The sequence below is a fragment of the Chiloscyllium punctatum genome, chromosome 4 (genome assembly GCF_047496795.1).
Source record: "Chiloscyllium punctatum isolate Juve2018m chromosome 4, sChiPun1.3, whole genome shotgun sequence".
In the NCBI taxonomy this organism is placed as follows: domain Eukaryota; kingdom Metazoa; phylum Chordata; class Chondrichthyes; order Orectolobiformes; family Hemiscylliidae; genus Chiloscyllium; species Chiloscyllium punctatum.
This window is the reverse complement of record NC_092742.1, coordinates 18,157,483-18,672,706: the sequence shown is the minus strand read 5'-3', so window position 1 is coordinate 18,672,706 and position 515,224 is coordinate 18,157,483. Positions and strand designations below refer to the sequence as shown.

At 41.5% G+C, this 515,224-nt stretch overlaps 6 protein-coding genes across 19 annotated transcripts; 4 read left to right on the top strand and 2 right to left on the bottom strand.

Annotated features, from left to right (window-relative positions):
* The first annotated feature begins 4,578 nt into the window (after window positions 1-4,578).
* On the top strand, window positions 4,579-87,621 carry LOC140476101 (exportin-1-like). Of its 3 annotated transcripts, XM_072568177.1 has the most exons (27): window positions 24,697-24,763; window positions 25,928-26,070; window positions 31,795-31,876; window positions 35,195-35,320; window positions 35,462-35,563; window positions 38,810-38,882; window positions 38,986-39,041; window positions 39,384-39,428; window positions 42,205-42,386; window positions 43,764-43,812; window positions 44,014-44,133; window positions 49,272-49,400; window positions 49,803-49,961; window positions 50,557-50,751; window positions 51,823-51,961; window positions 56,459-56,640; window positions 57,148-57,304; window positions 57,782-57,945; window positions 59,734-59,868; window positions 62,169-62,352; window positions 63,972-64,078; window positions 66,001-66,195; window positions 69,971-70,139; window positions 73,399-73,533; window positions 74,984-75,146; window positions 77,094-77,190; window positions 83,979-87,621. In XM_072568177.1, exons 1-27 carry the CDS (start codon window positions 24,713-24,715, stop codon window positions 84,123-84,125), a joined length of 3,486 nt encoding a protein of 1,161 aa, XP_072424278.1. In that variant the 5' UTR covers window positions 24,697-24,712; the 3' UTR covers window positions 84,126-87,621. The 3 variants fall into 3 exon arrangements, with proteins under 3 accessions (XP_072424280.1, XP_072424279.1, XP_072424278.1); XM_072568179.1 differs by lacking the exons at window positions 24,697-24,763; window positions 25,928-26,070; window positions 31,795-31,876 and adding an exon at window positions 4,579-4,655; XM_072568178.1 differs by lacking the exons at window positions 24,697-24,763; window positions 25,928-26,070; window positions 31,795-31,876 and adding an exon at window positions 5,167-5,907.
* A 10,781-nt stretch (window positions 87,622-98,402) lies between these two features.
* LOC140476100 (activator of 90 kDa heat shock protein ATPase homolog 1-like) lies at window positions 98,403-137,191 on the bottom strand. 3 transcript variants are annotated; one of them, XM_072568172.1, is made up of 10 exons: window positions 137,037-137,191; window positions 136,732-136,829; window positions 124,424-124,614; window positions 122,930-123,012; window positions 120,559-120,676; window positions 118,277-118,365; window positions 114,893-115,021; window positions 109,525-109,626; window positions 108,828-108,879; window positions 98,403-101,038 (listed from the first exon to the last, which is right to left on the bottom strand). In XM_072568172.1, exons 1-10 carry the CDS (start codon window positions 137,178-137,180, stop codon window positions 100,866-100,868), a joined length of 1,179 nt encoding a protein of 392 aa, XP_072424273.1. In that variant the 5' UTR covers window positions 137,181-137,191; the 3' UTR covers window positions 98,403-100,865. The 3 variants fall into 3 exon arrangements, with proteins under 3 accessions (XP_072424273.1, XP_072424274.1, XP_072424277.1); XM_072568173.1 differs by having other exon boundaries at window positions 136,732-136,938; window positions 137,037-137,144; XM_072568176.1 differs by adding an exon at window positions 133,232-133,311 and having other exon boundaries at window positions 136,732-137,140.
* A 17,602-nt stretch (window positions 137,192-154,793) lies between these two features.
* vipas39 (VPS33B interacting protein, apical-basolateral polarity regulator, spe-39 homolog) lies at window positions 154,794-215,664 on the top strand. Of its 4 annotated transcripts, none has more exons than XM_072568168.1 (21): window positions 154,794-154,936; window positions 156,828-156,917; window positions 158,801-158,900; window positions 161,382-161,528; window positions 164,049-164,072; window positions 164,612-164,680; window positions 166,420-166,484; window positions 177,035-177,091; window positions 178,260-178,352; window positions 180,615-180,648; window positions 186,119-186,221; window positions 186,817-186,844; window positions 191,524-191,597; window positions 193,748-193,823; window positions 196,260-196,394; window positions 198,281-198,322; window positions 201,264-201,353; window positions 210,091-210,177; window positions 211,502-211,591; window positions 212,756-212,860; window positions 214,990-215,664. In XM_072568168.1, the coding sequence occupies exons 2-21, from the start codon at window positions 156,828-156,830 to the stop codon at window positions 215,008-215,010; spliced, it is 1,530 nt and encodes a 509-aa protein (XP_072424269.1). In that variant the 5' UTR covers window positions 154,794-154,936; the 3' UTR covers window positions 215,011-215,664. The 4 variants fall into 4 exon arrangements, with proteins under 4 accessions (XP_072424269.1, XP_072424270.1, XP_072424272.1 ...); XM_072568169.1 differs by having other exon boundaries at window positions 154,795-154,920; XM_072568170.1 differs by having other exon boundaries at window positions 154,852-154,924.
* Window positions 215,665-216,608: 944 nt separating this feature from the next.
* ak7b (adenylate kinase 7b) lies at window positions 216,609-303,543 on the top strand. Of its 2 annotated transcripts, XM_072567849.1 has the most exons (18): window positions 216,609-216,711; window positions 222,385-222,561; window positions 224,764-224,872; window positions 235,987-236,081; window positions 238,486-238,587; window positions 247,978-248,061; window positions 257,027-257,115; window positions 270,464-270,554; window positions 271,753-271,827; window positions 272,840-272,989; window positions 280,567-280,695; window positions 282,351-282,468; window positions 285,646-285,774; window positions 293,512-293,580; window positions 294,232-294,429; window positions 299,184-299,404; window positions 301,933-302,091; window positions 303,344-303,543. In XM_072567849.1, the coding sequence occupies exons 1-18, from the start codon at window positions 216,613-216,615 to the stop codon at window positions 303,380-303,382; spliced, it is 2,133 nt and encodes a 710-aa protein (XP_072423950.1). In that variant the 5' UTR covers window positions 216,609-216,612; the 3' UTR covers window positions 303,383-303,543. The 2 variants fall into 2 exon arrangements, with proteins under 2 accessions (XP_072423950.1, XP_072423951.1); XM_072567850.1 differs by lacking the exon at window positions 247,978-248,061.
* Window positions 303,544-309,571: 6,028 nt separating this feature from the next.
* LOC140476097 (poly(A) polymerase type 3-like) lies at window positions 309,572-413,836 on the top strand. Of its 6 annotated transcripts, XM_072568162.1 has the most exons (23): window positions 309,576-309,945; window positions 338,962-339,132; window positions 343,475-343,541; window positions 346,621-346,702; window positions 354,875-354,984; window positions 355,073-355,126; window positions 356,130-356,241; window positions 357,402-357,491; window positions 369,906-370,044; window positions 372,163-372,235; window positions 373,006-373,126; window positions 373,346-373,430; window positions 385,717-385,770; window positions 386,765-386,884; window positions 387,077-387,186; window positions 391,482-391,603; window positions 392,650-392,771; window positions 397,507-397,616; window positions 398,611-398,816; window positions 399,821-399,922; window positions 403,761-403,835; window positions 404,065-404,121; window positions 409,170-413,836. In XM_072568162.1, the coding sequence occupies exons 1-23, from the start codon at window positions 309,938-309,940 to the stop codon at window positions 409,263-409,265; spliced, it is 2,286 nt and encodes a 761-aa protein (XP_072424263.1). In that variant the 5' UTR covers window positions 309,576-309,937; the 3' UTR covers window positions 409,266-413,836. The 6 variants fall into 6 exon arrangements, with proteins under 6 accessions (XP_072424268.1, XP_072424264.1, XP_072424263.1 ...); XM_072568163.1 differs by lacking the exon at window positions 357,402-357,491 and having other exon boundaries at window positions 309,575-309,945; XM_072568166.1 differs by lacking the exons at window positions 338,962-339,132; window positions 343,475-343,541; window positions 346,621-346,702 and having other exon boundaries at window positions 309,779-309,945.
* A 22,092-nt stretch (window positions 413,837-435,928) lies between these two features.
* LOC140476096 (isthmin-2-like) lies at window positions 435,929-515,010 on the bottom strand. The gene is made up of 6 exons (XM_072568161.1): window positions 514,140-515,010; window positions 502,397-502,639; window positions 482,393-482,708; window positions 441,854-441,994; window positions 440,323-440,385; window positions 435,929-436,962 (listed from the first exon to the last, which is right to left on the bottom strand). Exons 1-6 carry the CDS (start codon window positions 514,278-514,280, stop codon window positions 436,445-436,447), a joined length of 1,422 nt encoding a protein of 473 aa, XP_072424262.1. The 5' UTR covers window positions 514,281-515,010; the 3' UTR covers window positions 435,929-436,444.
* Window positions 515,011-515,224: the final 214 nt, after the last annotated feature.

The following is a 515,224-nucleotide window of genomic DNA, read 5'->3' as shown; positions in this document are numbered from 1 at the left end:
TTCAGTCCAACCACATTCCAAAACTATACTAGTCCCACCTGCCAAAACTTGGCCCATTCATGAACTTATCCAAATGTCTTTTAAACATTGCAACTGTACCTTTTCTGACAGTTCATTCCACACATGAACCACTCTCTGTGTAAAAACGTTGCCCCTCATGTCCTTTTTAAATCTTTCTCCTCTCTCCTTAAAAATATGAACCTAGTTTTAAATTTCCCCCATCCTAGGGGAACAACCCTTGTCAATTACCTTATCTATACCTGTCATGATTTGATAGATTTCTACCCGTCAACCTCCTCCGCTCCAGTGAAAAAGGTCCCAGTCTTTCCAGTCCATTCCTGGCAACATCCTTGTAAATATCATTCTTATGGTAGAGCAGCCAGAACTGAACACAGTACTCCAGAAGAGACCTCACCAACGTCCTATACAACCTCAACATGACATCCCAACCCCTATACTCAAGGTCTGAATTAAGGAGATATATGCAATCAGTTCATGAGCTAAGTCAACAGGATAAAAACAAATGCTTGCATTTAACATAGCACCATTCTTAACTTGAGGAGAGCCCAAAGCATGTATATCCAATGGAGTGTAGTAACTTCAGTAAAGTATGAACCACGACAGCTAGTTTTCACACAGCAAAGCCTCACATTTATTGGTGGAATAATTACTTGATCACCTGTTGTGAGCAAAAGCAAAACACTGCAGATGTTGTGGTTCTGTTCGCCGAGCTGGGAATTTGTCTTGCAAACGTTTCGTCCCCTGTCTAGGTGACATCCTCAGTGCTTGGGAGCCTCCTGTGAAGCGCTTCTGTGCTGTTTCCTCCAGCATTTATAGTGGCCTGTCTCTGCCGCTTCCGGTTGTCAGTTCCAGCTGTCCGCTGTAGTGGCTGGTATATTGGGGGTCCAGGTCGATGTGTTTGTTGATAGAGTCTGTGGATGAGTGCCATGCCTCTAGGAATTCCCTGGCTGTTCTCTGTTTGGCTTGCCCTATAATGGGAGTGTTGTTCTTATAGCGGACAGCTGGAACTGACAACCGGAAGCGGCAGAGACAGGCCACTTATAAATGCCGGAGGAAACAGCACAGAAGCGCTTCACAGGAGGCTCCCAAGCACTGAGGATGTCACCTAGACAGGGAACGAAACGTTTGCAAGACAAATTCCCAGCTCGGCGAACAGAACCACAACAACGAGCACCCGAGCTACAAATCTTCTCCCAAACTTTGAACACTGCAGATGTTGGTGATCTGACAGAAAAACAGAAAGTGATGAAGAAAATCGATTTACAAGAATGTTGCCGGGGTTGGAGGTTTTGGGCTATAGGAAGAGGCTGAAAAAGCTGGGTCTATTTTCCCTGAAGCATCGCAGGTTGAGGGGTGACCATGTAGAGGTTTATGAAATCATTAGGGGAATGGATAGGGTGAATAGTGAAGGTATTTTCCACAGGGTGGAGGAGTCCAAAACTAGACAGCATAGGTTTAAGGTTAGAGGGGAAAGACTTCAAAGGTACCTCAGGGGCAACTTTCTCACTCAGAGGGTGGTGCGTGTGTGGAATCAGCTGCCAGGGGAAATGGTGGTGGCTGGTACAATGACAGCATTTAAAAGGCATCTGGATGGGTATATGAATAGGAAGAGTTTACAGGTTTGTGTGCCAAATGCTGGCAAATGGGACTAGATTAATTTAGGATATCTGGTTGGTATGGATGAGTTGGATCAAAGGGTTTGTTTCCATGCTGTATAATTCTATCACTCTATAAACTCAGCATATTTGCAGCTTCTGAGAAGAAAGAAAGAGTTAACACTTCAATTACAATATTGCTCCTCTTGTAAACTGAAGAGAGAATTGGACCAGTGATGGGTTTTATACTGTAGAAAAAGATGGAGCCCACCCCGTGGCCGAACATTTGAACTTCCCCTCCCACTCTGCAGAGGACATGCAGATCCTGGGCCTTCTCCACTGCCACTTCCTTACTACCTGATGCCTGGAGGAAGAATGCCTCATCTTCCACCTCGAGACCCTTCAACCCCAGGGCGTCAATGTGGACTTCACCAGTTTCCTCATTTCCCCTCCCCCCACCTTACCCCAGTCCCAACCTTCCAGCTCAGCACTGTCCTCATGACCTGTCCCATCTGTCAATCTTCCTTCCCAACTATCCGCTCCATCCTCCTCTCCAACCTAGCACCTTCACCTCCACCTCCATCCACCTATTGCACTCTCAGCTACCTTCCCCCCAGCCCCACCCCACCTCCCATTTATCTCTCCACCCCCAACGTTCCCAGCTTCATTCCTGATGAAGGGCTTTTGCCCAAAATGTTGATTTTCCTGCTCCTTGGATGCTGCCTGACCTGCTGTGCTTTTTCAGCAACACTCTAATCTTGACTCTAATCTCCAGCATCTGCAGTACCCAGTTTTGCCAAGTGGAACAGAAGGCAAGGTCAAGGGAAGGTTATAGAGGGGAAGGAAGTCATGAGATTATGTGTCATAGGAAAAAAAAGGCAAAAAAAGGGGGTGGTAATGGGGTTATAGAGGAGTTCAGTACCTACAGAATACGTGTTAACAACCGAATCTAGGTCAAAGCAAAAGAAAGAACACTAGATAAAAAAAAACAGAAACTGTTGGAAAAGCTTAGCAGACCTGTGAAGAAAATCAGAGTTAATATTTTGGGTCACTGTGTGTGGGGGGGGGGCAGAAAAATAAATTGGAGGACAGAGCTCATGGTCTGAAGTTATAGAGTCATAGAGATGTACAGCATGGAAACAGATCCTTTGTCCAACCCGTCCATGCTGACCAGATATCCCAACCCAATCTAGTCCCACCTGCCAGCAACCGGCCCATATCCCTCCAAACCCTTCCTGTTCATATACCCATCCAGATGCCTCTTAAATGTTGCAATTGTACCCGTCTCCACCACATCCTCTAGCAGCTCATTCCATACATTACCACCCTCTGCGTGAAAAAGTTGCCTCTTAGGTCTCTTTTATATCTCTCCCCTCTCACCCTAAACCTATGCCCTCTAGTTCTGGACTCCCCAACCCCAGGGACTTTGCCTATGTATCCTATCCATGCCCCTCATAATTTTATAAACCTCTATAAGGTCACCCCTCAGCCTCCGACACTGCAGGGAAAACAGCCCCAGCCTGTTCAGTCTCTCCCTATAGCTCAAATCCTCCAACCTTGGCAACATCCTTATAAATCGTTTCTGAACCCTTTCAAGTTTCACAACATCTTTCCGATAGGAAGAAGACCAGAATTGCATGCAATATTCCAACAGTGGCCTAACCAATGTCCTGTACAGCCGCAACATGACCTCCCAACTCCTGTACTCAATATTCTGACCAATAAAGGAAAGCATACCAAATGTGTTCTTCACTATCCTGAACTTAATGTTGAATCTAGAAAGCTATGAAAGTCCCTAAATGGTAAATGAAGACTGGTCCTCCAATAATTGCATTGGTTATCCCTGACGTTGTAGTTCTCTCTTGAAAATATCACCTTGTTCCCACATTCACATTTTAGCCCTAGATCTGCTGCTGTCTTTGTATGTAGCCTTCTTTCTCCAGCACTTTCTGTTTTCATTTAATCTGTTTTTAGGTTTGGTTGGCAAATAATGTTGCTCAGGAAACTGGGGAGATCCTTCCTGAACTTTCCAGGAAAAACTGCTACTGTGCTTTCATGTTTACCAGGGAGTGCAAATAAGACATTGGTTTAAGCTGTCAAGCAACTCAAACTGTGCAGCATTCTCTCAATTCTGGTACTGGAATGTCAGCCAAGAATTTAGACTCAGGTCCCTGAAATGGAACTTGAACCCACAAGTTTGTGACTCTGAGGCATGAGTGCTACCCACTGAGCTAAAATTGGCACAAGTTCAAGGAGCAGAGGGCAAGCTTTTTTTAAAAAAAATGGCACCAAAATGTATTTCTTTCCCACAGGTGACAGACCTTCAACATTCTAATTGGGAAGAAAATCTCATTGGCTAGCTAATTTTGATTATAATTGAAAACACAAAAATCAATATCAGAATATTAAGTATAAAATATATTCTATGTAAAATTGAATTTGCAGTTAGATCTGATTTAATTTCCACTGAGGGGTAGCTTTGCTGTGTACATAAAGAAAACATTGTTCTTAACTACGTGCATTTAAAAACAATCAGTGGTACAGTAACAAATTGTTTTCAAAGAAACTGAATACCGAAAATGGCAAAAACTGGAGTTAGTTTTAAAGCAATATTTTCACCCAAGGTCTACAACATACATGCAAGAGGGCGTCTGCAGTGCGTGCTTCTTGCTGACCTCAACAACCCCACCCAGTCATCTCTGATATTTTTGTAACGAATGAACAAAACAATTCTAAGGAAAATGGGAAAACACACACATTTTGGTTCTCGACCTATATGTTTGTTCGCAACAGTCAGCGGGAGATCAATCCCTAATTCCTAGACACCCCAGAACAATCCCGGACGGTTGGTATCTTCGGGGAGGGGAGTGGGACGTGCCTGGCGTGTTGTTCGGGCAATATCCAGTCACATCCACACAAAATAGCCACGCCGAACCCTCCTTTTTCACTGCAGTAGGCGAGAAGGAAGCAAGAGAACCGCGTTCATGTCGCGCTCTGCACAAACTTCCGACTAATCGTAAATACACGCTTGGGAAGAGGGTAATGAGCAAATAAGAAAAAAAGGGAGAAAGGCTTGCATTGGGTTGGAAGGTCAAATCCCTCACCCAGTCCCTTACAAAAAAAAAGCGTTACATTATAAAATAATTTTATGATTCGTGACGTGAGTTCCCATTCATGAGTAAGATTTGAAGAGAGTTGGGGGGGGGGGTGCGTGGTTGGTGGTTACCTTATATAGATTCTGCGGGTGGAACAAGCGATATGGAACTGGAACAATCCAGATATACATATATGTACCGTATATTAAATATAGCCAAGCAATTGCCCCAAAGCAAGAATGACCTGGAAAAACGCAGCCTGTACCTATAGCATTGATAATTCCGCGGCGTTGGTTACAATGTATCCGCCAGCAGCGCGGTAAAAATGTAACTAAAGCCTGTGACTGAATAATAACAAATTAACTCCCGTCACCTCAGAATCAGTCGTGTCCAAGTGCAAATAGATGAAGATTGCAGTCCCTTTATTTAGTTTTTTTAAAAAAAACATTCGTATTACAAGAGGAGCAATTCATGTATTTTCACATGGCAAGAGATGTAGAAAAAAACCCTCCAAATATAACTGAGATCACATTCGGGGGTGGGAGAAAGAGATAAAGAAAATCAATGAATCGTCCAAACGTTGGTTTAAAAAAGTAGGTAGAATTTTATTCCTTAAAATGAACAGGCTGAAAGGGGGAAGGTTTCGGTGGCTGTTCGTGTGTTTCCGTCTTTTCCCGGATGTCTACATGAAGATGGAATCTCCCAGTAAGAACTGGTTGCAACCGGTTGTTAGATTTTTTTTGTGTGAGGGAAAAGACGAGCAGCAGCGTAAAGGTTCCCACATTTACTCGAGCTGATAGCTTACCTTTTTTTAAATTAGAAAAAAAATAATAAATCATTCTGCTGCATTTTTCAAAGCTTTCTGATTCAGTGGGAGATTAAACGAGAGAAACCAACCATCCTCTTTTTAAGTTTGTGCACATGAAGATTAATTTATTTTCACCTCCAGCTTTGTAAGCGAGGAGGGGAGCGAGAGGAGAGATAAAAAGCACGCGGGACACGACAGAAGAAATCATACATATAATATAGTGTTTATTGTATCATTATTGGGACAACTGTTGCTAAGTGAGCACTTCTTAGTGAAGACCAAAGAAAGAGCTTTTCTACACTTGAGCTCTTTTTATTTATCTTCCTCATCTTGGATAAATTTACAGTTCAGCTCAGGAGAATCTCGAGGAGGGATTTATAATCATTTGGTAAGTGGAACACAGCTTTTCTAACGGACGTGGGGTTTTGAAGGAGGAATTGGGGCCTGTATTTTGGCATTCGACACGTTTAGGGGAGTGTCTTTCGCCTTCACTCGTTTGTTTTTGGAAGGAGGTAAATGCACTCAAAAACACGAGTCTTGTTCACGTACTTGGACTTACTAATTGCAGTGTTGATTCACTTTAATTGCAACATATTTATTCTATTGTAATAATTTATCCTCCCTTTGATTGAAAAAAAAGGCTTGTTTGAGACCCGCCTGTGTACAATCAATTCTAATATTTTAAATGCATTTATCATATGCAAGCGAATTAATATATTTTAATTCTATTAATGATCATGCTTCACAGCTCACCGTTTTATATTTTGAAAATCCTAACATGGAGTTGAAACTATTGCTATGCGTTAAGCCTAATATTTGGGTGCTTGTATAAGCTGTTTTGACGAAATATATTTTTTGGTGTTTTCTTAACAAGAGATTAGTTAATGTAACTTTGTATTCTTAGATTGCATTAAAGTGTGCACTTTTGCTGTTTTTTTTTGATGTGCTGTTGCAATGGTGTACAGTTAAATGGTTACATAAACTTGCATTTAATTAGTATTTGTGCAATACATATTCTTTATGGGGTATAATGTAATTCAGCAGTCATTGTGCTGTTTTTCCAAAAATATAAGAAATGGACTCTATCGGTTAAAATATGCTCGAATATAAATATGTCCTAATTTGCTTTTAAAAAATCGTGAGTAATTCGGGAGAAGTGGGTGGGGATGATCTAGAACTTTATTATTTAGCCTTGTTTATGTTTTTGAGTTAATCTTTGTTTTCGAGCTGTTTTGATTCTCACGTCCTTTTCTTCATATCGGGTGGGACTTGGATTGCGCGGTTTGGGTGATGTTCCCTGGAGGTACTCCGAAACTGTTTGAAACCACGTTTTGAACGTTACAGAAAAGAAAAACCAAATTCGGGAGCAGTTGAGTTCCCGCCTTCCGGGCCCTTGTCTATTGGATGTTTTGTTCACAGCACTTGACTGTAGTGGGTCATGGCTGGCTCAACAGCTGTCGGTCTCTTTCGTAGCATGGTTCAGAGCAGGCACCCCGCCTCCACGATGTTGAATAACTTTGTTGGCGTTCAGCTACCCACTTTTGTTTTGACACCCTGGTCCTCATTGCGTTAATAAAATTCATAAAACTATCAAAGTACAAAATGAAAACTTTGAAGATTATAACCAGGTTCAGTACTGCCTGTTTATGACTACTTTATCTGCATCCTATAAATCAGACATCTCTAATATCTCTTCTTGTCCTGCCCTCCCCATATCTCCACATGCCGTCAAAGACTTCGGTTACTCCATGTTAGTTTATAAGTTCATAGTGCCTCAGTTAAAGGGGCATATTTGGATTCTGTCTGTGTTAGCAGTTAGCGGAGTATACTTCCAGACTTTGAAAGGGTTCAGAAAAGATTTACAAGGATGTTGCCAGGGTTGGAGGGTTTGAGCTGTAGGCGGGGGCTGTTTTCCCTGGAGCATCGGAGGCTGAGGGGTGACCTTTATAGAGGTTTACAAAATTTATGAGGGGCATGGATAGGGTAAATAGGCAAAGTCTTTTCCCTGTGTCGGGGGAGTCCAGAACTAGAGGGCATAGGCTTAGGGTGAGATGGGAAAGATATGAGACCTAAAGGGCAACTTTTTCACACAGAGGGTGGTACTTGTATGGAATGAGCTGGTGGAGGAAGTGGTGGCGGCTGGTACAATTGCAACATTTAAGAGGCATCTGGATGGGTATACCAATAGGAAGGGTTTGGAGGGATATGGGCTGGCTGCTAGCAAGTGGGACTAGATTGGGTTGGGATATCTGATCCGCATGGACGAGTTAGACCGAAGGGTCTGTTTCCCTGCTGTATGTCTCTATGACTCCAAAGTTTGTGCGGTCTGACTGGTTTAGCAAAAATGTGCCAGGCTCGAGAGTCATATCGCATGGAAACAAACCCTTCAGTCCAACTTGTCCATGCTAAACTAGTCCCATTTGCCTAGGTTTGGCCCAGTTCTCTGGAAAACTTTCTCATCCATGTATCTGTCCAAGTTTTTTAGATTAGATTACTTACAGTGTGGAAACAGGCCCTCCGGCCCAACAAGTCCACACCGGCCCGCCGAAGCGTAACCCACCCATACCCCTACATCTACATCTACCCCTTACCTAACACTACGGGCAATTTAGCATGGCCAATTCACCTGACCTGCACATCTTTGGACTGTGGGAGGAAACCGGAGCACCCGGAGGAAACCCATGCAGACACGGGGAGAACGTGCAAACTCCACACAGTCAGTCGCCTGAGGCGGGAATTGAACCCAGGTCTCCGGCGCTGCGAGGCAGCAGTGCTAACCACTGTGCCACCGTGCCGCCCACATTTTTAAAAATGTACTAACTGTACTTGTATCTGCCACTTTCTCTGTCAGTTCGTTCCACATGTGAACCACCCTCTGGGAAAAGTTGCACCTCGGGTCCCTTTAAAATCTTTCTCTCCTCACCTTAAAATTGCACCTTTTTAATTTTGAACTTCTCTACCCTAGGAAAAAAGACTATGGCTATTCACCTTAACTGTACCCCTCACGATTTTATATACCACGACAAGGTCACCCCTCAAATTCCTATGCTCCAGTGAAAAAAAAAATTCTAGCCTACCAACCTTTCGTTGTAACTCAAACCCTCCAGTCCCAGTAACATCCTTATAAATCTTTTCTGCACTCTATTTTGTTCAAGAAACTGTGAGTGCTTTGAAATCTTTCTTACAGCCTAAGTAAAAAGGTTTAAGTTACATAATTATGTAACAATTATGTAGTAACAAAAACAGACCAACAAATTCAACAGATGATTGACAGTGGTTGGCCTGGTATTAAAGGATAGGCATGTTCAATTTAAAATCTCTCTCTCAACTATAAACCATTATACCATTCCCAACATGACAGGGACTGAAATACATACACATGTACTTAGCCGAGCACCTGAACCTTAATAAATTGTCACTATTTGGTCCTTTTATGTCCTGTGTCTTATTGTGCTGCTTTTAGTAGATCTTTGGTATTGTCTTGATTGCTGTGGTGGAGATAACCAATTCTGAAGTTGAGTAGATTGCTAAAGGGATGAATAAATTAATTGAGTCATACAAAAAAATCTTGCATCCAGCAACGCTCCGGAGTTTAGTTGCGGTTCAAAGTAATGCTGATCTTGTTCACGTTGATCTCGTCTAGCGCACACCCTGTGCAATGTATGCCTCTCAGCATTTTTAACAATTTCTGATCTGTACATCCTTGCTTACTATGATCTGCCTGTTCTGCTCGTAAGCAAAGCTTTACACTGTACTTTGCTACATGTGACAATAAATCAATCAATCAGTAGGGCAGCTGTGATGCTGGTTCTGTTGAGAGAGATTTGAGACTTGCCTCTTCACCCCAATCTCTGAGATTAGAAGGCAATGCAACACTGTGGACAGAAAATGTCTCTAGTCAGAGAATTAGCCATAATGAATGAAGGATATGCCTTCAGACAGAGTATCCATAGAATATAGACAAAGGTGGCAACCATTGTTATACAATAAAATGAAGTAAATGGGCAGTTCTTCTGCATCACCTTGAAAGAGATGCTGACTAGACTGTTCAGCTTCTTTCATTTCACACATGGATTTATTCACACCAGGTAGGAGGGATCTTGCCTAAATCATTGCACTCCAGCAATCTCAACTGGCATTGTGTGTTCCTGTCATAAAATATGAATTTCAAGTGTTGCAGAGTTGCAACAGTTTCATTCATTGGTACAAGCCCCCTGCTGTCTCGAGATGTGAACAATCCACTACTGTGCTGTCTGACCCTCTTTTCACCCTCCATAAATGCCAGTTCAACCAAAGTCCTGCTACTTTTATGGTTAGCTCACTCACCCAGCTCTTGCTGACCTATATTGCCTCCTGATCCAGTCAATACATCATTTTTGCAACATTTATTCCTAGTGTTTAAATACTTCTATAATCTGTCCCTCAGGTGGTGCAGTGCTTAGCACTGCTGCCTTGCGGTGCCAGGGATCCAGGTTTGATTCCAGCCTTGGGTGACTGTGAAATTTGTATCTTCTCCATTCATAGAATCCCTACAGTGTGGAGATAAGCCATTTGGCCCAACAAGTCCACACTGGCCCTCTGAAGAGTAACCACCCAGACCCATTCCTCTATCCAATTACTCTACATTTGTTCTGATTAATGCACCTAACCTTCACATCCCTGAAAGCCATGGGCAATTTAGAATGGCCAATTCACCTAATCTGCACACAAACAGAGTATGTTCTTAATTGTAAATTATACTCATTTGGAAATTGTACTTGTCCTCCATTTGGTCTGTGGATTGTTTTTTTTAAAAAAGAATCATTTTGTAAGAGCTTTGGATTGAAATACAACACTCAATACTAATGATAATGAAAACCATAACTCCCAGAGTTTTACAATTATCTGCATGGGTTTCCTGTACGTGATCTGGTTTCCTCCCACGGTCCAAAAATGTACAGGTAAAGTGTACTGGCCATGCTAAATTGACCTATGGTATTCAGGGCCTGTGCAGGTTGGTTGGATTAGCCATGGCGAAAACACAATGCGGCATTCACTGGTTTAGGGTGGGCAACTCTTTTTGGAAGATCAGTGCAGACTTGGTGGGTCAAATGACGTATTTCTGCACTGTGATTCTATAATAATGAGCAGTAAGGAAAAGTGCTTGAGTTAATATGTTTTAATACTTAAAACCTCGAGTTGCTCCAAAAGCTACTTGCATAAGCATAGCTTGTAAAGAACTATTACTTCACCCTATTTGTATCACAGTTCAAAATTGTTTTCTCCAGATATAACCCAAATTTCAAAGGACACAATCTGTAAGTACATTGCTAAGTGTTTTTCATAATTCAAATCGATGAAAATTTCACAAATACATTATTATATCTGACTGAAATCTGGTGAAAATGTTTTTGTTGGAAGTTTGAAAAAGTGTTCAGTATGTTAGGACTGAGGAAAGCTACCAGTGGTGAACATATTGTTGCTTAGATTGACAGCCTGAACTACACTGTAGCAAAGAAAATTGAAAAATGAGTACTTCGTGAATAACCAAGATTGTAAATTATGCATGGTATTCCTAATTGTTCAAATAATAGAATTGGCTTTGCAGAATTGTAACACAAATTGAATCAGTTAAAATGAGTTGGGCCCTTTGATCCTGTGCAGCCATGTAAGTGAAAGTTGACACTGATGTAAGAAGCATCTTTGGGCTGTATTTTGAAGCTGGAGGAAAATGGAAGCAGATAAGGCATAGGTGTAGAAGTCGGCTGTTGAGTCTGTACTGCTATTTGATTTAGATTATGGTTGTTTTGATTCTTGATTCCACTTTCTAGCCGTTTCCAAAATGTCTGACTCTCTGAGCCTTGAATTTACTTCAACACCCTGTCTTGACAGCCCTCTGTGATAAAGAATTCCACAGGTTCATTACCATCTGACAAGAAATTCCTCCTCGTCTCTTTTTTTTCTGTTTTTATTTTTTACTATGCAACACTTACTCTGAGGGCCAGAGCTCTGCAGTGTTCTCTACTCTTGTGTGATCAATACAGGTGGATGTTGTAATAAATTTATTATACTGAATAAAGGTAAGCTGCTCTTTTGGAGCCACTGGCTTATTTTTAAATTGTGTCCCCTGGTTCTAGACTGCCTAACCAGGTGGAAGTTTTCCCTGCATCTATCCTGTATATCCCTTCAAGGACTTTGTAGGTTTCAATGAGATCACCTCTCATTCTTTAAAACTCCAGAGAATACAGGCACATTTTGCCCAATCTCTCGTCGTTGGACAGTCTTCCCATCCCAGAACAAGTCTGGTGACCTTTGCTGTACTCCGTCTATTACGATAATATCTTTCCTGAGATAAGAAGAAAGAACAGTACAGCGCAGGAGCATGCCCACTAAGATTGTGTCTTTCTGAACTGAAAACCTTTTGCCTTTGCATTGTCCGCATCCCGCTATTCCCTGTCTATTCATATATCCGTCAAAACTCCTCTTAAATGTCGTTGTGTCCATCCCCTTTCTCTTCTCTGTCAGTGTATTCCAGGCACTTGCCACCCTCTGTGAAAAACAAAACCTTGCCTCTTGCATCATCTTTAAACTTGCCTCCCTTTTTATGTTAAACCTATGTCCCAAGTGATTTCCATTTCTCCCCATGGAAAAAGACTCCCTATTCTATCCATGTCTCTCATAATTTTGTAAACTTCTATCAGTTTGCCCCTCATCCTGTGACGAAGTGAAAATGAGCCAAGTTTGATCAGTCTCTGCTCATAGCTAATATCCTCCAAACCAGGCAACATCCTGGTAAACTGTTTCTGTACCCTCTTCAAAGCCTGTACATTCTTCTGGTAGTATGGTGACAACTGTGCACAATATTTCAAATATAGCTCAATAAATGTTCTGTGTAACATGACTTGTCAATTTTTATATTCTGTGCCCCAACCAATGAAGGCAAGCATGGTCTATGCCATCTCGACCCCCTTGTCCATTTGTTTTGCCGCTTTCAGGGCACTGTGGACCTGTGTGCATGGATCCCTCTGAAGTTGATGCTCCTCAGGGTTCTGCCATTTACTGTCCTGCATTTATTTTCCAGAATGCATCACCTCACATTTGTCTGGATTAAACTCCATCTGCCATTCTTTGCCCGATTCTCTAGCCCTACATCATGCTGTATCTTCTGGCAATCCTCCTCATTATCCATGGCTCCCCCAATCAGACCACCTACATTATCCTCAAAATCATAAATATGACAAACAGTAGGGGTTCCAACACTATTCCTTGAGGAACACCACTGGTCACAAGCCTCCAGTCTGAAAAATACCTTTCCACCATTACTGTTATGGCTAAGCTAGTTCAGTATCCCTCTTACCAGTTCGCTCAGATCCTACATGACATCACCTTTTAATCAGCCAGCCATGAGGGACCTTGTCAAAGACCTTGTTAAAATCCATTTGGACATCTACCCCCCCTGCCCTCATCAATCATCCTTGTCACTTCCTCAAAAAAACTCAGGTTTGTGAGATGAGATCTTCCCTGCACAACGCCATGCTGCCTTTTGCTACTAGCCTTCTCCAATGATTGCCCTGCCACTGACGAAGTCTCACCAACCTATAATTCCCCAGATTATTCCTGTTGCCCTTCCTAAACAAAGGAACAATGGTGGCTAATCCCCAGTCCTCTGGGACCTCTCCTGTGATGAAAGATTGATATTATTGCACACTTCTGGTGGCAGGTGGGACTTGATATTGGGTCTCCTGGTCCAGGGGTATGACCACTATAATTGCAGCCCAATCCACACCCACCCCACATAAGGAGACCAATTCTACACACAGTACTCCAGTGTAACTAGGCTCCTATGTAATTGAAGCAAGACCTCCCAACTCCAAAACTGAAATCTTCTTGCAATAAAGGCTAACATTCCATTAGCTTTCCTCGTAGCTTACTGAACTTGCTGGAAGAGTTGGGGTTCCTTTTGTACATCATTTCCCAAACCCTCACCATTTAAATAGTCTGCACATCTGTCCCTTGACACTATTTACCCATATTATGTTTCATCTGCCATGTTCTTGCCCACATATCATGCCTGTCAAATCGTTCTGAAACCACGTTATATCTTCCTGCCAACATATATTCCTGCTTTGCTTTGTATCCTCTGTTAATTTGGAAATATTATATTTGGTGCCTATATCAAACTCATTGAAATTGTGAGCAGCACCCTACTAATCAATCTGCCAATATGAGAATGACAGAGCAAACTATTGCAGATGCTGTAATCTGTACTGAAATTTACAAATGCTGGAGATAACGGAGGGTCAGTCAACATCCAACTCTGACGAAGAGTCATCTGAACTCAAAACGTTAGCTTGCTCTTTCTCTATGGATGCTGTGATCTCCAGCATTTGTTGTTTTCAGAAATAAGAATGACTCATTTCTTCCAACTCTGTTTTCTGTCTGCTTGCCATCCTTAATTCATGTCAGTACATTGCCTGCTATCCCATGTGCTTCAATTTTACTAACCAAACTTCTGAGGGGGTTCTTATCAAAAGCCTTCTGAAAATTCAAGTACCCTACTTCTATTTCTGTCAACTTCCCTTTTTATCAGTTGTTAGTAATATCCTCAACTCCAGTATTTGTCATAAATACTGTCTTCCATTCACAAAATCTTGCTAAGCTTGATCAAATCATTTTTATCCAAGGGTTCACTTATTACATTTTCTATAATAGATTTCTAGCATTTTCCCTTTTACTGAGGCAAAGATGACAAGACTGGAGCAGTGTTCCCTCTAACTTTCAGAACAGCTGTGTCGGCTTCCAAAACCTGTGACACCTGGAACCTATAGTCAGTGCTGCAATGGATTCTCTAAGCTGATTGACTGCACAGCTTAAAGGTAACATTGATCTGTAGCTCCCTGTTTTCTCTCTTGCTCCATTCTTAAATAGGGGTATGATATTTCCAACCTTGCAACCATTCCAGAATCGATGGAAGTTTTGAAGATGGCCACCAATATGTTGATTATCTCTAGCCACTTCAACACTGTTTGAGATGGACGCTATCAAGTTCTGTGACTTTTCAATTTTCAGTCCTATTAATTTCTCCAGTACAGCATTCTTGCTGAATTTCCTTCAGCTCCTCATTCTCCTTAGTCACTTGAATACCTAGCACTGGGAGATTTCTTATATCTTCAGTGAAAACGGACACAAATTAAATCATTTAGTTTTTCTGCCATTCTTCTATTCCCTGTTACAAATTCTCCTGATTGTAATAATATATCCATGTTCACCTTAGCCAAATGTTTCATTTTGCACTCCTTTAGAAAGGTTTTGTAGTTAATACAAGCGCAATATAGAAAAACTAAATTTTTTCTTATTATTAGTTTTTTGGTCCTCCTTTGCTGTTTTCTTTAAAATTCCCAATTCTCAGATTTATCACTACTTCTGGCAACTTTACAAGCCTTTGTTTTTAATTTTCCACAATTCTTAATTTCTTTTGTCAGCCATAGTTGACGGACATTTGGGTTTCTATACCTTGGAAAAAATGTGTAGTTCATGTAAGCCACCAATAGCTATTTATATACTGTCCATTGCCTTAGTACAGTTATGTATTTTAGTGTATTTTCCCAATCGAGCTCAGCCTCCTGCTTTCCTCATCTCCCTTATTCAAATTTAAGAATCTTGTTTCCAGATTAAACTTTCTCAGTTTCAAACATAATGTACAAGTGTTTCAATACATAAATAGTATTCAAACACAATACCAATTCTGTGGTATTGTGGTCATTTATCCCTAAAAGTTCTTTTCGAAACAGATTATTAATTAGCCCCTTCCTGTTACATAATACTATATCTAAAATTCTATCTTGTAGTTGGTTCCTCAAAATTATCTTCAGATTCTCTGAACACTTGTTTTTCAGAGCATCTGTATTCAATTGGATTACCCAGTCTATATACAGATTGTTGCCCATGTTGCATATTTCTCTCATACCCTGATTTATACAATGCCCCATACTACCACTACTATTTGGCCTATAAGTATCCCCAGCCACTGCCTGCTATTACTTGCTGTTTTGAGCTCCATTCACATTCTACATGTTGTTATTCTCACAATCTGTGATCCTTCCACACTAATGTAATGATCCCATCAAGCATTATCAGCACAATTCCACCTCCATCCCTTATCTGCTGTTCCTAAACATCAAACATCTTGTATATTCAGTTCCCAGTCATGGTGCATGTTTCTGTAATGGCAATTATCATAACTGTTTATCTCTATTTGTGCCTTTTTTTTAAATCCCCTACTCCTGTTGCAAGTAGTGCAGGCAAAGTGCCATGAACCAAAGTTCCATCTGTAGACTCAAACGGAAATAAAAGATTGCACTATTCAAAGAAGAGTGACCGAGTGTCTTCTTCAATACTTATGTCAACAACCACTCCCCCATTGACTGAATATGCAGAAAAGGCCTCCTTAAACTTGAGTAAGTCAAAGCCCCTGTCTCCTGGCCCTTGGCAGGTCCATTGGTTTCATTACTCTATCAAAGTGAACTAAACTTGGTTACATGTTTCATCCCCTGCCAACCACAATCCCACCATCACAAAGGCTACATATTTCTACCTCCTGTAACACAGCTGATTCAATTCCTGCCTTGGACCATCCATCCATGGCCTTACCCTTTCCAATCTATCTCTGTTATTTCCTCTTTTCAGTAAGATATTTGAACTCCTCTAATTCCAGCACTTTGTGCTCCACTTTTAATCACTGCCATCAGCTACCGAGGTGTTAAGCTCTAGAACATCCTTCTTAAACTGTTCAACCTCAATACCCCTTTTCCTTCCTTGTAAACACTATTGTTTGATTTTGGTCACCTGCCTTAATGTCTCCTTATCAGTAAAATTTGCATATAATTACAATGTCATAAATATCAAGACTAGGCTAGTTAACCCCTTGAATCTAATATTGAACATGATTCTATACAATCATGACTTCTGTTGTGGTCTTCAGTCAACTTTCCTGTCTGCTGCACCTCTCAGCACCATCACCATGATCCATCATGTTCAAAACCTCTGCGGGGTCTAATCAAATTCTAATCAGCCCTCTCAGTTCTCTGGGAAAGAAAACTCAAAATATTAATAACCCTCTGAGAAGAAATTCTTCCTCATCTGTCTTAGAAAATGCTGTCTTATTTGTGAACCTAGTGGTGCAGTGGTAATGTCACTGGCCTGGAGTTCTGGATTGCTAGTCCAATGTTCTGAGGGCAAGAGTTCAAATCGCATCATAGCAGATGATGAAATTTGAGTTCAATAAAATATAGACCAGAGAGTTGGTCTGATGGGGATTATATAATGATTGTTGATTTGCAGCAGAAAACTTTCTGGTTGGCTAATGCCCCTTTTCTAAGGAAGGAAATTTGTCATCCTTACTTGGTCTGGCCTGCATGTAACTTCTGGCCTGCATGTAACTTCAGACCTGCAGCAATGTGATTGACTCTTAATGTGCTCTTGGCAATTGTGGATGGGCAATAAATGCTGGCCTAGTCAGCAATGCCCACATCCTGTGAATGGATGTTTAATAACAACTGTGCCCCCGGTTCTCCTCTCCCAGGAGGAAGAAGATCATGTGATCACTGGAGTTCCCACTAATATCTTTCTGGCCACAGTTTGGTGAGCAGTAGTGACTTCTGGAATCTGAAGTCCATGCCATGGTCACCATTCGTGGAACTTCTGAGCAGCTGCACGTACCCTTAGCTGTAAGGAACATTGGTGATCACCTATCCTGTCAAACCTCCCACAGAATCCTATACTTCAGTAAGCTCACTCCCCCACCCATCTGAACTCCAGTGCATGCAGGCTCAACTGATAAATCTTTGCTTTTGAAACAGTCCCTTCATCCCAAGAATCGGTCTCCTAAGCCTTCCCTGAACTGCTTCTGGCATAAGTATATCTGTCCAGTAGGGATGTCAAAACTGTACCCTGTATTCGAGCATTGATTTCACCCTATAAGGTTGTAGCAGGACATATTTGCTCTCTTGTCTCCCACCACCACTTTTTTCTCTTTTGCAGTAAAGGCAATTTGCCTTTCTAATTACTCGGCATAGCTGCTTGTTAACTTTTTGTGATTGTTAAATGGGTACACCCCAGATTCCTTGACTGCAGCATTCTGCAGTCTTTCCATTTGAATAATATTTCAGCATTCCTATCCTTCCTGCAGAAATGGACAGCTTCACATTTTGCCGCCTCATAATCTATCTGCTAGATTTTTGCCCACATTGAGTATGCATAATTTTTCATAGGGCTCCTGAGAAATGTTGTGGTATTTCTTTTTGCATTAAAGGTGCTGCATAATAAATTGTTCAGGTATTACCATTAAACCAGATTGTCTGATTTATTATCACATAACTATTGGAGACCTTGCATGCAAATTCCTTGGGTGTTTCAGACATTGCAGTGGAGTCTATAAAAAGTGCTTCGTTGACCATAAAAACTTTGGAGCGTCCTTGGACCTTGAAAAACACCATGGTATATAAATGTTGGCTCTTGTATATTCTCATATGGTATTATCTTAGGGTTGGGATTAAAATTGATCAGTAGTGGCGGAGTGAATGGTTGGACAGACACAAGGACATCAACGGCAAAGATGAGACATCAGTCTAAGTCTCTGGAAGCATGGCTGCCATGAAATCTGGAAATGGGAGTGGAGGAGAGGGCACATTAAGTCTGAAGGTGAATCTGAGAGACTTTTGGGGTTAGATGGTAAAGGTGACGAGATTTGGAGCAGAAAAGGCATTCCGCAGAAATTAAAGAAATGAGTCAGTTAGCCAGTGATTGAAGGCTTCAGGAGGTGGAAAGTGTAGGCACTGAACCTGTCCTTCCCTCCCAAACAAGCATTGGGTGGGGCAAGAGAATGATATGCAAATTTGCAGAGTGCAGTTAAGTGAGGGTGACAAGTTGGAAAACAGGTAACCGAGAGCATTTTTGAGTGTAGGTTCAAATCACCTGAGCATGAGAGATCATCCATCTTTGCTGAAACCAGCATAAACTTCAGTGGATGACATGCATAGGGGTTTCAGTTGAGCGGAAGAGGTTAGATTGGGTGTGGCAAAAGCTTAAGGTAGGAGTCCATTCTAACACCACATCAGTGGTTTGGGTAGGGAAGGTAATTGAATCTGTAAGGGAGTAAGTTAGCTTTAGTGAGTGGGTTCTTACCTAATGAGGCAGATTTCTGGGTTCTGCTGCAATGGTATCTTCATCCTTCAGGCGTGGATGGTTATGCTTTACATCAGGAATTGAAATACTGGAAAGTTTAATTGAACTGTCTGGAAAACTGGGCAGAAATGGGGAGTGGAGTTTGAAAGGAAAAAAGATGACTGAGAGCAGAAATGAAGAACATTGAGGTTGCTGCTGTAGTTGGGTGTGGCTTTAAGTACCAAGTGATTTCTGTATTCCTCATTCAAGAAATATTTGTCAACTTATTGTCAGCAACATGTTCATGGCACATGTCCAGCAATTTCTTTTAGTTTCCTTTTCCTTGTTTTCAGATTCTTTTATGGTCCCCTTCCTCTGACTCCAATTGTTTAACCCGCTGAGACGTCTGCACTCTGATTCTCCACATTGCACTTTTGACTGTTTCATCATTGACAGCAGTACAGTCAGCTAATCCTCATTCCATGGCAGTACCACACCATGTCATCTTATCTAGCAGCTTCCAAAGTAGCAATTGTCAAAGGCCTTTGCTCACCATGAAAATCAATTAATCTAATATCTAGTTACTTTTTGTGATATTAATGTGAAAGCAATATATTATAAACATGTTACAGTTGGGCAATTAATCAAATTTATGGTACAAATTGGCTGAAATTAAAGTACAACTTAACAATCACTTGACAGCGGAGTAGAAAGTTGCTGTTATGGATGACGAGAGTTTAAATTGTTTTAGAAAAACTGTTCAACAGGAACACAGTTTCCAAATGGATTTAAATTATTTATTTCTGGAATTCCGTGATTTCATTTAGATTTTCGTTTAGTTTGTATTAAGCCTTCAATTAATAGGCATGTTCAAACTAGGCTTGCACATTAAAGTGAGCAAGTTGAAATCCCCCATACCCAATAAATGCACATTGGACATTTGGATTTTGTCACATAAGATTCAGGAGATTCTTAATTGACCTTGCCCATGCATCATAGTTAAAATTTATTATTAGTACTTGATAAGTGCAAATCATATGCATAAGGGCTTAAATTGGTGAATATTACAGTTATGCATTGGATATTAATTAATACTACATTATTTATGAATTAACCTCTATAGTTTGAAATACTCCACATTGATTGTGATTTACATAAAACTTGTTGGATTTGCTGTATACCATTTTAAGACGTTTCGTCACCATACTAGGTAATACCTTCAGTGAGACTCCGGACAAAGCACTGCTGATGGTTCCCGCTTTCTGTTTATATGTTTGGGTTTCTTTGGGTTGGTGATGTAATTTCCTGATCTTTTTCTCAGGGGTGGTAAATTGGGTCCAAGTCAGTACGTTTGTTGATAAAGTTCCGGTTAGAATGCCGTGCTTCTAGGAATTCTCGTGTGTCTCTCTGTATATATACATACAGAAGAGGAAGGGCACCACTTTGACTGGGACAATACATCCATCCTAGGCCAAGCCAAACAGAGAGAGACCCACGAATTTCTAGAAGCATGGCATTCCAACCGGAGCTTTATCAATAAACGCATCGACTTGATTTACCACCCCCTGAGAAAAAGATCAGGAAATGACATCACCAACCCAAAGAAACCCAAACATATAAATAGAAAGCAGGAATCATCAACAGTGCTTTTTCTGGAGGCTCATTGAAGAAGTTGCCTAGTATGGTGACGAAATGTCTGAAAATGAACCTTCCAGCTCAGCGAACAAACCGACACCCAGAACCTCAACCTGAGCTACAAATCCTCTCAATTTGCTACCATTTTAAAAGATGGCTGAAATTGATACTGACTCAGTAGTACTTAAGTATTGTAGAATTTGGCAAGTAAAACTTATTCATGATAGTTAGATTCATTACTGAAGCTTGCATTGCAGATTTACTAAGATTAAGTTCACAACATCCATTTGATGTCATATTGGAACCCAGGCCAACCTTCAGCTACTAACCATATGGTATACAATCTCATCCTTTTTATATTACTGTTATGACATGGAGCATTTGTACCTTGTTCCAGAATGCTCTGAATCTGTCAATGAGTCAAATTCTTTGGTCCTTGTCTACATTTAGTTTGCTCATCCTAACTTGTGTCTCAAATTATTAGTTCTCCGTTATGATCTTTAGCTTTTAATGAAAATCTCATAAACAGTGTAGAGAAACAATAGCTCTAATGTATGGTTGTGTATTTTCTAATTTTACTGCTGTTTTCATAAACTGTAAAGCTTGTAGGATTTTGCATTCCTAGGAGATTTAAATTTTGTTTTGAGTTTTTTTTCTACAGCTTTCTGAAATCATGTCAAACTGCTATCTCAGATTTTTGGAATAATAAGTATTTTCTGTTTTTGTTAACTTCTGCATTTTATTTCTTTTTAAAAAAATAATGCACGCAAGCCATTGTATATACACTCACTTTCCAACGGGAACTGTTGAATGACCAATTGGTCATTGGCACTTGCCCTAAGAAAGCAGTTGCCACCCCAAAGCACAAGTGTATTATCAAAGATGATGTCTTGCAATCTGTGCTGCTCAGTACATCATGAGAGGCATTCAGCATTAAAATTTGCCATGATAATCCATCTACGTTGACTGAATTAGTTCAATTTCACAGTGAAAGCATGAACTGAAAACAAGAATGCTGAGATGTATAAATGACTGAAATCAGAATAAAAGAGTTTGTTGGACCTGAGTCATGTGGCACAGAACATTTCAGGAAAAGATGTAAATAATGTTAGATTAGATTCCCTACAGTGTGGAAATGGGCCATTTGGCCCAACAAGTCCACACCAACCCGCTGAAGAGTAACCCACCTAGACCTAATTCCCTTTGACTAATGCACCTAATGCTATAGGCAATTTAGCATGGCCAATTCACCTGACCTACACATCTTTGGATTAGAGCCATAGATGTACAGCATGGAAACTGACCCTTTGGTCCAACCCGTCCATGCTGACCAGATATCCCAACTCTATCTAGTTCCACCTGCCAGCGCCCGGTCCCTATTCATCCAAACCCTTCCTATTCATATACCCATCCAAATGCCTCTTAAATGTTGTAATTGTACCAGCCTCCACCACATCCTCTGGCAGCTCATTCCATACACGTACCACCCTCTGTGTGAAAACCTTGCCCCATAGGTCTCTTTTATATCTTTCCCCCCCTCACCATAAACCTATGCCCTCTAGTTCTGGACTCCCCCACCCCAGGGAAAAGACTTTGCCTATTCTGAGCACCTGGAGGAAACCCATGCAGACACCGAGAGAATGTGCAAACTTCACACAGACAGTCCCCGAGGCTGCAGTCAAACCAGCGTCTCTGGCATGGAGGCTGCAGTGCTAGCCACTGAGCCGTGGTGCTTCCCTAAGCAAAGTATAAAGCTAAGATCTTCATGTAACTTAATATTGTCTTTGGTACCACACTACATCCTTAACTACGGTCTAAGTTACTGCTGGGAGTTCAAATAATCTTGTAGGTAGACGTCTAGGCTGTGATGCAGGGGTGATTGGTTAGCATTGGTTATGTTTTGTGATGGTTTATTCTGAAATAAAGCAATCCAGATCTATGACTGTAGATGGTGGGAGTTAGTTTGTGGCTTTTGTAATGTGGCCTTGGGTTGGTCTTGGCATTGAGAGAGAGGATATGGGAGAATCTCATCTGACTGCTGACAGGAATTTTCTACATTAGCTTGACACTCCGTCCAGTGGAATTAAACATCTTGACAGTGGGTTAGCCTGTTACTAATAACTAACAACACTTCTGTTCTATTGTTTGTGCCCAATTGCAACAAAAATCATCTGGTTTTCAAATCATTGAATCTAACTGACGTGAGTTCCCTGTTGTTTTGATATTAAATGCATGTTTGGTCTGAAATGTTGCCCGGACCACCTATATGGTATATCACAAGAGAATGTGTAATGTCCTTGGCACCTTTGGTGTATATTTTGCCATCTATTATATGAGGCAATAATCCTAGACTATCTGCTCAACCACCTGAAATAGGCCTCAAGTCTGGTACAACTCTCCAATAATATCCTCCATTTCTGAATGTATTTTTCCATGTCAGATAGGGATTTAAATGAAGAGTTTTAATTTTTTTTGTGTGCAATAGATTTATTTGGTGAGAGAAAAACTGAAGTGGGATTCATAATGCAATAAGATATCATGAACACTTTTTGTGGAAGTAGTTGAGCTGAAGATTTCTTAAATGGTTCAGTGTGGACGTTGTCGGTAAAGCCATCATTTATCTCCCATTCCTAGTTGTCGTTAAGGAAAATGCCAGAAAGTTACATTCTCAATTTAAAACCATTAATATGATAAACTGGTCAGGATTGTGAAAGTCTGTAAACGAGCACAAGTGAACAGAATGGGCTGATGAGTGGTAGGGCTGAAAATGTGTTGCTGGAAAAGCGCAGCAGGTCAGGCAGCATCCAAGGAGCAGGAGAATCGACGTTTCGGGCATGAGCCCTTCTTCAGGCTTATGCCCGAAACGTCGATTCTCCTGCTCCTTGGATGCTGCCTGACCTGCTGCGCTTTTCCAGCAACACATTTTCAGCTCTGATCTCCAGCATATGCAGTCCTCACTTTCTCCTGATGAGTGGCAGGTACAACTGAATTTGTAGGAATCTGAAGTTAGATTAAAGACACAAAACTTAGATGAACAAAGGTATTGTGGTTTATGAATGGGTGCATCAAAAAGGCAGGATGTGTTGTCAAGAGTGTAAAAACCATTCTTATTCTAAAGGCTGCCATACTGTAGCTTCAGTTTAGTTAGTCTGGTAAACTGATAATAGGATAAAGATTTAAGGAACTCTGAAGAATTAATTGTACTGATCAGTGAAATTGTCATAGGGTAAGTACAGAACTGTACTCAATCACTAAAAGGAATTGAATGAGAAGTTGATTGTTCAGAAACTATTGGAATTCTTTGCTACAGGTTAATCTTGAAACAATCCATAATTGTTTGGTCAAAAGGGAGTTACTCAAAAACCGGTGTAGTAAAGGGTACTGGGATGAGCAAGACTGTGGTATTAGACAAGCTGGTTTTACAAGGAGAATAAGCTCGGGATATGTTGCTGTGAATTTATACTGTCATTGTATGAGATTTGGAAATGTTCTGAAATGTAATCATAGAATCCCTACTGTGTGGAAACAGGCTTTTCGGCCTAACAAGTCCACACCGACCCTCCGAAGAGTAACCCACCCAGATCTATTCCTCCTACGCTATTGCTCTACGTTTACGCCTGACTAATGTACTTAACTTAGATATCCTGGAACACTATATGGGCAATTAAGCTTGACCAGTTCACCTAACTCGCACGTTTCTGGACCGTGGGAGTAAACCGGAGCACTTAGAGTGCACCCATGCAGATGTTGAGCATGTGCAAATGCCACACAATCGCCTGAGGCTGAAATCGAACCTGGTGCCTGGCACTGAGGGGCAATAGTGCTAACCACTGAGCCACTATACTGCCCTAAAATGCTTAGGCATGAGATGGAAAAATGTAATCTGGGATATAGTGGTCAGCAGAGATGTGAAAGTGTACTTTCGGAGCATATTGCCTTATTGATATGCTGGAAGCAATTGGGACTCTGATCGTTTTTGCTGTAGCATTTTATTCCAGTAAATAGTGATGAAACTGAAACCATTGCCCGTGGCTAAATTACATGTTACTTAGTTGTAAATGGATTTTTAGATTTTGTGAAACATCAAGCTCTCATTGAAAGTTAACCCCTTCATTAAAAACCAATGTTTGGAGAAGATTATGAGAATTTATGATCTTGACAATAGATTACTGTTAGCATTACAACTAGAAAAAAATTAATGGGGATATCTAATTTTGTGCTATGACCTATCCAGAAGGGATGCTGATTCTTTGATCATAAAGTGTACCAGTGAATGACAGTATACCAATTAAGCATTTCTTTTTCGTTCCAGTAAGGTTCAGCTTGGGAAGGTTTCTGGTTGGTCAAGTTGTATCTTGACTTTATTTAACTTCACTTTTAACTGTCCTGTCAACAATGGCACTGACTCTGTTCACTGCATGCCGTCAGAACATTGTAATGCTGGGCTGAAGACTAGAGGCGGAATTAAGGTAGGCAGAGTTTTAATGGTAATCCCTCACATTTTACACTAGGTGATTCTTTTAAAACTTAATGCCGATTCACAGATAAACAGCACAAAATTATGTTTCCTCAAGAAGAGAGTCTTATCAGACTCAACATTAACTCTAACTCTATTTCTCTCTCCATTAATGCTACTGGACCTGCTGAGTTTCTCCAGCACTTCATTTTTATTTCGGGTTTCCTGCATCAGAGGTATTTTGTATTTATTACAGTCCCTGTTGGTGGGATTTGACCCCTTGTTAACTCTGCACTATAATCACCAGGCTGTCTTAGGTGGAACTTCCAGAGGAGACCGCTGCAGTATATGTAATTTCTGCCGCTTTTCTCCTCAGCATTTGCTTAATTTGTGCCGACCTCAAAAGGCGTCCCACCTTGAGATGACCGTCCCCTGTGTACCTTTTGCAAATCGAAACCAGAATCTTACAGATTTGTGTGCTGCTGCGCTATAAAAACCATCGCAGTTTGTAATTTCTTTTTACTTCTGAGTTTTTTTTTTCCCTTCTTACAGAATAATGAGCGTTGACTCCAAGATAAATTTTGTATGACGTTTTTGTCAAACAACTTAGATCAGCTGCAGATTGGATGCAGCTTCTCCACTCTCCCCACAAAGAAAATGGTATACGCTGGTACCCTGTCTATCCAAGGGATATTCTTCCAAGTGTTCCCTTTTTTAATAGAGTAGAGAAAGCTAAGTTGGTTGATTGATTGAGTTTGAACTCATGAAGAATTTCGAATAGGAAACTTTTGAAGATTTGATAACAAGAGGGAACAATTTTTTAATTCAATGACGGGCAAGGGAATTAAAGCGTGGATGAGAAAAACAAAAGTATCCAATGTGTAGTTAGGATTTGACGTGAAGATGGCATAATCTTACTGGTCCATAGAGCTGGTCTCTCATTATAAAGAGATGATTGGTGGTTTAATTTGAGGGGGACCACATTGCATTTTTCTTTTGATATGATATTGATTTTGAGGGACAAATATTGCTCGGGATACTGACCATAACTGTCCTGCCCTTCTTGGGAATAATAATAAATGTTTGACATCCATTTCAATGGATGGGGCCTTGGTTAATTGTCTCATAGTGCATCTCTGCTTCAGTACTAGAATAGAGTTCTGTTCTTCCTTACTAGCCATGCTCACATCCCAAGAGCAAGCAGGAGGAAAGAAATCTGACCGCATTTATGGAGAGAGAATTTATGTCAGTGATCTCTAATCATTGCACGTTCATCTGCTTCTTGAAGGGAAAGAAATTCGAAATTAACCCAGCAACAAGGTGAGCAGGTTTGTTGGGGAGTAGGGGGGAGGGGTCTCATTGAACAGACCCTTGGGACTGTCATGAACTGAATTTAATTTATTGTCATGTGTACTGAGGCACAGTGAAAAGCTTTGTGTTGCGAGCAATACAGGCAGATCACATAGTTAAATAGCATAGATAAGTAAATAATAGATAATGGGCTAACTTGGGAGTTTGAGAAGGAAAATCCTTTTTAAGAGGAATTCTGCATTTAAATAGCTTGTGACAGACTGTTGTATGAGCAACTTTCAGTTGTGAAATTGTATTGTGGAAATATTCTAAACTTTTCATTATATATGTTGAGGCCTGAGACTACTACCTTGTTGTCTCAAACATTCAAAACACTGGTTGGGGTTAGATTTCACAGCGTGCTGTGCAACTAATTAAGTCCATGGGATTTTTTTTTTTATTTCCCCAGTTGTTTTTCAGCAAACTCTTTGTGTAAAACCAGTTTGGTTTTATTAAATATTATGTTTGACTATGCCTGCTCAGCCTCAGGCTAGGGAGGACTCATCATTTTCAGATGACCGTGCTGAATGTTTGTCTTTTTACATGTGTGGAATGATGGATGAAAACGAGAGAAAACGCTGAAAACACCGAGCTAACTAGGTATAATCTGTGTAGAGGGACATTAATATTCTGTACGCTAATTAAAGATCATTGATTTATTTCATAAGCTTTTGAGAGAAAAACAAAAAAGCATTTGGATAGATGCCATTTGCCTGGAGCACTTGTGTACCTCGACAAAACATTTTCATAGAGAGATTTATTCCACGTTTTATAAAGAAAATTTATTTATTTTTTGGAGGAAAATTTGTCCTGAGTTTATTGTTGACTTCATTTTTTTAGGTGCATGTTCTATATTTTCTGACTTGTCATTACATAGGTTTTTAAAAACTTTTGGCTTTAGATGTGGGGGAGACACATGCATGGGCAATATTTGGACTGCGTTATCCCTTCAGCCCAATGCTTTTGTGGAAAACATGTTGCTGTTGGCAATCCTGCATTTGTACTACTGGTTTTGGTTTGGAGTTGCTCCTGAAATGTTCCTCAGCATTCCCATTACTATCCTAAACTCAGGGATGGTTCCTATTTGGCTGAACTCTGAGATGGTTTGTGACAGACTCCAATACTTCTCACCACTGTTGCACAGAGAATGGTATCAAAATCTTGGGATTTAACTCAATCAGGAAAGGTTGGACAAGTAGGACTGAATAGTGTAGATACACTTTAAGGGAAGCTAGATAAACACATGTTATCAGTTTGGGGGCCAGGTTGCTGTTGTCCCATTAGAAGTCCTATTTACCTCTCCTATGGGAGGTGTAGTTTGCTGAGGAAATTTGAGATGAGGTCTTCTGGAATAGAATGATGAAACATACAGCATTGTAAAACTTAGGGGACTGTATGTTCTTGGGGGGAGCAAATATACAAATCTTAGAGAGGGAGCCAGCTGATTGGTTTAAAAGATAGTGTGTGACAAGTTTTTTAAAAATCTGGTCAAGAGTATAAAAACATGCATTTGAGTAGTGGCTTTGACATCGTAAAATATCATGAGGTGAGCCACAGGAGCTTATCAAACCGACATTGTTACCAAACCATAAAAGAGATACTGTGAGGGGTAATATTTAAGAAGCATCTTTAAAATAAGACATAGGATGGAAGTAAGGCCATTGGGCCCATTGAGTCCACTCTGCAAATTGAGAGAGATTGGTTTAGATGGGACTTTGAGGCAACGGTAGGCATGACAGCCAGTGGTGGAGTGATGAAAGTCAGGAATATGGAAGAATCCAGAATTGGAAGAATGTAGAGGTGTTAGAGTGGGGACTAGAACGGTTGTAATACTGCTGTAGGAGGGTGTCGATGTGGATGGATATTAAAATCAGGCTGTTAACTTCAAAGTGGAAATACTGCCAAACTGGGAAATAGTATAGGTCAATGATGCAGGAGTTGATGCATGCAGAGCCACAAGAGCATGTACAAACTTCAATTAGTTCACAGTCAGATATGTTGAGTCCCATTTTGGACATGTTAATGGGTGCAGAAGAGATTGTATGGAACAAGTTCAGCAATGTGTGGCTTATGTTAAGAGTTATTCAATAAATGTTTGAAGAGGATACACAAAAATGTTATAAAGTTTCTTCAGAATGGAGCTTGAAATTGGATTTGGGATTCAGGTGAACTGTTAAAGTAAATAGAACAATACAGCGCAGAACAGGCCCTTTGGCCCTCGCTGTTGCGCCAACCTGTGAACGAATGTAAGCTAATCCCCCTACACAATCCCATCATCATCCATGTGCTTATCCAATGATTGTTTAAATGCCCCTAATGTGGTTGAGTTAACTATATTAGCAGGTAGGACATTCCACACCCTTGCCACTCTGAGTGAAGAACCTGCCTCTGACACCTATCTTAAATCCATCAATTTGTAGTTCTGTCCCCTCGTACACACTATCATCATCATCCTAGGAAAAAGACTTTCACTGTCTACTCTATCTAATCCTGTGATCATCTTTGTATGTCTCTATCAAATTCCTTCTTTCCAATAAGAACAGATCCAAGTCTCTCAGCCTTTCCTCATAAGACCTTCCCTCCAGACCAGGCAACATCGTGATAAATCTCCCCTGCACCTTTTCCAATGCTTCCACATCCTTCCTGTAAATATAAAATCTTTGAAAGGAATGGAGTAGTTCAACTTGTTGATGTAAAGGTTTGTTGGGGCATGCAATCTGGCAGGGACTGTAGCAATGGAGAATTCAGTTTTTAAAAAGGAAAACTTACAAATATTTCAAATAGGATTTAAAAAGGTATGGGGTGGGGTTACGGTGGCGCAGGAGGCTGAACCATTTCATTTCTTCTGTATGAGCTGGACAGAGGATCAAATGGCAGGCTTTCCCATTAAATTGTACAGTTCCTTTGGTATCTCTGACCCTGTGATATGAGGAATGTACTTTTTACCAGTAGCTGCCTAAGTCCGAGCTGTATGGGACAGAGTCCTTCTGTGTATTTAAGGTTGAGAGCGATTCTTGCACAGAAGGAGGAATCAAGGGTTATAGGGAAAGGGCAGGAAAGTGGCGAGAGGAATGTTGGATCAGCCTATTGAATGGTGAAGCAGACTTGAGGGGTCAAACTGCCTGCTCATGTTCCTATTTATTGTGGCTTTAGAATGATGGAAATCTGGAGAAATCTTCACATTTTGGGTGGTTTTTTTTAAAAAACCTCTTTCAATAGTTGATAGATCAGTCGGCCTTAATTGCCTTGTGTAGAAGATGGTGGTGAGCCACCTACTTGAACCAAGGCAGTCTATTATTGTTTTATTCTTGGGGAGGGGGTTCCAAGATTTTAACCCAGTGACAGTGAAGGAATAACAGTATATTTCCAAGTCAGGAGGGTCCATGGCTTGGATGGGAGCTTGCAAATAGTGGGGCTCCCGTGTATTAGTTGCCTTTGTTCTTCTAGGTGGTAATGGTGGCAGGTTTGGAAGTCTGAGGAGCCATCCACCATCTGTACAGAGGCAATCAAATGGGCACCTTTTGTCTGGGGTGGTGAAAGTGAGGACTGCAGATGCTGGAGATTAGAGTTGAGTGTGGAGTGGGAAAAGCACAGCAGGTCAGGCAGCATCCGGAGAGTAGGAGAATCGACGTTTTGGGTAAACCAAAATGTTGATTTTCCGGCTCCTCTGCTGCCTTGTCTGGGTTGGTGTTGAGCTGCTTGTGTTGTTGGAGCTGCATGCATCTAGGTAGAGTATTTAAACAGACTGGTGAATTGTACCTGGCAGGTAGCAGAAAGCTCTGGGGAACCAGGAGGTGGGTTAATAGTCACAGAATTTTGAGCTTCTGACCAGTTCTTCATTTATCTGTCTGAAAACACCTGTTTTTGTTAAAAATACAAGTACATGATCAGTCTTCCCACTACAATGGAAAAAGATGTTGGCAACTTCTAAATTATATGTTGATTTTGTTCTTTAATCAGAGCAACAAGCATTGGGTTGTTGTCCCCACAAATTAGATTTACACTCTGCTTGCTGAGTGACTAAGAGTCAGCTGTTGCTCAGTGAAATTGCCTGCGCGTAAGCTGGAGTGACTCTAATCTTGGAGCAGTTTGAGATGCTCAAACATTCTGACTTTGGTCTTGAGTGCCTTGAATTTGTTGTAGTCTATTTTTTGATACAATGAAGATGCAACAATTAAAATGAACTTGACCACAGAAGGTGAAGAAAGGAGGTTGGAAAAAAGGGGTATGATGTCTAAGAGCCATTTAAAGTTGCTGCCTTGTTGCATGTTTGGTGACTTTGTAAGTTGTGCCTTTTTTTAGGTGCTTTCGTGACTGCCTCAATTGAATTTGCTTCCACTGCACTTAGTGTGCTCATTGTATGGAAAGGGTTTTGTTTTCTATGATCACCCTTGCACATGACTTTAAGTATATGCCCTCGTTCTTATTCTTTTTACAAGCAGAAACATTTTCTTCACCCTGTCTACTCTGTCCAGCCTGTTCATGATTTTGAAAATCTCTTTCCAATCTCTGCTGCCTTTCCACGGAGAGCAGTACCAACATCTTTAATCAATCCTCATAACTGAAGTTTCTTATACCTGGGAACGTTGTTGCAAACTGCTTCTGCATACTCCAGTAAGTTTGCAACTTTCCGAGAACGTTGGCACCCACACCTATACCTAACAATCAAGCTGAGGCATTACAATTTTCTTGAATTTTAACATCAACTCGTTGCTCTTGTACTCTGTGCCCCTGTAAATAAAGCCAAGAAAAGTATGCTTTATTTACTGTTCTCTCCACCTCGACATTGGGGACTCAGGATGCCAACTTGCGGAACGCCCCAGAGAACATCTCTGGGGACGCACACCGAACAGCCCCACTGCCCTGTGGCCAAACACTTCAACTCCCCCTCCCACTGCACCAAGGACATGCAAGTCCTGGGCCACTGCCTCCACCAAATCCTAGCCACCCGACACCTGGAAGAACAGCACCACATCTTCCACCTTGAGACCCTACAACCACATGGCATCAACATCGATTTTCACCAGTTTCCTCATCTCCCCTCCACTTTCCCCACTACATCCCAGATCCAACCCTCCAACTCGACATCGCCCTCTTGACTGTCCTACCTGTCCATCTTCTTTCTCAACTATCCGCTCCATCCTCCGCTCTGACATATCACCCCCCCCCCCCACCTGTATCTATCTATTGCCTTCCCAGCTACCTTCACCCCACTCCCCCAAGCCCCAACCCCCCCCCCCCCTCCTATTTATCTCTCCAAAACCCCAACCCTCAACCCCATTCCTGATGAAGGGCTTATGCCCGAAACATCGACTCTCCTGCTGCTCAGGTGCTGCCTGACCTACTGTGCTTTTCCAGCGCCACACTTTTTGACACTACTCTGTCTTGCTATCTTCAACAATCTGTGCACTAACACTCCCAGGTCCCTCTGCTCCTGAGCCTCCTTTTTGTAGAATTGTGTTTCCCAAATTAAATGATATTGTCAGTGTTCCTCATACTGAAGTGCATTACCTCACCCTTCTCTGCATTGAACATGATATGCTACCTACTTACCCACTTCAACTTGTCAGTGACCCTTTTTGGAGTTTTACACTGTTCTGTTCGCAGTTTACAATCTTCTGAAGTTTTATTATCTGCAAACTTTTGAAATTGTACCTTGCACGTCATGATCTAGATCATTAATGTATTTAACAGAAAGAGCAGGGGTCCCAATACCAGTCCTTGGGAGCCTTCCTCCAGTAGAAAAATATCCACGGATCATTGCTCTCTAGCTGAGGTGAGAGAAATCACTTTTTCTTAATCCTTCTAGTTTAAGAAATGCAAAGGAAATGTGTTAATTTTCTTTTTTCTCAGCTTTGTCCCACCTTGTTGTCTTTCTCTGGCCTGAGATGAATTAAATCACTCGTAATCCTGGGATCCATCTATGCTGCAAGCTGATTGGTATGTCAGACAGTGCATCCTGGTTGTTGATTGTTGTTGTAGATGGAAAGTTTGATCTATTCCATGCAGATCTTGTGAGGACGTTCAGTCCCCACAACATCTGTGGCTGATGGTTCATTAGTTAGGATACTAGGGTGAAGGGCATTTTTTGATTCAGTACTTGAAGTGCGGCCTAGTGTGAAACTGTCTGGTCTCTGAAGCTAACCACATTCAGCCATGGGAGACCTTCTGGATTAAGCAGGTGCGGCCAGCTAATCCAAGTGGACTTGTGGCACTGTTGTAGTGTCCTAACCTCTGGGTCAGAAGCCCAGGTTCAGGTCCCACCTTAGATGTGATGTCATGACGCGTTCAAAGAGAGAGAGAAACATTGCTTTTTGAAAAGAAATCAAAGATGCTTCTTGGTCATAGCTCTGTAACCAGGATGTACTCAACCCTGTCCTATTCTGGGTATGTGCACACCGATTTCTCGCAGGTAGTGAGGACTGCAGCTGTTGGAAAGTCTGAGTCGATAAAAGCACAGCTGGAAAAAGCACAGCAGGTCAAGCAGCATCAGAGACGCAGGAGAGTCGATGGTTCAGGCAGGACCCTTCATCCCAGCCGAGGGAAGGGGGCTCAGAAATAAATGGGGGTTGGAGCTGGGGCAGAGATAGGTGGGATGGTGATAGGTGAATGCTGGTTGGAGGTGATTGGTCAGTGGGAAGGGTGGAGTGGATAGGTAGGAAGAGGTATGGTCAGGTCACGGGGGTAGGGTGGAGAGGAAGGACTAGCCCATTTCTAACATCTTGTGAAATTTTAAGAAAAAACAAAAATAACTTGAAATCAAAAAACTAATGAATGTTTATTGGTAACAAATCTGCGTAGTTTAAAAACAAAGACTCTGCATCGTGCTGGAATTCTCCCTCCTTAGCAGTCTTTTACTTACTTTACCCCAGAATTGTGGGTCCTGAGGTGACTAAATAGTTAAAATACTGGAATTAAACCCACTGTTATAGGTGGGGTAGGTAGTGCTTTGAGACAGGTGAGTGTCAGGGTTCTCCTGCTTGGCTTCCATCTGGCCTTGTTGGAGTTAGTGAAAATGGTTGGTTCCTTTGCTGATGCTGCTTCTGTATATTGGATGGTCCTGGAGTTAAGGAAGGCTGTGTCATCATTCCGAGGCTGTTCTTCTACTTCTTCCTTGATGCAGTACTCTTCCCCCGTTTCCATAAACATCCTGCTCGCATGGAAACTGTTAAACCTGCATCATCTCCAGTGCAGAACCAAGACTGCTTCTCTAGTATGCAGATGTTGCTCACTTGTGTGAATGCCCACTCATAGGCTATTATTTGACACATTTGAAGAGGCAACAGAATGTATATAAGACTTATCACTCAAGCTAAAAGCAGTCTTAACCAGCCTGCTGTCGCTATAAAGCATTGCCTTCTCCAACAATCAAGATCTATGGCTAACCACTGGACTAGGTACATCAATTCCTACACCATGGGTGCCTCCTCTCAGTGAGGACAAATAAAGATAATGTTAATTATTTCCTCCAAAGTGCCAACACAGCATTTGGCTGTCCCCAGAACAGTGTGTTCAAAGACTCAGACCTCCAAACGTGACACCAAAGATGGCAGACAGAGCATTGTGCATGTCAATGATGGTGTACATCCAATGCTGTCTCGTCCATTAAGAAATAATGTCATCAACAGTGCCTCAGTCACATGCTGCAGATTCACAGGCAGTATAGACACTCTAATGTTCATCATTTCTGATGAAGGGCTTTTACCCAAGATGTCGATTCTCCTGCTCCTCGAATGCTGCCTGACCTGCTGTGCTTTTCCAGTACCACGCTCTTGGCTCTAATATTTAGATCTCCCCTCTCCGGTCAACATGATCAGTGTTCAGGCATGGGATACAATTAATCTGCTGCATTGGACAGGACATGTTATCTGCATGCTTGACACACAACTTCCAAAACAGCAATCTACAATCAGCTTCTTCATGGTGAGCAGTGACCAGGAGGGCAGTGAAAACACTTCCTGAACACAATAGGGTTCATCTGTAGGAAAGAGACTTATATGATGCTATGTTCTGTGAATAAATCAACCCGTCAAAAGCATAAGTATTTTGTTTTATGCTTCAACTGACTTGGAACTGGAGTTAACATTCACGTATTCTGCCCTAACCCTACCACTTTATAACACTATACTGTAGATCAGGGAAAGAAGAAAACGTATTTATAGTAACACCTTTGACCATGTGTGACCCCAATAGTAATATATTTTTAAGTACGGCACCTGTTGTGTATAAAAGGGACATTTTTTCTTTTTTTGGGGGGGGGGGTGTGTGCGGCGGAGTGTAAATTGTAAAGTGCAAGTTGGACAGTGTGTGACTTGAGAAAGTTCACTGGGTATTCTGTATTCTGCAAAATTCAGATCAAGTGGGATTGTGTGGTATAAACTCGTCTGTGCAAAACTAACTTTTCAAGAAGTGAGACATAATGGCACTAGGAGTCTGTGTCTTGTGATAGCCTTCAGGTTAGTCCAGCTGCAGTTGGCAAGTGCAGTGCAGCCATAGACATCCAACAGGAGCTTCCCTAGAGAAAAGACAAACTTTCAAACATTTGGGGAAAAAGAAGAGGTAGGTTCCTGAACAACTAGTCAATCTTCAATTCAGTATCAATCTATGGATAACATTGTGTCACTATTGCTAAAATCAAAAGAACTGTGGTAAATAACACTCTCCATCCCTATGCTTTGGACTTGTGTTCTATAGGAGTTGTTTCCCCTTGTCTGTGTCTGTGTTTTTCAGCCAATATTTTATTATGTTTTTTTCTGAATATGTCTTTGGTGGGGAGAGGGTTAAAGGAATATGGTGAACTTGCGTAGTTGTAAATTAGTAATTTCTTTGCCATTTGTTAAAGAATGTTTGTTTACAAATAGTTATTTTCCTGTTGATGACAAAACTTGCTTCTGTCCTGACTAGCAGTCAGTCAAATTGGTGAACTTGGTGTTTATGCATTTGTGATGATTTGTGAAATCGTGGGGAATTTAATATCAATGCATTCAGCCCATTTGATTTGTATCATGCAAAGACGACCAGTTTTGACAACATGCATTTTACACTGTTCCTTATCTGCTTGTCTGACCCTTTTTTTTGTTTTATTCTTCTGCAGGACCCCATGCCAACAATTATGACCACCGACCACCCTGCACGTCAGCTTCTGGACTTCAATCAGAAGCTAGATATTAATCTACTGGACAATGTTGTAAATTGCTTGTATCATGGTGAGGGCCCACAGGTAAGAATAAACACCTTTTTTGGATGGCTCAGACTGATGCTCTTTGTCTCAATACTTTTTACCATGAACAGTAAACTTGTGCGTTCTTCTTTTTAAAGAATAAATATGTCCTGCTAAATTTGGTACTTTTCTGTTTCCCAGCAACGAATGGCACAAGAGATATTAACCCATTTAAAAGAACATCCCGATGCTTGGACCAGGGTGGATACCATTCTAGAGTTTTCTCAGAATATGAATACAAAGGTAATGTTGTCCAAAGTTGCAATCCATTGCAACTAATACAAAGGGGAAGCGAAAGGATAGTACACTACATTCTTAGAACTAAAAATGTGCTAGTTCGACACCTCAAAGATTTTTGGAAATGACACCTTCAGGAGGATGCAAAAATGAATACTGAGATGAGCTGTTAAAAGGCAGTCAAAGATTGAGCTACCTAAAGAGCCAGCCGACTTCTAGCAGATCGCTTAAATAAATCCTTGCATTGTTAACTATTTAAATTATGTGCTGGATCTCAATTAACAATCCACTTAGTTTTTAGCTTTAATTTTTGAGTCATAGTTTAATGTCAGAATATAGAAGGGAAAATGCATCCTATCTAGGAGCACCAAGAAGCCTTTCAACCTCCTTGAGCCTGTTCCTTCACTTTAGTTAAACTGTGGCTGATCTCTGTCTTGACGTCCAATCTCTCTGAATGGAATTTAGTCTGTTTCAGTTTTGACTCATTCAGTTTATGCCCTGAAAAGCTGAGATAGTGGCCGATGGACACTCTCTATTTCAGCTTAACAGAGAGGAAGGGCAGCATGGTGGCAAGGCGATTAGCAGTGCTGCCTCAGAGTGTCTGGGTTCGATTCCATCCTCTGGTGACTGTTCAAACTCCGCACAGACATTCTCCTTGTGTCTGCGTGGGTATCCTCCAGATGCTCCGGTTCTCTTTCCTCCTCCTCCTCCTCCTTCTTCACCACCACCACCACCACCGCTAAGCTGCGCTGTAGTGCCCAGGGATGTGCAGGCTAGGTAATGTAGCCATGGGAAACGGTAGGGTTACAGGGATAAGATTGGGTCTGCGTGGGATGCTTTTCAGAGGATTGGTGTGCTCTTGATAGGCCAAAGGACTTGCTTCCACACTAGGGATTCTGTGGTTCATGAGATTACTTTGCCTTTGTGTCTTGAGTACTTTGTTACTTGTGATGTGCAGGGTTACCCTTCATTCACGTCAGCATTGGTGGCCCAGCTGATGTTACCCAACCCTTCTCATCATTTAAAGGCGAGTTTAACTGAGTAGGAAAGTACTTCTTGGCAGCACCCCATAATTATGTAGGAGGAGGCTTTAAGGTTAGGCCCCTTGGTTCCTGGCTCTATCTACAAAAGCAGAATATTGCAAATACTGAAAATCTGAAATAAACACCAAATACATGCTGAAAATACTTCTCTGATCAGGCACTGAGGAGAGAAGCAGTGTTAACATTTCAGGTTAATAACTTGCCATCAGAATTGACGAAAGATGGAAATATAAATATTTATAAGCCTGTGGAAGGGCGAAGAACTGGCACAAAACAAAAGGGAAACCAGTTTTAGGGCAGAGAGCAGGAGGAATACCATATCAAAAGATTTTATGATGCAGGCCAGCCAGCGATGCCCCCATCCCACAAGTGAATAAGAAAATGCTGGCGAGAGTGACAATGGCTTTGGTTTAGAAACCAAGGTGGTGTCCACAGGAGACGTAAATTATTTCACAGCAATCATCTGAATGCAGCATGATGGAATTGGAACAGAAAAGAGAGCGAGCACAGAAATAAATCTAAAAAGATACAACAAAATGGTGTGCGATATTATAATCTCAAATTGATGAAATCCAGAAGGCTCTGGAATATTGTTCTTTGGTCCAGTCAGACTGTTTAATTGTTTTACATGTTACAGTTCAGTCAGCATTGTTTATGCACTCTGCAAGAGTTCTAACCCAATACAGAGGAACTTTGATTATTCGGCATTCAATTATCTAAATATCACATTATCTTGCAAGATCATAAGGTCCTGATGTTTGGATGAACTATATTATCCGGAATTTAATTAACCGAATGAAATACACCCATGTCCTTTTGGATAATAGAGGTTCCTCTGTAAATACCACCTTCCTGTCCTGGACTTTGTTGAGAAAGTAACATTTGAGGTCAACTATTATGATCTGTTGTGAATGGCAGAGTGGGCTGAATGGCCTACTCCAATTGCTATGTTGATACAATGAAAGAGTGACCTGAACAATGATTTGATCCCCTTCCCTTCCTCTTCACATGTACTTCTTTTGCTAATCAAAAGTGTTACTTTCAAGAATTATTGGTCACCCCCATGTTCTTTCACTAGTCAGAATCTTGGAGGAGTTCTCTCCCTAATGACATTGAATGTCAACCCACAGAAGTGGACTGCAGCAGTTCAAGAAGGCAGCTCACCACCACCACCACCTCAAGGACAGAATATGATTAGATTAGATTAGATTACTTACAGTGTGGAAACAGGCCCTTCGGCCCAACAAGTCCACACCGCCCCGCCGAAGCGTAACCCACCCATACCCCTACATCTACATTTACCCCTTACCTAACACTATGGGCAATTTAGCATGGCCAATTCACCTGGCCTGCACATCTTTGTGACGGTGGGAGGAAACCGGAGCACCCGGAGGAAACCCACGCAGACACGGGGAGAACGTGCAAACTCCACACAGTCAGTCGCCTGAGGCAGGAATTGAACCCGGGTCTCAGGCGCTGTGAGGCAGCAGTGCTAACCACTGTGCCACCGTGCTGCCCACAAATATGCTGGCTGGCCAGCCAGCAATGCCCACATCCTACAAGTGAATTTTTAAAATAAAAAGCACTGCTGAATAAGAAATGGTCCGCTTTGAAACAGGGGAAGAAAATTACATTAAATCTGTTTGCAATTTCCTGTATATTTAACAACTTAAAATGCCTGTCTGTATGGATGTCTAATGCTGGGATTTCTCTTTGAAAGTTGTAACATTTGAAAGAGAAGAAATGCCATTCCTTTGGTTATTGATAACTATAGACTTTTGGCTTGCATGTTTAAAAGTGTTGGTAACTGAGGAATTCTTCTCCTCTCACTCTGCATAGTGTGGTTTTGATCAACTTCTGAGCTATCCTAGATTTACTTTCTTACCCCTCTCACGGGACTGACTCTGATGGATAAGCAGAAATTGCTGGAGAAACTCAGCAGGTCCAGCAGCAACTGGTAAAGAGAGATAAATCGTTAAGCTTTTGAGTTTAATGTGACCTCTTCAGAGTCCTGCCAGACCTGCTGAGTTGTCCTGGGCTAATTTCAGGTTTCCATCAATGTCTTGTAAATTGTCTATGCCAGAAATGGTGACTTAGGAAGATATTTTCTTTTGTGAGGTGGGTTGAACATCAAAAAGTGATACTGTTGGTTTTGCATTCCTTTTATTGTTTGAAACAGCACTGAGGGTTTTTAATCTCTTTTTCTCAGTATTATGCCTTACAGATACTGGAAAATGTGATCAAAACCCGTTGGAAAATACTTCCAAGAAATCAATGCGAAGGTGAGTCTGCCACTTTCCTACTATCTCTCGCCTGTGGTTTTTTTTTCCATTCCAGACACCTCGTTCAATATTTCCCCTTTTCTCTTCTCTTCTCCCATTGCAGGAATAAAAAAGTATGTTGTTGGCTTAATCATTAAAACATCTTCAGAGACCTTGGAGGTAATGTATTGTGTACTTCATATATTATTTCCATGTTGTATTTGGCATATTCATTCCAATCTTGGAATTTTCTGTCCCTTGGTTTAAGGTTTGACACTTTCATTGTTTTCTATAAAATATGATCACTACAGCAAGCTCTAACTAAGGGTGTATCAGAGTAAAGTTGGATCCCGTGTTTGTATCCATGTATAGCAATCTGAGGTTGGAATTCTGGCTTGGGGTGGAGACACTTTCATCCATGTACTTGTTACTTGTGTCTTGTTTTTAAATTTAGACTGAGCATTTAGGTTAAGTAAGTTTTTGTGGGTACTAATTAACATGCTTCTGTTTTTTCTTTTGTAGAAAGATAAAGTTTATCTTGGAAAACTGAATATGATTCTTGTCCAGGTTGGTAAAAGTGTGAGAATGCAAATTTGGCAAAATAATCCATTTTTGTTCTTTCCCTGAACCATGTGTGAATGAATAGAATCTCAGTTGACCCTTGGAATGGGATGAGGTGTTTAAAGCAGTAGATTCAACCTTCTGATCAGGGCTGGCTGATTTTTCTCCCCTTGTCCCTCCTGGCTGAGGTCCATGGGCCTCAGCAGTGTCTCACCTGGTTGCCTCTGAACATGACAGGTGCCTTGTATGGGTACATCCTGACCAACATTCATTTTGCCTCGTGCCTAGTTGGGATGGGAGAGGAAGACTGTGACTTTTGATAACGCATGGTCTCCTGGCTACTATCTTCCCATGAACTGTTCACTAACCTCTTTTGCCTCCCTATCCTGACTCCCATTATGAACCACCACATTGAGTTCAGAGTATAAAAATCTGCGAATGTGCTCAGTAATTTGTCATTTGTCGAAGAGTGTGGTACTGGAAAAGCATAACCAGTCAGGCAGTATCCGAGGAGCAGGAGAGACGATGTTTTTGGCATAAGCCCTTCATCAGGAATTAATTTGTCATTGTCCTGTCTAACATGACAAGGAACCATAGCGATCAAATCCCAGATTTGATATTGATTTTATGCTAGCTTTGATCACGATAAAAGTATAATTTACCTTGCGATATTTTAATCAACCTGTTCAGAGATGTTATGATGCACCTTTAGAGCAGGTGGGACTTGAACCTGAGCCTTCTGGCTCAGAGTAGGGATACCACCACTGCATCACAAGAGCTCTAACAACTTCCCTGGACTGACTAGGGGTAAGTCGCCAGCAGCTGTATAATACTCCCTTACTGCTACAAATGCCCACCTGGTCTCAGCTAAAACATCCTGTAGCAACATGGGATGGTTACATGGGCACCATACTGTAGGGGGCATCCCTGTCTGGTGACTATGCCCCAATATGGTCTTTGCAAGTTCCAGGAATACATAATGAAAGGGGCAGAAAAGAGTAAATTTACAAGGAAGGATTTTAAACCCTTAAAGAAATGAGTTGCAATGTGTGCAAGTGTACCCAAGTTTTTATTTGTGTTGTTCCATGTAAATTGGTTTAGGAACAGATTTAGAGTCATAAAGCTGTCCAGCATGGAAACAGACCCCATGGTCCAATCCACCCGTGCTGACCAGATATCCTAACCTAATGTAGTCCCATTTGCCAGCATTTGGCCCATATCTGTCCAAACCCTTCCTATTCATATACCCATCCAGATGCCTTTTTAGATGTTCGAACTGTACCAGCCTCCACCACTTCCTCTGGCAGCTCATTCCATGCATGCACTATCTTCTGTGTGATAAAGTTGCCCCTTAGGTCCCTTTTAAATCATTCCCCTCTCACCCTAAACCTATTCCCTCTCGTTCTGAACTCCCCCACCCCAGGAAAAAGACCTTGTCTGTTTATCCTATCCATGCCCCTCATGATTTTATAAACCTCTGTAAGGTCACCCCTCAACCTCTGATGTCCAGGTAAAAAGACCCACCCCTTTTTTTTAAGCCTCTCCCTACAGCTCAAACTCTCCAACCCTGACAACATCCTTGTAAATTTTTCTGAACCTTTTTAAGTTTCACAACATCCATCCTGTAGAAGGGAGACCAGAATTGCACGCAGTATTCCAATAGTGGCGTAAGCAATCTCCTGAACAGCCACACCATGACCTGTTTCTTGACTTCTGTTTCTGGTTGCTGTGTATTACCACCTGCTTCCCATGTGCAGATCTGAATGTAGCAGGTTCAGACTGGGCTGCGATATCACAGTGGTTTGTGCTTGCTTGCACACATTGAAGAGCCACTGGGATGAGATGCTGAGGCCAGTGGCTACTGCTTGTGGGATGACATAATAGCGAGGCCTTGGCACCTAGGTAGATCAGGTAGATTAGTGGAAGCAAACATAGACTTGGTTTGTCATTTTAGACCACCATGCACATCAAGTGATACATAACCTTGCTCACAATGGGATCAGTCTTTGATTCACTTCTTCTGTATAGAACTTTCACAAGAATTATATCTTGACAATATGACATTGTCTGCTTTTGCTTTTGCATAAGTTTCAGAAACTGCAGCTATAATGGCATAAATTCCTTGTTTACAACACTAGGAGGTGAGGCCTAGTTGGAGAGAATAAGAAGGTTGTTTCTTCTACTGATCCTAGTTCAACTCCCTCCTATGGATTCTGCAATTTTAGTCAACTTCCTGAAGTGAATATCCATAAAAAATCATCTTCAGGTTCTCGCCACCCAAAGAAAATTACTGAATGTCAAATCATATATATCTTTAACTGTTCACACATGACTGAAGATTTTCTTCCACCAGTTTAATTCTCACCAGCCAACGTCTGTTGATATCTGTTGTTCTTTGGAGAGAAAAAAAATACTTTTGATCTAAGCTAGTTAGTCATGACTGGTTACAATGATGAATGGCTACATGTAACATAAAGGTAGTTTTTCTATGACATGTGTTCTTGTGCAGCTCTGCATTATAGAAAAAATGGTGCTTTAGAAATAGTGCTTAAAGTGTTGGTGATGTAATCGCGCTACGGCCAACACATGTTTTAAACTTTAGAAAGTGTCCCCGATTCATCAGTTGCATTACAGCGAATTTGTTAATGAAACACTCATTCGAGCAGAATCACCAGTACTCCCTGATGTTCTCTGGGAGTCAGTGGAAGTTGTATTGGTAGGTGAGGAATGGGGAACTTGGTCTGGGATTTTTGTTCTAACCTAATACTTTTTTGAATTGCAGATCCTTAAACATGAATGGCCCAAAAACTGGCCCACATTCATTAATGATATAGTCGGAGCCAGCAAAACCAGTGAATCTCTATGTCAGAACAACATGGTTATTTTAAAACTGCTCAGTGAAGAAGTGTTTGATTTCTCTAGTGGGCAGATGACGCAGGTGAAAGCCAAGCATTTAAAAGACAGGTGGGTGAATGGAGCTAAATGTTCTCAAAATCTGTCCCTCCCTTATCTTGGACTGGATAGTCTGGAGAATCATAGTCCTGCCACTGCCCTGTCTCCTTTCCTCAAGCAGTCAGCCTTGATCTGTTGCAAGCTTGCAGAGTCACCTCCTGTAAGAATCCGTTTAACTGTGGCTGGAAGTACAATTTGGGCTAGAGATCTGGCTTAGGCAGCACTAAAAAATATACAACAGGATTTGTATCAATGATGGGAATGTTCTGCCTGAAAGAATGGTGAGAGGAGATGTAGTGATAGTTTTGTAAGAAAGTTAATTATATACATAAAGGAAAAATTTGCAAAACTATGGGAAGAGGCAGGGGTGATGGTGACGTATTGGTACTGGTAGGCTGGGATACTGTTTTGGGGGATGGGTTCAAATCTCACGGTAGCTGGTGGGATTTAAATTTGAAGTTGTTGATTTCTGGAATAGAGAAAGTGAGGACTGCAGATGCTGGAGGTCAGAGCTGAACAATGTGTTGCTGGAAAAGCGCAGCAGGTCAGGCAGCATCCAAGGGGCAGGAAAATCAACGTTTCGGGCATAAGCCTTTCTGAAGAAGGGCTTATGCCCAAAACGTCGATTCTCCTGCTCCTTGAATGCTGCCTGACCTGCTGCGCTTTTCCAGCAACACATTTTTCAGCAATTTCTGGAATGGTAAAACTAGTCTCTGTGATGAGCCTGATAACTACCATTGTTATAAAAACTCATCTGGTCTAATGCCCTTTGTCTTGTCTGGCTTACATGTGACTCCAGATCCACTGTAATGTGGTTGATTTGTTAACTGTTCAGTTGAAGGTTAATTTGGGATGGGCGACACATGCTGACCTTACCAGTGATGTCCACATCTCATATGAAACAGAGTGGAAGAAAATCAGAATGGATTGAATGGCCTCTACCTCCTGTGCCATATATATTACAAATGGCTATTTTTGATCTAACAGAAATTGGAGGTGTGGGAGTAGGCTTATTCATATGCTGATATTTGCACAATAGATCAACTAATGAAAAGTCACTAAGTCTAATAAGGGATGAGGTTGAATCTGTACAAGTGTGGATAGTTGCTTTTGGAGATCATTAGACCAATAGTTGGGCTGACTGGGAGGAATGGTGTTTCCATTCCCAAATTTCAGAGCATATAGATGTGCGCTGACATCTGTCTGCGTTTGGCCTAATAATGGAGCAAAGTCCGTCTGTCCTGTACTGTCCGAATTAGTAAGCAAAACTCTTCCCCGGACTTGAGCAGTGCAACGCGCACTTCTTTTCTTTTGGAGAACTGTTGTTTTTGCCCCCTTTTCCTGTGTTATTTTTAAATCTGAAATTGCACTTTTGTTTTCTCCCCACAGTATGTGCAATGAATTCTCGCAGATATTTCAACTCTGTCAGTTTGTGATGGTGAGTAGTTACTGGATTGAGTCGAGCGAGAAGTAACTGTTCATTAGATCTTCATGCATTTGGAAGCATTAAAGCATCTGAAACCAAAGGATAACTTGTAAAACAAAAAAAAAATAATTTTCGTTTCTAGTATCTTGTATAGAGACTTTGTTTATTGCAATCCCATCATATTGTGCCTGATCATGGTTTGTATATTTTCAGGAGAACTCCCAGAATGCCCCTTTAGTGCATGCGACCCTGGAGACATTGCTGCGGTTTCTGAACTGGATTCCTTTAGGTTACATCTTTGAAACGAAGCTCATCTCTAGCTTGGTGTACAAGGTCAGATTTGCCAATTTTTTGCTTTGACTATCCAGTATCCATGATGTAATCAAATGTCCTTTTGCTGCAACCAATCTCTTTTACTGGTCCTTTTTGACTCTGATGTCTTTGTGAAATGGGGTGCAATGAAATCGAGGCCACTGGAGAGCCATATGAGGTTTACTTTTCCTTTTTTTTTCTCAGTCACAGCTGTACTATTCTGCTGTAAATTGGTGTTGTGTTTGAGTTGACAGCTGCCCTCACTTCGAAGACTACGTTTGTTTCGAGTTGAGGGTTTCTGTCATACGTTTTCACACAATTTGCACGTCAATTCTCAAATCCTAGATCATTGGGCAGATGGCATAGGATCCACTGTGTAGGATTTATTCCCCTCACTTTTCCACTATAGCTCTGCTTCTATATCAAAGATAATTGGAGTCAGAGTGTTAACAGCCTGATGGGCAAATTTGTACCATTTTCATCAATTGGTAGAAAGCTCCTCTTAGCTCATTAAAGCTGGTCAGAGCTGCCACACTTCAAGCATAGCATCAGAGTGTCTTCTGGCATTTTCCTTCTCCTCCCCTAGAATGCTGGCCAGGGCTACTGTTACTTTTTAACACCCATTGCCTCTCACATCTAACACTTGTGGGGAGGCTGTGGTGTTGTGGTAATGTCACTGTTTGATTTGTCGTCACATAAACCAAGATACAGTGAAAAGTGTTGTTTGGTGTGCTGTACAGGCAGATTGTACACTGTACAAAGTACACTGGGCTAGAAATTCTGGGGAAACCAGCTTGAATACCATCATGGCAGATGGTGGGATTTGAATTCAATCAAAAATCTGGAAAAAAAAGGCAGCCAATTGTTGTAAAAGCCCATCTGGTTCATTAATGTCTTCAGGGAAGAAAATCTGTCATCCTTATCCAGTCTGACTCCAGACCCACGGCAATGTGGTTGACTCTTAACTTGACTCTTAATGGACAAGTAGAGATGGGAATAAATGTTGGCCTAGCCAATAGCACGCCATGACCTTTTGAATGTACAAAATAAATTGTTGGTTTAGACTAAGTATTGCTGTAGAGAAGAGAGATTTCTTGTAATGTCCGAGGATATTTTGACTCCTGGTATCAACGGTTCTCTCATTACCAAGTTTTCCGTGGTGTTTTTTTTAAATCAACTATTAACCACCATCAGTAAAGCACCTATATTTTCCAATTTAATTAATTTACATGCAGAGCCTGTTGAGGGCAATGTAGATCATCAAAGCTGAGGGTGAATTAGGGAGAGAGGATTAAATCAAAATGGAGTTGGAAGGGGCAGGGTGTTGGGGTTAATTCACCAAAAAATTATTAGTACTAAGAACAGGAGAGGCAGACAAATCAGTGGAAGTTTATTTAAATCTTATTTGTAACCCTGAACATGACATGGTGTTCACTTATGTCACACAACAAGGTCCTATTGTTTTTGAGAATGAATTGAGGAAGCACTGAAACAATCATAAACTTTTATCCATGCTGCACTCTCCAGTTTAAAGGGCAAGTGTATTAAAGGTAATAATCTGTTTTCTTTTGACATATTATTAGGAATTGATTAGTGGGCAGAAAGTTGCATTTACATAAAATGGCACTTTGTCCCTTCAGCAAGTTTGCTGTAGAATGAGAGACAGGATCAAATAGATTAATGTTTTTTGTTTTGAAAATTTCTTTTCACCAAAAGGTCATGGATGGTAGATCAATGGGAATTTAGATTTGAGAATGTAATTGCTAAGAACTAGAATAGGCTGCCTTGCCTGCTACTTGACACGATTGTGACTCCTCTTCTCCCTCGGCTCCACCTCCCACACTATCCCCTTAGTAACTAAAAATGTACTGACCATTGTCTTCAACATACTCCATGACAAAGAATTGACTTTTATAACTGATAACGAATTCCAAATTTTCATATTTCTTTGAGCAAAGAAATTTCTCTTCACTAGTGTTTCTGAACGGCTGTTGCCTTCTTATTTGGAAACTCTGACCCCATTATCCCTCTTTCTCCAGACAGTTCCTTAAGAACTTAATGTTCTCCAATTAAATCAGCTCTTGCTCTTGTGAACTGGAGGGAGTATAAGCCTAGTTTATTCACAATCAATTCAAATGACAGTTCCCTCATCCAATGTGGCAAAGCTTTGTCGCTTTCCCTCTAGGGCAATTATTTTCTCCCTTGGATAAGGAGAACACAACTCTACCCAATACTCTACAAGTGTGTAATTACCAGTACCTTGTATAATTATAGTAAGCTACTTTTACTCTTTACTCTCGATCTGTTTGTAACAAACGAAAGCACAATTTGACTTCCTAATTGTTTACTTTACTTGCATGTTGTTTTGTACTTCGTGTACAGTTGTCTCTTTTTGCAAATGCTTTCCATCTCCAGAGTTGAAAAATATTGTTTGTTTTAATTGTTTTCTGTCAAAATGCACAACTTCACACTTCACATTTGTATTGTATCTGATTGTTCACCTGCAGCCTTTTGTGTGCCTATCACCCTTTTTAGTTTCCCACCTACCTTTTGTATCGTTAAAAAATTTAAGAGACATTGCTTTTAACAAAAAAAAGCATAAATGAATGTGACCCAGAGGTGGATAGACAACATGGTGATCATTGATCATCATTATAAACCATGACCTGCTAAATATCTGAAGCTTGAAGGTCAATGGCCTCCATGTTCTTTTGAATAGTGTATTTGGATTCTCTCAATGTGGTATGTTGTGTTTTGCTAGGCATGAGCCTTGACTATGAAACAACAAATGTTAACAGCTTGCATTTGTGTGTACATGTGTATAAATCATTTGAAAGCCAAGGTGAGAGGTTCTCTAATGAAGTTCATGGCATCCTGGGCTTCTCATTAAGGAAATTAAGCACAAAAGCAAGCAAGTTATTCTAAGCATGTGCAAACACCAGTTCAGCATCAACTGGAATATTGTGTCCTTGTATTTTTGGAAGAAGTGGGAATGCACAAGAGAAGGTGGAGAGAAGATTGAGGAGAACGGTTTCAGGGATGAGGAACTTTGATTATGTGGATAGATTGGAAAATCCTGCATTGCTTTCCTTTAAAGAAGAGTTGGTTGGAGAAGAAATTTGATAAAGAGGATGCAGATTGTGGGTGAATGGAGTAGACTGGGAGAAGTAGTGGAAGGATGCTGAGCCAAATGGGCATCAATCTTTAAAGTAATTTGGTAAAAAAAGCAATGGCGACATGAGGGAAAATATTTCTCAGAGCAAGTGGTTTAGATCCAGGATGTGATGAGGGATTGTGGAGGAAGGGTCAATTGAAGTTTTGAAAAAGGAGGTAGATTGTTACTGAGAACATTTGAAGGGCTTTGAGGAAAAGATGGGAGACTGGCACTCAGTAAAACGTCCCTTCAGAAGGACAGCCCTGACATGATGGGCTGGTTAATTGACTCTTGTCTTCTATACGAGCAGAAGATGCAACACTTCTTTTTTTAAAAAAAGATTGAATTATATTTCTGCTTCTTCAATTATCTCCAAAACCTATTTTAAGGATTACTGATGAAGGGCTCCTGCCCGCAACGTCAATTTTCCTGCTCCTCTGATGCTGCCTGACCTGTTGTGCTTTTCCAGTACCACTTTAATCTTGACTCTAATCTCTGGCATCTGCAGTCTGCACTTTCGTCCTGTCTTCTATGGCCATTCTGTAATTCTGTACAGGCCGCCTTATGGAAGAAAACCTTCCCATGCCATTTTGCAGCTAAAGGCAGTAAATTTGATTGTCTGTTATTTAGCTGGAGGAAGTTGTGGCTGGAATGCTTAGCTGCTAGGTAATCTGACTGTATGGAGGATGAGCTGAGTGAGGTGATGAAGAGGAGCTGGGTTTTATTAGCAGGTGTGGACTTTATCCCATTCTTCAACCCACCACCCCCCCGCCCGCCTGCCCAAGTATGAATGTTCCCAATTGAACAAGCCTGATATGTTGACCTCATTTATGTCATCTGTGGGAAGTCTGGTAAATTTTGTAATATGATACAATTTGCACATAATCTTTAAAAACAATGTGATGACAATTCAGCGCAAGTGCATTCTTCAGTTAAAATAGCTTTTGGAGATAATTGAAGAAGCAGAAATATAATTCAACCTTTTTGTTTTGAAAAGTGTTGCATTTTCTGCCCGTATTTTCGTTTCTGTGATTACGACAGCACGGTGGCTCAATGTTTAGCACTGCTGCCTCACAAGTGCCAGGGGTGCGGGTTTGATTCCAGTCTCAGGTGACTGTCTGTTTGTCTGTCTGTCGCACATTCTCCCCATGTCTGTGTGGGCCTCCTCCGGGTGCTCTGGTTTCATCCCACAGTCCAGAGATGTGCAGGCTAAGTGTTTCTGCAATTCTAAATTACCCGTAGCATTCAGGGATGTGTAGGTTAGGCACAGTAGTTATGGGTAAATATAGAGTAATAGGGTAGGGGGGAATGTGTCTGGGTGGATTACTCTTCGGAGGGTCTGTGTGGACTTGTTGGACTGAAGGGCCTGTTTACACACTGTAGGGCTTCCATGAATTTGTGATTGTTTCATGAGAAATGCAAGTATAGATTCTTCAAGCTATAGTTATCACTTAGTGATTATAGTTATCGGTGGTCTCCATCAGTGGAAAGTTGTAATTACTGATTCAAATTTGTGCACGGTATTTAGAACATCTTTGTGTTAATTTGAACTTTAATAAGTTTTGATGTGCACACAATAGCAAGCTGCAAACTGCATTTTCCTGCACCATTGATAAGGTATTTTTTTTAAATAATACTGCTGTTAATGTTTGTGCATTCACTCAGGAGTAACCAGAGAATGTTTCAACCAACTTTGGAAAATTCTTCACTTGATACTGAGGGACTTATAAATGTTCATGTAACGTTAACAACATTAAAACCTCAGGAATGATGCTTTCATGTCTTGTTTAGTTTGCTTCTCTAATGTTTACCAGACAAAATTTATTATTACTATACAAAGCTCTTGTGTAAATTTTAGAAGATTTGCACAGAGAAATTAGACACACAAAAATGAATGGAAAATTTTGACCAGAAGTGCTTTCATTGTCACGCTTGCATGTAGGTATAAATCTTCACTATAAGTTATCTATTTTAACTTAATCTTTTGCATTTTCTTTTTGCTTAGTTTCTGAATGTGCCCATGTTTCGAAATGTGACATTGAAATGTTTGACAGAGATTGCTGGCGTTGGTGTCAGTCAATATGATGAACAGTTCATCTCGTTGTTTACATTAACACTTATTCAGCTCAAACAGGTAGGTTGAAATTGTTGCAGAATTTGTCAGTATTTGTGACTTGTATTCATCACTGGATTGAATAACCATCAGAATCGCATGGCATTCAGTATTTAATTTGCTGAACGTACTATGCGCAGGCCAAGCCTCAGCATAGCTGGTGAGACTTTGGTTCCAGAGGACCTGGACTTGAATGACACTGTCAGTTCACTGCTTGTTTGCAATTACTCAGTAATTGCATTTGGCACTATCAGTAGAGAGCTTCATCAATTTTCCTTATTATTCAGTCATCTAGTTCTTCGCCATTTCTCCTTTAGTGCTCATTTACTTTGGAAACTGAATTGTGTCGTGCAGATTTTATTGTGGATTTGGTTGTATTGTGCTCATATATGGAGTCAATCTTTCACCTCTTCCCTTTTTCAGATGCTACCTGTGAATACTAACATTCGCCTTGCATATGCAAATGGGAAGGATGATGAACAGAATTTCATCCAGAATCTGAGTCTTTTCTTATGTACTTTCTTGAAGGAGCATGGCACCTTAGTAGAAAGGACAATGGAACTCAGAGAGGCACTCTTGGATGTAAGTATGAACTCTAAATACTTCAAAGGTGGAATACTGTGATAATTTCTCCATCCCGTCCTCCAGTAACTTCACTGCCTTTTCCCTTCCTTCCCGTAACTCTCAGTGGCATTGCAGATTTACAGGTGTTGTTGAGCTCCTGGGACCTAAGGCGGTTGGTTCGGTGACCTTAATGAGAAAGCTGGGATGATTCAATAAAGGAAGATATCGCTGCACGAGCATTTGTAACATAGTAAATGGTTTGGTGTGATGGAGGCTTCCATGAGTATTAACTGGTGCATGGTAATGTGCCAACCACATAGCAATAACACTGGTATAGTGAGCATGGTGGCAGTGAAAATGCTGGAATCTAAAATGAGACCAGTGGCTATTACAAAACCATTTCAAGAAATTTCAAAGTAGCTCTCAGACAAACACTTGAATTGTATTCATTGCTGGTTGATCATCAACGCAGCAATGATCTCATTGGGGGAACAGACTTAGTGGGTTAAATGGCTTATTTCCACTCCTATCTCTTGCGCTGAAATCTTCATAACTATTGAACCCAAGCAGATGAGTGTTACTAACTTTGTTTTGTCTGTTTTGATTATCCTAGGGCCTACACTATATGATTCTTGTATCAGAAGTGGAAGAGATAGAAATTTTTAAGATCTGTTTGGAATACTGGAATCATCTGGCAGGAGAGCTTTACCGTGAAAATCCCTTTTCTATTAGTGCGTCTCCTGCTCTGGGCAATCCTCACAGTGACGTCCCACCTCGGAGACAGATCTACCTACCAGTGCTGTCAAAGGTGTGTATTAACCAGTCTAGACTAGGCTAATTGCTTGTGTCGGATCCTCCCAGCTTGTACACTTCTGTGAAATATAATGTTGTGTTCTTGGGTGCTTCTTGACATGGATGTTCTTGGTGTTTCCTAATTATTGGTTAATGCATGCTAGTAGTGCGTTAATCTGTCGTTTTCATGTTTAAAAATCCTATAGAATCTTTGCTCTTGATCCTCTGCCCACTTTAGTGGGCTTTGCATTTGTTAATATCACATACAACACTTTCAATTTAAATGTTATCACTTCATCTTACCTTTACATTTAGAATAATGGCATTTCTCGGTGTGAATGTGGAAGGTACTATGGAAGTTTTTTTTCCCTCTTTTCGGACCTCCATTCTCCATACACTGCATGGATGACCTGTTCCTCGGCTCCTAACCATCACCAAGAAGGTGTACACATGATTGGCTGACCACACATCTGATTTATTAGTTGTTTGTTGCTTTTGATTCACTTCTTACTAATTTGCATATCCTTCACTCAGTCAGTGATTGCGTTATACAGGGTTGTTCAGATGAAATCAGCCTGCATTACTGACTGCATTCACTAATGACTACTGCATCTGCTGGATGTTTTATTAATCATCTTTATTCAGCAAGTCCTTACCATGAGGAAACTTTTTTAAATGGTAAAGAATCGTTTTTTTACAACCAAGGTGAAATCCAGACTTAGTAATCCTTTCCTCATCTTTCAGAAGAACCCTCACATCACTGATGCTTTCCCCCATCAATCTACCTGAGCTGTATGACGCCAGGAAAGCAGTCAGTTGACCTGATACCAGCACCATGTTCTAACCAGTCATTCAAAGCTAAAACCCTGATACCAATATCACATTTTTGATGATGCAAATTTTAAGTCGTATTAACTTTAAGCCCGTTTTATAACACTCTCTGGGAAATAGCTTGTGGTTTTCCAAATTTATCTAAGGCATGTACCATAGCAACCACACGTACAAACTTGTTTTGAAATGTCCTCAGAATTAATTGTCTCTCGGCTTCTACTTAATAAACAAATGAATTTTTGTTTTCCTTGTTCAGGTGAGGCTTATCATGATTAGTCGAATGGCAAAACCAGAAGAGGTGCTTGTTGTGGAGAATGAGCAGGGAGAAGTTGTTCGGGAATTCATGAAGGACACTGACTCCATCAATCTATACAAAACAATGAGAGAGACACTTGGTAAGCATGAGGTTTTTGTACATTATCTTTAGAGTGGCTGGGTATTAGATGAAATTGTATGTGGGGAAATGTGAATTGATTATATTTTGGAAGGAAGAACATGGAGAAACCAGATAAGATAAAGGTACAACTCTAAAGGGGGTGTAGGATCAGACAGACTTGGGTGCAAAAGTCAGTAAAGGTGGAAGGACAGGTCGAGAGAGTGATTAATAAAGCATACAATAACCTTGGCTTTATTATAGCAGCATGGAGTATCAGAATAAAGAGGTCACATTGAGCTTGAATGAAATACTGGTTCAGCCACAGCTGGACTATTGCATCCAGATCCGGGTGCCATGTGCTAAAGGATTTGAAATGAATGCAGAATAGATACTTAAGAATAGTTCCAGAGTTGAGAAGCTTCAGTTATAAAGATGGATTGGTGAAGTTTTGGACTGTTTTCCATTGTGGAAAGGAGGTTGAGATTTCACAGGTGTTCAGTTTTCTGCATGTGTAAACAGAGAAACTGTTCTCGGTCACAAAGGGAACTCAAACAAGAGGACATGGTTTTGAAGTCATTATTAAAACAAGCAGAAGTGCCACAAAAAGAAATGTTTTCACAGAGTGAGTGTTATAGTTGTAGGCACACAGGCTGGTAGATGTTCAGAACTCCCTTCCACAAACAGCAGTAGATGCTGGATCAGTTGCCAATTTTAAATCTTGAGAGAGATAAGTTATTGTTAAGCTTAAGGGATCTGGGCCAAAGGCCCAGGTCAGATGTAATCTCATTGAAGGATGGAGTAAGCTTGAGTGGCTGAATGGCCTCCTGCTGTTCCTTAGAGGGGCAGGAATGCACTGCTTGAGAGTGTGGTGGAGGCAAATTGAAGTACTTAAATGGGAATTAAACTGTCACCTGAAAAGGAATAGTGTGCAAGATTACAGGGATAAGCAGAGAATGAAACTACATTAAATGCCTATTCAGAAAATTGTACTATCATAATGGGCTGAATTGGTTCCTCCTGCACCATAAAGGTCAGCCATTATCTCTTTGAATGGGAGACTAGGCTTGAAGGTCCAAATGGCCTATTCTTGTTCCTATGTATGAATTCTGATTGAGTTGATCTTGGCTGTGGGCATATTGCATTTGACTTCTTTGTTTCTTTTTGGAAAGTTAGGAGGGAGGAGTACATGTAACCAGAGTTCCTATGGCTGATTACTATCCAGTGATCTGAACTGATTTGTGTCTGAAGGGGATTTGGGTCCAGTCTAGTAGTTTTTCACTTTTGCAGGCTCTCCTAGAAACCGTGTGAGGACGTGAGGATATTCACAGGGTTAAGGTATCATCTTTCGGAGGTAATAGTTTGAGAAGTATAATTTTGTTACTTATAGTCCTGAACTTGCCAAAGATATTGGCATCTCTTGAATGAATTATTTTTTAAAAAAAGTACTTACCATTATATAGCTTCTCAAAACAAAATGGGTACAAGGAAGAAGTGATATTGGTGTTTCCACAGTGTTTACCACTGCTTTACCTGTTCCTCAAATACTGCTGAGGGCAAAAAGATTAAGCTCCAGTACGGGGTACTATGCCCTGTTAATGGCATTGATGTCGAAAGATATTGTTTCATTTTTCAATCTATAATCTAATGAATAGGCAAAAAAATGCTATTTACTCTTACATAGTTTCTTGAGACTTTGCAGAGCATTTATCAATGTCTTTAAGACACCCACATGACTTAAGAGCAATGTAATTGGGGTTCTGAACCAAGGACAGAGGAACCTCCGTTATCCGAGTGAGATGGGTGGGCACTGTTTCATTCGGATAATTGATTATTTGGTTAATTTATTTCCTCTGGGGCTCGGAGTTTTCTGATAAGTCTGCCCCCTGTTCAGCAGACTACTCAAAAGCAAGGCCCTGCCCCCAACACAGTCCCCTACCCTACCCGCCCCAACCCTGCACCACCGTCCATCCCCACCCACCGTCTGACCCCAAATAGTGTGCATGCGCGCACACACACACAACTTTTTGACAGGTTCCACCTCTGCTCTGTATAGGGCAATGTTGGAGAGATTATTTGGGAAAGGGGTTTATGGTTCACCCTGTGTAGAACTCCAGGGAAAGTATATGGGGAGAGAGAGGGGCGGGAGGTCAGTCATTTAGAGACAGTTCCTGGACTGTCCAGGACTGTTCTCGACAGCATTTCAGTGAGCCGAGTTTGTTTTTAAATCACTGTAAACAAAAGACGGGATCAGGGTTGAAACGGCTCTTTGATGTAATGTTTCTATCTGGATCTTGAGATCTCCTTCGGATAATCTGATATTTGGATAATTGATATTTGGATAATTGATATCCAGATAATCAAGGTTCCTCTGTAGAGGTTCCAGTGCTATAATCACATGAAATTTGGGTAAAAATCCCTTCACTCATCTTGCACATAGCTTGAGCCCTACCTGAAGATAAGTGACCCCGACCTGTGTTATAAGCATGTCATCTGCCAAGCTCATTGCTGTCTTGGGCCCTGCTCTATTCTGGATTAGAGTGGTGCTGGAAAAGCACAGCAGTTCAGGCAGCATCCGAGGAGCAGGAAAATCGACTTTTCGGGCAAAAGCCCTTCATCAGGAATGCAGGCAGAGAGTCTGAAGGATCTTGGACTGCACATGCCTGGATGAGTGCAGCTCTGTAACCCTCAAGAACTTGACCCCATCCAGGACAAAGGATTGATTAGCACCCTATCCACCGCCATCAACATTTTACTCACTTTGTGATTAATGCATAGTTAGAGCTGTGTGCACCATCCACTCACCAACCCTGTCTTGACAGTGTCTTCCAAACCATCTAAAAAAACATGTATCCATGAGAATACCACCACCTACAGGTTCCTTTCTCATGTTGCATGTCACCCTGACTTAGAACTACATTGCTGCTCCTTCACTGTCTCTCAAAATCCTGGAAATCTCCCCTGAACATCACTGCAACAGTACCTACACTAGTGGTTCAAGAAGTTGACTACTACCCAGACCTTGAGTTAAGAATGGACAATAAATGCTGGCCTAGCCACCAAACCCATAACTCATGAGTAATATATCTTTATAAACACACTGCTGACGTTTTCTTTCGGGATGTATGTATGTTTTGGGCTGAATGGCCACTCTCATTGCAATTTGGATGGTGGTGCTTTTTTCTCTAAAGATTAGAGAAGGCCTGGGAATGAATTTACAGACTTTTCTTTCAATTGTAGCATAAACTAACTAAAGGAGAGATGATTGAGTTTTTAAAAAAATGTTTTGAACAATGATCGTTTCCATGAAAGAAAATTTATCTTATGTTGATTCTGATCAGCTCTGCAAAAGGATTTTAATGTTTGTTTCCATTTCCAACAAACCCAGACCAAATGTTTTCTCTTGTCAGATGCTTACAGGCATAATGAATTTATAGTTTTCATTTTGTTTTTTTTTTAAACATCTTTTATTTGAGAAACTGAACTGGACCAGCCATATTATTTCTGTGGTTACAAGAGCAGGTCAGAGACTAGGAATCTTGTCGTGAGTACCTCACCTCCTGACTCCCTACAGCTTGTCTGCTATCTACAAGGCACAAATCAGGAGTGTGATGGAATACTCCCCAGTTGCCTGGATGAGCGTAGCTCCAACAGCACCCGAAGACTGACACTAACCCGGCAAAAGCAGCTTGCTTAATTGACCCTACATCTCCGAATGTCCACTTCCTCTTCCCACCTGTAAGGCAGTGTGCACGATTTACAATATGCACTGCAGAAATTCATCAAGGCTTCTTGTGAAAGCGCATTGAAAACCATGACCTTTTCTGTCTAGAATGACAAGTGGTGGCAAATAGATGGAAATACCACAGCCTGCAAACAACTTGCCATACTGACTTGGAAGAGTGTTGCCATCTCTCCTTTTGTTGTTGGACGTGTTGTTTTGGAAGAACTTGCCATGTCTGAAACCCTTAAATAAGGCCAGTATGGTGGTGTAGTGGTGAGCACAGGTGCCTCACAGCACCAAGGACATAGATTTGATTCCAATCTGGCCATGTGGAGTTTGCACATGCTGCCCATGACTGCATGGCTTTCCTTACAAAGTCCAAAGATGTGCAAGTTAGGTGGGTAGGCCATGCTAATATGCGAAAGTGAGTACTGCAGGTGCTGGAGAGTCAGTGTTGAAAAGTGTGGTGCTGGAAAAGCACAGCAGGTCAGGCGGCATCCGAGGAGCAGGAGAGCCGACATTTCGGGCATCAGCCCTTCATCAGGAATGCACTGCCCAAAACATTGACTCTCTTGCCCCTCGGGTGCTGTCTGACGTGCTGTGCTATTCCAGTGCCATCCTTTTCGACTGTCCATGGTAAATACAGGGTTAATGGGATAGGGTGGGGGAGGTGGTGGTTCCAGGTGGGATGCTCTTCAGAAGGTCCATACAGAGTTGATGGGCCCAATTGCCTTTATCTGCGCTAAGTGGATTCTGTGATTTTTTTTTTAAGGCTGCTTTATTTTCCTGTTTCAGTCTATCTCACACATTTAGACTATGCTGACACAGAATGCATTATGACTGAGAAGCTGCACAATCAAGTGAATGGCACAGAATGGTCATGGAAAAACCTGAATACACTTTGTTGGGCTATTGGTTCCATCAGTGGTGCAATGCATGAAGAGGATGAGAAACGATTCCTTGTCACAGTCATCAAGGTCAGTTGCTGGTGGAGAATTCCCATAATCTTTTACACTCAACCCTCCGGTATATCTACACTCTGACTTCTTTTGTGTTCCCAATAATAATTGCTGCAGTGATGCTGCTGTGCCTTCAGTTGCCGAAGCAGATACCCACTCCTCCTCTTCTCCACCACCCAGCTTCTGCAACTTTCTTTAAAATATGCCTTTAAAATCCACCCCTTTGACCCAGCACCTCCTTCATTGCTTGGTGGTGTATGTTATTTTGTAGTGTTCCTTTTGAAGCATGCTGGAATGTTTCATAGAATCATGTTAGAGGTGCTGTCTTAAGTTGTTGAGTGTTTGTTTGATAATTCTTCTTGATACCTTTCTTACTGGGAGAAGGTTTTGCTCCTGAATCCATTTTTAAAGGAGGGCTTTAGACATTTGGGGCTGAGTGAGAACTTGAACACAAAGAAAATAAGGTGTGATAGCTTGATTCACTTTGCTCGTTTTACTTATCATTGGACCTTTTTGGCTTTGAAGGATTTGCTGGGCCTTTGTGAACAAAAACGTGGGAAGGATAACAAGGCTATTATCGCCTCTAACATTATGTACGTGGTGGGACAGTATCCCCGGTTCCTGCGAGCTCACTGGAAGTTCCTAAAGACGGTGGTGAACAAACTCTTTGAGTTTATGCATGGTAAGGAGACTTGTCATGAAGCCCAGCGTGCACTGTAGTCATTGCGGTGCTATTTATTGCTGTGCAGTTTGCTTAGTCATTAGAATTTATACAGGCTGAGAATGTCCTTTGGGTACAGTGTATGCTGAATCAAGAAAGTTTTGTCGTCAAATTCTACTTAAATGCGTTTTAAATTTAAACAGTTGTAGAGTTTTTTTTTTATTTGGAGATGTTTCTGATATAGTAGTGTAAAAATACTGTTTCACTGTTGGGGGGGGGGGTAGAATTTGGATTAATATTGTTTGTTTTTTTATAGAGCACTACGTTTCTCCAAAAAGGGTATGTAAAACTCTGGAATGAATATCCTATGGAGAACGGTGAAATTAAATTTGGATTTTTTTAAAAATGCAACTCAACCTATGAAAGGTTTTTGGATGTAAATTTTAAGATTTTTTTTAAGCAAAAGTGAGCTTTACACCCCTTTATTGCTTTTTACAGAGACTCATGATGGTGTCCAGGACATGGCTTGTGACACATTTATTAAGATAGCCCAAAAGTGCAGGCGCCACTTTGTACAAGTGCAAGTAGGAGAGGTGATGCCTTTCATTGATGAGATCTTGACCAATATTAACACTATCATTTGTGATCTGCAGCCTCATCAGGTGAGTGCAGTTGCAGTTCATGTTTTTGTGTGCGTATTTAAGATGTTTATTTTTCAAAACATGTTTAAAGAGGTGTTGCCAACCACCTAGCCCTTGGTGTGAAATGCACCTATCTTTTGGTGGGGAGCAGGGATTTCAGAAGAAATAGACTGCTGTACCTCATGCCATTGGATTAATGGAGTTGGTTTCATGACAGTAAATGTTTTGGAAATTTGGTCACTGTTTTCACCTGTTGGATTGCTCTCTGTTAGGGGTTTGATAATTTTGTAAATTACTTAGACAGGAGGTGAGTTACTTCCTCCCATTTCCCCAAAGTCTGCCCATCATCTACAAGTTATAAGTCAGCAGTGTGATGGAATACTCCCCACTTGCCTGGATGGGTACAGCTCCAATAATTTGAGCCATCAATCATCAACATGTCAAAGGTTTGGCAGACAGTTTGTGTAACAAATTTTAAGAGGATTTCTTGAGTAGTAGATGCTTATGTACTCTGTCCATGCCACACTCCATTTATTATTATCCGTAGCTCCACTTTGCTCAATTACTACTTCCAGTGCCACGTGAATTCTTGCCCTCGTGAATATTCTCTCCCTAGTTACACTTTTGCCCTTCTTATACTTGTCGAATCTCTTTGAATTATCTTTTATCTTATCTACCAAAGCCATCACGTATTTCCCTTTTTAGCCCTTCTGATTTCTCTCAAGTGTACTCCAACGCACACTGTACACAAGGAATCACTTCCATGCTCCTCCACCAAAAATAATGTACTATTCTACTTAAAACCCTCTCTTGTGCCCTAGTTATGTGACTTTCCAGAATACTGGTCCTGGGACAAGTAGGAGCATCCCAAAAGTACAGCTCCCTCACTTCCCCAGCACTAGTGTTAATGCTCCATGATTTGAAATTCATTTCTCTCACACGTAGTGCACACATCTCTCTAACCTTATTTACCCGATGGTAATTTGCTTGAGAATTGAGTAGTGGAAATTATCATCATTTTGTAGTTCTGCTTTTATCAATTAGCCTCTAGTTGATTTTAATCTCTAAACAGAACCTTTTTTTTATCATTTTTATCCATGATTAGATTCCCTACAGTGTGGAAATAGGCCCTTTGGCCCAACACGTCCACACCCACCCAGACCCACTCCCACTGATTAATGCACCTAAAACTATGGGCAATTTAGCATAGCCAATTCACCTGACCTACATATCTTTGGACTGTTGGAGGAAACTGGAGCTCCTGGAGGAAACTCTCGCAGACATGGGGAGAATGTGCAAACTCCAACAGGCAGTCACCCGAGGCTGGAATTGAGCATGAGTCCCTGGTGCTGTGAGGCAGCAGTGCTAACTGAGCCACCATGCCTGCCATGTCATTGGTATCCACACGGACTATTACATTTGGATCATCTACCTCCTATTGAAGTTCCTCTCCACTTAGAGCAATGTCCTCGACCTTTGCACCGAGCAGAACAACCTACTGGACTCTGTCTTGGCTCTGAGGAAATGTTTCTACTCTTATCCATACCAAATGCATGAGTCTTGATCCTGTGGGACATTTGCAATGGCTGAGGCTACTACTTCCTTATCACCATACCAGCTTCACTCTCACGTCTCTGACCACATTCCAGGATCTTCCAGTTTAGTCTAAGGCATGTAACTGCCGCCTGGAATAAAGTGTTCAGTTAACACTCGCGTTCTCACTCTCTCTGACTCATTCCAGTGCTGAAAGCTCACCCTCTACCTCATGAACTCTGAGGAAAAGTTTAAAACTTCATTCTTGTATTTCAGGTGCACACATTTTATGAAGCTGTTGGTTACATGATTGGAGCTCAAACTGATCAAACTGTCCAGGAGCATTTAATTGAGAAATACATGCTGTTGCCTAACCAGGTGTGGGACAGCATTATTCAGCAAGCAACAAAGGTGAGTTAGACAACTGAGGGATAGGTCACTTCGTTCAGTACTGGACAGTCTATTTGGCTGTCTTCCCTTACGTTGGGTTATTGAATTCATTCAATAATTGCAAATGAATGCTTTCTGTTAGTAATTTTTAATGAAAGGTTTGAGAACATAGAAGTCTGATATTGGAAATAAGTGAAGGATCTAGCAACTACTTTGGTTATAGCAGAATAAGACATTTTTTCTTTTCATAGTTAACTAGAACTGTTCTAAGTCCTGCAGGACATTTAACAAGCATTATAACAATGAGGCAATAAATGCCACAATTTGTTTCTTTTATCTCCACAGTGATGAACTGAGTGATTTATTAGTTGTGGCTTCTTTATATACAGGACTAATCATATTTCCTTAAATTCCACATTTCAATTTCATCTCGAAACCAGTGTCCTGGACAGCTTTGTCACCAAAATTGAGACCATCTGTCCAGCAAAAGGCTCTGAAAACTCCAGGTCCTCTCGTGGCTTGAATACTAAAGGAAAGGCTGCCTCAAACGTTAAACTTTTCTCGCTCTTTTGTCATGAACAGGAGTAGGCCTTTCAGCCCCTCAAACCCACTCTGTCACTCAGCAAGAGCACGCCCAGTCTTCAACTTCAACAGCACTTTCCTGAATTAATGCCATATCCCTAGATTAGAATAGAATTAGATTAGATTGCTTACAGTGTGGAAACAGGTCCTTCGGCCCAACAAGTCCACACCGACCCGCCGAAGCGCAACCCATCCAGATCCATTCCCCTACATTTACCCCTTCACTAACACCACGGGCAATTTATCATGGTCAGTTCACCTAACCTGCACATTTTTGGACTGTGGGAGGAAACCCAAGCAGACACGGGGAGGATGTGCAAACTGCACACAGTCAGTCGCCACTGTGCCACCGTGCTGCCCGTGTCAAAATCTATTGACCTCAGTTTTGAAAATGCTCCACCACTGAGCCTCCCCAGCAATCTGGGGTAGAGAATTCCAAAGGTCCACCACCCCATATAGAAATGGCTCATTTTGGACCAAAATGGCCTGCCCTTTTATCCTGAGATGGTGTCTCTTCTGTCTCTGGATCTGCCCCAGCAGGGGGACATCCTTCCTACATCGGCTTTATCAATCCTTATAATCATTTTCTATGTTTGATAGACATGACCTCTCCTTGTGCTAAACTCCAGGCAATGTAAGCTAGCCCTGTTGAATCTTTCCACATAAATCAATCCCTTCAACCCCAATCCCTTCTTTCTGCTCCTTCTACAGAGAGTAAATCTTTCTAGATGCAACACGACAATCTCCAGGTGTGGTCTCACTAAGATTCGTCCTGAGGCAGAAGATGAGTGCCTTATCTTCTACCGCAGGACCCTCCAACCACATGGCATCAATGTGGATTTCACTAGTTTCCTCATTTTTCCCGCCCCCCCACCTTATCCCAGTTCTAGCCTTCCATTTTGGCACCACCCTCATGACCTGTCCTACCTGTCCTCCTTCCTTCCCACCTATCACCACTAACCCCCACCTCCATCTACCTATCATACTCTCAGCTAACCATCCCCCCCCCCCCCCCCCACCCCCTCACCTCAGTCTCATTCCTGATGAAGGGTTTTTGCTTCTCCTGCTCCTCAGATGCTGTCTGACTGTGCTTTTCCAGCACCACTCGACTCACTAAGACTCTGTATAATGACAGCAAGCTGTGTTTAGTTCTGTACACACATTCTTTGCAATAAAGGCTGATGTACCATTTGCCTCTTTCACTGCTGAAGAATACTCGAGTCATTTTTTGAACTTGCAAGACTTCCCAGCCTTCCAGCATTTAAGAAATAGCCACTATTCCTATTTCCTCACCAAAGTGAGCAACCTCACATTTCTCTCTTTTATTCCATCTGCCAAATGTTTTGCCTGCTCTCCAAATCCCCTTGAGGCATCTTTGCAACTTCCTCACAGTATCTACCACCAGCTAGTTTTGATGTTCAGGTGAGTGTCATCAGTAGATTACATGCCATTTCTTCCAGTAATAAGTGGAGAAATAATAATTTTCATATTGAGCTTTGTCCACACCAATCAGTTTTCCAGCATGACTGTTATGAGGAGAGTCGCACATAATGCATCCCCACCACCATGACTGTCAATCCCCTTTCTTCTCAACTTTGACAGGCAACGGGGCTGGGGAGCTGCTGGTGGTCTGGGCAGCAAGAAATGCTGAGGGTTAAAGGTGCATGGGGAAAATATTTTAGAGCGTTTCTTTTGTCCGAGTGGATACTAATTCCATTTACTCAAATCATTTTACAAAGAACGTGGACATTTTGAAGGATGCAGAGACGGTGAAGCAGCTTGGTAGCATCCTGAAGACCAACGTGAGAGCCTGCAAGGCAGTTGGACATCCATTTGTCATTCAGCTAGGACGGATATATCTGGACATGCTCAACGTGTATAAGTGTTTGAGTGAGAATATCTCTGCAGCTATCCAGGCCAATGGTAAGTAGCCACTTCTTTGGAGGGGAAGGTGGGATCGGATGTTTTAAGCTGGTTGTTCCAAAAATTCTCCTCCTCTCAGAATGAAAAGCTTCTCCCAAAAGGCTGTTTGTGGATGGGGATCAATTCAGTATCTAAAACTGAGATTGATAGACTACTGTTAGGCACACGCATTAAAGTTTGTGGAACTAGGTTAGATAAAATTGACGTTCGGATAATTTGTGAGCTAATTAAATGATGGAACAGGTTTAAGAAGCAGAATAGACCATTCCTGAATCCACCTGTATTTTCTTTATCTTCTATAAAGAGCCAATCTATGATTTGGACAGAAATAAGAGGTTTGTCTAATTGGTAAAGGAGAGCTTCAATATCCATTCGGCTTAAGATGTATAAGGAATAGAAGCATAAAGATCTACAGCCTTGAAAAGAGCCCTTTGACTCATCGAGTTAGTGCTGGTTAAAAACAGTGGCTTAAATGTTCTAATCCTGTTTTCCAGTGCATGATCCATACCCTTGTATGCCTCTGCATCATAAGTGTACATCTAAATACTATGGAGACAGATGACTGGAGGTGGTTTAACCTGAGGGCCCCCATGCCTCAGGAGAGGAGTGACATTGAGAAGGTGGAACCTTCTCTGTGACCTCCAGCTGATGTGGGAAAACCAACCCACTATTGGTGTCACTCTACATTGCAAGTTAGCCGTCCAGCCAACTAAGCTAACCTACCCCCATTTGGTGGACTGGATCGGAAAGTCGAAGAAAGAGTTTCCTTCTAAGCAGCCATTTCTTTACGTTTAATTGGTACAGAGCTGAGTGTGATAGTTTGTGTGTTTTGACATGTTGCTGATATGAGGTGCACTCTGTCTTTCTTTTTCTCCTAAATCGGACTTTACATATCTCTGTTGCTTGGCAGTCTGTTTTAAGATAGTTAGAAATTAAGCCATTATATGATGACTTTGTAAATTCCTACAGTTGAACATTTTTGCCTGCCATCAGCAGGTACCTAAGACCAAACTGTGGTGTGCCTGTCACCTTTTGATTGGAGCCTGTTGTGTTGGGTTACAATGCTAGATTGCTGCAAGGAGTTAGAATCATAGAACCCCTACAGTGTGGAAAGAGGCTATTCGTGTCTGCACTTGACCCTCTGAAGAGCATCCCGTCCAGACTCAATCCCCTTCCCTATTCCCATAACCCTGTATTTACCATGACCAACCCAGCTAACCTGCACATCTTTTGACTATGGGAGGAAAGCAGAGTACCCAGTGGAAATGCACACGGACACTGGGAGAATGTTCAACTGCACAGAGACAGTCACCCGAGGCTGGAATCCAACCCAGGTCTGTGATGCTGTGAGGCAACAGTGGTAATCCCTGAGCCACCATGCTACCCCAGCATACAAACCCTTTAAGTGAGAATCATTCCCCTCGCCCATTGGTGAGTTCATGTCTGTCCCACCCCAAACCCATTTTACTTGGTTCCCCCTCTCCTGCTGCAGGGTAGCACCGAGACAGTGCTGCGGAAACAAAATCGCAAGGTCTCTGACTAGCCTATTACAAGAAAGCCTCAATGATTCTGAGGACTGTTTAATATGTATGTTGTATATTTCTTTTTCCCCCATTTAGGTGAAGTTGTTACCAAACAACCTTTAATCAAAAGTATGAGGACAGTAAAGAGGGAGACTTTAAAGCTGATATCTGGGTGGGTGAGCCGGTCTTCCGATCCACAGCTGGTGAGTATAATTGCCCCAGTATGGGTTATTTGTCCAGAACAGCTCTACATTCTTCTTCCATTTGAAATGTTACTGTTTAAAAAGATTTGTTTTCATTCTCTAATTGCCCCATTGATCATTTTAAAAATTGATCATTTTTAAAAAAAATTGTTTGAAGAACTTGGTTAGGCCACTGTTGAAATATTGCATGCAATGCTGGTCTCCTTCCTATCGGAAGGATGTGGTGAAACTTGAAAGGGTTCAGAAAAGATTTACAAGGATGTTGCCAGGGTTGGAGGATTTGAGCTATAGGGAGAGGCTGAACAGGCTGGGCTGTTTTCCCTGGAGTGTCAGAGGCTGAGGGGTGACTTTGTAGAGGTTTATAAAATCATGAGGGGCATGGATAGGCCAAATAGACGAGGGCTTTTCCCTGGGCTAGGGGCATCCAGAACTAGAGGGCATTGGTTTAGAGTGAGAGGGGCAAGATTTAAAAGGGACCTAAGGGGCAGAGGGTGGTACGTGTAAGGAATGAGCTGCCAGAGAAAGTGGTGAAGGCTGGTACAATTGCAATTTTTAAAAAGCATCTAAAATGGGTATATGAATAGGAAGGATTTGGAGGGGTGTGGGCCAAGTGCTGGGAAATGGGACTAGATTAGGTTGGGATATCTGGTCGGCATGGACGAGTTGGACCAAAGGGTCTGTTTCCATGTTGTACATCTGTGACTCTATGAGGTTGTAATTGTTAATGTGTATCTGTTGGCCTTCACTTTTGGATTTGTGCCCCTTTGTCCTATTTGGATTGCTATTTTATACTGTCTTCGTCTTTTAATCGGAGACAAAAGCAACTTCTATGTGAATAAAGAGGGAGTTTATTTTTATTCTCTGAATTCTCTTCCACAGAGTACAGTGGAGGCTAGGTCATTGAGTCTACTCATGGCTGACTTGAACAAATATCTGATTGACCTGGGGATTGAGGGTCATGTGGGACAGACAGGACTTGAGGCCACAGTGAGATCACCCTCAATTTTTGGTATTGATAGGAAAATTAGTAGCTCCTGTTCCTATTTCTTATGTCCTACACTAAAAAGTGCCTGCAAAGCATAGCTTCCCAAAATGTGGTTCATGACGCCCCCTCCCCACGGGGTTGCAGGCTCCAAGGTATAATTGCTGACACAGAGTTCCAATAGCAGGAAGCCTTTTTTTTAGAGGAATGGGGTGGTCACATGGGATAGAGGACTTGAGGAGATTTCATTGCTGTGGTAGGTCAAGGCGGTATAGAGTTTAGATGTATATTTTATGCTTTAAGGGAGCCAGTGAAGGTCAGTGAGCTTTGGAGTGTTTAGCAAGCAGTCTGTGGTAGAGTTTTGGATGTGTTTGAGTTTAAAGTGGATGGCAGAATAGACCTGGAGTCCTGGAATTTCAAAGTGACAAAGGCATATATGTTGTTTTTCAGTATTAGAGAGATTTGAACCAAGAATGGTGTAAAAGTAAGTGGTCTTTGTGATGTGTAGTCTAAAATTTAAGCTCTTAATTGGCAACTGCACCAAGGTTCCAAATTGCATGCCTAAAGTGGGGACATTGAGCATAGTAGGGTTTGAAAAGGAATCTTTATCACCAGGCTAGACTAAATGGTTACTAAGAACAATGGCTTCATTTTTATGTTGAGCTATTTTGACTTCTCGAAGTCTGATGTGCCTATCAAATAAGGAGACGTGGGCAGTGCACTCAATCAGCATTCAGCACTTAACAAATAAATACCAGACTTGACTCTCGCCCTCTGATGCCAAGAATGTGCTCGAGTTTTTTAGACTAATTTCCCACTCTGGTCTCCCTGAGGCTGAGTTCTATTATCATTTGTCAACAAGTAAACAAAGGTGGTATGCCAAGATACTAAGCTGCGCTCTCTCTCACCCTGTTCTCTCTCTGTCTCTTGACTTTGTCAGGTTGCAGAAAACTTTGTCCCCCCACTGCTTGACGCAGTTCTGATCGACTACCAGAGGAATGTCCCTGCAGCCCGGGAGCCTGAGGTTTTGAGTACAATGGCCACTATAGTGAATAAGTTGGAGAACCACATTACTGCAGAAGTACCCCAGATCTTCGATGCCTTGTTTGAGTGTACTCTGGACATGATCAACAAGGTAATTTTTCATTCTGAGCGTAAGAAATTCTTGTGTGTCATGCGATCCTGTTTGCTTAAGCCACAGCATTCCCAGAGCTGAAGGAAGATAATCATGTCCTTGACATCATGATAGTGCAGGGACTGGAACCAGTTTCTATCCTTGCTCTGTTTCCAACGCAGCCTCTGTTAATGCTTTAAAAGAGCATGTTTAGTGGTTGGTTTCTGTGCTGGTTGAAGTCTCTCTGTACCCCTTTCTAGGTCTAAGTATATTAATAGTTATTGATGTGAGCACTGATTTAAAGCAAGGCCAACTTAGATTGAGCAGCAATTTGCCCACACTTCACTAACAAAACATAATGTAATATTTCCCATAATTTCTGTCAGGAAGAAGAGAATTTTAATTTGCATGAGCATATGGATTTCCTTTTGATTAAAATCTCCATCCCATCTGTTCCAGCCAGAATGTTTGTTTGCGATACTGATTGAATGATCCCCTTACATTGGATACGCTGCTTTGACATTGGGTGGGAAAAGGTGGACTCAACTGGACCTCTCAGTCTCTCAGCCCACTTGTCTAGCCTGGAGACAGTGAGGTCTGCAGATGCTGGAGATCAGAGTTGAGGGTGTGTTGCAGGAAAGGCATAGCAGGTCAGGCCTCCTCCTCCTCCTCGTCCTAATGAAGAATGTTCCCCATCCCTCAGTTTCTCAGCATCCAGCGCATCACTTTGTTGCCTCCGCCACCACCCCTTCAACAACTGCTGTCTGCTGAGTCATAGTCCTAGTGGAAACGTGGGTGGCATTGTACCTGTGCTGTGCATCAGTCAGGAGTTGCACAATTGTGTCATTACCTGTGGTTGCAATGGGATAGCCCTGAGTCTCTCAGTACCCAGCCTTAAAGGACCCCAGACCCTCGAATACACCAGGTAAAGGAGGGTGCTCCAGGATATAGGAAACATGGCAACTCTTAGTAATAGGCACGCATCTCCAGGTTGTGTTAACAGCAAGCATTGATCATCATTAACGGAATGGAGCCGCTTCCTAGTTGATGAATTCTGCAATGTTGTGTTCCAGCTCTCTCCCACTTGTATTGTTGATGGATCACTGCACCTATGGTTACACGGCAAATATCCCAAAATTCTGCTGCCTGGGCTTTATGACCTCGTCATCAGGAAACCATTTGAATCAGTGTGATCTTGCAGAGAGTCATCGGCCCCTCTGTGTCTGTGGCTATGGCTGTGTGACGTGAGGTCCATCACGGGTCACCTGTTGTTCCCTGGAAGGAGCCAGTCACACAGGACATCAAAGTAGCTGAAGCCTTTGCAGCCCTCAAGAAGAGGACAGGTGGGCCTCCACCAGCCAGTTTGCTCCAGCATCTGTCACAATTTCATCAGTGTCTCCACATATATGGAGTCTACATCAACTCTGCACCCTGCACGTTCTCGAGGAGTGGAGTTGGGGCTGACCCACTGCAGACCCCCACATGTATTGCAAGTGCCCTCTGCCTGAGCTGGGTAGCCCTCTCCCCTTCGCTTGCTGCCCTGCGGTCCTGTCTCTTTTTTTCCAAATGACAACCTTACTTCACCACTGGGAATGCACTAACAATGGAGCAAAATGTACCTGGCATAGAAGTAAACTTGCTGGACTTTTACATCTGACTCTGTCATAAATCTCACAGTAGTCCATATCACTTAAACCCCCTATAAAACTCTGTCCCCTAACTCTATCCTAGCTCAAAGCATAATAGGCAAAGGAGTGGGGGGCACTCTCCCTTGAAGTACTGTCTCCCTTAAATTCTCTCCCTTGAAGTACTGTTGACAATGAATAAAATGTTTTATGATTTATAGGATATTTACACATTTCCATGAAATGAAAATTTTGAGTTCTCTAAGTCCGATAGACTGGTTTCATAGACTCTGAGAACTCCTACGGCACAGAAAGATGCCATTCAGCCCATTATGTCCACACCAACCCTGCGAAGAGCACCCCATCCAGACTCAGGCCCACACTTATCATGGTTAATCCACCTCGCTTGCAAATCCCTGGCCTCTACAGGGCAACTTGGCATGGCCGATCCGTCTGACCACCTGGGGAGAATATGAGGCAGCAATGCTAAGTACTGAGCCACCATGTTGCCCTTTCCCGTTTACTTCCCGTTTAAAGGTTTATTGGATAAATTCTATATTCTATTACTGCAAATATGAAGTCGGGTCCAGTCATTATTTTTTAATTAACCCTGTGAATGTATTGAGTTGCGATTCTCATGTTATGTTTTCATAGTACTTTTATATCCCCACTGCTTCTTTGTCAACTCCTCCACCCAGCCACAGCTTCCTCCTGTTCATCTGTTAAAAGTAACTTAGTTCTTAATTTTCCTGTGTTGAAATGGCTGGGGTAAATAGAATGTATAAATAGTGGATAGTGCAATGGTACCATTTGGATTGTCGGCACATGACGTTTGTTTGTTTGTTTCTTTCTGTCTGGAATCGATGTCCGATTGTAGACTGATGTAGTGAGCATCTGCACCTATTCCATATGTGAAACCAGTTTGTATAACTTGGGTGTTTTCGCAACTGCAGATTGAATACACAAAACAGTGTCACTTTAGTTATAACAGCCCAAAGGTGCAGAAAGTGTAGAAAACCTTTGATTTGTGTGGTGCTGCATCCACATTCATGAATTTGGATTCTAGACTATTCGAGATGTCTTCTTCTGGCTCATTTCTTTTAATAGCCCTGTTTATTACATATACAGACTATAATACATGGTATTTGGTAATATATCCAGATCTAATCTTATTGTTATGTTATTTAAAGTTTTTGACTAAATGTGTGGTGCTTGCTTTGCTGCGTGTGTTTCTCTCGTTCACAGAGCTAGACTTCAGGCTTCCACCTCGTGCTCTCTCTTTCACTCTGTCAGAGTGTACTGTTTATACCCAATGAGGAGCAGTTCCATGACACCATTTCCCCCAGGGTCCTAAAGCCCATGCACAATAGGAAATATATAACTCTATACTCATCCTTACATCTCGAGTAATCCTGGTTTTTGTTCTGTTATTGAGAATTGTGCTACATCAAAGGTGATCTATTGAGTAATTTCATTTAAAATGCTTCCCCCTTCCTTGCCACTCGAAGATTTTTTTTTTGTTCTCCTTGGGTACCATCATTTTAGTTACCCAACTTGCTGTGCAGCCATTGTTTGTCCTATGTCTCAACATGTGACGTCTGTGGAATTTTGGGAAGTAAGGAGCTGAAAGAGCTTGTGATTGTTTAATCACAAAGCTGGGGGAAAAAAAAATCATGCACTTGCATACCTTGATCATTTTCTGTGTCTGGTATTCTTCCTTTTCACTCTTGAATTTGCCGACACTACCTGTATTCACTGCCTCATCAGTCGGTCACAAACGTTCATTCCTAAGCAGTTTTCCATCCACAGTAGGTAATGAACCAGAATCTCAACAACGTCTTTGTTTCAGATTCTGAAACTGTATAAAATAAACGGTGTGTTTTTTTTAAGATCAAAATCTCATTCTCCATAGCAGGACTTGGCTGGTAGCTCCCCCAGTCTATCAGCTGCTTCGATTAGCCCACTTTGTTTTTGCAATAATAAATTCAAGTTGCATTCAAGTTCAAATGAATTTGAACTTGAACGAACAGGAGAGGTCTGTCAATTTAATTAGAGGTCTGATTTAAGTCTTCAACAAAATTATGTTGTTGGTTGCCACCTACAGTCTGTATAAAGATCTAAATGACGACACAAAATTTCGAGAATTTAATTTTCTTTGTCTTCCTCTCCAGGATTTTGAAGAGTATCCAGAGCACAGGACTAACTTCTTTCTGCTTCTTCAAGCAGTCAATAGTCATTGTTTCCCTGCATTCCTGAACATACCTCCAGCCCAGTTCAAATTGGTCCTTGACTCCATTATCTGGGCTTTCAAACACACCATGAGGAACGTGGCTGATACAGGTATGTTTTGTTGTGCCAAGCGGCCTTTCCTTCCATCCTTCCTTCCTTCCTTCCTTTTCTCTAGTGCAATGGATAAAGAGCCCCAGCAGGTCAATGCTGATGTTTATGCTTCACATGTGCCTCTTCCCACATTACTCTTGCCCTATCTGTATGTTCTACTATTTCCTTTTCCTTTCTCATGCTTATCTGGCTCCTCCTTTCATAGAACATAGAACAGTGCAGCACTGTACAGGCCCTTCAGTCCTTGATGTTGTACCAACCTTTTATCCTACTCGCAGATCAGACTAACCTACATACGCTTCATTTTATTAACTTCCATGTGCCTATCCAAGAGTCCCTAATGTATCTGACTGTACTACCACTGCTGGCAGTGCATTCCACACAACCACTACTGTGTCTCTCAAGAAACTACCTCTGACATCTCCCCAAAACCTTCCTCCATTCACCTTAAAGTTAGTGATAGTCATTTCGGCCCTGGGGAAAGGTCTCTGGCTATTCACTCTTTCTATGTCTCCCATCATCTTGTAGACCTCTATCAAGTCGCCTCTCAACCTTCTTCGTCCTAATGAGAAAAGCCCTAGTTCTCTCAACCTTTCTTCATAAGACATACCCTCCAGTCCAGGCAGCATCCTGGTAAATCTCCTCTGCACCCCCATCCTGCCTATAATGAGGCAACCAGAACTGAACACAGTATTCCAAGTGTGATGGCTTTACAGAGCTGCAGCATAACCTCGCAGCTCTTAAACTTAATCCCTCTGCTAATGAAAGCAAACACACACCACACGTCTTAACAACCTTATCCACTTGGGTGGGTATTTGGAGGGATCTATGGATGTGGACCCCCGATCACCACACTGTTCTCCACACTGCCAAGAATCCTGCCTTTTACCCTGTTTTCTGCATTCAAATTCGACCTTCTGAAATGAATCACTTTGCACTTTTCCAGGTTGAACTCCATCTGCCACTTATCAGCCCAGTTCTGCATCCTGTCAATGTCCCGTTGCAAACTATAACAGCCCTTGACACGATCCACAACTCCACCAACCATCGTGTCATGGATAAACTTACTAACTCACCCTTCCACTTCCTCATCCAAGTCGTTTATAAAAATCGCAAAGAGCAGAGGTCCCAGAACTGTTCCCTATGGAACACCACTGATCACTGAGCTCTAGGCTGCATACTTTCCATCTATTACCACTCTCTGCCATCAATGGGTCAGCCAGATATGTATCCAGACAGCCAAATTTCCCTGTATCCCTTGCCTCCTTTACTTTCTGAATGAGCCTATCATGTATCTTACCAAATGCCTTGCTAAAATCCATGTACATCACATCCGCTGCTCTACCTTCAATATGTTTCGTCACATCCTCAAATAATTTAATAAGGCTTGTGAGGCATGACCTGCCCCCCTCAAAACCATGCTGGCATATTTCTAATCAAACTATGCTTTTCCCAATAATCATAAATCCGTTTCTCAGAATCCTCTCCAATAATTTGCCCACCACTGATGTAAGACTGACAGGTCTGTAATTCCCAGAGTTATCCTTATTACCTTTCTTGAGTTAAAAATCCCACAACACCAGGTTATAGTCCAACAGGTTTAATTGGAAGCACTAGCTTTCAGAGTGCTGCTCCTTCATCAGGTGGTAGCGATGCTCCGAAAGCTAGCGTGCTTCCAATTAAACCTGTTGGACTAGAACCTGGTGTTGTGTGATTTTTAACTTTGTACACCTCAGTCCAACACCGGCATCTCCAAATCATACCTTTCTTGAATGAGGGAATAACATTTGCCACCCTTCATTCATCTCATACTATTCCAGTGGGTAGTGGGGACACAAAGATCGTTGCCAAAGACATAGCAATCTCTTCCCTCGCTTCCTGTAGTAACCTTGGGTATATCTGTTCTGGCCCAGGAGACTTCTCTATTGTGTTTTTGAAATTTCCAGCACATCTTCCTCAACATTCAGCTGTTCAAGCATATCTGCCTGTTTCACACTGTCCTCACAAGTTACAAGGTCCCTCTCACTAGTGAGTATTGAAGCAAAGTATTCATTAAGGACTTCCCCCAACTCTTCTGACTCAAGGCACGAGTTCCCTCCACTATCCCGAATTGGCCCTACCCTCACTCTGGCCATACTCTTGTTCCTCAAGTGTAGAATGCCTTGGGGTTTTCCTTAATCTGACATGTCAAGGATTCATCATGCCCCCATCTACCTCTCCTTGGTCCATTCCCCAGTTCCTTCCTGGCTACCTTGTTACCCTCTGGAGGCCTGTCTGATCCTTGCTTCCTCATTTTTAAGTGAACTTCTTTCTTCCTCTTGACTCGATATTCCACATCTCTTGTCATCCAAGGTTCTTTCACCCTACCATCCCCTCCTTGCCTCAGTGGGACAAACCTATCCAGCACTTGTAGCAAGTGCTCCCTAAACAACCTCCACATTTCGGTCACGCATTTGCCTGAGAACATCTGCTCCCAGTTTTTGCTCCACAGTTCATAGTCATAGGGATGTACAGCATGGAAACGGACCCTTCGGTCCAACCCGTCCATGCCGACCTGATAACCCAACCCAATCTAGTCCCACTTGCCAGCACCCAGCCCATATCCCTCCAAACCCTTCCTATTCATATACCCATCCAAATGCCTCTTAAATGTTGCAATTGTATCCGCCTTCACCACTTCCTCTGGCAGCTCATTCCATACATGTACCATCTTCTGCGTGAAAAAGTTGCCCCTTAGGTCTCTTTTATATCTTTCCCTTCTCACCTTAAACCTATGCCCTCCAGTTCTGGACTCCCTGACCCCAGGGAAAAGACTTTGCCTATTTTCCCTATCCATGCCCCTCATAATTTTGTAAACTCCTATGAGGTCTCCCCTCAGCCTCCGACACTCCAGGGAAAACAGCCCCAGCCTGTTCAGCCTCTCCCTGTAGCTCAAATCCTCCAACCCTGGCAACATCCTTGCAAATCTTTTCTGAACCCTTTCACGTTTCGCAACATCTTTCTGATAAGAAGGAGACCAGAATTGCACGCAGTATTCCAACAGTGGCCTAACCAATGTCCTGTACATGCCTGATCACATTGTAATTTTGCCTCATGGTTTTGCATTCTGAATGCTCCCTGGGTGATGAAGTTTCTGTCAAATTACTAATTAGATGTATTAGCAGTTTCGTCTTGTATTTATGGCTCGCTAGTTTTTGTCTCCCCACAAATTTTGGACTGCGACAGTGGTCTGAACTGAATTCTGCATTTGTTTTTGCAGGGTTGTCTATACTTTATACTCTCCTGCAGAATGTCGCACAGGAAGAGACAGCTGCCCAGAGCTTTTATCAAACCTATTTCTGTGACATTCTTCAGCACATCTTCTCAGTGGTGACAGATACTTCGCACACCGCTGGTAAATCAGACATTTCACTTTTTGATCTTTATTTCTTCTCCTCCCCCCCCCACCTTCCCTTTTAAGATGGCTGTACTGACTGGGTAGGTGGGCTGGTGGGATGTTCAAGAAGGCAGGGAAATTATGATTGTTAACTGTTTCAACAATCCAAAAGAAGTTGGCCTTCTGATCTGGATAGTATTCAAGATCCTGGAAAGGGCGATGAGGGAATTAATGCATTTTTTTAAAAATCCCTCCCACCACCTGTTACTGGCCCAGTGAACTGAGATGAGCTCAGTGCAGTGGTGGAGAGAGGTTTTGTTTTAAGTTTGTTCTTGGGATGTGAGCTTCACTGGCAAGGCCAGAATTTGTTGCCCTAATTGAATGAGTGTCTTGTGAGAGGGTTGTTTCAGAGGCTGTGAAGAGTCTGCCACATGGACCGATTTCCTTTCCTGAAAGCACATTAGTGGATCAAATGGTTTCTGGTTTTAATAATTTGGTTGTCATGATTGCTGAGACCAGCCTTGTATTCCAGATGTATTCATTTTAAATTTGAGCTGTCAAAGTGAGGATTTGAACTCCTGTCCCCAGTGTTTTGGATTAATCTCTCGGTTACTCCTCTCGTGACAGCTGCTATGCTGTTATATATAGAGTTATGTATAGTTTGAGTGGGGGTGAGAATTTGGGGCTATTTCTTTACCATTGGTTGAGTTTTGTACTCGGAAGCTCAGGTGAGCATACAGTTTGGTCCAAACGCAAATCCTTCTGTTTGAAGTTCAGTTGATTTGGGGGAGGGTCTTGGCAAAAGCAGAGAGAAGTAGAATCATAGAGTCATAGAAATGTACAGCTTGGAAACAAACCCTTCGGTCCAATCTGTCCATGCCGACCAGATATCCCAACCCAATATAGTCCCACCTGCCAGCACTTGGATTTGAATAGCATCTTTTCACCGTCATGGCATGTCTCAAAGTGCATTGTAACCCAGTAAAGTGCTTCTGCAGTATCATCATAGTGTAGGAAATGTACTTCCTGTACTGCACTGGAATGTCCAACTAGGTTTTCCTAGAATTTTGTGGTACAGAAGGAGGCCATTCGACTGTACTGACTCCCAAAAGAGTTACCTAGCTAATCCCATTCTCTGACCCGATATCCATAGCCCTCTAAATTGATCACTTTCAAATATCAAGCTCTTATTTTTTGGAATCCTGTACTACCATTCAAAATGCAGCACATTCCAAATCCTATTGGTTTTGTTCAGTGTAGAGCCTTCTGGCTCCAAAGTGCTACTTTATAGAGTTGCTATGTGGCTGAAATTGATAAGAGGCTGCCCATGTTTTTAGAAGTGTAGCCCTGGAGAGGGGAGGTGTGGGAGGAATATAGTTAGTTATTGGTTATATAGATTGGATCTGACTGCATATGATTGTATGAATGTGTTTGAACTTGTAAAAACATTTTAATTTCTCCTTTCCAGGATTAACTATGCACGCCACCATCTTGGCGTACATGTTCAGCCTAGTGGAGGACGGCAAGATCACATTGTCTTTGAGCCCAGCGACCCCCAATATCAACAATCAGATCTTTGTGCAAGAGTTTGTGGCCAACTTGTTGAAAACTGCCTTTCCTCATCTCCAAGAGTGAGTGCTGCCCAGAGAGAGTTGTGATTGTCTTTGGCTGAATGGCTAAAACTATCTGGTCCTTGGTCTTTGTTTTATGCTGAGTTAGCTGATCATGTGGCACAAGTTGTGTGGATTATGCAAGGAGAATATATAGACCGTGTTTGTGCTCCTTGTTGTATTCAGTGTTCCACTGCTTGAAGTGCTTTGATTATGAAAGTGATTATGTCCTGCATTCCTACCACCACATTCCAGAGGTGAAGTTGAGGAACTATCCCGTAATAAGCTATTGAGACTAATAATAATGAGATAAAACCAGTTCATTTTTTTGAGCTGAGGAAGGGTCACTGGGCCCGAAACGTTAACTCTGATTTCTGTCCACAAATGTTGCCAGACCTGCTGAGCTTTTCTAGCAATATCTGAATTTGTTTGATTTCCAGCATCACCAGTTCTTTCAGTTTTTCTATTGTTTTTGTTTTGTTTCTGTCTTTTTCTCTCTCCTTTTTTGTTTTACATGCTCCTCTTTATTTTGTTTCTTTCCTTCAGGCCCAATCCCACTACACTGGTAACACTAAAGGGTTAAGTTAATGGAAGAATTTTTCTCTCCATTTGGGATTACACCTACAGTGTAGACCAGAGCGAATTCTGGTGGTGTGAAATTTAGTTGAGTTACAGGATCAATGTTGGAGACATCTACCAGTTGAAGAAATTGCAATTATTTTTGTTTCATTTTTTTTAAAAAAAAACCTTGCAGCTGTACAGGACATGGATTAGGCCACTGTTGGAATATTGCATGCAATTTTGGTCTCATTCCTATCGGAAAGATATTGTGAAACTTGAAAGCGTTCAGAAAAGATTTACAAGCATGTTGCCAGGGTTGGAGGATTTGAGCTATAGGGAGAGGCTGAACAGGCTGGGGCTGTTTTCCCTGGAGCGTCTGAGGCTGAGGGGTTACCTTATAGAGGTTTATAAAATTATGAGGGGCATGGATAGGGTAAATTGGCAAAGTCTTTTCGCTGGGGTGGGGGAGTCCAGAACTGGAGGGCATAGGTTTAGGGTGAGAGGGGAAAGATATAAAAGAGACCTAAAGGGCAATTTTTTCACGCAGAGGGTGGTACATGTATGGAATGAGCTGCCAGAGGATGTGGTGGAGGCTGGTACAATTGCAACATTTAAGAGGCATTTGGATGGGTATATGAATAGGAAGGGATTAGAGGGCTATGGGCCAAGTGCTGGCAGGTGGGACTAGACTGGGTTGGGATATCTGGTCGGCATGGACGGGTTGGACCGAAGGATCTGTTTCCATGCTGTACATCTCTATGACTCTTGCTTTGTCTTGTGTTCCCACCTAACTACTCTGTCATTTTTCCTCTCTTTAGTGCCCATTGTGTTTCTCACTTCTCATTTTGTTTCCTTTGTCAGAAAAAGTGCAGTTGACGTTCGTGGATTTTATGTTGTGATTTGCAGATTTTAAAAAAAAAACATCCACATTGGTTCATTTCTGAGAACAGTGTCCTTGTTGTTTTTTGTACTACTTATTTCTTCATTGCATATGGACTTTGCTATTTTCCCATCCCTTGTTTACCCTTGAGAAGGTGGCAATGAGCTACTTCCTTGAGGTGCTACTGTCCATGTGGTGGAGGTGCATCCACAATGCAGTTAGGAAGGGAATTTCAGGATTTTGCAACAGTAATAGTGAAGGAACAGCAATATAGTTCCAAGGCAGGATTCTGTGCAGCTTGGAGGGGTAAATATCTCCCTACTTCATGAGGTGCTGTGTTTGGAGAGCCTCTGCTACCTTGACATCAGTCCTTGCTGCCTGAATTTCCTCCTCCAAGGACCTATTTGTAGCTTGGAGAGAAATGTTAATATTCGCTTGTGTTTTAGGCTTTCACTGTTCAGAATTGCATGACAAAAGGAGGTGTAAAATTGTTTCAATTCTGTTTCTGTTATCTTTTCATGCCTCAGTGCGCAGATCAAAGTTTTTGTGACTGGTCTGTTCAGCCTCAACCAAGACATTCCATCCTTCAAAGAACATCTGAGAGATTTCCTTGTACAGATAAAGGTAAGAACTGAATGCAGCGAGAACTGAATCCAGTAAGTCCTGCTTTGGTTGGGGAATTTGTAGCAAAAACACCTTGAGTAATTGTGCCTTGTAGCTAAGCAACGTTAAGGATTTACAAACGCGTGCATTGTGATGCTGCCTTCAGCAGCCTCTAGATTTAGGATTAATTGTTTGCTTTTGTACTCTCAGGAAAAGCAGCAAGCTTTGGGGTTAAAATCTCTCCCCTTTGTTCCCAAAACCATTTTGTTTGTAACCAAAATGCATCCATTCATTGTTTGAACTACTCGGATGCTCTGTGTGGTCAGATATTTAATCCACGTTTGAAACAGTGAAAATCAAAGCAGGAGGAGGCCATTCAGCCCCTCAAGCAGCTTCCTCTATTCAATACAATCGTGGCTGATCATCTGTCTATCTCTGCCATATTCCCAGTTCCTCCCCATACCCCTTGGCACTTTTTAATGTCTAAAAATCTATCTGTATCGCCTTTTTAAGAAAGAGAGAGAGAGAGTGAGTCAAACCGATATATGGCATAGAAACAAACCCTCCGGTACAACTCATCCATGCTGACCGGATATCCTAAATTAACCTAGTCCCATTTGCCAGCACTTAACCCTCTAAACTGTTACTATTCATATACCCGTCCAAATGCCTATTAAATGTTGTAATTGTACCAGCCTTCTCCACTTCCTGTGGCAGCTTATTCCATACACGCACCACCCTCTGCTTGAAAAAGTTGCCCCTCTGTATCCATTTAAATCTTTCTCCCCTCTCCTTAATCCTATGCCCACTATGTTCGTATCCAAATCATTTATATAAATGATGTAAAGCAGTGGACCCAGCACCGATTATTGTGGCACACCAATGGTCACAGGCCTCCAGTTTGAAAAGCAACTCTCCACCACCACCCTCTGTCTTCTACCTTTTGAGCTGGATCTGTATCCAGATGACTAGTTCTACCTGTATTCCATGAGATCTAATCTTGCTAACCAGTCTACCATGAGGAACCTTGTCAATACATCTTGCTGAAATCCACAATGATCATATTCACTGCTCTGCCCTTATCGTTACTTCTTCAAAAAACTCCAATCGCGTTAATGAAACACTGATTCCCCTGCACAAAGTCATGTTGACTATCCCTAATCAGTCCTTGCTTTTCCTAATACATGTAAATCCTGTCCCTCAGGATTCACTGCAACAACTTGCCCACCACTGATGTCACATTCACTGCTCTATAGTTCCCTGGCTTTTTCTTACCATCTTTCCTAAATAGTGGTACCATGTTAGCCAACCTCCTAGTCTTTCAGCACCTCACCTGTGGCTATCGATGGTAAAAGTATCTCAGCAAGGGGCCCAGCAATCACTTCCCTATCTTCCCTCAGAGTTCCAGGGTACACCTGATCAGGTCCTGAGCATTTATCCACCTTTATAAGCCATCCAGAGCCACTGCCTCTGTAGTATAGACATTTTTCAAGTTGTTGTTATTTATTTCCCCATGTTCTATACCTTCCACATCCTTCTCCATAGTAAACACTAATGCAAAATCAGTACCTGGTGCTATGATGTTGTGGCCATAACACAGATGTGGGTTTCTCAGGGGCAGGAATGGTTGCTGGATGTTCCAGGGTTTAGAACACTTAAAAAGAATAAGGAGGGGGGGAAAGAGGAGGGAGTGTAGCACTGCTAATCAGAGAGGGTATCACAGCTACAGAAGTTACCATTGTCAAGGAGGGTCTGCCTACTGAGTCAGTATGGGTGGAAATTAGGAACAGTAAGGCAGCAGTCACCTCATTAGGGGTTTACTACAGGCCCCCCAATAGCAGCAGGGAGATTGAAGAAAGCATAGGTTGGCAGATTTTGGAAAAGTGTGAATGTAGTAGGGTTGTTGTAATGGGTGACTTTAACTTTCCCAATATTGATTGAATCTCCTTTGAACAGATGGTTTAGAAGGAGCTGTTTTTGTACGGTGTGTTCAGGAGGGTTTCCTAATTCAGTATGTTGACCGGCCGACGAAGGGAGAGACCATTTTGGATTTGGTACTCGGCAATGAGCCGGGGCAGGTGTCAGATCTTGCAGCGGGAGAGCATTTTGGTGATAGTGACCACAACTGTCTCACATTCTACATAACTATAGAGAAGGAGAGAAGCAGGCACAATGGGAGGATATTTAATTGGGGAAAAGGAAATTATGATACTATCAGACGTGTGTTGGGAAGCATGTACTGGGAGCAATTGTTCCATGGAAAGGGCACTATTGACATGTTTAAGGAACAGTTGTTGCAAGTGATGCACAAATTTGTTCCTCTGAGACACTCAAGAAGGGGTAAAGTAAAAGAACCTTGGATGACGAGAGCGGAGGAGCTTCTCGTCAAAAGAAAGAAGACAGCTTACGTAAGGTGGAGGAAGCAAGGGTCTTGCTCAGCTCTAGAGGATTCCAGGCAGGTGAGGAAGGAGCTCAAAAATGGTCTGAGGAGAGCCAGGAGGCGGCACGAAAAAGGCTTGGCAGGAAGGATTAGAGAGAATCCAAAGGCATTTTACATGTATGTGAGGAATAAGAGAATGATCAAAGAAAGAGTAGGGCCGATCAGGGATAGCGTAGGGAACTTGTGTATAGAGTCTGAGGAGGTAGGAGAAGCCCTAAATGAGTTTTTTGCTTCTGTCTTTACTAAAGAAAAGGACCTTGTAGTGAATGAAACCATTGAAGAGCAGGTGTGCATGCTAGAACAGATAGAGATTGAGGAAACTGATGTGTTGAAAATTTTGACAAACATTAAGATTGACAAGTCGCTAGGGCCAGACCAGACTTGTCCTCAGCTGCATTGGGAAGCGAGAAATGTGATTGCTTCACCGCTTGTGAAGATCTTTGCATCCTCGTTCTCCACCAGAGTCGTACCTGAGGATTGGAGGGAGGCAAATGTAATTCCTCTCTTCAAGAAAGGAAATAGGGAAATCCCCAACAATTATGGACCAGTAAGTCTCACGTCTGTCGTCTGCAAGGTGTTAGAAAGGACTCTGAGGGATAGAATTTATGACCATCTGGAAGAGCATGACTTGATTAAAGGCAGTCAGCACGGCTTTGTGAGGGGCAGGTCATGCCTCACAAACTTTATTGAGTCCTTTGAGGATGTTACTAGACAGGTTGATGAGGGTCGAGCGGTGGATGTTGTGTATATAGACTTCAGTAAGGCATTTGATAAGGTTCCCCATGGTAGGCTCGTTCAGAAGGTCAGGAGGAATGGGATACAGGGAAATTTAGCTGTCTGGATACAGAATTGGCTGGTCGACAGAAGACAGTGAATGGTAGTGGGAGGAAAATATTCTGCCTGGAAGTCTGTGGTGAGTGGTGTTCCACAGGGCTCTGTTCTTGGGCCTCTACTGTTTGTAATTTTTATTCATGACTTGGATGAGGAGATTGAAGGATGGGTTAGAAAGTTTGCAGGTGACACAAAGGTTGTAGGTGTCATTGACAGTATAGAGGGCTGTTGTAGGCTGCAGCGTGACATTGACAGGATGCAGAGATGAGTTGAGAGGTGGCAGATGGAGTTCAACCTGGATAAATGTGAGGTGATGCATTTTGGAAGGTCGAATTTGAAAGCTGAGTATAGGATTAAAGACAGGACCCTTGGCAGTGTGGAGGAACAGAGGGATCTTGGGGTGCAGGTACATAGATCCCTTAAAGTTTCCACCCAGGTGGACAGGGTTGTTAAGAAAGCATATGGTGTTTTGGCTTTCATTAACATAGGGATTGAGTTTAAGAACCGTGAGATCTTGTTGCAGCTGTATAAAACTTTGGTTAGACTGCACTTGGAATACGTGTCCAGTTCTGGTTGCCCTATTATAGGAAAGATGTGGATGCTTTGGAGAGGGTTCAGTGGAGGTTTACCAGGATGCTGCCTGGAATGGAGGGTTTATCTTACGAAGAGAGGTTGACTGAGCTCGGACATTTTTCATTGGAAAAAAGAAGGAAGAGAGGGGACCTAATTGAGGTGTACAAGATAATGAGAGGCATAGATAGAGTTGATAGCCAGAAACTTTTTCCCAGGGCAGAAATTGTTAACACGAGGGGTCATAGTTTTAAGCTGTTTGGCGGAAAGTATAGAGGGGTTGCCAGAGGCGGGTTCTTTATGCAGAGAGTTGTGAGAGCATGGAATGCGTTGCCAGCAGCAGTTGTGGAAACGTGGTCATTGGGGATATTTAAGAGACTACTGGACATGCATATGGTCACAGAAATTTGAGAGTTCGTACATTTAGGTTTACCTTACATGAGGATCAATGGTCGGCACAGCATCATGGGCTGAGGGGCCTGTTCTGTGCTGTACTGTCCTACGTTCAAAAAACTTGTTTAGTATCTCCCCCCATCTGCAATTCCATGCATATCTTTAAGGGGCCTGGTTTTTCCCAATACCCGTTTGTCCTTAATGTATTTGGAATCCTTTTGGGTTGTCCTTAACCCTATTTACCAAAGCTAACTCATGTCCCCTTCTTGTTCTCCTGATCTCCCTCATAAGTATACTCCTATACTCTTGTAGGGATTCACTCAATCTCTGTTGTCTGTACCTGATCTGCTTCCTCCTTTTTCTTGACCAAAACCTCAATTTCTCAAGTCATCCAGCATTCCCTACACGTACCAGCCTTGCCTTTCACCCTAAAAGCAACATACTTTCTGGACTCTTGTTATCTTACTATTCCCATTTTCCATGATTGAGGACATGTATTGAAACCTAGTTGGACTTGGGTGTTTAATGTTGCAGATTCTTTTCTGCATATTTTGAATAGATTTGCGTAATGAGTGTGGGCAGACTCCTGTGGGTACCCCGCACTGATGATTTAGCAACTCGGCAGGCATTAAGATCTTGAGGTCAGGAGAGGGGAAGATAACTGGCGATGAAAAAGTCTTTACCTTTGGATTCGTACTCCTTTTTTTAAATTCATCTGTGAAATTAGTGTGTCACTGGCCAGACCGGCATTTATTGCGTATCTCTCATTGCCCAAAGGGTGGTTAAATGTCAGCCACATTGCTGTGGGTATGGAGTCATGTATAGGCCAGTCCAGGTAAGGTTGGCCATTTCCTTTCTTAAAGGACAGTTAGATTAGATTATTAGATTAGATTCGCTACAGTGTGGAAACAGGCCCTTCGGCCCAACAAATCCACACTGACCCTCTGAAGAGCAACCCAGACCCATTCCCCTACATTTACCCCTTCACCTAACACTACGGGCAATTTAGCAAGGCCAATTCTCCTAATCTATTAGACTCCTGATTTCAGATTTTTAAAATTGAATTCAAACTCCTCCATCGACAAGACAGGATTTGAACAGGTCCCAAGAACGTTGCCATGGTCTCTGGATTCATAATCTAGCAAATTTAACACTCGCCATTCCTTTTTATTAATTTACTCATGTCCCCCAACCATCCCCACCTGATTTCATTTTTTTCTGATGTTTCATGAAAATTGCATGCTGTCAGAATCTAGACCAGTATTTGTTCTTACCTTTATTGTACCATGGCCTGCAGATCCTGTCCTGAATATTATCTCCCTAAATTTCCTTTTTATTATAACAATTCAATTTACTTGTGAAGTGAGGATCACTGGCCAGTCTAGCATTTTTTTCTCATCACTAATTGCTAGCTAAGATTCACCCACATTGCTGTGCCTTTGGAGTCACATGCAGACCAGATCAAGTAAAAGGATGGCAGATTTCCTTCCCTAAAAATGTTTGTGAGCCACCTGAGTTACATGGTTGCCATCACGCTGGCTTTTTATTCCACAATTTTAATGATTTCAAATTTCATCATCTGCCATGGTGGGTCTTGAGCACGTGTTGAACAGGGGCTGTGCGTTACTAGTCATGACGTTGCCACTACATCATCAGCTCAACTCTTCACCCATCTTCACATGCCCTCGTTTACAGTTTTGGTCTGCGTCCCCATCCCAGCCCTTTTCAGTGTCCAACCAGTGTTGTGGAAGAATCTAAAATGAGTTAATGCTGAGGAGTGTTTGATATTACACGGGATTGACAGGGGAATACCTTTGGACATGACATTTGAAGTCTTTCTCATGGCCACTAGACCAAGTCAGCCCTCTAGAACCCAACCCAGCAAAGAAATTGGTGGCATCAAATCCAATAGGTGTATCCATCACCACGTTCAGCTGTGGTTAGGATTCCTCCTAGAACTACATGCAGTTTCCTAAAATGCAAGTATCTTGTTTAGGCTAGGTGTGATGTTGAATTCTTGTGCTTGTTTTCAAATCGCTGTAAGATCTTGACCCTGCCTATTGCTGTCATCTCTATCAGCACCACCACCCTCCAAAGCATATTCCCTCGTGGATTCCTGATTTCGTAATTGTTCCATCATTGGTGGTTGTGCCTTGTGTTGCCCAGGCTCAAAGTGCTGGAATACTTTCCCAAAAGGTCACCACATTCTCTGCCTTTGTTTTTCTCCTTTAAGGCATTCCTTAAATGCTACTTATTTGGCAAAGCTGTTGGTGACCTTGAATTAGCGTTTGTCATATAATGCTCATGTGAAGTGCTTTAAGACACTTCTTCAAGTTAAGGTGCTATGTACATTTTGAAATTATTCTTGAAGTATCACTGTTTAAGGGTTATATTGGTTTCAAACAATGCTTCGATATCTCCCTCTCTATCAGACAGCAGATGCTCATCAGAAACCTTTTAAGAAAAAATTCTGATGGGAGGGAGGGCTACCACATGTGCTTATTGTGCTTTCACATGAGTTATGAATGGAACAGTAACTGTGATGATTATTTGATTTTATTTTTCTTGTTATTAGGAATTTGGTGGTGAAGACACTTCAGACCTGTTCCTGGAGGAGAGGGAAACAGCTCTGCGTCAGGCCCAGGAGGAGAAGAGAAAGCTTCAAATGACCGTTCCAGGGATCTTAAACCCACATGAAATAGCAGAGGAAATGTGTGATTGAATGAACCCAAAGTGTTACCAGAAAGAATGGATGGGGAAAGGGAGGGTGGGGTTTGGGGGTGGGGTTGAGAAACGAATGAGGCAAGGACAGCGAGTGAATGTGTGCGATTGGGATAGCAAATGGAACAAATCCTTCATCGGTTTAATGTGATGGGACTTCTTAAAAATTGAAATTCCAGCCTGTATGTTTTGTTTCCTTGCAATTACCTCAGGAGAGAGTTTTGTTTTGTTAGAGAACGCTTCACTGTTTCTCATGTTTCCTCCCCGGATTAAAGTTGTACTTCTGAATCAAGAACCTGTTGACAACTAAACTGCAGCCAGTGTTCCACTTTGGGTCGTATGGTGTTGTACAGCTTGAGCTAACTCAATGGTTTAAACCATGATGTAGAACTTCTCGAAATATTCTCTAGTTCAGTTTTATATTAAACCCAGCCTGGTGAGCTTCATAAACTTGGTCTCTGCAGAATGCTTTAAAAGTCACAATGTTTTGTGCAGACTGAGGCAAAATGCAATATTTGACTGTGCTCAGATTGGTTGTTTGGGCGATGCTTTTGTTGACCTGAATGAATGTGTCGTACTTGGGTGAAAGAGAGGCTGAGGCGTACAGTTTGTTCTTTTATAACCTGCTCATGTTAACTAATTATGCTATAAAATTCTCTGTGTGGTTCCTAGCTCGTCGTCTTATCTTGGCAGGGTTCACTGCAGCTTAGTATTCTGTGGAAGCTTTGAAAGGTGATGGATTGGGTTGGGTTGGGATTGGAGCATTAATTTGTTGGTATGAAAACAACCATTCTGTTTGGATGACACGGAGATTTGGAAATTTTTTAAATGAATGTTAACACACCCAGTTTTTAAGTAACATGTTTTTGATGCCAAAAGTGCAAAAAACATTTATGTGCCTGTGTAGAATATTGTCCACATGGCTGTTGGGGAACAAACTGGAGTTTATGAAAGGGTCAACTTGAGTTAGCCTTGTGGTCTTGCCTTCAGTACTTAGCAATCCTCTTGAAAGTGCAGTGTTGGCTCTTTTTACTGCATTTCACCCAAGAAACTTTGCTCAAGTTGCCCTATGACAAGAGTTTCACACCTTTTTTTAAGCAAATTGACTGATTTGTGTGAAATCCCATTGCCCACACATACCGAATTAAAGGCTTTTATCCAATAAAATATTTAGGTGACAATCATAAGATCCATGAGCAGAAATAGGATATTATGCCCCAAAGCATGCTCCGCCAAGTAATAGATCACAAATATTCTACCCACCCCTACAACTCCCTCAATCTGACCTGTATGCAATCCCTGCCTAATCATGAATTTGAATTCACTTTTTTTATTTCAAAAATCTATCTAGTTAGAGATTTATGGAGTTAGTGGATGCTATTTACCACTTTTTTTCTGGACAAGAGATGAAGATATTATTGTGTCTGATGTAAACTCTTTTTTTTTGTGTTTGCTAGTTTCTAAGCAGCAGAGGTCTGGATAGGGGGAGTTCACTACTGGGTCCAAAAGAGGGAACTCTGGCACTTCAGTGCATGAGGAGTTTTCCATCACCTCCACCTCCATATACCAAACCTCAGAAGATGATGTTTACTTTCCTGGTCATTCAACCAGTTTCAGCTGCATTCTGACCATCTGACTGAAAACGTTCAATAATCCACAGTGTTTTGATGCTGTCAAATGTGCTTCAGTCCATCACTTTGAATTGCTGAGCAAAGATGCTAAACACAGGGTGGGGCCAAGTTGTGGGAATGCACAATCGAGGAAGAAGGGGCCAGGGAAGATATATTCTGAGAAACCAAATCTGCATACACCCTTCTGCCACTCAACCATCACTCCTCCAACACTGAATCATTAAGAGAAAATAAACTGATCCTAATCATTCCACTCTTGTTTAGTCTTAGTTTCCCTTCTCATTCCTTCTGCTCCAACCCTCAAAAAAAAAGTAAGGGAAGCCTAGTTTGCATTTCCCTTTGTTAAAACCACAAAATCTCGAAATGGTGTCTGGTCTACTTTTAAGTTAAACTTTACTCAAACGGTAAGGTGAGAGCTGCTGGTTGAAGGGAGAGCAATTCATGCTCACTGTGATCCTAATGTAGCCCACATGAATCAAACAGTTGGAATTAATTTCTCTTAGCGTGAAATTAGTGTAAATACATTTAATGGTGGAGGATGTTACTTGATGGATTCTTCATTCTGCTCCCTCCCTACTTTACATAAAAATCACCGTTTCACCAGCTGTCTCTGCTTGCTATTAAAGATATTTCAACTGGGCTGTTGGTTGTTCAAATGGTTGGGAGGTGTTCCCACACTCTGGGTCACTTAGGTATGGAATAAATGCAATGCATTTTGTGTAGTGGGCTGTAGAACTAGATTTATTTTATAAAGCTGGTATCCCTGTCTGCATTCATTAGATCCAGAAATGACTCTTTTATTCAGGTGCAAATGCTGTACTCCCAATACAAAGAAGTTTATGCTAAATGCATACATCACTTGTACGCAAAATTTTGATCACTCCAAAAATTCCTTTTAAATTAGCCCTAAAATTTCTGCAGCTGCATTCTATACCAGTGTGTATGCTACTTTTGACTTTTACTAATTTTTTTTGTGACTGAACTTTTTAATCTAAATTAATTGGATTTGAGGTATTTGTTCAGAATGAGCCTGCCTGAGAGAAAGATGGCTAATTTCATTTTAAAGTGTAACTCCATTCCCTATGTCCCATGTCACATTCAAGCTGTTCCAGTTGAGAGGATTAATTTTTGTTTCATGGCTGTCACAGGAACATAAGCTTTCTTGTTTTTTGCCTGCAGTGTATCGTATATACATGCATACAGAGAGATAATGTTGTCCACCTAGTATGCGTGCATGTAAATTTTGGTTCTCTTGTGTGTGTCTAGATACATTTAATGCTTTAAGGAGGTGATTATGGACTGCTGTGTCTTTTCATTACTTGTACAGAAAGTCTTGTTTAAGAATCTGTGTAACTTTATAGATTTACACTATACTAGAAATGTTTTATTTGATTTGAATTTGTAGCAGGAAATTGGAAGCAACCTGCGTCCTCCTGCAGAAGTCAAGTACCTCCCTAACTTTGTTGAAAAAAATCTGTACAGCCTGTAATTAAGATGCCTAGAACAGAAATGTTATTTTTTTAATAAGATTTTTGTTAAATTAGATGGTAGTTATTGGTAAGTGTGTCATGCAGTGTATCTTCTTTCATTTTTTGTATTTTTATTTTTAAACTGAATTGTACTCTAACCTGCGATTTGTTTAACATATAATTCTGCTACTTTTTTTGTTTTAAACTATTCAGTTTTCCTCCATGAGGAGTCACCCGAATACAGAAGGACCTCAATGTTTTTTAAACTTTTTTTTAAAATAAAGTGTGTGCCACTGTGGTTGTGATTTTGAGAAGGGTGTGTGTGATTGCATGTGTGTTTTTATGTGCACCTCTTATGTTTTGGTGCGTTTTTCAATAAAAAAAAAGTGACTAGCAACGCAAGTGATTTCTCTGATAGATACTGCTGTTTGCAATCAAGATTTCAACTTATACAGGTTTGCTTTAATTTTTGCAACATTTCTTGCTTTGCAGTATTGGGTGTGTATGGACTGGTTGTTTTATAGTTAGAGACCCATTCTCTTGACTTTTTTTGATTTTAGTTATTTCAGTTGGAACTTTTGTGAGGGAGGGGAAAGGGTAGAAAGTAATTTGCTTTACTTTCTATAATAAGGGGTTACAGACACCAAGAGGTAAGGGAAGCAGAGTAGAATCTCATCTCTTTCTAACTAGGATGTGTTACTAATTAGTCTGGAGTAGAGATGTGCACTTTCTCGCCATCTCCTACTGTTTTAAAGACAGACCTTACTCCATGTTTTCTTTTGAGTTTTTTTGTAGGAGCATGGTATGCAGATTTGAGATATGGAGTGTGCAAATTGTATTTTATATATTTTAAATAGAAGATGATTTTAGAAATTGCTACTCACTGTTGATAAGAGCCATCAGTGGCATGCTTTCAGTGAACTCTGGAGTTGATGGGCTTCATTCATCGATGTGTTATTCAGTAGGCTTTAACGTATGATTGTAATTAAATAGATATAATTTAAGAAGTGAATATAAAGCTGCACAGTTCCAGTTATCAACATATTAGTGCAAATGCGGTCTCATCAAGGCCATGTGCGGTTGCAGCAATCTCTGTTCTTGTACTCGAATCCTTTCACTATGAAGGTCAGCAGTTAATTTGCCACATTCACTACTGGCTGCAAACTTGGATGTTTATTTTAACGATTGGTGTACAATGACACCCAGGTCTTACTGCACCTCCACCTTTCCCAATCCATTGCCATTCATAATTAATTACGGTAATTGCTTTAACACAAGCTCCAGTGAACAGAGAGCCAGTAGCTCATCAGATTTGAAGCTATGCTAGGATTATGTGAGCTAAAAGTGGGCAGATAAACTTATACATTGGAACTTACTAGTATGTTAAATGGTGATATTTACATAGGAGGAAAACCATTTCACCCAGCCAGGAGACCATAAATTCTTTTTTTTTTTTGTCACCTTCACTTTCCAAATGCAGAATTAGTTTGTACTCAAAATGGTTCCAGAGTTCTCTGCCCCTACTGTTCCATCTGAGAATCCATGTATTAGTCACTTTATCTCAAGATTATCATTAGGATTGTGGACATTTCAATTTATGGGTAACCATTTGGCCCATCTGGATTTGGTCAGCAATGCCAATTTAATCCTTTTAATTTCCTTCTCCATGTGACCAGTTTTGCAGTACTTCTCCATAAACTGGTGCTGTAAGATGTACTCATTGTGGTTACAATGTCACTGAAAACAGAATCTCGTGAAGCTTTTTCATCTTGCATTCATCAGCATAACTGCAAGAATGCAAAATCGTAAATGATCACAACAATTTGTATTACAGGAGGAAAAAGGTACTGATTGGTTGTTTGGCAGTTTCACTCTGGCTGAGATTGGTCATGGAATATTTCCTACTGCTTTATAATTGGGGGAGAGGCAGAGTCCTTGCCAATTAGGATCTCTTTTCTTCCTGTGGTATAAATTGTGACAATTTGAAGTTTGAATGAGTGCAAGACAAAAAAGATTCAACTTCTGTTTATGTTCTGGAGTACTGAAGGATTAATTTAATGTCTCCCTCAGTCTGAGATGTTTTACTGTCTTACACTGTACTGGCTAGAGTACATTGCATCATTATCAATTGGGAAGATAATTATTGTTTGGCTCTTATTTGTATGGATCAGAATTTTTTTTAAGACAGAAACTGACCTTGACTTCTGATACTTTATTCAAATCAATAAACGTGAGCATTTTGTTATTTCAGTTTTCATATCTAAAGGCTTGAACAGGAGAGGACTGTATTTAAAATGTTTGTTCAAAATTTGAACATTTTTTGATTAAATATAGTCTGTCTAGTTTCTAATTGTATTCTGTTTTGTTTTAAAGGTTAAGTGTTCATAGTGGGAGTATTGTTGAGAACAGGGATATTGTCATTTTTATCATATCCAGTAATATAATGAGTAGATGTGTGAAAAGACAGTGTGATTATTCATTACTGCTTTACATTTTCATTTTGAAGTGAATGCGCTTTTTCACAGTAGCTGCACAAATCTTTGAGCCTTTTCCAGCTTGTGTGAATTAGTGCATGCAGACATGTCAGCAGCCTGGCAAGTTGTGGTACACCCTCCCTTCAGTTTCTAAATCATTGGGGTATGGGAAGATGAGCAGGTCATTTTTGCTGAGATCTGCTTCTATGTCTGTGTATGCATTACACAAATGCATAAGAGGTGAGGCTTCCTGATGCATTTATGTGCCCGTTTTAGTTCTGATGAAAAGACAAAGACGAAACTTCTTCTACCAAACAAAAATCCAGTCGTTTACTTCTCGAAATTCTCTCCCCACTTCCTGCGCTCCCTTACAAAGCAACAAGAATGAGAGCATTGTTTTGATTTTGAGTTGCCCCAGGTAGTCATTTTAATGTGGAACAAAGTAATAGTATGAAATTGAGCTGGGGTTTGTTTGCAGCTGTCAGAGTAATGGGTATTTTGTTTTACAAGTGCATGACGATTAGACAAAGAGGCTGATCTATGAATCCTATGAACTAATTTATTAGTTGCAGGTCTACACATTATTTATGTCCTTAATTGTAAAGAACAAGAAACGCATTCTGATTCCAAAGCTTGTGGATAATTGGAAAGCTTATGTTAGCACTCTACTGAGACCAGAAGATCAGTTTTCCTCTCTCCATTATTCTGGATAAATACAACATGGTCCTTTTGTGGGCGATTTAAACCCTTCTGTGATTGCTTTAATTACACTATTTTCAATATTATTTTTATACCATCCTTATACTTTTGAGGAATGAGTTTTATGTGAAGTATCCATGCATTTTAAGTTTTATTATTATTGAAACTGATCTTGATGTTTTCCTGTTTTGAGGCTAGTCCAACCACGGCTGGATAACTGTGCAAGATTGGGTGGTATGTGATTGGCCAGTTTTCGGCCTATTAGAGACAGATTTTCAAAGTCCACTGGGGAGGGCTTCTCTTTCCTGTATGAAAGGAAGTGACTGTTACAGGAAGTTTGATATCTACACAGAGAGCATATGCTTTTTGGACTGTTTGCTTTTATTAAAATGTTTAGTGGTGTGGTGGTTCTGGATTCTGACTTGGGAGTTACTGACACTGTGAGGAAGCTGGCCTCGCTAAATGAAGAGCAACGACAATTCATCATTTTGAATTCTCTCCACTCCACAGCCAACATGAGATTTTGTTCTGTGATTTTTTTTTCTTTTTTCTCAGCAACTTATCTTTCAAAATTAATCCTGTACTTCAGCTAAACTCCTGCCCTTATAAGAAAGCGTAAACTAATAATCTGTCTTCTGTACTTGTTATTTAATGTCATTAACTATGTATGTTAACAATAAATGTTCAAACTAATCATTTGAAGGTGGACGAATTTCAAGGCCCAAAGATATGGATGGGAGAGGGGGGAAGCACCTAAATATATGAACCTCTTCAAACAATTCCCTTTTTTGTCAGAATTGCAGTCAAAGCATTATTGCATATTCAAGCATAGTGTGTTGTAGACTGACTACAGAGAGGGACTAATTTCTATAATAGCTATTAATTTTTAAACATAGCAACCAAAAACGTTTTAAAAAGCGATGGAAATGTACTGACAGCAATCATTTTTGACAAGTTAATACATACTTTTTTTCAGTTTTAAGAAAATGTTCAGTCTTACCTTTTTTCTCTCTCAACCATCCCTACCCCATCCTAATCCAATTAGTGATCCCTGTTTATTGGCAAGTGTATCTCTGGGTTTCATGAAAATACCGATGCCTGGATGTTTTTGAAAAAAAAGTCCTGTAGCTGATTTTCACTGTCTGACGATTGTAGTAATTAGAAACTTAACTGTCATTTTAAAGATCCATGAATGTGTGTGAGAGACAGAGTGTTATGTATGCATGAGAGATGTTCTTTCATACCTGGTATTCTATTTGGAAACAGTTAGATCAGTGGAACTTACAATGTATAGTCCTCACTGAGCTTGCTTGGTTGACTGTAACTAAGATCTTTTAATGCTGATTTGTGAAGAACTTCATCTAATTCTTTTTGAAGCACTGGCTAGCATTCTTTAATTGGAGTGCTTGATTGTACCTTTTTATGTATAAATATTCTGTCCCATATCTGGGACTAAAATATTAAAAAAAACTGCCTTAAGTCAACTGCTCCTCTTGTCATCTTTTTGTGTGTTCCTGAGTTTTCATGGCATGATTGCAGTGCCAAGTGAGGAGCTTGTGAAATGCAGTCATGGTTCAAATGTGAAGGTACAGCCTGTTTGTACAGAGCAGTGTTTCATGAGAAGATTGTCCATACTGCATACACTGGCTGACCATGTTGAGATGGTTTGGGGGTGGGGGAGGGAGCTCTTCTTGCTCAAACATGGTCAGAGTGGGGCATCTTCGCTGCATGTAATAAGGACACTGCAAGATTTTTATACTACCACTGAGTCAAGATTGATGTCTGTTGTCTTTCATAACTAGTGCTACTTCATTATCATGTTTCTGTTCTAAGTACCCCAGGTACTGTCCATAACAAGTTGGCACAACATTGACTGGAAGAAAGGTTTCACGGACATTTTGGCCTCTTTACAAAGCTTCATTTAAAAACATTTAAGACCATAAGGTATAGGAGCAGAATTAGATAATTCGGCTTATCTTGTCTTCTCTATTTGATGGTTGATATGTTTTTTGACCCCATTTTGCCTTACTAATGAAGAACCTATCTGCCTTAAATACACTCAATGAGTTGTCTCCACAACCTCCCGTAGAAGGGTTCTACAAATTAACCACCCTCTGCCTGAAGAGACTGCTCATCTCAGTTGTAAAGGGTCATCCCTTCACTCTGAGTGAAATAAAATGATGTGAAGTCCTTTGATTATAGGAGTTAGGAAGTCATGGTGAGATTGTACAGGACACCGGTGAGGCCTGTTCTGGAATACGGTGGCCAGGTCATCAGTTATAGGAAGAATATTATGATGTTGGAGAGGGCTCAGAAAAGATTTACAAGGATGTTGCCAAGTATGCAAGGTTTCAGTGATAAAGAAAGGCTGGGACATTTTTCAACTGCAGTGAAGGAGTTTGAAGAGCTTTATAAAATCATAAAGGATAAGGTGTTTTTTCCCTGGGGTGAGAAATCAAGACTAGAGGGCATATTTTTAAGGCAAGAGGAGAAACATTTAAAATGGACATGAGGGACATTTATTTTATAAAGTGTGGTTTGTCTATGGAATGAACTTTGAAAAAATTGTGGATGTGGGTACAGTTACAACATTTAAAAGACATTTGGATACATTCATTCATAAGAAATGTTTGCAGGGATATGTGCCAAGCATAAGCAGGTTGGATTAGTTTGGGATTATGGTCAGCATGGACTGGTTGGACCAAAGGGTCTGTTTCCATGCTGACTCCATAATTGTAAATGGATGTGAAACCTCATCTGGTTCCTTTTTAATTTTAGGGAAGGAAATCTGAAACCAGAACAAAGAGTGCAGAGGACACTGAAATCCTGCAAAGTATACAGTTAGGTTGAGCAAGTGGGCAAGAGCTTGGTAGATGGAGTGCAATGTTGGTCATCCATTTTGGTGGGAATAACAGCAAAATGGCCTATTTTTTGAAATGGTGAAGAACTGCAGCATGCTGCTGTGGAGTGGAGGTTCACTGCGTTGATTCAGAGTTGAGAGGGTTGGCTTATGAGGAGCGATTGAGTAGACTAGGATTATTAGATTACATTACATTACACTGTGGAAACAGGCCCTTCGGCCCAACAAGTCCACACCGACCCACCGAAGCGCAACCCACCCATACCCCTACATCTACCCCTTACCTAACACTACGGGCAATTTAGCATAGCCAATTCACCTGGCCTGCACATCTTTGGACTGTGGGAGGAAACCGGAGCACCTGGAGGAAACCCATGGAGAATGTGCAAACTCCACACAGTCAGTCGCCTGAGTATATTCATAGGAATGTAGAAGAATGAGGGCGTATTCTAGAAGCATAAAATTATGAAAGGAATGATTAGAATAGAAGCAGGGAGATTGTTTCCACTGGCCTATTCCTATTTCTAATATTGTTTTATAAGAATGAAGGGATTTTCCACAGACTTGTTGAATAGGTACAGTGCATTTTTATTGCAGATTTAGAGTATTTTCCTTTTACTCTTGCCAAAGGCAGATACCAAGCTTCATTAACATCTCGGCCTTAATTATTTTTTGATGCATTGCAGTGGGAAACAAGGGTACGAGAAAAGTGAACATTTGTAGTTTAAAATGAACAATCCAACAGAGATGCTTGAAAGCTCTCCACTTCCATCAAATGGATGAACCCAACACCAAAAGTGATCTCGTGCCAAAGAATGAGTGTGAACACAACTTGCAAAAACCTTAACTTTGATTTAGTTTTTTAAAAAAAACTAAAGAACATTAGTAACATTTCCTAATAGAAATGATCACTGAAGCAAAACTGGTGAAAGCTGTACATTTTATTAGTGCCTTTCTGGTTGGAATTGTTTGTGGAGGTGAAGAAGGGCTTATGTCTGAAATGTCGATTCTCCTGCTCCTCGGATGCTGCCGCCTGACCTGCTGTGTTTTTCCAGCACCACATTCTTCAACTCTGGTACTCCAGCATCTGCAGTCCTCACTTTCTCCTAGCATCCCCACCGACCCCTTGTAAACTTAAGGGCAGCCCATCTCATTCTCAGAATAGTTACAGATCTGACAATTTGATGAAACTGAGAAACAGGTGGCCATTTGGGCCTGCTCCATCATACAATGTGATAATGGCTGATTATATGCTGTTCCTGCTTTCTCCCCAAACATTTTGGTCCCTTTTGTCTTAAGCTACATTTAACTCCTCCGTTAGGACCTTCAATGTTTTGGCCTCAGCTGCTTTCTGTGGTAGAGAAATCCACAGGCTCACCACTCTCTAGGTGAAGAGATTTCTCATCTCAGTCCTAATACCCTATGCCTTGTCCTTAGGCAATGACCCTGGTCATGAGAATTAAACTGTTTTAGTTTCTGAAGTGTTTATGCAAGGAGACTTTGGAATCCTCAACTGTTAGGCCACCAAAATTTTTTAAAGTTTCATGTCTGTGTACTCAAAGGAATTGCATTCAAATCTCCCTGACCCAAATTAAGTAGGAAGTTAGTGAGTTATGACAGCAGTGAAATTTCTCTGGAATTAGGTATCTGTAAAAAAAAGGGGGGGAAAATGCTGAAACTTTGTTTTGCTATTGTTGTTAATGTCTTTCTAGCTGTGGTATAAATAATAGCTAATTGGATACAAAATTGGCTTGATAGTAGAACGCATAATGGTACAAGAGAGTTGTTATTCAGACTGGATGCCTGCGACCAGTATGCCGCAAGGTGGGTGTTCTGTGTCCACTCACGTTCTTCATTTATAACAATGATTTGGAGGAGAATGGAGGAGGTTTGGTCACTAAGTTTGCAGATTACACCAAACTTTGCAGCAGACAGTAAAGGTGATTTTTCTAAGAGTACAATGAGATCTTGATCAGATGGGCCAAGTAGTAGTAGATGGAGAGTTTTATTTACTTAAATGTAAGTTGTTGCATTTCGGTAAGGCAAACCAGGATAAGACTTGTTTGTTAATGGTAGGGCCCTGGGGAGTGGTGTTAAATAGAGGGACCTAGGGTTGCAAGTTTAGTTTCTTGCATGTGGTGTCATAGACAGGGTGCTGAAAGAAATGTTTGGCATGCTTAAGCCCAGTATAGGTGTTGGGAATGTCTTATTACAGCTACACATGACATTGAGAAGGCCACTTATGGAATACTGCATGCAATGCTGGTCATCATGCTGCAGGAAGGATGTTGTTAAACTGGAGGGTTTGGGTTAGGAGTAGCTGGACAGCATTGGAGGCTGAGGGGTTACCTTATGGAGGTTTATAAACTGAGGAGGTGAATAGCTAAAGGTCTTGTTCATAAGCTACAGCAGTCGAGAACTGGAGGGCATAGGTTTAAGGCAATAGGGGGTGTATGTATGGAAGCTGCCAGAGGAGAGGAATGATAGAAGTAGGTACAATTATACCTGTCCTTTGCATATAACATTTCAAAGACATTTGGAAATGTTATGAACCAAATGTAGGCAAATAGGACCTGTCAGCATAAACAAGTTAGGGCAGATGGTCTATTTCCATGTGTTTACTGTATGACTCCAATAGCTTTGCTTTCTTTGTGTTGCATAATTAAGCTCAGTCATTCAAGAACATCAACAGCTATCACCATAACTAAAAATAAAATGGTGATCCATCAAAATGTTTCATTGAGATTTGATTTATGACCCCAGCTGATATTTCTGAACAACTGTTTCAATGAGTTTGTCTTGTTTTTCTTAACTCCCAGCGGAGTGGTTTCCCACCAGGCTGTGACAAGAGGTGTACGGTGAAATCAGTAGAAAAAGCAACAGTGCTTCCCAATATCTTATCAGGCATGCTTATTGCAACAGTGGGAGGGTGGAAACAGTTCAGTATCTGATTAGCAGCACCATGCACCAGTCAGTACATGGGGACAGTGAATCTCTCACCTTGGGCCTTTGCCCCTTTTGCTAGGTATGCACTGCTGCAACCATGGGTTTGCAGCAGAGCAGAACATAGTGAGCGTGGGAGTAGCAACATGCAGAGCTCACCCTTTGGAGTTGAATCTGGGTCATAATTCAAGTCAAGTCTCAATGAATTATCTTGATGGATCATTTTTTAAAAAAAAGTTATGGTGACAGTTGCTGTTAATGTTCTTCAACAACAGCATAATTATGCAACACAAAGAAAGCAAAGCTATTGGAATCAGTAATGCAACATGGAAACAGTTTAGCCCCAAGTTATCAATGCTGAGCGGTTTGTGTTGTACATAGTGTATTCCATCACTCCTCACTTGTGGCATGTAGACTGTAGAATTGCTTGCTGCAGTATTTCTAGCCTGAACTGCTCTTGTAGTCAGTGTTTATGTGGCGAATTTAGTTCAGTTTCTGGTCAATAAGTCCCAGGATGTGGAGTAACAGTAACACCATTAAAATGTCAAGGGACAGTGGTTAGATTGTCTCAACCTGTCATTTATGTGGCATGACTATTACTTGCCTCTGGATGTTGTCCAGATCTTTTTGCACTTGAACATGGTCAGCTTCAGTATTTGAATTATCACAAAAGATGAACATTGTGTAATCATCATGTATCCTGGTGGCTAGTTTTCTGCTTGTTTGTCCACTGTTGTATTTGTTACAGTGCTCGCAAGGTATTTTGTCAATGACATTATACAGACAACAAGCAAAACTAGAGTTGTGGGATATAGGTAAAGTAAAGTAGTGTTACTTGTGCAATCATAATAACTTATGCAATGTAAATGAACTCACCAGTGTATAATTGTTTCAACCAAGAGCTGACTCAACAAGAATGAAAACTGAAGGAAATATAATTGTTTTTGTGTTAGCTAAAATGTGCATACAAGAATGAAACGTGCCCGCAAACAATGGTAGATGTTACAGACAAATCAGGTGCTGTGAGGATGTAGGTTAAGCCAGATATGCTTGTACAAAACAGTAGTTATAAGCATCTGTTTCCCACATCTACAAAAACAAAAAAAAAACAATTAAAAAAGGTCATAAGGTTCAATTATGGTTGAGGAACAGGAGGAAATGTCACAAGGGAAACAGATGGCAATGAAGGAGGATATACCTAACAATGGACCACAGCAGGATGATGTGGTGAAATGGCCAAGTAAAACTTGTACTTTTGTTATGTACAAGGCCAGATAAGGCAAGCATATAAACAATAGTAATGGGCACTGGGGTTGGAGTAGTGAATCCTAAGATATGTACTTGCTAAACTCTGCATGTCTAGTTTAGGTGCCACACTTGCAAGCGTATAATAAACATACTGATTGTTTGCTTCAGATCTTGTCTCGGACTGAAGTTATTGAAGTGAGTGAGCTTAGTTTCTCACAGGGTCTTTCAAATTAATCAGCTGCTGTTTTAATGTATGGTGGGTTTGTGAGCTACCACAATGCCAAGGGGTCTGAATAGTCTGGCAGTCATTTCAGATAGGTCTTTGATGTAGGGGAGTGTGGTTAGGATTCATTATCAATTAGTTACAGACATAACCCACTCACTTTACGTACCGATGAAGGAGGACACCACTTCAACAGGGACTCCCATCAATCCTAGGATAGGCCAAACAGAGGCACACAAATTCCTAGAAGCATGACATTCCAATCAGAACTCTAAACAAACACTGACTTGGATCCCATTTACCACCCCTGAGAAAAACAGGAAATGACACCATGGGAAATGATGTCACCACAAAATGACACCACCAACCCAGAAACCCAAATAGAAAGCAGGCTATATCACCAGTGCTTCATCCGTGAAATTGTTGGGACTATTCTCCTTGGAGAGAAAGTAGCTGAGGGGAAATTTGATAAGGAGAAGGTTCTCTTGCTTCTAGAAAGGAAGATCAAGATGATATAGATGTAAAGTGATATTACTTTTGCATAAGAGAAAGAAATTCTCAGCAAGTTGTTGAATCTACACCATTCTTTTGAACCAAGACTCATTATTCTCATGTTATCCTTTATCAGAATCCTTCTCCCTTCACACTAATTTGTAGCCAAAAAACTAAAACTATGCTTAAAACAATTAATTGGCACATTCAAGACACTGGAAATCTAGGCACACAAAATGTTAAGTAGAAATTGTATTTAATAAAGTTAGTTGTGACAGTGTCATATGTACATGGGGATGGACAACCAACCTACACCTACTGTTCAGACAATTCAGTATGTTAAACCAAATATCTACTAATCCACTGTTGCCAACTGCAAGAGATCAGGCTTAAAAAAAACTTTAGTTCCACAAAAAGCACAATGCACAAGTCACCTGAATTAAATCTTGTAGTTTGATCCAATCAATCTGAATAAACCTTTCTCGCTGATAATAGGGTTGAAAGGCACACAACATAGTCAGCAACTTGGTGGACAGCAGGAGATATCTTGTTTGTTATGAATTGCAATCAACTCCAGGATAATTTGCCCCAGTCTGCTGTCAGCTGGAATAAAATGGCTGTTCACCTGCAACCTTTTTTCAAAAAAGTTGCTGTGGAAATCAAGATGAAATGATAAAGGAATAATTTTGGCAAGACAAATAAAAAGGGAGTTACTTTTTACCCTCCATACTAGTAAAAATCTGATTAGAGAGGGAACAGACAATATTATTACTAACTGCCCTCAGAAACTAAAACATGTAGATGATCTGAAATTGCTGAACTCAAAATTCCAAGTGCAGAAAATGGTCAAATGTGCAGTCACTTTGCACTATAACCCCTGCTATCACTTAATCTTTCCCAAACACCTCCCATAGGCAATTGTTACTCTAGCTCACTTGCTACTCATCCTCTACTTGATTAAAACTATTACATATCCAATTTTTCAGCCCCCAGTTGATTTTAAACTTTTGTTTTCTCTCCACATGCGCTGTCAGACCTGCTGTGTATTGCCAGATTTTTCTATTTCTTTCTAATATTTACCTAGATTTCCTTAAAATGAATTGATGCTACTTGCTTCAAATGTCACAGATTTCTCAAATTTTCTGAATTTCATTGTTGAGTACCTTATATTTGTAGCACCTAGTTCTTTCTTCACAGATCAAATTTTGTGCATTCATTGCCAATAAACTTTTCATAGGAAGTGTGGGCTAGCACTTGACAGCAAATTATGTTCCTTCAATGTCAAAAATTAACCACTCTAGTACAGATAAGGAACAATTTAACAGTGAAATCAAATTTCCCTAGGACATTTCTAGTTGATTTTAAAATGCAATTCTTTCCCGAGTTTCACTTAGGTTTTCTCTTTTCCACTCACACCTACACTCTAAATTCCTCTTGCTTTGTGTTCCTATTTAACTCAGGTTTATTTTCAGTGTTTGTTTTTTTTCAAATCTTGAACCTCAGTACTCTGGAGATTTTCAAATGCTGTACTTTCTTCAGCCTGTCATTATTAGCTCATACTTCCAACAAACGGCATAAAATTCTAATTTGAAGGGCAAATTTAATAAAAACACATGCACAATGCTCTGCTCTAGCAATTTCCAATGCCAGTATCAAGGCTACCTATTCTATGTGCTCTCAAAAAAAAACTCATTTCAAGCTGACTTTTGAGGGAAAAAAAAGTGTTAAATTAGGAAATCTGATTATTTACTCCCTTGCAGTTCCTTTGAAAGATGCAGTATTGCCTGTTATGGAATGAAAACAAAACAAGTTTCACAGTTTTGCAAATAGTAGCTTTGATGGACTTTCATATGATTTAATGTTTGCAAGTGGTCCACTTCAATGAACTCATAACTGAAACCCAACTGAAAAAGTTCTTGCTAATGACAGCAATTACATTAGAACATACTTGAAATGCACCTAATCCACCAGTCATTTAAAATAATTACATTTGACAAAAACAAACCATCAGTAAAGTTTTTCTTCCACTCCTAGCTTTTATTTGATCCTGTCACTGTCACATTGCTATACTGAGTTTATCTCAGTGAGCAAGCATCAGATGCAAACAGATGGTTGGTTTGAAATCTGCTTTTCCTGAATAGCTGCAAAAAGGTAAAAGGTGCCCTTTTCAGATTTTGGGAGTAGGCAAATACTGCACATGGAGTAAAAGGGAATGAGAGATTTATGGTTTGTAGGTGAGTTAGTGGTGGGTGGGAGAGGTGGGGGAAGACAAAGAGGAGGAGAGAGGGAGGGGCAGAAAGCAGAAGTAAAAAAACTTAAGGGAAGGCAAGAAACTTCTTTAATCTCTCATTCGCTCTTCATGTACTCAATCCACACAAATGAAAACTGAAAGTACGTTGCAGTTACTACTGGTGATGAGATCTAGTCTTTTACACATCTCTACAAAATAGTGGAAAATTCTCAGATCTCAATTTCACAATTGACACAATTGACTCTCATTCTTTCCCATTCTAAGGCTGTACTTAACTGAATGGAGATTTTTGGCTGCTGGAATAAAGAAAAAGACATTCTTTTGAAAGTATCCACTGTCATAGTTGCAGGTTAGCTGAACTAACAGAATGAACAGAACAGTGAAATGAACAAAGGTCTAAAGCTTTTCGGTATTCATAAGTTAGCTAGGAGTTTTCAGATAGATCATCCCTTTAAAACAATCGTACATTGTATCCAAAAGTCTGCTTAATGCCTTCAAAGTAATAACGCTGCCACCCTGATTTCGTCTGCTCTTCCTCCCCTACTGGGACACCTTTGCACTCCACTTGAAGTTCTGTTCCATCATCCTTGCTGCAGAAACTTAGTTTTATAGTTGCATAATGTTCTGAAAATAAGGTAATCACAATTACCAAGTTTTTCAACAATCAGGCAAAATTAAACTTCAGATTTGAAAATCAAATGAAATGAAGTAAACCACAATTACATAATGCATTTTAAACATGTAATAATTTAGCTTGTGGTACACAACTTTACATAGAAAAACCCCAATACACTTTGCAAATGCAAACCAAACAAAAATCTGACAAAGGCAGATTGCATTTATCTAAATTAAATTCTAGGTTCTGCAATTTGGAAAGGCAATCAGGGCAGGACATATACACTTAATGCTAAGGTTTGGGGAATGTTGCTGAACAAAGAGACCTTGGAATGCAGATTCACAGTTCCTAGAAAGGAGAGTGGCAGGTAGATAAGATAGTGAAGGCAGTGTTTGGTATGCTTTCTTTTATTGGTCAGTGCATGGAGTACTGAGTTGGAAGGTCATGTTGCGGCCGTACAAGACATTAGTATTCCACAAGTGGCCTAACCATGTGTAATTTTGGTCTTCTTCCAATAGGATGTTGTGAAACTTGAAATGGTTCAGAAAGGATTTAAAGGATATTGCTGGGGTTGGAGTGTTTGAGCTGTAGGGAGAGGCTAAATATGCTGGGGCTGTTTATCCTGGATCAAAGGCTGACGATGGACCTTAGAGATTTATAAAGTCATGAGGGACGTGGATAGGGTAAATGGACAAGGTCTTTTCCCTGGGCTGGACTGGTCCACGACTAGATGGCGTAGGTTTAAAGTGAGAGGGGAAAAATATAAAGAAACCTAAGGGGCAACTTTTTAATGCAGATGGTGGTGCATGTATGGTATGAGCTACCAGAGGAAGTGGTGGAGGCTGGTACAATTACAAGATTTAAAAAGCATCTGGATGGGCATATGAATAGAAAGTGTTGAGAGGAATATGGGCCATCTGCTGGCAAATGGGACTAAATTATGTGGTCAGCATGGACAAGCTGGACTGAAGGGTCTGTTTTCATGCTGTATATCTAAGACTGAAAATGTATGCCCTAAAGCTCAGTGTCAAAATTTAAAAGAGGGTCTTCCTTAGATGGAATTTTAACCTGGGATAAAAGGCAGCTGAAGACCTCTGCCTAGAATTAGAGTGAAGAGATTTTAGGGTGCAAAACAAAAGGCCTGAAGTAGATGTGGCAGCAGTTGCTGTGGTTGGGAGCAGAGAGCTGCTTTTTTTAAAAAACACTGCAGTCCTTAGGATATGGAGACAGCAACAGTGCACAAAGATTAAGTTCCAGGATTTTGACCCAGTGAAGGAAGACATATTATAGTATGGCTTGGCGGGAAATTTGCAGATGGTGCTTCCATGTTTCTGCAGCCCTTGAGGTAACAGAATTTGTGTGTTTAAGAGGCTGTTGGTGGCACCTCAAATGTGTTACTGCAGTGCAACCTGCAAATTATACACATTCTTTCTATTGTGGTAGTGAAAGTGGTGAGTGTTGACAGTAATAGATGCTGGACCAATTAAGTAGGCTACTTTACTCTGAGGGATGGCAAACTTTAGCCTTGAAGTTGCACTTATCCTGGCAAGTAGAGTGTACTCCATCACACTGTTGACTTGTGCCCTGCAGATGGATAGGGTTAGGGAATTAGATGTGGAATTGCCTGCTGCAGGATTACAAAACATGTGATCTGTTCTTGTAGCCAGAGTATTCATATGCTAGTCCAGTTCAGTTTCTAGTCAAATGGTGATATCCAGGATGTTGCTTGGAATGCAATTCAACGTCAGGAGGCAATGGTTCAATTCTCTTGTCAGAGATGGTCATTGTCACCACCAGCGCAAGGTAATGTTTCTTGCCACTAAGTGTGGATACTGGCCAGGTCTTGGTGCAGAGGTACACAGATTGCTTCAGTATTGGAGGAGGAGGAGTTGTGAATGATGCGGAATACAGTGCAGTGTGCATCCACACTCTGACCTTGTGATGGAATGAAAATCATTCAGGAAGCAACTAAAAAGACACTACCCTAAGAAATTAGAATATTTACTCCCTTGCAGTTCCTTTGAAAGATGCAGTATTGCCTATTATGGAATGAAAATATACATTTCACAATTCTGCAAGGAGTAGCTTTGATGGACTTTCATATCATTTAATGTTTGTAAGTGGACAACTTCAATGAATTCATAACGGAGAAACTCCTACAGTGATCTCTTGGGGCTGAGGTGATTGACTATCAACCACCATAACCATCTTTAATAAAAGAAAACTGAATGCTGGAAATGAGAGCAAAACAAATTGCTGGAGAAACTGAACTAGTCTGGCAGCATTTGTGCACAAAGTAATAAACAATGTTTCAGGTAAAGTGATCCTTCTTCAGAGTTATTAGCAGTAGGGAAAAGTGGCATATATGCGGAGGAGGTTAGTAGTACAGGAAAAAGTACAGCTGGAAATAAGGACCACAAGTAGATGAAAAAAGTGCTGGTTGTGCTGAAATGGACAAGAGTGTGGGAGGTGGATAAGTGTACAAACAAAAATGGCATTCAGGTACTAAAATTATTGAACTCTACAGACCCTGCAGCCTTCAGGGTTTAAAGTGGAAAACAAGAAGCTGTTTCCTCCAGCTTGTGCTAAGCTTTACTGAAGCACTGCAGCAGGCCAAAGGTAGAAACATTGGTCATGGAACATTGCTAATAAGGGGAGCAACTGGTAGCTTAGGGTCATTTTTTTCAAACAGAATGTAGGTGTTCCAAAAAGTGGTCGCCCAATCGGTGTTTTGTCTCCCAAATGTAGAGGTCACACTGAGCAGTAAATACAATAGACTAGGTTGAGTGAAGTGCTGGTAAATTGCTGCTTAACCTGGAAGATGTCTGGGGCCCAACACTTCTGCTGCAGTCACAGAAGGTGTAACACCCACCTGGAGCCTTAAATAGTGAGGAGCATGGAATTAAACAGGCGGGTGTTACACCTTCTGTGGCTACAGCAGAAGTGTTGGCTCCATACATCTTCCAGATTAAACAGCAATTTACGTGCACCGCTCAATAGTCCACTGTACTCACCGTTGACAGAATGGTTTCCTCTAGATGAGGAAGACGAAATGAAGATTGGGCAACCGAACGCAAAAATCATATCGAGCTTTCAGTTACCTGTCACTTCAACACATTATTCCATGGCAAGTGTTTCCATCTCAGGGCTACTGCAGTGCTTGAGCAAAACTCAGTGTAAGCTGGCAAAATAGCATCTCACTGAACTTCAACATAAAGTTCAATACTTTCTTTCAATCCCTTACACACCCCACATCTGTAACAATACAGGCTGCTTTCAGAACAGGCAATTGTTTCCCACCAACTTATGGCCTCCATCATCAGCTTTTCTTTTACTCAAGCTTAACACCTGGTCCTCAGCACATACACCACTTTTTCCTAGCTACTAATAGTTTGGGAATAACGTCACTGGATCCGAAAGTGTTAACGCTGCTTTCCCTCCACAGACAATGCCAGTCCTGCTGAGTTTCTCCAGCTTTTCCCCCCCCCCCAAATTTGCTTAAACAAGTATGCGGTTTGGAAAATGTACAGGGTGATGGACTCAGGGGAATGTAGCACAAACAGCCAAGTTTCTGATACCGAGACCAGCTCTAATGTAATGGAGGGATAGGTCAGGTTCCAAGTGATCAACTGTGATAGGGACTCTAGTCAGAAGCAGACAGACAGATGTTTTTGTGGCTGACAGTGAGAGATCAGAATGGTGTGTTGCCTCCCTGGGCTAGGATCAAGATTATCTGAGTGTACAGAATATTCTCAAAGGTGAACAGGAACAGCAGGAGGCCATTGTGCACATTGGAAATAACGACATAGGAACAAAAAAAAATTCTGAAGGGAGAATATAGGAAAGTTAGGCATGAATTTAAAAAGGAGGTCCTCAAGGGCAGTAATATCTGGATTACTCCCAGTGCTACTAGTGAGTGCAGGAATAGGATAGAGCAGATGAATGAGTGGCTAAGGAGCTGGTGCAGGGGAGAAGGGTTCACATTTTTGGATCATTGGAATCTCTTCTGGGGTTGAAGTGATCTGTATAAGATTAGATTACACTTGAACTGGAAGGTGACAATATACTGGCAGGGACATTTGCGAGAGCTGCTCAGGAGGTTTTAAACTATTAAAGTGGGGGGAAACCAGGGAGATAGTGAGGAAAAAGATCAGAGAATGGTTCAGTGGGAAAAGGAGCAAATCAAACAACCAAATGTCAATGCAGGCAGGAACAAAGAATTAGGTAAATTAAACTGCATTTATTTCAATGCAAGAAGCTTAACAGGAAAGGAAGATGAACTCAGGGCTTGGTTAGGAACATGGGACTGGAGTGTCAGAGCAATTAGAGGCATGGTTCAGGGATGGACAGGATTGGCAACCTCATGTTCCAGGATACAAATGCTGTCGGAAGGATGGGGGAGGGGGTTCTGAGATACGAGGTGGAGTGGCATTTTTGATAAGGGATAGCATTATGACTGTACTTGGGGAAGATATTCCCAGGAATATTTACAGGAAAGTTATTTGGGTGGAACTGAGAAATAAGAAAGGGATTACCACCTTAGTGGGATTATACTATAGACCCCAGCCCAACAGTTAGCAAGAAATTGAGAAACAAATTTGCAAGATCTCAGCTATCTGTAAGAATAATAGGGTGGTTAAGGTAGGGGATTTTAGCTTTCCAAACAGACTGGGCCTGCCAGTGTTAAGGATTTAGATGGAGAGGAATTTGTTAGTCGTGTACAAGAAAACCTTCTGAAATCAGTATGTGGATCTACCTACTAGAGAAGGTGCAAAACTTTATTTACTCTTGGGAAATAAGGCAGGGCAGGTGACGGAGGTGTCAGTGGGAGAGCACTTTAGGGCCAGTGACCGTAATTCTATTAGTTTTAAATAGCTGATGGAAAAAGGATAGACTGGATCTAAAAGTTGAAGTTCTAAACTGGAGGAAGGCTAATTTTGACATTATTAGGTAAGAACTTTTAAGAGTTGATCGGGGCGAATGTTCACAGGTAAGGAGACAGCTGGAAAATGGGAAGCCTTCAAAAGTCAGATAATGAGAGTCTAGAAACAGTATGTTCCTGTTAGGGTGAAAGGCAAGGCTGTTAGGAAATGCTGGATGACTACAGAAATTGAGGTTTTAGTTAAGAAAAGGAGGAAGCATATGTCAGCTATAGACAGCACAGATCGAGTCAATCCTTACAGTATAAAGGCAGTATGAGTGTACTTAACAGGGAAATCAGGAGAGCAAAAAGGGGGCATAAGATAGCTTTGACAAATAGAGTTAAGGAGAATCCAAGGGCTTTTACAAATACATTAAGGACAAAAGGGCAACTAGGGAGAGAACAGGACCCCTCAAAGATCACCAAGGCTGCCCATGTGTGGAACCGTAGGGGTGGGGGGGGGGGGGGGGGGAAGATACTAAACTAGTACTTTGCATATGTCTATTGTGGTGAAGGACATGGAAGATACAAATGTGGGGAAATAGATGGTGACCTCCTGAAAAATATCCATATTACAGAGATGATGGTGCTGGATGTCTAAAAATGCATGAAGGTGCATAACTCCCCAGGACCTGATCAGGTGTATCTAGAACTCTATGGGAAGTAGGGAAGTGATTGTTGGGCTGAAAATGTGTTGCTGGAAAAGCGCAGGTCAGGCAGCATCCAAGGAATAGGAGAATTGACGTTTCGGGCATAAGCCTATTCCTGAAGGGCTTATGCCCGAAACATCGATTCTCCTGTTCCTTGGATGCTGCCTGACTTTGTGCTTTTCCAACAACATTTTCAGCTCTGATCTCCAGCATCTACAGTCCTCACTTTCTCCTCCAAGTGATTGTTGGGCCCCTTGCTGAATATTTGGAGCATCAACAATAACAGGCGAGATGCCAGAAGTCAGCTAACGTGATGCCACTATTTAAGAAAAGCTAGTAAGGAAAAGCTAGCAAAAAATAGACTGGTGAGCCTGACATCAGTGCTGGACAAGTTGTTGGAAGGAATCCTGAGGGATAAGATTTACATGTATTTGGATAGGCAAGCACTGATTAGGAATAGTCAACATGGCTTTATGCATAGGAAATCATGCCTCACAGACTTGATTTGAGTTTTTTGAAATAGCGAAGAGGATTGATGAGGACGGAGTGGAGAACGTGATCTATATGGACTTCAGTAAAGCATTCAACAAGGTTCCTCATGGTAGGCTGACTAGCAAGGTTAGATCACATGGAATACAGGAGAACTAACCACCTGGATACAGAATTGGCTCAAAAAAAAAGGTAGAAGACAGAAGATGGTGGAAGGTTGCTTTACAGACTACAGGCCTGTGACCAGTGGTGTGTCACAAGGATTGGTGCTGGGTCCACCACATTCTGCCATTATATAATGGATTTGGATGTGATTAAGGGAGGGACAGATAAGAAGTTTGTAGATGACACCAAAGTTGGAAGTGTAGTGGACAGCGAAGAAGGTTACCTCAGATTACAACGGGATCTTGACCAGATGGACTGAGAAGTGGCAGATGGATCTGAATTTAGATAAATGGGAGGTGCTGTATTTTGGAAAGGCAAATCAAAGCAGCACTTATACCCTTAACGGTATGATCCTGGGGAGTGTTGCTGAACAAAGGGATCTTGGACTGCAGGTTCATAGTTCCTTGGAAGTGGAGTCTCAGGTAGATAGGATAGTGAAGATGGTGTTTACTGTGCTTTCCTTTATTGATCAGAACATTGAGTATTCGAGTTAGGAGATCATGTTGCAGCTGTACAGGACATTGGTTAGGCCACTTTTGAAATGGTGCACACAATTCTGCTCTGCCAGTTTCACAACGTTTTCCCTGTAGGAGGCAAAGGATCAGAAAAGATTTACAAAAGATGTTGCCAGAGTTGGAGGATTTGAGCTATAAGGAAAGGCTGAATGGGCTGGGACTGTTCCCAGAGCATTGGAGGCTCAGGGTGATCTTATATAGAGGTTTATAAAGATCATGAGGGGCATAGACAGGGTAAACAGGCAAAGTCTTTTTCCTGGGTTTGGGGAACCCAGGGCTAGAGGGCATAGGTTTAGGGAGAGAGGGGTAACATTTTAAAAAAAAGGGACTTAAGGGACAGGTACAAAATGTTTAAAAGGGCATTATCATGGGAACATGAATAGGAAGGTTTAGAGCAATATGGGCCAAGGGCTGGCAAACGGGACTAGATTAGTTTAGGATATCTGGTCAGCATGGACGAGTCAGACAGAAGGGTCTTTTTCTGTGCTGTACATCTTTATGACTAACTTACTTTGTCAGGTATGACTCCAACTAGCAGAGATCCCATATTCCCCAATGATTCCCATTGACTCCAGTTTTCTTGAAGCTTTTGATGCCATACTGTCAAATGCTACTTTATGGTAACTACCCTCACTCCACCAAGTTCGACTCTTTGTCCATGGTTGGATCAAGTTAATGAGAAGGGAGCTGAATGGCTGTCTTATTCCAACCTGAAATGTCAGAGATCAGGTTATTCTTTTACAGGTGTTATCAAGTGGTACTATCAAAGACTCCCCTCCATCACTGACAATAGAGGAGACAAAGGATAGTAATTGGCCAGGTTTAATTTGTCCTGCTGCTTGTTTACAGGACTTGAATAATTTTTTATATAGTTAGGTAGATGTCAATGTTGTAACTGTACTGAAACAACTTGGCTGGGCTAGAATCAAGTGTATACATTGTATGGCACTACTCATTAATGCATTGAGAACTTTAGCCAATATAAAGTTTAGTCAAATCCTTGCGCTGTAGGGTACAGTTATATTTAACAATTAACTCTACAGTGACAAAAACATACCAGTTGGCCATGACTTGTACCTCCATTTCATAATAATCCGTTGCTCGGAAACCTGGTCAATAAAATTAGGTCATCAGTATGTTGATAGTGTTTATGTGAAAACATCACCACTAACAGCAAGCACTACTCCCCATGGTCATTCCCCTCTAGAAGTCAGAACTTACTCTAACATCCTTCACATAGCAAAGAAAAAACAAAAATTATGAAGTCACTACACTAAAATTAGCCTTAGTTAAGAGACTTCAGCACTGCAAAATGTTACTACAGATTCACATCGCATGTGGTTTTGAATTTCTCTTCTCCAAAAACTGGAGAAGTAACAAGCTTGGGAAGGCTTTTCCCTTGTAAACACCAGGAACCAAAATTTTTTGGATAAGTGTGGGGGAAAAGCAAATCAAATAAAACTTTGATTCAAAAATTCTTCCCGTATCACTACCCCTGCCCCCAATCAATTTATGGAGTGTGATCCCAGAAATTAAACTTTAAGTATACCCATTCAACATTACCATATGGGTTCTTATATCTAATTTGGTGTTCAGAAATTAATATTTTTAAATCAAATCACGACCATATGGATAAATGTACCTTAGATTTAAACATCAAGAGGCATGGAAAGTTCACTTCAATTCCCAAGCCCCAAAAAGATTTTTAAAGTCCCAAACTTGTAATGCAAGATTTTAAAATCACAGACACTCACCAGTTCCAAGAATTCCCCACTGACATTCCCGTCTAGAAGTCGGAACTTCCCTCCTTTTGTAGCCTCAACAACTGCTGGTGCATGTGTGAAAGCCTGAATAAGCTAAAATAAGATGAACAGTATCACGTCAGTTTTAGAACAACGAAACGTATAACAATGGTTTCTCTCTCTCCCCTCAACTCCATTAATGTTGTTAACAACAACTGTTTCATTTTAATGAAACAAGTTCTGAGACAGAACTAATTACAATACCAGAGAAATGAGTTGATAATCAAATCTTTTAACATGACAATTACCTACTAGAAGGGTGAACTAAATATTTTGTGCATTTCAAATTTAATTTTAGTTCAATTCAACTCTGCCTAAGGTTCTGGAGTGGTCAAATGTAACAAGGAAGGAGGGAAGTCAAACAACTACAATGAACTTTCAAATTTGTGCCATGCAACCATTTTAATATAGGTCATGTGTAGCTGTTTATTCCTTGCATGGTGGGTTATGGGTTGCTACATATTTCATAGCTTAAAAAAAATTGATTATAGATCAGCTAGCTGGAGTCATTGGGAAACAATCCATTAAAGCATGAACAAAAAGTCAGTTTAAATAGGCAGTCAACAGTTTGATGAAAGTTAAAATTAGTTTGATAAATCTAACTAGTACGATAACAGTACATGTGACTGAGAAATCAATGGATGCTCTATATTTGATTTTTAAGAGGAATTCTATAAAGTTAAAGATTACTGTGCAAGATAAAGACTCATGAGATTGGGGTAGAGGCTTGGTTTGACAGAAGAAATTATAGCCTGTCAAATAAAGTTACTGCTGGGATGCTGCAAAGATCATCAACTGAAATCTACTTTAATTATGGAGATAAAAAGGCATCAACCACAGCATATCCAAGTTTGTCAATAACAATACTAGATTTAAAAGTAGGCTGTGAAGATGACAATTTGCACAGGGATACAGAGGATTTTGTGGACAGGACAGTGCAGAGATAGAAATGGAGAAATATTTTATCATCTTGAAGAATAAATTCATATCACCATAGAAACAAAATAATAAAATCCTGATATCTAGAAAAATTGATGTCATGTGACTGGTTTTCAGAGGTCAAGCTAGCTATTAGGAAGGCAAATTATATGCAAGGTGATTGAGTACAAGATTAAGGAAGTTTTACAATTGTTAGAGACCTTTGATATCCAGAGTTTTGGTCTTCTTTACCCAAACAGAAGACTATACTTGCCTTAAAACCAAACTAGTGGTGGCAGCACAGAGCTGGACAGTCAGGAGGGACTTGCCCTGAGACTCCTCAGCACTGACTTTAGAATCCACAAAGTCTCATGGCTTCAGGTTAGAAACAGGCAAGGAAACGTACTGCTGATTACTCTTCTCCTCCAGCTGACAAATCAGTACTCAGTGTTAAACAACATTTGAAGGAAGCACTGAGGGTGCCATGGCCATAAAATGTATTGTGCGCATGTGAATGTAATTTTTTTGGCGGGGGTGGGGAAGAGAGAAAGAGGAGAAGTCACTATCCACATGGGTCCAAAAGGACATTGCTGCTGGATGAGCTCTGTGGCAGGTGGTGAAAGAACAAAGAGATAAAAAAAACATTTCACCTCATCCTTACCGGTCTACCAGCTGCAGATGCATCTGTATCATTAAGAGTGGCCACTGTACAGTCCGTGGAGATGAAGTCCTGCCTTTATATTAAAAACACACTCCATTTGGTGTGGCACTAATCAGCATGCCAAAAATGGGAGACTTCAACCAAATGTAGCAATTCAAGACTGGGCATTCATGAGACACTGTTGGCCATCAACAGAATTGTACTCCAGTGCAATCTGTAACTTCATGCCCTGGTATATACCAACTCACCTACTACCACCAAACCAGGCTCAAATGGATAGTTCAGGAGGGCATGCTAGAAACAGCTTAAGGCATATCTATGACACCAACTTTTCAGGTCAATGTGGTGAAGCTACTTAATAGACTTCTTGCATGCCAAACAGCACAAGCGGGAAGTAACAGGCAGAGGTAAGTGATCCCACAGCCAGGAGATCAAATCTAAGTCTGCAGTCCTGCACATAAAGTCATGAATGGTGGTAGACATTTAAACAACTCACTAGAGACAACACCACAGATATCCTTTTCCTAATGGTAGAACAGCACAACACATCATAAAAGGATGTGTCTGCAGCACTTACAACAATTTTCAGCCAAAGTACCAAGTGGACCATCCATCTCAGCCTTCTCCAGTGGTCCCCAGCATCACAGATACCAGTCTTCATCCAATTCAATCAAAAAAAATGTCATTGTGTACCAAGGGCAAATTCTCCACTGGTTGGTGTAGTATGTGGCACTTTAGAAGATGGTTTTGGTTGTTGGAGGTCAGTTACCTTAGCTCCGGGACAACTCTGAAGCAGTTCCTCAGGGTAGTGTCCTAGACATAAACATCTTCAGCTGTTTCATCAATGACCTTCCCTCAGTCATCAAGTCTGAAGTGGGGATCTTCACTGATCAGTGTTCAGCAACATTTGTGACTCCCCAGATACTGAAGCAGTCCATGTTTGAATCTGGATAATGTCCAGGCTTGTGCTAATAAGTGGCAAGGACCATTCATGCCACACAAACACCAGGCAATGACCATCTCCAATAACAGACAATCTAATCACCACCTATTGACATTCAATGGGGTTACCATCACTGAATTCCCCACAAACATCCTGGGAGGGTTACTACTGACCAGAAACTCTACTGCACTCACTGCATAAACGCAATGGCTCCAAGAGCAGGTGAAAGACTAGGAATACAGTGACAAGTAACTCTTAACTCCGAAAAGCCTGTTGACCACTTAAAAGGCACAAGTCAAGATTGCAATGGAATACTCCCCACTTGCCTGGATGGGGGCAGCTCAACACTCAAGAAGCTTGATACCATCCAGGGAAAAGCAGCTTGTTTGGTTGGCACCATATTCACAAGCATCTACTCCTACCACCACCCAACCCTCAGTACACACTGTTGTTATCTACAAGATGCACTGCAGATATTCAAAGATCCTTAGACAGGACTTTCCAAACCCATGACCACTTCCATCTAAGAGGGCAAGGGCAGCAGATGTATGGGAACACCACCACCTGAAAGTTCTCCTCCAAGCCACTCACCATCCTGACTTGAAGATATCTTTTCCTTCCTTCACTGTTGCTAGATCCAAATGGCATTCTGCATTAACCTATAGCATGTGGACTGCAGCAGATAATCCCTACAGCGTGGAAGCAGACCACATAAGCCCATCAAGCCCATCTGAGGAGCATCCCACCCTGACCCATCCCCTACCCTATCCCTGCATTTCCCTTGGTTTTTCCACTTAAGCTGCTCATCTTTGGATGGGAGGAAATAAGAGCACCCAGAGGAAATGTATGCAGATATGGGGAAAATATGCAAATTCCACAGTCACCCAAGGGTGGACGTGGACCCTGGCGTTATGAGGCAGCATTGTTAACTACTGAGCCATCCTCCACCAGTACACAACCACCTTCTCATGGGCACTTAGGGACAGGCAACAAATGCTGGCCAGCCAGCAATGCCCACATCCCACAGGTGAATTACATAAAAACTATTTCCATGAAGGTGATTGGTAGTCTACAACTAATCAAGCTTTTACAATCAAATCAAGCTTGGTGTGGTGCTCTCACCTGCGTTTTGGAAAGCTGTAGGTTTCAAAATATTTGAACACATTTAAAACTTTGAGAGAAAATGAACAGCCAGTTAGACAAGCACAAATAGAGGAGAGCCAGTATGGATTGAAGGGTAAATTATGTTTAATTAACTGGACTCTTTTTGGTGAGGTAATGAAGGGCAGTGTTGTTGATTACTGTACATCAATTTTTAAAGTATGATAAAAGCATTTACAAAAGACTTTAGCAAAACAAACTTCCTGGGCATAACACTGGCCAAGGATTAGCAAAGATGATAAATTGTACTCCTTTCTTGACTAGGAGTAGGGGATATCTGGAAATCTGCATTGTTCACCACTAGCACCACTGCAGTCAGATATAATGACGGGTTTTGTAGAGGACATGGAAGTTGTACAGCAAACTGTAAGAAAGGCTTACTATTGCAAAGTTGTCCGACAGGCTGATGTAATGACACGGACAAATAAAATTCAAAAAGAAAGAGGTGAAGTAAAGGGGGCGGGGGATGCAGCAACAATACATTTGCTTTTAATATTGTACCACTTTAACAAAAACAATCAAGACCAGACAGCATTTGGCACAAATCTTTGAAGGTGACAGGAGAGATTAGCAAAACAATTAAGAGAATATACAGAATTGAGTTATTTCAAGAGGCAAAAGCAAAGTACCTGTGCTAACAGCCATAAAACACTACTGGTATCCAATTTGACCACTACCAGTTAAGGATACAAAGATTTGAGGTTGAGGTTAAGGTTAAGAAGTAGAGAATGAATCCAAGTGAGAAATTAATTACATGAACGTAGCTGGTTTCCTTGGTAGCTTGAAAGCCTCGAAAGACTTGTAAGGATCCCATGCAAGGATACCCAGCATGAGCAAAACCAGTGTTGTGTACAAAATCCCATGCAAGGACTGCACAAAACACTACATAGGACAAACAGGAAGACAGCTAACGATCCGCATCCATGAACACCAACCAGCCACGAAATGACATGACCAGCTATCCTTAGTAGCCACACACTCAGATGACAAGCAACACGAGTTCGACTGGGACAACACTACTATTATAGGACAAGCCGAACAGAGAACAGCCAGGCAATTCCTGGAGGCATGGCACTCATCCACAGATTCAATCAATAAGCACAATCGACCTGGACCCAATATACCGGCCACTGCAGTGGACAGCTGGAACTGACAACTGGAAGCGGCAGAGACAAACCACGAGAAATGCCGGAGGAAACATCACAGAAGCGCTTCACAGGAGGCTCCCAAGCACTGAGGATGTCACCTAGACAGGGGACGAAACGTCTGCAACACAAATTCCCAGCTCGGTGAACAGAACCACAACAAATTTAAGGGAGCTCAGAAGTAAAAAAAAAATCAGTTCTGACATCAGAAAAGCACCTCATGCAATGAGTCATTAGAATTTAGAATCCACTTTTACACAGTAACAGCCTTCCAAAAATATATTTGAAAGAAGAAAATAAAGAGCAGCAAGATTGTCTTGATTGATTTTTTGAAGTTAAAAAAAATTGGGGATAACTCAATGATGTTTCTGTTGCATGGCGTTTTTTGATTCTTCTGCCAAAAAAAAGAGACAAGACAGCAGCTCCTAAATCTTGACATACTTCTCCATTACAAGGTGTACTACAGCAACAAACATACTGTTTCATACTTGCCTCTTGTGTAATGAAGATTCTGTACAATTCTTCTGGTGATGTCATAAAGTAGTCCTTTAAGTTAAACTTACAGGTTGGAATCTTGACCCCAACTGATGTAAGCTGACTGGGTAAGTGCCCCACAGCAACCTGAAAAAGTAATTCATGTAAAGTATAGCACAATGACAGATGAAGTAGTACAAGCTTCCAAGAGCAAGGTGAAACAGTGGATTATGAAGTCACCAATTAGTGACCAACATGAACAGCTAAATTCATTATTGAAGTCTTCAACAAACTGAAGATCAAACAAACCCAACCTTAGATTGCATTAACCTTGGACTATGGTTTTTAACATGAGACAAAAATTATGTCGCCTTTCAGCTCTAGTAGGGAAATGAGAGCTTGACTTTTTAAAGCTCTATTGCCTACTTTAGGTGAATTAGTGCCATACTGCATGCATTTTTAAAAAAAATGCCAAAGCTTATTTGCTATTGACAGCGATTTTTTTCAAAAACCATATCAGTAGTGGGATTTAAGAAAGGTGGCAAGGAAAAGCCAGGGAACTATAGACCAGTAAGCCGGACATCGGCAGTGGGGAAGTTGTTGAAGGGAATCCTGAGGGACAGGATGTACATATATTTGGAAAGGCAAGGACTGATTAGGGATAGTCAACATGGCTTTGTGCGTGGGAAATTATGTCTCATGAACTTGATTGAGTTCTTTGAAGTAACAAAGAGGATTGACGAGGGCAGAGTGGTAGATGTGATCTATATGGACTTCAGTAAGGCATGTGACAAGTTCCTCATGGGAGACTGGTTAGCAAAGTTGAGCTCATGGAGTACAGAGAGAACTAACCATTTGGATACAGAACTGGCTCAAAGATTGAAGACAGAGGGTGGTGGAGGAGGGTTGCTTTTCAAACTTCAAGTCTGTGACCAGTGGTGTACCACAAGGATCGCTGTTGGGTCCACTGCTTTTCATCATTTATGTTCACATCCAAATCACTGACATAAGAGGTAGAGTTAGTAAGTTTACAGAGGACACCAAAATTGGAGGTGTAGTGGACAGTGAAGAAGGATACCTTGGATTACAACAGGATCATGATCAGATGGGCCAATGGGCTGAGAAATGGCAGGTGGAGTTTAACTTAGACAAATACAAGGTGCTGCATTTTGGAAAAGCAAATTAAAGCAGGACTTATACAATTACAAAGGTCCTGGTAAATGCTGCTGAACAAAGATCTTGGAGTGGAAGTTCATAGCTCCTTGAAAGTGGAGTTGGAGGGAGATAGAATAGTGAAGGTGTTTCATGTGCTTTCTTTTATTGATCAGAGCACTGGAAGGGGTCCAGAACTAGAGGGCATAGGTTTAGAGTGTAAGGGAAAAGGTACAAAAAGGGACATATGGGGCAACCTTTTCCACACAGAGGGTGGTGCGTGTCTCGAATGAGCTATCAGAGGAAGTGGTGGAGGCTGGTACAATTACAGCATTTAAAAGGCATCAGGATGGGTAGAATGAATAGTAAGGGTTTAGAGGGATATGGGCAGAGTGCTGGCAAATGGCACTATGTTAGGTTAGGATATCTGGTCAGCATGGACGAGTTGAACCAAAGGGTAGATTTCCAAGCTGTACACTTCTGACTGAAAATTCAATACTTGAGCACCCAGCATCAGATCAACCTTTAGGAGATTTCCATTATGCACATCTAACGTTTGTAGGCGCTGAATAAAAAAGGTTGCTGCCAAGTGAACAGCTGAAAACTTACTAAGAACTGATTAATGCAAACCCGAAACAGAAAAGTAGTCTTGATTTTGTTAAAAAAAGTGTGCTCACGTATCATTTAGAAGTTTAAGCTGTTTCAGACCTTTTTTGGAGTGAATAGGGGTGTTGGGAGAAGAATGATTTAAATGCTATTTTAACAATTAATGTTCAAGAATTTAATTCCACAACACATGAAAAGGTTTCAGATGCCATAAGTCTAAAATATCCATTAACCATGAGCGACTTAGTTGGAAAAACAACACACCAGTGGATTCTATACATCACTTGGATAGTTTAATCTGGACGCGAGAGATGATGCATTTGAAGTCAAATGCAAGACTATGAAGTAAAAGGCTGGACCCTTAGGAGCACTGATATACAAAAGGAATTTGGAGTGCAAGTCAGTAGGACCCTGAACACGGCAACACAAATAGATAAAGTGCTAATGATGTATGGCACGCTTGCCTTCATTGGTTGGAAAATTGAGTCAAAAGAATTGCTAAGTCAAGCTGCAGCTGCATAAAACTTGAATCAGGCAATATTTGGACTATAGTGGGCAGTTCTGGTCACCACACTATAGAAGGACATGGAGGCTTTGGAGAGCGTGCAGATGAGACTTACCAGGATATTACCTAGGTTGGAGTGTATTAGCTATAAGGAGAGGTTGGCCTAACCTGAATTGTTTGGTTTTGCTTGAAGAATTGAAGGCCGTGAGGAACTCGATAGAAGTACATAAAATTATGCAAGGCACGGATAGGCTGGATAAGTCAGTGTTCCCCCCACCCCCAAAGTATAAGGGCCGTAGATTTAAAGTGGGAGGGAGAAAATTCAAATGGAAAAACCAAAATAATCACAGATGCTGGAAATCAGGGGAGGCAATAGCTTAGTGGTATTATTGCTGAACTGTTAATCCAGAGACCCAGATAATGTTTTGGGGACCTGGACCTGCCATGACAAAGTGGAATTTGAATTCAATTAACATCTGAAATTAAGGGTCTAACGATGACCATGAATCTATTGTTGATCGTCAGAAAAATACAACTGGTTCACTAATGTGTTTTAGGGAAGGAAGCTACCAACTGTAGCTGGTCTGCCCTACATGTGACTCCAGACCCAAAGCAATGTGGTTGATCTTTAACTGCCCTCTGGACAATTAAGGATGGGCAATAAATGCTGACTTGGCCAACAACGCTCTCATCCCATACATGAATATTCTTTAAAAATCAGAAACATTAAAATAGAAATTACTGGAAAAATTCAGCAGGTCTGGCATCTTCTGCAGACAGAAAATCAGTTAATGTTTTGGGCCCATCAATTTCTATTTTTGTGGAAGTTTAAGAGAAGGAAAAAGTTCATTTTTAAAAATACACAGAGGTGATGGATGCCTGCAACACACTGACAGGGGAGGTACAAGATGATATGACTGCAAACAGGCAGAAAACAGAGGGATATAGGCCATGTGCAGGTAGGTGGGGTTATTTTAGATTGGCATCATGGTTGGCAGAGATATAGTGGGCCAAAGGCACTTTTCCTGTGTTGTACTGTTTTATGGTCTATTAGGACACAGACAGAAAAATGCTTTAAAAAAAAAACAACAACCGTCAGGTATGATTTGAAGAGCAATACACTTAAAATACTTTTTAACCTTTGTCTGTAGATCAACCTTGGGCTTCGATTTTGATGGTTCTTTTTGAACTCCATTAACCGTTGGCAAGATCATTCCCTGAGTAAATTCTGAAATAAAATCCAAAAGCAATAGTGAATTCTAGTGTATGAACAGAACAAACTTTATATAGAGCCCATCAGTCCTTTCAATTGTAAACCTAATCGTTGGACAGTAGGATACTTGATAGCCTAATTTGCAAACTCTTACATAAAGCAGTGATCTTTATGATCAGAAAATCCATTTGATGATGGTAGAGGACAAAATAAACATTGGTATAACACTAGAAGGATTGCTTTGGTACACTTCAAAACAAGCATTATTGGATTTTTACATTTTCACCTGAGGACAGATACTCCTCTTAGAGCCTTTGTTCGGTATTTCACCTGAAAGATGAACCACCAATACAGTAAATCTTTGGTAGTGCACTTTAGTGCCAGCCTCAAGATTGTGCTCCAGGCTCTGGGAAAAAAAAAATCACAGGATTCCTACGGTGTGGAAACAGGCCATTTGGCCCATCAGGTCAATACCAACTCTCTGAAGAGCATAGCACCCAGACCACACCTCCCACTCCCAACCCCATCCATGCAATTTCCATGCCTAACCCACTTAAGCCTACATACCCATGGACACTATGGGTAATTTAGCATGGCCATTCTTGGGTTGGTGGAGCTCCAATAACAAGCAGCTTGTCAAGCTGCTGCTTAATTGATACTCCATTTACCACAATCACAGTGACAAAGTGGCATCATATCCCATCTATAAGATGTCCTTAGTAACCCATTCAAGGTCTTTGAACAGCACCTTCCAACATGTGCATCTATCACAGAGAAGAACAAAGGCAGCAGATGCACAGGGACATCACCTGCAAATTCCCCTTCAAGTCACAAAACCTCCTGTGCATAAGTTGTGGGGTCAGAATTCTGGAATTACTGACACAGGACTGCAGGGGTTCAGGCATCACTAAGGGCAATTTGGAATGGACAACAAATGCTGGCCTAGCCAAAGATTCCCACATCCCACGAATGAATAAAAGAAACACTATCCCCCAAATATGGAATTCAAAAATCCTCAGCTTTAATAACTAATGGCTTAACTTCTCACTACTTGTCGAGCTGAAGCATGTCACACAACTCAGTTCCAATCATCTCTTTATATTCTATACTTCTTGACCTACAATTATGTAGCCGTCTACTATTTCAGTCCTCAAATTTGTTGCTAAACCATTTGGTACCATCTTCCATGAAGTACTTTCAAAAATTAACTCTTTATGCTGCCTCTTAGACAATCTCAGGGTTGAGAATGATTGATTTTTCACTCCAGTTCTATGGATTGAGATGACTAACAAGTCCAACATGAAATGCATAGATTCTTCCACATATTGTGTAGCTTGTGCTTGAAAAGGTTTGATAAGTGATTTGGAGGTTTGTGTAGTCTCTGCAACATCACTAAAGCATTTCACTGTCTTCTTGGGGATCTCCTGTCATAACTGAAGACTTATTATATGTTGCATTCATCACTACGGATACAATCTTCATCTGAAATCCTGGGGGGGGGGGGGTCAGTTGTTTTTCAGAATAAATATTTTCAGTGAAATTTTTAAAAATTACCTAACAGCAGACGGATGTGAATAGTAAGAGCGCGAAGACACAATTGACACCTGTCAGTGCTGGGCCACACTGCTAAGTCAGTCTGACTGACATGGTTCAAGTGGGTGTGCAGTTGGGTCACCTGCTCGCACACCAAAATGACGCTCCACACTCCACAAGAAAGTTTCAGATTTCAAATAAAGGATTAGGTACCTATTCTAATCTTCTTGCACTCAAATGTTAGCCTAATACCACAGCCCTTATCTACAACAGCTTTACTATGGGGAAGGTGCAATAAGCACAGGATTCTGCCTGTGTTAATAAATACAAGTCTCTATAATAATGCTGAATATGGTGATTTCCAACCTCAATTCCACCCCCAACTTTAAAAAGTATGATTATATTTTGCAGTGGTGTTCTGTATCTGGTAGCAAGAGGCTCAGCAACTATAAAGGCAAAGAAAAAAAGTCACCACAGACCTAGATTTGAGTTAATTTCTAGAATTAAGCCAATGACAGCAGCTCAGGTGCAAAAATGTGCAAAAATGCTTTAAAATAGACAACTAAGGATGCAAGTGTTTAGTTGACATTTAGTGTGCTTCAAGGCTTGGTTAATTTGAACATTGATTATGGTTTTCCTGGTGAGCAAAGTTTTCCACGTTTACCCTACACTTACCTAATTTCAGTGTATCAATGTAATTGAGGAGAGCTTCCCTGATCTTCTTCACGCCTTCATTTTTCATTAAGGCCAATAGTATGGTGTCAGGCTCATCTTTTGCAAGCCCAACAGTAACCTGGAAAACAAAATTCAAACATATATTCACTAAGTCTTCCAATCATAAACAGGAGTCCAAAAGCAGGGAAAGACAATTCTTTTAGAATCACATTGTGTGACAACTCCTTGCAAGTACCTTTTCCTGCATTATTACCACAAATTTCAATCTGTCACAGCATAAATATACTGTTGATGAAATGCAGTAGAGAACATTAAAGATTGCACCATGAAATTTTTTTTTTGCTCACCTAAAAATAAAGCCAAATTCCACAAAACCAGATACCAACAACTTAATCAGGCAACAAAAAAAAAAGACGCTGCAGATATAGATGTTCAAATGAAAAAGTAAAATCAACAGATATTTGACCAAAGCAAAAAAAGCTAACGTCTATCTTTGAACTTTAATTCTAGATTCACGCATATACAGAGATGCAATCATTTGACCCAACTGAGCCAGTTAATAAAAAGTCTAACTATACTAATGCCATTGACGCAGTGTTGGAAGCTATGGCAATGCTAATTATTAAATACTACTGAAGTTGAGAGATTTTCCAGACCCCACCATCCTCAATGGATGAAACATTCTCAACCATCCTCTTAGCCTTCTATTGCTTCAAGTAATCTATGCCCTTGATTATTGACCCTTCTACTAATGGACAAAGTGTCTTCCTATCTGCGCTTCTCAATCTTATATACTGCGATTTGTTCCTCTCAAACAAAACAATCCCAATCTCTCCACCTTTCCTCCCTCCGGTCCTTGCAGCATCCTGACAGGTCCCGTTTGCATCCCCTTTAGTGCAAACATATTTTTATTGTGACCAGAACTACACACCTGACCCATCTGTCACCTTAACCAGTGTTTTAAAAACATTCTCAGCATAACCTCCCAGCTATAGAATTCTACAGCTCAACTAAAGGCATATATCCCATATACTTTACTACCATATCCATTGCCCTGCTACCTTCAGGCTTCTGTGGCTTGGCATATCAAAGTCCCTCTGATCTTTAATACTTTCCAAGGTTCTACCATTCATAGTGCAGTAGCATACTCTGTCAGCTCTGCAAGTACATTACCTCATCTTTGAGGGGAATTCCAATTGTCATTGCCCTGCCCAAGTGACTAGCCCATGATATCCTCCTGTAGTTTATGGCTATCCTCCTCATATTTAACTCACTGCCAATTTTAATGTCAGTCATGAAATTCTTGACCATAATCCCAACAGTCAAGTCCAAATCAATAACAGACACTATAAACAAGGGCACCAGCACTGAGCCATAGCTACTGGAAACGGATTTCCAATTCCAGAAACATCCCTTTCCCATCATTCTCCACTTCCCACCTCGGCCAATTTTGATTTCAATGTGCCACTTGCTTTGGACACCAGTGACTCTTCCTTACTTGAGCAGTCTGTCATAACAGACTTTTATCACCAGCCTTGCTAAAGTCTAAGGAGAACTTCTTTAGCCAGAATGGTGAATTTGTGGAATTCAGTGCCACAGGCAGCTGTATATTTAAAGACGGGAGATAGACAGTTTGAGTATCAAGGGGATCATGGGTTGTGAGAAGGCAGGAAAATGGAGTTGAAAAACCTATCGATCATGATTGGATGGCAGAGCAGATGCGTTGGGCTGAATGGCCTAATTTCTATTCCAATGTCTTCTGGTCATGCAGACTATAAATACATTATCCAGAACAACATATTAATTGACTTAAAACAGATTGATATTGAAAACAAAATATGAAAAATGATTAAAGCAGCAATCAGCCTCTACAAGCTTGGTGCTACACTTGCAAGGCAGAAACAAATCCTTTTCAAAATATTAATTAATATTTCAAGACTCAGTCTCTTTTGGTGTACATCTTGAATGTTATTTGTAGGTCATTTTAAATGTAAACTACATGACAAAACTGGTTGCACTCAGAAGATACCTATTAATAAAATAAACAATTAAGAGTTTCTCACTCTAGTTTGATGAGTAACAGTTTGCTTCACAGAACAACACAGGTTCAACTTGCAACTTGGGTTCCAATTTTGACTGTCCCAGCCTCTGTTTAGATGAAGAATAAATAGTACAAAGGAGACAGACAGTCACTTTTTTTAAAAGCAGCACTGGAAGAAGCCTGGAACAATTCTCATTTAAGCAAAGCAAAGCAAAACTAAAAAAAAATGGTAGACCCAAAACAAAAGTGGCTCATTTGACAGTGACTCATGCTTCCTCTGAAGAGCAGTTCAATTTAGTCTAGCATACAAACAATTACATAAAAACTTACGTCTACATCATCAATATCATTTTCATCCGAGAGGTTTGGTATCTCCACAGTTCCTTTATATTTAATTCCAGTTTTTGAAGTTCCTATAATAATAAAAAAAATAGTTAATGATATTCCCACCTGTATCACTATCAAGCCCAGCAGGCGAGGGGAGGGGAAATAAAGTGAAGGAAACTTAACCAGGTTTTTAACTATTTGACACCAATAAATGTAATTAAGGTGAAAACACCACCACCACCCTCCCATTTTGCCAATTTGAAAGTATTTCTATTTCTCCTCAAAGTTTCGTACTGTATAAGCTTCATACTTCTTGAAACAAAAACTCCAATATAATGAAGGTAATTAGCTAAATATCTTGTTTACATACACAAGAAACATGGACATCAGAAGCCGCTTTCAGTGCAGTGAGAAACTGGAAGTGTAACTTGCAAACCTGGTATAGAAATAGCAATACAGGCCACAAAAAGACCACAGTCTGCACTTTTTTGAATAAAATTAACTATACTGGAAAGCCTCATCTTCAAGAGAAATTTTAAAATCCATTGTACTTTGGTGATTTTAACTTAATATTCAAATTCAAAAGATTGACTCATTCATTTTGCCATCCTCTTACATCATGCTTTAGTGAAATTTTGTATAACTGAACTGATCACCTTTTCCTATTCATGGACTGGTTTCTAAAGGGTAATCTGTTGTTAATTGAAACTTCACCATCAGTCTTGGTCACCTGTCACTTTGCATACTCCCTCTTCATTTTCTAAACTAACTGTCAGCAACAGCGTCATTTATTACTGAATACTATCCAACAGACATCATTAGTACTTTTGCACAGGCAGACTGCACTGAAATCACAGCCTTTGCTGCCAACTGGTCAGCTTACAAACGTTAGGAGATGCAGGACCATCCCCAATATAAGCAATACCATGTTTGGTGGCAATGGTTATAAACAGCTTTAAAATAATTTAAACTCTGATGCAATTTTAGCTATTAGAAGACAGCAACTATTTTTGTTACGACAATTTAACTAAAATCAAAGAAACAGTGCACCAGCACTAGGAAACAATTCAGTTTTGGACATGTAGGGGCAGTATCAAGCTTAAAATTGTCCCCTATAACATGTGTGTTTTTACTGGAAGAAATGGGCCTGCAACATACATTCATTCATCCCTCTACACAAGGCTTTTTGCCAAGATACTGTTCCATAGATTCTGGTCATCTAATGACATTATGAAGGCATGGCTAGAGTCACATTACCATAGGTAAAGTTGTGTCTTCATTTAATGGAAATGGGTGTGAATATTAAGTTATTGATGAGTGAAATGGATGCTGGCTGTTTTCTATCCTTTCAAAAGGGTAATGCAATATTCTCATCACTGCCACAAACAACATTAGTTAACAGGCAAGACTCAAAACCTTTCTGAACTGTATTACCACACTACACTTTATAAATGGGATCAATCGCTTTGGTAAAAAAAAGGTTTTTGTTTTACTCACCTATCCATGACATGTGGATGTTCCACTCAAAGAAGAAAATCAGTTTTCCTTTTCTGTTATTAATTGAAGCTTCACCATCCGTCTTGGTCACCTCTGTCACTTTGCATACGCCCTCATCATTTTCTACACTGACTGCCAGCAACAGTGACTTAAGCTTATCTATGGACCAATTCGACGCATCTCTTTCTGTCCTGTCAATGAATTTGAATGTCAATTTTATTATGAACAAGTTAATGACTCAAATAGATCACAAGCTTTAACAGCACATGCTAGCTTTGAAGCTATCAATTTTAACCAAGTGCAATGTTTTCTAAATAAATGCGATACATTACTCTACATAAATTTCAAGTACAGAAAGTAGACATTTGACATCCTGGAAGACCTTAATCTATCAGATTATACAAATTGTTTGTTTGGGGCTGTCATAAAACTTAAGGTCATGTGTTTATGATTTTATAAGCACTATAGCTCAAGCCAGTGAAAATTTTACAGATGTGAAAATGGCACAATTGAGTCAAAGATATAGCTGTGTTTTAAGTTGGTTTAGTTTAATTAACTTAAAAAAACTGTGGTCTTACCAGACCATACAGTTGCTCTCTCATTAAAGAGGTTAAGGGTCACATGCCTCAGGTGAGGGAGAGGTAGAGTAGAAAAGCTGGTTATAACCTCAGCTGGTACAGGACTTGAACCCACACAGTTGACATTACTATAAATTACAAACTAACTGTCCAATCCACTGGGCTAACTGACTCTAACAAGCAATGTATATTAGTTGTGTGTGGTTTTGTTTTGAGTTTCACATATTTGTAACTTATGCATTTGGCGGCATCTTGCATTGGTACTTTGCAATCAGTTTTAAACATTCAATCCAGTAATAAAGGCAATTCTGGAAAAACCAAAAAAAAACTCTATGCTCTCAGGGAAGTCACTTCAGTTTATTGTTAATGCTATAACGCATTGAGATGTACAGCATTGAAACAGGCCCTTCGGTCCAACCCATCCAGATATCCCAACCCAATCTAGTCCCACCTGCCAGTACCCGGCCCATATCCCTCCAAACGCTTCCTATTCATATACCCATCCAAATGCCTCTTAAAATGTTGCTATTGTACCAGCCTCCACCACTTCCTCTGGCAGCTCATTCCATACACGTATCACCTTCTGCATGAAAAAGTTGCCCCTTATGTATCTTTTATATCTTGCCCCTCTCACCCTAAACCTATGCCCTCTAGCTCTGGACTGCCCAACCTCAGGGAAAAGACAGACTTTGTCTATTTATCCTATCCATGCCCCTCAATTTTGTAAACTTCTATATAGGTCACCCTTCAGCCTCCAACCTCCAACGCTCCAGGGAAAACAGCCCCAGCCTGTTCAGCCTTTCCCTATAGCTCAAATCCTCCAACCCTGGCAACATCCTTCTGAACCCTGAAAGGGTTCGGAAAAGATTTACAACATCTTTCCGATAGGAAGGAGACGAGAATTGCATACAATATTCCAACGGTGGCCTAACCAGTGGCCTGTACAGCCGCAACATGACCTCCCAACTCTTGTACTCAATACTCTGACCAATAAAAGGAAAGCATACCAAAACACCTTCTTCACTATCCTATCTACCTGTGACTCCACTTTCAAGGAGCTATGAACCTACATTCCAAAGGTCTTTGTTCAGCAACACTCCCTAGGACCTTATTAAGAAACACTGGGAGTTCACATTTCATACTAACCAAACATAAATGACTTCATTGGTTCCACATTATTGCCAGTGAACAGCAACATTGACAAGTTGATATAACAAAATATAACAGGTTGATATGGCAGAAGTGGTGATTTAAAAAAATGACTAGCAGATCAAAGAATGAATCACAAGAGTGTAGAAGTAATGTCACTTAAGATGACCATTACTTCTAAAGAAACATAGCATAAATTTGGCATACACCATTCAGCTAATCGGAGACTGATCATACCCAGTGCATGCACTACCAAGCCAATTTGAGTTCAGGATCTTTCTGATCATGCACAATGATTAGTGTCAAGCAGGAAGTTCATGAGCAGAGAATCTTAGAAGTTTGGTGCACAAGAAAAGAACATAGTTCAGAAGGAGAACTTCAGTCAACTGATGAGGTAAAAGACAGACCAGTGTTACAAGCTGGTATCCAGAGGTGGATCAACTAAAGAACAGATTTTATGAAACATCACATACTTGCACTTATCGCAAGCTTAGATCAAGAAATTTGTGAAAACATTTAGAAGATCCATTTCAGATCTTGAAACTTCTCAATTCAGTGTACAATTACAGCTTACTTTTGGGTGTACCCCAAACTCTTGACAGTAGCAGCGTGTACATTCTGCAAGATACACTTCAGCCATACGGCTCCCTTGACATTTACTTTCTAAACACAGGACCTATACCACCTAGAAAGGCAAAAGGTAGCAGATACATGGGAACACCATTAACTACAAATTCAAACTCCAAAGTGCACATAATTCTGACTTGGCAGTGTCTTGCCTTTCCTTGGCTGTCGCTGGAAGAAACTCCCCACCTAAAAGCATCGTGGGTGTATGTATCTGCATCCAAAGAGCTACAGTTCACTACTAACCTCAAGTGCAATTAATGATGAATACCCAGACACGCAAATGCCATGAATGATTTTTTTTTAAAACAAGAAAATGGAAGCATGTTTATGCATTAAAAATGCAACTTCTATGTGGTGCTACAAGCAAAGCATTGTTTAACTCAGCTTTGTTAGTATTTCAGTAAACCTTCATCCATTCAGGATGGGAGATTCCACTTCCCTCTTTAAACTTTTCCTTCTGCTTCTTCAATGTAGGCTGAATTAACTGGCTTGATCTTAAAATCCTCACGCGCAGTGTATCAACTTACTTCAATCATAATCAGAATCATATTGCCACAAGAACCAAAGCTCTTCAGGTCAAATACACATGAGACCTAATGTAAGAATGCAAAATTTCTAATGAAAATAATTCATATTGTAGGAAGAAAGTTGCTGATAGTTACATGCAAGCTTGAACTGAAAGAGAGCATAGAACTATCCACAAAGACAATATCTATCCTGGTCAGGTTATTGGCTTCGCACAATGCAGAGTGAATAATCTGCCCATCACACAAAAAAAAACAGCCTTCCTTCCACTGACTCCAGCTACACTCCCTTCTGCCTCAGGAAGGCATCTAACATAATCAGAGACCCCTCCCATCCCTGTTCAATCAGACCGAAGATACAAAAAAGTTTTAAAACACATACCCACAGATTCAAGAACAGCTTCTTCCCCACTGTTAAGAGTTATGAATGAACGTCTCATATTAAGAGTTAAATTTTTCTGAATTTTCAACACAATATTCTGCACTTTATTACCCTGATGTACTTAAAGTTTGATTTGACTGGATAGCACAACATAACAATATTTTTCACTATCTTAGTACGTGTGACAACAATAAATCAAATCAATCTACAGGTCAAAAGGCTGCTACTTTTGGATCTGAAAGCTGCCTGGTCCACCTCAAGTTACCCGAGAAAGGCAGGAACCCAAATTGAAACAAAAAAAAATCATATTACTGCCAGATCACAAAGGATGTTCTGCTTAGCGCACACAGCTGAGCAATGGTGTGCATATATTGATGTGATGCCAGGTACACTTGACATTAATCAGATCAAACAGCACATTCCTTCAGATTATACTCAACCAGTTTATGCAAACTGCATGGTAGACTGTTTAGCTAAGTTAGATGACATGGATCCAGGGAAAGCTAGCAAACTGGATACAAAATTGGCTTAATGGTAGGAGACAGAGGGTTGTGGTAGAGTGTTGCTTTTCAGACTGGAAGTCTGTGACCAGCATTGTTCTGCAGGGATTGATGCTGGTTCCACTGTTGCGCCATTTACATAAACAATTTGGATTAGAATATAGGAAGTATGGTTAGCAAGTTTGCAGATGACACCAAAAATGGTGGCAGCGTAGTGGACAGCGACCAAGGTTAGGAAGGGTACAATGCGATCTTGGTCAGCTTGTGGAAGAATGGTAGATGGAGTTTATTTATCTAAATTAAGGCAGGACATACACAGTTAAGGCAGAGCACTGGTGAGTGCTATGAAACAGCAAGACCGAGGGGTTCAAACACGTAGCACAATGTAGACAGAGCAGAGGTGGTGTTTGGCACACTTTCCTTCATTGCTCAGGCCATTGAGTATAGGAGTTGAGACACATGTGGCTGTACAGGACATTGGAGAGGCCACTTTTGGCCTACAGCATATAAATCTATTCCCCCTTCTATAAGACGACGACGATTAAATTGGAAAAGGTACAGAAATTATTTAAAGATGTTACTGAGTTTGAGTTACAAGGAGGGGCTGGACAGGCTGGAACATTTCCCCCTGGAGGGTAGGAGATTGAGGGGTGACCTTTTGGATTTATAGAATCGTGAGGGCCATAGTTAAGGTGAATAGCAAAGGCCTTTTCCCTCAGGTCGTGAAATCCAAAAATAGGGAGCATAGGTTAAAGGAGAGAGGAGAAAGACTTAAAAAGGAACCTGAGGGACAACATTTTCACAGAGATGGGTTTGTATGGAATGAACTGCCAGACGAAGTGGCAGGCACAGGTACAGTTGCAACATTTAAAAAAAACCTGAACAGGTACAGGAGTAGAACATGGGCCAAAACACAGGAAATGGGATTAGTTTAGTTTGGGAAACCTGATTGCCATAGACAAGTTGGACCAAAGGACCTGTTTATGTGCTGTATGACTAATTGGACAGCACTTTCAGAATAACCTTGAGAATGCCAACAGCACACTGAATATTTCCAATTGGGAATAATCAGTGGGGTTTCATAACATGGTCTATTTAGATTTGCAAGGAGTGATATATTTAATATACAAATGTTCTTTGCAAACAGAAATAATACATTCAAACCTTAAGGAACCTGTACTGCCCTTGAGGATCTGAAACCCGAATACAGGCTGAAGTAACTAGTTTTCAGGAACAACCACTTAACAGATGTTCTTAATTTAAGCGGCAATAAAAAGGATTCTCAATGTAAATAATATGGCAAAATGGTTGTGGTTCTGTTCGCCAAGCCGGGAATTTAAATTGAAGACGTTTCGTCCCCTGTCTAGGTGACATCCTCAGTGCTTGGGAGCCTCCTGTGAAGCGCTTCGTGATGTTTCCTCCAGCATTTACAGTGGTTGGAATCTGCCGCTTCCGGTTGTCAGTTCCAGCTGTTTGTTGCAGTGGTCAGTATATTGGGTCCAGGTTGATGTGCTTATTGATTGAATCTGTGGATGAGTGCCATGCCTCTAGGAATTCCCTGGCTGTTCTCTGTTTGGCTTGTCCTGTGTTAGTAGGTGTTGTCCCAGTCGAATTCATGTTGCTTGTCATCTGTGTGTGGCTACGAAGGATAGCTGGTTGTGTCGTTTTATGGCTAGTTGGCGTTGGCAAAGATTAGAACAAACAGTCTTACCGCAAATTCAACCCAAACTCTGGGTCAGATATGTGGATGACACCTTTGTAATCATTAAAAACACAGAAATAGAGAACACACACACCAGATCATCAACACCACACTCAGGAATCCGATTCACGAGAGAGGAAGAAAAGGACAACCAACTCCCATTCCTAGATGTGATGGCACAAAGAACACTGAACGGAGAATTCACCACAAAGGTATACAGGAAAGCCACACACACACAGACCAAAGTCCTAAACTATGAAAGCAACCACCCCAAAACACACAAAAGAAGTTGCATCAAGGCACTGTTCAAAAGGGCCACAACACATTGCAGTACACCAGAACTGCAAAAAGAGGAAGAAGAACACCTATACAATGTATTCGCCAAAAACTGATACCCTCGCAATTTCATCAACAGATTGCCTAAGGGAAAGACAACGGAATGAGGACATGCCACAACCCAAAGGACTAGCCACACTACCATACATCAAAAACATTTCCAAACTGACAGCCAGACTACTGCGACCACATAACAGCACACAAACCAACAGTCACGCTCAGACAACAACTCACCAGAACGAAGGACCCGATACCCAGCATGAGCAAAACCATTGTAGTGTACAAAATCCCATGTAAGGACTGCACAAAACACTACATCAGACAAACAGGAAGACAGCTAACTGTCCGCGTCCATGAACACCAACGAGCCATGAGACAACACGACCAGCTATCCTTAGTAGCCACACACACAGATGACAAGCAACATGAATTCGACTGGGACAACACTTCTATTATAGGACAAGCCAAACAGAGAACAGCCAGGCAATTCCTAGAGGCATGGCACTCACCCACAGATTCAATCAACAAGCACATCGACCTGGACCCAATATACCGGCCACTGCAACGGACAGCTGGAACTGACAACCGGAAGCGGCAGATTCAAAGCACTACAAATGCGGGAGGAAACATCACAGAAGCGCTTCACAGGAGGCTCCCAAGCACTGAGGATGTCACCTAGACGGGGGAAACGAAACGTCTGCAACACAAATTCCCGGCTCGGCGAACAGAACCACAACAACGAGCACCCGAGCTACAAATCTTCTCACAAACTTTGAATGGCAAAATGGCTTCTCGGCTGCAAATTGACAATTCTGCTAAAAGCTGTATAAGAGGGCCCTGGCGGCAAGGGTGACCATGGCCGGGGACATGCTGGGTGCCGGGGGCCTGAGCTGGACGCTGCCGCAGGATATAGCGAGCAGGGCAGTAGACGTCCGGTACGTGGCCACCCCCATCTGACACCTTAAAACGGGCGATGCTTGAACCCGATGTAGTGCACCAGTTGGAGGATGCTCAGGTGTGCGGTGGGATCCCATCTGCGCTCACCCCAGCCCGGATGGAATTTCACATTGGCCCCATGATCCCATACTTTCCACTGGAGCCTGTGCCCCACAAACTGAGCCGCCTCCAGAATTTTAATTTTGTCCCTTTTAAGAATGTAAAACGGCAGACCCTGTATCAAATGCTACTGCACACACTGTCCACCTCTTCTCCCTCATCCACCGTCCGGACACGCCTTGGCATGTCCATTTGCCACCGGGCGGTGGGGATCCCCAGTGCAGGGCTCTCTACGCGAGAGTCCTCCCCCTTTCTCTCGGGGATCTGGGGTGGAGGGTGCTGCACGCAGCGGTCCTTTGCAACCGCAGAGGTTCACGGACTCCCAGCCCAACTGCTTGTTCTGTGGCACCCGTGGACCACGTGTATATTGGGTGTGGGCATTTGCACTCCCTTTTTGATTTTCTCAAAAACCTCCTCTGCTTTCGGCAGACATACAAACATAAAAGAACAGGTCAGAATCTAATAATACTGCATGTGGTTAAAGATGCCCTCCAACGCATCTAGTCTACATCCTGCACCTCCGCCCTCAGACCTCACCCCTCCAACCGTAACAAGGACAGAACGCCCCTGGTGCTCACCTTCCACCCTTCACATAAACCAAACCATCCGCAGACTTTTCCACCACCTTCAAACAGACCCCACTAACAGGGATATATTTCCCTCCCCATCCCCTTCCGCGGAGACCATTCCCTCCATGACTACTTGGTCAGGTCTACGCCCCCCCCCCCCCCTACAACCCACCCTCCCCTGCCACCGCAGGAATTGCAAAACCTGTGCCCACACCACCTCCCTCACCTCCATCCAAGGCCCTAAAGGAGCCTTCCACATCCAAAGTTTTACCTGCACATTCACCAATATCATTTATTGTATCCGTTGCTCCCGATGCAGTCTCCTCTACATTGGCGAGACTGGACACCTCCTAGCAGAGCGCTTTAGGGAACATCTCCGGGACACCCGCACCAATCAACCACACCACCCTGTGGCCCAACATTTCAACTTCCCCTCCCACTCTGCCGAGGACACGGAGGTCCTGGGCCTCCTTCACTGCCGCTCCCTCACCACCTGACATCTGGAGGAAGAATGCCTCATCTTCCGCCTCGGAACACTTCAACCCCAAGGCATCAATGTGGACTTCAACAGTTTCCTCATTTCCCCTTCCCCACCTCACCCTAGTTCCAAACTTCCAGCTCAGCACGGTCCCTATGACTTATCCTACCTGCCTATCATCTTTTCCACCCATCCACTCCACCCTTCACCCCCCCCGACCTATCACCTTCATCCCCTCCCTCATTCACCTATTGCACTCTGCTTTCTCCACACCCCAGCCCTCTCACTTATCTCTCTACCCTTCAGGCTCTCTGCCCCTATTTCTGATGAAGGGCTTTTGCCCGAAACATCAATTTTACTGTTCCTCGGATGCTGCCTGAACGGTGTGCTTTTCCTGCACCACTCCAATCTAAACTCTGGTTTCCAGCATCTGCAGTCATTATTTTTACCTAACCTACAGCACATGGACTACAGTTCAAGGAGGTGCTCACCAGTGTCTCAAGGGTAATAAATGATGGCCAGTCACATTGACATCCTACAAGTCAAAAGAAAAGAAAAAAAATGTCTCGGGCAGTAGGATTCTGATTTATCAAATTCCTCATGCCTAATTTTCTGCCTTTTCCTCTGTCAATTCCTCTATTGATCAAATCTAATAGCTCAGCCTGAAAAATACACAAGGACTCTGTCTCCATAGTTCTACAGAAGGACTCTCAACCTTCATGAAATTTCTCCTTATCTCAGTCTGAAATTGGCACCCCTTTATCCTGAGATTATGCACAGTAATCTTAGATTTTCCTGTCAGGGAAACATCCATTCAGCACTTATTTACCAAACCCCTTTAGAATCTTAAAATGTTTCAATAAGATCACCTCTCATTCTTCTAAACACCAGTGAGTAGAGTACCAACCTGTTTAGTCTTTGATCAAAGCAATCCCTCCACATTGGGATCATCTTACTCAACCTTCTCTTAACTCCAACGGAAATGATCTTTAATTAAATAAAAAAAAAGGGACAAAACTGCTGACAGTATTCCACACGTGATTTCACCAACATTGGTACACTTTCAGTAACCTTTCACAATCATGCTCTTGAAATAAAGGGCCATCATTCTTTTAGCCTTCCTGATTATCTGCTTTACTTCTATGCTACCTTTCTGTTTCATGTACAAGTATCCTAAAGTTCCGGTGTGTTCAAAGTTTGTGTAAAGATTTGCAGCTTGGGTGCCTGTTAATCATGGTTGCAGGTACGTTCGCCGAGCTGGGAAGCTGATCTACCGATGTTTCATCTCTTGCCTAGATGACATCACCAGTGCTTTGGAGCCTCCTGTGAAGCACTGCTGTACTGTCTCTTCTGGAATTTATTTGTTCTGTTTCTGCTGCTGCCAGTTGCTCATTGTGGTGGCCAGTATATTGGGTCCAGGTCATTGCGCTTGTAGATTTAGAGTCCATGGGATGAGTGCCATGCTTCTAGGAATTCTCTGGTTATCCTCTGCTTAGCATGTCCTATGACTGTTGTGCTGTTCCAGTCAAATTTGTGGTCCCTGTCATCTGTGTACAGCTACTAGGGATAGCTGGTCATGGTGTTTAGTGGCTATTGGAGGTTAGTGGATGTGGATTGATAGTTATCTGCTCGTTTGCCCTATTGTGTGATTTCTGCAGTCTTTGAATGGAATCTTGAAAATTACTTTAGTCTTGCACTTGACGAGAAAGTTTAGTCTTTGATCAAAGACAATCCCTCCACATTGGGATCATCTTACGTGGCTGTCGGTTTAGGAGCAGTCATGAATGCCAGTGTTAAGAGAAGTCTGGCTATCAGCTCAGATGCTTTTTAAATAGAAGATAGCATGGAGTGAGTTAGGTCACGGCACATCCTTGTCATGTTGTTTATCTGTTAGGCACCTGCAGACAAAGTTGCGGGGATAACCGTTGTTGGCGAATACTCTGAAGGTGTTAGTCTTCCCTTCACAAGTTGGGAGCGCTGCAGTGTGTTGTAGCCCTTTCAAACAGGGTCCTATTGCAGCTTCTCGTGTGGCTGGGTGGTTGCTGTTGTAATTCAGGACCTGGTTGGTGTGTGGGACTTTCTTGTACACTCTTGTGGTACATCCACCATTCTGTGTTCTTCATACAATCACATCCAGGAATGGGAGTTGATTGTTGCTTTCCTCCTCCCCTGTAATTATGATCCCTGTGAGTATGATGTTGATGATCCAGTGTGTTCTTGATTTCTGTTCTCTTAATGTTAACAAAAATGTCATCTATGTATCTGATCCAGAGTTTGGTTTGGATTTGTGGTAGGGCTGTTTGTTCCAATCTTTGCACCACTGCTTCTGCTCGAAGCCCAGATATGGGTGAGCCCATAGGTGTGCCATTGATCTGTTCATACATTTAGTTGTTGAGTGTGAAGTGTCATCAAGCACAGGTCTAGTAGTTTCAGTATGCAGTCCTTGTTGATAGATTTCCTCTGTTATCTGTTCTGCCTGTCCAGGAGGTGGTTATTATCTCCCTGGCTAGAGTTTTGTCAATTGAAGTGAACAGTGCTGTTATATCAAATGCAACCATTGCTTCGTCTTATCTACGTTTACGTTCTTGATGTTGTCTCGGAATTCCTGCGAAGATTCTCCAATCACTGGGATTCATGACAGCCCGTAAACTAATAGCCATGCTCAGACAACTTAGGAGGATAAAAGACCCAATACTGATCATGTACAAGACTAATGTAATTTACAAGATTCTATGCAAAGACTGTGCGAAACAATCTACGGTATAGGGCAAACAGGCAGACAGCTAACAATCTGCATCCACAAACACCAGTCACGAAATACTACAACCAGCTGTCCCTAGTAGCCACACACGCATGACAGGGACCACAAATTCGACTGGGACAACGATCATAGGACAAGCTAAACAGAGGATAGCCAGAGAATTCTAAGAAGCACGGCACTCATCCCACAGACTATCCACAAGCACATTGACCTCAATTCAATATACTGACCACCTCGATGAACGACTAGAACCGGCAAATAGAAGCAGCAAAAATGGAATCAAATAAATTCCAGAAGATCAGTACAGCAGCGTTTCACAGGAATCTCCAAAGCTTGGAAGATGTCACCTAGACAGGGGGAAGAAATGTCTGCAAATCAACTTCGCTTTATGTTGCAGTTTTACGTAGTTTCTCTTCATTTAAATAATATCCTGTTCTCTAGCTCTCCCATTCAAAGTGAAAAATTCACATTTCCCACAATATATTCCATTTATCAATGTTTTGACCCTGACCTAATGGATAGTTTTCTAAACTTCTTGTAGTCTGCCCAAAACCTGACTTTCCACCTACTTTTGGTCTCTCCAGCAAACGTGGCTACAATACATTTGCTTCTTTCCTTTAAGTAACAATTCATATTGCAAACAATGTGATCCCAGCACTGATCCCTATAGAACTCCACACCAAAAAAAATCACTTTGCCCATTCACTATTTCCTGCATGTTAGACATTTTTTTATCCATGCCAATATTTTACTTCCAATACTGAGCTATTATTTTACAACCTCACCTTTTGTGAAGCATCTTGTCGACCTTCTCCAAATCCAATTACATCTCCTGGTTACCCTCTATTCACTCTGTTTGAGTCTTCCTTGAAAAATTCTATTAGTCAGATATAATTTCCCTTTCATGGAGTTATGCTGACTGCACTTCATTAGAATTTCCCAAGTGTTATACTATTACTTTCTTAATTGAATCAAACATTTTTCCAATATTAAGCTCAAGTTTGTTGAAGTTTTGACAAGTATTATTGAAAGTAGCTCAAACCCATGCAAAAACAAACCCTTTACTAGGGCTGTGGATGAAGTTTGCAGATAAGATGGGGGGGGGGGGGGAAGGAAAGGAGGATGAGTGTGGAAGCAAGGGATCGGGAAGAGAGAAATTTAGATCCCAACCTCACTCATGTTATATTTAAGCAAAATGATGGCACACAGCTCAGTAGGTTTTATATATAGAAAACATGAGGAGTTATCAAAACAATCCTTTGCAGACTACTGTTAAATCAAACAAAATAAACATTGTGCGACAAACTTTGCTATCTAAAGGTTTTACGACTGGTAAGGAGAAAACATGAAAATATGAAGGAATTAAACCAATACATACATTTTATACATACACACGCAAAGAATAGGGAGCAGGGGAAGGGGAGGGGGAAAAAAAGCAAAGAATAGGGAAGCAAGGAAACGAAAAAAGCGAAGAATAGGGAGCAGGGGAGGAATATGGAGCAAGGGAGAGAAGAGAGGGATAAATAGGGTGCGGGGGGAAGAAAAGGAAGACTAAAAATAGCAGAACAAGAGACAGATATGGAGCGAAGGAGGAACAAAGATAGAGCGAGATACACAGACAGAACAGGGGTTAACAGCATCCTTACCAATGCCAGTTATTGACATTAGTAGCATCGGCCCGCTCCTCCACGATCCAACGCGGGTCGCCCTGTCCCCACTTGGCCATAGTGACAAGTCGGAGCGGCTGGGAAAAAGGTGGCAAACGAGACAAATGAATTAACCCGGCGGCGGCGGCAAGGACTCGGAACACCGCGGCTGGGAAGAAGACCGGCGGATGGTATCGCGGCCAGATTCTGGGGGAAATAAGAATGAACGTCTGGTGTGTTCTTTTTGGGGGGGAGGGGAAAACGTTAAAAATGCGATATAATTAGCAAGGCCACAGGTTACACACCCTGCCCGCGGAGACTCTTCTTCCCCCAAAGTGTACCGCGAGCCGCTCTCCTCGAGTCTTTATCCGGTTGCCGTCAGAACATGCTAGAAAGCCGTGACGTCGACGGCGCCGGTTAGGTAGGCGGGGCCTGACTAACCCCTTCATCCGCACTGTAACGCTGCTGGCCAATGATCCTAACGTCACTTCCGCCCCGCAGTGCGCTTCACCACACTCCCGCTGTTGTATTATGCTGACGTGCATGGCAATGAGCATTCCCACGCTTATCCAACCCCTATCGTCATGACGCTGACGCACTCACTGCCATCCGCCCCTCTTAATTGACTCGACGCTCAAGCACTTCCGCCCCGCTGCCCTACATTCCCGTACCCACCGACCGTCGTCGTTCTATTGAATGCTCACTGAGGAGTTTTATTTACCCTTTTGAACGGCTAGGTGAAATAATATAAAAAATTTACTTTTGTTTGTTTGAAATTGTCTGATCTGTGATCAAAATCTCTGGCTGTGTTTGTTTTATTTTTGATCGTGGGCCGTCGCCAGTTTTAGAAAATGCTAGAAAAGCGAACGTCATCATGTGGAACTTTCTGGACAGTTAGTTTCCGGAAGAAGCTCCTTGTGAATTTTTTCCGGTGGCTGTATTGGGCATTCGCTGTGATTTAAAATCTTCCATAGTATTCAGTTTTTCGAAGAGTCTTTACAGCATGGAGCTAGGCCCGTCATGAACGCCACTACATCAAACATCTGGCCAACATCTTTGTCTTGGGTGGTGCTCCAGTGCTCCAATGCAAGTTGGTAGAATAGCATATCATTTTCTTGTTGGGGACCCTTCAGCCTCAGGACGCAAGATCGAGTTCAATAATTTTAGCGCCTGAACATCCTTTTCAGGTCCTTTTCCCACCCCCACACCCCTGATCCTGTCATGACATTTGCTGCTTTCATGACAGCCAACCCTTTTTTTAAACCAACTATTGGTCCCTGTTATCAGCTTTTCTTCCTTCCCGGCTCACTATTATTCTTCCCTTTGATTGCCTAACTGCTGTTGTATCTCTCTGGACCTCATCTGATAGATTACTTAATATGCTGGACATGAGCCATGCGTACTTGCAGTTGTGGTTGGATGAGGATTTCCAGAAATATGATACAATATAAGGGTTTGTACCAATATACAAGATTGCCATTTGGGGTATCATCAGCCTGTGTAACTTTTCAGTGGGCAATGGAGAACATTTTACAAGGTCTATGCCAGGTCACTATTGTCTAGTTCAAGTGCTAATAGCAGGGAAAATCAATAAGAAGCACTAAGACAACTTGGACATAGTCCTTAGATGTTTCTCCTTTGCTGCCATAGTCCTTTGGGTGGCATGGTGGCTCACTGGTTAGCACTACTGCCTCACAGCACCAGGGTTCCAGGTTCAATTCCAGCCTCGGGCGATTGCCTGTGTGGAGTTTGCACATTCTCCCCGTGTCTGCATGAGCTCCCTCTGGTTTCCTCCCACAGTCCAAAGATGTGCAGGTTAGGTACATTGGTCAGAGGGAAATGGGTCTGGGTGGGTTGCTCTTCGGAGGGTCGGTGTGGATTTGTTGGGCCGAAGGGTCTGTTTCCACACTGTAGGGAATCTAATCTATGGATTCTAATCCCATTTGGATGAGAATAGTCAGGCGTTTTTGGGGGGAATAGTCTGCATTTCTACATTGCTTTGGTATTGAGAAATAATTTAGTTGTCTAACAAATTCCATATTCGGTATATAGTGTTGGGAACCTTATCATTTGAAGCTTGTTCATTAAAAACATGTATATTTTCACTAAAATAAAACAAAGTACAATGAATGCTAGAGTTCTGAAATAAACCAAAACCGACATTCCTGGAGATACTTGGCACGTGTGGAGAGAAACAGAGTTGGAAACATAGACCAATCCATCGGACAAACCAGCCTTTCATCCAGTGAATCCATTTATACTTCCCACTGCCTCGGGAAAGTAATTCATGTAATCAAAGACCCTTCCCACCCCTTCCATTGGGCAGAAGATATATAAGTTCCAATATACGTACAAAGTGATTCAAGAATAGCTTCCCTGCTATTATCAGACTTTTGAATGATCCTCAAATGTAAATTCTGATTCCTGTCTCTGCAGCTGTAACACTATTCTGCATTCTGTTTTCCTATCCTGCTGTACAGGATACTAAACAACATTTTTCACTGTTCCTCAGTACACGTGACAACAATAAGTCAGTCTATCAATCCCAGGAATCATTTGTTGCACTTGACATATATTCATCACAGGCCTCTTGAGCTCAGGAGACCAAAGCTGCACAAATATTCAGAAGTGTGGTCTCACCAAGGTCCTATGCAATTGCAGCAAGACATCACTGCTTCTGTACTCAAATACTCTAAAGGCCAACAGACAAGTACCTTCTTCACTGTCTACTGCACTTGCATATTTACTTTCAGTGACTAGTATTGAAGGACACAGAGGTCTTATTGCACATCTTTTTCCCAATCTATCACTATTCACCTTCCTTTTTTGCTGCCAAAGTGGTAACCTTACATTTATCTACATTATTCGTCATCTGCATTTGCCCACTCATTCAACCTATACAAATCACACTGAAGCATCTTTGCACCTCCCCACAGCTCACGCTCCAACCAAACTTTCTGCAGTTACAAATTTGGAGATAATACATTTAGTTTTCTCATCTAAATCATTAATACATATTATGAATAGTTGGCCTGTATCCCTGCAGTATATCATTGGTCACTGGCTGCCACTCAGAAAATGACTCATTTATTCTTACTTTTTGATTCCTATTTGCCAGATAGCTCTCTATCCATGTCAGTACACTAACCCAATCCCATGAGCTTTTAAGTTTACATGCTAATTCTTAAATTGGGCCTTATCAGATGCCTTCTGAAAGTCCAAGTCAATCACATCCATCCGATAGTCAACTGTCAATCATGATTTCCTTTTCATACATCCATGACTGTTTTCCAAGTGCTTTGCCATTAAATCTTTTATAATGAACTTTGAGCATTTTCCTTATTACTGATGTCAGGCTAACCAGTCTTTAATTCACTGTTCCCCTTCTACCTCCTTTTTAAACAGTGAGGTTACATTGGCTACCCTCCAATCCAAATGAACTGTTCCAGAGTCTAGAGAGACTACAGATGACTACTATTTCTAGAGCCATTTCCTGAAGTACTCTGTGATGTAGATTGTTGGGCTGTGGGAATTTGTTGCCTTTATTCCTAAAAAATTCATCAACACCATTTCCTGAACTAATACTGATCTTCAGTTCATCTCCCTCACTAAATTATGTGTCCCCAACATTTTTATAACATTATTTGTGTGCTCCTTTGTGAGGATGGAACCAAATTATGTATCTGATTGATATGCCATCACTTTGTTTCCTATTACAACTTTCTCTGTTTCTGATCGTAAGGGATATACATTTGTCTTCACTAATCTTTTTCATTTCACATATCGCTGGAAGCTTTTACATTCAGTTTGTTTGTTCACTTCAAGCTTACTCTCATACTCGTATTCTTCTCTTAATCAGTCCCCTTGTCCCCTTTGCTGAAGTCTAAACTGCTCCTTTATGTTCATGCTGAAAAATATATCTTTTTTTGTGTCATTTAATTAAGAAAAATGGAGTTGCAGCAAAATATCAGCATGACCATATTGGATAATGGAGTAGTTTTCAATGCCAACAACTATTTCTTGAATTCTTATTCTTGCATTTGTACATTGTAAAGTGTTAGCATAACTTTCTTATTTTTGTACTATGTGCTTTGATTTCAAAAAGCAGGGATTTCTACTCATTTTTAGCAAAGTTGTCCTGCTTCCTTCAAGATTTTTTGTCTATAGTGCACATTTGTTCCTAAACCCCATTTAAAATTGTGCTATAGATTGTTTACAGCACGGAAGACAACTATTTGGTCAAGTTTATCCAACTCTCTGCAAGTCCCAGTACCATTTCCCCATATCCATCAAGTACTTTCTCTTCAGGTGCTTATCAATTTTTTTTTGAAAGTTACAGTCAAATCTGCCTCAACACATTATCTAGCATTCCAGAGCCAAATAGTCTGCCATGCAAAAGGTTTTTTCTTATGTCAACAACAAGAGCTTATATTTACATAACAACTTCAATGGAATGTCCCAAATATGGAGATTCACAGTAGCATTATAAAATCAAATATGACACTAAGCCACTTAAGGAATAATTAAGTCAGATGACCAAAAGCATGGTCAAAGCGGTAGGCGTTAAGGAGCATGTTACAGGAAGAATGTCAGGTGGAAAGATGGAAAGGGAGGAAATTCCAAAGCTTAGGGCCTTGGCAACTGCGGGCACAATCGATAATAGTACTCTAATTAACATTAGGAAGGCTCAAGAGGTCAGAATTGAAGGACATTAGATGTAGCTGGGAGGGATTACAGAGACAGAGAGGGGTGAGACATAAAGGGATTTGAAAATGAAATTGAGAATTTCAAAATTAGGATGCTGCTTGACTTGGAGTCAGCGTAGCACAGAGGTAATGGGGAATACAACATGGTGTGAGCTTTGGACAAAATCAAGTTTCTAGCAGATAAAACATGGGAGACCAGCCAGGAGAGGATTGGAATTGTCATGTTTAGAGATTCAAAGTTTGTGAGAAGATTTGTAGCTCGGGTGCTCGTTGTTGTGGTTCTGTTCACCGAACTGGGAATTTGTATTCCAGACGTTTCGTCCCCTGTCTAGGTGACATCCTCAGTGCTTGGGACCCTCCTGTGAAGCACTTCTGTGATCTTTCCTCCGGCATTTGTAGTGGTTTGAATCTGTCGCTTCCAGTTGTCAGTTTCAGCTGTCCGTTGCAGTGGCCGGTATATTGGGTCCAGGTCGATGTGCTTATTGATTAAATCTGTGGATGAGTGCTATGCCTCTAGGAATTGCCTGGCTGTTCTCTGTTTGGCTTGTCCTATAATAGTAGTGTTGTCCCAGTCGAATTCATGTTGCTTGTCATCTGCTTGTGTGGCTACTAAAGATAGCTGGATGTGTTGTTTCGTGACTAGTTGGTGTTCATGGATGCGGATCGGTAGCTGTCTTCCTGTTTGTCCTATGTAGTGTTTTGTGCAGTCCTTGCATGGGATTTTGTACACTACATTGGTTTTGCTCATGCACAGGAGGCTCCCAAGCACTGAGATGTCACCTAGACAGGGAATGAAACGTCTGCAACACAAATTCCCAGCTCGGCGAACAGAACCACAACAATGTTTAGAGATAACAGAGGCGTGATTTGAGGCTTCAACATCTAATCAGTTGATATAAGCTGGGCATCTTTTCTTTGGAGTTTAGAAGAGTGACAGGCGATCTTTTTGAAACATATGATCCTGAGGATTTGCTTTGATCTATTATTGTCACATGTACCTGGTTACAGTAAAAAGTTTTGCTTTGCCTGCAGTCCAGGCAGATCATACCTCACAAAGTGCATTAAGGTGATAGAACGAAGAGTATAATATTATTGCTATAGAGGCATGGTGGCTCAGTGGTTAGCACTGCTGCCTCACAGCGGCAGGGACCTAGGTTTGATTCCAGCCTTGGGAAATTGTCAGTGTGGAGTTTGCACATTCTTGCCATGTTTGCGTGGGTTTCCTCCAGGTACTCCAGTTTCCTACCACAGTCCAAAGATCTGCAGGTTAGGCAAACTGGCCAAGCTAAATTGCGCATTGTGTTCAGAAGTGTTTAGGTTCAGTGCATTAGTCAGGGTAAATGTAAAGTAATAAGGATAAGAGAATGGGTCTGGGTGGGTTACTGTAAAGAGGGTTGGTGTGGACTTTCCACACTGTAGGGATTCTAATATACAGAAAAGATGCTTAAGAGCAAGATCAACATTAAATTTAAAATTTGAGATATCCTTTCATAATTCTAATAACTGTGGGGAAGAAGCTGTTATTGAATTTGTTGGTATGTGTTTAAGCTTTTGTATATTCTGCCTGAGAGAAGAGGTGGGAAGAGATAATAACTTGGGTGTAAGGGTTCTTTGACTGTGTTGGCTGCCTTCCTGAGACATCAAGAAGTATAGATGGAGTCAATGGATGGAAGTTTGGCTTCTGTGATGAACTAGACTGTATTCACAACTCTCTATAGTTTCGTTCAGTCCTGGGCAGAGTAGTTGTTGTACCAAGCCATGATGTATCTGAATGGAATGCTTTCTATGGTTCACCTATAAAAATTGGTAAGAGTCTTTGCGGATATGACGTATTTCCTTAGCTGTCTGAGGAAGTAGAGGTGTTGTTGTGATTTCTTGACCGTAGAATCAATGTGGGTGGATCTGGACAGATTGTTGGTTATCATTTTTTTCTAGGAACCTACACTCTCGACCATCTCAATCTCAGGGACAGGGACGTGCCCTCCACCTTGCTTCCAGAAGTCAATGACCAGCTCTTTTGTTTGAGGGAGAGGTTATTATCTTTACACCATGCCACTAAGTCCTCTATTTGTATCCTGTATTCTATCTTGTCAGTGTTTGAGATCCAGCCTAAAATGGTGCTGTTGTCAGCAAACATGTACAGTAGATGGAGTTAGGATGAAATTTGGCCACACAGTCATGAGTATATAGGAAGTATAGCAAAGGGCTGAGTACACAGCCTTCTGAGGCATCAGTGTTGAGGATTATCATGGAAGAGGTATTGTTGCTCATGCTCACTGACTGTGGTCTGTGGGCCAGGACATCGATGATCCAGTTCCAGAGGGTGGAGCAGAGACCTAGGTCTCAGAGTTGGGAGATTGGTTGGAATTATAGTGTTGAACATGGAGCTTTAGTCAATTAATAGGATCCTGACCAAGGCATCATTGTTATCCAGACATTCCATGGATGAGTGTGGGGCCAGGGAGATGGTGTCTGCCATGGAACGTAGTGCCACTATTTAAGAAAGGTGGTAAGGACAAGCCAGGGGCCCACAGACCAGTGAGCCTGACATGGGTGGTGGGCAAGTTGTTGGAGGGAATCCTGAGGGACGGGTTGTACATGCATTTGGAAAGGCAAGGACTGAATAGGGATAGTCAACATGGTTTTGTACATGGGAAATCATGTCTCACTAACTTGATTTGAGTTTTTTGAAGAAGTAATGAAGAGGATTGATGAGAGCAGAGTGGTGGATGTGATCTATATGGAATTCAGTAAGCGTTTGACAAGGTTCCCCACAGTAAACTGGTTCGCAAAGTTAGATCACATAGAAAACAGGGAGAACTAGCCATTTGGATACAGAACTGGCTTGAAGATAGAAGATAGAAGGTGGTGGTGGAGGGTTGCTATTCAGACTGCAGGCCTGTCACCAGTGATGTGCCACAAGGATTGGTGCTGGGTCCACTACTTTTCATCATTTATGTAAATGATTTTGGATGTGAACAGAGGAGGTACAGTTAGTAAGCTTGCAGATGACACCAAAATTGGAGGTGGAGTGGGCAGCAAAGAAGGTTACCTCAGAGTACAATAGAAGCTTGATCAGATGGGCCAAAGGGCTGATGAGTGGCAGATGGAGTTTAATTTAGATAAATGTGCATTTTGGAAAGGCAAATCAGGGCAGGATTTATATACTTAATGGTAAGGTCCTGGGGAATGTTGCTGAACAGCGAGACCTTGGAGTGCAAGTTTATAGTTCCTTGGAAGTGGAGTCGCAGGTAGATAGGATAGTGAAGAAGGCATTTGGTATGGTTTCCTTTATTGGTCAGTACATTGAGTATAGGATTTTGGAGATCATGTTGCAGCTGTTCAGGACATTGGTTTGTCCACTTTTGGAATACTGTCTCCTTTAGGAAAGATGTTGTGAAACTTGAAAGGGTTCAGAAGATATACAAGGATGTTACCAGGGTTGAAGGGTTTGAGCTATTAGGGAGAGGCTAAATGGGCTGGGGTTGTTTTCCCTGGAGCATCGAAAGCTGAGGGGTGACCTTATAGAAATAGAGGGGCATGGATTGGGTAAATAGACAAGGTCTCTTCCCTGGTGTGACAGAGTCCAGAACAAGAGGGCATAGGTTTAAGGTGAGAGGGAAAAGATTTAAAAGGGACTTTTTCACAGAGGATGATGCATGTTATAGAGGAAGGAGTGGAGGCTATTACAATTACAACATTTAAAAGGCATCTGGATGAGTATATGAATAGGAAGGATTTGGAGGGATATGGGCTAAGAGCTGGCAAATGACACTTGATTAAATTAGGATATCTGGTTAGCATGGACGAGTTAGAGCAATGGGACTGTTTCTGTGCTGTACATTTCTATGACTGTATGACCCTGTTGTAACAGTAGGCAAATTGGAAGGGATCAAGGCAGGCTAGAGTTGATGTGAGCCATAAGGAGCCTTGATGGGATGGATGCTGAAATGATGTTTTGCCTTGTGGCAGAGACCAGAACTAGGGGGCACAGTTTAGAAATCAGTGGTCTCCAATTTAAAATTGATTTGGGGAGGATATTTTTCACTTAGAGGGCTGTAAATCTTTGAACCTCTCTTGCCCTGATCGTTGAATAATTTTAAGGCAGAAGTAGATAGATTCTGGACTGACAGATGAATCATTATTTTATTGGGTTAGGTGGTAATGTTGAATTGAAAGCATAGCAAATCAGCTGAAGGCTGTATGGCCGAATGGCCTAACAGGTGGCATCTGGTAATATCACTAGATTATTAACCTAGACGACTAGGCTAATGCTCTGGGGCCATGAGTTCAAATCCCACTACAGCAGCTGGTGGAACTTAAGTTCAGTCAAAAAAATTGAACTATAAAATGTTAGCATCATGATGACATGAAACAAATGGTGATAATTGCAAAACAAAATCTGAATCATTGACGTCTTTTCGGGATGCAAGTCAGTCATCCTGACCTGGTCTGGCCTATATGTTACATCAGACCCACAGCAGTGTATTTGGCTTGCTATGCCATTTCAGAGTCATTCAGTTCAAGGGCAATTAGGGAGAGATAACACATGCTGGCAATGCTAGGGATGTCATGAAAGAATAAAAGATAAAGCAAATATTGCTCCTAAGTCTTATGTATTTTTGCACAAGAATGGCAAAGTCAGATGATGCTACTGAGTAGGAAATAAGTATTTTAGCAACAGCATGGACAAAAATTTGGAGGCTCATATAACAATCAACTGTAACAAAAAGGTTGTGAACAGACTGGCTTAATCTCAGTCACTAGGAAAAGGAACAGAGCTGGCAAGGAGGGAGCAATGATTGGACAAGGGTGAGAAAACAATTGCTTCAAATTTCTGTCCATCCAATACTGCATGGCAGATAAGCAGTCTGATAATTCAGGAAAACTGCTAAGCCCCGGCGGGTAAAAAAAACTGCATGAAAAATAGCTGTCTTAAGAGTACCTTTTTTGATCAGTAACCTGTAAAGCAAAATCTCTAAGAAGAAGAAGAAAGCTGCCTGGCTTTGAGATAAGAAGTGTTGTTTTGTAAATCTTAATTGGGAGTTTTATCAGACTAGTATTATAGAAGGGAAGGTAAAAGATATGTTAGAGGAAGGACTTGTACATAGTTAGAACATAGAACATTACAGTGCAGTACAGGCCCTTCGGCCCTCAATGTTGCACCGTCAAGTCATACCAATCTGAAGCCTATCTAACCTACACTATTCCATGTTCGTCCATATGTTTGTCCAATGACGACTTAAATGCACTTAAAGTTGGTGATTCTACTACCATTGCAGGCAAAGCATTCCATACCCTTACTACTCTGAGTAAAGAAACTACCTCTGACATCTGTCCTATATGTATCACCCCTCAATTTAAAGCTATGCCCCCTCATGCTCACCGTCACCATACTTGGAAAAAGGGTCTCCCTGTCCACCCTATCTAACCCTCTGATTATCTTATATGTCTCTATTAAGTCACCTCTCAACCTTGGTCTCTCTAACGAAAACAGCCTTAAGTCCCTCAGCCTTTCCTCGTAAGACCTCCCCTCCATACCAGGCAACATCCTAGTAAATCTCCTCTGCACCCTTTCCAAAGCTTCCACATCCTTCTTATAATGTGGTGACCAGAACTGTACACAATACTCCAAGTGCGGCCGCACCAGTTTTGTACAGCTGTAGCATAACCTCATGGTTCCGGAACTCAATCCGTCTATTAATAAAAGTAAAACACTGTATGCCTTCTTAACAACCCTGTCAACTTGGGTGGCAACTTTCAAGGATCTGTGTACCTGGACACCGAGATATCTCTGCTCATCTACACTACCAAGAATCTTACCATTAGCCCAGTACTTTGCATTCCGGTTACTCGGACCAAAGTGAATCACCTCACACTTGTCCGCATTAAATTCCATTTGCCACCTCTCAGCCCAGCTCTGCAGCTTGTCTATGTCTCTCTGTGACCTACAACATCCTTTGTCACTATCCACAACTCCACCGACCTTAGTGTCATTTGCAAATTTACCAACCCACCCTTCTACGCCCTCATCCAGGTCGTTTATAAAAATGATGAACAGCAGTGGACCCAACACCGACCCTTGCAGTACACCACTAGTAACTGGACTCCAGTATGAACATTTCCCATCAACCACCACCCTCTGTCTTCTTTTAGCAAGCCAATTACTGATCCAAACTGCTCTATCTCCCACAATCCCATTCCTCTGCATTTTGTACAATAGCCTACTGTGGGGAACCTTATCGAACGCCTTGCTGAAATCCATATACACCACATCAACCGGTTTACTCTCATCTACCTGTTTGGTCACCTTCTCAAAGAACTCAATAAGGAGGCCATTTTTTAACAAACCCACCGATTCCCACAGCTACTTGGATTACACCTCTTCCCACCCTACCTCCTGCAAAAATGCCATCCCGTATTCCCAATTCCTCCGCCTCGGCTGTATCTGCTCCCAGGAGGACCAGTTCCACCACAGAACACACCAGATGGCCTCCTTCTTTAGAGACCGCAATTTCCCTTCCCACATGGTGAAAGATGCCCTCCAACGCATGTCGTCCACATCCTGCACCTCCGCCCTCAGACCCCACCCCTCCAACCGTAACAAGGACAGAACGCTCTGGTGCTCCACACTACCAACCTTTGCATAAACCAAATCATTCGCCGACATTTCCGCCACTTCCAAACGGACCCCACCACCAGGGATATATTTCCCTCCCCATCCCTTTCCGCCTTTCCCAAAGACCGTTCCCTCCTTAACTACCTGGTCAGGTCCACGCTCCCCTTCAACCCACCCTCCCGTCCTGGCACCTTCCCCTGCCACCGCAGGAATTGCAAAACCTGTGCCCACACCTCCTCCCAAGGCCCTAAAGGAGCCTTCCACATCCATCAAAGTTTTACCTGCACATCCACCAATATCATTTATTGTATCCGTTGCTCCTGATGCAGTCTCCTCTGCATTGGCGAGACTGGACACCTCCTAGCAGAGCGCTTTAGGAAACATCTCTGGGTCACCTGCACCAATCAACCACACCATCCTGTGGCCCAACATTTCAACTCCCCCTCCCACTCTGCCAAGGACATGGAGGTCCTGGGCCTCCTTCACCGCCGCTCCTTCACCACCCAACGCCTGGAGGAAGAACGCCTCATCTTCCGTCTTGGAACACTTAAACCCCAAGGCATCAATGTGGACTTCAACAGTTTCCTCATTTCCCCTTCCCCCACCTCATCCCAGTTCCAAACTTCCAGCTCAGCACTGTCCCCATGACTTGTCCTACCTGCCTATCTTCTTTTCCACCTATCCACTCCACCCTCTCCTCCCTGACCTATCACCTTCATCCCCTCCCCCACTCATCTATTGTACTCTATGCTACTTTCTCCCCACCCCTACCCTCCTCTCATTTATCTCTCCACTCTTCAGGCACTCTGCCTGTATTTGTCGATTTTACTGCTCCTCGGATGCTGCCTGAACTGCTGTGCTTTTCCAGCACCACTAATCCAGAATAGAGTAGACTGCATGGTGAGCAACAATTACTATAGACCAGATTGAATAAAGTGCAAGAAAATTGTTGCTGCAATTGGAAGAAGGTTTTGGACAATGTAAGGTTTTGGAAGTAAAGAGTTAGGTTCTGCCATTGCCTTTACATTCTGCCATTTCATGAGTAGGTGCCATGGACCAGTGAAGAGATATTGGGAGTGAGGTAGGAATAGCCCACAGTTTCTTGTACAGATGGAGGTGGCAGCAATGGTGGAGGATGATACTTTCAATGCAGAGGCTGGTGGATTGAAAATGCAGACAAGGGGAGCTCTTTTGCTGTTCTGGGAGGGACGAAAATGTGGAAATGGGTTGGAAACAGTTAAGGGTCCTGTCAACCTTAGTGTTTGTGGAAGATGACATCACTGGACTGAGCTAGAGAAACGTGGGGAATGGATTGGAAGCCGAGTGTGAGGAAGTGTGGTCAAGGTCGCTGATGAGTTGGTGAGTTTGTTATGCATATTCGTGGAAAGCCTATCCCACAATATGAAAACAGACAAATCAAGGAAGGGACAGAATTATCAGAGCAGGACCAGGTGAAGGTGAGAGAAGTAACGGAAGCAAAATTGAATGTTTCCAACTCGCAGCCCCAATGCAGACATCAATGCACTGGATGAAGGCATTGTGGTCAGGGGTCCTAAGCAGGACTGGAACAAGGAATTTTCTAAATACCCTCAAAGAGGCAGGTAGAACTGGGACTGTTAGCTTTGTTAGCTGGGCAAATCATAGAATTCCCACAGTGCTAAAAGAAGCCATTCAACCCAAACAGCCCTCCAAAGAGCACCCCATAAGTTCTGCATTTACCATGTCTAATCCACCTAGCCTGCACATCCTTAGACTCTATGGGGCAAGTTAGCATGGCCAACCTTCCTTACCTGTACATCTTTGGACTGTGGGAGGAAGCTGGAGCATCTGGCAAAACCCATGCAAACTCCATTTAGTCACCCAAGGCTGCAATCAAACCTGGCTCCCTGGTGCTAGGAGGAAACAGTGCTAACCACTGAGCCATATGCTGTCCACCCATAAATTTCTGTTTTTGTTTGCCTCAAATCTCCAGCTGGAGTTACATGGGTACACATAGCCACAAAAAAAAGAACAGGAGATGAATAAATTTTTCAAAGAGAGAATGAATTTGTGATGTCAGTTAATCTCATTAACAGTTCCCAGGTGCCTAATACAAAAGAATTGGGGTCAATACTACAGTAGGGGCCATATTTTATAATGCCTCATTATAACTTTTTTGCATCTGTTCTCTTCCTCTGTTTGTGTATGCTTTTGTAATCACATTCTCCACTCCATCTTTAACAGTATAAATATCCTTAGTTCTCCTAATTCCTTTCCATCCCCTTTAAAATTGGATCCTCTAGATTTAACAATTCAATTTTTATTTCCTCTTTTCTTTTCAAATACACTTTGTGCAATATATCTTATCTGAAAAGAGGGCAAAGGTTTGGCAGATAGAATACAATGTTAATAAATGTAAAGTCATCCATTTTGGTAGGAATAACACTAAAAAGGATTATTACTTGAATGGCGCTGTTTATAGAGACCTGGGTATTTTTAAAATCTTTTTTTCTTTTAACCCCCACACAACCGCCTAACTGCGGTAGTGCTTATTTTTTTCCCCAGCACCCATGGTGTGTGTGTGCAGGTGTGAAACACAGTGAAAGAAGAGAGACCTGGGTATCCTTGTGCATGAATCACAGAAGATTGGTCGACAGGTACAACAGGTAAGTAGGAATGCAAATGGAATTACGTCCTTCATCACTAAAGGGATCGAGTTTAAAAGCTGGGAGGTTATGTTGCAGCTGTATGAGGTGCTGGTGAGGCCACACTTGGAGTACTGCATCCAGTTTTGGTCTGCTTGAGAAAGGATGTACTGGCACTAGTCGGTGCAGAGGAGGTTCACTCGGTTAACTCTGGTGTTGAGGGGTTGGGGAAATGAGAGACAGTAGACTGGGATTAGATTCATTGGAATATAGAATATGGGAGACTCTGATACAAACATATTTTGGGAAAGCAAATCTTAGCAGGACTTATACACTTAATGGTAAGGTCCTAGGGAGTGTTGCTGATCAAAGAGACCTTGGAGTGCAGGTTCATAGTTCCTTGAAAGTGGAGTCACAGGTAGATAGGATAGTGAAGAAGGCAAAAACAATGACTGCAGATCCTGGAAACCAGATTCTGCTGTGCTCTTCCAGCACCACTAATCCAGGATAGTGAAGAAGGCATTTGGTTTGCTTTCTTTTATCGGTCAGAGTATTAAGTACAGGGGTTGGGAGGTTATGTTGCGGCTGTACAGGTTGTTGGTTAGGCCACTAATGCTACAGGAAGGATAGAAAGGGAGGCAAGAGAGGAGGGAGGAGTGGCATTTTTGATAAGGGATAGCATTACAGCTGTGCTGTGGGAGGATATTCATGGAAATACATCCAGGGAAGTTAGTTAGGTAGAACTGAGAAATAAGAAAGGGATGATAACCTTATTGGGATTGTATTATAGACCCCCAATAGTCAGAGGGAAATTGAGAAACAAACTTGTAAGGAGATCTCAGCTATCTGTAAGAATAATACGGTAGTTATGGTAGGGGATTTTAACTTTCCAAACATTGACTGGGACTGCCATACTGTTAAGGAATTAGATGAAGAGGAATTTGTTAAGTGTGTACAAGACAATTTTCTGATTCAGTATGGGAATGTACCTACTAGAGAAGGTGCAAAACGTGATCTACTCTTGGGAAATAAGGCAGGGCAGGTGACTGAGGTATCAGTGCGGGAGAACTTTGGGGCCAGTGACCATAATTCTATTAATTGTAAAATGATGATGGAAAAGGATAGACTAGATCTAAAAGCTGAAGTTCTAAATTGGAGAAAGGCCAATTTTGACAGTATTAGGCAAGAACTTTCGAAAGCTGATTGGGGACAGATGTTCACAGGTAAAGGGACAGCTGGAAAATGGGAAGCCTTCAGAAATGAGATAACAAGAATCCAGAGAAAGTATATTCCTGTTAGGGTGAAAGGAAAGGCTGGTAGGTATAGGGAATGTTGGATGACTAAAGAAATTGAGGGTTTGGTTAAGAAAAAGAAGGAAGCATATGTAAGGTATAGACAGGATAGATTGAATGAATCCTTAGAGTATAAAGGCAATAGGAGTATACTTAAGAGGGAAATCAGGAGGGCAAAAAGGGGACATGAGATATTTGGCAAATAGCATTAAGGAGAATCCAAAGAGTTTTTACAAATACATTAAGGACAAAAGGGTAACTAGGGAGAGAATAGGGCCCCTCAAAGATCAGCAAGGCGGCCTTTGTGTAGAGCTGCAGAAAATGGGGGAGATACTAAGTGAGTATTCTTCATCAGTATTTACTGTGGAAAAGGATATGGAAGATAAAGACTGTAGGGAAATAGATGGTGACACCTTGCAAAATGTCCATATTACAGAGGAGGAAGTGCTGGATGTCTTGGAAAGCATAAAGGTGGATAAATCCCCAGGACCTGAACAGGTGTACCCTAGAACTCTGTGGGAAGCTAGAGAAGTGATTGCTGGGCCTCTTGCTGAGATATTTGTATCATCTATAGTAACAGGTGAGGTACCGGAAGGCTGGATGTTTGCTAACATGGTGCCACTGTTTAAGAAGGGTGGTAAGAACAAGTTGGGGAAATATAGACCAGTGAGCCTGACGTCGGTGGTGGGCAAGTTGTTGGAGGGAATCCTGAGGGACAGGATGTACATGTATTTGGAAAGGTAAGGACTGATTAGGGATAGTCAACATGGCTTTGAGCATAGGAAATCATGTCTCACAAACTTGTTGAGTTTTTGGAGGAAGTAACAAAGAGGATTGATGAGGGCAGAGTAGTAGATGTGGCCTATATGGACATCAGTAAGGTGTTTGACAAGGTTCCCCATGGAAGACTGATTAGCAAGGTTAGATCTCTCAAAATATAGGGAGAACTAGCCATTTGGATACAGAACTGGCTCAAAGGCAGAAGACAGAGGGTGGTGGTGGATGGTTGTTTTTCAGACTGGAGGCCTGTGACCAGTGGAGTGCCACAAGGATCGGTGCTGGGTCCTCTACTTTTTGTCATTTACATAAATGATTTGGTTGCGAGCATAAGAGGTACAGTTAGTAAGTTTGCAGATGACACCAAAATTGGAGGTGTAGTGGACAATGAAGAGGGTGAGCTCAGATTACAACAGGATCTGGACCAGATGGGCCAATGGGCTGAGAGGTGGCAGATGGAGTTTAATTCAGATAAATGCGAGGTGCTGCATTCTGGGAAAGCAAATCTTAGCAGGACTTATACACTTAATGGTAAGGTCCTAGGGAGTGTTGCTGAACAGAGACCTTGGAGTGCAGGTTCATAGCTCCTTGAAAGTGGAGTCGGAGGTAGATAGGATAGTGAAGGAGGTGTTTGGTATGCTTTCCTTTATTGGTCAGAGTATTGAGTACATGAGTTGGGAGGTCATGTTGCGGCTGTACAGGACATTGGTTGGGCCACGATTGGAATATTGCGTGCAATTCCTATGTATCGGAAAGATGTTGTGAAACTTGAAAGGGTTCAGAAAAGATTTACAAGGATATTGCCAGAGTTGGAGGATTTGAGCTATTGGGAGAGGCTGAACAGTCTGAGGCTGTTTTCCCTGGAGCATCGGAGGCTGAGGGGTGACCTCATAGAGGTTTACAAAATTATGAGGGGCATGGATATGATAACTAGACAAAGTCTTTTTCCTGGTGTCAGAGAGTCCAGAACTAGAGGGCATAGGTTTAGGGTGAGAGGGGAAAGATATAAAACAGATCTAAGGGGCAATCTTTTCACACAGAGGGTGATAAGCGTATGGACTGAGCTGCCAGAGGAAGTGGTGGAGGCGAGTTCAATTGCAACATTGAAAAGGCATTTGGGTGGGTATATAACTAGGAAGGGTTTGGAGGTATATAGGCCGGGTGCTGTCAGGTGGGACTAGATTGGGTTTGGACATCTGGTAGGCATGGACGGGTTTGACCACAGTGTCTGTTTCCATGCTGTACATCTCTATGACTCTACGTAAAACTATGAAGGAAATTGATAAGATAGACATAGAGAGGATGTTTCCACTGGCAGTTGGAACTAGGACAAGAGAGCATTGCCTCAAAATAAGGGGAGCACAGTTAGGACTGAATTGAGAAGGAACTTCTTCACCCAGAGGATTGTGAATCTGTGGAATTCCCTGCCCAGTGAAGTAGTTGACGCTACTTCAGTAAATGTTTTTAAAGCTAAGATAGATTTGTCTTTGAACAGTAAAGAAATTAAGAGTTATGGTGAGAGGGTGGGTAAGTGAAGCTGAGGCCATGAAAAGACCAGCCATGATTTTACTGAGTGGTGGAGCAGGCTCGATGGACCAGATGGCCTTCTCCTGATCATAGTTCTTAGGTTATTATTACAACTGATGTGTTTCTGCAGTATGAGGGTTGGGTTGGTGAAGGAGAAATGAAAAACAGATACGTTATTTTTAGAAAAACGGTAGAGACGCGAAATAAAAAAAACTTGAAAATCCGTAGTTTAGTTGGAAAGATGTGTCCCATCAGGAGCACAAGCGGCCTTTAAGTAAAAGTCACCGATACTACACGGGATCAATTCATCGACGCACCTATTGTACAACAACACAATATATTCCTGAAGTGAAACTCTGGCAACGATCCTGTCATGGAAAAACAATAATAAAGAGAGAGAAAGAAAAACAAAATCTAGGTTTCGTTGTTGCAGTTTAAATGCGACCTTTCACTTTCTTCTCATGTTCCAGGATAGTGGCGACCAAGTGCTTACTACGCCGGAAACCCATGTCCTCGCAAGAGCTGACGGGGGTTGTAGTCCACGGATCCTGTTGGAAACTACAGTTCCCGGCGCCCCTCGAGCTTCGGTGCATGCGCATAGCTGTCGAAGATACTGCCAGTTCCTGAGGGGCTGATGCCGGGAAGTGAGTGAGTTCAGGGGTGAGTGAGTGGGGTGGGGGGTGGTTAGTGCATTCATTTACTTTAGGTAAGAACTGGTGTAAGTGAACAAACAAAACATGTGTACCTGGTGCTGTAAAACAGAAAGTGGGTTCTCTGTTTGAGCTGTTAGCCCCAGACCTCCACCAAGTGTGTGAGCCTGAGTGACCAGCTGTCAGTATGTGTCCTGAAATTTGCTGTTGACCACCAGGAACACCGTAGGCAGCTAAGGCCCTCCAGAGGGTCATCTTCCAATATTCAACTGGCATTGTTTTATGTGAGCAAGTGTTCTCTGCTGACGTTGTGTAATTTGCATGTAATCAGGTCCCAGTTTACTTCCTCTCTCTCATTCAAAGTACCAGTTACTATCCAACCGATTTTCAGCTTTCTTCCCCCAGAAACCAACTCCCCCCATCCCCAACGTTGGACTGCAGTCCTTCAACTTGCCTTCTGATGTCGTGTCCCAAGTTATTGTTGTAGAGATTTACAACACAGAAACAAATGGTCCAACTCGTCCATGCTGATCAGATATCCTAAATTAATCTTGTTCCATTTGCCAGCAGTTGGCCCATATCCCTTTAAACCTTTCCTGTACAGCACAGAAACAGACTCTTTGGTCCAACTCATCCATGCTGATCAAATATCCTGAATTAATCTAGTCCCATTTGCCAACACTGGGCTCATATCCTTCTAAGCCCTTCCTATTCATATCCCTATTCAATGTGCCTTTTAAATGTTGTAATTCTACCAGCCTCCTCTGGCAGCTCATTCCATACATACACCACCCTTTGTGGGGAAAAGTTGCCCTTTAGGTCTCTTTTAAATCTTTCCCCTCTCACCCTAAACCTATGCCCTCCAGTTCTGGACTCCCTCACCCCAGGGAAAATACTTTGTCTGTTTAACCTATCCATGCCCCTCATGATTTTATAAACCTCTATAAGGTCACCCCTCAACCTCTGACGCTCCAGGGAAAAAAAGCCCCAGCCTATTCGGCCTCCCCCTTTAGCGCAAACCCTCCAACCCTGGCACCATTCTTGCAGATCTTTTCTCAAGGGAGAACGTGTCAGGTAGTGCCCTTTTCTGGCAGAAGTGTTCATTCTGCAGTTGTGAATTCTGGTCTGCCAGAAGTGGTGGCAGGCAGGCGATGTCATGGTCAATGTTCTTTGTTGTGTTTCCATTGCTGCCTTGCTTACAATGAGCTAACCAGGCTGGTGAGTGCATCCCCGAAAAGTCACCAGTGAACTCAGGCAAGAGACTTTGCAAAGAAACCTCAATATCAGTTAAACTTATGGACCATTCCTGTATTGCATAAACATTGTGATTTATTTTCATCTTTGTTTTCAAATCCTTGTATGGCCCAACCCTTACTATCTCCTGCTATCTCCTGCAATCTCCTCCATTTCGGGCAGCACAGTGGTTAGCACTGTTGCCCACAGCACCATGTATCTAGGTTCGATGGGTTAGCGTGGGATGCTGCTCTTCTGAAGATTGGTGTACACTCAATGGGCCAAATGGCCTGCTTCCACACTGTAGGGATTCTGAGATTCCCACAGCCCTCTGAAACATCTGCATGCATCTAATTTAAGCTCCTTTTGCATTCACAGTTCTAAAATATCCACCATTTGTGGCTGAATCTCCAGTTGCCTACATCCCAGGCTTTGAAATCCTCTCCTGAAATGTGGCCATCTCTCTTGCCTTCTTCCTTTAAAATAATTTGAAAAAGCTAGCTCTTTGACAAGGCTTTTAGTCAGCTGATCTGTTATCTCCTTATATGTCAGGTGTCCTACTTTATTTTATAATGCTTCTGTGAACTACCTTGGGTGGTTTCATTACATACACAATGCAAATATAAGTTGTAAATGCAACTTTTTCAGTTTTTCTATCGTATTTGCAGATGAGCAGAACTAAAAATGATGAAGAAGATTATTGGAACAGTACTAAATGCAAAGCTTTTGTATTTGACGATGATGATGAATTTACAGAGGTGAGTGCCTTGCGTGCATTTAAATTTGCAAATGAAGTTTTTGTAAGTTGCTTTGAGGGTACTTTTTGCTTACAATCCTCTTTTTGTCGATGGGGGCGTGATTCTTGTCCTGTCTTCTCATGGCCTCAGGACATTCCAAACTCCTCGCAACCATTGAAGTAATCTCTTGTAGACAACTAGAATACCAACCTTTGTGTAGCAGGATCCCACAATTATCTTGAGACAATGCCCTATGTTTCTAGATACTCCCATAATGGGAAACATTCTCCCAGCATTAACCCTGTCAAACCCCTTCAGAATCCTGTATGGTTCAAAGAAGAACAAAGAGAGTTACAGCACAGGAACAAGCCACTCCAAGCCTATGCCAATCCAGATCCTCTATCTAAACCTGTCACCTATTTTCTAAGGATCTGTATCCCTCTGCTCCCCACCCATTCATGGATCTGTCTAGATACATCTTAAATGTTATCATGTCTGCTTCTATCACCTTCGCTGGCAATGCGTTCCAGGTACCAGCCACCCTCTGTGTAAAGATCTTTCCACATATCTCCCTTAAACTTGTCCTCTCTCTCCTTGAACTTGTGATCCTTAGAAATTGAGTCCCCCAATCTGGGAAAAAGCTTCTTGCTATCCACCTTGTCTATACTTTTCATGATTTTGTAGCCCTCAATCAGGTACCCCCTCAGCCTCTGTCTTTCTAATGAAAATAATCCTAATCTACTCCATGGCTCCTCATAGCTCACACCCTCCGTTCCATGCAACATCCTGATGAACCTCCTCTGCACCCTCTCCAAAGCATCCACATCCCTTTGGTAATGTGGCGAACAGAACTGTGTGCGGTATTCCAACTGTGGCCAAACCAAAGTCCTATACAACTGTAACATGACCTGCCAACTCTAGTATTCAATACCCGGTCTGATGAAGGAAAGCATGCCGCATGCCTTCATGATCAATCTATTGACCCACGTTGCCACCTTCAGGGTACAATGGACCTGAACACCCAGATCTCTGTGTCCATCAATTTTCCCCAGGGCTTTTCAATTTCCCATATAATTCGCTTCAGTGAAATCACCTCTCATTCTGTTAATCTCCAAAGAGTAGAATTCCACTCTGTCGAGTCAAATCTCGTAAGAAATTCCTCCATACTAGGGATCATCAAAGTGAATCTTCACTGAACTACCTCCAATTAAAAGATATTTTTTCTTAAATAAGGGGACCTAAACTGCTCACAGTACTCTTGATGTGTTCTGACAGCGCCTTGTCGAGTTGTAGTAAGGCTTCCCTATCCTTGTGCAACAACATTCCTGTACCTACTGCACCTGCGTTCTAGCTTTCTGTGTTTAAGCACATGCATACCCAACACCCTGTATTTGTAGCTTTCTGCAATTTCTCTCTATTTAAATCTTATTCAGTTCTTTTGTTTTCCCTTCCAAAAGAACAGCTTTGCACTTATCTATACAGAGGAACCTCGATTATCTGAACGAGATAGGCGGGCACTATTTCATTCAGATAATTAATTATTTGGTTAATTGATTCATGCCTTTCCTCTGGGGCTTGGAGTTTTCTGTTAAGTCCACTCCCTATTCAGGAGATGAGGCAGCAGCACACCGCGCGCGTGAGAGAGAAAACTGTTGGTGGTTTAACCTGAGGGTCACCACGCCTCACGCAATGGCAAAGGAGAAACTGAGAAGGAGAATCCTTTATGGTAACCTCAGCCACTGCAGTAATTGACACTACACTGTTAATGTTACGCTGCATCGGAAACCAGCATTCAGTGACCACGTGACATTTGAATATATCCGGTCTCGCACAATCTGACTCACCAACTCATAAAGAGCTTGTTAATCTTGTATGACAGCTTGCATTTTGTATTGTCACTTTAGCTGAAAGAGTCCAAGCGAGCAGTTAACAGTCTTGCTGGTATCGTGGATGATGATGATGATGATGTGGAGAAGGTTAGCTGGAGTGGGGAGCCTGTGGGAAGTAAGTATTGGGGGTTTCACTCACTTCACTACAACCCAAAACCTTTTTTCCTCTCATTCTGCCACTAACTGTCCATATTTGTACTCCCCCCACCGACTCTTGTTCACTGTCTCTGTCACACACCAACTCCCTCACCTTCTCCCCCACAATTGTCTTGTCTTATCTCTTCTCTAAATCTCTCAGCTTTACCCCCTGCAAGTCTTTTGTCTCTTCCTTCCTCTTGTCCTGTCCCCCATCACCACTGTCCTGTTTTTCCCCTCCCCTACTCTCTTGTCTTGCAGCCCCCCAAGTCTTGCGATTCTCCCTAAGTCCCTGCTTCATCTTTCCCAGCTCCACCTTCTGTTGTTGCTCTCTGCCCTGTCTTGTTTCCCCTCCACTCTCTCATTTCTCTCCACCCCCACACTCTCATCTCTTCCCCCCGTCCCTCTAACCCCAACTCTTCACCACTCTCTTGTCTGTTCCTCCAAACTCTCTTGTCTCTCCCTCCCAACTCTCTTCTCATCCCTACAACTCTCATCTCACCTTCCTCAACTCTAATCCCTCCTCTTACTTTGGTGTAGCCATAAATACATTTTCCAAAATTCTTTAGATTTTAGACCTGTTGCAATGGATTGGAAGTTAAAATTGTTATTCAACACAGTGAAGGGATGTCGTGTCAGATCAACTTGATTGAATATTTTGAAGACGTGACCAGGTGTGTAGATGAGGGCAATGTTTTTGATATAGTCTGCGTATCTAAATATTTCTTAAACATTTGAGGGTTTCTTCCTCGACCACCCCTTACAGACAGGGAGCTCCAGATTCCCACACTCTAGGTGAAAAAAATTTTCCTCCCACCTCTTTGAGACCTTCTGCTCCTTGCCTTAAATCTATGTCTCTGGTTACTGGCCCTTCCACCAAGGGGAAACATTCCTTCCTGTCAACCTTGCCTATGCCCCTGATAATTTTATATATCTCAATAATGTCCCTTCTCAGTTTTGAAACAATCCCAGCCTGTCTAACCTCTCCTCATAAATGAAAATCGCTAGTCCAGGCAGCATCCTAGTAAAACTCAAACTGGTGGGTACCAACAAGTATTGGGGCCTGAGCTATTTACATTCAATGACTTGGATAAATAAATTAAAATCCAGAAACTTTGGGACAAACTGCACGCTGATCTCTACAACCCATCAAATTTTGAATCAGACAGAGCTGGTTTAGAGAGGTCAGGGATCACCCTGCAGTGGGAAAAGATGGGGATACAAAGTTGATAACTCGTCAGTGCCAGTGCAGTATTGAGCTGCACAAGGTCAGTTATTTTACTCAGTTAATAAGAATCAACCTTTATGGCACCTGATAAAAATGTCTAGTTTTCAGATGGCTAGATTTGAGACAATGTTGCATTTAATTCTATTGACAATGCAAAATTTGTTGGGGATGCTTGTTGTGAGGAGGATATAAAGAAGCTGCAAAGAGATATATTGTTGGCAGATTAATTGAGTGGGCAATGAAGTATCAGATAGAATGTAAGTTTGGAGATTGGACAGACTGAGGTTGTTTTCCTTGGAGCAAAGGAGACTGAGAAGGGACATGGTTGAGATGTATAAAGTTATTATGGGCATAGATTGGGTAAACAGGAAGGAATTTTTCCCTTTGATGGAAGGTTCACTGACCAGATGGCATAGATTTAAGGTAAAGAAGGTTTAAAGGTGTGAAGAAACTTTCTTTCAAGGTTGATGGGCATCTGGAACTTGCATGTAAGAGTAGTGGGGCAGAAACCACTAAATACTTCTCAAATGTGCACTTACAGTGCTAAGTCATACAACGGTATGGTCCTCGGGATGGAAAATGGGATTAAAACAGTTAGGTATTTGTTTTTTGATCAGTGCAGACTTGATGGGATGAAGGGTTTTTTTTTGTGCTCTCGACATCTGTGGCTTCCCCTGCTCTCATATCCCCTGCTCTGTCACTTTTTCTCCCACTCAGTTTTTCTCCAATCCCTTTGTGCTCCCTCCCCGTTCTCTTTATTCTCTCCCACCCATCCCCATGCGCTCAACTGCCCATCATTTGCTTCCTTTCCCCAACCTGATTACTCTTCCTCTCCCCCAACTCGAACAGTCTCCCCTCCCTTGCATTCATCCTTTCTCGTTCCCCTGACCTCTTTCTCCCACATCATCCCCATTCACCCTTTGCCCTGCCTTTCAAATCCCCATGTCAAGAATGCGTCAAGAAAAGACTTTTTAGGCATTGCCTTTCAAGACTTCAATATGTTCTCACATTTTACAAATGTGAAATTAATGTTACCAATATAGAAGGCAGAGAAAAATCCCAAATGTGAAGGGATTCAAATTCTGATTGCATTAGGAAATGATCAGAATGTTGCATTGGAAATTGGCGACAATGTATTTAAAGTGTCTCATATGCAACCAAGGTGAAGGTGATCTTGGCACCCCTATACCAGTACCTGATGCACTTCTGAATTATATATTTCTTTGTCCTCAGGTATCTCCTGGTCAATCAAAGAAAGCACAACAGGAATTCGAGCAGGTGACATCCGAGACTCCACTCCTACAAGGTCTTTTTCTGATGCAGCACAGCCGACAATATCCAAGCCTGCCTCTACGTATTCCCTAAGCAGCTTCTTTAAAGGTAGTAACCACCGTTTGGGCATTCACTGAGCTTGCTGCACTGCAGATGAGCACACAAAATTACTGCACCAGGGTGGCATGGTGGCTCAGTGGTTATCACTGCTGCCTCACAGCGCCAGAGACCCGGGTTCAATTCCCACCTTGGGCGACTGTCTTTGTGGAGTTTGTGCGTTCTTCCCGTGTTTGCGTGTTTCCTCCGGGTGCTCCGGTTTCCTCCCACAATCCAAAGGTGTGCAGGTCAGGTGAATTGGCCATGCTAAATTGCCCATAGTGTTAGGTACATTAGTCAGGAGTAAATGTAGAAGAATAGGTCTGGGTGGGTTGCTCTTCGGAGGGTTGGTGTGGACTTGTTGGGCCGAAGGACCTGTTTCCATACTGTAGGAAATCTAAGCTAATAAAAAAGGCCAGGTGGTCCGTCAAGCCTATCTTTCCCTTACAGTTGTGGTTGCTGGAGCATTGTGTATGTGCATATCCCACTGTTAACATAGCACCTGCTCCACAGATGTCTAATCTCCTTAGATAGTGAGGAGGAGGACTCAGGATTGTTAGCAGAAGAAAGGATATTGGAAAATTACTTTCTGAAGACCACCCCACTTCCCCATTTAGGCTCCTAAATTGCTGAGTTTTGAACTGCTCACCACCTTGGCAACTGTGCAGTGATGCATCATTCATCTTTTAACTGTTCCATACCCTGAAACAAGATATGCTTTAGCAGTTTTTCCCACCCCACATTGAGAGGTGAGAGTAGTAGATCTGGACAAAAGGCCACATTTGACCGAATATGGCATCAAGCAGCCCTAACAAAACTGTAATAAGTGGGTATCCACTGGTTGGAGTCATACCTGTCATGTAGAAAGATGGTTGTAATTATTGGAGGTCAGCCATCTCCAGAACATCTCTGCAGGAGTTCCTAAGGATAGTATCCAAGACCCAACCATCTTCATCTACCTCACCAATTACGTTTCCTCCATCCTAAGGTCAGAAATAGGGATGTTAGCCGATGGCTAACAGTGTTCAGCTCCATTTGTGACTTCTCAGATACTGAAGCAGTCCATGTGCAAATGCAACAAGATTTGTACAATATTCAGGCCTGTTAAGTGGCAAATAACATTCATCCCACACAAATGCCAGACAATGACTATCTTCAATAAGAGACAATCTAACCACTGCCCCTTGACAGTCAATGGTGTTACCATCAGTGAATCCCCTACAATCAACATCCTAGAGTGACTATTGACTAGTAACTCAACTGGCTTCACCACATAAGGACAGTGGCCACAAGAGCAGGTCCAAAAGCTAGGAAGACAATGGCGAGTAACTGTCCTCCTGATTCCCCAAAGCCTGTCCACCACTTACAAGGCACAAGTCAGGAGTGTGATGGAATAGTCCCCACTTGCCTGGATGGGTGCATCTCCAGCAATACTCAACCATCCAGGACAAAACAGCATGCTTGATTAGTAATACTGTACATCCATAAGCATCCACTCCCTCCACCACTGACCATCAGTATCAGCAGTATGTACTATCAACAAGATGCACTGCAGAAATTCACCAAAGATCCCCAGATGTCATCTTCCAAACCCACGAACTCTTCTATCTGGAAGGACAAGGGTAACAGATACATGAGAACACCACTACCTGCAAGTTCCACTCCAAGCCACTCGCCATCCTAACTTGGAAATATATCAGCTGGGTCAAAATCCTAGAATTCTCTCTGTAAGGACATTGTGGGTCAACCTACAGCACATGAACTACAGAAGGTTCAAGAAGGCAGCTTACCACTACCTCAAGGACAGCTGTGGATTTGCAATAAGTACTGGCCAGCCAGTGATGACCACCTCCCAACAGGGAATAAAATTTGAATCCCTTTCAGTCCTGCAGGCTCTCAGTGTCTTCCAATATCCCAACTCAAAATGCTGTCCTTTGTGTGAGTCCGGATGTTCACTGTATTCAAACAGTAATGGGAACCAAAACTTCACTGCCAGTTCCCTTTGCACCAAGTTCCATTCCCCCATCTACCTTGTGCTTGCAGACCTGGATTGGCTCCTGTCTGCCAACATCTTGACTTTAAATTCTTGTTCACGTGTTTAAATGTTTCCTGCTGTATCTGTGATCTACTCCAGCCTCACAACCCTCAGCACTGACTTAATTCGGGTCTCTTTCTTATCCCAATTTTCATTGCTGTGTCATTCCCTCCGAAAGTTCACTGTCTCTTGATTTATCTGCTCTTTTTTAATATTCCTGAGAACCTGTCACTTTTGATTAAGCTTTGGTCACTTTTCCTAATATCTCCTTGTGTGACTGATGTCACAAATGTTTGAATGTCTTTTTGGAAAATTTTGCACTTGTGAAGTGTATTGGAAGGTTTTTCTCCCTTAAGGGCATTGAATAAAGTCAAGTTATTTTCGACAACATGCAAGCAGTCACACTCCAAAAGTGCTTTGTATATATCATTCAGCAAGTGGAAATAGTTGAGGAGGTTGATCTCCAATGTATACTAATTGTGTTTAATTGTATGCAGATAGAGCATTAACTGGGAATGCAGGTAAATAGTAATGACTGAAACAGTGGTGATTGGGTTTGGAAGTGCATGCTTGGAATGTGTATCTCTATGAATATAAGCTTGTAAAAGTATATAAAGATTTGCTCTAGTTCTATCCTTCATTGCCTGGCTTTTCAGAATAGATTGGGATATAGAGTCATCAATCTCTTCTTAAGTGGAATCCTTAATGTACCCACCTTTCAATGCTGTGAACTCTGCTTTTGGCTGTATGCTAGCTACTTCAATTTCTATTCCTGATGCCAAAATCACTAGATGTAATGCAATTGCAGTAGATCTGTGGCAAGCGGAGAGTCACTTAACACATTTTAAAAGCACGTGCATGTGTTTTATCACCAGAAAATGTGATATTCCACTAAGTATAAATACAGTTAAATCTCAAAAGTCTGAAAGATAATGTGACATTTGTTAATGCCAATCTATTCCGATGATGGGTAAATCTGATTTTTGTAAAGTGAGTGTAATAAGTGATAGTCTTGTGCTGTCTTGCATTCATCTGACTTTGGGCTTATTTTATTTCACAGGTAAAAGGGATTCTTCGAGTGCTTTATTTGGGGTTGGTCGGCCTGGGAATTTCCAGTCACTTTCTGATTGTAAGTTTGTCCAGTGTTTAATTGAATTTAGATCAGTTGGTCCATTTTGAGTTTATTTTGCATGTAAACCTTCTCCCGTCCTTTTCAATGTAACATTATTGCCAAATCCTATCCCTTTCTCCCTTGTATTTATCCAAATTTCTCATACGAGTTTCTACGCTCATTGCTTCAACCAAATGGTAGCGAGTTCCACATCCTAACCACTTCCCAATAAAGAAGTTTCTCTTCCTAGGTTTATTAGTGACAATCTTAGATTACTGCCCCTAGTTTTGGCTCCCTTTGCATTCAGAAACACTACATCTACTCTATCAAACCCTTATATAATTTTAAAAGCCTCTATCAGGCCAGCCTGGAGAAAATAGAATAAAACAAAGAACTGCGGATGTTAGCAATCTAAAGCAAACACAAACAGAAATTGCTGGAGAAACTCAACAGGTGTGGTGGTATCTGTGGAGCGAAGACAGAGTTAATGTTTTGAGTTCCGTGACCCAGAATGGGTCTGACTAGTTTTGCATTCCTGCAGAATGTAGACTCAGCTTATTCATTCATTCCTGATTGATCTAAGTTCTTCATATTGTGTACTTGAGATCTTAATAATTTCCCCTGATTGCCAACCTTTACTTATGGCTTCACTACGGAGCTTGCAAAACTCCCTGTAAAATTATTTACGGAATCAGCTTCAAAAACTGCACTGGCCATCCTGATCCCTGGCTCAGCTCTCCCCTCTTTTAATGGAAGAATTAAAATGATATGAAATGTTGGTGAGAGAGGGTTTTTTTTTGAAGACTGCTCATCAGAGGGATGACAGCATGATAGAATGTAGTTTCATCCTTTTTGCTTTCTCTGCATGGAATATGTCTAATTTCTGCTGTGCTACAGTGATTGGATTATGCAATTCTCTTCTCCCCATTGAAAAGGGGAGGAGGAAGAATTGGACGGAGGGTTGGCGTGTTGTTAACACTTGAGTTCCACAGAAAAGTAGGAAGCTCTTCTGCCATTTCCTCAAGAGTCCCTCTTGGACCCTATGGGAGCCATCCTTTGAGTGAATTTCTTTTTTAAAAAAAACATCAATGATGTAATATAAGCCTCACTGACTAGACTGACCTTTAATGCCCATTTGTAATTACACTTGAGAAGGTGATGCTGAGCCGCCATCATTGCCGTCCTCATGCTCCAGGTGGACCAGCAATGTGGTTGACTCTTAACTGCCCTCTGGGCAATTAAGGATGGACAATGAATGCTGCCTTGAGAGTGTGGCGCTGGAAAAGCACAGTAGGTCAGACAGCATCCGAGGAGCAGGAGAATCAACGTTTTGGGCCAAAGTCCTTTATCAGAAATCAAAAATAAGTGCTGCCTGGCCAGCCTGCCTCATCCTGTGAATTAATTTTAAAAAAAAGGTGCACCCACAGTGCTGTTAGGTAGGGAATTCCAGATTTTTCATGTTTCTAGATGTTGTGTGGGGCATTTGGAGGAGATCTTGTCGATGATGGTGTTTCCATGAGTGTTGTCCACTCTACTGCCACTGTGACTTTGGTGGTGAGTAGTATGAATTTTTAAGGTACTGAATAGGATGCTGATCAAGAGGCTGTTCTGGGAACGCTGAATGAACAAGTTTTCGTGGAGGAATTGTCATCTGAGAGACTGCTCAACATTAGGACAAGGAGATTTAAAAACAAATTTGAGGTTGCTTTCTGTTAATTTGTCATGATAGTAATTGCTCTTCAATGCTTCTTTGTCAGCTGTTGTAGGCTCAGCCAACACAAGCTATGCACCTGATCTACGTAAATCAAAGGCCGATTACAAGGTAGGAAGAATTAATTAATTTAATCTGTCTTTGTTAAGTATTAGCTGAATGCTAAACTGATTGTATCACTGGAATATAAGAAGTAACCAGAAAAGAGGAGCATTTAGCCTATTGCAGTTCAAAAAGATTTTCTAAAGTGTTTTAATTTTTTAATTCCACTTTACAATCCATACCTGCAGCCTGTAATGTTCAGACATTTCTTAGATATGTTCATTGCCTGAGCATCCATAGTTCTCTGTTGAATTTCAAAGGCTCTCATTCACCTGAGTGAAGCGATTTCTCCTCAATAGCCAATCCCTTATTTATACAATATGATCCCAGCCTGGATTCTCCACACAGAGGGAACTCAGCACTTGTGCTGTGAACTCCCTGAAGAATTTTATATTTTTCAAAGACAGTAATGGCTATGAATATTTAAGTTAATCATTTAAAGCAATTTTTGGAGATAATGTTTGAGAACTGGAGATTTTATGGCAGCAGCAGACCCTCTCTGGTTAACCATAACCTAAGCAGCTCAGAATCATGAAAGGTTATGGCACAGAATGAGACCAGAGCAATATAGGAACAAGGGTAGGCCACTTGGACCTTCAGGACAACGCCACCAATCAATAAGATCTCAGTTCCACTTTCCTCCTTGCACTCCATAACCCTTGCCTCCTTTGTCTGTCAAAAATCTAACCATTGGCAATTGCATATGTGTCGGCAAAAAACGAGCCACCAAGTCTATTTGGATATGTTATGACACACCTCTGGGGCAGGCTTCACTTTCTGAACCCAGACTTTCTGGCACTGAGGCAGGAATGTCTATGTCAGGAGACTGCAATGGAGTTTTATTCCATTGCCATAGCCATTTGGCCTCATCTACAGATCCAGAAGGTAAGCATTTCCCATGAAGCACAGCAATGACCCTGGCCAGGACAGGGATTGAACCAATGTCCTTGACATTACTACCACAGTGAGGCCTCATTCCTGATGAAGGGCTCCGTCCCAAAATGTCGATTCTCCTTCTCCTCGGATGCTGCCAACCTGCTGTGCTTTTCCAGCAACACACACTCGACTCTGATCTCCAGCATCTGCAGACCTCACTTTCTCCCATTATTATCACAATGGTCTAACCATCTGGGCATGAGCTTTTCCATGTATTTTTAGTAAAGCTGTTTGGGCATGGTATGTCATATCCCACATAGAAGACAGAACTAGAAATGGCGCAGAGGTAAGGATGGTACTATTGCATCACAAAACCCCTTTTGAAATTATTTTTAATAATATCCAGGACAGGTGGTACTTGAACCCAAACTTTCTGGTGCAGAAAGCGATGCGAACACTACACCACCCTTTGTTCCCACTTTATATTTACACAGTCACTTATTCGATTAAGCCCATTTAGTAGCTTTGCCGTTACTATACTGACATGGTTGACTCTCCTTTTTAGACATGCAAACACGTTAATGAAAAGTAAGCAAAAATAATGTTTTTGATATTGTGCATTTTATAATCTTCCATATTCCCCTTTTTCTAAATCAAAAAATTAAACATTTTTAACCACAAAATAACCAAAGCAAAATTTTCTCTTCTTTATGTTAATGTAAACTTGTTTGGCACCAGATATCCCTCTTGGAGGATCTCTAATAATTCCTTTAACTTTTATCGTGAAACATTCTGCTGGTGACCTGCATCTGCCTACTTTATTTTGCAAATGACTTTTCTATCTCTCATTTCCTTTATGCTTGCAAGATGAATCCTCACTTTTTTTCAGTGATGCCCTTTTGTCAAATAAACATTATCCCAAAAAGAACGGTTATCAACATAATGGAGGTTGCCTCTTGTAGGCAATTTCCTTAGAATACTGGATAAAGACTGCCCTGTACCTACAGCTTCTAATAGCATCAATGTTTCAGCAGATAAAGTACTTTTAATTACCCATTTTATCTTCTTGGTTTCCCAGCCCAATGAACAGCATTGATTATTCCTTCTGGCCAAGAATGACAAACGTAGATATACTCTCATATTCTACCAGAAGATTGGCATGTCAAGTATCTGGAAAATGAGCTAGATTTCATGCCTGTTGGTTTACCCAAGGCTGGAAACTTGACTGTGCTTTTTTCTGAGCTTAATTTTGTTAATATTTTAGTTGCTGTTAAGACTTATTCCTCATTTTCCTCTCCAATACACTATAACTAGCATTGATCTAGTCAGAATGCACAACATAAGACATAGGAGCATAAGTAGGCCATTCAGTTGATCGAGTTTGCTCACCATTCAATGAGATCATGGCTGATCTGATGATTGTCAACTTCACTTTCTTGCCTTTTACCTTTAACCCTTGATTCCCTGTGTAAAAATCTGTCTATTTCAGCCTTGCATGAAAGAATTCCAGAGATTCACCACCCTCTGACAGAAGAAATTCCTCCTTGTCTCTGTCTCAAATATTGTGACCCCTTATTCAGAGATTATGCTCTCTGGTCTGAGCTCTCCTATAAGGGGAAACCTCTTTCTATATCTACCCTGTCAAGTTCCTGAGAATCTTGTGTTTGATAAGGTTACCTCTAATTCTTCTAAATTCCAATGAGTACAGGCCCAACCCACTCGACCTCTCCTCATAATACAGTTCATCCATACCTGTGATCAGTCCAGTGAACCTTCTCCAGACTGTGTCCAATATCAATATATCTACACTTAGGCAAGGGGCCTAAACCAGTTCACAATATACCAGTTGTGGTTGAACTAGAGCTTTGTGCACTTTTAGCAAAACCTCCCTACTTTTTTTACTCTATTTCCTTTGAAATATAGGCCAATGTTCTATTTGCTTTCCTTGTTTTTTGCTGAGCTTGGATGCTAGTATTTTGTGAACTCCCAAATCTCTCTGTTCACTAATTTTCTGCAGTTTTTATTTTATTTTGTTTAACACATGGCCACACTTTGTTAAATGGGAGACTCGCCATAAGCCATGATGGAGTCTTGTTTTTTTTTGCAGATATCACATTTTTCACTAGTGTCCTTTACAAATTTAGTTTCCTCATCTTTCTTCTGTAACCTTTAATAGACTCTTTAACTTGTGAGCTGATGCATGGGCACATTGCCAATGTAACTTTGATATTTTGAACCTTTTTTCCTTTAAAATCTTACTGCCTGCTGCTAATGACACATAATATTTTGATGAGAGACATGAGATCTAGTTCACAGGATATGATGATATCCAGATTGTGAAAATTGTAAATGCACTGGCTTGCCAAAAATGATCACCTTGCTGTGTTCTGTTGCAAGTTTCATTTGAGCTATTTTCCTATGCTGCCGGCTCAGCAATACAGTTATTTCATTTGACACCATGACTATGCTGATAAAGCAGCTAACCACAGCTATTTTACAGGATCACCACTCTTCTGAGTGACAAAAGCATGTTGACAATTCCCAAACGTGAAGCAGGCAGAACTCTCAAATGCCTTAATGTTCCTCCAGTCTTTATTATTTAGAATCAAAGTAACAATTTAACCAATCCGCTTGATGCACTGGGAATATGCATCCACTGTCCAAAACCACATCTTTAAGTCCATGACTAAAATCTTAATTATTGGATTGAATTAAGCTCCTTGTAACTATTGTCCCTGCCTAGTCAGTATCACCACCTCCTTGCAAATCTTCTGTGTCTTGCATAATTTCAAAAGCCTTGTTGTTCCAATTAGGATTAATTTATCACATATAGGATTTTTCATCATATTGACGAAACCTATTGACTATCTCTGGCCAATCCTGAGGTTTATTCTAATGTTATAGTTCCTCGGTTCCTGCTGAATTAATAAAATTGCTGAATGCATGTCTTTCCTCACTCCTTTTAATTATGATTATCCTTTCAAATTGGTGATTGCAGTCTATAACTGATGGTTGTGCATTGCTGCCGCATCCAATCTTTTGTGTAAATGTAAATTCCCAAAATTTGCTTTAAAGCTTTGGACATTTCTCCAAAAGCATGCTTCTTTCTGAAAATCTGACCCATTATGCTAGAAATTTATCCATGTTCAACACTTTAGCACAGCCAACAATTTAAAGACAAGCACTGAGCTACGGGCTTTCATATACGTTTCCTTCAATTTTGAACACTGTTGCTTAAATTCCGTTACATATTATTGAATGGAACAGCAATCTAACTTTCTAAATTTATTGTTTTGAACACGTCTCGTGTGCATTTAACAGACTAATTTCTTATACATTTTGTCCATAAATGTTAATAGATCATCCAAATCTTCATCATTATTCAATTTTTCTACTTTAATCTGATCATGCTTCTAGTAGGAGGTGACGGTGCAAGTTCACATTGTTTTCCTTTGGTAAGATTATAACCAGTATCTATATTATCGAATCAGAGTCATACAGCACAGAAACAGACTCTTCAGTCCAACCAGTCATAGAACATTAAACAGTACAGCACAGTACAGGCCCTTTCACTCTTGATGTTGCACCAACCTGTCATACTGATCTGAAGCCCATTGAACCTACACTATTCCATTATCATCCATATATTTATCTAATTACCATTTAAATGCTCTTAAAGTTGGTGAGTCTACTACTGTTGCAGGCAAGGCATTCCAAGCCCTAACTACTCTCTGACTAACAAACCTATCTCTGACATCTGTCCTGTATCTATCACCCCCTCAATTTAAAGCAATGTCCCCTCGTGTTAGCCATCACCATCTGAGGAAAAAGGCTCTCACTGTCTGCCCTATCTAATCCTCTGATCCCCTTGTGTGTCTCTATTAAGTTATGTCTTAACCTCCTTCTCTCTAATGAAAGCAGCCTCAAGTCCCTCAGTCTTTCCTTGTAAGACCATTCCTCCATACCAGGCAATATCCTGGTAAATCTCCTCTGCAGCCTTTCCAATGCTTCCACGTCCTTCCTATAATGTGCCGACCAGAACTGTACACAATACTCAAGTGTGGCTGCACCAGAATTCTGTACAGCTGCAACATGGCTATGAAACTTAATCCCTCTACCAATAAAAGCTAACACACCGTACACCTTCTTAACAACCCTGTCAATCTGGGTAGGCATGATTTGGAGATGTCGGTGTTGGACTGGGATGTACAAAGTTAAAAATCACACAACGCCAGGTTATAGTCCAACAGGTTTAATTGGAAGCACTAGCTTTCTGACCGCTGCTCCTTCATCAGGTGGTTGTAAAGGACACAATAAAACACAGAATTTATAGCAAAAGTTTACAGTGTGATGTAGCTGAAATTATACATTGAAAAATACCTTGATTGTTTGTTGAGTCTTTCATCTGTTCAAATACCATGTTAGTTTCACTTCTTTCCTGTGTAAATCACAAAACTTTTTTTAAAAAGTTGCATTCTCAGGTTAACTGTAACAATTGGTGTTAGCTAGACAATATGTTGAAGGTGTTAGCCCCCTGTGTTCTCTGTCTGTGCCATAATGTTTAGACTGATTCTAATCTAAAAGCCTGGGTGAGAACTTTTAGGGATCTATGAACATGGACTGATTCCTCTCTATTCATCCACACTACTTACCACTAGCCCAGTACTCTGTATCCCTGTTGCTCCTTCCAAAGTGAATCACCTCACACTTTTCAGCATTAAACTCCATTTGCCTCTCTCAGCCCAGCTCTGCAGCTTATCTATGTCCCTCTGTAACCTGCAACATCCTTCTGCACTTTCCACAACTCCACCGACTTTAGTGTCATACACAAATTTACTAACCCATCCCTTATCCAAGTCATTTATAAAAATGGTAAACAATAGTGGCCCCAAAACAGATCCTTGTGGTACACCGCTAGTAACTGAACTCCAGAGTGAACATTTCCCATCAACCACCACCCTCTATCTTCTTTCAGCTAGCCAATTTCTGATCTAAACCACTAAATCACCCTCAATCCCAAGCCTCGGTATTTTCTGCAATAGCCTACCATGGGGAACCTCATCAAATGCTTTACTGAAATCCATGTACACCACATCAACCATTTTACCCTCATCACCTGTTTGGTCACCTTCTCAAAAAACTCAATAAGGTTTGTGAGGTGCGACCTACCCTTCACAAAACTGTATTGATGATCCCAAATAAAATTATTCCTTTCTTAGATGACTATAAATCCTATCTCTTATAATCCTTTCCAACATTTTACTCCCAACCAAAGTAAGGCTCACTAGTGTATAATTACCAGGGTTGTGTCCACCCACCTTCTTGAACAAGGGGACAACATTTGCTATTCTCCAGTCTTCCTGTACTATTCCTGTAGACAATGACAACATAAAGATCAAAGCCAAACGCTCTGCAATCTTCTCCATAGCTTCCCAGAGAATCCTAGGATAAATCCCAATCGGACCCAGGGATTTATTTAATTTCACACTTTCTAGAATTGTTAACACCTCTTTATTCACCTCAATCCCATCTAGTCTAGTAGCCTGTATCTCAGTATTCTCCTTGACAACATTGTCTTTCTCATATGCGATTACTAATGAAAAGTATTCATTTAGCACCTCTCCTATCCCTTCGGACTCCACACAGAACTTCCCACTACTGTCTTTGACAGGCCCTAAACATACGCTAGTCATTCTCCTATTTCTGACATAGCTACAGAAAGCTTTACTGTTTTCCTTGATCCTACCTGCCAAAGACTTCTCATGTCACCTCCTGGCTCGTCTAAGCACTCTCTCTCAGTCCTTCCAGGCTAACCTGTACACTTGTGCACCCTAACTGAGCCTTCACATCTCATCTTCATGTCTCTTCACAAGAGGCAGCACGGTGGCTCAGTGGTTAGCAATGCTGCTTCACAGCATCAGGGTCCTAGGTTCGATTCCAGCCTCGGTCGACTGTCTGTTCGGTGTTTGCACATTCTCCCCGTGTCTGCGTGGGTTTCCTCTGGGTTCTCCAGTTTCCTCCCACAGTCCAAAGATGTGCAGGTCAGGTGAATTGGCCATGCTAAATTGCCCATAGTGTTAGGTGCATTAGTCAGAGGGAAATGGATCGAAGTGGGTTACTCTTCAGAGGGTCGATGTGGATTTGTTGGGCCGAAGGGCCTGTTTCCACAATGTAGGGAATTTAATCTAATCTAAGAGATTTGACTTCTTTAGTAACCACTTCCTCCCTGCATGACAAGTACATATTTATCAAGGACACGCAGGAGCTGTTCCTTGAATAAGCTCCATGCCATACAGAATCCCAAACTAAACTAGTCCCACCTGTATGCTCCTGGTCCACATCCCTCCAAAGCTATCCTATTCGTATATTTCCATAGTGTCTTTTAAACGCTGTAACTGTATCTGCATTCACCACTTGTTCAGGAAATTCATTCCATATGTGAACAATCCTCTGTGTAAAAGATTTTCCCCCATGTCTTCTTTCAATCACTCTGCTCTTACCTTAAAAATGTACTGCCTAGTCTTGAAATCCCTTATCCTGGGAAGAGACATCTACCATTAACACTAGCTATGTGCTTCATGATTCTCTTCTCAACCTCCTACGCTCCAATAAATTCATTTTTTTCACAATAATCGGTTTCAGCTTCATGAAACAGTGCTGGAAATATTATCTTGACACCTTGTTATGAACTAGGCCAGATCCCCTCAAAACATTTCAAGAGTGTAGCCCAGACTCAAATTTTGCTAGTTGTTTGAAGCAGGTGTAATATGGATATTCCAGGAGAGATGCAGCTGGTCAAACCCCTTATTGTTAAACAAAACAGAATTTACTTACAAGGTTACTGAATGAAACACAAACAAAGAAGAACAGAATATCGAATAACTTAACCTATCCAGAAATGCAAATGATCGTCCCAACTTAATGATGTTGTTTCAAATACTTGCAACAATCCTCATAACCCCCCCCCTTGGCTAAAAATGTAAAATCAAACACAGGTCTTACAGGAGAGAAGTCAAAGAGAGGGATCAGCATGGAACTGCTTCTTTCATTTAGCAGTTCTTGGGCCAGCAGCCTCAAACTGCCTGACTGCTTTCAGGGAATAGCCAAACTGCCAATACCAAAGAAGAGCTGAGCTGGGAGAACTGGCGACTCCCCTTTAATCATATAAGTGTTTTTTTATAAACTTGAAAGCCTTTTGCCTCCGGCAATATCTGTTAGCGATAATCAAACTGCCCCAAAACCCTTCAAACTTGGACTTTTCGGAGCCTCTGCCTTTTACAACCTCTCTGAAAAAGAAATCAAGGACAAAATAACCTATTAAAGGAGAAGCATTCTCACACCTTTCAGTTATTATTAAAAGTAACTCAAATTATAGCCTCACGTCTAAGAATAAAGAATAGAAAACTACACAGAAAATAGGGTCTTTGACCCATCAGGCTTTTGAGATTCTACTTGTCCAGGACATTATTTGGTTCCTTTTAACCCTCTGAATTTCTTGTTTCAGATTTTTACTGCTTCCTTTCCTTCCTTAAGGGCCTTGTCTGCTTTCAGTTCCTTTCTCTTTTTGATCTAATTTCAATCTCTCTTGTCATTCAGGATTCCTGAATCTTTCCATTCTTATCTTTCAATCTCACAGAACATGCTGGCCCATAACTCTTATCAACTGGCCCTTAAAAGACTCCCACGTGTTCGATGTAGAGCTACCTTCAAATGACTGCCCCCCAATGTAACTTCCCTAATTTCTGTCGAATATTAATGAAATAAGTCTTCCTCCATGTTAGTACTTCTATTTGAGGGCCTTCTTTTCCTTGTCCAAAACAATCTTAAAAATTATGACTAAAAATCTCTGTCACAGAATGTGTTAAAAGTAAAAGTCCTAATTCTCAATCTTCACCTTTAGACAAACATCCTCTGCTACCAATGTTAACTTGGATCTAAGCTTGTTTGAGGAATGGAACTCAAGATAACTTTTCTTTATGGGTAGAATTTAGTGACCATTAGTTACCCAGCTTCTACCGCACTTGCTGCCACCTGCCCCAACCAGAACCCCCACCTTAAAATAAAATTAAATGCAGTATACCAGTTCAGACATGTTAAGGTATACCTCCGTGGCAGGTGGGACCTGAACCCAGATCTTCTGGCTGAGGTGTATGGAGATCTGCTTGTTTCTTCTTTAGATTTGCATCTTCAATCAATCAATTAATCCGAGCCATCAGCATTAACGTTTGTGAAGCTGACACTGATAGCTATCATCAATTATTGTAAAAACCCATCAGGTTTTCTAGTGTCCACTAGGGCAGGAAATTTGCTGTCATCATATGGGCTGTGCTGTATGTGTCTGCAGATCTACAGAAACATTCACCTGAAGGCTGTTTGGCCCATCATTCCTGCATCAGTTTTATTACCTAGTGCCAATCTGCTGCCTTTACTCCATATCCCTGCACACCTTTTCTATCCAGATAATCATCCAGTGCCCTCTTGAAAGCCTTCATTGAACCTGCCTTTGTCACGTTTTCAAGGAGTGCGTTCCATATTGTTACTCAGCATATGAATCTTTTTTCACACATTATCCTTGGGCGTTTCCACATCACTTTAAATCTATGCCCTCTTTTATTTTCTTCCTTATATGAGCGGGAACAGATTCTTCCGATCTGCTCTGTCGAGCTCACTCACAATTTTGAAAAGTTCTTTCAAATCTTTTCTCAATCATCGCTTGATGAAGAACAGTCCGAACTTATTCAGTCTATCCCCATTCTAACTCTTTCAGTAAAAACCGAAGGAACTGCGGATGTTATAAATCAGAGATAAAAATTGAACTTGCTGGAAAAGCTCAGCAGGTCTGGCCGCATTTGTGGAGAGCAATCAGAGTTAATGTATCTGATCGATTGACCCTTCCTTGGAACTCCAGAAGGGTGATTCAACCTGAAACATTAACTCTGATATCTCTCCACAGGTGCTCCCGGACCTGCTGAGCCTTTCCAGCGATTTCTATATTGTTTCTTTGTGTCCTCTGAAATGGCCTTGCAATCCATTCAGTTAAAAAGCATTTAGGGATGGACAACAAATGCTGGCCTAGCCAGAGGTTCCCATATCCCATGGAAGAATAATATAAATGTGCTGCGTAACTTCAAGATGAAGATTTGGGGAGGACTAACTCTTTTCTCCACAATAGTACAGAAAGCAAAGCACAGATATAGCAACAAAAATGATGATTATTTGTACTTCTATTCATTGAATGTATTTAGGCTAAAAACAACAGACAGATATGTGGAAATGTGCTTTTCTTCCACATACCTTGCCCTTTAAGAATTCATTTTTAATGAATGCTGCTTATTGTAGCATTTGTAATGTGGTTATTATTTTATTGGACAATTATCAAACACCTGAACCAATTATCTAGAGCACTGATCTCTCCATTGGAAATTTGAATTCAATTCATTGACAAAATATGGAATAAGAAGCTATTCTACACAATGGAGTGTGCCTCACCACCATCTTCTCAAGAGTATTTAGGATTGGGCAGGAAATACTGGCCCTCCTGGCGACATTCACATCCTGTCAATGAATAATGAAAGATTTGACATTAAAGGAGTTGGCTGCGAACTCATTATGTTTTTGTGTAGCTTGTTTTGTTTTGATTCTGACTGGTGCTTCACCTTGAGTTTCCTGCTTTCTCTTCACAGGACATTTCAATTGATTGGAGTCCACTGGAGACAGTTAGACAGATGCAGAAAGGCAGGGTATGGTGAAATACTGACAAAGATTCTTTTGCAGTCTACTCCTTTCTTTGTGATATAGTGTCATTGACACCAGGGACTTGCCACTCCCTTTCCCCAGTGTCATTATAAATCTCTGACACAGCGAACGGTTCCAACCAGAGAGAATCTAACCATTCAAAGGCATGATCATTACTGCATCCCCACAGTGAACATCCTAGTGGTAACCATGGACCATAAACAACAATATTAGCCATATAAATTTTGTGTTACAAGAGTAGATCAAAGTCTAGGAATTGTCCAGTGAGTAACTAATCTCCTGACTCTCTAAAACCTGTCCACCATCTACAAGGCACGAATGAGAAATATGATGGAATATTCCCCATTTTCCTGAATGGATGCAGTGCCAGCAACACTGAAGAAGTTGAGACCCCTACTATCTACAAGACGCAATGTGGCAATTCATCAAGACTCCTTTGACACGATTGTCCAAACCTATGACCACTATCATTTAGAAAAGTGAGGGCAGCAGATACATGGGAACAACACCTCCTGCAAGTTCTCCTCCAAGCCACTTACCATCCTGACTTTGAAATATACCCCGATTCTATCAGTGTCACTGGGTCAAAATCCTGGAGTTCCCTCCCTAATGTCATTGTGGATCTAGCTAAGCACATGGACTGCAGCATTTCAAGAAGACAGCTTGACATTCTCAAGGGCACCTAGACATGGGTAATAAATGTTGGCCAGCCAATGTCATCCACATCCCAAGAGTGGGTATAAAAAATAAAGTGTAAGCAGGATGCTGTGTGTCTACAGGAAACATTCTTTTCAAGAGGGATTGCAGGGGGAATGGAATAGTAGGGTAGGGTGGAGACCATGATAGCTGAGACTAACCAACATTCACAGATGATTTATTTCCTGGGGTTGATGGTCACATTGTTTCATTCTTGCTTCACCTCCAGAACTACGACCGATTGTAGTGAACCAATTGCCGGGGCATTTTGCAGTAGAGAGCCAATAGATTGTGACCGAAAACAGAGAACTTAAATTAGTAGGAGAAAGCTTGATCTAAATGAAATGTAGTTGCCCTCTTCCTCTCTGACATTTACACACACACCCACATACATTGTTTTTATCTTTATGAAACCAGCATTTATTTTTGCTGATTGTGTACCAATTTGTTTTTCAGATGTACTCCTTAGAGAGGTTTCGCTCCTTGAATGAGAAACTACATCTCGTGGATGAAGCTGTTCGTACACACGATGGAAATGTCATCACTGCAGTGAGTGCTTATTGGAAACACCACTAGGTTTATTATTTCTTTTGCTGAATACAGTGTGAATCTCAGTCTGATGGAGAATAGTGAGAGTGTTAGGGATATTTCAGCCTGACTGGGATATTTAAACTTTTCTCACTCACTCTCACTGTCTCTCTCCTCTTTTCAGATGCACCTTAAATCTCACCAGTTTAGCCCAACTATCTATTCCCTGTTTATCTGTTTAAGAGGTCTTTGGTGGGAGAAAGTGAGGACTGCAGATGCTGGAGATCAGAGCTGAAAAATGTGTTGCTGGAAAAGCAACCCACCAACCTCCAGATACATCGTATCGTCCTTCGTCATTTCCGCCACCTCCAAACGGACCCCACCACCAAGGATATATTTCCCTCCCCTCCCCTATCAGCATTCCGGAAAGACCACTCCCTCCGCAACTCCCTCGTCAGGTACATACCCCCTACCAACCCAACCTCCACTCCCGGCACCTTCCCCTGCAACCGCAAGAAATGCAAAACTTGCGCCCATACCTCCCCCCTCACTTCCCTCCCAGGCCCCAACGGATCCTTCCATATCTGTCACAAATTCACCTGCACCTCCACATACATTATTTACTGCACCCGGTCTGGGCAGCATCTGGCTCACAGTTAAAAAAACAGATATGGAGCATTAATTAACACCTCAGGTATGCCTCATGCCTCCATTTGTAAATACCTTTTCTCGTCCCTAATTGACCCCTTTTACCACATATCTACTGCTTACCGATGTGACCTCCTCTACATTGGGGAGACAGGCCACCTACTTGCGGAATGTTTCAGAGAACACCTCGGACACCGGCACCAACCAACCCAACCACCCCGTGGCGGAACACTTTAACTCCCCCTCCCACTCCGCCAAGGACATGCAGGTCCTTGACCGCCTCCATCGCCAGACCATGGCAACACGACGCCTGGAGGAAGAGCGCCTCGTCTTCCGCCTAGGAACCCTCCAACCACAAGGGATGAATACAGATTTCTCCAGCTTCCTCATTTCCCCTTCCCCCCCACCTTATCTCAGTCCCAACCCTCGGACTCAGCACCACCTTCTTGACCTGCAATCTTCTTCCTGACCTCTCTGCCCCCACCCCCTCTCCGGCCTATCACCCTCACCTTACCCTCCGTCCACCTAGCGCATTCCCAATGCCCCTCCCCCAAGTCCCTCCTCCCTACCTTTTATCTTAGCCTGCTTGGCACACCTTCCTCATTCCTAAAGAAGGGCTTGTGCCCGAAACGTCGATTCTCCTGCTGCCTGACCTGCTGCGCTTTTCCAGCAACACATTTTTCAGCTAAGAGCTCTTTGGTGGCTGGTTCTCAAATTTTGTTTGATGACTCTGCTGCAAAGGGCTTTGTGATGCTTCACAGTGTTAAAGGTGCATTTTAGGTATGAACAAATTGTTCTTGCTGTGCTTTGGCTCCGTGCAGCAATCATGACAAATTCTGATGTCCTTAGAAATGGATCTCCACTCAGTTGGTTCTGCTGTAGTCAATGCATAATCAGAGACTGATCACCTAACAACGTCCTGGTTAAGCTGAAAGCAGAGGTATTATTAGAAAAACATTCATGGCTAACATAAAGGGAAATCCCAATGCCCCCATAAGCAGGTAAGCAGTAGATAGGTGGTAAAAGGGGTCAATTAGGGACGAGAAAAGGTATTTACAAATGGAGGCATGAGGCATACCTGAGGTGTTAATTAATGCTCCATATCTGTTTTTTTAACTGTGAGCCAGATGCTGCCCAGACCATGATGACAAAGTGTCACTGGGTTAATGTGCTGGAAATCAAGCCTGGCTATTCCCAGGGTCATCACAAAATTTAAAGTCATGATTTGGAGGTGCTGGTGTTGGACTGGGTTGTATAAAGTTAAAAATCACATAACACCAGGTTATAGTCCAACAGGTTTATTTGAAAGCTCTAGCTTTCAGAGCCCTGCTCCTTCACAATCATCTGAAGGATGGTTGCAATGCCAATGAAGTAAAGAATTTATATAACTGTATTTCAGTTTGCAAGTTGGCATTTGAGGGGAGGAAGGATGTGAAGTAGTGAGGAGCTTGTAATACAGATTGTCCACTAAATGTAATATTTTGAAGGTGAGTGGGATAATTATATTCTCATTGAACAGCACTAGTTCAGTTTTTCGCTCACGGATGATAGAGAAGCTTGTTTAATTATCTGATTTTAATGTTTATTGTACTAGGGTCAATATTTACAAAAACTTTCTCAAATTATTTCTTACAGGTTTTGATCTTTTTGAAAAAATCATTAAGCAAAGGTATGTGCTTGTTTAACTTCCATGTTATAGTAACTAGGGACCAGTATTGAGAACTGAAATCCTTGGCCAATTTTTATCAGCAAGGTACCATTCACTTCTGGTGGTTAGCAACTGGGCTTATACACACCAGTAATGTTCCATATGCAATCATAACTTTGCAAGAAGTAGTGCAATGTCAACACTGGGAAAGCAGGGATAGGAGAGTTACAATCGGTTTCAATGTTTGCGCATTTCTAAGGGGGGGGGGGGTCACAGAGGTGTTTAAGCTGAGGTTGGTTAGGATGCCTGAACATTTTTAGTGTCTAGTCACCTTTGTCATGCAAAGGTCAAAGTGAGGACTTCAGATCCTGGAGATCAGAGTCAAAAGGTGTGGCACTGGAAAAGCACAGCCAGTCAGGCAGCATCCGAAGGGCAGGAGAGTCAATTCTTCTGCTCCTCAGAAGCTGCCTGATCAGCTGTGTTTTTCCAGCACCACACCTTTTGACTTGGTCATGCAAAGGCAGATGAGCTGCGTGCCCTCCACAGTCCAAACAGGTTACCTGAAATGAACAATGCAGTTTGTAGATGAAACTGCATTTACAGTTGAGAGATGTGTGACTGTATAGTGGGATGGTTTATAACAGTACTTGCTTAGAAAGGTTCACTGAATTTACAGGACAGTATTCATCCTACCCTGTGAGTGAAGATAACTGGTTGGCGTGTATCTTCAGTGGCATGATAAAGTGAATTCTCAGCACATTTCTACCTGGAGACCCTGTTTACCAGACTGATTCCCGGGGTGGCAGGACTGATGTATGAAGAGAGACTAGATTGATTAGGTCTATACTTCTTGGAATTTAGTAGGATGAGGGGGTGGCTCTCCAATCATAGATCACCTCATTGAATTCTAACAGGACCAGACAGAGTAAGGATGTTCCCTATGACTGGAGGGAGTCACAATCTAAAAATACAGTTAGGCCATTTAAAACTGATTCGACGAGAAATTTCTTCAGAGAGTGGTGAGATTTCAAATTCTCTATCACAGAAAGTGGTTGAGGCCAAAACATTGAATGTTTTCAAGAAGGACTTAGATATAGTTCTTAGGCTGAAAGGGATGAAGGGTATGGGAAGAAAGCGGGAACAGGATACTGAGATGAATGGTCAGCCATGATCATAATGGATGGTGGGGCAGGCTTGAAGAGCCCAGTCCTGTTCTTGTTTTCTGTGTTTCACCTACTTGATAGAGAGAAAGTGAGGACTGCAGATGCTGGAGATTAGAATCGAAAAGTGTGGTGCTGGAAAAGCACAGGTCAGGCAGCATCTAAAGAGCTGGCGTAAGCCCTTCGTCAGGAATGTTGGTGGTGGGGGGAAGGGGGCTGAGAGATAAATGGGAGGGAGCGGGGCTGGGGGAATGGTAGCTGGGAAGGTGATAGGTCGATGCAGGTGAGGGGGGGTGATGGTGACACGTCAGAGGGGAGAGCGGAGTAGATAGGTGGTAAGGAAGATGGACAGGTAGGACAGGTCAAGAGGATAGTGCCGAGTTGGAGGGTTGAATCTGGGATGAGGTGGGGGAGGGGAGATTTGCAAACTAGTGAAATCTACGTTGATGCAATGTGGTTGGGGGGTCACAAAGCAGAAGATGAGGCGATCTTTCTCCAGTGGGCGGGTGGCTTCGATTTGGTGATGAAGGAGGCCCAGGACTTGCATGTCCTTGGTAGAGTGGGAAAGGGAGTTGGCCACAGGGCATTGGGGTTGTTTGATGCACGTGTCACAGAGATGTTCCCCGCAACATTCTGCGAGGTGTCCTGTCTCCTCAATGTAGAGGAGATCACTTCAAGAGCAACAGACACAGTAGATGAGGTGTTTGGATGATTAGATTAGATTAGATTCCCTACAGTATGGAAACAGGCCCTTCGGGCCAACAAGTCCACACTGACCCTCTGAAGAGTAACCCACCCAGACCCATTCCCCTACCCTATGGGTACCCCTGACTAATGCACCTATCACTATGGGCAGTTTAGCATGGCCAATTCACCTGGCCTGTGCATCTTTGGATTGTGGGAGGAAACCAGAGCACCTGGAGGAAACCCACACAGACATGGGGAGAATGTGCAAACTCCACACAGTCATCTGAGGCGGGAATCGAACCCAAGTCCCTGGCGCTGTGAGGCAGTGGTGCTAACCACTGAGCCATCGTGCTGCCCATTGTGCAGGACAAATCTCTGCTGGATGTGGAAGAATCCTTTGGGGCCTTGGATGAAGGTAATGGGGGAGGTGCGGGTGCAGGTTTTACACCTAATGTGCCTCAAGGGAAGGTGTTGAGAGTGGAGGGTGGTTTGGCATGGGTTGATGGAGGTGGACCTAACAAGGGACTTGCGGAAGGAATGATCTCTGCAGAATGCAGTTCGGGGAGGCGACAAAAATATATTTCTGGTTGTGGGGTCTGATTGTGGATTGCGAAATACAGCGTATTATCCTCCGCCATACAGCGCATTATCCACCACCATTTCTGCCACAGAGCGCTGTTTCTGCCACCTACAATCAGACCCCATCACCAGAGATATATTTCCCTCTCCACCCCTCTGCATTCCGCAGAGACCATTCCCTCCGCGACTCCCTCATTGGGTCTACACCTTCCCTTGCCACCACAAGAGGTGCAAAGCCTGTGCCCATACCTCCCCCATCACCTCCATTCAAGGCCCCATTCTCAACATCTTCAACATCTGGCAGAGATTTTCCTGCATTTTCAAACACCTCATCTACAGTGTCCATCAATGTGATCTCCTCTACATTAGGGAGACAGGATGCCAACCTGTGGAATGTTTCAGGGAACATCTCTGGGACACAAGCACCAAACAACCCTCCCGCCTTGTGGCTGACCACTTCAACTCCCCCTCCCACTCCCCCAAGGATATGCAGGCCCTGGGCGGCCTCCCCCACCAAATTCAAGCCACCCAACGACTGGAGGTAGAACGCCTCATCTTCCACCTGGAACCCAACCACACGGCATCGACATTGACTTCACCAGTTTCCTCATTTCCCCCTCCCCGCTCCACCTCATTCCAAAACCCACCCTCCAACTTGGCACCACCCTCCTGAACTGCTCTACCCTCCCCTCCGACCTATCCCCATCACCCCCAACTTGCATCTACCTATCGCCTTCTCAACTACCTTCCCCCACCCCCACCCTCCTATTTATTCTCAGGCGCTCCCCCCACCTCATTCCTGATGAAGAGTTTATGCCTGAAACGTCGATTCTCCTATTTCTTGGATGCTGCCTGACCTGCTGTGCTTTTCCAGCACCACACACTATTTGAAAGAGGATTATCTGAATATTTCAAGCTAATAATATTCTCTTTCCTAATTAATTACCTCAAATGCTTAACCTTAAATTCAGGACTCTTTCATGTAAGTTGTTTGAGGATGTGGTCATCGCTGGCTTGGCCAGCATTTGTTGCGTATTACTTACTGCCGAAGAGAAGGTGATGCCTCCTTGACCCACTGCAATTCTTCTGGCATAAGCTACAATGCTGTTTGAAAGGAAGTTCCAGGACTTTAAGCCAGCAACATCAATCTTTTCTAAGCCAGTACCTCCAATCATGTGATCACATATCTCATGGAAATGTCTAACTTGCCATGAATTGTCATGCTGCAATGCTCCATTACTGAAGTCAATCAGTAGTGTTGTTAACCCTAGTGATAATTGCTAATCCTACTTCCTCCACACAATGGCACTACTACAGTTAAAATGGAACTTACATTGCAAGTTTTGTTTTACCCCTAGATGGTGCTGTCAGTTCTCTGTGCAAGCATAAATTGAAGCTTCAGGCTGGAATTTTACCTAGGTGACAGTTATTTCCAGCCAAATTCCAGTGAATCACCCAAAATTGATCAAATCAGCATTGTGTCACCACAACAGCTTCCATTTATATAGTGCCTTTAAAGTAATTAAATATCTCGGGGTGCTTAAGTTACAGTAACTTGGTATTGAGCAGGACTGGCATTTCCTTAAACTTAAAATCAACTAAAACTTAACACTGTCTTAAAGAAATTTTAGCTGGAAATCAGCTCCTCCCACAAATTGGCTGTCCCAGATTGAATTAATCGACATTGTGAGTTTTCAATAATCTCTCCACTTTTCTGGCCTTCAAGGTGATTCTTAGTTTTAACTTTGCTTATCTATGCCCTTGCACACAGTTTTTAAAAAAGCTGGTATGCATTAAAATATTTAATTTCTTTTGAAACTGTTTGCATTACACCAATGAAACTAGTAAGTAGCTCTGTATAGTTTTTACGAATTTCAGTTCTTTAAAATCTGGCTACTTACAGGTGGTGGAACTCAAATGTTTATATTTGGTAATAAACCAATTTTCAGTTATATCAATAAAACAACACCAGATTATCACTTCGAAATACTCCGGGGAACATTATTTGAAAAGCTATAGCATTTTAAAGTGCTGCCCAATTGTGCTAACTCATGGACCATTTTCCAAGTATACAGAGGAGTTTGAGTAAAATCTTGAACATAGAATAAATCTGCAGCATTTATGGTGTAATCTTGAGAGCAATTTGCACCCATAGTCGAAATTATATCCACAGAGTTCAAGAATAAATATACATAACACCCAGGAAACCATTTTGCGCAGGCATGATGGCTAAATAGCACCCTGTGCTTTTTCATTCTTTGAGAGAGGCTTCAGATACTGAGAACCTTTTCAATTGACGTGGAGAAGGCGAAGTAGAAACAATAGAGGTTATTAAAATTCTGAAGTATTTCTGATGAAGCAAGGAAATACTACTTCCTCTGGTCAAGAAAGCATTGATAAAGAGTCATAAATTATAATTGTCAATGAGATTAAGGACAGTAGCCAGAACATTTTTTTTTAGAGGAAATTATTAAAGTGTGAAATATGTTGCCACAGGGTGTGATTGAATCAGAGATCCATTTAACTTTTAGAAGATTGGTAAGTATTTTAAAATATTACAGGATAAGTGCAGAACAAGGGGATTAGATTGCTGTCATAAGAAGCTTGTACAGGCACATTTGACTGATTGGTATCCTCTGTGCAGCAGACATCTCGTAACCTCTCTCAGGCAGTTGAAACAGACATAGTTAAAAGACATTTTCACTACTAAATATGGGTGGAAGCAGAATTCACGTTAATGTTTAAAAGGGGAGAATAGTAAATATTTGAAAAGAGCAAAACGTGGAACAGGTATTGTGGAGAGGAATGGATGACATGAATAGCTCTTTTTGAGAGTTGGCAACTGTGAGGGCCCAAATGGCGTCTTCATGCTGTGACATTTTGTGGTTTCACATCTAACAAAAAGGAAATTGATTAATATGTATTTTTAAGGTTAAACTGACTTTTCTCTGGTAGAACGCTGATGGTAAGAGCACTTTTTAAAAAGAAAATTGTATAATTCAGTAACTAACGTATTTTGTGTGTTGGCAATTTGCCATGCCTATCTGGATTTGTGTGTATTGTAGAAGTATTATTTCGAGAGCTGGAGTACCGGCAGGTTGCCCTACAACATTTTATCTACTATCTGAAAGAGACGGGGGAACAGAAACTACTGTTGGAGGTGCTCAAGTAAGGAGGCCTTTTTGTATTCTGCTGTTCTTGTTCATCTTTGGAATACAATCAGTCTGAGAATAAAGCATAAAAGATTAATTCAAATGAACACAGCTTAACAAGAAATTGTGCAAATAAATGAGCTCTTAGAGATCAGGAGCATATAGCCAAAATTGAGAACTATGGGTACCTCGGCAAAAGGGCAAGCTATTAGAAAAACTCCGATTCCACCCCACACTTGATCACTCAAAGGCCGTCTGTGTGTGGGATGGAGACAAAGAACAGAAAAGGAATGATAAATGTACAGAAAGCAGCCAGTTAGATAAGTTTGACTCCCAGTCTCACTGCAGCTGATCTGAAGTAAGGAAGCACCAAGATGCTTGAATGGGCCTCAGGAATAGGAAAGGTATCGTGGTATTGGCCAGGATTCTCACTCGTGATCAATATCTAGTCATTATCAGGTAGGGATAGAATGAGCTTTTGCCAGATGACATTAGTGTGGCAATAAGTGACAGCTTCAAAAGTAGATAAGGAAGCAAGGTTAAATAAGGATAAAATCTCTGCAAATGGTAAGCAAAGTGACATTAAAAGTCTACTTTTTTTTTAAATGCAGGGTTCTGGGAAGAACAGAAGAGGCTGCAGTAAGTATGGTGCAGCTTAGAGATACAGAATAGAGCTCTGTACGATCCACTCATACATTCACCAATTGAGTCGAGTAACTGTTTTGGGGTGTGATGGTGTTGTGGTCATCCAGAAAATATAAATTTAATTTAAAAGATCTGGAAATACGGAGCTGGCATGTGACCATGGAGTTGTAAGATTATTTTAATGTCCTGTAGAAAAATAAACCTGCTATCCATACCTTGACTTGCTTATATATGATGCCAGTCCCACACTGACTTGATGGACTCTTAACTGCCATATTCTAACAAAATGCTGCTGGTCTTCAAAAAGAGATCTGCTTGTCACCACCAATTTCTTGAGGGACCTAGACATGGATAATCAAAGACTGTGGCACTCACATCACAAGAGTGAATGAAAATGAAATGTAAAATGCACAGTCAAATCCTCCTCTGTACTTTCCCATTGAACACCCCCAGGTTTAGTGCAGCATTAGTGAGGTTGTATGACCTTCTCAACAGTGTATTGTGGCCACACACCTCGAGTGGCTAAAATGACTTTGTCACTGTTGTTTTGCTGTGATATTTTAAATTCCTACACAGTCATTCTAAAGGAGGTTTTCCTAGTAAAAATGAACAATAAGTGATTTCAATGAACTGATATGCCAATAAACTGACAGAGAGAGATAATGGGGAGAAAGTGAGGACTGCAGATGCTGGAGGTAGGTTAAAATCTTCAAGGAGAAAGTGAGAAAGGAGAAACTGTCCTAAACAATGTTTTATAAAGTTGTCGCAAGATTTCCTTGTCCATATCTTCTAAGCCCCAGCTAATGAAGACAAGCATCCGACATGCCGCCTTCATCACCCTTTGTACCTGTACTGACAGCTTCAGGGATCTATGGACCCTGAAGGTCATCAAGGTCCCTTTGTTCCTCAGTATTCTTGAGGGACCTGAAGAAGGGCTCATGCCCGAAACGTCGATTCTCCTGCTCCTTGGATGCTGCCTGACCTGCTGCGCTTTTCCAGCAACGCATTTTCAGCAGAGAGAGATAATGGCCATATCTTTGGGCCTGGGCTGAAACTGAATCCAGGCCCAGAGGTATGATAATGAAGGATTCCCACAGTTGGAATTTAATCCTGCAACTGTCCTGTAATTGAGTGGTATCCCATTAATAACTATTTTATAAGTCAAACGTTCCTAACCTGATGTGATCTTTTACCCACGAAATACTATAAGGAATGACTAAATGACCTCATAGAGAGAGTCATGCCACATAGAAACTGGCCTTTCAGCCCTACATATCTGTGCCAGCCGTGCTATATTAATCTAACTTCGCTGCACTTAGAAACATAGAAAATAGGTGCAGGAGTAGACCATTCAGCCCTTAGAGCCTGTACCACCATTCAATACAAACATGACTAATCATGCAATTTCAGTATACCACTCCCGCTTTCTCTCCATGCCCTTTGCTCCATTTAGCCATAAGGGCCATGTCCAGCTCCATCCTGATTATATCTAACAAATTGGCCCCAACAACTTGCTCTGTAGCCTACTTTGCTTTGGCAGTTTGTGTTCATCCAGATATTCTTAAGTATTGCAAGAGTACCTAACCTCCATCTCACAGGCAGCACATTCCATATAAATGTTTTCTCAGGTCTCCACTAAACTACTTGCTCCTCACTTTAAACTAATGCCGTCTAGCCTTAGACATGTCTGCCATGGGGAAAAGATTCTGTTGTATGCCTTTCATAATTGTGTATACCTCAATTAGATCCTCCCTTAGCTTCCTCTGCTCTAAGGTAAATAAATCTTCCTCGTAGCTGAGACTTTTCAGCTCAGGCAAGTTCTGGGTGAATCTCCTTTCTACTCTCTTCAGTGGAATCATGTCATTCCAATAGTGTGACAACCACAACTGCACATTGTTTAGGCCACAAATTGCACAATGTTTTATAAAGTTGTCGCATGATTTCCTTGTCCATATGTTCTATGCCCCAGCTAATGAAGACAAGCATCCAACATGCCTTCTTCATCACCCTTTGTACCTTTACTGACAGCTTCAGGGATCTATGGACCCTGAAGGTCATCAAGGTCCCTTTGTTCCTCAGTATTCCTGAGGGACCTAGGTATCTACCATTTGTCGTGTATATTCTTCCCTTATCAGACTTCCAAAAATGCATCACCTTGCACTGATTGGGATTAAATTCCATTTGCCATTGCTGTGCCCAAGTTACCAGTGGATCAATATTAGACTGTAGCCTGAGACCATCCTCCTCTGTATCAGCAATGCTACCATTTTTAGTGTCCTCTGCACACTTAATACATATACCTTGAACATTCACATCCAAGTTGTTACTGTACATAACAAGTCCCAGCACCAGTCCCTGTGGTACACCGCTGCTCACAGGCTTCCAATTACAAAAACAACATTCCAGCGTCACCCTTTTCCTCCGATATGTCAGCCTATCTTGGATCCTGCGGGCTGTTACCTTTTGCATCAGCCTTCCATGTGAGACATTCTTAAAGGCCTTATTGAGTCCAGGTAAATCAAATCAACTGCACTACCCAAATCAATGTATTTAGTCACCTTTTCAAAAACTCAATTAAATTAATCAGACTGGATCTCCCTCTGTCAAATCTGTGCTGACTATCCCTGATTAATCTCTGCCTTTCCAAGTATTGATAAATCATGACATTCAGAATTTTTCCAATAATTTTCCTACCACTGACATCAGACTAACTGGTCTGTAATTATCTGGCCTGTCCCTGCTGCCCTCTTGAACAAAGAAACATTAGTTATTCTTCAGTCATCTGGCACTTCATCTATGGCCAGTGAAGTATTAATTATATCCACCAGAGTCCCAGCAATCTCCTTTGCTTTCCATAGCAGACTAGGATATGTCACATCATGCCCAAGGGATTTATGCACATTTAGGCCCTTTATAAAGTTTAATAACACCTCCTTATTAATCTTAAGAATTTTAGAACCTTAGCATCCCAACTGAAATTGCTGGTTACAATGTCTTTCTCCTCTGTGAATACAGATAACAAGTATTCATTTACACCTCACCCTCATCCCTTGGCTCCACGCACAGATTGCCCTTTTTTAAAATTCATTTGTGAGACTTTGGTGTGGCTGGCTGGCCAGCATTGATAGCCCATCCCTATTTGCCCTTGAAAAGGTGGTGGTGAGCTGCCACCTTGAATTGCTGCAGTCCACTTGCTGTGGATTGACCTACAATGCTGGTAGGGAGGGAATGGTAGTATATTTTCAAGTCAGGGTGGTGAGTGGCTTGGAGGGGAACTGCAGATTGCGGTGTTCCCAATTACCTGCTGCCCTTGTCCTGCTGTATGGAATTGGTTATGGGTTTGGAAGGATCTTTGTCTAAGGATCTTTGGTGAATTTCTTGGTCTCTAATCCCTGCTAATTATTTTATTCTTCGTATACTTCTAAAAGTCCTTGGGATTTTCTTTGATTCCATCTGCAAAAAGTATTTTGTGGCATCTCTTTGCCCCCTAATCTTCTTTACAAGCAACCCCCTACTTCTCTATACTTTGAAGGAACTCCCTCCTGTTTTTAATGCACTGTACCTGAAATATGCTTCTTCCTTTTTTTTTTATCAAGCACTCTATATCCCTTGCCATCCAGACTTCCCTGGACCTGCTGCCCTTGTCCTTCATTCTGGGAAGAATATGCTGACCCAGAATGCTAATAACACTACTTTTAAAAGGTTCCCACTTTCCAAACATAGACAAGTAGCTGCTCTCAGTCCATGTTTGCCAGATCCTGTATAATGATTTTGAAATTGGTCTTCTCCCAGTTTAGACACTTAACTTCTGCACTATACTTATCCCTTTCCATAATGACTTTGAAATTTACAGAGATATGGTTACTATCCCCAAAATGCTTACCCACCGAAACTTCAATGATTTGACCAGCTTCATTCCCCAGCATTAGGTCTCGCACTACTCCACTATCTACATACTGGCACAATAAAATTCTCCTGGATACACTTTTAAAATTCCACCCTGTCTAATCCTTTCACACTAAAGCCATCTCAGTTGTTGAATTCCCCTACACTGTAATCCTGTTTTTCTCACACATCTCTGTGATTTGCTGACATACCTGCACCTCTATCTCCCTGTGACTGTTGGGACGCCTGTAATATAATCCCAGCAAGGTAATCAATCCTTTTTTATTTTAAACCTAACCTGTCGAAACATTGACTGGAGCAGAATTCAAATTGGTGCAACACTATCGTACCAGCATCAGATTCGTTACCTGCATATTACTCATTAAAATATGGGATGGTATGTGAGCGTGTAGTGTTGATTTGCAGCAGAAGGGAGAGACCTGCAAAAGTTCTGGTGTAAAACCAGAAGGCTTATGAATACAAAACAGGTTCATTAGCTCCGGAAGGGATAAACATTGGGTTAAAGTTTCACCCAAGATATTTATTCCCTCTTTTGTGCCTCTTGTACTTCGTAGAATTTTCTGATTTTATTCCAGAATTCCACTATTTGCCTTGTTCTCTAGTTGTCATCACAGTGGTTTGCGTTTTGAGCGCAAGGTTGTTAATTTGCTGCCATGTTTTTCTCATAATACCTGAAGCAAATGATCAGATATAGTAAAAAAAAGTTTGGATTCATTGAATACTGTTTATGTCAGCTCTTTGTTGAATTGTTCCATCTCTTGTTACAGCTCTTGCAGTACAAGGAACATTTGAATATCAAAGGACAAGTGAAAAAAACAGAATATTTAAAAAATTGCATTGGGTAAGTATCCCAAAGAGATATGTACTAGCACCTGATTAGAAGCCTGGAAGTCTTTGCTTGGAGTTCATTATTCCTAGCTTAATGTTCCTGTTTTCTGCTTTATTTCCTTTCCTGAAGATGTTGACCCCTTGCTATAGTGTGGCTTTTTGACCTCTCTTGAACAAGTACCTCATCCAATTCCCTATTATTGGTGTGATTTGAGGCAGGCTATGTTGAGCATGCAAATCTTGATCTTCACACGACTGCACTTTCTAGCGTGTTCTACTTGTATTAGAATCCTCTGCATCCCTCCAGTTCTGGCTTCATATGATCATGGCTGCAATTTTAATCACTCTACCATGACCAGCAGTACCTTCTGATAACTTGGTTGAATTTAAATGCTTTCTTCTCTCCTCTTTTAAAATGGGTGGCACAGTGGTTAGCACTGCTGCCTCAGAGCGCCAGAGACCCAGGTTCAATTCCCGCCTCAGGCGACTGACTATGTGGAGTTTGCACGTTCTCCCCGTGTCTGCGTGGGTTTCCTCCGGGTGCTCCAGTTTCCTCCCACAGTCCAAAGATGTGCAGGTCAGGTGAATTGGCCATGCTAAATTGCCCGTAGTGTTAGGTAAGGGGTAAATGTAGGGGTAGGGGTATGGGTGGGTTACGCTTCGGCAGGTCGGTGTGTACTTGTTGGGCCGAAGGGCCTGTTTCCACACTATAATCTAATCTAATCTAATCTAAAAATGCTTCTTTTACTTTGATGAAAGCTTTGGTTACTTATCCTTATATCTCCTTTTGTGGTTTAGTGTCAGATTTTGTCCAGTGACATTCTTGTGAAGTGCCTCAAAGCTATTTTAACTTTGTTCAGGGTGCTATAGAAATGCAAGTTGTTGCACCCTGGCCATTTGTTCTCCCTCTTCCTGACCCCAGGTGACCAATCACAAGTCGTCATCTCCAGCTACTGGCTGAGATCTGCTCACTCAAGTGTTTAACAGAAATCAAACCTGATACCTTATGTAGGATGTTTTGAATGGAATAGAATAGAATAGCAATTTATTGTCACACTGTATTTATGAAAATAGTGAGATGTGGATAAATCCCCACAATCGGGTGTCATTTTATATTACAGAAATTACAAAAATAAATAATTGAGATAGAGTTAGGACAAAGTTCATGTGTTGTTACCTCCACGGCTCCTGGTTTTCTCAAGGGCCACCAAAGCTGCCCCTGAGGCTCCAAGCAAGGATTTTCAGACCAGACCCTTCACACTTCCACTTCTGAAGCCACAGCATCACCATCTTAGCAAGGTGGGACAGACTGGGCTGACAAAAATCACTGATGATGATGCTGTTGCCACTTCAGTCACCACCAAAGTCACCACATTGTCGCCATAGTCACAGCGAATGAACTGGAACCACCATGCCATCACTGCTGCTGTAGCCATTACTGAAACCACCACACCATGACCAGGTGGAATGGACCCGAGCCACCGATGAGCCACGGCCGCTATAGCCAAAAGGAACGGACGTCCAGATTCACCGTGCTGCCACCCTTGCAACTACCCTTCTCCACCACAGCAGCAGAAAAAAAGAAAAGATGAACTTTGACACAAAATAGAACTGAAGAAATGAAACAAAACAAAACAAAACAAAGAAGAATGTGGCCAGCTAGGAGAGCAAGAGTGAGAATTTATGGGCACATTGCCCAAACACTTCCTACCCTATCATCGCTGTCATCTTGGGAATCATGAAAAAGAGTCCATCTTTGGTTCTGATTCCTTCCTTCCCCTGTATTCTGATGTAATATTTTGAGTTCAGGTCACACTCAGATTGCTCCCAGCTTGGATTGTACACATTGGGTACATGATGGGATAGACTGAATATTCTTGCATTTCAAGGGCAGGTAAATTCATCAAGCAGCTGAGTCCAAAACATAAACTTCATTAAGTTATATATGTGAAGAATTTTAAGAACTTGGTGGGATACCATATAAATTATAAACTTTTTTTGGTGACTACTTTTAAATCTATGTCATTGCAAAAGACTCAGTGAGTAAGTAATCTCTTTGCAAATTGTCGTGTCGTGTTTTAATTCAAGTCCCAAAGAGATGGTGATTCTTGAAGTTTCAAAACAGCCATCCCACATGACTGTCTCTCCACATTTTCTCTTTAGACTTCCACTTGCTTATGATGATTCCACGTTTGTTAAGGACCACTACACACTGCTGGAGAGACAAATTATTATTGAGGTAAGGACAATTTGGAAAATTTTACTTTTTTCTGATAACATTTTGTTACCCTATTTTTTGAATTTCATGGTTCATGTTCTCTGTACCCAACATTGTTTCTCGTTTCCATACCCACTAGTGGTCTCTGCCCATGTGCACAACAATGTGCTCCCTCATTTCCATCATGGAAGGAGCAGCACTGTTCCTGATCAGCCAATGACCACATGCTAAATCTACTGCTCAATGGGATTAATTCTTGGGGTTGATTATAGAGTACAAAATGCCCTCCAAATTTGTCAAATTCATTATTTTTCATGAGCACATATATTATTTCTCATGGTTGAGCCACACGACCACACAGCTGTATTATTGAAAGGATCAGTATATATTATTCAGGAAAAGGGATTATAACTTGTTCCTTCCCTTCCCCTCAGTTGAAGGCACCCATACTGCTGCCTACTTCTAGTTAAAGACTTTGTTGAAATAATGAAAAGAAAATCTGGAAGACTTCATGAAACATTGGAAATATTATATTAGAGTACCAATCTTTGCTGTTTGGGAAATGACAGCATTGTAGCAATACCACTGGAATAGCAATACACCACAGATACTGATGGAATTTGATCTTAGTTAAGTATAGAATATAAATCTTGTCTCAATAATGATAACCTTGGAATTATTTTTGATTGTTGGGAAAACCCATTTGGTTCATCAATTGCCTTTATGGGGGAAATCTGCTGTCTTTGTATAGTCTGGCCTATATATGACTCTATGCCCATTGTATAAAATCTCAACCCCTCTGGCCCTGAAAATGGACCTGTTCAGAGTTTATTGGAGATGTCTTTTGTTTTTTTTTTCTTACTCTTTCCATTTATTATTTGTTACAACACAACAGTGAACCCTTTTGGTAATTAAACCAAACACCCAGAAAAGCTCTTTTCATTTTACAATCTATTAAAAGATGAGTGACAGAGAACTCCTATGATTTAAGGAAAATAATATCAATTTATTCTTTAACTCTAAAAGTGAACAAAAACAACAACTATTCAAAACTCCAAGCCCCCTTTCTCTTAACTGCTTATTACCTGTCTCCAAACTTTATAACAATATACTGTTCCAATAAAACACTTATTAAAATTCCAATAACTTAATTTCAAAACCCCACAGTAGCTGTCAACTTTGGTGTCTTTCATCCTTCAACTGAAGATCTCCCTGGGTGGTGTTTCTTTTTGCTACAAATAGTTTTCATATGAAAAGTTACCTTTGACAGAGAGTGTTTCAATATCTTGGGTCTTTCTCGATGGCAATTATTCTGTCTGACCTTCAAACTGCCTACCTTTTTTTTATACCCCAACATTAGTTTGTCTCATTGGTTTGATGTTGGCAAAATAATAAATTCACACTCGATTGGCTTTTAGTATCCTGGGCCGTAATTTAATCTGGTTAAGTTTGAATTGTTGTCAATACAGCAAGCACCTTGGGTATCTATTTCACAGCCAAATGTTACATATTTTCAATTTCCAGTACACTGTTAGACTGCTAGTTGGTCATATGATAGGTCTTGTTTATTTCTATCTTTAAATCTTTTTATTTTGCTTTTTAATTTAAATGTAATTTATAATTCCTGATTTATACTTCTTGGTTTAAACTTGGAGTATTTGACTGGAACTTTGAGAAGATTTGTGGCTCAGGTTGAGGTTTTGGATGTAGGTTTGCTCGCTGAGCTGGAAGGTTCATTTCCAGATGTTTATTTACCCTACTTCGTAACATCTTCAGTGGGCCTCAGGCGAAGCAATGCTAAAAATTCCTTATTATTATTTATATGTTTGGGTTTCTTTGGGTTGGTGATGTCATTTCCTGTGGTGAAGTCACTTCCTGTTCCTTTTCTCAGGGGGTGGTTGATGGGATTTAACTCGATGTGTTTGTTGATAGAGTTGTAGTTGGAATGTCAAGCTTCTCTGAATTCTTGTCCTAGGATGGATGTGTTGTCCCAGTCGAAGTGGTGTCCTTCCTCATCCGCATGTGAGGATACTAGTGAGAGAGGGTCATGTCTGACTGGAGATTATTAAATCCAATTCGGTGCAAATGCTAAACGTTGCTTTTCCTACATTAACATTCCACAGATCTTTATAGAGATGGCCACATTGTGTCAGAGTCCTGATGATAGTGAATCAATGCTGAAAAGCCTGCAAACCTTTGCAGGCAGCAATCGACTTTGTCAAGGCAGCTCCTGCTCCTTTGCCACTGATCACAAGAACAGGGCTATTGTATATTTCCTAAGGCCTGAGTATACAATCCAGTGATGAAGCAGTGACTTTAGCTGAACAGCAAACTTTAAAATAAAAATAGAGCATTTCATATGTCTAATTTCCTTTGTAACTCAGCCTAACTGTGGATGTATTAGATGCAAAACTGCATTTAGAGTCACAGATTACCCTATTGCTTTGTATTTTTCAGGAGAATGACAAACGCATTGAGGCATCTGGACAAATGGAGGTCTTCAGGAAACATCCCAGGAAAGCCTCCATCCTCCTCATGCCGCTAGTCACAACACTTTACTATTCCTGCTTTTATCATTACGGGGAATCTGAAGTGAGTCGTTTCTTATATGTATATGTATATTAAATGCAATAAAGTTGATAGTTGGAAGGAATTGCTTTGCAGTGTTTTGAATAGAAATACTATCACCTCGAGTCAAAGCCTCAATTCCATCAGTGCAGGTACACGTTTGGATAATGAGCATAAATTAACCCACACCATCCTCAAATAAATGTATGCAGAAATAAAGTAGCATTTTGCGTAGCAATAAAGTTACACTGGTCTGAAAGCATCAAATGAATTTATAACACCTTCTTTTCAACTTCACTTTAGCAGTAAATTTAGATACCTACCTCTTTTTGAGGCATTATCACCAATGAACAGATATACAGCATTCAGATTAAAGTTTGTTACCAGTTCTTTCCCAGTTATTACCACCAGTGAAAGGTGCAGCAGCACCTTTTGAATTCACCATGACCTCCATACTCTGTGCTGTCCCTGGTTAATCTTCACTGGGTAAACATCACTGAAATCCCTTCTTCACATTATTCTCAGAAAATCCTCAAGATGTACTACAGTATTTGAGGGGGGTTTCATCACTGACTTCTCAGGATGCTTGGTGACAGATGCTAAACTGAGTCTTGACAACATGGCCTTCATCCCAGGGTGAATATTTTTTAAAACATTGCACAAAGCACTCTGATTACAGTTGGAATGCTGCACACCAGTAAGTTAGCTAATTTCCTTTTGCCTGAAGTCTTCAGAAATGTCAGCTACAGATTCACAAACTAATGTTACTTTATTAACACATCAATTCATAGCAACATGAACATATAAAAAGAACTTGGTATACTTGTGAGATATATCATTCATTGGTGTAACTTTTTGCAGGATCAAACTGTTACGACACGGCAGTGAACCCTTCTGCTAATTAAACCAAACATCCAGAAAAATTCACCTCCCCTTATCATCTGTCAAAGTATGAGTGACAGAGAACTCCCAACTTTCACTATTTAAAGAAAAAATATCAATTTACTCTTTAACTCTAAAAGTGAACATTAAACAACAACTATTTACAGATCTAAACCTTTTTTCTTTTAAATGCTTGTTATCTACTTCTCACTCTATAACAATATACTGATCCAATAAAAGTCCCTATTAAAAGTACATCAACTTAATTTTCAAAACCAGACACAGTGGCCGTCTCTGGTGTCTTCCTTCCTCTGGCTATAGGTATCCTTGGGTCGTCGTCTTCGGTCTTTTGCTGCAAAGATGTTTCATATGAAAAGGGTACCTTTGATAGAGAGTGTTTGACTGGCCTTTATACTGACAATGGCAGTTGGTTGCTCTCTCTGACTAACTCTCAAAATGCTGGTTTTTATATACTCCAAATATCGGATCATCTCATTGGCTCAATGTTGACAAAACAATTAAATTCAAATTTGATTGGGTTTTAGTATCATGGGGCATAATTTAAACTGATTGGTTAAATTCAAACTGTTGTGAAAACATAGCAACCAAAAGTCAGGTATTTGTTTCACAGTCAAATGTTACATATTTTCATTTTTCTAATACACTCTGAGACTGCTAGTCAGTCACATGACATGTGCCTGCAAGCTCTCAGTGCAAAACAGCCTTCGCTCACTCTTAAAGATACAGCACTCACCTTCGACTTCATAACAAAAAATAGTAAAATGTATTGCTGTAACATCAGATGGAACACAGAATAATACAGAATAAGGCTACCGCTCTTGTTCAGATTATGTAAATTGACACAGCTGTTTTAAGATTGAAGATAAACATAGAAGGGGAGGTCAGAGTACCTCTGCTGGTGCTGCTACTGTGATAGGGAGTATCATTAAATCATGAAATGCTGTGGTTCTTGTTTAAAAGTGAATATTTGTGATCCTAACGGTGTTCTCATTTTGTTTCTTTTGTAGGGAACATTCAGTAGTCCAGCCAATTTGAAAAAAACTTTCAAAGTAGGTACTATACAGTCAAGCATTTATTGAGTAACATGTTGGTCCCAGGTAGTGTTTGTGTTTCATTGGTCACATACGACCTACCTCATCACTGATTCCAGCCTCCCTATTTAATCCATGAATAGAAAATGCTTGGAATTTCTCCAAGACCCCACCTCAGTTTTATGTGTATAAATTCAGTGAGGAATGACTTCTTCCTTTTGAGGTCACCCAAGAATCAATAATCATCAGAATATTGTCATAATGTCATTTCATTTTATTGTCAAAATGAGAAAAATGAAACCAGATGGACAACTCGGGGTTACCCAAGACACAGGAAATGGCAACATCACATATAGCTCTCTACATCTCACAGAATCTTCCTTCTAACATATGGGGATCTCGGACAAAATTCAAGAGAACTGTCCTATGAGCTAGTCAAGCCAAAGCTGAATTATCATACTCCTGGAATTGTACTTTACAGATAATGCCCTAGAAACCATCATCGCCATCCTCCAGTATATCCTGTTCCATAGCAGAGGTAGCAGCACAGTGGTTAAGCAGTCAGGACAGATTTGTGCTGGGAGATCCACTTGTAATGGCTTCTGTTTTTGAGCTGCGGTTGAGGAGAAGAACATACACCATGTGTGTTACTGAGGTCTCGGCTGATGATACTATAGGGCATCAGATTCCAAAATGAAACCTGGCTTTGTAGTTTTTGTTAATTACTGAAACATATTCACACAGAACTTTTGATTTTCTTTAACAGAACAGCAATTTATAACACAAAAGAAAAAATTTTAACAAGAAACAAGCTATCTAAAAGTGTACCACAGTTAGAATGATCTGAAAACATATTACAAAACAACATTTCAACCTGTTTCTCAACATTATCTATTATAGAGAGATTACTCCCTGTATTGCTTTATAGTTCTAACTGACTCCTGACAGTTTCTGTGCTGTGGACTGTGCAGACAATTTTTGGTCCTTTCCAAATCTGATGACAAAACTAGTCCACAAATCTGATAACCTAAACTTTCTCACGTTTGAAAACCTGCAGATTTTTAACCAAATACTCTTGGGTTCAAAGTTTGACAAACTTAATTCTTGGAGATGATAAAGTGTGGAGCTGGAAAAAGCACAGCAGGTCAAGCAGCATCCGAGGAGCAAGGGAGTCTGTCTGAAGTCTAAGGGGGATAAGCTGACTATATAGGCAGGTGCTAAGGAAGGATACGTGGTTGTAGTAGCGGGTGTATTTCAGGATGTGGTGGAGGAGATGATCAGTGGATTATTTGATGGTGTTTGACCTATTGTGCTTTTTCTAGCTCCACACTTTATTGATTCTGACTTTCCAAAATCTGCAGTCCTCACTATCTCCAAAACTAAATTCTTGTGCTGGCTTAACTGGTGTTTAAAAGTTAGTTTAGTATGTTATTGGCCAGTTAGCTTAACAATTTTGTATTGGGAAAATGTTACTGTTTATTATAAAAGATATAATGGATTATTTAGAAATACTTTATATGATCAAGCAGAGTCAGCATGTCTTCACAAAGAGAAAATCATGCCTGACAAATTTATTCAAATTCTTTAGGAGGTATCAAGCAGGATAAGGATAAGAGAAGCAATGTATGTAATATATTTGAATTTTCAGGAACTGTTTGATAGATACCACACATTAGGCTAATTATTAAGGTAAGTGTCCATTGTGTTGGAGGTAGTATATTAGCATGGATATAGAATTGGCTAACTAATAGAAGACAGAGTTATGATAAAGCAGGACTTTTCAGATGGCAACCTGTAACTAGTGGAGTGCACAAATATCAGTGCTGGGGCCTCAATTATTTACAATATATATCAACGTGGATGAGGAAAGTGAATGTACGATAGCCAAATTGTGGATGACACAGAAATAAGTGGAAAGACAAATGGTGACCATGACACAAAGAGTACAGAGGGATTTTGACAGATTGGGTGGGCAAATGCTTGGCAGTTGGAATATAATGTGGGAAAATGTGATGTTATACACTTTGGCAGGAAGAGTAGAGCTGAATATCATTTAAATGAAGAGGGACTTCAGAAAGCAACACTGCAGAAGGATTTCAGAGTCCTTGTACATAAATTACAAAAAGCTAGAATAGAAGTTAAGCAGGTAATCAGGAAGGCAAATGAAATGTTGGTTTTTATTTCAAAGGGAATGAACTATAAAAATAGGAAAGCCTTGATAAATTGTGCAAAGCATTAGTTATAGGCACTGAGAATATTCTGAACAGTTTTATCCTTTTAAACGTATCTTGGCATTGAAGGCAGTCCAGAGAAGGTTCACGAAGTTTATTATGGGTATGGAGGTTTAGTGGAATGAGAAGAGATCTTATTCAAACATATAAGATTTGAGAGGGTTTGACAGAATGGTTGGAGAGAAGATTCCCCTCATGAGGGACTCTAGAATCAGCGGGCACAATCTCAGAGTGAAGAGTCAACCAATTAGGACACAGTTGACGAGTAATTTCTTCTGTGTGTGTGTGTGTGTGTGGTGAAAATATGGAATTTCTCATCATAGTGGGCTGTAGCAGTTGGGTTATTAAGTAGATTCAAGGCTGAGATGCAAGATTTTTAATCAGTAAATGAATCAAGTCGAAATGATAGGAGAGTGACATTGAGGATTATTAGATCAGCATTATCTCATTGAATGGCAGAGCAAGCTCTGGCTAAATGGCCTGCTTCTGCTCCTTTATCTTATACCTTATGGTGTGAATGCAAATGTTGGGCATCTTGAATTGGAATTCCAAAAATAAGTGTTAATAAGGTCAAACTGAACACCTTTTAATGTTGAAAATTGTCTCTGTTTCAGAAGAGTCAAGAGGTTGGAATAGACTTATTTGTAGATGCACTTTATCCTGTGTTGAATTGTTAGAATCTGGATATATTTGTGTGCAGCAGAAAATTATTTCTGCATATGTTTCAGATTTCAGACAAGCAGTTCTTGCTCACTACACTCGCAGCTCGTGCCAAACTAAAGGCTTGGAAAGATGTTGATACTCTATTTACTACAAAGGTAACTTGTTTGTATCACTATCAGTCTGCAGTTGCAGTTGAATGGGATATTTTGGTACTTTAACCTTCTTATGTGTTCATTGGTAAAATGTTGCATTTTACTAATGTTATGACTGAGGTTGGAAGAGTGCATGTCTCTTTCTAGTTCTGCACTGGTCATAGGATCTATTTAGATATTCTACTCAGTTACGTAAATGGCCAGCTGCAAATTTTGGATGTATGTATGTGCCAGTCACTCACTTGGCTGGTCTGAGATGTTAACAACATGGGTTGAATTCCTGCATCGGCTGAGGTCCCACCTTGTCAATCATGCCCCTCAGTTGAATGTGGTGACCCTCTGGTTAAACCATCACAAATTGTCTTTCTCTGATTAGAAAGCAACCCTAAGGATCAGGAGGACTATGGTCACTTTACCTATATATAGAGAACAAATAATTAACCATGTTAGAATTGATGTGAGAGTGTTGAACTAAAATTCTAATTAGAAAACCATATGTCTGGTTTCTGTTTAAGTAACATTTTCACCTCTAGTGTTTTCCAATGCTGAGGACATTTACAAATAATTATCTTTTGCCCCCAACATTCAACTTTTGGCCAAGAATTGAGAGGTAATTTTCTCTCCAACTTTATTTTCAAACAAATCATTCAGTTCCTGAGGTATGATAAGATGCAAATTATGTTAACAGACAAGTAATTCCGAGGCTTTGATTACTGATCAGGAGACAGGGGTTCAAAACCCACCATGGTTACTGGGGAATGTAAATTGAGTTGGATTTGGAATGAATAACCAATATTGGTGGTAGTGTCTATGAAAGTACCTGATTGCCATAAAAGCCTGTCTGGTTCACTGGTGTCCTTTAGGGCAGATAATCTGCCACCTTACCTGGCCTGGTCTACATGTGACCCCTGTTATAACCAGGTAAAGGATGATGTGTCAGTTTCCTCTTTTCAGCCTCTGCATTTGGTCGTAACAACAGTTTTACATTCATTTTAGCACACAACTATTCCTGTCTAACAAAAGTGTAGTTACCTAGTGGCTGTCATAATTAGGAGCCAATTACAAAGTTTTGTTGAATGAAGGAATGAGCAATTTTATATTCTGTTAACCCTGAAAAAATAACGAAGAGCCAATCTCAAACATTACCTATATAATGGTATAAATTTAAAGGGGGATAGTGTCCACTATGAAAGTTATATACAGTTTAAAGTCCTTGATTCCAAAGATCTGCCAGTTAGGTGGATTTGCCATGCTAAATTATCTGTCGTGTCCATGCATTTGCCATGGGAAATGCAGAGGTTACAGGGTTAGGCTCTGCAGACAATCAGTGCAGACATGCTGGGGCAAATGGCTTCTTTCTGCAATGTAGGGATTCTATGATTCTTAGGGTGTTCTTGTGGTGTAAAGGTTTTACCTCAAACCATGATTGATTAACTGATATCTTATATCTTTAATGGTGGCAAATATTGCAGATTTCTTTAATTTCTCATGTCCAGGTGTTTCCAATTTGTGTTGTCATCCGGGTACCTTGTCCTTCGTGAAGCAGAGACAGCAGTTGTTCCTGCTGCTTCCATTCACAAATGCACCTTTCTGTCCTACCAAAAGCAGCTAAAATACAAGCTGGTTTGTCTGAGTTTACAGTTTGATAATTGCAGGTGGTAACTTTCATCTCCAATATGTGAAGCGTAACAGGTGTAAATCATAAAATGGATATAAGGGTTTCATCAAGCTTGATTGGGTGGACTTACTTCTGTGTCTTTTGATAAAATGTTAATTTCAATTCAAATTATTTTTGTTTATTCCATGTTAGGTTTCGTAAAGGTTGGCTAATCTGTGTGATCAGCTGACTGCGGTGGCCATTTTAAGTCAGTGTATTTATTTCTTTAAAACTGCTTCAGTCTTTGGAAGTCCCAGGTATTAAAATCATGTGATGGAATTTGAAAGTTGATAGTCCACGTTTTAACAGTCATGATGCTTCAGACCCCAACAATGTAGTTGAGTTCTGAAGGGTCATAGAGTCATACATATGTACAGCATGGAAACAGACCCTTCGGTCCAACCCGTCAATGCCGATCAGATATCCCAACCCAATCTAGTCCCACCTGCCAGCACCTGGCCCATATCCCTCCAAACTCTTCCTATTCATATAACCATCCAGATGCCTTTTAAATGTTGCAATTGTACCAGACTCCACCACTTCCTCTGGCAGCTCATTCCATACATGGACTACCCTCTGCGTGTGTAAGTTGCCCCTTAGGTCTCTTTTATATCTTTCCTCTCTCACCCTAAACCTATACCCTCTAGTTCTAGACTCCCCGACCCCAGGGAAAAGACTTTGTGTATTTATCCTATCCATGTCCCTCATAATTTTGTAAACCTCTATAAGGTCACCCCTCAGCCTCTGACACTCCAGGGAAAACAGCCCCAGCCTGTTCAGCCTCTCCCCGTAGCTCATATCATCCAACCCTAGCAACATCCTTGTAAATCTTTTCTGAACCCTTTCAGGTTTCACAACATCTTTCCAATAGGAAGGAGACCAGGATTGCATGCAGTATTCCAACAGTGGCCTAACCAATGTCCTGTACAGCTGTAACATGACCTCCCAACTCCTGTACTCAATACTCTGACCAATAAAGGAAAGCATACCAAATGCCTTCTTCACTATCCTATCTACCTGTGACTCCACTTTCACGGAGCTATGAACCTGCAAGGTCTCTTTGTTCAGCAACACTTTCCAGGACCTTACCATTAAGTGTATAAGTCCTGCTAAGATTTACTTTCCCAAACTGCAGCACCTCACATTTATCTGAATTAAACTCCATCTGCCACTTCTCGGCCCATTGGCCCATCTGATCAAGATCGTGTTGTAATCTGAGGTAACCTTCTTCACCGTCAACTACACCTCCACCTGCAAACTTACAAACTGTACCTCTTATGCTCGCATCCAAATCATTTCTATAAAGTAGAGGACCCAGCACCGATCCTTGTGGCACTCCACTGGTCACAGGCCTCCAGTCTGGAAAAACAACCCTCTGTATTCTATCTTTGAGCCATTTCTGTATCCAAATGGCTAATTCTCCCTTTATTCCATGAGATCTAACCTTGCTAACCAGTCTCCCGTGGGGAACCTTGTCGAATGCCTTACCGAAGTCCATATAGATCACATCTACTGCTCTGCCCTCATCAATTCTCTTTGTTACTTCTTCAAAAAACTCAATCAAGTTTGTGAGACATGATTTCCCACACACAAAGCCATGATGACTATCGTAGAACAATACAGCGCAGTACAGGCCCTTTGGCTTCGATATTGCGCAGATCCAAGCCCACCTAACCTACACTAGCCCACTATCCTCCTTATGCCTATCCAATGCCAGTTTCAATGCCCATAAAGAGGGAGAGTCCACCACTGCTACTGGCAGGGCATTCCATGAACTCACGACTCGCTGAGTAAAGAATCTACCCCTAACATCTGTCCTATACCTACTACCCCTTAATTTAAAGCTATGCCCCCTCGTAATAGCTGACTCCATACGTGGAAAATGGTTCTCATGGTCAACCCTATCTAAACCCCTAATCATCTTGTACACCTCTATCAAGTCACCCCTAAACCTTCTTTTCTCCAATGAAAACAGCCCCAAGTGCCTCAGCCTTTCCTCATACGATCTTCCTACCATACCAGGCAACATCCTGGTAAACCTCTTCTGCACCCGTTCCAGTGCCTCCACATCCTTCCTACAGTATGGCGACCAAAACTGCACACAATACTCCAGATGCGGCCGCACCAGAGTCTTATACAACTGCAACATGACCTCAGGACTCCAGAACTCAATTCCTCTACCAATAAAAGCCAGTACGCCATATGCCTTCTTCACCGCACTATTTATCTGGGTGGCAACTTTCAGAGATCTGTTTACATGGACACCAAGATCCCTCTGCTCATCAACACTACAAAGTATTCTACCATTAGCCCAGTACCCCATCTTTTTGTTACTCATACCAAAGTGAATCACCTCACACTTACCCACATTGAACTCTATTTGTCACCTTTCTGCCCAGCTCTGCAGCTTATCTATATCCAGCTGTAACCTGACACCTCCTTCCTCACTGTCAACAACTCCACCGACTTTCGTATCATCTGCAAACTTGCTCACCCAACCTTCTAGCCCCTCCTCCAGGTCATTTATAAAAATGACAAACAGCAGTGGTCCCAAAACAGATCCTTGCGGAACACCGCTAGTAACTGCACTCCAAGATGAACCTTTACCATCAACTACTACCCTCTGTCTTCTTCCAGCCAGCCAATTCCTAATCCGAACCTCCAACTCACCCTCAATGCCATACCTCTGTATTTTTTACAGTAGCCTACCATGGGGAACCTTATCAAATGCCTTACTAAAATCCATATACACCACATCTACCGCTTTCCCCTCGTCCACCTCCTTAGTCACCTTCTCAAAGAATTCAATAAGGTTTGTGAGACACGATCTGCCCTTCACAAAACCATGCTGACTATCCTTGATCACATTATTCCTATCCAGATGTTCATAAATCCTATCCCTTACAATTCTCTCTAAGACTTTGCCCACAACAGAAGTGAGACTCACCGGCCTATAGTTACTAGGGTTATCCCTACTCCCCTTCTTGAACAAGGGAACCACATTTGCTATCCTCCAGTCTTCTGGCACTATTCCTGTAGACAACGAGGACATAAAAATCAAGGCCAATGGCTCTGCAATCTCCTCCCTTGCTTCCCAGAGAATCCTAGGATAAATGCCATCAGGCCCAGGGACTTATCTATTTTCACCCTTTCCAGAATTTCCAACACCGCTTCCCTACATACCTCAAAGCCATCCATTCTAATTAATTGTGACTCAGTATTCAAATCGGCAATAATGTCCTGTTACTGAGTGAATACTGACGAAAAGTATTCATTCAGTGTCTCCCCAATCTCTTCAGCCTCCACACGCAACTTCCCACTACTATCCTTGACTGGACCTATTCCTGAGGTAAAAACAATGACTGCAGATGCTGGAAAGTAAATACTGGATTAGTGGTGCTGGAAGAGCACAGCAGTTCAGGCAGCATCCAACGAGCAGCGAAATCGACGTTTCGGGCAAAAGCCCTTCATCAGGAATAAAGGCAGTGAGCCTGAAGCGTGGAGAGATAAGCTAGAGGATGGTGGGGGTGGGGAGAGAGTAGCATAGAGTACAATGGGTGAGTGGGGGAGGAGATGAAGGTGATAGGTCAAGGAGGAGAGGGTGGAGTGGATAGGTGGAAAAGGAGATAGGCAGGTCAGACAAGTCCGGACATGTCAAGAAGACAGTGCTGAGCTGGAAGTTTGAAACAAGGATGAGGTGGGGGAAGGGGAAATGAGGAAGCTGTTGAAGTCCACATTGATGCCCTGGGGTTGAAGTGTTCCGAGGCGGAAGATGAGGCGTTCTTCCTCCAGGCGTCTGGTGGTGAGGGAGCGGCGGTGAAGGAGGCCCCGGACCTCCATGTCCTCGGCAGAGTGGGAAGGGGAGTTGAAATGTTGGGCCACGGGGCGGTTTGGTTGATTGGTGCGGGTGTCCCGGAGATGTTCCCTAAAGCGCTCTGCTAGGAGGCGCCCAGTCTCCCCAATGTAGAGGAGACCACATCGGGAGCAACGGATACAATAAATGATATTAGTGGATGTGCAGGTAAAACTTTGATGGATATGGAAGGCTCCTTTAGGGCCTTAGATAGAGGTGAGGGAGGAGGTGTGGTCACAGGTTTTACAGTTCCTGCGGTGGCAGGGGAAAGTGCCAGAATGGGAGGATGGGTCGTAGGGGGGTGTGGACCTGACCAGGTAGTCGCGGAGGGAACGGTCTTTGCGGAAGGCGGAAAGGGGTGGGGAGGGAAATATATCCCTGGTAGTGGGGTCTTTTTGGAGGTGGCGGAAATGTCGGCGGATGATTTGGTTTATGCGAAGGTTTGTAGGGTGGAAGGTGAGCACCAGGGGCGTTCTGTCCTTGTTACGGTTGGAGGGGTGGGGTCTGAGGGCGGAGGTGCGGGATGTGGACGAGATGCGTTGGAGGGCATCTTTAACCACGTGGGAAGGGAAATTGCGGTCTCTAAAGAAGGAGGCCATCTGGTGTGTTCTATGGTGGAACTGGTCCTCCTGGGAGCAGATACGGCAGAGGCGGAGAAATTGGGAATACGGGATGGCATTTTTGCAAGAGATAGGGTGGGAAGAGGTGTAATCCAGGTAGCTGTGGGATTCGGTGGGTTTGTAAAAAATGTCAGTGTCAAGTCGGTCGTCACTAATGGAGATGGAGAGGTCCAGGAAGGGGAGCGAGGTGTCAGAGATGGTCCTATTCCTACCCTAGTCATTCTTTTATTCCTGACATACCTATAGAAAGGCTTTGGGTTTTCCCTAATCCTACCAACTAAGGACTTTTCATGTCCCCTCCTTGCTGCTCTTAGCTCTCTCTTCAGATCCTTCCTGGCTAGTTTATAACTCTCAATCGCCCCAATTGAACCTTCACGCCTCATCTTTACATAGGTCGCCCTCTTCCCTTTAACATGGGATTCCAATTCCTTATTAAACCACAGCTCCCTCACACGACCCTTTCCTCCCTGCCTGACAGGTATCCTTAATCAGTCCTTGCCTTTCCAAATATATGTACATCCTGTCCCTCAGGATTCCCTCCAACAGCTTGCCCACCACCGACGTCAGGCTCACTGGTCTATAGTTCCCTGGCTTACCACCCTTCTTAAAGAGTGGCACCACGTTTGCCAACCTCCAGTCTTCCGGCACCTCACCTGTGGCTATCGATGATTCAAATATCTCAGCCAGAGGCCCAGCAATCACTTCATAGCATTCCACAGAGTTCTAGGGTACACCTGATCAGGTCATGGGGATTTATTTACCTTTATGCGTTTCAAGACATCCAGCACTTTCTCCTCTGAAATATGGACATTTTGCAAGGTGTTACCACCTATTTCGCTACTTTCTATGTCTTCCATATCCTTTTCCACAGTAAATACGGATGCAAAATACTCGTTTAGTATCTCCCCCATTTTCTGTGACTCCACACAAAGGCCGCCTTGCTGATCTTTGAGGGGCCCTATTCTCTCCCTAGTTATCCTTTTGTCCTTAATATATTTGTAAAAGTTCTTTGGATTCTTCTTAACTCTATTTGCGAAAGCTATTTCATGCCCCCTTTTTGCCCTCCTGATATCCCTCTTAAGTATACTCCTATTGCCTTTATACTCTTCTGAGGATTTACTCAATCTATCCTGTCTGTACCTTACATATGCTTCCTTCTTTTTCTTAAGCAAACCCTCAATTTCTTTAGTCATCCAGCATTCCCTACACCTACCAGCCTTTCCTTTCACCCCATCAGGAATATACTTTCTCTGGATTCTCGTTATCTCATTTCTGAAGGGTTCCCATTTTCCAGTCATCCCTTTACCTGCAAACATCTGCCCCCAATCAGCTTTTGAAAGTTCTTGCCTCATACCGTCAAAATTGGCCTTTCTCCAATTTAGAACTTCAACTTTTAGATCTGGTCTATCCTTTTCCATCACTATTTTAAATCTAATAGAATTATGGTCACTGGTCCCAAAGTGCTCCCCCACTGACACCTCAGTCACCTGCCCTGTCTTATTTCCCAAGAATAGGTTAGGTTTTGCACCTTCTCTAGTCGGTACATCCACAGACTGAATCAGAAAATTTTCTTGTACACACTTAACAACTTCTACTCCATCTAAAGCCTTAACATTATGGCAGTCCCAGTCTATGTTTGGAAAGTTAAAATACTGTACCATAAACACGGTGGCTCAGTGGTTAGCACTGCTGCCTCACAGCACCAGGGTCCCAGGTTCGATTCCGGCCTTGGGTGACTGTCTGTGTGCAGTTTGCACATTCTCCCCATGTCTGCGTGGGTTGTCTGCGTGGGTTTCCTCCGGGTGCTCCGGTTTCGTCCCACAGTCCAAAGATGTGCAGGTCAGGTGAATTGACCATGCTAAATTGCCCATAGTGTTAAGTACATTAGTCAGTGGGACATGGGTCTGAGTGGGTTACTCTTCGGAGGGTCGGTGTGGACTGGTTTGGCCGAAGGGCCTGTTTCCACACTGTAGAGAATCCACAAAAAAAACCACCCTATTATTCTTACAGATAGCTGAGATCTCTTTACAAGTTTGTTTCTCAATTTCCCTCTGACTATTAGGGAGTCTATAATACAATCCCTTTCTTATTTCTCAGTTCCACCCAAATAACTTCTCTGGATGTATTTCCAGGAATATCCTCCCTCAGCACAGGTGTAATGCTATGTCTTATAAAAATGCTACTCCCCATCCTCTCTTGCCTCCCTTTCAGTCCCTCCTGTAGCATTTGTATCCTGGAACATGAAGCTGCCAGCCCTGCCCATCCTTGAGCCATGTTTCTGTAATTGCTATGATACCCCAGTCTCATGTTCCTAACCATGCCCTGAGTTCATCTGCCAGGGTCACTGGACCTGAAATGTTAACTCTGCTTTCTCTCCACTGATGCTGACAGACTTAGAGTTTTTCCAGCAATTTCTGTCTTGTTTGTGGTTGACTTTTAACAGCATTCATAACCCAGTTGATTATATTCAAGAAGATAGTTCATTAACAAGTTCTGTTGAGCAGTAAATGCTGACCGTGTCACTGACACCAACAGACTGCAACTGCATTTTGTAACCTTCTATCAGAGCAACCTTTCTCCCTCTTAAAAGATGTGTTTTGCTTTATTTAGAATTGGCTAGGATATACCAAGAAGAAAGCCCCAATTGGATTTCATAGAGTTGTGGACATCTTACACAAAAACAATGCTCCAGTTGAGGTAAGATGCTAGTCGAATACTTGGAGAGTAATTTTCCTTTATTCTGCTCCATTAGGTAAACAGATCACTATCTTGGAGAGGTTTAGGAATAATAATAATCCTTCAGGATGTCTTTAGTGTAAAAGAGTGGATCAGCAGAATGCATAAGGTGGGAACGCCAATAGATACTGTTCCACATTAGGTCAGTTAGCCTCCTTCAGCACAGTACTGTTCTCTCAGTTTAAAATACACTGCCCTTGCTCCTCTACATTGTTAGGTTTTTTTTAGCAGTTTATTAGTGAGTTGTCATGTTAATGTCAATAATCTAAGTTGTAATGTGATCGTATTTTCAGGTTTGGGTGACTATCACTCCTGTTTTGTTTGAGCAACATGACATGGTCACTATTAATATGAGGGCTCGCATTATCGCAATGACCCAGATCTATTTTCCATGCATTTAAATGCCTCCACCAAACAAAATGATATATAATGTGATCTCTCTATTCAATTTTTTTCATGTAAAAATGACAAGTACCACATCACCCTAAATGCTCAAGCAGAAATCTTTAAGTCATTGAGAGGGTTGCTGGGAGAAATGAAATTATTATATAGGTGATATAGGAGATGGCAAGGTGCAATGGTGAGGTTGAAGTCTATCCATTTTGTTTTGGGTGCACAGCACTTTCTGTCTCAGCAGTTCAGGCAGCAACTGTGGAGAGAAAAGGAAGTTGTTTTGAGTCCAGTGAACCTCTTCGGAACTGCAGAATTTCAGTTCTGAAGAAGGATTACTGTACTCAAAATTTAACTCTAAGATGCTGCCAGACTGCTGGGTTTCTCTGGCAATTTCTATTTTGTTCCAGAATCTGCCCATTGTTTGTATTATTTTGTATCTTGGTCATCTTGTCCTGATATATGGGCGCTTGATATTGGGAGAAATCCATGATTATCCGTCTCTAATATCTCTCATCGCAAATAAATATTGGGTTGGAAAGAGATTTCAGAATAAGGTCAAAATTCCCTCAAACTGTGTGATGGTGACTTGCATATCAGCAAGTGGGTATTAAGCCTGCAATGCAGTCTCTCTGATACTTTTAAGGAAGAAAGTTTCATTGAATTTTGTCACATTTTATTCATCATGCCTCTTTTGAATTTTCTGTGAAGCTACATGACTGGACGCAGTCACCTGCTCTTTCCTTTCAACTGTTTACCATCTGAGTATTTATCTAATTTATTTCTGTGAATTAATATTGAATCTGCTTGCAGGCAGTGCATTCCATTGTTAAAGAAAAGTCTTCCTCAAGTCACCTCCAATTCTTTTGTCAATTGTGTCATTTTTTTTCTACAGGTTATCCAGGAATATGTTGCTTTAGTGGACAACACAGAACTGAGGTTGAACCTTGCCTCAAAGTACAAGTGCCATAATATTGTGATTGATGTAAGTATAAGTGTGGATTTATTTTTGCTACAGTAGAGAGAAACTGACAAAAAGACAGAAGATAATGCACTTATTGCAAGGTGTCTTTGCTGACTATTTTATATCGTGAGTATAGACAAGTCCTGCTGCTCACATGTCCGCCTTCTGTGATTTTCTCTAATGTGTGTAAACCTTGCATTGGGTGAAACAGTGAGTCTAATCTTCACTTATCTGTGGTTTCGAAGAAAAGGAATTAAAAGAAAATGTATTTCCTTGAGAAGCAAGTGTGCAAGTACATGCAGCTATTACTGTGCATTCTCAGTCGACTGCATTCACGATTGGCGGAAATCCCCATTCATGATATTTTGAAGAAGGCAACTCCACAAATGGAGTTTCTTCTACTCTCAGAAGTCCACATGAGCAAGTTAATGTCAAAAATTGTATGAATTGATTCAACTTCTGGATGTCCCCTTGCTGCATTTATACATTCCTGATAAAGGGCTTATGCCAGAAACGTCGACTCTCCTGCTCCTCAGATGCTGCCTGACCTGCTGTGCTTTTCCAGCACCACGCTTTTCAACTCTGATCTCCAGCATCTTTGTCCCACCTTTTCACTTCAGCAGACTTCCTGCTCCTAAACATTTTGTTCATGCTTTACAGAGACACTCATCTTGAGGATGTGAGGTCCAAATACACTTGAAAATAAATTGTGATCTGAGAAAGCAAAACTCTGCTCAGCCCCCTCCTATGTTGAACGATTTGTTGCCCAATTCCTAACGTTGCTTCAGCTGGGAGGTCATGATTGTTTCTGGGATTCCAACTTATAAAGGAGGGTAAAATCAGTCACCAGTGTCTGCTGACACCCAGTGTTGTTTGCAACACAGGTGGTCTAATCCAAAAATGCGCATGCACACAATTCCAGAAACACTACTTCATCCCATAGTAAAGTCAATCCTTTTTAAATGTGCATGTGCGAATTGAAGCAGTGCTTAGTGCACATATGGGGAATGGTGGGTGTCAATAGACATTGCTAAATCAGTCCTGTTAAAAAGATGAGAAATGGAAATTACATTGCAATTGAAGTGTTTAAATTGAAGTTTTATATATCACTTAGGATAACAGAAAGTAGATGATGTAGTGATTTGTAAAAGTTGTTTTACATCCCTTTTCTTAACTCGAATTTAGACCTACAGGGACCTCAAAGATCGACAACAGCTGGTTCTGTATAGAGACAAAGTGGAAAAAAACTCACAAGAACAGAGGAAGATTGACTATATCCTGAGCAATTCTGTAAGTTGAAACTGCGTTATTATGAGAATAGATATGTGAATGTTTGAATTAGGAACATGAGTATGCAAATCATGGCTGAGCCGATTGTCCTGATAACTTGACTTCTCCCTTGATCCTTGAAACTCTTAGATTCTTGACCAAGAAGGAAATCAATCGACCTCTGCCTTTAAAAATATTCATTGATCCCATCCCCACCGCCTTCTTGGGAAGGAAATTCCAAAGCCCCTCAACACTTGGAGAGAGAAGATTTCTCCTCATCTCTGTCTTAACTGGATGACCACTGATATCCCCGAGCACTAGATTGTCCCCCAAGGGAAATCTTTGTCTCAGCATCAATCTTTTAAGTCAGCTTAGAATCTGATATATTTCAATAAGATTACCTCCAATTCTTCTAACCTCTGAGTTTAGGTCCTACCTGTCCAACTTTTCCCTTATGAGATAGGTCTGCACACCATCCCCTCCCCCACCCACACCACCCCAGTATCAATCAATAAATCTTTTCTGAACTGCTTCTAATATATTTGCATCCTTTCTTAAATAAGGAGACCAAACTCTATACAGTACTACAGTAGTGGCCTTACGATACTCTATACAACTGCAGCAAAACTTTACAACTATAACATTCCCCTTGCAATAAATAACAACATTCTGTTTGTTTTCTGAATAACTTGTTGTACTTGCATGCCAATCTTTTTTGATCCATATACCAAGATATCCAGATCCTTTGTATCTCAAGTACTTTGTCTCTATTTAAATATGTTGCTTTTCTGTTCTTTCTGCCAGTGATGAGTTCACTTGTCCCCTTCACTATGTTATACTCCATTTGCCAACTTTCTGCCCACTAACTTAACTATCTATATCTTTCTTCCCTTTAGAGACCGTTATGTCCTCTTTATAATTTACATTTATACCTATCTTTGTGTCATCAAATTTAGCAGTCGTATATTTGTTCCCTTAATCCAAGTCATTGGTATAAATTGTAAGTAGCTGAGGTCCCAGCACTGATTCTTATGGCACTCCAATCTTGCCATATCAAAATTTATTTATTTATATCTATCCTGTTTCTTGTTAACTAGCCAATTGTCTTTCCATCTTAATATATTGCATCCAGTGCTGTTAGTTCTTATTCTGCATAGCAAGCTTTGGTGTACCTTGTCATGTATCTTCTGGGAAAGGTTCCTCTTTGTCGTAATGTTTGTCACCTCCTCAAAGAACTTCCTCCTAATAGCTGTTCCTTCTAATAACTGTTCAGCTAACTGACTTGTTATTTCCTGCTTTTTGTCTCCTTCCTTTCTTGAATAGAGGAGTCAGAGTCCTATTTTCTGGTGAGATGGTGATGTAAGCATGATTAACAACAATACCAGCAGTCATGTGTGAGACACTGTGAAGAAAGAATGGAATAATCTGTATATCTGTGAGATGTAGTAACTCAGAACATTATTATGCCCGGCATTGTAAATGCCTCAGGCGACTGACTGTGTGGAGTTTGCATGTTCTCCCCGTGTCTGCGTGGGTTTCCTCCGGGTGCTCCGGTTTCCTCCCACAGTCCAAAGATGTGCAGGCCAGGTGAATTGGCCATGCTAAATTGCCCATAGTGTTAGGTAAGGGGTAAATGTAGATGTAGGGGTATGGGTGGGATACGCTTCGGCGGGGCGGTGTGGACTTGTTGGGCCGAAGGGCCTGTTTCCACACTGTAAGTAATCTAAAAATCTAAAAGAGTTCGCAGAACCTGCTCAAGTCAGATTGCAGTTATTCATTAAAGACCACAAGCTGAGTTGGGCAATGAAAGCTGTCTGTTAAATGTGCAGAACAGAACCTGAACCACAAGCCTTGTGGTAACATAAAGCAAAAATTATGCTTTAAACCTTAACTTCCCAGAATGGAATGTGTAAAGCATATATAACATCCGACTTCAGTGATCTGGCCAGGACTGATGATATCAGTCCACAACTTAGTATTTTTAAGGCAACAGCACATTGTTACACAAATAGAGACCATCACTGAACTGTAAAAGCATTTGCCTTTTTTAATTGCCAGAAGTGAGGTCTACATAATATAAAAACAAGTAAATGAAAAATAAATATAATCGCTAGATTGGTAATTGTAGTTTTGAATGTTGTGTTTTGCAGCAAATCAGATGGAAAAATTGACAAACCAAGACTTCTGCAGGAATGTCTTCTGTATGTCTGATTATTAAGGGAGCTGGAGGTCGGAGGGTTGATGATCCTAGCATTCAGCAACAAGGAAGAATGATCAACATCCATCTTCTGAAAATTGCGGACGCTCTTCTCTCTCATGATAAAAATGAATCATTATATAGGAGCTTATAAATTAAGTGTCTGAGCCATACATTTGTATATTTCATATGTATCAAGTTGATCAATTGCAAGACTGTGACTTTTAAGGAGGAGGGGCAGGATGGAGTGGGGTAAGCTGAAGGAAGTATGACTGGTGAATGACAAGAGCAAAGTCCAGATTCCCCCAGCTAAAATTTGAAAATGCTGAGGACAAGAGGGGAACTTTACCACAGAAATCTTGGAATTTGTTTTTTAACCACAATGTTGCTAGCTGGCCTTATGGATTACATCTAGAGATGGGAATAAAATTGTATTAGAGAATAGTTCATGTATTTACTGGATCCTTCTCTTACTACTCTCATAATTACACCTTAAAAATATAAGTAGTATAATTCCTGACTATTACTCCAAAATGAGACGAGATAGATCTGTTGTACAGAAACTGAAAAACAAGTCGCTCATTAAGAATACTTTTTTGTAATAAAATATAAAACTTTGGTAGCTTTCTATGTTGCACTTCATTTATTTGTTCTCATAGTTTATTATTTTCTTTCTGGGCTTGGCACCACTTCAGGCCTATCTTGGGTCTTAAAAAGAGAAAAGGTGGTTGAGGGAAGAGTGAGGAATTTTGTTTTCCTTTCGCCCCATCGCTATAGGGAGATTCTTCCAATACTATGGAGCTGTCTGGGATGGAAGGGCTAGGAATATTAACTCAAAGTCCAATAAACTTTGTTTCTCACACACTGGAATGTTGATGTGCAAGGTCTGACCTTCAGATTGGCAATGTTGCAATCCCTTTTACCCTGTCTCTTGCCGCTGAGCTTTGGCTATCAATTATCGACTGTAGGAGATTCCTGGGCAATCTGAGAGGGTTGGGAATCCCACTCAAAATGGTGCAAAGTCAAAATGAATTCTTTATTTGGAGAAACTAGGGCCTTTATGTCCAAGTTAGATCCTGGAAGTTGAATCAAAGCAAGATGTAGCATGATTAGTTTTGGATTGTTGCATAAAATGGACAAAGTAACAATGGTTTTCATCTTATTTCCAGTAATAGCACTTCAATAAAGTGTTTCATGAGTTGCCAATAGTTTTGGAGATGTTTCAAGGTCATGAAAGGTGTTACCTAGATGCTGCTTCAGTACTTTCTTTGCTATGCAGTGCTGAGAGTGCTTCCTTCCAACACTGTTCAAGGTTAACGCTTTTGGCTGCAGGGCATTGACTGCCACTTCTACAACCCGTCGCCCACAAACTGGCTGGCTGCATGTCCTTGTGCAGGGTTTGCAGGTCCAGCATCATTCTCAGCACACAGTGGGGACAGGCACTGGGATTCCCTCCTCCCTCCCTTTGCAGCTGGAGCTGGAGTTGTCCCGCCCACTGGCTGTCCGCTGGCCCCGCCCAGGACACTCCCTTAGCAACGCGTCCGCCTGGCTGCGTCTCCAAGGGCGCCGGGACGCCATGGCGGACGAGAGCAGTGCGGTCTCACCTGGCAAAGTCCGCAGCAAACGGATCTTCCTCAACCACTTGGACTCGTTCGTCGGGAGCCACACAGGCAAAGTTAGTGAGATCCGAAATTAGTTACTGCGGGGCATTACTGGGGTGGTGGGGGTTTTTATATGGCGGGGGAAGGGTCAGAGTTTTTTGGAGGTTCAGTGTGTGTATCTGTGAGGGGTATGTGTATGGTTAATGTTTTATTTAGGGGGTTAAGCATCTGAGTTGGAGGTGATGAGTCAGTGTGTAGAGGCTCCTGTGGTTTGGCAGCAGTGCCCCTACCCTGAACCCAGAACAGAGGCCTGGGTTCAAGTCCCATCTGCTCTGGAGGTGTGTAAAAACATCTCTGAACAAGTTGATTAGAAAAATAGCTTAAGTACAAAACAAATAGAGGCATGGAGTGTATATTGTGTGTGTGGACGAAGACTGTGCATTTGGTATTGGGGGGGATTAAGTAATTGTGTATCGTTGAGAGATAAGCATGTGTGTTCGAGGTGCCTGTATGTGTGGACGTGATGAGTAAGTGTTTGTGGAAGGGACACTGAGTGAGGGGTATGGATAACAAGATGTGTGTTGTGAGGGTAAATGTGGTTAGAGGGTATGAGTGTGTTGTGAGGGGTATAAGCATACATGTTGGGTTTTAAGTGTGTGTATTCAGGGATACATCTACGTGTTCATTATAAGTATCTGTTTGTAAGTGTATGAGTGTGTAAGCCAAGGTGCTTGTGTAGGAAAGTTTATCTAGTGTACATGTATGTGTGAGTGCACACGTAAATAATTCTTTGGGCACACACTTGTGTACGCAACTTTGGTTGGGAAAATTCCAGAAGATTTTGTAATATAGTATCCAACAGTGTCCACACCTTCGGCAGAATTATAGCCACCAACTTTGATTTGAGGTGTCCCCAGCCAGTGATGTCTGAACACAGGACACTCTGAATGCATTGTATTTGCCAGGCAAAGGTTAGGTTACCCCCGCAGTTGAGTTCCTAACTGTTAGCTGTTAGGCAAAATGTTTACAGAGTCAGGAGGCCATCTGTCGTTTTCATCAACAGAATATGTGGATTTGGCTTCTTGCTTTGCCGTCATCTTTTTTTCTGAGTTTTCTTTTATTGGACCTATAGCTGATGTCCTCCATCTGTTTCTCTAATTGTTGGACTTGCTGATAAAGCTTGATAGTATTTTCAAGTACGTTGAAACTTCTCAATATTGCTGAGAATTGCAGTGGTAACTTGTATAAACTGATTTGAATTTTTGATTTCTTTATTGTCACATTATTTTGTTACAAAATACAGTGAAAAGTATTGTATAGTATTGCCACTGTTCAGTGCTATTGTAAAACACAGAAAAATAAACCAAAATTCAATGTAAAGGCAGAAGAATAAAGAAAAAAAGTTCAACTTTATAAAGTTAAAAATCACATAACAACAGGTTTATTTGGAAGCACTAGCTTTTGGGTGACAACCACCTGATGAAGGAGCAGCGCTTCGAAAGCTAGTGCTTCCAAATAAACCTGTTGGACTGTAATCTGGTGTTTGATTAGATTAGATTGCCTACAGTGTGGAACCAGGCCCTTCAGCCCAACCAGTCCACACCGACCCTCCGAAGAGCAACCCACCCAGACTCATTTCCCTCTGATTAATGCACCTAATACTATGGACAATTTAGCATGGCCAATTCACCTGACCTGCACATCTTTGTGACTGTGGGAGGAAACCAGGGGAAACCCACACAGACACGGGGAGAATGTGCAAGCTCCACACAGACAGTCACCCGAGGCTGGAATTGAACCTGGGACCCTGGTGCTGTGAGGCTGCAGTGCTCACCACCGAGCCACCGTGCCACTTTTTTAACTTTGTACATCCCGTTCCAATACTGGCGGCCAGCGCAAGTCTGCTCACCATGCTGGAACAAGAGTTGCCATTCTTCAGCACCATCTTGCCTTCATTGATGCCACCACCACCATGGACCTCGCCAATGCAGTCACTTGCCAATGCTGCTGGGTCCCATACTGGACCAAACTTGACTCCGCCACCACTGTCAAGAGTCCGCTCCAGGCCCACCTTGCTGATGCTGCCTGGTTGTATATTGGGCCCAAACCTGCCTCTGCTGCAACCTCCATCAGTCTGCGCTGGATGCAAATGCTGTGGGGAAGCCAAACTCGCCTCTGCTGCAGCAACCATGAGATGGTAGTAGGCTTACACACGCCAATGCCATTATTGCCAATGCTGTTGCCATGACCAAGCTCTTCACTAGAGGCAAATAAAAAGAAGAAAAACAGTGAGAAATGAGGAAAAAAATAGAAAAGAGGAGTGGGCTAGCCCCGGGCTCAGGACCCCCATCTCTGCCGCCATCTTGGATCAGCAAAAGCACAGGAAAAGCTAGAAAACTGGCTTGATCAATAACACAGAAACTAACATGCTCCCCAGCCACAAGCTCCATGAGACAATCTGATCTGATCCAAGGTTTTACAAATGGGGTTGTGAACTTGGAGGAAGTTGCTGTGCAGCTGACACCAAGTTATAACTACTGTGTTCCCACACTAATAGACAGGTACCTTCTTTCATAGAACTCACTTCTCCCTGAAGAGTCACAATAATTTTCAAGCTTCAAATTGAGGCCACAGTGGGAAAGCCTTTGGGAAGCATGGAATTACGCTTCTTTGCATTGTTGTTCTTGCACCTGGAATATCGTGCTCCATTTGCCAAATCACACTAAAATCTTTCCAATTCCCCTTGGCACAACGCCACAAATTGTTGTCAGTGAAAGAAATAAATTTTTTTTAAAAAGAGCCTGGAGACTGAGAGGTGCTGAAGTTATGATTTGATCCCCTCAGTTGAAATATAGTGAGCAAAACACAAGTGTACATGCTGGAAGTCTGAAACAAAACAGAAATTGTTGGAGGAATCAACAATGTCTATTTTTTGTAAAATACTGTGGGAATCAACATTTGAGAGTGGAGGCAGAGGAGATTAACTAGATTTACCCCTGTAACAGGGGTGTGAGGTTTCAGGTACATGGCAAAACTGGAGCCATTTTCTTGAAAGCAGACTTGTTTGTAAAAATGAATTAAGCATTCAAAATCATGGAAATTTGGAACAGAGTAACTAAGGAAAAGTGTTTGAAGTGACAGGAGTATTGATAACCGAAGGGCACAAATTCAAGGTGATTGATGGAAGAACAGGTGCATATTTTCCCATATGTGAATCTAAAATTAAGGACATAGTTACTAAATAAGGGTCTCCCGTAAGACTGTATTGAAAAGGATTTTCTCTCAGAAGGCTGTTAATCTGTGGCATTTTCTAACCTCGAGAGCAGTGTGGGCTGTGGAATTGAATAGATTCATGGCTGAAATCGACAGATGTTTGAACTACAAGAGAATCAAGGGTTATGGGAACAAATAAAAGTGGAGTTAAAGTCATGATTTGATCAGCCACGATTGTATTGAATAGTGGAGCACGCTTGAGGGGCCAAAGATCCAACTGCTGTTCCTCTTTTCAGTTAATATATTTAGAATAACTGGGTGAAAATACTTGAGAAAATCAGAGCTTCACTTTGTAAGAGCAGCAACTGTGCAATGTGTAAAATATAGAAATGGTGAATGAAAAAGATAATTTAACCTGAAACTACAAAGGTAATATAGTTGGAGCAGGCTCAAAGGGCCAGATGGCCTACTCCTACTGTGGTGTTCCTAAATTCTAAGATAAATTTGGGGCTGATGTTTGGGAAAGTTTTACACTAAATTAATACAGAGGCTAGGGCAGTGGTGGCAACACAATTCGAATCTGTTTGAGAAACATTTGGATTGTACCTGGGAAACATGTATTGCCTTCCTTGACAGATGAAATAACATGATATGAATTCTCCGTTTCAATCACTGCCCATGTGATTTCTGCCTTTGTCTCTCCTTCCTTTATAAAGTGCTGTTGTTTTGATCTTTTTCCTCAAAAATTCAAAATCAACGCAACAGCTTTTAAAACAGTAATTACTGCATCTGGAATTGGAAGGAAATCAGCTCCAACACTTAAAATATCTCAAAAAAGGAGCAGCTGTTACAGCCACAATTTTTTCCCATCCTCCATCTTGGATTATCCAGAATCCTGGGTTTGAGCTATGGGGAGAGCAACAGGGACAGACTGAATAGGCTGGAGCTTTTTTCCCTGGGGAAGATGAGGGGTGACTTTATCAAGGTTTATGGAATCATGAGAGACATGGATAGGGTAAATAGACCAAGGTTTTTCCCTGGGGTGGGGAGTCCAGAAGTAGAGGGCATAGGTTTAAGGTGAGAGGGGAAAAGTTTTAATGGACCTAAGGGGCAACTTTTTCATGCAGAGGGCGGTGTGTGTATGGAATGAACTGCCAGGGGAAGTGAAGCAGTCTGGTACAATTACAACATTTAAAAGGCACCTGGATGGATATATGAATAGGAAGGTTGAGAAGGATATGGACCAAGTGCTGGCAAATGGGGCAAGACTAATTTAGCATATCTGGTTGCATGTACGGAAGGGTCTGTTTTCATGCACACAGCTCTATCACTCTATGAATGGTGCTCCTTATCTGTGCCTAGCTTTTGATTTGTTAACTTCATGTTCATTTACTACACTACTCCTCAAACATTTTTCACAGCTGTTGCTGCATTACGTCTTTAAGAATAAGCACAATAGAAACACATTTAAGAATATGTTTGATAAACACAGTTTCTAGATAGTTGAAGCTGATTTTAATTTGTCTTGATTATATCAATGAGTTGACCTCCTGACTTTTAATTTTCCTAAGGAAAAGGACTACAGTTTGGCAAGATTAGTTTCTGTGTCCAATAAACAAGGAGCAGGTATTTTGAAGAGGGCATAAAGTTGGCTGTATGAGAGCAGCTGAAAATTGGGTGGGGTGTATAACAGGTGGTTAATTTGATAGTAGTAGTTTTACTACTCTTTGGCAGCATGCTTCTGTATAGGTTTCAGAGTTTAAAAGTTCCTCTTTTATACACTTCCATAATGAAACATCTGTCTAATTGACATTTACTGTGACTGCCAGTGCTTGAAGTTAATAATTGCATAGGAGAACTGTGCAGAAATTTCTTTTAAATCTTATTTAGGTTCCATTTGCAAATTTCAATTTGTAACATTTCCTATGGTAAACTATATAAAGTACTAGTTCCGCTCCAGTTGTAGCAAGTTGTCCTATCCTGGGCAGCACACTTTAAGAAGGATTTCTCGGCTTTCCAGAAGCTACAGAAGAGATTTTCTAGAATGGGTTCAGGTATGAAACATTTCAGTGTTACATATAGATTGAAAAAGTTGGAGTTGTTCTCCTTAGAGCATGGTAAGTAAAGAGAAGATTTAATAGAGGTAGTGATGATGAATTTAGATTGTGTAAATAAAGTGAAACTACTTCTAATAGCTGAAGGACTGAAATCAAGAGGGCACAAATTTCAGATGTTTGCCAAAAGAACTGGATTTATTAGGAGGAAAATCTTTATCTAATGCAGCAAGTGTTCAGGATTCAGAATGCACCGTATAAAAGGGTAACGATTCAATAGTAACTTTCAGAAGGGAATTCAATAAATATATGAAGGAGGAATTGCAGCATAGGAGAAGGAGCAGGAATATTGGACTTGCGCTTCATGTCTTCATGTGAACGGCTGAAGCCTTGATGAGCTGAATAATCGACTTCTGTGGTGCGCTACTGTATGGTTCTATGAATTCAAAGATTAAATTCTGATACCTGATTCATTTCTAGTACCTATCTAACTGTGTGGTTGGAGCATCATTGGAGGCACCACAAGAGGAAGAACAAATTGAGGAAGAGAATGAATCAGTCCAAAGCATTCCAGTGGCCAAAGGGACATATCAGGTGGTGGGAACGCAGAGAAACCCTGATGCCCAGAAGCCTGATTTTGCTTTTGAAATCTTCTCTGTGAGTCCCCAAATTCACTCTATGAAATAGAAAAATGTTTATAGAATTATTATTTTAAAAGTTTCTTTAAAACAGAATTTATGTCTTAAAACTGAGCTAGCGTTTTTATAGTTCGGTAGACATAAGCGTGTATGGTTTCTTGCCAGGTCACTAACTGCAAAGCAGATGGATAAAGCAACTCATCTCAATACACAAAGGGAAGCAAAAAAAATTACAAAAGCTAACCAGACTTTGGAATGTGCAGAGTTGAGGAGTGCGGTGCTGGAAAAGCACAGCTGGTCAGGCAGCGTCCGAGGAATAGGAGAATTGATGTTTCGAGCATAAGCTCTTCATCAGGATGAAGACCTTATGCTTGAAAGTGGATTCTCCTGATCCTTGGATGCAGCCTGACCGCCTGTGCTTTTCCAGCACCGCACTCTGCGACTCTGATCTCCAGCATCTCACTTTCCCCTTTCGAATGTGCAGAGGACACTAAAAGTCTGCAGGGGGATATAGATAGGTTAAGTGAGTGGGCAAGAATCTGGCGAATGGACGACAATGTTGGTAAATGTGAGGGGTGATCTTATAGAAACATATAAAATTATAAAGGGAATAGATAAAGTAGAAGCAGGGAGTTTGTTTCTATTAGTGGGTGAAACTAGAACTAGGGTACATAGTCTCAGATTAAGGGGGTGCAGATTTAGGACTGAGCTGAGGAAGAACTTCTTCTCCCAAAGGGTTCTGAATCTGTGCAATTCCATGCCCAGTGAAGCAGTTGAGGCTACCTTGTTGAATGTTTTTAAGATAAAGATGGATAGATTTTTGAATAGTAAAGGAATTAAGGGTTATGGTAAGCAGGCGGATAAGTGAAGCTGAGTCCACGAGAAAGATCAGCCATGATGTTATTGAATGGTGGAGCAACCTCAAGGGGCCAGATGGCCTACTCCTGCTCCTATTTCTTAAATTCTTATATGTTCTTATGTTCTTCAGGAAGAAACCCATAGATTAATGTCCAAAAAACAGCCTTCATGAGAACTAGTGCAGTAAGACTAAGGAAGACATCCAGTTTCAATGTTAATGCAGCTACATTAGAGTTTAACCGAATTCCCTATTTTTGACTTAGATCACTCATTAGGTATCATTCACATTCTGTTGTTGATTTTTGACAGCACTCTTTTGTCCTCTTTCCCTTACCTGTTCTCCAGCTGCTGTTCTTCTCTCCCCTCTATTTAGTTAGAGTTAACCTCGTCAATTGTATAAGAGGGATTTCTCCAATCTTGTCTTTACAAAGGTTTCCTCATTGGCATCCCTATCATTAGATTACATTGGGTTAGGGTGACCTGTTACTTGCAATGTCACGCCTTTCCTTGCCAACCTTCGTTAGTTCTCTTTCCCTCACCATGTCAACATTAGAATCTTCTATAAATGTCTCTACTAGTATTCTTTGCTCTTTTAATTTTAATCTGTTGTATGTCCCGTGTTCCCTGCAGAACGTTTTCTAACCAATGCGCTGGAAAGCTGACCAAATGTCTCTATCTGTTTTGATTATCAATAATCTAACATTTCCCATTTGTAATGAATTGCGAGGGGATGTTAATGATTTTGTCCTCCATGGGATGAACTGCTCAGCGTCACAAGCATTTTCTGTTTTTTTTATTTGAGGTTCAATAGGGAAATAATACTGACCCAGCAATGACGCTCACATCTCATGATTGACTAAGAACAAATATTCCCTAAATTAGTCAGTTCCACTTACTCCAACTCACTTTCGTGTCTCTGTGCTTAGAAAAGAGGATATCTACCTTTGTTTCTATTCCAGGGCCGTCTGTTGAAAAGTTTGTATGTGTAGACACTATGTGAAGCCAGGGCTAGACTTGACTACAGTGATTAGTGAGATTTGAAGTGAAGAATGAAGAAAATTGAATTGAGTTGTCAATGTGTACATGCGTGGAGGTGCAAAAAAAAGTATTTAAATTTCCATTAACACAATTTCAAAATACTGTTCAGTAATGCAGAAGATATTTCAAAAGTAAATTGCAAGTATATGCACCCAAAATAATCACATTTCCGTTTAGACATAAATTATAAATAGGGTTTAAAAAGTTGACATCTAACACACTTTATAGGAAATCCTTTTAGAAAGGTAAAATTATGTTCATAGTTCGGAATCATTTTATATGGACATCTGTGAAAAAATTGTTTATTTTTCCCTTCGTTTTTCAGTTTAACTCAAGGGAACAACTATTGGAGTATCTTCTGGACTGTGACATCATTATCTATAACATCACAGAAACAACTGAGCAAATTGATGAAGCCTCCTGGGCAGTTTCAGGTTCTTATTTATCACTTCCTTGATCAACAATAACTACGTGTCATCTGCTTAATGTCTTTCATATTTTTTGTTCCCTAAATGATCAGTGTTCCATCAAGATCAACATAAAAATCCTTGTGAGTTTTGAGAAGATTTGTAGCACAGGCTGAGGTTCTGGATGTAGGTTTGCTCACTTAGCTGGAAGGTTCCAGAGGCCCACTGAAGATGTTACCTAGTAGGATGATGAAACATCTGGAAATGAACCTTCCAGCTCAGCGAGCAAATCTACATCCATAAAAATCCTTGTCTTAGTTACCTGTTGGAGAAGATGTTAATGTTTCAGTGTACTGAAATGATGTGCTGAATTTCATAAAATGCTCGAAAGGAAGCTTGTATCTTCCCCCACTAATTCAGAACAGAACTCCTGCTAGGCTGTACAAAAACAGAAGTTGCTGGAGGAACTCAGCAGAGTCTGTGGAGAGAGAGCAGAGTTAATATTTTGGGTCCAGTGACCCTTCCCCCAGATATCCTCTCCTTATAGAGCTGAATCACATAAATGGAGAATGGTACGGTTGAGACATGTAACTGATCTCTTGTCAGTGAGATTTGTGTCTGTAGAGACAAACTTAATACACCCTATTATGGAATTTAGATTATGGTCTATTGATTCAATCTAGCGCATCATCTTCAATATTGGCTTCACTTTATTTGTTTTCTGTACATATACAATATATATATGCCTTTTTATCAGGGTATTTCGGGTAATTTGCATTCAACGTGAATTATCAATGATTAAAGTATTCATTTGCATTTAGTCATTTCATTTTTTAGTAAGATAGGAACATACAATGAAACAATTTTACTTTGGCAATTATTTTATTTGTCTAATAATGTTATTGTGCATTGTAAAACTTAAGTAACAATTCTACCTTTCACCCTTAGGCAGCCAACCACCTCAGGGAAATATCTTCAATAGCTTTACCAATAGAATATGAACTGTAACTTACAGAGAGAAGTACCAACATGAATATATTTGCATGAAAATAAAACTATAAACACTCTACACATGCTTTCTTTCTTAGTTTTCTCTTCTTATTGTCTCTTTTTCCCTTGCCACTTGTCTTAAGTTGAAAATGGGACTTTTCATCTTCTACCATTCAATTACCAGCTGTGGGAGGGATTTTTAAAAGTAAGAGTTTTGACAGTTGAAAGCTAATTTTAAAGGCCACTACTCCAGCCAGTGAACAATATTCTGGCAAGACATGGAGAGGCATTTCCTAAATATGACCATGATCACATAGGATATTTGGCAAGGAAACATGCATAAAATCACCAAGATAGATTTTCTGATATCAGGTAATAGGCTTAGTACCTCTGATACAGTTCAGGATAGATACAGTGTTGGCCACCATGAATCTAAAATGATATGTATTTTTTTCTTATCCATCTAATTTATGCAATTATGCATAGCAGTGTTGGTGAAATCCGAACAGATGTGTACAATTAATCACAAAATGGTCGGATTGGAAACTTAAAATCTTTACAGCTTTGTGAAAGGCTTGAAAATATCGGAGCTAGGCGCAAGAGTAGCCCATTCAGTCCCTCAAGTTTGCTCTGTATTCTTAAGATTATGGCTGACTTAATTGAGGCCTGAGCCATGTTCCTATCTTGGTTCCTTTTGCTATCAAAAATTTATCTAACTCTGCCTTTGATAATTTCATTGATTTTGTCTCCATTGCCTCCTGGTGAAGACAATTTCACATGCTAATGACCCCCTAAAAGAAAAAAAACTAACCTCTGTACCAAACTGAGACCTCATACACTTATACTGTGTACCCTAGTTTTTAATCTCCCCCACAGAAGAAACATCCATCTGATATTCTCCTCAAGTGCCCTCAGACCGCATATGATTCATTAAGATTGCCTATGGATATAGGCACTATCATTCCAATCTTTCTGCATAAGATAACCCATTCATCCATGGAATAAGTTGAGTGAAACTTCTTTGAACAGTTTCTAACACAATTACATCATTTTTTGAATAAGAAGGCCAAAGCTATACACAGTTTACTGATTATGATCCCCTCAAGTTCTTGTATAGCTGCATTCCCTACTTTTGCATTCAGACTCTGACTCTATGATATTTCATTCCACTTGCCATAAATGCCAACATTCCATTTGCCTTCCTAATCATTTGTACTTGTATATGAATTTTTGGGATTCATGTATCAGGACATCCAGTTCCCTCTGAAACAGAGTTCTACAATTTCTTTTCATTTAAATAGCATACTTACTCTCTATTCTTCCTGCCAAAGTGTACAAATGAAAACTTTTCCACATTATACTCCCATTCGTCAATTTTCTTTGCTTACCTTATCTATATCCTCCTCACATCTCTTGACAACTTATTTTCTACCTATTTTGCTGTTGCTGGCAGATTTAGCTACCATACATTTGGTTTCTTTATCCAAGTCATTAATATAGATTATATATAGTTGAAGCCCCAGAAATGATCCCTGCAGCACTCCAGTAGATGTAACTTGCCAACACAAAAGAGAACCATTTATCCATTTGAGAAACCAAAGAGTTTTTGCAAATACATTAGAGACAAAAGAGTAACTAGGGAGGGAATAGGACCCCTCAAAGATCAGCAAGGCGGCCTTTGTGTGGAGCCGCAGAAAATGGGAGAGATACTAAATGAGTATTTTGCATCAGTATTTACTGTGGAAAAGGATATGGAAGACAGACTGTAGGGAAATAGATGGTGACATCTTGCAAAATGTCCATAATACAGAGGAGGAAGTGCTGGATGTCTTGAAACGGGTAAAGGTGGATAAATCCCCAGGACCTTGTGCCATCAAGGACCTTAATTCCTTGTGACATCAAGAATTTATCAATTTCTGCCTTGAAGACATTTAGAGTCCCAGCCTCCACTGCACTCTGTGGCAATGAATTCCACAGGTCCACCACTCTCTGGCTGAAGAAATGTCTCCGCATTTCTGTTCTGAATTTAACCCCTCGAATTCTAGGAACCCATGGACACAGCCTTAGAATTAGAGGGGGTAACTTCAGAACAGAAATGCAGAGACATTTCTTCAGCCAGAGAGTGGTGGGCCTCTGGAATTCATTGCCGCAGAGTGCAGTGAAGGCTGGGACGTTAAATGTCTTAAAGGCAGAAATTGATAAATTCTTGATGTCACAAGGAATTAAGAGCTACGGGAAGAATGCGGGTAAGTGGATTTGAAATGCCCATCAGCCATGATTGAATGGCGGAGTGGACTTGATGGGCCGAATGGCCTTACTTCCCCTCCTATGTCTTATGGTCTTTTTTTTAGATTAGATTAGATTACTTACAGAGTGGAAACAGGCCCTTCGGCCCAACCAGTCCACACCGACCCGCCGAAGCGTAACCCACCCATTCCCGTACATTTACCCCTTTACCTAACACTATGGGCAATTTAGCATGGCCAATTCACCTGACGTGCACATCTTTGGACTGTGGGAGGAAACCGGAGCACCTGGAGGAAACCCACGCAGACAGGGGGGGGATTTTCAACCTCCACACAGTCAGTCACCTGAGTCGGGAATTGAACCCGGGTCTCTGGCGCTGTGGTCTTATGGTCTTATGGACCTGATCAGGTGAAGCCTAGAACTCTGTGGGAAGCTAGATAAGTGATTGCTCGGCCTCTTGCTGAGATATCTGTATCATTGATAGTCACAGGTGAGGTGCCGAAAAACTGGAGGATGGCTAACATGGTGCCACTGTTTAAGAAAAGTGGTATGGACAAGCCAGGGAACTATAGACCAGTGAACCTGACGTCGGTGGTGAGCAAGCTGTTGGAGGGAATCCTGAGGGACAGGATGTACATGTATTTGGAAAGGCAAGGACTGATGAGGGATAGTCAACGTGGCTTTGTGTGTGGGAAATCATGTCTCAAAAACTTGATTTAGTTTTTGAAGAAGTAACAAAGAGGATTGATGAGGGCAGAGCAGTAGATGTGATCTATATGGACTTCAGTAAGGCGTTCGACAAGGTTCCCCATGGGAGACTGATTAGCAAGGTTAGATCTCATGGAATACAGGGGGTACTAGCCATTTGGATACAGAACTGGCACAAAGGTAGAAGACAGAGGGTGGTGGTGGAGGGTTGTTTTTCAGACTGGAGGCCTGTGACCAGTGGAGTGCCACAAGGATCGGTGCTGGGCCCTCTACTTTTTGTCATTCACGTAAATGATTTGGATGCGAGCATAAGAGGTACAGTTAGTAAGTTTGGAGTTTAATTCAGATAAATGCAAGGTACTGCATTTTAGGAAAGCAAATCTTAGCAGGACTTATACACTTAATGGTAAGGTCTTAGGGAGTGTTGCTGAACAAAGAGTCCTTGGAGTGCAGGTTCATAGCTCCTTGAAAGTGGAGTCGCAGATAGATAGGATAGTGAAGAAGGCGTTTGGTATGCTTTCCTTTATTGGTCAGAGTATTGAGTACAGAAGTTGGGAGTTCATGTTGCGGCTTTACGGGACATTGGTTAGGCCGCTGTTGGAATATTGCATGCAATTCTGGTCTCCTTCCTATCAGCAAGATATTGTGAAACTTGAAAGGGTTCAGAAGAGATCTACAAGAATGTTGCCAGGGTTGGAGGATTTGAGCTGTAGGGAGAGGCTGAACAGGCTGGGGCTGTTTTCCCTGGAGCGTCAGAGGCTGAGGGGTGACCTTATAGAGGTTTACAAAAGTGAGGGGCATGAAAAGGATAAATAGACAAAGTCTTTTCCCTGGGGTCAGGGAGTCCAGAACGAGAGGGCATAGGTTTAGGATGAGAGGGGAAAGATATAAAAGAGACCTAAGGGGCAACGTTTTCATGCAGAGGGTGGTACGTGTATGGAATGAGCTGCCAGAGGAAGTGGTGGAAGCTGGTACAATTGTAACATTTAAGAGGTATTTGGATGGGTATATGAATAGGGATGGTTTGGAGGGATATGGGACGGGTGCTGACAGGTGGGACTAAATTGGGTTGGGGTATCTGGTCGGCATGGATGGATATTTCCATGCTGTACATCTCTATGACTCTATGCTCCTGATAGCTGACATCTTATCCATACTACTATGTTAACCCCATGCCATGTTCTCTTACATCATAGCCATTGTTGTAACACATTAACAAATGTCATTTGTAAATCCAAGAAACCCACATCTATGGGTTCCCTCTCATGCACCTCAGTCATTAACTTACTCAAAGATTGTAATGAATTGGTTAAATATGATTTTCTTTTCACCAAACAATGTTGACTCTGACTGATTAGATTATGATTTCATTAGTATTGTGCTAAAACTTACTTAATTTATTCTAGCAATTTCTGTATGACAGACATTAGACTAATTGTCCTATAATGCCATGCTTTTAGTTTCTCTCCTTTCTTTAAAAAAAAATTATGTTTGCCATTTCCAATATACTGATACTTTCCAGAATCTAAGGAATGTTGGAAGATTATAACCAGTACATCTTCTATTTCTACAGCCACTTTAAGACCCTAGGACGCAAATCATCTGTTCCTGGGGACTTGTCAGCCTTTGGGTCGAATAGTACACCCAAGACCTTGACTCTGGTCATGGTGATAGTTGAAGTTCCATTTACCTCTTAATTTTGAAGTGACTTTGGGAAGTTTTCTAAATCTCCTACAGTGAGGACTAACACAAAATACCTGTTTAATGTCTGCCATTTCCCTGTTTTCCAACATCAATTCTTCAATCTTACTCTCTGGAGGACTGAGGCTAATTTTAGTTACTCTTTTCCCATTATGGTACCTGTATAAACTTATTGTTGTGATGAAGGTTCATATGTAATATTATTTTTTTCTGAATTTATGTTCTAACCTGGAAGAAGATCTATAAGTTTGTTTGTATTTCTATATTGTGAATATTAAGAATGAGCAAGACACGGTTTTTAATTTCATTTCAGATGTGCTGTGTTAATGGTGTAGGAATATCCAGGGATTTGTTTTGTTTATGTGTGTTTGAATGAAGTCTTTAAAACCCTTGAAGTGGATAGTTCAGTTCTTTAGAAACAGAGTAGAAGAGAACAAATGAAATAGCTGTTGCTTAGCGACAAGAATTCAGTAATACTGAAAATCAGAATTATCCATAAGCAATCATGCAGCATGAACATTCATCCAGGGAGAAAATGTCTATATCAGCAGAAGTGCTGTTAATGGCAGTCTCCAAAGTGGTCAAGGCTGTAAAAATGCTATACCTGGAATTTTGTGAATAGTTTTCATCCCCATATTTAAAGCAGTCCAGAGAAGGTTCAACAGATTGATTCCAAATTTGCAGAGATTATCGTTGCATTGGGAGGGGTGGGATTCAAGGGCGGTGGTGCATGAGTGGAGGAGATGCACTGAACATAAGCTAAACAAACTTTCATGTACTTCCCTCCAAGGTTTCCTCAAATCTTCCAAAAACATTCTTCCACGATCGCAACTTCCCTTCCCACGTGGTTGACGAAGCCCTCCGGCACATCTCCTCCACTTCACGCACCACCGCCCTTGAATCCCACCTCTCCCAGTGCAACAAGGACAGAACCCCACCTTCCACCCCACCAACCTCTGCATGCAATATTTCATCCTCTGCCACTTCTTCCACCTCCAAAAGGACCCCACCATCAGAGATATATTTCCCTCCCCACCCCATCAATGTTCCAAAAAGGCCATTCCCTCCGCAATTCCCTCATCAGGACACATCCACCACCACCCCACATCTAACTCCTGGCACCTTTCCCTGCCACGGCAGGAAGTGCAAAATCTGTGCCCACACCACTCCCCTCACTTCTGTCCAAGGCGTCAAGGGATCCTTCCACATCTGTCAGAAATTCACCTGCACCTCTACCAATGTAATCTACTGCATCTATTGCACCTGCTGTGGTCTCCTCTATATCGGGGAGGCAGGACGCCTTCTTGTGGATAGTTTCAGAGAACACCTCTGGGACACCCGGACACACCAACTCCATCACCACATGGCTGAACACTTCAACTCCCCCTCCCACTCCGACAAGAATATGCAGGTCCTGGGTTTCCTCCACTGCCAAACCATTACCATCTGACGCCTGGAGGAGGAACGCTTCATATTCCGCTTTGGGACCCTGCAACCATGTGGGATAAATGTGGATTTCAACAACTTCCTCATTTCCCCTACCCCCACATTGTTCCCAGTCCCAAACCTCCAACTCGGCACTACCCTCCGAATCCATCCATCACTGCCCCCTCTGACCTGTCCCTTCTCCCTCACCTTCATCCACCTTTCACTTTCCCAGTTACCTCCCCCAAACTCCACCCCCCTCCCATTTATCTCTCAGCCCCAACCCATAAGTCTCATTCCTGATGAAAGGCCTATGCTCAAAACGTCGATTCTCCTGCTCCTCGGGTGCTGCCTGACCTGCTGTGCTTTTCCAGCACCACACTCAAGATTTGTCAGGAGGTTTGCATGGAAGATGCTGCAAGGTTATCTCCCCTTGTGGGGATGTCTGAGACCAGCGAACATAATTTCAGAGCAAGGTGTTACTTATTTAGGACAGAGATGAGGAGGAATTGTTTCTCCCAGACTGTAGTCATTCTGTGGAAATATTTTCTGCCAGAAGCTTTAGAGGCTGGATTGTTAAATATATTCTAGGCTGAGATAGACAGATTTTTAATCAGTCAGGGAATCAAGGCATCTGGGGAAAAGGTCGAAATATGGAGTTGAGGATGATCAGATCAGCCATGATCTCATTGAATGGCAGAGCAGAGTTGATGGGTGACATGGTTTACTTCTTTTCTGTTATCCTATGGTCTCTTTCTGAACTAACTATAGTGAAGGACTGCGATATAATTCCAATTCTGGGCGGTATTTTGTTTGGAGGGGAGCTTCCACGTGGTACTGTTCCATGTGTCTACCACTCTTTTTCTTCCAGGAGTAAAATTTGTGGGTTTAGAAGGTACTGTTAGAGGAGCCTCGGTGAGTTACTGCAGTGCATCTTGTAGTGCTTTGCATCAGTAGTGAAGAGAGTAAATATTGAAGGCGGCAGATGGGATGCCAATAAAGTGCATTGAGTATAGGAGTTGGGACGTCATGTTGTGGCCATAAAGGACATTAGTTAGGCCACCTTTATAAAAATACATTCAATTCTGGTCTCACTGCTATAGGAAAGATGTTGTGAAACTTGAAAGGGTTCAGAAAAGATTTACAGGAAGGTTGCCAGTGTTGAATGGTTTAAGCTATAGGGAGGGGCCGAATAGGTTGAGGCTAGTTTCCCTGGCGCTTTGGAGGCTGAGGGGTGACCTCATAGAAATATATAAAATCATGGCAGGCATGGATGGGGTGAATAGTCAAGGTCTTTTCCACAGGGTAGGAGAGCTCAAAACTAGAGGGCAGAGGTTTAAAGTGAGAGGGGAAACATTTAACAGGGATGTAAGGTGCAACCTTTTCATGCAGAGGGTGGTGCATGCATGGAATAAACCGCCAGAGGAAGTGGTGGAGGCTGCTATAATTACAACATTTAAAAGGTCTCTGGATGGGTATATGAACAGGAAGGGTTTCGAGGGACAAGGGCCAAATGCTGGCAAATGGGACTAAATTAATGTAGAAAATCTGATTGGCATGGATAAGTTAGACTGAAGGGTCTGTTTCCATGTTGTACATCTCTATGATTCTAAGTGGAGTGCTTTGTCCTGGAAGGTGTCAAGCATACCAAGTAAACTTAACCAGAAGTATAGCACAGAGGGGGAGGCATAAAAGAGTGAAAAGCTGTGGGATACTGGAAATCAGTAACCAAGTCAGAAATTGTTGGAAAAACTCAGCATGTCAGGCAGCAGTTGTGGAAAGCAAAGTTAATGTTTTGGGTCCAGTGACCCTTCTTCAGAATTGACTGTAGTTAAGAAAAGATTGGGATATATGCAAGAGAAGAGGTGGGGGAGGGGGAAAGATAGATGGAAATGGAGCATAGAGAGAGAGAGAGAAAAAATCATAGTTGGACAGACAAAGGAATGGGTAGAGGTCAACCTGGGAGAATGAATAGTACATAAGAACATAAGAAATAGGAGCTGGAGTAGGCCACCTGGCTCTTCGAGCCCACTTCGCCATTCAACAAGATCATGGCTGATATTTTTATGGCCTTCAGCTCCACTTTCCCATCCTCTCAATATAACCCTCCAGTCCTTTACTCTTCAAAAAATTATCTATCTTTACCTTAAGAACATTCAACAATGTAGCCTCAGTTGCACCACTGCGCACTGAATTCCACAGATTCACAACGTACTGGGTGAAGACATTCCTTCTCAGTTCGGTCCTAAATCTACTCCTTGTTATTTTGAGGCTCTGCCCTCTTGTCATAGTTTCACACACCAGTGGAAACATCCCCGCAATTTCTATCTTTCCTATTCCCTTCATAATTTTATATATTTCTGTAAGATCCCCCCTCATTCTTCTAAATTCCAATGAATATAATCGTAATCTACTCAGTCTCTCTTCATAAATCAGTCCCCTCAACTGCAGAATCGATCTAGTGAGCCTTCTCTGCACGCCCTTTAGTGCCAGTGTATCCTTTCTCAAGTAAGGAGACCAAAACTACATACAGTACTCCAGGTGTGGCCTCACCAGCACCCCATACAGCTGCAACATAATCTTCCTGCTTTTAAACTCAATCATTTTAACAATGAAGGACAAAATTCCATTTGCCTTCTTAATTACCTGCAGACCAACCTTCTGTGATTCATGCATAAGGACACTTAGGTGTCTGCACAACAGCATGTTGCAAATTTTTACTATTCAAATAATAGCCCTTTTTACTGTCATTCCCACTGAAGTGGATGACTTGACATTTATTGACATTGTACTCCATCTGCCAGACCTATGCCCACTCACTTAATGTATCTATAACCCTCTGCAAAGTTTCACAGTCCTCTGCACACTTTGTTCCACCACTTGTCCTACTGTCATCCATAAACCTTAACACAGTATACATGGTCCCCAACTCCAAATCATCTATATAAATTGTGAATAATTGCTATCCCAACATTGATCCCTGAGGCACACCACTAGCCACTAATCGCCAACCAGAAAAGCACTCATTGATCCCCACTCTTTGTTTCCTGTTAGTTAACCTGTAATGTCATGGATCTTTATCTTATGCAGCAGCCTTTTGTGCTGCACCTTGCCAAATGCCTTTTGGAAATCTAGATACACTACATCTACTGGGTCTCCATTGTCCACCATGCTTATAACATTTTTATAAAATTCCAGTATACTAGTCAGGCATAACCTGCCCTTCGCGAACCCATTCTCCGTCTGCCCAACTATCTAGATGTCTTGCTATTTCTTTCTTGATAATAGATTCAAGCATTTCCCCACTACAGAAGTTAAGCTAACTCTTTTGTCTACCTCCCTTTTTACACAGAAATGTCACATTTGCTGTTTTCCAATTTGCTGGAACTGCCCAGATCCCAACGAATTTTGTAAAATTACCACAGATGTTTCTCCTGCCATCTCTTTTAGTACCCTGGGATATTGCTGCTAATGGCGTTCGTTAGTGGGTGAAAATGGATTGTTTGTGGTAACAGCCCATTCAATAACAAGGCCTGAAGTGCAGATATGGGGTAAGGACATAAGAGAAGATGCTCAGGCCCTAAAATTATTGAACTTGATATTGAGTTCATAAGGTTGCAGGGGATAGAAAATGAGATGTTGTTCTTCCACTTTGTGCTGAGCTTTTCTGGAACACCGTAGCAAGCCCGAGACAGAGATGTTGGCCAGGGAGCATGGTGGTGTGTTGAACTGACAGGCAAACAGAATGGAGGTGTTCTGCAAAGCAGCCGACCAGCCTGTGATTTATCTCCCCACTGTAGAAGAGACCACATTTTGCGCTGCTCAACCCTACTTTCTCTCCACAGGTGTTGCCTGACCTGCTGAGTTTTTCCAGCAGTTTCTGATTTTCTTACAGTGAGGGAAAACTGATCAAGTTATCAATCATTTCAAGCTCTCAGTGTTCTGCAATTAAATTAAAAAATACAATTCTGAATAAATGTTGTACATTTTCTTGGCTTTTTCTGAACCACATAAACAATGAAAAATGTGAAAGGGTAGTGTTTATTTTCCTTTCTCTTCTTTCCTAACAGCATTGCATTCAGAGATAGGAAATTTCGAAAGCTCAAAGACATTCATTCTGTTGTCAACAATAATGACATGGGGACAAACCAAGTCCACCGATCCTGTAAGAAAATTTCAAAATATTTTGACATTTGTTATTTAATTATTAATAAAATTAATTTGAATAGCAGCTGTCTTTTAATTTTGTTACAAAATTAAGCATTTATTGCAGTTGAGTTTTACTAACATTTAAGAAGGAACTAATGTTCAGAACACAAAACCCATTGATCATGAGTGATTTGTGCATTAATTTTAATTGCCTGAAAATTTTGTAGATGTGCTGATTGATTGAACAAACTGTGGCCAATTGAAAATATAGTTGAAGTGCAAGTTGCTCAATAAACTTAGTGATGTTACATTTATTAATCCTGAAAGGAAATTGGCTTAAAATCTAAATTACAATTTCAGATTGACACTGCCATCGTGATTCCCCATCAGTCACTGTATTTGCTGAGCATGTTGTAGTCATGTCCCTAATGTGTTTTTCTAAATTGCTCTAACACTGAGAATAAATGAACTGAGCCGGTTTGCAAAATTTTACAGAACTAAAGGTATTACTCTGCTTGCCATATTTATGTTTTGTTCCCCTGAAAAGGGAAAGGAAAATGCCACCAGTATTCCAACTACTGATTGCCATCATGCACTTGTGATGATACCTCTACTAGATTTCCTAATATTGATATAGTTTTGACATTAATGATAAGAATATTTTAAAAATCTGCATGGAAGTACCTAAATTTGCACTTGATTTTCTGTATTTAGGTCCAGTTGAGGATTTGTATGGGTGCAGGAAATACAATGTGTGCACTGATGAAATTTAAAAGGCTGGGGACCATTAAAAACACATGCAAAATGAGGTTGCAACATTTCTGAAATGCTTTGAAGATTTCTAAAAACCACCTCAACACATTAGAAGCCTGTGTTAAAGCTCAAGGTTGAGGAGGATGGCAAATACCAGGCATGCATGAACAGAAAGACAACCCAAGATCATGTCACTCTGCAGTGGTGCTGTAGCCCAGCTATTGACTCCTTGTTTCATTGCTTCTGAAGTTGAAGTAGAAGGACTTTTGGTACAGTAATAGTATCCATACCTCTGAACCAGAAACTTGCGGTTTGAGCCCCACACCAGAAATTCGAGTTCATTATCATATTATAAATCCTTCCAATATGTCTGATGGCAGGTGATAAGAGTAGGAGACTTTTCTGATGAGCTATCCTTCAAAATGCAATGGCAAGCCATTGCAGTTCCTTTCCCATAAGTGTAGACCAATCAAATAGGACATATATGGCCCAAACCTCAGAAAGAAAGATTGGAAAAATGACAGATATAAGTAGAGACAGTACTGTATTAGTTAATTACATTGAATTTGGACAATTTTGTTACTTCCATAAGAAGAGACAGCCTTGAAGTTGTGCTGCTTGATTGCTGCAGATGTCTGAGTTTAAGATTGTACAGCTCTGCACAAAGGCTCCCTTCTAAATTTATAATTGTGTGTGGCCAGTTTTTGAAAGCATTGTACATTTAAATTTTCTTGCTCTGCCATGCATTTATAGTATTTAATACAGAGTAAATCCTGCATAGTACCATCCAACTGACTTCAAATGCAAGTAATTCAGCAGGAACATTGTGCTGCCTGACCTGCTGTGTTTTTCCAGCGCCACACTTTTCAATTTTTTTTTGCCTGGACTCTGTGATTTCCTGGAGCTTTTTGAAGGCAGATTAAACAAAACTGCAGATTTGATTAGTGACTCCTTTGCAGATGCAACCAATAAGGCTATGCTATAGATATCTTTAATCAACCTGTTCAGAGATGTTTGTATATAGCTCTGGAGCATGTGGGCCATGAACCCGGACTTCCTGGCTTAGAGGAAGGGACAAGATCAGTGCACCATAAAGTTATGAAACATGTTGATCTCCAGATATTGCTTCATTGCAGTATCACTGAAATCAGGAGATACAGTGATTGATTTCTTCCAAGAAAAGTCTAATGTCATGGTTACTCAGGTATTCCTGTAACTGAACGATATCATCAGGCCTGGTGTATAAGTCTCATTTGGAAATCATATGGCCCATATTTTTTGATGGGTTTCATCAGATTTATGTCCTTAAATGAGGCAGAACTGATTGGAAACCTCCATGTTCTGGTGAGGAGAGATTGGTTTCAGCCATTAGTCTTTGAGGAGCTAAACACTCTCACTGGCAGTGCTAAAGCATCAAGATTAGCTCCTTGAACAAAATAAAGGAGAGCTACTGCACCTTTTGGGCCATGTATGACATGAGTTGACACCTGAATGAGAAAGGAAATTTGGAGAAAAAAATCTGAATGCTTTAATTGCTGCCTTATACACTCTCCATGATACATACATTCTGCATTTAATGATAAGGTGATGTATATTTTTACATTTGCTTTTGATGTTGTAATGTGTTTTATTGCCATAAAAACTCAAATAAACTCCTTTTTTTGCAGGAAGATGTGTTAACAGAAGATGAGTATCGTAGAAGAAAGGCCCATCCAAACTTTAAGGATCACCTCAGCCTTGAGAAACTAGTTATCAAACTTGGAAAAACTGTATGTTATCACAGAAGATACCTTGAACTTTAAAGTAAAAGTAAACTTCCTGTGTGCAGCTTTAATTGTACAGTGTTGTTGAGAATTTAGGAGAACCTTCTTTAGCTGAACGTTGGCAAGAATATGAAATGTGCAACATCAGAGTACCTGAGAAATGTAGCATGTTTGATTTCAGGGATAGTTAGTTAGGCAAAATAGCTAGTTTTTGTGTTTGCATACTTGATTTGAAATACTAAGTGAAATGCAGCTTGGGTGGCACGGTGGCTCAATGGTTAGTACTGCTGCCTCACAGCACTAGGGACCCAGGTTCAATTCCAGCCTCAGGTAACTGCGTGGAGTTTGTGTATTCTCTCTGTGTCTGCCTGGGTTTCCTCTGGGTGCTCTGGTTTCCTCCCACAGTCCAAAGTTATGCAGGTTAGCTGAACTGGCCATGCTAAATTGCCCATAGTGTGCAGGGATGTGTACGTTAGGTGCATTAGTCTGAAGTAAATATATGGTAGGGAAATGGGTCTGATTGGATTACTCTTTGGAGGGGTTTGGTGTGGACTTGTTGGAAACAGGCCCTTTGGCCCACTCTATAGGAATTCTAATTCTAAAATATGTTTAGTTCCTAATTTTGGATGAGTCTCTCACGACATAAATATGGGTCCAAGGCTATTTTTTAAAAATTTAAGTAAGGGGTACTATGAGGGCATGAGAGCAGAGCTGGCTAAAATTAATTGACAAATTAGGTTAAATGATGAGTCAATTGAGATGCATTGACAAACATTTTGGAGGATATTTCATAGAATATATCCCAATGAATTAAAAAAACCAAAGAAATGGAACTATATTCAGTAGTTGACTATGAAGATTGTGACATCAAACAAAAAGTAAAAGCATATAATTTTCCAAAGATAAGTGGTAGGCTAGAAATTTGGACAGAATATAAGAAAAAAGAATGACCAAAAATTAAGGAGGGAACACCCTGTAGCTCAGATCCTCCAACCCTGGCAACATCCTTGTAAATCTTTTCTGAACCCTTTCAAGTTTCACAACATCTTTCTGATAGGAAGGAGACCAGAATTGCATGCAATATTCCAACAGTGGCCTAACCAATGTCCTGTACAGCCACAATATGACCTCCCAACTCCTGTACTCAATACTCTGACCAATAAAGGAAAGCATACCAAACACCTTCTTCACTATCCTATCTACCTGCGACTCCACTTTCAAGGAGCTATGAACCTGCACTCCAAGGTCTCTTTGTTCAGCAACACTCCCTACGACCTTACCATTAAGTTTATAAGTCCTGCTAAGACTTGCTTTCCCAAAATGCAGCACCTCACATTTATCTGAATTAAACTCCATCTGCCACTTCTCAGTCCATTGGCCCATCTGCTCCAGATCCTGTTGTAGTCTGAGGTAACCCTCTTCACTGTCCACTACACCTCCAATTTTGGTGTCATCTGCAAACTTACTAACTGTACCTCTTATACTCGCATCCAAATCATTTATGTAAATGGCAAAAAGTAGAGGGCCCAGCACCGATCCTTGTGGCACTCTACTGGTCACAGGCCTCCAGTCTGAAAAACAACTCTCCACCACCACCCTCTGTCTTCTACCTTTAAGCCAGTTCTGTATTCAAATGGCTAGTTCTCCCTGTGTTCCATGAGATCTAACCTTGCTAATCAGTCTCCCATGGGGAACCTTGTCGAACGCCTTACTGAAGTCCATATAGATCACATCTCCTGCTCTGCCCTTATCAATCTTCTTTGTTACTTCATCAAAAAACTCAATCAAGTTTGTGAGACATGATTTCCCACGCACGAAGCCATGTTGACTATCCTTAATCAGTCCTTGCCTTTCCAAATACATGTACATCCTAAAGCCTCAGGATTCCCTCCAACAACTTGCCCACCACCAAGGTCAGGCTCACTGGTCTATAGTTCCCTGGCTTGTCCTTACCACCCTTCTTAAACAGTGGCACCACGTTTGCCAACCTCCAGTCTTCCAGCACCTCACCTGTGACTATCGATGATACAAATATCTCAGCAAGAGGCCCAGCAATCACTTCTCTAGCTTCCCACCTGATCAGATCTTGGGGATTTATCCACCTTTAACCGTTTCAAGACATCCAGCACTTCCTCCTCTGTAATCTGGACATTTTGCAAGATGTCACCATCTATTTCCCTACAGTCTATATCTTCCATATCCTTTTCCACAGTAAATACTGATGCAAAATATTAATTTAGTATCTACCCCATTTTCTGTGGCTCCACACATAGAGGGCATACGTTTGGGGTGAGAGGGGAAAGATATAAAAGAGACCTAAGGGGCAACCTTTTCACACAGAGGGTGGTACGTGTATGGAATGAGCTGCCAGAGGATGTGGTGGAGGCTGGTACAATTGCAACATTTAAGAGGCATTTGGATGGGTATATGAATAGGAAGGGTTTGGAGGGATATGGGCCAGGTGCTGGCAGGTGGGTCTAGATTGGGTTGGGATATCTGCTTGGCATGGATGGGTTGGACCAATGGATCTGTTTCCATGCTGTACATCTCTGTGACTCTATGACTAGTTAGAAATATAAAGACAGATGGTAAGAATTTCTCTAACTATTTAAAGAAGAAAGGAGTTAATTAAGTGAGCATTGGTGCTCTCGGAATGAGACTGGATAATTAGTAATGGAAAATAAGAAATAAGCAGCTGAACTGAATAGGTATTTTGACTCAGGCCTCACTATATAGAATAATGTTTACATTCCAATGGTGCTGACACCGTTCAACTCCTTGCAAGCTCCCAACAGCAGATCTAACTCTAAAACTTCTTATAATCATTCTATACTTTTAAACTTAAATTATGTCTCTGCTTAAGTCTTTTTACAGCCTCTGATCTGTACATCCTTGCTTACTATGATCTGCTTGTCCTGCCCATAAACAAAGCTTTTCACTGTAATACAGAACACGTAACAGTAAATCAATCAATCAATTAATACACACTTGTACAAATACTAAAGTTTCTAGATTAGATCCTTGGACAAGGTAAAGGAAAACTGCCACACCTATACAACCATGCATGACATGAGTTGGCAACATTATGAGAGGGAAAATTATACCATCGTGCATATAGACCAGGTTAGACCAGGGAAACCCAGTGGATGTGGTCTATCTAGACTTCCAAAAGGCCTTTGATAAGGTGCCACACGGGAGGCTGCTGAGCAAGGTGAGGGCCCATGGTGTTCGAGGTGAGCTACTGGGATGGATTGAGGATTGGCTGTCTGACAGAAGGCAGAGAGTTGGGATAAAAGGTTCTTTTTCAGAATGGCAGCCGGTGACGAGCGGTGTCCCGCAGGGTTCAGTGTTGGGGCCACAGCTGTTCGCATTATATATTAATGATCTGGATGAAGGGACTGGGGGCATTCTAGCGAAGTTTGCAGATGATACGAAGTTAGGTGGACAGGCAGGTAGTGCTGAGGAAGTGGGGATGCTGCAGAAGGATCTAGACAGTTTGGGAGAGTGGTCCAGGAAATGGCTGATGGAATTCAACGTGAACAAATGCGAGGTCTTGCACTTTGGCAAAAAGAATAAAAGCATAGACTACTTTCTAAACGGTGAGAAAATTCGTAAAGCCAAAGTACAAAGGGATCTGGGAGTGCTGGTCTAGGATTCTCTAAAGGTCAACATGCAGGTTGAGTCTGTGATTAAGAAAGCGAATGCGATGTTGTCACTTATCTCAAGAGGGTTGGAATATAAAAACACCATTGTGCTACTGAGACTTTATAAAGCTCTGGTTAGGCCCCATTTGGAGTACTGTGTCCAATTTTGGTCCCCACACCTCAGGAAGGACATACTGGCACTGGAACATGTCCAGCGGAGATTCACATGGATGATCCCTGGAATGGTAGGCCTAACATATGAAGAATGGCTGAGGATCTTGGGATTGTATTCATTGGAGTTTAGAAGATTAAGGGGAGACTTAATAGAGATGTACAAGATAATACATGGCTTGGAGAGGGTGGATGCTAGGAAATTGTTTCCGTTAGGTGAGGAGACTAGGACCCGTGGACACAGCCTTAGAATTAGAGGGGGTAAATTCAGAACAGAAATGTGGAGACATTTCTTCAGCCAGAGAGTGGTGGGCCTGTGGAATTCATTGCCGCAGAGTGCAGTGGAGGCCGGGAAGCTAAATGTCTTCAAGGCAGAGATTGATAGATTCTTGTTGTCTCGGGGAATTAAGGGCTACGGGGAGAATGCGGGAAGTGGAGTTGAAGTGCCCAGCAGCCATGATCGAATGGCGGAGTGGACACGATGGGCCAAATGGCCTTACTTCCACTCCTATGTCTTATGGTCTTATGGTCTTATATATATTACTTGATAACATTGGTGGATACATTGGTTTTAATTTTCTAAAACACCCTTGATTCAGATTGGAAAATGAGACAGAAACCTGGAAGTTACAGGCCAGTTAGATTAACATCTGTAATAAAGGAAATGTTAGAAGCTAATATTAAAGAAGCTACAGCAGATCACTTAAATAAGTTCAAGGTAATCAGGCAGAGTCAACAAGGTTTTATGAAAGGGCAATCTATTGGAGTTATTTGAAGAGGTAATTCATCCTGTGGATAAAGAGAAACATTGGAAGTAGAGTACTTACATTTCCAGAAGGCATTTTTATGGGAAGTCAGTCAAAGCTCATGTGTAGGGGTAGTGTATTGGCATGGCTTGAAAAATTGGCTGGCTAACAGAAGGCAGAGAGTAAGCATAATGATCTTTCTCAGCTTAAGAAAATGCAACAAATAGTGTGCTATCGGGATCTCAACTATTTTCAATCTATGCAAATGTTTTAGAAAACAGGACAGAAGATATGGTGTCCAAATTCACTGATGACACAAAGAAAGCTGGGATAGTAAGTTTTGCAGAGGACATAAGATGTTTACCAAAGAGATTGCAGTGCTTTGAGATGCAGAGGGTTCTGGGTATCTTCATACATCAATCAGAAAGGTTTGTATGCAAGTAAAAGCAAGTATTTAGGAAAACTAATAGATTGTTTTCATTTATCATGAGGGGAGTTGAATACAAAAGTAGAGAGGAAATGCTTCAAGTATGCAGGACTCTGGAGACCCCATCTAGAGTATTGTGTACATTATTGGTCACTTATAAAGAAGGATGTTAATGCAATGGAGGCAGTTCAGAGAAGGTTTACAAGATTAATACCTGTAATGGGGGTGGGGAGTGAGGGTTGCATTCTGTCCTACGAGGAAAAGCTGGAGAGGCTTGGCTTATACCTGCTGGAATTTAGAAGAGTAAGAGGTGGCTTGATTGAAATATAGAAGATCTTGAGGGGTCTTGACAGGGTGGATGTGAAAAGAATGTGTCCACGTATGGGACTAGGATGTGTCCACTGAACATGGGTTCAGTATTTAATAATCTTGGATCACCCATTTAAAACAGAGAGAAGGTGACTTTTTTTCTCTCTTGGGGTATAGGGTTTCATGAATCTTTGAAACTTTCTCCCTGAAAAACTGGTGGAAGCAGTGTATTTTTGAACATCTTTAGAACCGAATTACGTAAATTCTTGCTAAGCAAGGAGATGAAATACCAGGGGTATTTAGAAATGCAAATCTGAGGCTACAATCCAATCAGCCATAATCTTATTGAATAGTGGAGTGAGAAAGAGAGACCCGATGGCCTTCGTCCTGCATCTAATTCATATAGAATCATAGAGTCACACAGGAAATCTGAACCTCCAAAAATATACCTGGACCTACAGCAGTCCCATGTTCCTTCACTAGATCCATAGCCTTGAATGTTATGACACTTCAAGTGTTCATCCAAGTACTTTTTAAAATTTGTGAGTTTACTCACTTCAACCATGCTGCCAGGCAGTTCATTCGAATATCCCCTCTGTGAAATAACTCCACAGAGGCCAGTATCCCATCATTAAGTCACCCATTGTTTACACATAAAAAATCCTTGACTCTGGTGCAGTCTCGTCAGAACCAGGTCTCAGTCTGTCAGGATGTTTGACACTGTTTTTATCTGTTTGGCCAGGGATCCCCCTGATTGGACCAACTAAATAGTCCCAATCAGGGAACTCATATTCTGTGAGGTCGACATGGCTGACCTCATTACAATCACTAAACTTGAGGTGAAAATTCTTTTCCTCAAAGTCCCTCTAAACCTCCTGCCTTTCATTTTAAAATTGTATCCCCTTGTTCTTGATCTTTCAATTAATAGCTACTTTCTATTTACCCCCATACTTCTCATAATCATGTATATCCATATCTTGTGTATCCATATCCCTGAACCTTCACTAATCCAATAAAATCGAACCGAGTTTATCTGCTTCTCTTCATACCTGAAATGTTCCATTAAATGCAACGTGAGTCTCCTCTGCACCCCTTCCAGTGCAATCATATCATTCCTCTAGTGTGTGTAGTTGCATCCTTTTCATTATATCCACCAAATCACGAGTGACTCAAACAAGTTCTATGTCAACTAGCTTTTAATTTTTTTAATCAACATTGACAAACTTTATTTTCAGAGGATGTAAGAGAAAATTACAGTGAATCATATTGAAGAATGTTGTTTCTGCTTTTAATGCATTCTTTCACATTACATCAGCCTTTTGTTGTCAAGAAAGAAGTGAAATACATTAAGAATGACTTCATTGTTTAGCATTGATATGTAATGGTTTTTACAGGGTAGTTTATCAGCTTGTTCCCTGAGCACACAGTTGGCATTGTGGTTCAGCGTGGTGCTATAGAATCCAACATAAAAATTTTCCAAAATAAAAATAAGTAGTTTGATGATGGCCAGTTGATCCACAATGCCATGTTTCTCCCCAGCAAGCAATTGAGGCTAGGACCAATTGGAAACTTAAAAATCTGAGATTCATGTGTTTTTATTCAGGGTATTAATGGTTAGGAAACCAAGGGAGATAAGTTGAAATTAAAATGGAGTTCATTAGTCTAATTACCTTTTCTGTTACTATATCCTTAATGTGGCTAGTAAGAACATCAAGTTATCATATAGATCCTTTCTACTGATCAGGAAAGTTAATATAAAGAGTATAAATATGGAACAAGGCAACATTATTCTTTTTGATGGGGGAAGTGATTGTGGAACAATGTCCATGCTTGGGATTTCCCTGTATGGTTAAAAGAACTCAGCTACTCCAGTGCCAACTGGAGGTCACACCCTGAAGGAGGGAAAAATTACAGAGTATATTGGCATTCACAGCAAGATGGAAATGGTGTATGAATGAGAAAGGATGAAACAGGACAGGAGTGACAAGAGTGTGAGGATAGGACTTGGTTGCCTTTGCAAGCATTCGGTTGGAGCTTGAGGGTAAACAGTGTCAGTTGAAAAGTGTGATGTTGGAAAAGCACAGCAGGTCAGGCAGCATCTGAGGAAGAGGAGAGTCAATGTTTTGGGCATAAGCCCTTCATCAGGAAGTTAAGGGGTTGGGAAGTGGGCTGACAGAGCAGGGGTGGGGGAATGGGGCTGGGGGAAAGGTAGCTGGGAAAGCGATAGGTAGATGCAGGTGGGGGTTGATGGTGATAGGTTGGAGTGGAGGGTGGAGTGGATGAGTGGGAAGGAAGATGGACAGCTGGGGCAGTTCAAGAGGGCAGTGCCGATTTGGAGGGTTGGATCTGGGATGAGGTAGAGGAAGAGGAGATGAGGAAACTGGTGAAATCAATGTTGATGCCATGTGGTTGAAGGGTCCCAAGGTGGAAGATGAGTCATTCTTCCTCCTAGCATCGGGTGGCTAGCATTTGGCGGTAGAGGAAGCCCAAGAATTGCATGTCGTCGGCAGAGTGGAAGGGGAAGTTGAAGTGGCCAGCCATAGGGAGGTGGGGTTGTTTGGTGCGTATGCCCCAGAGAGTTCTCTGAAACACTCTACAAGTTTGTGTCCTGTCTCGTCAATGTACAAGACACCACATCAAGAGCACTGGAGACAATAGATGAGGTGTTTAGATGTGCAGGAAAATCTCTACTGGATGTGGAAAGATCCTTTGGAGCTTTTGATGCAGGTGACGGGGGGAGGTGTGGACACAGGCTTTACACCTCTTGTGGCAAGGGAAGGTGTCAGGAGTGGAGGGTAGATTGGTTGGGGTGTGGACTTCTTGGGGTGGCAAGGGAAGGTGCTGGGAGTGGAGGGTAGGTTGGTGGGGGTGTGGACCTAATGAGGGAGTCATGGAGGGAATGGTCTTTGCGGATTGCAGATAGGCGTGGAGAGGGAAATATACCTGTGATGGTGGGGTCTGACTGAAGGCGGCAGAAATGGCGGAGAATGATATGCTGTATCCAGGGATTGGTAGGGTAGAAGGTGAGGACCAGTGAGGTTCTATCCTTGTTGCAATTGGAGGGGTGGGGTTCAAGGGCAGACACGCGGGAAGTGAAAGAGATGCGCTGGAGGGCATTGGTGACCATGTGGGAGGGGAAATTGCGGTTCTTGAAACAGGAAGTCATGTGGCATGTTTTGGAGTGGAATTGCTCTTCCTGGAAACAGATACAGTGGAGGAGGAGGAATTGGGAGTAGGGGAGAGCTTTTTTTACAGGCGCGGGAGTAGGAGGAGGTATAGTCCAGGTCATTGTGGGAGTTGGTGGGTTTGAAGTAGATGTCTGTGTTCAGTCGACTACTGGAACTGAAGATGGAGAGGTCCAGGAAGAGGAGAAAGGTGTCCGAAATGGTCCAGGTGAACTTGAGGTCAGGGTGGAAGGTGTTTGTGAAACCTCAACAGTGCGAGGCCCATCAAAAAATTGCCCAGTATTAATGATTGGGACATTATATTTTAAGTTGATCTTGATGCTGTCTGTAAAAGGTTTGAAATTTATTTAGTTTGGTATTTGTTACCATTTTTTTCAGCTAAAGGTTGTTAGCAAAGTTACCACAGACATAGGAACAGAAATAGACTATTCAGTCATTGAGTCTTCTCCACCATTCAATGAGATCATGGATGATCTGATAATCCACAACTCTGCTTTCCTGCCTTTTCTCCGTAACCCTGATTCCCTTGCTGATTAAAAAAAACTATGCCAACCTTGCATATGCTTAATGAGTCAACTTCTGTGGCCCTCTGTGGTAAAGAATTCCACAGACTCACAACCATCTGAGAGTTGAAATTGCTCCTCATTACTGTTGTAAATGTGCAACCCTGTATTCTGAAATTATGCCCTTTGGTCCTAGACTCTCCCTCAAGAGGAAAGAACCTTTCTGCATTTTCCCTGTCAAGTCTTTTAAGAATCTTTTGTTTCAATAAGGTTTCTTGTCATTCTTCCATGTGGTCAATGATTGTAAAAGTCTGTTTTATATAGTAATATATATAATTTCATTAATGACTGACTATCAATGGTGCATTGATTTGATTGTGAAGAAAATATTTTCTATATCTTTTATTTTAGAAGAAGCGCAGATTTACTACATTTGTTGTTGCTTCTGGGCTTGTTTATGGAATGGAAGAAAGTGTTTTTCACTACTTTTTTAAGGTAATGTTTTACAATTTCATGACAATTGTGAGTACATAGAGACTTTAACTTGACCTGCAGTATAGAAACACAGAAACCAGGCACAATAGTAGGCCATTAATCGATTCAAGCCTGCACTCCCATTCAGTATGATCATGGTGATCCTCAATCTCAATGCTATATTCCCAATTTCGCCCAATACCCCTTGATGCCTTTAAAATCTGAAAAATTAACTATTTGTTTCTTGAATATATACAATGACATGACCTCCACAGCTTTCTGTGGTAGAAAATTCCACAGCTTCACTACCCTTCAAGTGAAGAAACCTTTCTATATCTCAGTCCTAAATAGATAGGATCTCTACAGTGTGGAAACACACCCTTCAGCCCAACAGGTCCACACCAACCCTCTGAAGAGTAACCCAACAGACCCATTCCTCTACTTTTACCCTGACTAATGCACGTAACCTACATATCCATGAACACTGTGGAACAATTTAGCTTGACCAGTTCACCTAACCTGCACATCTTTGAATTGTGGGAGGAAACCCATGCAGACGTAGGGAGAACATACAAATTCCACACAGACAGCCACCCAAGGCTGGAATCGAACCCAGTTCCCTAGTGCTGTGAACTAGCAGTGCTAACTACTGAGCCACCTATTGCATATCCTGACCATGTATCTCCAACTAGAAGAAACATCCTCCCTGCATCTAGTCCATTCAGCTCTGCAAGAATTTTATGTTTTAATCAAATCTGCTTTCATCCTTCTAAATTCAAATGAAAACACACCGAGTCCAACCAATCTCAAACAGTTCTTCTATCACAGGTATCAGCCTAGTGCACTTTTAATGCACTCTATTTATGGCAAATATATCCTTTCTTAGTCAGGGAGACCGAAACTGCATGCAATATGCCAGATATAGTTTCATCAAGGCCCTATTTAATTGCAGTGAAACATCTTTACTTCTGAATGCAAATCCTCTTGCAATTGCAGCCAAGATACAATTTGCCTTCCTAATTGTTTGTTGCACTTGTCTGTCGACTTTAATTAGAGACAAAAAAAAAACTGCAGATGCCGGAATCCAAAGTAGACAGGCAGGAGGTTGGAAGAACACAGCAAGCCAGGCAGCAAGAGGAGGTACAGAAGTCGACGTTTCAGGTATAACCCTTCTTCAGGTCCTGAAGAAGGGTGTCTTGAAGAAGGGTTACACTCGAAACGTCGACTTCTGTACCTCCTGATGCTGCATGGTTTGCTGTGTTCTTTCAGCCTCCTAACTGTCTATGTTAATTGACTGGTATAGAAAAACCATTAGTTCCCTTTGTATATTCACATTTCCCAATTTCGCAATTTAATTAATATTCTTTGTTTCTGTTTTTCACTCTGAAGTGTATAACTTCACATTTATCTACAATGTGCTGCTTCTGCCATGAATTTTTCCATTCACTCAACTTGCCTAAATCACCCTGAAGCCTCCTTGTACCCTCCTCACAACTCAAAATGTCACCCAGGTTTTGAAACTTGGAAATGTTCTATTTGGTGGCATTTGCGTACATCATGAATAGATGGGGCCCAAACACTGGTTGTTGTCGTCCCCGATTAGTCACTGTCTACTACCCATTTATTCTCACTCTCTATTTCCTGTCTGTCAACCAATTCTCAATGTATACCAATATATTACCCATTAACTTCTTAGGAAATACCTTATTAAAAGCATTCTGAAGATCAAAATATACCCTGGTTACATTCTGAAAAACCTCCAGTGGATTTATTAAGCATTTCATAAATCTTTCATAAATCCATGTTGGCTTTGTCCAATCTCATTACTACTTTCCAAATGTTCTTTTATCATGTCTTTCATAATAGATCTAGAATTGACTGTAATTGACTTTAATAATATTTTTCTTTCCACATATTCATAGAAGATTTTGCAATCTGTTTCTATGATCCCTGCAATTTTACCATGTTATTCTATCTTCAGCTTCTTGATCAAACATTTTGTTCTCTTTTGTGAAAGTCTAAAATATTCCTAAACCTCTGGCTTGTTATTTTGTTCTGGCAATTTTATATATCTTTGTATCTGATAATATCCCTGATTTCATTTGGATGTGAGCATAAGAGGTACAGTTAGAAAGTTTGCAGATGACACCAAAATTGGAGGTGAAGTGGACAGCGAAGAGGGTTACCACAGATTACAACAGGATCTGGACCAGATGGGCCAATGGGCTGAGAAGTGGCAGATGGAGTTTAATTCAGATAAATGCGAGGTGCTGCATTTTGGGAAAGCAAGTCTTAGCAGGACTTATACACTTAATCGTAAGGTCCTAGGGAGTGTTGCTGAACAAAGAGACCTTGGAGTGCAGGTTCATAGCCCCTTGAAAGTGGAGTCACAGGTAGGTAGGATAGTGAAGAAGGCGTTTGATATGCTTTCCTTTATTGGTCAGAGTATTGAGTACAGGAGTTGGGAGGTCATGTTGCGGCTGTACAGGACATTAGTTAGGCCACTGTTGGAATATTGCGTGCAAATCTGGTCTCCTTCCTAGCGGACAGATGTTGTGAAACTTGAAAGGGTTCAGAAAAGATTAACAAGGATGTTGCCAGGGTTGGAGGATTTGAGCTACAGGGAGAGGCTGAACAGGCTGGGGCTGTTTTCCCTGGAATGTCGGAGGCTGAGGGGTGACCTTATAGAGGTTTACAGAATTATGAGGGGCATGGATAGGATAAATAGATAAAGTCTTTTCCCTGGGGTGGGGAAATCCAGAACTAAAGGGCATAGGTTTAGGTGAGAGGGGAAAGATATAAAAGAGACCTAAGGGGCAACTTACACATGCAGAGGGTCGTACGTGTATGGAATGAGCTGCCAGAGGAAGTGGTGGAGGCTAGTACAAATGCAACATTTAAAAGGCATTTGGATGGGTATATGAATAGGAAGGGTTTGGAGGGATATGGGCCGGGTGCTGGCAAGTGGACTAGATTGCGTTGGGATATGTCCAAAGGTGTGCAGGTCAGGTGAATTGGCCATTCTAAATTGCCTGTGGTATTAGGTGCATTAGTCAGGGGTAAATGGAGGGGAATGGGTCTGGGTGGGTTGCTCTTCGGAGGCTCGGTATGGACTTGTTGGGCTGAAGGGCCTGTTTCCACACTGTTGGGAACCTACTCTAATCTAGTCATGCACCAAGCAGCAGCATACGGAAAATTAATCTTCAATTGCTGAAGGCGCCAAAGCCATTCAAAGAGTTGGCAACTCTCTTATGGGCGGCACGGTGGCACAGTTGGGCGGCACGGTGGCACAGTGGTTAGCACTGCTGCTTCACAGCGCCAGAGACCCGGGTTCAAATCCTGCCTCAGGTGACTGACTGTATGGAGTTTGCACGTTCTCCCCGTGTCTGCGTGGGTTTCCTCCGGGTGCTCCGGTTTCCTCCCACAGTCCAAAGATGTGCAGGTCGGGTGAATTGGCCATGCTAAATTGCCCGTAGTGTTAGGTAAGAGATAAATGTAGGGGTGTGGGTGGGTTGCGCTTCATCGGGGCGGTGTGGACTTGTTGAACCGAAGGGCCTGTTTCCACACTGTAAGTAATCTAATATCCGGTCAGCATGGACGGATTGGACCGAAGGGTCTGTTTCCGTGCTGTACATCTCTACGATTCTATGACTCTATACAGAATGTACTCTAGTATGGGGATTTCAGCATCCATGACTAAGATTGGCTCATTAGCATCATGACAAACTGACCTGGTTGACTCTTAAAGGACATAGCTGCTGGATTGGATCAAGGGGAAATGGTGAAGGAACCATAGGAAAAAACATATTGGACCTCATCCCACCAATCTGCCTGCTGCAAATGCTTCTCTCAATGACAATTTTAGTAGAGGTGACCACTGCAAAGTTCTTATGGAGACACAGTCCCTTCTTCAGACTGAGGATACCCTCCATCATGTTGTGAGGCACTACCATTGTGCAAAATGGGATAGGATTTGAACAGATCTAACAACTCAGCACTGGCATCAGAGTCAAGAGGGTGGTGCTGGAAAAGCACAGCAGGTCAGATAGCATCCGAGGAGCTGATCTCCAGCATCTGCATTCCTCACTTTTTCTGACCATTGGCATCAACAGACTTGTGCTCCAATATAATCTGCAACCTCATGGCTGGCATATCGCACATTACCATCAAGCCAAGGGATCAACACCAGTTCAATGAAAAGTGCAGGATGCTTTGCCAGGATTAACATTAGGTATACCTAAACACGAGGTTAAGTCACAACACTGGAATACTTGCATGTCAAATGACATAAACAGCGAGTGACCAACAATTCTAAGGGCCATGCAATTCCACAACTAGTAGTCAGACCTCAGTTCATCCAGTTGTGAATTGGATAATTAAACAACAAGGATGGGGGAGTCCAATACATCAATGAAAAATATATGGCTGAAGCATCTGCAACAATCTTCAGCCAGAAGTGCAAAGTGGACAATCCATTTCACCCTTCTTTGGTGGTCCTCAGCATCACATACCAGTCTTCAGTCAATTTGATTCACTCCATATAATATCAAAAATAGCTGAAGATACAGGATATTGCAAAATTAGTGGACCTTGAAATATTCCAGCGAATTTACTGAAGACTTGTGCTCCAGAACTTGTCACCCCCATTTGTATTACCATCACTGAAATCCCACTGTCCACAATTTAAATGGTTACAATTAAAAAGAAACAGAACTGGACTAGCCAGCTTGCACTCCTTCAAGATCCTCCACTCTACGTTTGCAGCAATGTGCCAGCACCTAACCTCTCTACAGTCAGCCCTGCCTCGTCTGAGGGCTACACTCTCAGAATTGAAAAGGACCCACTCTGTACTACATCCTCAGGAGAATTCATACTCTCAACAAACAGTATTTCAATTCCATCTCAAACATCAAAAACTGTAAGTACAACAAACTTTTATCTACCCACCTCCATAACCAGCATTCCTCAAACATTCCAGAAGATTCCCCTGGCCTCAGAATCTACTCAGACGCCATTAGCCATGCGGCTGATGCCACCCCCATGCTGATTGATGATGTCACTTGCGCCCCCATCATGGCCACTCCCACTACCACTTCCACCCCTCACAATTCCTCATGCAACACACGTGACATCACTTCTGCCCTTCACATCATCGCTGATGCCACATGCCCAGTGACTTCCGCCACCCCTACTGCCGTGGTCACCGCCACTTCCGCCCTCACCAGCGCCACTCACCTGCATTCTGCTGACATGCCCCCCACAGACCTCACTGTCACTATCCCCACCCCCCAGACCCCGAGGGGACCCCTGCTCATGACTCCACCCCCATTCCCCCCACCATCATACCCACTCCAGTTACAGGTTCTGCCCCCACTCCCAGCTCTACACCCACACCAGATCCCAGCTCCCAGCCCTGCCGAGTTTTCACCATCCCCCCTGACCTCCCCCTCACTGAGGACGAACGATCAGTCCTCAGCAAAGGACTCACCTTCATCACCCTCCGTCCACGCATCAATGAATTTAATACACTCCGTGACATCGAAAAATTCTTCCGTCGCCTCTGCCTCCGAGCTTACTTTCACAATCAGGATTCCCGCCCACCTTCCGAGGACCCCTTCGCCCACCTCCAACACACTGCATCCACCTGGACACCCCGCGCTGGCCTATTACCTGCCCTCAACCTCTTCATTTCCAACTGCTGCCGGGACATTAACCGCCTCAACCTGTCTACCCCCCTCCCCCACTCCAACCTCTCACCCTCACAACGCGCAGCCCTCCAATCCCTCTGCTCCAATCCCAACCTCACCATCAAGCCAGCGGATAAGGGGGGCGCAGTGGTAGTCTGGCGCACTGACCTCTACACCGCTGAAGCCAAACGCCAACTTGAGGACACCTCTTCCTACTGCCCCCTCGACCATGACCCCACCCCCCATCACCAAACCATCATCTCCCAGACCATACAGAACCTCATCACCTCAGGAGATCTCCCACCCACAGCTTCCAACCTCATAGTCCGGGAACCCCGCACTGCCCGGTTCTACCTCCTTCCCAAGATCCACAAGCCTGACCACCCTGGCCGACCCATTGTCTCAGCATGCTCCTGCCCCACTGAACTCATCTCTACCTACCTCGACACTGTCCTATCCCCCTTGGTCCAGGAACTCCCCACATACGTTCAAGACACCACCCACGCCCTCCACCTCCTCCAAGACTTCCGTTTCCCCGGCCCCCAACGCCTCATCTTCACCATGGATATCCAATCCCTCTACACCGCCATCCGCCATGACCAGGGCCTCCAAGCCCTCCGTTTTTTCCTCTCCAGACTTCCCCAACAGTACCCTTCCACCGACACTCTCATTCGTTTGGCCGAACTGGTCCTCACCCTTAACAATTTCTCCTTTGAATCCTCCCACTTCCTCCAGACCAAAGGGCTAGCCATGGGCACACGTATGGGCCCCAGCTATTCCTGACTTTTTGTTGGCTAAGTAGAGCAGTTGATCTTCCGTAATTACACCAGCACCACTCCCCACCTCTTCCTCCACTACATTGATGACTGCATTGGCTCCACCTCGTGCTCCCGCGTGGAGGTTAAGCAATTCATCAATTTCACCAGCACATTCCACCCTGATCTTAAATTTACCTGGACCATCTCTGACACCTCCCTCCCCTTCTTGGACCTCTCCATCTCCATTAATGAAGACCGACTTGACACTGACATTTTTTACAAACCCACCGACTCCCACAGCTACCTGATTACACCTCTTCCCACCCTACCTCTTGCAAAAATGCCATCCCGTATTCCCAATTCCTCTGCCTCCGCCGTATCTGCTCCCAGGAGGACCAGTTCCACCATAGAACACACCAGATGGCATCCTTCTTTAGAGACCGCAATTTCCCTTCCCACGTGGTTAAAGATGCCCTCCAAAGCATCTCGTCTACATCCCGCACCTCCGCCCTCAGACCCCACCCCTCCAACCGTAACAAGGACAGAACGCCCCTGGTGCTCACCTTCCACCCTACCAACCTTCGCATAAACCAAATCATCCGCCGACATTTCCGCCACCTCCAAACAGACCCCACTACCAGGGATATATTTCCCTGCCCATCCCTTTCCGCCTTCCGCAAAGACCGTTCCCTCCGTGACTACCTGGTCAGGTCCACGCCCCCCTACAACCCACCCTCCCATCCTGGCACTTTCCCCCGCCACCGCAGAAACTGTAAAACCTGCGCCCACACCTCCTCCCTCACCTCTATCCATGGCCCTAAAGGAGCCTTCCACATCCATCAAAGTTTTACTTGCACATCCACTAAGATCATTTATTGTATCCGTTGCTCCCGATGCGGTCTCCTCTACATTGGGGAGACTGGGCTCCTCCTAGCAGAGCGTTTTAGGGAACATCTCCGGGACACCCGCACCAAACAACCACACCGCCCCGTGGCCCAAGATTTCAACTCCCCCTCCCACTCTGCCGAGGACGAGCGTCCTTCACCACCGCTCCCTCACCACCAGACGCCTGGAGGAAGAACGCCTCATCTTCCGCCTCGGAACACTTCAACCCCAGGGCATCAATGTGGACTTCAACAGTTTCCTCTTTTCCCCTTCCCCCACCTCATCCTAGTTCCAAACTTCCAGCTCAGCACTGTCTCATGACTTGTCTGGACTTGTCCTACCTGCCTATCTTCTTTTCCACCTATCCACTCCACCCTCTCCTCCTTGACCTATCACCTTCATCCCCTCCCCCACTCACCCATTGTACTCTATGCTACTTTCTCCCCACCCACACCCTCCTCTAGCTTATCTCTCCACGCTTCAGGCTCACTGCCTTTATTCCTGATGAAGGGCTTTTGCCTGAAACGTCAATTTTGAAGCTCCTTGGATGCTGCCTGAACTGCTGTGCTCTTCCAGCACCATTAATCCAGAAAGATAGCCGTGTAAATAGTGTGGCTACAGCAGAAGTTCAGAGGCTATGACTTCTACAACTTAATTCCTGACTTCTCAGAACTTGTCCATATCCTAAAGGCACAAGTCTAGAGTGCGATGGAATACTTCCCTCTTGCTTGGATGAGTGCAATTTAAAAAGCTTGTTACCATCCAGGACAAAGCAGCCTACTTGACTGGCACCACATCCTCAAATATTCAGTGCCTCCACCACTGACACACAGTAGCATCAGTGTACCATGTGCAAGATGCACCACAGCAATTGACCAAACATCCTTATACAGCACCATGACTACCAGCATTTAGAAGGACAAAGGCAACAGAAACAGATGAAGACCACTACCTGCAGGTTCCCTCCCAAGCCATGAACCATCCAAATGTGGAAATACACCATCATTTTCATTGTTACTGGATCAGATTCCCTCCCTAACAGCATTGGATTGCAGTAATTCAAGAAGGCAGCTCACTACCACCCACCAGCACACTCATCCCTTCTACTAAGGATGGGCCCATATCCCATGAATGGGCAAACAAAAAAATGTTCTCATCTACTTCTGGCCTCTGAGCAACTCTGATTTAATTAGTCCACAACTGGTGACCGTGCCTTCAGCTGCCTGGACCCTGAACTCTGGAATTTACACCCCTAACTTCTGTGTCATTATCCCTCTCATTCCTTTTTTTAAAAATTCTCCTTAAATGCCACCTCTTTGACCAGGCTTTTGTCTATTTTTGTGGCCTCAGTTTTGTTTTATAATGTCCTTATGATGGGTCTTGGGATATTTTATTTTGTTAAAGGCTCATTCTTGCTAATGAAATCCATCTTATCTTTTTGTGATTGGGACTACATTATCTGATGGTTTTTAAAAAAAAAGTCATGTTTTTCTGAACTTTACTTACACTGAATCTGTCAAAAATAGATTCGACTTTGGTCTGTTCTTACTGATGATTTTGTGTTAATTGCAATTAATTCTCGTAAAATTTGCAGGCTTCAAATAGAATGCCACGTGTGTAATGCTGGATTTGTGCAAATTTTCTTTCTGTATTTAGGAGGCCTGGCTTGGGCTGAATCCAGCAATACCATGCTTTGGAGCAGGAAAAAATGTTGTTCCAACCATTCATGTCAAAGATTTAGCTGGGTAAGTGTAGACAGACAAAAATGGAGCAGACAATATCAATGGTGTAGTGCTCGTGCTGAATTAAGCCATAGAAATACAGTTCGTCAAACTGCCTCAAGTATAGAATTCTGTTGCACATTGCAATTCTACTATTATTATTATAATTATAGATAATCTTCCCTGTAGATGTTCACTGGTCTTTTAAGGTAATTAGATCTCTGAGGAACTCGTTGTGACTTGTACTATGTTGTCCTCAGCCTAAGCTGAAAGATATACTTTATATTGTCAGTTTCTTCAAAGGTGTAATATTCATCAACATTATATGGATATGATTAATAAATGAATATGGATTCCTCATAGGACAATAGTTGAGGTTGGTCCTGTTTAAATGCATGGCTTGCTTGTACTTTCTCTTTGGTTTTATTCCATTATATTAGTACAGGCTTGAAATGGAAGGACAAACAAACATTTCCTTGACAATTTTCTTTTCTGCAGAATGTACTGGCCTCTTGTTGGCTTCCTGTATTAGGTCTAAATGCTGTTCAAAATAAAAAGCAGGACTTGTGTTCATGTAATAGCTTTCATGAAACCCGGATGCGACTTTATAGTCAATGAAATACTTTTAAAATGTAACTACTGCTAAAATGTCATAATAAACTTTCATAAAGGAAGTTTTCACACCAGTAATGTGATGACAATAACCTGATAATCTATGTGATGTTGATTGAGGGATACATCATGGGAAGTCCCCGACTGTTCTTTTTAGTTCAGCTGAAATGTAGATGAGCTTCAATTTGCTCTTTCACAAAGGTTGGTAACTGAAACAGTGCAGCAGTCTCTCATTATTGCACTGAGGATCCTGCTTCATTTTCATATTCGATTGAACTTGCAATCTATTGACTGAGACAAGAGTGTTACCAGCTGAGCCAGATATGGCTCACAAGTCTGCTTTTCAGTGAAAAGTCTGTAGGTTAGTCTTAACAGAGCATTGAACCAGAGCAACATTACACCCCAACCCGATCTTTATCCTTATCAAAGTCTGAACACAATAGGAATTAAATCGGGCATCTTGTTTCTGTGGGGTACATGGAACAGTCCTTGTTCCATTCTGGGTAAAAACAATGACCTCCTCTAGCTTATCGCTCCACGCTTCAGGCTCTCTGCCTTTATTCCTGATGAAGGGCTTTTGCCCGAAACATCGATTTTACTGCTCTTCGGATGCTGCCTAAACTGCTGTGCTCTTCCAGCACCACTAATCCAGAACCTCGTTCCATTCTACTCATGTACCTCCCCCACCTATTTCTCTGGTACATCAATGACAACACTGGTGCTGCTTCCCCTCTTTCCTGAATCAGAAAAATTTGTCAATTTTCCTTCCAATTTCCACCCTGCTCTCACCTTCACCTGGTTCATCTCTGACTCCTCCCTTCCCTTCCTCATGTCTCTGTTTTTATTTCTGCAAATTGGCTGGCCATCAATATCCACTATGAACCCTCTGACTCTCATTGTTACCTCAGCCACACATCCTCACACCCTCCTTTATGTAATAACTCTATTCCATTCTTCCAGTTTCTCCATCTCCATTGCATCTGTTATGATGATGCCACCTTTTGTAGAGGTGCCTCAGATATGTCCACCTGTGTACTCAACCAAGGAATTTCCACCACTGCAGTTGACAAGGCCCTCAGCCGACCAATCCTTTTCTTACACTTTGTTCTCACCCCTTCTCTTCCCTCGCACAACATTTTCCAATCCACCAGCATCTGCATCAGAAGGATTATAGGCCATTTCTGGCACATCCAGTCAGATGCCACCATCAGATGCATCATTCCCTTACTTCCTTTGTCAGCATTCTGTATGGACCATTCCCTCTAGGACACTCTGGTTCACTCCTTCCCCACTGCCAAGTCCTGCCTATTACCTCATAGCTTCTTCTCATGTAATTGCAGAAGGTGCAGCACTTACCTATTTACTTCCTCCCTCCTCACTATTCAAGGCTCCAGACAGACCATATGGGTGAAGCGACATCTTACCTGCACTTCACTCAATCTAGTCTACTGTCTTTGCTGCTCACGTATATTGCGGAGATGAAAAACAGGCTGGATGACTGCTTTATAGAACAGCTATGTTCTGTCTGTAAAAATCTTTTAGTTGCCTGCTGCTTCAACACACTGCCATGTTCCCTGGCCAACATCTTTGTCTTGGGTGGTGCTCCAGTGCTCCAATGCAAGTTGGTAGAATAGCATATCATTTTCTTGTTGGGGACCCTTCAGCCTCAGGGCGCAAGATCGAGTTCAATAATTTTAGCGCCTGAACATCGTTTTCAGGTCCTTTTCCCACCCCCACACCCCTGATCCTGTCATGACATTTGCTGCTTTCATGACAGCCAACCCTTTTTTTAAACCAACTATTGGTCCCTGTTATCAGCTTTTCTTCCTTCCCGGCTCACTATTATTCTTCCCTTTGTATGCCTAACTGCTGTTGTATCTCTCTGGACCTCATCTGATAGAGTACTTAATATGCTGGACATGAGCCATGCGTACTTGCAGTTGTGGTTGGATGAGGATTTCCAGAAATATGATACAATATAAGGGTTTGTACCAATATACAAGATTGCCATTTGGGGTATCATCAGCCTGTGTAACTTTTCAGTGGGCAATGGAGAACATTTTACAAGATCTACGCTAGGTCACTATTGTCTAGTTCGCGTGCTAATAACAGGGAAAATCAATAAGAAGCACTAAGAAAACTTGGACATAGTCCTTAGATGTTTCTCCTATACTCTCCTTTGGGTGGCAAGGTGGCTCAGTGATTCGCACTGCTGCCTCACAGCACCAGGGTCCCAGGTTCAATTCCAGCCTCGGGCGACTGTCTGTGTGGAGTTTGCACATTCTCCCCGTGTCTGCATAGGCTTCCTCTGGGTTCTCTGGTTTCCTCCCACAGTCCAAAGATGTGTAGGGGTTAGGTGAATTGGCCAAGCTAAATTGCCCATAGTGTTAGGTACATTGGTCAGAGGGAAATGGGTCTGGGTGGGTTGCTCTTTGGAGGGTCGGTGTGGACTTGTTGGGCCGAAGGGTCTGTTTCCACACTGTAGGGAATCTAATCAAATCTAATCTAGACAGTAGAAGAGAAAAATCTTGTTCCAGACACACAAAATGACCTACTTGGGCTACAGAATTGGCAAGATTGGATTACACCTGTTGGAGGATAAAGTGAGGGTGATCAAAGGTGTCCCGACGCTGTACGGGAGCTTAGGTCTTCCATTGGGCAGGTGAATTATTACAGAAAGTTCATATACACTCTGGCCTCCATCGTGGAATCTTTTCATCAACTCTTAAAAAATGAGTCAGCCTTGAAAATGGTTGCTTAGCCAAGCCATAGATTTCAGGGAAGTGAAGAAACAGCCATCATCCACTAAGCCTCTAAGCACACCATGATCCCAAGCAAGGTCTGTATTGACATGTGATGCCTCCCCACACAGCATCAGGGTAGTATTAGCTCACAGTAGCCCAATGGAAAGGAACACCCAAGGACGTATACATCCAGCAGTTCGGCTAATGCAGATCATAAAAACACCCACATAGAGTAAGAATGTTTGGTGGTCGTATTTGGAGTCAGGAAGTTCCACCAATACCTTTACAGATGTAAATTTGTAATAATAACGAACCACAAACCCCTGCTAGGTCTACTTAAAGAGGATAGGGCCGTGCCGTTCATAGCGTCAGGCCAAATTCAGTGGTGGGCTCTAATACTAAGTGCGTATAATTGTAAGTTGGGAGTTAATGTAGCAAATGGGGCTGTATTGAGCCACCTCCCACTGGCAGATACACTGCTGATGGTAAAGCCATCGGAAGAGTCTTAATTTTTAATTATCTGGACACACTTCCAGTCACAGCTGACAACATCAGACTTTGGATGCAGAAATATCCTGTCCTGGCAAAATTGAAACATCTGGTTGTAAAGAGCCATTACAACTAGAAGTTTTCGACCCGGAGTGACCAGAATACATTAGAGGATGGCATATTATTATAAGGAGGAAGTGTGATTGCCTGAGTGAAGGTTACCGCCGGACATTGGCTGAACACCAGGGTCATCTAGAGGTTTTCAAAATGCAGATGTTGCCATGAAGATATCCTAGTGGCTGCACTGGTGTGACAATGCCCAGAGTGCCAACAAGAAAAAAACATTACCACCAACAGCTCCCCCACATTGGCAAGAATGGCCGGGTAAACCTTAGATGGTTATATGTCGACTATGCATGTCCTTTAATGGGCTCAATGTTCTTAGTCATTGTGGATGAGCACTCAGAGTGGCTGCATGTGCATAGCATTCATTTGTCAAACATGGGGGACAACGATAGAAAAACTGCACGCATCTTTTGCAATACATGGGCTCCCAGCAGTGTTGGTCACAGATAACAGACCGTCGTTTACCTGCAGGGAATTTTGAGTATTTCCTAAATTCAAATGTCATTCGACATTTAAGGATAGCTCCATTCCATCCATCATCCAATGTACTCCCTCATCCAATTTGGCAGAAAGTACAGTCCAAACTTTGAAGGCAGACTGATAAAAACAGCCTACAACTTCACTAGACACAAAACAGTTCCAGTTCCAATTTGATTACAGGACAACCCTCCGTCAGCTACAGGGATAACTCCGACAGTGTTACTAATAAGGAGGAGACTCTGCACCAGGTTAAATCTGATCTTCCTGGACCTAGCTGAAGAAGGTAAAATGGCATCAGGAATACCAATTCCAGACAGATGACTCTGAAAAAAAGAGAACAAGAGTATCAAATGTTCTGTTCCCTCTCAGAACTGGCTCTGACGGAGCTGGATCTGTGATAAGGACTCTCCATGTCAAAATAAAGAGTGACTTGGCGACGGGATATCGGCCTATGTGGAGTTATTTCATGAAGTTATTATTCAATATAAAATTTCATTTATGGGTGCAGATTTGCTCGCTGAGCTGGAAGGTTTGTTTTCAGATGTTTCATCACCATACTGGGTAACATCTTCAGTGAGCCTCCGGATGAAGCACTGGTAGTGTAGCCTGCTTTCTATTTATATGTTTGGGTTTCCTTGGGTTGGTGATGTCATTTCCTGGGGTGACGTTATTTCAATAGACAATAGACAATATGTGCAGGAGTAGGCCATTCTGCCGTTTGAGCCAGCACCACCATTCATTATGATCATGGCTGATCATCCTCAATCAGTATCCTGTTCCTGCCTTATCCCCATAACCCTTGATTCCACTATCCTTAAGAGGTCTATCCAACTCTTTCTTGAAAGTGTCCAGAGACTTGGCCTCCACAGCCTTCTGGGGCAGTACATTCCATACACCCTCCACTCTCTGGGTGAAGAGGTTTCTGCTCAACTCTGTTCTAAGTGGCTTAACCTTTATTTTTAAACTGTGTCCTATGGTTCGGGACACACCCATCAGCGGAAACATGCTTCCTGCCTCTAGAGTGTCCAATCCTTTAATAATCTTTTACGTCTCAATCAGATCCCCTCTCAGCCTTCTAAACTCAAGCGTATACAAGCCCAGTCGCTCCAATCTTTCAGCGTAAGATAGTCCCGCCATTCCAGGAATTGACCTCGTGAACCTACGCTGCACTCCCTCAGTAGCCAGAATGTCTTTCGTCAAATTTGGAGACAAAACTGCACACAATATTCCAGGTGCGGTCTCACCAGGGCCCTGTACAGCTGCAGAAGGACCTCTTTGCTTCGATACTCAATTCCTCTTGTTATGAAGGCCAGCGTGCTATTAGCTTTCTTCACTGCCTACTGTACCTGTATGCTTGCTTTCATTGACTGATGTACAAGAACACCTAGATCTTGTTGTACTGCCCCTCTACCTAACTTGACTCCATTTTAGGTAGTAATCTGCCTTCCTGTTCTTGCCACCAAAGTGGATAACCACACATTTATCCACATTAAACTGCATCTGCCATGCATCCGTCCACTCACCTAGCCTGTCCAGGTCACCCTGTATTCTCCTAACATCCTCTTCACATTTCACCCTGCCACCCAGCATTGTGTCATCAGCAAATTTGTAAATATTACATTTAATACCTTCATCTATATCATTAATGTACATTGTAAAAAGCTGCAGTCCCAGCACTGATCCCTGCAGCACACCACTGGTCACCGCCTGCCATTCCGAAAGGGAGCCGTTTATCACTACATTTGTTTCCTGTCAGCCAACCAATTTTCAATCCATGTCAGTATTTTACCTCTAATACCATGTGCCCTAATTTTGCTCAGTAACCTCCTATGTGGGACTTTATCAAAGGCTTTTTGAAAGTCCAGGTATACTACATCCACTGCATCTCTCTTGTCCATCTTCAGAGTTACATCCTCAAAGAATTCCAGAAGATTAGTCAAGCATGATTTCCCCTTCATAAATCCATGCTGACTCTGACCTATCCTGTTACTGCTATCCAGATGTGTTGTAATTTCGTCCTTTGTAATTGACTCCAGCATTTTTCCCACCACTGAGGTCAAACAACTGGTCTATAATTCTCTGTTTTCTCTCTCCCTCCTTTCTTAAAAAGTGGGACATCAGTAGCCACCCTCAAATCCACAGGAACTGATCCTGAATCTATAGAACATTATAAAATGTTCACCAACGCATCCACGATTTCTAGAGCCACCTCCTTCAGTGCCCTGGGATGCAGACCATTAGGTCCCGCGGACTTATCAGCCTTCAGACCTAACAGTCTCTCCAACACCATTTCCTGCCTAATATAAATTCCCTTCAGTTCAGGTCCTTCAGCCACTATTACATCTGGGAGGTTGATCGTGTCTTCCCCAGTGAAGACAGATCTAAAGTACCAATTCAACTCTTCTGCCATTTCTTTGTTCCCTGTAATAAATGCACCCGTTTCTGTCTTCCAGGGCCCAATTTTAGTCTTAACCATTTTTTTTATTTTCACATACCTAAAAAAAGCCTTTACTATCCTCCTTTATATTTTTGGCCAGTTTACCTTTGTACCTTATTTTTTCTTTGCATATTTCCTTTTTAGTTATCCTCTGTTGTTCTTTAAAAGCTTCCCAGTCCTCCGATTTTCCATTCATCTTTGCTATGTTATACATTTCCTATGGTAATGTCATTTCTTGTTCTTTTTCTCAGGGAGTGGCAAATGGGATCCAAGTCAATGTGTTTGTTGATAGAGTTCTGGTTAGAATGCTACTAGGAATTCTCATGCGTGTTTCTGTTTGGCTTGTCCTAGGAAGGATATGTTGTCTCACTCAAAGTGGTGTCCTTCCTCATCCATGTGTAAGGATACTAGTAAGAGTGGGTTATGTCTTTTTGTGGCTAGTTGATGTTCATGTATCCTGGTGGCTAATTTTCTGCCTGTTTGTCCAATGTAGTGTTTGTTACAGTTCTTGCAAGGTATTTTGTAAATAACATTAATTTTGCTCGTTGTCTGTATAGGGTCTTTCAAGTTCATTAGCTGCTGATTTAGTGTATTGGTGAGTTTGTGGGCTACCATGATGCCGAGGAGTCTGAGTAGTCTGGCAGTCATTTCTGAGATGTCTTTGATGTAGGGGAGAGTGGCTAGGGCTTCTAGACGTGCTTTGTCTGCTTTTTTGGGTTTGTTGCTGAGAAATCAGCAGAAAGTGTTCATTGGGTACCCATTCTTTTTGAATACACTGTATTGGTGGTTTTCCTCTGCTCTGCGTAGTTCCTCTGTGCTGTGTAGTGACTCATTGAAATAATGTTCTAATGTAACTTTGTTTGGGGATGTTGGGATGATTGCTTCTGTAGTTCAATATTTAGTTTGTATGTGTTGTTTTCTTGTAGACTCTTGTTTGAAGTTCCCCATTGGCTGTTCACTCTACTGCGACATCTAGGAATGACATTTTGTTGATGTTTTACTCCTCTTTAGTGAATTTTATACCAGTAAGGGTATTATTGATGGTCTTGAAGGTTTCATCTAATTTGTTCCGTTTAATGATGACAAAGGTGTCATCCATATTGCGGACCCAAAGTTTGGGTTGGATGGTTAGCATAGCCGTTTGTTCGAGTCTCTGCATTACTGCCTCTGCTAAGAGCCCTGATATTGGAGATCACATGGGTGTTCTGTTGGTTTGTCTGTAAGTTTTGTTGTTGAAGGTGAAGTGTGTGGTAAGACATAGGTCCACTAGCTTGACGATACTGTCCTTGCTGATGCAGTTGGTGGTGTTTGGTGTATGTGTCTTTGGTTCCCATAATAATGTGATCAGTGTTTCCTTGGCCAGGTTGATGTTGATGGATGTGAACAGGGCTGTTACGTCAAAGGAGACCATTATTTCATCCTTTTCTATCTTGGCATCTTTGAAGGTCTTGAGGAATTCTTGGATGGAGTGAATGGAGTGAAATGAGTCTTCTACTAAGTGTTTTACTCTTTGGTGTAGCTCCTTGGTCAATCTGTAAGTTGGTGTTCCAGGTAGCAAGATTATGGGTCTGAGGGGGGCTCCTGGTTTGTGAATTTTGGGTAACCCATAGAAGCATGGTGTGTTGGATCCATCTGGTTTCATTTTTTGGAATGAATAAGTCGGTCTTATTTATTTCTCTAGATTTCTGACTTTGATCCCATTTACCACCTCCTGAGAAAAAGAACAGGAAATAATGTCACCATAGGAAATGGTGTCACCATAGGAAATAATATCACCAATCCAAGGAAACCCAAACATATAAATAGAAAGCGGGCTACACCACCATTGCTTCATCTGGAGGCTCACTGAAGATGTTACCTAGTATGGTGATGAAACGGTTGAAAACACACCTTCCAGCTCAGCAAGCAAACCTACATTCAGAACCTCAAACTGAGCTAAAACTCTTCTCAAAAAAAATTTCGTTTATTTTAAATGTATTGAATCTTGGAGTATGTCAAATGGATGATACAATAATGCCCACTTAGCACACTGATTTAAAGTGAATTTCTTTCCTATACTTACAGCAGAGCTCACTGAACAGTAATCAGGAATGATACTTTGATCAATTTTACCCTTGCTGACTTGAGTATGGTGTCAATTGTGGCTCTCTGCCATTCTCTAAAACTGAGGTGAACCAACTGAACTCTTGAAAAGAGCTTGAATCTGGGATCTTCCTCATTTGAATGACTCAGATACTTGATAAAGTTGCTGACCATTAAGGAAAGCCTCTCACACTTACTTTCTCTCCAAGGGCTTAATTGTCATGGACTCAAAGAGTCATAGAGCCATACAGCATGGAAACAAACCCCTTCTTCGCCAGGGTGTTGTCTTCTCGCCTGGCTTCCGTGCTGGCCCACATGATTCACCTGGACCAGTCCTACACGGTCCTGGGCCGGAGGATACATGACAACATCCACCCGTCCGGGACCTGATCCATTTCTGTCGACGGGCTGGTCTCTCGACCAGGAGAAGGCGTTCGACAGGGTCGATCACGAGTACCTGCTCGGGACTCTGCGGGCATTCGGGTTCGGGACGCAGTTCGTCGCCCAGATCCGACTTTTGTACTCCGCCGCAGAGTGTCTGGTTAAAGTTAACGGGTCCCTGACGGCGCCCCTTCGCTTCGGGAGAGGAGTGCGTCAAGGCTGCCCCCTGTCCGGCCAGCTGTATTCCCTGTGCGTGGAGCCTTTCCTGCACCTCTTGCGGAGGAGGTTGTCGGGGCTGGTTCTGCGTGGCGTGGGCACGGGGGTGGTCCTCTCGGCCTACGCCGACGACGCGCCCCTCACTTTCACCGACCCGGCTGACCTGGGGAGGATGCGCGAATGCCAGGCCGTGTACTCGGCGGCGTCTTCCGCCAGGATCAACTGGGCCAAATGTTCCGGACTACTGGTCGGTCCGTGGTGGGTGGACTCTCTGCCGGAGGAGTTACGGGGGTTCAGCTGGAGTACCATCCATCTCCTCTACCTGGGGTTCTACCTCAGCCCGGCTGAGGAATCCTGGCCAGCCAACTGGCAGGAGCTGGAGGCCAAAGTCTCGGCTCGCCTAGGTCGCTGGACAGGACTGCTCCGAGTGCTATCTTATAGGAGTCGAGTGCTGGTCATAAACCAGCTGGTGGTCGCCATGCTGTGGTACCAGCTGGTCACTTTGGTCCCTCCTCCTGGCTTTGTCGCTGACATCCAGAGAACGTTGGTCGACTTCTTCTGGGACAAAAAGATGCACTGGGTCACTGCGCAGGTTATGAGTCTCCCTATTGAGGATGGCGGTCAGTCGCTGGTGTGTGTCCGCACCCAGGTCGCGACGTTCCGCCTTCAGGCCTTTACGTCGAGCCTCCTCCTAGGTGGTGCGCCCTGGCGACGTATTTTTTCCGCCAGGTGCGTAACCTCAACTACGACACGCAGCTCTTGTTCGTCGATCGTGACGGTTTGGAGGTCGTCCTCAAGACGCTGCCTGTCTTTTACCAGGACCTGATCACTGTTTGGAACATGGTCGAATCGTGTCGCGCCTACCCTCTGGCTGGAGTAGCGGCTGTCGTCAGGGAGCCGTTGCTCAGGAATCCGCACCTCCGTACTCGCAGGTTCGAGTGGCTATCGGAGGGGAGGGCTGTGGCTGCGAGGGTGACCAGAGTCGGGGACGTGCTGGGTGCCGGGGGCCTGGGCTGGACACTGCTGCAGGACATAGCTAGCAGGGCAGCGGTAGACGTCCGGTACGTGGCCACCGCCATCCGACGCCTTAAAACAGCGGTGCTCGGACCCGACGTAGTGCACCAGTTGGAGGACGCTCAGGTGTGCGGTGGGATCCCGTCCGTGCTCACCCCAGCCCGGACGGAATTTCACATTGGCCCCAAGGTCCCGTACTCCCCGCGGGAGCCTGTGCCGCACAACCTGAGCCGCCTTCGAAATTTTAATTTTGTTCCTTTCAAAGATGTAAAAAGGAAGGCCCTGTATAGACTGCTGCGGCACACCGTCCACCTCTTCTCCCTCATCCACCGTCCGGACACGCCTTGGCGTGCTCATTTGCCACCGGGCGGTGGGGATCCCCAGTGGAGGATTCTCTACGCGGGAGTCCTCCCCCTTTCTCTCGGGGATCTGAGGTGGAGGGTGCTGCACGCAGCAGTCCCCTGCAACCGCATGTTGCGGTGGTTCACGGACTCCCAGCCCAACTGCTTGTTCTGTGGCGCTGTGGAGTCCGTGGACCATGTATATATTGGGTGTGGGCGTTTGCACTCCCTTTTTAATTTTCTCAAAAACCTTCTCCTCTGCTTTTGGTTGCACTTCAGTCCCACGCTCCTGATCTTCGGGCACCCAGTATGGAGGAGGGAGGGCAGGTCCGAAGACCTCCTCGTGGGTCTGCTCCTGGGCCTGGCCAAACTGGCCATCAACAGGTCGAGGCAGCGGGCCGTGGAGGGGGTCATTAGGGCCGACTGCCTGCCCCTCTTCCGTGGTTACGTTAGAGCCCGGGTGTCCTTGGAGAAGGAGCACGCGGTGTCCACCAACACCCTGGAGTTGTTCAGGGAGAGGTGGGTGCCGCAGGGAGTGGAGTGCATCATTTCTCTCTCCAATTCTATTTTGATTTAGTCCCTACCCTCCCCTTCACTGTTTTGATCACACGGCATTGCCCTTTGATGTGAAGGGCAGTGATTGTCACTGGCCACTTGGGTGTTTTCCTATTTTCCTGGTGGTGGCAATTGAATAAATATTCGTGCACTGTGTTTCACACCTGCACACACACACCATGGGTGCTGGGAAAAAAAAGAAAAAAAATAAACAGGGGGAAAAAAAGTAAACAGAAAATTCGCTTGTCACTGGCCACTCGGGAAAAGAAAAAATAAATAAATAAATAAATAAATAAACAGGGGCCTGTGAAGGGCACTGCTTGTCACTGCCCACTCAGGTGTTTTCCCCCTTTTGGATATTGAATCAGTGTGTGACTGTGCATGCACATGCAAGGACTCTCCTTGAAGGGGACTGTCCCTGTTGCTGCTTCGGGCCTGCCTCACTGCTGCTGCCTGGGACTTGCCTTGGGGCCCCTCCCCAGGACCTCCACCACTGCTGCTGCTGTTGTCTGAGGCCCACCTCCACTGCTGCTGCCTGGGACTCAATTTCGGGGCTGCCTGGGACTTGCCTTGGGGCCCCTCCCCAACAAAAAAAAATGGAAACAAACCCCTCAGTCCAACCAGTCCATGCTGACCATGTTCCCAACTAAATTAGTCTCACCTGCCTGTATATGGGCCATATCCTTCTAAATCTTTCATATTCATGTCCTTATGTCTTTAAACGTTGTAACCGTACCTGCATCCTCCAGTTTCTCTGACAGTTCATTCCATACACTAACCAATCTCTGTGTAAATAAAAATGCCCCTCATGTCCTTTTTAAATCTTTCTCCTCTCACTTTAAAATCACTCCATGGTTTTGAACTACCCCACCCTAGGGTGTTGAGATAAAAAGTATATTGTGGAATTCGAATACTTTTCCTGAGCAAAGTTCTGTCTTTTGGTTCTCCTTGTCTTCTATTGTTTCAGTTGCACCAATATTTATGTCTGTACTGAGACATGTACAGTTGTTTTTAGAACCAAAGAACAAAATGTATAAAAGTAAATGTACTTGTTGAAAGCAAGCATTGACTTCATCACAACCACTGCAATCTGTAGATCAATTGGCAGCACACTCAGCTCTGAATTAGAGGGCACTCCAGGACATCAGCATAAAAATGAAGGTTAATAGACTAGTGAAAAAAATGAAGGACTACTTAACTGCAGTAGGGGGTGTACTTTTACGATGAGAGGAGACAGATTTAAAAAGGACATGAAGGGCAACTTTTTTCACATAGAGAGTGGTTAGTGTATGAAATGAACTGTCAGGGAAAGTGGTGGATGCAGGTATAATTACAACATTTAAAAGACGTAAGTACTTTATTAGGTGAGTCATTAACCTCTTGGATCATCTGACAGATGGCTATAAAAGACCCCATGGCACTATTTTGAAATGAGAATTCCCAAAGCAATTACCAATATACGTCCCTCAAACATTGTTACTTTTTTTTCTTTTTATTACTCAGCAATCACAACTATTTTCCATTAATTTCAATAGCAAAAAGAGAGGTGAGAATAAACAGATTTTTATAATAAGCAGAAATGTTACAAGGAGTGATTCCTCACTCCCAGTCAGGAGCTGATCTCAGAAATTGTGCACATCAGAGGATAGGCATACAGCTGTACTATTTCCTACTCTTGCAATCCTACCTTAGTGGATCCTCCCACAGGGATAAGAGAAACACTCCCTCATTTAAACTTGCTGAAATATCAGATGAATTTGGATTGGTTATTTTTGCCTATAAACTATCTCAAATTTCCAAGTTGTTTGGAAATGGAGTACGTGTGGTTATTTCAGCATGGGTGATTATTGGACCAATGAGTTTATGAGTGACCTGTTTTTGGCCTTATCTTGCAGAGTGATACAAAATATAATAGAACGAAGACCAAAAACAAACTACATTCTTGCAATGGATGACTCAAAGCACAAGATGAAAGAAATAGTCAAGGTAAAGACTTAGAGATTGTTCCTGAAATAAAGGCATTTATGTGTCTTTCACTCCCACCTGCTATCTCAAAGTGCTTCACAGCCAATAACATACTTTTTAATTATAGACACTGTTATAATCTAAGAAGCTAAGTTTTAAACTGTTCTAATGTGATAAAGTGTATAAATTCTAATTGTGCATTTATACTTCGATTAAATATTATTTAATTTGTCTTAACTTAATTTTGACTTGTGAAGAGTACGTTACCAATATTCCCCTCCTCCATTTTTATGAAACTCTGGTTGCAGTTCCATTCACTTATGGGTCTCAGAACTGTCTTTTGGTTGATCCATTGAGCCAAACGGAGTCATAGTCAAGTTGGCTACCCTCAGAGCTGACTGGAAATTCCTGTCAGCACAGGAATGGGGCTCTTAAACTTTTACATAATTGATAATAATTGGGTTCAGTTGACTGCTTGCCACTTTATGGCAAGCAGTTAGTCCGACCAAAGGAAATTCACATAAAATAGCTTAGGTGGGATTGAACACCAAACCAGCATGGAAGCCAGTAGTGGAAAATTACACGTTCGCCCACTTCCGATTTGCTTGTCCTTCAGCTGATTTGCTGGGCAACATTGTGTTGAAGTGTTTCACAAGAATGTTAAAGTTACTACAGAAATTTTCAAAGAAAAAAAGAGTTCTCACGGTTTCCTGGTCAATAATGCACCCAACCAATAGCACAGAATCGAGAAAGTGAGGACTGCAGATGCTGGAGATCAGAGTGAAGAGTGTGGTGCTTGAAAAGCATAACAGGCCAGGCAGCATTCGAGGAGCAGGAGAATTGACGTTTTGGGCATCAGATCTTCATCAGGAATAGCACAGAATAGCTAGCCATCTATGTCAGTTCTATTTGTTCGATGTTATTAGTATGGTATGTATGTCTCTTTTGCTTGTATAACACTGAATGAATGCATGCTTGATTCATCACATGAAGTGCTTTGAGACATTTAGCCATGATAATTCATTATATAGTTATTTCTTCTTATCATAAGATAAACTGTATCAACGTAAGCAATTCAACCATTGCCCTTCTGTTCTATATCGTTTAATTATCTGTTGGACGACTTGGTAATTAAGAGTTCTGGAAAGAACAGTTCAATCTAGAATCCAATTCTACTATCTTTAGAGGCTGCAAGTAAATATAGTAATTATCTTGACAGGCGATCAGCAAACTTGGGCCTGGCAAGGTTCAACATGTTCCTGAAGCAGATGCCCTGCTCAACTATGACTTGGCGGTTAGTATATCATTTATTGCAATTTTTAACCATCCTTCTGCTTAACTTTTGAATTTCCATTTAATTTAGCTAAGTAATAAATAAGGGGCTTTCCATAATCATCACAACCTTTCTATTGTTGTTCATTTCCTTAGAACAAAAAGAGCAGATTGTTTTTATAGGAGACATTAGATGCTGCTGCGCTTACCGTCTTCTATAGCTTTCATGTTTGAAAATCTTATTTGTATGGCCTCCGTTTCTTTTATAAATATGGGAATTTTATTGAATCTTTTACTCTGTATGCCACATTAATCTGATTAGAAACCATTACTGGGAAAGGACAGAATAGCAAGTCATAAGTAAATGAGAAGAAAGAGATAGAGAAGTTAGCTAACTAGATAGAAAGAAGAAACACAACTGGAAAATGTGGGAAATAAGAATCAGAGATATGTTGGAACAATAAGAAGTTGTCAGGCATTCTTAGAGGGAAAAGGTAAAACTGGGTAGATTATGAGAAGAAAAGACATAAAGGAGGAACCATTACAACACGTACTCTGGGAACTATTTGCTGTAAGGGGAAGTGACACTGGCTTATTTTGTACATGCATTCCAAATAATAACAATTGCAAACTATGAAATTGAGGAGCTTCTTCATCGTTTGAAAAGCAATTGCAGATAAGTATGTTGAATGGAATATGATAAGACAATGCTGCACCATTAGACTATGAAACATAGTTAAATTTTCAGGCTGATGACTGAGCACCAGAAATCTGAAACATGAACTCTGCATCTCTCCACAGATGCTGCCTGACTTGCTGAATATTACCAGCATTTTCAAAATTCACTTCACATTTCTAATGTTTATTGTTTCGCTCTGTAACATCGAGCGGATTTGATTCAATAGAATCTTTCACATTGCACAGCTACTATAATTTTGATTTTACCTACAAGACAAACCTTATTTTGTTTTGTTTTAAAAAATAAGCTCAATCTCTCAAAATTTTAAATTTAAGTCTCCTTTCTGCTCCAACAGCAATCAGATCTTGATCACTTGATGGTGAATCTGACAATGGAGGCTTTTTTCATCAAAGAAAACTTCAACATCCACTGGGTGGCTGAAAATGGTATTGTGGAAAACATTCAGAACCTTTTCAAAGAATTCAAGCAATCTCGAATACTTCTGGTAAACCTGTATATTATCTCAAGATAATTTCTTATGGTGACATTTTTTTGGAGGTTGTATTTTGCATGGCCAATTCATCTTCATATTCCTTCAATCTTGCAGAAAGATTGAACAGTGGCAAAAACTGTTCTCTGATAAAAGGTCACTAACTTGAAATGTGAACTCTAATTTCTTTCTTCGCAAGTGATGACTAGCCTGTTGATCATTTCCATCATTTAAAGTTTTAATTGCAGTCTAAAAATATTTTGATGTCCTCACACTTAGCCTTACTGTCCTTTGGACCATTCATTCCATCCCTGCATTTGACAGTGAGAATTTATCGATACTTTGCCCAGCTTGAAGAATGCTAGAGGAATATAAAGTTCATCTCTATTGTTGTCTCTTCTCCATCATAGTTTCTCCCAACCTGTTAAAAAGAGCCTTGAATCATGCTGGAGTACCGTTTGCTTCCCTCATCCAAATGATCTGTCTTCATAAGTGAGACGAGGATCAAAGATGTCCAAAACTGCACCCAATAACCACACACAGATCCCAAGTGCTACCAATCTGGCTTCAAAGTAATTCCAACAGTCCAAAGTTGTGCAGGTTTCGTGGATTAGCCATGCAAAATTGTCCGTAGTGTTCAGAGATATGCAAGCTAGGTTGATTATCCATGAAGAATGTAGAATTATAAGGATAGGATGGGGGGGGGGGGCTTGGCCTGGGCCTGGGCCTGGGTGGGATTGTTCGGTGTGGACTTGATGGGCCAAGTGGCCCGCTTCCACAGTGTAGTAATTCTGTCATTCTATTTCTCCTTAGCCTTGTTTGAATTTTGTGGGAATTAATTGTTTTCCTTTATTCTCTAATGGAATGTGAAGAGCTGGCAAAGCCAGCCTTTGTTGCTGTTGAACTGGAATACGAGGATTGAGCACATGAATGCATGGCTGAGGAACTGGTGGAGGGGACAAAAGTTCACATTTTGGATCATTGGAATCTCTTTTGGGGTAGAAGTGGCCTGTATAAGAAGGACAGATTACACATGAATTGCTGGGGGACTAATATACTGGCAGGGAGATTTACTAGAGCTGTTCGGACGGATTTAAACTAGTAAGTTTGGGGAGGTGGGAATGGAGGTTGGGGAGGAGGGGGAGGACCCGGGGGGATAGTGAGGAAAGAGATCAGTCTGAAATTGGTACGGTTGTGAAAAAGAGCAAGTCAAACAATCAGGCAGGCTGGAACAAAGCAGAGAATGATGTAGGACTGATAAATTAAACTGCATTTATTTCAACGCAAGAGGCCTAACAGGGAAGGCAGATCCACTCAGGGCATGATTAAGAACATGGGACTGGGATTTCTAAGCAATTACAGAGATGTTGCTCAGTGATGGACAGGCCTGGTTGCTTAATGTTCCAGAGTATAGATGCCACAGCAAGGATAAGAAGGGGGACAGGAGAGAAGGGGCAGTGGCGTTTATGCTGAGGGATAATATTACGTATGTACTTAGGGAGGATATTACTGGGAATACATCTCGAGAAGTTATTTGTGTGGAACTGACAAATGAGAAAGGGATGATTACCTTATTGGGATTGTACTATAGACCTCCCAATAGTCAGTGGGAAATTGAGAAACAAATTTGTAAGGAGTTCTCAGATATCTTTAGGGTGGTTATGGGGTAAGGGATTTTAACTTTTCAAGCATAGACTGGGACTGTCGTAGTGTTAAGAGTTTAGATGGAGAGGAATTTGTTAGGTGTGTACAAGAAAATGTTTTGATTCAATATGTGGATGTATCCACTAGAGAAGGTGCAAAACTTGACCTCCTCTTGAGAAATAAGGCAGGGCAAGTGACTGAGTTGTCAGTGGGAGAGCGCTTTGGGGCCAGTGACCATAATTCTATTAGTTTTAAACAGTGATGGAAAAGGATAGACCAGATCTAAAAGTTGAAGTTCTAAATTGGAGGAAATCCAACTTTAACGATATTTGGCAAGAACTTTCAAAAGTTGATTGGGGGCAGATGTTTTCAGGTAAAGGGACGGCTGGACAATGGGAAGCCTTCAAAAATGAGATAACATGAGTCCAGACAAAGTATATTCCTATTAGGGTGAAAGGCGAGGCTGTAGAGAATGCTCGATGACTAGTGAAATTCAGGGTTTGGTTAAGAAAAAGAAGGAAGCATATGTCAAATATAGATAGCAGAGATCAAGTGAATCCTTAGAAGAGTATAAAGGCAGTAGGAGTGCACAGAAGAAGGAAATCAGGAGGGCAAAAATGGGGCATGACATAGCTTTCACAAATATGGTAAAGGAGAAGCTAAAGGGATTTTATAAATACATTAATGACAGAAGAGTAAATAGGGGGATAATAAAGCCCCTCAACGATCAGTAAGGCAGCCAATGTGGACGAGATGGGGCATATACAAAATGAGTATTTTGCATCAATGTTGATTGTGGAGAAGGACATGGAAGATATAGAATGTGGGGAAATAGATGGTGACATATTCAAAAATGTCCATATTACAGAGGAGAGAATGCTGGATGTCTTAAAAAACATAAAGGTGGATAAAAGCCTTGGACCTGATCAGGTGTAACCTAGAACTCTGTGGGAGGCTAGGGAAGTGATTGCTGGGCCCCTTGCTGAATTATTTGTATCATCAATAGTCACAGATGAGGTGGCGGAAGATGGGAGGTTGGCCCATATGGTACCACTATTTCAGAAAGGTGGTAAGGACAAGCCAAGGAACTATAAAACAGTGAGCCTGACATCAGTAGTGGGCAAGTCATTGGATGGAATCTTGAGGGAAAGGGTTTATATATATTTGGAAAGGCAAGGACTGATTAGGGACAGTCAACATGGTTCACTAACTTGTTTGAGTATTTTGAAGAAATAATGAAGAGGATTGATGATGGTAGAGCAGTAGACATGATGTATATGGACTTCAGTATGGCATTCAAGAAGGTTCCTCATGATAGACTGGTCAGCACAGTTAAATCACATGAATACAGGGAGAACTAGCCATCGTGAGAGGAACAGACAGGACATTTGTGGTCATCAGCGAGAAACCCGGATGGTGTGTTGCCGCCCAAGTTTTCTACAGGCCCCCCAATAGCAACAGAGACACGGAGGAGCAGATTGGGAGGCAGATTTTTGAAAGGTACAGAAGTAACAGGGCTGTGTCATGGGTGACTTTAACTTCCCTAATATTGATTGGAACCTCCTTAGTTCAAATAGTTTCAATGAAGCAGTTTTTGTTAGGTGTATCCAGGAAGGATTCCTGATGCAATATATAGATAGGCTGACCAGAGGGGAGGCCTTATTGGATTTGGTGCTTGGCAACATGCGAGTTGTCAGATCTCTCAGTGGGAGATAATTTTGATGATAGTTATCTCAACTTCATGACCATTACTATACTCATGGAGAGGGATAGGAGCAGATGGTAAGGGAAAATATTTAATTGGGGGAGGGAGAATTACAAAGCTATTATGCAGGAACTGGCACGTCTCGAATAGAAACAGATGTTCTCAGGGAAATGCGCAACAGAAATGTGGCGGTCATTTAGGAAGCACCTGCTGACAGCGCTGGATAGGTTTGTGCCGCTGAGGCAAGGAAGGGATGGAAGGTTGAAAGAACTGTGGGTAAGAAGGAATGTGGAACATCTAGTCAAGAGGATGAAGGAAGTTTAATTAAGATTGAGGAGGCAAGGATCAGACAGGGCTTTGGAGGGTTACAAGGTAGGCAGGAAGGAACTGAAGTATGCACTTAGGAGAATGAGAAGGAGCAATAAAAAAGCTTTAGCTTTTAGGGTAAGATTAAGGAAAACTCGAAGACGTTCTACACTTATGTGAAGACCAAAAGGATGGCCAGCATGAGTGTAGGGCCAATCAGGGATAGTGGAGGGAATGTGCCTGGAGTTGGAGGAAGTAGGAGAGGTCGTTAATGAATACTTTGCTTCAGTATTCACTACTGAGAGGGACCTTGACATTTTTGAGGATAGCATGAAACAGATTGGTATGCTTGAATGGATTGATGTTAAGAAGGAGGATGTGCTGAAAATTTTGAAAATCATGAGGACAGATAAATCCCCTGGGCCAGACGTGTTATTCCCTAGGTTACTACAGGAAGTGAGGAAAGAGATTGCTCCACCTTTGGCGAAGATCTTTGTATCCTCACTGTCCACTGGAATAGTGTCAGATGATTGGAGGGTGGCAAATGTTATTTCCTTGTTCAAGAAAGGGAATAGGGATAATCCTGGGAATTATAGACCAGTCAGTCTTATGTGTGAGGATTCAGAGAGGTTGGATTTGATTACTTGGAAAACCATAGCTTGATTAGAGATAGTCAGCATAGCTTTGTGAGGGGCAAGTCATACCTCACAAACCTTGTTGAATCCTTTGAAAATGTGACAAAAGACATTGATGAAGGTAGAGCAGTAGATGTGATGTACATGGATTTTAGCAAGGCGTTTGATAAGGTTCCCTATGATAGGCTCATTCAGAAAATAAGGAGATATAGGATACAGGGAAACCTGTCTGTCAGGATACCGAAGTGGCTGGCCCGTAGAAGACACATAGAAGACAGAGGGTGGTGGTAGATGGAAAATATTCAGCCTGGAGCTTGGTGACCAGTGGTGTTCCGCAGGAATTGGTTCTGGGACCTCTGCTCTTTGTGATTTTTGTAAATGACTTGGATGAGGAAGTGGAAGGGTGGGTTAGTAAGCTTGCTGATGACACGAAGATTGTTGGAGTGGTAGATAGTGTGTAGGGCTATTTTAGCTTGCAACGGGACATTGACAGAATGCAGAACTGGGCTGTTTAGTGGCAAATGGATTTCAACCTGAAAAAGTGTGAAGGCATTTACTTTGGAAGGTCGAATTTGAATGCAGAATACAGGGTTAGAGGCAGAATTATTGGCAGTGTGGAGGAACAGAGGGATCTTGAGGTCCATGTTCATAGATCTCTCAAAGTTGCTACCCACTTTGATAGGGTTGTTAAGAAGGTGTATGGTGTGTTGGCTTTCGTTCATAGGGGAATTGAGTTTAAGAGCTGCAAGGTTATGCTGCAGCTCTATAGAGCCCTGGTTAGACCACACTTGGAATATTGTGTTCATTTTTGGTCACCTCATTATAGGAAGGATGTGGAAGCTTTAGAGAGAGTGCAAAGGAGATTTGCCTAGACTGGGGGGTATGTCTTATAAAGAACGGTTGAGGGAGCTAGGGTTTTTCTCATTGGAGCAAAGAAGGATGAGAGGTGACTTGATAAAGATATACAAGATGTTGAGAGACATAGATAGAGTGGATAGCCATAGATTTTTCCCAGGATGGTTTTTAAGGTAATTGGAAGAAGGTTTACAGGAGATATCAGAGCTAGGTTCTTTATTCAGAGAGTGATGGGTGAGTGGAATGCACGACCAGCAGTGGTAGTAGAGTCAGACACTTTAGGGACATTTAAGCAACTCTTGGATAGGCACATGGAAGTCAGTACAATGAAGGGTATGTGGGTTAATCTGATCTTAGAGTAGGATAGAAGGCCAGCACAACATCGAGGGCTGAAGGGCCTGTACTGTGCAGTAGAGTTCTATGTTCTATGTTCTATTTGGTACAGAGCTGGCTCGAAGGGAGAAGACAGAGGATAGGGGTGGAGGGTAGCCTTTCAGACTGGAGGCCTGTGACCAATAGTGTGCCACAAGAATTGGTGCTCGGTCCACTGCTTTTCGTCATTTATGTAAATGATTTGGGGGTAAGTTTGCAGAAGACAGCAAAATTGGAAGTATAGTGGAAAGTGAAGGTTATCTCAGAGTACAACGAGGTCTTGATCAGATGGGCCAATGGGCCAAGGAATAGCAGATCGAGTTTAATTTGGTTAAATATGAGATGTTGCATTTTGAAAAGGCAAACCAGGGCAGAACTTATACACTTAATGGTCCTAGGAAGTGTTGCTGAAGAAAGACACCTTAGAGTGCAGGTTCATACTTCCTTGAAAATGGAGTCACAGGTGGATAGGATAGTGAAGGTGGCATTTGGTATGTTTTCTTTTATTGGTCAGACTATTGACTATAGGAGTTGGGAGGTCATATTGCGGCTGTACAGGACATCAGTTCGGCCACTTTCGGAATAGTGTGTGGAATTCTGGTCTCCTTCCTGTCAAAAGGGTATTATGAAACTTGAAAGGGTTCATAAAAGGTTTACAAGGATGTTGCCAGGTCGTGGGGCGGGGATGTGGGGGGTGGTGGGTGGTTGAGTTATATAGAGGCTGAATGGGCTGTGGCTGCTTTCCCTGGAACATTGGAGGCTGAGGGGTGATCTTATTGAGGTTAATAAGATTATATGGAGCATGGATAGGATAAATAGGCAAGGTCTTTTCCCTGGGGTGGGGCAGTCCAGAACTAGAGGGCATAGGTTTGGGGTGAGAGGGGAATGATTTAAAAGGGACCTTAGGGGCAACCTTTTCTTGCAGAGGGTGGTGCGTGTATAGAATGAACTGTCAGATGAAGTGGTGGAGGCTGGTACAATTGCAACATTTAAAAGGCATCTGGATGGGTATGTGAATAGAGGGATACGGGCCAAGTTCTGGAAAATGGGACTAGATTAGTTTCGGATAGCTGGTTGGCCTGGACAAGTTGTACTGAAAGGTCTGTTTCCGTACGGTTCATCTCTATGACTGCGACTCTGACTGGGTTGCTGGACCATTGCTGAGTACAATTAAGCACTCAGTTGTGGGCTTGGAGTCATGAGTCAGCCAGTCTGGGAGAGGACTATCAGACTTCCTTTCCTGTGGTCATTAGCGATCCAAAACAATTTTTTTGCCACTAGGTTCATGGGTGACTATTAATAAGTTGAGCTTTATATTCCAGGTTTTTATTAATTGAGTGTATATTCTACCAATGACTGTCATTGGATTTTGAACCTGTTTCACTGGATTACTACAGTAACATTATCACTATGCTATTTTCATCCCTGAATGTTTGAAGTAGATTGTCTTCGCACCTCTGCTTCATTACTAAATACTCACAAATACCAAGCAGGTGTGGTCTTCTGTGCCCCACGAGGAAAGACAAGATTTCCCCTGCTCAACCTCTGCCCTCACCACTCTCTATCTTTCCTTCCCATCTTCCCTTCCTGAAACCCTTTTGTATTTTCCCCATTCCCTCTGTGCTAGTAGCCAATGTCCACTTCTTGTCTTTCCGCGTAGGTGAGATGCAGACTGGCAACATGTTAATGAACCCCAGCAGTTAAAATTCTCAGCCCTTCATTCACCTTCCCAGAATACAGTCGGAATTAAATGTGGAATCTCTTTGCTAAATTAGCTGAGAAGTCACATGACACCAGGTTATAGTGCAATAGATTTATTTGAAATCACGCGCTTTTATAGTGCTTCCCCTTTGTCAGGTCAAGTCACTGACTTCTGACCTTATCCACCCCAGTCCAATACCTGCACCTCCACATTGTGCTTAATTAGCAAAAAAGGAATATTGAACTGCATACCTCTCTGTGTTTATTTTCTACCTTATTGTTTAAGGATTCTTTGTTACTTTCTGGAACTCTTGTAAGATTTTTTGATTTAAAGCCAAAGTAGTCAACGGGTTTTTGCAATTTATTTTTCACAGCCACTAAAAATCGCAATTCTGGGACCTCCCGCAGTAGGGAAAACCTCAATAGCAGAGAAGCTGGCTAAGCACTACAAGCTACACCATATCAAAATAAAAGATGTAATTGAAGAAGCTATCGCAAATCTGGTATGTTCACTTTAACAAGACATAGAAAATGTCAAGAATGAGAAAAGCTCACTTTACCCAACCAAACACATCCCTCCAGTACTTTTACTTTAGATTGTATGTAAAGCAATCTCAATGTTCTTGAGAAGGTGGTAGCTCATCACCACCTTTTCAAGGGCAACAAGGGACTGGAATAAATGTTGGCCGGCCAACAATGTCCATGCCCCATAAATGAACAAAAAAAAACTTTAATTGTCAACCTTTTCAAGTACAAAGCTTAAATTTCTTCATCCTTCCTAATAGCTGATCTTTGCATGTGAGGGTCTCTATTATGAGGAGGAGGTGTTGTGGTGCACTGTGTAGAATTCCTGCCTCTCAATAAGAAATTCTGTGTTGAAATGCTCCCCCAGTACTTGATGCATTCATAATGTAGCTGAAAGGTTGAGTGTCAACTTGTGAATCCTTCCAAGATAGGTTATAAGTATGCAAGAGATTCCTGGTCATGTCATGTAATGGAAAGAAATGAGTACTTCCACCATTGTCCATAGCTCCATCTGATGTGGATCAGATTGGAGCCAACAAAATAAGATTCAATCCCTGTTCTCGCTGAAGTAGATTTGAGACCAATTCACAGTGGACATTGCAGCAAATTTGTCTTTGGGCAGAGAACTCAAAGGAGAATTGCTATTATATTTCTTCAGTTACTTGACACTGGAGAATTAAATCAATGCCAAGAGATTTTTTCTTCTGTCTTCTAGGCTTATGATTAGTAGGAGAATCAATGGGTTTGGGAAAGTGGGGGAAAGAGGATGTGAGAAATGTCAGATCAGCCATGATTTTATCAAATAACGGAGCAGGCTCAAGAGGCCAAACAACCTTCTCCTATTCCTATTTTTTATGGTCTTATGGTAATGTTATAAGTATACAATTACTCTTGCATTTTTTTCATTGCAAGTTTTTTTTTCCCCCGAGATAGGGTGACTTACACTACTCCATGGTGCCAGGGGATCCATCAATGTGGCTATTCCTTATGTGGAAACCTCGTCACAGACAGCAGTTAGCTGTTTAACCATTGATCACTGTCCTACTACCCGCTGACATCCACGCATACTATGTTCTTACCTAAAGGGGGGTTTACTGGATAGCAATCAATCTGCAAATTGGGGTTGATCTCATATTCCTTATTCGAGAGGCACTAAAACCAATTGAGATATACTTCCTTCCAACTCGACTGAGACCGTGAACACAGACTAGCAGTGGATGATGTCCACCTTGTTTTTGATTTAGATTAGATTACTTACAGTGTGGAAACAGGCCCTTTGGCCCAACAAGTCCACACCAACCCGCCGAAGCGCAACCCACCCATTCCCCTACATTTACCCCTTTGCCTAACACTACGGGCAATTTAGGATGGCCAATTCACCTGACCTGCACATCTTTGGACTGTGGGAGGAAACTGGAACACCCAGAGGAAACCCACGCAGACACGGGGAGAATGTGCAAACTCCACACAGTCAGTCGCCTGAGTCGGGAATTGAAACTGGGTCTCTGGCGCTGTGAGGCAGCAGTGCTTGCCACTGTGCCGCCCACTAGTTTTTGCCTTTTGGAAATGAGCTGAGAGTGCTTTTATTTAAAAAAAAGTTCAAAGCTTTTTAAAATTAAGTTAATGGTTTTAGGAATTAAAAAGTACCCAGCCTGAACCTGAAGAAGCTGAGGAAGAAGGTGATGACACAGGTATCAAAGATGCCCAGGACCTCCTTGACCAAGTCAGAGACAATATGGAGCAGAATGGGGGTAATCGATGTTTATTTTGCATTTATTTAACCTGTTAATAAAAAGAGCTTAGAGTTGCAGATTGTTTTAAATGTTGCCTTAAGTTGTATGTCCAAATATGGCATGTAGGTGAAATGACTAGCTCCCTCTCATTACATTGAACGTAGATCATAGAACAATGCAGCAGAGTACAGACCCTTCGACCCTTAATGTTGTGCCGACCTTTTCTCCTACTCTAAGATCAGATTAACCTACATACCCTTCATTGTACTATCTTCCATGTGCCTATCCAAGAGTTGCTTAAATGTCTCTGACTCTACTACCAGTGCAGGCAGTGCATTCCATGCACCCACCACTCTCTGAGTAAAGAACCTACCTCTGACATCTCCCCTAAACCTTCCTCCAATTACCTTAAAATTATGTCTCTTTGTGATAGCTGTTTCCGCTAATTGGCAAAAATTCTCTGCTATCCACTCTATCTATGCTTCTCATCATCTTGTACACCTCTATTAAGTCACCTATCATTCTTCTTTGCTCCAATGAGAAAAATCCTAGCTCCCTCAACCTTTCTTCAGAAGACATGTCCTCCAGTCAAGGCAGCATCCTGGTAAATCTCCTCTACTTCCTCTCTAGAGCTTCCACATCCATCCTATAATGAGGTGACCAGAACTGAACACAATATTCCAAGTGTGGTCTAACCAGGGCTCCATAGAGCTGCAGCATAACATCGCAGCTCTTAAACTCAATCCCCCTGCCAATAGAAATCAACACACCATATGCCTTTTTGACAACCCTATCAACTTGGGTAGCAACTTTGAGAGATCTGTGGACATGGACCCCAAAATCCCTCTGTTCCTCCACACTGCCAAGAATCCTGCCTTTAACCTTGTATTCTGCCATTCAAATTTGACCTTCCAAAGTGAGTGACTTTTCCAGGTTGAGCTCCATCTGCCCAGTTCTACATCCTGTTAATGTCCAGTTGCAGCCTACAACAGCCCTCCACACTATCTACCACTCTACCAACCTTCGTGTCATTGGCAAACTTAATAATACACCTTTCCACTTCCTCATCCAAGTTATTTATGGAAATCACAAAGAGTAGAGGTCCCAGAACCAATCCCTGTAGAACACCACTGGTCACCAAGCTCCAGGCTGAATGTTTTCCATCTACCACCACCTTCTGTCTTCTATAGGCCAGCCATTTTTGTATCCAGACAGCGAGATTTCCCTGTATCCCATATCTCCTTACTTTGTGAATGAGCCTACCATGAGGAATCTTATCAAATGCCTTGCTAAAATCCATGTACACCACATCTACTGCTCTACTTTCATCAATGTTTCTTGTCACATCTTCAAAGGTTTCAGCAAGGTTTGTGAGGCATGACTTGCCCTCACAAAGCCATGCTGACTACCTGTAACCAAACTATGGTTTTCCAATTAATCATAAATCCTCTTTCTCAGAATTCTCTCTAGTACTTTATCCACAACAGAAATGAGACTGACTGGTCTGTAATTCCCAGAATTATCCTTATTCCCTTTTTTGAACAAGGGATTAATATTTGCCAACCCCCAATCATCTGGCAGTACTCCAGTGGACAGTGAGGGTACAAAGATCTTCGCCAAAGGTGCAGCAATCTCTTTCCTCACTTCCTGTAGTAACCTAGGGAATAACACGTCTGGCCCAGGGGATTTATCTGTCCTCATGATTTTCAAAATTTTCAGCACATCCTCCTTCTTAACATCAATCCATTCAAGCATATCAATCTGTTTCATGCTTTCCTAAAAAAAGTCAAGGCCCCTCTCAGTAGTGAATACTGAAGCAAAGTACTAATTAATGACCTCCCCTACTTCCTCCAACTCCAGGCATATTCCCTCCACTATCCCTGATTGGCCCTACCCTCATGCTGGCCATCCTCTTAGTCTTCACAAAAGTGTAGAATGCCTTCGAGTTTTCCTTAACCTTACCCTAAAAGCTATGGCTTTTTTATTGCCCCTTCTCATTCTCCTAAGTCCATACTTCAGTTCCTTCCTGCCTACCTTGTAACCCTCCAGAGCCCTGTCTGATCCTTGTCTCCTCAACCTTAATTAAACTTCCTTCATCCTCTTGACAAGATGTTCCACATTCCTTGTTACCCACAGTTCTTTCAACTTACCATCCCTTCCTTGCCTCAATGGGACAAATCTGTCCAGCGCTATCAGCAGGTGCTTCCGAAACAACCTCCACATTTCTGTTGTGCATTTCCCTGAGAATATCTGTTTCTATTCGAGGCGCAGCAGTTCCTGCCTAATAGCTTTGTAATAACACCCTCCTCCAATTAAATATTTTCCCATACTATCTGCTCCAAATCAATAGTTCCTTTCATTGATTCTTTCCTGACCTTCTATTTCATTAACATTGACTAACACCAAATTGTTGCATTCCAAGAAGGACCAAGAGAGTGAAATGTTGAATAACAGGAACGCTATTAAAGAAACGTTCACTCTGCAGGTAGCAAGGTTGGACTAAATTGCCTCTCACCCAAAATGGCTGATGACGTCATTGCATCACATAATCAAACTCTTAAAGTGTCAGTCCACTGCACTTACACAGCCCATCAAATCTAATTCAGTCAATCCTGTTTTCCCACACCATCCCTCTCTCTCTTCAAATGAATTACTATCAAGTGTCAACCCAATTTCACTTTTACATAAATTCTGCTGCTGCCACCTTTATAGGCAACAAGTCCCATATCACTGCCACTCTTAAGTTCTTCCTCAAATTTCTCTTGCATCCCTTAACTAAAACTTATCCAAAAACTAAAACCTCTGTTGCCTAGTCTTAGCATTATCAGTCAGTGAGAATAGCTTTCCTTTGTCTACTTTATTCAATTAAATCAATCAATATCTAGTACACTTTCCACAAATCTTCTCTGAAACTCTTTTATTCTAAGAACAGCAATCCAGCTTCTCCAATCTAACTTGGTAGCTAAACTCTGTCCAACGAATCATTCTGCTAAGTCTGTACTGAATTCCCTTGTTATATGTTAGTTTTGGCCTAATCAGGATTTCTAAAGGTTCAACATAAATGTGCTGCCTTGTACACTACATCTCCATGCAACTTCGGATTTGATATGCTTTGCTAACAACTTTAGTTTTTTATGATAGATACTTTTCCCTCTGCATTCTAACTGATGGACTGTTTCATTGTCAACTTTGCAGGTCGTTTGGATGATGGATTTGTCATCAAGTTTATGAAGGAAAAGTTGTCATCGATGCCTTGCCAGAACCAGGGTTTTATTCTTGATGGCTATCCTAAGACATACTTACAAACCAAGGAACTTTTCAGTGGTGAGCTATTGCACTTTAAAATAATTTCATAAGAGAATTGCAGTTATAAAGTCATAGAGATGTACAGCACGGAAACAGACCCTTCAGTCCAACTCGTCCATGCTAACCAGATATCCCAACCTATTCTAGTCCCATTTGCCTGCACTTGGCCCATATCCCTCTAAACCCATCCTATTCATATACCCTTCCAGATACCTTTTAAATGTTGTAATTGTACCAGCCTTCATCACTTCCTCTGGCAGCTCATTCCACACACACACCACCCTCTGTGTGAAAAAGTTGCCCCTTAGATCTCTTTTATATCTTTCCCCTCTCACCCTAAACCTATAACCTCCACTTCTTGACTCCCACATCCCAGGGGAAAGACCTTATCTGTTTATCCTGTCCATGCCCCTCATGATTTTATAAACCTCTATGAAATCACCCCTCAGCCTCCGACGCTCTAGGGAAAACAGCCCCAGCCTGTTCAGCCTCTCCCTGTAGCTCAGATCCTCCAACCCTGGCAACATCCTTGTAAATTTTTTCTGAACCCTTTCATGTTTCACAACATCCTTCTGATAGGAAGGAGACAAGAATTGCACGCAATATTCCAAAAGTGGCCTAACTAATGTCCTGTACAGTCACAATATGACCTCCCAACTCCTGTGCTCAATACAATAAAGGAAAGCATACCAAATGCCTTCTTCACTATCATATCTACCTGCTAAGATTTTCTTTCCCAAAATGCAGCATCTCACGTTTATCTAAATTAAATTCCATTTGCCACACCTCAGCCATTGGCCCATTTGATCTAGATCCTGTTGTACTGTGAGGTAACCTTCTTTGTTATCCACTACACTTCCAACTTTGGTGTAATCTGCAAACTTACTACCTATACCTCCTATGTTTACATCCAAATCATTTAGTTGACAAAATGTAGTGGACCCAGCACTGAACCTTATGGCACTCCACTGGTCACAGACCACCAGCCTGAAAAGCAACTGTCCACCACCACCCTCTGCCTTCTACCTTTGAGCCAGTTCTGTATCCACATGGCTAGTTCTTCATGTATTCCATGAGATCTAACCTTGCAAACCTGTCGAACGCCTTACTAAAGTCCACATCGATCACATCCACCACTCTGCCCTCATCAATCCTCTTGGTTACTTCTTCAAAAAAACCCAATCAAGTTGGTGGGACATGATTTCCCACACACAAAACCATTTTGACTATCCCTAATCAATTCTTGTCTTTCCAAATACATGTAAATCCTGTCCCTAAGGATTCCTTCCAACAACTTGCTCATCACTGACATCAGGTTCATCGGTCTATAGTTCCCTGGCTTGACCTTATCACCTTTCTTAAATGGTGGTACCATGTTTGCCAAATTCCAGTCTTCCGGTACCTCACCTTTGACTATCAATGATACAAATATCTCAGCAAGGGGCCCGGCATCAATTCCCTAGCTTCCCACAGAGTTCTAGGGCACACCTGATCAGGTCCTGGGGATTTATCCACCTTTATGCATTTCAAGACATCCAGCACTTCCTCCTCTGTAATATGGACATTTTTCAAGATGTCACCATCTATTTCCCTACAGTCTATATCTCCCATGTCCTCCTCCACAGTAGGCACTGATGCAAAATACTTGTTTAGTATCTCCCCCATCTCCTGTGGCTCCACACAAAGGCTGCATTGCTGATCTTTGAGGGGCCCTATTTGCTCCCTAGTTACCGTTTTGTCCTTAATGCATTTGTAAAAACTCTTTGGATTCTCTTTAACCCTATTTGCCAAAGCTATCTCATGTATCATTTTTGTCCTCCTGATTTCCCTCTTAAGTATACTCCTACCATCTTTATACTCTTCTAAGGATTCACTCAATCCCTCCCCAGTGCAACTTCACATTTCAGCCCAAAGGATTGTATTGATGTTGATTAGAGTAAGGCAGAGATACTTATATGTTGTGCAAACTAAGGAATATCCTGTGAGAACACCTTTTTGTTAATATGTTTAATAAACAAAATCATATCCCTTCCATTGCTATTTTTCAGTGAGTTGATGGAAAATTTGCCACTTGCCCAGAGCAGTGCAACTCCTGTAACACTCAAGATGTTCAACATCTTCCAGGACAAAGTATCCCACTTGATTAGCATCCCAACCAGTTGCAGAAATTACACTCCCTCCATCAGTAATGCATAATGGCAATCATGTAAACCATTTATAAGAAGCACTGCAGTAACACATAAAGGCTTCTTTAACAACACCTTTCAAAATTACAACATCTCTCACCTAGAAAGACAAAAGTAGCAGACACATGAGAACATCACTCTCTTTGAGTTCCCCTTCAACTCACACACCACCCTGACATGGAATTATCTCCGTGTTCCTTCATTGATGCTGGATCAAGACTTAAAACTCCCTAACAACACTGATGATGTACCTGAACTACTGGGACTGCAGTGTGGCTCAAGAAAGTGGTTCAATAGCATCTTCTCAAGAGCAATTAAAGATGCTTAATAAATGCTAGCCTAGTCAGTGTTGCCCACATTCCATAAGCTAAGCTAAATAAAAAGTAGCATGAAGTTTAAAAGTTGCCAATTTTGGAGGCAACAGACATGAACATCATCCATATGCCCCTTTTCCGTTTTGCAGCCTTCATCCCAGTGTCTATTCTCTTTCTCAATTTCCCAACTTTCTAATTCTTTCTATTTCTATTTCTGTCTATTGCAGAAAAATAAACAAAGGGGAGACAGATCCCTAGAAAATAACAATGTGAATCTTGTTGTTCAGTGCAGCATATTCTAGATGAAGCTAATGACCCTGACCCTCATTCACACTATTTTGCTGTATGGCTTGGCTTTTAAAAATATTGAAATAGTTGAGGAAAAATTATGTGTGAGGCACAGAGACAGGGGATGATAATGAGGGACTATGACAGAGAATAGGAGAGAGAAAAAGTGACAGAATGAATGAGAAACCAACACAAATAATTAGAAAACAAAGCCATCTAATGGTAAGGATTAAACACAAAGAATTAACTCAGAGAAATGAGAAACAACAGAGAAACTTGTCCCACGATTTTGAAAATGGTTATGGGTATCCTGAAGTGAGATTATGCTGCAAATGTTGCTTCTGATGGTGGCAATATAAAGTCAGCTAAAGCCATTTTGAGTCACTTAAAGAGAAGTGCATGTTGACTGAAGCAAGATGTTGAAAGAATTCTAAAAGTGAATTTGATTTGGTGACTGCTGAATAATCATATGACATACCAAAAGTGGAGGTGCAGTGGACAGCGAAGAGGGTTACCTCAGATTACAACAGGATCTGGACCAGATGGGCCAATGGGCTGAGAAGTGGCAGAGGGAGTTTAATTCAGATAAATGCGGGGTGCTGAATTTTGGGAAAGCAAATCTTAGGACTTATACACTTAATGGTAAGGTCCTAGGGAGTGTTGCTGAACAAAGAGACCTTGGAGTGCAGGTTCATAGCTTCTTGAAAGTGGAGTCGCAGGTAGATAGGATAGTGAAGAAGGTGTTTGGTATGCTTTCCTTTATTGGTCAGAGTATTGAGTACAGTGTTGGGAGGTCATGTTGCAGCTGTACAGTATATTGGTTAGGCCACTGTTGGAATATTGTGTGCAATTCTGGTCTCCTTCCTATTGGAAAGATGTTGTGAAACTTGAAAGGGTTCAGAAAAGATTTACAAGGATGTTGCCAGGGTTGGAGGATCTGAGCTACAGGGAGAGGCTGAACAGGCTGGGGCTGTTTTCCCTAGAGCGTCAGAGGCTGAGGGGTGACCTTATAGAGGTTTACAAAAGTATGAAGGGCATGGATAGGGTAAATAGACAAAGTCTTTTCCCTGGGGTCAGGGAGTCCAGAACGAGAGGGCATAGGTTTAGGGTGAGAGGGGAAAGATATAAAAGAGACCTAGGGGGCAACTTAGACATGCAGAGGGTGGTACGTGCATGGAATGAGCTGCCAGAGGATGTGGTGGAGGCTGGTACAATTGCAATATTTAAAAGGCATTTGGATGGACATATGAATAGGAAGGGTTTGGAGGGATATGGGCCGGGTGCTGGCAGGTGGGACTCGATTGGGTTGGGATATCTGGTCGGCATGGATGAGTTGGACCGAAGGGTCTGTTTCCATGCTGTACATCTCTATGACTCTATGACTCTATAACCTCATCATGATGAGGCACAGCCCTGAACATCATGCAACATGCAATTGGCAGAGAACAGGCTCCATGTTCTTCTGAAGCTACACAGGAGGCTGTGGTATAGGAAGTAGAGGGAAGAAGTGATGTCATCAATCCACAAAGGTTCAGCAGGCTTTCCAGGTGAACTTTGCGAAGTTATTGGGACCAGCTAACCCCAGTAACCAATGCCAGGTATCACCCTCTGAGGACCTCAATGTAGTGTGACAAGAAATACAATGAGAAGTGAGTGAATGCATCCTCAAATACCACATCCTACCAACTGTAGCTTCATACACAATGGACCCACTCCCATCATACACATACCAACAATCCTTGTTAAGACTCATACCTCTCATGACTTTTTGTGTTCTATGTTCTGTGACATGCTTTGAACTGCTGAAAATCTCACACCCACATTTCACAGCTTGTATATACTATTAATTATTCAACCAATACAACCACATCACCCAAATTTATTGCCATAATCATAGAGACTGATCTTACTTTTAGCTTTATAAATATCTTTTATCCTTGCCTACTTTTAAAATTTGTATGTGCACTTCGTGAGTAAAACTATGAATTTTACTTGAATAACTATAACAGTAATTTTGCATTAAACTACCTTTATCCTGTTTAAGATTCAGACTTTGATGTTGTTTCTTTATAAATTAACCAACTTCCAAATGGAAAAGGGGATAGATGTATGCATTTACACAAACAAACAAAGTCTTAGCCCACAGATCCCATTGCAGAAATGCCTTTTATAGGGTTGGGTTAGTGGAAATGACGACCATTTCTGTTAGTACAACCAACCATGCTGCATGTGTTTGATAATTGATAGTTCAGTTTCCATTGCATCACCTGGACAAGCCACACAGCATCTGGATGCCACAGTGATGTCACCATAGTTGATTCTCCAACAACGATTGGAGAACAACATCTCTCTTTAATACATCAATATTTGTCCTTCCACACTGCTTCTTCACCGTTGGCCAACCAATTCAGACTGCTGGTGTCCATTCCAAGATGATACATACAAAGCCAGGGTTTCTAGGAATAGAGCTGCTTGGGAATGACAAATGGCCTTTCAGGGCTGTCTTTCTCAATGAAATTCAGCAGCCTTCCATGCTGTGACCACGACAACAGCTCTGTCTAGGAACATAGGGTAAGTATAAATGGGTTCAGGACCCACCATAGCAATTTGTGGACTTGGAATTCAGTTAATTGTTTTGGAATATAAAGCTAGTCTTTGGATGGTGACTATATTAAACATCATTGATTACTGTTTTTAAAAAGATGGGTTCACTAATCCCTTTTAGAGTTGGAAATCTGTCCATTTTACTCGTTCTGGTCTACATGTGACTCGAACCCACAGCAATTGGCTTTTGATTGTCTTCGGAAATGGCCAAGTTAATCACTCAATTCAAGAGCAATTAGGAATGTTGGTCTTGCCAGTGCCATCCACATCCCATGAAAGAATAAAGAACACAGGCCCTGAAGGAAAGCATGGATGATTAGTTGGTGCAAATGACATGCTAAATTTGACTTGGAATATTTATTTGATGACGATTTTGATTTTTGCATTATAGCTATTGTGATTGTCAGTAACGCAGTGAAGGTGAACTGTGGAAGTGTCAAGAACCGAGGAATTGGTGTTGCGTTTACTGCTTTCTCAGCCAGATAAGTCAATCAGAAATGACTTATCCAGAATAGTTGTAGTTGTCTCCACACTCACCTCCTCCACTGTTAATTGCTACATAGTATAATGTTCAAGAATGTGCCTCATCATTATGAGGTTAACCACCATGAATCTTGAAAATGAATAAGGTGACTAGCAAATGTCTTTTCTCTCGAGTGGCAGTTCAAAACTAGGGGGCTTTTTTTTAAGTGAGAGGAGAAAGATTTAAAAAGGATATGAGGGGCAACCTTTTTACACAGACAGTGCTTTGTATGTCGAATGAACTGCCAGAAGAAGTGATGGATACAGGTACAGTAACAATATTTAAAAACAATTGGATAAAGTATACAAATAAGAAAGCTTTGGACAGCTATGGGTCAAATGCAGGCAAGTGGAATTAGTTTGATTTGGGAACATGGTTGGCACGGAAAACCAAGGGTCCATACTGTATGACTCAATGACTGTATTACTCGAAGATTGTTCTGAGAACACTGCAGAGCTCCCACAAAGCAGTTCAGCAGTAGAAGCATTGTTTATCCACTCAGGAGAAAGTGAGGTCTGCAGATGCTGGAGATCAGAGTCAAAAGGTCTGGTCCTGGAAAAACATCCAAGGAGCAGGAGAATCGACATTTTGAGCATAAACTCTTTAAAGACGCAGTTTCCACTCTAAAGTGGTTGATGATGCCCTCCAGCACATCTCATCCACTTCCCACATCTCTGCCCTCGAACCCCATACACCCCCCCCCAACCGCAACAAGGACAGAACCACCTCCCCCCACCCCACTCCTCACCTTCCACTCCACCAACCTCTGTCTGCATCGCATCATCCTCCGCCACTTCCGCCACCTACAACCGGACCCCACCAGCAGAGATATATTTCCCTCCATACCCCATCCACTTTCTGAAAAGACTTTGTGACTCCCTTGTCAGGTCCAACCCACTCCCACTCCCCCCCCCCCCCCCCCCCCCTCCCTGCCAGCACCAACCCACCTTCCCTGCCACCGCAGGAACTGTAAAACCTGCGCTCGCACCTCCCCCTGCCTCACCTCCATCCAAGGCACCAAAGGAGTCTTCCACATCCATCAGAGTTTTATCTGCATTTCCACACATGTCATTTACTGTATCTGTTGCTCCTGATTCAGACTTCTCTACATTGGAGAGGCAGGACGCCTACTTCAGCAAAAAGCTTCAGAGAACATCTCCAGGACCAACTAACCCCACCGCCCCGTGACTAAACACTTCAACTCCCCCTCCCACTCCACCAAGGACTTGCAGGTCCTGGGCCTCCTCCATCGCCACTCCCTGACCACCCGATGCCTGGAGGAAGAACACCTCATCTTCTGCCTCAGGACCCTCCAACCATATGGCATCAAAGTGGATTTCATCAGTTTCCTCACTTCCCCTACTCCCACCTTATCCAAGATCCAACCTTCCAACTCAGCACCACTCTCATTTCCTTCCAATCCATCTTCCTTCCCACCTATCCACTGCACCATCCTCTCCAACCTATCACCATTAACCCCCCCTCCTATCTATCACACTCTCAGCTACCTTCCCCCAGCCCCACCCCTCCCATTTATCTCTTCACCCCCTCTCTCCACCACCCCTCACCTCACAGCCTCATTCCTGATGAAGAGCTTTTGCCCGAAACATCGATTCCCCTGCTCCTTGGATCTTCCCTCTCTCTTACCCAACACTGCTCCTGGTGGGTCATGCTTGTCAATTGTTCTTTTACTTTGTCATATGGATGATTTGGGGTGGTTAAAAAGAAACCCAGAGGTGTGTAATAGTATTTTGGTGTCTCTGCAGCACAGACATTACTAAGCCTTTTAGCATTCGCCAGTGTCTAAATTAATCCTTATGTGTCTTGTCTTATAATACAGTTGAAGAAGATGAGGAAGAAGAAACCACCTTGAATAAATCACCTCAATATGACAAAGTAATTACTCCAGGTTAGTAATAATTCAATGCATTTAGGATTTTATAAAGCTATGTCAATAATATCTGTCATATTTTATTCTTTGTTACTGCCAACCTTCAAGTACCTACATAAACTATAATCTTCAGTTATAGACCCTTATCTGTTGCTGATCAAATTAATAAAGTTAAGGGAGCAAAGGTCATTTAGACTATCAAGTGTACCCTCTCCATCTGTATAATCTATCCTATAGTGCATTTCATTACATCATCTGAACTCCTAAATGGACATTCGATGACCCTCAAAGGTAACCGGTGAAAACGCCACAGTATTTATAAATCATTGAAAGTTGAAACTGTCATGACTCACTCCTCATCCTTGTGGAATTCACTTACACTGAAGACCTCAATCCCTTCTTCTCTGACTTCTCTGCAAGCCTCAATTACTCAATTTTATCATATGTGGAAATTGTGAAACCCAGTTAAACGCTAATAGCTTTACCTTCTCTCTCCTCCTGAAGTCTTAAATTTCAACAAGGCTACCTCTGACTATTTCTTTGTCCTCATTATTACCCTTACTGCCTTCAAACTGTCTTGGTAACTTATTTTAAAAACTCCCATTCTTCTGACCTTTCGCATATCATTTCTATGGCAATAATTCAAGTTTCTATAATTTTTCTCCACAGAATACATCTTTTCTTTGGAAGCTTCCAATGAGTTCCTGAAGAATCGTGCTTTAAACCTGCCAGAGAGCCTTGTGGTTGGAACCCACTATACACAAGACAAGTTCATGCGCCATCTTGCCCAGTACAGGGAACAAAATACAGAAGACGAAACACTCCTTAATTATTTTGATGAGATTGAGATTCATCCTGTGCACATTGGTAAGCTTGATAGATGTCAATTAAGTTACTAACATAAAGTATATGATTAGGAGCAGGCCATGCAATGTACATTCAGCCAAAGTTGGCATTACATTTTTTGAAAATTGCGACTTTACGTAAGGCATTGATTCCCATACGAACAAATCTTAAAACTGGAATTAGTTTCTGTAGGATCTTCATTAGAAAAATAACGAACAGGTTATATGTGAACCTTCTAAGTTGAAATTCTATACTTTAAATCGTTAAATTCTGCCATTGATAAATCAAATAACTGTTAAAATAAAATACATTTCAAAATGTTTTTAAAAAGGAGCATTCAACTTATAGTGCCTCCTGTAGTGTGCTCTCAAGTGGAAGTGGAGGAGATTGCTGCCAGGCAATCTACTCATCAGGCTGTGGGCCACCTACTGGAGCCAACACTTGTTCCTGGCCATATCTGCTGCCTGGTGTGTGTTGTATGGTGTCTTTCAGGAGTCTGTGGCTCCCTTTTCTTGCTGGTTGTTGCTGCCACTTCTGAGATTTGCTCAGGCTAGTACTTGTTTGGCCCTTTTGGCTGGTTGCAGGGCCTTGGCCTTAATCCCTTTGGCCAGCCGTGTGTTTGGCAAAGAGCTTGAACTGAAAACAATCAATAGATTCTACTCATCCAACTTAGTGTTGCAGAGAGTATTTTGAGCTGTATTAAACTGGGGTGTGGGACTGGTGTATTCAGAAAACTGCATTTTCCAGTCCTTTACAGTCTGACGTTACTAAGGATGTTGCAAATATTGAGAGTGGAATTGACATTGTTAAATCTATTTACTGATACATTTTGAAAAGCCTTGTCTTCTTTGAATTAGAGTGGAGCTGGAAAAGCACAGCAGTTCAGGCAGCATCCGAGGAGCAGGAAAATCAATGTTTCTGGCAAAAGCCCTTCATCTCTTCCTGATGAAGGGCTTTTGCCCGAAACATTGATTTTCCTGCTCCTCGGATGCTACCTAAACTACTCTGCTTTTCCAGCACCACTCTAATCCAGAATCTGGTTTCCAGCATCTGCAGTCATTGTTTTTACCCTGTCTTCTTTGAAGCATCATATTGCCTAAATTCAGGGAGTAAATGCCCAGAAATTTGCCCTATATCATTTCCTTTTTTTTAACTTAACCTTTGCTGAAAGTTAGCATTATTAAACATTGGGGAAAAACAAATGAATATGGTGAGCATTGAATGAAGATAGCCTTGCCTGTCTTCCTTTTCATTTAGATGTCACCTCTGGTGGAGCAATCATAAGACAAAGATGCAGACAAATGTTTAAAATGTATTGCCTTGTATTCTTTTTACTTACAGTTTATGGTATCAATGTGTTGAATAAACCAAATCATGATATCGTTTACAGGAAATATTAGAATATTTGCTCTTCAGTTGTGGTTGATATTAATCATTCTCCATGTAGCCACCAAGTAAAATGTCTTAGCCTGGAATGATGTGGTTAGAGATAAAAAAAAGACTGCAGATGCTGAATTCCAAGGTAGACAAGCAGGAAGCTGGAAGAACAGAGCAAGCCAGGCAGCTGGACAAGTGGGGGTGTAGATTTCAACATTTCAAGTATAAGCCCTCTTGAGGACTTCAGGATGTGGTCCCAGATAAAATATGCTGTCTGTTTTACTCGAACTTACCCATTTTCTAGACTCTAAGTCTTCCATACACAAACAAGCCCTGCAAAGTATTAAAGGGAGATAACAAACATTGATGTTTTTCCCGTACAAAACACTCACTTCTACACTCATAGATTTTGTCCTTCCACTTATGCTCTTCCCCCTGCCCTTTTTTTCTATCTATTTCAAGCTTCTCCTGCTACAAGACATCAAGACTTTCTTGCCAACCAACTTGCAGCTCTGTGTCACACCTGGGAGCCATGGTTTGCTGCCTTGTGACTGTAGTTATTTGACATTTTGCATGATTTAACTTCCCATCTTTTTTCAGTACTAGTCCAGGAGTGGATGTTAATTGTTCAAAACGTTGTTGTATTTTTAACATGATTAAGAGAAAATGAGGACTGCAGATGCTGGCGATCAGAGTCGAGAGTGTGGTGCTGGAAAAGCACAGCAGATCAGGCAGCATCCGAGGAGTAGGAGTAACTGTTTCTGGAGATTTTAGATTTGTGGTAGGTAGGTTTTGGATTTGAGCCTATTCCTAATGAAGGGCTTATGCCTGAAACGTCAATTCTCCTACTCCTCAGATGCTGCCTGACATGTTGTGCTTTGCCAGCATCACATTCTCAACTTTTAGCTTGATAATCAGGAAAAGTTTGCACTTTATAGAAACAAAAGGTATTTTTATTCACACAGGAGGGTCTCACTTAGAATTACTCATTTTAAATTCAAGGCTATATTTTATATTTTCTAATCAACCTGTTCAGTGATGTTATTACGCATCTGGAAGAGGTGGGACTTGAACTCAGACCTCTTGCTCTGATGCAGGGACTCCACTGATGTGCCACAAGCATCCAAAAAGAAACCCTTATTTACGGAAAGTCCATCACACAAAGATCAGCCACTCCCCTTCAGCGGGTTGAACTCTAATCTCCTCCATGATAGTGGGGATAATAACCAGTATACTAACAAGGAATTTCCAAGCTCACGATTTACAGGAAAATAGGAACTGCTATGGACCATTGAGACTGTTACACCATCCAGTTAGATCATGATATGTGCTATGACTAACCAGGCTATTAATTGAACAAGTCAAACTGCAGTGGGGGAGTTATTTTAAAGAGGTAGATAAGCATATCAACAATCTGGGTGGCACGGTGGCTCAGTGGTTAGCACTGCTGCCTCACAGCACCAAGGTCCCAGGTTCGATTCCAGCCTTGGGTAACTGTCTGTATGGAGTTTGCACATTCTCCCCATGTCTGGGTGCTCTGGTTTCTTCCTACAGTCCAAAATTGTCCATAGTGTTAGGTGCATTAGTCAGAGAGAAATGGGTCTGGGTGGGTTACTCTGCGGAGGGTCGGTGTGGACTGATTGGGCCAAAGGGCCTGTTTACACACTGTAGGGAATCTAAAAATAAAGTTTTTCATTAGTAGTGAAATCACATGTCCTGATGTTGTGAAGAACACTATATGAATGCATTTTTAAACTCCGTCAAAGAGGACTTTCTTTGATTTTCCTTCTCTCCCTCCCAAAGGAGAAGTATCTCAGCTGTCTTCTGTCCTGTCACTAAAGATACACTGTGTATGGAAAGTCTTGGATGCTTTTGCATTTATTTCTTAAATATAAATGCCCATTTTAATATATGTTTTACTTTTAGCTCTGATAGAATTATAACTAGTGATTTCCATGACAAAGGATGTATCTAATTAGAGTGTGATCTCTGTTTAAACTAAACCAGTGAGTACCAAAAATCTGAAATAAAACACTTAAATGCTAGAAATATACAGAAGGTTCGTCAGTGTCACAAAGAAAAAGAAATGTAGATTAATAGCCTGAGTTTTATGGTCAGTCGTGGTGTCTATTGATAGGACTGACAAAATATAGGTAAAATATGAATAAGTGATAAAGTTTATGAATACAGATATGATACAAACAGCCAAATGTTTAAAGGCATATAATTAAGAACATGTGTTTTGAAGGTGTAAGGGGTACTGTACCTTTAAGAGAGTTGAAGGACTTAGCAAGCACACAGAGTGCTGGAGAATTTACGATGTAACATTTGGTTCAGCAGCTAGGAGTTGCTTTGAGACAAAACAAATTCAAATTTGGCCAGTCAGTTTAAATTATGCCCCAAGGTACTAAACTCCAATCAAGTTTGAATTTGATATTTTGACAATATTAAAATCAATGAAACGATCCAATGCTTTGGCGTATAAGACCGGGAAAAATTGAACAGTTGGGGCAGAACTTCTAAAAGACCAACCAATGTAGGCTGCTAGCAAGAACTCTCTGACAGGTACCTGGAGAAGGCGTTTGCACAGGAACAAAGATCGACACCGACCTGGAAAGTAAATTTACAGAGGAAGATACCAAGAAAAGATTTGACAGCTGGCTGGTTATGGAATTAGAATTTTTCTGTAACTCTTAATCGGGGGTTTTATTGGACCAGTATTGTAGAAGGAAAGGTAAAAGATAGGTTTAGATAAATGAGTTGTAAATAGTTGTTTGTTAGTTAAAATTGTTAACTTTTATTTTAAATAGTAACCATTGGGATTGTTCTTTACCTCTCGAATTTTCACAAATTATAGCACGGGGTGAATCTTTTATGTGTGTTGGGTTTAAATTAGATTAGATTACATTACAGTGTGGAAACAGGCCCTTCGGCCCAACAAGTTCACACCAACCCGCCGAAGCGCAACCCACCCATACATTTACCCCTTACCTAACACTACGGGCAATTTAGCATGGCCAATTCACCTAACCTGCACATCTTTGGACTATGGGAGGAAACCGGAGCACCTGGAGGAAACCCACGCAGACACAGGGAGAATGTGCAAACTCCACACAGTCAGTCACCTGAGGTGGGAATTGAACCCGGATCTCTGGCACTGTGAGACAGCAGTGCTAACCACTGTGCCACCATGCCGCCCAATTATGGACAATTTAGCAGAGGAGTTAACCCTGTATTGTAACACATGAAATAAAGAAAAGACATGTAATGCAGAAGTCATTTTGGCCAGCTATATGTATTTGAAATGCAATTTCCAACACAGAAATTTTCAACTGTGTTGAGGATTACAGTGAATGTACAAGAAAACTTGAAGTGCAGCCTATAACTGTTCCTTTCAGATGTTTCTCAAGACAATGATGCTGAAAACACTCCAGTCATTGATGATATTATTAAAATCGTGGGATCTGCTAAGAACTATGGGCCAACACCTGAGGAGCTGAAAGAACTACAACGCAGACAGGCAGATGAGCGTCTGGCCAGAGAGGCTGCTGAAATTGCAGAGCGAGAACGAAGAGAAGCAGAGGAAGCTGCAGAAAAAATGGCACGCTGGGAGGAATGGGTAAGTGGGGGAAATGTATTCACAAATGGAACATACTGGCAAGTTCAGATAAGACCCAATATCCACAGTAGCCCGTGATACTCAGAAAAAATATAACTGGGCATCAAAATATGCCATTCGATCACTATCAGAAGCTATCTTTCTACGTTTTGCATTTCTCCAACTTCTCTAATAAGGTAAATTGATCAGCGACAGTGCAATCTCTTTAATAAAGAACAAACGATGTCAGCAGATCCAGAACTGCTGATGTTTATGTTACAATGGGTAAAGTTTCTCTCTATGCCTTTATGTCCTACTAACAGTTACCAGGCTGAAATTCATGAGGACTATCCTGTGTAGAATTCTCCCTGCCTTCAGGTTTTTGTTATCCACTTGATATTTAAATAAACAAATCTTTTGGTTCTTACAATCATAACAGTTAATAACATCATTCATAATTATTAACCTCCAAATTACATCTACTAGTCCAGTTTCATAATTTGACATTTACTTACACAATTTACTTTGATTGATTTCTCATATACTTTTCACTCTGTAATAAGTAACATGAAAAAAACACCATAGAGGCCAGTATCCCATCACCAAGTCACCCTTTATTTACACTATGAAAGTCCTTGACACTGATCCAGCTTCCTCAGGTGCCAGCTCTCAGAATGATAGAACCTCTGACACTCCTGTCTATAGCTGTCAGCCAGGACTCCCAGATTGGACCAGATTAACAGCCCCAGTTAGAGAGCTCATATTATATGACCTCCACTTGACTGACCTCATTCTAATCATTGCATAACATATTCAGTATTAATGTCTTGCATTACTATCCCCAACAGACTAGAATTGGTATCTAAAGCTAATATGTCTCAAATCTCTAATGTAAGTATTTTCTCATCAAATAAAAACTTTTCAGTGCTGCTTTTAAAACAGTATATTAACAAACTGCTCCCTTGAAAGGTGTCTGCCAAGAATGTTATAGTCCGTACTTTTTAGAAATGCTGACGCCATGTAAGTTCAGCAGTTCTGTTCTTATTTCAGTTTTCCAGCATTTGACATATTTCCTTTTATTTTTACAAGTTTTGTTGTGCCTAATGAGCAAATATAGCTATCATGTAATTTAATTCATTTTTTACATTCACAAATCATGATCAAACATAATGACTACATCCTTCATATTTGAATGAAAACTGAACTTAGTGATCTCAGAAGCTTCAGAGTCAAAATCTGATTCTTCAGTATTTCTTCCTTATTATTTTGCACTTCTCAGGTTCTGCATGGGCCTTTGGCTTATGGCCTATTTATGAGTTTGTGCAATGTACAGTGAGATATGACCTGATCAGAGTAGTCATTACTTCAAGTGCCAGTCTACCTTGGCTTACTCTGGAAGGCTAATAGGACGCTGCTGGCAAGCCAGAAGAATGGTCTGCCTATAACACAAATGAGTCAGTTGCACTTGCAGTATGGCACATCCACACACATAGATATTATAGAACCCCTACAGTGCGGAAGTAGGCCATTTGGCCCATTGAAGAGCATCCCACCCAAACCTCCTCTCATCCCTGTATCCCTGCATTTCCCATGGCTAATTCACCAACCTGCACATTTTTTGATGCTACAAATACTCTTACACTCCATTCTGTTCTTTACAGACATGTAAATACACTGTGTCTAATAGATAACAACATTCTCTGGTAAGTTTCTCAGGGCAATGCCTTGACCAGATTAAGTAGGTTAAATTTTAAACAAACTTGTCAGTTAACTGTTAGTCATCATTTATTTGGTGCATTGCCCATTGCAATACCTCTACCAATTCATCTGCAACTAATCAGCACCGTCCTCATACAGTCTAAATGGTTTATTCCCCTTACATTGATATCTCTGATATTCTTATGAATGAGCCCAATGAGCACAAGAGTAAAAACTTTGACAAAATAGGTGCAATTACAACATTAAGAAACATCTAGATGGATATACGAAAAAGAAGGATTTAGAGAGATATGGGCCAAATGCTGCCAAATGGGACAAGGCCAGTTGGGATGTCTGGTCAGTGTGGATGAGTTGGACCGGAGGATCTGTTTCCATGCTGTATGTCTCTATGTATTTTTTTTCAACAGTACAAAGTTTGTGTATGTGTGTTTATAATTAAGAACATTAGAAATGGAGCAGGAATGGACCTTTGGCCTTTTGAGGGATTTCTTTTGTTTACTTTGACTGTGGCTGATCTTTTATACCCACATTGCCTTTCTGCTCCATTCACATTTCTTTTCTTTATTCTTTTAAGGCATGTTGGTATGAACACCCACATTTGTTGCCCATTCCTAATTTCCTGTAAATTGAGTGGCTTGCTAAGCCATTTCAGAGGGCAGGTAAGAGTCAACAATATTGCTGTGGTTCTGCAGTCCCCTTTAGGCTAGACTGGTTAAAGACAGAAGGTTTCCTTCCCTAAAGGGCATTAGTGAATCAGATGGGTTAAATGGGTTAGATCCATGACCTCTTTGTGTATGTTGAAAAGTTAATATATTTGAATTTTTATACAGAGCAAGCGCCTGGAGGAGGTAAAGAGACAAGAACAGGAATTTCTTGAAGCCCATTCAATCCCATTACGAAATTATTTAATGCAGAATGTCATGCCAACACTGACCAAGGGACTGATTGAGTGCTGCAAAATCAGGCCCAGTGATCCAGTTGACTTCTTGGTAAGTGAAACAAAATAGTGATTCTCTTGCCATGACCCCCTTAAACTTGTTCATTACTCTCCTCTATTAGAACACAAACCAACATGCAGAGTATTGAGCTGTGATGACTTTGCATTTATGGTAATCAATACTGCACATGGCCATGATCAGTGTGGGGGTGAAATGACCAGTTTTCTACCAATTCAATATCTTACTTAACTGTTAAAAATCACACAATACCAAGTTAAAAGTTTAACAGCTCTATTTGGAAGTACAAGCTTTTGGAGCACTGCTCCTTCGTCAGGTAGCTATGTTCATAGGACACAGGATTTATAGCAAAACATTACACAACTGGTGCAATATATGAGTAAGACTGGTTCTGTTTCCAAAGTAGGAATTTATAAAATGCCATACGGATTGACTACCTACAGATTGTGTGCTTTCTGAACAAAATAGAATGTATCTGCAAATACAATTCTGTAAATGCAAATTCACTCCATAGACTTATGTGCGTGCATATGTGAAGAGAGAGAGCAAGAGAGTGTGTGTGTGTGAGAGAGAGAAAGTTACATAACTGTGACTAATTAAATAGCTGTGAGAGAAGATAGGTAGACAAGCAGGATGCTAGAAGAACACAGAAAGCCAGGCAGCATCAGGAGGTGGAGAGTTTCAATGTTTCGGCTGTAACCTTTCTTCAGGATTCACATCTGATGGAGGTAGAGAACTTCTTCAAAATAAGTATCCTTTGACTAGGCTTCGCAGTGGTACAAACTTAATTAGAGACCAAAAGCTGCAGATGCTGGAATCCAAAATAGACAAGCAGGAGGTTGGAAGAACACAGCAAGCCAGGCAGCATAACGAGGAGGAGAAGTCAATGTTTCAGGTGTAACCCTTCTTCAGAAGGTAGAGTTATGAAGCAAATAAATCACATCAGATTTAGTACCCAACATCTTTATTTCCATGCTTCAGGCAATATTAACACTTTAGCCTCTTCTGCTGAAGAAATATGCATGGCTTCACAGGAGTCAGTAGTACTCTTGATTTCTCTCAGAAAAGAAACGTAGGCACCTGGAGTTCTAATCAAACAATTATCATTGATAATCTAATATTTTTCAGAACTAATACTCTGATAATCATATGATTAGAAAGAGGTTACCATTGTCCTAATTCAGTTGTGTCTCCCTTATACACCTGCATATTCTAACTCTGTTATCCTAATCCAGAATTAACAAATCATAATAATATATTAAAATGTTATTTTTTAATTTTTAAGGCTGAATACCTGTTCAAGCATAATCCACAAGTTGAATGAAGAGAAAGTGGAAGACTTTGAATTGTTTCTCCAAATTATATAGATGAGAAACCAGTTTTGATATATTGATTAGGACTTTGTCTTTCTAAATTGTGTGTTAGCAAAATTAGTTGTAGTGGAAATGTAATTTGTGCCATTAAAGGAAATCCTGCTTATATGAATTAAGTGACTCCTATTAGTTTGTAATCTTATAGTACAATACATTTTGTATTGCTCCAACTTTAGAAACAGCATGGTAGACTGGTTAGCAAGGTTAAGTCACATGGAATTCAGAGAAAGCTAACCAATTTGATACAAAATTGGCTTGAAGGTTGGAGACAGAGGTTGATGATAGAGGGATTTTTTTTTAACTGGAGGCCTGTGAACAGTGGTGTGCCGAAAGAATCATTGCCAATTCCATTGATTTTCACCATTTATTTAAATGATTTGGATGTGAATATCGGAGGTGTTCAGTAAGTTTGCAGATGACACCAAAATTGGTTGTGTAGTGGTCAGCAAAGAAGGCTATCTCAGAGTGCAACAGGACCTTGATCAGATGAACCAATGGGACAAGGAGTAGCAGATGCAGTTTCATTTAGGTAAATGTGAGGTGCTGCATTTTGGAAAGGCAAATCAGGGAAGCACTTATACACTTAATGGTAAGGTCCTAGGGAGTGTTGCTGAACAAAGAGACTGAGAAATGCAGATGCATAGTTCCTTGAAAGTGGAGTTGCAAATAGACAGGGTGGTGAAGAAGGCACTTGGCATATTGCATTCATTGGTCAATGCATTGAGTATAGGAGTTGGGATGATATGTTATGGCTGTACAGATATTTGTGAAGCCACTTTTAAAATTAAATTCTGGTTTCCCTGGTATGGAAGAGATATTGTTCAGAGAGGTTTTACAAGGTTGTTGCTGGTATTGGAGGGTTTGAGCTATAGTGAGGGGCTGAATACGTTGGGGCTTTTTTCCCTGGAGACTCAGAGGCTGAGGGGTGACCATATAGAAGTTTATAAAGCCATGAGGGGCATGGATAAGGTGAACAGTCAAGGTCTTTTCCCCAGAATAGGGGAGTTAAAAACTAGAGGGCACAGGTTTAAGGTGAGAGGGGAAAGTTTACAAGAGACCTAAAGGGCAAATTTTTCACATGAAAGTTGAATCATGTATGGAATGAGCTGCCAAAGGAGGTGGGTACAATTACAATATTTAAAAGGCATCTGGATGGGTACATGAATCGGAAGGATTTGGAGGAAAATGGACCAAATACTAGCAAATGGGATGAGATCAGTTTAAGATATCTGGTCAGCATGGGTACGTTGAACCAAACAGTCTGTTTCCATCTGTATAGGTCCATGATTCTAAATACAAATATACAAATTAGGAATAGGCATAGGCCACTTGGCCGAGTGAACCTGCTCTGTCATTTAACAAGATAATGGTTAATTTGATTACACTATATTTTTATTGATTCCCAGAAATCTTTCACACCATAGAATATCTTGAATCTATTTACTTCTATCTTGAAAATATAAACATCCCTACCACTGCATTTTGAGGAGAAGCGTTTCAATGACTCACAAACCACTCGAAGAAAAAGTACTCTCTTTAACATTGTCTTAATTCTAAGCAGTGATTCCAATTTATAAATTTTCCCACAACAGGAAGCACTTTCCATACCTCTCATCTAGACTCTTCAAGATTTATATATCTCACTCGTCACCTGTTACTTTTTTGAACTTTAGTAGATAAAAGACTAGCATGTTTAACATTTCCTCTTAAGAAAACCCATTCATTCCAGGTATTAGTTTAGTAAATCTTGTCTGAACTGCTTCAATACATACATATCCTTTCTTAAATAAGGACCAATATAGTGCACTGTATTCCCGATAAAGACTCATCAATACACTGAAATATAACCCATAACCGGTTGAGCAATTTGTAATGAGAACAATGTTGTGGTGAATGAAGTCTAAATGCTGATCACTTGAGGCTTGAAAGGTAGAGTCATAGAGGTCATAGAGATGTACAGCACGGAAAAAGACCCTTTCGTCCAACTTGTCCATGCCGACCAGATATCCCAATCCAATCTAGTCGCACCTGCCAGCACCCGGCCCATATCCCTCCAAGCCCTTCCTATTCATAATCCCATCCTGATGCCTTTTAAATCATACTAACCTCCACCACTTCCTCTGGCAGCTCATTCTGTACACATTCCACCCTCTGCGTGAAGAAGTTGTGCCTTTGATCTTTCTCGTATCTTTCCCCTCCCACCCTAAATCTATGCTCTCTAGTTCTGGACTCCCTCACCCCAGGGAAGAGACTTTGTCTATTTATCCTATCCATGCCCCTCATGATTTTATAAACCTCTATAAAGTCACCCCTCAACCTGTGATGCTCCAGGGAAAACAGTCCTCGCCTATTCAACCTCTCTCTATAGCTCAAATTGTACAACCCTGTCAACATCCTTGTAAACCTTTTCTGAACCCTTTCATGTTTCATAACATCCTTCCAATAGGAAGACCAGAATTGCATGCAATATTCCAAAGTGACCTAACCAATGCCCTGTACAGCCACAACATGACTTCTCAACTCCTGTACTCAGTACTCTGACCAATAAAGGAAAACATACCAAACACCTTCTTCACCACCCTATAAACCCGCAACTCCACTTTCAAGGAGCTATGAACTTGCACTCCAAGGTCTCTATCCTCTCCTTGGACCTTACCATTAAGTGTAAAAGGCCTGTTAAGATTTGCTTTTCCAAAATGCAGCACCTCGCAATTATCTAAATTAAACTCCATCTGCCACTTCTCAGCCCACTGGCTCATCTGATCGAGATCCTGTTGTAATCTGAGGTAACCTTCTTCGCTGTCCACTACACTTCCAATTTTGGTGTCATCTGCAAACTTACTAACTATACTTCTTATGCTCACATCCAAATCATTTATATAAATGATGAAAAGTAGTGGACCCAGCACCGATCCTTGTGGCACTCCACTGGTCACAAGCCTCCAGTCTGAAAAACAACCCTCCACCCCGACCCTCTGTCTTGCACCTTTGAGCCAGTTCCATATCCAAATGGCGAGTTCTCCCTGTATTCCATGAGATCTAACCTTGCTAACCAGTCTCCCATGGGGAACCTTGTCGAATGTCTTACTGAAGTCCATATAGATCATGTCCACTGCTCTGCCCTCATCAATCCTCTTTGTTATTTCTTCAAAAAATGCTGTCAAGTTTGTCAGACAGGATTTCCCATGCGCAAACCCATGTTGACTAGCCTCCATTCCTGATGAAGGCCTTTTGCCCGAAACATCCCTTTTCCTGCTCCTTCGATGCTGCCTGACCTGCTGTGCTTTTCCAGCACTACTCTAATCTATCCCTAATCAGTCCTTGCCTTTCCAAATACATGTACATCCTGTCCCTCAGGATTCCCTCCAACAACATACCCACAACCAACATCAGGCTCACTGGCCTATAGTTCCCTGGCTTATCCTTACCACTCCTCTCAAACAGTGGCTTCATGTGGGATAGTTCTAATTAAAATGGGGGAGTTTTTTTTCAAGGGGCAGGTACCAAAGGAGGTGCAAAAAGTGACAATAAGTGATCAGAGTACCTTATTTATGATTGACATTACAAGGATTTTGAGGTCATTAAAACCAAAAGAATTGCAGATGCTGTAAATCAGAAACAAAATTAGAAAGAGAAATTGCTGGAAACGCTCAGCAGGTCTGGCAGCACCTGTGAGGAGAAATCAGAATCTGATGACCCTTCCTCAGAACTGATTATAGCAAGCAAACTGTCAATTTTTATGCAGGACTGGGGTGGGGGAAAGAGGGAAGGAGTAAGTGATAGATGGAGGTAGAACCCAAAGAGGGAGAAGAACAGTTAGGAGTGGATAATGGTCTGGCTCGGAGGGTGAATACTTATTAATGGAGACTGTTACTGGCTAACAATGGCTTGTATGTAATAGCAGACAATGTGATAACAAGGCCTGATGTGTGGGGTGGAGTCTAGGACATAGGAGTTTTAAAATCTTAAAGGTATTGAACTCAATATTGAGTCTAGAAGGTTGCAGGCTCCCCAAGTGGAGAATGAGATGTTGTTCTTCCAGTTTAGGCTGAGCTTCATTGGACCATTATAACAAACCTGAGATACTTGCCCATTTACCTCCTCCGTCCTCAGTATCCAAGGGCCCAAAGATACCTTTCATGGTGACCTGCACTTCACACAATCTAGTGTACTGCATTTGGTGCTCACAATGTGACCTCCTCTACATTGGGGAAATGAAGCACAGATGGGTGACCACTTCACAGAACACTCACTTTCTGCCTGCAAAAATGACTGCGCTTCCAGTTACTTGCCACTTCAACACGTCAGCCTGTTCCATGCCCAATATCTCTGCCTCAGGCTTGCTGCAGTGCTCCAGTGAAGCTCAACATAATCTGAAAGAACAACACTTCATTTTCCACTTGGGAGGCCTGCAGCCTTCTGGACTCAATATTGAGTTCATTAACTTTAGAGCTTGAACTCTCCTATGTCCTAGACCCCACACATCATGCCTTGTTATCACATAAAGAGTCAAAAAAAGTGTGGTGCTGGAACACCACAGCTGGTCAAGCAGCATCTTAGGAGCAGGAGAGTCAACATTTTGAGCATTCCTGTTCCTCAGATGCTGCCTGACCGGCTGTGCTTTTCCAGCACCACATGTTTTGTCTCCAGCATCTGCAATGCTCACTTTCTTCTTGTTATCATATAATCTGCTATTACCCATTGTAAACCACTAACAGTCTCCATTAACAGCTATTCACCGTCCTAGCCAGATCGTTATCCACTCTTTTGTCTGTCCAACTGTTCTCTCTCTTTTTGGGCTCAATCCCCACCTATCATTTACTCCTTCTCCCCACCTCCCACGATATGTGTTCTGCATAAAAATTGACGTTTTCCTAGCTATCATCAAGTCTGAGGAAGGGTCACCGTCTCAAATGTTAACTCTGATTTCTCCTCACAGATGCTGCTGAGTATTTCCAGTAATTTGTTTTTGTTTCTGATTAGCTGGCAATGTCAAAGGTCCTGAAAGTGGGACATTTACTTAGAGGTTAGTTCAAGAGAGGGTAATGAACTCGGAGGAGAGAGCGCTTGTTGAACCGATTTCAGGTTTAAGCCTTAAACTGTTCTTCAATTCTTAGGGTCAAAGAGTAAGTTTCAAATTATTATTGAAATAATAGGAAAAAAGAATGAAACTAAAGCAAAACTTGCTGGTGAAACTCAGCAGGTCTGGCAACATCTCTGGAAAGAAAGCAAAGTTAATCTTCAGTCAGTAAAGAGTTCTGAATGAGGGTCACTGAACTCAAAACCTTAGCTCTGTTTTCTCTCCACAGATGCTGCTAAACCTGCCGAGTCTCTCCAGCAATTCCTATTATTAGAGTCATAGAGCATGGAAATAGACCCTTCAGTCCAACCCGTCTATGCCGACCAGATATCCCAACCCAATCTAGTCTCACCTGCCAGCACCCAGCCCATATCCCTCCAAGCCCTTCCTATTCATATACCCATCCAAATGCCTTTTAAATGTTGCAATTGTACTAGCCTCCAGCACATCCTCTGGCAGCTCATTCCATACACGTACCACCCTCTGAATGTGTAAGTTGCCCCTTAGGTCTCTTTTATATCTTTCCCCTCTCACCCTAAACCTATAGTTCTGGACCCCCCCCCCCCCAGACCCAGGGAAAAGACTTTTGTTTCAGATTTCCAGCATTCGCAGCTCTCTTGCTGACACCAAAGAGCATGTACATTATGAACAAGGCTGGAACAAAAATAGAAATTGCTGAAGAAACTCAGCAGACCTAACGAAATCGTTGGAGAAAAAGCAAAGTTAACGCTTAACAATATTTTAACTAAGAGATTCTGCTTCCAGATATACGGGCATGCGCACTAACAACGAGGCTGTGCTTATGGACAATAGGGAGCATGCTCACTATCAAAGAGGCTGTTCGTTCAGACACCAGGGAGCATGCGCACTATCAACGAGATTGTGCAGCTGAAAAGCACTAAGGAGCTTGCGCAAAAGGGCTGTAAATGCGCAAGCTCCTTGGTGTTGGCGATGTACAGAATTTCCCGACAGCCTTACGTGTAAGTGCGCATGCGTGCTAGGGAGGTGGGTTAGCGTCCAGCGACGTATGGACGCGGCGCCGCATGGCGTCGTGTGCGCGCTGACGGAAGGGGGAAGGCGGCGCCGTGGTCGCCGAGCCGGCTGGTGCTGGCTGCGGCGGGTTTGTTGTTTTTGTCTGTCTGTCGCCATGTTGGGACCGGCTGCTTTGTTGTAAAGGAGGAGCAAGGGAGGGAGAAGAGGGTGCCGTCGGCGTTGGGGACACAACAAAAGGCGGGGCGAGTTTAAAATCCAAGACATAACGGTAGTTGGGGGGGGGAGAGGAGGGGGAAATTCCTTCAACATCCGAAGGAGCGATTTTATTTTCCCGCTCCGGAAAAGAAAAGAATCAATCTCGGGGGCGCAAGGATGAAAGTGAACCTCGGCGACCGTTAGGGATAGTGGAAGTGGAACGGAGCCGGGCCGAGCCATGCCATAGTGAGTACCGTGATGGTGAGCCAGGGATCGGGGAGAGAGAGAGAGAGAGAGAGGGCCCGCTGCTGGAGGGGAATGCCGTCATTCACCCGCCTGGTAGGCCGCCCCCGCGTCCAGGCCTTTTAAAACCCACCGGAGTCCAGGCCTTTCGCCCTCACCTCACTCCGCGATCAGGCCTTTCACCCGCCGCAACGCCGGATACTTGGTCTTCGATTTTAATTTGCCGTTGTTTAACGAGCAGAATGCTTATCTGTCACTAACTGGATGTCTTATTCGCTCGTGTGTGTTGTTGGGGAGAGGGGGTGATGTGGTTTTATTTCTCTATCAGCATCGTTTTCAGTCTCTTCACGTTTCCTTTCAGTATTTGAAACGCTTTATCCCTCGGTTGTAGACGGCATTTTCTGTGTCGGGTTCGGATTTACAATCTTGTCGGCCACGATTTCTATTCGGAGTGAACCCGTTTTAAATCACCGGGTTGGTTATTTTAAAACGCCGAATTGCCAAAATTCTGCTTGTTGAAACGCTGTCCCCTTCCCAGACATACATTCTTTGTTCTAAAACACACACTCTTCGTATAATTGATAATATAATCAAAAGGGTATGTCCACGTTCTGGCAAGTTAAAATTATGACCTTTGGAAGCAATCTTAATTGAAACCAGTAGAACGGGCAGTGATGTGCGCCGCTCTCCTCTTGCTGCAAAAACTCTGTATAAGTGGGCATGCTGCCTTTAAGGAAATTTGACATGCAGCAGGAGAACATTTGTCCCCCTTTTAATCCATGTAGCTATTTTTATTCTGAAAATAACTAATTTTCCAGTATTAGTCGGTTTTGAAGCAATAGAAGTGAAGAGTCCTTAGTCTTACCAGCCCATAGGTGTATACTCTTATTTGATAGAGACGTCAGGTCTGGTTTAATCTGAGGGTCACCACCACAGGTGAGGAGAGAGATTGAAAAGGAGACTTCCTCATAGTCAGTTAGTGCAGGACTTGAGCTCTTGGTATTGGCGCCAGATTGCATCACAAATCAGCTGTCCAGTCAACTGAACCAGGTGGGCATAAAAGATTGTGAAACTAGTATTTGAAAACCTTGAGTCATAGAGATGTACAGCATGGAACCATTCCTTTTGGTTGAACTCGTCCATGCTGACTAGGTATTCTAATCTAAGTTAGTCCCATTTCCAGCACTTGGCCCATATCCCTCTAAAACCTTCGTATTCATATACCCATCCAGATGTCTTTTAAATGCTGCAATTGTACCAGCCTCCACCACTTCCTCTGGCAGCTGATTCCATACACATACCACCCTCTGTGTGAAAAAGTTGCCCCTTAGGTCCCTTTTATATCTTTCCCCTCCCACCCTAAACCTATGCCCTTTTAGTCTTGGATTCCCCACCCCAGGGAAAAGACCTTGTCTATTTACCCTATCCATGCTCCTTGTGACCTTATAAACCTCTAAGGTCATCCCTCAGCCTCCGCTCCAGGGAAAACAGCCTCAGCCTATTTAGACTCTCCCTATAGCTCAGATTCTCCAACCCTGGCAACATCCTTGTAAATCTTTTCTGAACCCTTTCAAGTTTCATAACATCCTTCCAATAGGAAGGAGACCAGAATTGCATGCAGTATTCCAACAGTGACCTAATCAATGTCCTGAACAGCTGCAACATGGCCTATCAACCCCTAAAGGGGTAAAAACAATGACTGCAGATGCTGGAAAGCAAATACTGGATTAGTGGTGCTGGAAGAGCACAGCAGTTCAGGCAGCATCCAACGAGCAGCGAAATCGACGTTTCGGGCAAAAGCCCTTCATCAGGAATAAATGAAAGGCTTTTGCCCGAAATGTCGATTTCGCTGCTCGTTGGATGCTGCCTGAACTGCTGTGCTCTTCCAGCACCACTAATCCAGTGCTATCAACCCCTATACTCAATACTCTGACCAACAAAGGAAAGCATACCAAACACTGCCTTCACTATCCTATCTACCTACGACTCCACTTTCAAGGAGCTATGAACCTGCACGCCAAGGTCTCTTTGTTCAGCAACACTCCCTCAGACCTTACTATTAAGTGTATAAGTCCTGCTAAGATTTGCTTTCCCAAAATGCGGCACCTCGCATTTATCTGAATTAAACTCCATCTGCCATTCCTCAGCCCATTGGCTCATCTGGTCACGATTCCGTTGTACTTTGAGGTAGCCTTTATTATCCATTACACCTTCAATTTTGGTGTCATCTGCACGCTTACTAACTATACCGCCCCATATATCCAAATCATTTACATAAATTACAAAAAACAGTGGACGCAGCACTGATCCTTGTGGCGCACCACTGGCCTCAGACCTCCAGTCTGAAAAGTCACAGACTGCAAAGCAACAAAGTGTTTTAGCCTCACTGCAGAATTACTTAACTTTAAACACCACATTTTAGGAAGAATGCCAAAGCATTGAAGAAGATGTAGAAGAGATTGACTAAAATGATATAAGGAATGAGAGACTTTTGTTATGGGGAGAGCAGGGGTATGTTTTATTTAGAATGAGGTTAAGTGATTTGATAGAGGTGTTCAGAAGATAATATCGAATGACTGCTTTCAGTGGCAGAGTACACAGTCACCTGAGAGCACAATTTTAAGATTTGCAAAAGAACTGGAGGTCACAGAAACAGTATCTTCAGCCCAACCAGGTTTCCTAAGCTGAAATAGTCCAATTTGCCTGCATTTGGCCTCTATCCCTCTAAATCTTTCTTTTTAAATGTCTTTTTAAATGTTCTAATTGTATCTGCCTCTACTGCTATCTCCAGCAGCTTGTTCCATATTGATGCCACCCTCTGAAAAATTTGCCCCTCAGGTCCCTTTTAAATCTTTCCCCTCTTGCTTAAACCTGTGCCCTCTAGTTTTAAACTCCCATACCCTGGGGAAAAAAGACCATAGCTATTCACCTTATCTCTGCCCCTCATGCCCATTTAAACCTTCATAAGATCACCCCTCAGCCTTCTACACTACTAAAGGGGGAAAAAAAAGCCCCAGCCTATTCAGCCTCTCCTTAAACTCAAATCTTCCAGTCTTTGTAACATGTTTGTAAATCTTTTCTGTACCCATTCCAATTTGATAACATCCGTCCTCTAGCAAGGTGACTAGAATTGTACACAGTACTCCAAATGTGGCCTCATCAATCTCTTGTGCAGTTGTAACATGTTGTTCAAACTCCTGTACCTCGTGCTTTGACCCACGAATGCAAGTGTGCTGAATGCTGCTTTGCCACCCTATCTGTGGTGCCACTTTGAACGAACGATGTACTTGAACCTCCTAGGTTTTTCTGTTTGTCCACATTCCCCATATCTCTACCACTAACTAGGCGAAAGTAAGGACTACAGATGCTGGAGATCAGCCAAGATTAGAGTGGTGCTGGAAAAGCACAGCAGATCAGGCAGCATCTGAGGAGCAGGAAAATCAGCGTTTCAGGCAGGAGTCCTTCAAGAGGAAAGGAGGGCTGATTAATCTTGACTCTACCATTAACTGTTTAAGTACTGTCCAGGTTTGTCTTAACAAAATGCAACACCTCGCATTTGTCTGACTTAAGCTCCATCTGGCATTCCTCGGCTCACTGGCCCAGTTGATCATGATCCAATTGTACTCTGACACAACTTAGTTCACTGTCCACTATGTCCCCACCTTTGGTGCCATCCACAAACTTAGCACCCATGTCTCCTGTGTTCTCATCCAATTTGCTTTTTGTCATTTAGGTAAACAATGGACTTATAACCAAGCCTTGAACTACACTGGTCACAGACCGTCAGACTGAACAGCAACACTCTCTAGCTCCATCCTCCAAGTGGCTGGCTTTCCCCAGATTCTATGTGAACTAACCTTACTAACCTCACGTGGAGCCTTGTCGAAGGCATTGCTAAAGTTCATGTAGACAATCTCTATTTGCTCTGCCTTCATCTGTCGTCTTGGTCATCTCAAGAAAAAAACTCAATCACATTGAGACATGACCTCCTGTGCATAACACTATGCTGACTATCCTTTATCAGTCCTTACCTTTCTAGGTGCATGCAGATCCTATCTGTCAGAATCCCCTCAAAGAGCTTACCCACCATGAAAAAGAACTGTTCTAAATGGTGAATTGTAATGTGGAATGCAGTGTCTGAAAAAGTGGTGGAAACATGTTTGGCAATAACCTCCAAAGGAAATTTGGGTAACTATTTGATGGGGAAAGATGAGTTATATAGATAGATATGGCCAAGTAAGTGTAGGTAAAATGTTCTGTCATGTTCTATTATTTTGTTTAATAGGTATAACCTTGGTGTTCACCTTCCCCTGTTGAATATGATGACTGCGAAATGCAAGATGCTCAACATGATTGCTTAATATATAAAAGACCAGATTTAGAAGACCTTCTGGATGGTTTATGGCTGGTTTGGAGGAAGGTTGGGGGGGGAGGGGGAGGAGGTAGGGTGGAATCGTCATGGAATCTTCAAGTTTTAAATCTGAAATATTTTCTGAGAGCAAGGGTGATGGTGGTTTGGGAACTGAAGGTTGGGATGGAGATGCTGCAGATTTGGAGCCCAAGTTTATGGGGATTGTAAAAATTGTCTTGGGGTCTGTGAGGTCCAAATGTCACTTTTGCTTGGAGAACAAAGATCAAAAGAGAAATACAGCACAGGAACAGGCCCTTCAGCCCTCTGAGCCTGTACCAATCATCATGCCCTAACTAAACTGAAAAGCAAACCTGCCCTTATTCAATCCGTGTCCCTCTATTCCCTCTGGTTCACGTAACCATCCAGATGCCTCTTAAATGTCACCAGTGTGCCTGCTTCCTCCACCCCATTTCTAGCAGTTCCTTCCAGGGTCCTAAAAAAAGTCCCTCTCAGATCTCCCTTAAACTTGCCCCCCTCACCTTGAACCTGTGCCCCCTTGTAATTGAAACTTCAACCCTGGCAAAAAGTGTCTGACTATCCACCCTATCTATGCCTCTCAATTTTATAGACCTCTATCAGGTCTCCCCTCAGCCACAATCTTACCAGTGAAAACTATCCTACCTTTTTAACCTTTCCTCAGCCAATGCCCTCGAGACCAGACACCATCCCAGTGAACATTTTCTGTACACTCTCCAAAGTTTCTGTATCCTTCTGGTATTGTGATGACCAAAACTGTACACCATATTCCAAATGCAGCTGAACATGGGTTTGTACAACTCAACATGGCTTGTCAACTCTTGTACTCCACGTCCTGGTCGATCAAGGCAAGCATGTCGTATGCCGCCTCAATCTCCTTGGCCCACTTTGTTGCCACTTTTAAGAATTTGTGGACCTGCACACCTAGATCTGTCTGTATGTTAATGTTCCTAAGGATTCTGTCATTTTCAGTAAAATTCAACCTAAATGTGATCCTCCAAAATGCATCACCATACATCTGTCTGGATTAAACTCCAGCTGCCATTTCTGTGACCAAGCTGGTGATCTGTATATCCTCTTGTCACTTTTCACAATCGTTGGCATTGTCGGTAATTCCTCCAAATTTCGTGTCATCTGCAAACTCACTAATCGGTCCACCCTCATTTTCCTCCAGATCACTTTTATATATGCTACAGACAACAGAGGATCTAAGACTGATCCCTGTGGAGCACCACTAGTTGCCAGTCTCTGGTCTGAAACAAGACTGTTTCACCATTACTGTCTTCTATGATCAAGCTAGTTTTGTATTCATCTAGCCAGTCTATCCCGAATACTGTGGGATTTTAGTTTTTGTACCAAGTTGCCATTTGTGACTTCAATAAATGCCTTACTAATGTCCATATAAATTCCATTCACAGCCCCTCCCCCAACAACTATCTTTGTCACCTCTTCAAAAAAGTTTCCCTGTAACACTTAATTCCCTTATTAATCAAGAACCTGTCTATCCCTGTCCTCTATACACTCATTGCCATAAGTTCCACGGTGTCACCACACTCTGGCTGAAGAAATCTTCCTCGTCTCTGTTCTAAAAGGTTGTCACTTCACTCTAAGGCTGTGCGTTCAGGTTGTGGTCTCTCCTGAGACCACAAGCTGAAACATCTTGCCCAAGTACATTCTATCATGTCCTTTTGATCTTTTGATATTCTGTAAGTTTCAATCAGCTCTCTTTCTTCTCTTCCCCCCCCCCCCACCCCCATTCTTCTAAATTATGAGTACAGACCCAGAGTGCTCACCTGCTCACTTGATAAGCCCTTCATCCCTGGATCTTCCTTGGAAACCTCCTGTGGATCCCCTCCAACATCAGCATGTCTTTTAGATGCAGGAGCCAAAACTGTCATGATTAGTGATAAAGATGTCCATAAGCTCTTTGTGCTTGGTGGACAGGGATAGCACAGGATTGGAGGAAATGGATTGTAGCAGAGGTGGCTTTCGAGGACTAATCAGGGACTAGTGCTCAGTATAGTCCAGACAGATGTGAGAATATTGACCAAGTTAGTTCTGCACCAGATATGTTTAGTGCAGACTTTGGGCATTACAGATGGATTGCACAGAGTGGAATACATAATCAGTCTTTTTTTTACTAAAACAGATTTTCAAAATGTGAATAATTTTTACACCTAAATCATCACTGATATGCTGATGAGCAATTAGTAAATGGAAACTTGTCGATCCACTGGACACAAATGGACATAATAAAAAAAAAATCAAATCTTGAGGCTAGAAAATTGGAGTGAATGGTCTTCAAGTTAATGTAGCCTGAAAATAAAAGACTTAATCATGAATTCACCATATTTGCAGGTCACTTAGGGAAATTTGATATATGGGTGTTTTGAGCTGTCCATTTGATTTTAAAAACATCTCCCATTTACTAGGAGAGTTATTTTCTGGTATTGTTAAATCTTTCTAATTTTTCCAGCAAATATTTTCATGTGTGCGTGGTATGGATTTTCTGTGCTCTTAACTAGAGGAAGCGCCAGTTCAATGGAAAACCAGAAGCACCAGTTTAATATTGCAATTTGTGTGAATGAGGTCTGATTTTCTCCACATTATTGTTATACTGTGAAGAATTGTGTGAATATGGTTCTGTGCAAATCATTACACCATGGCTGTGCATTCAGGTTTGAGTCAGGGTTTGTATTGATCTGTTACTTTGAAAAGTGGGGATAGGAAGAAGGAATCATGTACTTTTTTCCTTACCTGTTTATGACTTTAACATTTTGAAATTCTCAGAACTTGTGTGTTCATTGGTATTACCTGTGTGTGTCCTTCAAGAAGAGTACAGTCCTTAGAAACCTAAGGACTAGGAACAGATGTAAGCAATTCAGCCCTTCGAGCCTGCTCCGCTTTTTAATATGATTCTGACTGATCTCATCTCTGCTTCTGTCCTCAAATGTCCCAACGTGCATCACATTCTGGGGTAGTGAATTACGTATATTCACGACCCTTTGAGTAGTAATTTCACCTCGTCTCCATTTTAAATCTGCTAGCTTTTTATTCCAAAGCTATGACCTCTTGTTCCAGCCTGTCCCACATGAAGACACATCCTTTCTGCAATTACTTTGTCAATTCCTTTTAGTGTTTTATATACCTCAATTAATATTCTGTTTAGTAGAGGAAGTTTGACCTGAGTTGCTTAATTCTCTTAAGACAAAAGCCTCTCATCTCTGGAATCAATCTAGTGAGCTGCCTCTGCACTGTGTCCAATACAATTACATCTTTCCCCTGGTACTGGAACCAAAGTTGTATGCAGTAGCTCAGATCTAGTCTCAGTAATGCCTTATATGGTTGCAGCATCACTTCACTACTTTTATACACTATTTTCTTTAGCAATAAATTCCGTTTACGTTCCTTTATTTCCATCTGCCCCTGCATGCTAGTTTTGTGATTCGTGCACCACGGCATCCAGATTGATATGCACTTCATTTTAGGTACGTTGTCTTTCTGTTCCTTTGATCAAAATGAATAATCTCTCACTTATCTGTGTTAAACAACTTCTGCCATATGTTGACTCATTCATTGAACCTATACATTTCGATTTGTAAGTTTATTTGTTCATTGCAGCTTACCACCTTGTCTATTGTAGTGTCATATGCAAATTTTGACTATCAGCACAGCATTGTTTACTCACTCTTTCAAACAGTGCTTAAATGAAATTTATATGCAAAGACTTAAACACCCCAGTGGGATTGTACATGGTTTATAATAGTCTTGAGAGACAATCTTAATTGTGGAAAAAGTGAAAATATGAAAAAGCCGCTTTCTTTAGGATGTTATTCATTGATCTGTTATTTCATATGGGTTAAGCATATGCCAGTTTTGTGTTCCTAGGTTGAATTTGTTTCTGAACTAAGTTGGGTAGGAAAGCTGCAAGTGCATTCCTTGGCCAAGTAAAATTGCCTTTGGATTCCTGCTTTTCAAGACCAGGTTAACTTATGGATATAATTGAACTTGGTTCTGGTGCTTGACATGTGCAACTTACCTGCCAGAGTTCCTTGTGCATATAAAAAAAGTGAATAAGGTACTGGGGGCTGCCTTGTTTCTTTGGACTCTAGGGTTTCACAGCTTCAATTGAGTTTGGAGCAAATTAAAATGGTAGAAAAGGAAGAAACCAAAAATAGGGTTTACGTATGATCCGTGAACACTTCCTAATGGCTGTTCCGGTTAAATGAATGAGCAGCTGAACTATACTGTGAAGGTTTCTGGTTTGAATCTCTCCTCTGCAATAAGTTAGCTGTCTTACACTCAAATGAGGTATGATGAGAGTTAGTTTTACAATTACAAAATAATGACTTTTATGGTGCTGCGCAGTGCGGACCAAAACCTTTTTTATTCCTACAAGAGCCTGGGAAACTGCAAGAAAAAAACTGCAATTGTTGATCAAAAACTTAAGCCTTTGACCTGAGAATTTTGCATTAAAATATCTTGAATAAAGCTGAAAAAGTAAATCAAAAGTTGAGCCTTTGGTAGAAATGAGATTTGTAAAATAATTTTATGGCAGGCGATTTAACTTGTGGGACATGGCATTGCTGGCTGGCCAGCATTTATTGCCTTTTGAGCTGACTTCTTAAATCACTCTAGTCCATGTCCTGCATGTAGCACACAATGTCATGAGGGAGAGAATTCCAGGAATTTTAATCAGTGACGGTGAAAGGAATGGCAATATATTTCCAAATCAGGATGGTGAGTGGCTTGGAGGGGAGCTTGCAGATGGTGGTGTTCTCATGTATATACTGCCCTTGTCATATGATATCATGGGTAATTCTGAATACCAAAGTGGGAATTCATCTGCATGAAGACTGTGCAGTGGTCAGTGTGTTACTGATAACCACAGATGACTGCTTCTGCAACAGGCTGATTGGTGGGGATGAGGTCAAATATGTTTTTCTCATTTCCCTCCTCACCTGTTGCAGGTAGTCTAGCAGCTATATGCGTTAGGACCTGACCAGCTGCTGCTGAGCCAATCTGGATGTTGAAATCCCTATCCTACCCATCCAGAGTCTAATATGCACCCTTGCAACCGTTAGTGCTTCCTCCAAGTGTTCAATTTGGAGCTGATTCACCAGCCGAAGATAGATTGTATATGGTAATCAGTAGGAGGTTTCCTTACCCATGTTTATCCAGATGCCATGAGTCATCATGAGGTCTAGAGTCTGTTAAGGGCTCCCAAGACAACTCCCTTCTTCTGTACGCCACATCCAGTGTGTCTGTGCCAGTGGGACAGGACACAGTGGTGTTATTTGGGACATTATAAGGTGTGATTCTGAGAGTATAATATCAGGCTGTCGCTTGACTGGTCTGTGAGACAGGTCTCCCAATATTGGCACGAGCCTCAAAATCATCATAAGGAGAGTCGATAGAACTGTCTTTGCTGTTTTGTAGGTTAATGCCAGGTGGTTTGTCTGGTTTCATTTCTTGGATACTTTGTAGTGATTGATACAACTTAGTGGCCTTAGGGCATTTGGGAGTAGTTGTGTTGACCACATTGCTGAGAGTTTGGGGTCATATGTCAGCCACACCAAGCGAGGTGGCAGATTTCCTTCCCTGAAGGAAATTAGTAGAAAAAGTGAATTTGTCTGTCCCTTGGCAATGTTTTCATGGTCATTAGATTCTTAATTGCAGACACTTATTCAACTCAAATTCTGCCATCTGCCATGGTAGGATTCAAACTCAAGTTCCCAGACTGTCAGTTGTGTTTCTGAATTAATAATCTAGTGATAATAGCACAAGGCCATTGCCTCCCCATGAGGGTCAATGCAGGGTGATGATGTGACCCACTATAAAATCTGTCTCATATTCTGCGTGTGTTTGATTCTTTGACGAAAGGCTTTGATTTACTGAAGAATGTACAAGATATTTTGTGAGGAGACTATGGCAACAACCTGGATTTAGTGACTCTCTAGAGTTCCCACAGATGGTGTTTGTGTGTTTTTAGTTGACTTCGAAATAATTGTACTATATGCCATCCATTCCCTTCTGTAGGATGAAAGGGAGTTGAGGTTAAGGTGGCTTGGTGGCTCAGTGGCTAGTACTGCTGCCTCACAATGCCTGGGACCAGGGTTTGATTCCCACCTCAGGCAGCTGCCTATGTGGAGTTTGCACGTTCTCCCTGTGTCGGTGTGAGTTTCCTCTCTCAATCCAAAGATGTGCATGGCAGGTGAATTGGCCATGCTAAGTTGCCCATCGTGTTAGGTGCTTTATTCAGGGGTAAAATATAAGGTAGGAAATGGATCTTGTTGGTTACTCGTCATAGGGTCAGTGTGGACTTGGGTGAAGGGCCTGTTTCCAGGGAATCTAATTTAATCATAACTAGTTAGTATTTCTACCAGAAGGCAAGGTTAATATTTCACTGTTGAAAAGTGTGGTGCTGGAAAAGCACAGCTGGTCAGGCAGCATCAAAGGAGCAGGAAAATTGACGTTGTGGACATAAGCCCTTCATCGATTCGCCTGCTCGTCGGACGTTATCTGACCTGTTGTGCTTTTCCAGCGCCACACTGTTTGACTCTGATCTTCAGCATCTGCAGTCCTCACTTTCTCCGAATATTTCACGTTGCCAGGCTGAAGAGCGATCTTTTTGAGATTCCTACAAATTTGGATATTTGAAATAAGTTAATGTCTTGTCAGTTAGGTAGTTTAATTATTTTTGAGCACTAAGACCTGATTTTGCTTTTTTTCAAGAGTATAAGAAAGGGGTAACTGGAGCACTGAGAACACTATGCAATAGAATAAAGCTTCTGTCAAGAAAAACATCAGCGTCTTCGTTCCTGATTTGCAACTTGGCTGAGATCCATTTTGGGTTTGTTTTTGTGTGGTCAAGAGAGAAGGCTGCTTGACTTTGCCAGTTAACACGACCGACTGAGAGGAATGAGGTCTTTATTTTCAGAGGTACAACTTGCAGTCTTTTATGGATTCTAGGCGATGTGTTCTGGCATGAGCAGAGAGAATTATCTGGGGAGTCCGATTTACTTTGTGGTGGATTTAAGGAACTTTTCAAAAATACAGGAAAATGCTTGTAGGCAGTCAAAGTTACTACTTGGTGAAGCATCTATGGGAAGTCATTGAAAGCTGCCCAGCATTGTTTGCAACCAGGGCTGTAATTCCATAGTGTCATCCTTGATAAACAAGGATCACTTCATATAACTTCTACCTGCTTTGAAAGTTTTGTAAAACATGCTTTTAATCACTTGTTGCAATAAGCACTTTAAAACATGCAATACTGAGGTAGTTCTTTGAGGTATTAGCAGGAAGTTAACATTTAGCTTTGGGGTTCTGCTCATTATGGAGGTCACACTTTTTCAATTATTGGGATTGCACATGCTCATAAATAGTCTGTTCATTTGAGTGTCAAATTTTACCATTTCACCATATTTTTGGGAGCTTATTGGGCATGATAAATGCTAGGCAATTTTTTTTTTCATGTTCTTATGCACATTTGTTGCATTAGTGACATGTTTCGATTTTCTGACTCACCTCAGCAGAAGGTTTAATTATACTTGATGCAATACTCTTGGGTACTTTTTAAAAAGAAACATGTTTGGGTTCATTTGCCCATGTTAATGCAAGGCATTCTACATGACTAGAATTTCATGAGTTTTTGTTTGTCAGCCATGCTCAGTGAATGGTGACAAAGCTGTGCTTTGTTAAATGTGTTTAATCTCCAGAAATTAAATGAGGTTCTTTTGTACAGATCAATTCAGACTGCTGACTATTCCAGAGAAATTACTGTTTCATAAAAACATAGGTTTAGGGTGTAGATTTGCTCGCTGAGCTGTAGGTTTGATATCCAGACGTTTCATTACCTGGCTAGGTAACATCATCAGTGGTGACCTCCAAGTGAAGCAAAGCTGTTGTCTCCTGCTTTCTATTTATGTTTGTCCTGGATGGGGTTCCTGGGGTTTGTGATGATGTCATTTCTTGTTCGTTTTGAGAGGTTGATAGATGGTATCTAGATCTATGTGTTTGTTTATGGCGTTGTGGTTGGAGTGCCAGGCCTCTAGGAATTCTGGCTGTGTTTGGTCTGCTTGTCGTAGTTTGTTCTTGAGGAATCTGCGGAATGTTTTTTTTTGAGTATCCGTTCTTCTTGAATACGCTGTATAGGTGATTCTCCTCTGTTTTCCGAAGTTCGTCAGTGCTGCAGTGTGATGTGGCTCCTTGGAATAGTGTTCAGATACAGCTTTGTTTGTGTGTGTTGGGATGGTTGCTGGTGTAGTTGAGTATTTGGTCAGTGTTTGTCAGTTTTCTGTACATGCAGGCTTATAGTTCTCCATTGTCCATTCTTTCGACTGTGATGTCCAGGACTGCAAGTTTGTTTGTCGGTTTCTTCCTCCTTGGTGAACTTTATACCTGTGAGGGTGTTGTTGACAAGCCATATCACACTGCAGCACAGACAAACTTCGGAAAACAGAGGAGAACCACCTATACAATGTATTCAAGAAGAACGGATACTCAAAAATATAGTCCGCAGGTTCCTCAAGAACAAACCACGACAAGCAGACCACACACAGCCAGAAACCCTAACCACCTTACCATACATCAAAGAAGTTTCAGAGATGACAGCCAGCCTACTAAGACCCCTCTGAATCCTAGTAGCACACAAACCCACCAACACACTCAAACAAAAACTAACAAAGTTAAAAGACCCAGTACAACCCATGGACATAACCAACGTCATCTACAAAATTCCATGCAAGGACTGCCACAAACACAACGTAGGACAAACGGGAAGAAAGTTAGCCACCAGGATACACGAACACCAGCTAGCCACAAAAAGACACAACCCTCTCTCCCTCGTAGCCCTACACACAGATGAAAAAAACCACCATTTCGACTGGGACAACACATCTATCCTGGGACAGGTTAAGCAAAGACATGCCAGAGAATTCCTAGAGGCCTGGCACTCCAACCACAATGCCATAAACAAACACACAGATCTAGATACCATCTATCAACCCCTTAGAAAACAAACAGGAAATGACATCACCACAAACCCCTGGAACCCCATCCAGGAGAAAGATATAAATAGAAAGCAGGAGACAACAGCTTTGCTTCACTTGGAGGTTACCACTGATGATGTTACCTAGCCAGGTAATGAAACGTCTGGATATCAAACCTACAGCTCAGCAAGCAAACCTACACCCTAAATCTCAACCTGAGCTACAAACCTTGCAAAAACATAGGTAATAGGAGTAGGCCATTTTGGCCCATTTTATCTGATCTGGCATTCAAAACAATCATGTCTAGTTCTCTACCTCAGCATTAGATTCTTGCTCTGTCCTGATACCCCTTGATGTCTTTAGCCTCTAGCAAGCTATCTATTTATTCCTTAACCCATTCAGTAATTTATTTCCATTACTTTTTCCATGGTAGAGTATTCCAGAGTGAAGAGTTTCACCCCAAGTGAAAAAAAGTTCTTCATGGCCCTAAATGGCTTAACCCATTATGACAATGCTGTGGCTTTAAAAGTATGTTTTGTCCTGGTTTCCTTGAGAGAGAGAGAAAGATTAAGGGAACAGGTGTCGAGTAGTCTGAAGATAAACAACTTGTGAAGTTTTGGGTATTTATTTTTAACAAGCTGGAACAACAGAAGCGGCCTGATTGGATGTGGTCAAGCTTGACCCACAGAGCTTGACTTTTAGTTTTCAGCAGCAGTTGCTATTAGAATCTTGTAGTGGAAGCTAGTTTTCCTTCCCTCAATTATAGCCAAAAGCTAGGGGTTCTCTTCCTGGACTGCAGAATTACATGAGACAAAATCTGTTTTCTGAATTTGCCTTCTTTCTGAGGGTATGTATATGGGTGTTAGTATATTGGAACAGTAAATTGGTAATAATTACTGTAACTATTAAGTTTTCCTGTAGAGTTAAGTTGTTTCAAATTCTTTGTATGTTGTATGTTAAATATAAATTGTTTTGCTTAGTGTTAAGTAGTTTGACCCAAGTTGCATCTGGAACTTAGCACCTGACGTTTGCCTTTAAATAAGAAAAGTTACAATTTAGGCTGCCTTAATATATTTTGAGGGGGAGGTCTAGTCTGGTCCACAGCACTCATGTCTTGAGACTCACCACTTATTGTAGACCATCATTTGGGTGGAACATCACCCCTGCATCCAGTTCTGTCTGAATTTTATGTTTTATTCAGATCCTCACTCATTCGTCTAAATTTTGAAAGCCGGCTTAATCAATCTCAGTCTTCCCTTGTATGACAAAGCTGTCATCCTGGGAATGAGTCTGGTCAATCTTTTACTGAAATTCCTATATCCTTATTTTCTTAGATGAGGAGACTCCAATGATGCATATTTATAGATGTGATCTCACCAAGGCCCTCTTCAGCCTCATAAAGGCTCCATTGCTTCTGTTCAAATCCTTTTGCAAATATAAATTTCCTCCTTTTTAACTGCTGACAGATTTTAAGGCTAGCACATCAGAGTACTGAAATGATTAAAATGAGGGTCTTTGCGAGGGCTTTAAACTAATGGGGTGGGGGTGGTTAGGACAAGATTGAGGGGGCGAAATGTAGACTTAAAGAGCAAATGTTTGGATAATACTGAAGTGTGACAGGAAGGGACAGCAGTAAATAGTGTCAGAGGGAAAAAAGTGCAAACTATTTTAAAGAAATTCTTAAATATGCACAGTATTCAGAACAAAATGTATTACTGGATACAAATACAGATTAATTGGTATTCTCTTCTAGCCATTACATACACGTAGTTACAAGGATGTCAGTGTTACGAACTAAATATTGATGGGGATTTTTTTACTTTGAAAAAAGATGGAGATGGAAGGAAAAGATTAGGGTAACATTATTGGTACAGTATTGAATAAGTAAGATAGCAAGATATGACCTTTGATTGGAATATGTAGATTCCATGTAGGTGGAAGTGAGATCTATAAAGGGGGGGGGGGGGAGAAACCCCTAATTTTACAGGCCCATAAAGTAATTGTATAGTAGGACATAGAATTAGGAGATAAAGGCCATGTCACACAGGCAGTACATTGAAGTCACCTGTGATTAATCTTCATGTAAATTGGGATAGGAAGATTGGCAGAAAGATAGTCATGAGGAAGGATACTGGACAATTTCCTAGAAGAATGTTGTGGGTTCAATCACTGCTCTGACTAATGTGGACCTGATGTGTAATGACCCGGACCGACCGACCAACCAACCCAACCACCCTGTGGCTCAACACTTCAACTCCCCCTCCCACTCCACCAAGGACATGCAGGTCCTTGGACGACTCCATCGCCAGACCATAGCAACATGACGGTTGGAGGAAGAATGCCTCATCTTCCGCCTAGGAACCCTCCAACCACAAGGGATGAACTCCGATTTCTCCAGTTTCCTCATTTCCCCTCTTTCCCCCCCCCCCCCCAACTTGTCTCAGTCAAATCCCTCGAACTCAGCACTGCCTTCCTAACTTGCAATCATCTTCCTGACCTCTACGCCCCCACCCCCACTCTGGCCTATCGCCCTCACCTTGACCTCCTTCCACCTATCGCATTTCCAACGCCCCTACCTTTTATCTTAGCCTGCTGGACACACTTTCCTCATTCCTGAAGAAGGGCTCATGCCCGAAACGTTGATTCTCCTGCTCCTTGGATGCTGCCTGACCTGTGCTTTTCCAGCAACATGTTTTCAGCTCTGATATGTAATGAGGCAGGTTTATTAAATAATCTCAGCAGAAAATATCCTTTGGGGATATAGTCAGCATAATCAGTAGAATTTAGTATTCTGTTTGAGAGTGGAACTTGAGTCAGAAACAACTGATTCTGGATTAGTGGTGCTGGAAGAGCACAGCAGTTCAGGCAGTATCCAAGTAGCTTCGAAATCGACGTTTCGGGCGAAAGCCCATCATCAGGAATAAAGGCAATGAGCCTGAAGCATGGAGAGATAAGCTAGTGGAGGGTGGGGGTGGGGAGAGAGTAGCATAGAATACAGTGGGTGAGTTGGGGAGGGGATGAAGGTGATAGGTCAAGGAGGAGAGGGTGGAGTGGATAGGTGGAAAAGAAGATAGGCAGGTAGGACAAGTCCGGACAAGTTATGGGGCTACATAGAGCAGTTGATCTTCCGTAATTACACCGCCACCACTCCCCACCTCTTCCTCTGCTACATTGATGACTGCATTGGTGCCACCTCGTGCTCCTGCGAGGAGGTTGAGCAATTCATCAACTTCACCACATTCCACCCTGACCTTAAATTTACCTGGACCATCTCTGACACCTCCCTCCCCTTCCTGGACCTCTCCATCTCCATTAATGACGACCGACTTGACACTGACATTTTTTACAAACCCACCAACCCCCACAGCTACCTGGATTATACTTCTTCCCACCCTATCTCTTGCAAAAATGCCATCCCGTATTCCCAATTCCTCCGCCTCCGCCGGATCTGCTCCCAGGAGGACCAGTTCCAACACAGAACACACCAGATGGCCTCCTTCTTTAGAGACCGCAATTTCCCTTCCCACGTGGTTAAAGATGCCCTCCAACGCATCTCGTCTACATCCCGCGCCTCCGCCTTCAGACCCCACACCTCCAACCATAACAAGGACAGAACGCCCCTGGTGCTCACCTTCCACCCTACCAACCTTCGCATAAACCAAATCATCCGCCGACATTTCCGCCAGCTCCAAACATACCCCACTACCAGGGATATATTTCCCTCCCCACCCCTTTCCGCCTTCCACAAAGACCGTTCCCTCCGCGACTGCCTGGTCAGGTCCACGCCCCCAAGCAACCCACCCTCTAATCCTGGCACTTTCCCCGCCACCGCAGGAACTGTAAAACCTGCGCCCACACCTCCTCCCTCACCTCTATCCCAGGCCCTAAAGGAGCCTTCCACATCCATCAAAGTTTTACTTGCACATCCACCAATATCATTTATTGTATCCGTTGCTCCCGATGCGGTCTCCTCTACATTGGGGAGACTGGGCGCCTCCTAGCAGAGCGCTTTAGGGAACATCTCCGGGACACCCGCACCAATCAACCACACCGCCCCGTGGCCCAACATTTCAACTCCCCCTCCCACTCTGCTGAGGACATGGAGGTCCTGGGCCTCCTTCACCGCCGCTCCCTCACCACCAGATGCCTGGAGGAAGTACGCCTCAACTTCCGCCTCGGAACACATCAACCCCAGGGCATCAATGTGGACTTCAACAGTTTCCTCATTTCCCCTTCCCCCACCTCACCCTAGTTCTAAACTTCCAGCTCAGTAACTGTCCCCATAACTTGTCCGGACCTATCCTACCTGCCTATCTTCTTTTCCACCTAACCACTCCACCCTCTCCTCCTTGACCTATCACCTTCATCCCCTCCCCCACTCGCCCATTGTACTCTATGCTACTTTCTCCCCACCCCCACCCTCCTCTAGCTTATCTCTCCACACTTCAGGCTCACTGCCTTTATTCCTGATGAAGGGCTTTTGCCCGAAACGTCGATTTCGAAGCTACTTGGATGCTGCCTGAACTGCTGTGCTCTTCCAGTACCACTAATCCAGAATCTGATTTCCAGCATCTGCAGTCATTGTTCTTACCTCAGAAACAACTGAGTAAAATTTGAGGGAAATTACAAGGCAATCAAGGCAGAACTTGCGATAATATTACAGTCTCATGATCCCATCTGTGCCCTGGGTTCAACTGCCTTGCCTGTCAGCCATAGAGTCATAGAGGTGTATAACACAGAAACAGACCCTTCGGACCAACTTGTCCATGCCAACCAGATAACAGAACCCAATCTAGTCCCACCTGAGAACACCCAGCCCATATCCCTACAAATCCTTCTTAATAACATACCCATCCAGATTCCTTTTAAATGTTGCAATTGTACCAGTCTCCATCACTTCCTCTGGCAGCTCGTTCCATACACGTATCATCCTCTGCATGTAAACATTGCCCCTTAGATCTTTCCCATATCTTTCCCCTCTCGCCCTAAAACTATGCCCTCTAGTTCTGCACTCTCCCACTCCAGGGAAGAGACTTTGTCTATTTATTCTATCCATGCCCCTCATGATTTTATAAACCTCTATAAGGCCACATGTCAGCCTCCGATGCTCCAGGGAAAACAGTCCCAGCCTATTCAACCTCTCCCTCTAGCTCAAATCGTCCCACCCTGTCAACATCCTTGTAGATCTTTTCTGAACCCTTTTAATTTTACAACAGTATTCTGATTGGAAAGAGACCGGAATTGCATACGATATCCCAAAAGTGGCCTATAATGTACAGCCGCAGCATGACCTCCCAACTCCGGTACTCAATACTCTGACCAATAAAGGAAAGCATACCAAACGTCGTCTTCACTATCCTATCTACCTGTGACTCCACTTTCACGGAGCTATGAACCTGCACTCCAAGGTCTCTTTGTTCAGCAACACTCCCTAGGACCTTACCATTAAGTGTATAAGTCCTGCTAAGATTTGCTTTCTGAAAATGCAGCACCTCGCATTTATCTGAATTAAACTCCATCTGTCACTTCTCAGCCCATTAGCCCAACTGATCAAGATCCTGCTGTAATCTGAGGTAACCTTCTTTGCTCTCTACTACACCTCCAATTTTGGTGTCACCTGCAAATGTACAAACTATACCTCCAAATATGTATATAAATGATGAAAAGTCGTGAACCCAGCACCGATCCTTGTGGCACTCCACTGGTCACAAGCCTCCAATCTGAAAAACAACCCTCTGCTCTGACCCTCTGTCTTCTACCTTTGAGCCAGTTTTGTATCCAAATGGCTAGTACCCCCTGTATTCCATGAGATCTAACCTTGCTAATCAGTCTCCCATAGGGAACCTTGTCGAACGCCTTACTGAAGTCCATATAGATTGCATCCACTGCTCTGCCCTATCAATCTTCTTTGTTACTTTTTTAAAAAACTCAATCAAGTTTGTGAGACATGATTTACCAGGCACAAATCACAAATCAGTCCTTTCTTTTCCAGATACATGTACATCCTGTCCCTGAGGATTCCCTCCAACAACTTGCCCACCACCAACGTCAGGCTTACTGGTCTATAGTTCCCTAGCTTGTCCTTATCACCCTTCTGAAACAGTGGCACCGTGTTAGCCAACCTCCGGTCTTTGGCACAGGTGTCTATTGATAATCCAGATATCTCAGCAAGAGGCCCAGCAGTCACTTCCCTAGCTTCCCATTGAGTTTCTGGTGCACCTGATCCAGTCCTGGAGATTTATCCACTTTTGTATTTCAAGATATCCAGCACTACTTCCTCTGTAATAATGGACATTTTAAAATGTAATAATCTGTTTCCCTACATTCTATATTTTCCACTGTAAATACTGATGCAAAATACTTATTTAGTATCTCCCCCTTTTTCTGCGGCTCCACACACAGGCCACCTTGCTGATTTTTGATGGACCCTATTTTCTCCCTAGTTACCCTTTTGTCCTTAATGTATTCGTAAAAACCTTTTGGATTCTCCTTAATTCTATTTGCCAAAGCTATCTCATGTCCCCTTTTTGCCCTCCTGATTTCCTTCTTAAGTATACTCCTACTGCCTTTATACTCTAAGGATTCACTTGATCTATCCTGTCTATACCTGACATATGCTTCCTCCTTTTTCTTAACCGAACCCTCAATGTCTTTAGTCATCTAGCATTCCCTACACCTACAAGCCTATCCTTTCACCCTCACAGGAATATACTGTCACTGGAATCTCTATCTAATTTCTGAAGGCTTCCCATTTTCCAGCCATCCCTTTATCTGCCCCCAATCAGCTTTTGGAAATTTTTGCCTAATACCATCAAAATTGGCCTTCCTCCAATTTAGAACTTCAGCTTTTAGGTCTAGTTTATCCTTTTCCATCATTATATTAAAAATAATAGAATTATAGTTGCTGGCCCCAAAGTGCTCCCCCACTGACACCTCAGTCACCTGCCCTGCCTTATTTTCCAAGAGTAGGTCATGTTTTGCACCTTCTCAAGTAGATACATCCACATACTGAATCAGAAAATGTTCTTGTACACACTTAACAAATTCCTCTCCATCTAAACCCTTAACACTATGGCAGTCCCAGTCTATGTTTGGAAAGTTAAAATCCCCTACCATAACCACCCTATTATTCTTATAGATAACTCTGATCTCCTTTCAAACTTGTTTCTCAATTTCCCTCTGATGATCAGGGAGTCTATAATGCAATCCCAATAAGGTGATCATCCCTTTCTTATTTCTTAATTCCATCCAAATAACTTCCCTGGATGTATTTTTGGGAATTTCCTCCTTCAGTACAGCTGTTATGCTATCCTTTATCAAAAATGCCATTCCCCCTCCTCTCTTGACTCCCTTTTCGTCCTTCCTGTAGCATTCGTATCCTGGAACATTTGAGCTGCCAGTCCTGTTCATCCCTGAGCTATGTTTCTGTAATTGCTATGATATCCCAGTCCCATGTTTCTAACCATGCCCTGAGTTCATCTGCCTTCCCTGTTAGGCCCCTTGCATTGAAATAAATGCAGTTTAATTTATCAGTCCTACCTTTGTTCTCTGCTTTGCTCCTGCCTGTTTGACTTGCTTCTGTTCTCAACTGTACCAGTCTCAGATTGATCTCTCTCTTCACTATTTCCCTGGGTCCCACCTCCATCTTACTAGTTTAAATCCTCCGGGCCAGTATATTAGTCCCCTTCCAATTCAAGTGCAACTTGTCCTTTTTTGTACAGGTCATGTCTATCCTAGAAGAGATTCCATTTTCCAAAACAGCTTGAAATGTTTGAAATGGGCGTAGCCACAGAAGACTCTTGCACTACCTGCGTACCCCTCTACCTTTCCTGAACTCGACCCATCTATGTGACTGTATCTGCAACTTTTCTCCCTTCCTGTAACTGCCATCCATCACATCCCCTTGCTCTTGTAAATTCCTCACTGCCTATCTCTTCAACCGATCCATTCGACCTGATAGAATTTGCAACCAGTGGTATTTATTGCAGATATAATCCTCAGTAACACACACACATTCTCCCTAAACTCCCACACCCGCCAAGAAGAGCATATCACTTTACTAAAAGCCTATTTTGTTTCTTTCAGTCTACAGACGCAGAAAGTTCACTCTTCTTTCTCTACAAGACACTACTCCAGGCTAACTTAATATTTAGGGCTTATATTTTTAAGTTTAATCAAATATTTCGATATAACATGTAATAAAGAAAGAACCCACTGTACTCACTCCTGCAGCGTTAGTGTAAGACCACACTTAAAATATTCACTTATCTATTCACTAAACAGGTTCCTCCAAGATTTGTTGTGAATTTCACTGTTTAATTTTCCCAACTTTGTTTTGGAACTTGAGAAAAAAAAAATGCAATAGCATATAAAACAGTAATTGCTGTTCCTGAAATTCAAGGAAATCACCTCCAACACCTAAAATACCTCAAAGGAGCTGCCTGTTGCAACCAAAAAGTTTTCCCATCCTCCATCTTGGATTATCCAGAATCCTGTTGCATTGAAATAAATGCAGTTTAATTCTCCAGTTTACTTCATTCTCTACTGTGCGCCTTGTCTATTTAACTTGCTCCCTTAACTTCCAAATTATCCTCAACCTTCTCTTTCCTTGCTACTGCTTAGGATCCCCTCACCCTGTCTCGATATTAGTGTATAACTTCCCAAGTCGCACCAGCAAATCTTCGCACTTTGATATTGGTCCCCCTCCAATTCAAGTTTACCCTGACCCTCTTATCAAGGTCCTACGTTTTAACCTCCAGTTTAGCTTACTCTAGTAATTCTGCAGAACCTCATCTTTTACCTATTTCATTGTATAGGTCATTTGGCTACAATGCAACAATTGCGTTCTTCTGCATCCTCATGCTACAGAAAATTGTGCTATGGAAAACTGCTATAGAAAATCACACTGTAGAAGATTGCTAATAGAAAACTGCTATACCAGTTGAGTAGAAAGTGTGTGTTATCCAAACAGCATTATCCAGTTCATCCATCGCGTTATAGCCAGTTTGTGCTGATGAAGTGCATGTTCTAGCAGAATGGCCGGTACTAATGTGTACCAAACATGACTACACTCCCCTTTTGAGAATTTGCTGCAAGATGTCCTTGACCCTGGCACCAGGGAGGAAACAGACTATCCTTAAGTCTTGCTTATGTTTGCAGGATCACCTGTTTGTCTTTCTAACTGGAGAGTCCCTTTCACAATTGCTCATCTGAACCCTGACAAACCCTGCTTCGAAGATCCAACTGTGATGCCCAAGACCTGGCTGTCACTGTTATTCTTCTGAGAGGCTATTGCTCGCAACAGTATTCAAAACAATGTATTTGTTTGAGAACAGGATAGTCATAGAGATGTACAGCATGGAAACAGATCCTTCAGTCCAACCCGTCCATGCCAACTAGATATCCCAACCCAATCTAATCCCACCTGCTAGCACGCAGGAGACTCTTGCTCTACCTCTCCTGATAGTCACCTATCTACCTGTCTGTACCTGTGGTGTGACCACCTCTCTGAAGTTACTATCCACATTGTACCTCCTGTACACTCAGTGACTTCAAATACGCCGGTAGATGATCTGAATGATCTGATGTGAGCTGCATCCAAACATATTTCCTATAGACTTAGTCTCCATGGACAGTCAACTGTTCCCTGATCTCCATCTAACAGGGGGATCATACCACTCCATTGCCATTTTGCCCCTTTAACAATTAGAGAAGTAGGACTTGCCAAAAACACCCACACTTCAAACCAATCTCTGCATCTGCACACTCTTGCAGCTCAGTGTGCTGAGACAAGTTCATGCCAATCTTTTACATTAAGTTCTAAGTACAACCTTTTAAAAAGTCTACCTTTACCCTCAGCTTTCGGTTTGAAGTTTGCAAAACATTTAAGGTTTACGTTCTGAAATTCAAATATTTAGCTTAACTCCCAGTATTTTTGAAAACTCTTGCTAATCAGGAATGAAATTGAAACAGCCTATCCTGCTGATCCAGTATCATTCCCTGCCCAACTCAGCCCTCTCTGGCTGTGAGCAACTGTATGCTGGTCCCTCTGTCTCTTGGTTTTGGCCTTTCAAATATAGTCCTGGGAACCCTCCGTGATTCCACTTCCTCCACTGCTTCCTGAACGTTTCCTCTCCAGAGCCCTCGACAGCCATGTGGAACAATAGTCACAGGGCTCACTCCCAAACACACTTACCTGGCTCTCCTTCCTCCTAATTTGGTTTAAATTGTTAATTTTTTTGGACTCTAAAAGTTACAAAAGCAAACCTAAATGAAATATTTTCTGCTTTAGAAGAGAGAAAATCCAATGGAAGACCTCAAACTTGAGCAGTTCTAAGGGCCACACTACTCTCCTTCCACTGTCTTTTAGATCGGCTATGATATCGTTGGTGGTACAGACTCAATGTGCTGAATGGCTTACTTCTACTCTTGAGTCTAATGCTCTGTTGGGTCTCTTTAACAGCTTCATAAAATCCCTACAGTATGGAAACAAGCCATTTGGCCCAACAGGTCCACACCGACCTTCCAAATAGTACCCCACCCATGTCCATTCTCCTACATTTCCCATGATGAAAGCACCTAACCGACACATGATTGAACACTATATGGACATTTTAGCATGGCCAGTTCACCTAATCTGCTCATCTTGTGGGAGGAAACGAGAACACTCAGAGGAAACTCAAGCAGACACGGGGAGAATTTGCAAATGCCACACACGTCGTCCATGTCCAGAATAGAATCCAGGTCCCTGGTGCTGAGGGCAGCAGAGATAACAACTGAGCCACTGTGCTGCTTTTAACTCCATGGTTAAAAATAGGGGCATAAAAAACAAAGTGGAAAATCTAAGCAGGTCTGGCATTTTTGAAAGGTTGTAATGTACTCTGTTAACTCCTCCATTCTCCATCTCAGTGACAAGGCTTTGGTTGATTTTGATTTAATTTGAAAATTCCTTGCAAGAATGACTGGCAACTGGCCTCAAAGATATGGGTTTTTAAAAATTGTTTCATCATTCATGGTAGATGCCATAAAATTTACAGCCGTTGGTGATATTCAAGTGTCGAGCTTTTCTGAAAGGAAAATTTCATAAAGGCATTAGTTCCCATGTTAGCTAAAATGCTGAATACCCAATTGATATTTGCAAAAAATTAATCAGTGGTGTGCAATTTCAGACCAGGAGGACTATGTACAGAGAAGTTTGTATTCAAATTTCATCTTTTGACAATGTGTGGTATGATATGGGTTCAGAAAAGATTTGCACGGATGTTGCTAGGGTTGGAGGATTTGAGCTATCTGGAGAGATTGAATAGTTTAGGGCTGTTTTCCTTGGAGCGTAGGAGGCTGAGGGGTGACCTTATAGAGGTCTATAAAAATTGAGGGGCATGGATAGGATAAATAGACAAAGCCTCTTCCCTGAGGTGGGGGAGTCCAGAACTAGAGGGCAGAGGATTAGGGTGGGGGGGGGGGGCGGAGAGATATAAAAGAGATCTAAGGGGCAACTTTTTCACGCAGAGGGTGGTACGTGTATGGAATGAGCTGTCCGAGGAAGTAATGGAGACTGGTACAATTGCAGCATTTAAAAGGCATCTGGATGGGTATGTTATTAGGAAGGGTTTGGAGGGATGTGGGCCGGGTGATGGCAGGTGGGACTAGATTGGGTTGGGATATCTGGTCGGCATGGACAGGTTGGACCCAAGGTCTGTTTCCATGCTGTACATTTTTATGACTCTAATAGAAATCAGCCAGTGCTGGCTTGGCAGTTTTACAAGTATTTTAAAACCCTTTTTGCATTTAAAAATAAATACTGCGTCATCATTCAAAAAAGTCAAACAATTGGTAAGCGAGTAAAACATTCACGATGATAGAAATTTGAAGTATTTTCATTAACAGCTTTGTACTAATGGGCAGAGACGCATGGAGTTAACTTGATCCCAGTATTGTCAAAATAAATTCTAAAATATGGAATATTGAATGTGCTTAACTGTTTTTTTTAAATTTACTCATGGGTTGTCAGTGTCACTGGCTAGGCCAGCATTTATTGCCCATCCCTAATTGCCCAGAGGGCTGTTAAGTCATCCAAATTGCTGTGGGTCTGGAATCGTATGTAGATCAGACCAGGTAAGGATGACCTTTTCTTCGTGAAGAACATTAGTGAACCAGATGGATTATTTTGACAATCCGTAATTGTTTTTTGGTTGTTATGCTAAAGTACCTGCTCGAGACCACTCTGAATCCCTGAAGGACTCTACGTTTAGCCTTTCTTGGTTCGTCCTGGAGATCGTACTCTGCCTGTAAATGTTTTATATTCCAGCCTACCACAGTTTAGTTTAAATTATTATCTTTATTTACCAATGTTATACTACAACATAGATACCTACAAGCCAGGCTTGATCTAAGGTTCTGAAACCTTTTAGCAGAGTAGCGGTACCAGCTCTTACCCCCAAGAGCGCTCTCCAACTACTCCCCTTATTGCTGCAAACAAGCTGTCTTTATACAGAACTTGGTATTAAAGTTACAAAAAGCCACGTCCTTAATCAGATAAACAGCAATAAAATGGCAAAAGTTTATAGAGGAAGGGAAACTCATTGATAGGTCTGTGTATGTTTGACTAATTAAGCTACATCAAAGTGGGAAACCTTGATTCAGGTAGGCCAAATGGTCAATTGCTTTCTCGTACATCATAACGAGAGCCTAGTCTAAACTATGTGCCAAAGGTCATGGGGTCACCTTGGTCAGCTAACATGCCCAGTATCATTATCCTATGAAGCAGCTGTTTCTTTTTAAATCATCTTAGATTCCCAGAATGCAAATTAAATTCATAACTGTCCTGGGTCTTGCACTCCTGGGAACAACACACAAACATTCAATCCATGACAAGCCAGTGTACACACAAATCAGACCATGAAGAGTTAAACTTTTGACTAGCTTCCGTCCTGTCTACCTGTCTATGTCCCTTGAACCCTCCTGTCATTGGATGTAATTTACAGAAGAATGTTTTCTCTCTCTCACTTAGGCTGAAACTTGGAAGATGTTCACCTTTGTGTTTTCCTAGGCTGTAAAGGGTAATGAGGCATTCACAGTCAAGATGAGGGAGCTGAGCTTCACAAATTCAAATCTGCTCAGTGTGGTATACATCTAAATGTATCAGAATTGTTCTATTATGTGCATATACCACTCTGCTTATTAAATTACAAGTTCTTTTCCTATTGAGTATGAGTTTTAAGCGTATTTGAAATAAACCAGCAATTTAGCTATCCAATATCCCACTGTGAAATATGCGTGCCTCTGGCATGAGAAGGAAGAACTGGCACACATTGCACAAGTGAACAGATGTTGTCACCTTATTTATACTGATCCATTGATACTAAGAACAGATGTCCCCAATTCTTCTGAACGAATGCTACCACACCTCCCAAAAAAAACCCGGTTGAGCGCTTTCCAGCATCTCCTTAATTTGTTGAATTCAAATTCTACCAGCTGGATTTCAACCTGGGTCCCCAGAACATTAGCTGAGTTTCTGAATTAATACTAGTGATAACACCACTTGGTCATTACATCCCCCACTGTATTGAGGATTGCTGTCGGATGATGCTGCTGCTGAAACTACCAACAGTAACAATGAACATTTAGTTCAAATTTTAACACCATTTTTATTGGGATAATTTATTAATTTTTTTTGATACATTGCCTATAGTTAGTTTTGGTTTGTTTGTAATGTTAAGGAAACCATACAATGTTTGAATTAATGTTTAGTGATAGCAGTTTTTTCTTTATTCTATTGCAACAGAATTAATTTGAGGGCCAATTCAAGCTACTGAACTATCTCAGAAGTATCTGCAAAAGTCCACTTTGACTTTTGACCAAAAATAAATTGAAATCAAATTCAACTTCTACATATACACTAAGTATAAACTCCATAACTCTGCACAATTCATGGAAAAGGTGGTCAATATTTTCTTGTTTCTGCTATTTCTTTTGCCTAGTTTAAGCAAGAGCTATCATCATCATGCCACTGTTCTGTCTCTGAGGATGCTCAGATTAATTTTGTTCCTGAGTTGAAATGTCTCCGATCTAAGCTAAATTATATAGCCTACTGAAAAGACAATGTTGTGCATTTAGCTCAGCTGAAATGTTTACCTTTTTTAATGTAGGTTTAAAAAGCTCATGTGCAAAACAATTTTTATTAATTACTTTTAATTTGCTAATATGCTATGCTAGCTGTTGGGAACATCATTTGTGGTAATGCATCACCTCCCCTTTGTTTTTCATTGTGCTTCCATCCTCACCTGCAGTCCTATTATTATCCTGCTCTATCTTGCCAGCTGGTGCCAAGTTGACTGACTGTGTCATGGGAAAATTAGTTCACCATTAGATCATGTAATTTCTTGGTGCCTGCAAGTTAGACAATGTTCGTAAAGATCACCATTTCATGAATGATGGTCAGTTTTCTTTGGCCATTCCTGTTTTACATGCTTGTGAAACATCCAATGTGCATTGAACTTGACACTTACTCAGTTTTGCAAAGAAGAAAAATTAAATGTTAAGTTGACTTTTGAGGGCAATCTGTATTCTGTTCGCCAGCTACAGTATATATGTAGCAAATATAGGCTTTTTGTCAGCATACGAATCTATTCTATGTTGAAAACAATGTAAATAATTGAATCTCCAAGGGTGTTCTGGGTAATCTATTTGCCTTTGTGTGCGTCAATCATAGCGACTTTCAACAGAAACAAAGTCAGCCTGAGATGTCTTCATAGTACAACATTCTTGAAATGATAACCTCATAGCTTTCATAATGCTGAATCTCTCAAAACTTGACTGCTAGTGACTGGAAGAGGGAATTCTCAGTAATGCTATGCTGTCATTTAAAATCTGACTGCCACTCCTTGACGTTCAATTACATTGCCAAATTTTTCACCATTGACCAAAATGTAATTGGACCAGCTGCACTCTAATGAATAGATCATGATCTGGGTATTCTGTAGTAAGTAGCTCACCTGACTATCCAGAGCCTTTTCTACCAACCCCAAGGCACAACTTAAAAATGTGACAGATTATGTACTTGTCAGGACATTTACAACACGAGCCAACTCTGAGACCGAACAGCCTGCTCGATTGGCATTCCTTCCAAAGGAAGTGACAGCAATAGGCATCATCCACATGATGCACTGCAATAGTTCACCAAGGCCTTATCAACAGCATCTTCTCTGCATGGTGTCTATATCTTGAAAGCTAAGGGTAGCAAGCTTGTATGGATATCATCAGAAGTTCCCCATCAAGTCCTACCATTTTGACTTGAAAATCTGATGTCCATTCAGCATAGCTGAGCCAAATTCCTGGAATTCTCGTGTAATGGCCATGTGAGTAATCACGCCACAAATGGCAGCAGAACTCATGTCACCATTGCTCATTGGCAGTTGGAATGCACAATTGCTGGCAAAGCCCATGTCTCATGTACTCTACTTCAATGTCTTTCTTTCAGTTGTGATTTTGTGAGGTGTTAATGCTTGAATAAACATGCTTCACTCATTTGAGTTTAAATGTATTTGAAATCTTTTAATGAATATGAATCTCCAACATGAAATCTTGTTATAGATAGTAAGTACCGTTGTATGATTTGACACTTAATACTATTTTGGTCCACAGCCCTGCTGCAAATCAAGGATCTCTGCAGCTCCAGACTCACAAACATTATGGCATTACATCTCCAATTAGTTTGGCTTCACCAAAAGAAAATGATTATGTGCTTACTCAGAAACTCATTGAAGCATTGAAACCTTTTGGAGTTTTTGAAGAGGAAGAGGAGCTGCAGCACAGGTAAATTTTTCCAAGAATCAGCTGTGATAGGGAAGCTTTCAGTCTTAGAGTTTGAAATAGTTTCATTTCCCAGCTATCCTGACTTTGAGTTAAGTTTCTGTTTACTTGACCAGTCAAATTTAGTTCTTACAGTCTGGTCTGGGAAAGGACATGAGTCCCTCCTCCCAGGAACAGGCGAGTCTGTTAATTGTAAGTTTTTCATTCCCACATGAAATGTGATGCCTTATCTAGTTTGAAGATTGTGGGAGTTCTTGGCTCACATTTTAAAGTTGTTGTTTGTTAAACTTATTGTGCTTAGGTCTTCCATTTCCTGTAGCACCACACTAACTAAAAGTTCCAGAGCGCATCAGATCAGAATGATTAATTCATGTATTTTGTACCCGCTCCTAAGTCGACTTTTCCAGATTTAAATGAGAATGCTTGAGGTATCTACTTCCAGTATCAGCATTCTGTAACTGCAGCATATGATGTTTAGATACATGAGAGAAATAGATGTAGGCATTTAGCCCCTCACCTTTAGTACCTTTTTAATGAGATTGTGGCTCCTTTGTTACCTAATTATTATCCCCACTACTTTTGGTAATCAAAGACATCACAGTCAGTTTTAAAAGTACCAATTGATCTAGTGTGAATTGCCATTGGAGACTTTTTCTTTGAAAGATCTGTCTCTTTTATATTCTGTTCTATGGTTCTAGAGTTCCAGATATTCTGAATAGTTTTTTTTTTTGCTGTCTGTCTAGCCTTTTCTCTTTAATATCTTCAAAATGTCAAACCAAAAGGCGTGTCGACAGAATTTGCCAATTATAAAGACTTGGGTGAATAGAAATGTAAAATTCAAAAGTCATTTCGAAGACTATGCAAGTAGGCAAACGTATACATGATTTTCAGTCAGCAGATGCATGATGTCATTTACTTTCTACCTAAAAGGGCAGAACAAAGTACTTTGTACATGGTGAAATGTTAGAACAGTGGAAATCCAGATGCACAAATTCTTAAATGTCATCAACAGAAACATAGAAGAAACAAATATTGATTCTTCTAAATTCCAGGGTATAAAATCAGAGTTAGTGTAATCTCATAATTTAAATTTAAAGTTCAGATATAGTTTTAACCTTCGCAAGAGCGATTGGAAATGGACAACTAATGCTGGCCTTGCAACAATGTTAGAACATAGATCAGTACAGCACAGAACAGGCCCTTCAGCCCACGATGTTGTGCCGACCACTGATCCTCATGTATGCACCCTCAAATTTCTGTGACCATATGTATGTCGGAGTCTCTTAAATGTCCCCAATGACCCTGCATCCACAACTGCTGCTGGCAACGCATTCCATGCTCTCTCAACTCTGTGTAAAGAACCCGCCTCTGACATCCCCTCTATACTTTCCTCCAACCAGCTTAAAACTATGACCCCTTGTGTTAGTCATTTCTGCCCTGGGAAATAGTCTCTGGCTATCGACTCTATCTATGCCTCTCATTACCTTGTATACCTCAATTAGGTCCCCTCTTCTCCTTTTCTCCGATGAAAAAAGTCCGAACTCAGTCAACCTCTCCTCATAAGATAAGCCCTCCAGGGCAGGCAGCATCCTGGTAAACCTCCTCTGAACCCGCTCCAAAGCATCCACATCTTTCTTATAATAGGGCGACCAGAACTGGACGCAGTATTCCAAGTGCGGTCTAACCAAAGTTTTATAGAGCTGCAACAAGATCTCATGACTCTTAAACTCAATCCCCCTGTTAATGAAAGCCAAAACACCCTATACTTTCTTAACAACCCTGTCCACTTGGGTGGCCATTTTAAGGGATCTATGTACCTGCACCCCAAGATCCCTCTGTACCTCCACACTGCCCAGAATCCTATCCTTACTCAGCTTTCAAATTCGACCTTCCAAAATGCATCACCTCGCATTTATCCAGGTTGAACTCCATCTTCCACCTCTCAGTCCATCTCTGCATCCTGTCAATGTCCCGTTGCAGCCTACAACAGCCCTCTATACTGTCAACGACATCTCCAATCTTTGTGTCGTCTGCAAACATGCTGACCCATCCTTCAATCCCCTCATCCAAGTCATTAATAAAAATTACAAACAGTAGAGGCCCAAGGACAGAGCCCTGTGGAACACCACTCACCACAGACTTCCAGGCAGAATATTTTCCTTCTACTACCACTTGCTGTCTTCTGTTGGCCAGCCAATTCTGTATCCAGACAGCTATGTTCCCCTGAATCCCATTCCTCCTGACCTTCTGAATGAGCCTACCATGGGGAACCTTATCAAATGCCTTGCTGAAGTCCATATACACCACATCCACAGCTCGACCCTCATCAACTTTTCTAGTCACATCCTCAAAGAACTCGATAAGGTTTGTGAGGCATGACCTGTCCCCCTCAAAGCCGTGTTGACTGCATTTAATCAAGCCATGCTCTTCCAGATGGTCATAAATCCTATCCCTCAGAGTCCTTTCTAACACCTTGCAGACGACAGACGTGATATCAAACTAAAGAATAAAAAACAACATGCTGTTGATTATTGACTGCACCTTATCCAAGGCAAGTATACCTCTGCTGAAGTATAATGCTTAGAACTGCTGACACTCCGTGTGGTTTTACTCTGATTTTATATTGCTGTAGCTTGACCTTTTCTAGTCCCCTCTGGTCTAGAATAATATTCCACCAGATAAAGTGTTGTTATTCCTGTTTGTTAGTTAATGCTCTTAGGTTTTTAACATTTTAGAGGGTGCTTTGTTTTGCCATTTTACCATGCTTTTAATCTATTATTTATACTGTCTTTTCCACCTGAGCCCTGAAGCAGCTTGCCATGTCTTGAAAACAATAAATTCCCAAGTAGCGGGTGCATAGGAATACTGCCTTCAAGTCACGCAATGTCCTGACTTGGACATTCACAACATTTTGTCGCTGGGTCAAAATACTGGACTAGACAATGGGATTAAAAGTCTAGATTAGAGTGGTGCTGGAAAAGCACAGCAGGTCAGGCAGCATCCAAAGAGCAGGAAAATCGACGTTTCGGGCAAAAGCCTTTCATCAGGAATAGCGGCAGGGTGCCTGCAGGGTGGAGAGATAAATGAGAGGGGGTTGGGCGTGGGGAGAAATGGGATGACATTCTTAACTGAGATAATGGTTTACCAACACTTGATGGCTTAATGGTTAGCACTGCTGCCTCTCAACGTCAGGGACGCAGGTTAGATTCCGGCCTTGGATCATAGAGTCTGTGTGCAGTTTGCATAGTGGTCCTGTGTTTGAATGGGTTTTCTCCCCAGTCCAAAGATGTGCAGGTTAGGTGGATTGACTATGCTGACATTTCTCCATAGTGTTCAGGAATGTGCAAGTTAAGTGGTTTAAGTCTGAGGTTACAGGATATGGTGGGGGGCTAAGTCTAGATGGGGATGCTCTTTGGAGGGTCAGTGCAGACTCGTTGGGCCTCCTTCCTCACTGTAGGGATTCTATGAACACCTTTCTTTTTGGCAACAAGGCCAGGGCAAGTTTCAGCTTACTACTTATATCTGTATTTTAAGGGAATTAAAAATAAATGTCCAGGTGAATAACTGCTTTCACTTTTAATCTGACTTTCCCCTCTAATATGCCAATGCCAAAACTTTCTTTAGATCAGTCTGTTTGATTTCAAACCAGAAGTGGATTGTGGTGTTGGTGACTTTTTGAAAGATTGCGTGTTTGACTGACTCTATCTTTTCTTAAATTCTTAATGTAATGTGTTCTGCTTTGTGAAAGCTGTGCACTTTAATTTGTGCATATTGTAGCAATGAGGGCATGTTGGCCCAAATTGCTATAATTTGGGAAGAATTTGCATGTTCTAGGGAGTGTTATACTGCAAGTTGTAGTGGTAAGGGGATCAAAAGTTCCAGCACTGGCAGAATGGAGTTGAGGAACATGATCAGACGGCAGAGCAGACTCGGTGGGCTGAATGACTTAATTCAGCTGCTGTATGTTCTATAATCTGTAGATATCCTTTCAGACTCCACCCAGGATGGACTGACCCTATTAGTTTTTGATTTAAAATTAATTTGGAGCACTGGCTTTCTCAAAGCTTTATTTCCAAATGATATCACAAGGTTGTGACTAAAGAAAGCCTTGTTGCAAATACTGATTAGATCAGGTCTGGGTGAAAAGTTGACTGATAGTTTATAACCCTTCAGCATTTACAGTACTCCTTATTTTTCAATAAATGTGGATTGACCACAATAGTTTCACTTGTTATAGGTATTTAATATTATAAAGTAAAATGATGAAAGGAGAAGCAATCTTTCTTTTTGAAAAGAAAACTTGAGATACATTTATTGAAGGTTTAATTGCCTCCTTATCTTGCAGAATTGCAATTCTGGGAAAACTTAATAGCTTAGTTAAAGAGTGGATCCGGGATACCAGTGAAATTAAGGTAAGGGCAGTGATTTAAGTGGGGTTTACTTTGTTCAGTACGACATCATATCAACTACCACTTGGAACAAACAGTGTAGATGAGATTTCTCCATGAAGGTCGTAACCATGTTTCGGAAATGATGTGGCGGAGCCGGTGTTGGACTGGGTTAGACAAGATCAAAAATCTTTCAACATCAGATTATAGTCCATCAGGTTTATTTAAAAATACTAGCTTTTAGTGTGCTGCTTATTCATCAGAGTGTTCGTGTGAAAGGAAAACCTTAGAAACAGAATTTATAAGTAAATGATCAAAGGGTCATACAACTCATGTGAATGAATTGAACGCACATAAGATGGCTCTTAAAACTTTAGAATGAAGGTACAGGTTTTGATTGATTAATATGCAAATCCCAGAATTTCTTTCAAGTCACTGCCTTGAGCCAACGTAAGGTATAATCAATATAAAGGAGGTGACTCCTCCGGTCAGAGTGTATTTCAGGCGTGAGGTCTTGTTTGGTATCTGTCGTTTATTTCCTGCAGTGCATCTCAAACACACACGCACACTCACCCTGGCCCACCACTACCACCATGTGCGCATGCACACTCGCTCTCACCCTCTCTCTCGCATACGCATGCGTGTGCACATTTTCCCGTACTCTCATGCATGCACGTGTACACACAGCTGTAGAATGAATTTGTGTTTGTAGATACATTGTCTCGTTCAAACAACACACAATGGGTAAACAGTCAGTCAATGTGGCATTTTATAAACTCCGACTTTGGAAATAAAAGATACAAACTCTCAACAAAACCTCACGCCTAAAATACATTCTGAGCAGCGGTGTCACCACCATTATATTGCTAAGACAGGACAGTGACTTGGAACAAAAAGTCTGGGGTTTGCATATAATCAATCAAAACTTGCACCTCCATTCTCACTGAAGATTTAAGAGTCATCTTATGTGTTCAATTTATTGAGATGAGTTTCATGACCGTTTGATCTTTTCCTGATAAATTGTGTCAAAGGTATGCCTCTTTCTCTCTCACCTGATGAAGGAGCAACGCTCCGAAATCTATTATTTTAAAATAAACCCATTGGACTGTAATCTGGTGTTGTGTGATTTTTGTCCATTTAGTAAATAAGCTGCTTGTGTTAATCAAGTGGAAAAAGTTTGTAATCCTTCCCAAGAAATTGGAAATCATACCTGAGAATTAATCAAATGACAGGATGTTTAAAATTATGTAACTGCCAAATATTTAAAGCATGTTGTGTTAAATACATACAGTAGGTTTGAGGATTCACGGGTAAGGAAACTAAATTAAGACTCTACCTCTAGAAAGTACTACAAATTAAGCAATAGATATGCCAAGAAGTGTAAATGCTCTCAAACCTATACTGAGGTGGCATTGACCTGTGAGCTCAATTTTGGTATACTGAATAAATCTAGCTTTGCTGTTGATTTAGGAAAATATTTACATATGTTGAATGTTATATTTTCTCAATTGGTAACAAACTTGGCCCCCCCACCCAACAATTTGTGGATGAGAATACCAGCACCACTTCAGGATTTGAGTACCATAATTTTGCTCATGATTTGGAGATGCCGGTGTTGGACTGGGATGTACAAAGTTAAAAATCACACAACACCAGGTTATAGTGCAACAGGTTTAATTGGAAGCACACTAGCTTTCGGAGCGACACTCCTTCATCAGGTGATTGTGGAGGGATCGATTGTAACACAAAACTTATAGCAAAAATTTGCTATAAATTCTGTGTTACAATCGATCCCTCCACAATCACCTGATGAAGGAGCGTCGCTCCAAAAGCTAGTGTGCTTCCAATTAAACCTGTTGCACTATAACCTGGTGTTGTGATTTTTAACATAATTTTGCTGACATTCTAGTAATTTGCTAGTAACTTGACACCCTGTCTTCTTGCTCAAATGGACTTAACATGCCCATGGCAATAATTGAAGCAAAGCTATGAGGTCATCTGTATCCTTAAGCTTGCAGTTCCTTGAATTGGCTGATTCATTCACTTAACGAGTTTAGAGAAGATTTGTAACTCGGGTTGAGGTTTTGGATGTAGGTTTGCTAGCTGAGCTGCAAGGTTCATTTCTGGACATTTTGTTACCCTACTAGGTAATATCTTCAGTGGGCCTCAGGCGAAGCAATGCTGAAAATTCCTGCTTTCTATTTAAAATGTTTGGATTTCTTTGGGTTGGTGATGTTATTTCCTGTGGTGAAGTCACTTCCTGTCTTTTTTTTCTCAGGGGGTGGTAGATGGAGTCTAAATCGATGTGTTTGTTGGTAGAGTTCCGGTTGAAATGCCAGGCTTCTAGGAATTCACGTGCGTGTCTTTGTTTTGCTTGCCCTAGGATGGATGTGTTGTTACAGTCGAAGTGGTGTCCTTCCTCATCTGTACGTGAGGATAGTGAGAGAGGGTCGTGTCTTTTTGTGGCTAGTTGGTGTTCATGTATTCTGGTGGCTAGTTTTTAAAAATGAAACTAGCCACCAGGATACATGAACACCAACTAGCCACAAAAAGACATGACCCTCTCTCACTATCCTCACGAACGGATGAGGAAGGACACCACTTCGACTGTAACAACACATCCATCCTTGGGCAAGCCAAACAAAGACACGCACGTGAATTCCTAGAAGCATGGCATTCCGACCGGAACTCTACCAACAAACAGAGTTAGACCCCATTTACCACCCTCTGAGAAAAGGAACAGGAAGTGACTTCACCACAGGAATGACATCACCAACCCAAAGATATAAATAGAAAGCAGGAATTTTCAGCATTGCTTCGCCTGAGGCCCATTGAAGATGCTACCGAGTAGGATAATGAAATGTCTGGAAGTGAACCTTTCAGCTCAGTGAGCAAACCTACATCCAAAAGATTTGTTCAGAGTTCTTATTTGTGGGAGCTCTTTGACTACCTGTATAGCAGCAGTTAGCTTGCTTCAGATATTTAAGTATTTTGTGACATCATGAAGGACCTAATGGGGTTCTGTAAATAGTGAGGTTAATTTGTCCTGTTGAACATGTGGATACTGATGACTGACTTTACAGCATCATTTACTTCTTTCCAGAATCTTCCATCGTCTGTAATAGAGAATGTTGGTGGAAAAATCTTTACGTTTGGTTCCTACAGATTAGGGGTGCATACAAAAGGTACGTTGTATATATGAATGTCGTCATTGCACACCTGCAGGTGTATAATTTTAGAAAGTGGAATTTCTGCAGCGGCAGATTCCTATAACCACTGTGTGGCATGAATGTACAAAAGGAAACTGATTTTTTTTCTCTATTTATTGTCACATCTACCAAAGTGCAGAGTTTTGTTTGCAGGCAGGTCATAGTAAGCAAGGACGTACTGATCATCAAGTAAGGCATAAAGGTTATGCTGCACAGAATGAGTTAGGCAAGATCAGCATTAACAAGAAAATAACATTATTAGTAATTTTTACAGATCTAGGAAAGTGTAGAACAATGATAAGAAATGTTTTAGGCCTGCTGGATGGAGCTCGCAAGGAGTTGTCTGGTGTTGGCACTATCTTGAACCCTTTGGACAAAGCTACTGTTGATCCACCAATACTGGCTAAAGCTCAAGCCTTTAATGACTTGTCTCTGGGTATCATTGTTCATTAATGCAATTTTTAATGCAGCAGTAGGAAGTACAGCAGAGGGAACAAGAATCCAGTTTTGGATTAAGTGGGATATTTAACAAATAGTGTTTAAAGTCTAGCTGATCAGGCTCTTCATGCAAATTCCTTCAGTCTGGTTCTCAGCTCTATTTGTCCATTGAGCATTGAAACTACTTCTGTCTGAAAGATGGAAAGATTTGATTCCATTAGGTTCATTTTAGACCAATGAAGAACCAGGATTTTGAATGAATTGAAAAAGAACTTTTTGTGCTGGTAAATTTTGAAAACTTAAATTTCACTCTTTAAGTCATGGGGCAGCAAAAATAGTAGTAAGTGGACCAATTTACTAAATATTAAAATACTGGATATACTCAGCTGAGGCAGCATCTCTGGAAAGAATTAAACAAAACTAAATGTTTCAGATTCTAGACCTTTTTGATAAGAGCTAGCGGAAGTTAATGTAACTGGTTGTAAGTGAGGGCAGAGGGTGAGTGAGGGGAAAAAAAGGGAAATTCAGTGTACTGTGGAAAGTATGATTGGCAATGGGTACCCTCTGTAGAATACATGAGGCATAACAGTCCATGGAGCAAAAAAATGAAATGCAGAGTTTTTAAATTGTTGACAAATGATAAATGAGAAGGGTTAAGCTTTTTAAACTGCTTAAGGTTTTTGTTTCCATGTAAAGTGATTTTATTTTTAGTGTGATCGGGGAGCTCCAGGTGATCTTTGCATACATAGGCTGGAATTTTTTTTGTTTTCCTGAATTAAATTATTAAATGTGATTTTAATAACTTGCTTCAGGCTTTTTTCAGTCTACAAAACAGGTGATTGCTTTGAGATGGTGAGCTGCCTTCTGAAAATGTAGGAATTGAGTTAGTGTAGGTATTCTGATGGAGGAGGCTTCATGTTTTTGACCCTGTGACAATGAAGTAATGGTATGTTACAAGCCAGTGTATTGTATAATGTAGAGGACCACCTCCAGGTGGTGCTGTTTCCCTAAACATCTACCCTTCCTCTCCTGTGTGGATTTGAAAGGTACTGTTAAAGGAATCACGGCATGTTGTTTGTAGATGGCATGCATTGCTGCCACTTTGTCTAGTGGCAGAGGTAGTGTGTTACGAGCTCTGAAGAGAAAAGTAACATTTAAAATCCAGATTCGCAACAACAAAACCTACAGACAAACCAACGGAACACCCATGGGATCTCTGATATCAGGAATCTTAGCAGAGGCAATAATGCAGAGACTCAAACAAACAGTTCTGCCAAAATTTGGGTCTGCTAAATGGATGTCGTCATTAAACTAAACAAGTTTAGAGGAAACCTTCAAGACCATCAATAATACCCTTACTGGCATAAAATTCACTAAAGAGGAGGAAAACAACTGTTCCTAGATGTCACCGTAGAGCGAACAGTCAAAGGGGAACTTCAAACCAGCAGCTACAGGCAAACAACACATACGAACTAAATATTGAACTATAGAAGCAATCATCCCAACACCCGCAAACTAAGCTGTATCAGAATGTTATTTCAACAAGCCACCACACTGCAGCACCGAGGAACTACGCAGAGCAGAGGAAAATCAGTCTATTCAAAAAGAATGGATATCCAATGAACACAGTCCGTAGATTTCTCAGCAACAAACCCAAACAAGCAGACAAAACACATCCAGAAACCCTAGCCACTCTCCCCTATATGAAAGACATCACAGAAATGACTGCTAGACTATTCACTCCTTGGCATCATGGTAGCCCACAAACCCATCAACACACCAAAACAACAGCTTAATGAACTTGAAAGACCCTATACAGATAACAAGCAAAACTAATGTCATTTACAAAATACCTTGCAAGAACTCTAAGAAACACTACATTGGACAAACAGAAAACTAGCCACCAGGATACATGAACATAGCCACAACAAGACATGACCCACTTTCACTAGTATCCTTAAATATGGATGAGGAAGGACACCACTTTGAGTGGGACAACATATCTGTCCTAGGACAAGCCAAACAGAGACATGCATGAGAACTCCTAGAAACATGGCATTCCAACAAACACATTGACTTGGATCCCATTTACCAGCCTCTAAGGAAAAAAGAACAGGAAATGACATCACCAACCCAAGGAAACCCAAACCTAGCAGGAAAAACCAGCAGTGCTTAGTCTGGAGGCTTGCTGAAGATGTTACCTAGTAGGGTGAGGAAACTTCTGGCAATGAACCTTCCAGCTCAGCGAGTAAACCTACATCCAGAACCTCAGTCTGAGCTACAAATCTTCTCCAAAACTTTAACTTTCAGTTACTAATTGAAAGCATGACACAGTAAGGTTTCACTTCAAATTTTTACTGTATCAAATAACTAAAAGCACTGGCTAAATGCTGCTTCGTTCTTCTAGGCACCTGTTTGCTCTAAAGCATGATTAGAGAAATTTGTCTTATATTAAGTTTTTTGTTTATATTGCACTTCTCGTGGAAATGTCATTTTTGGAGGCAGTTCATGGTTCCCAGTTTCCCTTGTATTCTCATTTGATCAAGAAATAACTTTGATCAGAAGTTTCCACTCACTTTATCCCCAATTTTTTGGAAAGGTTTTTTTACTTGACTACAAGCAGTGGATTTCTTTTCAGATTATTCTTTCCCTGGCCATAAGATAAACCTTAATCCTTGGGTGACTAGAGTGCATGTCTTTCAACTAGATGTCCTTTTCCACATCTGATAGTAACTTGTAATGTCGAGCAACCTTTTACTCACTGACCGCACAGAACCTTTGCCATCTATGATCTCTATTGCCTACAAATCAATCTGTCACCTAATCTCAAAAATAGTTACCTCTGCCGTGTTCATTATATCCAGGTAGCAATGCTTGAACCAAGGTTTCTCTAACCATTAGAAGTAAGTGGACAGCTTACGGCATGACTGTTGACAGCCTTTACCTTTTTGGGTCTTTGGGAGACTTATGTACTCAGACTGCAGCCCTTGTCTCAAAGTATAAGCTACTTGCACCTTCATGTTAATCTTCACCAAACATAATGTCCAGGCATTCTGAGTCTGAGAGCTGGTTGTAGAACCACCATCTTTTACTCAATATTTAAACCAGCAGGTCCAAAATATTCTAAACTTAAGCACTGTTACAATTGTGGGGTTAATTGGTATATTGGGAGCAGATCAGTAGGTTGACTTCTGAGCATAATTGGAGCTGCACTCATCCAGGCAAGGAGTGTGTGTTACATCACACTTGTTCCTTGTAGATAGTGGACAGGCTTTGAGGTGTCTAGGTTTAAATTGTTCACTGTAGGATTCTGGTCTGTTTTTGTAGCAATGATATTTGTAAGACTGGTCCAGCTATATATTTCCTGTCAATGGTAACCATTAGGATGTTGGTGAGAGATTTCTGTGATGGCAGCAAGGAAGATGGTTAGATGGGTGTTGGCTAGTATCTGTGACATGAATATTTCTTGATAGTTTCAGTCCAGTCTGCATGTTGATCAGAGTTTTGCAGAATACAGGCATGAATTACTACTTCATTATTTGAGATGTTGCAAATATTCCTGAATGGTGCAAATATCTGATGACATGTCACTCTGAACTTAGGATGGGTTCAATAAGGTCATTGATGAACTAATTAAATGTGGTAGACCCTAGGGCGAAACTACCTTGCAAAGCCCTTTTTCAAAACCAGCATCCTTTTTTATGCTAGGTTTGACTCTATCCACTATACAGTTTTCCTCTTGATTCTCATTGACTTTAATTTTGTTAGGACTCCTTGATGCCATATGTTGTCAAATACCACCTTTGGCAACAACTGAATTCCCCGATAACCTATTTGGATCAAGGTTGTAATGAGACCTGAGCTAAATACTGGTGAACAAGTCCACACTGAACATCACAGTGGATTCTTGTCATTTGATGGCACTATTAATATTTTTCTTCATTTTGCACATGATTTGAATAAATTTTTGGACAGCAATTGGTCTAATTGGATTTGCCTTGTACTTCGGTTAACTGAGAATACCAGGGCTCTTAATCACTTTTGGCAGAGGATACAAGTATTCTGTACTGGAGCAGTTTTGCAAACCGTAAACTCAATCTTTAGCATGTCTTCAGTATGACAAATGGGATGTTATAGACCCCCCCCCCCCCCCCCCCCTAGCCTCTGTTGTACCCATTGACCTTTGACCATTCCCTGATGTCACATGAAGTGAATCAGATTGTTTCAAGACACCGTAGAGAAATATCACCAGCAATATCTCTAGAATCCTGCAAATACAGTGGCAGAGCACCTATCCTATCAGTGTGTGCTCTCAGGTCCAGCAGCACAAGCATGAGATCCTGTAATGTTGAGTTACAGGCTGCATCATCCACATAAAACATAATTCTGTGCTTTGACAGGATCTGGTTATCAAGAGTGCAAAGAAAATAGTTCTCGGATGTCCTGAAAGCCTTCCTGGGAGAAAAGAAGCAGCATCCCAACAAGCCATGTAAATCTCTTGGCTGAGACTATCCCAACTGGAGTGGAAACAACTGTGAAGTTGCTAGCCATTGAGTATTTCAAGTATTCTGGTGGAAGCTAAACATAAATGCAAAAGAAAATGTGATTGTACCACGCACCACCTCAAACTTTACCTGTGGCAGTGTGGGCTGATCCTGCATTGAACTCTTTACAGTCAACTCAGGACCCACAAAGTGAAGAAGGCATCAACGTTTACAAAGATCCAATAACAAAACACTTAGAAACTACCAATGAAAGTTGATGTGGATTTGTGAAAAGGACATCACATTTGCCAGCCCATGAGATTTTTCAGCATGTACCTGGTAGAACAGATAAGAGAACCAGTAATTGTGATATTTGGATTTTGAGAAAGCTTGAGTCGCACATAGGCTTGTGTTCAGAATTTTAAATCATGGTATTTGAGTAATATCGCATAAATAGAGAACTGGTTAGTAGCAGCTAAGAAACAATAGGAATAAATTGATCCCCTTTGGAGTGGGAGGCAGTGACAAGTGGGATACCAGAGCCATTGGTGTTTGGTCCCTATCTATTTGACAGCTAGGACGAATTGAGTGGCAAGGCCGTAGATATAGTTAAGTGTGAGGTCTTACATTTTGGAAAGTCAAATCATAATAGAGGTTTTATGGTTAATGGTAGGGCATTAATGAGTGTAGTGGAACAGCAGGATCTTGGAGTTCAGGTTCACAGTTTTATGAAAGGGGTGTCAGGGCAGTGAAGAAGGCTTTTGGCATACTGGCCTTCATGAGTCAGGGTACTGAGTTTTAGAAGTTGGGAAGTTATACAGGACATTGGGGCTGCTTTTGGAGTATTGCATTCAGTTTTGGTCACCTTGCTACAGGAAGGATGTTATTAAACTGGAAAGAATGCAAAAGAAATGCACAGGGGTGTTGCCAGGAATCAATAGTGAATTATCAGCATGAGATAACAAGAGTCCATAGATAGTATATTCCTGTCAGGATGAAAGGAAAGGCTGGTAGGTGTAGGGAATGCTGGATAACTAAAGAAATTGAGGGTTTAGTTAAGAAAATATATGGGTATGGAATGAGCTGCCAGAGTGGAGTTTGGCACAATTGCAACATTTAAGAGGCATTTTGATGGGTATATGAATAGGAAGGGTTTGGAGGGATGTGGGCCAGGTGCTGGCAAGTGGGACGAGATTGGGTTGGGATATCTGATCGGCATGGGCGGATTGGACCGAAGGGTCTGTTTCCATGCTGTACATCTCGATGACTCTTGACTGTTAACGGAGACCTTTATAGAGGTCATGAGAGACATGGATGGGGTGAATCATAGTTATAAAGTATGGAAACAGGCCCTTCGTCCAAAGCAAACCGTGCACTGCCTTTTTTCCCAGGGTTGGAGAATGAAGGCTAGAAACATCAATTTAAGGTTAGAGGGGGAAGAATAAAAGGGAACCTGAGGGGCACCTTTTTCTTTACACAGGGTGGTAAGCATATGGAATGATCTGCCAGTGGAAGTGGTTGAGGTGGCTACTGTAATAACATTTTAAGAGGTATTTGGGCAAATACATGGATGAGAGGATTAAAAGGATATGGGTCAAGTGCAGGGAAAAGGGGTGAGCGTGGACGGACATTTTTGGTCAGCATGGACCACTTTGAGGCAAAGGGCCTGTCTCCATGCTGTTAGACTCTGACTCTCTAGACGTTGCGAAGAAATTCAGACATGGGGAGGCAGTCACCTAGAGGTATTATCACGAGACTAATCCCGGAACTCTGCTAATGTTCTAGGGACCCATGGCAGGTGGTGAAATTTGAATTCAATAAAAAATCTTAAATTAAGGGTCTAATGAGCCATCTGGTTCACTAATGTCCTTTTCAGGAAAGGAAATATGTCATGCCTACCTGATCTAGCCTACATGTGACTCCAGATCCACAGCAGTGTGGTTGACTCTTAACTACTCACTGGTCAGTTACATATGGGCAATAAATGCTGACCTAGCCAGAGATGCCCACTTCTAGCAGGGGGGACAAATCTTGAATGGGTGAGTAAATGATTAATGCACTATAACACAGATAAATGTGAAGTTCTGATTTAGTAGGGAAAAAGAATGACAGTTTTATTTGACTGCAAATGTTGGTGTACAAAGGGACTCTGGTGTCTTTGAGCACCAGACACTGAAAGCAGGCATGCATGTTCAACAAGCAGTTAGGAAGGAAATTGTAATGCTTACTTTTGTTAAGAGTATCTGAGCACAGGGCATCTTGTTGCAGCTGCAACAGACCTTGGTGAGGCCACAATTATTGTATGGTTTTGGTTGCTTAGCTAAAATGATATGCTTGCCAGAGAGCGTGCAGCAAAGGTTCAGATGATTCTTTGACTGTCATTTGAGAGGCTGGATCAATTAGACCTTATATTCAGTAAGAGTTTAGAATGTGGGGGATTTTATCGAAACAGAATATTCTGACAAGGCCTGATAGACGATGTAGGGGAAATGCTCCATCTGGTTGGGAATAATCTTTGGCTGTTGTGTAGTCCATTCAGAACTGATACGTGAATCTGTCCACTTAAGGTGAACATGTGGTGAAGACGAAGTTATTGAATGTATTTAAGAAAGAAATCTACTTCTTGGCACTAAAGGTATAATGGGGTTCTACAGGGAATGGGGGTTTAGCTTGAGGATCAGCCATGATTATAGTGAATGGTGAAGCAGACTCTGGGCTGACTGGCCAATTCTTCTATCATCTTTGTTATCTGAGGGACTAGCTAAGAAGAAGAATCCTGTTTCAATATTAAACTGCCTTGATACATCAAGATTTTTTGTCCCAACTGGTTTGGAAGTACTTTGTTGTTAATATTTTTAGTATTTCGTTACTGCTAGGATACTAAAACCATGTCTCATTGAGTTAGGTTGAGCCAGGCTGTTGGAGTGTCATAATAAAATTGACTCTGCTTCATGGAGAAGGCAATTGGACCTAATATATACTCTTTGGCTTGTACTAGAAGTTTGCCACTAATGCTGAATACAATGTGCTGCCTCCTGGACTTGTTGAACACTCACTCATGTTCTGGTGGCCCCATGTAGACCTTATATAGACCTTCAGAGATGTGTCGAGAAAGGGTAAATCCTTAAGTAAAGGATCTGTGATCAGAAAATGTCTTAATTTGAGGTAGATATTGGAGAAGGAGCATGTTAAGTATACATGATAAAGCAGAATCTTTTTCTCTTAGGTGCTGATATTGATGCTCTGTGTGTTGCACCTCGCCACATTGAAAGAGTTGACTTCTTCACGTCCTTTTGTGAAAAGCTGAAGCAGCAAGATGAAGTGAGGAACTTGCGGGTATGTGTGGAAAATATTGTACTTTCACTTGTAGAGTTTCTTGCACTTATGCACTGTATTGACTTCTGTCTGTCTTTGTATTTTGCAGGCTGTTGAAGATGCTTTTGTACCAGTAATTAAACTATCTTTTGATGGTATAGAGGTATTTTTTCTCGAGTGCTAACTGATTCACACTATTTTTCAATTAAGTTTATAACTACTTGTATAAGACAATATTTTAGTATAATTCTTGCATGGTGAAATTTATCAAATCGTCATTGGTTAACGTGATTCTGCAGTGACTCAAATCTTCTGGTCAGCATTGGAGCCTTCTTTCTGATGCTGACCAGACAAAACATTACCCACTTGCTGCCTTCCGCTTTTTTTCTGGCCAGCCTTCTAATGGAGGATTCTTCCTAATTCCTTCAGTCCAAAAAAGCTGTGCCTTTTTTACTTTTTTAAAAAAACACATTAGTTGCAGTGAAGTGGTAAGTAACAATTTAAATGTTGCAACTTTGTTAGTAAGAATATTAATGTATGGGCCAGTGTGTAGGGTGGCCATTGGCTAGGATGGTGAGTTCAGTTCTTTGGCTTAGGTACAGGTGGCTGATTAGCTGTAAACTTGCCTGGGAGGTTGACGTGGTTTTACTGTGATGTTTATAGGTAATTATCTGGTTAATATGTTAGATCTCTCCCAAGTTTCTAACTAAATCAGTGTTGGAGGCATTTACACGGGGTGCCAGTGAGTTGGCGAATAGACCATAGGAAGTTTAAACTCACTGGAAATAACTGTTGGAGTTACAGGTTGAACTTCTGAGGGGTCCTGATGCTTATACTTGACAATGCATTTGTTTTCAGTCGAATCAGTTTGGAAGATCACGCCAATGTCGATTTCAGTTCTGTAAATCAATTCTGTATGATCACTGTCAATGAAACTTGGTATCTGTAAACTCTGTACATTATCAAAACCTCCCAAGATGGAAGATGCATTCAGCTAAAATAAATGCTCCCTGTCAAATTCAGAAATTTAGGCAGTTAAGTAAAACTTAAAATAAACTAATCATACTGTAAAAGTAAACTGTGTTGGAAACTGATATTTGAATTGCTTTACTTTCTTAAAAAATAACTTTGTAATTGGTTCAAAATGTGAACTCTTCTGTTTTTAGATTGATATTTTATTTGCAAGATTGGCACTTCAGACCATCCCTGAAGATTTGGATCTTCGAGATGATGTGCTACTTAAAAACTTGGACTTGAGATGCATTAGAAGTCTTAATGGTAAATAACTTTCAATGTAATTGTGTATTTGGTAACTTGAGTGTGAAAAATTACTTTGCCATTCAGAAATATCAGGGATAGCTCAGTAGTTAGCATTGCTACCTCATGGTACCAGGGACCCGGGTTTAATTTCCACCCTTGGGCTTCTGTGTGTGTGGAGTTTGCATGTTCTCCCTGCATCTGCATTGGTTTCCTTCCACAGTCCAAAGATGTGCAAGTTAGTTGGATTTGTCATGCAAAATTGCCCATACTTTCAAGCATGTGTAGGTTAGGTGCATTCTCCATGAAACATGTAGGGTTACAGGTTAAAGGTGAGGTGCTGGTGTTGATTTGTTGGGTCAAATGCCCTGTTTCTGCACTGAATTGGATTCTGTGGAAAATAAGTATTGCTTATTGAGAGTAAATGCCCACGTTGTATATGATGAATGGAATTAAGTGTGTTATCTGGTTATCATGATATTTTGTTGAGGGGCCATAACAAAAAGGAACAAGAGGAGTCTGGTTAGCCCCTCAAGCCTGCCCTGCCATTCAATAGGATTATGGTTGATTGGACACTCTTCACATCCACATTCCTGCGCTTATTCGCCATAAACCTCAAATCCCCTACTGATCAAGAATCCATCTCTGAGCCTCTCCCAATGTAACAAAAACAAACTTATATAAAAGTTCAAGTCTTTATCACTTTCTTTCCTTGTTCTGCAGAAAAACTTAAGGTGGTGAAAAGGCTTTAGGGTTTTGCAGAAAGTTGGCTAACAGTTGCATTTAGCTGACCAGTGGTTCAAAAAGTTGGATGCGTTCATGTCTTGTTTGTAATTGAGTTGATACAGTCAATAATCATAGAGCCTTTACAATGTGGAAAGAGGCAGTTTGGCATATGAAGTCTGTATCGACCCTCCGAAGAGCATCCCACCCAGGCCCAGCCCACCACGCTATGCCAATAACCCCATATTTATCATGTCTAATCCATCTAGACTGCACATCCCCCAACACTAAGAATTTCACCATGGCCAAGCCATTTAATCCACCTAAACTTTTTTAGGACATTAATAGAGCAATAAAATGTTCCAAGCCTAAGTCTTTTCTAAATCTCACTTCAAGGTGGATAGACTAAACAGCTATTAGACTGTGTGCTAAACTGAGCTATGTTTCCTGTTCAACAGGTTGCAGAGTCACTGATGAAATATTACATCTAGTACCAAACATTGAAAATTTTAGGCTGACGTTGAGAGCAGTTAAATTATGGGCCAAACGTAAGTATGCACTCATTGTGTTAATTGATTTGAGTTAAACTATTTCAAGTGATATCTGTTATAGTGACAGTTGCTATAGTTTTGTTCAGCAGTGTTAGGACTTGACAGGCAAGAACTTGACAGTGGCATCAAAGTGCAGGAACGTTGCCGTTATTTCCTGGGAATAGCTCGTTGCAGGTCATGCTCCAGATACTGCATCTATCAGTGCAACATGTAACATCTCAACCATCCCTGCACAGGAAATCCATTTTTACACTTTTTTCACATAATACATTCTACCAAGACCAATTTAACCCAGTTGTTATCTTGCTATTACTTGAATGACCCAATTTTTAAAAAAAATTACTTCTAACCATCTCCCTGTCTAAGGTAGCTTAAATATCTAACCTATAATGGCAAAGAACTGCAGATGTTGGAAATCAGAAACAAAGACAGAAATTATTGAGGAAACTCAGCAGGTCTGGCAGTATCTGTGGGGAGAAAGCAGAATTGACATTTCAGGTCCAGTGACCCTTCTTCAGAACAGGGGTTCTGGGACACTGGGCTTGAAGTGTTAACTTCACTTTTTGTCTAGAGATATTGCCGGATCTGAATTTTCCTTACAATTTCTGTTTGTTTTTTTCTTAAATTTCTAACATCCTGTCCTAGTCCCTGGCTGTCTTGTCTCAGCTCTGTGTGCAGCTGGGCTTCTGAAGTGTTTAATCAAAGTTTTTATGTACTGGGTTGCAACCAGTTTTACACACTGCTAGTTTACCTATTTACAATCTTTCAAAATCTTCAGAGTTCTAGACACGACAGCTGGGAAAGACGCCCTTTCTGTATGTAACCTGTATTGCCCTTCAACTTTGTATAATTGAGATGATCATTCATTCTTCTGAACTCTAGAGAACTTAGGCCCCCATTTTTTTTCTCTCTCGCTCTACTCGGTTTCATTGTAGGATTATCCTAGTATCTCAGTCTGCACTTTTGCTGCACTTCCGCTGACAAATATATTTTTGATTGGCCGAGGGGACGAGAGCTGCACACACTACTCCAGGTGTTGTCTTGCCAACCTCAAATGAATAAAGCATGACTTTGTTCCTGCACTGGAATCTGTTTTGATTTAATGGCAAGCATACCATTGATCTTCATTCCTTGCTGCACTCGCTGGCTTTCAGCACATTGTGAAGAACATCTCGGTCCTCTCGGACATCAACATTTTCCAATCTTTCTCCATTTAAGAAATATTTAGCGCTCCTTTCTGCCGAGGTGGATATCCTCACACTTGAGCAAAAAATGGCAAATCAAATATAATGTGGATAAGTGAAATGTTATCTACTCATCTTGTCTAAATCACTCAGGCTGTCTAAATCACTTTGAAACCTCTTTGCTTTCCTCTCAAAACTCTCATTCCTGCCAAGTTGTCATCTACAAACTTGGTATTATAAATTTTCTCCACATCTGAATCATTGAAGGTTCAGAACAGCTGGGATCTAATTACTGATCCTTGCATACCCCATTGGTCACAGCCTACCAACCTGAGAATGGACCATTTATTCTTGCACTGCTTTCTTGAGGTAACAAATCCTCAATCCATGCTAATATATATTCTCAATTCCATGTGGGTTAATTTCATAAGAATAGTCTACTCTCTTGTATGGGACTTCATCAAAAGTAAATCCAAATTCACCGCATCCACTGGTTCCTCCTAATTGACTCTAAGTAACATCCGCAAGCAGGTTTGTCAGTCATGGTTTCCCCTTCATAAATCAGTGTCTCAGTCCAGTCAATTATTTTCTAGTTGTCCAGTAATCCCATCTTGCAATAAACTGATGTCAGTAGGGAAAAACCTAACAGGTCTGGAGTTCCCTGTCTCTCTTGACCTCCTATTTCTTTTAAACAGTGGTGACGTACTTAAAACCTTCCAATCTGCAAACCTTTGCAGAATTAGTCAAATTTTGTTACTACATTGTTGCTCATATTTCAATGTCTGTAGTCATCTTTTAAGTGCTCTGGGATGAGTGTTATGAGGTCCTGGGGATTTGTCAAAATTCACCCCCTCTGACTTTACCAATATTACTTTGACTGGGGAGTGTGCGCTGTAGGCCAGTATCCCTTGTGAAGCAGATTGGGAGGGTGGACCAGTTTGAGAAGAGCAGCAGCAGTGGCAAGTGTTTTTGAAAAGTGACAACAACTCCCTTTTGACCTGTTTCTACCTGTCAGAGCAGGTATTATATCACTGCAAACAGCTGGTTGGTGTTCTTTCGTGTGTTTCTTGGCCAAGTGGTTTAAATCATGTAACATTGTTGTGGCCAAAGAGTACAGTTATAAAATCTATTCTAAAATATCCAAATTAAGTAGAATAGAGATAACTTGGCACAGTGTGCTACAGCTGTAGTACAGCAGGTATACTCAATCCAAAGTGAACATGTTTGCTGCATATTGGCTGCTAAGGGATTTTCACTGGAGAGTTGATAAAATGGAGTCTGAGCTCTGGACACTGTGGCATTATGGAAACCATCAGACTGCAAAATGTCAGAGCAGTAGAACATTGTGTTGACTCTGCTTCACCATTCAGTGAGATTGTGGTGGATCTGATAATCCTCAGTTGCACTTTCTTGCCTGTTCTCCATAACCCTTGAATCCGTTAGTGATTTGAAAATCTGTCAATTCGACCTTGAATATACTTGACCAAACCTCACTGCCCTACGTGGAAAGATTTCCACAGATTCATGACTGACTGAGAAAAGAATCCTCCCCATATCTGTCTTGATGGGCCACCTCTTGCTCTGAGATTATGCTGTCTGGTCCTCGACTGCCTCACAACAAGAATTTGCTTCAGTTCTGAAGAATGGTCATACCAGACATGCAACGCTAACTCAGTTTCTCTTCACGAATTATGTCCCACCTGAGTTTGTTCAATATGTTCTCCAGATTGAGTGATTTGGCAAAGTCTTGATGAGTAGAGTTTAATGTAGGAAAGTGTAATGTCAATTTGGTTGGAAGAGTCAAAAAGATTGTTATTTAAATAGAGACGTCAGATGGTGTAGCACAGGGAGAATCTGGGTGTTCTTGTGAATGGAGCACAGCATGCAAATGCAAGTCATTAAGAAAGCAAATAGAATCTTGGCCTTTATTGTGAGGGGTATGGGGGTTAAAAATAGCTAAGTCTTGTTAGAATCGTGCAGGGTATTGGTGAGGCCACACCTGGAAAATTTTATATGCTTTTGGCCCCTGTATTTGAGAGAAAGTGTGCTGACATCAGAGACCATCCAAAAGGGATTCTCTCAGCTGATTTCTGGGGTGACTTAACAAGAATAGCTGAACACATTAAGCCTTTATTCATTAGCAATTAGAAAAAACAAAGAGGGTCTTTTGAAGCCGAGAAGATTTTTGAGGGGGTTTGATAGGTAGCTGTTGATTTTTTTCGCTAGTAGGGGATTCTCAAACTAAGGGGCACTGTTGCAGAATAAGGTGGTGTTTACTCAAAGCATACTCTGAGGGTAGTGAATGTCTGGAAGTTTCCACCAGAGTAATGCAGATTAGGTCATTGGAAGTATTAAGAGGTGGTTAAGCCTTTTGCAGTATTGGAGTTGAAGGTTATGAGGTGTTGGCACTAATGGAGTTGAAACCAGGTGCAGCTTAGCCATGACGTTTTAAAATGTTGGGATAGGCTTGAAGGGATGAATGTCCTGCTCCTATTTCTTAGGTCTTTTCTAATATTATTTTATTCCACTTTCTGACTGAGTCCAACTTTGGATCTCTTTCTGAGCAAAATTATTTTCCTTCTGTTATGATCCCAGCTGATAATACTGAACAAATTAGATCTGAACGAAATGTAGCTTGATATGTCATATGTTTAATATTAAGATCATGTAAGCATTGAAACAAAGTTTCAACCTGTTAACCCATGCCCAATTCCAGACCAGTCCCACTCTTCTCTCAGCTTTACCATCTTAAATGATGCTTTCCAGTTTCTTTGCTGTGAATTGCTGAGACATTTTTTCAACTCTGCTTCGAGGCTGATGGCATGAATCTCTGACCGTTGTGAAGACCTAATCTTTCTCATTTCTGCCAATTGGGAAGATTAGCAACTGTTTCTGCTAAGGTGACTTCTTCCCTTGCATTGAAATGGAAAATGTTCTTTTGCAAGGGAAGAAAATCTGAACTGAACTTGAACCGTCGGTTCTGAAGTTAAAGCTAAACAAATTGCCTTAATTTGTTTGCTCTGTTTATTACAAGCAGTTAAAGTTTAAAAACTATCCATTCACCCTGCAGGCGTCCTCCTCAGCTGAATGAAATCACATTACTTCGGAATAAGATTTGGGTCTCTGTTCAAATGATGTTGACCTTTTTAAAAATAATGCCTTCTCGGGATTTAGTAAAATACATCATTTTGATTTAAAACACCTTGCATCACAACAGGAAAAAAAGTACTTTTTTTTTGTTATTTCACTATTTCCCCTTTGTAAACTCTTCTGTCTCTATTGGTTAAACTTGGGCTGTTTTCTTTAGAGCAGTGAAGATCAAACAGGGACCTGATTGAGGTGTATAAAATTGAATGGCATGGACAGCAACTGTTCGCCTTAGTTAAATGTTCATTGATAAGAGATATGCTTTTAAGGTGAACGGCAACAGATTTAGGGATTTGAGGAAAATTTGTTTCATTCAGTCAGTCATACGGTATACAACAGGCCATTTGGCCTGCAACGTCTATGTTGACCAACAGGTACCAACCTACACTAATTATGTTCATCTGTACTTGGTTCATAACCTATCATACCCTGGCATCTTAAGTGCTCATCCAGATGCTTTTTAAATGTTGCCAGAATACCTGCTTCCCGCACCCCCTCACGTAGCATGTTCCATGTTTCTACCACGCCCTGGTAGAAAAATTATTTTCCCAGACAACCTAAGCTGCTTACTGCTTGGTTTAAACTTCTGCCTTCTGGTCAGAGGGTGGTGGGAATTTGGAATGCACTGCCTGGGAGGGAGCTGAGGCCGGAAACCTCCACCAAAGAAGCATTTTGGCACTTGAAATATAATAACATTTAAATGCTAGAAAGTGGAGTTGGAGGAGATTGAGTGAGTGGTTTCTGTCAGTGCTTACTTGATAGGCCAAATGGCCTCTGTACTGTATGATTCTATGCTTCTATTGGACCCATGTTTTGTCTTTGCTAATCTGTTCCATTTTACATATTGAAAAAAGCTCTTACACTGCTGTCTAGTTCACCTTTGTCTTTATAAAGGCAGCATATTTAAGAATTTTATAAAGTTTTTATCTTCCTTTTGCCAAGTTTTAAATTCCTTCCAGCCTTTAGGTTTTTGTAAGCCTCTTCCTTTTGACCTAATACTTTTAACTTTCCTTAGCTATTAGTTTCTGATTTTCTGTTGCATATTTTACCTTGATATAAGACCATAAGACACAGGAGCGGAAGTAAGGCCATTCAGCCCATCGAGTCCATTCCGCCATTCAATCATGGCTGATGGGCATTTCAACTCCACTTACCCGCATTCTCCCCGTAGCCCTTAAATTCTTGATGGCACAACGAATTATCAATTTCTGCCTTGAAGACATTTAGCTTCCCAGCCTCCACTACACTCTGCGGCAATGAATTCCACAGGCCCACCACTCTCTGGCTGAAGACATGTCTCCGCATTTCTGTTCTGAATTTACCCCCTCTAATTCTAAGGCTGTGTCCACGGGTCCTAGTCTCCTCGCCTAACGGAAACAATTTCCTAGCGTCCACCCTCTCCAAGCCATGTATCATCTTGTAAGTTTCTATTCGATCTCCCCTTAATCTTCTAAGATCCAATGAATACAATCCCAGGATCCTCAGCTGTTCCTCATATGTTAGACCTACCATTCCAGGGATCATCCGTGTGAATCTCCGCTGGACATGCTCCAGTGCCAGTATGTCCTTCCTGAGGTGTGGGGACCAAAACTGGGCACCGTCCTCCAAATGGGGCCTAACCAGAGCTTTATAAAGTCTCACTAGCACAACGGTGCTTTTATATTCCAACCCTCTTGAGATAATTGACAACATTGCATTTGCTTTCTTAATCGACTCAACCTGCATGTTTACCTTTAGAGAATCCTCAACTCGCACTCCCAAATCCCTATATACTTTGGCTTTACGAATTTTCTCACCGTTTAGAAAGTAGTCCATGCTTGTATTCTTTTTTCCAAAGTGCAAGACCTCGCATTTGCTCACATTGAATTCCATCAGCCATTTCCTGGACCACCACTCCAAACTGTCTAGATCCTTCTGCAGCCTCAGTACTATCTGTCTGTCCACCTAACTTTGTATCATCCACAAACTTCACTAGAATGCCCCCCATCCCTTCATCCAGATCATTAATATATGTGAACAGTTGCGGCCCCAACACGGAACCCTGCGGGACACCGCTTGTTACCGGCTGCCATTCTGAAAAAAAACCTTTTATCCCAATCTCTGCCTTCTGTCAGACAGCCAATCCTCAATCCATCCCAGTAGCTCACCTTGAACACCATGGGCCCTCGCCTTGCTCAGCAGCCTCCCGTGTGGCACCTTATCAAAGGCCTTTTGGAAGTCCACATCCACTGGGTTTCCCTGGTCTAACCTACTTGTCACCTCTTCAAAGAACCTTTTTTTTTGAGGATTAAATACATTGTGTGTAAGTCCTGCTAAGATGTAATTTCCCAAAATGCAGCACTTCACCTTTATCTAAATTAAACTCCATCTGCCACTTTGCAACCCACTGACCCATCTGATCCAGATTCTGTTGTAATCTGAGATGACCCTCTTCGCTGTCCACTACACCTCCAATTTTGATGTCATCTGCAAACCTAGTAACTATACCCCCTATGTTCACATTCATATAATTTATATAAATGACGAAAAGCAGTGTATCCAGCACCGATCCTTGTGGCACACCATTGGTCACTGGTCTCCAGTCTGAAAAGCGATCCTTGAACACCACCCTCTGTCTTCTACCTTCGAGCCAGTTCTGTATCCAAATGGCTGGTTCTCCCTGTATTCCGCGTGATTAAACTTTGCCAACCAGTCTACCATAAGGAATCTTGTCAATTGCCTGATTGAAGTCCATATAGATCACCACTCTGATCACCTTAGTCCTTTTTTCACTACTTCAAAAAAAAATTCAATCAAGTTAGTGAGATATGATTTCCCACGCACAAAACAATGTTGACTATCTCATCAGTTCTTCCCTTTCCAAATATATGTACGTCCTGTCTCTCCGGGTTCCCTCCAACAACTTGCCCGCCACCGATGTCAGGCTCATTGATCTATAGTTGTCTGCTTTTCCTTACCACCATTCTTAAATATTGGCACCATGTTAGCCAGTCTCCAGTCTTCTGACACCTCATCTGTGACTATTGATCATAAAAATACCTCAGCAAGGGGCCCAGCAATCACTTCCTCAGCTTCCCACAGAGTTCTAGGGTATGCCTGGTCAGGTCCTGAGGATTTATCCACTTCTATGCGTTTTAAGACCTATAGCACTTCCTCCTCTGTAATACAGACATTTTTTAAAAATCACCATCTATTTCCCCACATTTGATATCTTCCAAGCCCTTCTCCACAGTAAACGCTGATGTAAAATACTTGTTTAGTATTTCCCCCATCCCCTGTGGTTTCTCTCACAGGCTGCCTTGCTGATTGTTGAGGGGCAAGTGTGTGGTGCTGGAAAAGCACAGCAGGTCAGGCAGCATCCTAGAGCAGGAAAATCTACATTTCTGGCAAAAGCCCTTCAGCAATGAGGCTGGGAGCCTCAGGGGTGGAGAGGTAAATGGGAGGGAGGTGGGGCTGGGAGGAAGGTAGCAGAGAGTGCAATAGGTGCATGGAGATGGGAGTAAAGATGATAGGTTGGAGGGGAGGGTGGAGCAGAGAGGTGGGAAGGAAGATGAACAGTTGGGACAGGTCATGAGGATGGTGCTGAGCTAGAAGTTTGGAACTGGGACAAGGTGGGGGGAGGGAAATTGAGGAAACCGGTGAAATCTACATTGATGCCATGAGGTTGGAGGGTCCCGAGACAGAAGATGAGGCATTCTTCCTCCAGGCATTGGGTGGTAAGGGAGTGGCGATGGAGGAGGCCCAGGACCTGCATGCCCTTGGAGGGGAAGTTAGTGTTTGGTCAGGGGACAATGGGGTTGATTGGTGCGGGTGTCCTGTCTCCCCAATGTAGAGGAGACCCCATTGGCAGAAACGGATACAGTAAATGAAGTGTGAAAGTGCAGGTGAATTTTTGATGGATGTGGAAGGCTCCTTTGGGGCCTTGGACGAGGCGAGGAGAGAGGTGTGAACACAGGTTTTGCAATTCCTGCAGTGGCAGGGGAAGGTGCCTGGAGGGGAGCGTGGGTTGATGGGAGCGTGGACCTGACCAGGTAACCTTTATGAAAAGCGGATGGGATGAGGAGGGAAATATACCTCTGGGGTCTGTTTGTAGGTGGCAGAAATGATTGAGGATGATGCGATGTGTGTGGAGGTTGGTGGGGTGGAAAGTGAGGACTAGCGGGTTGTCTCCTTGTTGCTGTTGGAGGTGTGCTGGAGGGCATCATCAACCACTTTTGAGGTGGGGGGGCTGGGATTACAGTGGGGAATTGCAGCCTTTCAAGAAGGAGGCCATCTGGTGTGCTCTGTGGTGGAACTGGTCCTCTTGGGAGCAGATGCGGTGGAGGAATTCTGAATACGGGATAGTATTTTTACAGGAGGCAGGTTGGGAGGCGGTGTAATCCAGGTCACTATGGGAGTCAGGTTTGTAGAAAACGCCAGTGAGTCAGTCACCATTGAAGGAGATTTTAAGAGGTCGAGGAGAGGTGTCAGAGATGGTCCAGGTGAATTTAAGGTCGGTGTAGAATGTGTTGGTGAATTTGACAAAGTGCTCAACCTCCTGGGAGCACAAGGTGGCACTGATGCAGTCATCAATGTAGCGGAGCAAAACATGGGGATGAATGCATCTGCATTTCCACCCCCAACTTGACCCTGGTTGATTCTAAAATTTGTTTCTGCCATGTCTTCATGGTGTTAAACTTAGTCTCATGTTGGATAATGTGCTATTGGCAGGTAAGGACTCATGAGCACAAAAAAATCCATCCTCTGTACTGACTCCGTTCACACATTAAGCAGAAATGAGTCGTTTTACTAATGCACTGGTCTTGTTCAGTTTGTAGATGAATTGCTGCTATGGAAATAAGCAATTAATCAGGCTAAATTCATAATTTGTAGTGATTTACCTTTGTTCATTTGGACGGCGGTAAGATTGGTGCAGCTCTTTGTTCACATAAAACCAGTTCTTTCCTCTGATCACTGAAATGTGTTTGGGTGCACAGCAAGTTCTGAGTTGTTTGTTTGTTCAAGCCTCCCAGTTGCATACCCGATTAATACCCTGTATGAAAGTAATGTTAGGAGGATTATGAATGAATAATTTGCACCAATAGGGGTAGGGGTAACATTCCAAAAGTTTTTACATGGGCAAAATTTATGGAGGAAATAAATGTGATAACTATCGCAAGAGCAATGGTACTAGGGAAACTAATGGATCTAAAGGCTGATAATTCCCCTGGATCTGATTGGGATATTAATAGAAGTAGCTGCAGAAAAAAGACAGTACATTGGCAGTAATCTTATGAAAATCTGGGCCAGTCCCACAGGATTGAAAAGCTGCCAGTGTAACACCCTTATTCAAAATAGGAGTAATAGATTTCCAAAATGCTTTTGAAAAGATATTGCTCATCAGGCTTTATGATAAGAACTCTTGGTCTTGTGGAAGTATATAAGTATAGGAAGAGGATTTGCTGACCAATTGGAGACCAGATAATGGGTGAGTTTTGAGAATGGCAGTGTGTAATTAGTAAAGCGTCACAGGGATTAGTTCTGGGGCACAAGTTCTTGACAATACATAATAAAGTAGCTGTAGCTCCAGAGGACCACAGGGCTGGTCTCTAATTCAGAGTGCGACATGACTAGTGGCTTGGGGTGAGGTTACCTCAATCTCTTCCCATTCCCTGAGACATGGTGACCCTCTGGCTAAATCACCACTAGTTGTCTCCCTGTAATAGTCCGATAGGATCAGGGTCCCTTTACAATATATATTTTGGACAGTAGAAACAAAAATGCAATTGGCAAGTTTTCAGGTGACAAAATGGTGGGAAGATAATGGATCTGCAGGCAGAGACAGGATAAGTGAGTGAATAGAACCTTGGCTACTGCATTTTGCTGGAGGAAAGTGAGAGATATAGTGGGAGTTGGAATAGAGAAGCTTAATATCCTAAAAATGAGAAGGCTGCAGCAGAGGGTTTTTGGAAATTGTGCATAAATTTGATGCTAGCGTACAAGTTCAGGTAACAAAAAGCAAAGAGAATCGATTATAAAAAGTAGGGAGGTCCTGCTATGCAAGGCTCTTATCAAACCACACCTGCAATGCTCTTTTGACAGTTTTGGACCCCTTTATCTAAGGAAAGATGTACTGACATTAGAGGGAGTCAGAAGATTCAGGGGATTGATCTTGGGTGTGGAAGGACTGGTTATTTTTGCTGGCATGTTGAGTAATACTGATTGATTGAAATTCAGAAGAATAAAGGATAGCGTTACTGAAACATCAGATTTCGTAGGGGGCTTGACAGGATAGGTGCAGAGGTATTGTTTTCCATTTGAGGGGAAGCTTGGACCAGAGAACACAGTCTCAAGAATGGGCTGTCAATTTAGGGCTGATAGTGAATTTGTGGCATTCTTTACCACAGAGCTGTTGTGGTTGTTTAAGTATATTGAAGGCTGAGATTTCTAATCAGCTAAGGGATTTGAGGGGCTTGGGGACAAGATAGGAAAGTGGAGTTGTGGGTTATCTGATCAGTTGTGATGTAATACAGAGCGGACTCTGGGCCAAATGACTACCTATGTAACATGCTGTTGTGTTGTGAAGGCCTTTTAATTAAACCTATGTTCTGCAGTTGGTTTTTATGTTGCTGGAGGCAGCTTATGCAAAATCACTTTGCAGTGTGCAGGATTCAGCCAAGCATTGAATTAATTCAGAGATTTTATAACTTGCAGTGTTTAGGTAAATTTCTCTAAAACTAGTATTAAATTACATTAACTTTTAGGTTGTGCATCTATTGTAGCTTACAAAACAACAGAAGCAATAGCAACCACTCCTGATGAAAGATTTTTAACTCTGACTTTGTTCCTGAGGCTTGTGCAGCATGCCTGTTTTACCTGGATATTGACAAAACAGGAGTGATGAGCCCATGACTATCTGGAGTCTTGAGTGAAAACTTCCTTTAAGTTAACTGGGAGGTGGCCAACAAAGGTGCTATCCAAGTGTTTTCTAATCAGCCTGTTCAGAGAGATTATTACACACTTCTGGACCAGGTGGTATATGAACCCTGGCCTCCTAGTTCAAAGGTATGCATAGTAACACAGCACTTTGAGCCCTAAACTATGGTCTCCCTGATGTCTATAAAAGAACAAACTGCTAGAGCTAGAGTATGATGGTACTAACAAAAGTTATATTTATTATATCCATGTAAAATATATATAAAATAGCAAATTTCATAACTGGAAAAAGTTTAACCCCCATGGGGTAGTCAATATTTCGCGATGTAGAGTTTTTCTGTGAAGGGTTAAGTGAAAACCAATTTGAGACTAAAATGCTCGAATCTTTATCCATCTTAAGCCAATTTAATGAAAGTGTAACATATGCCTTCATTTGTTAATTGGAGAGTTTGATACTTGGTCATGCTCAACTTTGCTTTGCCCTTTTGAGAGTAACAATGCCATTGTATTTTACAGCCAGCATGCGTTCTGGTTTTTACTTACCTATCTTCCTTTCTATTCACCTCTCCAGTCTTTCCCACATTTCCTCAGTTTTCCACTGTGTATGTCATGTATAGCCTGTTCGCAAGTCAGGCTCTGATCTGTGTCTTACCAGAGGGCATGCGTGCTTTTTAGATTAGATTCCCTACAGTATGGAAATGGGCCCTTTAGCCCAACAGGTCCACACTGACCCTCCAAAGAGTAACCCACCCAGACCTATTCCCCTACTCTATACATATACCCCTGACTTATGCACCTAACACTATTGACAATTTAGCATGGCCAGTTCACCTGACCTGCACATCTTTGGATTGTGGGAGGAAACCTGAGCACCTGGAGGAAACCCACGCAGACACAGGGAGAATGTGCAAACTCCACACAGTCAGTTGCCCGAGGTGGGAATCAAAGCCGGGACCCTGGTGCTGTGAGGCAACAGCGCTAATTACTGAGCCACTGTGCTGCCGGTTGGATGGAAGGATTTAGCTTATACTGAGTCACCAATGCAACTGAACTCAGTTGGAGTGACGGCTAAGAATTTGTCAAGTTCAATTGTAAATTTAAAAAGGTGACTGACATAATTTACCCTTGCACTATGCTAAAAAGGATTCTGTATGTTTTTAAACAGGCCACAACATTTACTCAAACATACTAGGCTTTCTGGGTGGCGTGTCATGGGCAATGTTGGTGGCAAGAACATGTCAACTGTACCCCAATGCTGTTGCTTCCATTCTTGTACACAAGTTCTTTTTGGTATTTTCAAAATGGTGAGTATTGCTGTCTGTGGATCTTATTTCCAACGTGATTTAGCAATAAAAATAATGCGTGTCACATTTCATTTCTGCTCAGATTTGTATGGTTGTCTACAGGTAATAGTCTCCATGTTGTGTACTCATCATTTTTAAATTGGAGTGATCAAACCAGTAGTTAAAAATTATTTTTAAAATTCCACTAGAGTTGCCACAAGGCAATTATTTTCTCTAGTATGGAATCCAGACAAAGGGACTTCATCAAATTTTAGAGCTATGAAGTTCAGGTGTGAAATAAAACCTTTTATCTCAAAGTATAAAGTCTTCTGCCATCTTCTGACCCTCATCTCCCAAAATCTTCTCAAACATTGTCCTGAAAATGACTGTAGAGACTGGTCAATTGGTACATTTTTGTGTACAGGTAAGCTGGCATGCAGAACTAAGACTGGTAAAGTTGAGAAACAGGCTAGCAAAAGCCTTTCTAAGAATAAAGGATTCTGGACTTTTCAGATTTTTCCTGGTTGCTGATTTCTTTATACTGGCATAATGGTAGCAAACTTTTTTGTTTGTGCCTTTTCCATTACTTCCATATGCTTTTAGTATTATGAAGGCAGTCATTTCCAAGTGTAGTCTATACAAGTTTTATCTGCTTTTGTTACTACTCAGAAACGTACTTCACTTTTACACCTGCATTCCTCCTGTTTTTCTAACTAATTTATCCATTTGGCCCAACAAGTCCACACTGACCCTCTATGGAGTATCCCATTCCCATTCCATTCCCTTACCTTATTACTTTATATTTCCCCTGACTAATGAATCTCACCTACATGTCCCTATGGGCAAATTCAGCTAACCTGTACATGTTTGGACTGTGGCAGGAAACCAGAGCACCTAGAGGAAACTCATGCAGACACGGGAAGAATGTGCAAACTCCACCACACTGTCACCAGAGGCTGTAATCAAACCCAGGTCTATGGCACTGAGGCAACATTGCGAACCTCTGAGCCACTGTGCTGCCCCTGTTTTTATGTTAAACAATGTAAAGTGTTGTTTTATATTGAAGTTTACTTGCCAGTTTGGTTGGATAGACGTAATGCCAGCCTTTAGGAATAGCTACTAATGGGGACTATTAATGGCTAACAATGGGTTGTGTGTGTGATAGCAGTCCATGTGATGACAGCCGGTGTAGGGGTAAAGACTTGGGAGAAGGTACCTCAAAGTTTAAATTGAGTCCAGAAGGCTATGGAGTTCCCAAGCAGAAAATAAGGTGCTCTTCTTCCTGCTTGTGCCAAACTCTGCTACAGCACTGCAGCAAGCCTGAAACACAGATGTTGGTCGGAAAACAAGGTATAGTGTGTTCAAATGACAGGCAACTGGAAGCTCAATGTATATGTTAGGTGAAGTGGTCATCCAGTCTATGCTTTGTTTTACCCAGTGTAGAGGAGAAAATATTGAGCAACAAATTGAGTGAAGTGCAGGTAGTGCTACTTCACCTAGAAGGTGTATTTGGGGCTTTGGATAGGAGGGAGGAAGTAAGCGGGCAGGTGTTACATCTTCTACAGTTGCAGGGGAAGGTGCGATGGGACTTGAGGGGCGGCAGAGGTGGGGGGGTGGGGTGAGTTATGGTTTGTTGGGAGTGAAAGGTGTAGTGGACAAGGGTGTCCTGGAGGGAATGGTCCTTGTGTAAGACTGACAAGGAGGGGGGAGGGGAATATGTCTGGTGGTGGCAGAAATGGTAGCTAATGATCCTCTGCAAGTGGATGCTGGTGGGGTGATTGGTGAGGACTCTACAGATTAACTTTAATAATTTAATGTTCAAATATTGTAACTTAATGTAGATTTAATGTTTGCTAGATGTGAAGTGAGCAAAGTAATCCAAAAAATCGCTTCTGCATCATATCTGTCTTGTTAACGTAACAAAACAAATTTTTAGAACCACCAATTGGTCCAGCCATCATAACTGCGTAAATTGGTAAAATAATCAATTGTGAAATTGCATTAATACTACAACCAGAAATGATTATCAAGCAGCACATCAGTGACTCAGACAAAACTGATGTCAACTGTGTGCTTTTGCTCTATCGCATGTGTTTAGGGGGATTCTGAAATATCAATACTATTATTTTCTCTTGACAGGGAATGGCCTAATCCTGTCTTGTTAAAACAGCCAGAGGACTGCAATCTGAATCTACCAGTGTGGGATCCTCGGGTATGTTTATAGTGAGTTAGGAGCTTGGAGTGCAGCAGTGTTGATTTGATGTTGTTGGAGGTAGACACTTTTTCTTTGAATCTTTTTGCTCTTGAGTTGTGGGTTCCACTGCTGTTGCTTATCCTAATTGCTTAGAGAGTAATTAGGAGTCGGCCACATTACTGTGTGTCCAAAGTGGCATGTAGACCTGACTAGGTAAGGAAGGCTTATTTCTCTCCCTAAAGGTCGTTAGTACACTGTTCATTCATTGTTGGCTTTTTAAAAAAGTCATTCTGGTGAGAATACATTGAGTATGTAAAAGTTAAATATCCAGTGTAGGAAATTGGGGATTGATGGACAAATTTATTTTGAATATATAGTACTAACTGCTTTCCAATACCAGTTTTACTTGTGTAAAATAACTCTGCTTCATCAACTGTTAACTCTTCAGTTTATACTTGCAAAATTAGTTCTTGTAACAATTGAAACGTAGCATCCATGTTTTTGAAGGGGAAATTAGTATGTAATACAGGAGCTCTTAACAGGCTGTGATGATAAGGTAGGAAGAAGCTCATATGGGGGATAAACCTGTAAGTCCAAATTGCCTGTCTGCTTTGTGATTCTGTCAAAAGCATGCAATAATTTATCCTGCCATTATCTTGAAGATTTTTAAAAATAACCATCTGAAATTAGATATGCTTTCAGAGATTTCACAAAGTAATATTCTATTGACTCTTAATTTTGATGAATTGTATACTTAGCTGTAGCAACTGTCATTATCTTGTGTATAGGTTAACCCAAGTGATAGATACCATCTCATGCCAATAATCACGCCAGCTTATCCACAACAAAACTCTACATACAACGTGTCTGCATCTACACGTGCAGTGATGATGGAGGAGTTTAAGCAGGGTGAGTAATTTTCTTTTAACTAAAAACAATGCCAATAATAGCATCTGTGGAGAATGTAAATGTATTGATTTCTCAGTTAATTAAATTTCATCAGTAATTTTATGGCTTGTTTTGGAAGCTACTATATTAAACTTTTTCTAAGCCTCCAGTCGCGCCTTTCAGTCCTTCTAATATTACAATATTAAGTAGAGGTAAGGAATCCACTTTGTTTCCTCACAGGTCTTTCGATCACAGATGAAATTTTAATGGGTAAAATGGAGTGGTCCAAACTCTTTGAAGCTCCAAACTTCTTTCAGAAGTACAAGTATGTATTCAATTACTTATGAGTGGGGCAAAGATTGAGGGGGTTAGCTTGTTTCACTTGCAGTTCCCATACCTGGAGGCAACTTCTCCTGCTCTGCTCCCAAGAAAAAAGAAGTAATTCGCACAAACATTGATTTGATTGCAACCCAACACTGAGCATCTAAGTTGCTACATCTGAGCCTGAATAACACATTTCCAACTAGATAGTGTTTGATCTACACTAATTAACTGACTGCAACACAGGCGTTGTAGTGTGATATGATGCAAATGTGATAACTATTTAATTCTTAAATTTGCTTAATATAAATATTAATGTGAATTAACTTAGTGTTATAAAATGCCTTTTACTTCCTCTTTCCTTAAAATATTTTTATGAAACCTATCACTAATATTAAGATGGGTTTCTTCGAAAAGAATATTGTATTCTAAGTGAGATTTTTGATGTTTAGGATCTGGCATGCTAATTTACAAAATTTTGGATATCCTTATGCTAGACTAAGAGTAATGATTGAACTGTCATAACTTTGTATCCATTTTCCTAATAAAATGTTTTTTCTTAGCAAAATGGTGAAATGTCTGTCTGTCTGTTCAGTTATCCATAAGAATGTCAGTAAACAAAATTTTGAAATGTGAGGAATTGTGAAAGTGGAAACTTTGTCAGCTAGAAGTCTTGGGTATATGAACTTGCTTCCAAAACCTTAATGAATCAGTGGGTAACTTATCTTTTGTCATTAAGACTGTTTGTTTGTTTGATCCATGGCCCATGTTGAAATGCTCATTTAATTGTATCACCTTAGTATTATCGGGACACCTTCCCTATTGATCAGAAGAGGAAAAAATAAATCAACTGAGGTCACAAACTTAATCAGTATCTAATAATAATGTATTTTGATTTAGTGAAGACAGCATTCTAGTTTGTGTATGCCTGTGGTTTAGGTGAATTGAAAAATGTGGAAAGTATCAAAAGTAGAAGGGATCTGCAGAGGATGTTCAAATTTCCAGAACAAGTAATAGGACAGATTATGAAAAGGGTCAAGACTTTGATGTGCCTGATGTTAGGTAACTGGGCAGTCAACGCAGGACTGAGGGTATTGTGCTTAATGTTCACAGTGTACGAAACAAGGTAACTGAGCTTGTGCATATTGAAATTAGCAGGTAAGATCTTGTAAGTATCACAAATAAGGCAACAATGGGATCAGCTTAACTGAATATCCAAGGATACACATTCTGTTAAAAGGATGAGTATAAGGGCCAGGGTTGCCTTGTTAGTAAGAAATGAAAATAAATTGATAGCAAAAACTGAGTCAAATGTGAAAATCTGTGTGGGCATTGTTGAGGAACTGATGGGAAAAAGACCATGATGGAAGTTGTCAACAGGCCTCATCATGGTCCAAAAACAATTATCTGGCAATGGAAAATACATGTTTTAAAGGGCTATTAGAATAATAATGAGGGACTTTAATATGCAGGTGTACTGGAGAAATCAGGATGGCAGTGGATCTCAAAAGGAATTCATGAATGTCTACAAGATGGGTTTTTTGGAGTCTCTTACAGTAGAACCTCCTAGGGAACAGGAAATTCTGGATTTACTGATTGGTAATAAGGCACAATTGATTAGGGAGCCGAAGGCTGAGGAACCCCATGGAGGAGGGTGGATCTGATTTAAAATTTGGAGAATACTGAGACACCTGGATAGAGTGAACATGATGAAGTAGGGAAGACTAGGACCTGAGGGCACAGCCTCAGTAAAGGGGTGACCCTTTAGAACTGTTGTGAGGAGGAATTTCTTCTTCAAGCAGAGGGTAGTGAACCTGTGGAACTCATTGTTGCAGAGGGCTATGGAAGCCAAGTCATTGTGTATTTAAGACAGGTTCTTGATTTAGCAAGGAGATCAAGAGTTAGGGGGAAGAAGACAAGAGAATGGGATTGAGAAACCTATCACCCATGATCAAATAGTCAAGCAGACTTGATAGTTCAAGCAGCCTAATTCTGCTCTTCTATTTTATGGTCTTGTAGCGTTGAATGTTAGGACATTTGAAGTGCTCATCCACGTACTTTCCCAAGGTTGTGAAGTTTCTCATTTCTTCTACACTTTTGGCTGTATGTTCCAAATCCCTTGTAAATCAACTTACCCTCCTCTTAAAATTATATTCCTACTTTTGACCCTTCAACTAAAGGGAACAGCTGCTTCCTCTTCACCTTGTCTAGGTCCCTCATAATAATCTTCACCTCAATCAGGTTTCCCCCTCCCTCCGCCTTCGCTGCTCTAAGGAAAACAACCCTAGCCTATCTGGACTCTATTCATAGCTAAAACATTCCATCCCAGGCAACATTCTGGTGAATCGCTGCATTCCTTCTAGTTCAATCACACCTGTCCTCTCGGACAATGACCAGATCTGTGCACAGTACTTCAGTTGTGACCTAACCAAAGTCCTGTACAGCACCATCAAGCTCCTGTAATCTCTGCCTCGACTGATAAAGGCCCAGGCCTGTATGCTTCCTTAATTACCCTACCAGCTTACCTTGCTGTCTTTAGAGATCTGTGGACGAGTACTCCCAAGATTCTTCTGTTCTGAATGGCAAGACAGCTCACAGGAAGTTTAATGTTTCAAACTGTGACCGTTCAAAAGATGAGTTTGTAAAATATTTTGTGACCATCTCCTGGAGCAATATGATGTGGAATTAACTAGGATTATTGTTATCTTGATCTATTTATTAGACTGATTAAAGTAATATATTAACTACTTCACAAAGTGGTAATCGTCATGACCTTGTTAAATTTGAAAATGATGGGTTCCAATCACAAACAAGAAAGCTAATTACTTGGATATGCACGAATAACTAGCTAACTAAATTAAAGGATTAAGTGGTTAATAGTTAGAAAAGTTTAACGGAACAGTTGGAAATGTTTAACAAAAATATTTTTCATTAGGAAAACAAAAAAAATGTTAAGGATAGAATTAGATTAAGAAATAGTAGCAAGTCTTAGGATTTAGGACTATTGTAGAAAAACCACCAAATGTTGAGTTTGAAATGTAAAATAAGACTTTTATTAAATTAGCCAGAAATATAAAATTGTGTTTTTAATGGGGATAGACTAGCTTAAGTCTGCGTTTGTCCCTTAAAGCAGCCACAGAAGAAATTATCATGGGGAGTGAGTAAATAGATGCGTTGTTCAAATATCTTGTTTGCCTTCACAGTGGAAAACACGTTGAAGACCAGAAATGAAGGGGAACCCAGGGGCTAAAATGAGTGAGGAAATTAAAACAGCTAAAAACAGTTGAGACATGAGCAACTAAACTCCCAGAACCTGTTGCCCCAAATGGTAGAGTTCTTGATCTGAATTGCAGGGAAAGTGGATATATAACTGTTTATTTTGCAAAATTAATTGTCTTGCTACAATTGAGATTTCTGCAAGGCAGTTGCAGAAAACCTGTTTTGTTCTCTATATTTATGGGTGGCCAAACTTAAAAGTGAGTTACCTTCTGTGGGATAGTAAATTTTAAGCCTTTATTCTCTGGAGTTTGATAGAATGGGAAATGATATTGAGACATAGGATCCTGAGGATCTTGATGGGATAGATGCTCAGAGATTCCCACTGGGCTAGGAAACATTTTGAAGATGAGGCTTTGATCATTGAAGACTCCCATCAGCAGAAATTACTTAATTAAAAGTTTTTGTGTATCTTTAGAATTCTTTACTCTGGAGGAATGTGGATACTCCATTGTTTATACCTTGGAAGATTGGAGTAAATAGGTTTCTGTTTTCTCGGAATCCTGGGCTATAGCAACTGAGCAGGAAAATACATTTGAAACCCAAGATCAGCCACGATTGTATTGAGTGTTGGAGCAAACTTGATGGGCTGCATTCTCTATGCCATTTTTATGTTCTTATCATATACATTTGATTACAGAGCATAGTAAAAACATTGTCTCGTGAAACCTTGGTGCATGGTGTCTTTTTGATTGTCGATCTGTGATCATTTGCAGAACTGAACATTAATGATTCGTGGTGGAGCTAAAGTTAAGGAAAGACAGCTTGAGTTAGCTGTGGGGGTTGGGAATATGTTTTTCACCGTAGCATTCAGACTTACATTCACTGTTTGCAGCTGACTTGACTAAACTCTTCCAGTACCTTGGAATAATTAGTACTTCAGCATCCATTAAAGCATCATAAAGAAAAGCTTGTCTGAATTTACCAATTTAATTAATGACTCTAAATCCTGTCTCGTGCATATATCTGTTAATTCATTCACTTTTTCCCCCTTTGTGGTTGGGCTTTTCTCATTATTCTGGTCAGTACTGTCCTGCATTTATACCACATTGCAACAGATTGTCCTCTGTGCCATAGTTTTGAGATCAGAGCTCGAGTAGAAGAGCAATAGGTTATCCACAAACTGTAATAGAGACAGTGAGTCTGCTCAGCAGACCAGTTTGCAGAGCTCAGTTGTTGAGCTGGTGTGTGAATTGGTTGCATTTTGATCTGTGAAGTGAGAGAAAAAAATATCTGGGCAGTTTGTTCCAGGCTTTGAGCTTGCCATGTAGAGGGGTACAGGATCAGAATAAGATTGTGACAAATACTGTACTTTATTGGAGAATTCTGGGCATGGATTCACAGTAACTTAATATTCAACATCTAAAATGAATGTTCTGTATAACTGAAGATTAAGACTGTCAGGAACCCAACCAGAATATCATGTTAGACCTGGGATTTGCTGAGAGGGTGGTGCTGCATAATATTTTCTGAAATGCAATAACCAGAAGATGTCACACTGAATTTCATACAAGAGTTCAGTACGTGGCCAAACTGGTGCTGTGGTAAAGGCGAGGTCTCATACCAGTTGTTGGAAAGGGACAAGATCTGGTTGATAGGATCAACCTCCGAAGAATGAGAGGTCCTGTTCAGAGTATGAAGAGCTAAATTGAGTAAATGATTGTTAATCTGAGTAATTTGCAAACTGGTATTGGGCAAGCAGATTAAGGGGGTAAAGGTATGGCTGAAGGAATGGTGTGGGAAAGGAAGATTTCACTTTCAGTTACTGGTGCCAGTACTGAGAGTACAGCACTGAAACCAGTTGGATTTAGACTGGGTCGTATTGGCATAGGTTATCAAGGCATTTTATTTACTGAACTAATAAGCGATTGTTTCAGCTGGTACAAAAAAATTCTAAAATAAATAATTATATTAAAAAGGAAAACCAAAGGCCCAAAGAGACTCAGATCCACGCTCGTGGATCATTAAAATGTCATGAACAGATAAAAGAAATTTATGAAATTCTGGCTTTGAGTACAAATGTGTGCTGTTCAAAGTCACACTGCGCATCCAAAGTACTGTATTTAGGGAGGATATGGAGGTTTGGTGTAAATTTAATAGAATAATATTTTAAGTTCAAGTATTGAATTTTTCCTTATAATTAACAAAGAGTTATACACTCTGAAATTACAAGTAAGTGGTTATTTGATCAAAGTTAAGGTATTACCAGGGTCTGGTTGGATAAATAGTTGGGAATCTAGGAAGAAGGAACATAGTATGAAAATTAAATCCAGAAGTCTTTCAGGAATGAAGTTAGGAAACACCTTGAGAACCAAAGATAATTGAGTTTGTAACTCCCTTCTGAATGGTAGTTTGGTAAATCAGTTTTTAATTCTGAAGGTGTTTCCTGTTCTTCAGAAATATTGAAAATTGAGTGAAGGCAGTTGTATGAAATAATGAATAAAACTGGAAATGCTTAGACCAGGAGATGGAAACTGAGTTGACATTTCAAATTAAAATTTCAGATTTCAACTTAACCTTTTATGTATCAATGAATTTCTCTCCTGTGGGGAAGAGAAATATTGGAGCTTTAGAAGATTTTCTATGTTCTGCCATCTTGGATGAGTGATCTTCCTGCTCCCCTTCCCATATCACATTAGTAGACCATAAAGACTCAAGATAGGACCATTAAACTATGTTCTCTTTTGTACTCCTCTTCCTACTGTTACCAATAATTTCATTTTTTTCTAGTTTGGTGCAATATAGAAATGGTTTCAGAGCTTCTCTTTGGGAGTTTTTACATAAAAATTTGTTCTCTAGAACTTGGGTTGGTTTACATTTTTATCCCACCAACCTCTAGTTACAATATGCATTGCCATAGACCCATTCACACAATCAACACACTATATATTTGAAATTGCAGAGTTTTCACTCACCTGGCATCTTCAAGGTTGAATCCTTGACTTTGTTTTTGTTCTGGTGTGTAGATTAGTTTCAACTGAGTAGCTATAACAGGTTTGTGCTTTTAATTTTTATTACCATTGGCACAGGTTTTGGCCAACCATATCTTTGAGCTCCATGTTTGTGTTGAACTACGTTGTTGGAGATGAAACAGTTGAAAATATCCTAGAACTTCATTGCATCTTGTGTTTTAATAGTTTAGAGTTCATGGCATGACGACATATCAAATAGTGGATTAGTCTTAAGGGATTGAATAACCTTCAAGAGTCTTCCAGAACCATTCAGATGGAGTGGAAAACATATTCCTTTTTCTGTATTTCTAATAATAACTGATTATTAGGAAGACTATAAAATCATTACCAAAGAAAACTGCAACTCTGCTTCCTCTCCACAGATGTTGCCAGAACTGCTGAGTTTTTCCAACAATTTTGCTTCAGTCAGAACAGCAATTCATGCTGTGAGTCATTTTCACATTTTATTTCTGTTTTCCAACATTGAAGCTTTTTGGCAAAAGAAAGCAGGTCATTGGTTTGTGTAGTATTGTAATATTTCATTTTTGGAAGAAAAAGCATGTGAATATCCACAATGAAAGTCTGAAGTGTATTGCTGAGTGAGGCTTATGTAGGGATGCAGTTGCACATTTATCCAGAATTGTGATAGGTGTATTTTGACATAATGAACAACGATTTGGCCATAATTCAAGTATAGTTTACTTTTTTGGTGTAACATTGTCTTAGAGACATTAAAGCCATTTGTGTATGACTTAGGATGACACAATGGATGAACAGTCTTGAGATATTTGAACTGTTACCACTGGATAGGTGGTTGTAGCGATTAAAAAAATCATGCCAAAAATAGGGAGAGCTCATTACCTTTTTTTAGGATCAACAAATTATCGATCTAAAATTTCAGATGAAGAGATAAGAGGGTAAAACGTGAAAACTATTGGATTTTAAAGGAAATTAACTATTTGAACCTGGGGATGATACTAAAGTGTGGGGTACTAGAAAAGCACAGCTGGTCAGGCAGCATTCAAGGAGCAGGAGAATTGACATTATGAGCATAAGCCCTTCATCAGGAATGAGGTTTGTAGGCTGGGGTCTGAGAGATAAGTAGGAGGGCGGGGGGTGCGCGGCTGAGAGCAAGGTAGCTGAACATGCGATAAGTAGATGAAGTTGAGGGTGGAGCAGCTAGATGGGAAGGAAGATAGACAAGTGGTGGAGGTCAAGAGGGTGCTCTGAGTTGAAAGGTTGGATCTGGGATAAGGTGAGGGGAGCGGAAATTAGAAAACTAGTGAAATCCACATTGGTCCCATGTGGTTGGAGGGTCCCAAGGAGGAAGGTGAGACATATGATACTAAATAATGGCTTGCATTGGTAATGAGAACTTAGGGGTGCAAAGTTAATTCTGTTAATTTGTGCATTTCCTTTAAAACATAAGATAATTCTGGAATATTGCAAACCCTTGATAAATAGTACTTTGTATCTTTATTGATAATCACGTCACCAAATTTTAAGCAATTTACAGGCCAATTCCTAATCAAACAAATTTTAAAGATTTTTCTGCAAGTAAAAATAAGTTGACCACAAAGAAAAGTGAGTGTAAATTGTGATGTTGATGCCAAAAATGTTAACTTCGGGTATGTTCACATCAGACAATGATAATGCTTTTTTTGGCCCATTTCCAGTCAGGTTTTCTATGAATTCCTGCATCTGCATTTGTAATGAAAATGTATGCTCTAATTGGTCTCCTGGTAATGGGATTACAACAATGTTATCACTCAGACTTTTTTTACAGCATGGTTTTTTTACTTCAGTAGTTTCTATTCTAAATGTGGACCAAATGACTTACAATGGGAAAATGTGAGACTTCAAAATGAGAATTGAATTGCATCTGTTTTCCCCCAATCCTTTGACTGCATTTGGTGTTGACTATCCTTGCAGAGGCATTCAACTGTTTTTCAACCTTTAAGTTTGTTATGTAATGCATGGGTTAAGTTATGCTTCATTTTGTGTTAAATGTCTTGAGGATTTTGTTTTGTTTTGAATTTTGTGAATTAATTATTTTATTGAATTATTCTTTATGTACTCCATGTCTGTAATTAGATAATTCAGTGACTATGCTCAAATCATAATTCATAATTTTCCCTTCTCATCCTTTTAAGGCTATCTTGTTTCCTATTCAAAATGGGCATAAATCTCTTTTCTATCTCTGGCCATGAATTTAAAACTTAAAAACTGAAAGAACTGCAGTTGTTGTTGTAAATCAGAAACAAAAATAGAAACTGCTGAAAAAACTGGTAGCATCTGTGGAGGGAAATCAGTGTTAATGTTTCGGGTTGACTGACCCTTCCTCGGATTGCAAGGGTCATTAGACCTGAAAAGTTAACTCAGGTTTCTTTCTGCAGATTCTGCCAGACGTGCTGAGCTTTTCCAGCAGTTTGTTTTCGTTTCAGAATTAAAAACTTAAACTACAGTTTTTTTGTACAAAACTTTTAAAAAAGCACAAGCCTAGGTTAAGAGAAAATTAACTGGATTTCAATAGGCAAAAGAGCTGAGCAATTATATTGTAAGTTATGCACACTGTTTTTGATCAGATAACTTTTGAGGTCTTCATTTGGGTCCCATTTTGTTATTAAGCTGTTTCCCTCGATGTCAGGTTTACAGGAGATGAGTGTAAACTTTTATAATTTGTAAAGAAATCCGAAGTATGCTGATAAGTAAATTGTAGCACTACCAGAAAAGGGAGGCAGAATTGGATGAATTACAATGGCAAAAAGTTGGCATAGACTTGCATTCAATGGCCAAGTCATTTACTACATCCATTTTCTGATTCATCTTTCCTAATCCCTCTACCACCTCCACAAGTGATGGGACTAACCTATACCATTTTGGTCTTCAGTTTTTGTTTCTCCTCCTACTTAGTGATATCATTCCAGTCTATTCAATTTGTTATGCTATCAACTTGTCAGTCAAGGTGCCTTCTAGACATAAGAATTGCCTTTTGATTTTAAAGAATTCCACATTAGACCTGTGTTCATTGCGAACAAGTCATATATGATGACTGATACAGCTAATTGCATGTTTGAATATGTAAGAGTAATTGTCATTAACAGGATATGTACTTTAACTTCTCTGCGTTTGGAAGTGATAAATTGCAAATTGGCGTGAGTGTTTTTTCATTGTGCTTTACATCTTTGGTTGCTACTTATTGATTTTTTTCACTGATGAAATTGTGCCCAACATGGGTGAAAATTTCAGACCTCAATACCAAGAAAACAACAACATTTGTAAGGGTATGCTGACATTATGGTCAGCTTCATCAGTCTGAAAAACTGCCAGCAGCAATCCCAACTAATAATGAGCAATTTCAATGAGCATGCATGCCACAGAACAGACTACTTTCACCTGTACTTTAGATGGAGCATAAGAGCAAGGGCACATCTTGAGTCAACATTCTCAGCAACCTCTGAAGTTAAAGTATTGTGTACAACTCCGGACAGAAATCCCAAAACTGCTGTAAGATCTATCCGATCAAATTCTTGGCAAAATGTCCAAATTCGACACAACTGCGCTGTATTTAAAGTTGAATCATGTTTACTTGTGTTTTCTACTCCAGTTAGTATACATGGCAAAAATGGTGCCACTGCAGCCCTTACTGTGGCTAGTTCACAGTTTAGTATTGAGCAACAGACTTAGGCCACATGTCTCAAAGCCATCACCTTCAGACTTTTCTGTTGTAGGATATAAGCAAAATGCCAGACTAAGTGATGTGCAAGTGGGGGAGCGAATAGGGCTCACAGGCATGTGGATCACTAATTTTAATCCATTGCATTTTATTACCTGAATTTCTCAAGTTATTGATCAGTGTTGACTATTTGTAAAATCTGTATGGATTGCATTTTTAAAATAAACACTTTTTTTTAATTGAAGTGACTCACTCTATTTGTTGATGCTACTTGTCAGGAATGGGCACTTGTGACTGGTTAGGAGCCAAATTCTGTGAAGCTAACATTTGAATTAGTAATGGAGTTAAGGGGATGCATCTATGATCACTTGCGTGTACATATGTGATACGTAGCATGAGATCTCAAATATGCATTGGTTTTAATTTTCCAAAGTTCCATAAACTTGATAAAGGTCTCATCAGATTAGAAAATAGTTTATATGACCACTCTATTCAAGAAAAGGGGAGCACAGCAAGCAGGAGATTACAAGCTAATTATCTTATCCATATATGAACTGCTGGAATCTCATTATTAGAGAGGTTATAGCAGGTCACTTGGAAAATCTTAACAGTCAGAGCCAACATGGTTTTGTGAAATTTCTAAATCATTGGATCTTTTCTCATTGTTACTTCCTCAAAGTAGATAAAAGGGAGCCTGTGGATGTACATGGATTTAATTAAGATATTTAAAGATGTGCCACTTCAAAGGTACATAAAATAAGAACTCATCAGTAAGCAGAAATGTAATAGTGTGACTAGAGGATTGTTTACTAACAAAACAGGCATAAATGTGTCACTTTCGTGTTGGCAAGATGTGGGTGGAGTGCCAAAGGTCAGTGCTGGGGCCTCAACTAAAGAAAATTCTATCAATGCCATAAAATAAAGTATAATAAATATTTGGCTAACTTTTTAATGGGAAGTAGAATAACAATCGAAGGGCATGTTCTGAGACTGTAAAGTAGCCTGTAGAGGGAAATGAATAGATTAACTAAGTGGCCAAAATTGGCAGTGTGAAAATGTGGAGACCAATTCTCTTTGGCAGGGAGAATAGGACGGCAGCACATATAAATTAAGTGATTGCAAACTTGAGGCAGAGAGGGATCTGAGTGTCCTGGTATATGAATCATAAAATATTTGCAAATAGAGCAAATGATCACAAAGGCAAATTGAATGTTTACTGCAAGAGGAATGTATAATTTTGTCCACGGTTAAGATGTTGGATGGAATCACATTTGGACTACTGTGTTCAGTTTTGCTTTCCTAATAAAGCAAGAAAGCGCATACGTGCATTAGAAGCAGTTCAAAGAAGGTTCACTTAACTGATGCCCGGATCGGGATGTTGAGGAAAGATTTGACAGGCTTGGCCTGTATCCATTAGAGTTTAGAAGAATCAGATGTGATCTTAGTAAGACAAACAGGATCCTAATGCTGAAAGGATGTTTCTCCCTTGTGGGAGAGTATAGAACAAGGGAAATATCTTTAAATATGAGATGGAGATGAGATGGCATTTATTTCTGAGTTTTGAGAATTTTCGCAGCTTCCTCTGAAATCAACAGTGATAGTCACTGACTACCTTTAGGGTGGAGGTCAATTCTTGAGGAACAGGGGTTCAATGGCAGATGGGAATGTGCAGTTAAGATCACAATAGAATCACCATGACCTTATTGAACAGTGAGGAGGCTCAATGGCTGGCTACCCATTCCTGAACCTCATCTAAACTATGTCAGCTATATGTAGCCTTGCCTTCAGATTTTTTTTTCTTTGATTTGCTCATGTTGAAGGATTTGCTAAGAGGTACTATGCAGAAGGCGATTGGAAATCTTGTTCAGATATTTTAAGTCTCCAACAACTTTTGCCATCTCTGGCCTCAGATGAAAATACTGCTCTCATTCCATCCAAGTACACAGTCCCATGAGTAGCGTAGAACCTGTTGGTACGATTTCTTGGAGGTTTTGATAGAGGCATTTTCTAGTGCAGCTAAATAACATGCATCTAACATTAATTGGCTCTTAATATATTTCATGATACTTATGCACCTACTTGGACTTGATTGTTTTCAGTCCACAGTCTTTCAAATTTTCCATTTGCCAAAAATCTTAAGATTATGGCATTCCCTATGGAATTACGATACTGCGTAAACCAGAATTGATGTATAATTGAGCCATCAAATACAGCTGAGTTTCAGCTCTGAAACTGATTCAAGTTGACTGAAGGTATGTTGGCTAGAAGCAAGATCAATTTCCATTTACTTTCAAAACAAAAAAACTTGAGCAAATATTTCACAGCAAGTTTGAAGTACTGTTTTGTCAACTGAATGCACAAAGTAATTTATTTCCTCCCTTTCAAAGGCATTACATTGTGCTGCTAGCAAGTGCCCCAACGGAAAAACAGCACTTAGAGTGGTAAGTTCTGGAGCCTGTTGCAAAAAGCATTTCCAGTCATTTGGATTGTTATTGTATATGGATCCCCAGTTCATATGAAAAGGACTTTTAATATGTTAATTTGGCACTTTCTTAATTATAGCTTATTTACAAAATTTCTGGATGTGATGTAATAATCCTTGTTTCATAGCTCCAACAGTTGAATACCTATTGGCATACGCCTGGTCACATTTGTAATTTTCATGTGAAATAACCACTAATGTGACATACCAAGTGGTTATTAGCACCTCTTGAATCATGTGCCTGTGTAATTCAGGCAGATGGAAAAGTGAACATCAACAATAACTTGTGGAATGCATTTGCTGGTGTTCCTCGGTGAGCATGGCTTTTTTTAAATGAACTATGGTCCATGCTGAGAATAATGCAGTCAAAAATTAGTCGCTGACAAAGAATAAAAGCTGTTTGCAAAATAATGGGAAAATGTTGGTATTATAGAGAAAAAGGTTGTGTCAGAGTAATTCAGTACAAGTGTGTTTAAACCACATTTAAAACTTCAGTACAGCAATGTAAGCTAATGTGTTGAAGGAGAACTACACTGTTTATGATGAAACAAAAATCAGCATTCCCCATCCAGAGTACAGTTTACAGATGAGTAGGGAGCTTTTCTAATGTCCTCATGAGTCCTTTACCACGGCTGTCAAAATCAGGCCAATTGTTTTGATCTCCTTTTGAGATCTCTTATCTATCAATTGCTTCGTTCATCTATGGAAGTTACTGCATTCTGAAGTGACTGATTTGGAGGGGTTGAATTGTTTAAACCAGTGTGGAAATGCAAGCTTGTTTTACATGTAAAATTGCATTTACTCATCTGGATGTATTACTCGACCCTAGAATGCTAACATTGTTTAATACTTAGATGGAAACTGGTTTTATGTTGAGCTTTGACAAAATGCAGTGCCATACGTAGCTTGCTGGAGCTCCTGATCTTCACTCAGTAACAGTTGTTTTTGTTTAGGGTGGGCTTGGTGGAATCCAAAATCCGAATCCTTATTAGCAGCTTAGAAAAGAATGAGTTCATTACTCTGGCTCACGTTAATCCACAGTCATTCCCAGCTCCCAAAGACAATCCTGATAAGTAAGTAATGTGTTTTGGCCTTTTTGAGGCTTATGGTTTTGTTTGCTTAAAATTATTGTACATGAGAATAAAAATGAAAGATTGAATGCTTACATGTTAAATATTAGGTTCCTCTTGAGAGGTTTGCCATGCTTTGCAACATAAATACTGTATAAAATTAAAAGGAATCTCATGCTGTACTTTCTATTTTAGGGATGAATTCAGCACAATGTGGGTCATTGGAATAGTCTTTAAGAAAGTGGAAAACGCTGAGAATCTGAGTGTTGACCTCACTTATGACATTCAGTCATTCACAGATACTGGTGAGAGGTGTTTGTCGTCTTATGAATGCTGCAATTGTTAATGTGCTATAAATTCATAAATTTCCAGAATTTAATATTATAAATACCAGAATTATGGGTGGCATGGCGGCTCAGTGGCTAGTATTGTTGCTTCACAGCATCTGGGACCCAGGTTCATTTCTAACCTTGGGTGACTGTCTACGTGGAGTTTGTACATTCTCCTCATTGTCTATGTGGATTTCCTCCAGGTGCTCTGGTTTCCTCCCACAGTCCAAAGATGTGCAGGCTTGGTGGATCGATAGTGCTAAATTTGTCCAGGGATGTGGAGTGGAGGTTAGATTAGCAGTGGTAAATGCAGGGTTACGGGATAGGTTCTGGGGCTGGGTTTGGGTGGGATGCTGTTTTGAGGGGTTTGTGTGAACTTGATGGCATGAATGGACTCTTTTTCATAAGGTCTTTATGAGCCTTATCAAATGTTGTTTCATTTAAGAAATCTATACATAAATGCATTGTGGGGAAGTTGAATTATTGCTCAGCAGTTTTATTTATTGATGTTTTAGCAGAAATTAGTAACTGACTGATCCATCAAGCTATTAAGACAGATGATATGTTGGCGTTTATTGCGCATGGTTTTGTGACTATGAATAAATAGTATTTGAATAAAGTGGAATCTTGTTGAGACTGCACCTGGATTATGGAGTGCTATTCTGGCCGCCTTATGCAAGGAAGGGCATAACTGCCATTCAGTGAAACTGGTTCACAAATCTATTTGATGGGATGGTGGAAAATCTTTTTGAGGAGTAATTGAGGAAACTAGCCTGTACTCTGTAGGGTTTAGAAGAATGAGAGGTCATTGTATTGAAACTTAGAAAATGCTTACAGAGCTGTGGGTTTAGAACCAGGAAACAGTCTGAGCAAGTTGTTTAGGACTGAGGATTTTTTTCAGTCGTGAATCTTTTGAATTTGCCATCCTCAGAGGTTTTACTCTGTTTAAGATGCATCAGTAGGTTTCTAGATATTAGTATAATAGAATGTGAGGTTAGTACAGGTAAATGGGAGGTGGTCAGTCATGATCCTAATTGGCAAAGTGGATTTAAATGTTTGAATGCCCACTATTCCCATGTTCATATTCTGTCTCTGCTCCTGATGGGGAAGGGCTCATAAGCAGGGTCTTGCCTGGCTCTATTGACCCATCAATTAATCAGCCCTTGTTTTAGTCCAGATAAACTTTGGCTGTCAAGTTGGCATGCTAAACTTAACAGGTACCTTTCCAATAAAGCCAGCTGTTTTTTTTAAACAGATTGTGGAGAAAGCTTAGGGTGGCCTTTGAGCATTCTATCCAGCACAGGATCCATAAGGCAATTTAAAGTCTCGTTCTCTTTTCTCCTCACCCACCCCTCTTTTCCCCCCCCCCCCATAATAAAAATAATAATAATAATATGCCACAATGCAAAGGTCATCAGCTTATGCATCAGTCAAAAACTTAAAGGGGTTGGGCCGGAGAACAACAGCCATTCAAAATACCATATTCCTCACCATGTGTTAGGGCCTGAAGGATAACAAACCGACCTTATTCATCTTTAACACAACCTATTAAATTAAAGGAAAGATTCTCAGAGTCACCCCCCTGCTTTTAGTGTTAAAGGACAAGAAAAACATCCGATCAAACCTGCCCTGCTGTAACTTTGTGTTCCTTGTCATTTAAGCAGAGTCTTCTGCAACATGGCAAAATCCACCCCCTCCTTTTAAAAGGCTCAACAACACCTTTTACCTTTTAACTGGCAAATGGATCCCTCTAATATTCCAGGTGCACCATTTAAGAGCACTGCTAGCCATGATCCTTTGCAACTGCCTTTTGACCTGACGAAAGGAAGAATTCTATTTTCAGCACACTGGGCATATTCAAAAGAAGAATTGTGGAGTCTGTTTGCGAGAAACCAAAACACTAAACTAACTACAAAACACAAAAGGTACTTAATGACAGAACCTACCCCCTGCCCATAGAGGGCACTTGTACCTCCCATGCACATCTCCATTCCCCTTTACAGCTCGAGCCACACCCCAGACTCGAGCAAGAGAAGGGAACAGACAAAATAATGAGCACTGTGTCCACCCCCAACTATATACCAACACCAATCCTAATTGGAGGAAAAAATACACCAACAGCAGCTTCTTTAAGAAAAGGGTAACATTACAAGAAACCTAGCAAGAGAAAAAAAAACAAACATTATTGTCCAGGATATAAATCCATCCAAATTATTCTAGTGTCACAGAAATCTTTCACTTGTTCTGAGGAGTCAGATGACGGTGCCATCTCCTCATGAGTAATACAAAGCACTGCTGGATATCTCATTGAATATTGAATACCAAGGTCCCTTAATTTTTTTCGGTTTCCTTTTGCTGATCACCGCCGCAGACTAGTCTTAGAGGAACTTTATCTTAGTTCCTTGATATGTTTGATCTTTCTGTGGATCTTTCCACATCCTTCTAGAAGATTCCAGGATCCTCTGCTTGTCCCTGCAGCTTTGAAATCATACCAGGACCAGGCAGAGGTGTTGATCCAGACTGGATCTGCGCACTGCAACCCAGTGAACTCTGTCAACCTTCGCTTGGTCCACCTCGGTATACCAGCCAAGTAACTGTGGCAGCCAGTCTTCAAAAAAGCTTGCGAGTTGCCTACCTTCCACTCCCTCCTGCAGCCCAGCGACCTGGATATTTTCCCTCCTACCTCGATTTTCCAGGTCATCGACCTGTTCAGAGAAGGCCTGGACCTGTTTGTCGTGGGCTTGGAACAGCCCCACCGAGGACTCGACCTTGGTCTCTGAAGCTCCAGTTCACTGCTCAACCTCTTCAGCTCGCTTCCTGAACCTTTCCAACTCCTTCTCGAGCTTTTGTAGCGTGATCAAAACCAGCTCCAGCAGTACGATTGTCTTCCATCAACTCCTCGATCATCCCTCTGATCACCACAAGTTCTTCAGTGATGATCTGCTGCGTAGGTTCCTCTTTCTTGGCTTCTGAGGGAGTGGCAGCTGCATCCTTAGTCACGGGCACACCCGCGCTTTCAGTGTGTGTTGGGGCTTGGCTTTCCTTTCATCATCCTTGCTTTTTCAAAAAGAATTTACAAGTAGAACCTTGACTATTCAAACATCAACCATCCGAATTCCGGACCATCTGAACATCCAGACAGCAACCATCCGAATTATATGTTGATATGTTTATTTGTGGTAAGCATCATACAGCACAAAAGAGGTCTTTTGGCCCATCGAGTCTGTTCTACAATTCAATAAATACACTTTTATGAAGACGAGTCCCATTTCCTCTCATTAGGCTCATAGCCTTGAATGTAATGACACTTCAAGTCTTCATTGAAACACTTTTAAAAGCTAAGATTATCAACCTCAATTACCCTCCTAGGCAGTGCATTCCAGGCCCCGTCTGTTTTAAAAAGAACTACTACTTCCTCAACTCCCCCCTCAACCTTCTCCCTTTCATTTTAAAATTATGCTCTTTATAATTGATCCAGCAACTAAGAGGAGCAACTACTTTCTGTTCACTCTGTTCACGTCTGTCATCTTTTATATGCCTCTATCAGGTCCCCCTCTACCTTCTCTGCTGCAAAGAAACAACTTGAGGTTATCTTTATTGTTGAAATGCTCCATCACAGGCAACCCCCTGGTGAATCTCCTCTGCACCCCTCCAGTGCAATTATATCTACGCTGTAGTATGATGACCAGAACTGTACAAGGTAATTCAACTTTGGCCTAACCAAAGTTTTGTACAGCTCCAACATGACAGAATCTAATGACTTGTAATAAACATTCATGCTAAGTACAGAAACTTAGTCTGTTTTGTTATCCTGAGTGAAATGGGGATTTTGTGTATTTGGATTAAAACTTTTAAAGTTTTTGTGACAGCCTGGGTTGACGTCCATTATGTTATGCCAGTGCGACATAACAATGGCTACCATGGTTTTTGTCTGTTTCATGTTAAAAGCACAGGAGCCCAAATATTCATGAGCACATGTAAGCCTATTTAAGATGCTGCATGCAGAGAATTTCACAATACCATGTGTTTGAAATGTCATTTCCTGTTAAACACAGTTAAATGGGTATAATGATCTCAACGATGCCTGAACATTTGTCAGCTAAGCTCCATTTTCTGTGGTGATGGTTCCTATTTGCTTTTTGAACACTTAAGAGAAAAATCATGCTTTTGGTACCTCTTCATAGGAACCTTGGACAAGGATGAGACCTTTTGATCAGTGTTAATTGTAAAATAATCTAGTAGCAGAAAATTAATATCACCTACCGTTGCAGTTTATAGACAAGCAATGAACAGCAAAATGTTTGAAGCAGATATGAGGATTGCAGCAATGCACGTGAAAAGGAAACAGCTCCATCTGCTTCTACCGAGTTATGTCCAGCAGAGAAAGAAAAAGGTAACCTATCATGTAATCTATTATTTTGAAATTGAACTGGTCTGTAAATTGAATAATTTGACTCCCTTGTCTGTTAGTTAGGAAAAAGCATCTGCTAAATTAGTGCACGTTAAAGAACAAATAATAATGAGGTAAATTAAATCTTTGGTCGGGGTTGCGTTATCAGCTCTCATATTCTATCATCTTTTGTAAATAGTGTTTTTGTTCAACTGCAATAATAATTAGACTTTATTTCTGTCTATTGATATACTTAGTACCTGTAGTTCTGCTGTGGAAACGATTCTATTTTAATTGATCATTTGATAATTATTAGAAGTTATAGTGTATTTTTGTTTCTGTTCTGTCTATCGAGTCACTGGCCAGTTAGTATGTGCTCTTTGGTGTTTTATGATAATTATAATTAAAAGCAGGATTAAGACTTAAGTATCTAGCAGGAGGATCTGTTAAATTCTCTACGTTGATGGAATTTACTGTTGCATTATCAGGCTCCACTGGAGCACTGATTCTTCCTTACAGTGAAAGAGGAAAAAGTGTGCAGAGGTGATTAGGGATATAAAAAGAAAACTTTCAGTTGCAAATTGAAAGTATCAAGGAATTTGCTGCTCCATAAGCCTCAACACTTAGAGGAATAGAGTTCCCCAGATATTACACCAAATTTTATGATACAATTTTGATTGTGAAGCAGCCATATCCCTTGCCTTATTATGAATCATTGGATGTATGGTTATATTCTTATAGTCTTAGCTAAGATTATGATACTAGTCAAATAAAACCGATTTCGAGTTGGTCGTCTTGTTGTAAGAAGATCTGGCTTATGGTTTAGTTTCTTTTTAATTTGTTTTTATTTATATATCGCGCCAGATAATTCTATCACTTTTGAAAGGGCAGTTGATGTGTTGGTAAAGCCAAGCCTTATCAAACTTAATTCTCTTCTTTACATTGTTTTTTTTTACCACTATGAATGTAGTGTTTTACGAAATGTACCAAGAAATGCAGATTCTGAATTTGCTGTCTAACTTTGCCACAACTATTTTTTTCATCCAAAGCATTCATTAGAGGGGAGCAAAGCCAACTGTGACGATGAAAATAGCATGGAGGCTTCTCTGGACAGTGACCACAGCCTGCTAGTGCCTTCTAGTCCACTACAGAATGCCAACAGCCCACAGAGGTAACATAGAAGTTGTTTTATGCATTTGTTTTTAAACAAAAGTTTCATTGTAAATCTGTTGTCTTGGCATCATATCCGGAATATGGCTTTGGAATTTAAAATAGACAGGCAGGAAGCTGGAAGAACACAGCAAGCCAGGTAGCATCAGCAAATGCTGGCAAAGCCGCTGGCGAAGATCTTTGCTTCCTCACTCTCCATGGGGGTTATACCGGAGCATTGGAGAGAGACGAATGTTGTTCCTCTTTGTAGAAGGGTAATAAGGAAATCCCTGGCAATTACACTCCAGTCAGTCTTGCATCTTGGTCAGCAAGGTTTTGGCAAGAATTGAGGGATAGGATTTATGACTATTTGGAAAAGCATAGCGTGATTAAAGGCAGTCAGCCTGACTTTGTGAGGAGCGGGTCATGCCACACGCATCTTATTGAGTTCTTTTGAGGAGGTGACTAGACAGGTTGACTAAGGTCGAGCAATTGATGTGGTGTATATGGACATTTGATAAGGTTCCCCATGGTAGCTTATTCATCTAGGAGAAAGTGAGGACTGCAGATGCTGGAGATTTTCAGAGCTGAAAATGTGTTGCTGGAAACGCGCAGCAGGTCAGGCAGCATCCAAGGAGCAGGAGAATCGCCATTTTGGGCATGAGCCCTTCTTCAGGCGAATATAAGATTAAAGGCAGGATTCTTGGCAGTGTGGAGGAACAGCAGGATCTTGATGATAAAGTGCGTAGATCTCTCAAAGTTGCCACCTAAGTGGATAGGGTTGATAAGAAAGCATATGGTGTTTTGGCTTTCATTAAGAGGGGGATCGAGTTTAAGAGCTGAGAGGTTTGCTGCAGAGGAAGAGTAGTGATCTGATCGAGGTGTACAAGGTAATGAGGGGCATAGGTAGAGTCGATAGCCAGAGACTTTTCCCCAGGGTAGAATGACTGCCATGAGGGGTCATAGATTTTAAGTTGTTAGGAGGAAGGTGTGGAGGAGGTGGCAGAGGTGGGTTCTTAACGCAGAGTTGTGAACGCATGGAATATGTTGCAAGCGGTGGTGGTGGAAACAGTCATTAGAGACGTGTGATTGCTAGACATGCAAATAGACAGCAGTGAATTGAGGGGTGTGTGGATTAGGTTATTTTATTTTAGATTAAGATTAATCCTTGGCACAACAGCATGGGCTGAAGGGCCTCTTCTGTTTTGTACTTTTCCATGTTCTATGAGATGAAGTCATCGTTTTGAGTGTAACCCTTCATCAGGACAGCAGTCGTGAAGAAGTGTTCCACCCGAAACTTTGACTTCTCCACCTTCAGATGCTGCCTGGCTTGCTGTGTTCTTCTAGCCTCCTGCCTGTCTATTTTAGACTCCAGCATCTGCAGTTTTTTTTTGTCTTTTGGAATTTAAAATAGCATAATTTGAAAAAGAATGGAAATTGATGGGGGATTTGTGGTGGAATAAACTCCAGTGAATTTATAACCTGTTAGCCTTCATAGGTAAACTAATGTGCATGTGATCTCATCTATGGCAACTTTTCATCTTGAAAGTGGTGGTTTGACTTATGGTAGTCAAATGTGTTAAGCATTACCTGCTGCGCAGCCCTACTCTGGCGTGGCAGTCTCTGCAACATTAATTGAAGTGGAAGATTATGGGATGAGAAGGTGCACAATTTTGGCCTCTGTTTGCTCAGAACCCTCCCCTTGAGTTTGTCTCTGCCTGTTTCTTCCAAAGTTTTTCTGAACAGTCGGCTTTCTAGAGGTGATCGCTGGCAGCTAAAGTCTCCCAATTGTCAACGTCCACAATTGTTGCTTACAACTGTCCTTGTCGCACAGATAAGGACACCCACAAGGTTGTGACCCCCTGGCTAGTTTACCATACAGAAGCTTTGTTTCATCCATCCAATGGACCCAGTTAAGGCAGCACAGATGCTGTTGGCTTAGCAATAGGTATATGTTGATAAAATTAGTATTATCCAGGAGTTGCACTTTTGTGACCTTGACCTATGATGCCAGAATGTGTCAGACAGTGGAAATGGCAACTGTTGAACCTTTTTCTCTTGGCTAATATATTTAAATAAGATGTGCTGAGAAATCAGGCTTAGCAGATTTGGAGTTTGGTGTTTATTAGGTTGTTGCTACAACTTCAGAGCCGCAGCATTTGCAAAGTTAAGGTTGTGGTAATTTCAAAACCAACCAAGAAACAGTGGATGGTGGAAATCTAAAATAAAAACACAACTTGCTGGCAACATCTCTCTCTCAAGAGAGAGAGAGAAATAGAGTTTTGCATTTGGGTTGGATGCTCGTTGGAGGGTCATTGTGGACTCGATGCTCCCACACTTAGGGATTCTGTTTCCCATTTTAGTTATCCTTATCCATTAAATGAGGGGATTGCATTGAGCAGTTTTGACTGTCAGCCAGCTTTTAAGTAGATTGAATCACTTTGGAGGCAATGCCATAATAAGATTGAGGAATTTGTATTTCTCTTGCAGCTACCAGTCTGAGAAGACCTTCTAGTTCTGAAAACGGGCAGGCATTCAGGACAGTTGTGTTCAGCTAGGATTTACAGTCAACAAAGACAGCCTGGGCAAATACCTTTGCAATAGTGCTCAGGAAATCCCCTTTGTTTTGTATTTGTTTGTGTTTATAAGACCACAGTCTTCACATGATGCTACAGGAGTAGTGGCTTGGTGAATTCAGCCTGTTGGGCTTGAAGCAGCTCTTCATCTACTGTCTTGCTCAGATCTGTTGTCATTGGTGTAGACTGTTGGGTTTCAATGACTGTTTCCGTTGTGGTGTTAACTTTTTGAAACACTCGGAATTGTTCTGCTCTTGCTTCCCATATATTGAAAGTACAATATTGTAGATGTTCTGAAGTATGTTAATTTTAATTTCATAGTCTAGTATTGGAAGGTCACGAGTGTATGTTAAGTTGAATCAAGGAGCTGTTGTTTTGTTTTTGGGTAAGCAGTGTTGCTGACTTTGATGTATCTTCATGTTTACTTTGAAACCACTTTAAGGATTGTATCCTAACCCTGAAGTACACCAGGTGTTATCTTACATCAGTATATGAAAGTTGTCTGATCAGTGTTAAGTCTGCTGATCCTGCTGCCAGTGACCTATTATGTTAAGGGTGCAGGTTGTCCTGAAAGATTACAAAGCACGCAGCAACAAATTTCAAGGAGTATCTGCCCATTCCATTATATTTGCGAGTCTGGGTCCAAGACAGAAAAGCCATTTGTCATGATGGACAAGCAACTGTCTTCTGTGCGTTCACCAGTTGCAAGTTGTCCACCAATCCTTTACCTGCGCTTCTGACTTTCCAGCTTGCCAATTAAATAGCTGACATCCTTCTTTTGGTTGGTTTATTTGTCTAGTGCAATGGATTCTATCCACTTGAAGCACCCATTGAAGAAGATGGGCTATCAGGGTCAGCACCATACTACTGACGAGTTGCCAAACTCTGGTACAGTGGCTGACCAGTGGTGTTTAATCTCTCCCACCATCAAAGACAGGCAGAACCCCTATTCTCTACATTAGTCAAGTCAGGCATATTATTTTCCTGTATCCCTATGTTAATGTTCTGCAATAAAACTGCAGTGACCTTGGAATAAACCTGTGCAAAATATACCAAGATCCTTAATTGTCTAAATGTGAGGCCCCCTTTTCAACCTGTACAGTTGAGTCAAAAGAAATACAAAGCACTACGTCTGATGCTGACCTCTTGCAAAAGTTGTTGGAAAGATGACAGATTTCAATATCACTCTCTCTTTGGTCTCCAATTCAGATTTTCCTTGTCAGAGTTTACTTCACCAGCTTTCAACTCTTTCAGGCAGAGTTGTGCTGCAGCTGTGGGTTTACTTCAAGAATATCTTTGTCCACATTCCAGTGGGCTTGCACACTGTCTGAGGACTCAACCTTTTCTGAGGTAGACTGGGGCCATGAAAGAACTTGTTTCTGTATATTTCCATGAGGCAGAGCACAGTTGTGCATCTCCTGATGGATGACGTTGTTCTACACTGACTGGGAGAGGCTTACACCATGGACTTTCTCTTTTGCTTTGCTGATAACCAGCACTACAGCCTGAAACAAAGAGCAGATTACTACATGAGAGCAAAAATGTTAATTCTTGTCACCAACACATTGACCTGTTGGAGACATGACTGAAAGATCAGTTACTCTATTGGAGTTTCGAAAGCTAATGTGGAGACATGGTAATTGAAAATTTCTAAAATGAAAATCTTGTAGGGTAACCCAATCCTCTACCTCTTAAGCACCACATAACAATTTCTGGTTGAATTAAGATCCATGAAATTTACTAAGCCTGAAGTGATGCTTTAAAAGCACGTGATCCCTTATGAATATTCTTGCTGCCTTTTGACCAAGAAGATGAGGGGCAATGAAAAAATAAAGCAGACAATGAAAAACTGTTGGAAAGATCAAAGATGATAGGACAAAGATTGTAGTTAAATGGAGTGGTGAGAAATGCATTCATGCAAATCAGATCGAGCATACTTTGTTTGCTGATGACAGATTCAATTAAGGCCTTGAAGAAGGAATTGGAATATCATCTGTAAGAGAGTTTACATGGTACAGAAGACTGTCGGGATGGATGGATAAAAAATGTTGAATTAGCACTTGCTCATTTGGAAAGTTGGTGCAAACATTCCAGTCCAAATGGCTGTCTTTGTGCAGTGACAGCTCTGAGAGTCACTGTAAGTGTGCTGTTCATTAACTTTGCTTTTCTTTCTTGGTATAGTCCTGTTGCTGCAACATTGTCAGTGAATGCAAGCATTGTTCAGAATTCAGAAACACAGCTGGAATCAGAGACTAGTCCTTCAAAAAGAAATTCCATTCCCAGCTCAGGGGGTAAGTAGCAACCCTTTCAGGGTGAGTAGAAATTAAATGAAAGAATGTGTTCTTGGGAGTGAGTCTAAACCTTTTGTTTAAAGGGCACATACCACTCTTCTCCTGGAGTACTTTTTAACTTAGGCCACATCTTTTACTTATCCTTGCTCTATCTAGGCTCAGTAAGATCTGCCATAACTCTGAACTTTGTCTTTCAGTGCACTTACAAGTTATATTTTGAAATAAAATTATGTTGCTATCTTTCTGTCTATACCCACTCCTCAATATAGCTTTTGCAATAATCTCCAGGTTTATAAAAACAATGCTATATTTTCTACTTTCTGATTAATGGAGTAAGTGATATATGGTAACCTAGCTATTTTGCAGTTTTGATTATTGTAGATAATCTCTCAGAACTAAATTGCATCTCAGCCATTGTTCCCTCTGATTTCATTTTGTTGTCTGAGCCTTTGTTGCATTGCACGCTCCCTCTAAGTTTAACACTCAGCCATGCAAGCATGTAACAAAAGGGCCACTATGTCAGAAGAGCTGTACTCTGAGAAGCTGAGATAATCAGAAAGCAAATGCTGAGATGCAGCCTGTTTGTTCCTTGGGTGACTGCACATCTACGCAGCTTTGAGGGAAGTTGCTCTCCACCTAAGATGTAAATGAAGACTTGGATCTCAGATCAGATCTTGAATGCAGAGAGGAGCAAATTCCTTGATTTGTCTGTGATTGCTTAAAGGCACAGGATTTTTCTTCTGAGGGCAGCGTTGTCCTAATTGTATATGGAGGTTTGCTTCAAACAATAAAGAAGGTCATAGTGATAGACTATTGAACTGGCACAAAGGTAGGAAGGATCATACCTGAAAGGCATGAGACACTGGTTACTTTACTTTTAGCTTTTGTGACAGGGCGAGAGAAATCAAAATTGATGGTTCCACTATGCAATATTTAAGGTCTGTTCATGTGAATAGCTGGATAACTTGTGGATTTTTTTTCCGATGTTTTATAGGCTCATCTTCGTCAACCAGTGAACACATTCCTCAGGCCTCTTCCATACCTACTTCTGTCACACAGCCAAAGTCAGTAGTCAGCCGGCTTTTGTCTACATGTGTCAGCAGTCAGCCCCCAAATGCACCCACAAAAGAATCCAGCCCTGTTACCTCTGGGAGAAAGAGACCAGCATCACCAACGACAAATGAATCTGCAAAGAAGGAGGTTTGTGAACTTTTTGTGCATGTTTCTTCTATTTCCTATAGTTGAATATCTCAAAGCTGTACTTTTTCATTATTATAACTTAAATTTGTTTCTGCTCTTGTGTTTTTTGACATTTTGCTGGTTAACATGCAGGGAGTTTAATTTGCCATCTTTTTAGGGATGAAAAGGAAAAGAAAAGGGAAGCCATTCTAACACAAGTTAAACTGAGCTGATTCTCACGTAGTCAGTTGTGGACACCCTCCAGAAGTGCGCTGTTGAGGACATTGTTTTCTGTTTGGGTAATGAACAATCCCCTAATTGGACTTAGTAATGTGACATGGAAGGTAGATTATGTAGGATTCTTTTTCCATTTAAACGTTGACGGATGAGATCATTGAGTTTGGCAAAATGAGAACTTTAGTGATATGTTTGTAACCTTGAATTTAGTCCAGCAAACTCATCCAGGCTGTGCATGCACCATGATTCTTGCAGCCCTTAGACTATGCCAAGTAAAATCTTGGTCCCCAAGAAAAGAGTGCCTGGTCATTGACTGTAAATGAAGCTGCTCTCTGCGTTTTTCAGTGGTTAAAGTGAGGTTTATTTGTGTTGCTGTGAGAGTACTGCTAGCAAGTTAATCCAAAGGCCAAGATGATAGTGACCAATCTTTGTGTGTTGCGGCAGTGATTTCTAAGATTTGCATCCTTTAATTTCGATTCACCATAATTCTTGATGCATAGCTTTTTTTTATATGTTTGCAAAAGTAGAGTTGAAGCAGATCACCTATGCTTGTATTGAATGGTGCATTAGGCTTGAGGGACCAAATGGTCGTCTGCTGTTACTTTTGATCTGCTCCATTGTACCGATTATACGCAATTAATTCTACTGTTGTAACATAGGAATATCTATTTTGTTATCAGTCATACATTTAGATTTTTATTTTTTGACATATAAGACCACCAACAAATGGTGGCTCTTAAAGGAATAACAGTCAACAGACTGCTCTTTGTTTTCTGGTAATTGCTTAGGAACCTTCGACAAATGGTGTGACTATTGATCAAAATCCATCACAAAACTTGAGAGTATCTACACCAACATCTGAAATTTCACCAAAGAGAAAGAAGCTAGATGTAAGTAAACTGATTCTCATTACAAGTCGCTAAATTTATCCGCATATATTCTGTCCCTTTTTAGTTGGTTATGGGGTGGCAACTTTTCTGGTTGACTGAGCATTTATTGCCGACTTCTAATTGTGTTTGAGTAGTATAGTAAGCCACCTTCATAAACAGCTGCAGTCCAAGTGATTATGGGACACCCACAGGGTTGTCACGGAAAGAATTCCAGCTTTTGAATCAAGAACTGATAGTGACGGTACAGAGATGTAATTCCGAGTCAAGATAGTGTGTAACTTGAACATACAGCTGTTGCAGTTCCCATATGTATGCTGCCTTTGCTGCTCTAGATGGTAGAGATTGCAGATTCGGAAGGTACTGTTGAAAAAGCCTGAGCAAGTTCCTACAGTGCATCTTGCTGCTTTGACTACGTCTGTGAATTGCAGGGTGGGGTGCATGTTTAAGGTGGTGAATGGAGTATCTATCAAGTAGGCTATTTTATCCTGAGTGGTGATCTCCTTGAATATTGGAGCTGCATCTGTACTCATTCAGGTTTGTGAGGAGTGTTCTATCGCATTCTTAACTTCCACCTGTGGATGGTGGACAGGCACCAGGCAGACAATAGGTGAGTTACACTTCAGAATTCCTAGCTTCTGACTTCATGTAGCCACAAAATTTGCGTTTTTCAAGTAACTTTCTGGTTGGTGTTGACTGTCAAGATTGTTGGAAGGGCTGCTGATAAGTGGGTAGGTGGTTAAGTTTCTCTCTCATTGGAGATGATCATCCCCTCAATCAATGCAGTGAATTAACTAAAGCCTGAATGTTGTTCAGGTCCAGACAAATGAGTGCACAGATTGATTCAGTATTTAAGTAGTTGTGGATTTTACTGAGCACTGTAGTCATCAGTGAAAATCACTATCTCAGACTCTCTGGTGGGAAGGTCATTGCAGCATCTAAATGATGTTGCCCTGTCTGCAATAATGTCCTGTGACTGAGATTATCAATCTTCAACAACCGTAGCACCTTCTTTTGTGCCAGGTATGACTTCAACTAGTGAAGAATATCCCCACAATTGACTTGAATTTTTCTTGGGTTCCTGATGCCATGCTTCATTAAATGCTGTCTTGATGTCAAGTTGTTGTGGTTCTGTTCGCCGAGCTGGGAATTTGTGTTGCAGACATTTTGTCCCCTGTCTCGGTGACATCCTCAGTGCTTGGGAGCCTCCTGTGAAGCACTGAGGATGTAACCTAGACAGGGGACGAAACATCTGCAACACAAATTCCCAGCTCGGCGAACAGAACCACAACAACAAGCACCCGAGCTACAAATCTTCTCCCAAACTTTGATGTCAAGTGCAGTTACTCTCCCATCCCTACTAGAATTATTCTTCTGTCCACATTTGGACTCAAACTGATCATGCTGAACAGGTTGTGTTATGTAAGTATCTCTTGATAGTGCTTTCAGTGACACCTTCCATTTCTTTGCTAAAAGTTAAGAGTAGACAAATGGCGCAGTTGTTGGTTGGCTTGAACTTTGGATTGTGCATGTTTCCACATTGTTTGTTAGGTTCAGTGTTATGTTTTTTTGGAATTTGGCTAGGTGTGCAGCTAACAGATCTTCAATATTACTGCTGAGATGTTGTCAGGGCCTGTAACATTGACTATCAGGTGCCTTCCTTTCTTGTGCAAAGTGAATTCATTTGTCTGTGATGCTTGGGAGCTCAGGAGGACACTGATGTGCGTATCATTCACTTCTGGCTGAAGATACTCCCTATGCTCATCTTTTGCATTTGTCAGTTGTGTGCTGAACTGGGTACTCTGGTTAGTTTGATTGTTCACCACCATTCGTGATCAAATCAAGTAGCACTGCAGAGCTACAATCTGGTCCATTGATTGTGGGAATCACTTTTCTGCTTTTGCCATTTAGATTAGATTCTGATTCAATTCACTATAGTGTGAAAACAGACCCATTCCCCTACATTCACCCCTGACTAATGCATTTAACGGTTTAGCATGGCCAATTCACCTAACACTTCTTCAGACTGTGGGAGGAAACTGGAGCACCTGGAGTAAACCCACGCAGAGAATGTGCAAACTCCATACAGACAGTTGCCCGAGGTGGGAATTGAACCCGGGTCCCTGGCACTGAGGCATCAGTGCTAACCACTGAGCCACCGTGCATTTACTCCTGTAATGTCGCTTTAACGGGATGGCACCTCATTTTTAGGTATGCTGCTTCTACTGTGTACACCAGCGTTACTTGTGAACCAGGGTTGATCCCTTGATTTGAGGCAAATGGTATACTGAGGGATATGCTGAACCACAAACAGATTGTGGTTGAATGCAATTCTGCTGCTCTTAATGAACCACAGCACCTCATAGATTTCTAGTTTTAAGCTGCTAGATGTTTCTAAATCTATCCCATTTAGGTAATAGTACCACACTACACGGCGGATGGTGTGCTCAGCGTGAAGACGGGACTTTGTCTCCACGAGGACTGTCCGGTGCTCACTCCTACCAATTCTGTCATGAACAGATGGCATCTGCGACAGGTAGATTGGTAAGGACAAGGTCTAGTAGGTTTTCTCCTCTTGTTGGTGTTCTCACAACAAGCCCACTCCAGCCCTCGTGACTTGGCCACTTTGGCCTTTTAATGGTAATATGAGCTATTCCTGGGGATGTATGCTGAAGCCTCCCATCCAGGATACATACAGCATCCTTGCTACCCTCAGTGTTTCTTCCAAGCAGTGTTTAAGATAAAGTAAGCCTGAAGATTATCATCTTGCAGCTTTCTAAACCAAGTTTGACCTGATGCCATGAGACTTTGAGGTCTGGTGTCCAGGTTGAGGGCTTCCTTCAAGCTGTATACCATTGTGCCATCATTCCTGGTGAGTCTGTCCTCGAACTTAGTCTTGATATGCTCAGAGATAGTGATGGACAAGTCTAGGTAATGTTGATTCAGTAAAAATGACTCTTGTTGCTTGACTAATCTTTGGGACATTTCTCACAATGTTAGCACAAAGCTGCCGGATGTTAATGAAGGGTTTGCATGGTCGATTGGACCTTTGTCATTTTTTGATATCTTAAGTTCATTAATTGGTCTATTCAACTTTCTTCTTAACTTTTCTGTAGTGTTTTGATATTGTTGAGGGGCTTGCTAGGCTGTTTTAGAATATGGTAAAGTTGCTGTGGATCCAGAATCATATTGACTGAACTGGATCAGAGGGCTTATTTCTTTCCCTGAAATTCACTTTCATGATCATGAATGAGACTAGTGATTTGCTGTAGGTGTACAAGTTAAATAAATTTAAATTCACCCAGCTGCTGTGTGGAATTTTAAGTGCTCATCCATAGGGCACTCTGGTTGATTTAGTTTGGTTGGTTGGACGATTGGTTTCCAAAGCAGTATGATGTCAAAAGAGTGGGTCAGTCCCTATGCTGGTGGAAGTTACCATAAAGGATTCTGCTTCTCAACCTCTCGCCACACTTCTGGTATGGTGGCTCTCCAGTTAAGTCACCACCTGTCATGTCTCTCTGAAAGAATAGCCCTTTGGTCTGGTAAGACTATGGCAACTTGAGTCCAGGTATTTGGATCAGTAGTCTAGTAACGTTACTGTTCGGCTACCATCTCTCCTACCTGTTGTCAGGTCCTCTGTGTTATCGTTGACACAGTCAATACACCCTTACTCTTTAAAACTTTAAGTCACCTCACATTGCTAGCTCTCATTTTTCCATTGACAAGTGCACTTTGTTCATTCTCCCCTTGGGAGCATTTCCTTGTTTGGCTGCTTCAAAATGTAAATGTATGGTAAAACCATGAAACAATCTGCAGCTTAGTTATGTTTCTTGTTTAATAGGGATCTGGCTGTGTGAAGGAACAAGGTGACTGTTCAAGTCCTCTTGGTGAGAAAAAAATCGATGAAAATATGAAGGTAAGACATGTTTGAGTATAATACCAGCATTTCAATTTTAGTACCAGGTGTGTGGAAACAATTCTCTCAACTACATTAATTTGGAAGTTTTACAGAAGTTCTTAGTCATCTTTGACAGTTATGTAAGGATCTTGCAATAAAGTTTAATCTTGTGCAGTCTGGTCAAGGTGATAATATATTTTTAATGGAGTAAAATTGTAATCTGCATCTGGTTTTCCTTTTTGTGCAGGACGTTGAGTCTGAAGAAAAGCTGGTGCCAGTCACATCTAAGGCTCCTGCCTCACAGGTAAGTATTTGTGATGTGTACCAGCTGGGCTGCAATCAGATGAGGACCTGCTTTAATGAATCTCTCCTGATTCTCCACTTGGGAGTACAGCTCCACAGTTACTGGCTACCCATCGGTATCTCATAAGTTACAGTTCTTCGTTTATGGGTATATGCAATAGGTATCCATGGCTTCGGGAGCAAAATCGCAGCTGTGCTTTGAAAAAAAAGATAAACTGCTCATTTACCATTGAGTAATAAGCACCGAATGTGGTCTCCTCTACATTGGGGAGACAGGATGCCAACTTTCAGAGAGCATCTCTAGGACACCCACACTGATTAACCCCACTGCCCTGTGGCCGAACCCTTCAACTTCCCCTGCAACTCTGCCAAGGGCACGCAGGTCCTGGGCTGTCTCCATCGCCAAACCCTAACCATCCGACCCTGGAAGAAGGACCCCTCATCTTCTGCCTTGATATCTTCTAACCACATGGGATCAGTGTGGATTTCACCAGTTTCCCCATTTCTCCTCCCCTTATCTCAGTCCCAACCTTCCAATTTGGCACTGCCCTCTTCAATGGTCGTACCTGTCCATCTTCATTCCCACCTATCCGGTCCACCCTCCTCTCTGATCTATCACTTTAAGCCACCTTCATCTAAACTATCATGTTCCCAGCTACCTTTACCCAACCCCCACCCCACCCTCCTCGAACTATCTCTCAGCCCCCTTGACCCACAAGCCTTATTTCCTGATGAAGGGCTTATGCCTGAAACGTTGATTCTCCTGTTCTTCGGATACTGTCTGACTGGCTGTGCTTTTCCAGTACCACACTCTTCTACTCTGATCTCCAGCATCTGGTGTCCTCATTTTCTTATAATAAACTCCTTGAAGACTTCAGGAATGTGGAGGCCAGTTGTCATTTTCTCTCCGAACTGAGATCATACCCAGCGCCGCCATACAAGAGTCAAACCCAGCGCTGCCAGTTCTTGATTTGTACAGTATCAAGCCAGACATCAATCTAGCAACCCAAGCAGAGATTCTTCAACTTTGGAGATGATTTTTCTTTTAATCTCTCTTTACTATGACCAAGTGTCAAATAGTGGGTTACTTGCTAACTAGCTCCTTGCTTGAGACTTTTACAACTGCTGAAACAGTGGTCCAGAGCTTTATTTTTTCGCATTCATTGAAGTGCATAGGCTCCCTCTGCTTGTGGATTAAGGTAGTCGCTAGTTGTGAAGCAAAAGTTTAGGGAGTCAGTTTGGTGGATTATCTGTTTTGTCATATAGAGTGTTAGGCAGGAATTTTAAAAAGCGATCCTAGAGTAGGCCTATCTGGATTACTCATGGTGCTTCGAGCTAGTGAGGGTAGAAATAGGAGGATAGAGCGGCTTAATGTATGGCTGAGGAGCTAGTGTATGGGAGAAGGATTCACATTTTTGGATCATTGGAATCTCTTTTGGGGTAGAAGTGACTTGTACAAGAAGGACGAATTGCACCTGTATAGTAAGGGGACTAATATGCTGGCAGGGAGATTAGGTAGAGCTGTTCAGGAGAATGTAAACTATTTAAGGTGGGTGGGTGTGACCCAGGAAGATAGTGAGCAAGGAGATCAATCTGAGACTGGGACAGTTGAGAAAAGAGAAAGAGAGAGAGAGAGGGGGAAAGAGATACTAAACGAGTAATCTGCATCAGTGTTTGCGTTGGAAAAGGCTATGGAAGATATAGAATGTAGGGCAATGGATTGTGATATCTTGAAAAATGTCCATATTAGAGGAGGAAGTGCTGGCTGTCTTGAAACACAATAGTGGATAAATCCCTAGGATCTGATCAGGTATACCCTTGAGTTCTGCGGGAAGCTAGGGAAGTGATTGCTGGGCCCTTTGCTGAGATATTTGTATCATCAGTAGTCACAGGTGAGGTGCCAGAAGACTGGAGACTGGCTAATGTGGTGCCACTGCTTAAGGGAGGTAAGGGCAAACCAGGATATGATAGACTGGTGAGCCTGATGTCTGTAGTGATAAGTTGTTGGAGAGAATCCTTAGCGACAGGATGTACATGTATTGGGAAAGGCAAGGATTGATTAGGGATTTTCAACATGGCTTTGTGCGTGGGAAATTGTGTCTCTCAAACGTGATTGAGTTTTTTGACCATGTAAGACAATTGATAAGGGCAGAGCAGTGGATGTGAGCTATATGGACTTCAGTAAGGCCCCTATGGGAGACCGGTTAGCAAAGTTAGATCTCATGGAATACAGAGAGAACTCGCCATTTGGATACAGAACTGGCTCAAAGGTAGAAGGCAGAGGGTAGTGGTGGAGGGTTATTTTTCAGACTGGAGGCCTGTGACCAGTGGAGTGCCACAAGGATTGGTGTTGCGTCCACAACTTTTCGTCATTTAAATAAATGATTTGGATATGAACATAAGTAGTATTGTTATTAAGTTTGCAGATGACACCAAAATTGGAGGTGTAGTGGACAGCGAAGAAGGTTACCTCAGATTACTACGGGATCTTGATCAGATGGGTCAGTGGGTTGAGAAGTAGCAGATGGAGTTTAATTCAGATAAATGCGAGGTGTTGCATTTTGGGAAAGCAAATCTTAACAGGACTTATACACTTAATGATAAGGTCCTAGGGAGTGTTGCTGAACAAAGAGACCTTGGAGTGCAGGTTCATAGCTCCTTGAAAGTGGAGTTGCAGGTAGAAAGGATAGTGAAGAAGGCGTTTGGTATACTTTCCCTTATTGGTCAGAGCATTTAGTACAGGAGTTGGGAGTTCATGTTGTGGCTGTACAGGGTGTTGGCTAGGCCACTTTTAGAATATTGCGTGCAATTCTGGTCTCCTTCCTATCGAAAAGATGTTGTGAAACTTGAAAGGGTTCAGAAAAGATTTGAGGATGTTGCTAAGATTGGAGGATTTGAGCTTTCGGGAGAGGTTGACTAGGCTGGGGTTGTTTTCCCTTGAGAGTCAGAGGCTGAGGTGTGACCTTAGGTTTAAAAATCATGAGTGGCTTGGGTAGGATAAATAGACAAAGTCTTGGTTTAGGGTGAGAGGGGAAAGGTATAAAAGGGACCTAAGGGGCAACTTTTTCATGCAAAGAGTGGTACATGTATGGAATGTGCTGCCAGAGGAGGTGGTGGAGGCTAGTACAATTGCAACATTTAAAAGGCATCTAGATGGATATATGAATAGGAAGGGTTTGGAGAGATATGGGCTAGGTTTTGGCAAGTGGGACTAGATTGGGTTGGGATGTCTGGTCGGCATGGGCGAGTTGGACCGAAGAGTCTGTTTCTGTGTTGTACATCTCTATGACTGAGTTATGTTACACTGCTGTACTAGTCCTCTTCTGACTGACACCATTAACTGGTACTATTCAGCTGCTAATACTGAAGTCAGCCTTTGTTTCAGCACTATGCTATAAGGCACAAAGCCTCTACTATTTTCCATTCATTTCAAGATGAACGTTTTTCCCACTACATCCTTCTCCTTCTGCCGCCTTTAAAAGTCAGTGTTCTTGATAAGTTCTGCAAACCTAAATCACAAATACAAATCAGGAGAGCACAAATAAATAATTTTGGTTTAGTACTTTGTGGAGGACAGTAACTTTGTTAACAAGTTGTCCAGGGCAACAGTGGTGATGTAGGTTCTGGTGCTTTTTAATTTCCTCAAGAGGAGGGCAATGCTGGCTAAGCCAACATTTATTGCCTATTCCTAATTGCTAAGAAGATAGTTAAGATTCAACTACATTGCTGTGGATCTTATGATATGAAGTTAGGTGGACATATGAAGTTAGGTGGACAGGCAGGTAGTTCTGAGGAGGTGGGGAGGCTACAGAAAGATTCAGACAGTTTAGGAGAATAGTCCAGGAAATGGCCTAGGAAATTCAATGTGAGCAAATGTGCGGTCTTGCACTTTGGAAAAAAGAACACAGGCATGGACTGTTTTATAAATGGTGAGAAAATTCCTAATGCCAAAGTACAAAGGGATCTGGGAGTGCTAGTACAGGATTCTCTGAAGGTTGACTTGCAAGTGGAGTCTGTGGTTAAGAAGGCAAATGTAATGTCATTTATTTCAAGAGGGCTGGAATGTAAAAGCGGTGAGGTGCTACTAAGACTTTATAAAGCTCTGGTTAGGTCCCATTTAGAATACTGTGTCCAGTTTTGGGCCCCACAGCTCAGGAAGGGGACACTGGCACTAGAGCATGTCCAGTGGAGATTCACATGAATAATCCCTGGAATGGTAGGCCTAATATATGATGAGTGGCTGGGGATCCTGGGATTGTATTCGTTAGAGTTCAGAAGGCTGAGAGGAGATCTAATAGAAACTTACAAGATAATGCTTGGCTTAGAAAGGGTGGACGCTGGGAAATTGTTTCTGTCAGGTGGGGATACCGGACTCATGGGCACCGCCTTAGAATTAGAAGGGTTCAATTTAGAAAGGAAATGAGACATTTCTTCTGCCCAAGTGTGGTGGGCCTGTGGAATTCACTTGCACACAGTGCAGTGGATGTCGGGACGTTAAATGTCTTCAAGGCAGGGATTGATAAATTCTTAATCTCGCAAGGAATTAAGGGCTGTGAGGAGAGTGCAGGTAAGTGGTGTTGAAATATCCATCAGCCATGATTGAATGGCGATGTGGACTCAGGCCGAATAGCCTAACTTCCACTCCTATTACTCATGGTCTTGTGATCTGGAGTCACATGTAGGTCAGACCAGGCAATAAAGGCAGTTTCCTTCCTTAAAGACATTAGTGAACCGGTTGGGTTTTTCTGATAATCAACAATGGCTTCATGGTCATTATTAGAATCTTGATTCTCAGGTTCTTAATTTTTTATTGAATTCACATTGCAATATCTGCCATGGCAGGATTTGAACCCAGGTCTGCAGAATAGTAACTGGGTTTATGGTTTAACAATCTAGAGGTACTGCCACGAGGCTTGTTTTATTAAGTTCTGTACATTAACTATATGCGTTTTGAATGCTTGGTTGCCAATATTTAAAGTTCGTGGTAGTCCAGTCATCTGTAATTTTCTCTTAAACTGACGTGCAAATTATTCTTTCTTTTTTACATAGGAACCAACGAGCACAGAACTTTCTGATGTCTCTTCCCTTCCTGTAAATCCTGTTCCAGTAGTTAAAAATTCGATAAAGCTGAGGTTGAATCGGTAGACCTGCTACCACTCCTGGGGCCATAAAAATCAAAAATAACCAGGACAGAGACAGAGACAGAGACAGACACAGACACAGACATAGACATACATGCACATATACATGGAAACAAAACATCTACCGGAAGAGTCATCTGATCACTGGCTACAGCTTCCTCCAAGGAAAAATTTTAAAAGTTTTTTGAACGCAGGTGATTGTGATTATATGGTGAAGTTGGACGATAAAGGCTGTAGATTTTTTTTAAAACATGTCCTATAAGACTTGATCATTGTTGAATCTGGAGTCTAGTAGAACTCAACCAGTAAAAACGATGCACTGCGGACTGACTGGTCATGCAGAGAGTGCATCATGGCGGAGTACTGCTAATGTGTTGGCAACAGTTACGTTAGTTGAAACTTTTTCTGAAAACCTTTTTTCTTTTCCTATTATCTTTGCTCTTAAACGCCCTTGCAATTGTGAAAAGGTTTTTAATTTTTTTGTTGACCAATTGTTTAGTCATATGGGCATTATTTGTGAATTTAGGTTAGTGATGGTATTGAGAGACATTTAATATTGATGGATTCTTGCACCAGACCATGCTGTTATTGATTTCAGGGCACTTATTCTATATCATCCCCCTATTTCTTTTCTTCCTAGTAGCAACTAAAAATTCGGAACTTTGTTTCTGGGGCATCGTACGACCTGGAAAGGGGGCGGTAGCTTCTGAGAGTTTTTTTTTCCCCAATTGCTTCCATTGTTTTTGTGCTGCTTTCTTGACAAATTAGATATTAATTTGACTATTTAATTCCTGTTTATGCCACTATCAGGGACTGTTTGGGACTTATTTTGCTTCAGCTAAATTTAGGATGGTGGATGCCATATTTGGACACTGGATGCTTCCTTTTGGAGTTGATTTCAAATCAAGTCTTAGTGGGTGGGATTTAATATCTGCTGCCACTGGGATGAGTCACTGCTTTACCAGTTCCTTGTCAATTTGAAATACCATGTAAAACTCATCCATATTTGACATTGATTGAACTCATCTGTATTTACATTGAATGAAACTCCATAGTGATTTGCTCCTGCTTGGGAAAAGCAGGCTTTTGTGCTTTGCATGGCTCATGGGTTTGCAAACTGCATGGCTGTTATGCATCCCTGAAGCATGTGTCCCCTCTTGTTTAACCAAGAAATTGGTGTTTGTCTTTCACCTTTGTCTACATTAATCCATTTGACCCTGGAAAATTGGCATTCTCATTGGGCTAACACTTTTCATTCAAATATCCCCAGTGCACAAGCCCGTAAGTTCTTTTCCATAAATGCTACTATTAGCAATACATTTTAAAACTAAAACCTCCTTTGGATCAATGCAAAAGCACTTTTTAGTTTGCTGGTCCTCCACTATATGTCACTTCTCAATCCCTCTAGAACAGATGTGTGAAATGAATATTCTCCAGGTATGTGATGTCAAGTAACTTGAAATCTCTGTACAACGAGCCAACTAATGTACACTTTTGCCACCAAATTAAATGATGAAATATCTTATTGCTGCTTTTATGATTTGGGATGTGTTATGACAACCTGAGATCTGCATGATCTGGCAACATGATTGAAAAGCAAACTCTTCCTTAGATTTAATGCATTCGACCAGGTCAGAAATGATAAGTTTTACATAACCTTTTGGTCAGTCCAGCTAGTGCTTGCTTACGGAACCAAAATTATGGAGCTACTTTCTGTGCTGGGCAAGCAGGTTCTGTAAATCAGTGATGTGCATTTATTTAAAGGAAAATGTAGAAAAAGAACGTGATTCAAATGTTGGCGTGTTTGAACTTGAGCTTGTTAATATGAACATGCTGTTGGCTCAGTCCGTGACCATTTCACTTCGAGCCAGAACTAAATCAGGCATATCAGCGGATAGGGATCAGTATTTTGTGGCAGTCCATTGTATAACTTCAGTCGTTGAATTTTTAATGAGATAGCAGAGGATTTCCTCTGTGAATTGTGCTTGCATAAATTTAAACAATTTCTCAGTATTTTTTTTCATCTGTTGCATTGTGACATTGTAAACTTGTTGGCAATGGGAAAGTCCTTCCAAACATACAGATTGTATTTTATAGTTTTAATTTATTAGATTTAAATTGTTTGCTTCCCAAATGCTCTTCCAAAACGCAACATTGCAGACAGTCTAAAACTTTACCATGAGCTGAACAGGTGAAATTTTCAAATTCTATTAGTTTGTAGTATGGTCATCTGCTAACTGTGACCTGTTGAAATTTGAAAAAGAAAGAGCTTCATTTGAAATAACTTTTTAGATGAAGTGTACATGCTTTATTTCTCCCTCGTCCTTTCGACAACCTGTACTTTTTCCTGCCAAGGAAATATTTCTGATTTGAGGTGGTTGACTCCCTCTCGGACAGCTAACTATGTATCTTTGCAAAATACATAAATTCAATTGGCTGTCCTCACTGTTAAGTTTTACCGGAGTTTATTTTCAATTATTTTAATTTTGGGTGTACTGCAAGTGGTAAAAGACTGTTAACAAATCATCTTATCAAATCCTTTCTGAAGAGGATGTCCCCGAAAGTTCCAGGCTTTCACTTTTAATTGTGCTGTCATGTAAATTTCTGATTTTTCCACATTTTGATACGTATGATATGCATAATAAAGCAAAATATTTGACACTCTTGAGGGAAAATGGGAAAAAAACCATTAAAACTTGTGGTGATCACCAATGTCGGCTCCCCCGGAAACCGATGTGCTTGCAGTTTGAGTGCCTTGCTTTCTCAAGGTTGGAGATCAAATTATTGGATATGACTACTGACCAACTCTTCAACTTTAGCTTCATAAATTATTCTGCTTAAAAAAAAGTGCCAGCCATTTAAAGAAAAATTTGAGGTTTTATTCCTTTTCAATGAGTCTGTTAGAAAAGTATGGAGAAGGATAAAGAGAGTTGCAATTCCCTCTTCCAGTGAAATGGAGTTCCTCAATTCTTTGTCTCTCTTTCATCATTGTCCTGGGAACTACAGTGGTTTTGATTTTTAGCAACAAACTGTTAAAGGTTATGGAAGTTTTGCCAGTGCAGAGATTGGAACCATTCTTTTGAATGGGTTTTACACTGAATAAATCCAGAGGTTTCTTGCTTCAGAGCATTGGAAGGAAAAATATTGATCCTGGCCTTTCCCATCCAAGGAAATAATTGCATGTCTGTAGTAGAGAGGAAATTATTCAAATTTTAGATGGGAGAAATGAAATGTATACTCTGACCTTGAAAGTGTTTGCATAGTTGACTGTACTATATATAATGTCTGGTTTGGATTACTTTTTGCCATGCATTTTATGTAAAGCCAATTTTTAAGGCTTTGGGGGAGATAATTAATTTTATTGCCAATATTCTTAGAAATTGGGTTGAGGAGGAAACACTTCAAACACAACTAAGATATATAGCATATAGCAGGGAGTAATATTTTGCAGTTTAGTTGACGCATTCCCCCCCCTGCTATTTGAGTTATGAATGGCAGTTCCAATGTGTATATGAGTGTTTGCATTGCCTGGTCCAGGAACCGAGTTTTCGTACTTGCTGATTTATATATTGATATTAGAGAAGGTTGATTTACCCTTCCCATTCATGAATAACATACTTTTTAAGTTTACTCCCTCTTGGATGCATTTAAAATAGAGCCGAATGGAACTCTTTCTGTACTCCCCAACCCTGGCCAAATAACTTCAACATTTTTTCCAAACATTCCTACTAAGAAAATATTAGTTATATATCTGCCTTTCCTGGATAACCAGAATATTTCTTGTATGTGCTGATGGCATAACCCATTTTTAGGTTTGCAGTAGGTGACCAGGTGGCAGGTTGCCTATTAAATTTGGTAACACTGGGTCCTTTTAATATGGCAGCAACAAATTATATGGAAGTTTTCAATGGTGCTCGATATAATATCTGCCCAAGCTTTCATGAGTGCTCTGTTTCAGTGTGTTTAAGCCAACTATGTTTAATGAAACCTTTGTACGTGTGTTGCTTCTGTTTTGAATGCTTTTGTCTGCTGATGGTTCCATTGCCACACTGCATGAATAATGGTTGTGAAACAGTTCTTTCTATAAACCAGCGTTTTTTAAAAAAAATTCATTTGAATGAATTGGTGCTGGACTGACCTGTTCCCATTTAGCAGGGTAATCATTAACTGGCTTTTAATGAATCAAAGTTTTTAAACATCAAAAGGTTTCACAGTTGTCACTCTTCAGGAATCAAAACGTTTGTTTACCTGCCTGACTGTGAAATCAAACTGTCACAAATTGTGATTGGGTGGGTTATTTGTGGACAAGCAAGAATTGGAAAAGCTTCTATGTGAATACAACATCATTCTGCCAAGATGAGTGCTAAACTATTTTATTTTTTCACTGTTGGTGAACTCGTCATAGTTTTCCCTTCCTCACAGTTTAACTGTTGCTTTCGCAGGCTGTACTCTGCGGCTCACAGATGGAGTTCTGTTTTTTTCATAGTGTCTGTACACTAGTAATTTTCAGAAGCTATTTTGTATAGAGATGTATTTCTTCATTTAAAATAAAGAAAATAAAAATGCAGCACAAAATTGTGTGACGTGTTTTGCGTTCAAGATTCAGTAGTGTCAAGCATGGCTTATTTGGGAGAGTGTGGATTTAAGCCCTATTCTAGAGATTTGAACAAACTCTAGGTCCGCACACAAGTCCAGTACTACAAAAGAAATACAACACAGTAAACTGATGTTTGGGGAATCATGCTATATGCATTTTAATTTCTGTCATTTCTGCGTTTGGACATTGACTAATTCAGGCATGCTTCATCTGGCTTAAATTGTGTTGGAGTTTGTCAACATTGTATTACTATAACTGGAAGTGGTGTTTCTCATTTGCCTAATTCCACTGAATTAGGAGTATTTTCCATTTTGATATAATTATGTTTAAGGTCATTATAACAACTATTAGAGCAGAAGTGGGCTATTTTGCCCCTTGAGCGTATCTCATCATTCAATAGTATTATGGCTATTGTTTTTGGAGTTCCACATTATCCTATTAACATTTGTTTCCTGTGCCTAATGAGTCTTTTCACTATTGCTTTAAAAATGTTCAGTGACAGTTTCCATCATTTTTAAGCAATGTATCAAATTTTCAAAATGCTTGTGGAAAAAATTCTTATCATTCACCTGAACAGGGTGACCCCTAATTTTCAGATATTTCTGGACTTGGTTATTAGATAAAACAAACTTTTCTACGTTTACCTTGTCGAGGATCTTCTACACTTCAGTTATGCTCATTCCTGATGAAGGGCTCCGACCCGAAACTTCGATTCTCCTGCTCCTCTGATGCTGCCTGACCTGTGCTTTTCCCACAACACCCATTCGACTCTGATCTCCAGTGTCTGCAGACCTCACTTCCTCCTATACTTCAGTTATGACACACCTTCAAAGGAAACAAGGTGGGGACTTTATTCAATACTAAGCTGAAGACTGAGTGTTCTGGACCGGATACCTCAAACTATCTTCAAATCAAATAAAAGTAAACTACTGCAGATGTTGGAAATCTGAAACTACACAGAAAATGGAATAAATGAATAGGTCTGGCAGCATTTATGGAGAGAATATTTCATGTTTTGACTCCAGTATGACTCCTCTCTAAGGAGTTGCCTTTAATTGATTTATTTTTGTCAAACTTTGATTTCACTTGATGCTTTCCCTTTAAATATCTGGGAAAGAGGCATTAACTAAACAAGCTGCTAAGAGAGCTGGTGTATTCTTAACATGGTTCCATAAACTCCCCTCCACACCATTCTCTTTCTGGCCTTTTTTCTTGCTCACCATAAGTCATTCAGGTTGTTTTTATTTCCTAATGTATCTGTTTAGAAACTTAAACTGTATAGCTACTATTACAGACCTTTTTCTCTGAATGCCCTGCTTCTCTCTGAAAGGAACCTCACTGGCATTGTCGTTGTTTTCTAAACAACTCTTTTCTGTCTGTCTGTCTTCCAAAGGACTGAACTGTTTAATTCTAGGAGTTTTAAAAAGTCATGCATGTGAATGTAAAAATGTTTCCAAATATCACTCCACACTGAAAGTGGAACTAAGACCATAGTTTCCCCTCTTAAAACATGATAAAAAACGCATTGAGCTTGATATAGTTCTATCCAAGGTAGAACCCAAATTTCCAAATACTTTGTCAACCTTCATAACCTTGTGTTGCCTGTTTGAAAATCCCACGCTGTAGTCTTTCCCCAATACCCTGCAGATTTTTCATGTTTTTATTCATTTCTCTTACAAATGACCATTGAATCTGCAATTGAGGCATTGCTTGACAGCCTACAAACTCCTATGTAGAGTTTACCAGCTCTTGCCATACACTTCTACCAATTAGCTTAAACCTGTCCCCTGTGGCTCCCACCTCTTGAGTCAGTGGAAACCATTTCACCACCTTCATATTATCAATCCTTAATTTTAAACACCTGAATTAAATCACACTGTAACATTTTGTTGAAGCCATCTGCTGTAGACTGCTAAGAAGCATCAGTATTTCATTCAGATTCACAACAAGCAGTGTCCAAATTATAAATTTGTCTCCTGTCTGTAGACCCTCTACAGTGTCCATAATTTAAAAATGGATGGACAATTCATTTTCACTCAAATCTAGGATTTCCATAGATGAATGAATTACAGTACATCCTGCTCATTAGTGTTAAACTCTCTCTGCTTAGTGTTTGAATCTATTTTGTTATGCAGTCTTGTGATTTCTTATGACTGAATATAAGCATCTCGAGTTCTTGGTATTTCAGTTACAATAGTGTTTGCCAGAATCTATATTTTTAAATACAGATTCTGGGGTGGCACAGTAGCTCAGTGGTTCGCACTGTTGCCCCTCAGTGCCAGGGACCCTGGTTCAATTCCAGCCTCAGGTGATGGTCTGTGTGGAATTTGCATGTTCTCCCCATGTCTTTGTGGGTTTCTTCCCACAATCCAGCGATGTGCACGTCAGGTGTGTTGGCTGTGCTAAATTGCCCATAGTGTTAGATGCATTAGTCAGAAGGGAATGGGTCTGGGTGGGTTACTGCTTGGAGGGTCGATGTGGACTTGTTGGGCCAAAGGGTCTGTTTTCACACTGTAGGGGAATCTAAACCATTACAAACTAATAATTCCTTTTTCTTCCAGGTAAGAGTTTACCTGTAGAACATAATCGTATTTTATGATTTAGAATTGTTTGAACTTGTCCCATTCTGAAATACGACTAAATGTTTTCGATCTGGTGCTCACATGCTGTACCTTGAGATTCCTGGAAGCTTGTTCATTGTGTTTTTTCACCTTTTTGAGATCTGCTGTTTAAATGTAGGCGGACAAGTCTCTGCTGTTCTGACTGGCTGAGGTAGAGGCTGCATTTTTCTTTTAAGCAGTGTGAAGGTTAATCAAGGGAATGAAAAGGTCCACTGTACTTTTTATTCACTACCACCAGGGGCCACAGTTGTACTTTGAAGCTCTTGTAATGCATTAGAGGTCAAACAAAAACTAATTGGGAACATGGTAGTTGCAAGACAAAGATAAAATCTATCTTTTGTCCTTTACTATCCTGTTGTACATGATGCAACAGGTTTTATAGAGTCTGATCCCAAAAAATAAGACTATTTGGCCTAAAACAATCCATTCCAGTATTTATACTTGATGTGAGCCACTTTTATATATCTTTTCTCATATAAATCTGGCATTGTAACAGTCTATTCCCCCCTCCCCATTGGCTTGTCTACTTAGTTTTAGTTTCTTGTAATAGACAAAATATCATATCTTCAACGGTTGCCTCTATTTTAGATTGTTCTATATTATCACCATTTAGCTGCTTAGTTTTTTTCTGAATTTTTTTATGATTAGCTTGATGGCCTTTAGTTTTGTTCTTCCCTGAAAGAGGCAATATTCTACATTGCTATCACCTCCATTATTCCCCAGCAATTAATTTCCTATTAGTTTTTGGCCAATCTCAGTTAGTCCATGATGAATCCAGATGTGAGGTTGCTTTATCTATGTGAGTTTACTCGTGGGGAATGGATTTCACTCAAATGCACCTGATCCCCTCCAGCAAGCTATTTTTATTGTCATCGTGAAGAGGTGCTGCTATCACAGCTGATTTATGCATGCTACCTTTTTGAACAAATCAGTCCTATTACTTCTGTGGGACTCAGCTAGATACAGAGATTGCTCACTTGCTCACAAGAACTTTCTTTATATCTTCAAGCTTGGATAGTTTTCTTCAGTTCTACTGCTTCTATAGGTGCAGTTTGGAGTGTCTTCATGATTTCGTCCCTTTAGAACCTAAGCAACAATCATATTCTCTCTCCCCACCTTAACTCTTGCTGGGTGGAAGTCAGCTGTCACCACCTCTTTTGAAAACTTTTTTAAAAATGCTTGATTGGTTCATGATGTCCATTTCTCATGGAAGAGTAAAGAACAAAAACTCTCCCAAGTAAGAGCATGCCCAATTTACAGAGTCATTCTGGTTACTGTCGTCTTTACCCTGTTACCTACATTACACCAATGACCAAACTTTTATAAGATGCTTTGAAAAATACTGAGGTTGTGAAATGCAAGTTTCATCCCATTTTGTATTCTCTCAGGGTGGTCACAACAAAGTACACACAACTAATTCACTTTTAGTCAACTTTAAATATGGTTGACTCAAAATTCTAGTGAAGGGCTATTGTTCTTAGTATTACCCTCTTATAGAAGCCCTCCAGTGCACAAGGAGGTCATTTGGCTCATGGAGTTTACACCGACATCTGACCATTCCCATCTAGACTTGCAGGTGGTGCTGTGCTTATTCTTCTAATTGGAAGTGATTTAGAGTTTGGAAGGTGCTACCTAAGGATCTTAGGTGAATTTCTGCAGTGTATCTTGTAGATGGTACACATGATGCGACTGAGGAAGTTGTGGTTAGAATGTGATATAACTTGTTTATATAAATGTCCCTTTCATTTCAAAAATATTCTTTTAGAGTCCAGCTTGGTACTCTGAAACATTTGGGAATGAGTGTTTCTTTGCATCTAGTTCTATATGCCATGCCTAACCATAGAAATGATGCACCACAGACGGGAACCATTCAGCTCCTCTTGTCCATGTTTACCCATTATGTATGAACCATTATAGTACTAAGGCCTTGGCTATATTTCACTGCAGCTTGTCTTGGGCCATCCCCATGCATTGTCTGTAACATCATTCCTGAAGAAGGGCTGATGCCCGAAATATCGATTCTCCTGTTCCCTGGATGCTGCCTGACCTGCTGCGCTTTTCCAGCAACACACTTTCAGCTCTGATCTCCAGCATCTGCAGTCCTCACTTTCTCCTGTAACATCAGTCACCAACTATGTTTATTCCATTTTTTTGCGCTCTAAGAGTGCTAGTTTTTCAGCTCTTATCTAAAAGCAGAAATGCTGATACTTTATTTTCTGATTGTGTTCTTCCTGTTATATCTCTCGGAGCAGCGTGCTGGAAATAGAGCCCTACTGTTCCCAGAGTCGTCATTAAAGTAAAGATTTTGAAATGTAATCAACATCCCTTATTTACCTAAAACAAAATAGCAGACCATGGATGCTGGAGATTTGACACAAAACCAAATTGCTGTAGAAATGCAGCAGAACTGGTAGCATCCTTGGAGAGAGCAGAGTTAACATTTGAGTCTGGCGACTCTTCAGATATGTTGACAGCTAGGAAAAAATGGTATTTATGTTGAAGCTGATATGAGAGGTGGTGGTGTGTGAGCAGGTAAGTGGAGATGGAGACCAGGGAGCGATGAAAGAGGCATGTAAAGGAGGAGATTTCAGATAGCAGGCCAGGACAGAAGAAAAGCTGAATAAGTGATGAGCTAAGAGTGAGAGAAAATGGGTGAGCTGTACTAAATGCAAACCATGTAATGTGATAATGGCGTACTTGAGAATGGGTGACTATGCTATAAGCAACCCCATGTCATAACAGGACTGGGTGTGCGTGGGGTTTAAAAAAATCATGGAAGGATGGAATCAGGTTCCAGTTATTGACCTCTATTTTGAATCTGAAAGGCTGCAAGGTCCCCAAGTGGAAAACATGTTCAAGCTTGCACCAAGGCTCGTTGGAGCACTGCATCAGCCCTGTGACAGAAATGTTGGCCAAGGGGCATGGTGGTATATTGAAATGGTGACAACTAAAAGTTCAGGTCATTTTTGCTGTGATTTGCAAAAAGGTCACCCAGTCTGTTCTTCTCCCAAGTGGAGGGGAGACTGCACCATGAACATAGTTTCATCTAGATGCTGTTTCTGGGGCCTTGAATGGTGAGGAGGCAGGCAGTAAATGGTTAGCTATTACACCTGTGATTGCATTCGTTAGCAGAATGGAGAAAGAGTGGAGGTGTCCCGGAGGGAATGGTTCTTCCTGAATGCTGTCCCAGAAGAGGAGGGGATGGGGTCCCTTATTTACCTGTCTTTTAGATCCAAGTTCACAAAGCATCCAGAAAATTTCTGTACTTAATAAGAATGACATTTTATTAAAGTGAGTGGAGTCTAGCTACAGTTAAATAATTATGAACCTTTGACATATAAATCTACTGGTTAAAATATGATGCCTTTTCAATACTCCCCCTCTATATAGACACAAACTGAGGAAAAGAAAAAGGAGTGTCATGGACAGAGGAAAAGACTGGGAAAGCTGTTTGATAGCATTAGAGTGGTGCTGGGAAAGCACAGCAGGTCAGGCAGCATCCAAGGAGCAGGAAAATAGATGTTTCAGGCAGAAGCCCTTCATCAGGAAGGTTATTATTTTTTTTAAAAACAATTGTTTTCCCATTTCAGTCCTTCCTGATGAAGGGCATTTGCCCGAAACGTCTATTTTCCTGCCCCTCTGATTGCTGCCTGACCTGCTGTGCTTTACTAGCGCCACTCTAATCTTGACTCTTATCTCCAGCATCTGCAGTCCACACTTTCGCAAGGCTGCTTGATAGATTAGATTCCCTACAGGGTGGAAACAGGCCCTTCAGCCCAACCAATCCACACCAACCCTCCGAAGAGTAACCCACCCAGACCCATTCTCCTACATTTACCCCTTCACCTAACACTATGGGCAATTTAACATGGCCAGTTCACCTGACCTGCACATTTTTGGACTGTGGGAGGAAACTGGAGCACCCGAAGGAAACCCACGCAGACACGGAGAATGTGCAAACTCCACACAGACAGTTGCCTGAAGCAGGAATTGAACCTGGGTCTCTAGCGCTGTGAGGCAGCAGTGCTAACCACTGTGCTGTCTTTTCATAGTGTACTGAGGGGGTATGTTGGTCCTTGAATGTCTCGAGATACTTTTACTTGTAGAAGACACAAGGTGGCTGGTTCACACTTAGAATTTCTGGCTTATTGTTGAGGAGCCACAGCTTGCAGCAATTACTGAAGGTAGGGAAATGTGAACCTGGCTATCTTAAGCTTTAGTTGTTTTTGCTGTACAGTTAAAAGCAACTCCTCCTCCTTTTCCAGACATCTGGTGGTTTCTGCCAAAACTATTCGCATCCCCAACCTGTTCAGCTACCTGGGAGTTATCAGTAACTGGTCACTAGTCTTGTTGCCAGCCAAAGTTGCATTTGTCCACAGTTCTTGGTTCTAACATGCCTACAAAATAGGTTTCCTCTACTAGAACAATTGGTTGTGTAAACAGTACTTAGAATGAGTGATGTGTTGGTTATTTTTTTTAAATTAATTCTTAAATTCTGTTTTTAAACCGTTATTTTCCAATTTCAGTTTGCAATCAAAACAACGGAAAGATGATAGTTTTTATATTGCTGTAGTAATTTCAAGCAACTTTGTGTTACGATTTGAATATCGAGTTTTTAGTATACACTTGGCACCCACATTTCAAAGGCTTTTATTCCATAGATCTTATTTGTCCAGGTTTGTGAGGCAGATAAAATTTAGTGTAGTATCTTTAACTTGTTATAACTTAAGCTTACTTTTTACACAGAAGCACCTTGACAGAATTACTTCTCATTATCTCTTGTAACTTCTGTGTCACATCTATGGTCGTCTTTTATCATTTGTACTAAATCAACTTGTCTTGTTCCAGTGTGACACCACTGACTTAAATCGATACTCTAAATGATAAAGTTAGGATTGAAGTGTGAACAGTAAGGTGTTATATGATCTGTGGCATTTTATCAGGCTTTCTTCTGATTCTGCAAGTAGCATTGTCCTATCAGTGTACCATAAACTTATGTTCTTTCCTCTATTTTTACCCCTGGATGTACAGCTGATTTTCTGAATAGCTCTGTGTACACATTGAATAATTTTGATGACTCTTATACTTTTTGTACACCCTTCACTTGAAACATATGTCATTTGTCCATCTAGTCAGATGCTTGATCTTTGGTTCCAATTTTGGCTTTGGATAAACCTCATCTCTACCCTCAATGTCAATTTCAATAACATGTCTATTAACTTTGGGTGAAAATTTGAGGTGTTGTACTACAAACGGGCTGGACTTATGCAATTAGTGGTAGGGTCTTGACTAGAACAGAGGGACTTACAGTTCAGGTACATAATTTTTAGAAGTTTGCGTAACGCATAGACAGGGTGGTTAAAAAAGTGTTTAGCACATTTGCCTTCATTGTTCAGCAGTTTGAGTAAAGGAGTTGGAAAGTCATGTTGAGGTTGGTGAGACCTCTTCTGAAATACTGTGTAGTTCTGGTTGTAACATTTTGTAGGAAGGATATTATTAAGCTATAAAGAGGGGTCAGAAGAGATTTGCCAGGATGTCACCAGGTGCAAAAGGTTTGAGTTATAAAAGGCTGCAGAGACAAGACTATTTTAGCTGCAGTGTAGGAGATTGAGACGTGACCCTATAGAGGTTTATAAAATCATGAGGGATAGGTTCCCCCCCACCACCTCCACCTTGGGATGGTGTTTTCAAGACAAGGGGTCAGATTTTAAGTTGAGAGGAGCGATTTACAAAAAGACATGAGCAAATATTTTATGCAAGGTGGTTTGCATGTAGAATGAACTTCCAGAGGAAGTAATGGATGTGCTAACAGTTCAGTTTAAAAGACAGTCAGATAAGTACATGAATGAGAAATGTTTGGAGGGATACAGACCAGGAGCAGCCTGGTTTAATGTGGAATTGTTTGGCTTGGACTGAAGCATCTGCTTTCATGCTGTATGACACTTTATTTTTAAAAAATCACTTTCCCTGGTCTATGTAAATGTTCTTGTTTACTTCTAGATGTTTACTGAAGAGGCTTCTTTGGTTATGTATTTCATCACCTGTTCCTACTCTGGGTCTAAATTCAGACTCTGTTTCCCTAATCTCTGCCTCAGATGTCTATATTTCTTTCTGTTATGGTCTCCAAGATGACACTCTCATTTTGTCATTCTAAAATTATTGCCCTCCATTGCTGTAGGTTCCTTAGATAAGTGAATATCTCAAGTATATCAAACGTGGTTTTACTATATTTAGTTTACCCTTGTTAATTCTATTTCTCCATGGATTTTTAGATGTTTTATTATTGCATCATAGATGCCTGGAACTTTTCCAGAATTGGACTGTCAGTTTCAAAATATTGATTACCTTTGACCTAACATTTTGCCCATTGCTAGTCTTCATATCTTAAGGAATCCTGTTGTTATTTGGGTTATAGTGCCATCACAAAATAAGTCCGTCCTTTTGCAGCTGCAGTCTTTCAAGGCAGTTTGTTTTTTCCATCTTTGGCTATTAAACACCCCCTAGCTGCCCCTCAATTAGATGAATTCAGATCAATGATCTTTCTATCTGTCCCACCTTTCACCTTCTGTGCACTGGATCATTTTGGAATTTGTTTCCATCGTCAATGACTTCATGTCTTATCAGACCATTTCTCTTTAACCTGTCCGAATGTATTTTTAATTTTTCCACATTCTCATCTGTTTTGTTTCTTTTCTCCCCCTTTTTCTATCGTGATTGTGGCACTCACTCTTTCTTTTCCATTTTAGATCAGGTTTCCTTTGCAGCATATTGTATTTGAATTTGCTTTACATTGTTTTGAGAATTTCTCAGGATTGAGGAATTTATTTTTAACTTGAGTGAATGCTTCTCTTGCGCATCTCTCTTTTTGTGATATTTTCAGTTTCCATTTAATTTTTACCACAAGGAGGCAATGATCTGAATTCATTTAGTTGAGGGGCAGAAATGTGGAAGGGGGGTCAAGATGATAATTAGCAGGAGGTTTCCTTGCCAATGTTTGACTTGATGCCATGAGACTTCATGGGATCCAGAGTCTATGTTGAGAACTCCCAAGGCAATTCCTTCCTGACCACCTATGCTGCATCTGTCCTAGCAGTGGGATGGGCTGGTGGTGTCTGGGACATTGTCATATTATTGGAGTCTTGCATTATGACAATATCTAGCTGTTGTTTGACAAGTTTGCGAGACAGCTCTCTCACAGTATTGGCACATTAAAGTCTCCCTCTCCCTCCCCCACCTTCTCTCTTTCCCTACCCCCATCTCTCCCTGAAACGTACCAGTAATAATCTGAAGGTTACTTGAAGTGTCATACAAGAATGTGTACGAAAGTAGGAGAATAGTGCAGCTGGATGAAGGGATGATGCAGCTAGAAGCCTTTAAATGTTGAAGCATTAAGACAGATTTTGGGGGATCTGAGACCTTTACCAGTTGTACAGGTTGTACCTCAATAGGGTTGGGACTAATACTTTGGGAGGTTTATTGGTCCTGCCTTCGCCTTGTATACAGCATGGATATAGAATTTGGAAAACAGTTGATAAAATTATTAAGAATGGAAGATAACGAAAAGCAGGTGGAAGAGGAAATGGAGTGATTCATGGTACAGTACATACTTAAAGCATGGACTCTGAATAAATCTGAGTTGTGGACACAGGTAGATACTTAAAGTAATGTCATAGCTGTTACTGAAACATCACTTAAAGAATGACAGGTATGGGAACTCAATGTCCCCGGTTAATGTGTTTTCAATCAAAGATGGGTTTATTTTGTAAAAATATGTGTTGCAGTGTTGGTTATAGGAGCCATCACAGCTGTAAATGATTTACTGGAAGGCGTTTCAAATGAAGCCGTGCAAGTTGAAATGAAAAACAAAAACATTGCTGGAAGTATGCCATTGTCCATATAGTGCATACTATACAAACAATCAGTTGGAGATGGAAGAGCAAATGGGTAAGCAAAGTGCAAAAACAAATTAGTGATTGTGATTTCAACAACTCCATGTTAACCATACGTTCATTGTAAAAGGTGTAGAGAATGCTATTCTTAATATGGTCTGCAAAGCTTTTTTTTCATTGTGTGTAATAAGTCCAACAAATGGGTAGGTTAGGAAGTATTTGAAAAAATGAATCCAGTAAGATGGAAGCTGTGTCAGTGGGATGTAGTGATGATGATAATTTGACATTCACATGGAATCGGGCTGCAGCGAGCAGTCCATTAAGCAGTGCTTTTCAACAAAGAAAGGGACTTGTAGCTGTCAGAAAGCAGTTTGAGCTCTACAGCAGCCATTGCTCCCTCATAGCCTGTAATCCCCAAAGTCTAGGTTACTGATCGCTAATAACCACTGGTCTCATTGTTTCTGACAGCAGGTGGTGGTGTTGGTCCTTCTGTAGCCATTAGTGCTTCCTCAGCATCCACTTTTTTTGTGTCTGTATTTGCAGTGCTTCCTTTTGTCTGGATTATGCTGTCACCCTTTTGTCACTGAAGTACACTTGCTTTCCACTGACCTTTTCCCTTTTTGTTCTTTCTTTCTCCCACTTATTAGGCTCATTTTCTCCAGATCTGACCAATGGTCATTAATCTCAATGTTAATTGTTTCCCTTTGCATAAATGCTGCCAGAACTGTTTATTGTTTGCAGCCTTCACTGTTTATATTTTGTTAAAATTTTCCCTTCAGATCAGTTATATACTTCAGCCTTTTTAACAGTTGCCAGCAATCAAAACATGGATCAGTTATTGGCATCTGCTTTGCTTATTTTTCTTTACATCAAAACATTCATGATGATCAATGAATATCAGCAGAAAATGTTTTTGAAGTTACTGGAAAGTTTGCAGTTGTTGTTTTGAGATTGTCTGTAGTATCACTGATATTTTTAAAATTAATTTTGAATCATTATTACAAGGCACACAAATCATTTGAACATAGTTGAATTCAGGCAACAAGCATTTCAAGCAACTGTAACTCAATTTTTATTCACTTGTGGGATATGGTGTCACTACTTGGGCCAGTGTTTCTTGCGCATCCCTAGTTGCCCTTGAAAAGGTGGTGGTGAGCTGCTGCATTGTTTTGCTGCCGTCCACGTGCCGTAGGTAGACCAACATTGCTATTAGGGAGGGAATTCCAGGATTTTGACACAGCAGAAGTGAAGGAACGGCAGCATATTTCCAAGTAAAGATGCTGAATAGCTTGGATGGAAACTTTTCAGTTGGTGGTGTTCCCATGTATCTGCTGACCTTGTCTTTCTAGATGGAAGTGGCTGTGGGTCTGGAAGGTGCTTTCTAAGGATCTTTGAGTTTCTGTAATATGTTGTAGATATTACATGCTGAATTTTAAGACCATGTTTCTTCTCATTATTTTCATAGATTAGTTTGAGCTTCTACTCAATGGAGTTTAGAAGAATCAGGCCACCTTGTTGAAATGCGTATAAGAATTAGATTACTTACAGTGTGGAAACAGGCCCTTCGGCCCAACAAGTCCACACCGCCCCGCTGAAGCGTAAGCCACCCATACCCCTACATCTACATCTACCCCTTACCTAACACTACGGACAACTTAGCACGGCCAATTCACCTGACCTGCACATCTTTGGACTGTGGGAGGAAACCGGAGCACCCGGAGGAAACCCACGCAGACACGGGGAGAACGTGCAAACTCCACACAGTCAGTCGCCTGAGGCGGGAATTGAACCCGGGTCTCCGGCGCTGCGAGGCAGCAGTGCTAACCACTGTGCCACCGTGCCGTCCACATCTTGGGGAATTTTGGGGAATTTGACTGGGTAGTTGTGGATAGGTGATTCCCCCATGGGGGAAGAGTTTAGAACCAGAGGCTATAATCTGAGTAAGAGGTTATACATTTAAAACAGAATTTCTTGTGAGAATTATAATCTATGGAATTTTTTGCCACAGAGGGCTGTTGAAGTTGGGCCTTTAAGTATGTTAAAGGCTGAGAAATCTTTTTAATCAATAAACGAATCAGGCTTTGGAAAAAGATGGGCAAGTAGTGTTGAGAATTATCAGATCAGCTGCAATCTCATTGAATGGTTCAGTAGACTTTGGACGGAAGGACCTACTTCTACTCCTAATCCATGGTTTTATGACCGTGTCTGTCTTCCTTTTTATAATTAGAATTGTTGCAATTTATTGGTCGAGCTGGCGGAAGTGATACAGGAGCAGGTCATTTTCTTTGTTCATTGGGGATTGATATAGCCAGAGTTGGCTGGAATAGTAACCTGCTGCTCCCGTCTGTAGCATCACATACTAATGTCTTTGGGGGTCACCAACTGATTATGGCCATCCTGGACTGAGCCATCACCTTCGGTAGGAGATTATTAAATAATATGGACGTTGATAAAGTGAATGGCAGGTGCCTTTTTCCCTCAGCTGGGGGATTTCAAGACTAGGAAGCATATTCTTAAGGTGAGAGAAAAAAGATTTGAAAGAGGTGAAGGACAATATTTTTATATGGAGAGCAGCTTGTATGTGGAATGAACTTCCAGAGGAAGTAGTTGATGCAGGTACAGTTACAATGTTTAAAACACATTTGGATTTGTACATAAATAAGAAATGTTTTGAGTGTGGTAGGCTAAGTGCAGGCAAGTGGGGCTAGTTTAGCTTGGAATTATGGTCGGCATGGACTGGTTAGACTGAAGGGTCTGTTTCTGTCCTGTATGACTCTGACTCTAAGTGAATTAACAGCTTTCTATTTAATTTTCTCAGCATTGGGCATTCAACAAGAATGAAATGTTCTGTTACAAGAAGTGGAATATCTCTGTCCAAGCTTCCTCCAGTTCAATTTGTGAAACCACGTTAATCTTCTGTTTGTTTAATTTCTGCATATTTGTGTGTATGTGTTTGCGTGTCGAAACTGTCCCGGCCCCTTGACCAGCTGATAATACTTTGCAAACATTTGTATGCAATTAATCTCCTGAGCTCTTTCATCTTTTCTCTAACAATTTACATTGCATCACTGAGTGCAATGTTTCGCAATAAAGTTGCGTGATTCATAAAACAGTGCTATTTTCCACATTATTCCTCAAAACTGTTTCAGCAGATCATTGTCAGGCCTGACTACATGTGCTTTAAAGATGCAGCTTTGCAGTTTCTTTTAAATTATTATTTCATGCAGTGTTACTGCTCGGCATCTGTCTGGCTCCAAGAGCCTGCATGCTTTTATATTCAGTGAACACTCATCAGCTAATTATTTGGAGCATCCCCTGTATTTGAGAGATTCACTAAATACCTCTAGAGGCTGAACACAGACTTTGCTGCCCAGCTGCAGACCGGAAGTTGGCTGTCACCACATCCAGAACAATTTGTCTGCTTTTGCTCAACTCGTAGATTTGAACCCCAAATCAGAGTCCTCTTCAGTGCATAATCTAGGCCAATAGTTCTGGAATTGTGGTCCACAAGGCTCCTACAGCTAAGCTGGGAGCTTGTCCTAAATTTAAATTGCACAATGCCAAGCCCCTATGAGGAAATGGGCAATCACTCCTCTGTTCTTTTTTGCAAAAATATACTTTAATGTAAAATACATTGCAAAATGGTTCAAGTCAGACATATGGAAAATTCAATAAATTTTCAAGGTAGCAGTGGAGTGGAAGGCTGACCCAGGAGCTCATCTGCCCACTGTATTTATCATATAAAAGTATATGTGAGTAAATTATTTTATTTTAAAACTACTTGTGTCACATTTCTAATTTGAACAGTGCATCTTCAGTGCCTCCATCCAATTGCAAAATGAAACCTTTTATGTCCAGAAGCTATGTCCATTTCAATGCATGCAACAGAGGCTACTATACTCCTTTGGTACATTATAGCAGAAAGGCCTCTGATAGTGGTCTTTTCCCATGCTGTCATGGCAGTGATTACTCCAAGCTTTTGTGCATCCCTCAATACGTGGTCCTGGACCTTGGAATGTGCAAATTTCCAACACTCACTCATGGTTTACCCTAGAAGATCACCAAGCTTCAGGTAGATCAAAGAGCATATTTTACCTAGCTGGTGGTCCTCCAGTTGCAGTGGATGTTGCAGATCCAGTTTTTGGCTCCTGTGTCTGCAGTGCGAGTTGTCCTTAATGCGAGTGGTAGTGCAATAGTTGGTTCTTGGCAAGATTCATGTTATTTGTTCCAGTGTACAGAGAGTTTGTGGCCCAGTGTTGAAAATCCAAAGTTGAAATAGCTGTGTGTGGAGCCTGATCTGAGACTGAAATTCCATCAGCTTGGAACCAGCCATCACCTTATTGATGACTCATCAAAAATTTCCCATTAATCCTGACATTGTTATTATGGTGAGAAGTGAAAGTGAATGGATTGGTGGTGTGTGGGATCTTTTGCATGTGGAATAACTGATTTTAGTTCATGTTCCCAGTGTATTACCACATGAGTGCTGCACTGTCAGAGGAATCTTGCCTTTTCAGTTATGATGAAATATAGTGAACTGCTCGGGCCCGGTCTGCCTTTGCAGATGGATCTATTGAAGGGCAGCCCTCCTTTTTCCACCCCAGGATCCAGACTAAAATTTATCTCTAACAATATCGTTGAGGGAAAACATATTTATCCAGTCATTTGACTTTTTCAAGATTGCGACTGTGAAAAAGCAGATGTAGCATTTTTCCACCTTAAGCAAGTAACTCCTCTAAATTTTTTATTGGTTATAGAAGCTAGAAGCAGGATTAGGCCATTTGGTCCTTCAAGCCTGCTCTGCCATTTGACATTTAAAATTGTTCCTCTATCTCAATGCCATATTTTTACTTTCTCCCCATACCCCTTGATGCTTAAAAAAAGTATTGAAATTAGGAAAAAGTTGATTAATTTTTACAACAATTGACAGTGGTCACATGGTCACCATTAGGGTAGCTTTTTTTATTTCAGATTTTTATTGAATTCAGATTTTAACAATTTGCCATGAGATTTGAATCCATGTCATTTCAACCCTGAACATTAGGCTGGGGCTCTGGGTTACAAGGCCAGTGTCATCAGCAGCACACCACTACCTCCATGTTTTGGGAGTTCCTGTGGATGTGAAAATGCTATACAAATGCAAAACCATTTTCTTCCTTGAGGTGCCTTATTGCATTTGAGCTGTATCAATTGTAGTGTATATCAGTTCGTCAATGTCTTTAGTACCATAGAATTCATATTTTTCCTAAATGGATTACTTTCTGGCATCCAATATAACAACTAGTTTTTATTCCCCCCAGTATAGTTATGGATTCAGAAACCTTGATGTGACAACACTGCTTTTATTTTAACATCCACACTTGGTGGACATGTGATCTTATGAGTTTTTGTATAAGCTTACACCGAGGTGAGAGAGTGTTGATGCTTTTTGCACTTCCTAGTTTTTTTGGAGTGGGTAAACCCTGCATCACCTCGATGCCAATGCATTACTCTTGCCTTTGCCCATAGTGGACTAGAAGTCCTTGTTTCCTTCTCTTGTCCAAAACTTCCTTGTCCAAGCATTGAATCTAAACAGAGGTGGAAAATGGCAGGTTTGTTTTGTGATTCTCAAGTAGTTAATGCTTCATCCAGTGCAAATTGTAATGAAACCTAACATAAGGGAGAAATCTAAGGGAAAAAGTTAAGAAGTGGCAACCTATTTGCTTTTGATCTTTTTATTGAAAGACAAAATTGATGATACATTACATTTCCCTTTCATGTAGAACAAAAGTCCCTTAGAAACAAGGTGTTTCACAGTAGTGCATCTTAAATTGTGTAAAATATTTCACTCTCATTTGTTAAGTATTAAACACACAATAAATACTGTACAGTACAAGAAACTCAAGCTATTAAGTCCTTACATTATGCACAAGAATTCTTTAAACATTGAAACTACCTGCAACATTTTATTTGCAACTAATTCTCTTGAGAACAGTGGGACACAACTTACAAATAACAGAATAAAAATGAAAAATCCAAAGTAAAGTGCCTCAGTTCTGGAGCAATAAAATTATCAAGCGATGCTCCAAGATGTCACACAGAGCCAAAATTATTTAATTAACAAAATAAAGAACAGTAGATACTAGAAATCTAAAACACAAACTTCTGGCAAATCTTAGTATGTCTGGCTACATCTCTGTTAAGAAAGCAGAATTAACATTTTGAGTCTGGTGACTCTTCATCAGAACTGATGGTAATTAGGAAATGCTGGTATTTATACTGAAGACTTTGATTCTACCCTCTTAATTTGTACCCTCCTTTACTTTGCTGTGGTATATTCCCCATGTGAGATCCAAAGTCTGACCATTGAGGGGGAATGGGGAGTATCCCAGCAGAACCTGATCCGAACTTCCTGATTTGCTCTCTCTTGAGCCCTTCTGTCTTTTACTGTCACCAAGCCCAGGACCAGGGACAGGTGCTGACTTGGGATCACAACTGATGTCGTCTTGGCTTCATGTCCCATTGCTGCACACACTAGGAACATCACTGTATTTGTAGGCTTGCTCACCTGTTCATCAGGGGGCCTCCATTGAGCAGGGAAAGCTCAGAGATAAATCTATACCAATTATATTCACTTGTAGGCCCTGTGATCAGGTTCCATTGTCTTGGAGACAAAGGGTAACCTTGAGAGAAATCCCTACAGGAGCCAGCCTCTTGTTGCTTTTGACAGTTGTAAATAGAGGGAAACCAACCATTTCCCTTCAGATATTATGTTAACTGAATGTGGGAATGGATCAAAGAGCACTAAAGTACTAGCAAACGCATCAAAGAATAGAAGTGTTTGCCAATTCCATACTACATATTGCTTGAGACTCAGAGTAGGAAACATTCCTATAAAGAAAGACCAACAGTGTTTACAAAGATTCTGCACACTCCTTTTCCCTCCTCCCAGACATGTCGATTACAACAGTGAGTTGCAAAAGTGCAGAACTATTAGAGGTCAGGGGACAACCTTCAAAATAAAACCGTGGTGGCATGCAAGACCACAATTCAGTATTGCATGGAAGAATGAAAGTTACATTCTGTATGAAATGGAGCTGAACCTTTTACAAATTGAATTCCTTTAATTTCTTGGGCTCATGTCTACTTAAAATAATTAAAATTCAACTTAATACACCTTTAACTAAAAGCCTAATTCTCTCCCTTGGTCTATGAATTTCAGTCTTGGGGCTATACACAAAAATTGAAAATGGAGGATGACAGCAAGTTCAAAACTGCTCTCAATGTATTCTGATTTCATTCCTTTAATGTGACATCAGACTTTATTGGGACAGATCAGATTGTAATCCACAACATAAATGGAAATGTTGCCTGATTTTGTTGTTGGTTTAAAAATTGAGGATTCTGTTCCCACTACCAAACTAAACCCACAAAGCCTATAAATCAGAATTTGATGGAGGAAAGGCCCAATGTCCGATACATCCATATCATTATGGCAATTTTGATAGTAATTAAAGTATTGTTCTCAGGTGGTTGGACCTTGAGGTGGTTCTGAGGTTGGTGTGAAGAGTTTTGAATGTAATATTGGATGTAGCCAATTGAAACAGTGACTTTGGCAATATAATTTGCACAAGGACAAAAATGATCATTCATTCACAGAAAGATCACAGAGTCAAAACTATCACAATAACTGTCCTCTGGTTCCCAAGTTCAATTTATATACCTCATTGATACTTCAATATATTAGAAATAACTAAGACAGCAGCATTGTACACAAGGGGATAAGATGACAAGTACCAAAGAGTGAGAATCTAAGTGAGGAATGTCAGATAATTTATATATTGAGTAGTGGATATCTGAGAGTGAGTTACAGATTGGAATTGAGTAGTTCAAATGGTTTATATATGGAAAAATTGATACTTGGGACTAAGATGCAGACTGGAATCTCATTCAGCAATTCAAATTCCTATTAGAGGTTTAAATGATCTGGATATCTTGTAGTGGGTTACAGACTGGAGAAATTGAGAAATTCAGACAATGTATAGAATCCCTACAGTGTGAAAACAGGCCCTTCGGCCCAATAAGTCCGCACCGACCCTCTGAAAAGTATCCCACCCAAACCCGTTCCCCGTTAGTCTACGTTTAACCCAGACTAATGCATCTAGCCTACACATCCCTGAAGACTGGGCAATTTAGTATGGCCAATTCACCAAACCTGCTCATCTTTGGATTGTAGGAAGAAACCCCACAGACACGGGGAAAATGTGCAAACTCCAGATAGAGAGTTGCCCAAGGCTGGAATCTAATTAAGGTTCAAATCGATAATTTATTGAAAAATTGATACCTGAAATTGAGTTATGGGCAGACATCTAATTGAGGAGTTCAGATGATAAATATTGACAATCCTAGATATAAGTTGCAGCTCTATTGACCATGTTGACAGAAGTATCAAAGATTTGACTAAGTCAGCATATATCAAGAATCACAGAGGCTATCGGATCACAAATCTCCTGAGTTAAACACAGAATGCTCAGCCCACTATGCCAATAAGATAATTTTTTTTATAAGTCAAAAGCTCCCTAATATCCTTTTATCCTCTGCTGCTTGAATAAAAATGCTAAACAGGATGGAAATTCAAAGTTTGAGAGAAGATTTGTAGCTCGGGTGCTCGTTGTTATGGTTCTGTTCGCCGAGCTGGGAATTTGTGATGCAGACGTTTTGTCCCCTGTCTAGGTGACATCCTCAGTGCTTGGGAGCCTCCTGTGAAGTACTTCCGTGATCTTTCCTCCGGCATTTGTAGTGGTTTGAATAATGCTGCTTCCAGTTGTCAGTTCCAGCTGTCCGTTACAGTGGTCGGTATATTGGGTCCAGGTTGATGTGCTTATTGATTGAATCTGTGGATGAGTGCCATGCCTCTAGGAATTCCCTGGCTGTTCTCTGTTTGGCTTGTCCTATAATAGTAGTGTTTCCTTGTTATCAGAGGTACGATACTTTGTCTCACCGTTTGTTGTGTCTCTTCTGTCAGTCCATTGTTCCTGAGTGTGCATTCTAGTGCTGCTAGGAAGTCTGCTGTCTTGACATCCCTGTGGTTGTAGTTGAATCTCTTGGCCAGTATTGTTCTTTCTGTGTCTGTGAGCTGTCTGTGGGAGAGGTTTCTAACCCAGGTGTGTGTTGTGGTGTCCTCTCTGTTGTGTATTAGTTTGGCCATTTTTTCTTTTAGTACCTTTTTTTGCAGTGTGTGGTCCTGTTCTGCCCTATGGTGATGGCCTGTTCTATGGTCTGGGTCCATTCCTGATTGGTGGTTTTTGAAATTAACTATTTTGGCATGCAATTTCTTGTCTGTATTTGTGAAGTCTGTTGTGAGCGTCTGTAATCATTACCTGGATCATCCTGAATCCATTCTGTCTGGCTGTGTCCCTGGCTTGTGGGTTGTTGACTGGTGGTCTGTATCTGACACATGGTGGAATGATTCGATTCACTACTATTATAGGACAAGCCAAACAGAGAACAACCAGGCCTGTTCCATGTATTGAAGCACTCACCTCTCTGTATAGAGAGGGTGAGTGCTTCAATACATGGAACAGATACCCTTGAGAGACAGTAAAAGAAGTTTAGATAAATTTCAGAAAATTATTTATGAAATAGTGAGAAATTTACAATATGACATGGTGGTTCCAGCGAAGAACAGATGAATTTCGATCAAGGATTCCCTTAGCGCTCCATCATTGGAGTTTGCCCATTTTGTTTGAGGTCTGTTATGGGCTAATTTATACAGACTGCCACTGTTAAAGATAAAGGAATAAAAAGAAATTCCATTTATATTGCACCTATCACAATCTCATTATGTCCCATATGGTTTACAGTCAATGGCAAACAAAGCATCCATTGTTAGTATATACTCCAATTACCTAGCTGGTAGGAAGTTGGATAGGGATACATTTGGTCTTATTCGTTTCGCAACTCTGAAGACAGTAGAGAGAAACAGAGATCCTGAAAGCCCCCTGCATTTCAGTGTCACACCTCAAACTTCTAACTCGTTGAGCCATTCGCATTAATGCATCGCCAGAATTTTGAGATATATATTCTGGGCTCGTATGTCATTCGATTCCCTTTTGTATCCTCACTTCATTTGAAATAAAATGTTTTGATTTTTTTTCTATACAAGACAGCCTGTGTCTCTTTCTATTGATTGAAAAGTGCAGGAGACATGATGACACCCACAGAGCAGGACATCGTCAAAGCAGGAAAGATATGAACTGCTGTCTTCCTAAAGCCTGGAATGTAGAAACTTATGTATACAGGAAGGAAAAGGAAGCCGATAGTGGTGGGGATTCCATAGCTATCATGTCCAGGTAAAAACAGGATTCAAACAGGAGACTGTGAATTCTCGTTGAGCTACCAGTTTTCTCATACTGAAGCTGTGAACCCTTGTTTAGAGAGGTTTGTTTTTCTTAAAGCAGACATTAACAGAGGGGAGTTCAAACAAATTCACTGTTTACTTTTGGCTCTTTTGCAGCAGTATTGGATTACACAGTGAAGCAAGACTGAAGACAACGTATGCAGCGTATGTTAAAGTAATCTCCAAATGCTTCCATTAGCTCTGCAGATTCAGCCACTCATGTGAAAATTTATAAAGTGTAAAGAGTGAGTTCTGATTTTAAACTAGAATGAATTGTCACAGATACAGAGTGAGTCAACCTATGCAATAGCAACATCAGAAGAATCACATTTCTGTACCGCCGACCACAATTTCAGAACAAAAACCGAAAGAATTGTTGATGCTATAAATCAGAAATAAAAACAGAAGTTGCTGGAAAAGCTCAGTAGGTCTGGCACGGGACCCAAAACTTTAACTCTGACTTTTCTTCACGGATGTTGCCAGATCTGTTGAACTTTTCCAGCAACTTCTATTTTTGTTACAATCTCAGAACATTGGTGCTTGTATGACTCAATAAATGTGTTTTACAATTAATGAAATACTTTTGGACTGTAGCCATTGCTGGAGTGCAAGAGATGCAACTGTCAATTTGCACTCTGGCATCTCCCATGGATCATCAACCACAGATGGCAATTCTTTGAATTCCCTACCACCTCCCACCGACACCATCTACTTTGTATTCAGACTTTTGAGAGAATCCTGGACTGATCAATTGGCATTCTTCACCCCGCGCACAAATCAGCGAGATGAAGGTAACTGATGATTCGCTGGATTTTTGTTTGGAAGGTGATGGAACGCCAAGACTCTCCTTAGTCAGAGTGAGAACTGGAACTGGGAAAAGCCTGAACGAGGAATTCTCTGCGTGAGAGAAAAGGTAGAGAGCGAGGAGAGGAAGCCAGAGGGTTAGAGAGGAGGAAAAGAGAAAGGAGAGGGTGAGAGAGATAGGGCAACAAAAAACAAAAGCAAGGTAAAAACAATGACTGCAGATGCTGAAAATCAAATACTGGATTAGTGGTGCTGGAAGAGCACAGCAGTTCAGGCAGCATCCAACGAGCAGCGAAATCAACGTTTCGGGCAAAAGCCCTTCATCAGGAATCCTGATGAAGGGCTTTTGCCCGAAACGTTGATTTCGCTGCTCGTTGGATGCTGCCTGAACTGCTGTGCTCTTCCAGCACCACTAATCCAGTAAAAAAAACAAAAGCAGGCGAGGGAGAGAGGGGGCAAGAAGGAGTAAATGAGACAGAGAGAGAAGTTTGAATTTTTGAGGGGCGTACTGAATAAGCCAGAGAATAGGGATGGGGGCATGTGCCTGAACCAATGCGTTTCTCATCAACACTCAGGACCACAGAAGACAGCAGTGACAGGATTTAAAATGCATCTCTTCTTCCTCTTGTGCACAATCATTTGATGGATTGAAACTATCCTCCTCAGGTGAACATGTTGGTGTGTGTGTGTGTGTGTGTGTGTAAGTTAGAGCCATCCTGCTGAAGTTTCTAACCATCTCACTTGGCGTTGCCAAGCAACCGTTGGCGAATGGGAGTCGGAGGTTGGGCTCGCGGCGGAGATCGCCATATTTTAAAAAGTAAACGTCCTTTTTCTCTCTCTCTCTCTCTCTCCATCCTCAACTCTCCGGAGACCCTCTGCTCGCCCTCCTTCTCTTCAATACTCCTTCGCTTCCTTCAGCTGGGCCGCGTAATCGTCTTCCGCCGGGTTCTCGGAGCAGTTGAGGCCGTTGTTGGGCGGCCTCACCGCGTTGTACCGGCTCCAGTCGCCCTTGCACAGTATCCATGGCAACACGTCCACCTTGTAGTGCAGCTCGGGCGAGAACTCCGTGCTGATCAGGTTCGGCGCCCCCGCGCCCTTGCCCCGCGTGATCAGCCGCATCTGGTCGTCATAGCAACAGTGCTGGGCCGCCAGGGTGGTGCTGTCCAGGGAGAGCATGGAGCGGATGCAGAACTTGGAGCTCGGCTTGTAGATGTCGAGGCGCTCCTTGGGCCCGCTCGCGTCCCGCCAACGGAAGAACCTGCCTTTGCCGTCCTCGCGGACGCTGACGACGCTGTACACCGCCTCGGTCGGGTAGGTGCAAGGACAGCTCGGGAGGTCGGCCAGCGCCTTCATGAGGTACTTCTTCAGGAATTCACTCTTGCAGTTCAACCATTTGTCGCAGCTGTCCACTTCTGTGGGATAGGAAAACAAAAAAGTGAGGGCGGCCATAAAGAACGGGTTTGCAATGACATAAACACAGAATGCTGGAGCAGAGGGGAGGCAATGGCAATGAGGGTATCAATGCACTGTTAATCCAGAGGAGAAAGTGAGGACAAGTGATCAGAGTCCAGAGTGTGCATAAGATGAAGGGCTTATGCCCAAAATGTTGATTTCCCTGCTCCTCAGATGTTTTTCCAGCAAAACACTGTTAATCCAGAGACCCTTGAATCTTGCCACTGCAAATGGTAAATTTCAGCTCAAGGAAGAAAAGTCTAGAACTAGGAGTCAAATGATGACCATGAATCAATGGTTTGTTGTTAGGGAAAGTCTATCTAGATCACTAATCTCCTTTAGGGAAGGAAACCACACCCTTACCTGGACTCCAGACCAACAGCAACATGGTTGACTCTCCTCTGGGCAATTTGGGGATGGGCAATAGTCAGCGAATGATTGAAAAACAAACTCAACAGATCTAGCAGCACATGTCAGAGAGCAAGAAACAGAATTAAATATTTTGAGGCAGGCACTCAAGGTCTCAACATTAAATTCAATAACTTCAGAAACGTAATGACTTCTGCATTTTCTCCCCTTTTCCCCTGCAGCTATGTATAAGACGCAGGAGCACAAATTACTCCATTCAGCCCATTGAGATAGCTCTGTCATTCAACCATGGCTGATAAAGTTCTCATCCCCGTAATCCTTGATCCCCAGGATACTCAAGAACCTATCTCAGTCTTAAATATATTTAATGACCTGGCCTCCACAGCCTTCTGTGGCAGTGAATTCTCTAGATTAACCACTCTCTGGTAGAAGTTTCTCCTTATCTCTGTTCTAAAAGGTCTTCTCTTTAAGGCTATGCTGTTGGGTCCTAGTCTCTGCTCCCAATGGAAACATCTTCCTAACATCTACTCTGTCCAGGCATTCACTATTCTGTATGTTTCAGTTAGATTCCCCCCCCCCCCATCCTTTTAATCTCCATCAAGTGTAAACCCAGAGTCCTCAATCATTCCTTATATGTTAAGCTTTTAATTCCAGGGACCATTCTCATGAACCTCCTCTGAACATGCTCCAGGGCTAGTACATCCTTCCTGAGAATATGGTGCCCAAAACTGCACACAGCACTTCAAATGTGGTCTGACCAGAGCCTTATAGACCCTCAGAAGTACATCCCGGCTTTTATATTCAAGTCCTGTCAAAATAATTGCATTTGCCTTCCTCACTGCTGACTTGAGTTTACCTTGAGAGAATCCTGGACTAGAACTCCCAAGTCTCTTTGCACTTCAGACTTCTAAATTTTCTCCACATTTAGAAAGTAGTCCATGTCTCTATTCTTCCTTTCAAAGTGCATGATCTCACACTTTCCCACTTTGTATTCCATCTGCCACTTCTTTGACCACTCTCCTAACCTGTCCAAATCCTTCTGCAATCTCACCGCCTTCTCAACGCAACTTGTAGTGTATGTTTTGTTTACTTTGCACTTGTACTAACTCTCTCCTTTACACACCTTAATTTACACTCTTTTTACTCTTTCGTTTCTTCACTGATAATGACTTCAACTTTTTGCATTGAGTCTCCATACCATCTGCCCTGTTGCTCCTCTTCGGACTCTGTGGAAAGTATTTTTTAAAAAACCCAAGTTCCAACATCTTTCAGTTCTGAAGAAGTCATACCACAGACTTGAAATGTTAACCTTGGTTTTCTCTCTCCACAGATACTGCCAGACGTGCTGAGTGTCTCCAGCTTTTCCTCAATGACATACCAATTTCTATAGATGCACCATATCTGGATCCTATCTGCATCCTATCTGGATGCATTCCAGCTTGGTATGGCAAGACTACAAAACATTACACAGAGTTGTGAATGCAGTCTAGTCCATCATGAAAACCAATCTTCCATCCATTGACTCTGTCTCTACTTATCTGCTTTGGGAAAGCAGCCAAAATAATCAAAGATCCCTCCCACCCATTTACTTTCTTTCACCTTCTTCCATCAGGCAAAAGATATAAAAGTTTGAAAACACATACCAACAGATTCAAGAATAACTTCTTCCCTGCTGTTTTCAGACTTATGAACAGACCTCTCATATTGGAGTTGATCATTCTCTGCAGCTGTAACACTATTCTGTTCTATTACCCTCATGTCCTTATGTAAGGTATGTTTTGTCTGGGTAGTATGCAAAACAATACTTTTCACTGTATCTCAGTACATGGGACAATAATAAATCAAATCAAAGGACGCATACCGACACTGAAAAGTTGAGCAAAATGATCTGCTTCACTGAGGTGCAGGTCCATAACCAAAATTTGCTGAGACAGTGTTTAGCTCTTTCAAATTTCATTTTCATAGACTAAAAGGATCATCCTATAGGTCATATAATCCAAAAACTCCCAGTTTTCCAGAGTTGTACTTCTCTACAAAGAATCCAGTATCACACCTGTTCTTAAGGGTCACTGGACTTGAAATGTTAACTGTGATTTCTCTGCATAGATGCTGTTAGATCTGCTGAGTTTTTCCAGCAATTTCTGTTTTTGTTTCCAGTATCTCACCATTTGTTAATTAAACCAGGAATGGAGATAATGCAAAGTCTAATAGCTATCCTGCCAGGGGTGTCAAGAGATTGACTTCCCATGTCACCAATGAACTTGTGGCTATTATCAACTTCAGTATGTTAGACAGATCAGCCAAGATCTCATTGAATGGTGAAACAAATTTGAGGGACTGAAGGTCCTGTCTCCTATACTGACTCTGCACAATCCTAGATGAGTCAGATGATATATTCTTATATTGAAGGGTGAAGAAGTTGAATCAGTTTCAGTTAGTTAAGGGTTAAATTTTAAGTCATATTGTAAATGTAAATGAGAATGACAGATGTACAAAGGCAGTCCCAAAGTATAGGAGCTGTACTATTAGCAGATAGAACTGGTCTTGGGAAAAATACAGACAATGTCTGTAAAAAATGTGGAAAACAACAGGTAATAGCAGACACCTGAACAGAGAAGTGTGGAGATTGTAATTTGAATGTTGTCATGTTTTCTATAAATATTAGATTTATCTGTACATGAGAGATTTACATTTCACGGTGATAAGACTAGCCGTCCACGTGTATATGTGAAATAAACGATCAGATCTGATTTCCTGAATCCTTTTGTCAATTTTGAACTCATGGCTGTTGATTAAACTTAGCATGTCAGACAGAGCAGCTGAAATGTTATTGAATAGTGGAACAAACTTGAGGGGCTTAATGGTCTGTCTTCTCTACTGATTCTTTTCATATCCCAGGTAAATCAGCTAACATGTTCTCACATTAATGGTTCTTGGTGTAGTATACTTACCTGAGTCAAACAACTCTGTTCCATTTGCTTTTTCAGTTGCTGCATTCAGATCATCTTCCATCCCTTCAGGAAAAAAATACAGCCAGGGTCAGAATGGTGTGGCCCACCAAATGAACACATTAGTACTTTGTACTCAAAACAAGTGGAGTGAATCCAGATTTGAATACAAAATAAAATTCTTAAAATTATTTTTACTGGATTTTATTTTGTTCCGTGGACGAAAAACTATGGACAGGCAACAAAAGCTGGTCAACCTTGATGCACATGAGAGAATAAAATAAGCCCCATACAAATTCCAAGCAGTTTTAATCTAGCATCCTGCATTCTGAATGTCATGCATATTCCTAATCTTTCAGTGTGTTCTGGAGTTAAATGTCCAGATTTAGACTGTGAGTAGTTTATGTCAACAATTTAGTTTGGAGTCACTGAATTTGTGATTGCTGTGTGGCTATTTGCACTCGAGGACTCTCTGCACCAGGTGCATAACAGAGAACTTATACTTATACCTTATACTTGTGATTATCTGCAATGAATGAGGGAAGATCAGGTGCAAAGGAATACAGCCTAAAAGTTGAGTTGAAAATTTGCCAATGGCAAAATGGGAATCTGAATAAATCTGCTCTAAATAGTGGGCTAACATGAGATACGAGGAGTGCAGAGAAAGCAGTGTTGTTGCAAGATCCCAACTGATTCACATTGTCCTTCAAAGAGAATCTAACCAGGTCTGGTCAACATTACAAATACTGTCGATCCTCAGGGATGGATTTTGTTCCCCTTTTGGATTCAGAGGTAGAAGCAGTATATAAAATTCAGTAGTTGAGTGTGTGGTGCTGGAAAAGCACTGTCAATCAGGCATCATCAAAAGAGCAGGAGAGTTGATGTTTCGGGCATAAGCCCTTAATCAGGAATACACTGTTGAAATGTCGATTCTCCTGCTCCTTTGATGTTGCCTGATCTGCTGTGCTTTTCTATCGCCACACTCTTGACTCTGATCTCCAGCATCTGCGGTCCCCACTTTCTCCCTGCAAAATCCAGCAGGCAACATACCTACCCATCATCCTTGTTCCCATGGGAATTTTACCAGCAATAGATAAGACATTAGGGTGGTGATGCCATCAATTGTGGTTCTTAATTGGGCCATTAATGCCCACTTTAAAGCCTCAACTAGCCTATAGGAGATGCCCCCACACAATTACCAGCCCGATAGGTTATACTGCACATGATGAGGGACAAGGCAGGAGTCCCTTGAATGAACACAGGGACCACAACTTCCAGGGGTCTCCCTCACCACAGTTTCTCAATTTTTGGCTGCACCTTTACTGATGAGTTTGGCACCCAGTGGGACCCCCAAACAATACCAACACAATTCACTGCTGAATAATTCCTCATGTTACTTATGTGGTGCCATCATCAGTGGGATTACTGGAGAGATGGTGGTCTCAAATTGACTGGTAGCTCTGGCTCCATCAGATGGCACTTCCTCTTTTTTTAAGTGCTGATTTGGTGCAAGTCTTCACCTCTTAACGCTTACCCGGACACCTTTTCAGATCACAGGTCCGTGACTCTGTTGCAGTGCAGGCATAGCCACAGGACCTGGTGCGTTTCTGGTTCCCAGTGCCGCATGTTACAGTGCAGGGGGACCAAGCACTCCAGTCTTCATTATCTTCATATTCTGCCAAGTAAGAGGAACATTCATCAGATGGACCACAAATGCTTAGTTTCTGCATTCCCACAGGAACTTTATGAGGAGTGAAGTGAAGTTGTTAGAATAATATAGCTTGAAACAGAAGACTAAAAGATTACATATTGGGTCAACATTTGTTAAATTCCTGTTGGGGACCATTAATGTTAAAGAAGTATTAAAACTCAACAATTAACCAATTGAACCATGCCACAAAATTTCATGTTTTTAAAACCAAAACAAACTTTATTGTATATAAAGAGATCTATGTTGTATATAAACAAAGTGAACCAGATGGGTTTTTCCAACAATCAATGGATTCATAATTATCATTAGACTCTTAATTCCAGATTCTTTATTGAATTCAAATTCTATCATCTGCCATGAAAAATCTTTACTGGTAAACCTTTTACAAAAGGTTTCTTTAAAACTGAAGAATGAGAAACAAGTAATTTCCGTATGAGTATAGAACAACACAAAGACTTAACTGCACAAAAGCTCATAAAGGAATCTTTCTTGAATAAAGATCAATGATATATGATATAGCATTAAATGTTAATGGGAAGAACATATACTTAAGATCAACACCCAAAGCAGGAGGGACCTGAGTAAACTAAAAGTAAAACCCTCTCATTGAAATTTCAGTAGTATAACAACCCCACAAATAATACTTTTCAAATATATTTTCTTCCACTGGGAGATGACATCTTAAGTTGCTCGTGGTTTTAAGGTAAATTTTTACTTTAAATGTTTATGGTTAGTCTATGGATAGATATTTTATACTTAGATATAACACCTATTGTTAGATAAACTGAAGCCACCTTAAGAATGTAACTTAAAAGGAGTTTTCAAAATTACATATTAAAGAGCCCAAACCAGCATATCCCATCCTAAAAGATGCAAGACTTAATCTGTTTGTTTAATATATCATTACAACTCCGTGACACTGTAACCCTTTTGCTATAAATTCTGTGTCTTCTGGTCCTGCTCCACAACCACCTGATGAACAGGCAGCGCCTCAAAACCTAGTGCTTCCACATAAACCTGTTTGACTATAACCTGGTGTTGCGTGATTTTTGACTTACTTTGCCCTGGCAGCCTCAGTGTGTGTGTGGCTGTCCTGTAAAAACAAATCACTTGAACAGCAAGTTAAAGAAGTGTCCCTAAGTTTAGTCAAAAATGCTCATTTGTCCCACCAATAATTGTGCACATTTTCAACAGAAACAAGAGGCTAGGACAGCCAAATCATGCCAGATGTCAATGCAGAAACACAGTACATAGGATGAAATGGTACTAGTATTGAATCAGTATGGAGGGACAAGCAAGACTTCATTATAGGTCACTAATTGCAAATCTCTAAACTTACTCAACAAGCTGACCCAGAATGAAACTTCAGTTCTGCTAGATCAGCAAACTCAGGGAACACAGGCACCTAAGTGCACACATTTGTAGACATACATGTATACATACTTGTGCATGTATTGTATTTTTATATTTCACATAAATCATTTCAAGGTTGTCAAAACTCAATGTTTTGAACACCTTCCAGTTAATCTATTTAAATGGTGGTATTGACTATTTCCCACTCCTCTGTAGGTTAACCTCAGATAGGAGACACTCTATTGGGATCTTAGCTATTTCCTAGGGATGTAAACTGTTAAGATCAATGAGATCTGATTGCTTACCCATGTTTCTGTCTGATAGCTATAGGGTCCATGACAGGTTAATGCTTATCGAAATCCTGGCACAACACATACAGATGTCTTAGAAAGTCATAGAGACATACAGCATGGAAACAGACTCTTCGGTCCAACTCGTCCATGCTGACCAGATATCCTAAATTAATCTTGTCTCAATTGCCAGCACTTGGCCCATGTTCCTCCAAACCCTTCCTATTCATATACCCATCCAGATGCCTTTTAAATGTTGTTACTGTACTAGCCTCACCACTTCCTCTGGCAGCTCATCCCATATACAGATCTGTTTGTGAAAAAGTTGCCTTTTTAAAATTTTTCCCCTGTTACCCTAAACCTATGCCTTCTAGTTCCGGACTCCCACACCCCAGGGAAAAGACCTTGTCTATTTACCCTACCTATGCACCTCATGATTTTATAGGTCTCTGAAGCTCCAGGGAAAGCAGCCTCAGTCTATTCAGCCTCTCCCTATAGCTGAAACCTTCCAACCCAAGCAACATCCTTGTAAATATTTTCTGAACTCTTTCAAATTTCACAACATCCTTCCTAGAGAAGGGAGTCCAAAATTGCACACAATATTTCAAAACTGACCTAACCAATGTCCTGTACAGCTGCAACATAACCTCCCATCTCCGATATTCAATGCACTGACCAATAAAGAAAAGCATACCTTCGCTATCCTATCTACCCACAATTCCACTTTCAAGGAACTATGAACCTGCACTCCAAGATCTCTTTGTTCAGGAACACTCCCCAGGACCTTACCATTAAGCGTATAAGTCCTGCTCTGAAATGGAACACATAACTATCTAAATTAAACTTTGTATACCGCTGCTTGGTCCATTGGCCCATCTGATCAAGACCCCATTGTACTCTGAGTTAACCTACTTCGTTGTCCATTGCACCTCCAATTTTGGTGTCATCTGCAAACTTACTAACCGTACCTCCTATGTTTTATCCAAATCATTTATACAAGTGACGAAAAGCAGTGGACCCAGCACCGATCCTTGTGGCACACAACTGGTCATAGACCTCCAGTTTAAAAAACAACCTTTGTCCACCACCCTCTGTCTTCTACCTTCAAGCCAGTTCTGTATCGAAATGGCTAGTTCTCCCTGTATTCCATATAATCCAACCTTCCTAACCAGTCTACCATGAGGGACCTTGTCGAATGCCTTACTGAAGTCCATATAGATCACATCCACTGGTCTTCCCTCATCAATCCTCTTCTTCAAAAATCTCAATCAAGTTAATGAGACATGATTTCCCACACACGAAACCATGCTGGCTATCCCTAATCAGTCCTTGTCTCTTCGAATACATGCAAGTCCTGTCCCTCAAGATTCCCTCCAAAAGCTTGCACACCACCGATGTCAGCTCACCGGTCTATAGTTCCCTGGTTTTTCCTTGCCACCTTTCTTAAATAGTGCACCATGTTAGTCAACCTCCAGTCTTCTGGCACCTCAGTGTGACTATCGATGTTCCAAATATCTCAGCAAGGGGCCCAGCAATCACTTCCCTAGTTTTCCACAGACTTCTACTGTTGCTTTATTACAGATTGAAAACAGGTCTCATAATGCTTCCGGCCTACATTTAAATTTTTCTTTCATGGGCTGCAAGTTGCTGTTCCAGAACTTGCTTGTCCTATTGCAATGCTGCCAGTTTTGTTCCAGATTAGCCACTGACTGATCTTGCTCCTCAAATTCTTCAAATGTTACAAACATATGACGTAGGATCAGAAATGGTACATTCAGCCCCTTGAGGCCCCTCTTGTCATTCACTAAGACCATGGCTGATCTAATTGTACCTCAATACCATATTCCTGCTTATCCCTAAAAGCCTCTTAAGAAGAATCTATTTACCTTTGCCTTAGGAATATTCAGAGACTCTGCTTCCACCACCTTTTCAGGAGAAGAGTTCCAAAGACGATCAGAGAAGATAAAATCACCTCATCTCTATTTTAAATGGGTGATTAGATTAGATTACCTACAGCTTGGAAACAGGCCCTTCGGCCCAACAAGTCCACACCGACCCGCCAAAGCGCAACCCACCCAGACCCATTCCCCTACATTTACCCCTGCACCTAACACTACGGGCAATTTAGCGTGGCCAATTCACCTGACCTGCACATTTTTGGACTGTGGGAGGAAACCGGAACACACAGAGGAAACCCACGCAGACACAGGGAGAATGTGCAAACTCCACACGGTCAGTCGACTGAGGCAGGAATTGAACCCGGGTCTCTGACGCTGTGAGGCGTCGTGCCACCGTGCCGCCCACAAAATGATCCAAGTGTTAAAACAGTAACCCCTTATTTCTAGATTCTCCTAGAACAGGAAACATTCTTTCCACATTTACACTATCAAGATACACCCTCAGGATCTTGTATGTTTCAATCGAGTCACCTCTTACTCTAAACTCCAGAGGAAATGAGCCTAGCCTGATCAACCTTTTCTCATAAGACATCTCCCCCAGCCTCCATGTTATGTTAGTCTAGTAAAACCCATCTGAACTGCTTTCAATACATTTACTTTCTACCAAGTGACCAATACTGTACCTAGTGCTCCAGATGCAGTGTCACTTTTTTATTCATTCACAGATGATGGCATTGCTGGCTGAGCCACCATTTATTGCCCACTCTAATTGTTAAGAGTTAACCACATTCCTGAGGGGTCACGGGTAGGCCAGACCAGGTAAGGATGGCAGTTTCCTTCCCTAAAAGACAGTAGTGAACCAGATGTGATTTTCCAACAATAAGTAATGAGTCATGGTCAGCATTAGACCTTTACTGAATTCAAATTCTCCCACCTGCCATGTCAGGATTTGAACCAGGGTCACTGGGACATTACCTAGGTCTCTGGATTATCAGTCTCAACAATAATACCACTAGCCTATTGCCTCACCTTGGACTATTATCCTATATAATTGAATCACATCCTCCCTACATTTGTATTCAATTCTCCTCACAATAAATGATAGCGTTTGATTAGTTTTCCTAATTACTTGCAGTAACTATGAATGAACCTTTTTATTAATGCACAAGGACACTCAGATCTCTCTACCTCAGAGCCCTGTTTAAATAATTTCACTATTTAAATAAAGTGATTTTCCTGCTAAAATGGACAATTTCCCATTTTTCCACATTATGATCCATTTGCCACATCTTATCCTACTCACTTAGCCTATCTTTTTCTAGAACAAAATAGAGAACTACAGATGCAGGAGATCTGAAACAAAGAACAGAAATTGCTGGCGAAATGCAGTAGTTCTGGCTGCCTCTGTGGGGAGAAAGCAAAGTTAATTGTTCTGATGAAGAGTTGCCAGACTCATAATGCTAACTCTATTTTCTCCCCACAGATGCTGTTTGACATGCTGAGTTTTTCCAGCAATTTCTGATTTTTTTACTTTCCTACTTTCCTTTGTGATATTGCCAAATTTGGCCGTCCATACCTTCATCAAAGTAATTGTAAAAATTGAGTTACTAAGGCTAGCATACAGGTTAGCAAACTATTGAGCAGACTGAATGACTTACTCCTGTTCTTATGTTTGTATTGTAAACAGCACTGAACCCTGTGATACACCAATGATTACATCTTGCCAACCTGAAAAATCCACAATTTCCTGTTGAGCATCCAATCTTCTCTTTCTGCCGATTTGCTACCATCCCCACCATAAATTTTTATTTTCCACAATAACCTTTGATACCTTCTGGAAATCTAAGTACAATATATTCAGTGGTTTTAAGTTATCTACAGCATTTTACTTAGAATCATAGAGATGTACAGCACAGAAACCAGCCCTCAGGTCAAACTCGTTTATGGCGACCAGATATACTAAGTTAATCTACTCCCATTTGCCAGAACTTGGCCCATATCCCTCTAAACCTCTCCTGTTCATATACACATCCAGCTACCTTTTAAATGTTGTAATTATACCAGCCTCCACCACTTCATCTGGCAGAATCAAGAGATCACAATAAAACATATAATCAAAAAAGAACCCACTCTACTCTACTGTAGAGTACACTTAAGCTACACTTAAAAACTATGCATTTAGCTGCTCCCATGTTGTGAGCTGTTCCACACAGGTTCCTCCAACGTCAGCTGTGAATGTCACTGTTTGTTAATTTTTCTTTGATCCATTATGATGTCCAAAATACTTGAACTCAAACAGCAAAGGCAGTAGCTATGCAGATTCACTGCAGGTTTCTTTCTCATTTGATTCACTCACCATGTGGTCTCTGCTTTGTCTCTCTTCCTCCTTTTTAAAGTGCCATTGCTTTGATTTTTTTTCTTCCCCAAAGCTTATAAAACAGTAATTACTGCTCATAGAATTCAAGGAAAAAAAGCTCCAACACCTAAAATACCTCAAAAAAGGAGCAGCTCTTATAGCCACATTTTTTCCCATTCTCCATCTTGTATTACTCAGAATCCTTTGATTCCCCTAAATAAACCTCTGACAGATTGGTTAAGCATGATTTCCCTTTCACAAAACCATGTTGACTCTGCCTGTTTATCTTGAACATATCTCAGTACCCTGCTATAACATCTTTCACAATTGTTTCAGACATTTTACCTGTGACAAATGTCTTACTCATTGGAACATATTTATTCTGTGTATTCTGAAATATCCTCTTAAATGTCTGTCACTGCATCTTCATTAACTTATCCTTCAACCTAGTTTGCCAATCCACTTTGGCTTTCATGCTCCCATAATTGTCCTTATATAAATTTAACAAAAGTAGATTCAGATCTATTTCTTCTCTCCCTGAAATAGAATGTAAGATTCAGTCATATAATAGTTGCATCTACCTTTTGCTATGAGATAATTCATTCTTGTCACACAGTACCAGGTTTGTGGCTGTTTAAAGACTTCAATGTCTTTTACTCATTATCCCCATAATTCTTTACACCATAGCTAATAGCATGCCTGCTCTTTGGTCAGCTTCAGACTTGGATGTTTGAACATTTTGTTGTCAAAATCTACCCTGAAAACATTCAATGAATTCTTCTTTTAGGCTATTTCATACGTATGACTTTTCCAGGCTATATGTAGATTAAAATATCCCATGATTATTCCTATTCCTTTCTGACAAGCTCCCATTATTTCTTCCATTGTGTCTATCTTACCAAGTGATTACTGTTAGGAGACCTGTGCAACTCTCCCGCAAATGACTTCTTACCTTTATCATTTCTTATCTTTACTCATTTTCACATCCTGGTTTCCTGAACTTTGGTCAATCCTCTCTACTGTGTCAACGCCACGATTAACAAACAGAACCACACTTCCACCTTTCCCTAGCTTGATTTGATTTGATTTGTTATGGTCACGTATACCTAAAGACAGTGAAAAGCTTTGTTTGCAAACAGTACAGGCAGATCAAAGTAAACAAGCACATAACAGATCATAGGGTGAGGCATACAAATTATACTACAGACGAGGCGCACGAAGCAAGATCAGAATTAACAAGATCAACATTATTGTAAGTTAGACTATTCATCAGTCTAACAATGGCAGGGAAGAAGCTGTTCTTGAGTCTGTTAATGCATGTATTTAAGCCTTTGTATCTTCTGCCTGACAGAAGAGGTTGTAGGAGAGCATCACTGGGGTGGGAGAGGTCTTTCATGATGTTGGCAACCTTTCCATGGCCACAACAAGTGCAAATGGAGTCCATGCTTAAAAATGTGTTGCTTCTCCTTTGATGCTGCCTGACCTGCTGCGCTTTTCCAGCAACACATTTTTAAGCTCTGATCCCCACATCTGCAGTCCTTACTTCCTTCCAAATGGAGTCCATGAATGGTAGGTTGGCTTCCATGATGGTCTAGGCTGTGAATTCAACCTTTTGTAGTTTCTTACTGGGCAGAGCAGTTGCCGTACCAGGCCACTACGCACCTGGATAGTATACCTTCTATGGTGTATCTGTAAAAGTTGGTGAGGGTCCTTATGGACATGTTGAATTTCCTAAACTGCATGAGGAAGAAGAGGCATTATTTTGCCTGCTTGACCATCACTTCTACATGGGATGTCCAGGACAGGTTGTCACTTATTGCCATTCCTAGGAGTTTGACGCTGTCAACTCTCTCAATCTCTGCTCCATTGATGTATAGAACATAGAACATTATAGCGCAGTACAGGCCCTTCGGCCCGTGATGCTGCGCTGGCCCCTGATGCTGCGCCGACCTGTGAAATTAATCTGATGCCCATCTAACCTACACCGTTCCATTATTATCCATATGTCTGTCCAATGCCCATTTAAATGTCCTTAATGTTGACATGTCTACTACTGTTGCAAGCAGGCTGTTCCACACCCTACTACTCTCTGAGTAAAGAAACTACCACTGATATCTGTCTGAAATCTATCACCCCTCAATTTAAAGCTATGTCCCCTTGTGTTAGCTTAACCATTCGATGAAAAAGGCTTTCACTGTCCACCCTATCTAACCCTCTGATTATCTTATACGTCTCAATTAAGTCACCTCTCAACATTCTGCTCTACCACGAAAACCTCACCTCTCAACGTTCTTCTCTCCAACGAAAACAGCCTCAGTTCCCTTAGCCTTTCCTCATCAGACCTTCCTTCCATACCAGGCAACATCCTAGTAAATCTCCGCTGAACCATTTCCAAAGCTTCCAATTCCTCCTATAATGCAATGACCAGAACTGTACACAGTACTCCAAGTGCAGCCTTACAAGTGTCTTGTACAGCTGAAGCATGACCTCGTGGCTCAAATTCAATCCCCCTACCAATAAATGCCAATGCCATATGTCTTCTTAGTGACCCTATCAACCTGGGTGGCAACATTCAGGGATTTATGCACCTGGACACTGAGATCTCTCTGTTCATCTACACTGCCAAGAATTTTACCAGTAGCCCAGTACTCTGCATTCCTGTTACTTCTTCTGAAGTGAACTACCTCACGTTTTTCCGCATTAAACTCCATTTGCCACATCTCGGTCCAGCCCTGCATCTTATCTACGTCCCTCTATAATCACCAACATCCTTCGGCACTATCCACAACTGTGCCTACCTTAGTGTCATCCACAAATTTACTAACCGATTCTTCTATGCCCCCATCCAGATCATTTATGAACATGACAAACAGCAGTGGCCCCAAAACCGATCCTGGTAGCTGAGCCCCAGGTTGAATATTTCCCATCAACCACCACCCTCTGTCTTCTTTCAGCTAGCCAATTTCTGATCCAAAACCACTAAATCACCTTCAATCTCGAAACTCCATATTTTGTGCAATGGCCTACCGCATGGAACCTCAGCCTTACTGAAGTCCATATACACCACATCAACCGCATTACCTTCATTCACCTGTTTTGTCAGCTTTTCAAAGAACTCAATAAGATTAGTTAGCCACAACCTACCCTTCACAAAACTGTGTTGACTATCCCTACTCAAATTATTCCTTTTCAGATGATTAGAAATCCCCTCTGTTATAGCCTTACCCACAACCGAAGTAAGGCTCACTGGCCAATAATTATCAGGGTTGTTCCGACTCCCCTTCTTAAACAAGGGAACAACATTTGCTACCCTCCAGTCTTCTGGCACATCTGTCAACAATGACGACATAAAGATCAAAGCCAAAGGGTCTACAATCTCCTCTCTGGCCTCCCAGAGAATCTGAGGATAAATCCTATCTGGCCCAGGAGTCTTATCTATTTTCCGATCTTCCAAATATGCTAAAACCACCTCTTTGTCAACTGCAATCCCATCTATCTCCGTATTCTCACTAACATTGCCCTTTTCCAGTGTGAATACTGACAAAAGTATTCATTAAGCACTTCTCCTATGTCCTCAGGTTCCATAACAACTTCCCACTCCTCTCCGTGATTGGCCCTAAACTTACTCTAGTCATTCTTTTATTCCTGATATACCTATAGAAGGCCTTAGTGTTTTCTTTGATCCTATCTGGCAACAACTTCTCATGTTCCCTTCTGGCTCTTCTCAGCTGTCTCTTTAGATGTTTTCTGGCTAACTTATAACTCTCAAGCCCCCTAACTGAGCTTTCACGCCTCATCCTCACATAAGCCTTCTTCTTTCTCTTGACAAGAGCTTCAACTTCTTTAGCTGAAAATGTGTTGCTGGAAAAGCGCAGCAGGTCCGGCAGCATCCAAGGAACAGGAGAATCGACGTTTCGGGCATCAGCCCTTCTTCAGGAATGATTCCTGAAGAAGGGCTGATGATTCCTGAAGAAGGGCTGATGCCCGAAACGTCGATTCTCCTGTTCCTTGGATGCTGCCAGACCTGCTGCGCTTTTCCAGCAACACATTTTCAGCTCTGATCTCCAGCATCTGCTGTCCTCACTTTCTCCTTCAACTTCTTTAGTAAACCATGGCTCCTTCTCTCAACAAGTACATCCCTGCCTGATAGGTATATACTTATCAAGGACCAGCAGTTGTTCCTTGAATAAGCTTCTTATTTCAAGTATGTCCATCCCCTGCAGTTTCCTTCCCCATCTTATGCATCCTAAATCTTGCCTAATTGCATTGTCATTGCCTTTTCCCCAGCTATACCTCTTTCCCTGTAGTATATACCTATCCCTGTCCATTGCTATTAAAGGTAACCAAATTATGGTCACTATCGTCAAAGTGCTCACCTACCTCCAAATCTAAGACCTGGCCAGGTTTATTCCCCAGTACCAAATCCTATATGGCATTGCCCCTTGTTCGCCTGTCTACATAATGTGTTAGAAAACCCTCCTGCACACACTAAATAAAAACTGACCCATCCAAACCATTTAACCATACTATTCCCAGTCAATATTGGGGAAGTTAAAGTCCCTCATAACAACTACCCTGTTGCTCTCCCTGCTATCAAGAATCATCTCTGCTATCCTTTCCTCTACATCGCTGGAACAATTCGGAGGCCTATAGAAAACTTCCAACAGGGTGACCTCTCCTGGTTCTAACCTCAGCCCAAACTACCTCAGTGGATGAGTCCTCAAACATTATCTCAGCTGCTGTAATATTACCCTTGATTAACAGTACCACCCTCCACCCCACCTTTTACCATCTTCTCTGTTCTTAATGAAACATCTAAATCCTGGAATCTGCAACAACCATTCCTGTCCATCCTCTAGTCATGTCTCTGAAATGGCCACAACATCGAAATCCCAGGCACCAACCCATGCTGCAAGTTCACCCACCTTATTCTGGATGGTCCTGGCATTGAAGTACACACATTTCAAACCACCTTCCTGCTTGTCAGTGCCCTCTTGCGACCTTGTAATCGTATCCCTGACCTCACTACCCTCAATCTCCTGTACACTGGAACTACAATTCAGGTTCCTATCCCCCTGCTGCATTAGCAAATCCCTCCCCCTGCCATGATATTGGTACCCCTCTGGTTCAGGTGAAGACCATCCTGTTTGTAGAGGTCCCATCTTCCCCAGAAAGAGCTTCAATGATCCAAGAATCCAAAACCCTCCCTCCTGCACAATTCCTGCAGCCATGTGTTCAGCTCCGTTCTCTCCCTGCTCTTCACTTCACTCGCACGTGGCATGGGCAACAAATTAGAGATAACAATTCTGTTTATTCTAGCTCTAAGTTTCCATCCTAGCTTCCTGAATATCTGCCTGAGATCCCCACCTTTCTTCCTACCTATGTTGTTGGTGCCTATGTGGACCATGACTTGGGGCTGCTCCCTCTCCCCCTCAAGGATCCTAAAAACACGATCAGAAACATTACAAACCCTGGCACTTGGGAGGCAACACACCAATCGGGAGTCTCTCTCGTTCCCACAAAGCCTCCTATCTGTCCCCCTAACTATGGAATCCCCAATGACTTAAGCTCTGCTCCCCTTCCCCCTTCCCCCTTCCCCCTTCCCCTCTGAGCAACAGGGACAGATTGCGCCAGAGACCTGTGCCACATTGCTTACCCCAGTAAGTTGCTCCCCCTGCAACAGTATCCAAAACAGTATATTTATTGTTGAGTGTCCAATCCTTTAATAATCTTATACGTCTCAATCAGATCCCCTCTCGGCCTTCTAAACTCAAGTGTATACAAGCCCAGTCACGCCAATCTTTCATCATAAGATAGTCCCGCCATTCTGGAAATTGACCTCGTGAACCTACGCTGCACTCCCTCAATAGCCAGAATATCTTTCCTCAAATTTGGAGACCAAAACTGCGCACAGTATTCCAGGTGCGGTCTCACTAGGGCCCTGTACAGCTGCAGAAGGACTTCTTTGCTTCTATACTCAATTACTCTTGTTATGAAGGCCAGCATGCTATTAGCTTTCTTCACTGCCTGCTATACCTACATGCTTGCTTTCATTGACTGATGTACAAGAACACCTAGATCTCGTTGTACTGCCCCTTTACCTAATGTGACTCTATTTAGGTAGTAATCTGCATTCCTGTTCTTGCCACTAAAGTGGATAACCACACATTTATCCACATTAAACTGCATCTGCCATGCATCCGTCCACTCACCTAGCCTATCCAGGTCACCCTGTATTCTCCTAACATCCTCCTCACATTTCACCCTGCCACCCAGTTTTGTGTCATCAGCAAATTTGCTAATATTACTTTTAATACCTTCATCTATATCATTAATGTACGTTGTAAAAAGCTGCGGTCCCAGCACTGATCCCTGCAGCACACCACTGGTCACCGCCTGCCATTCCGAAAGGGAACCGGTTATAATTACTCTTTGTTTCCTGTCAGCCATGTCAGTATTTTACCTCTAATACCATGTGCCCTAATTTTGCTTACTAATCTCCTATGTGGGACTTTATCAAAGGCTTTCTGAAAGTCCAGGTATACTACATCCACTGCATCTCCCTTGTCCATCTTCAGACTTACATCCTCAAAAATTTCCAGAAGATTAGTCAAGCATGATTTCCCCTTCATAAATCCATGCTGACTCTGACCTATCCTGTTACTGCGATCCAGATGTGTCGTAATTTCGTCCTTTGTAATTGACTCCAGCATTTTTCCCACCACTGAGCTCAGACTAACTAGTCTATAATTCTCTGTTTTCTCTCTCCCTCCTTTCTTAAAAAGTGGGACAACATTAGCCACCCTCCAATCCGCAGGAACTGATCCTGAATCTATAGAACATTGGAAAATGATCACGATTTCTAGAGCCACCTCCTTCAGTATCCTGGGATGTAGACCATCAGGTCCCGGGGACTTATCAGCCTTCAGACCTAACAGTCTCTCCAACACCACTTCCTGCCTAATATAAATTCCCTTCAGGTCCTTCAGCCACTATTACATCTGGGAGATTGCTCGTGTCTTCCCCAGTGAAGACAGATCTAAAGTACCAATTCAACCCTTCTGCCATTTCTTTGTTTCCCGTAAGAAATTTACCCGTTTCTGTCTTCAAGGGCCCAATTTTCGTCTTAACCATTTTTTTTAATTTTTACATACCTAAAAAAGCCTTTACTATCCTCCTTTATATTTTTGGCCAGTTTACCTTTGTACCTTATTTTGTCTTTGCATATTTCCTTTTTAGTTATCCTCTGTTGTTCTTTAAAAGCTTCCCAGTCCTCTGATTTCCCACTAATCTTTGCTATGTTATACTTTTTCCCTTTTGTCTTTATATGGTCCTTAACTTCCCTCGTCAGCCACGGCCACCTCTGCCTCCCCTTAGGATCTTTCTTCCTTTTTGGAATGAACTGATCCTGCATCTTCTGCATTAACCCAGAAATACCTGCCATTGTTGTTCCACTGCCATCCCTCCTGGGGTATTGCACTATTGAACTTTGGCCAGCTCCTCCCTCATAGCTCCATAGTTCCCCTTATTCAACTGAAATATTGTCATTTCCGATTCTACCCTCTCCCTTTCAAACTGCAGATTAAAGACAACATAGCTACCTTGACTTACTCATCATTGCAGAGAACAATCAAGATTAGAGTGGCACTTGCAAAGCACAGCAAGTCAGGCAGCATCCGAGAAGCAGGTATATCGACATTTCAGGTAAAAGCCCTTCATCAGGAAACCCTACTAAAGGGCTTTTGCCCAAAACGTCGATTTTCCTGCTCCTCGGATACTATCCGACCTGCTGTGCTTTGTCAGCACCATTCTAATCTTGAGTCTAATCTCCAGCGTCTGCAGTACCCACCTCCACCCACTGCAGAGAGCAATATCAATCCTTCTGACTATACAGCACCATTTCACATTTACACACTACAAATTCACATTTTTATGCTTCCCTCTCATCTGAATGGTTTCGTGTACCATAGTCAGCTAACTATCAACCCTGCAGCCCCATTGTAACGCCTTCTGATACAAAGAATCCAGGCAGTCTTCCCCTTTACTAACGTATCTCAGTGTCTGTATTTCATCTTCCAGCTCATAAACCCGGAGTCAAAGCTGCTTGAACTTTAAACACAGAGTCGTGGTTACCCTAGATCAATCCGGCATCCAGAAATCCCTACATGTTGGGATTAACATTTGACCATTCTGCTATTCTTCATAAGTTGTAACTAACTAACTAATTAATTATCTTATTCCATTGTATACTTCCTTTTTTAATATATATTTTATCAACATCACCACCAGTTGCTATGCAGACAGTCCACGGTTTGCAAATGGGTTCCATTCTTGAGTCCATTCACAAGTCAGTTGTAGGTAAGTTAGAACAGTACAGAACAATATAAAGCAGCTATTTGGAAGTACATGGAATGTTTGTACGTCAAACATTAAAATTATACCCTTGAAGAGATTTCACTCATAAGTACTAAATAGGACACAAATCAGGGTACCCCTGTACTATTTTGAACCTTAGGAACAGAATAAACCATAGTCACTTTGCAGATACTCATCAAATAACTAGCTTCTGCTCCAGTAGGAAACCAAGAACCAATTCCTGGAAACTGAGAAAAGTAACGAGCAAAAGCAATGGGCACCTCTTTTCCTTCCTTCCCTAACTCCCTTAATCACTCAACTCGGAGCATTCTTATAAGTCACACTAAGTTATGTGATCCGAACATCAATTACAATAGGAAACAGTTATGGGGCTGACCCAATTACAAAAGGATAAATTTCAGCTGCTTCTTTAATGAATTAACCCTAACTGTTCTTCCAGTGGCTGTTCAGAAGGGTCACTGGACTAGAAATGTTAACTCTGATTTCTCTTCAGAGACACTACCACACTTATTGAGCTTTCCCAGCAACTTCTGTTTTTATACCTTACTAAAGCCTTACTTAAGTCTGGGAACTTTATAACTTAAACTGTTCAAATCACCCTCACACTGATTAGAGTCATAGAGATGTACAGCATGGAAACAGACCCTTCGGTCCAACCTGTCCATGCCGACCAGATATCCCAACCCAATCTAGTCCCACCTGCCAGCACCCGGCCCATATCCCTCCAAACCCTTCCCATTCATATATCCATCCAAATGCCTCTTAAATGTTGCAATTGTACCAGTCTCCACCACATCCTCTGGCAGCTCATTCCATACACATACCACCCTCTGCATGAAAATGTTGCCCCTTAGGTCTCTTTTATATCTTTCCCCTCTCACCCTAAACGTATGCCCTCTAGTTCTGGACTCCCCAACCCCAGGGAAAAGACTTTGTCTATTTATCCTAACCATGCCCCGCATAATTTTGTAAACCTCTATAAGGTCACCCCTCAGCCTCCGAAGCTCCAGGGAAAACAGCCCCAACCTGTTCAGCCTGTCCCTGTAGCTCAGATCCTCCAACCCTGGCAACATCCTTGTAAATCTTTTCTGAACCTTTTCAAGTTTCACAACATCTTTCCAGAATGAGACCAGAATTGCATGCAATATTCCAACAGTGGCCTAACCAATGTTCTGTACAGCCGCAACATGACCTCCCAACCCCTGTACTCAATACTCTGACCAATAAAGGAAAGCATACCAAACGCCTTCTTCACTATCCTATCTATCTGTGATCCACTTTCAAGGAGCTATGAACCTGCACTCCAAGGTCTCTTTGTTCAGCAACGCTCCCTAGGACCTTACCATTAAGTGTAAAAGTCCTGCTAAGATTTGGTTTCCCAAAATGCAGCACCTCGCATTTATCTGAATTAAACTCCATCTGCCACTTCTCAGCTCATTGGCCCATCTGGTCCAGATCCTGTTGTAATCTGAGTTAACCTCCAATTTTGGTGTCATCTGCATATTTACTAACTGTACCTCTTATGCTCGCATCCAAATCATTTATGTAAATGACTAAAAGTAGAGAGCCCAGCACCGATCCTTGTGGCACTCCACTGGTGACAGGCCTCCAGTCTGAAAAACAACCCTCCACCACCACCTTCTCCCTTTCTACCTCAAAGGTCTTCTACCTTTGAGCCAGTTCTGGATCCAAACGGCTAGTTCTCCCTGTATGCCATGAGATCTAACCTTGCTAATCAGTCTCCCATGGGTAACCTTGTCGAATGCCTTCCTGAAGCCCATATAGATCACATCTACTGCTCTGCCCTCATCAATCTTCTTTGTTACTTCTCAAAAAACAAGTTTGTGAGACATGATTTCCCATGTATAAAGCCATGTTGATTACCCCTAATCAGTCCTTGCCTTTCCAAATACAAGTACATCCTGTCCCTCAGGATTCCCTCCAACAACTTGCCCACCATCGAGGTCAGGTTCACCGGTCTATAGTTCATTGGCTTGTCTTTACCGCCCTTCCTAAACAGTGGCACCCACGTTTGCCAACCTCCAGTCTTCTGGCACCTCACTTGTGACTATTGATGATTCAAATATCTCAGCAAGAGGCCTAGCAATCACTTCTCTAGCTTCCCACAGAGTTCTCGGGTACACCTGATCAGGTCCTGGGGATTTATCCACTTTTAACCTTTTCAAGACATCCAGCACTTCCTCCTCTGTAATCTGGACATTTTGCAAGATGCCACCATCTATTTCCCTACAGTCTATATCTTCCATATCCTTCTTCCACACTAATCCACAGATTGTTTAATTTCTTAAGAGCTTCCATCTCATTTTGAAGCTTTTGGTTTTACACCCTTGAATTTCCTAATTCTATCACAGTTATAGCCTCCTGCTGGTCCGTTATATTTATGAGAGTGGTTCCAGGGATGAGATACTTCATTTATGAAGATAGATTAAAGAGGTCAGGCTGTTTTTCTTGGAGAAAAAGCTAAGAGGAGATCTGATAGAAGTGTCAAATTATGTGGGGTCTGGCCAAAGTACATAGGGAGAAATTGTTCCTGCTCATGAGAGAGTCAAGAACCTGAAATAATATAATTAAATTGTTTTGTAATAGAAGCAAATGAAATGGGAAAGAAACAAACTTTCCACAGCATATTGGAGGTCTAGAAAGCACTGCTTCGATGTGCGATGGAAGCAGGTTCAATTGAAGCATTCACTAGGATAATTATTTAAATAGAAACATTGTGTAGGATTATGGGAGAAAGGCAGGAGATTTGCACTAAGTCAAAATGCTCAGAGAGCTGTGCTTACCATGGACCAGATGGCCTCATTGTGCGCTGTAATAATTCTGTGCTTCTGTGATATTTTACCCTTCACAACCTTCACGAATAACTGCCCAGTCTCTCCCCATTTTGTTTTTGTTCTTTGAAGCCCTGGCCTCTTCCATTTGCTGCTTCAATAGTTGTTTAGCTTGCTGGTAATCCTGCTTGAGTTATTTCACTAGAACATAATTGTTGGCATTTATTTATGAATGGACTGTCTTAGAAGTTTTTTTAGCCTGTTGAAATTGCTGTGCATCTCCATCTATTTTTAGAAGTCTGACATTTTCCTCAGCATTTTTTGAATTTAAGGCAATGTTTCTGTAACTGCACCTGCTGAGCCCGATCTGATTTGTGAGTTGCTACAGATCTTTCTATAAACTAATAAACTTTTCACTGGATTGATGATACAGGGTTGGTAGTTTATCCTGCTTCCTTTTCTTCTGTTTCAGGTCATCACTCATCTTTGTAAACTAAGCAGGGATATCCACTAAAGACTTCATCATCTCAGAGATGGCATTCTCAAATTTGAATTTTTGCTGAGCTAACAGTGAAGTTCTTTCATCTTAAACTTTATTTTTTCTCTCCCCAACAGACAGCTGAGATTATGAGACTTTAGTTCCACTAATTCAGAAGTGAAGGATTGAGTTACCAATGGAGAAGATCATCACCCTAATCCTAATATTAATCTTAAATATATCTCCTTCAGGCAGATTATGACTAATGCTAAGTCATGGCATGTTGATATATAATTGCTGGTCGGGTAGTGTGTATGATGTAGAACTCCACTTGAGATTACGCTTAAATTCCAGAACTATTGACTGTGCACATGGAATTCTGAACTATTGTGTGCTGAAAGTTTACATTCATAAATGTAATCATAATGTAAGCTTAATGGGTACATGTCTTTTAGAATTCAGGAGTAGTATTGACACTTCCTGTGACAATCTTAGCCAATTACAAATAGTGACTAGTTTTCTGAAGAACAATAATTTGAATTTTTGCAAATCGTGTGAAGACATTAATGTGCACAAAATGCAGAAAAAATCCAACCTAGCCAATTATTGCCCCATCAGTCTATTCTTGATCATCAGTAAAGTGACAGAAGGTATCACCAACAGTGCTATCAGACGTAGGAATAACCTATTCATTGATACTCAGTTTGGGTTCTGCCAGAACCACTCAGCTCCTGATCTCATTACAGCTTACTTCAAACATAGACAAGACTGCTGAATTTCAGAGGTGAGGTGAGACTAAGAGTCCTCGAAATAAGTGCAGAATTTAACTTAGTGTAGCATCAAGGAACACAAGCAAATCAGAAGAAATAACCTCTGCTGGTTGGAGTCAGCCTAGCATAAAGAAAAATGATTGTGCTTCTTGTGGGTTGTCGTCTGAGCTCCACTGCATCGCTGCCATGGTGGAATTCAAACCAGGTCCCCACATCATTACCTAGCTGTTTAGATTAATAGTCTAGCGATAGTACCACTAGGACATCACCTACCCAAGACAAATAGCAAGCAACACTCGCGCCACAGGTGTCAGGCAATGACCATCCTCAACAAGAGAACGTAACCATTGCACCTTGACATTTAAGGACATTACCATCACTGCATTCCCCATTATAACATCCTAAAGGTAACCAGAAACCGAACTGGACTGGCTGTATAGATACTGCAGCTAGAAGAGTAGGTCAGAAGCTAGAAATTCTGCAGAGAATAACTCACCTTATGACTCCCAAAGCTCATCGACCATCTACAAAACAAAGTCAGGAGTACGATAGAATATTCCACACTTGCCTGGACGAGTGCAGCACCAACAACTCTCAAGAAGCTTGACACCCTCTGGGACAGTGTAGCCTACGAGATTGACACCGCACTCACAAAACATTTACTTCACCACCAATGTTTAGTAACAGCATTGTGTATCTTCTATAAGATGCAGTGCAGAAATTCTCCAAGGCTTGTTAGATAGCACCTTCCAAACCCATGATAACTTGCATCTAGAAGGCTAAGGGCAGCAGATACATGGGAACACCACCACCTGCAAGTTCCCCTCCAAGCCACTTACCTTCTGATATGGAAATACATCACTGTTCCTTTGGTGTCAATGGATCAAATTCCTGGAACTGCTTCTCTAAAGGGATTTAGTGTGTACCTATACAAATAGACTCCAACAGTTCAAGAAAGCAGCTTTTTTCAGGGACAGGCAATAAATGCTAGCCAGCCATGAATGAATAAAAGATAGCTCTTGAGTGGGACTGGATCACACAACCCTCTGATTTAGAGGCATCCACTGAGATGACACCACAAACAACCACAGCACCACCTTGGCATCAGAAAACTTCTGTGGTGATTTCCGTGATGTCATATATCAATCTTTATAAAACATGGCTTACTGTCAGAAGAATTGCCATTGCAGATTTTGCCTGAAAGAAGTACATTCGATATACTTCCTGTGTAGTCGATACTTTGTCAACAGTTTTGTGATGTAAAAATGTGTCATCAAGGTTGTGTGTGTGTAATGCTTCTGGCATTTCTCCACATCTGGGTTAGTCACAAGGCCAGGAAGTGAATGATTAACAATCTTTAATAAACAAGCTCCGTGAAGCAGGACCAGCTACTGATTTCAGTAATTGCTGAATGCTCTGTAAACACTCACAGCTGGGTTTTACTGACAGCTTCTCAATCACCAGCTTGAAGAATTTGTTGAAATGTCCACTGCAAGTCTTTTGAAGTGAGCAGCAATTAACCCGCAGGCCCATGGCAGCTGTGAGAAAGGCATGTGTGTATTTGGGGCCTGCTAAGAGACTGAACACCGGGGAGCCATGACACTCATCTGGAAGTGTGTGTTACTTTAGAATGACTTCTCCTGACTCTGTCTCTTAGAGATGCCATCCCTCTGTGTGGCCTCCTAAATACGTCTTTCTCTGTCTTCAACTCCTAGTCCTGCTCCCCTCTTCAATGAGGGGAAAACGCCAAAACTGTTGATATCCACATTGGGATCCTGCAACCATACAGGATCAAGGCAGAATGAGGCGTTCTTCCTACAGGCATCAGGTGGTAATGGTTTGGCGGTGGAAGAGGCCCAGGACCTGCACGTCCTTGACAGAGTGGGAGGGGGAGTTGAAGTGTTCAGCCACAGGGCAGTGGGATTGGTTGGTGTGGGTGTCCCAGAGATGTTCTCTGAAATGATCTGCAAGTAGGCATCCTGTCTTCCCAATGTAGAGGAAACCACATTGGGTGCAACGGATACAGTAGATGACATTGAGGGAGTGCCTTCCGCTCCAAGCCCAACCTCACCATCAAACCCACAGCCAAGGGGGGTGCAGTGGTAGTTTGGCGCACTGGCCTCTACACTGGCGCCTCTGAAGCCAGGCGCCAACTCGCAGACACCTCCTCCTACTGTTTCTTTGACCACAATCTTACCTCCCATCACCAACCATCTCCCAGCCCATCCACAACCTCATCACCTCTGGTCATCTCCCATCCACAACCTCCAACCTCATTGTCTGTGAACCCCGCACCACCCGATTCTATCTCCAACCAAAGATTCACAAACCTGACTTCCCCGATTGACCCATTGTCTCAGCCTGCACCTGTCCCACTGAATTTCTCCCTGCCTACCTTGACACCATCCTGTCCTCCTTAGTCCAGGAACTCCTCATCTACTGTTGGGACACCACCCACGCCCTTCACCTCCTCCAAGATTTTCGTTTCCCTGGCCCCGCAATGCCTCATCTTCACCATGGACATCCAACCCCTGTACACATCTGTCTGCCACGATGAAGGCCTTCAAGCTCTCCATTTCTTCCTCCCATGCCATCCCAACCAGTATCCTTCCACCGACATCCTCTTCTGCCTGGTTGAATTGGTCCTCACCTGTAACTTCTTCCAATTCTCCCACTTCCTCCAAATCAAAAGTGTAGCCATGAGTACCATCATGGGTCCCAGCTATGCCAGCCTATTTGTCGGGTACGTGGAACAGTCCATCTTCCACAGTTACACTGGCACCACCCTCCACCTGTTTCTCCGCTACATCGATTACTGTATCAGAGCTACTTCATGCTCCCACAAGGTGGTTGAACAGTTCATCAACTTCACCAACACCTTTCACCCTGACCTCAAATTCACCTGGACCAACACTTACCTCCCATTCCTGAACCTCTCCATCTCCATTTCCACACTTTTGACTCTCCCATTCTGCTACCATTTTATCGCTGTTGGATTAGACTGTAGTGGAATTATCCTGTAATCCCCCACACGTTGAAGTAATTTAGATCATTGGACATTCAGACGATGTTAAGATTAGAGTGGTACTGGAAAAGCACTGCAGGTCAGGCAGCATCCGAGGAACAAGAAAATCGATGTTTTGGGCAAAAGCCCTTCATCAGGAATTCCTGATGAAGGGCTCCTGCCCAAAACGTCTATTTTCCCGCTCCTCGGATGCTGCTTGACCTGCTGTGCTTTTCCAGCACCACTCTAATCTTGACTCTGATCTCCAGCATCTGCAGTCCTCACTTCACGCCTAGTCAGAAGATGTCCCAATGGAACATGACAATTACTGTCAGTAACTGAGGCAGCAATTAGCACTGACCTGGGTGAGGCCAGGACTCCTGACAAACCAGTGACACACTCTGGGATGCTTGAAATATGGCTTCTGACTGAGAGCAACCTAAAATCTAGGTTTTCGGTCCAGGGGATGGACAGCTTATGGAACGTACCACTGGCTGGTGTGCTGGATGCTGACTGTCTACAACCTCAAGGGAATCCTTTCCTGATGGGGACAGAAATCACTATGTTGCACATGAGATTGAAGGGGTTAATACCTCTTGGAGTCTAGTCACAATCTGATGTCAAAGAGACTGGGTTAAAGTAAAGGAGTCAAATCTGAAAGCTAGTGTGCTGGAACAGCCTCTGTAGTAATATAGGTTATTTCATTAATCTGTAAATAGTTGCAATAAACTTCCTATTGTTTACTCAGCAAGATTCTTCTAGTTAGATCAGAAAGGTGTCTATCTACATCAATGCTAAACCACTTCGAAATCAAACATACCCACACACAACACTTTGTATCAAAGGTAGGTGGATTAATATAGGTTATTGTGCATCTGGAGAGAATATTAGTAGAAAGTAGGAAGCATTTATTCACATTGCTTTGGTTATTATGGTGTTGCAATGGTAGATAATGATCTGTTCATCTGCTCTCTTTTCGTTTTCACTGCAAAGTAGAAACTTTCACATAATCCATAGGTATCTACCCTGCTGAATTACGATTGTATGCTTAAATATACAGAGAAGACAGAGAACCATATAGGTGGTAAGATAGAATCCCTACGGTGCAGGTAAAGGCTATTTGGCCCATCAGGTCTGCACCAACTGTCCAAGGAGCATCCCAACCCTATAAGCTCCACATCTATCATGGCTAAACCACCTGCACATCCTTAGACTGTGGGAGAAAACTGGAGCAGAAAACCACGCAGACACGAGGGACACGTGCAAACTTCATACAGCCTGAGGTTAGAATTGTACATAGGTCCCTGGCACTGTGAGGCAGCAGTGCTAACCACTGGGCAATTGTACCACCCATGAGACTGTTCTTTTCAGTTTTTCAAAAGGAAGAATGGCTTCTTTGAGAGGCTGAGAAAGATTTGCCCTGACAATTAGGATGTACCAGTTCAAAGAAATTTGCATTTATACAGTGCCTTTCCCAGGATGCCTTGAAGCACTTTGCAACCAGTGAAGTCATTCTGAAGCGTGGTCACACATGTAATGTAGGAAATGCATGGTCAATTTGTGCAGACCATGTTCCCACAAACAGGAAGATGATAGTGACTTGATAGACAATACTTATATAAAATTGATTGGGGGATAAATAATGACCAGGAAAGTAGGGATGACTCATCGATTCTTAACAAAGAACAGTCCGGTAAAGGGACAGGCCCTTTACCCACCAAACCTGTGCTGACACACCTTTCTAAACTGAAAACCTTTTAGTCCATATCTCTCTATTCCCTGTCTATTCTTATATCTGTGAAATTCCTCTGAAATGGTACAATAGAATCTGCTTCTACCACCTCATCTCGCAGTGCATTCCAGGAACTTCCCACTGTCTGTGTACAAGAAAAACAATCTCCCACATCTCCTTTAAACTTTCCTCCTTTTACCTTAAACCTATATCCCTAGTAATGGACATTTCTATCCTAAATATCCATGCCACTTATAATTTTGTAAACTTCTGTCAGGTCACCCCTCAGCCTCCAACATTCAGATGAAAACAAATTAGGTTTGTTCAATCTCCCCTCAAAGCTAATATCCTCCAAGCAAGGCAACATACCTTTTCTGTACCCTGTCCAAAGCCTCCATATCCTTCTGGTAGTGTTGTGACCAGAATTGTACGCAATTCTTCCTGGAAATGATGTCATGGGATCTTTTATGCACATCTGGTAGAGCACTAAGGGCTTGGTTTCGCATTTGATCCAAAAGCTGGCATCTCTGACAGTGTGGCACCCCCTCAGTACTGCACTAGAGTATCTGCCCAGATTTGCGAACACAAGTATTTGGAGTAGGAATTACTTGGTGATTCCTATACAAATACATTACCAACTGATCCACAGTTGACACTGGTCATAGTTTATTTGATACACAGCCCTGTGCAGAATATCAGGTTCACCATCTCGAACAGCACATTGAGTATTTTCAACATCTGGTGAACACACATGTTTGTGAGCAGCAAGTGATACTGCATATGGATTTCATGTGACAAACTATTTTACTAGGAACAGAATATTCTCATTTATATCAGCAATCAGTACAAACAAACCTGACACATATCATCGAGTTCACTCCCTACTCTCCAACACATATTCTAGGATCACTTTGTGTTCACCTGGAACTCCCTTCCACACCAGGATTGCCCTAACTACCTCAGCCCTGGAAACACACATTCTACAGCAAGGGTTTGAGGCATCAACTGGAGTCTTGCTCATGCCATCCTTTCAATATTTTAATTCTGGAATAACTCCAGCAAGGAGAAGAAAGTAATACAATCAATCTTACAACAGAGCGACTTGGAACTGGAACAGAGTCCATCAGTTAATCAGTCGACTAACAATCCGGAAATGTCATTTTCCTTTTCTATGGCCTCAAGGTTGTTCCAAACCTCAAGATTTAAAACAGAATCTCACAGCTTGGAAGGACATCCTTTGGCCCATTGTGAGTGTGCTGGCCCTTCAACAGAGTTATCTCATTTAATCATACTCTCCTGCTCTTTCCCCTCTTCAAGCATTGATCCACAAATGGAAGCTTTCTACAGGAGGGTGGGAGAGCAGAAAAATCCCAGGGAATCCAGTAAGCAGGATAGATCACACATAAAGGGCTAAGTAACAGGTGAAGAGAGGGTGGTGGCAGTGAGCAGATCTGATGTTATTAACAGAGAGGCAGTTTGCTTTGCTAGTGATCCCTGAAGACCCAAATCGTAAATGTGTTCTGCATATCAAAGGCAGTGTAAGGTCTGGGCCTTCATCCTACATTAGACCTACATAAGGCCTAGCAAACAAGAGTGTCAGTTTTCACATGTATACTGTCATGGACAAAACTCCCTTAAAATATATTAAGAAGATAGCCTAGACCCTAACGTTTTTTTATACTAAAGGTATGTTTAAGGGGTTGCATTCCAGATGTAATTCGATTGGCCAAACTACTTGACACTATGCAAAACACACTACTTTCATTTTTACACTACAGTTAAAATACAGACAAAATAAAAAGTACAATAAAAGAATTGGCTTAACTGTTGTCTATCAAAATGCTTAACAAAATTATACATATGTATTAACTACTACTAATTAACTGTTCCAATATTGTAACATCCCATAAATATACCCTGGGCAAAGGCAAATTCAGTAAAATAGATTGTCTCACATGCAGTTCTAGCAGCAGAAAGAGAACCCCACCTTTTAGCTGTAACAGAGAGAGGAATAAGAGCTTTCACATTCATTTTCAAGGTTCCCAGCAACTGCTGATAGCTAAACCAAAAAACCTGGTTCTGTGGATATTGGCCCTATTCATTCAGGCTGCTTCTATTGTTTCAACTTTCAGAAAAACCAAGGCCTCACGAGCTGTTTACGTTATTGGCTTGTAGCAGATTATTTAACATGTCCGTCTTAACCTTTCTTCAGAAAAGAACCAAGTCAAAATAGATCTCTTAAAGCCACAGTGTTGTCACACCTCCACCTTTAAAGTGAACTATCAATATAGAAAGATGGCTTCATTTATAAAAACCTTTAGTCTTTTGATATTAGTATGCTACAATACAAATACATTACATTGACTCTAAACATTCAAAAATTCACTCCTACAGTTAATTTCAGTCCTTTTTTTTCTGCTACTAAATGCTTCCGAGTTCCTTCATCAAAGTCACAACAGAACGTCAGCAATTATGTTCTCTCATCCTGCCACATGTATAATTTTCAAATTGAATGGCTTCAATAATAAGTTCCATCTAAACAGTTTGGAATTTTTATCCTTAAATTTTTCTAAAAATTTTAAGGCATCATGATCAGTATACACAACAGTCTCAGACTCATTACTGGCAATATAAATGTTGCAAAGCCAACACCAAATTCAGTGTCCTTCTTAATTATAGAATACTTCTGTTGATTATAATTCAGTTTTCTGGAAAGATACCCAATAGGTTTTTCTACCTTCTTGTCATCTTCTTGCAAGAGTACAGCACTGAGACCTACATCACTTGACTCAATAGTCACTTTGAATGGCTTTGCCTAATAAGGTATGGCTAACACTGGGGCAGTGGTTAACACAACTTTCAGACTGCTAAATGACTTCTGACATTCTTTTGTCCACTGAAATTTTCGGCACTTCTTTAATAAGTCAGTCAGTGGAGCAATACACTGCTAAAATCCAATACAAACTTCTGATAACAACCATTCAGTCCCAGGAATTATAGTGCTTCCCTCTTCATCAGAGGAAAACTCCCAAGTAACCTCTCTTTTCACATCCTTGGGGCCATTTGTCCATGTCCAATGACATGGCCCATGAACATGACTTGGATTTTTGCGAACTAACTCTTAGCCAAGTTTATCAACAAGCCTGCCTGCCAAAGTTGATCAAACAAATCCAATAGGTGCTCACATGTGTGACTAAAAATCACCAGATTGTCAATGTATGCCACATAACTGGGTAACCCTGAAAAGACTTGATTGGTTAGCCTGTGAAATGTGGCTGACTTTAGGTGGGATGTTACTCATTCCCACCGCCGCCGCCCCCCCCCCCCCCACCCCCCCGACAAACACACACACATTAACAGTACAGAGAGTGTCATGCTCCTGGGAGTGGTCATCCACAACAAGTTTTCTTGGACTCTTCATGTGGATGCACTGGTTACAAAGGCCCAACAATGTCTCCTCTTTCTCAAGCAGCTGAGAAAATTTGGCATGACGGTGAATATCCTTGCCAACGTTTATAGGTGCGCCATCGAGAGCATTCTATCTGGATGTATCACTACCTGGTTTGGCAACTGTACCATTCAAGATTGGAGGCAGTTACAGAGAGTGGTGAACTCGGCCAGGACAATCACAAAGGCCAACCTCCCATCTATAGAATCCATTTACTAGGCCTGCTGTCAAGGAAAGGTTGCCAGCATTCTCAAAGATCCATCCCACCCTAGCAATGCTTTTCTATAACCTCCATCACTGGGGAGAAATTACAGAAGCCTGAACACCCACACTAGCTTGTTTTGAAATCATTTTCACCCTACTGTTGTTAGAATACTGAATGGACTCACAAACTCTTAGCATTTGCCTGTACTTGTGTTTTTGTTTTTGCCGCTGTTTACCTATTATTTACTATCTATGCTATTTAACTATGTGATCTGCCTGTATTACTCGCAACACTAAGCTTTTCACTGTGCCTCGGTACACGTGACAGTAAATTCAATTCAAAGGGCATGGCTTAAAACTGGTACAGTTCATTCAGCATCATGAAAGCTGACATTTCCTTTGTTCTTTCGGATAAATGTGTCTGCTAGTATCCCCTGAGTAACTCCAACTTTAAAATAAGTTACTTGTCCCACATTCTCAATTCAGTTTTTGAAATAGGATATGAATCAGATTTTATAACTGCATTGACTTTGCGATAATCCACACATAATCTTTGGGTATCATCTGGATTTGGCACCATTACTATAGGTGAGATCCATTTACTGCAACTCACTTCGATTATATTGTCTTTGAGTATGCCTTCAATCTCTTTTTGAACTTGTGCCAACTTTAGAGGGTTAAGTTTATAATTTAATTGGAACAGCATTTCCTATATCTACATCATGCATAATCAGATTAGTACTTCCCAACTTATTCCCACATATTTCCCGATGTGATTGTAATAACTCCTTCAGGTCACTTGATTTTCCTGTAAGGTTACTCAATAATTTATCAAATTTTTTGAGAACTTTCTCATTGTTTAATTTAATTTGAGCAATGTCCAGTTCAGAATAATTTATTACATAGAAAAGTACAGCACAGAACAGGCCCTTTGGCCCACGATGTTGTGCGAGATTTAATCCTAATGTAAAATATAGTAACAACCTACGCACCCCTCAACTCACTGCTATCCATATGCATGTCCAGCAGTCGCTTAAATGTCCCCAATGACTCTGCTTCCACCACCACCGCTGGTAACGTAACTCTAAAAAATCTACCTCTGACGTCTCCTTTGTACCTTCCTCCTAATATCTTCAAACTATGACTTCTCATACTTGCCCTGGGGAAAAGTCTCTGGGTGGCACGGTGGCACAGTGGTTAGCACTGCTGCCTCACAGCGCCAGAGACCCAGGTTCAATCCCTGCCTCGGGCAACTGTCTGTGTGGAGTTTGCACATTCTCCCTGTGTCTGCATGGGTTTCCTCCAGGTGCTCCAGTTTACTCCCACAGTCCAAAGATGTGCAGGTCAGGTGAATTGGCCATGCTAAATTGCCCATGGTGCTAGGTGCATTAGTCAAAGGGGGGGTGGGTTACTCTTCGGAGAGTTGGTGTGGACTGGTTGGGTTGAAGGGCCTGTTTCCAAACTGTAGGAAATCTAATCTAATCTAATCCTTTGAGCCATAATACTGCTTAATGAATGGCCTCTGGAAATCTAGTAGACACACCTGGTATTGGTCAACAATACTGATTCCCACTTTTTGTTTTAGATAGGGGTCCTTTGAAATCAATTAAGACTCTTAGAAAAGGTTCCTCAAATGTGGGAATAGGTATTAAGACTACCTGAGGTTTCCAATTAACTTAGAGGTATGACATGTTCAGCAAAAGTCAATCACATCCTTATGCAGTCCAGGCCAATAAATATCTTTTTGTATTTTGGCTTGAGTTTTCCTTATTCCCAAATGAACTCCTAATGGTAACTTGTGCTACCTGCAACACCTCCCTTCTGCAACCCATCGGTAATACACTTTGATAAACTTCTGCCCATTTCCCATCTGCCTGATTATGTGATGGTCTCCATTTCCTCATCAAAACTTCATTTTTATGGTAGTAATGTGCTAGGATACACTCAGATTCTTGTTCTGTGTATGCTTTATTATACAGCTGCATTAACTTTTCATGTTTCTGTTATAATTCAGCTAATTTCTCAAAACTAAAAATATCCATTTTCTCTTCCATCTGTTCTTATTTTTTCTCTCAACAATTTAATCAAACACAGTCTGATTATTGAGCTTCAGCTTCCTTACCTTTACTCCTTGATTTCTCCTTCTGCCTCAACCTGTGGCTTTGTAACCCTGTTATCACACTATCAGTAAAATCTCCAGGATATACTTCCTGTCACACCTCAGTTGCCTGATTTTCCACTGGCTTTTCAACCACAGTAAGAATCACTCCCACCTGTGATCCAACTGTATCATTACCAAGGATAAACTGAATTTCTGGAACTGAGAATTTCTCTATTACTCCTACCACCACCTCACTTTATATAATGGAACACTAGTCTTCTCACTATGAATTCCACATGTTACCACTTTCTCTGGCAATATTCCTTCTGAATTACATACCTCCTCATTTTTCACCAAAGATTGCCTTGCTCCAACATCTCTTAAAATCTTAATTTCTTCATGCTCCTTCTGATATACATGAGTAAAGCTTACCCATGCAAGTAAATTTTTAGGGAGATCTTGCGCTTTCTTCTCAACCAACCCCTAATCAGGTTGTGCATTCTTTTGCAGTTTTTTAGCTTCCACCGTGCTGTTCTTTACCACTTCAACAAAAATCACTGGCTTATCCTGTTTTCCCATATGTCTTCCCAGTGCTTTTTCTTAACCATCAATGCTATGACTTCATGTGGCTTACTTTATTACAGTGAAAACACCAGAGCTTTTTTACTTCTCTTTCCCCCTTGAAGATTTCCTTTTTACCCTCCGGCAAAATATCTTTACTGTCTTCAGTGAGATCTCCTTTTCCCTTACCATCTGAGGATTTCTCTTTTCCCCAGTTTCTATCTGTCACAGATTGAAATTGATGTTGGAGCCAAATCAAAATCATCTGCCATTTCAGCTGCTGATCTTGCAGTTTTAACTCTCTGCTCTTCTACATGAGTTCTCACTATTTCAGGAAGCGAATTATTGAAGTCCTTCAAAATAATCATTTCTCATGTTTGATCTATCTTCAATGCCCTTATCCACCGATCAAAATTACTTTGATCCTTTCAATGAACAGAATGAACTCAATGAATATTTGACCATGTTCCCTCCTCAGATTCCTAAAATGTTGTCTGTGGACTTCTGGTAGTGGCTTGTATGCACTTATGATGGATTTTTTTTCACCCCATCATACTCCCCAGATACTTCCTCAGATAATGATGCTACAACCTCACTAGCTCTATCTACCAACTTTGTTTAAATCAACGACACCCACATGCTTATTTGTTTAACCATTTCCTCAAATGAAATGAAAAAGGCTTCTACATCCTTCTCAGGCAGCATCCAAGGAGCAGGAGAATTGACGTTTCAGGCATAAGCCCTTCATCCTTCTTATCAAACTTTGTCAACACTTTGACATGTTGATAAAGATCCCACCAGGGATCCCACCTGGGTACGATGGGATTGCTCTCCAACACTATCTTCATCACAACTCCTACCTTTCCTTTCTACCTCCACCATTTTAAGTCATCTTCAGTTCCAACATCTGAAATTCAAAAACTCCCTTTCTTCTGCTAGGGGCCTTACTTTTTTTCACCCCTCTGCTAGAGCTATTAGATAGAACAGTACAGCACAGAACAGGCCCTTCAGCCCACGATGTTGTGCCGACCACTGATTGTCATGTATGCACCCTCAAATTTCTGTGACCATATGTATGTTGAGGAGTCTCTTAAATATCCCCAATGACACTGCCTCCACAACTGCTGCTGGCAACGCATTCCATGCTCTCACAACTCTCTATGTAAAGAACCCGCCTCTGACATCCCCTTTATACTTTCCTCCAACCAGCTTAAAACTATGACCCCTCGTGTTAGTCATTTCTGCCCTGGGAAATAGTCTCTGGCTATCGACTCTTATCTATGCCTCTCATTACCTTGTATACCGCAATTAGGTCCCCTCTTCTCCTCCTTTTCTCCAGTGAAAAAGTCCGAGCTCAGTCAACCTCTCCTTATAAGATAAGCCCTCCAGGGCAGGCAGCATCCTGGTAAACCTCCTCTGAACCCGCTTCAAAGCATCCACATCTTTCTTATAATAGGGTGACCAGAACTGGACGCAGTATTCCAAGTGCGGTCTAACCAAAGTTTTATAGAGCTGCAATAAGATCTCACGACTCTTAAACTCAGGACCCCTGTTAATGAAAGCCAAAACACCCTATGCTTTCTTAACAACCCTGTCCACTTAGGTGGCCATTTTAAGGGATCTATGTACCTGCACCCCAGGATCCCTCTGTTCCTCCACACTACCAAGAATCCTATCCTTAATCCTGTACTCAGCTTTCAAATTCAACCTTCCAAAATGCATCACCTCACATTTATCCAGGTTGAACTCCATCTGCCATCTCTCAGCCCATCGCTGCATCCTGTCAATGTCCCGCTGCAGCCTACAACAGCCCTGTATACTGTCAATGACACTTCCAACCTTTGTGTCATCTGCAAACTTGCTGACCCATCCTTCAATCCCCTCATCCAAGTCATTAATAAAAATTACAAACAACAGAGGCCCAAGGACAGAGCCCTGTGGAACACCACTCACCACAGACTTCCAGGCAGAATATTTTCCTTCTACTACCACTCGCTGTCTTCTGTTGGCCAGCCAATTCTGTATCCAGACAGCTATGTTCCCCTGAATCCCAATCCTCCTGACCTTCTGAATGAGCCTACCATGGGGAACCTTATCAAATGCCTTGCTAAAGTTCATATACACCACATCCACAGCTCGACCCTCATCAACTTTTCTAGTCACATCCTCAAAGAACTTGATAAGGTTTGTGAGGCATGACCTGCCCCTCACAAAGCCATGTTGACTGCATTTAGTCAAGCCATGCTCTTCCAGATGGTCATAAATCCTATCCCTCAGAATCCTTTCTAACACCTTGCAGACGACAGACGTGAGACTTACTGGTCTGTAATTGTCGGGGATTTCCCTATTTCCTTTCTTAAAGAGAGCCATTACATTTGCCTCTCTCCAGTCTTCAGGTACGACTCCAGTGGAGAGCGAGGATGAAAAGATCTTCGCAAGTGGCGAAGCAATTGCATTTCTCGTTTCCCAAAGCAGCCAAGGACAAATCTGGTCTGGGCCTGGCGACTTGTCAATCTTAATGTTTGACAAAATTTTCAGCACATCAGCTTCCTTTATCTCTATCCATTTCAGCATGCACACCTGCTCTTCATAGGTTTCATTCACTACAAAGTTAGTTTCCTTTGTAAAGACAGAAGCAAAAAAACTCACTTAGGGCTTCCCCTACCTCCTTGGACTCCACACACAAATTCCCTATGCTATCCCTGTCTTTGTGCTTTCAATTGTAATTCAAACTGTTTCATTTCCTTTTCATAATCAAGCTGCTTCAGTTGCAATTGAATTTCAGCCATTTCCAAAGATTCCAATGATATTTTTGGCATTGTAAATATTGAGCTATTCCTGCAATTACCTCCCCTTTTTGCCAAAGGCATCCCCAACTCCAGCTTGTCTGCCGATTCCAAATTCTTTGACTTGCTCACTTTCTGTAAAACCCCTGAAGTCACTTCTTCCACCTCCAGAAAATTCTTAGTCATTGAAAGAGCCATTCCTGCACAATGAACACTTTATTTAAACCCACTAAATTCAACATCCAAAAAGAGAACACCAACACTCAATACTCATTATCCTTGAATCCAATAATCCTAAACCCAACCTGAAATTAGAGATTTTGACTTCAACAAGTGTCCCCAGTCTTTTATGGATCAGACAAAACCCCCTCAAAGTATGTTAAAGGAGATAGCCTAAACCCTAACTTTTTCTTATTTTAAAGGTAAGTATTAGGCATTGCATTCCAGATGTAATTCGATTGGTCAAGCTACACGACTTTAAGCAAAGCACACTACTTTTGGTTTTACACTAGTTAAAATACAGACAAAAATATCTTTTAACTACTCTGTATTAACTTCTAACTAACATCCCATAAACATCCTTGGCAAAGGCAAATTCAGTAAAATAGATAGTTTTACATACAATTCTAGCAGCAGGAACAGAACCCCAGTTTTAACTGTAATAGAGTGAGGAATAAGAGCTTCCACATCTAGCTTCAGGACCCCAGCAACTGCTGAAAACTAAAACTAAAAATCCTGGTTCTGTGGGAGCTTGCTCCCACCCATTCAGGCTGCTTGTATTGTTCCAACTTTAAAAAAGAATCCAATGCCTCACAGGGTGTTTACTGAATTGGCTTTGAGCAGACTGCTCTAACCTTTGTCTCAATCTTTCTTTATTAAAAAAAAGGACAAAATACGCTTCTTAAAGCCATAGTTCTGTCACAGTACTGATGAGGTTCAGCTCTACCTTACCACCATTCCCTCTAAAGAATTAATTTGCTTGTCCAACATCAGTATTGAACGGCCAAAAGTTAACTTCCATTAAATTCGGGAAGATCAAAGCCATTACCATCATTCAGGTCTCTATTTACTATCACAGACTTTAGCAACTGCCTGAGGCTAAACCAGTACACATGTAGTCTTGGTGTCATATTCATCCCCGAAATAAGTATTGAGCTATGACTGCTAGATTCTTATTTCCACCTGTATAACATCGCTCAACTAATTTCACATCTTCCTCATCTCATCTGCTGCTGAAACCCCTTATCCATGCCTTTATTGGGAAATCATGTTACAACTGTACAGGACATTGGTTAGACCACTTTCGGAATATTGCGTGCAATTCTGGTCTCCTTCTATCGGAAGGATGTTGTGAAAATTGAAAGGGTTCAGAAAAGACTTACAAGGAAATTGCCAGGGTTGGAGGATTTGAGCTATAGGGAGAGGATGAATAGGCTGGGGCTATTTTCTCTGGAGCATCGGAGGCTGAGGGGTGACCTTATAGAGGTTTATAAAATCATGAGGGGCATGGAAAGGATAAGTAGACAAAGTTTTTTCTCTGGTGTGGGGCAGTCCAGAACTAGAGGGCATAGGTTTAGGGTGAGAGGGGAAAGATATAAAAGTGACCTAAGGGGTAACTTTTTCATGCAGAGGGTGGTATGTGCATGGAATGAGTTGCCAGAGGAAGTGGTGGAGGCTGGTATAATTGCAACATTTAAAAGGCATATGGGTAAATGAAGGGTTTGGAGGGATATGGGCTGGGTGCTGGCAGGTGGGACTGGATTGGGTTGGGATATCTGGTTGGTATGGACTAATTGGACCGAAGGGTTTGTTTCCGTGCTGAACATCTCTATGACTCTTTGTGAACTCCAGACCTATCTATTCCAATGCATGGATGTCTCCACATTCTACCCTCTGTAAATCTGTGGTCATCTGAAGCATTGCTGCCTTTGTCTTGCCTCATACCATATCCCATTCTTCTATGACCCTTGTGCTTACTGACTTGTACTAGTACTTGGTCAAGCAACATCTTGATTTAAAAATATTCATCCTTGATTTACAATCCCTCCATGTCTTCAACTCTCCCTATCTTTGCAATCTCCTCCAATTCCACAACCCACAAAGATACCTGCACTCCACTATCCTGAACTCTTGTGCATTCCTGAGTTTAAAATGTTCTATTATTGCCCTTTTGAAGATGAGGCCCTAAGTTGTATAATTTCCTTCCTAAACCTTCACCACCCATCTATCTTCTTTAAAACACTTGTCATGACTATCTAATTACAATATTAATTTATTAAAGATGGTTAACCTGCTGTATGACCCTATGACCTTTTAGCATGGATGGTCTACCTTACATGGTGGTTCCCAGAAGTCACATGATTATCTCATTGGTTCGTTGACAGCCAAAAAAGACTGTTGTATTATGTTGGCATCAGTCACAAAGGGAGACATTTAGAATTTGGTTGATCCTGGGACAACAGAATGGGTCCTGCTAAAGTACATGAAATTTCAATGCTTCTGAGAAAACAGGAAACTGGAAGGACAACACAGGAAATTCGAACATAATTGACTTCTCTTTGTCAAATAATGATTCATGAAAATTAACATAGCAGCCATATCAAGTACTGATCTGTGTAAAACAGACGATGAGGCACTATTTTGTCAGATCTCCAAGAATTCAGACATTATCAGAGAAAGACAGTTCTCAGCCAAAGGGAGCACAGGGGAAAAAGCAGCCCAGCTAAATGACTGTTATATTGAATCAGGCGACTAAGGGCCAGATGTTGCAGTGCTGTAAATTTTAAACAAAAAGGTCACCTCACTGCCTCCAAGAAGTTGGTCTTGTGTCACGAGGAAAAGTTGAATTTGTTGGGCCCATGCTTTCTCAAGAAATTGTTTTGCTTAGTGCATTTGTGGGAGAAACCTATAACTTTTCAACCACAGAAGCCTTCACAGTTGCTGAATTCCAACTTCAAGTTTTCAATCCCCCCTCAGTCCAGAGACAAAATTCCAAAGTAACAGGCCTGCCAGAATCTTATTTGCATCTTTTATCAGTACAGTACATACTTTTAATCTTTGTTAATCTCTATTTTAACTAATAACTATCATTTTTTTAAGCTTAGCAAATTTAAGCAATGGTTAGGTAATAAACTAACCTTTATCTTGCTTAAGGGCAAATCTTGCTGCTAGCTACTTTTAAAGTGGTACCTTCAACAAACAAAAAAGAAGGCTACATGAGCTATACAAGTTCACAGTTCGTGGACAACACTGCACACACAGCTGGCGTGGTCATGCAAAACTCTTTAAAACCTCTCTCTTTGCTCTAGCCTTTGACCGTATGACCTAATAGCTCCTTATGTAGCTAGGTATCAAATTTCCTGGGAAATGCCTTAGGAGTTTTTAAGAGATGAATTGGCCATTTGGGTCCACGGGCCTGCTCCACCATTTAGTAAGATCATGCCTGATCTGATTATGGCCTTGAATCCACTTTCCTGTGGCCCCCTGTAATCCTCAATTCATTTGTGGATTAAAAGTCTGTATAACATAGAGGTGAAGATATTCAGTGACCCACCTCCAGTGCTCCTGAGGTAATGAATTTCAAGGATTAATGACCTTCAGAGAGAAGAAATTGCTCCTCATGTTCTTACTTTGAAACTATGTTCTAAATTCCACCTCTCACCCATGCCAAAAAAGGAAACATGATCTGGGTACCTATGCTGTCACGTGCTCTTAAGAATCTTAAATGTTTCAATAAGAAGACCTTTTATTCATCTAAATTCCAATGTGCATAGGCCCGATCAACTTAGCCTTTCCTCATTGCACAATCCTGTCATACCTAGACTCAGCTGAGTGAACCTTCTCTGAACTACTTCCAATTCAAGTACATCCCTCCCTAAATAAGGAGACCAAAACTACACAATATTCTAAATATGGTCATACCGATGTTCTGTACAGTTGTAGCAAAGTCTTCTTTACTTTAATATTCTGTTCCCCTTGTAATAAAAGCTGACAATGCATTTGCGTTTCTAATCACTTGAGACATCTGCATTCTAACTTTTTGTAATGGATGTATGGAGACATCCAGATCTCTGTGCCACAGAATCCTGCAATCTTCACCCATTTAAATAATAATCTGAACAAAGAACAAAGAAAGTTTACAGCCCAGGAACAGGGCTGTTCCAGGGGCCCTCTAAGCCTGAGCCGATCTAAATCTACTGTCTAAAGCTGTCGCCCAATTCCTAAGCATCTGTATCCCTCTGCTCCCCACCTACTCATGCATCTGTCCAGTCGCATCTTGAATGAATCTACCGTGCCTGCCTCTACCACCTCTGCTGGCAATGTGTCCACCCTCTGTGTAAATAACTTTCCACGTGTATCCACCTTAAACTTTTCACCTCTCACCTTGAAAGCGTGACCTCTCGTTATTGAATCCCTCACCCTGGGAAAAAGCTTATCTCTATTCACCCTATCTACACCCTTCATGATTTTGTAAACCTCAATCAGGCCCTCCCTCAATCTCCTTTTTTCTAATGAAAACAATCCTAGCCTACTCAACCTCTTTTCATAGCTAGCACCTTCCATACCAGGCAAAATCCTCGTAAATCTTCTCTGCACACTCTCCAAAGCATCGACATTCTTTTGGTAGTGTGGTGACCAGAACTGTACACAGTATTCTAAATGCAGCCGAACCAAAGTCTTGTACAATTTTAACATGACCTGCCAGCTCTTATACTCAATACCCCGTATGATGAAGGCAAACATACCATATGCCTTCTTGACCACTCTATCCACCTGTGCAGCCACCTTCAGGGTACAATTGACCTGACCTCCCAAATCTCTCTGCTCATCAACTTTTCCCAAGGCTCTTTCGTTTACAGTACAGTATCTGCTTTTCTATTCTTCCTGCCAAAGTTAATGACTTCCCATTTTCCTACATTATACTCCATTTTCAAAATTTTTTCACCCTCATTTTTTTACCCATGTTGAATGTGCATGCTAAATGCTAGTTGGTTTGTCCTCTTGAGTGAGTTCTACCAGTATTCATACTGCAGGATCAATACTGATGCCCTATTGACTATCTCCCTCCTGAATGCTTCACCCAGCTGACCATACTTCTCCTGGTACCTCACCTGCCAAATACTCTTCTTCTGAAAATTTGGACACTGAGTGACAGGTATAGATTAAAATTGGGTGTGGGTGGTGATGGGAGGTGGATAGATGTATAGCACTTCAGGTTTGAACATATGAATCTTCTCTCTTTTAACTTACACCTTTCAACACAACAACTAAGCAGAACTAGGATTCCTGGGTGTTTTCTCTCTTGCCCATATCACACCACAAATGCTTTGATTGAGGTTAGCTAACTCAGCCTTGCCCCAAAACCTCTTGATCTGTGTGTTTGAGTTCCTCATAGCATTTACTAACAGAGCCATTGAGTTATCTCCGGCTCCCTTTCACTCAGAATGAATGGTTGTCTTTCTAATGAAACCTTTAATTGTGGACATTTCAGAAAATTAATATTATCAAACAGGTAAAATCCTTCACAATAGAAGATGATTCTCTACTTTGTCCAATAATACAATACGAATAGTTTTAGGATTACCGTTAACTAGTGACATTGGGTCATAGTGGTTCACAATGGCTCCCAAGAAGGAAATTAGCACCACAAACAGGTGTCCTTTTCATACCAATATCTTAACTTGTATGAAAGTGTAATGATTGGAATGAGGGCCAGTCGGATCTCTGGGTATGAGATCTCTAATTGGGTTTGTTAACCTGGGCCAATCAGGGAGTCTTGGCTAATAGTTATAAACAGGAGTGTCAGAGATTCTCAGTACTCTAGGGACTGGCTGTGAGCCAGAGTCCATATACTGCACATGTGTAAATGAAGGATGATTTGGTGAAGGGATACTGGGCTCCGTTGAGTTATTTCAGAAAGAAAGCTCAAGTTAGAATAACCAGAAAAGAAATTCACATCCAGACTGTAACAGTGGCTGCTTTTAGTCAACTAATTAAAATGGGTCCAATTTTATTCACAGTCTGTTTTGAAGTCTCTCCACATTATTAACCCCACCCCCACCCCACACTCACACTCTGTGACTTCCTCCACCATTGCAACTCTCTGAGACACCTGCACTCTACCTAATCTGGACCTTGTACATCCCAGATATCAACTGCTCCACCATTAGTGTATATTTCTTTATTTAAATGCTAAAACTCTGGAATCCTCCCTCAGCCTCTCCTTCTCTTCACTTTCTCTATTCTCCTTTAAGATGCTCCTTAAAGTCTACTTTTTGACCATGCTTTGGTTAGCTGATCACATATCTCCGAGTATGGCTCAAGGTTAAATTGTGTTTGACAGTGATCCTCTGAAGAAGCTTGGGATATTTAGCTAGCATTTTTTAAACCATTTATGGATTGTGGGCATTTATTGCCTACCCTAACTGCCCTATGAGCTACTTTCTTGAACCACATGGCAAAGGTTATCCCACAGTATTGTTCGGGAAGGAGCTCCAGGATTTTGCCACAGTGACACAGCAGTACATTTCCAAGTGAGGACAGTGAGTGGCTTAAAGGGAACTTGCAGATAGTGGTGTTGCTGTGTACCTGCTGCCTTTATCCTTCTAGGTGGTAGAGGTTATTGGTTTGGAAGTTGCTGTCAAAGGAGATTTGATGCGTTGCTGCAGTGTATTTTGTCAATTGTAGGTTAAAGGCACTATATGAATCCGGTGTCATTTTTGAGTGTATTGGTTATGTTGGGTATTTATGAACATTATTAATGAAAAGATTTTATAATCAGTGCCTGAGAGTGTTGCCATGAAGCGACAGATATGTACCAGAGTTCTCTAGCAATATTCTCTGTAAGCAGACTTTAAAATTATGAGGTTAAAACGATGCATTTATTGTTTGACCTATAAGGAACTATCAACAAGTTTAAACCAACATTACTGATCAGTTGGTATCACCTGTAAGAACTCTTGACAATTGGATGTTGAACCTGCAATGATTAAAATTCTGAAAAAAGTGACATTGTAAGAGCACACAGAACTGAAAATAAGCTTTTGTAAATACTTCAGAATGATCACAACAGAAAAGAATCTGTTACCAGTTATCTGTCCAAGTAAAATGTGAGCTGATGTAGCCATCAACAAGTTCTAAATATCTGTTAAACCATTGAGGCCCCCAATCATTAGGAAACCAATAACTAGGTACTGCCACTCAGCAAGACCTTGAGATACACCAAACACCATTATCTGTCAAACAGGGGGAGACACAGGACTGCCAGAAATACAATTAGTTAGAAACAAAGATTCCAGGATATGTTATCTCAGTTGACTAGATGGCTAAAGTTTGGTGCAGAAAACAGCAGTATGCATTGAAACCCTGTCAAGTTGCCATAGTACCAGAGGACCGTAGGGCTGCTCTCTCATTAGTTGACCTCAATCTACATTACAAACTAGCCATCCAGGTAACTGAGCTAACCAACCCCCATATGTTCCATTCATTCTCAAAACCTATTGATTCCAAGGGTTAGCAATCCCACTTTCTATCACCTTGTGCAAGGAGTATTAATCTGGGATTAGGAGACCCACATGATTGATTGAGGGAGAGGGAGAGAGAGAGGGAGGGAGAGGGAGAGGGAGAGGGAAAGAGAGAGAGAATGAAAGAAAGGAGAATGTGAATTTTTTTCAAGAGAACTTACAATTACTGCTACACTCTTAAAAACTAGGCTGTATTGTAATTTTTAAAATTTACAATGATGCCATGCAGAGGAAAAATCATCCCCTTGATTTGGGAAGTGAAAGGATGGCGGGAAGTGAAGAATTAAAAACATAAACTGCCTTCAGAGTGGGTGTCTATAGAATGTCAGGTATGTCAGCTGTTAATCCTCTGTGCAGTATGCCCAGAATAATGATGTCAATAATGCAGCCACTTGACCGCAATGGATTTTAAGATTGTCATGAGCTCAATTTAAATCCAATCTGTCTAAAAGTGACTGGACTAGTTTGTATCAGATCAGGAAAATACCTCGCAGTTTGTAAAACAGGCACCCAATCTCACTTAACTAGTTTGCTGACAAGTGGATTAGATTAAAATTACCTTCTATAGATCAGCCAGTGCCAAATACGGCATTAATTTGTTAGTCTTGCTTAGAACAGGGAGGAGAAATGGGATTTGGAAATATCTGCCTAGTAACACACAGAGGAACCTCATGTTTTCAATGCACTCACCATAGTTAAACTTCTCCTTGGAAGACCAGCTATTTTGCATTGGCCAGCTTCTATCCCAGACACCATCCAAAGTGCTTAGGACTGTGTCTTCTCCTTCATATTCAACAGCATAGTCATCGTCTTCATCGCTGTCCATCCCGTTTGAGGAATCCAAACTGCCAACTTCGGCTGAGTCTGGATACTCCCAAAACAAGGGCCAGAAGATGTCTTTGTAGGACAGCCATTCTGCTGAGGATATGGACCAGTCATTGCGGTTCCCCTTCAGGAGATCCATCTCAATTTCTGCCTGAGGATCATCCACCACCTCAATGGTGACCTGACAAAATGAAAAATCAAGCCTCAGTTGCTTAGTTTATTTAACAAATTAAGTCTTAACTTCTACCTATGTGCAGGACCACTCCATTATTATGACTCCACCCCCAAAGAAAATGGTTTCAACTTCTTTAATCCTCTTAAACACATCAATTGCATTATCCTTTGGTCTTCTATAATGAAGGAATTTCACTTTAAAATATTACATGTTCTACTTTAGCAGAGAGGGCACACCAGTAGATTTTTACTGAATTTGAAACCAATGTCAGAATCAACTCAAATGTTGGTGTCTATAATTATGCATTACAGATGGACATTTACATTGAAAAACAGCATCTATTAAAATTTTGGAGGGCCAGTCATGGAGTGGGTGCTATTGTATGGTGATGTAATCTCATTCTGTACAAGCTGATGCTCACGAGGAAGGTTGCTGCCATCACCCTGATTAAGTGTAGACCTGGTCGGTCTAGTGCGGTAGAGAAAAACCAACACTGATCTATCTAAAAGTGTCTCTTGAAATTGACAAGATATAGTTTCCTGCCTGTTAGCAACTAGCTCCTTGTCACATTGATATGATACACATTGTTAGAAAGACTATGAAGCGGACCCATGAAGGTCTCACTCATTCAAGATCCTAAGCCGTCTACATAAATCATAATGGATTGGGGGAAGTGATTCTTATAGCCCTCCCCAGTATTAACCCTTTCACATCCACATACAACAGATAAATAGTACAGACTACTTCAGGTGTTTAGAGTCTGATATCTGGAGATGATCTGCTATGAAGAGAATGTGAAAAGCTTTGTTTTAGTTGCTTTGACTAAGAGTCAAATTAAACTGAACTTCACAATGCTACTAACGTCCTAAAGAAGAAAGGAAAAGGTAGTGAAGATGGAAATCAATTATCCACATCCTCTATGTTGCCATGAGAACCAGGAGCTGGACAAGTGTCCCATCATTAAGCCAATCCCTATTGAGTGTCTAAGGCAATCAAAACTCTGGTTAAAATAACATTATCTATCCTTTTTTTTCATTTTTCAACTCTGATTGCTGACCTTGAGAGTCATCACCACCCACAAGTGCCCTGGAATAATGAAACCATCATTGCTTATGTTCCATGGGCATACCCTTCTCAGTGTCTGTTTCCAGGCTTATTGGATGAGAAACAATCGACAGCCTGATATAGTCTTTCATGCACATTTTTAGGGATTTGGGAAGACAGGTGACAGTGCCTGTTCCTTCAAGCAGTGAGAGTTCACTTAAGTGATGTGGGGATGGCAAGCTGAGGTTACTATCACCTTTTGCCACGCTGTTTGCTATTTCTTTTCAAGGTGAGAGAAAATAATGCCCATTGTTAATTTGCTGACTCTCCGGGGTACAGGCAAATTCATTTGAAAGGCAACAAGGACAATCTAGATTAAGGCTATCCTCCCAAGGATAGCAACACCTACATACACTAAAGATATCTTGCCTTAATTGTTGCACCTCCAGTTTCACTTGGAGATGACCCATCCATTTGGTAAAGTTATAATGGCCTTCAGCAACTTCAGTTTGCATGTTTTATAAATCTCATTAAATTTTATTTATGCATAAATTTCCTCTCGTTTGCACATATTTGTCCCAGTCACCTGGGAGTGTAAATGAAAGATGTGAAATGTATGAATCTAGTAAATTTTAAATGTGTCTTACCATTTGAGTGTTTTTCATCAGGCCCTAACTCTTTTGGTCAGTTTACTGCCCATCATGACTCAGGTAGTTCTGAACTTTCGAGTACTAATTTATCAACACTATTCCCGTTCCACAGTTAGAAGCCTAAAATGCATTTTAACCAGAAATTATTGGAGTTAGGTTTGATGTTAGTACTGGTCGAGTTTTCAACTCCTGGCTGCACATACTTAAAGCTTGGAAACGATGAGTACCAGCAAAATATATTAACTGGTCATGTAGAGCTGAAAATAGAGTTCCATTAGTACTGGTGCCACTTGGACTCCTTTTTACAGGATTTGACAATTTTGAACTCTTTATTCCTTCTAGATATAGAATTGTCTAATCAATTAATGCCCAATTAGTGGAGTAATGGATTATGTTGGTACTTAGTCAGCAATAACCTGCTCACTGATGTTCATTTGGGTTCTGCTGGGGATATTCAGCTCCTGACTTCATACAACCTTGGTTCAAACATGTATGAAAGAGCTGAACTTCAGAGATGTGAGAATGACTGTGCTTGAAACCAAGAAGTTCTAGCAAACCTGGAGTCAATGGGAAAGAGGGGGAAGCTCTTGTCAGGCTGGAGTCACACCTTTTGCACCGAGGAAGATGGTTTGGTAGAGGTCAGTTACCTCAAGTCCACAGAGTCTCTGCAGGAGTTCATCAGGGCAGTGTCCCAGGCCAACCATCTTCAACTGCTTGATCAATGACCTTCCCTCCACCATAAGGTCAGAAATGGAGATGTTTGTAGATGACTGCATAATGTTCAGCACCACTTGCAACACCTCACATACTGAAACAACCTGTGTCCATATGCTGTAAGACCTGGTTAATATCCAGGCTAGAGCTGAGAAGTGATAAATGACATTTATGCCGCACAAGTGCTAAGCAATGACCATTCCCAATAAGAGAAAATCTAATCATTGCCCCATGACAAGTATTGGCAGAAGTACCACTCCCACTATCAACATTCTGGGGTTATCATTGACCAAAAATTGAACTGGCCTAGCCCTATAAATACTGTGACTACAAGAACAAATCAGGAGGCCAGGAAATTCTGCAGTGAGGAATTCATTTCTTGATTCCTGTCTACAGGTACAAGTCAGGGGTGTGATGGAACACTTTCCACTTGCCCAGATGAGTGCAGCTGCAATCACACTCAAGATGCTTGCATCATGCAGAACATAGCAGCCTGCATAATTGGCATCACACCTACTACTTTCAATATCCCACCACCTGGAGTGGCAGCACTGTGTACCATCTACAAGATGTACTGTAATAACTCACCAAGGATCATCTCAGGCCACCTTCTAAACTCACGACCTTTGCCATCCAGAAGGACAAGAATAGCAATAACATGGGAACACCAGCACCTGCAAGTTCCCTACCAAGGCACTCACCACTGTAATCTGGAACTATATCGTTGTTCTTTCACTATCACTGGATCAAAACTCTGGAACTCCCTTCAAAAGAGCACCTGTCACCTCAAGGACTGCAGCAGTTTAAAAAGGTATATCTGCAGTTCTTTTGGTTTTTATTTAATATTTAACTTCTTGCCACTTCTCTTCTAGACATAGCCATCTTAAAGAAGTTCTGCTCCCCTCTCCGACAGGATGTCCATTCCAATCTTTTCTGTCGACATTAATTTCACTGTTGCTGCTGGTGTTTGACCAGGTATTTGCTAAAACTTGTTTCCACAGCCACATCACACTGTCCAACTGTTCTCTCTTTTTGGGCTCTATCCCTAAGCACCTATCATTTACTCCTTATTCCCTCCACCCAACCCTATCGTCTCCATAAAAACTGACATTTCCCAAGCTACCATCAGTTCTGGGGAAGAGTTACCGGACCCATTAACTCTGATTTCTCTTCTCAGATGCTGCCAGATCTGCTGAGCTTTTCTAACAATTTCTGTGATTGAAGAAGGATGTTCAAGACATACTGGCCTATCCAACAACAAGCCCTTTCCTAACGAAGGGCTTTTGGCTGAAACATCAATTCTCCTGCTCCTCGGATGCTGCCTGACCTGCTGTGCTTTTCCAGCACCACTCTAATATTGACTCTATCCAATAACATACACATTCCATGGCCAAATACAAGGAAGTCTTAATCAGGCAATAGTAGGATAACCATAAGTACTGGATTTTTCATTAAGCGTTCTTGTGTACTCTTTCCTCAAAATTGTTCATATGTCCCAGCTTACAACTTTTTCCCTTTTCGACAACCCTCAAACTATATCAATGGAAACAATAGGGCAGCACAATCCTCATGTACTGGAAATATAAACTGAGACAGTACAATGCAGCAGGGTGGGGGTCACCCTGAGAAGGTTGACAACTGAACCCAAAGTGACAGGCTCAGCCTCCTGGGAGTGTTCATGAGATCTGCCTGGGTCACTCTCCCAGATGCTGTGTTGATACTGTTTCTTAGCAACCAGTAACTCGCTGACACAGGCACCTGTGTGTCAGATGATGCAACTCAGTGAGGGAGCTGCAGAGAATCAGCTCAGTACTACATTGGGGCACAATCAAACAGAGTCATACAGCCCCTTTATGAAAAATAGAAAATTACTAGGAGCTGGCCAATGTGTCCTGCTTTTGAATTATGATAACTTGCTCGCCCGAGCCAATGGGCCTTCACACAGAAAGATTATCGAGGCTATGCAGGAATATAGAGTTGGGGTTAAAAATCAGATCAGTCATGATTTTATTGAATGGTGGAGCAGGCCCAGTGACTGGCCTATTCTTGTCTGTATGTTCCTACAGCCAATTGTAAAGCAAATAGACTCTTGACTACATGAGTTGATAATTCTTGACTATCGATTCTGGAGGGTTTGCAGCATCTGCGATGGGGAAGGATGGGAATATGTCACAGTGCAGATAAGTGTAATTATATTTATTGTACTTACTGGAGGAGGTTTATATTCATGATTTGGGGGCGAGATACAGACGTACTTTCCCTTGGGGGTGATCAGAGGTCAAGTGTGGAACATGTTCATAAGTAATGAAGAACTTTAGCAGAACACAGTATTTTTGTGCTAAGGATTAGGAAAGTTGCAATCTACAAGAGTGGAACATAAAATAATAGGACAAATAAAGAGAATGTCTAGGGCCAGGCCATAGAACAAAGAGCCTGGGAGAAGGCCTCAAGCCTGCAGGTAAGAGGTTAGTGTATTGAGAGTTGAGCATTACAAGTGATCCTAAAAATCTAATGAAGCGAATGGGAAAGATTACATTTCAAAAAGTCAAACAAAACTAGAAACTAAAAACAGCCAATTAGTATAAGATTAAAGGAAATGAGGGCTGAGTGCACTGAATTGTTGTTCTTTGTAATGGATGCAAGGGAAATTATCAGAAAACTTCTCATGTTCTGAGAAATGAGGACTTCACCGAAAATAATCACCTACTTTAAGAATTATTGATGCACAATTATTGCTAGCTGTGTTGCTAGGGGCTGTTCTTAAAATTTCTCTGCTTCCTGTGACTTTTAGCTTTGGGCTTAATTACACTATTGTTATGAAGTGAAGGTTGACTCTCCTCTGAGAATTAAAACAAAAAGACCCAGAAAAGGTCACCTCACCCCTCAATCTGATAAAAGTTGTGTGAAAAGTAGTATAACCTACCTCTTACCTCCGATCTGTTATAAAGGAGTGTTCAATGAAATGGAATTATTTCCCCCACTCTACAATTAACAGGTAATAATTTATTTATCTAACTCCAATGGTGAATAAATTAACAGAATTACTGACAAACAAAATAAATCTCTTTTAATTACTATCTATTCCCTTACTGAACTAAATTCTAACAGGTATGCTGTTTCAATAACATAGGTCCCAATTATATAAATCCAATTAACAAGAACAATAAATTACAACTTAGTCTCTCAAATTTCATACAGAACTTCCTGTATCTTCTTCCATCATCTTCCTCTTTCCAAAATGCCTTCTCAGTCGTTCCCTGATGTCAACATGCCTTTATGGATAGAGAGTACTTGCTAAGAGAACATGGGGATTTCTTGAGAGAGCCCAGTATTTCTTTGAGATGGCGGGTTTGCTCTCTGTTCAAATGGCAGCTGGCTCTCTACCAGTTTTCAAAAAACACTTTCTTAAATACCACCGATGATACAATAAGTTCTCACAATATGATTGGTTTTAGGCAGTCAACACTCTCAGTTTTTAAATTTAATTGGCTTTGAAATTCTGAGTGTTTGGCTTAAATCAGTTGGCCAAATTCAAACTTGTCGTCAAAACCAGCCTAAGGTATCCATTAACAAAGTCAATTGTTACATGTTTTCAGCTTAGAACTGTCTGTACTATTTCACATCTGCCCTTCTTTGTTCAACTGTAACTTTAAAAAGCACTTTATCTCCTAAAGAGACCACATACTGCTTTTCAATTCATGATTATTCTACACAACTTTGTAACATTATTATGAAGTAGCTACTGGTTTTGGAAGTATGCTTTGGTCTTGCTTTCCAGCAGTTATGTTAGACTAGTCTGTCCAAGTGTTAGAGTTGTGAAGCCCCTAATCAACATGTCTGCCTTGTGATGCATTCAGCCCTTTATATGGCTGCAGTACCACAGACGCAGTTGGTGGTGAAGGAGGCAAAGCAAGGCCTCGTTCTCCTCCAGTTTAACTCGTTCTGAACCTATTGGATTTCTTGTTATCTTATACAGATTGCCTCTAGTTTTGCTCATCCCCACAAGAGGAATTATTCTCTGTAGTTCTGTGTTATATGGTTAATATTTCAACAACCATACTGATCCCCACAACACAGCATTTATAATAATAATCTCAGTGTGTACTGCAGCCACAGTGGGAGCTGCCAGTATTTGTCAAAACTGCCCGCAAACAGCAGATTTAAATTTCCTTGATAGATGGCAGTTTAATGGTTAAAATCCAGTACTTACATTCCTCCCTCCTAGAAATTTGTGGAGGTTTCAAAAGAACCTGCAAAAATAACCTATTCTCCAGCAGATGGCTCAGTTTCCAGGATAGAACAAACCAAGGGCAAATTTGATGAATGAATTAAGCAAGTGATGTACATAAGAATCGGTTTAAATAGTCCTACAATATCCAGTTTGCTTTTAATCTTCATTATCATATAACAGGACACTTTGCTTCATTGGTTCTGGTAAGGAATGTCCCTTTCAAGCAAAAGCAATTTGCTTATACGACAGATGTAAATTGTAGTCCAAAAGAGTGAGACCACATTAAGAAAACTGTCATTTTCTCCTGCATTTGAATAAAAATTTGTTTATTTGGAGCACCATAAGACCCTGTATTACAAAGAAGGACAAATAACAAAGAAGAACAAATAACAAAGAAGAACAAAGAAAACTTACAGCCCAGGAACAGGCCCTTTGGCCCTCCAAGCCTGAGCCGATACAAATGTACTGTCTAAACCTGTCGGTCAATTCCTAAGCATTTGTATCCCTCTGCTCCCCACCTACTCATGCATCTGTCCAGATGCATCTTGAATGAATCTACCATGCCTGCCTCTACCTCCTCTGCTGGCAACGCGTTCCAAACGCCCACCACCCTCTGTGTAAAGTACTTGCCACGTGTATCCCCCCCTTAAACTTTCCACCTCTCACCTTGAAAGCATGACCTCTCGTTATTGATTCCTTCACCCTGGGAAAAAGCTTGTCTCTATCCATCCTGTCTATACCCTTCATGATTTTGTAAACCTCAATCAGGTCCCCCTCAATCTCCTTTTTTCTAGTGAAATTAAACCTTACCTACTCAACCTCTCTTCATAGCTAGCACCTTCCATACCAGGCAACATCCTCGTAAACCTTCTCTGCACCCTCTCCAAACGTCCACATCCTGTTGGTAATGTGGCGACCAGAACGGTACACAGTATTGTAAAAGCGGCCGAACCAATGTCTTGTACAATTTTAACATGACTTGCCAGCTCTTGTACTCAATACCCTGTCCAATGATGGCTAGCATACTATATGCCTTCTTGACCACTCTATCCACCCATGCAGCAAACTTCAGGGTACAATGGACCTGCACTCCCAGATCTCTCTGCCCATCAACTTTTCCCAAGGCTCTTCCATTCATTGTATAATTCGCTCTAGAATTAGACTTGCCTAAATGCATTACCTCATATTTGTCTGGATTGAAAGCCATCTGCCACTTTTCCGCCCAACTCTCCAGTCTATCTATATCCTCCTGTATCCTCTAACAGTCCCTTATGCTTTCTGCCACTCCACCAATCGTGTCATCTGCAAACTTGCTGATCATACCAACAGTGCCCTCTTCCAGATCATTTATGTATATCACAAACAACAGTGATCCTAATACTGACCCCTGTGGAACAACACTGGTCACCTTTCTCCATTTCGAGAAACTCCCTTCAACTACTACTCTCTGTCTCCTGTTGCTCAACCAGTTCTTTATCCACCTAGCTAGAACACCCTGCGAATTTGTGGTGTTTTGGACCACATTCGAATGGACAGTCACTGTCATGCCTTTAATGTAGAAAAGATCCCAAGGCTCACCACAGTCAAAACTGTGGGCTAATGGATGGGAAGCCCAACATCTTTGTTATTGGGGGAGCAGATTTGGTTTTAAAGGAAGAGAGGTGAGGGGTCTAGAGAGACGGTTCCAGAGTTTAGGACTTAAATGCCTGAAAGTGCAATTTGCTGGAAGAAGCAAATTAAACAAGAAATTAATCAGAATTGTGAGAACAATATATCCTTACCGGATGAGCTCAATGCATTCTATGCTAGGTTTGAACAGGAGGTAAGTGAAATGATGTCACCCATCACAGATGCACCTGTATCCATGGTCACCACCACAGATGTTAGATTAGCCTTTTTGAGACTGGAAAATGACCAGCTTGGGTGGAGTCCCACGCTGAATACTCAGACCCTGTGCAGAGCAGCTGGCAGGAGGACTGATATCTTTAACTCTCCTTACGATGATCTGAAGTCCCCATCTGCTTCAGGAAGAGCACCATCATCCTGATGACAAAGAACAGTTATGCAGCATGCCTCATTGACCACTGTCTAGTGGCTCTGAACTCCACAATTATGAAGTGCTTTGAGAGATTAGTCATGGCTCACATCAACTCCATCCGACCAAACTGCCTTGATACTTTGCAATTTGCATACAGGCACAAGAGGTCTACACTAAACACCATCTCCCTGGCCCTACACTCATCTCGGAAACACCTGGGTAACAAGGATACCTATTGTCAGGCTCCTGCTACTTGTCCAAAGCTCAGCCTTCAATGCTATAGTTCCAAATAAGCTCACCTCTAAACTCCCAGACCTAGGTCTCAACTCCCCTCTCTGTAACCTGGTCCTCAATTTCCTGACCCACAGACCACAGTCGGTAAGAATAGACGATAACAGCTGTGCCAAGATAATCCCCAACACTGGTGCCCCACAAGGCTGCATACTCAGTCCCCTACTATACTCCTTGCATACTCACAACTGTGTGGCCAAACTCTGCCCCAACTCCATTTACAAGTTTGCCAACAATACTACCATTGTAGGTCAATCTCAAATAACAACGAGTCAGAATACAAGAAAGAGATTCAGTGCTTAGCAGCAAGATGCAAAGACAACAATCTCTCCATCAACGTCAGCAAAATGAAAGAGCTGGTCATTGACTTCAGGCGGCTGAGTGGAGGACACACGTCTGACTGCATCAAGGTGCTGAGATGGAGATCGTCGAGAGCGTCAAGTTTCTAGGAGTGATAATCCATCCTGGTCCACTCAAGTCAACACAACGGTCTAGAGAGTACAACAACGTCTCTACTTCCTCAGGACGCTAAGGAAAGTTAGCACATCCACAAAGACTCTTACGAATTTTTACAGATGCATCATAGAAAGCATTCCATCAGGGTGCATGATTTGGATGCTAGTGATGGAGTGGGGTGTACGAAGTTAAAAATCTCACATCACCAGGTTATAGTCCAAAAAGTTTATTTGGAAGCACTAGCTTTTTGAAAACTGCTCCTTCATCAAGTGGTTGTGGAATATAAGATCATAAGACACAGGATATATAGCAACGGTTTACAGTGTGATGCCAATGAAATGACATATTGAAAAAGATTTGGATTGTTTGTTATGTCTGTCATCTGTTAGAATGACCTTGTTGGTTTCAGTTCTTTCATATGTAAATCTCAGAACGTTTTTTAAAGTTACGTTCTCAAGTGAACTTTAACAATAGGATGCATCACAGTGTGGTGCAGCAACTGCTCTGCCCATGATCTCAAGAAGCTAAAGAGTCATGAATACAGCCTCGTCCATCACACAAACCAGCCTTCCATCCACTGACTCAATTTACACTTCCCGCTCCTTGGGAAAGCAAACAACACAATAAAAGATCCCTCCTACCCAGATTGCACTCTCTTCCACCCTCTTCTGTTGAGCAGAAGATATAAAAGTTTGAAGACACATACAAACAGCTTCTTCCCCACTGTTGTCAGACTTTTGAATGGACTTGTCAAATGTTAATGCTGATCTCTCTCTCTCTCTCTCTCTCTCTCTCTCTGCACCTTCTCTGTGGCTGTAACACTGTAGTCCTTTGCACTCTGTTTTGCTTCCCTGATACACTTTATATGGTACGTTCTGCCCATATAGCACACAAAACAACACTTTTTCACTGTATCAGGATACATGTGACAACAAAAATAAATCAAAGGAGTAATTCCATTAAGCTGGGTCAAAATAAAGAGGCATTGAGTGAGGATGGTATGATCAACCTTGCAATCCAGTAGAGGAGAAAGGAGAGGAGAAATTATAACAATCAGTTATAATGAATACTGATTGTGACCTTGGTTAGAGCTGTTCTTCTGCTACAGGAGGAGAAGGATTCAAATACAGAGTCATGAGAAATACAGACAAGGATTTTGGGAGGAACGGCACATTTGTGGATTGTGGTGAAGTATAGGGGGTTGCAGATGGAGTGGCAAGGAGAGAGGGTACAGATTGTTTCTAGCCAATATTGAGATGATGATAGTGATTTAGAAAGAGAGGAGCAGTAATCGAGGAAAGGCAATTGCTTACAGTGACAGAATCATACAACATGGAAACAACCCTTCAATCCTACCTATCCATGCCGACCATGTTTCCCAAACTAAATTAGTATCATTTGCCTGCATTTGGCCTAAATCTTAGCAGGACTTATACACTTAATGGTAAGGTCCTAGGGAGTGTAGCTGAACAAAGAGACCTTGGAGTGCAATTCATAGCTCCTTGAAAGTGGAGTCGCAGTAGATAGGATAGTGAAGGCAGCGTTTGGTATGCATTCCTTTATTGGTCAGAGTACGGAGTACAGGAGTTGGGAGGTCATGTTGCGGCTGTACGGGACATTGGTTTGGCCACTGTTGGAATATTGCGTGCAATTCTGGTCTCCTTCCTATCAGAAAGATGTTGTGAAACTTGAAAGGGTTCAGAAAAGATTTACAAGGATATTGCCAGGGTTGGAGGATTTGAGCTATAGGGAGAGGCTGAACAGGCTGGGGCTGTTTTCCCTGAAGCATTGGAGGCTGAGGGGTGACCTTATATAGGTTTACAAAATTATGAGGGGCATGGATAGGATAGGATAAATAGACAAAGTCTTTTCCCTGGTGTTGGGGAGTCCAGAACTAGAGGTCATAGGTTTAGAGTGAGAGGAGAAAGATATAAAAGAGACCTAAGGGGCAACGTTTACACGCAGAGGGTGGTACGTGTATGGAATGAGCTGCCAGAGGAAGTGGTGGAGGCTGGTACAATTGCAACATTTAAGAGGCGTTTGGATGGGTATATGAATAGGAAGGGTTTGGAGGGATATGGGCTGGGTGCTGGCAGGTGGGACTAGATTGGGTTGGGATATCTGGTCGGCATGGCAGGTTGGTCCGATAGGTCTGTTTCCATGCTGTACATCTGTATGACTCTAAGCCTTTCCCATTTATATGTCTTTTATGTTTTAACTGTACTTGCATCTATCACTTCCTCTGGCAATTCATTCCACATACAAACCACTCTCTGTTTGAAAATGTTGCCCCTCAGGTTCCTTTAAATCTTTCCCCCTCACCTTAAAGATATGCCCCCTGGTTTTGAACTCCCCCAACCAAGGGAAAAGACCTTGGCTATTCACCTTATCTATGCCCTCACGATTTTATAAAACTCTATAAGGCAACCCCTCAACCTCCTACACTCTAGTGAAAAAGTCTCAGACTATCTAGCCTCCCCGCACGTAACTAAAACCTTCCACTCTCAGTAACATTGTAAATCTTTTCCAAACCATCTCCAAATTAATAATTTCCTTCCTATAGCATAGCAACCAGAACCTTACACAGTACTTCCAAAAGTGGCCAATAAACATATTCACCTCCTTCTGTGATACAGAGTTAAACATATTCTGTGTGAAGAAATCAGCCTTCAGCTCAGTCTGAAAATGGCCTCCAGTTGTACATCCAGAGTCTGTGACCACTTGTTCTGGCCACACAGCTGACCCCACCCTCGCCTGCCAGGCAGGGGGGAGGGGGAAACATTATCCATGTGTTTGGTCTGTCCAGCCCTGTGAGAAGGTTCTGTTTTAATTAGAGCCCCTCCCAATTTTCCTAACACTGAATATAGGCCCAGTTGATCCTATCTCTTCTCATCCAACTGAGCCGCCATCCCTAGAAGTAGTCTGGTCAACCTTCGCTGCACTCGGTTGAACTCAGGATGGGGTCTGAACACACGTCTGCAGGCTGGACCTTTGAATTACTAGTCCAGTGACAGTGACATGCACAGTCGCCTGCACCCAGAAGGCGCAGACCCACTCCCCCTCCCCTGGAAAGTGGGCTATGGGTAACATTAGACAGAAGTGACAAAACAAAATTCCACTCAATCCTGCAGGAAATCCAATCCAAAGGATTGGTTTAAGATGATTCCCCCATCACCCACCCAGGCTGAGATTTTAGAAGAGATTGAGTTGGACTGTGCTGAACCGGACCCCACGGAAGCCTCTATATGAGGTCTGGGTCACACTGAGAGTAGGTACACAGGTAACCACTGCTTGCAAGGGGCTGGCATCCCCTATGAAATGGAGCAACTACCATCAAATGATGTTCATTTTAGAAGAGAGAACAAACAGAGTGAAAAAAAACACCACAGAAGCTTATATCCCGTCACCAAATCACCCTTGATTTAGACACTCGTAGTACTTGACACTGGTCTAGTTTCCTCAGAGCCAGCTCTCAGAGTGAACAGAACCTCTGACACTCCTGCTTATATCTGTCAGCCAGGGCTCCCTGATTTACAAGCAGGGCAGAGGTTGGGTCAGAGCAGTTTAATGGGATTGAGGTCATAGGCAGTGGGAGAGAAAGTGAAGACTGCAGATGCTGGAGATCAGAGTTGAAAGTGTGGTGCTGGAAAAGCACAACAGGTCAGGCAGCATCCCAGGAGCAATCATAGGCAGTGGGACTGATGAACAAGATGAACTCAAAGAAATGTTTGGGAAAGAGATGGGAGATGAAACTGGAAAGAGAGAAAACAGCTGGGATTAGAGAGGTGACTTTTTATTTATTCATTCATGAGATGTGCACTTTGTTAGCTGGCCCAACATTTATTTACCTGGAGCGAGGTGGGGGTAAGAGTCAACCACTTTGCAATGGGTCTCAGGAATAGCTAGAGTCAGGGAGGGTCCCAGAGGACTGGAAAATGGCAAACATGGATACTCCAGTTTAAAAAGGGAATAAGGCAAAAGATGGAAAATTACAGGCCGATTAGCCTATCCTCTATCATGGCTACAATTTTGTAGACCATTCTGTAGGATGAGATTTCTGAATACTTGGAAGTGCATGGTAAACTAGGGCAAAGTCAGCATTGTGGTTTCATCAAGGGATGGACATGCCTGACAAATCTGCTAGACTTTCTTTGAGGAATTAATGAGCCGGTTAGACAAAGGAGAGTCAATGGATGTTACCTACCTGGACTTCAAGAAAACCTTCGACAAGGTGCCGCACAGGAGGCTGCTGAGTAAGAAAAGTGCCAATAGTGTCAGAGACAAGGTGGTAGCAAGGATAGAAGCTGGACTGTCTGGCAGAAACCAGAGAGTGGGGATAAAAGGGTCTTTCTCAGGAGGGAAGCTGGTGACAAGTAGTTTCTGCAAGGACCAGTGTTAGAACCACTTTTACATTAATGATCTAGATGAACGAACCGAGGGCATTCTGGCTAAATTTGCAGATGATACAAAGATATGTAAAGGGACAGGTAGCATTGAGGAGATGGGGAGGCTGCAGAAGGATTTGGACTGGTTAGGAGAGTGGGCAAAGAAGTGGCAGATGGAGTACAACATGGGAAAATGTGAGGTCATGCACTTTGGTAAGAAGAATAGAGACATGGGCTATTTTCTAAATGGGGAGAAAATTCAGGAGTCTGAAATAGCAAGAGACTTGGGAGTTCTAGTCCAGGATTCTCTCAAGGTAAACTTACAGGTTGAGTCAGTAGTTCAGAAGGCAAATGCAATGTTGGCATTTATTTTGAGAAGACTTGAATATAAAAGCAGGGATATACTTCTAAGGCTCCATAAAGCTCTGGTCAGACCACATTTGAAATATTGTATACAGTTTTGGGCTCCATATCGCAGGAAGGATGTGCTGGCCCTGGAGCATGTTCAGAGGAGGTTCACAAGAATGGCCCCAGAATGAAAAGCTTAGCATATGAGGAACATTTGAGGACTCTGGGTCTATACTTGGGAGTTTAGAAGTATGGGAGGGAGATCCAGAATCATTAAGAGGGAAATCAGGAGGGCAAAAAGGGGACATGAGATAACTTTGACAAATATAGTTAAGGAGAATCCAAAGGGTTTTTACAAATACATTAAGGATAAAAGGGTAACTAGAGAGAGCCCCTCAAAGATCAGCAAGGCACCCTTTATGTGAAGCTGCAGGAGATGGGGAGATACTAAACGAGTATTTTGCATCAGTATTTACTGTGAAGGAGGACATGGAAGATATAAATTGTCGCGAAATAGATGGTGACATCTTGAAAAATGTCCATATTACAGAAGAGGAAGTTCTGGATATCTTGAAATGCATAAAAGTGGATAAATCCCCAGGACCTGATCAGGTGTACCCTGTGGGAAGCTAGTGAAGTGATTGCTGAGATACTTGTATCATTGATAGTCACAGGTGAGGTGCCGGAAGAATAGAGGTTGGCTAACATAGTGCCACTGTTTAAGAAAGGTGGCAAGGACAAGCCAGGGAACTATAGACTAGTGAGCCTGACGTCAGTGGTGGGCAAGTTGTGAAATAGAATCCTGAGGGACAAAATGGACATGTATTTGGAAAAGGAAGGACTGATTAGGGATAGTCAACATGGCTTTGCGCATAGGAAACCATGTCTCACAAACTTGATTGAGTTTTTTGAAGAAGTAACAAAGAGGATTGATGAGGGCAGAGTGGTAGATGTGATCTATATGGACTTCAGTAAGGCATTCGACAAGGTTCCTCATGGGAGACTGATTAACAAGGTTAGATCTCATGGAATACAGGGAGAACTAGCCACTTGGATACAGAACTGGCTCAAAGGTAGAAGACAGAAGGTGGTGCTGGACGGTTGTCTTTCAGATTGGAGGCCTGTGACCAGTGGACTGCCACAAGGATCAGTGCTGGGTCCACTACTTTTCGTCATTTTTAAAAATGATTTGGATGTGAGCTTAAGAGGTATAGTTCGTAAGTTTGCAGATGACACTACAATTGGAGGTGTAGTGGACAGCGAAGAAGATTACCTTGGATTAAAACAGTCTCTTAGTCAAATGAGCCATTGTGCTGAGAAGTGGCAACTGTAATTTAATTTAGGTAAATGTGAGGTGCTGCATTTTGGAAAAGCAAATTTTAGCAGGACGTATACACTTAATGGTAAGGTCCTGGAGAGTGCTGCTGAACAAAGAAACCTTGGAATGCAGGTTGATAGCTCCATTAAAGTGGAGTCGCAGGTAGATAGAATAATGAAGAAGACATTTGGTATGCTTTCCTTTATTGATCAGAGTATTTATTACAGGAGTTGGGAGGTCATGTTGCGGCTGTACAGAACATCGGTTAGGCCAACTTTGGAATATTGCGTGCAATTCTGGTTTCCTTCCTATCGGAAAGATGATGTGAAGCTCGAAAGGGTTCAGAAAAGATTTACAAGGATGTTGCCAGTGTTGGAGAATTTGAGCTCTAGGGAGAGATTGAATAGGCTGATGCTGTTTTCCCTGGAGCTGAGGGGTGACTTTATAGAGATTTATAAAATCATGAGGGGCATTGATAGGGTAAATAGACAAGGTCTTTTCCTGGGTTGGGGGAATATAGAACTAGAGGGGCTAGGTTTAGGATGAGATGGGAAAGATATAAAAGAGACCTACGGGGCAACATTTTCACACAGAGCGTGGTGCATGTGTGGAATGGGTTGCCAGAGGAAGTGGTGGAGGCTGGCACAATTGCAACATTTAAATGGCATCTGGATGGATATATGATTAGGAAGGATTTGGAGGGAAGTGGCAAGTGGGACAAGATTGGGTTGGGATATCTGGTCAGCATGGATGAGTTGGGCCAATGGATCTGTTTCCAAACTGAATCTTACAGAATACTGAATGGCCTGGACAGAGTGGATGCTGGAAAGACGTTTCCATTGGTAGGAGAGACTGGGACCCGAGGGCACAGCCTTAGAGTGAAGGGAAGATCTTTTAGAACGGAGATAAGAAGAAAGTTCTTCAGCCAGAGATTGGCGAATCTGTGGAATTCACTACCACTGAAGGCTGTGGAGGCCAGATCTTTGAGTATATTTAAGACAGAGATCGATAGAGACTTGATGGGCTGAATGACATAATTTCTGTTCCAGTATCTTATGGTCTTACAGTCATAAAGTCATAGTCTGAAAAACAACCCTCCACCACCACCCTGTCTTTTACCTTTGAGCCAGTTCTGTATCCAAATGGCTAGTTGTCCCTGTATTCTGTGAGATCTAACCTTGCTAATCAGTGTCCCATGGGGAACCTTGTCGAATGTCTTACTGAAGTCCATATAGATCACATGTACCGCTCTGCCCTCATCAATCCTCTTTGTTACTTCTGCAAAAAACTCAATCAAGTTTGTGAGACATGATTTCCCATGCACAAAGCCATGTTGACTATCCCTAATCAGTCCTTCCCTTTCCAAATACATGTACATCCTGTCCCTCAGGATTCCCTCCAACAACTTGCCCACCATTGACGTCAGGCTCACTGGTCAGGCTTGACCTTACCACTTTTCTTAAAGAGTGGCACCACGTTTGCCAACCTCCAGTCTTCCGGCACTTCACCTGTGACTATCAATGATACAAATATCTCAACAAGAGGCCCAGCAATCACTTCTCTAGCTTCCCACAGAGTTCTAGGGTAACCTGATCAGGTCATGGGGATTTATCTACCTTTCTGCTTTTCAAGACATCCAGCACTTCCTCCTCTGCAATATGGACATTTTGCAAGATGTCACCATCTATTTTCCTACAGTCTATCCATATCCTTTTCCATAGTAAATACTGATGCCAAATACTCGATTAGTATCTCCCTCATTTTCTGTGACTCCACACAAAGGCTGCCTTGTTGATCTTGGAAGGCCCCTATTCTCTCCCTAGTTACCCTTTTGTCCTGAATGTATTTGTAAAAACTCTTTAGATTCTCCTTAATTCTATTTGCCAAAACTATCTCATGTCCCCTTTTTGCCCTCCTGATTTCCCTCTTAAGTATACTCCTACTTTCTTTATACTCTTCTAAGGATTCACTCGATCGATCCTGTCTATACCTTACATATGCTTCTCTCTTTTTCTTAACCAAATCCTCAATTTCTTTAGTCATCCAGCAATCCCTATACCTACCAGCCTTTCCTTTCAGATAAAAACAATGACTGCAGATGCTGGAAACCAGATTCTGGATTAGTGGTGCTGGAAAATCACAGCAGTTCAGACAGCATCTGAGGAGCAGTAAAATCGACGTTTCAGGCAAAAGCCATCCTGATGAAGGGCTTTTGCCCGAAATGTCGATTTTACTGCTCCTCGGGTGCTGTCTGACCTACTGTGCTTTTACAGTACCACTAATCCAGAATCCAGCCTTTCCTTTCACCCTGACAGGAATATACTTTCTTTGGATTCTCATTATCTCATTTCTGAAGGCTTCCCATTTTCCTGCCGTCCCTTTACCTGCGAACATCTGCCTCCAATCAGTTTTTGAAAGTTCTTGTCTAAAACTGTCAAAATTGGCCTTTCTCCAATTTAGAACTTCAACTTTTAGATCTGGTCTATCCTTTTCCATCACTATTTTAAATCTAATAGAAATATGGTCGCTGGCCCCAAAGTGCTCCCCCGCTGACACATCAGTCACTTGCCCAGGAGTAGGTCATTATTTCCCAAGAGTAGGTCAGGTTTTGCACCTTCTGTAGTGGGTCCATCCACATACTGAAACAGAAAATTTTCTTGTACACATTTAACAAATTCCTTTCCATCTAAACCCTTAACGCTGTGGCAGTCCCAGTCTATGTTTGGAAAGTTAAAATCCCCGACAATAACCACCCTATTATTCTTACAGATAACTGAGATATCCTTACAAGTTTGTTTCTCAATTTCCCTCTGACCAATAGGAAGTCTATAATACAATCCCAATCAGGTGATCATCCCTTTCCAATTTCTCAGTTCCACCCAAATAACTTCCCTGGATTTATTTCCATATCCTATCTCAGCACAGCTGTAATGCTATCCCTTATCAAAAGTGCCACTCCCCCTCCTCTCTTGCCTCCCTTTCTATCCTTCCTGTAGCATTTGTATCCTGGAACATTAAGCTGCCAGTCCTGCCCATCCCTGAGCCACATTTCTGTAATTGCTATGATATCCCAGTCCCATGTTCCTTTAGTCTTATAGTTTTAGGGTCTGGACTTGCTGTAGGCCAGACCAGGTTAGGATGGCAGATTCCTGACTTTTAATGAACATTAGTGAACCAGAGGGTTTTTATAGAGCTTACAGGTCTTTTGAAAATTCTGGATCTTGTGTCATTGAATTCAAATTTCACCATCTGCCACGGTGGATTTCAAACCCATGTCCCAAGATCATTGGCTTTGGATTACTATTGTAGTGATGACCACCTGATGAAGAAACAGCAGTCCGAAAGCTAGTGCTTCCAATTAAACCTGTTGGACTATAACCTGGTGTTGTGTGATATTTAACTATTGTAGTGATATTATTACTTCACCGGCACCCTTCCCAAGAATCTGGTGAAAGTGGGAGAAATAGAGTCAATTGAACACATGGTCTCTCTAGCTTGGCATTTGTAGACTCTTTTCATTCGATGATGAAAGTGAGAGGAAAGAGTGTTAATGAAACAATGATAGAGGAAAGAAGCTGGACATTGTTCCTGAGAAAGAACTCAAAATGTAGATGTTTTCAGAAAAGGACAATGTGGCCATGTGGTGCTTGGCACAATCCAGTTGGACTAGTGATTAAGTCTTCAAGGCTGGAGAAGAGGATGGAAAAAAAAGAAAGGTGAAGAAGATGACAAAATCATAGAAGTATTGATCATGCAAAGAAGTAGGACAGATTCTCCTTTGATCAAATTATTTGGTATTAGTCCAATGCAAAAGAGATTGAATCAGGCTGACTCCAGTATTCAATCATCTGCAGATTAATGCTGCAGCAATGAATTACATCACATCATTTGATCTTCATTGAACAATGGGTTTGGGAGTCTTGAAATCATTTTAATCACAAGTAGAACAAACATGGAACAAGATGATGCCCAACAAAAACAGGTGACAGTGTACCGATTCAAGTAGTTGGATGAATATGTGGTTGGGTTGGCTGAATTTCCAGAAATGTATTCAATAATGTGTGGGAATCAGAGATGGTGTAGATCATTCCCTCAAGAGATTTGAATGGATGAAGAAGGGTGCATGTTAGAGCAGGTTGCTCAAAATTGTAAAAGGAAGGGGACTTCTCTTTTCCCCAAGCTCTGCTATTATTTACAAGTCATTAATTGTTTCTCTCACCTGAATATTTGGGTTCTGAGCATTAAGATCTGCATTTGTCAGGTCAGGGAAATTCTTCAGGTCCAGGACGAAAGGATCCACTTCCTCCAAGTTGGACCCAAAGTTTGGCTGTGCCTGAGTGCCCTGCGTCTGTTGAGGTGACCACCGCTGCTTGTGGTGTTGCTGGCTGTTCTGCTTCCAACTCTCCAGCTTGTTGTTTTCCTCGGGCCTCTGAGTCGACCTCAGCATTGGTTGGCTTTTGACCTTTGGAACAAAGCAGCAAGATTCAGTCACAGGATGTAACAGTAATAGTTGCCTCAGGCATGTTTGTAGAGTGAAAGAAATGCTTTGTTGGTTTATGTTCGACTCCCTCAATCTGTAGAAGGTGTTAACTGTTGCTGTGATATTATTTGAAACAATCTCTGTCCAGAGCCAAGAGCCTGTTCAGGGCCTGGCCTTGCAAAGCTGACTTTACTCACCTAGCAGTGGTAGACCGTGCTTATCCTGAACTAAATTACACTCTTCCTTTGAAATAGTGTACAATTTATTATGTGTCTGTTCTATTAATTAATTCTGTTGGATTGAACAGGGCAGGTGACTGAGGCAAGTCGGGGAGCACTTTAGGGCCAGCTGCCATAATTCTATTAGATTTAAAATAGTGATGGAAAGGATAGACCAAATATAACATTTGAAGTTCTAAATTGGAGAAAGGCCAATTTTGATGGGTTTAGGAAAGAACTTTCAAAAGCTGCTTAGGGGCAGATGTTCGCAGGTAAAGGGACAGCTGGAAAATTGGAAGCCTTCAGAAATTAGATAACGAGAATCCAGAGAAAGTGTATTCCTGTCAGGGTGAAAGGAAAGGCTGGTAGGTATAGGGAATGCTGGATGGCTAAAGAAATTGAGGGTTTGGTTAAGAAAAAGAAAGAAGCAAATGTCAGGTATAGACAGGATAGATCGAGTGAATCCTTAGAAGAGTATAAAGGCAATAGGAGTATACTTAAGAGGGAAATCAGGAGGGCAAAAAAAGGGACATGAGATAGCTTTGGCAAATAGAATTAAGGAGAATCCAAAGGGTTTTACAAATACATTAAGGACAAAAGGGTAATAGGGAGAGAATAGAGCCCCTCAAAGATAAGCAAGGCGGCCTTTGTGTGGAGCTGCAGAAAATGGAGAAGATACTAAATGAGTATTTGGCATCAGTATTTACTGTGGAAAAGGATATGGAAGATATAGAATGTACGGAGGAAGATAGTGACACCTTGAAAAATGTCCATTTACAGAGGAGGAAGTGCTGATGTCTTGAAATGCATAAAGGTGGATAACTCCCCAGGACCTGATCAGATGTAGCCTAGAACTCTGTGGGAAGCTAGAGAAGTGATTGCTGGCCTCTTGCTGAGATATTTTTATCATCAATAGTCACAGGTGAGGTGCCGGAAGTCTGGAGGTTGGGTAACGTGGTGCCACTCTTTAAGGGTAGTAAGGACAAGCCTTAATGGACCAGTGAGCCAACGTCGGTGGTAGGCAAGTTGTTGGAGGGAATCCTGAGGGACAGGATGTACATGTATTTGGAAAGGCAAGGACTGATTATGGATAGTCAACATGGCTTTGTGCGTGGGAAATCATGTCTCACAAACTTGATTGAGTTTTTTGAAGAAGTAACAAAGAGGATTGATGAGGGCAGAGCAGTAGATGTAATCCAAATGGACTTCAGTAAGGTGTTCAACAGGGTTCCCCATGGGAGACTGGTTAGCAAGGTTAGATCTCACGGAATACAGGGAGAACTAGCCATTTGGATACAGAACTGGCTCAAAGGTAGAAGACAGAGGGTGGTGGTGGACAGTTGTTTTTCAGACTGGAGGCCTGTGACCAGTGGAGTGCCACAAGGATTGGTGCTGGGTCCTCTACTTGTTGTCATTTATGTAAATAATTTGAATGTGAGCATAAGAGGTATGGTTAGAAAATTTGCAGATAAAGGTGTGATGGACAGCGAAGAAGGTTACCTCAGATTACAATGGGATCTTGATCAGATGGGCCAATGGGCTGAGAAGTGGCAGATGAAGTTTAATTCAGATAAATGCGAGGTGCTGCATTTTGGGAAAGCAAATCTTAGCAGGGTTTATACACTTAATGGTAAGGTCCTAGAGAGTGTTGCTGAACAAAGAATCCTTGGAGTGCAGTTCATAGCTCCTTGAAAGTGGAGTCGCAGGTAGATAGGATAGTGAAGGAGGAGTTTGGTATGCTTTCTTTTATTGGTCAGAGTATTGAGTACAGGAGTTGGGAGGTCATGTTGCGGCTGTACAGGTCATTGGTTAGGCCACTATTGGAATATTGTGTGCATTTCTGGTCTCCTTCCTACCGGAAAGATGTTGTGAAATTTGAAAGGGTTCAGAAAAGATTTTGCCAGGGTTGCCAAGGATGCTGCCAGGGTTGGAGGATTTGAGCTATAAGGAGAGGCTGAACAGGCTGGGCCTGTTTTCCCTGAAGCATTGGAGGCTGAGGGGTGAACGTATAGAGGTTTACAAAATCATGAGGGGCATGGATAGAGTAAGTAGGCAAACTCTTTTCCCTGGGGTCAGGGAGTCCAGAACTAGAAGTCATAGATTTTGGGTGAGAGGGGGAAGATATAAAAGAGACCTAAGGAGCAACTTTTCATGCAGAGGGTGGTACGTGTATGGAATGAGCTGCCAGAGAAAGTGGTGGAGGCTGGTACAATTGCAACATTTAAGAGGCATTTGGATGGGTAGTTGAATAGGAAGGTTTTGGAGGGATATGGGCCAAGTGCTGGCAGGTGGGACTAGATTGGGTTGGGATAACTGGTTGGCGTGGATGGGTTGGACCGAAGGGTCTGTTTCCATGCTGTACATCTCTATGACTCTATGAACAGACATATAATGTTGCGGTAATGTTATGTGCTTTATATCTTTCCACATTTCAACCTGATATCCCAGAAAAATCACTTTAATCTGGAATGACAGAGGCATGCTATCTGCTTTCTCAATGAAGGCTTTTAAATCTGCCAAACAAATTTCAATTTGTGGGACCCACTATGAAATAATGAACTCATGGACCTCACAAGATATGTTAGTATCCAATGAATGGAAGGATTGTATTTATTAAATGCTAAAGGGCTGAGGTATTGCCCCCAGTTAGAAACCATTTTATAATGACAACAATGCCTTCTGCGCAATTCTGCTGTTAAACTTTGTTATTTTGTGGATTCAAACAAATGCAAGGTTACTGGGAGTTTGAGCGCTATTTGTGCTATTTGGAATGTATCTCCATATGTTGGGTTTTAGGGTATTAAAAAACAAAAGTTGGGATAAGAGGTTTTTTTTATGGATTGTAATCTGTAACTAACAGAGTGCTACAGGGAACAGTACTGGGGCTATAATTATTTACAATGTGTATTAATGACTTGGATGAGGAATGTGAATATATTATAGCCAAGTTTGTGGATGACACACAAAAATAGGTGGGGAAGCAAGTGGTGAAGATGACACAAAGAGTCCAAAGAGAAATACAGACAGATTCAGCCACTGGTGGAAAACTTGGCAGATGGAATATAATTTGGGCGAATGTGAATTTATGCACTTTGGCAATAAGAACAGGGGAGCTGAATTTTATTTAAATGGAGAAAGCTACTGAATAGAGGGCTGTGGGAGTCCTCGTACGTAAATCACAAAAAGCTAGTATTCAAGTTCAGTAGGTAATAAAGAAGGCAAATGGAATATTGGCCTTTATTTCAAAGGGAATGGAAGTTAAAAATAAGGAAGCCTAGCAAAAACTACACAAGGCACTATACAAGTCAGACCACAACTGGAATACTGTGAACAGTTTTGGGCTCTTTAACTAATGAAAGATGTACTGGCATTGGAAACAGCCCACAGAAGGTTCAATCGACTGATACCAGCTATGGAGAGGCTGTCTGATGAGGAGAGGTTGAGGAGTTCACAGCTGTACTTTTAGAAATGTATAAGAATGAGAGGCGACCTTTTTGAAACATACAGAATTCTAAGAGGACTTGAAAGGATAGATACAGAAAGGTTGTTTCCCCTTGTGGGACAGTCTAGGACCAGAGAGCATCATCTCAGCGTAAGGAACTATATATTTAGGTCAGCGATGAGGAGGCATTTCTTCTCTCAGGGTTGTGAATTTAAAGAATTCTTTACCATTAAGGGATGTTGAGGCTGGGCCAATATATTCAAGGCTGAGATAGACATTTTTATTCAGTAAAGGAATCAAAAGTTGTGGGGAAAATGCAAGAAAGTGAAAGATTATCTGATCAGTCAGTATCTCATTGAATGGTAGAGTATTCTCGATGAGCTGATTGGCTTATGTCTCTTATGTCTTATGGTCTTAAAGCCTGAACTAAACATTGTTCAATTTAAGTTGAAATCTATCAGCCTTTAAAATAGAAAGGTAGATCCTTAATACAAAAAAGTATCTATTTTCTTTAAAAACAATTTACAGACAATTGCTGAAAAGAGAAATTTTGTCAAAGCTTTTTGTCATGTACTCACGAGGACAAATGCAGGAATGCCAAATTTCAAACAAGCTGTTGTGTTTAGTTGGAATTTGGCATTCTTGTTTTTGTTATGATGGGTGCAAGATGAAAAGCTTCAGCAACATGTCTCTCTTTTCAGAACTACTTAAATTCTGTACTACCACTGAACTTAGAGGTTTTTGAATGCAGAAATACCTCAAATTGCCTTGTAAAGCATGGAAATAGACATCAAACAGAAGATGAAAGGGTTCAAATATGGTGAAAGATTGCATACATCTGGCTAGTATTTAAGAAACTGCCTTTTCTTTTACTTACATTTACTCTACTTTTCTGAAACACTGAACTATTCATCTCAGGAGTTTTTATTTTAAAAACCTCATTTAAATATACGCAAACAACATGTCAGACAACTCTCAACACTCTCGAAAGACTCAAAAAAATCGTACTGAAACAATGTCTCCCACTTTTGACACCCAACATAGAAATATAAATAAAACTTTAAGAACCTATATGTTCTGTCCACATTACAGCCCAGGTTTCCAAACGACAACATGTTGTGATCCTCCATCACAAAGTGCTTGAGATTTAAATAATCTGATAGGATAGATAGGAAGAAGTAAGTGATTGGTTCTGGTGGGCAGATGAGAATATGAAATTGCATAATTTTAGAATTCCAGCAAGGCTGTTTGAGGTGGGGGGGGGGGGGGGGGGTGATGTCAGAATGCATTCAACACAAAGGACAATGTAAATTTAGAACTCAAGGAAGTATGGATTAATTGAATAACTAATATTGGTTGATTCTTGTTGAACGAGGATATTAAGGGAAATGGAACCAAAGCAGCAAAGATATAATCAGAAACAAAAGCAGAAATTGCTGGAAAAACTCAAGTCTGGCAGCATCTGTGGAGAGAAATCAGAGTTAATATTTTAGGTCCAGTGATCCTTCTTCAGAAAACTGAGGACTATCTTTGGAGACAAAAGAGAAGGCACAGACTTTGTAAACTGTCAGAATGACAGCATTGCCAAGATAAATTCAGTGAAGGGCAACTTCCCAACCCACAGAATAAATGTTTTTGTTCTCTCTCTGTTTCAGTCTAATGTATGTCTTCTTTTCCTTGCTTTTTATATTTTTTGCGGTTTCCTGTGGTACGATTCTCAGCAGACGAGTATAGCATTAACATTCCTTCACAGTGACCAACTACAGAGACAAATCCTGAAGAATGGACCAAATACAGGGCACTGACATCAATTCATGGGAATTTTCCAGGGAGTGGCTTGATCTCCCATGAGTGTGCCTCTTGAGACTAGGCCTTAGCCATGAGAATAAAATAGGAACCGCATCAGGTCATCCAGTCCATGATCCATATTCAGTAAGGCTACCTTCTGCCTCAATGTTATTTTCATGTCCTAACTCCACACTTCATGACTCCCTTTAACAGCACAAAACTGTCAATCTCCTGACTTGCAGAAATTCAAAAGATGGCAATCCATGAATAATATTCCTGAAGGTAAGTCATATCATATCTCTCCACAGATGCTGGATTAGTGGTGCTGGAAGAGCACAGCAGTTCTGGCAGAATCCAAGGAACTTCGAAATCGACGTTTCGGGCAAAAGCCCTTCATCAGGAATAAAGGCACTACTAATCCAGAATCTGGTTTCCAGCGTCTGCAGTCATTGTTTTTACCTCGTTGATTTTAACCCTATTGCGAATCCTCTTGCAAGGATTCCTGCCTTGAAGAAGTTTTCCTCCCCTCTCGTCACAAGAATCTCAGGGAGTCCCTCTCCCACTGCAACTCCCAGGTCATTTCCTCTGCCCTGAAGCTCTTCAACTATGTCGTGAAACAAACTCGCTACCACAGCCACATTTGCTTCCTCAGTGCCTGCCTCCGTAACCAACTTATCCCACATGGACTCTACACTACTTTCTCCACACCCCCACCCTCCTCTAGTATATGCCTCCACACTTCAGGCTCACTGCCTTTATTCCTGATGAAGAGCTTTTGCCCGAAACATTGATTTCGAAGCTCCTTGGATGCTGCCTGAACTGCTGTGCTTTTCCAGCACCACTAATCCAGAATCTGATTTCCAGCGTCTGCAGTCATTGTTTTTACCTCCACAAATGCTGCCAGACTGGCTGAGCTTCTCTAGCTTCTTCTGCATTTGACGGAGAATCCGTGTCTCACTGGGGTGGAGAATTCCAAAGATTCACAGCCTCATTTCAGTCCTAAACGATCAAGGTATATCCCTAAGGACTAAATTGTCCAGCCAGAGGAAACAATCTCTTAACATTTATCGTATCATCAAACCCTCTCAGAAACTTAATATCTTTCAGTGGGATTACCCCTCAATCTTCAAAACTTCAGAGAATAAGGGCCTATTAAATAAAGCCATGATTTCAACTTAATTCATCGGTGGATTTTCCTTCGTGTGCGGGGGAGTTTGCAAGTTTAGTTACTGGGCTGTGCAGTGAAGTTGACTGTTTAAGACCAGTTCTGCCCATTGGTTATCTTCATAAATGCTCATTCAAAAGAGCCGGGAGCAGAAAAGTTTCTTTAAACCAGCAAGAGCTTATGATGTGGAGTGTGCTGCCTGAAATAGCAATTTCAACAGTAATTTTCCAAAAGGAATTGGAGAAGTGGTTCTAAATAGAATAGCTCACAGGGTTATGAGCAAGTGGACTGATTTGAAAGTGCTTTCAGAGGCATAATGGGCTGATAGGCCTCATTCTGTGCTGCATAATCCAATGAGGCCGGCCTTGTATCAGAGGAGTTCATTGCCCCTTGTGAAAGAGCCTATGTGGATTACTATGAATTTCTGGAATGTCGAGATGGGGGTGATATTGTGGTAATATCACTGGCCTAATAATTCAGGGACATGGGTTTGAATCTCACCAAGGCAGGTGGTGATAATGTGAATTCAACAAAAGTCTGAAATTGAAAGCTGGCCTAATGACCTCTTGTCGATGGTTAAAACCCACTAATGTTCTTTAGGAAAGGAACGTGCCATCTTCACTTGGTCTAGCCGACACACGACTCCAGACCTGGAGCAATGTGGATAACTCTGAACTACCATCTGAGCAATAAATACCGGCTCAGTCAGAAATGCCTGCAATCCATGAACAAAATTGAAAATACAAAGGCATTCTGTAACTCCCAGGAAGATGAGCTGGTGGGGTTGCCAACCCTCCAGTTTTGCCCTGGAGTTTGCAATGATTGAAGATTCATTCAAATAGTTTTCGTTGCGCTGTGAACATTTTGTTTTGTTAGAAAAGTTACAAAATATTGGCAAACTGCAGCAGGAAGGCACAGTGGGTGAAGACTGTTTAACCAGCTGAGGTAGTTAAGGAGAGTGGGTCAAGTCACACAATGAAACCTATCAACCAGAGTTGACAACTTAATGAGTGAATGTAGTCGAATTGATCTTCTGATTTACTTCCTGGCAAAAATAAGGTCAGAGCACTGACCCAGTTTGTAACTGCCCAAGTTGAAGGGTCATGTTGACGAAATAAAGTACGAGTCATTGCTGGAAAAGGCACCATCTTCAGGGCAGCAGCTGTCAAAGCGACCCAGTCTTAAGGGCTCTTTGCCTGAAACTCATTCCACATCCAAAATACTGTCACCACTGACAATACCCTGATATGATTGTACTCCCTTATAGCGGTAATGTGTTCATCAAGCAACAATATGCTCTTGGTCTGCCCACTTCCAGGTGAAGGAAAGCGGTGAAAGAATAAATTTACCATCTTCCAGCACCTTACTCATTCTCAGAATCTTAAGAAGCTACTGTTGAAGGCTTGTAACTTCAGAAGCCCTGCAACTCTTCATGATCTCTATCCTTCTCCAGTTCTGGCCTCTTGTGCAGCCCCAATTTTCATGAGGCCTCAGCTCTTTTCTCAGCATCTACGGTTTTAATTCTCTCTTCTACATTGATACCCCTTGAATCCTACGTCCCACCGGTCTCATGTAGCACGGTGTCAGGTTTTGATTGCTAACCTTTGGACATTTTGCTACATTAAAGGTGGTGTATAAATTGTTGCTGTTAAGCAGGAAGTGAGATAGCAAATCTATGCAGCCTCCTGCAGTCCCTTATAAACAGCAATGAGATGATGACCAAGTCATCAGGATTTTGTGGGGCTTGGGGGAGGGAGGAGGGGGGAGTGAAGGGAGAGAGAGGTGGGAGAGAGAGAGAGGATATCAAGTTTTGATATCAATATATCAACAAAGAAAGAAACAAATCAACATTAAGAAGAGAGAGTTCAGTGGGTGCTGGATTCTGGAGACTCAGTATGTTATCTCTGCCATCTCACAATTGCTGCAGTGAAGTTCAGGACCCCCACATGACCACCAGCATGGTCCTAGTCTTACAGCATCTTTCACAGTAACATTCCACCCAGTGTGTCCACATCACTGTCACAGAGAAAGAGAGAAAATCAACGAGTGGACTGCAGTGGGGTTGGCTAGAAGGAGTGAGAGAGTGGGGGAGAGAGAGTCAGAGTGTGTGTGTGTATATGGGGAAGAGAATGGGATTTTTGGAAAGGGAGTGGGCGGGGAGAGAAAGGGAGTAGAGAGAATCGGATGGATAGAGTAAGGGGGGAAAGAGAGAAAGAGAGTCAAGAGAGAGTCAAAAGAGAGTGGGGAGAGGGAGAAAGCAAGATGGGGAAGGAATTGTAAGGGGAGACACAGAGGGAGAGTGGGGGTGGTAGGAAAGGAAGAGCGAATGAAGAGAAAAAGAGAGTAGAGAGGGTGAGAGAAAAGGGGCAAGGGGAAGGAATGGAGAGGAGAAAGTATCTAGTAAATAGAGAGAAAAAAACAAATATAGCGTTGAGCATAGAGTTAGAGGAAAAAAAAGTAAACAAGAGGAGAGGGGAAAGGAGAGAGTAGATGCACACACTGGGATCTGGAGCAGAAAGTGTAACTCAACCGTCCCCTCCCAAATCCACTATTACTGAAACTATGCTGAGAACAGAATAAACGACAGGTCAAGTTACAGGGCTGAATTCCTCCAAGTATGATGTTGAGATGTTAATGTTGGATTGGGGTGGACGAAGTCAGAAGTCAATGTTAGTGACGTTCACCTGACGAAGAGGCAATGCTACAAAAGCTTGTGATTTCAATAAATCTGTTGGACTATAACCTGGTGTCATGTGACTTCTGACTTCCTCCGAGTAGGACAGGCTTGCACTTTTCAATAGAAGGAATTATGATAGTTATTCATAAAACAAATAAGTAAAATGCCCAATAGCTTGACTTTGATTTTGTGTGGGTTTTAATATCAGAGCTACCAGCAGTGAGACATTACTCATGAATAAGACTTCAAAAACAGAGACAAACCAGAGCTATGCCCATCAGAGTTTGAGTGTTTCACCTACAATCAGGAACAGATGAGATCTGAAGAAATCCTCATCATTGGATCAAATCAAAAGCACATCACAGAACAACAGAAACAGTGCTCATTGCAATACATTGAAAATCAATGATGAGAGCTTGTGAAAGACATCAATCATTCTGTGAAAGTGTGGGGGGAGGTAGGGTTTGGTCATAAAAATACTTCTGAAAGCAGGCCATCTGGTGAACACGTTTAGTTTGAACTTCTTAGGCCTTACTGGAATTACACACAATTTGAAGAGGAATGAGTACGACCACAAGGGTCCATATTAACCAGAATCTCTCCATTGGGACCCCTACTAACCAGAGTCTCCTCACCATGAGAAATGTCACACAATCTCTTCTGACTGAAAGGCAAGTGTTTGAGGAGCAGTTCCTGGGATTTCTTGAGGGAATTTTGGAGCCGGAACCCCTCCCCACTACACACAAAAACAAACGATCAAAGCCCCTTACTTAGCTCATGCAGAATGACAGTCTGCCTATAGTCTAGGAGGGGTGGAGGGAGCTTTGGCTGCAGCAATAGTTTGGAGTTTGAGTCCTTGGCACAAAGCCCTGCCCGCTGACTATTGGGGGGGGGGGGGGGGGGTGTGAGTGCGTATGTGTGTCTCATCCCAGGACAAACAGTCTGTCCCTCTGGGGTATATGAAACCTTCCTGGGCCTCTGACTTTGAAATGTTATGAAGGGAAGGGACTGTAAATGTTTACAGGTGCAATACCTCAGAGAAATTGAAGGTTTCACTACATTTTTAAAGCACATGGGCAAAGTTATATATATTTTTTTAAAATGAGTCTGAAGCAAAATTGACCCCAACATATAAACCCCACTCTCCCCAATGACCAAACCAAAACCCTCTCCCTGGGTGACCTGAACTGTAACTCAATGAAGTCAAACTCTCCTGTAGCTCAAAGTTATTAAAAGGGGCGTATGCAGCAAGCGGTAACTCAGAGTGTTAGAGAACTACAGCACAGCAGGTTTGAACTGTGAGCCAGTGGCAATACAACTCTGGGCTCCTGTCAGCCCAGCCTGAGTTTAGGCACCAGCTCGTATCCCAGCCCTAATCCCGGGAGAGGAGCGGAGAAGAGGGTTTCAGACTGAACTACATACAGTTTTGATTTAAAAAAACTCTTAAGACTTAATACAGGAAACAGGGAGCAGGTTTCCTTGTTTAACTGCAAGAAGCTGTAAATATTCAAACTTGGGCAAGAACATGCACAGAGTCACAGGCACACGAACAAGATACATATACAGATAGCACACATACAAACACAGACACAAATACAAGGGACACACAAATACATACAGACAAATACAGACAGCCACATACAAACAGACACAAATACAGTGCAACACATCATTACAGGCAAATTACAGATAAGCATGTATAAATTCACACATCGAGACACAAACACAGATAGACATGCACAAATACACACAGAGACAAATGCAAACAGGCACACAGACATGTACATAAACAGACACACATATAGACAGGCACACACAAGTAGGTGGAGTGGCTATGCTAAACTACCCATAATGTTCAGGGATGAGTAGGTTAGTGTATTAGCATAGGAATGCAGGGTTACAGGGACAGGGTAGGGAGATGGGTCTGAGTGAGATGCTCTTCGGAGGATCGGCATGGACTTGTTGGGCCGAATGACCTGTTTCCACACTGTAGGGATTCTTTGAAATATATAACACACAAACCCAGCGCAGAAAGGCAAACAAATAATGTACCTTCATAATACAGATCCCACTTTCTACTGATATAACTGCTCAGCTTTCAAGTATTTACCTTGCTCCATCTCTCTGGACGTTTTTATTTTTTTTAAAAAAAGCTAATATGATTTAAAATCAATCCAAGGACACCGACTCACCTCGCCTCCCGTGCTGCTACTGCTCGTTCCCTGCTGACTGCTCGGCTGCAGTTTGCCGGTTGGCAGTGCCTGGAGCAAGACGAAGAAAGTGGTGAGAGAGATGAGGGCCAGGAACTGAAAGGTCTCTCTGATCAGCCGCATCACCTCGCCGTGTGTCTCAACGTGTTTATGTGAAATAACCTTTGGAGAGTGGAGCTGGGGGAGGGAGGGAATCTGGAAATTGTTCTGTTTTTCCGGAATGTGCACGTCTCCCGCTCAGATAAGCTTCAGTTTCTCTACAAGTCGCTGCTGGAGTCACTCCAAGTCTACACAGTCGGTGTTCAGGATAAATGTGATCTTCGCCTCCCCCCCACCCCTCCAAACTCTCTTCCCTCAAACCCTCCCTCAGCTGCAGTCCAATGTCCTTCCACTAAATACCTTTTCCAACCTTTAGTCTAGCTCCCATCTAAAACTGACCCTATCTGCATCGAGACGGGGGGAATATCCAAGATACAAGTATATATTTTTACAAAAGTTTGAATTTTTCAAACGAATCCCGTTCTCTTTCGTCTGAAGCGTCCTTTCTGCTTAGTCTCTTGTGTGCTAGCGTTGATGTCAGTGTTGTTCCTCAGTCTGTGTGTGTGTGTGTGTGTGTGTCTCTCTCTCTCTCTCTCTCTCTCAGTACATTTATATTTTCCCTGCTCTGTTCCCCGAAGCTTCAGTCGACTCTGGAGACTATAAAAGCCCGAAACACCCAAGACGTCAACAGTTTCAGTGACGTGTGGGTTGATTTGGAGGTGGGAGAGAATAATAAAGTACATTGAAGGGAGAGGAGTTAGAGAGGCGGGAGGTGGGAGACAAGAGGTGATAATCCCCGAGTTAGGGACGGCCTGGAAGTGTTGGCAAACTTTAGACAAATTGGGAGCAACGAGTAGGAGTCACACAAGGAGCGTGGGAAGCGGTGAACAGATGGGGGAATTAGAGAGAGAGAGTTTAGAGAGAGGCTGGAGAGGCTTAAGGTCAGAGGTAACAAGGTGGAGAAGGATTGAATTGGAAGTAACGGCAGATATTCAGGTCAGAGAGAAGCAGACGGTGGTGGGTTGGGG

Bases quoted from the DNA above. Each gene is read 5' to 3' on its own strand.
- LOC140476101 (XM_072568177.1), top strand. From the start codon at position 24,713: ATGCCGTCAGAACATTGTAATGCTGGGCTGAAGACTAGAGGCGGAATT. The intron at 26,071-31,794 runs GTGAGCAGGTTT...TGTATTTAACAG, and splicing joins GAAATTAACCCAGCAACAAG to AAAGAGCAGGGGTCCCAATA. The intron at 35,321-35,461 runs GTAAGAATAAAC...TCTGTTTCCCAG, and splicing joins ATCATGGTGAGGGCCCACAG to CAACGAATGGCACAAGAGAT.
- LOC140476100 (XM_072568172.1), bottom strand. From the start codon at position 137,180: ATGAAGGGGTTAGTCAGGCCCCGCCTACCTAACCGGCGCCGTCGACGT. The intron at 136,830-137,036 runs GTGTGTAACCTG...CCTTTTTCCCAG, and splicing joins GAAGAGTCTCCGCGGGCAGG to CCGCTCCGACTTGTCACTAT. The intron at 124,615-136,731 runs GTAAGGATGCTG...ATTCATTGACAG, and splicing joins AATGTCAATAACTGGCATTG to GACAGAAAGAGATGCGTCGA.
- vipas39 (XM_072568168.1), top strand. From the start codon at position 156,828: ATGAGCAGAACTAAAAATGATGAAGAAGATTATTGGAACAGTACTAAA. The intron at 180,649-186,118 runs GTATGTGCTTGT...TGTGTATTGTAG, and splicing joins GAAAAAATCATTAAGCAAAG to AAGTATTATTTCGAGAGCTG. The intron at 211,592-212,755 runs GTAAGTATAAGT...ACTCGAATTTAG, and splicing joins GCCATAATATTGTGATTGAT to ACCTACAGGGACCTCAAAGA.
- ak7b (XM_072567849.1), top strand. From the start codon at position 216,613: ATGGCGGACGAGAGCAGTGCGGTCTCACCTGGCAAAGTCCGCAGCAAA. The intron at 222,562-224,763 runs GTGAGTCCCCAA...TTCGTTTTTCAG, and splicing joins TTGCTTTTGAAATCTTCTCT to TTTAACTCAAGGGAACAACT. The intron at 238,588-247,977 runs GTATGTTATCAC...CTTTTATTTTAG, and splicing joins TTATCAAACTTGGAAAAACT to AAGAAGCGCAGATTTACTAC.
- LOC140476097 (XM_072568162.1), top strand. The intron at 385,771-386,764 runs GTAAGTTCTGGA...GTTTTTGTTTAG, and splicing joins GAAAAACAGCACTTAGAGTG to GGTGGGCTTGGTGGAATCCA. The intron at 399,923-403,760 runs GTAAGTAAACTG...CTTGTTTAATAG, and splicing joins CAAAGAGAAAGAAGCTAGAT to GGATCTGGCTGTGTGAAGGA.
- LOC140476096 (XM_072568161.1), bottom strand. From the start codon at position 514,280: ATGCGGCTGATCAGAGAGACCTTTCAGTTCCTGGCCCTCATCTCTCTC. The intron at 482,709-502,396 runs GTGAGAGAAACA...TCATTTTGTCAG, and splicing joins CTCAGAACCCAAATATTCAG to GTCACCATTGAGGTGGTGGA. The intron at 436,963-440,322 runs GTAAGTATACTA...CCTATCCCACAG, and splicing joins AACAGAGTTGTTTGACTCAG to AAGTGGACAGCTGCGACAAA.